A 410,497-nucleotide genomic window follows, 5' to 3' on the forward strand; every position below is an offset into this window, starting at 1 on the left:
CAACCTGGCTGCTGAATTCTGCACCAGCTGAACTTTCTGGACTCTGTTTTCAGAGGCAGCCACACATATAGTGTGTTGCAGTAATCTATCCATTGCCAGATACTGCCTCTGCTCTTGGTTACTGGATCTCAAGTATATCTGGGCCACTATTGACCTTTCTTGTTCAACCCATTCTTGCCTCTCAGTCAACCATATTGGCTAGATAACCAAGAAAAATGCTGGTATCCCCACTAAGGGTAACTCTCAGCTTCTTAGATTCAAGACCTGAACATAGCATATATAAAGTTTCAGGGCAGGAATGTGCCTGGTGTCAGGGAGTGTAATTTGCCTAATAACCTTTTTGGTTTGTATTTACCAAGCTCTTTGTTCAGCGTTTCACTGAGGACACACCTCCCCGAGAGCTGGCACCGTCAAGCGTTTTGCTGCACAAACCTCTTGCTCCTTTCTCATATGATTATTGGGAAATCAAACATATTGTCTAAGAATCTCAGGCTTTTAGCCAGATGTAATTTTCCACCTGTTTTGCTTTGTTCTCAAAAGGGTTGGAGCTGGCTCAGAAGTAGGAGATTAGATCGGGAGATCTTAGACACACATTGCTTGCTTCTTTATTTTTCTTTAACCCAACACAAAACTGGTGCTGTCAGTCCTGTCCAAAAGATGAATGGGGTGGCCTGCTCATTTATCATCATGACAAACTGAAATGGCCCTGGGCTAATGATAATCCTGCTTGATTTTGAAGGATTGTTCCTATATTCACAGGCTAATTAGGAGGAGTGATGCTTTCAGAAACACCCAGGGGACTCAGATAAGCAAGACTCCTCTTTCAAATGTCTTACTAGCTGTTGTATCCCAGTTGTAGCGACTGGCATGCCCACACAGTCTGTGAGGTCACCAAAATGCAAAAGCTTTTGACTGTGAGGGCACAACTCATAGTGCCTTATCCTAAACATTTATTTGATGGAGTAGCAGGACATGGGCTATTGTCCAGAGATTGTGGATGTACCTAACACACAGGCACGTAGCAAAGTAAATACTCTGAATGCAGGGCCTTCCCCTACATGCTTGCAGACATTAAATGTCACAATGTTTGAAAATCCGAATGTACAACATAGTTGTGCAACAGAAAATGTCCCTCTTGACCTGCATGAGCTTACCAAGTGTTCTGAAGAGGCAGGTTTGAATGTCTTGCTGTACATTCCTTAGCCTGGAAAATGATGAAATCGTTTGCCTGGCTGGCTTTCCCATCCACACAACTACCTAAGGGCTAAGAGGACACTGGCATATACTGGGGACATCTTCGGAGTCCCTTCTCCAGGTGTCCTCCCACACTCTGAAGATATGTGGGTGGTGAATGCAGAGAGGGTCTTCTCAACTGTGGTGCCCATCTTCCTTGGAACACTTCCTGTGGACAAACTTGTTTGGCTCATGCCCATGTCTTTTCACAGACAGGTGTAGACATTTCTATTTTATTTTCCCAGGCCTTTTAAATATTGCTTGAGTTGTTCTAAGTTTCCTGAGCTCTTATCCTGAAGCTGTTTTGATTTGACACTAAACACTGGACTGTATAACATCATTATTTGTAAGCCACCCTGAGAGTGGCAAAACTAAATGAAGTAGCTCACATGCACACACGTTCTTAAGAGGTAAAAATTCTAAAGGTGGAAGTTGCAGGTAAGCAATGACATGCTCCCACCTGTTTACACCGGGCAGTGTGGTACCCTGTATCTTCTGTAATGCAAATGATTGCATCCCTTTCCCAAGATGTACAAAAAGCCCTTGAATAGAATAAAATGCAGCGTCTTCCTATGAACGTGTTGCAGGAACGTACTTGCTGCTGGAGGAGGAGGCAAAGCATTCCAGCCATGGTCCGGATGCTGGAGCTTAGGAGAGAACAAGTTTAGACAAATTTGGGCTGCTGATGACGTACGTGGGAATTTACAGTATGACAAGTGAGAGGCACAGCTGACAGTAAGGGTGTGTGTGCCTGTCATATTTTCCACTTGAAAATGTAGAGAGGGGGCAGGCAATAATGACAGCCCCATAGTTAGTTTCTATCAGATAAGCTTCAGGTGTAGTATAAGTGACAAGGGGGTGGGTACTGCTCATTGGGGGAGAGGCTCCATCACTTCTCTCTCTCTCTCTCTCTCTCTCTCTCTCTCTCTCTCTCTCTCTCACACACACACACACACACACACATATACACATATAATTTCCAAAAATCATGTAACATATTTTCTTATCTTATATAATGTTTTGGACTTCCATCAACTACATCTGGAGATTTTTCAGTCTTTATCACTTAATCTGCATTTCCTTAATTTCACTATTACTTTTAATAATTTTCATCATAATTTTCTCCGCAATATTTCGCATAGTCCTCCTTACAAAACTTCTTGCAATCCTACTAGCGCAATCTGTTGATTACAATTGCTTTTCAAATAATTCACATATTTGCTCCAGTCCTCTGAGAATCTCTGATCCCGCAGGTTTCGAATCCTTCCTGTCATCTTTTCTAATTTTGCATAGTCCATTAATTTCGTCTGCCATTCTTTTGTCGGTAGTTCTTCGGATCTATCACTTTTCCTTAGGTGAAGCCCTGTTGATTTCTATGGAAGAACAAAACCTGTGATTAATCTTGATCTAGTGAAATCCATAAGAATTGACGGTGCTCAGCTTTGGCTGGATCGTGTGCCATGAACTTTGGGTGTTAGGCAGCCTGTGGAATGCAAGGTGGGGTTTTATTTGCCTTTTTTATGAGGTTTGCATGTTTGCTCTTTGCCTTCCGCTAAGTGTGCAGTAGGTTATGTATGTCTGAGGTGTGCCATAAGCCCATCGCCACCATTGCTAGCCCTCAACTGCACTTGTTAAATGTGTTATAGGTACATTGCATACCAACTGATACTGTGTACTAAAATGTGTCCTTAATTCTGAGGTTTTCCTGTTAGTTCAACCTACACTGTTTCTTTCAAACAGAATCTCAAAATTTGACTGGCACTTACTTGGATTCAAGTCAGTCTGGATCAAAGTTCGGCATTAAGTACCGTGTTTTTCCGTGTATAACACACACACCTGTGAAGATGACCCCTATTTTTGGGGACCCCAAATTAAGGAAATGGGGGAAGATTGCCCAGAGTTGTTGAGCTTTTTTTGGGGGGGGGGATTGCTGAGAATCGCTCACCCGCAAGACCGCCGCTGCCAATCGCACACCTCGCAGAAGAAACCAATGGTCTGCCCGCTTGCCGCCAGCAGCCGCCAATCACCTGCCCAATTGCTGCAGCAGCAGCCTATCGCCTGCGGATCTTGCCGCAGCCACCAATCACATGCCCAATCGCCGCTGACAATCTCCTGCTTGCTGCTGCCACCAATCGCATGTCCCCCCCTCTGCACTATCTGTGTATAAGATAACCCCCACTTTTTTGCATTTTTTTGTAATAAAAACCCATCATCTTATACGCAGAAAAATACGGTAAGTAATATACTGTTTCATGACAAACTTGGATCCAGACCTGGCCATGCTTAGAGTGGACCAGGGGTGGGGAATCTCAGGCCTGGGAGCCAAATGCAGTCTCTCTCCCCAGGCAGGTCCCCTCCAGCCTCTTCCCAAGTCACACCTCCTCTCCACAGGCCGCATTCCTCATTAACTGCATCTTCATTAGTACTTTTGCCCCACTGGAATGTAATAATGCCTTTTGCTTGCCCAGATGCAAGAAGGAGAGATATGGGTAGCTTGGGTGCATGTGTGTGTGTATGTGTGTGTGTGTGTGTGCGTGTGTAGAAATCATAGACACTTGTGTTGCTGGAATGTAGCCTACTGTAAAAATGTGAGAGTCACACCCATTGCTCCACCTGCCACTGGCTTGCAGCATCTTGAAGGTTGCTCACAAGGAAGTGTGGTCCTCAGTCTGAAAACGTTTCTCCAATCCTGGAGGTAAAGGTAAAGGGGCCCCTGACCATTAGGTCCAGTCGTGACCAACTCTGGGGTTGTGGCGCTCATCTCGCTTTATTGGCCAAGGGAGCCGGCATACAGCTTCCGGGTCATGTGGCCAGCATGACTAAGCTGCTTCTGGCAAACCAGAGCAGTGCATGGAAACGCCGTTTACCCTCCCGCCAGAGTGGTACCTATTTATCGACTTGCACTCTGACGTGCTTTTGAACTGCTAGGTTGACAGGAGCAGGGACCGAGCAACGGGAGTCCTATAACCCACAGCGCCACCTGCATCCCAATCCTGGAGGAGACCCATGGAAATTAACAGGGTTTAGATCAACGGAAGTTCACTCTAAGCATGAGTATGTTTAGAGCCAGTCTCCTTGACTTTAAAATTCTATATGTTTTAGTATTTGGGGAGTGGGTTGTACTGTGCACAAAAAGTACATTTCCGAGCACAATTGAAAGTGTTGGTGCTGACCTTTAAAGCCCTAAACGGCCTCAGCCCAGTATACCTGAAGGAGCATCTCCATCCCATCATTCAGCCCGGACACAGAGGTCCAGCACTGAGGGCCTTCTGGCGGTTCCCTCACTGTGAGAATTGTGGTTACAGGGAACCAGGCAGAGGGCCTTCTCAGTGGTGGTGCCCGCCCTGTGGAACGCCCTCCCATCAGATGTCAAGGAAATAAACAACTATCTGACTTTTAGAAGGCATCTGAAGGCAGTACTGTTTAGGAAAGTTATAATGACTGATGTTTTAATGTATTTTAAATATTTTGTTGCAAACCACCTGGAATGGTTGGGGTATAAATTATATCTATCTATCTATCTATCTATCTATCTATCTATCTATCTATCTATCTATCTATCATCTATCTGTCATCTATCTGTCATCTAGATGCAAAAATGGATAGTCTGGTCTTGTATGGAAACATAACTTTTGAAATTAATATTACAAAAATGTATTCAGTGTCATCAGTTTGTGAGCCCATGAACGTTACTTCCTGAGCCATTTAATTTGCCTCATGCCATACTATGAACCCCTCAGATCACTCAATCTACAAGACGTGTCATATCTGTTTCCCTGTGCCAAGTACCGGTATGTCAAGACCTGGAGGGTTTGTGCATAATAACATGAACAAACAAACTCTTCAGATTGCAGGCTTTTCCTCATTAGAGAATGGGAACTCAGAGCCAAGCAACCGCTAGTAGTGACCAAGAGAGATAGCTTGGCTAGTTCTGTTTTGAACTAGATATCCTGTAAGTAAGAGTCCAAAGCATGGACTGAGGAGCCTCCCTGGTATCAAACAGGATGAGCTGCAAGGCAAACTGATGGGACCTGGGCCTTTCAAGTGTGCATGTGATAAAAGTCCCAGGTGCCGGCTGCCGGCTGTAATGTCAGCGGTCCAGCTACTTAGCAGGCTGCAAAACAAACTGAGTTTTGTAACCAAGGAGCCAGCAATAAAAGTTGGAAGGACAATAAAACTGAGCTTGTATACTTTTCAGGAGCCAGGAGTGGGTGGCGCGTTCCTTGCCTCATAGCAGCCCCCATGTAACTTGATGCTGGGTATGCAATGCATACAGAGTAAGATTGAAACCAGTTCTTCTCCTGGCCAGTAATGGTCCTCTGGATTGGAACATCCCTGGGATTCAATTTCTGTGTTGTAAAGGAAGGTTGATCATCCCTCTCAACAATAGGTGATGAAATTGCCTGCTTTTTTGGTACAGGGACTGGATTCATCTGGGTCAGCACAATCGCTCAGAAGGATCCTGATCTTATTTGGAGACTTGCATATTCATAATGGCTATTAACTGTGCTCAGCAGTCATCCCCTTCCCCCCAGGAACCCTGGGAACTGTAGTTCTGGGATGGGTGCTAGGGCAGGGGCATTCCAGGGGGTGGAATACAACATAGCACTAAGGAGATAGTTTCATCAGTGCAAGCACCTGGATAGCTCAGTTGGTTAGAGCGTGGTCCTGATAATGCCAAGGTTGCAGGTTTGATCCCCGTATGGGACAGCTGCATATTCCTGCATTGCAGGGGGTTGGACTAGATGGTCCTCAGGGTCCCTTTCAACTCTACAGTTCTATGATCTGTAAACATTGAATCCTTCCCTTCCTCTCCCCCATTTATGCTGGCCTGGTTAGAGCAATCTTCCCTCTTGCCACTGCCACCCCACTGTTCTGTGGGTTCTACTGACCCTCCAGAGTGGAGTGGGGGGAGCTGCCGCGCAGCAGGAGAGGGAAAAGCCTTGTGCTGGCTTTGGCTAGTGGTACAGGTTAGTTGAATCCAGCCTCAGAGTTCATTCCAACCTCCATCTGCCCTAGCCAACATGGGAGTTGTAGTCCGGCAACATTTGGAGCATCACAGATTCACTAGCCCAGGCTAGGAATATCATAAGAGTTCTCTGCATCCTCACCAAAACTCAATTCCTGGGTTTTTTTGGGGGAAAGATGGCATGATTAAAATGGTTTTTAAAAGTGTATGCATCTCTAATGTTCCTAGGACGCATTAGCGCCAGATGCATTGCCCAGAATAAGTTTATAGCTCTTTCTCAGGGCAGAGACTGGAAAGAGCTTCAGCCTCTCGTATCAAACAAGACAAAACCTGCTGTTTTGGAGTAGTGTTTACTCAGAAACAATTCTTATTTTGCTCCTTGGTGGCGCAACTCGCATAGCAAGGACAGTCAATGAAAATAGTTTGTCCCTCCTTTTCCTTGAAAGGAACTGGGTGGTGCAATCACACCATAAGATTGTGAAACAGGTAGCACCAAGGATATGGACTGCCTTGAGTATGGTGGTTTGTCAGCCTTGCCAACCTGGTACTCTCCAGGTGGTTCAGACTATAACTCCCATCAGACCCAGGAAAGCACCAGGTTGGCAAAGGATGTCTTATACACGTGCTTTGCATTTCCAGTCCATTCAATTAAGATTACAACAAAATAGTGGCATGGTTAAAACTTGGATAATTGGCTGCTTGTCCAAACTGATGGATTCTGGAGTGGTTTCTGTGATCTTCTGTTGCAGAAAAGACAAACATGAGTCCTTTGGCACTTAATATATTTATTCTAGCATATGATCAGTGAAAACCACAATAAACCCCTTAGGCTGCAATTCTAAGCATACTTCTTAGGGACTAAGTGCCATTGAACACACTTGGACTTATTTCCAAGTAAACATGCATAGGATTGCACTTTTGAGGATGCTAAAGGACTCTTTTTAATACTCTGCAGATTAATCATCATGAGTTGGATTTTTTTTAAGCAGGGCGGGGAAATAGTTAAATGAAGAAACATGGAGTGGTTTCTTTTGGGAGTTAACATGCCTCTCATTGCTAGATAGCAGCAATTCAGTCTTAAATGCTTTCTGCCCCACCAGCTTGTGAATCTGGTGTAAAGAGCATTGCCAATTACAGTTGAGCCAAGTCTGGAAAACAAGTCTCACTGAAATACTCCAGTCTAGAGCTCTGTGACCAGCAACCTGGAAAGAGAGGTCAGTGGGTCATCTGCACTTGTGCTTGGCTGCCAGGGAGGCAGGACTTTACATCCGCACCGAATCCAGTGACTTGGATTGCGCCAGCTGCCGGCAGAATGCAAAGCGGCTACAGAATAAACACATTATGCAAGTTGAGGTCAGTGTGGGATGAAACTGCTGTGTGACATGGGGCTGAGTAACCGAAAGCCTTCATCCTGCCTCCACACTACAGCTTAACCAAGCCCATCCTCCTCCTCTTCCATCTCCCCACTTGCTACCCCTGCCTGGGCTTCCCATACTTCTGTGTCAACAGAAGGCTGCTTTTGACTACAGCAGGCACCGCAGCTTGCTGTTTCAGCATATGCAGGAGCAGCTTTCTCCCACAAAGTCAACAATGGAATTATAAAATGGGGCTGGGCACCAGACTATAGGCTTGTGAGATCTGCTTTAGGTTTCTTGCAAGAAGCCCGGATGTCCACTAATCACAGCTGGTGCCAAAACAGTGTATGCAGGGAGGGGGAAGTCAATGACCTATTGTACCCCATGAGGCATAGACTGAATGTACAAATACAAAATCTACATTTGAGTTACTATAGATCAGGGAATCAAAACCACAATTCTCAAAGTGGACAGCACAGCTACTCAAAGGCAACAAATCGATGCTGATACTTTATAGGTGAGGAGCAGTGAGCCACAGCAGAGAACCTTTTCGAAAACAAGATTCAGTATGGACAAAAGAAAGGCCTTCTTCACATCGTTCGGAATGCAGCAATAGTGCGTGAGATGCAGCAGTGGTCAACAGCTTGGATGGCTGTAAAAGAGGATTGAAGAAGTTCATGAAGGATAAGTCTAGCACTTTTTCAGATCCAAAACCAGGACATGCATCACGTGACCCATACTGTGATCCCACCCTGAAAAAGTGCTTTTCAGGGTTTGTGTGAGAGTTTGCAGCCACTGTGATCTCACATGAAAAAATGGAATGTCCCTTTTCTGGGGCACTTGGTGGGTATGCCAACAACAACAACAACAACTTATTATTTATACCCCGCCCATCTGGCTGCATTTCCCCAGCCACTCTGGGCGGCTCCCAATCAAGTGTTAAAAACAATACAGCATTAAATATTAAAAACTTCCCTAAACAATGGTTACCCTAGCCTTGATAACAATGTTTTCCCACCACTGTTGGAGGCAGTATGAATCTGTATACCAGTTGCTGAGAGCAGAATTAGGGAGAGTGCTTGCAGCCTTCCTATAGGCATCTAGGTGCTAGACTAGGTGAGGTTTTGACCTAATTCAGCAGAGCTTAAAATGCCAGTTCTACTTGCTAATTCTACTTACTTAAACTGCCAGAACCCCTTGCTTGATCTATCGCAAAATATCCAGAAATCTACCAGTAGAAGATTCCTAACTGCTATTCTAAAACATAGTATCCTCTATGTGGGAGAGTTAGCACCTTAGTTGGAACTGGTAGAGAGGGAGAAACTATGACTAGGAATGCCTTTAAGGTAAAGGTAATGGTACCCCTGACCGTTAGGTTACGACTCTGGGGTTGCGCGCTCATCTCGCTCTATAGGCCAAGGGAGCTGGCATTTGTCTGCAGATAGCTTCCGGGTCATTTGGCCAGCATGACTAAGCCCCTTTGGTGAACCAGAGCAGCACACGGAAACACCGTTTACCTTCCTGCCGGAGTGGTACCTATTTATCTACTTGCACTTGATGTGCTTTCGAACTGCTAGGTGGGCAGGAGCAGGGACTGAGCAATGGGCGCTCATCCGATCGGCAAGCACCCTAGACTCTGTGGTTTAGACCACAGCCCCACCCTTGTCCCTGGTATCTTTCAATCTGGGAACTGGGGATATAAATGCTGTCTGTAGAGCTGGCCCAAGAGAGAAGAGAGCTCCAACTAAAAGGCTTTTCAAAGGGTGGCTGCTGTCTCTGAATAAAGAAGCAAGCAGGAAAAAACCAAAGCAAAACCCAATCGCCACTTTGGTTAGGCAAAAGCCCCACTTGGAGGGGGATTTGTAGATCAGAAGCAGCATGCAGTTGGGGTTCTTAAAACTCCTTAAACTTTCCAGTGCTCACCACTCCTTTTATTTGTTTTAGGTATTTACATGCTGCCCTATAACCAAGTTCTTGTGGTGAATAAAGAGCAAATTAAAAATGCTTGCAGTAGGAAAGATCAACAGTGAAATGTAGAAAGACAGCAGCAAATATCACCCAGATTACAGTGCTCTTCCATTGTGACTCTGTGCATGGGATTCCTGATTTATGTTTGCTGTTGCGCACATGCATTCGGGACGAGGGAAGGAGGGAGGAGGGGAGCAACCTGGGAGAGGAGTTCCATTGGAGAAGTAGTTGGTGGGAGAAAGACTAAGTGAGCACAGTTTCTCCCTCCTAGTCTCTCTGCTCCAAACAATCTTCTCCTGTAGTGGCTTTTCTCTCTATTCTCATTTTGATATATGTGTTGACATGTAAAGCTTAGTTCTGTTCAGAGGAGCAGGGCAAACAAGCCCCTTCTCGGTCTCGTGGTGAGACCATTTCTCCTTGTCTTTCTGGAGCAGATTGGTAGGTGTCAAATCATTCTCATAGCCTGGTTGTTCTCATATTACACTGAACACGGGTACAAGCTGTTTCTACACGTGTCTAACTGTTTCTATAAAAGAGTGTACGCTTGTTGATTTGTGCACTTCAACTATTGTGCACATAGACCGTGCACTCATTGAATGTTCCAGGTAGATGCATGTAGGAAGGGATGTGGCTCAGTGGTAGATAATCTGCTTTGCATGCAGAAGGTCGCAGGTTCGATCCCTGGCCTCTCCAGGTGGGGCTGGGAAGATCCTCAGTCTGAAAGCCTGGCGAGACACTGCAGAGCAGTGTGGGCAATCCTGAGCTAGATGGACAAAGGGTCTGACTCAGTATACGGCAGCTTTCTGTGTCAACTCAACAGCTATTTGTGAACACAGGTATACAGACTGCACGCGTCTTGATTGTGATGTGTGAAATACACACACCCAGTCTTGAGTTCAGAAATTGCAGAGAAATGAAGATCCAGGAAGCCCAGATTAGAGCAGTAGGGCCCACTTCAAATAACAGTATGTGCTAAGTGTTCCCAGCCTCTCTAGAACCAGAGATTATGCTCATATAAGGGCAAGAGGTCTGCAGCAGTTGTGCTATTCACCAGCACAGCAGATTCTGACTCTCCTTGCTATAACAAGCAAGATTTTACTTTCACTTTACAGCAGTAGGGGAAAAAGGTGGGGTTAACCGAGCCTTTGAGTACAGAGACAAGAGCTGCAGCTGCTTCTTACTGTCTTGCCAGCCCAGCTGCAGGCATTATCTCTGGATAGATCATTTTCACCTGCTAATCCTTTTTTAAAATAATAATAATAATAATTTTTATTTGATTTTACAAATCTAGAATTACAACAACAACAACAACAACAACAATTTAATATTTATGCCCCGCCCATCTTGCTGGGTTTCCCTAGCCACTCTGGGAGGCTCACAACAAAATATTAAACAGAATAAAACTTCAAACATTAAAAACTTCCCTAAACAGGGCTGCCTTCAGATGCCTTCTAAAAGTCAGATAGTTGTTTATTTCCTTGACATCTGATGGAAGGGCGTTCCACAGGGCGGGCACCACCACGAAGAAGGCCCTCTGCCTGGTTCCCTGTAACCTCACTTCTCACAGTGAGGGAACCGCCAGAAGGCCCTCGGCGCTGGACCTCAGTGTCTGGGCAGAATGATGGGCATGGAGACGCTCTATCAGGTGTACTGGGCTGAGGCCGTTTAGGGCTTTACAAAATACATATCCATATTTCTCCAAAACTCTGGACTTCCCACCTCCCCTCCATGGGTCCTTTTCAACTGCATATTATTTCATTTTCACCTGCTAATCCTAACAGCATCCAATGAGGTACCTGGATCTATGTTGTAAACCGTCCCGTGATCATCGGATGAAGGGTAGCACATGAATTGAGTAAATAATAAAAAGAAACCTAAGGCCAAAGTAGATTCCATGCAGGACATCTGAGATAGGATCTCCCATTTTTATCAGCGTAAAAGAGCTGGCCCTACTATTAGGAAGAGTGCAGAGGCTGCCTCAGGCAGCAGATGCTGTGGAGCAGGGAGTGGCCATGGGATAGTGAAAGAGAGAGATAGGAGTGTGCCACTTGCATCTCCCAAGCTAGCTAGCCTGTTGCCCACAGGTGTAGTCAACAACACTATCCCAGTGCAACTATTGAAGTAAGAGTCAGCTTCTGAACACGGGAAGTGGGCAGGACACCAGCACAGGCAAATAGGAAGCTGCCATACACTGTACCAACTCAGACCATCCAGCTCAGGACTGCCAGCACTGACTGCTGGTGGCTCTTCAAGGTTTGAGGCCAGAGCTTCTCCTAGCTTTTCCCATTCTCTTGGGCCAGTGCAGCAGAGAATGAAGAGGGCTTTTACCCCTCCCCATTCTGCTGCTTTCCCCGTCTAACACTCCCCTTTCAAACTGTAATTAGCTGAGGAATGGGGTGTACAAATATGATACAGGTTCCTGTGTATTTTCCTTCTTGGATAAATAGCAACTTCAGGGCCAGGGCAAGGGGATGAGATTGGGAAAAGACCATGAGGGAGTGTTAAATTCCCCCTCCCTCTAGCACTGCTTTTCTGATCAAAACTGAAGCTACTTTAAAGTCGTGGTGTCTGATGCCCCTTGGGACTGGTAGGGCAGAAGACAGGGAACCCAATGGTCTAAGTCATGGGTAGGCAAACTAAGGCCTGGGGGCCGGATTCAGCACAATCGCCTTCTAAATCCAGCCCGCGAATGATCCGGGAATCAGCGTGATTTTACATGAGTAGAATGTACCTTTTTATTTAAAATGCATCTCTGGGTTATTTGTGGGCATTATTTTATTCCAAAATATAGTCCGGCCCCCAACAAGGTCTGAGGGACAGTGGACTGGCCCCCTGCTGAAAAAGTTTCCTGACCCCTGGTAAGTGGAGGGAAATCCAATGACAGGCAGAGGCAACTAATTCTAGTTTCGCCCCCATCTTCCTCCCTGCTCAGTTCTAGGGGGGCAGCACTGAGACTAAGGAGGATGACGCTGATTGGCAGCGCTGCCCCCCCAGATGTGAGCCGGGAGGCATGCAGGTGGGGGCTGCTGGAGGGGACCGAGGGAGCGGGGACAGTCCCCCATTCAACCCTAATGGACCAGCCTCCCTTGCTTTCATGGTAAATTTTAAAAGCAAGACCAGGAGAGTCAGCAGCGGATTTCCTGTGTCATGTCTGCTTTGCTCGCCAGAATTCCTGAGCTCTGAGTTATCGCCAGACCCACAGGTTTTCCTCTCTTGCCAAGCAAGCCTCCCCCGCCTTCTCAAGCTCTGGAGGTGGAGTGGTGCCTAGTGGTTTGAGGAGGCAAACCAGTGACACGCCAGCGATTCTGTTACGTGACCTCAGGCAGCTCACGAAACTCTGCATGCCTGAGCGGTTGAGTCACCACCACCAGCCCAGCGTATCTGGTGGTGGCTTAGAAATGGAGCAGATCTGGTATTGTTGCTCTACGAACAGGAACAATGAGGTTGCCTTATGTAAGAGAGGCAGGCTCGGGACAATGGGACAGCGGCAAGACAGAAAGGCAGGTTGCGCTCAAGCCGTTTTAGCACGCAGCCAAGGGGGTTTCAGATTGGCCAGGCCATGATATTTGCACTTGATCACTAGTCCATGTGCACAAATATGCACTGGAAAACCCTGCAGGGCAGAGACAGGCACACACTCCTTCTGTACTGCCTCCTTTCTTGTCCTCAGCACAAAACATTGCTCTCCTTATGTTTATGCATCTACGCCTATGATTGCTACTCATTTGTTGTCCACATACATGGTGTACTTGTCCTCTCCACTCCCACATACATACCTCTCAAGTGTCTGTAACTGTCTGAGATGTCCCTGATTTGAACCTGTTTCTTTAAAAAAAAAAACAAAACCCAAACCTGTTCCTCTGTCCCCAGTTGCCTGTACAAAATGTCTGTTATTTTCAGCATGTGATCCTTCCTCTGCATTTCTCCACAGCCAGGCACATATCTGCACTGCACACTTGTGCTAGCTTGAAAGAAGAATTCATTTCCCCCAGGAAATGCTGACAAAGCCCCACACCATGCTTTTAAAGCACAACGATGCCGCTTTAAACAGCCACGAGAGCGCCCAGAGAATTCTGGGAGCTGAAGTTTGTTTCAGGGTGCTGAGCAAGGATGGCCCACCCATGAGGCAAAGTGAGAAACCGCCTCAGGCAGCAGGAAGAAGAAGAAGAAGAAGAGGAGGAGGAGTTTGGATTTGATATCCCGCTTTATCACTACCCAAAGGAGTCCCAAAGCGGCTAACATTCTCCTTTCCCTTCCTCCCCCACAACAAACACTCTGTGAGGTGAGTGAGGCTGGGAGACTTCAGAGAAGTGTGACTGGCCCAAGGTCACCCAGCAGCTGCATGTGGAGCAGCAGAGATGCGAACCTGGTTCACCAGATTACAAGGCTACTGCTCCTAACCACTACCCCACACTGGCTCCACAGGACTCCACAGGATCCACAGGTGCAGCAGATTTTGCTTCCAAGGAATACACTGCCTGCTGCTGCTGCTGCCGCGGTGGTAACATCAACAGCTGCGCCATGCTCCTTGGAGGCTGGATTTGCCATCTCCCCAGCTGCAGAAACAACAGCACCCCACATGCTGCCTCTACAGAAGCCTTTTGGTGAAAAGGAGGTGCTGCTAGTTTCCTCCCATCTGTTTCTGATGGTAGATCCTTTTCCCCTCCTTGATCATGACGTAGTTCTTCACTCTCTCCTTCTTTACGGCTGGCGAGGGAGGGATGGCACCACTTTGCTGTGGTGCCAAAATGCCTTGGGTTTTGAGAGATGTAAGGAGACCCCGTGTTCTCCTGTAGCAGCCAGTGAGGCAGCAGAGGTGGGTTGCTGCTGCTGTCCCAGCTTCCAAAAAGAAGGTTTCATGGCCTCTTACTCAAGGTTGATAGGGAGGTGTGAGGTGCAGGGAGCTCCCCCTCCCTTTTGTAAGTGCCAGTGACATGCTGAGTTTGTAAGCCAAGAGTGCAGTGGTGCTCCACATCCGCTGCCCCACTGGACACTACACTGGTACCTCAGGTTAAGAACTTAATTCATTCAGGAGGTCCGTTCTTAACCTGAAACTGTTCTTAACCTGAGGTACCACTTTAGCTAATGGGGCCTCCCGCTGCCGCCGTGCAATTTCTGTTCTCATCCTGAAGCAAAGTTCTTAACCTGAGGTACTATTTCTGGGTTAGCGGAGTCTGTAACCTGAAGCGTCTGTAACCCGAGGTACCACTGTACTGCTACTCCCTTCACAGAGCTACAATTTCCCAAACTCCTCATGAAGAGAGATTGACTGTTAAACCACTTTGAGATTTGCAGCTCTGTGAGTGGGAAAGCAGTCTCTTAGCAATTCTCAGCATACTTAACAAACTATAGCTCCCAGAATTCTTGGGGCGAAGCCATTATTGTTTAAAATGGTACCATACTGCTTTAAATATATAATGCTTATGTGGCCCTGGACAGGGAGCCAGGGATTTTAAACTAAGAATTCTTCCCACGTCTTATGAAACTACAATTCCCAGCATGGTTGGGGGTTTTTTGTGAAGGGGGGGGGGGGAAGGCTATGATAATCAAACTGACTGAGAAGCAAAATAAGATTGCAATACAGCCATTCCCCAAGTCTATTCAGAACAGCCGCTGAGGTGCTCACCAAGTCAAACGCCCTCGGGATACCTCAGCTTATCTCAAGCATATCATTTCTAGCGAATGTGCAGTTGTTAGGAAACACCCCTTGTTTCAACATTTCCCCTCTTCCACAGAAGAGACAACCATCATTGCACAAATCTCCTGGGAATGGAAAGTTCCCTGAACACTCACATTTCAGAGGGAGCCTTTCACTGTTCTCTCCTTACACCAAGATTTAAAAGCTCTCCACAGTTATATATTCCCCATCACTTTTCTATGGAAAGTTTTGATGTCTCATTTCTAGGGGCGACTGAAGCTGTTTTGCTGCCAGAGGTGAAGGCGAAAATGGTGTGTCTCCACCCCTTCCACATACTGAATCTGCCTGGACTGGTAGTTGGACCTGATTTCAACATCAGTGATGGGGACAACATCTTCCACCACACCTGAGGGCAGCAGGCTATTTTAGGGTGTGCAGGGCAGGCCAAACAGAACACCCTGCTCTGTCTGAGGAAGGCCTGGGAAGCTCAGGAGGAATGGCACAGGAAGACAACTGCCAATGCTTTCTATACCTCCCAGCATCCACCACTTCACTCTGCCTAATGGTAGGGCTGGCCCTGTTAAAATGTATCTGCATGTCCTCCATGTTAAGTCCAGCTGCTAAGAGAAAGTGGAATTGGTGAGGTGAGTGGGAAGCATGCTGGAGGTTGAAGCTACTGATAGCAAGAAAAACCGAGGGTATACCTGTGTGTCAGTCACAGGATACATTAAAAAAAAAAACCTTCCCTATACAGGATTGCCTTCAGATGGCTCAGGGGTTGGATAACTCCCTCCAACATTTCTCCAGGGAAAAGAGGGACGTCCTAAGAAAAAGCGGGACATTCTGGGATCAAATCATAAACCGGGACAGCTTCTCTAAATTAGGGATGTCCCTAGAAAATAGAGGCTCTTGAAGGGTCTGAGAAGGTTCCCCAAGGGGAAATGTGCCCTATGGGCCGAAAAAGATACCCCACCCCACCCCGGTCCTAAGCAATGGGTAGTAATATCACAATTGGCATATCAAGGACTATGAATCTGCACCACTCTCTCTCACTGGAGAAGCATGTGAGATGGGCACAGACAGCCATGATGGCTCTGTGTAAATGGTCTTAACAGAGTATAAGAACTAGCTACATAATAAGTATACTCTAATGGATAGATAAACTGAATGTTGCAGCATTCAATTGCTTTTCAATTGATCTGGCAAATTTTGAAGGAAGTATATAACCTTCCAACACACCATCTTTGGAAGAGCAATAGAGCTTTTGGTTGGTATTTTTCAGTCCTATAACTTTCTCCATAGATAAATACTATGTTCTGGCTTCCCTGTGGATGAAACAGACCCATCTTGCAGCCCAACAAAGATCTGCTTATATATAAAAAGGTAAAGGTACCCCAGCCCGTACGGGCCAGTCGTGTCTGACTCTAGGGTTGCGCGCCCATCTTGCTTAAGAGGCCGTGGGCCGGCGCCGTCCGAAGACACTTCCGGGTCACGTGGCTAGCGTGACAAAGCTGCAGCTGGCAAGCCAGCACACGGAAACGCCGTTTACCTTCCCGCTATAAAGCGGTCCCTATTTATCTACTTGCACTTAAGGGTGCTTTCGAACTGCTAGGTGGGCAGGAGCTGGGACCGAACGACGGGAGCTCACCCTGCCGCGGGGATTCGAACTGCCGGCCATGCGATCAGCAAGTCCTAGGCACTGAGGTTTTACCCACAGCGCCACCCTAATTCATGGCAGTGCTATCAGAGTGTGCAATTGTCCCCGGATGACCGTCTACTGGGGACAGTGCCACACTGAAGTCACTGTATGGCAGTCTTTTGCCAACCTGGTGCCCTCCAGATCTTTTGGACTACAACTCCCATCAGTCCCAGCCAGCATAGCCATGCTAATGGGAGTTGTAGTTCAAAACAACTGGTTGGCAAAAGGCTGCGTTCTGCCTGCTGTGGGGGAAGGCTTGAGCAATGGTTTTATCCTAAAAGCAGGGTTGTGGTTTATGCAGGAAAGGAAGCATCTCCCCAGAGCTTAAAATGTCAGCGTGCAACATGAGATGACTGCAAATATTTGGCTTGTGTTTCGGCCCTAATAGATGAAAGCATCCTATGATATCTGAGGTCTATGTGTAACCTGAGCAAGCTGAAAACTCACAGGGTGTGGTGTGTTTGTTTTTTGGGGCCATAATATGTAAATCCAGCAAGAGATGGCTATCTATCGGTGTCTTTTGCATTTGCTGCACTCCATGGTTAATGGAGCCTTAGGGGCAGCTGTGTTTCCTTACAATAAGATGCATGGATGTGCAACATGGCTTCTTCCACAGCAAACTATCATAGTGATGCAGCTGTTTGCTGACTATTGAGAGCAATCAGCCAGCTATTTAGTTCCTGGAGCAACACATCTCCTCTAATTTGCCTAACAATAAAGAGATACTTGCCAGGGCTATTCAAGTAACCTCCTGCCCAACCAGTCTGACCACTTTAACAGGCTTGTATCCAGACCCAAAACTTACAGCCACAGAATCACTGATTTGGGAGGGAAATTGGAGATCATCTAATCCAAGCCTCCGAGCTTGCAAGGAAAGGTATGCCTTACAGTACCCATCTTCTCAGGGCCTTCTCCCCATCCTTCAGTTGGAGGACCACAGTGTAGATGTTACTTCTCTGCAGAAATAATTGCTGAAGAGAGAGACATGGAAACGAAAGGCCTGTTTTAGAAATCTGCCCCAAATCCATTAGGGTAGGGTCCACCAAACTTGGGTAGGACTGCAATTCCCATTGTCCTTGATCAGTGGTCCTGCTAGATAAGGATGCTGGGAGTAGTTGTCCAAAAACAGCTAGGGACGCAAATTTGGGGAACCCTGCATTAGGGCAAATGGGGCACTGCCCCACTAACCCCAGTCTGCCCTCATCCAGACCTCATCTGCCTGCCTTCTTACTTCCAAGCAGCCCAGGAGGCAGCCCTGGCTGTCACTTTTCTTCTCCTTGGCATTGGTGTTGTAGAATTCAGCAGGTGGTTGGCGCTATTTGCCATTGGCGCTGGCTCCAACCATCACTGGCTCCAGCTGTACCTACTCTTGGCCTCCCTGACTTCTGCCCCACCAGTCCAAATGGCCACCAGCCACTGCCGGCACTGTACTGTACAGTTCATGGATTTCATCCAGACCAGCTACAGCCTGAAGACATGGATCTAAAATTACCTAGCTGCCAGCTACAGCCAAGCTGGCTTCCTGGGAAATTTCACTGGCAAATTAAGGGAAGGACTCCTCTACCGCCTAAGGCTGCTGCTTCTCTTCCTGTTCCTCCTCACTGGACTGGCAGCCAAGCCCAACTTTATTTGGTTTGCAAAATCTTCTTAGCACAAAGGGCTGCTTCCCATGTTAAAAGTCACTCGCGTCGCAATAATAATAATAAAGCACCTGCATCTTACATGAGTGTAACCATTTTGTTCATCCCTTGAGGCCTTTGTGGAAGCCAAAAAAGAGCAAAACTCACCATCCTGCTTCCTTTTTTGCACTATACTTGTGCTAACTCGACATCACTCTCCACCAACCTGGTGCCCTCCAGGTGTTTTGCACTGACTGGGGCTGATGGGAGTTGTAGCCCAAAATACCTGGAGGGCACCAGCTTGGAGAAGGCTGCTCTGCATCCTGTATCTTGCGCTTGTAGCAGAACATCCTAATGGCTGAAGGTGTAGCCTTGCTGAAAGGAATGGCTGTGTATACATTTGCTACTGCGTTATTTTGTTTTAAAAATCTGTACTCCGTAGCACTGGAAAGGGAGAATATAAAATGCACTAATAAAAATGTATATATTTATCTATTTGTTTACGGAAGGAGCAAGATTCTCGAATCATGGGATGGGGGCTGTCATTTCTCTTTACAGAAGGAGAGTTCGGGCTCATCCAGATTGCCTTTTGATGTTTTTTCAGTGTTTTCCCCAGGAAAACATGCATTTTACCGCTGAATCAAAACAAACAACAGTCAGGTTTTCCCAGGGAAGCACTGGAACCAACCAACAGACCAAGACCACTCAGACACGGAGCTTTATAGCGCAGAACAGTATCTGGAAAGTGTGGCACATAAAGAAGTCTGAATGAGCCCTCAGCCTCAGTTGCGTTCTGATCTTTCTGTTAAGGCTGCATAAACATTTCCTTGCTTGGGTGGTACAGTGAGAAAGTATTTAACTTTTAACTTTTTTAAAAAAAGGAATCTACTGTATTTATTTATTTACTGGAATGTGACATTACGTTCCTTCTCTTTAAGAGCAATCATGCAGGGCTGGTATGAAGAGAGCTTCTCTGACTGAAACACTAGGGATAAGGCGCTTGTAGCAGGAGCCATTTTGCCCCAATTCCAAAACCAAGGTTCTCACCTGAAACAGCCCATCTCAAAGGCATCCTTGACTGAGTGTGACAAGGCTCTAGGCGATGCTGAGGTCATGCATGGCTGTGGCGCTCCCTACAGCAAAGACTGGAAGCTTTTGTCATCTGAGGCCCTGGAATTTTTGCCTGCTGGTCCTAAGTAATTCAAACACATTATCATGTCCTCCATCCTGTGTTGGGAGCATGAACTATCTGGGGCCGCCTCATATAGGCTTTCTTCCTATAGTCCAGCCCTGCCAACCGAGCGTAGGCAGCGCCTGTCTCGTGCCTGACAGGAAGGGCATTGTTTACAGTTGGGTGGGCATCGACTTGGGGCCTGTCTCCCTCACATACATATGTTGCTGGGAGAACTCTAGCCACAAAGAGACCCCTTGTTCAGCCCAGGAAATTATCATCCCAGCGACCAGAGAAAGGATGTGGACCAGTAACCAGGGTGATAGAGTTTCAAGGCCTGAGATCAAAGACCCTTCAGAGGCACACTACTAATCTGCTTTTCTGGAGCCTTTAATAAGAGAAAACGCCCTGTAATCATTTCCCTTCTCTTAGGCCTCAGGGACCCCTCCAGGGCAAGGGAGCTGCAGGCTCCTTTGGGAATAACTATGCAAGTTGGAAAAGCGATTGGCCTTGAAATGGCACAGCTGCATGGACTGTGGTTATTCAGCAATATAGCCAAAATACATATGTATAAATAATAATAAGGTGTTGTAGTCATTAGAATGTAACCACTGCCTTTGATCTGATAAAAAAACAAAACCAACCCAAAGAGAATTCTAATGGTTCAGGGATTTGAATATCTAAAACAGGCATGGAAGATGACTGTTTGGAAAGTGAATTGCGATGAAAGTTAATAATCTTACAGAATCAGGTTCATCAGAGCGCGTTAGAACTTGCACAGCATGGGACTGTCTATTTCTAGTGCATTTCTTAACTGCTTTTTCTACTGGGGTCTACTTCAGCATTATTTTACACAGCTGCTGATTCTTGCTTTCTCCTGAGTCACATTATGGATTCACCAATCTGCCATTATTGCCCCACTTCTGCCTCTTTATTCTGGGATTGTCCAGATTCCTTTTTTTTATTATTTTTACCATGCCTGTAGGACGAGCCGGTAGTGGTAGGCAGCCAGGAAAACAGTCCATCACAGCATGCGCGGTGAGAGGACCGGTGGAGTTGGACGATCTCCGGCGAGGAGGCCCAGGAGCGGCTTGTGGTCAGTGATGAGGTCAAATGTCCTGCCATAGAGGTATTCACTCCAGCCACAAGTGCCAGTGCCTCCTTGTCAAGCTGGCTGTAATTCCGTTCCGTTGGAGATAGTGTCCTAGAAAAGTAGGCGAGCGGTGCTTCTCTTCCATCTGGAAAACGGTGACTAAGGACAGCGCCGATGCCAAAAGGTGAGGCGTCGCAGGCAAGGACCAGCGGCCTGGATTCACTGTACTGTACCAGCACACTGTCTGATGAAAGGAGAGCCTTGACTGCGTTGAAGGCCGCCGTCTCCCGATGACCCCAGGCCCAAGGCGTCTTTGTGCTAAGGAGTCGGTGAAGAGGCTCAGCCACTGTGGCTTTGTGTGGCAGGAACATGTTATAAAAGTTCAGCAGCCCCAGGAACGCCTGCAACTCCGTCTTGTTCTTTGGGATGGGGGCCTGCTGGATAGCGCGGATCTTGGATGTGGTCGGGTGAAGGCCGGAGGCGTCAATAAGATAGCGCAGGAACTCTACCTGTGGAACGGCGATCTGGCACTTCTCCCTCTTTACCTTGAGCCCGGCCTCTTGGAACCTGATCAGCACGGCACGGAGGCACTCGAACAGCTGCTGGTGTGAGTCTGCGGACACCAAGACATCATCAAAATATGGTACCATGCCCGGAAGCCCTTGCAGGAGACGCTCCATAAGGCTTTGGAAGATGCCAGGAGCCACACTCACCCCGAACTGCAACCGGCGGCAACGGAATGCCCCTCGGTGGGTGACGATCGTCTGGGCTTCAGCAGTGGCATCATCGACGGGCAGTTGTTGATAGGCTTGGGCAAGGTCCAGCTTAGCGAAGACCTTCCCCTCACCCAGGGAATGCAGCAGGTGTTGAACAACAGGAACCGGGTAAGCATGCTGCTGAAGTGCCTTGTTGATCGTGCACTTGTAGTCGGCGCAGATTCTCACTGACCCGTCTGGCTTGACAGGCGTGACGATGGGGGTTTCCCACTTGGCGTGGTCAACCGGCTCCAAAACTCCTTGGGCGATCAGCTTGTCCAGTTGTTCATCCACCTTAGCCTTGAGAGCAAAGGGAACCCGACGTGGCTTTAGCTTGATGGGGGCAACTTGTGAATCAAGGCTAAAGGAGATGGGCGTACCTGTATATTGCCCCAAAGTGCCATCAAAAACCTCGGCAAAGTCTTCGACCAGACCCTCAGTCTCTGCGTTAGAGATGCAGTTGATGCCGGTGACTTCCAGGCCGAGGGCATCAAACCAGTCTAGCCCTAGGAGGCTTGGCCGCTGACCTTCGACCACCACCAGTCGGAGCAGGCCCGAAAAATCCTTGAAGGCAATCCGGAACCGGCCAACGCCTACCACGGGAATGTCGTTTCCCTGGTAGTCTCTCAGGTGTACGCGGTGAGAGTCGAGTTGCCTTTTGGACACTCTGGGTACCAGTCTTTTGATGGTGCTCCAAGACACAATGGACACGGCAGACCCGGTGTCAAACTCCATGTCACATGGAGCTCCTTCAATGAGCACCATGACGTTCAGCTTGCGTCGCGTAGGCGAGTCGGTTTGGCCAATCGTGGTTCCAGACGGGCAGCGGCAGTTGGTGAGAGCGAAACAGCTTTCCTTGGCAGACTGGAGTGAAGACTTGGACTTGTGAGTCGGTGAAGGGGGGGTGTCAGACGGAGCCGATCGGCAGACCTTAGCAATGTGGCCCCTTCTGGAACACTTCCTACAGATGGCGTCTCTGAATCGACACTTGGCACGGGAATGGTTGCCTCCGCAGCCGGCACATTCCGGTTGGCCCTTGGACTTCTGTTGGAACTTCCTGCGCTCCCGCTTTGTCTGGTGCACGTCATCGTCTTCACTGGAGGATGCCTCACCACTGCTGGCCTCTTCATGATGCACTGGAACTGGCTTCATAACAAAACACGGGCTGCTGGACTTGCGGATCTTCTGAGGCCACAGCCTCCTCAATGGCTTTCTGCAGCGTGAGGTCTGGCTTGGCGAGGAGACGCCGTTGCAGATGGATGTCCCGGACCCCGCAGACGATTCGATCCATCAGGGCATCGTCTAAGTCTCGGAACTCACAGTGCATGGCAGCCTGTCTGAGGGCAGTGGTGTAGTTGCTGATTGACTCCCCCTCTGCCTGGTTCCGGTGGTAAAACGCATGGCGGGCAGCAATCTTGGACGGCTTTGGTGTGTAGTGGTTGCGGAGCTTCTCTTGGATCGTGTCCCATGGTGTTGCCTGGACTGCTTCAGGCACAACCAATGCTCAGGCCGTCTCAAACACCTCAGGCCCACAGAGGCTGAGGAATAGGCCCCGCTTCTGATCCTTTGATACTGCTGTCAGCTCGTTGGCTTGGAGGTAGCAGTCAAACCGAGCTAGGTAGGAGTCCCATGATTCAGAGGCTGGCGCAAACGGCGGTAGAGGCACAAGTGAAGCCATGATTCCGATGCCGGAGAGAAGGGCGATGGATGGAACACAGCGCTCTCGCCAGAACGGTCAGCTCTGAATTGGTTCTGTCCAGTGATTTCGCTTTGTGATTCAGCTCAGTTCAGAGGATGGCCGCATCTGGCTGTGCTCTGATGTCCACCGATCCCATCCTCGTCGCCAGTGTAGAATAGTGGGTAGACATGGCAGACGACACAGCGATGTCTCCAAAACAGCTCTTTATTTTGTAAGCTGGAACAGCAAACTGAACAGCAAACAGCTCAGCCGGCCTGCTTTTATAGGCAGCCGGCTGTCAACATTGTAGCAACAACAACCCAGAGTTTCCCGCCTAAAATAACTGACATGGACCTGAGTGAAAACTATCTACAGACCTGAGTGAAAACTATCTACAGTATCCCTCTGCTGTTCCAGGGGGAACTTCACTACATAACAATGCCTTTTCTTTTTAAAAAACTTTTTGCACGATTGATTTCCCTCTGAGCCAATCATGCACTACTATTACTATTATCAGTGGAAGTGGCTTAACAAAAACAACAACCTTTAAATGTTTCAAAAGGAGCCATTACTAAAGGAAAGTGACATATAAAATGCATGTTTTGTTATAAGGATTTTAAGGTCACATATATATAATAAATGTTCATTAATGTACCAATGTCTGGAGCAGCAAAGGTAGACCTTCCGGAAACCATTTTGACTCCCTGAAACCATTTTGACTCCCAAACTGACCAAATGTTTTCTTTGCCAGGAGGGAGGGGGTGGGGGAACTTTCCCATTGTCTCAGGAAGTGGGTAATTGTAATCACCATTTGAAAAGAATGGGCAGACTACCAGGAAAGTCAATCAGATAAGGCATTATCAGAAAACCTGCCAGACAGGAAAAACAACAACACTCAAATTTCTGTTGTAGACCGCCTTTTCTGTGATGTAGGTATGATGTTTGTGGGGTGTTGTCTTGGGTTACACCCCTTCTGTGATGTATGTATGATGTATGGAGGGATGGTCTTGAGCTCCAGGGCAGGGAATTTAAAATGTCTATATAAGGGCAGGCACACCGTTGTTCTAGGTCCTCCTCCTTTCCTGCGTGTGAGGGGAGAACCCTGTTGCAACAGATCAATAAAGATCAGGCTTATTAGCTGCTCTGCTTCTCAATATTCTCTGGTGGGCCTCTGTTATTTTCTCCTACCAATAGGGAACCCATGTAAAGACTCTATATGGGCTCTTGGATACCCCATAAGGGAAGAAGGGCAGATTTTGCTTACAACAGTTTCAAACAGCACAATTAACAAGAGAGCAAAATATCATCATAAATATTGAACATATCTGCTGCTGTTGCTGCCAGTCCTGCCAATGGTGGTTCATGGTGGCTGTGGATGCTCAGGCTCAATCAGTGAACATGGGTAGTAACTCTTACTGTAGATTACCTCAGACTTTCCCAAGGCTGTGACCATACCATAGATTTTGAACATGCCACCTCCACCCCCAGAATCCTCAGAGATGTAGCTCTGTGAGGAGGTAAATTACTGTTCCCAGGTTTCTTTATGTGGCTGGGTGGTTTTTAAAAAGTATGCCGTGTACACAGCCTTAATCTTTGCTACAGGAGCTTCACTCTGGCTGGAGAATCTACTCTTTAGCATATTTGGCATAATGATTAACACAGCCCTGCCTCTCCTTCGGGATGACTACTCCTTATCATGAGTGATATTACATTTATAGATATATTTTTCCTTTCTGGGTATTCCTTGTCAGGGAGTCAATCTTTTACCATGACGGGCAATGTGCAATGATGTAATCTGTTGATTCAATATACTGGCATCACTTGACAGGTTTCTGTTGTTTTTGTAATGGATTTGCCATGGACCTTAACATCTGACCTCGGAACACAACTAAAATTCCTTTGAGGCATGAACGTTTTCCTTTATTGCTCACTTTTAGATATGGATGGGTGCTTCAACCAGCAGCTGTTAACTAGACATATTCATGCAGATTTAGACTGTGTACACACTCATTTTTTACCCTGCATCCAATGTACTCCCATGGTGGATTTGGGAAACAGTGTACGCATGATGTTAGACTCAACCCATATATATCCCGACCTTTTAAAAAAAGAAATACTCCATTTTTATGTACAGTATGGTATTTTCCCCAAAGCCAGCTTTGATCTGCATTGAGAAAAAGAGCAACTTAGCTGTATTTTAATTCAGTAATGTGTACAAAGCCTTATTCTACCTGCACACATATGTAGAAGAGCTTCACCAGACAAGTAATATGGATTTAACCCCTAAGAAGAGTGAGGCTATATATAAACTATACCATTAAAACACATTCAAAGCACATCATTTCCCTCAAAGAATCCTGGGCACTTTAATTTGTTAAGGGTTGCTGGGAACTGTAACTCAGTGAGGGGTAAATTATAGTAACTGGAATTATTTGAGGGGAAGAATGTGCTTCGAATCTGCCTTTAAAGGTATAGTGTAGGAAGCCTGAGACAATCAGTGTGCATTTCTGGGTTGCTGTACAAAACGGTGCTTTTTAGACCATCTAAGGAACATGGTGACTACTTTCTGTTTTGGCAAATGATCAGACTTGTTTTGATAGGGACACACACAGTAGTTCTTCTAGCATCCTTGTATCTAACTCACCTCCAAAAAGCGAATCAGCCATTTCCCTACCATTTAACAGCACTGGTTATTCATCCATTTATATTTGGCCTCCATGCCCCATCCGACTCCCTGAGGAAGCCACAATGTTTGCAGAAAGGGAGGTATTACAACTGCTGACGTCAATAAACCGAAAGTTCTTGCCCTGCCACATGCTTGTTAGAGAATTCCAGTGCCAGCAGCTGGCAGGGAACAGAAGAGGTGTGGGTTGCTGGTCACAGACAGCAGTAGGCATGTAAATACCTGCAGTTATGGCAGGCTAGCTGCTTGCTGCTTGTAGTTCCACCAACGACCTTAACGTAAGAGCCTTTGACATTCTTTGCACCTGAAGAAGAAAGCAATAGCAATATACACCCACACCCTTTGTTTTTTAAATGACACCCCGCTGTAGAGACCAGAAGCAGAAAAAGGGCACCCAGTTTTGTATCTGCCACTCAAAGTGAACTATGGGAACATGGGAAGCTGCCCATTACTGCGTCAGGCCATTGTCCACTTAGCTCAGTATTGTCCTCATGAACTAGAAGTGGCTCTCCAGGGTTTTGGGCTGGGGGCTTCTGGACCAGAAGACCCTCACAGTCCCTTCCAACTCTACAATTCTATGCTGGGAATTGTAACTGGGACTTCTTCCCCAGTACTTCACGTTGCTTCGTGCCAAGTCTGGTTCTGTCTTGCTAAATGTCCAGGATGCTTTGTACAAAATGGCTGCAATGAATGTAGCTTAGTGGAATGAAGGGCAGCTATGTTTGTGGGTAACCCTGGCAAATTTGGAATATCAGAACTTTGGAAACTCTAGCCCTGACTTACAGCTCCCATCGTCCCTGGCCATTGGCCATGCTTGCTGAGGCTGATGGGAGTTGTAGTTCAGCAACATCTGGAGGGCCAACACCTGACTTAGAGGTTTTACTATAATCAAGCGGCATGTAAATTTTGTTAAATAAATAAAATAACTCGTGAATAACTTTGTGTAGTATCTGTGTGGTTTTAATAAATAAGTGTAAATATAATTTTGTGTGTTTGCACATGTGAATATGTTGTTGATCCACAAATATAATATAATAACTGGGTCTGCTGGGTCAGGTCAAAGTCCCATGATCGAGGCCGGCACCCTCTTTTCTCAGTGAGCAACCAGATGCCCCTGAGAAGTCCATGGGGAGGACATGACCCCCCCAACACTCTCCCCAATTGTGTTTCCCAACAACTGGCTCCAAAGCTGGTCACTGAACTTTGGTTTGCAGTGCTTTGACTGAGTATATGCTGTCAAAGGATTGCATTGCTTAGCTTTAGAAAACACAACAACAACAAATTTCTAACCTGCCACTCTGGGCAGCTTTCAACAGAACATTAAAAACAGAATAAAACTTCAAACGTTTAAAACTTCCCTAAACAGGGCTGCCTTCAATAATCTCAACTGGTATGCAGATGGAACTTTTCATTGGGGTGTTTCAACAGACTATGTGGGGTCTTGTGCAGTGGCATGGAGAAAGATGTTCCAAAAGGCTTACAGAAGGGGCTCTGACTCCTGTAAAGCTCTCTCTGATTTTACAGCTTTCTCAAATGTGCATAGAGTGTCCACAGATGTGGAAGAAGCCTCACTTCAGATACTTGTTTTCCATTGAGTTGGAAGGTCCAAAAAGGATGGAGTCGTTGTGCTTCTCCTGCTGCCCTTCCTCATGTGTTTGCTTTCTCTTAACTGTAAGATCTGAGAAGGGCTATGTCATCTCCTTTGCCTTTTTCCTTCCCAGAGACCCATGACCCCTCCTCTAGTCCTTCATCTGCCATGTTGCTCCCTCAGCCACATCAGCTTAGCCTTTAGTGTCCAGGTGTCCTACATTCACACAAGTATTCAAAAATACTTGCATATAATGGACCTCATACATGTTGTCCTGAGCTCCCCAGACATAGGGCAGGATACTTGTGGGGCAATTAACTAATGGCAGATTCCAGCCTGCCCTGCTGCTCCTTTGAGCTCACACATTTAAATTATTTATGGGGAAAGCTCTGCCTTCCAATATTCTCCTTTCTGGTCCACTATTTAAGACACAGGGGTCTTCTCACCTATTTAGTTTGGCAACCCTAATCTCTCCCCCAGTATTGGGGTTGTTTGTTAATCCTCATTCCATCTCCTCATACTCTTCTAGATGTGCCTTGCAAGTTTTCCCCAGCTCTGGATGCTTTGACTGCTTTGCCCTAGGCTGAATAGATGTGGACCAACCTGTTCCTTCTTTTCTACTAATGACTAACTGACTGGGATGGTTACCTGGGCAACCTGAGGTCATCGGTGCAATGGGGCGGTGCAGAACAACAGGGACACCGAGTCACTGGGGAACAGAGATGGAGACAAGGAAAACTGCCACCCACAAAAGCAATTGCCTGCCTCCATATCAACCAAGCCACCATTTTAAGCCCAGCCTCTGCCTGGAGGTGGAACTCACAGTACTCTGAGACTGGGGTTCACTGAGTTCCTTTAGTTTAATGGACTCTTCATGCTTCTGAACTCCAGTTATCATTGGGAGGAGGGTTAAGATGTGAGGAGGGAACAGGGGTCATCTTTAAGGATGCTGGCTTCAGAGTTTGAGGAGGGGGACTTGGATGAGATGCTCTGTAGACCCTAGAACGAGACCCTCCCTAAGTGAGCCACCTCTTTGGCACTGTCACTACAGCCTGTTTCCATGCACTCTTCCTCCAGGTACAATCTGTACCGCTGCTGCTCCTTCTTCTTGCTTCTGCTGCTGCTTGCACACTCAGAGATGGCTGGTGAACCAGGCAGCAACAACAAGGAGGAGGAGGCGAAGGAGAGGTAGAGGGCTGGAATGTGGGCCAGCTTCTTTTCCCGGACACTGGCCTAGAAGGGAATGCGGCCCTCAGGCTCAAAATTGTTCCTTATTCCTGCGCTAGGCCCTACAAGTGCCACTTAAGATGGAGCATTCTGCATCTGTCACAACAACTCAGGGAACTCTGCACTTGCTCAATCCTTCATGGACCTTTGACATAGATCTGGAAGGGACATTAAGGGGACTTCTTTCTAAGCATAATAAGGCAGGATTTGCTATCCCCAGATCATTTGTTGTTGTTGTTTAGTCATTTAGTCATGTCCGATTCTTCGTGACCCCATGGACCAGAGCACCCCAGGCACTCCTGTCTTACACGGCCTCCCCCAGTTTGGTCAAACTCATGCTGGTAGCTTCGAGAACACTGTTCAACCATCTCGTCCTCTGTCATCCATTTCTCCTTGTGCCCTCCATCTTTCCCAACATCAGGGTCTTTTCCAGGGAGTCTTCTCTTCTTATGAGGTGGCCAAAGTATTGGAGCCTCAGCTTCACGACCTATCCTTCCAGTGAGCACTCAGGGCTGATTTCCTTAAGAATGGATAGGTTTGATCTTCTTGCAGTCCATGGGACTCTCAAGAGTCTCCTCCAGCACCATAATTCAAAAGCATCAATTCTTCGGCAGTCAGCCTTCTTTATGGTCCAGCTCTCACTTCCATACTTCACTACTGGGAAAACCATAGCTTTAACTATACGGATCTTTATTTTATATAAACATAAATATTGAAACGAAAGGCCGATTACTTCTTTTGAGCTCCACTCCAAAGGTGGATTGATGCTTCATTAAGCTTAAGCCTTAGAAGGAGACATGATTTGTTGGGACTATGGCAGACTCAACCTTTTTGAGTCCATGGCTTCCATTGACCAACTACATTCTTTCTGCGGCACCCCTGTGGGGCTCAGGAGCCCAGTTATGTCACCCCTTGCCTGCAGAGATGGCAGCCCCTCACCCCTTTTCAAACACCCTCCCTTATGTTCCCTCAGCCTTCTCTCCTCTCTCCCCTCTCCTTGGGAGTAGTCCTCTGGGCAGCCACCTCTGAACTGCGCCTCCCCTGCCCTAGAGAGGGGTGCCTCCTCACACTGCCCCCAGGGGCCTGGGACTTGTCTGTCCATTCCCAACAGCAAGAGCTGACAGACTGGCTGGCTGGGCTCCCTCGCCCGCTTGCTTGCTTACTCCAAGGCTGCCTCAGCTCCTGGCAACCAGCACCCCCTGGCCAGCTCCAGAGGCACCGTTCGCCTGTGGAGCTTGTAGCCAGGGCTGCTGCAACAAACAGCTGCATAAGTCTTTGGGAGGCAGAGCCACAAGAAAGTATCAGAAGAGGGAGGGAAGGAAAAAGGGACAGAGGCCAGTATTGCCCGCAACACGCTTCACCATCAGTCAAGGCACCCTAGGGTGCCACAGCACACTGCTTGAAAACCACTGGACTATGGACTTGTGCATGCTGGAGTTTACTGTGTGTTTGCAGTCACTTGTGTTCCCATTTTATTTTCACAGCTCACATGACATCATCCTGAAACAACGCCAGTCTCGATGCTTTCCTCCTGTATGTTCAGGTTTAACCCAATACAAAGATAATCTGAAAAACTGGGGAAAATGAAGCTCCACATTACTTGACTTGGAGGTCGCACTTTACTGTATTTCACTTTCTGCTGCTCCCTTTTTCATGCCTGCTACTTCTTCAAAAGTTTCTTTTATTTTTTTAGCTGTGTTGGGCGTGCTCTTGAATGGAGAACTATTTTTTTCTTTTGATCCCTCAGATTTGCACAAAACCAGAAAACGGCACACGCAAAGCACATAAAAAATTCTAAACCCAGTATTTGGGGCAGCAATCTGAAAAGTATGTGCTTGCTTTCATTTGTTTTCCAGCTTCCTAAGTGAGGGTATGTCAGGAGCTGCTTAGGGTGTGTGTCTAAAATTTTGATTTCTCAAGTTTGTGCAAAAACAGAAAACTGCACAAGCAAATTTACAATTGACTGACTCTGTGCTTTCTCACAATTTTGAGGCATGAATTTACACCCATGCCCTAGTGGTAATTAATTGACATAAAGAAAGTTGTCTTATACCAAGTCGGACGACAATAGCTCAGTATTGTTGACGCTGGCAGTAGCCCTCCAGGATTTGAGACAGGAGTCTCTCTTAGCCCTACCTGAAGATATATAGGATCAAACATGTGACCTTCTGCATGCAAAGCAGATGCTCTTCCACTAAGCTACAAGACTCTTCCTTCTTACTGCCATGTTCAGGTACTCATCGGGGAGCACTGTTGCCATATTTTGGCTCACTGCTGTCCATACTTTCAAACTCATTGAGAAAGAGAGGGGGTTGCATGGGTTCTACTTTCTCCCTCCCCTTTCCCTCTCCAATTTAATGGTTAAACGTGCCAATTTTACAATGCAAAAGGTGTGCATTATCTACGAACCAGGAGTTGCCTGGCTCTCCCCAGAATTCATTGCTGGTCTCAACACCACTGTACACAAGCCAGTCATGGCAATTGCTTAAAGTTCCTTCTCTGCCAAGCTTCTGCTCCTCAAACATGCAAATACTTTGGTTGGGCTTGTGATCTGAAGCTCTGCATTGTTCTGTCTCACGTAAGGGCAGAGAGGCAGCTCTGCAAACTCCTCATGGCCCTGTTTCTGTTTCTGTTAAGCAGGTTCAAGGAGATATTATTCAATATGCTACCCAGGCATTCGATTGTTTACATACTCAGTTGTGTGAGGAGTTGGCAGCGTGCAATCGGTCAGCTAGATTACAAAGGGACCTTCTTCTGAGTTTGTAGACTGTATGTAATTGTGGGAGGTTACAGGAAGATGGATGGGAACCAAATTAATCAGACAGGTTTTCAGCTAGCTCATTTTACTGGAAGGGGGATTATGTATTGAATTGCCCAGCGGGAACTGAGCTCATGCCAAATTACCAGGTAGGCTCACCCTGTTCACAGCACCCACCCAATGCACCACACTAGCAAAACAGCAGGGAATCAAGCAATTTCTGGCTGCGGCAGGCCATTTGGCTGGTTATCAAGCCCAGAAGGCTTTGGCACTTGTCCTCTAGAGGAGAGGGCACAAGCTGGGGAGCGGAGGGCACAGAGAGAGGCAGAGCCCATTCTCACATTGTGGCTCTATCACCAAAAGAATATTTTTTTTCCCCCCCAACTCAACCCAATTCATCTAATGGGGGCTCTACGTGACTTTCTTTTCCTGAAATGCTTTTGGAAACTAGAGAAACAGAGCAGGAAGGAAATTAGTTGGGTTACTTTCCCTCCCTGCATGCTACTGTTTTCTGTAGCTCTTCTCAGATTTGGTAGTATCTGATTCCTTGGGAACAAGCAAGATTCACTAAAGAAGAAACACAAAAGCAATAGCAGGTGCCTTTTCTGGGGGGCTGAAGTCTTTAGCAAACTTGATGCACAAGCCCTGAGGTTGGAAATGAGATGCTGAACAGCCTGTGTTAAAGGGGACAGAGAACTTCAGGGGAATAATGCATATATTGGGAAGTTTCTAAGTAGCTGGTTTGGTGTAGACCACTGGTCAGTCAGAGTGCTGGACTGGAACCTTGGACAGCAGGGTTTGAATCCTCACTCAGCCCCAAATCTCACAGTCTCTCAGCCTAAGCTACCTCATAGGGGAAATAGGGAGAATGATGAGCTCTTTGAGATATAAATGCAATGCAATCAATCAATAGTAGACACCCACACCCAAAGACAAACAAGTCTGATGTTGGGGGTCATCTCCAGATCTGACTGGCAAAAGGTCTCCAACTCAGTAGTAGAGCATCTGCTTTGCATGCAGAAGATCCCATGTTCGATCTCTGGCATCTGCAGGTAGATCTGGGAATGTCCCCAATCTATAACCCAGGAGGACCACTGGAGATGGACCAGTGGTCTAGCTCAATAGAAACAACTTCCTATATTCCTTGCGATATTTCTTCATAGACCAATCCCAGGCTTGTGAACTCAAGAAAATGCACAGAATGTGGTACTGGGTACAGACTTGTGCCTCTCTAGTTGTTTCACTAATTTTAGAAATGAACATTTCTAGCTGAAGTTGTGTACGCCAGGAGTATTACTTAATTAACTTCTAACTTATCATATGGCACATTTCTGTTAGAAAGTGGCTTACTTAACAAAGTGGCATTACTTTTTGGAGGCCAAAGATCAGTGGTCTTTGGAAATTGGCTAGTTAGTGCAGGCATCTGCTACACACCCACCCACCCACACTTCAAGCTTCAATGTACAGGGTGAGTCTTTTAAAAGAGGCCCCATGGAATATGTGTACTCGGTATCCATGGGGCCTCTTTTAAAGGACTTACCCTGTATATGCTGCACTGGACTGATGCTGGTATTCAGAGATGGGTTTAGGGGAGTGCAACCAGTTCACCTGTACTAGGCTCCGAGCAGAGAGGGTGCTGCAGGGGACACCACAACTATGATGAATAATAGAAGGTGAGAGGTGGGAGTAGGGGTGCCTCTGAAATTTTAAAGCCCTAAGTCTCCACTGATAGTATTTAGTCTTTCCTTTTCATCTCACATTGAGACATAAGAAAACTGAGGTCCCGATATAACCTAATTAACAGATACTGTCCTTGTCTTTCTCCCCACACCTTCCAGGTGCCCTACCTATTAATGACCCAAGTCCTTGAAGCTCTGGTTAACTTTTTCTTTTTGCCAGCACCAAGGTTGTGCCTCCACTCTACCTGTCCGACAGGTGTATCTGGATACTTGCCAGCTCCGCCTTCAAGTCATTTACAGGAAAGAAGGATGTAAACAGAGGGGAGGAAAGGTCAGGCCTTGTGCCAGGAAACAGGGTTGTGGAAAAGGGTTGAGCTGCTACGGAGCTTTACGGTCTTCATGCCCTGTGAGAAAGAGAAGCTCTACTGTCCAAACCTTAATTCTTCATCGAACAGAAAGGAAATAGGTGCTGGTCAATGACTTCTCCCTATCTGGTTTCTTGTTCCTTCCAAGACACTTATTGTATACAATAGTTGTTGAGGTTAAAGATGACTGTGACTACCAGACCTACAAGCTGACCATAAGCAAATGATGAAAGCAGAAGGCTTAGTAAACCTGTACAATTTTAAACCAGATTCCCTGAAACAGTTATGGTCGCAAATGCTTTGAAAGGTGAACTTCGCAGGAGTTGCCCTGTTGTTTTGTTGTGGCAAGGTAGATAGGACATATCTCTTCACCTTGAAGGTTAACGAAAGTTTAGGCTGCAATCCCGTGCACATTTATTCAGGAGCAAGCACCACTGAGCAGAGTGGGACTTCTTCCTGAGTGAAAATCCATAGGATTATGCTCTTACTGCAGCATAGCAGAAGCCCTTCAACAGGTGCCTGGTGACATGGACAAGTTATGAATGGCTACTTCTAATGTTTTCTTAAAATATTTCAGTAGTTGCTCAGAAGAAGTTTCCCCTTCCAGTTGAAGAGAATGGGACTTTCCATTCCTCTGAGGCATTAGGAACATCCAGGACTAGAAACAGGATTTTCAGGTGAATGACTCACAGAAGACTTTCTGGGTCGGTTTTGTTCATGCTCAGAGTCTGCTATATTTAGAATCAGCAAGGATTTTCCCTCTCATCAGGTTACTACTACTATTATTCAGTGCATTTTTATACCTCTTTATATTTTAAAGAAGAAAAAAATCTCAAAACAGTTTACAACCTACATTAAAACATCAGATAAAACAATTCAGGATAAACATTACTGAAGAAAGTCAACTATGCATTCAATTTAACATAATTAACAGGAAACTAAAGTATTATCTTAAAGATTTCAAAATAAAACGTTACAAAAGAAGTTAACTACAGAATGCACATTTAACATGGCTGAGTTAACCAGCTTGGCTTCTGATTCTTTCTGGTGGGTCTTTCCCTATTGCACATATCTTGGCACAACTGCATCAGTCATACATAGCTAATTTGTGCATCATGCACCTTAGTGTGGCCTACTGCCTCTCTGGAAGTCTGCATTCCATAGGTTTATGTGTCACCTTGCCTTTGGGTTTGACTAAATGCCCTTTTAGTCCTTTCCATGCTGTGATTTGATTCTAAGTTTGCAATTTCTAAGTTTGCAATTTATGCAGCCTCTTGCAGACGCCACCTTTCTCCAGCAGCTCAAGAACTTTTGAGGGCGATTGGCACACTGGGGTGCCAGATTTTCAGTTTCTCTCCAGCCAGATATCAAATGTGCCCATGCTCATGCGTGTATCTCTGCTAGTCCAGATCAGCACAGGGTGGGGCAGGACCATAATTACTGCGCACAGCGTGCTATAGTTGCTCTTATAAAATATTTCCAGGGAAGGGCCATAGCTTGGCAGTAGAGCACATGATTTACAAGTAGAAGGTCGTAGTCACCAGCATCTCCAGAACCATTTGAGAGCTGCTGCCAGTCAGATAGATGGCTCAAGGGTCTGACCTAGTATAAATCTGCTTCTGGTGTTGCAATCTCTCTTACTTTGATTCCATGTTCACAGCTGCTATGACAAGGGAAACTAGTAAAAAGGGTAAAGGTAAAGTGACCCCTGACCATTACGTCCAGTCACGGACAATTCTGGGGTTGCAGCGCTCATCTCGCTTTACTGGCCGAGGGAGCTGGCGTTTGTCCGCAGACAGCTTCTGGGTCATGTGGCCAGCATGACTAAGCCACTTCTGGCAAAACCAGAGCAGCGCATGGAAATGCTGTTTACCTTCCCGCCGGAGCGGTACCTATTTATCTACTTGCACTCCATGCTTTCGAACTGCTAGGTTGGCAGGAGCAGGGAGCGAGCAACGGGAGCTCACCCCATAGCAGGGATTTGAACCGCCAACCCTCTGATCGGCAAGCCCTAGGATCTGTGGTTTAACCCACAGCACCACCCACCTCCCAGACTGCATGTAGAGAAACACAAACAGGAGTTAGAACAGGGACGGGGAAACATGTTACCCTCTGGCGGGAAGGTAAATGGCATTTCCATGCGCTGCTCTGGTTCACCAGAAGCGGCTTAGTCATGCTGGCCACATGACCCGGAAGCTGTACTTTGGCTCCCTCAGCCAGTAAAGCGAGATGAGCGCCGCAACCCCAGAGTCATCCGTGACTGGGCCTCACGGTCAGGGGTCCCTTTACCTTTATTTACATGCAGTCTAAGAAATTTGCAGGATGTAGTAGTGATAATAAATGGAAAAGAGGGATGCACCTGGCAATCAAGCTAAATGCCTACCTGTGGAGAAAGGTAGGAGGACCTGATTAGTGTGTGGCACCTGCCAAATGTTATTTTTCTTGCAGATCATGCAGAGTCAGCCACAATACAAAGCCAAGACAATACAATGGCTGTTGAAGACACCACAGGCTTAGTTATTCTTCTGCTGGAAAAGACTTGGGCAAATATATAACCACCCACTCATCAGCAGTCCTCCCCTGCCACCAATCTCCTTCCTCCAAATAATCTGGTCATATAAACTGAAGTAGCCTAACTCCACCTCCGACACTTAAGGAGCCCAGTGACTCATTCTGAAAGATTGTTGTGGAGGGTCAGAGCTGAATGAGAACTTAACACCAAGGACAGAGCTTTGCTTTCACTTTCCCATCCTGAAAACAAAGTCAAAAGCTTCTGCAAACATAGAAAAGCCCAGGAAATGGATGAAAAAAGTATCTATGAGGTTAGGTTCTTAAAAAGACCAAACAACTTTGCCATTCTCTGGGTGTGTGTGGGTGTGTGTATGCATGTGTGTAACCAAACTGTTCACAGCTTTGCCACCTTTTCCTGGAAATGCATTATCTGCTTTTTGGTACAGCTAGAAGTTCAGCAGGTGAAATACTAGCCAGTGGTGCATCTTTGTGCCAAGTAAAGCATCCCCTGATGAATTTCTACTCTTCCTGCAACTAGAAAAAAACACACACCAGAAAGAAACACACAGACCAGATCAGTGATCAGATCTGCTCGAGTTACAAACCAATCCTATGTAGATTTGCAGAGAATTAAGTCCCACTTTGTTTAATCGAACTCTTTTAAAAAATATATTTTTTATTAAAGATTTCTTAGTTTACAAAAATACGTGTATTGTCTCTTTTTCAAGTTGTGATTTCTACAGATCAGTTTCATTTGTTGTGAGACGTTAGTGTTGCATGCAGTATTAGGCTGGGAAGAAAAGAGGGTGAAAGAGGGGGAGGGGTGGAGTGAGAATGCTTCTATTTTTCTACTTAGTGGAGTTTTGTGTCAGCGTCACTTGTATGGGTTGTCTTACTATTCGCTTGTTGTATTTCCTTGGTGCTGACAGAGGTTGGGGTGGCCTAGGGTGTGATTGGTTGGCTGTAGTGAGATTTGTTTATGTGTGTGAGTGTGTGAGAGGGTGGGTTTGGGGGTCAGGTTAGCCATATTGATTTTTATGATCTTGGTGGATTCTTGTTGTTGTCTTGTTGGGCTATGTATGTGATAAAGTGGAAGCATACCGGGGTGAAGGCATCTTCTTCTATTTTCTTTTCTTTTACCTACTAATGTTGTTTGTTGCCTTTGTGTGGTGAAGGAAGAGACTGAGAGGTTAGTGTGGGGTATGTGTGAGTGTCTATTTTTGTTTGTGTGGTGGATCTTTTTGTGCTGTGGGTAGATTCCTTGGGGCTGGGGGCTGAGAGAGAGTGTTGTTGGGGTGATTGGGGAATGGAGAGGGTGAATTGTTGTCATCTGGATTGAGATTGGGGTGGGGTGGGATTGGGGTGGGTCTCTATAGAGGGGCAGAGTAGGGGGAGAGTGCTCCTGCTGTCAATATTAATGGCATGGGGGGAAGAGGTGAAAGGGAGGGGTGTCACCAGTTGGTTGATTTGAGGTTATTTCTGGATGTTTCATTCAGCTGTGGTTGTTGTTGCAGATTTGTCAGTCTATATGGTATGTGTTTAATAGAACTCTTTAAAGTAAATGAGCATACACTCCAGGCTTTTGTCTAACAGGGTATGGCCATAGTTCAGCAACTACAGTGGTCCCTCAGGTTACAGATGCATCAGGTTACAGATACTTCAGGTTACAGACTCTGTTAACCCAGAAATAGTACCTTGGGTTAAGAACTTTGCTTCAGGATGAGAACAGAAATTGTGTGGCAGCGGCGTGGCAGCAGTGGGAGGCCCCATTAGCTAAAGTGATACCTCAGGTTAAGAACAGTTTCAGGTTAAGAACGGACCTCCGGAACAAATTAAGTTCTTAACCTGAGTTACCACTGTAGTTTGCATCTGCATGAAGGGTTGGGGGAAAACTTCCTATGCTCCATCAAAAAGAATGCAGAAGACTTCAAGCAGCTGAGTTACATACATCAGGCATATTTCTAAAATTGAGAGAGGAAAAGGTCATTGTCAAATGGCACAGGATCTGTACTTGTGGTTGAGTAGCACATGGGTTGCTGCTTTTTACCTGGGCAGAGCTGGGGCAGGGCAGTAGTGAGGCTGGGTCTACACAGGGCTGCTCCCAGCCAATCCGGTGCCCCGGTTAGTACATTTGCATGGCCCAGCCTGGCCTTACTCCATAGCTCTGGCCCACTGCATGCACTGCTATTGCATTTCATATATAATTCATTTAACAGAATGAACAAAGCTTACTCTGGGTCTTATCAATGCTCTTACCTATTCCCCCCCACATTCAGCCTCAAGTAATAGTGGCATCCTGGTTGTCAAATAAATGTAAACAAAGCGTAAGGACAGTCAATTGATAGCATAAGGTTTATTCAAAACATTGCTAATGCCATTAGTAATTCTTTTTAATATTAATTGCTATAATCTCCAATGCCTTCTTAGCAGCTATCTTGGCTCTCCTGGGTGATCTCCCGACCATTATGATGTCAGTAGCTTTGCTGACTAGCTTGCAGAGGCAGGTCTGGGGAAACCACATTGCTCTGAGAGGTTCTCCGGATCCCTGGTTGCCTCACAACAAGAAAGACCTTACTTAGAGTGGATTAAGGAGGAAGGTAGTGCTGGGATGGGACTCACTAGCAACGATGGTTCTTTGGAACCACAGACACTCAAGTAGTTTTAAGAAGAGGAGAAGATCCTGCTGGATATCTCGCCTGGCATCCTGTTCTCATAGGGGGCAACCAGAACCAGGATGCAACCAAAATTTGTGTCCTACTTCTTCTGGAATGTCAGTAAATTTTAATTCAGAAGACTGGTGTCCTGCCTCATCTGTAAAAGTCACTGTGAAGGGGAGCATTCTATTACTGGCAACATGGGCGTGGCCAAGGAGGAGCAGGGGGAGCAGCTGCCCCCCCATCAAGTAAAGAAATAAACATACAGTACTTAAGTAACTGACCAATCACGATGCAGATAGCTCAGTTCTCCCCCACAATACAAATCCTGCCCCCCAACATAAATCCTGGCCACGCCCATGGCTAGCAATGCAAATATTGGGCAAACAGTCAAAACCTACATATAGGAGACTCAACTATCCAGAGTCCAGAGCTGGAATAACAGTTTGGGAGCAGATCATGAAACTGTCTCACAGGAACAACTCTGGAACTTCTATCCATCTGTGATTCTCTCTCTCTCTCTCTCTCTCTCTCTCTCACACACACACACACACACACACACACACACACACAAACAACTTGATCACACCAGCTCTCAGCAGTGACACCAACTCAATGCCCCCAAATCAGCCACTTTGTCTCTCAAGCATCGCCACTCGGACAACGCTCTATTTCCATCAGCCTTCAAGTTTGCCCCATAAAAGCTCTGTATTTATGTTACAATTATGTGTTTCTATAAAAGCTTTGGCTAGCTGTTATCATTTATGTTGCAAATATGTACTAAATATGGATTTCTCTCTGCGTGAGCTAACTAACGTTAAAAAAGAGGGGAAAGGTCACTCTGTATTCCCTCCCTAGTCCACACTTGAACCTGGGCCCTTCCAACAATCAGTTCAAAAGATGTAATTTAAATCCAGTTGGGAGGATTTCTCATCACAGTAGGAAGAAATAGACACACACCCCATAAGCAAGTTTTAGATCGCGGGAGGGAACCTGCAGCTTATGGGTCAAATTTGTTCTAGTAAGAGCCACAATTTGGTTCATGAAGCCATTTACTGTCTTCACTGGCCCCACACAGGGGTTGGATCTGCTGTGTAACTCAATTTCCAATGGAGCTTCACCATGCAGCCAATCCTTGCAGAAAGCAGCTTTGGCAGCCCTATACTCAGAACTTCACTGAGCATAGTACTAGCAACATCCTTTACCCTACGGTTGTCAGCCATCTACTGAATCCTTGGAAAGTGCTCCACAAAGGACTTTGGCAGGTGGGCAGGGCAACCCACCTGTGAGTCAGCTGACAACATGATTTCACCCGGTGATTGGCAGGTGGGTTGACTGTTGACTCCCAGCCATTTTAACCAATCACATCCACCATTGCCTTCTAAAAACTGTAAGAGAGTGATCACCAATATGGGTTCAGGACCCCTCTGCTCACCCTCCAATGTGAGTAATTTGAGCTCTGATCTGGAGCAGCAGCCACTAAAACTATCTGTCGCTGTCCCTGGGGAAATGGTTTTAGTTGGAAATACGTGAACTCTTCATTATGTAACCTCAGCAGCCAAAGAGGTGCTCTGCTGTGTGTTTACAAATCTTACTCATCTGTGTGTGTGTGTGTGTGTGTGTGTGTGAGAGAGAGAGAGAGAGAGAGAGAGAGAGAGAGAGAGAGAGAGATGAAGCAATACAAAATCCTTTCTCGAACACACCCTTCCCAGGGTCAGGTGTGGCACACCGTGCAGCAGACTTGTCTGCCTGGGGGTTCGGAAGAGGCTGAGCTGTACTTTAGAGAGTCTTGTAAAATTCCATTTAGCTCCCCAGGAATCACGGATGACAAAGCAGAATCGAAAGGGATTTGGGGGGTGGGAGGGAGAGTTAGCAGTTCCCTGGCAACATAAACCTGAGCCAAACCTTCTCTGGACAGCTCCCAGTTCCCACCTCTGCCCATATGTGTAGCCAGGATTTTTTTTAGGGGAGCAGGCTTTTGTGGGGGAGGGCAGAACTTCAGTTAGTTAAATATATTTATTGATTTTTATTGATTTTTTTTGGGGGGGGGAGGCAGCTGCCCCTCTGTCCCCCCTTGGCTGGCCCATGGCTCTGCAAATATTAGAAAGCCAGTGGACAGAAATTGCTTGTGCTTAAGGAATGAGCAGCGATTCTTTATTATTCTTTATGTATATCCAGGATACATTTGCCAGGCTACTCATTTCTTGCAAATGACTACGGCATATTTTTCTCAAGGTAGCACCTTCTGTTGTGTGAATACTGCATTATTTTATACCCATGGAAAATGGAGATCTTTTTCTGGAAACCAAGTTCATTGTTAACCTCTGGTAGTCTTATTTCTCGGAAACGTTTGTTTTCAATGTGCAGAGAAGTTTAATGGGCAACACTCAAGCATTCAGTGCCCCGCCTACATGGGCGGGTGCTACAAAGTCTCATTGCTTAACTCCACAGATATTTCTTTAAGAGAAAGAAAAGATTAGGGTCACACATCATTGCAGTTTATTAGCACTTCCTGTCCCAAATTTGGCTGGTTTCCCACTCTTAATTCCTAGTGCAAAATATATACAGTTTTCATTACCACTGGATAGAGAGATGCCTCTGTACCCATGGAGAATCGTGGTCAATGGCATCTTTAATTTTTTACCAAATCCTCAGGCTGTGTAGGCTTCTGCCTAGCTCTATGGCCAATTGATTGTTTCAGCATTTTGTGAATATGCATACAGTGGTACCTTGGGTTACAAACACTTCAGGTTACAGACTACGCTAACCCGGAAGTAGTACCTTGGGTTAAGAACTTTACTTCAGGATGAGAAATTCTGGACCTGAACAGCCTCAAACTCATGGTAAAGCCCAGCATGGACAAACCCCTATGTTGGGGCTTCCAACATGCAATGAGCTTTCCTTAAAGTATCACAGGTACCTTGATAGGAGGATGCAACAGCAGCTAAGGAAACCTGTCTACTTAACTGACAGTGGCCATGGTGCAGAAGACTGGAGGTGGCATTGGTATAAGGCTATAGGCTGAAACACTGTCTGAACTCTAATTGGTGCCTGCAGGGAGGAGCTGCCCCACACAGTCCACACTGAGCAATCATGCACTGGAATGGAGCCATCCTTCTTCATCTCCTAGCCCATGCAGGTAATTGTATGGGTGTCTCAGGACAAAGTGTCCTGACTGCTCCAACATGTAGAAAGAAGGGTGTGTGGTTCCCAATGAGGCCTCTGCTTTCAGAGCACTGAGCCTTCTCTGGGCTCCCCATTTGCTTCCCTGCAGCCTCTCTTGCATTGCAAACCTTCCCCCACCTGTTATCCTCCAGATGCACCATTGACCATATTGGGTGTGGCTGATGGGAGTTGGAGTCCAAAATATCTGGAAAGCACCAGAATGGGGATGCCTGCCCTTGTGTGTTTTACCCAGATGTGGGTGCTTCTGGTATGAGAGTTTGACCGATGAGAGAGAGAGAGAGAGAGAGAGAGAGAGAGAGAGAGAGAGGGAGAGGTCCATTGCAGGATGAAAGGAAGGTTCTGCTTCCTATGGGCAGGGGCCATAGGTCAGTGGTAGAGCAGCTGCTTTGCATATAGAAGCCATCAAGTCCAGGCTCTGGCATCTCTAGTGAAAAGGATTCCATAAGGTGATGGGAAAGACATCTCTCTGCCTGGAAACCATAGAGAGCTACTGCTAGAACACACAATATTAAACTAAGTGGGCAAATACATACCTTCCAACACTTTGAAGCCCAAATCCAGGACACCATCTTCCTGTTTTTAATCGCAAGAGCATAGTGGCCATTTGGGTTACCATGATCTTGCCTGATTTTGGACCATGGTCCCCCCTAGTGCTTTTTCAGGCATGGTGCCCCAAAATGCACATTTTGGGGTGCCACGCAACATCATAGCCCTGAAAAAAGTGGGTTTTTTGGGGGGGAGGAATCATGCTGTAAAATCACACAAGATTACAGCAACCAAAATGGCCGCTGTAGAAAATGGAATGTCCTGGCTATTTTCTGGGACACTTGGGTATCCAAATAGCCCCATTCTGGTGTGAACTGAGAAAGCTTCCTATGTTCCTCACCAGCACGTGTGTCCTGTTATTGAAAGCAGGTTCCATGTAAACACCCTGAACTGCCACCGCTGCATTGCATTTGGCCCTCAGGGTTCCAAAGCATGGCGCCAGGGCTTCCTGTGGAATGAGAGGGCGTCTCTAACTCATGTATCATTAATTGCTGATTGAGCCGAGCTGAGCCAGAGAGTATCACCCAACTTTGGGAGGGCAGCTGCCAGTGGTTTCCCTCAAACTGAGACACAGGCCGCAATCCCAAAGACATGCATTCATGAACAAGTCTCATTGCATCCATCCAGTAGGATCTTGCACATGTGTCTACAGATTTTGGAACGGGGTCTTGGCGCCATCCCAAAAGACATGCCTTAGCAAAAGATCGGTTGGGGAAATTCCATTGTCGTAGGTCAGAGCGGAGAGCTCTCTCTTGGGCTTTCCAAGGAGAAGTACAGTTGGTAGAAATGAGAGAGATTTTTCTTTTGGATGGTGTCAGGGAAAGTGTCCCTAACTTGGGGGACTGTTGAGAGACAGAGAAGGCTGCATGTACAGGCTTGCCCCACAGCAACCAATGGCATCAGGCGTAAGGGAGTCAGCGGGCGACACAAGCTGGCAGGATTTGCAGTGTCTTTATATTTTAGCCTAGCTTGTTTTGTCCTTCAGCTTGCCCTTTGCTCTGGGATCCAGATGACAATCTCCATGGTGTCTCCCCTGCATGGAGGCTGTGGCTGCGAATTTGTTTAATGATCAAACAATGTGTGGCTATACTAGAGGAGTTCCCAGCAGTGGTAGCTCCTGGTGAATAGAGACGTGCCAACTGCCACTCGCTCTAGTTGATTATGTTACCCATATAATTAGCAAGGGTGTTGCTAGTGAGTGGGGGCAGAACCTGGCATGGCTTAACAAACAAGGCTGTCAACAAGAACACAAGGTGATGAAAAAGAGAAAAGGCCTCGGAGATGGCTTTTAGAGTGCACAGACTCGCAATCACTTAATGGGCACGCAGGGTGGTTAAGGAGTCATTAAAAAGGTGGATTGTTTGCTTTCTTTCAATGTCTCTGTGTGGGTGAAGTATGGGGGCAAGGATGAAGAGCAGCATGGATTAAACTGAAATAAAGGTGGCACTCCTGTATGTGGCATGCTAGTGAAACAGAAAGAGGGCAAAATTGGACCCAAGGAGCCCCCAAAACAGAAAATTAGAGCTTCAGTGTAAGAAAAGGCACACCCAAGGAGAGTGCGCAATATTTTGACTGGACCAAGAGGCAGAGCTCTACACAATCTCTGCAGACCACCCCAAATACCAAGGAGCCCCATGTTGCCCTTCTCTTTCTTCAAATCTGTTTAGTAATTTAGATGTCTGTAAGCATCGCCTTCTGCCAAGCATCGCCTTCTAGCAGTTAGAAAGCACGTCAAAATGCAAGTAGATAAATAGGTACTGCTCTGGCAGAAAGGTAAATAGTGTTTCCATGCGCTGCTCTGGTTCGCTTAGTTATGCTGGCCACATGACCCGGAAGCTGTACACCGGCTCCCTTGGCCAATAAAGCAAGATGAACGTCGCAACCCCAGAGTTGGCCACAACTGGACCTAATGGTCAGGGGTCCCTTTACCTTTAAGTGTCGCCTGGTGCCAAGAGGAGGAAGTTGATACGGTTAAGGTTCACTTGCTGGGAAGAGATGGCTCTTCAGATTCTCCCACCTATTTTCTTCCATTGTATATATTCCATCCCACCCCCTGCTCTGCTATTGCTGTATACCATTCCTGGAGTAGGCAGAAACTACATACAGTGGTACCTCGGGTTAAGTACTTAATTTGTTCCAGAGGTCCGTACTTAACCTGAAACTGTTCTTAACCTGAAGCACCACTTTAGCTAATGGGGCCTCCTGCTGCTGTCGTGCCGCCAGAGCACGATTTCTGTTCTCATCCTGAAGCAAAGTTCTTAACCTGAAGCACTATTTCTGGGTTAGCGGAGTCTGTAACCTGAAGCGTATGTAACCTGAAGCGCATATAACCCGAGGTACCACTGTAATACCATCATGTTTGCAGCATCTAGAATTTATAGGGCTGTGATAATAATACCTAGCAATAGCTTAGCTCTTTCAAATCTCCAAACACTTCACCTTCATTATCAAATTGTAACCCTTGACAGCAATCCCACAAGGCAAGTCATCATATCACCAATTGGAAGACTGGAACTGAATGAGAGTGGTTTGCTTAAAGGTCACCTTCCTGATCTCAGTCTCTTAGCCACAATGCAGCGGGGGAAAGGTAGATTGGGACCTCGTACATTACAGTGACTTGAAAAGTTGTGAGGTTGCCCCCCCCCCCCCCGTTTCATGTTGCATTTTCATGTCACTGTACATACCTGAGAGGGAATGGAGATGTCTTTACCCAATGCAGTGTATCGGATCTGTTCCCTGTGCCTGCCACTCCCCATCTCCAATTCAGTGAAGATGTCATCTGTGCATGGGCAGCTTAACATCAGCTTAATTGGGTTGATTTTTTGAAATCAGATGGAATCTGGTTTGAGGGGAAACACATCAAACAACCATATTTCTCAAGAGGTGACAGGATACACATGGATTGTGGTTAATGTCATGTGTACTTGGCTTGAATGCCAGCCATGGGAGTGCTCTGGAGCTGAAGTAAACAGCCTGGGATCTACTTGTAAATCTCTGAGTGATTTGCAGTAGATTAGCAAGGATTTTGACTCCCCGGTTTTTGCTTTAACAACAGGAACAAAAGGGATGTTTTCCTTCTAAAGGCGCCTCCAGACAGTCAGCATTTTGCAGGAGGGCTTTGAAGCAGGTACTGTGAAGTTCAGGTCTGCACAATTAAAGTGCTTTGTTTCCCTAGCGCAAGAAATCTACTTGGGGAAAAAAGCAGAGAAATGAATTGACTAATGTGGAATGAACCAATAAAGGGGAAGACATATAAACATCTCACAAGCAAATGAGAACGAACCCAGGAGGAATTACAACCTCCGCACAATCAAATTGAATACTTAATAAAGACTGGGTACTGTCTAACCTCTGCACAGGTTTTGTGCCAGCAAATTATTATTAATTATTAGTTTTGTATACCGTCCTATAGTCCTATACCCGCAGGATGATTGCTCAATTAACAGGTCATCTCAAGAAGGTAATCTGAAATAGGCTGCTGAGGTGAAGTGTTTGGTGGGAGAGGTAGGATGAAAACATGGCAAATAAAATGCCCAATTGGTGGATTACACTCAGCTTGGCAGGTCTAGGCTAAGCTCTGCCTGCATCTGCGAGTAGAGATGATCCTCCCATAGGGCAGGATTGAGGCGTCCTCATCCTTAGAAGGAAAATTAACGATAAACCTCAAAATTTGGGGTCCTCTCCAAACCTGTGCCAAAGTTTCGCAGAGGTTTTTTCTCCCCAGCAAACCCCTCATGTTTTGCAGCACCCCACAAACTGAGCAATTGAAACATCACAGTGGGGAAACTTTGGCACAGATTTGGAAACCCACAAATTTTGGGTTTCGTAGTTAATGGGGCCAACCTTAGATTGTCTTCAGGATGGGGCTGCTTTGCTCTCAATCATTGGGACAGGGAGAGTTCTGGCAGCTTCAGCTTTTCCTTCTCATCAGTATCGAAACATGACAGGAATAGCTACACCTGTGGATCTCCTGGCGGCCTCAAAGTCCTTTAAGAACAGGGTTCCCTGGCAGGTGATCTAAAAGTCATCTGGTCTGTCCCCTGCACCAAGGCAGCTAGCACTATCTGCAGACACGCCTAATATGTTAACACACTGCATCTTCCAAATGATAGCATGTCCCACAAGCAGAGAGCAAATGATACAGCGCCAGAGGTGTCTGTTAGGCAAGAAACCTTAGGACTAAATCCAGCTGGCTTGAACAAGTAATAATAATCTCTTTTGCTTCAGCAGCCAGGGAGTCCAGGGAGTAACTGCCCCATCTCCCTTCAGGGAACATCCCAAACATGGGAATCAGATCCAATGTATGCGAAAACAAAAACTGTTCTCTGAAAGGGATTTTTTGGGGGGGTGAATCAGTGATGGTATACATAAGCATTCTCCAATCTTTGAATACCTGGGGCATGATCCCCTCGCTGCCCCATCCTATTAAAACTGGTAGCACACTTTCCCCTTACACTCAGGTGCTCCATATACATTTTCTAGGTCAGATCCCAGGACAATGGGCTTTGTTCTCCTTGCAGCTGCAGGATGGCTCCTCTCTTATTGCCTCCCACACCCAGCATCAATCCAGGCTCATTGTTGTTGTTTAGACGTTTAGTCCTGTCCGACTCTTCGTGACCCCATGGACCAGAGCATGCCAGGCACTCCTGTCTTAATCCAGGCTCATAGGACCACGCATTTCAAGGCAACTGTGGCACTTCCCCTGAGATTCCCTTATGCCAGTCAACTGTTGTGTGGGCTGCAGAGGGAACCCCCCTTTTGTCCACACCACCTCCTTTTATAGGATGTCACTATTCCAGGCACCAACAGAGACAAGAGGGGTCAATGTTGCCTGGGGCCTTCCCAGATCAGTGATCATACTTTGGAACCCCCTGCCTGTTGACATTAGGCAGGCCCCTTCACACTACTCTTTTCAGCACCTGCTAAAAGCATTCTTATTTATTCTTCCTGGAAGGAAGAAAACCAAAAGAGGCTTGGACAGCAGGGTCAGCCTCTTTTCTTTGGCCTTAGGCCCACCCCCAGCTGGCCGTACATTGTCCTCCCTGGCCGAGGGTGGGTCAAAGGCCGGCCCAAGCAGGTGGTAGGCACCTGCCCAGGTGAGCCCCACTTGGTGCCGCAAAACCCGCCCACCTGTGGGGAAGGGAGGGCGGAAATTAGGGAATTAGGGACGCGGGTGGCGCTGTGGGTAAAACCTCAGCGCCTAGGACTTGCCGATCGCATGGTCGGCGGTTCAAATCCCCGCAGCGGGGTGCGCTCCTGTCGTTCGCTCCCAGCGCCTGCCAACCTAGCAGTTCGAAAGCACCCCCGGGTGCAAGGGACCGCTTACCAGCGGGAAGGTAAACGGCGTTTCGTGTGCTGCTCTGGCTCGTCAGATGCAGCTTGTCACGCTGGCCACGTTACCTGGAAGTGTCTGTGGACAGCGCTGGCTCCCGGCCTATAGAGTGAGATGAGCGCACAACCCTAGAGTCTGTCAAGACTGGCCCGTACGGGCAGGGGTACCTTTACCTTTTACCTATCCACAAATGTTGACATGTGTTTTCCATCTGTTTTTAGCTTGTCCTTGGTTTTATTTTGTGAATGTTTAAAATAGTTATTTTAAACTGCTTTTATACCATTCTTTTAGTAAACCACCATTCAGCTTCGTTTAACAAGCAAGTGATATATGTTTTGCAAAATAAATTACGGTAAATAAAAGTGGGAGATGCACTCAGCATGCTGCCTGGTGTTCTCCAAGGCACCTGTCAGCATCTCATAAGAACAGAATATGAGCCTGCAGGAGCAGGCCCAATGGTCCACCTAAGTCCAATATCCTGTTCTCACAATGGCTACCCAGATTCCTGTGGGAAACCCACAAGCAGGATTTGAGCACAAGAGCACTCTCTCCCCTTCTGTAGGTTCCAGCAACTGGCATTCAGAAACATTGCTGCCTCCAATTGCAGAGGCAGAGGGAAGCCATTGTGGCTTGCAGCACATGCCCTACACATAGTTGGGGACTCATTGCTATAGATAGGCCACTGTAAGCCAGAACTGGAATGGTGGATTTATTAGCTCCAGGCTCTGTGAGAGGAAAGAGGCAGGATGCAAACTGGAGGAAAATGAGGCCCTAGAATTACCAGTTGATCTTGCACCTCAGCAGCACCTCTGTGGCAGAGAAGGACACACCCTCCCTGAGCAACCTCTCCCCTCCCAGCCCCCAGAGGAAATCTTTCCAGGAACAGCTGCTTCTAAGAGCGTGAACTGTCTAGGATTTGCTCATAGGAAGATGGCCCTGGGACAACCCTGCTTAATAAGGCAAATCAGGCTGAAGGCAACCTCTTTCCTTGGACGTGTTTTAAGGATCCCTGAATACTCTTGCTCACCTGCCCCCAGCCTTGACTCCACAGGCCTTTCCAATCCCACCCCCCCACTCCAAAATTGCACAAATGTCCACTCTCACTCTCATCCCCCTGCTTCCCTTGTTGCTCTGCAGACCAGGGTGCTGCCGCTGCTACAGTGTGGATCACGGCTGGAACAGAGGCAGGAGTTGCTCTGCTGCAACCCGAGTTGGTTAAACATTCTCCCAGCCCTGTTGGGTAACAAGATCCACCAAGCGGGAGCCTCGGCAAACATGATGAGCTTGCCAGAGTGCAGGATGCGTGACAAGCTTCTCTTGCCCGCCTGCCAATCCTACCGCGTTACCTATTGACTGAAAATAAATACCTCACCCACCCCAACTGTGCCCTTCTCTCCCCCCTCAACCTGTTCTCGCCTGAGCTTCATTACTTCATGCTACAACTATGCTTCCTTCTCCCTCGCTTCCAACCTATCCCAGCTCAAGTGGCATAGAGGGCAAGGATGCTGCCTGTTCCAAAGAAACCAGTGCCTGAAGCTTTAGGCTGTTTATTTAAAGGTATAAGCACACCCTGTTGTGAGGTCTTTGGAACAGGTACCAAGATGTTCAAACAACAGTTGATTCAGATTTTCACTATTTAATAGCAGAGGAATAATAAATCAGCAACTGAGTGCCTTGCTTTCTGCAGGCAGGCTGAACTCAAGCTAGGGTGGTGTAAGTGGTTAGGGGGTTGGACTAGGACCTGGGAGACCAGGCTTCAAATCCCCAATCAGCTATGAAGTCCCTATGGGCCAGTGTGGTGTAGTGGTTAAGAGCAGTAGTCACGTAATCTGGGGAACCGGGTTCGCGTCTCCGCTCCTCCACATGCAGCTGCTGGGTGACCTTGGGCCAGTCACACTTCTTTGAAGTCTCTCAGCCCCACTCACCTCACAGAGTGTTTATTGTGGGGGAGGAAGAGAAAAGAGAATGTTAGCCGCTTTGAGACTCCTTAAAGGGAATGAAAGGTGGGATATCAAATCCAAACTCCTCTTCTTCTTCTTCTTTAGTCACTGCCTCTCAGCCTAGCCTACCTCACATGGTTGTTGTGGAGTTTGAATGAGCATTTGCTTCCTGGCTGCCTCATTTTGCCTAATGGTAGGGCTGGCACTGCTAAACAATGTTCACACTTGACTTTTGGCAGGTTTTCAAGGGGGAGGAATGCCCTAACTGTGGAACATCGATCATTAGGCTGCCCTGTTGTTCCTTTGTTCCCCGGACTAGATCACCATAGATAGTGATGTGCTAGTCAGTCAGCTATAGAATTTAATATGAGACATATGGGAGGAGGCAGCCTTTGACGTATGTTGGCTCCAAATCCATAGGCAGCCCTAGTCACAGCTCATCTGAGATGACCGTAATGCCTATATAAGTAACCCAGACATTATTGAGCAGGGAGGAGGAACCTGTGGCCCTCCAGATGTTGTTGGGATCCAGCTCCCACAAGCCCCAGCTAGCAGAGCCAGGGATGATGGGAGTTGTAGTGCAACAACATATAAAAGATCACATGCTTCTCCATTACCCAGAACTCCTCCCCTTTCTCTGTTTAACCCTGAAGATACTAGTTAGGGAAGATATTAGACAGAGATATGGGGAGCACCAAATAAATAATACAATGCTGGGCACCTGAGGGAGAAGTAAAATGAGAACTCGAAAGCCTGGGAGCATTCAAGAAAGAAAGAAAGAAAGAAAGAAAGAAAGAAAGAAAGAAAGAAAGAAAGAAAGTGTATTTGTTGCTTAATGCTTCTGAATCAACCCTATTTGCCTATATGGGATTGAATCTCACATGAAAATAGTCTAGAAATATTCTGAGTACATTTGTCTTTGTCACAACTATGACGTGTGCAACATAACTGTGATGTTAATATGGGCTGCGTTTTGACTGGGTGTGATATACCATCAACGTTTGTTCTTCCAAGTTTTGTGCCATGTAGTAGATTTGTTGCTTCCCTCCTTCAGAGCATCACCTCACCACTGCTGTGTCTGGTTACTTTTTTGTAAACGAGATAGTGAAGACAAGATGTGTAGCCAAGCTGCTGTTCAAAATGTCAAGAGCAGCAGTGGCTGGCGGTGCCGACAAAGCGGTGCTGCTCACCTGGCTTCCCGGTGGCAGGTGTTGCTGCTGTTTACCAACAGGGAGAGGGACAAGGTGGCAGAGACATCAACCTGGAGCAGGCAGTGGCAGAGTCAGTTGGCGGCTCCCACTGCTGTGCCTGAACCATGCCAGGCTCCCCCTGTCTTGCCCCTACCCACCTTGGCAACTGACAACGACACAGACTATAGATTAACCAGGACTTTTATTTTTCCTGCATTTGCCCGCTGGCTAAAGGAGAGTGTTTCTGAGCATGTTCAGAGTTAGCAACAGAGCTTCCAGATCCAAAGAGTTGATTTCCAGGCAAGCTTAAACCCCAAACCTCCCATTTGCCATATAAGCTTTGGCCTTGAACTTTGCTGGCGAGGAGTGTCATTTAAGATGTGATTTCAAACAAAAATATTGGGGGAGGGCGGATGCTTACTTCTGGTGAAAAGATGTAGATGTTGGGAAATATCAAACATTATTATAATTTAGTACCGTACACAAGAACTGGATCAGGCCAAAAGCTATGGTGCCCAGCCTCCTGCCTCTGGGAAGCCTGAAAACAGTTTTCTGCTAAGAAAATAAAAGGATCGAATTTTTAAACCTTAGTTGGTACCTCTGTGACATGTATAAGGGATTGATTTACCTGGTGAAAATGTCTGTTTAGTCCAGTGGGCAGAGAACTGGACCGAGTGTAGAAATAGCCCAGTTAAGATCATTGCTGAGCCTTGAAGCTCTCTGGATGATCTTGGGCCAGTCTCTCTCTCTTTCTTTCGGCTCAACCTATCTCTCGGAGTCGTAAAAGGATAACAAAGGGTGTGTCTGTGGACTGTGGACCTTGTAATCCACCTTGAGCTTCTTGGAGAAGGATGGGAAACAAAATCTCCATCATTGACTGGAAAACCTGGTTACGTGTTTTCAGGTGATTGGCAACTATCCCCTGGCAAAATGATACAGTCAAATTTTAATGTACTGTGTTGGTATTTCCCAAACCCATTCTCTGAAATCAGATTAAAGTCAGCAACAGGCCGCCTGTGCCAAATCTGTCCCTTTGAAGAGTGATGCCTGATTCCTTCAGTTGATTAATCCAGAAATGAAAGAAAAGTTTGGAAGGAAAGGCAGTTGAAGCGATGGAACTAGGGCCGCATCCATACCATACATTTAAAGTGCTATGATATCAATTTAAACAATCCCCCGAAGAATTATGGGATATGTGGTTTGTTATGGATGCTGAGAGTTGTGAGAAGACTGCTATTTCCGTCCCAGAGGTACAGTTCCCAGACTGGTTTAACAATCATTCCCTCTTCACAGGAAACTCAAGTAATTGTAGCTTTGTGAGGGGAATAGGGGTCTCCCTAACAACTCCCTGTACCCTTAACACACTACAGCTCCCATAATTATTTGGGGGAAGCCATGACCATTTATAGTTGTATCACATATTCCCACATATTCCCCAATCACCCACTTGGTGAGGGGAGAACAGGGGTTTCAGCCCACCCATTTCTCAAAGCTATTGTGCAGTAAGTACAGCTAGTTGCTGACCAGAGTCTTAAATTCTCCTTCAGCCACAGTTAAACAGGGTATGAAAAGTAGCTGCTATAGCAATAACTCAGAAAGTTTCAATTGGCACTAGGCAAATAACTCAGAAAGTTTCATTTGTCATTGGATTTAAAAGTTCATATTGGGTGTTAATGTTTGTTTTGCTGATGTAATTTTATTAAAAAATTGCTAGGTGCTAGCATATTGACACTCTCACACCAAGACACCCTCTCTCCCTGCTTCAAACGCGTGCTCTAGTTTAAACACTGTTTTGGGAAGTTTGGGAGTTTTTGCACTGCCCCTATTTGGAGTGGGGGGTGGGAGAAGGGTTCCCCCCCCAACCTTTACATTACAAAGAAAGACTTAAGTGTTTTGAATTCATGGCTGGCATTGACAAGGCTACTTACTCATGGGGGGGAGGGTAAACCGGGTAGTATCTATTCAAGCCTCATTGATTCATCTCTTTACCTCCTCCCTCGATTATGAACAAAATTTGCCCTACAGTTGTTTGTCTGGAGAAACCCATGAAACTGGAATTATGACTCTTCATATCTTAAGTCCCTAAAACACAAATAGTGGTAATTGTGTGCGCCTGAGTCATAAAATAAATTGGGTGGTTGTGTGTTTCTGAGTCATGAGGGATGTTTTCTGAATGCTTAGCAGTGGAAATGGTATTGTGCAGTTTCTGAGGTGATATTTGCATATCAGGACGGGAGTTTTGTAAATAACATCTGTGTAGAGAACTTTTAAGACTGATGAGGTGAATAGAAAACTGCTGTTTGTTTAGACATGGGAAGCTCAGTCCCTCTAACCTCTCTCAGAGAATTTGGGTGTTCAAAGGGTACAAATGTGTTTGTAGCAGTGGAAGACTGGATGCCTAGAGCATGGGTAGGTAAACTAAGGCCCGGGGGCTGGATCCAGCCTAATTGCCTTTTAAATCTGGCCCATGGACGGTCCAGGAATCAGCGTGTTTTTACATGAGTAGAATGTGTGATTTCATTTAAAATGCATCTCAGGGTTATTTGTGGGGCATAGGAATTCTTTCATCCCCCCCAAAAAAATATAGTCCAGCCCCCCACAAGGTCTGAGGGACAGTGGACCTTCTGAAAAAGTTTGTTGACCCCTGGCCTAGAGAATGGCACAAACTTCCAAGGAGAGAAGAGATGATAAAGCAGACAGAACCTTCCTTTATCCAAAAGCCAAAATATGGTAGGTTGAACGGCTTTTGAGAGAGGAATATTATTGCAACAGGGATTTTCAGCATGCAATGTATGTGCAATATAATTGACCTATGTCTCCCTCCGTTCAGTGATTTACCTTACATAAAAGGATCTTTGAGTGCTCACTGCTGTGCTGTGTTTTCTAGAGACCAGAGAGCAACTCTGGATTGTGGTAGCAAAGGAGGGAGATCTGTTGCCTTCATGTCTTACTGCTGGAATTCATGGTCCTTCAGTCTGATTAACAGGAGTTTTCATGTATTATTTCCTTACTGAACAAAGTAGGATAGGAATGGATTAAGGTTAACATTCTCTTGCACCTCTTGAAAATGGATGGGAAAACTGTGACCTGCCAGATGTTGTGAGACTTCAACTTCCATTAGCCCCAGCCAGCATGGCCAAAGGTCAGGAATGATGGGGATTTTAGTCCAGAAACATCTAGAGGGCTCCAGCTTTCCCCATCTCTGATCAGAGAGCTAGGAACGTCTTTCAATGAGGGACATGTTTCTTTGATGTGAACATGAGAGACACATGCTGGATAGAAGAAAAGGGTATGCTTCTCTATCCAAGTCTGATGAACATCTATTCTCTTCCCTTAAGAACACTGTCAATATGCAGCACACAGAGATTAAAAACCAACAAACAATGATTTATTGGTTAATTATTATTAAAAAGCAGGAGGCCTGTACATCACGCAGGGCTCTCCTGGAGTCACTGAGCGAGTACAACACCCTACAAACACTTTGATTTCAAAATAAAAGATTTCCTTTTTCGTTCAGCCCAGCTGAATATTAGCAACAACAATCATCGGTTCTGAAAATGCCCAGTGCTTCCTGATACAATCACACAACTTTAGTTATGAAAAAAAATAGATATCTATGTACATTATATAAACACACTTACATATATCACATAAATTAAGAGTGAAAAGATGCAATTCATAGGGAAGGCTGCTGTGCTTTCTGGGAAGAACACTCCCCCCCAAAAAAATAATAATGTTTTGACTGGGGAAGAGCCAATGAAGAGGCTCCTGAACTCCACCTTCCAAAGCAATGCAAAATCCACAATTATCGGAGTCCTACATTCAAAGACTGACCAGCTAAGTTCTGCCTGTTAAACAGGAACATTAGCTACCAACTAGTCTGCATCTGGGTGGGAAGCTTCACTTCCAATTACTACTCCAAACTGGGTATCAGCATTCCCATATTCTGAAGGCACAGTGGCAAATCTTCCTTCCCTATGCACAGTTGGCCATGGCATTATCTGTGAATCAGCAGACCATTGAATGTCCTGTGAATGGCCCCCTGGGACAAAGCAAATTGCCGAGAACACCCAGTTCCTTCTGCCTTGATGAGCTCTGTGCGGTGCAGCAGACAGCCAAAGGCGTTGTAATCCTATCCAGAGCCAAGATGTCAGCCAGAGTCCAATTGCAACAAAGTAATAATGGTTCACAATAACCTACTTGAGCCAAAATATCAGCTGTAATTACCTGAGCTCCCAGCTAGGAGCCAGAACACACACTTTGCCCCATAGAAGGGCTGGAGTCTAACACACACTGCTGGAGATAGCAGTTTAAGGGGCTCAGAGCCCACGTCAGTGCATACTGTGCTCCTCTGAGCAAGGATGGGCCATGTCCAAGTCCGTGTGTGGCTCTTGCAGCTCTTAGCTCCTGTCTTGAACCTCTTCCTCCTTCCACCCACTGGAGTTCTTCCCAAATTTGTACACCAGTCGCCGGCCATCCACTCGTTCGAGGATCTCCCGCTTGTAGTAATACCTGAAGGAAGAAAAGAAGGACAGTGTTAGGGCTACATTTTTTAAAAAAAGTAAAAATAAAAAAGCAGTCCTAGGAGAAACAAAGAGGACTAGGGACGTATTATGGTACAGTAGTTGCTACAAGAAGGGTGGAATAACATAGTACACAATCAAATATGAGATTGCCTTGAACACAAAGCTCCAAGCTGACTCCCATCACAGCCCAGTGACATAGGAGGTAGTGACATTCATAGCTGACCAACAAAGCTTTGGAGCAGAGTGAGGAGTTAGGCGCAAGGTTTTTGTCATCCAAATCAAAACACTCTTTTTGTGCTCTCTTGTGCTCCCTGCCCCATAGTGCCTGGGGCTCCCGCCCAAAACTTCTTCATGATCCCACTTCTCTCTTCTTTAAATCCATCCTCAGAGCCCACTTTTGGAATTAAACTTGTTTCCTGCTACCTTCCTGCTACCTTCCTGCAGCCAGTGATGGGATTGATGAGAGTTGTAGTCCAAAACATCTGGAGGTCATCAGGCTGGCCAAGGCAGGCCTCCAGCAACTGCATTTGCTCAAGTTTCCACCCCTTGCTACCCGTGTCCATTTGCTCCCCTTGATCTCTCTATCTCTGACTTTCCTCAGTGCCAGAATTGCTTCTAGAGACGATAGTGCTACCTTCTTTGCTGTCCTTTCAGTGTCAGCCAGAGATCATAGTACCTCTTTAGACCTCCTTAGACATTGTTTCAGCCCTGCTATCTGATTTAATTTGATTTTAATTGTTTTTGTATTTCCATGAAAAGCTGCCCTGGGATGATGAGGAGGAGGAGGATTGAAGGGTGGTTTTAAAATATCCACAAATCAAGGATAGGCCCATCTCCCATCAGCCCTTGTCCATTGGCCATACTGTCTGGGGCTGTTGAGAGCTGGGAACCATATCAGAAAAGCTTCAGGTTCTCCACTCCAGACTGAAATGCACAAGTACATACCTCATGGCTCTGCTCAGCTTCTCATAGGTCATGCTGCTGTTCTTTTTCTTTTGCCCCCAGAGCTGAGCCACCGCCTCGGAGCGCAGGAACTTGAAGATGCCTTCTCGTCGGTCTTCCCACTTCAACAACCCCTCATTCATCTCTGGGTGAATTAGGATGTCCCGGATGAATTCCCATAGGTGGATCCCTCTTGGAGCTGGTCATGAAAAAAGAGAGCAGGGAGATCATGTTATTCAAACTATCTGGAGGAACACAACAGTCCCTAGCCTTTGAGGCCAACTGAATGCCAAACCAGGGCATAAATCAGTTTCTGTGGCAATGTTATGCCACCAGAAACTTGGCTGTCCCTTTGAGAAGGCTGCACACCTCCTAAGGAGGCAGAATATTTGGCCAATAGCAGAGCTGGAGTCGCTCAGCCCTGCATCTGAGGAACTGTTATGAAGGGGGACATTTCAGTATGCATGAAGTTGATAAGCTGTATGACCCCTGTCCCTACTCAGGAGGAATAAAGGTTTGCAAGGAGCCTCTCTGACTGTTCTAAGGGATTAGGTGCAAGAATCCTTGCCATGGAGCTGTCTTGTCAAGTGGTTACACAGCACAGCAATACATTTGTATGTTCCTTCAGTGCCCCTAATCTGTGTGGTGATGCAGAAGGTGTTGGGGGCAAAACACTTGGCTTGCATGCAATAGCAAAATATCCCTGAACTGCCCCTGCCCAAGTGTGAGAGATTCACTTTCACTTACAGTGTTTGCTTTTCTTGGTCTCCAGGCAGTCTCTGCTGTCCTTGCTGACCTTCCTGGGCCGTCCCCTTTTCCGCTTCTTGAGATCTTCTTTCTTATATTCTGCATAGTCACCTGTAGAAAAGGGGAAGAGGAGGACATGCTTAGCCTTATCCCCCAGAGGGCCTGAAGTGAGATTAAACAGGAATAAAGGAAACTGCATTATACTGAGTCAGTATGTTGGTCCATCTGGCTCCGTATCTACACTGGTACCAGCTCTCCAGATATTCAGACAGGACATTTTTCCAAGCTCCACCTAGATAGCCAGGGACGGAACCTGGAACCTTCTTCTTTCAAAGCAGATGTTCTACCACTAAGCTTCTTCTAGATTGAAAGACCACAATCCTTAAACTGGGATCTCTCAGCACCCACCTTAAAAGGGGGTGTAGCACTTGAGAGCCAGAATTTCTAACAATGGATAAAATCAGCTCTCTCTCTGGATGATACAAACCTGCAGTTCAAAACTGGGCTCTAACCATTTCTGCCTACAGAAGTGTTTATATCCCAGTTCTGTTGTAGGGATTGATTTCAGTCTACCCGGCTTTAGCATTAAAAAGCCACTTTGGGGGCCTTTTTAGCTGAACGGCAATGTATAAATGCTTCAGATAAATACATTTTTTTGCAGTTAAGCTGTGTCAGATCTACTCTGATTAATCTCCAAATTTGTCCCTTCTTTTGCAGAGTCAGGATTTTATATTTTTAAAAACCCAATACTATCCTTGCCAAGCCCAGTATGCTACACACTCTCATTTCCCCTTTCAACATGAACTGTGCCCTACATCTCTCCACTGTTGTTTATGGTGAGTCAGTAATCTTTGTCTTCCATCTAACTAGTTTGCCTTTGACAACGCAAGTTGCTGTGTTGGTGAAGTTGCTAAGGCAAATGTGTGCACAAACACAAACTTGTATTTTCCTAAAATCCAGACCTCCCTTCTATATCTTACCATCAGAAAAGTGGCAGTGCTTCATGTCTATGGGGTCAAGATCTAGGTCACTTCCACCGGAGTCCTGAGACTGAGGGCTCTGAGACATCGTCCCTGAGAAAGGAGAAGAATGGAAGGTCAGCTTCTTCTAAGAGCCCTGAAGCCACCAATGTTCTAACTGTAATTGTGGGATTCAGCAAGTACCCTCAATGGGCACCCATTGGAATCTGAGAAAATATTAGGCCACTTTCATGCCATTCTATTTAAAGTACTGTAATACCACTTTAAGCAGCCCTGGCTTCCCACAAAGAATTATGGGAGCTGTAGTTTGTTACAGGTGCCAAGATAGAATTGGGGGAGGGAGGATCCATACCTGCTAGAGAAGCTGAGCTGTCTGGTGACATGGCCCCAGAGATGTAGCCAAGGTCGGACTGGGAGAAGATGTTTGCTAACTTCATCTCTTCCAGGTAATCCTGATTGTAGGAATTTCCCAGTTCTAGGAAGAAATAAAGGGAGAAGTTGAGGGTTGAATGTGTACACACACACAAGGAGAGAGACCATAGGCAATTAACCACAAAGCAGAGCAAGCCAAGACATTTTTTTCCTCACCTAATGGGCTGGAGTCCAGAAGGGCCTCTTGAGAGACGTCTTCGCTCCTTAGCACAGACATGATCCAGCCAAGTTCATCCGGGACAGATGCTACAAGTGAGGGAGAAAAGTACATTCTTTGTGAATAACAAGACCAAGCGCTACTCTGTGCTGCCCTGCTTTCTTCCTTGATTCAGGAACAAGCTAAAAGATACGTTCTCAGCCCTTGGTATTGGGGGCAAAACGGTGGCACTGATTTACAGAGGACTGGGACCAGAAATATGGGAGTGTCCCTCCTGGTCAAGAGGGACCATCGGGCCATGGGATGCTGCCTAGATAGAGCTGCCACTCTTTTTCACAGGTCCTGCTAGTTTGAGAAACAGCTGGACACACAGTAACTTAGCAAGCAGAGATTTTCCTGGCGTGAGGATAAAGCCATTGCAAAAGCTTGCCATTTGTAAATGTGTGGCTGGTGTGAAAAGGCGCAAGAGCAGAGCCAGTAACACGAGATTGCAACCCTTTTGCTGTGCATCGTGACTTTGCACCAGCGCCTGTTTTTCTGAAAGCCTCTCCGCTTCAGCCAAGCACTGTGAGCTGATACGGTTCTAGCCTTGGGGACCAAATGCAATTCCCTCGAGTCCTTCTGCATCAAAGGAAGGGCACCCTGCACTTACTGATTTCGTGCAGGCGGTCGTAGAGCTCATCGCCAAGGGGCCCGAAGATGAGTCCCAGCTGGTCCCGCGTGTATTGGCAAAGCGTGTAGCCATCCATATTGCAGCAGGAAAAGTCAATGGCACTGGCATCGTACTTGTTTTTCTCGACGTGGTAGCTGATCCACTCCAGCACTTGAGCCCTGCTCCAGCAGTGTGGCATCTCGCCATACCATGTCGGCTTGCCTGCAGAGAGGTGGGGAGGGAGGGAGAGAAGGGGCTCAGTGGGGCAGGCGCCACATGGGATTCTGCTCGGCCAAGTCAGCCTCTGGAACACTCTTGCTGGCTGAGCAGCACAGGGTGTGGCTAGTTCACTTACGCACAGCATTTATCTCGCTTAGTCACTGTGGTTGGGTTAACATGCACACCTGTCACCTGTTCCCTTATCTCTGGGCAGGCCCCTCCCCACTGGGGTGAGGTCATTTAGGACACCAGTTCTCCGCTCCCAGCTCAAGCAGCCACAACTTCATTAGAATACCATACTGTATGGAGCCAAGAACAGCAATGCATGCAGAGCTATTCTATGCCCCAGCGGCCATTCCCTTGCAAAATGACCGCCCTTTGTAGCTTTTCACAGTCCCCTGAGTTTCACATAGTGCACCTTGTATAAAACTACTCAGCTCTACTTCTCTACAAGGATTTAACTTAGCCTCTCATCTTCTGCAGGGTCTAATCTTTAAATAAGGCGAGTGGCAGTATTATATGGCACAATTCAATTGCTCAAAGCACTTCATGTAAATCAGAGGTAGGGACCCTGATACGCTCCAAATGTTGTTGGGACTCTTATCAGCTCTTATCTGCAGCTCTTATCAGTTTCAGCCAGCATGCCCAATGGCCAGGGATGATGGGAGTCCAGCAACAGCAGGAGGGCCACAGAGCCCCCACTGCCATGTGTATCCACCCAGCATTGGTGAAGGGCAGGGGTAGGCAACATGATGCCCTCCAAGTGTTGTTGGACTACAATTCCCATCAGCCCCAGCCAGCATGGCCAATGGCCAGGGTTGATGGGAGTTGGGGTTTTGTCCAACTATGTTTTACTGGGAGTAAACCCACTGAAATGAATGGACCTACTTGTTAATTTCAACAAGTCTACTTTAAGTTTAACTAATACTGGAGACATATTGTGGGGGGCACCCCCATCACCCCATAGAATATCAGGGGTTCAACCTATATAAGTGGGGGTGAGATCACACTGGAAGGAGTCTCCAACCTCTACTGTGGGAAGCAGAGCCTTCAGAGATAACAGAACTGTAGAACCGGAAAGGTCTCCAATGGTCATCTAGTCCAACCCCTTGCAATGCAGGGATCTCAACTACAGCACACATGACAGCTGGCCATCCAGCATCTGCTTAAAAACCTCCAAGGAAGGAGAGTCCACCACCTCTTGTGGGAGATTGCTCCACTGTCAAAGAAGCTCTTACTGTCAGAAAGTTACTCCTGAAGTTTAGTCTCCATTGTTCCCTATATATATTTTGTACCCGCATCTTGAAGCAATAAGCTGTGGACACCTACCTGTTGTCTCTGTGGCCATCTGGGTTGTAGACAAAGTGAGAGAAAGGTTATCATCATCTCCAAGGTGGGTCAGTAGGTCTGGGTCGGGTGGTGCTTCTTCTGGCTGGTACATGGCGCTGAAGTAGTTTGAGATGAGATTGCTGATTTCACAGGATCCTGCCATGGGATTTTCTGCCAGAAGATTGGAGTTGTTAGACTTGGGAATGGATCCAGCCGGCTCCACCAGCCCCATTCCCCCATGAGCTTGCTTTGATCAAACACAGCCTTTCTTCCCACCCCTCCAATACACCTAGTTCTCCTTCATATTCTCAACCTGTCCTTCAAGCCCTTGTGATTGGGATCTGAGCCAGGATCCCAAAGTACAAAGCCACAGATTTCTAACCAAGGAATTCCCACACTAGAATAGCATTTATTGTGTAGGTCCATGGATCGCAGCAGAAGAATTCCCACAACAAATCAAGGTACGTTTCTAGTTCATTTTATCATTCATTTTATTTATTTATTTATTTTTAAATATCATTTCCCCACTGCCCACTGTTAGTTTTTGGCTTGAAATAAAAAGGAACAGTCCCCAACAACTTGGCTTTGGCAGGGAAATTACATCTCCCCCAAACTTGGCCGATACAGCAAAGGACAAAGAGACAAGAAACAGAGTTTTCATGCTTATTACTTTCACAAAGGTCCCCTGCCCATCAACCTTTAATCAGCTCTGGGACTCACAAACACCTCCAAGAAGCCCATTTTTAAAATTTGCTTTTTGCCTTCTCTTTCCAGGCTCAGGCTGGAGCCGTAAAGTCAATGTTGACTCTCAATCTACTTCTAAAGCTCCCAGCTCCTGCGAAGCCCCTTGGCCCTCCACCAGCCCCCACCTGATGCTCCAGACTATTGGAGAGAAAGCTCTGTTGGCTCTGTGAAAACAGCCTGTTCTGAATCACGAGAGCCTCACCTTAGATGCTCATCCATTTATCACTCATCCCTGCCAATCCCTAATGTCTCTCCCTCCCCTCCTCATCTTGGCCATAGATTGTAAGTCCTCTGAGCAGGATAGGGATCCCATCAGTTCTGCGAGCTGCACAGCAAAGTTGGAGGTATGCAACTAGTAAATTACAGTAGAAAACCGGTGAGAGCAAGTCAGCCCAGACTCAGCATGTTTTTCCTTTTCTTTTGCCAGAGAACTACAAACTGCCCAATGGACCGGCACTGGAAGCAAACGTTTTTCTCTTCTCCAAGGCTTCAAAAAGCATAATAATTCCTTGGCTGGTCCTGACCAAGAAATCCATCTGGTCCACATTCTGTTTCCAGTGATGGTCGGTCAGGTGCGTTTGGAAGCTCATAAGCAGAGAGTGAAGGTGACGGGCATCCTATTTTTTAGTCTCCATCAGTAACTTGGTGGTAGGGGCTGCTTCTTTTATTGGCAGCAGTTTGATCAGCTAAGAAAGTGCATGACAGCAGCATCCTTAAGGAGAACTGAGCTCAACACAGATCAGGCGCAGGAACTCCACATCCATCCTCTCGCCCTTTCACGCCCCCCCCAATTTTACCTACCAGGCAGGTAACTCTGACAGCAGTTAATCAATCCACACAGTAGTAAGCTCCTAAGGCAGAGTCCTGGACGCTTCAGCTCCCGCTCACCTGTGCCCAGGTATTTGTGACTCCACTCCCTGTATGGCTCAGCCCCTCCCTATAGCTGTCCCTTTTATAGGGCGTTCTTCAGTAACCTGATCTCCACCTCTAGGGGAATTCCTAGAACAGGTACTCAGCTCCCGCCCCAGGAAATTTGCATAATATGTGCCACCTGGGACTCTGCCAGCCTACCTTGACGGGAAATCTGGGCTGACAGTTTAATTATTACCAGAGAGCTGGCAGAGCTTGTGCCAGTTTCACCCAGGACACTGTTTTTCTCCCTTTTCATATCACTAGTGTTTGTTTGCTCATCAAAGCAGATAAACCAGCCTGCTTCTCCCTCCCTGGCCAAGAATAGGCCCATATAAATGAGTCTGATGGGGGCAGTTACCACCTGCTCTTCCATTGGGTGAAGGTGAAGCAAGTGTCATCCGTGGGTCAGAAACGGAAAACGTTTTCATATGGCTGGCGGACTCCACACTCCTCTCTGTGACCCCCTTCAGGGCTGAGGCCAGGATTTGGCTACGGCTTTTGATGCAACATCATCAAAGCAACAATTCATGCATTTGCTTCAGTAGACTTTAGTCCACGAAAGCTTCCATCACAACAAATCTCTCCTGAAGGTGCCATGGGATTTCTTTGTTGGCTGCCCACAAGAAACCAACTGCAACCCTTTCAAAGTTAGGTCACTAGGAAGGCTGTCATCCTATTTCCACCTACCTGGCGACAGACCCCTTTGAACTCAGCGGAGCTTACCTGTGAGCAAACTTGGGTAGGTTTGCACTGCAAGGCAACTGAAGTTAGCTTATATTCACCCCATTCCATTGTTCTGGGTGGCACACGACCCCCAATCCTGTCCATGTTTATGCAGAAGCAAGTGCCACTGAAGTCAAAATGACTTACTCGGAGATAAACATATGTAGAATTCAATATTAAGGCTGCTCACTAAAGACATAGTATGGGCTTTCTCCTCTGAAACTAATACATCAAGAAAGAAAGAAAGAAAGAAAGAAAGAAAGAAAGAAAGAAAGAAAGAAAGAAAGAAAGAGAAAACGGGTAGAGCTCCATGGAGGAAGACTTTGAGATATGTAGAAATTCTCTGATTTAGAGGCAAAATACAGAGAGGTATCTTTGCATCCAGTGCTCTCCTACTGATTTGAGAACCGGCACACAAACAACATTAGCCACAACCTGTCATTTCTTATAAAATATATATTTCTTTATTACATTTATATACCCCCTTCTTCTTCCAAGGACCTCGAGGTGGTGTACATGGTTCTCCTCCCCCCCCCATTTCATTTCATCCTCACAACAACCCTGTGAGGTAGGTTAGGCTAAGAGATGATGACTGGCCCAAGGTCACCTAGCGTGCTTCATGGCTGAGTGGGGATTTGAACCCTGCTCTCCCAGGTCCCTGTCCAATGCTCTGACCATTATGCCACTTTTCCTTAAACCAGCTTTGATCCGAGCAGAGAAAAAGAGTGACTGCGTTTTAAACTTTTGCTTGGTCACAAACAAAAGAGTCTTGCGGCACCTTAAAGACAGGCAGATTTATTGTGGCATAGGCTTTTGTGATCTAGAGCCCAAGATGCCCCCTGGATACAGGGTACCGGGGCGCTCGTGGGCTTCCCAGAGGCTTCCCACTGTTGGGAACAGGACGCTGGTTTGCATGGACCTTTGTTCTGATTGAGCAAGGCTGTTATTATGATGTCAGCGCAGAAATACCAGCGTTGGGAGAGCACTGCGCTGTCCTCTGCTCTGCCACTGCCCCCTTCTGTTACTGGAGGCAAGACCTGAGGGAGTTTACACAAACTGCAGTAGGGGCGTACTGCCTTACATGCCGATGTCTTCAGCAGAAGCGGGAAAGTGGAAGAGAGCTGTATGGAAAGCAAATGAACACACATGCTAGTCAATGTGGGTTTTTCATTTTGCAATAACGCTGCTCACCCAGCCCCCCCCAAAAAAAAACTTCAGCACCGCTCGCAAAAAACCATTCATTGTCTCACTGAGTTCAGTGGGCCTCCTCCATCCTGTACACAGCCCTGCCTTGCAGGTGTGTATCGAGGAGGGATTACTGCGCAGAGATGAGCTGGGCAGATCTCTCTTTCTCCCCTTTTCTAATTGCAGGATGGTTGCTGGTGCTTCCAGGTGGGTGAGCTGCTTATTCACAGCAGCGAACAGCTTCGTGGAAACTTTAAGCGGGCCACCAACCTGCCTAGCTGGCTCAGCCACAGGCAACGGGCGCGTCATGCCTCATTGACGTCAACCTCTAGTACAAAGGCATTTCTGAGAAGGTTGCCTGGCACAGGGTTTGCCCCAGTACTCTCATGCCACTTCGGGACAGTGGGGGAGTTGGGCAATTTGGGACTCTGGACTGGTCCTGTAGTGGCCCTTTAGATGGCAATTGGTATTACTTCACCAACTTTGAAAGGGGGTGAGCCAGCCCTGCTGCATTTGTGAGGGGCTCCAGGTCATTCTGCTGGGCTCTGGACATCTGCCCCCAAAGTCCTGGTCAGATGACATCATTGCTTAGGAGGCACCAGTTCAAGATGGCTCACTCTCCCACCTGACTCCAGCATTTCCCCTGACAAAATAGCACTTCGTACAGGACCTGCTCTGTGCTTTTATGACTAAGACACAGTTCTCTGAAACTGGCAATATTTCTTCTGTCTGTGCCAAGACAGCATTATTACACCTAGGACCTTAGAGTGAAGGGTGGGTAAATAAACGACAACAACAAGGGCAAAGAATTAATACATAAGTGACATGCACACACCCATTTCCCCCTAGTGGAGCTCCTGAACCTCTTTGGCAGCTGCATGGAAGGCAGAAATTCAGCAGGTCCAGCTTGTCAAGGGATGCTGATGGCAGAATGGAGAAAGCTTCACCTACTGATTTTCTGTGGATCATGTGGTTGCTATTATGTCACAGGAGGCACTGAGGGTGGGTCCCTTTCAGCAGCCCAGCCTCAAGTCTTTGTAATATCTTTTCTCTGTAATTTCTTGTTTGTTCCTTTAATTTGCAAATGCCCCGAAGACCAAACATTGACCTTGGTGTGGTGAGAGAAAGGAGGACAAAGAAGCTGAAAGGAGGCACTTAGGCTCCATTCCTAAACACATTAACTGTGCCTTCCTATACATGGAGTTCAATAGAGCTTACTCCCAACTGAGTCTACAATCCTACACACAAATGCCTGCCTGAGAGCCCATCCCACTGAAGTCAGTGGGACTTACTTTTGACTAGAGGATGGCACTATTACTGTATTTCCAAATTCCACTTGTTTTCATTGTAGCCAATCACTAAGTAAATATGCTTAGGATCATAGTCCTATTCAGGCTTATCTCAGAGGTTTTCTCATGGCTTAGTCAGGCTTATCCCAATGGTTTTACCATGGGGAAATTATTCCTGAACAATTGCAGCTAATCAGGCAGGCTCAGAAAAGAAGGGTGTGTGTGGCTGTCATCCTAAGGTGCTGGGACACCACTTTAAGCAATCACGGCTTCCCCTAAATCAGGGGTGGCCAACTCCCAAGCGACTGCGATCTACTCACAGGGAGGAGGAAAGCCTCATTTTTAAGGGGTTCAGGTCACAGTTGTGAAGGGTGACACTGTGACTTGTTGGGAGATTCCCATTTCCCTCCCAGAGCTACAATTCCCAAAGTGGTTTAACAGTCAATTCCTTTTCACAGGGAGCTCTGGGAATTGTAGTTCTAAGAACGCTCAGCACCACAGTTTACAGAATTCTCTGCGGGAAGCCATGACTATTTATAGTGGTATCATAGTACCTTAAATGTATGGTGCAAATGGGGCCTGGGTCTACGACACCCAGGACCAAGGTTTCCTTGAAAGAATTAACCCATGATTTTCAAATGGCAGGACTAGTTTGGTTTTAGATTCACAGGATTTTTGAAATAAGACAGAAAATAATGAATAATCAATATTAATCATTTAAATAAATTCTAAAGGACTTAATCTTTTAAGTTACAGATAGGTAGCCGTGTTGGTCTGCCATAGTCAAAACAAAATAAAAAAATTCCTTCCAGTAGCACCTTAAAGACCAACTAAGTTAGTTCTTGGTATGAGCTTTCGTGTGCATGCACACTGTGTATCTGAAGAAGTGTGCATGCACACGAAAGCTCATACCAAGAACTAACTTAGTTGGTCTTTAAGGTGCTACTGGAAGGAATTTTTTTTATTTTGTTTTAATCTTTTAAGTTTTGCACAATAGGAATTACATTGATAATGTAAACTTATTTATGAAGTATCTACTTGTACAACAGACTATTTTTTACAGGACATAGTTTTGACAGTCCCTGAGACAGTGCTTTCCATACCTCAGTGGCTGAGCACATCATCCACAAATTCCAGCTGGAAAACTCTAGGAAAGGGTTGGGAAAGGTGTCTTATCTAAACCCTGAAGAACTGCAACCAGTGATTCTCCAGTGATGGATCAGATCTATCATCTGATGAGCAGGGAGGGAGCAATAGCCCTCTTCCTGAGATGATCTACAAGGGGCAGCTGGGGCAGCAGCTGCATGTGCCTCTGCGCATGTATATCCTAAGTGTGGTGTGTGCACATGTGCAATTGTAGGTGGGTGTGAGGTGGCCACCTCCCACCACTGGCATGCAGCCCCCAGATGATTGGCTAAAGGTGGGTGTGGTCCTCAGGCAAAAAAATAAATAAAACTTAAGCATTCCTAATGTGGACCGTTAGTTAAGAAAAAGAAGCAGTAGGCCCTCAATTGTATAGTCAAGATGTAGTTACAAGTAGGTAGCTGTGTTGGTCTGCCGTAGTCGAAACAAAATAATAAAATTCCTTCCAGTAGCACCTTAGAGACCAACTAGGTTTGTTGTTGGTATGAACTTTTGTGTGCATGCACACGAAAGCTCATACCAATAACAAACTTAGTTGGTCTCTAAGGTGCTACTGGAAGGAATGTTTCTATTTTATATTCAAGATGGTGAGTATAGGCACTGACTGTAAGGGGCCCAGGTCCCTTCAGGCCCCACATAAAATATTAGCAGCGGCAGAATGGTGGGGGTGAAGTGGGGGCCGGTTCTGTCGCCTAAATGGCTCCACCTTGCCTCATGCACCAGCTACCCCTGCAGAGAGGCCAACAGTAGGTGGAGTGAGGGCAGAGCGAACTCATGTTGAGTCCTACAAAGGCAACACCAAGTCTATGGAAGAATAAACCAGGAGCGGACCCTGGGATGAGCCACAGCTCAATGGTAGGGCATTTGCTTTGTATGCACAAGGTCCCAGGTTTTCTCCCCAGCATCTCTAAGCAGGGCTGAGATTACTGAAACCCTGGAAAGCCACTGCCAGCCAGTGTAGACACTACTGGGCTTGATGGACCAATAGTCGGACTCAGCCTAAAGCAGCTTCCTTTATGCCTAGATCAGGCAGGCAGGCAGGGGCCGGCTGAGGGCAGACTAAGGTTGGTGGGGCAGGGCCCCCTTTGCCCCAGCGGACCAGCCTCCGCTAGGGCAACTGCTCAGAAATCAGGGAGGCACAGGAATCGGGACAGCTCCCTAGCAAGCTGTAGAACTGCTCCACCATCAGACTTGCAGGCAAGTCTCAGGAGGAGGCATCTTCTAGACAGGCACCCAAGACAAAGAAGTTGCCTTTGACCTTGTTTGTCTGGCTTCCTCCCTATGTGACATTTTCTCTGCCCATGTGCTGGGCAGCAGTGCAAAGAGAGCCCAACATTGATGCACCCAGGAAGCTTTGCATGGGCAGGGAACAGTCTAGGCTGCCTGGAAAGGACACTGAAAGAAAGTATAGAACTGCTGAAAAACACACCAGCCACTTCTGGTTTCTTCCAGGTGTGAAGGGCTTAATGGAACCATAAACATCCAGGGGGTTGACCAGACTCTGAGGTTCCTCAATTACTTACCCAAAGATGAAAAACCCTTGAGAACCCAGTTTGCTGAGGAAACAGGTGCTCCATTCAAAGCAAACTTAGACATCACTGTCCTCTAGTGGCCAGTATAGATTGCAAGAGACCATGTTCTCTTTATGCTCAAACTTGTAAAAAAAAGAGAGAGTGAGTGAAAATAAATTGCAAATGACAAGTGTCCTGTACTTGGTGATGGTGATCAGATTGCCACTGTAACAACTACTGATATTTTTATTGAGAATAAGAGTAGTGAGGAACAGGGAAGAAATACCAGCAGCATCCACAAATTTATCCCCTGGAAACTCTAGCTATGCCTATTGCTTATTGCATGACATCCACTGTAAATAATTATTTCATTATTGTATTACATCCACGGCTCTGCTTTCTTTGGTCCACCACTGGCAAGTGGCCCCCCAAAAGGTATCCTACGAGGGGATGTAGACAGAAAAAAGTTCCCCACTCCTGCATCTCTAAAGTAAAGGTAAAGGGACCCCTGACCATTAGGTCCAGTCATGGCCGAATCTGGGGTTGCGGCGCTCATCTCGCTTTATTGGCTGAGGGAGCCGGCGTTTGTCTGCAGACAGCTTCCGGGTCATGTGGCCAGCATAACTAAGCTGTTTCTGGCGAAGCAGAGCAGCGCACAGAAACGCTGTTTACCTTCCCACCGGAGCGGTACCTATTTATCTACTTGCACTTTGATGTGCTTTCGAACTGCTAGGTTGGCAGGAGCAGGGAATGAGCAATGAGAGCTCACCCCATCGCAGGGATTCGAACCTTCTGATCAGCAAGTCCTAGGCTCTGTGGTTTAACCCACAGTGCCACCCATGTCCCAGATTGCATGTAGAGAAACACAAACAAGAGTTAGAACAGGGACGGGGAAACATGTTACCCTCTGAGCAAGCAACACGTTACCCTCTGAGCGAGCTATCCAGGGGCACGAAGGATGCTCCTTTCACCTGGGTGACCAGATGGCACTAACATGTAGAAAAAGGGGAGATCTGTAACACGCAGAAGCTGGAAGGGCCTCTGTAACTTGCATTTTTTACCCAATAAAGCATGTGTCTACAGGGTTCCCCTCTACTCTCTCACTGCAACTAATTGTAGCTGGGGGGGGTGCATCAGGGGGGGTGCATGCCCCCCCGAAGTAGTTATCCCCCATCATATTTATGCCCCTGGGCTTACCTGAAGGGAAGGCACTTTTCACATGCAAATCATAACATAGTCATAATCTGGGAATTAAAATAAGGTTCCAATCCTATGCATGCTTACTTGAAGGTTAACTCCATCCAAATCAATCAGAGAAAATGTTTTAAGATGGGAGTGTTAAAATGAAACAAATCATTAGTTCTCTTTCAGAAGTCTAACATGTGGGACAATGCTGGCAACACATCCTGAAATTCACTTTGCCCCTTCTATGCACCCCAGGAGACTCACAGCCCATCTATTGCCACTCAGTGGCTATGTGGCCTATTCTATGGGGGGGTTGTTGCAGTTGCCTAGCAACCATATTCTACTTTTGCAGGGATTGCCGACGAGGTGCCCTTTGGTAGTTGTTGGACCCCATCTCCCATCAGCCCCAGCCAGAATGAACAGTGGTAAGGGGATGATGGGAGTTGTAGTCCAATGATAACTGGAGGGCATGATTGCTTCCAAGTCATTTGGTATTTTTTGTTGTATGGTGGGGTCTATGGAGCAACCCTCGTGGCACAAATTATCCAGCAGTCATCATAGACCCCTTCATGCTCCACTGTGGCCTTGGGCTCTTATTTGTGGCACCAACGTACTGTTGACAAGCCTGACAACAAGGCTGCTCTGCAGGGTGGCTCCAACGGATCCTATGGCTCAGTGACTCCCAAAGCATTTTGTTCAATTACATCAAAGCATTTTGTTCAATTACATCAGTCAGATTGCAGTCAAAACAAACTGTCTCTGCAGGTAGAACCTGAACAGCCAGCTCAGAATGCACCTGATATGCCAGTGCAGATTTGGGTCATTTGTGCAAATATTCATTTGAGGAAAAAGGGAGTACACAGAGCAAAACCAGAGCAAGAGACTGGTCATTGCTTCCATATGCAGCGATTCCGTACAGCAAAGTTTGGTTTTGGCCCCAGTCACTCATAAGCTTTAGCTGTTTGTGTATATAGACATTTACCTCATAATCTAAATATTCATAATCTTCTAACCACTTAAGCATCCAAACAGACTGACACAATCTTTCAGACTTGCAACTGCTTACATTCATTTGGCCTGAGCTCCACAGGCTCTTAGTTCTGCGGCCACACGGCCAAAAATCAGCCCCACGTTAGCCTCCCCTGAGACATTTCTATGCCACATATGTTTAGTAGCCAAAGAAACAATTGGTTGGTGGGCCCATATGCTCATTTTCTTGCCATGCATTTGCCACAGATGATACATGGCTCTAAATCAGAATTGCCCTCATGCTGATCTGATCTGTACCCTCCAAGAGCAGCCATCATAACTTGCAGAAGTTTTACCTTGACTTAGACTCAAACTGTGGCTGGGGAAAATTGATATAAAATTCACAGATTGCATACTATTAAGAGAGGATTACATGAAAATGATGTATAGAATATCACACCAATGAAAATGGCAAAAATGTTTAGGAAAGAAAATAAAAGATGTTGGAGATGTAAGGAAAAGGAAGGAACATTTTATCATATGTGGTGGGAATGCAAATGCATTAAAAAATATTAGGAAATGATATACAATGAATTGAAAAAAAATGTTTAAAATGAATTTTGTTAAACACACTGAAGCCTTTTTGTTAGGTATCTCAAATCAACAGCTACCAAAAGAAAAATGGACATTATTTATGTATGCTACAACAGTGGCAAGAATCTTGATTGCACAATACTGGAACACGGAAGAAATACCATCAAAGGAACAACGGCAAGAAAAGCTGATGAACTATGCAGAATTGGCTAAGCTAACAGAGAAGGACAAAAAGGACTTCAAAAGAGTCTGGGAACCATTTACAGTTTATTTGCTGAAACAACAGAATGGACTGGATTCACTGGCAGGATTTGAATAAACTTTCACAATTTCATTTGAGTAAAATATTTCAGAGAAATCATTTTTATTTTTAGAATTTTATTTTTTTGTAGGAAAAGCAGGATATGATAAACAAAACTAAATAACTCAGCCCAGGGGGAGTTGAGGGAAGTCCAGAGGAGGGGAGGGAGAATAAATGTAAATAACATGATGAATGAGATTTGTACCATTATTTGTTATAATATTAAAAAAATATTCAAAAATAAAAGAAACTGTGTCTGGGGACATGCTTGTGTGGTCTTGGTATCTGCATTATGCTGGATTGATTTCTGATGTTGACTTGCCAATGACATGGAACTGCTAGTTTTAATAATATGGGAATCTCTGGCATCTCCACTTTCTCAGGTCAAAAAAGGCTGTAAAATATTGAAAGCAATTGCTGGAATGCAATAAACACACCATTAAAAAATATGGATCGGGGGCCAGGCCTGCACACAGAAGGGGCAAGGTGCATTCTGGGACAGAGGGTGAGGTTTATCATTTGTGATTTCTGGAACTGCAGATTACTAGGGGAAGCAAACAGTGCCAAACCCCTTTCCCCAAAACATCTGCAGTGGTATTAGGCCTTTGCCATTTCAGTTTCTACATATACCAACTGATCGCTCATCAGGAATAAGCGACACACAGAGCAAGGAAACCATGGTCTTGAGCTACATTAGACTTCAGGTTTGCAAAAACTTTTGCTTTGTGTTAAAAACAGAACCCTGAGATCCAGAAGCAGGTACGAAAGAGCAACTCGGAAGGGAGGCAAACCCAATATTCAGTGACTGAGCACATCTGAACACATTCTTGGCCTAACAATTTGCCTTTTGAGTACCAACTTTCACACAGAAAGCCACTGTTGGCTTTCTCCCAAGTTCTCTCTGCTACAAATCACCCACAGAAGCACCAGGAGATTCAGATCTACCTTCTACCCTCTCCCAACTAGAGAAAAAGTCTCTGCCTCTCTTAAGCAATGTATCGCCACCTGCTGCACCGAATGGAAATAGCCAGGAAATTAGCCACCAAGTGCTAAACCAGATGTTTTGGGACTACAATTCCCAACATCCCTGACCACTAGTCCTGTTAGCTAGGGATGATGGGAGTTGTGGTCCCAAAACATCTGGAGGGCCGAGTCTGGGGATGCCTATGCTAAACCAACCCACTTATGAGCCATACCACTTATTGCTCAGTCCCATTTTAGCCACTGCTAGTCTAGACAGAAGTAGTCCAGTAACGGACTATATATCTAACAGCAGCTTAAAGCAGCCTTTCTCAACCTGTTGTTGAACTACAACTCCCATCACCCCTAGCTAGCAAGGCCAAAGCTCAGGGATGATGGGAGTTGTAGTCCAACAACACCTGGGGGCCCACAGGTTGAGAACCGCTGCCTTAAAGGGACAGAACACAAGCTTTGTCTAGTCAAACATTGCACCAGCCAACAAGTAAACCTCCAGGTCTCTTGCATTTTAATGTCAGAGTAATAATTGACAGGCCATAGGAAGCTGCCATATACTGAATCACACCTTTGGTCCATCTAGCTCAGCATGGTCTACACAGCATTTCTCTAGGATTTCAGACAAGGGGTCTCTCCTAGCCGAACCTGGAAATGTCGGGGATTAAACCCAAGACCTTCTGCATGCAAAGCAGAGGCTCTCCACTGAGCTATGACCTTTCCCCATAACTGTGCATAGCAGTCGTGTAAGAAACCCTTTAGAAACGCTGAACCGTTGCTCACATTTACGTTCAAAGGTTATAGGCCAGACTTAGTTTCCCTTTCCTTACCCAATCGTTTGCCTGCTTCTTCACTACCGCCGTCTCTCTCTGGATCCATTTTGGCTGCCGACAGCTTCTTCTAGCAGCCCAGTCCTCCCATAGCAAAAGCAGAAGCCCCAAGAAACTAAGCTGCGTAGACACAAGAAGCAGCTCACAGGGAAAGAGCTGAAGCAGCCTTGCTCCGTTGCACAAGGAGGTAACCTTCCTGTCTGGTGCTAGCTGGCTGCGATAGCAACCGAGAGCTGCAGACAGAAGAGGAAAACCACAAGAGGCAAGTGGCCCACCCAACATGTGGTCACCGGCTAATGGTTAGGAACAGGGGCGGAGGCAGCAGCAGGGGAGAGATACAGTGCTGTGCTGCAAAGCTCAACAATAACCTGCATAACGGGAAGGCACAATTGCTTCCTGCAAGAGAGAAATAGGGAGGAATGAAAGGGCATATGGGAGGAAGGGCAGCCAGATTGTGTGCAAGGCAATTTTAGGCCTTGAGTGAGGGAAGGGAGAGGGGAGAAATGCTGGAGAGGAGGGGGAATCGGGGAAGGGGCAGGTGGAAGTAGCTGGGGCTAAAGGAGTTATTAACTGTGCTGCAGAGGAGCAAGAGGGTGCATTGAGAGGAAAGAAGGGGAATATTTGAGGGGGTAAATGGTTGAGGGAGGTATAAAGAGCTGTGGAAGAGGAGGGGCACTTTTAGGCCACTGCTGTGGAGATTTCATTCAGACTGACTGTGGCGCTGCCTTATAATAATTCTGTGCCCCCCCCCCTATATCAACTGATAACAGAAGAACGGAATAATGGATAATTGAGAACGGAAACCTCATTCCTCAACTGGTTTCTAGCCATCTTCTCAAAAGAGCCAAACCACACTTTTGAACTCCAGCAGCAAACCATTGCTATGGTGAGGGCCCCATGATCCGACGTCACCAGGGTAGAAACAGAGTAAGCACACGAGCACAACATACGGTTGTATTAGCATTTCATTTGAAGAAGAACAAGAGTTTGGGTTTGATATCCCGCTTTATCACTACCCGAAGGAGTCTCAAAGCAGCTAACATTCTCCTTTCCCTTCCTCCCCCACAACAAACACTCTGTGAGGTGAGTGAGGCTGAGAGACTTCAGAGAAGTGTGACTGGCCCAAGGTCACCCAGCAGCTGCATGTGGAGGAGCGGGGAAGCGAACCCGGTTCACCAGATTACGAGTGTGGTGCCTGGCGCCTCAGAAGCAGCAGCAACAGTCTGGCCTCCCCCTTTCTGAACTGAGGCAACATAATTTTACATGGAAGAGGAGCACAGCACATTACATTAACAGAGGTAGGGTAGGACTATGGCAGCCCACAGCCCAATCACAACATGCGTGCAGTGTTGCTTCTTTCTGAGCTGCAAGTTCTAGGGACAGGACAGGAATCCACTTCTGTTGCCGCCTGAGCTGCCTGCAGGGATGCTTTTGCATCTTGCTTGTTTTTGAGAAGTATAATTATCAACAAGGAGCGTGACAGAGAATGTGGTCTGTGGTCGGAGCCTCAGATGACAAGGTATCATCATGACGTAAAAAACACACACATCGGATTGCAAGGGTGGGAGTATGGTGGCTCTGTGGTTGGCCACTTGCTCATGCCTTGCCTGTGCCCTTTTCTGTTTAAAAATTACACACACACTTTTGTGGGAATAGGAAAGGGTAGAGAAGGTGTGGCTGCCCATCCCTCGCCTTCTCTTCGTGTTGCTGCCTTCCTTGGAAACTTGCAGGGCTCATGTACCTTAAGAAAAAACATTTTTATGCAGGGTTGCTGGATGTGAATTAGGGAATCGGGGCTGGATTTTTAAAAGAGGGAATCAATGTTTACACTGAAATTCCTTCCTTCTTCTTCTCCCAGCTTTCTTACATTCTCAAATATCTAACCCACCCCCCTCCAAGTTTTTGTTTTTTTTAAAGGCGGCATATAATGCGTTGATTTCATCTTTTTAGTTACATGATAAAATAATTGTGTTTCATAAATTACCAATCTTATATGGTAGGTGTAGAGAACATTTGGCCCTCCAGCTATAATGCTGAACTACAATTCCCATCTGCCCCAGCTGGCATGGCCAATGGACAGGGATGGTGGGAACTGTGGTCCAGCAACATCTGGAGGGTCAAAAGTTCCCCCTACACCTGCTATATAAGTAATGGTTGCAAGGATAATTTGTTCCAAGTACTGGAAGGGAACAGAGATACTCAAAACAGGAACATGAGAAAGTAGGTTGCATGAATAATAACAGTAGATAAACTCATACCCTTTTTAAAGAACTAAAGATAACAGATAAAAATGTAACCAATATAATGAAAACAAGCAACTATTATTTACAGAAACAAAAACAAAAAGTATTTTAATTACATTTTATATATCATATTTTGGAAACTTTGAGATAGAAATTTTTTGTATATAATTTTATGTTTACATTTACAAACCTTTTTTTAAAAAAAGTGGGGGAGAAGTTTAAATCAGCAGGATATCCATGAGGAAACTACGCCTTCTGGGAAGCCTCAGAAATTACCAGCATTTGAACAAAGTCCTTTAGGACTCCAAAGATGGGAGGACTCCCACCCCACCCCCCAGCATGGCATACAGACATCTGCTGAAGTTTGAGCAATGGACTACTTTGGAATTGTGATTTCCTTCTCAGTTTCCTTAACTCTTCGCGCTCAGTATCTTTTTGACGTAGTTCTGGACGTTAACATGCAGCTGTGGAGCCGTGGCAGAAAATGTCTCCACAGCCAGCGCCTGTGCAGCCTCCGAGCCGCTCACCATGCCACGATAGATGGGCAGGGTGTACTTCTGCTTTCCCTGAAATCAAGCACAGAACGACAATGCATTAGAACGACTCACCACCAAAGCAGTTCTTACTCAATAGCCATTCAGTTTCACTTAGGTTTCACACTGCAACATTCTGTAATGCCCGAGTTCCTTCTGGTTTTGATGCAAAGATGAAACAGAAACAAATCATGTGTGCTGAAAGATATATGCTGAATTTTGAGTGCTTTCCCAAATAGATAAGGGATGCAGGTGGCGCTGTGGGTTAAACCACAGAGCCTAGGGCTTGCTGATCGGGAGGTTAGCGGTTCGAATCCCCGCGACGGGGTGAGCTCCCGTTGCTCGGTCCCTGTTCCTGCCAACCTAGCAGTTCGAAAGCACAAAGTGCAAGTAGATAAATAGGTACCGCTCCAGCGGGAAGGTAAATGGCGTTTCCGAGCGCTGCTCTGGTTCACCAGAAGCAACTTAGTTATGCTGGCCACATGACCTGGAAGCTGTACGCCGGCTCCCTCAGCCAATAAAGCAAGATGAGCGCCGCAACCCCAGAGTCGATCATGACTGGACCTAACAGTCAGGGGTCCCTTTACCTTTACCAAATAGATAACCCAGGTTACTTGTAGTCTATAATGGATATAATCTATCTGCTCAGTGGCCTGCAGTACCCCACAACTTCCTATGAAGGTTAGGATTTTTCTCTCTCTCCAAAACTTGCGAAAGAAATCCTCATCAGCAACACGTTCCTTTTTTACATGCAACAGGCAAGATCATGCTTATCTACTTTCCAGTACACAGAAGCATTCAGAACGGCTGTTGTTTGGGAGAGGCCTTTGTGGCTAAACCAGGGATGCTGCTGCTGCTTAGAAACGCTTTGACAGTTTAGTAGTATATTAATGATGACAATATATGTGGCCTTCCAAACGCTGGTGGACTACAGATCCTGTCATTCCTGACCACTGGGCCACAATAGTTGAGCTGATGGGAGTCGGAGTCCAACAGCATGTGGGCAGCCTAAGTTTCTCCACCCCGTGCTAAAAGTATCACTCCCTGTTTTGTGGCAGGAGGCAGCTTTCACCACTGGTTTCTGACAAGGAGGAACTGTTAGTTCTGGGATGGGCAGGACCAAGGAGATGGCGGGGAAAGGGCTGGCTGACACCAGCTTCCAGCCAAGACAAGGGATCAATCTACTATTCAGTGGGTAAAATACTATCTTGGCTGTGAGTCCTAGAAGACCTGCTTCCCGTCTTGCAGGCCTTTTCCCACCTGGTCTGAGAGGGCAGGGCACGGACTGACTCCAGCTACAAAAGCTGAAGCTGCTGAACAGACTGACTCCAGCTACAAAAGCTGAAGCTGCTGAACAGACTCTTGGGCTGCAGTATAGTTTGGAGGCAGAGGGTTTGCTGCTGTTATCAATATTAATGTTTGTATCTTTATTTTAGACCTTATTATGATTTAGGTGGAAATTGTTTAATTTGGTTGCATAATTTTGATGTTTTATTCATTGTTTATGACTACTTTTGTTATGTCTATAATTTTGTATTTTTTCATGTTGCAAGCTGCCTTGAGCATGGTTTGAACTTTGGAAAGGGGGCATAGAAATACAATTATGTATGTTTATAAAAGCTACAGGATCCACATGCCTCCGAACCAACATCACACAGACAGATCAACCACAAACCTGGCTGTGAAGGAAGTCTTTCACTTTGCCAAACTCCGCCTCATGGTTGTTCTTGAGGAGAATCTGGCACCAACGGAGGCGCAGCTCTGCATTCCGTGCTTTGGAGATCTTGCTATACATGGCACTCATCTTCTCAATGTTCCCTTCGCATGAAATGAGAGTTGAGGGTCATTCACTCCCAGAACAGAAGGGAAAATAGCATAGCAAAAGTAGGCAAAAGCACTATATTCCAATTACTCTTTTTCTGAATGGTCACTGTGCTCATCTTGTTCACCAGCCTTTGCCAGTGCCATCCAGCTGTTTTACACTTCAATTCCCATCAGCCTCAGACAACAATATCTGGAGGGTACAAAGTATGCAAAGGCAATTGTATACATGAGCTTTGCGTTAAAATGTTTCAGAGTTGAAATTTCCTCCACTTACTTTTTAAGGTACCCCTCTGGAAGCTACTGTATTGTATTTTTTCTAGCCACAGGCAGAGGGATGGCATGATCACATGCTTTTATGCCCACAGGAAATGTCTTGAACCAAAGGTGAACACTTCTGGAAGCTCTGCAAGCACCATCTTTGTAGTCAAGATAACCCCACAATTAATAGGTAGTTTTGTAACTGTGAATCCATATATAATTGGTTTGCTTTGATGCTATCCTGAGGTGCTGGGCTCTGAGCCCGAAAGGGGAACTAACTGAAGATATGGGTATTTGCCACCTATGCCCTCATGTGGTCAAGGGAAGCAATGGGGAGCCCTAGCCAAAGTGACATATGCTGCTTTGTGTATTAAAAAAGGCATGTTTGCTTGGGGGTGGACAAGCCACCTCATTGCTGTGGTGTCCATCCATGCATAAATACCGTATTTTTCTGTGTATAAGACTATAATCCCCCCAAAAATTTTAATGTTTAAAATTGGGGGTCGATAATATCATGTTTGAGGACTGGGAAAGGTTGTGGACCAACGGGCTGAACTTCACTGCATGTAATGCTTTGAAGGAAAATGTGATGAAAATGATATATAGATGGTACATGACCCCAGTTAAACTTGCTAAAATATACCATTTGTCTGATAACAAATGTTGGAAATGTAAAGAAAATGATGGAACATTCTTTCACCTCTGGTGGACCTGCCCTACAGTGAAGGCCTTCTGGGAAATGATATATAATGAGCTGAAAAAGGTATTTAGGTATACCTTTACTAAGAAACCAGAGGCCTTCCTTTTGGGTATTGTCGGCCAGAAGGTGTTAAAGAAGGACCGAACATTTTTTATGTATGCAACAACGGCAGCAAGGATACTCATCGCTAAGCATTGGAAAACTCAAGATCTACCCACACTGGAAGAGTGGCAGATGCAACTGATAGACTACATGGAATTAGCTGAGATGACCGGCAGAATCCGAGACCTGGGAGAAGAGAAGGTTGAAGAAGATTGGAAGAAATTTAAGATTTATTTTAAAAAGTATTGTAATTTGGTTGAATGTTAAGATGGAGGCTAGATCATAAATAATTGACCACCACTAAATTAGATGCAATTAGGATGCTAAGTGAGATTGAGGAAAAATCATAAACCTTTGGGAGAAATATTAGATTATTTTATAAATGAATGGGACATAAGTATGTAAACAAGATGGTAAATTGCGGGCAAGAATTGACAATGATGCAAGTGGGAGCGGGAGACGTGAGGAAGTCAAAAGAAGTGAAGAAAATATGCTATGATATGTGTTATATTGTTCATTATATTTGCATTTATGTTTAAAAATCTTAATAAAAATATTTAAAAATAAAAATAAAAATTGGGGGTCGTCTTATACATGGAATGTTTAAAATATTTATTTCTTAATTGGGTTCAAAAAATAGGGGTTGTCTTATACATGGGGGCATCTTATAGACAGAAAAATACAGTACTCTCTACCCTCACTCCCAAACGCTCCAAGTTATTCCATCCCATGCTCTAATTTCTAGTTCTTGGGAGTCACCTGGCTTGCATCTCAATGTCAACAGTATTTATTCACAGTGCAACGATTCCCTCTGCCACGCTCAAAGAGTAATCTTACCATCTGGCAGCGGGGATTTCGCCAAGATCTTATCCAGGAAATAGACCACCTGGAAGGTTTTCCAAGTCGAGATATCTACTGCTCTAATTGCCTGCATGTCGCAGTCAGGAGATGCCCAGAGCTCTGCCAGGTTCTCAGCTGGCTTCATCAGCTCCTCCCCAGGTGAAAGGTCAGGAAGGTATGGGGGCCAACCAGGTGTGTTCAGCCACCGATCAAACTCAAAGCCTGCCATGGAAACAAGGGAAATGAGAAGAGGGAAGCTTGTTGGACTCGACTCAATACTGGAAGTTCTTAAGCTACTAACAACCTGTTTATTCATCCTGGTTTGCTTGCACAAAGCTTACATGGTGGTTAGACTAGGTCTACTCTTTACTGAGCATTTGTTCTGATTTGTTTACGGAGTGGTTATACAGCATCCACTTCATTGAGCCAGGGCACACGTTACTTTCACTGCATCTAGAGTCTCCATGCTCCTGCCAGCAGGTTACCTAAATGTCTGGCAGAACAACCCTCTGGATTGCAAAACATTATTCACTTTTGGACAAAGGAAAGATGACCAGAGGAACCATGGTTCAGTGGGAGCATGCATGGTTTATAGCAGTGATGGCTAATGTATGGCCCTCCAGGTGTTGCTGTACTTTCATTCCCATCATCACTGACAATTGGCCCTGCTGGCAGGGGCTAATGGGAGTTTGAGTCCAATAAAATCTGCAGGTCTGCAGATCCCTCACCCCAGTCTTATAGGCATAATGTATTAAGTTGATCCTTAGCATCAGCTCTTTGCCAGAAAACTTAGAGAGTTATTGACAATCAGCTTCATATGACTGCTATCCCCCAGGTAGCAGAATTCCAGCTAGAAGCCCAGCTCAGATGTTTTGCAACTGTTCTCTTATTACCATCCTCAATGCATTTGGCTAGTAACCAGATGCAATATCTTTTAAAGGTAGCAGGAGCTCTGCCAGACTTTGGCCCTTCAAAACTAACAGACAAGATGTGTACTTTGGAAATGCAACCTAAGGAATAAAGGCAATGAATCATGGGTGGAGAGAGTCAACATGGTGAGCTGAATCTAGAAAAAGGCAGCATGAAAGCATGGGGAACACTGGGAGGAATGTTCACTCCTAATCACCTTGACTGTAAGGAAGAACTGCTGCCCAAAGCTTTGTGCCAACTCAGAATGATGCTTCTCTAAGCAGTTATACTTGGCTAATATTCTGGAGATGTTTTTTGCAACTGGAGAGTATGCAAAGGATGGACGTATTTGCCATCTTAAAAAGTGTCTTTGGAGAACTGGGAAAGAGACACTTGCCACCTCCAAGATTTACGTAAAAGTTACGTGCTTGGTCCTGAAATTATGGACAAATATCTAAAAAGTAGGAAGTGTTGCTGACCTGGAATGGTATCTACCCCTTTCTTCTTCAGCTCTGGGAAATAATTCAAGTAGAACTCTAGTGCTTCATCTGCTGTGATGCTCTGAAACTTGAATTGGTTGACATACGCCTGCCAGAGAGAGAGAGAGAGAGATTGCCCTAAATTAAACTGTGGTCTGAATGGTGCACCTGTAACATTTCACCTTTACTTAATCAACCACTCATGAGTAACTCTTTCAGCAAAGAACATCAGCTCATGTTCAGCCTCCAATTACCTGCTCCAACTAGACTGGGTCGTAGCACCCCAGGTTTTAGAGGCTGAGATACCTGTCTGCTTAAAAAAGGAACAAATATCCCCCTTCAATACCTGAACGTTTTTTCAGGTTTTATGCCAACATCATATATTCCTGATTCAGCAAGATTTCATTTCTCCATACTCCCTCTGTTTGCTCACACTGCTTGTGGGTATCTTTGCAGAATCTCTTAAGTGCAACATGCATGGCTGATGACTTTGCTCCTCACTTAAGGAACACTACAGCTTAAGATAAATCTCTCAGAAACAGCTTCTCTGTGACAAGTTACTCAGCTTCCCAGACTTCATGTTTCAGTTCCAAGCAACATGGGATGCTACAGCTTACTTTCTGATGTTATCATCAGTGCTTGCCCAGGAACATCCCTTGCAAACATACAGGGAATCCTTTTTGGCCCAGTGGACTTGATCATTATTTGGGCCCACCCCATTGGCCAGCTTTGAGAAGTGTGTGGGGCAGCCCACCTAACATCGTCATGATGTCAGATGATTGAAAGATGGGTTCTTCTGCTCACTGTCAAAGTCCCTTGTGCAGTGAAAAGGGCTGGAAAAACTGCTTCCCTTCCCATATGGGGGCCAGGCACCCACAAAATGCAGGGGCAGCCATGCAAGCACCACACACAGTGGAAAGAGCACGACGTTCAGGCAGGGGGTGGAGGAAGAGACAGCATGGAGCTTGGGCGGGAAGGGTCCAGTCGCTGCTGCACTGCTGGAGCTTGCGCCCCACCCCATGGTATGATGTCATGATGCTACCGTGTGTGTCATGATGTCAAGGTGTGTGCATGATGATGTCAGGGCGTGGGCGAGTCGTGCTGGGCACCCACAGTGTAGGGCCCAATTTGGCGCCATTGCCCATGGGGAAAGTAGCTGCACACCCAATCCAGCCATGTTTCTACCTGCCCCACATCTGATGTCATATAGGACAGGTGGGCATGATTTGGAGAAAACATCCTCATGGTCCTAATGCAGCCCGTGGACCAGAGGTTCTCATTCCTATCCTAGAGGAAGCCAATTTCCCAAGACTCCCATGAAGCACAGACAAGTCCCAGGCTAACATACAGTACCTGGAGGAAAGCATCAAACTTCTTCTGGTCCCCGACAAGGTGGGCAAGGTAGGAGACAAAACAGTAGCCCTTTTCATAAGGGGTTTCATTATAGGTGTCCTCAGGATCAACACCTGGGCAGAAGAAACAACTAGCATAAGATTTACAACACCCAGTTGCCAGTATTACAAAAGGAAAAGCCTTATTAGAAACGATTAAGCCACAACCCAAATTTCTGTATGTAACTGATTATTCAGATTTCTTTTCTTGAACACAAGGAAACAATTATGTGACTTGAATCCATAGGCACTGGACCAATACAGACCTGGCTCTATTTTCACTCTGAGCTTGTTGAGGGGATGGTCTTCTCCGGTGTTGTCCATATGTTGGCGAAGCAAAGCTCTCCCTGTGGCAGCTTCTAAGCAAGTATAAGCAGCACCTGAGTTTAGGAGACAAGCAAAGGAAGAAGCTGAGCTAGTGTTTTTAAGCTCCTGCCCATCAAACCAAACTGCCTGCTTGATAGTCTGGGATCAGTCATGAATATGTGGTAAAGATCATGTGGAGCACAGCATCACTGTTACTGGAGAAAAAAGAACACAGCTGAGACCTGCAGGCTGATCCCACTAGAAACACAACAGAAGCAACCCTTTCTGTTAACCATTAGCAAGTGTGTGATGTCTTTCTTCCAAATGGAATTCTGAAAAGGAAATTCAAATTATTCAGGGTGACACATGGAACACTCCTGTCAGGAAGCTACACCCCTCAGGAATGCAGATGAGAGCACCTGATAGCATTCCTAGCATCAAGCCCTCTCTCCACATGGAAAGTGAATGGCAGGTGGAAAGTTTCTTTAGCCTAGCCTACACAAAACAATGCCTTAGTTGAAGTTGTACAATACTGTGAAGACTGCAGGGTGTATAGTACAATAGGCACCAAGACAAAAGAACTTTAAAATATTTTAATAGTATATTCATATGAAGTTAGTGCTACAGATAACTTTAGTTTTCAGCTTTATCCCACCAGCATACTTTATATGTGTTCTCAGTGTGACAAAGCAGCCTGCTGCCTATGCGAATTCCGACCACGATAAACCTGTTTGGTCTTTTTGGCATTCTGAACTAACATAACTAATCTTCTTTAATACAGATGAGGATGATCAACTCATCCTCACAGTCAATCTCATGCTAAGAATTCTCACTACCCAGGGAGACAGCTAGATTCAAAATCACACTGAGTAGAATCACCCATACTGAATTCATCCTTCCTCTACTAAACATTCAAGAGGAAATGACTCCTGGAATGGAGTAGCTCATAAAAGAGCTTGGCTGGCACACTGAACAGGAGCATTCCACACTTTTTTTTTGGTTACATTTCCCACCTGTATACCACCAACACCCTTATCCTTATTATGAGAATGTGTTTGTGTTACGTTTGGGGTTGTTTTTTCCAAAAAGAAGCTCTTGATCTGGTTCATGAATTTACATATTGATGTTTCTATTTAACTGCTCTGGATGCTAATTGTAGAAGAGCAGAATATATCAAGGCACTAAACAGCATGGGCGTTGCCCAACAGGTAACTCACCATAAATTTCTTTAGTGATCCTCCTCTGTGCATACATAGTGAAGCCTTCATTCAGCCAAAACTCTCCCCAATGGGCATTGGTGACCAGATTGCCAAACCAGCTATGCGAGATCTCGTGGATGATCACATCTGCTAGGGAGCGATCGCCGGCCAACAGGCATGGAGTCACAAAGGTGATACAGGGGTTCTCCATCCCCCCGAAAGGGAACGAGGGAGGCATAAACAGAACATCGTATCTGCCAAAAGCAAAGCTTGTGATCAAGGAGACAACATCTGTCATGAGGCTCTGCGCCTCCCCAGGCAGTATTCCAATGGTTTTTCTTTAGGGAAGGGATGGGGGAATCCAGTAGCCCTTGTTTGTGAACTCTCAACACCCAAAAGCACTGGCCAACATAGCCATTGGTAAGGGATGCTGGAATGTGTAGCCCAACAACACCCAGAGGGTCCCTGATATAAGGAATAATAATATCCTGCTGTTACTGCCCACTCCACTTTTGTGTGTGAGTGTGGCAGTGGTTCGCCCCCAGGTTTCAGGTACCAGAATACAAATTTGCCAAAAAGGCTCAGCAATACTCAGGGTTCTGGGCACTTGAAGCATAGTGCAGTTTGACTGGCAGATGCCATCAACCAGAATTCACTTTTGCTCAAGAGTGGGAAATTTCTGCTTGCTCATCTTCAGCAAAAGTTCATAGAAGATAGGAAAGCACCTTAGAGCAGGGCCAGAGCATATATCCATCAAGACTGCACTGTGCAAGTGGACTGTGGGTCATGCAACAATAATGTGCTAGTCCCTCAAGCGCTACAGGTCTGTTGCTGCAGCAGACTAACATGACTTCCCCTCTAGAAACTGACCCAGCATTATTACTTGAGACTTGCAGAAGCTTCCTGGCAAAGGTGTTTCACATCACTTGTTATTGCATCCTTTTATCTGGAGATGCCAGGGATTAAACTTGGGACCTTCTGCATGCAATGCATGTGTTCCACCACCAACTTAGTCTCAGCCCAAAGACTGAAGTATGACTCAAGGGATTTAAGAACATGAATGATCTGTCTTAGCCAAGTCACACCATTGATCCACCAAGGTAAGCACTGCCTACTTTAGTGACTTATGAGTGGTTCCCAGGGTTTAGATGAAGCGTCCTTCCCAGCTGTGCTTGGAAATGCCAGACTGGACTTCTGTATGCAAGGCAGGTGCTCTTACCATTGAGCTATAGCTTTTCCTGGTTCAGGTAAGCTGACTTAAGGAAAGGATAAAATGTATGACATCTCTATGCCCAATCTGGGATCAATGGGTGCATGTTTGCAAAGACTTCAAGGGAAGCCTTCCCTGAAGCAGCGAGACATACCTTTCCCATACATATGGTCCAAAAAGCTTCTCTCCCGTGCTAAGAAACTCTTCAATCACACCATCGTACTCTTTCTTAGCAGCCTCAATCAGGCAGGGCTCGGCCCATACATGGCTCCTAGCATGGGATGAAAACAAATGGGTGGAAATGTAAGAAATTGGAAATTGGAAGAAAACACCCTAAGTCACATAAACAGCAACACATTCATTAACGTCAGTTTGTTAAGGAGTCACTCCTATGGTTGTTTGTGGGAGATAAGTAGGCATTCTGTACTGCATATGAAGAAGCCTTCTAGTAGTGAAAGGGCTTTCTTCCACATCAAAATATAAAAGTTACAATATTGGAAGTTGGAGTCCAGCAATGCCTGGAAGGCCATGGGTTTCGCTAGATGCTGCTTATCAGCCTCTCTACACAAAGATAGGCAAGGACTCCAGAAATTCCAGCTTGCAGCAAGAGCCTGTTGTCTTACATTGGAGGAATATAATAAGTTTGTTTAATTGTTCTGTCATATAACTTCTAATTACTGCCTTAATTCTTTTGGTAGCCTTGCTGTTAGTCATTTTGAAGATTTCTTTTAAAGCTAACAATATGGCTGATCAAACAGTAAGGCAGACATAAACAATGCAGTGGCTCATCTGTATCCCTGCAGCCAGCCACGCTCTTACCTGGGTCCAACTTCAGCAGAAACTATGTCCCCAACAACCAGGGCAACCAGATAGGATGGGATGCGCAGAGACATCTTGAAGTAGAAAGTGTTGTCCTTCTGCTTCTCCCGGGTAACTGCACTCATCACTGCTGTAAAACCCTCAGGGACCTAACAGACAAACAAAGGCAGGCTTGTTGCGCAATGAAAAGGAGCACTTGCTGATTGGGGATAGGTCTTGTTTTATTTATTTCAAGTATATCACACTTTTCCTCAAATGTGCTTGAGGCGGCATGCATGGTCCTCCTCCCCCACTCTGTGTTTCACCTTCACAACAGTCCTGGGTTAGGTTTGGTGAGGAAGGTTAGACTGAGAGACAGCTGGGATAGCTCAGTCGGTAGAACATGAGACTCTCAATCTCAGGGTCATGGGTTTGAGTCCCACACTGGGCAAGAGATTCCTGCATTGCAGAGTGCTGGACTTAGATGACCTTCATGGTCCCTTCCAATTCCATGAACCAACTGGCTCAAATTCACCCAGTGCGATACAGAATACATCACCACAGATGGAGAAGCTGCTGGGAGACAGGCCTGACCAGAGGATGGCAGGACTGGGCCTTTGTTAGGGCCCAAAGTCTAGCAGAGGGTCTACCTCCCTAGGAGTGGGGGTGGGTGGAGGAGAAGGCAGCAGAGGAATGGGTAACGGCTCTTGTGAGGCTTGGGCTGTGGAAGCAGTGGCAGGGATTCTGCTGCTTGAGGCCGCTGCCTCACCCAGCCAAACAATAGTGCCGGCCCTGGCTTACCTTTATAAGAGCAGAGTATGTACTTTTAACGGCAGGGGTGTCAAAGCAAGGGAAAAAGCTCCTATTCAGAACAGCTTGGCCTTGCGTGTACATATAGGGCTTCTGCTTCCCTGCTGTCTGCTCAGGAGTAAGCCAACACACCTAGCAAGAGACAAAAGACAGTTCTTCTGTGAGCAGTGGGATACTTTACCTGGATGTGTGCAGAGTACGTGATCTTGACAGCTGGGGTGTGAAAGCCAGGGAAAAGGGACCTGTTGAGCACAGGAAAGCCAGAGGTGTAAAGAAACGGCTTCTCCTTCTGGGCAGTTTGATAAGAATCCAGAAAGGAGATCTATAAGAGGAGGTACAGGATCAAGCTGTCATTTCAGTTCTGCCTTCAGTTGCTATTAGCCAACAAGCACTAGAATCTGCACACGACCCAAATACTCTAACACAAAGTTCCCTGGGATTTCCCAGCATGGGATGTTCCAGATCTTCAGGTTTTCAAGAGAGCACCTATGAACTATTTCTAAGATGTGCACAGTCAGCACTCACCAATGTGCAGCCCTTGGACTTCTTCAAGGTGTACATTAATGTAATCAGGAGTGGGCAGAGGTCCAAAGGAATAAAGGCATTTTCTTCTTCTTACAAACAGCCTTAATGCAGTTATTAGGTTTTACAAAGCAGTGAGGAAAACCGATTACATGGTTTGAGAAATGCTAAATCCAAAAATTATCCAAGGAAATGTATCAGTGCAATTATAGGTGTGTGGGATGGAGGAATCAGATCATGGCTGTAGGTGGAAGTCCTAACTCTTTCCTCCATGTAGCTTTCCTGCTCTAAATGCCTCCCAGGCTCCTATTTTTCTCTGTGGAGCAAGCATACAAGGACCATAATGGGTATAAAATGAACAGGAGGTAGAGAGGTTGATTCAGATTGAGGAGATGGATCAGCAAAGAGGGTTAAACCCCCTTCACCTGCACTAAACCTCAGGCCTGATTCCTACCCCCGCCATCCTGATGGCTCCAACATCCGAGATTCGTATTATTGGTCTCCCACATCACGTTTAGTTCAACCCAGTATCTCTGCGAACTGAGAGAACATGCTCACTGACAGCTTTGCAGTTCACAAAATCCATCCAGAGTAAAACGACATCCCTCTTCTGGTTTTGTGCTCGAAATATAGATTGGAATATTCACTTCACTGGAGATACATTTGAAAGCAGGGGAGAGGGGGCTTCACTGTTACTACAAGTAGAAAAGGCTGTTTAAAACGCATTAAGATGTAAGAACAGGCCTACCAATTCACTCACCATGGGGAGGGTTTAGCATTCTCATCATGAGTGTGACACCCTACAATTCTCTTGTTCAGTACTACTGACTGCATGGAACTGTAATGATTACACTGAGAGTCCTCCCTTCCATTAATGTGAGCTGATATCCCCGTGCAAGTGGAGACTTCCGCTAAATATTACTGTCTGGGGGATGCCAAACACCAGGCTAAATTCAGCAGGCTTGGAGATGGCTGGGATTGAACCTGGACCCTTCGGCTTGCAAGGCTGAGCTACATCCCATAAGGAAAGATGTCCATAGGCAGTAAGTAACACCCCACACAGAAGGACAAGAGCAAGAAAGGCAAGTTCACTTCCTTTCCCTTGCCAAAGCTCCTGAATAATGAGGGAAAGGGACAATTATGAAAATCAGGATGGGTGGTGCAATAGCAGAGCAATGGCATCACTGCAGCCCAGGCACACCTAGGCATGCCTTTAGCTTTGGAACACAGCCCATGAAGATCTAAGGAAGGAAAAACTTAGGATACTGAGGGCAGCACGCCTGAGCATGTGCAGAGTGTATATTTCCCAAGTCTTGAGCTACTGCTGCCAGCAAACCTCTCTCCCCATTAAGAGGAAGGGCTTTCGGGTCCAAAGGCGCAACTTGAACCTTGCACGCTTCCCGCCCTCGGCTGGGGGAAGGGACCGGGGCAGATCCGCGCGCCCTCTGGCTCCGCCCGCCTCCCCGACTCACCCCGGGCCCCGCACCGGCTCGGTAGGCGATCTCCAGCACCACCATGTCCCCGCACGTCAGAGGCTCCGGCAGGGTGACGTGCAGCGCCGAGCCGTAGCTGGCGAACGGGCGGCTCTGGAAGGCGAGCGGCCTCAGCGCGCCTGGCTGCGGGCCCTGCCCTTCGCCGCAGCGGCTCCCCGGCGGCGCCAGCCCGGCGCCTTCCACCTCGACGCTGGGGTGCGAGTCCAGCACCACTTCGCTGGCGCGGTCCCGCAGGCATGTCAGCTCCAGGCGGACGCAGCCTTGCAAGTGCCCCGAGCCGGCCGGCCCGAAGTGCGCGCTCAGCGCCAGGTGCAGGTGCCGGAGCTGGAAGGAGTCCGCGCTGCAAGCCGACGCCGCGTCCCGGGCCGCCGCCATCGCCGAGAAAGAGGCCAGCCCAAGCGGCGGAAAGGCGGACGAGGCTCAGCCCACGGGGCGGAGCGAGCAGAGCGCTTTCAAAGCGCCCGGCGGGCCGCGCTCGCGTCGGATCTGTTGCCCGCAGAGCGGATTTCTCGGCTCCTTTGGGGGCGCTGTCCTTCAGTGGGTCATGTTCTGCTGTGTTTTAGAATGGCTGGGGCAGCCAAGTCAGATGGGCGGGATACAAAGAATAAATTATTATTGTTGTTGTTGTTGTTATTATTATTATTATTATTATTATTATTATGGTTTTTTATTTCCTTTTCATTGATCTGTATATCCTACTGACTCTTCGCAGCTAAATTCAAAATCAATAAACATTTCAAAAAAGTAGTGACAGTGACAGCTGCTTCTTTGAAGAAAGCCCAGCTATTGCAGTACTACTAATAATTATAGAGTAGTGGGCAGAAGCGTAGCCCCTCTTTCCAAGTAGTAAAAGCAAAGATGTAATTACATGTACGCTCAAGCTTCTATCTTCTTATGTGGAAAAAGAAGCAGACAGGAGGACGCAAAGCCAAGCCAATACTGTAGGTGTTTGGCCTGGTGAAAGAAGGTGTGTCTGAGGAGGTGTGGCCTGCAGAGATAGAGGCGGAGTCTGGAAGGACATATTTGGGTTCAGACCTGATGTTTCTTATCGCTGACCTACGTATGGACAGCGAAACACACACAGTGCTTTTTTCCTAAAAAATATGTTTAGGGGTACTCTCATTCTGACTCAAGAAAACCACCATTTTATAGTTCAAATCGGGGGAAATAAATACAGTAAATGGAAAATTAAATACAGTAAATGGACAAAAGTACAAAGATTCACAAAATGTTTAGGGGTATGCGTAGCTCTGTGTCCCCCAGAAAAAAGCACTGTGTGTGTGTGTGTGTACAGCACCTAGTGATTCTAGGTGCTTTATCAATACAATGCATGATTTCATGTTTTTACCTATATGAAAAAATAATTACGTTTCATAAATTACTAACCTTACATAGCAGGCACGGGGAACCTTTGGCCCTCCAGATATTGCTGAACTACAACTCCCATCAGCCCCAGCAAGCATAGCCAATGACCAGGGATAATGGGAGATGTAGTCAAGTAACAGCTGACTGCTCTAAGGTTCCCCACATCTGCTATATGGTAACTGTTCCAAGGATCATTTATGTGAAGTATTGGAAAGCAACAGAGATACAACAGAGCCAGGAAGGTGTTCTGGTTAGAGTGTTAGAGCAGGATCTGGAAGATCAGGGTTCTAAATCCCCACTTAGTCTTGAAGCTCACTGGGTGACCTTGAACTAGTTGCTGTCTCTCAGATTAATTTACCCAGCCTTGGAGATTAAATGTTACTCATTTATTTTAATTATTTTTTTATTGGTCACATTTTGTATACCTGGAGATAAAATTAGATAGACAAGATTTCTTTCTTTCATTTACAACTCATAAAAACCTGAAAAGGTTCAATCCAGCAGACTACCTGTGAGGGGGCTGCACTTCAGGGAAGCCCCCCAAATTTTCAGCATTTGAACAAAGTCCTTTAGGACTCTGAAGATGGCGGGGCCTTGCCCCTAACCCATGAAGCCTGGAAATAGAGTTGATAAACAATGGACAGCTTTAGAATTATGATTTTCCTCTTAGTTTCCTTAATCCCCAAGACCTTCTTGACATAGTTCTGGACATTAACATGGAGCTGTGGAGCCGTGGCAGAAAATGTCTCCACAGCCAGCGCCTGGTAAGTCTCTGAGGCTCTCACCCTGGGCAGGGTGCACTTCTGCTTTCCTTGGTATCATGCACAGAATGACTCATCAGCAAAGTAGTGTTCAGCAGCTTGCAGCGCCCAGCAACTTCCTATGAAGCAGGCAAGGATTTTTTCCTCCAAAACCTACAGTAAGAAATCCTCATCCGTCACACATTCCTCTTTAACATGCAGCAGGTGAGATGATGCTTATCCAATTTCCAGTACACAGAAGCATTCAGAATGATTTATTTGGGAGGTACTTTCATTGCTAAAAGAGGGATATTGCAACTACCGCTCTATAAGACGCACCAGACCACAAGTTTGGGGAGGAGGAAAACAAGAAAAAAATATTCTGAATCTCAGAAGCCAGAACAGCAAAGGGGATCGCTGCGCAGTGAAAGCAGCGATCCCTCTTGCTGTTCTGGCTTCTGGGATAGCTGCACAGCCTGCATTCGCTCCATAAGACGCACAAACATTTCCCCTTACTTTTTAGGAGGGAGAAAGTGAGTCTTATAGAGCAAAAAATACGGTACTTAGAAGCACCTAAGAGATGCTTCTCAGCATCTTAAAAAGCAGAGACATCACCTTGCCAACAAAGGTCCGTATAGTAAAAGCTATGGTTTTCCCAGTAGTGATGTATGGAAGTGGAAGCTGGACCATAAAGAAGGCTGATCTCCGAAGAATTGATGCTTTTGAATTATGGTGCTGGAGGAGACTCTTGAGAGTCCCATGGACTGCAAGAAGATCAAACGTATCCATTCTTAAGGAAATCAGCCCTGAGTGCTCACTGGAAGGACAGGTCGTGAAGCTGAGGCTCCAATACTTTGGCCCCCTCATGAGAAGAGAAGACTCCCTGGAAAAGACCCTGAAGCTGGTGTTGAAGTTATTTAATGTTACATAAAATGGTGCATAATTGTAATTGTGTTGTATTTTAAGTTACTGTGAAACATGTATGATGAAGGCTTGTATTTTTCCATTGCAAAGATGGGGTGGGCTAGGTTTCATGACTGAGTCATGGGTTTTTGGATAGAATTTCAGAGTGTTTACTTAGGTTAATGAAGTAGCCCTCTTCACTCAGAGTCATGAGTTGTTTTGCAAGCAGACACAGATCTCCTCTGGGCATTGCCTAACTTGCAAGCGAGCCAGAAACAGAGGAGGACAGAGTTCATTTTGATTTTAAGGTGAAAAGCGCTGGTTTTGGGCAAAGATATGTTCTAGAGCATTATACTGGGATCAGTATATGTAAGAAGAGAAATGTATAACTGAGAAAATTGTATTGGGGTTTTTTGGTAACATTTAAATCAGGTTCCTGCAAGCTTTAAAACTCGATTCTTTTTTATATATTTATGATTTTATTGAGATTATTATCATAAATTAAAGTAAAGAAAGAAGAAAAAAGAAATAATAGAAGGGGGGAGAGAAAATGCATTAAAAACATTTTAAAAGACAGAGGAATAACAAAATAACCATAAAATAAAATTAAACAAAACTATATGGTATATATGTAGATGGATAAACTTATTGTTTCCCACAAATATATGTCAATCCATGTGTCTCTATGGTTTTGACAAATACATACCAAATATCATTAAATTTGTCCATGCCTAATCTTCGTCTGAAGGTGATCATGGGTTGCAAGTTCCATCAAAATGCTTACATCTCATACCTCACCTACGTCAGCCCTGAACTCCTGTAAAGAAAGTTACTCTCACACACATACACACACACAAATGTTCTGTTCTGGTTGCCAAGCAACTCGCAGAGCTTCAACTATTATCTTTTGTTTCCAACAAGTAACTACGGCTTCAAGGCTGAATATATCTATTGAAAGCTAAAATGTTCCAACTACATTACTTGACTTTTAAAAGGCTAGAGTAGAATAAAGAGGTTTGATTTTTTTTTTTTAAAAGAGCATCATAAATGAATATATCATAAGCATAAATGGCAAAGTTAAGCCCACTGTACCTGGAGACAGACAGTCAGGCAGTGTATCCATAGCAGTGACCAGAGGATTAATGACAGCTGGGACGAGTGCAGAGGGAATAAATGCCATGGTCCATCTGCAGCAGCACAACTGGACACCTTCATCTGCCCCCGCTGCAACAAAACATGTCTCTCCCGCATCGGTCTCTACAGCCACAGCAGACGCTGCAAAGTTCCAGTGGTTCAACTTCATCCCTGAAGACAAACACTTCCATTGTCTCCCAAGACAGATGGATGCCAACAATAAATGTTTCCAACAAACATTAACTTGCCAGGTTGCCAAATACACAAGTTGGCCGTAGATCAGGGTTGCCAACTTACTAAAACCATAACAATAAAAGATGTATTTTAATAGTTGCAATAGCCTTATCCACCATGAATTTATCTAATCCCCTTAAAAAAAAAACCTAATGATTGCGGGGGGGGGATGGGGGGACGGGACGGACAACATGATTGCATCTTTTGTAGCAAATTCCATACCTGAACTATCTGCTGTGTGACAAAATGTTTTCTTTTGTCTGTCCTGAATATCCCACCATTCAACTTTGGTGATTGATTCCAATACCTAGTACAGTGGTACCTCGGATTAAGAACTTAATTCATTCCAGAGGTCCTTTCTTAACCTGAAACTGTTCTTAACCTGAAGCACCACTTTAGCTAATGGGGCCTCCTGCTGCCGCTGTGCCGCTGGAGCATGATTCCTGTTCTCATCCTGAAGCAAAGTTCTTAACCTGAGGTACTATTTCTGGGTTAGTGGAGTCTGTAACCTGAAGAGTATGTAACCCGAGGTACCACTGTGTTATTTGTATGAGAGAGGTAAATGCTTTTCTGTCTACCTTCTCCACACTGCATAATTTTATACATCTCCCTTATCTTCCCTCACTTACTTGCATTTTTTCTAAACCAGATAGCCTCAAACATTATAATATTTCCTTGCGTAGTAGAAGCATATAATGCTTCCAGCCCTTTGATCCTTTTGGTGGTCTTTTTCTGCACCTTTTCCAGCTTTTTCTGCACCTTTTCCAACCAGAAGTGAATGCACAGTCTTCCAAGTGTGATCTTTTCATAGAGTTGCATTACGATCTTGGCAGGATTTTTTTGCTTTGATCCCTAGCAGGTCCTTTTCCTAGATTTAACTGAGCTCTCCACCACAAACCCCGAGATCTCTTTCCCAGCCAGTCACCGCCAGCTGAGATCCCATCACTCTTTAGGTGAAGTTAGGATTAGTTTGCCGCAAGTTCTAATCTTTGAAAGGAGGGCTGAAATCCTAACTTTCTACTCCCAAGTAACCCCCACTGAATTCAAAGGGGTTTACTAAAAGGGAAGCCAAGTGAGTATAAATAATAATAATAATAATAATAATAATTTATACCCCGCCCATCTGGCTGGGTTTCCCCAGCCACTCTGGGCAGCTTCCAACCAAATCTTAAAAACAACATAGTGTCAGACATTAAAAACTTCCCTAAAGAGGGCTGCCTTTACTTCTAAAAGTAAAATAGTTGTTTATTGCCTTGACATCTGCTGGGAGGGCGTTCCACAGGGCAGGCGCCACTACCGAGAAGACCCTTTGCCTGGTTCCCTGTAACCTGGCTTCTCACAGTGAGGGAACTGCCAGAAGGCCCTCGGCGCTGGATCTCAGTGTCCGGCCAGAACAATAAGGGTGGAGACACTCCTTCAGGATTTCAGCCTGTGCCACCCTTAAAAGTTTCTGCAGCCAATTTGCATCCTCTCCCCCAACAACCAAGTTGTGACTACTGCATTTAGCATAGGCTGCCAGCAGGTGTCACTGTAACCACACCTTGAGTTGTTCTAGGGAAGGGATCATTCCGCCTCTCTCTTATTTGCCGGAGTCAGCAGAGACCACATTATGGTGATAAATGAGGTGCATCTGGTTTAGATATCAAGGCTTATCCCCCCCCATCTCATTTGTGGCCTTTGCTGTTCTCTTGCTTTTATTATTAAACTATTGGTTTATATTTTCTCTATCAAAGGTAGAAGAATATGAAGCTGAAGGTCTAACAAAGAAAGGTCTAACCTGTGGGTCCCCAGATGTTGTTGGACTACAACTCCCATCATCCCTGACCACTGGTCATGCTGGCTGGGAATGATGGGAGTTGTAGTCCAACAACATCTGGGGACCCACAGGTTGAGAACCGCTGACCTAGACGGAGGTGATTTAACTGTATTCACGCTCTGTGTGTAACAACAGGGATCAAGGCCATGGGGCCTATCTAGTCGAGCATCCTGTTCCCACAGTGGCCAATCAGATGCCTGCGGGAAACTCACAAGCAGGACCTGAACATTTTCCATTTCACTTTTGAGGGGAAGCGGCCGTGTTGTGCAATTGTGCCAAATAAACTTAAATTGCGCAGCCTGAATGTGGAATGGGACTGAATCCCACTTGGAAACGGAGACAGCCTGCAAGTGCCCAAAGAGTCAGGAAAGGCAAGATTTGAGCATCAGGAGTCAGAGGCTCCTGTTTACTCTGTGTCCAGTGCTCTCCCACTGGTAGTTTGAGAAGTCATGTACATGCAACATGAGCCACAATCCACATTTATCCTACTATGAAAGACGATGTGTTGCTGTGTCCTCTCTCCCAAACAGTGGGAAACTTAGATACACATCAAACCGTGCTGATGTGCACAGCTACATGCAACTGTGGTTTGAAATGCAGCCCATAAAAAACAACCTCACTTATTTTAAGCTGATCGCGTGCACACAGTCAGGGAACAGGAAACCAATAGTTCAATCTGATAATATCATTGAAGCTCAATTGCAGAGGAAACAAACTTTGCCTGTGGTCTGAGATTAGCCAGTTCTCATGCCATTGTAGTCAAAGTTTAATCAGGGCCTGGGCCAAGCCCCTCTGCCTACTTTTAAAGCCAGAGCTCAGTTCTAAATATGTGAAGCAGTGCCCCTGAGCATGTGCAGACTGCACCTCCTTTCCCACTGAGTGAGTGCATCTTCATCTTAAATTCAGGGGAAGGACTACTGGGTCAAAGGGTATGGCATTCAGGAAGACAGAGAATCATAGAATTGTTGGGTTGGGAAGGGACCCTGAGGGTCATCTAGTCCAGCGTTTCCCAACCTTGGGTCTCCAGCTGTTTTTGGACTACAACTCCCATCATCCCTAGCTAGCAAGACCAGTGGTCAGGGATGATGGGAACTGTAGTCCAAAAACAGCTGGAGACCCAAGGTTGGGAAACACTGATCTAGTCCAACCCCCTGCAATGCATAAATCTTTTGCCCAAGTTGGACCTTGAACTCACAACCCTGAGATTAAGAACCTCATATTTACCCTGTATTTTTATCATGTATATCACCCTGATAGCTTGTGAGGAAGGGCGGTATATAAATTGAATAAACAAATACCGGTAATAAAATAAATAATGCTCTGCCGACTGAGCTACCCCAGACATTTGTGTCTCCTTAAAATAAATGAATAAATCATTTACGGTCATGTGGTACCTGGAATGCTTAACCTGAAGTGGGTGAGCCTGCAGTGCGGCCCAGCAACTGCTTCCCTGCTCAGGAAATGTCAGGTCTGACATTCAGAAACAGACAGTGTTGACTGGTGTCCTTTGGGATTGGTAGAGTGGAATGCAGGGAGACCAACAGTAGGGGGAGCCAGAGATAAAGACAGATGGAGACAACTATTTCCAGCTTTGTCCTCATCCTCTGACCTTCTGACAAGGGCAGCACTTAGACTAGGGAAGAGGATGCTGACCGCTGGGGCCGCCCCATAGGCTAGTTGTGAGTATGAAGGCAGGCAGGTGGGGGCTGGCTGAAGGCAGACTGAGACTGGCGAGGCAGCATCCCAGTCATCCTAAACTAAAGCATTCACCATGGATTATGTCCTCCTGAGCGTGATAAACTGGACATATTTTAGCCAGACATTATGGCTTTAGTGGATGGAAGATGTGACTCTCTAACCCAGGGGTCGGCAAGGCTTACTGGGCATGGGCCAGATCACTCCTGCGGAGATCCTCCTCCAGACTGGCACAGAGCAATGCCAGAAATCATGTCTGCGGTGCCGGAAATCACTTCTGCGCATGCCCAGAAGCCCAAAATTGTGCCTGCACAGAAGCGATTTCCGGAGCTGCAGAAGAGAGTCCCTGCACCGCGCTGCGACGGTTTAGGGACTCACCAAGTGGGCGGCTCAGTTCGGGGGCGGCTTGGGGGCCGGTTAAACGGCCTCCGTGGACTGCTTCCAGCCCACAGGCCTTAGGTTGCCGACCCCTGCTCTAACCACCAGCACCTGTGTAGCCAGTCCTGTTTGGTTCAGTTGCAGGATCCACAGCTAAGACATGGGACTCTCAGCATTGGAACAGCACTAAGGGCTCCATGTCCGGCAGATCAGGGAGCATGTGGGCTGCATGCTATGACACAATGGGACCCTTGTGCTCCTCATGTGGTGGGTGAAAGGTCAATGCTGAATTCTGATGCAGAGATGGGAACAGAGTTTCTCTGAGAGCAGTGAGAGTCTTGCATCTGTCACCAAATAGGGGGTGGGCTCCTTAAAGAGAAGCAAGCAGGAATCTCAACTGAGTCATCCATGAGGGATGGCTACCCAACCTCTGCTGAAAAACCTTCAAGGAAGGAGATCTCACCACCTCCCAAGGAAGTCCATTCCCCTCTCAAACAGCTCTTGCTGTCAGAACGTTTAGTGGGAATCTCCTTTCTCATAAGTTGAAGTTCCTTTCTCTCAACTTTGCGCTGGACTAGCAGTGATGTTGGTCAATAAACTGAGATGGCACAGTTGACTCAAGGGGTCACCAAGCACTGCTGACCAAATGCCTACTCCCCAATCTCCTACTATTTACTCCTTGCAAGCTCTGGTACAGTATATATACTGCTGCAAAGGCGGCAGGCTACGAAATATACCACTGACTGTATGGAGCTTTCTTTTCTGAACTTATCTGGCCTCTGTTTTGGCAGTACCTGTGCTAAACGACTTTTAAACAAGTCAGACTTCAGTCTGAGTGAGTGGACCCTCTTTTGGAACTGTCAGTTTGCTTGGCCAGGGCTTGAATGCCATTGGCTAAATTGTTTGGTATGTGAAGACAACTTGGGGATTATAGAATATGGGTTGGGAAGATGCAGAGAAATGATCACGGTTGGCTTAGCAGCTGTCCACTACAATCCAGCAAGGATGCACTGTGCCTGAGAAGACTAAATCTAGAATCCTATGTGTGCCTACTTGTGAGTAAAGTACACAGTAGGAATTAATTCTGATTAGATATCTGGAGGATACGCGTCTGGAAACAAGCCACCATCAGCTGAGAAGCTGCTAGCATCATACATCCCTCAGTTAATTAATAGATAAATTCTTTTTTAATACCAGGTTGCAGCATGCAGGTTTTTCCAGCAGTGTACCAGGGGAGTTCTGCTGGCATGCCATTCTGTTGGTATAACTTCCATCTCCTCCAGCGAAGCAGCAGAAGACCACTTTCTCGGCCACTGTAATTCTAGTACAGTATAGGATTGCACCCTAAATCCCCAAATCATAAAGGGAATTTGGGACAAGTTGTTACTGAACTAGCTTCCTCCCAGGAGAAATGTATAAAGATGGGCATCAGACTGTGGCTTCTGAATCAGATCCCAGGCATGGCCAACGCCAAGGGAGCAATCATGGCTAAAATGAAATGAATGGAGGTTCTCAAACACCATCTGCAGGCCTGCCTGCTTGTTTAACCATGTTTTTAAGCCTTTTATTTGAACTGTTGTGATTTTAAGGTTTTTATTGTTTTTAATGTGCTTTTAGTGCAAGTCATCTTAAGTTACCTTGCAGAAAAAGGGGCCAACAAATACAATAATAAGCTGTTTTGCCAATTAACTCTGCTGGCTTTTAAAGGATCTTTAGTCAATATATGAGAGGAAAGATATTTTTATTTGAACAGGATAGGAAAACCTCCTCCAACAGCAACAACCAAAAGCCCTCAAACAGTAAACTTTCTTACAATGAGAAACAACCCGAAAGGAACTGTTCCCCCCACCAGACCTTCACCCTCATACAACACAAGCTCCAACCCTGAGAAGCTTCAACAGAATTTGGTCTATCACCCTCTTCCCCCTGACCACATTGCCCTCTACTATTTATACCTGCCTCAACCAGGTGGGGCTGGATATCTCCACAGCCGCCACCTGTGGCTCCTAATCAGGGCAATGAAGCCCCAGCTGGGCCACCCTTGAAGGCAGCAGTGCTCCTGCAAGGACTCACAGGAAGGGTTGGCTGCATAATGCCAAACCTACACCTCCTCGGTTTGCCTTCCACATTTTCTACTACATAGGCATAGTAATAATAATTCTCATTATGCCAAAGACTGCTGCCACAAAACACCTTGCCTTCAGCACTCCTCTCACAATGCACTTTGATTCCACTATTCTTCTCATTCTTCTGTGACTCAGCAAGGTAAGGCACCAACTCCCTTGCAGTCTGTCTCTTTGCTTATTGAATTAGGGTCATTCTTCGTTCAAAAGTACATGGATGTACGAACTAGCCGCCTAACGTGCACCCAGTGCTTTTTTTCTAAAAAAAATGTTTAAGGGTACTGTCGTTTTCCTAATCATATTGAAACACTGCCCCTCAATTAGGCCAAACTTAGATTCAAACTTAAAACTAATTTCCAGCGGCATAGCGTGGGTTGTCAGCACCCGGGGCAAGGCAAGTAATTTGCACCCCCTAACCCGGGGCAAGTAATTTGCACCCCTAACCCCTAACTTGCCGCCGCTGCCAGCTTCTTCTTGCTGCTGCCTGGGCTGGGGTATTTACGGTAAGGTAGCCACGGCGGTGGCGGCGGGTCCGTGTCAGGTGATCTGAGGCGAGTTGCCGCTGGCGCTGCCCAAACGACGCCGCTTGCCCAGAGGAGGAGGGCAGAGAGGCGAGGAAAATGCAACATGGCCCAGCAGCTGCAGCAGCAGCAGCGGCGGTGGGGCTGTGAGGAGGGGCTGCCTGGCGCGCCCTCCGCGGTGAGCGCTGAGAGCCGCTGCCTGCCGGACGCCTTCAGTCCGGACGCACGCACAGCTCGTCGGTTCCGCGAGACATGGGGCTCTGATACAGCCTGCGCCCGAGGTTCTTCAGCGACTCCGGAGGCGGCGAGCGCCCCCCCAGATGTTGCGCCCGGTGCGGCCGGCCCCCCTGCACCCCCCACGCTACGCCACTGCTAATTTCCAAATATTCAGATAACCTGCCAGATTCTTTATTTTGTTCTTCTTATCTCTAAAACTAGCCCTGCTAGTGACCTTGTTGAAATTCTGACAGCATAGTGACAACAAGGAGTCTGGTGGATGATCATCTGGTCCAGAACTCTTGCTGTTGCATGCAAAGTGCCAGTAGCTTCATCCTGATCAAGGAAAGTGTGGATCGTGGCTATTAATGGTGAAAAGATTTGGGCTGGAGGACCTTAACTGTGGAGCTAACCCTGAGAGACAGACAGTGGTACACACAGTATCTTGGACACATACTGATGAGAGTATGTTCCATATAGTGTTGCCCCAGTTGTCAGGAATTCAGAGGCAAGGAATACAATGGAGTATGGTAGCTAGAATGAGGTGGGAACAATGGCATTTCCCCCAAAACATTCAAAGCTGTGTTGTACAGGATCGAGCTTATTGGCCCATTTAGGCAGCTGTTTTCCAGGGTCTTAGGCAGAAAGTCCTCTACAGCAGGCTTCCTCAACCTCAGCCCTCCAGTTGTTTTTGGCTACAACTCCCATGATCCCTAGCTAGCAGGACCAGTGGTCAGGGATGCTGGGAACTGTAGTCTCAAAACATCTGGAGGGCTGAGGTTGGGGAAGCCTGTCCTACAGACTCTTGTAGTGAGGGCTGGGGGGATGATATATCCTTCAACAGAAGCACAACCTCAAATGATATCTGGAATTCACCTAAAGAGTAAACACCATGTCCTTGTTTTGCAAGCAACTAATTATCTGAATGTAGGAAGTCTGGAGAGCAGCATCCAGGCCCATTCAAATGGGTGGGCATTGCACAAGAGCAGGATTGTGGTCTTGTGCAGGCTCTGTTCATTTGAGAGATGTTTTCACAGGAGAAATCCTTGCCAGACTGTATTCCTTGATAAGCGGAAGGGAGTGGTGTCACTTGGAATTTTTCTTCTTCTACATCTTGGGCTGGTACTGCTCCCTTCTCTGCTGTTTTCCTAAGGACTTTCCCAGACAACCAGTTGCTTGCAAAATAAGAGCATCGTCTGTGCTCTTTTATGGTAAGGTATCCAAATGCCTTTCTTCAACTTTGCTTGAGATTATGGAATAGACCCATTTCTCCAGCACTCGGGACTGTCAATATTTTGTTGCTGGGGAAATGCTGTTTTTTTCTCCAGATATAGTGCATTCATTGTGATTGCAATTATTGTGTGCAATGTGGCCGTGTAACTGTCCCCGGGACCTTTGGGAGGGTGTCTATGCTGTGAATGATTATGGAGGGCACAATTGCACACAACCCCACCCTGAAATGAAACACTGTGGCCCTTTCTTTTACTTGAATAAAAACAGAGGCATGATCTGACTAGAGCTGAAGTCTGGTTATTTTTGCAGATGACTTAAGAATACGGTGAAAGGTGGTGGGTTCCATGGGCATAGCCAGATTTATGAAGAACACCCACCTGTCATCACCCTCTGTCTGGCTTAGCCGGTTTGCTAGTTGCGTTGCTAGAATGCCCCACAACCTCATCCAAGTGATCCCAGCGAGCAATTCAATTTCAAATATTCTGATTATTTATACTTTTTATTTATTTACTTGATTTAGGTGGGGCAGCTGCCCCCTGCCCCCCTGGCTACGCCCATGATGGGCTCCTACACAAGGCTCACCCAACTTGGTGCCCCTGAGATGCCTTGGACTACTGGCACGGTATGTGGTCAGGGATGATAGGAGCTGTAGCCCAAGATGGCACCAGGCTGAAGTTGTTGTTGTTGCTGTTGTTGTTGTTGTTGTCTATTGCATTTATATCCCACCTTTTTCCTCAAAGGAGCTCAAGGTGGCATACATGATTCTTCCTCTCCTCATTTAATCCCAGCAAGAACCCTGTTATGTACTGAAGTTCTCACCCTGGGCCAGCAGGGGGAATCTGTAGATAGTTTTCACTCAGGTCCACATATGCAAATAAGGAATTGAAAGTGACGTTCAGTGATTGGATAGTTACAGAAAGTTGTTACTGTTGTGTTTTGTAGTGGAGCTCTATATAAGCAGGCTGGCTGAACCCTTCAGTTCTGTTCTGGGTTGTGAATAAACAAGAGCTGTTTGAAGAATCGCTGTGTCATCTGATATGTTCACCCACAACTTAACAAACTCTGTGAAGAAGGTGAGGAGCAGTGACTCTGTGAAGAAGAGGAGCAGTGACTGACCCAAGGTCACCCAGGGTTGGCCTCACTGGCTCTGGGGAAGGCTGGGACACTGACAAGGAGCTTTTCCTGACCTTGTCTTGAGAATTTGTTGGTGCATTCATTGGCTGACTGATATATTAATATTTCCTAACCCACCTTTTGGCAAAACCAGGTCTTCCGTCTGCTTTTGTGCAGTAAGCCTAGCTGGGAAATGGGGAACGACGCGTCTCTTCTTCGCGGCTTCCCTTCCTCTGGCAAGGCCACTGTGGAGAGCCCGCCCCCCTTGTCACTTTCAGGCAGCGAGTTCCTGCTAAGGCGCTTCTGCAGACTTCGGATGTGCGGAAGCCCCGAGAAGAAAGCCTGTCAATCTCACGCCCTAGCTTTTGACAACAGAAGGAAACTTAGCAATGCTTCCTTTAGGACAGGAAAGGAAAAACGGGGCGCATTTAAGTCCAGTCCCCGCTCTGTTTTTATTTATTTATTAAACGGAGCTTTACGATCGTTTCCTTGGAGCAAACTAGGTACCCCCGTTTCTGGAGGTTTAGTGAGGGACTTGGCGAGGGTCGGGCAAAGGAAATGATGTGGTTCTTGCGGGGGGGGGAGGTGTTTGTGTCACCATTCGCAAGATCCTATGGATAAGCTCTCCTTCCTTCCTTCCTGATCTAAGGGAGCGAGAGTATGTGCGCGTGTCAGTCACATTTTTTTTAACGAGATCTTCTGGATAAACTGAGAATCTAAGCTCGCCACGGCGCACCACGCCCGTCCCTCTCCAAACCATTGTTGTCATTTAGTGAAGGAAGCCAACAGCTGGAGGAGAGATTTCCTGCCTCCCCTCTGCCCCCCCCCCCCAACGTATCAGAGAGAAAAAGAAGAAAAACGCAGGCGAGGGGCTGGTTCAAAGACCTTGGCAGGGGGATCCCCCGACCCACCCACCCACGTAGGCCTACGAGGGGCAGGCAGCTGTCACCAGAAGGACCCCCCCCCTCCCCAAGACTAAAGGGTTTTCTCAGGCTCATTTTCTCGATGAGGAAGCCTGGCGTTGGACTAAGCAGCTCGCTAGAGCCTTTGAGTTTCTGGAGAAAGCATCAGGGGACGGGAAAAAGGAAAGAGAAAAGGCAGCGCGTGTGTGCGCGCTGGTGTGTCACGTCACGGCCGCCTGGCACCCTCCCTCCCTCCCTCTCTCCCTCCCTCCCTCTTTCTCAGACACCGCATAAAGAGCTGGCTGGCGTGTGCCGGAGGGGCACCGAGGGCCCACGTGACCGCCCCTCCCAGTCGGCATCCCCGGGGATCGGCACTTTGTTCAGGATGCTGCCGCTCGCCGCCCCCATTGTGGACTGAAGATCTTGGGCATCGCCGACGCGGAGGGGGCTGGGCGAGAAAGGCCGGCTGGCTGCTGGAGGGGGGGCACCCTTCGCCGTCCCGACGGGGCGCTCGCTGGACTAAAAGGGGGACAGGGTAGCGGGGGGGGGGAGGCGCCGGAGGGGGGTGCTGGGCGAGGACTGTCGGCGGATCTTCTTCTCCCCGAGGCAAAGGAGGGAGCCAAGGCGATGGGCGAAGCGCAGACCGCCTAGTAGGGTAAGTGGCTGACTTGGACGCGTGCGCCCAGCCCCGCGTGGATGCTTGTTTGGGCTGGATGGGTGTCTGCGTGTGTGGTCCTCCAGGGGGCACATGCCGGGTTGGGGGTGGCCCCGCGAGGGAACCCCTCCGCTGCTGTGTCCCTCGAAGGCCAGCAGGATGCTCTCCAGCCGAGGCATCCAGCCCAGCCCACGGCAGCTCCGCGGAGAGCCTGGCAAGGAGGGGCTGTGCCGGATCCTGGTACATTCTGTTCGGCGGCGCTTGCCAAGCGGACGGAGGTCCAGGCGGGCTGCTTGGCGGGGCTGCTGCGTCCCAGCTGCGCCTCCGAGGGCAGCGTGTCTGCTCCGCAAGACGGTGACTCAGCCTAAGGTCAGCGATGGGTGGGAATTGGGCTGGGAGGGCGGCCCCCCTGCTCTGTCCCGTCCAGGCTGGCAGAACTTGAGAGCACGAGGACGAGCCCGAATAACTTCTGGAAGATTAGGAGACTCGCAAACTCAGGCTGAGCGGTGGCTGGTGCCCGTCGGGGCTGGAGGGAGGGAGACTAACTAACAGCAGAGCTGGAGCCAATGACGGGTCGAGCCAACTAATCCTCGCTTTGTCCTACCCCCTGCTGAGTCCGACAAGGGGACGGAGACCGAGGAGGAGGAGGAGGAGGAGGAAGCAGCTGACAGGCTGGCAACCCCCGGACAGCCTGCAGGTTAGAAGACGAGCAAACGAGGGGTAACTAATGGAGCAGTACACCAGCGGCCCAGATCAACCGACATCCACTGCTGAGGATGCAATCCTAAAATATAGGCAGCTGCTGTCATAGCATCATAGAACTGTGGAGCTGGAAGGACCCCAAGGGTCCTTTAACCCAACGCTCTGCACTGCAGGAATCACAGCGAACCCCGCTGAGGTGGGCACAAGCCCCACGGAATTCAGGAGGACTTCTTCCTGAGTAGGCTTCGTTAGGCTGGCCGCCTTATTATGATCAGACAAGCTGCCTGTAGGGGCTGCCCCCCCCCAGTGCTTTCCATCACCTGCGAATCCTCCTTGCCTCCGCCCCTTCTCTCCTGTGTGTATTTGACACTTTCCCCACTCCTGACTACCCAGTTGTGTCACTCAACAATTTTATTTTGGGCTTGGGCTGCCACACAGGAAAAGCACGTGGATGTGCAGGAGGGGAGGCTGAGCAGAGAGAAGCTCCCTGGTTCAGCATGGGAGACATACTTCTGCTTCTGTCTTTGACGATTCCCCACCCACCTCTCATGCCAAGGCGGGGACTGGGATTTACTAACTTGATTTACTAAATCAAGACAGGATAGGATTTTACCAGTTATAGCTGCTTTTCTGGCAAAGGTAACTTGGGACATCACATCAGAGCAAGTGGCGCCAAGATGCTCAAGGTGGAGTACATAATTTTTCCCTTCCCAATTTTATCTTCACAACACCCCTATGAGGTTGGTTAGGCTGGAAGATGGCGACTGGCCACAGGTCACCCCAATCAGCTTCCTAGCTGAGCTGTGGATTTGAACCCTAGTCTCCTGGTCCAAGTTGGCATCTAGTCACTCCACTCTACTGTCTTTACACTGCACCACATTGGCTCTGCTGCAGCTCTATACATAAAGTTTTTAGATCCAACAACAGGAAAGTCCAATATGTCTGCAGTGAATGCATGTGTCGGAAAGATGAACTCGTAGCCAGGGATCTGAGACTGACTGTACAGATTGTCACATATTGTGAGCTGTGGAAAGTTCCTCTTCCCACCGCACATAGTTAAACTGCTGGCTCTTGTAAGAGGCAGTGATGTGCACCCACTTGGTGAAAGGGGATTAGAGAAACACGTGGAGGATATGTGACCACTAGCCACAATGTTCTCCGTCTGCTGTTGGAGGCAGGCTCTCACGTTATTATGGCATTTAGTCTCCTGCAATGTGAACAGCAGGATCATGTAGTTCTGCCCCACAAGGAGGTTTCGGACTTCGCCCCACCTCACTTTGTGCAGAAATCCCTGCTCTTTTCACAATGCATGCGCAACAAAGATCTGTCGCTGTTTATTTGTAACATCCCAAACCCCTCCAGACAATGAGTCTCGTGTGCCAGTGTGGCATCCCCAGTCCCAAACACAGAGTGAGCTCAGCTTACAGCCTCCCTTTTTCATCATCAGTTCTACAGGCCAAGAGGATATGAGCTTAAAGCTGGCTTGGCTGATTCTCTCTCTCTGTGTGTGCGTGTATTGTCAGAGGCTCCTGAGCATGACACAGGGGAGAAGTCATTTCTGGTAATAGTCTACCAGGAAATAGGCCAAATGGTCATTGGGCTGGGCTGTGGGCGCTAAAGGGGAGGAAGGAGAGTCTGTGTAATCATCAAACGGTATTCCAATTCCTGAGGAAGCTGATAAATCATAAGGAACAAGCGTGGCTAACAATGAACGCGGCTCATTCTTCCTTTGGAAATCAGGCTCCCTGTGTTTTGTTTCGGTTTTGTTATGGTATGTGTGTGTGCGTGCTTTACCGCTAGTTTGCTCTGAGCTGGGTTAAGCGGTTTTAGAAAAAAAATGTGGGTTTTGTTGCTGTTGTTACATACATAACAGATACACACCATGCCTCTGATAACAGGCTGCTGTACAGACACACTAAGCAAGAGGCAGTCTGGTCTTCAGAAAATTCAAGGATCCGCATTTAGGAAGCACAGACAAAGAGAAGTAAAACAGCAGGGAGGAGGGGAGCAATGTGTGTCCAAGGACCACCCAGCAGAGGACCAGGCTCTTTTTTTGCCTCTTACAGCCAAGCTGGCACAAACCCCACCTGGACTAGGAAGACCCGAAGCTTAATCTTCCAAACCTTGATCATTCTTAACAGTGAGACATTTGAATTCATTGTTATTAAAATGATCTCTCTTGTTTCTGCAAGCCTGCTGTATTAATTATTTGGATTGCTGGTGACATTGTTGCTGTAATTCGTCCGGAGCCTGCCGGGATAGGGTTGGCAATATATAAATGATGACACGGCTCTCCTTTTATGAAAAAAGGGCCGCGAGGTTTATTTGCTCACATTTGCCTAGCCGGGTGAAGCCTTGAAAAGCACAGCAGATGCAACACAATAACCCTTGTTTGTTGAGTGGCAGGCTGGAGGTGGCAACAGCTTGGCACAGATCCCTAAAGGGAGTGCCCCCTTCCTGCTGCCATGGCTCTTTGGCGAATATCACTCCTGCCGTGCTTGGCTTTTAGCTTGTTTCTGAGCAGATCGGCCTTCCACAGTTTCATCCTGGTGGTCACCTGGGCTTCTTTTGGAACATTCGCTTGGGGAGAAAGGAGAATCTTGGGAGGTTAATTTATGGGAAGTTCAGATGCATATAGAACAGGCTGGTTCTATGTCGGTTGCAGCAGGAAGCTGAATTCAGGCTCAGCGTTTTCATTTCACAGCTGGGCAAACAGAGGCTTGGAATCCTCCCTTTGCCTTCTCGAAGCTGGCCTTTCCATCATATCGCTGCCAGTAGGAAACCTTGGCAACGCTGCTCTTTGGGTGCACCTGTTCTATTGATGGGAATGTTGAGAACGGCCATCTCAGGTTAGAACCTGAATGAGGAAGACCAAGCTGCTGATGGCACTGCAGGAGTGATGCTCACAGACATCAAGGGGGGGGTTAAGTCACATGGTCAAATAGGCATGTGAAATGTTGAGTGAGTAGGCTGGAGTTGGAGCTGGTCATTGTGTTAGGGCAGCTTTGCTGTATCCCCAGCTCACAGCTTCGCTTGCACTGCACGGGGGGTCAGGGCTGCTATGCCTCTCCTGTAAGAGAACCAGTGTAGTGGTTAGGAGCGGTAGTCTTGTAATCTGGTGAACCGGATTTGATTCCCCGCTCCTCCACATGCAGATGCTGGGTGACCTTGGGCCAGTCACACTTCTTTGAAGTCTCTCAGCCCCACTCACCTCACAGAGTGTTTGTTGTGGGGGAGGAAGGGAAAGGAGAATGTTAGCTGCTTTGAGACTCCTTAAGGGGAGAGAAAGGCAGGATATCAAATCCAAACTCCTCCTCTTCTTCTTCTTCTTTGAGGTGGGGCAGAGTCAGCTGAGCCTCTGGGGGCAATGCAGTGCTCTTCCATTTAACTCACATCCGGGCTTTTTGGCTTGGTCGTGAATTTGTGCAATAGTAAACAGGAAAAGGTCTAAATGGTGGAAACAAACATTCAAGACAGGATCTCTAGATGTTTTGAACCTGAGCGATAGAGCGCCTAATACTCAAGCAGAAGGTCGCAGGTTAAATCACCGGCATCTTCAGGTTGGGCCAGGAATGTCCCCTGTCCCTGGAAAACCAGTGTCAGTCAGAGATGACAATAATGGTCAGGCTCAGTATAAGGCAAGTAGAAACTCACCCAACTCTGCTGAGATTAAGGCATAGATGATGAAGAATGTTGCAGGAAGCTTTTCCCACTCTGGTGGGGGAGATGTAGCCAGAGCGGGGAAATTGGCTGATTCAGCTCACAGGAAAGATCAGCATTTGCTGCCCCAAGAGTTGCTTTCTCCGCTATTGATTATCCTGCACTGGAGGCCTCAGAAGGTAAGCAAGCTCATTAGGCCTACCTAAGCAACACAGAAAGAGGCTGTCTGTTTTAAGTTGGCAAAAACCAGAGGCAGATTCCTGGAAGAGGACCCTGAGAAAGCTAAATGATGTTCCATATTGGACCAGCTCATCAGCCAAGATTTTCTAGCTCTTATTTTAGCCTGGGGCATTGATTCCCAAATGGGGAGTCTGGCCCCATCAGGCAATCATGGGAGACTGTCAGCAATGAGTGCCTGAAATGATGGAGGATAATAGGCTAAATGAGGAGGGAAGTGATGTATTGGCAAGAAGGAAATGTTGAACAGGTGGAGTCCTCAGTACAGCTAAACATTTTAGTAGCAATGGGAAATTTGTTCTATGGAATCCGTAGGGTTGGAGAATCTCTGCTATAGTGCCACACACTCTGTTTAGAAGACCTTCAAGCTGGTGTTGTCTTGCTTTCTACTGTCCACTTCCAAGACCAGACCCAGGGGGAGGGAATGGCAGTCCGGTCGTATGTCATCATGTTAGCAGCTACAGTATAGGCAGAAGTTGGTTCTGCTGTCTGAAGCTAACAAAGACATAAAACAGGTATAAACAGAGAACTCCTGGATGCCAACATCCAGGTTTGAGGCAAGTACTCTCTGGTGAGAGAACACCAGCAGATATTTAAAATCACAAAACGTGCAGCAAAGTAAAGTGTGGAAATATAGGCTGTTAGACCTTTACAATATGCTCTTGTAAGTTCCTTCCAAAGTTTCCCTCTTCCCCAGGCATTGAAAAAGACAACATGTTTGGTAAATTAAAAACAGTTTACTTACAAACTCTTCAAAGGTCAGATTCATACAGCATTCAGAAAATGCAGGCAGTAAAACTTGGCTTAGTTACCGTGGCAAAGGTTCCTAAAATAGTATAGAAACTCAAGAGAGGCTTGTTAGAGCCATGTGGTCTGAGCTAGACTTGATTACCTTCCTCCCAAGGTGATGTAGAGTGACTTTATGGCATTAACCCCTTCCTGCATCAAATGAACTTAAGCCTGTTGGGCCTATGAATCTGGTTATCCCCACAGATCTCAGGGGTGTGTGAGTGTTTCCAAAAACACATACAGTATAAATAAAAAAATAAAAGTAATGAAATTTCAATACATATGGAAAGTCAAATAAAATTATTTTGGGGGGTCAGGTTTTAAAGGGGATTATTAGGTTAGCTAAAAAAGGTAGTGTTGGTTTAAAAAGGTTGAGCAACACTGCTGTAGATAATGAGCTAGATGGACTTTTGGTCTAACTCAATATAAGGCAGATTCCTGTATAAAGAGCAGGGGAAAAGACTGAACCCAAGCCTACTCCAGTTGAGATTGTTCCTCTTGGAAGGTGTCCCATAGGAGAAACCAGGTGCCTGGGTGGGATCTTTGTTTACAGCTGACATCAAAGCCTGGTGCGTGGCAGGAATCTCTGCCATGGAACCGATTCAGGATATCCTGGGGTTGGCCTGTAACAAAAACAGCACCAGCCAACCCAGAGTGTTGCTTTAATAGCTACCGGGGCCCTTGCCCTCTTGTGTGAGCAGCAGGCCTCGGCTGCAGGAGATAGGCTTATAAATAGACTGCAGAGATCCCGTATTTTTCCTGTTGAACAACAGCCACCCCTACTGTGGCCAGCAAGGCAGGAAAAAGGTGTTTCCTCATGGCAAGGTCTGCCGTGGGACCTGATGGGTGCCAGATGGGGCAAGATAAGAGCAGCGGGGAGATGAGGTTTCAACCACGAACTCCCCAGCATCTGCTCTGGGCTTCAGCACTTTGTCACCGAGTCCTGTGGGACAGCCAGAGCCTCAGCAAGTGCCTGAGACCAGATATCTCCTGTCTGCCCTTGGGCCAAACAAGACTTCCCATCCCAGATGGCCCCAGCATCTGCCTGCTGTATCCATACGCTGTTGCTTATTGGCCTACAGGCTGCCGGGAAGAGCACTGCAGCTGACCCCCCGGCAAGCAACTTGGTAAGACACACAGCTGCTCGCCCTGCCTCCTCTTTGCTTTGTCATCTGCTTGCAACTGCTGCTGGCATTTTTTATTCATAGGCGCGGAGGCAGCTTCCTTATATACAGAGACAAGATGGTTTGGTCCATCTAGGATTGTTTAGAGATGAATGAGCAATGGCTCTTAGGGAAAAGAACGTTCCCAGCCCTATCTGGAGATTGGAACTGAGACCCTTTGCATGCAAGGCAAACAGGGGGTCACATGTACAGTGGTACCTCAGGTTACAGACGCTTCAGGTTACGGACTCCACTAACCCAGAAATATTACCTCGGGTTAAGAACTTTGCTTCAGGATGAGAACAGAAATTGTGCTCTGGCAGCGCGGCAGCCTCAGGAGGCCCCATTAGCTAAAGTGGTGCTTCAGGTTAAGAACAGTTTCAGGCTAAGTACGGACCTCCGGAACGAATTAGGTACTTAACCCGAGGTACCACTGTATTTCTTCGCTCACCCTTGAGCCAGTGTTCTGAGAATATTAATGAGCGCTGAATAAAGGCAGCTTTTAAAAGTTATCCTCCTTGTTCCTCTGTGGGGAAGTGTCCTTCCATGAGAGATGTGTGTGTGTGTGTGTGTATATATATATATATATATTTGCTTTCGTAGATTTTCACGGGTACAGGAATGCAGGTTTTGGTGTCCTCGGGTGTCTTCCCGTGTAAAAGTTGGGGTGTCTAGGCGACGTTTCGACGAGGTCTCACTCGTCATCTTCAGGCTGGTGCTTTCGGCTTCTTGTTACTGGAACAGAGCGGGATCTCAATGTTTGAGTTCCTATAAATACTGTAGAGGGGGTGTGGTGTCTAGCCTCCAATGTTCTGGGCAGAGAGGAAGTTCCCAGGCTAGTGTGCCTTTTCTTCTTTTGTTCCTTAATTACTTGAGAGATACCTTGAGTGATTTCTTGAGTGATATCCTGAGTACCACTTAGGTGGGTCATTAGGTGTGGATTAGTTGCTAAAGTCTTTGTGTCTTGACCTCTTGAACTTTGTGAAGAGTTTTCCTGAGAAGATGGCTGTATTGCACTTAGTTGTGCTTTGGCTTGGCTTCGTGTATAGGGGCGAGCTGTGGTTTTGTGGCTTGTGTCAGCCAGATCTGTGTAGGGATTGCAGGGGGGTGCAGCATCCGGAGGTGCCACCATGGATTGGCTACTGGATGGTGTCAGTAATTCATCTGTGGAGAGGGTCTGGGTTTGGGTCTGGTGTGGTTGATTGGTGTTGGCGTTCTGTGTGCCTCTGGATCTGGTGTCAGTTTTTGTGGAGAGGGCTAATTTCCAGATGTCTGGCAAGCGGGATGTGTCGTCACGCTTGTTCATGTTGTGAGGGTGTTTCTCTATCTCGATGGCTTCCATGATTATTCTCTTGTGGTGATGTTCCGTGTTAAAGAGCAATTTGGAATCTGCAAAATTAATTTCGTGTCCTGTTTCTTTCATGTGTTGGAAAAGAGAGGAAGTTTTTTCTTCTTTTTTGACGGCATTCTTGTGTTCTGCGATACGTGCATTTATTCGTCTGTTTGTTTGTCCAATGTACGTGGCTGGGCAGACTTTGCAGGGTATTTCATAGATCCCTTGGTTTTCCAACTGGATTTTATCCTTGGGGTTTCTGAGGATATTGGCTATTTTTTGGTTGGTGCAAAAGGCTGTTTTGATATTGTGTTTATGGAGGATTTTGCTAATTTTATCTGTAGTGCCCTTGATATAAGGAAGGAGGGCCATGCCATTGTTTTCTTCTGTGTCTTGGTTTTTGGGGGGTGTTTCCTTTTGGATTAGCTTCGTAATCCTGTTTTGCTGGTATCCATTGGCAATTAACACATTTGAGAGATTCTGTAACTCAGTTGTCAAGTGGTCTTTGTCAGCCAGGCGTTTGGTTCTGGAGATGAGAGTCTTGGCTACGGAGTTTATTTGTGCAGGGTGGTGGTGTGATTGTGCATGTAAGTAGCGGTTGGTGTGTGTTTTTTTCTGGTAGATAGTGTGTCCTAGGGAGCCATCAGGTTTTTTGTAGATTAGGACGTCAAGGAAGGGAAGTTGGTTGTCTAAAACCCCAGCCACCGAAAGGATCCTGAAACGAACTGAACTATCCCTAATCAGAAACGAACTACACAAGAAAAGATACCTACTAGACCAAACCAACAAAGATCTACTCACTCTTCACCTCAAACTCTGTAACAAAATCCACCCTGCACTCTGGGACAAATGCAAACAACTAGCCGTCTGGAGAGCTGAAACGGAGACCTCACATAAGACAGACACACACACCAACAAACTCCACAAACTAGAGAAACGCCAGAAGCCCGGCCACCCTCCACAGCAACCCATGAAACAAACAGTACATAACATATCAGACAGGATCCTCACCACAACTGAAACCAAAGTACTCTCCAAAGGTTTCAACTTTGCAGTCGCCCCGAGACGCATCCCCACGGAAAACATCATATGCGGAGTCGAAGCTAGCCTAACCAAATTCAACCCAGATGAAGCCAATAAAATCAGACTTGAAGTCACCAACATCCTCTGCTCCAGCAAACCACCCAGAAGCAATTTACACAAAGAAGAACAGAAAGCACTCACCAACCTGAGGAAAGACAACAACATAATCATTCTCCCAGCAGACAAAGGTAATGCCACAGTGGTGATGAACACATCGGACTACCAAGCAAAACTATCAAAGCTACTCCAAGATCCTGCCTACAAACCTATAAAAACAGATCCCACCACCTATCTGGAAAAAACCACCAAATCCAAAATAAAAGCCTCTCCTATCAGTGAAGAAATCCAGCTAAGAATCATCCCCAGAGAAAAATCATCCAGATGCCCCAAACTCTACGGCCTCCCCAAGATACACAAAGAAGGAACACCACTCAGACCAATAGTCAGCTCCATAGGCTCACCTCTACAAAATCTCGCTAAATTTCTCGCCAAGCAACTTCAGCCCTATGCAGAATCCATCTCTTCACACGTACCAAACTCCTTCCAGTTCATAGAAACAATAAAGAAGCAAAACCTACATCCTAATGACCTACTTGTGAGCTTCGATGTTGTATCTCTCTTCACACAAGTGCCCATTAATGAAGCCTTGACAGCTATTCAAAACAAATACAATCCCCCCGAATACATCTTGGACCTGACCAACCACTGCCTAACCAACACGTACTTCATCCACAATGGACAAAGATACAAACAGATAGAAGGAGCACCTATGGGATCACCCCTCTCACCGGTCATCGCAAACCTGTACATGGAACACTTTGAAACCAATGCTTTAGACAAGTCAGAACACAAACCCAAACTTTGGCTCAGATATGTTGACGACACCTTTGTAATTTGGCCACACGGGAAGGAAAAACTGGATAGCTTCCTCACACATCTCAACAACTTACACCCCAAAATACAATTCACTATGGAAATAGAAGCCAACAACCAACTTCCCTTCCTTGACGTCCTAATCTACAAAAAACCTGATGGCTCCCTAGGACACACTATCTACCAGAAAAAAACACACACCAACCGCTACTTACATGCACAATCACACCACCACCCTGCACAAATAAACTCCGTAGCCAAGACTCTCATCTCCAGAACCAAACGCCTGGCTGACAAAGACCACTTGACAACTGAGTTACAGAATCTCTCAAATGTGTTAATTGCCAATGGATACCAGCAAAACAGGATTACGAAGCTAATCCAAAAGGAAACACCCCCCAAAAACCAAGACACAGAAGAAAACAATGGCATGGCCCTCCTTCCTTATATCAAGGGCACTACAGATAAAATTAGCAAAATCCTCCATAAACACAATATCAAAACAGCCTTTTGCACCAACCAAAAAATAGCCAATATCCTCAGAAACCCCAAGGATAAAATCCAGTTGGAAAACCAAGGGATCTATGAAATACCCTGCAAAGTCTGCCCAGCCACGTACATTGGACAAACAAACAGACGAATAAATGCACGTATCGCAGAACACAAGAATGCCGTCAAAAAAGAAGAAAAAACTTCCTCTCTTTTCCAACACATGAAAGAAACAGGACACGAAATTAATTTTGCAGATTCCAAATTGCTCTTTAACACGGAACATCACCACAAGAGAATAATCATGGAAGCCATCGAGATAGAGAAACACCCTCACAACATGAACAAGCGTGACGACACATCCCGCTTGCCAGACATCTGGAAATTAGCCCTCTCCACAAAAACTGACACCAGATCCAGAGGCACACAGAACGCCAACACCAATCAACCACACCAGACCCAAACCCAGACCCTCTCCACAGATGAATTACTGACACCATCCAGTAGCCAATCCATGGTGGCACCTCCGGATGCTGCACCCCCCTGCAATCCCTACACAGATCTGGCTGACACAAGCCACAAAACCACAGCTCGCCCCTATACACGAAGCCAAGCCAAAGCACAACTAAGTGCAATACAGCCATCTTCTCAGGAAAACTCTTCACAAAGTTCAAGAGGTCAAGACACAAAGACTTTAGCAACTAATCCACACCTAATGACCCACCTAAGTGGTACTCAGGATATCACTCAAGAAATCACTCAAGGTATCTCTCAAGTAATTAAGGAACAAAAGAAGAAAAGGCACACTAGCCTGGGAACTTCCTCTCTGCCCAGAACATTGGAGGCTAGACACCACACCCCCTCTACAGTATTTATAGGAACTCAAACATTGAGATCCCGCTCTGTTCCAGTAACAAGAAGCCGAAAGCACCAGCCTGAAGATGACGAGTGAGACCTCGTCGAAACGTCGCCTAGACACCCCAACTTTTACACGGGAAGACACCCGAGGACACCAAAACCTGCATATATATATATATATATATATATACCCAATTTAATAAATCATTCCCAATTTTTGCTCAATGCAGATTTAGTTGTTGTTTCTTCATGGTGTTGATGTTGTGCTTTGCGGGGGGGGGGGGGAGCCCTGTCACTTTATTTTAGCGACTGCTTAAGGTAGGAAAGAAGCGCACCAGGAGGGGTTGGATGTGGGTCATTGCTGGGGGCTCCCCTGCATGGTTATCTCTGCTTGGTCAGCCTGCTTTTAATTATGACAATGCCTTGAAAGAGGCACATGTGTTGAAGGAATTACTGTCAGAGTCCTGTGGTATTAGGAGGCAGCACTTTTGTTGTTGTTGTTGCAGCAGGGGATTTTGTGGATCCAAGCCTCACCTTGTCAGATGCAATAAATATTGTATTGGCCCGAATATAAGCCGCACCTTTAAAATTCATGGGGGGGGGAGAGAGAATACCTGAACATAAGCCGCTCCCTTAAAATTCTGCAGGCATTCGCACCCGTTCCATTTTACCGTACGTCTGTTTCAGCAGCAATATCATAAAAGCCTATTTTTGTAAGGTCACAAATTTAAGTCACACTTTAACCCCAGAGTCGTTCGCGACTGGACTTAACTATCAGGGGTCCTTTACCTTTACCTTTAAACTTTTCACGGTCGGAATTTGTGAAAAAAGTGAGACTTATAATCGGGCCAATACGGTAACTGGAGAAATCTCTCCCTCCCACCTCCCCCCAACACTTCTTCACCTTCTCCACCTTATTATACACATACACACACACACACACACACACACACACACACACACACACCCAGTAGCTGTGATGAATGAAATTAAGTGGCTGATCCTGTAACACTCATGAAAAAGGAAACATGACAAATTAGGATTCAAATAAGTTTTCAGCACTGGAAATTAAAGGACACCTTTGTTTAAGTTTCTGTTATCTTATTTAGCTTTGCTGTGTGTATTGGCAATGGTGAATTTTGGGCTTAAAAACAAACAACTCCTCCAACTCTACAGATCACACCTGATATAATCAGTCCTGTGCAGAAGTGTAGGTTGCAATTCTGACAACAACATCTGCTTGAAAAGGAGCAATTCCTACTGAGTCCAGTGGGACTTACTCCCAGGTAAGTGGAGTTAGGAATGTAAACTAAGGCATCATGCCACCCACAGCCATTTTCCTAAATGGATTTTACTTAAATGTAGAGAAAAGTCTGTACTCTACGCAGACTTGCTGTCTGTTCCTTATTACAAGGAATGGTTCCATGTAAGGGAATCTTAATTTGTTGGACACACTACACAATGCATAAAGCTAATTTAAAACATTTCAATGCCAGTATATTCTAAAACAGTGTTTGGCATACATTGTTATGTGCATCAGCCTTCTCTAAGCTGGTGCCCTCTAGGACCACAGCTACCATCAGCTCCAGCCAGAATGGTCAGTGGGCATGAATGACGGGGTCTTCAGGCAAGCAACACTTGTGGATCATCTGGTTGTTGGGTTGAGATGGGAATCTGAAGCTATTGCCTGAGGAATCCTGGCTAAGACTGATGGTCAAAGGCAGAATTTCTTTTTCTTCTTTATTTGGCCAAATCATTTTTATTGATTTTCCAAATTTTAATTAATCTACCACAATTAAAACAAATTTAATACATCCCCCCTCCAAATGTGCTTCTCACACACTATTCTCAATGTGCCCATAATCTCCTCTTGTTGCTGCATTGTTTTCCAACATTCTATTCCCTATAATTAACCGTCTCTCTCTCTCTCTCTCTCTCTCTCTATATATATATATATATATATGCATCAGCTATCCACCCGCTGAGGCAAATGCAGAATTTCCATGTTTCAAACCCAAGCAACTCCTGCTCTTTGGAGATCCACTGCAATATTTCCTTTTGACATTGCTTTTCTTGCCGGAGAGTCGCAAGAGCTGGCTGAATGGCAGGAGAAAGCCTATCTCATTTCACTGATGGGGCATTATCTCACAGGATGATTACTATGACATGGCGGCTTCTTTAATGTATTTACATTAATTAAACCAGGCTAATTTGAAAGTGAGAATGTAGGCTACAGCATTGTACAGTACTGTACTGTATACCCAAACCCTTTGTCTATAGCCTCCCTGCAATTCCTCAGCAGGAGCCAGCAGGAGGAGCAAGTAACTCACTTTAGATCCAAGCCCAGCCCTTCTCTTTCCTCCCTAAGTTTACAATTCAGCTGAGCATCTCTTCCAGCCAGTCGTCTCCCTCAGCAGTTAGTGAATTAAATGCAGCTGGTTGAGAGATTTGGGAGGTGGCTCCGAGATCGGCAGAATCTCCCGGGACTCGGCAAGTGAGCTGGATCAATGGCTGATACACTGGAGCTAGCATAATCATGAATATTCTTTGAAAAGCGATGGAAATACTCTGGGTGAGCCAGACAAGGTAGGGAGCAGCTGGGTAACTTAGCAACAGAGACCCTGCACTGACCATTTTCACAAAGTATGCTGTCTGAGCCCAAATTTCCGAGAGGATGAGGAAGTCCTATGATGTGGGCCCTTTCTCTAGGGCCGGCCAGTCATCAACATAAAGCTGGATCACCCACTGGTCACCAGTTTAGCCCAGTGGAGGGAATAGTATCTCACTGGTTCATGAACATGCTGAGCACACAGGCGACCTGGTTTTATTTACATTCTTTTTGCATTTATATCCTACCTTTTCCTCCAGGGATCTCAGGATAGTGTCCATGGCTTCCTCCCTCCACATTTAATCCCCACAACAACCCTGTGAGGTAGGTTAGGCAGAGAGGCAATGATTAGCGCCCAAGGTCACCTAGTGAGCTTCATGGCCAAGTGGGGATTTGAACCCTGATCTCCCAGGTCCTAGTCCGACACTCTAACCATTACGCCACCCTGGTTCAATTGGTAGCATCTCTAGATAGGGCTTGGAAAGATTCCTGTCTGAGTTGCTTCTGGGCAGGACTGAGCAAAATGGCCCATTGACTGCTCTCAGCATAAGGCAACTTCTTACGTATCTAAGACTAGATTCAGACAGACGTGTTTTTGCCCAAAGCGTTGACTGGCAGCTAGCAAGTGGCTGGTGGAAATACCTGGTGCTAGGTTGTCGAATGAGTACTTTGAGAAATAGACTCCATAGATATTGCTCACAGAGTACAGTGGTACCTCGGATTACATACGCTTCAGGTTACATACGCTTCAGGTTATAGACTCCACTAACCCAGAAATAGTGCTTCAGGTTAAGAACTTTGCTTCAGGTTGAGAACAGAAATCGTGCTCCGGCAGTGCAGCAGCAGCGGGAGGCCCCATTAGCTAAAGTGGTGCTTTAGGTTAAGAACAGTTTCAGGTTAAGAACGGACCCCCGGAACGAATTAAGTACTTAACCCGAGGTACCACTGTACACTAGTTTTTCATAGCTCATCCTGTCAGAAAGCAGATGTTGGTTCACCCTACAATTCTACATATTTTTTTCCTGTGAGTGAATCCCATTACGTTCACTGGGACGAACGTCCAAATAAGGATCCCACTGTATGTTTCTAACATTGAATGGTTGGGCTGCATTGCTAACCATGGAAAGAAAGTCCTATGCAGAATTAGGCATTAAGTATCTCCACGGATTTCAACTGGTTTGAGCACCTCCAACCCCAGTCCTGCATAGTTAGAAGGCTACAACCCTATTCTCAATTACTGGGACGTATGTCTGAGTAAACATGTATGTTGCACACAGCCAGGCTGTAAATCTAATTTCAAGGAGATTTAAGCAAATCCCCTGAATTGTTCCCAGTGAGCTTTCCAGAAAACACCTGTGTAACTCTTTGGGGAAGTATATTTCAAATCCTCCTAGGGACAACTGTAAGAAATACTCGCAATTGATTTTGCAGTTCAATGCATGTCCAGGGTTCAAGTTCAGTTCATGTAGAAGGATTTTTCGTGTAAACTGATAGGATAGGCTAAGTTATATCTGTGTTAAATGAATGATGATTTCATGGCTACGATTTCATTGCACTGCACAATGTAAAAACAGCTCTCCTTCTTAGGAGCAGTCTTGCAAGATGTGTTTAAGCAAACGTAGTTTGAGAGCGGCATTTTAAAAAGGAAGAGTAGGCAGACAGGCAGGCAACCAGGAAATTGAAACATTCTTTTCTTCATCCAGAGGCAGGAGAGTTGCATACTGAGCATGATCCAGGCTGGCTTGTCTGGAGGTAGATGATGCTTAAAAGCAAATTCCCCTAAAGTAACGATGAGCTTTTTCCCAACACAATGCATAAAATGGGAGACAGGTTTCAGGGACTGTGGTGGGGGTAACGACAACAACAACAATGGTAATAATAACACATTTATTTATATGTCACCCATCTGACTAGGTTGCCCCAGCCACTCTGGGCAGCTTCCAACAGTTTAAATAACTGTCCTCTCTTCACTTTTGCTAAATCCTTGGTAGTACCATCATCACAGTATACAAGACATTGCAGAATGCCTGTTAGACCCCCTTGCAGTGAAATCAAATGGCTCAGGTACAACATAGTTTCTGTAAAACCAGGGATGGGGAACCTGTGGTTCTCCAGATATTGCAGGACTACAACTCCCATCACCCCTGAACATTAGTCATATTAGTTGGGGCTGATGGGAGTTGTAGTCCCCCCCAAAAAAAATTCTGACAGGCATTAGATTTGAGGGAGGCTGTCCTAAGCGATGTGATTGGTTGCTTCAGAAAATGTCTTCCCTCCTTGGAGGAATGCATGCAGCTGCAGTGCAGAAATGTTTGAAATGGCTTTGCCTGGACCGGCTGAATTGCATGGGATGAACTGTCAAGTAGAGTTGATAGCTGCAGTCTAGAGATGGATGCTCTTTGCATTCCTCAGTGAAACCAGAGAGTCAGCACCTGCTGCTCCACTTCACGTTTGACTCCGTCCTTTCAATCTACACCCTGCCCACTGTTGCCCCACAACTGAAGAAAGCCCTAGGGAAGGATCTGAGACTGGGACCATGCCTGCAGCTGAATGAGGGGGCAAAATAGATGGAATTCCTTGAGTCGACAAGTGTAGCGTTGGTGGCAGGTGCCCAGGGGGACCAGCAGGGTGGAAAGCCCAACAGTGTTGTTGTTGTTTAGTCGTGTCCGACTCTTCATGACCCCATGGACCAGAGCACGCCAGGAACTCCTGTCTTCCACTGCCTCCTGCAGTTTTGCAGTTTGGTCAAACTCATGCTGGTAGCTTCAAGAACACTGTCCAACCATCTCGTCCTCTGTCGTCCCCTTCTCCTTGTGCCCTCCATCTTTCCCAACATCAGGGTCTTTTCCAGGGAGTCTTCTCTTCTCATGAGGTGGCCAAAGTATTGGAGCCTCAGCCCAACAGTAGGTGGAGGCAGAGCCAAGGACAGGCAGAGTCAACTCAGGCTAGTTTTGCCCCCATCCTCCTCCATGCCAAGCTATACAAGGATAACACAGAGACCAAAGAGGAGGAAGCTGACAGCCAAGGCTGGATATAAGCAAGAAAACAGGCAAGGGAAGATGGTGAGGCAGTGCCGCATTTGCCCTAATAGATGGAAGTGGAAGAATATCCTTTCCAAATGTTAAATTTCTATGCAAAGAGAAAGCTAGCATGTTGTAAGCCAGCCCCTTTGCCTGTCATGGTTTTTCTGTTCTCAGGGAATTATTAACATAGGGAAGAGCATTTTAAAGGTGATCTTCTACCTGCTGTGAAGCTGCCTGTTTCGGCCATCTCGTTCTGCTGCACACGTGGTTTCAGCCTAAGAGAGAAGGAGTGAGGGCTGAAGGAAGGAGAGCTGGGCATGGCCTAAAGCAGGGACGGGGGACCTATGACCCTCCAGATGTGGATGGACTCCAACCTTTCTGAGTCCCAGCCAGTAGGGATGATGCAAGTGGGAATTTGGAGGGCTGCAGTTTCCTAGAGCTAGAAGGGCGAGGAAAGCTGGAGCCTATATATTTGGTTGGAAAGAGCTGGCTGCATCTTGGACTACAGGTCTCCATTAGTGACTGATATTGTGCATTGCTTCAAAAATAAATCTTGCTGCCTTTAATGAAGCCGGTTCCCTAATAAGTGCATTTGGAAATGCAGCCTTAACATGGTACGACAAGAACAGGAATGCCCTTCAAACAGCAAGGCAACACACCCATCTTTTCAGGCAGCACTAGCATGACCAGATGAAAAAGGAAATGGGGATCTTGCGCTTTCCATTTTTGCAAGACAAACTGTACCTGTTGAACTTCCCTCTTCTACACAACTCTGAAAGGGGCACAAGTCATTTCCTCTTTTTCAGCTAGTCACCCTGCAGCTCTCTTAAAGTTCTAGGTGCTCTTTCTTTCTTTCTTTCTTTCTTTCTTTCTTTCATATTTCAATTTAAAAAAACAACATATCTCATTAATGTGAACAATAAACTCAGAAACATGTAAATAATATATAGCTCTGGGTGCTTTGACATGAAATGAGACAGCTCTATAGCTCATTTTCAATGAAAGCCAGCATTTGTGTTTGAAGTCTGGGGAGTGAGAGGGGAGCTGGTTGTTTTCTGAAGATGTCAGACAGCGACTGGATGTGTCAAGTAATGGTTCTCCTTGCTTCCCCTATTCAAGTCATAGGAACCTGCAGTGAACTGTTTTGTCAAGGGCTGATACGCAGGTATTATTTGCAGGAGGAAATTACAGCAAGGAAATAATAAATACTAGATGGTGCATTGAAAATAACGCAAGTGCAATATATTTGCACATACCTGCTCAAGGAGGTAGTGAAATTTACGTGGAGAATAAATGCCCACCAGAATTGAGTATGCTGAGGGACTGTAGCCATGGAACTATGACTAGGGAGTTGGACAGGCTCGTCAACTAACTCCTAGGTCCTGACCACTGGAAAACCTCCCAAAATTGGGGTGATCAGATGAGACCGAGGAAAGGGCTCCCAAACTTTTGCTGTTGTCCAGAAGAGAGAATTTCAGCATGATGGGGCTACTCTCAAATAAGTATAGATGCTTTAAAAAATTACAACAGACCCAAACAGCTGCTGTTCTGAAAAGCAGTGGTGGAGGAACCCTCTTGGGCACCCAGGGCGGGACAGTACAGTCGCCGTGCGAGTGGCAGCCCATACAGATGCCGTGCAAGAGGCAATCTGTATGGATGATGCACACGGGCGGTGCCCATACTGACTGTGCATGCGCCCTCGGCCGCTCTACAGCTGGGGGGAGGCAGTGGGCCATCTTGTCACCGCCCCAAGTGGTAACCGGGGTGACCCCCCCTTTTATGCCCCTGCTGAAAAGCAAGTGAAATTAATTCCTTTCTGACTTTAGTGTGCATGTGAAATGCGGAGGCAGAAGCAGGAAGGAAGGAACTCTGATGAGATGGAAGAATGGGGCAGTGGGGTTGCATAAAATGGGGTTGGGGGGCCACAGGTGGACTCACCTATGTCCCATAAGTATACAGAAAATACTTGTTTGTAGATATCAGGCCAGCAAAATGTGGGGCTTTACATATTTTTTATTTTATTTTAAAGGAAGGCAGCGCTGTCCCCAGCAGATGGCAGCACCATTTTAGAATAAATCTCTTTCAGGACAAATCTCTCTCTGACTGCAGTAACGAAGCATCTGTGTGAGGGAGCCTTCTGTTTTCAAAAGCCAGGACTTGTGAGCTTTCAATTCTTCTGGTGGTCATTTATGCACTCGGCAAAAGCTTTCCGAAAAGTCAGGCATGCAAACACCCTTTAACTGCATTGCCAACATAATTAGCTGAGCTTGAATCCGGGCGAGACAGACGCACTGTGAGCAAGCGGTTCCTGTGTCTGAGAAATTGGTCAGGTGAGTTGTGTCCCCAAGAAGGACTTGCACTCCCCTGAAGAGGCAGGCAGGCAGTCTGAGGGGACTTCTGGACCCTCTGCTCTGTCCCTGGTGTGGAAGCGCCTTTTGCCAGCTATGCCTGGTATGAGAGCTACAATTGTTCCTGGACTGGGAGAGACTGACCACAGTAGTTCAGGCACTGGTGACTTCCAGACTGGATTCTTGCAAAGCACTCTTTGTGGTGCTTTCCTTGCAGTTGATCCAGAATCTGTAGTTAGTGCAGATGTCTGCAGCATGGTTGCTGACAGAAATGAGACCTGTCAGCATATAACACCTCTGCTCAGAGAACTGCACAGCTTGCCAATTGGTTTAATAGGCCAAGGTTTTGCTGTTGGTATATAAATCCCTTAACAGCTTGGGACCAGTTTGCTTGCGGGATCCCCTTACCCCAAAAGTGCCCACTCAGCCACTTTAATCTGCAGAAGGGCACATGCAACACGATACTTTCTCTAAGCTTGTAACAAACCATTCTTTCAGTCGGGCAGCAATTATACTTTGGAACTCCCTGTCTAATGAAATAAGGCAGGTGCCTTTGCTGAATTCTTTCAGCATCTGCTTAAATTTTTTTAGCTTAGGCAAGCCTATTGGAACATGTAGATATTGACATGTTTTACTCTCTTTTTAGTTTGCTGCTCATTTTAATTATTTTTTAATACTTCTAATTACTTGTTTTTAAATGGTTTTTTGAATGGATTTGGATATTTCTTATAAACCTCTTAGAGTTTTGGTTCCAATCCAGGGGTATATACTTTTGTTAAACAAATTACTAATTAAATTGGATAATATTCCTGGCCTCTCCAGACTTCCTTTCAGTTGTGCACTCATGATTATTTGTGCTCCCATTGCCATTTGGGTGGTCCTACATGATTCTATATTTAAATGCTTTTTGCACCTGCAAGTTTTCAGATGGTCATACTGCTTTATTTCCAATCAGTGAAAATCATGTGACTGCTGAAATCCTGTAATGTTTCAGACCACAAATGTTCTAGGCTTTTTGTGTGTGTCCTGCTTTTATTCTGCTACAGCCCCTCTGGACAGCAATAGTTGTGATAGCATTGGGGGAAGCATCACACTACAAATGTGTTATTTTTGTGTCAAACAAACATTGCCGACTAAAGCACCAGTCTGGAGGGGCCCCTAGTTGCATGTCAATTTCCAAATATATCTATTTAAGGTTCAGGGAAGCTCGGCATTTCCTGACACTTAGGATGCAACCGATTTGGAGGCAGAGTGGTTCTGAAACAGTCTGGAGTTGCTTTTTCAGTTTCATTTCTTTTTTCTTTATGAAAAATATATTTAAGCTGCTTGGTTATTCTGTTTTTTTAAACAAACAACCAAACCCTGCTTATAAAACTGCATGCAATATAGCAAACAAAATATTGACAGAAGGGCTTGTAAATGTCACCAAGCATGCACACACCGGGTCAGTTATGCTTGATCTACTTCTTATCCTTTAATAATTCACATGTCCTCATAAAACGTCCACTGTGTTTTTCTGAGAACATGGCCTGCTATGCTTTCAGATTTCCTCAGGAAAAGAGAGTTAGAGCCATCTTACATTGCAGTTTCGCTCTGCGCATATATGAACACAGTCAAACCAATCCTGAATTAATTCTCTCAGGCTTAGTTTGTAACTTACTCCTGCCAAGTAGTAGGGAAGATTTTTATACATCTGGGTGTTCATTTTGAGGGCTGGGCTATGGGGCTTTGACCCACAGGTCCAGCCTTGGCTGCACCACTGCACCTGATCCCCTTTCCCTGGAGATGCCAGGAACTGAGCTCAGGACTTTCTGCATACAAGCATGCAAATAATTTGCTCTTGTCACTGAACTGTGGTCCCTTGCCCATTATGCAATTTTTCCAAGGCATCCCAGAAAACGTGTTAATCTCAGAGGGAGATGGTCACCGTGACTTGCCGGACAGGTGATAGTAGGCAGTGTGCCTTCCTTGTGGTGATAACCCTTCTAAAGCAAAGCCAGTAGGAGGTTCCTTTCTCTTGCTGATCCCTAACCCTCTTCACCATATGTATCCCAAAGCATGGACCAACTTTGCCTTTGAATGCCTTGAGCAGCCTTTATAAATTAATCTACTCAATTCAGCAGGACTAATTCTACCAAAACCCAAATCAAAGTGCTAGAGTAAGCCTCTTCTTCAATGCTGCTAGCAAATTCCTCTGTCATCTGGTAGGTCATTTCAACTTTCAAATGTCAACATCAATCGAAAAGTGAGAGTTTCCTTCCTGTCTGAATGTTGCTGATGTTGACTCCCTCCTATTGCCTCTTGCTTAGTCTCTGTCTGCAAGGTCAAAATACCTTGATGTATCAGCTGTATCTTGGGTTGCCTAGGAGCACAGTGACCCTTATTGTAGCATTGATACCTATGACTGTCTCTACCCAGCAAATTTGTACAGCTCCTCATTAAATCACCTTTAGATTTCCTGCTCCATAAAGTAAAGCAGATTAAGCACATTCAGCACTTTGCAACAGGTTGGGGGGGGGGTGGCACCTGAATTGATTGTCTGGATTTTCTCTGAAATGTCTCTCCTGGCTCTGCTTTATAATGCATAGATTCCAGAACTGAAAAATGACATTTGAGTAGTGATCTTACTGGCGGTTCAGAAAGAAGTAGCTAGTCCTGATCCCACACGATTCTTCAGCATCTTGTTCAAAATTATGTACCCCACTTGCTAACTATGAACAGGATCTGTATACCAGGCAAATCATGTAATCACTAGCAACCTTGTACCTGGCATTGCTCAGGAATTCTAAGAATAAAAATATGTTTAAAAATCAATTCAATTTTAAAAGGTTTGGTCCGCCATCTTATTTCAAAATGGTGTCCAGTTGTATCCAAACATAGATGAAAACCTGCTCCTTGATGTCAGGAATCATAGTACAGGATTTGGTTAAAATCGGTGCAGTTTTGAAAAGTTAATGGTTGTATCCAGCAAACTTCTACTCAGAGTACACCCATTGAAATAAATGAGCCTAAAATAGGCACTTTGATTAATTTCAGTGTTGAACACCATCATTGCTGATCATTGGTCATGTTAGCTGGTTTTGTTAGAGTTTAGTAACATTGGGAGGGTTGTTGCCTTAGTGTCTGTTCTTATTACCAGCGCTGCATTCCACAATGACAGATAACTTACACTGGTGGCAGAGTTCAGCGTCTTGAGAATCAATCCCCCCACCAACCACCCAAAAACCAAACCCAAAGCAAAGTTCCAGTTGTTTGAAGATGCTCATCAAAGCTGTGTGCTGTTGCCTGGTAAAGTCTCAAAATATAGACTTTACCATATGGGTGAAGGCAGGGCATCACTGCAGCCACGGACAGGAAGTCCCTACAGAGGGTGGCGAATACAGCACATGACATCATGGGCTGTCCTCGGAGTTTGCTAGATGACATCGCAAGAGACCGCTGCCTCGGGAGAGCAAAGAAAATTCTTAGGGATGACTCACATCCTGGCCAGCACTTCTTTAATCTCCTACCTTCAGGCAGGAGATACAGAAGTATAGTCAGCCGCACCAACAGGTTAAAGAACAGTCTTAATCCGTGGGCTGTTGGGCTGCTGAATGGAAAAAAATAGTGGTGTAATTGACTTCCGACAAGCACACAGAGTGCAAACAAGACTGAGTGTATGGGGGGGGGGCTCGTTTAATTTCACTGCACACAGGTGGTGTAGTGACAATAAAGGTTTATTATTATTATGTGTCTCTATGAAAAGCAGCATTGTGAAAATGTATTTGATTTGCCTAGCATATCAGTTTCTCCTTATGGCTCTCTCTCCCTCTGGCTGTGTTAAGTGCAGGGCATGCACGTCAGGTAGATGAGAGCCTGCAGAATATGGGACAACGTTATTCTAACCCCTATCACTGTGGTTTGGGGAATTTTTTTTATCAAACCCAGAGGTTTTCGACTCGCCTTTCAGCATCCATGTTGACCTCCTTTTGACTTCCTTCTCTAGCCGCTGAGGACAAAGGCACCCTGTGCCTGACTCTTCCATAATTGGTCTTCTTCAGGCCTTGGTGAGGCCTTTATCAAGACTGCCAAGATGTGTCATCTTGGATTAAAAGGGAGGCTGGTGCAAGGCTGAGGTCTCTCTCTCGTCTCAGGAAGAAGCAATAATTTAGAACATTTCTTCCTCTCCCCCTACACTGTCCCCAGGGTCTCGGCTTCCTCAAGACACACTTTGAGAAGCCTCCATTCCTTGCTTGGTAAAACCTATGACACTCTGAATCTCTGACCTTTTCTTATCAAAGTATTCAGCAGCCCACTGGAAAGTCTGATTTCCATTTGCTGTTGCTTTTCTTCTGGCCTTGGTCTTCATCGTCCAAATGCTCCCTTTCTGCATGTCCCCCCCCCCCCCCGGTGCCTTACAATCTGTCCACAGCTCATTGAAGCCTTTATCCTTCAGGCATGCATGCATGCACAGCACCAACCCAAGCTGAAGGCTACAAAGTTAATTTGAGCAGGGAACGCTGCATTTCAGCCAGAAGGAGCAACGAGGGGCTGGCATTAATGGCTTTAAAATGATGGATCACCACTTTGGAAATGTAGGAAGGGAGAGGAAAGAGGAGGAGGAGTTGCGCTCTACTGGCACGGATGCTGCAGAGCAGGGGGCGGGAGAGACCAATTTGTATATACTCTTCTTTCTACCCTTTGGTAAAATGAGGGTCTTCAAAGCAGATCCACACCTTGCGGGGCCTCAGGGATTTCTGAGAGGAACACAGGAAGCCGAATATGCCAGGCCAGAGGTCTAGGATCATCTTCTCTGGCTGACAATATATCTCCAGGGCCTCAGGCAGAGGGACTTCAGCACCACCGGCTAACCAGGCCTTTTGCTTTAGTTTGCAACTAAAAAGTGCCCTTAAAAGTGCTTTTTTCAAGGCTGCAATCTTGTGTGGGTCATGTGACTCACATGGGCGTGCATCCCTGGAAGATTGCATCTTGGTTTCCCCCCATGTTGCATTGGAGGGTATGCAAAATAAATCAATTGATCAGTCAGGATCACTGTTGCTAGTTGCTGTTCCTACCCAGCAGTCAGGCAGCATTGCACAATGTTTCCAGTTAACAAGGAACAGAAAGACTTTGCAGAAACGTCAGTGGCTGGTGGGGCCAAGATCTTACGGCTTTGCCTAGAGTGCTGCTGCTCTTCTTCTTCCTGCAATGACAGTGCAAGAGCCCATTTGCACAGCAGCAACAGACAAGTCTTAAGTGTATTCCATGGGATGAAACTGGCTCCAGTCCAAGAATTCTGATTTACGTGGTTTAAGAATTGTAGTCGCTGTTGTGCCTCCTTTCCACTCTTAGTGCCTGCATTATTAAAAGAACATGGAAACATTGAAAACTGTTCAGGGGAAAGATGCAAGTATTACCAGAAGACTGGAAACAAGCCTGACATTAGAAGTGCCATGATAGACCTTCGGAAGTTGCTTGTGACTGGCTTCCTGTGTGTGCCTGAACATGTGGGATCTAAAGAAAAGTACATTTATCTTCGTCAACCTGGTGGATCCTAGATGTTGTGGATCACAATTCCCATCAGCCTCAGCCAACATAATACTGTTGCCTGGGGCTGGTGAGAGAGGCAGTGCCCAGTGTCTGGAGGGCACCCGGTTTTCCAGGGTTGCCTTCTGAGCAAAGCTTTTTGCTGGGCAGGCTCTTAGGCAAGTCCATGCTCTGTCCCTTCCCTGCTTTATTGCTGGTTCCATTGTGGACTTGCTGCTTGGCAACTGTGGTTTGATATCATTACCTCCATGGATACCAATAGCTCTAGCTGGAATAACCCTCTGAGCAGGATTTGCATGGATTCAGATAGGCAAGAGCTGTATGAACAGGGCTGCTTTAAATGCTTACCACACCCCAACTATGGTGGAGGCAGAGTTGCCAGGTGAAAAAGAAGACAGGGCGTTTGCACTTTCATTAGTGTAGCTTAATATGACACAGCTATTACAGGTGCCAAAGCCCTCTCCTGTTTTTTTATCTGGTTATTGTAGCATGCAGGCTGGTGCACAAATCATGCCTCTCCACTCTGGCTTGGAGTAGCTAGGAGCATGCCCTCCTGGTCTGCTCCTTCACTGCTCTGGGCAGCTAGGCTAGGCGTGCAGACTCCTCTAGGTGATGTACCTAAGTTGTGAGAAGCCATTCTTAGAGCAGTGGTAGCCAATGTGATGCCATCCAGACATTTTGAAATACAGCTCCCATAGCTTCAGCTGGCGTGGTCAATGATCAGGGATGATGGGAGTTGTAGTCCAGTTCGCCACATTGGCTCTCCCTACAGTAGAGCTTAGAACTGTGATATTGGCCAACCTTCCCTCTTCTCTGTTGCAAACTTTCCTTCACTTTGGAGAAGGGCTAATCTGATAGGATACCCTACCAAAAGAAAAGGAGGGGAGTATTATTGATCCATCTGGGTCAATTTGAACTTTGAAATGTGAGACTGCAGATGGATGCTTTCCTTGTCATGTCTTAATGCTGGCCTTGTTACACACCCTTAACTTCTAAAAATAATTCCTGAAGTGGCTCCGAAGGACTTAATGTATTTAGTGCTCAATTTCTAAAATAAAAGGACACTTAGATCTGCTCACCAGCTAGCTCCACTTCTTCGACCTGAAGGCCATTCCTCATAGTGTGTAGGCTGCTTGCCATTAGTGGTGAGATAAAAGGTGTCTGCATAGTATATATCCATCATTTCACAGCAATAGATTCAGATTTCTGGGTCCCTAGATATTTGCTTTGTGTTTATGAATATGGGATTCTTAAAAACATCCTTTCAGCAATCTTCCATTATATTTCCATTACATGTTATCTATCAAATAGGGCCTATAATAGCCTGCTAGTTTCTCTTTTACATAATGGTAGTTTGCTGCACTTACGTGTTAACCACACTGTTCTAATCTGATTCAGCAACTTCTGGTGTCTGTTTCCGTTCCTCTTCAGAGATGATCTGTTGCCTGCACTTTGTGTCCCTATCAGTTGTTTGTCCACGTTTGAGTTTGACCACAGCAGTTATTTTTGCTACTTTAAAAGTAGACCAGACTTTCAGCAAGACTTCGCACTCAAGGCCTTATATATCAGAAACCTGAAAGTAGCTAGGTTGACAATAGATGTAAGATTTTAAGAGAGTCAGAGATGATTTAATGGTGCCTTTTGTTGCCCTTAAAATGCACAAACATTGCCCTCACTCCTAAGTCTTCAGACTCTAAAAACTGCTTCTGTGGCTTTTCACGTTGCACTCAGACTGAGCAAAAGAAAAGCCAATTCCTCATTCACTGCTGATGGGATGGGTGATTGCTTTATTTACTTGCATATGAAATAGTCCTATGCATGCTTACCCAGAACCAAGTCCCACTGTGGTCACTGGCGCTTACTTGAAGGAAAGTGTGCATAGGATTGCAGCCTTCCTTGCTTATTATTAGTTGCTTTTCTAAAACAGATTACTCCAGGATGACTTACAAAAATGAGCCTCAAAGTAACCGCAACAATACACACAGTAAAAACAAAAGCAAACAAGTGACTTTAAAGGGCTAATAAAATAGCAATAATAATCAGTATTAAAATATTGCAGAATCTATCACCAGAGAGACAATTAGTCTAGGGCAGGGGTCAGCAAACATTTTCAGCAGGGGGCCACTGTCCCTCAGACCTTGTGGGGGGCCAGACTATATTTGGGGGGGGGGGGAATGAACGAATTCCTATGCCCCACAAATAACCCAGAGATGCATTTTAAATAAAAGGATATATTCTACTCATGTAAAAACACGCTGATTCCCAGACTGTGCGTGGGCTGGATTTAGAAGGAGATTGGGCCGGATTCAGCCCCTAGGCCCTAGTTTGCCTACCCATGGTCTAGGGATCTGCAGTGCCTCAAATATTTCTGTGCTCTTTCTGCTTCAAACTGTGCTTTGGGTTTCAAGCTGCTCTGTATAAAATGAAGATCTTTGTTCCTCATTCATTATAATGGGAAATCTAAAAAAGGACTAAAAGCTTCCCCCTTTGTGGCCAAAGTGGATGAAATTTAGGGGCACTGGATCCTTTCCAGGGCAGATTGAGCCTGCCAACCTGCAGACAAAATTGCCTTGTAATTTGGGGTACAAACAAAACTGGTGCATACCCCCCTTCTGCATAAATTTGCTCTCTGTGACTTCCTCCAGGTAGGAGCTGAGCTGCAGAATTTGCACCAGCTGTAATTTCCAGGCTGTCTTCAAGAACAGAGCCACATAGAGCACATTACAATAATCCAGACTGCAGAGCGCCCATGATGTCTCCAACACCTCCCCATAAACCCTGGTACAGGGGTTGTTGTCTTTTTGGAAGGGAGGATAAAATGAGGGGTGACCTACAAGCCTAAATAAATACTCATTTTATTAATAGAGCACATTACAATAATCCAGACTGCAGAGCGCCCATGATGTCTCCAACACCTCCCCATAAACCCTGGTACAGGGGTTGTTGTCTTTTTGGAAGGGAGGATAAAATGAGGGGTGACCTACAAGCCTAAATAAATACTCATTTTATTAATTGTTTAACAACCATTGGACTATGTAAAATGTTACTATACAATAACCTCATAAGAGCCAGAATAACGCATTAAAGGCCTAGAAAACAGAGGCTGCTACCCATCAACTACCACCCCTATATGTGTGTGTGTATGTGTGTGTGTGTGTTTTATTCTGTCTTGTTTCTTGGGGCTTATTCAAAGTCAGAGGTACATGCCGCCATGTTCTCTGTGTACACCATTCTGTATTTCCTTGCTACTCCAACAAGCCTTGTTTCTATAGTCATAGTGGGGTCACAGCTATGGGGGATGTTTGATGAGCTCTTGCAGTCTCAAATTTATCAGTGCACCACTATTATTCCTGCACCGAGAATGCTGAAATATTCTGCCTCTGCTGTATGTTCTGAGCCTATTCAAAATACTGGTTTTAACCATTAGAGCCCTGAATGGCATAGAACCAGTGCAGTTCAAGAAACACCTTCTCCCATTTATTCCCATCTAGACTTTTCTCCAGGATGTCCTACCTAGTGCAGGAAGAAGGGGATGTTTTATGTTGGAACAATGCTCTCCCCAGAGCCTATGCTATTGCGAAGGAATTTCTGTTCTCCTTGGCTTTTTAATTGCCTTTTAAGTGTCATTTCATTGTGTTGGATCTTGTATAAACGTTGTCCCTGTGGGCTATCTATATCTATATCATCTATCTATCTATCTATCTATCTATCTATCTATCTATCATCTATCTATCTCTATCTATCTATCTATCTATCTATCTATCTATCTATCTATCTATCTATCTATCTATCTCTATCTATCATCTATCTATCTATCTATCTATCATCTATATATCTATCTCTATTATCTATCTATCTATCATCTATCTATCTATCATCTATCTATCATCTATCTATCTATATCTATCATCTATCTATAATTGTTAAAGGTTTTATGGTTCTATTGCTTTCAACATGCTGCGAACCATGTAGAGAATGCAGCCTGGTAGGCAATATTATAAAAAGTATGACCATGGTAAATAGGGCAATTTTGAGAACTCTGTGCATCCTGCTGGTCGTAACCCACCTGTATTGCAATTGGCAAACACTAATCAAGCACTTTTATTCAGTTCCAAAGATACATCTGGATATAACCAGACATGTGTGGCTTTGTAGACACAATGTTGCAGCTGTGTTTATTAAGTCAGCCACTGGGAAAAGCTTCGTTGTTGTGATAAATGAATACTGCACATTTGGGGGAGTATTAGCATAAATCTACCTAGAGACAACTTTGGAGCGAAGGAGCCAGCGCTGAAATGTGCAAACCTTAACCTTGGGATTGCAACAAAACCACAGCGTTGTTACCTATTAAGACGGCTCCTGAGGTTAAAGGAGAAGGTTTCTTGAGCTGGCTGGGTTGTGAAAGTGAGAGAGGTCATTTTTCAATCTCTTGCAAAATACAAATTCAAACCATGCATACAGATTTGGATTCACGATACAGAAATAGTTTTGCAGGATGCACAGCACTGGCCTTCAACTGGGTCATTCAGAGATTTAAAATGGGTCATCCCTGTGACATTTCCATAATTTTGTATTCCTTTAAGTGAAGGTAACAGCCTGGGAGAGAGCAAGGAGAAGGAGGAAAGAAGGAAAAGGGGGAAACAGAGAGTGAGACAGACATATATGGTATGACTGTTAGACATCCTATGTTTCAAGAAGTCTACCTTATAATCCTCCCCGCCCTCTTTGTTATGAGAATTGAATTTACGTAGCACACTGGCTTATCTGTGCTATGATCACCTGAATAGTTTTGGATGCCCCCACAGGCTGTCTGGGTTAATGAGGTTGCATTCTGTTTGAGCATAGGGGGAACGAAATGACTATTCAGAGAAAGCTTTGCATTCACCAGACTTTCAGAGTTTGAACAAGCAGATAAAAAGCATTTGTGGTCCAGTTCATAATACCCACTCAGCTTTGCAAAAACAGATGTTGAGCATTCAGTTGTATGTTGCTGATTCATCTGCAAAGGCTTCTCCTTTGTTATTCATTATCCATTCACTTCTTTGTTCATTCTGTGAGTGGCTCTCTTTGATTTTAGATAAGTCATTGATTGGTTAGCCGGTAACCCTTGATGAATGCCGAGTAACAAATCACTAGCTGAACTGGCAAATGCTGGGCTGAAAAGCAGCAAAGTGCCAAAGTGCCTGATTCAGCAGAGGCGGCACGTGGATCACAGATTTGAGCCTGGGGTTCAAATGCAAGAGATGGCAAATTCATCACAAGTATTTGTTTCAGCTCTAATCTCAACTAAGGCGGCAACCTCAGAGCCTTTCCTCTCTGTGTTGATTCACATGACATGCTGCCCGGGTGGCCCCTTAAAACCAGGATCAAATGATGGCCATTTCGTGTGAGTAACTGTGTCATGTGTGGCAAATTCAGCAATGTGACCATAAATCAGAAAAAGAAGGCGTGATACGATAGGTTGTTTTTTAAATAAATCACTGGAATCACAGGAAGCTGCTCACACAAACCTCCTGCCATACAATACAACCTCCATACATTCAAGATCTATCTCATGGGAAGTATAATAATAATAATAATAATAATAATAATAATAATAATTTTCTTTATATGCTGTCCACTTGACTGGGTTGCCCCAGCCAGTCTGGGCTGCTTCCAACTAAGTATTAAAACACAGTATTTGCATGTGCATATCAGGCCTCAGGTAGAATAATTGGGGCCGGGGAGGGGAATACAAATTTGTAGTTCTATGAATGCAGTTCATGACTGACTGGAAAGTGGTTGTGGTTGTTTATGTAGCACCATCACTCTGTATGGTGCTGTACAGCAGGGTGGAGGGCACCATAATATAAATATGCAAGATGGGCCAGTGGAAAAATTGTATTGGGCATCTAATTCTTTTTAAATATTTTTATCATGCTTTCCCCAAATAGCCCCAAATACTTCACATACCTTATCACAGTACTCCTTATAAACCTATCCTCTAGACCAGGAATCTTCAACCTTTTCAGACCCAGGACCCACTTTTAATCCAAACATGCATTTGGGACCCATTTCTTAATCCTTTACCATATTTCTTCATGGTGGTCATGCAGAATTGCAAGCCTTTAAATCAGCAAAAGCCATTCTGAAATTTGCTGCCTCTAAAGGTGGAAATCTGGTCAACCCAGCTCTATCTGTGTATAAAGCAAAAACAATGGCAGCCTTTGGCTATGTGCAATAAAACTGACTGAGGCATGGTGGTAGTGCTCCTGTCATGACCCACCTTGGATCAGGCCATGACTCACGAGTGGGTCCCTACCCATCAGTTGCAGAGCAATGTTCCAAACCAAGGATGAGGATCCTAGAGCCTTCCAGATGTTGTTGTAGCTGAGAGATAGTAGCTTGTCTAAAACTACCCCATGAATTTATAGCTGGCTTCAGTTTTGAAATCAGGACCTTCAATCTCGTGCTGCAAAGCCCTGAACTAAACAGACTTGGTTCTTGCTGCTTCTGCCCCAGTATCATTCAACTAGACCAGTTTGCACCAACCACAAGATTGGGTTCAGACTCTGATTTGGTGCTTCAGAAAATAGCCTGCCCCAGTCCAAGGTGCTCCATAGCCTGCCTAATTTAGCTTATGGTCCATTCAAGTCTTTGTTCTCAATTCATTATTGGGAAATCAAAATCAGCTATCATTTTTCTCCCTTTGAAAGAAGTGGATACAATTTTCAGGCATAGTAGCTGCTCCAGAGAGAATAAAGCGTGCCAAATTACAGACAAATAACCCCAGGTGACTTTGTGCTAGGCAACTTCAAATTCTTGTTTAGAAAAGTAAATATCTACACGTTCTTTATTTTGATGCAGAATTGGATGAAATTTACAGGCAAAATCAGCCCTTCTGTGGGCGTGCAAACTACCAAATTTCAGAAGGACAGATTAAGTGATTTTCTCATAAGAGCAGCTGCTACAGTTAGGGGGTGTGTATAAAAGGAATCACTTAATCACCCCAAGCATTTTGTGAGCAATTGGTCTGAAATTGTAGGCACGAGAGAGGTGCCTCTGGGTAAGAAATCTGCCAAATTGCAGACAAATAGGTCCAGGAGCTTTTGTGCTAAGCACCTTATGCTAAGTTGATTGTGGGGAGAACTAAAATGGATTTGCTTTCTGGGTAAAATAATTCACTCTGATTACAAGCCTGACCTGTCAGTCACAACAGAGCTTTCCCTCCACCCTCTCCCCACACCGTCACCCCACCCTGGCATTATTCCATTTATAGCAAGATTAGGAGCCTTTAGTAGACACTTGTCTGCAGCATTTCTTAAAAGGTCTGGATTGCCATGCAGCCACAAAGAGCCCCACTGACCACCACATACAGATTCCACTTCATCTCTGACAAACCCAGAATTCTTCTGAGGCACCCCAGTTTAGCTCAGGACTCAGGATTAGACCAAATCCAATGCACACCCCTATATTTAACCTCACACATGTCACTGGATGTAACTGCAGTGTATGTAGGTGCAGGATGAAAATGTTAACAGCTTTAGGGCATATTTCTGTGACAGCCTTTCCCCTCCTGAGGGGCTGGTTCCTACATATAGATAAGTGGTGGGTTGTACATTTGCAAATTGTAGCCTTTCTCTCCAAAATAGATGTGCATATGGGGCCCAGTCCTTAGGTATATTTCAATGAGAAGAGTGGTAATTTGTACATGTAATTACCCTGCATGACTGTCATGTTCAGCATGGATTTGGCATTCAAGTATGTTTTCTGGATGGCTCTTAACATCGTTGATGTAATTTTAAAGGGGTTAATTGTAGACTGGGGACAGCTCTACACATTACCATGGAGGAAAGAAAACTGTCCCAGCAGCAAAAGGAGAAGAGTTCTTGGTGCAGATACAACATGCACATTTGGTCACAGGGAAGACACATGATTTCCTTCTTCTTGCATCCTGCCCCTCTGTCAACTTTGGGGCCTAGATAATCTTTAGTCTCCAGCTCACATTTCCCATACTGCCTTTGAGTCTCTAGAACTCTTTGGCATTATTTCATTAAACCTCATTTTCTGGGTTAGATCATGATGAGAGATAATGACTTTCCCAAGGCCACCTAGTAAGTCTCATGTTGCTTTGTTCCTGACTGTCACTCATTTAAACCTAACAATTAATCCACTTTACTGTACTGGCTAGTCATTTCATTATTTCTCAGTCTCCATGAGCAGTCTGCTGTTTATTTATTGAAAGCATCATTTGTTCTTTCAGGGCAAGTCCTCACAAGACAACCTGCAACTTTTTTTTTTTAATCAATTTAAACAGCAGGCACAAAATAACAACAGAGGCACAACACAAGGCATTGACACCCCCCCCCAAAAAAAAAATTGTGTTTGTACTAACAGTCTATCTCATGCATCCCCAAACTCAGCCCTCCAGCTGTTTTGGGACTACAACTCCCATCATCCCTAGCTAATAGGACCAGTGGTCAGAGATTATGGGAATTGTAGTCCCAAAACAGCTGGAAGGTAGAGTTTGGGGATGCCTGGTCTATTTGATCTTCCTTGGTCATGGACCAGAGATCAGGGTCTCTCAAGCTGATGTGGAAGCCCAGGCAGATTCACATTGTAGTTCTTCCAATACCCTGGTCCCAAAACTGTTTAGGGTTTTTAAAATCTAGACCAGCACTGAAGCTATGAGCTCCAAAATGAACTGGTAACCAATGTAGGATTGGTGTAATGTGTGGAGCCATCTAGCCCCTACTAGCATCCTACTAGTCTCATTTTGTAATGGTTGAAGCTTCTGAACTGTCTTTAAAGGCTGCCTCACACAGAAAGCACGGATATACTTGTCTAGTCTGGTTATACATGGAGGCTGGCTTTCTGAAAGGGTGTGGGCCTCATCTACAACTTTGTATTCTTCTTGGCAAGGATAGTCCTTGTAGATTGTGGCATGTGGCAAGCATGTCAATGGGTCTGTGTTCGGGAATGCATGAATGGCATTTCCTGCTCATTGTGCTTACTCCTACACCAATGGTTTTGCCTGTTTATCTTGATGCAATGCCCACAGCTACAGTGACCAATTCTTTCCAAATATGCCAGTAAAACCGTTGCAGCAGCCGGTGTGCAGCTATGTATGCTTATTTTTCAGAATAACAGATGGGAGGTTTAAAACTTTTAATATATATTTCTGTTAATATGTATGTCACTCCCTGTAAAAATGACATTTAGAGAACTGCAAATCCAGCTGTATGGGCTTTGGAGGAGTTATTTGTTTTGTTTAACCAGAACCTCTTACAGTATTGTTGTTCCTGAAGAAGGCACACAGCATTGCCGGCTTAGTCACTTCATAATTTTCTGCTGAAGCCGGCACTTTGCGTTTTGATCACCAGAGAAGGTTCTGGCAGATGCAGATTCCTGTGCAGGTGCATGGCCATCGAAAGAGCATAATATATGATACAATGAAATGTAGCCACGTAGCCTAGTTTATGGCTTTCCCACTGCACGTATGTATACCTGCACACAAGAACAGACACCATGAGCTAATGCCTTTAACAGCTCTCCAAACCATATTAATCTCTTCATGCTGCATGTTTGCCAGAGACTCTGCTGAGCCTTTCCCATTTCCAAGGTCTAAAACGGTGAAGCAGGGAGGTCTCTTTCCATTATCTCATTGTGGAGCCTACAGAGCCTAATCCAAGCACATTAAGAAGGCACCTGCTATATGTTCAAACAGAGGAAACATACACTGCTTATGTTCCCTTTACAGGCTTTGAGAAAACTCTTTTGGGCTGGATGCTGTGGTTAAGCCTTATGGCAGCTGTGGAGACATAAGCAAATGACTCAGTGGCTGTTCAGCCTGAGAGTTAACAAATGGTTATCTGCTGTCCTCCTTCCTGTTACTTTGTCCGGATTGGCTTCTCTTCTGTGTGTGGGGCCTCAGCTAGGGTTGCCATGTTTCAAAAAGTAAAAACCAGGGCGCCCCAAAAGTTGTTGAGCTTTTTTTTAACCTCAAAAATATGTGATTCTTAGGTTTACTTGCCCAAAGCTCCAGGACAAACTGCCACCTTCTGAAAATTACCCCCAGATGTCACTACTTGCTCCTTTGAAATCCCGATAATGTCTGGAAAATCCCAGATTTATGGCAGCCCTACCTCAGCACTCTTGTCATGCTGGCACAACTGAGAACAAAACTAGCTAGCAGCCCCTGGACCTGCCCTAGGAAATGAGAATCTTCAGTTCCTATTTATTGTAAACAAGAAGATGATTCAATCTGTTTCCACTTCTTACCAATGAAAGGGACCAGTTTTCCTGTGACAGCATAATGTCTGAGTATGACTTGCCAGAGGTGGGCTGCTGAGTTGGAATCAGAACCAAGGATCTAAAAAGCAGTGGCTCCTGACTCCTTGCAACCAAGAAGACAAAAACTGTAAGAAAGAATGGGAAAGTTTTATCATTTATTTAGGAGACCACTGTAAGCAGATGAAAACATTGGCAGGATTTTAATAACACTTGTAATGTAGCGACCACTATGGATAATATGGACAGATACAAAATTTTGATTATGAAATAATATGCAGTTGAAAACGTTGACAATAAGACCCATGGAGGGGATGTGGGGAAGTCCAGAGATTCAGAGAAATCTCTACATGCGGATATTCAATTGGTATTGTTATAACTCTACGCTTGTAAAAACAAATAAAAATTAGTTTCAAAAAGAGAGAGAGAGAAAGCAGTGGCTCCGCAAACAAGGCTTCAAATGCTTCATTTTTGTGCACTGTTCATTCAGTACATTTGACATGGGCAGCCTGCAGCAACGCCATAGAGAGAAAATCCTAGCTCTACTGATGCAAGCCTTAGAACATAGCCTCAAGGGCAGGGCAACAGGAAAAGTCTGTTGCAGGTACTGGCTTAAGACTTTTCTGCACAACTGTGGAGTGTGTTGCCTCTCCCTCCCCACAATGGAATTTCTCAGCTATTTGCCATGAACTGCTCTGAGGTCCTCCTTTAAGGGTGTGTTTTTGATAAAGGGGCATGGCATTTTCTAGCACTGCGTCTGCTACACATTTTACATGACAAAATACTATTCTTCCTTCTGCTCAGCCAACGCTACCTTTAAACACAGACACATGTGCACTAGTTTGATGAGCAACAAAGCAATCTGCTCCTCCCGCACTTCTCTGTCATTCCAAGAACCTTTAGAGTTTATTATTATAATGTCTTTCCTGACCGTACACTGTCCCTGCTGTGCAAAGCCAGCTCACCAAATCCTGCTTTCAAAATAAAAAATTGTGAACAGCAGGAAGGCAATCCACCCCATCTGCTATATATAGGGGCAAAGCATTTGTTTGTTAATTAGCTGTATTTCTCTGTTATCTTCCATCCAGTGCACTCAAAACAGTGGTTTACAATCTAACAGATACAATTCAAAAAGGGGAGAAGAGGCAAATATACAGAATAAGACACCAACTCTGACATAATGCTACATAAAACCCACTTAAAGATGAATTGGCATGGTCAGTATGGGAGACGATTCTGAGAGAGGAGGAGTCAAAAGGCAGTTGGTCCTACCCAGCCTGATGGCAGTGGGTGGGGGTCGCTGTTTCACTTCTCTGGCTGATGTAGCCTGGAGGAATGGCTGCAGGTGGGCAGTTGCCATTACTATAGCAGCACATCATTCTACTGACATTGGATCAGGGCTTAGGGAAGTATTCTCAAGTACTGAGAATGTGACCCTTACATTGCCACAGCTGTATATTCAGCATATCTTCCGCATCACACTCATCTGGATGCAGTTGTCTAAGGCACTAGAAGCCCAAAGGGTATTCTTGTGGCTTTTGTGATCCCAAATGCCACTGGAGGTGCTTATAAAAACTGGTTGGAAAATACACTGCAAGGTTTGTTGGCAGTGAGCGTCGGCACTGGAGAGCTGTCCAACACCAGAGCCTCCTGAAAGGCAGGGAACAACCCTAGGGAAAGAGGTGCTGCTCTTACTGTAGGGATGGACTTTGGTGACAACTGTATTCCTTTGACTTGACATCCTACTTAACAGCCAGCTGATAGCACTTAGAAAGCCTCCTTTGCCATTCCTGGCATATGGAGATAGGTCTATGTGTCCCAGCTTAGGCTTGCTGCAGATAGGATTCTTCATTCTTAGTTCCATCACTCTATCTATTCTTCTGTCTTTAGCAAACTCTGTTTTAACATGCTACCATGGCATATGGAGATAGGTCTATGTGTCCCAGCTTAGGCTTGCTGCAGATAGGATTCTTCATTCTTAGTTCCATCACTCTATCTATTCTTCTGTCTTTAGCAAACTCTGTTTTAACATGCTACCATGCTTCTTCTGTGGCCTCATCCCTACCCCTACACAGACTGCTTTCTCCATTCCTCCCTTAAAGCAATAGCAACACGCGTGACTTCAGCCTTGTTTTCATCCTTTAATTTCCTCGCACATGACCTTGGTCATCCATTGGCATGTTTATAATGGCAAGTCTGCTGCAAATTGGGAAGTAGAGGCTGCAAACAAGGAACTGTAAATGTGTGTCCTTGTAAGAGAGGCCAGATATTTAAAAATAAATCAGTTGGAAAGCCAGAAGTATGATATAACTGGCTGCTGTTGCCATTGCTAGAGTTGTTGCTAACACACTTTAACCTACAGAAAGGTAGAATCCCCTCCTTCCTTTCATGTGTGGTTACATGTGTAGTGGATATGTTACTCAGGTGAAACTAGACTATGTTATACATGTCTTTGAATCTTATGCTTGGGATTCCCAACCTCTTTATAAAACTGACAGCAGCCACAGAGGGCCTGCAATCAGGATCAGGAATACAGCAGCACAGGGAAAGGGGAGGATTTAATTTCCCCCCCAATAGTGCATATCTATTGAAATCCACTCCTGTGACACAGACACACTTCACTGCAAAAGCTGTGTTGATTTATATGAAGAGCCAGAGAAAGAGAAGTTGGTGGGTAAATGCATTTTTTGGCATATCACACCAAAGGCACTGTGGGTTCACAGAGGGAGAGTAGTTGGTGTCCTGTCATCATGCTAGGAGCCTGTAGTACAGGAGATTAGTACAGGCGATTACTTACTCCTGCTGGGCATTGCTGGCATAATCTGAATGCAACTTGCCACTACTTGCAACCCGACCAAGAATCACTCCATTGGCTTCTGCTTCTGTACAGTTTGGGCCAATGGGAACCCTAGAGTGGATTTCGGGGAAGTTTTCCACCAGGGATATTTGCCATAAAGGGCCTCCCATAGTCTCACCAAGTTTGTTCCTTTTGTTTGGCTTCCTGGAGGCTTCCTCAGGGCTCAAAATTCAAGAGCTTCTTTAAAAATAAGTGCCCAGACCTTAAGGAGGCAAACAAAATTTCCATTATATTCTGTTCTTCCTCTGTAAAGAGATCAGAGTTCTGTTGGCATCTGTTTGTCTCAAAATAAAGGAGTGTGCCTTCAGGGATGAAGCCAAAATTCTGTGTTTGCAAGCTAGGGCTGTGTGCATGGAGGTCCTGGGTGGCCCAGATGACAAGATCCCCTCTCAACCTCACTGATGTGGTTCAAAGGAAAGCGGAGCCAGATAACTTTTTGTTTACTTTTCTGCATTAAAATGTGCATTGTGTTCTTGACCTCATTTGTATTGTTTTATTTTGAAATCTCTAAGACAATATTTTAGTTTCCTGTTAATTATGTTGCTTTGAATGTATACTTCATATTTGACTTTCTGCTGTGATGTTTTATTCTGGATTGTTTTAATTGATGTTTTAATGTAGGTTGCAAACCGCTTTGAGATTTCCCCCCTTAAAAATATAAAGCGGTATTGAAATGGAAATAATAATAATAAATAATTTTGCACTAGTAGCAGCTTCCAGACGGTCTTCCAGGGCAGTCCTACAATAGAGTGAATGGGCCACGCATACACATTTTAATAACTTGCCTATTTTAAAATAGAAGCCTTTCCCCAAACTCTCACCGCCCAACATTTTTAGCTGCAACAAAAACTGGAACTGCAACAAAAACTGGAAGGACAAGCGAAAAGCAATGGAATATTTATTGCCCCAACGCATAAGAAAAGAAGCATTAGCCCATTTAAGTGCTGAATCTCAGTTCCTCCGAATTTTCCCTACGAAGCACCGGTAGGGGTCCGAATCCGAAATTCGTTGGATCTATTAATGTCTCTTCTGCTTTACCTTGCCAGCTGAAGCACTCCGGAGAAATGGAAAGCTTGTTCACTACTCTGTGCCATTTTGTGGTCCTTTGGGTAGCTCCTAATAAAGGCATTGGCTAACAATGGATCTGGGAGTTTTTTTGCCTTAAGAAATCCCCCAGATAAAAAGCACCGTGCTTTGCTTCCGCGTAACGCAGGGGGAAACCACAGCGCGGCTGTGAAACCACCAGCAGCAGCTCAATAGGTGCAGCCTCCGGGCGCTGTCGCGGGTTTCTTCCCTTCCTCACACACAGAGTCAGCCAGGCTGCCTGGAGTGACGCCGAACGCACGTAGGGATGCTGCGGCGCAGGCACCGAGCGCACAGAGGTGAGGCTGGCTGGCGCGCCCATTCCTACAACCTCAATCCAGGTTTTCCACGCAACCTCTGCTTTCCTTCTAATTTCTTCCCTTTCCCAGCGCCGCCAGCTTCCTTCGGGAGGAATCCGGCATCGGGAAAGGAGAGAAGGGGCAGGGGGTGGAATCTAGGCGCCAGAGCCACGTGGCGCTGAAGGGACGGGGAGGGGGTTGCTCACCGCCCACCCCACCCCCGTCGGTGTTTCAAAGTTCAACTGAACGGTGGGTCAGGAGAGACAGGAGGCGAGTCCTTTCCTGCTCTTCTGAATCTGGAAAGCCGGATCTTCTGATCTGGGTAGGCAGCTACAGCAGCCCCTTTTCGGCTCCCGGTGGGGAGGCTATTACGACTTGGTGTTGTTTGTGTGTTTTGTGTTCTTTGTTTTTTGCACGGTGGTGGCAAGAGGCGCAGCCAGGTTTGTTGTTGTTGTTGTTGTTTTTACCAGAAAGGGAAAATCAGGATTACAGGGCAAAAAATTGATAGCGCTGATGTTGTGTGGACACTGTGAAATAAGTCCATGCAGAAGGAGCACTCATCCCATAACAAACACCCATCAGGAAGACCATTTATTAACATAATGGGCTCGTTCTCTTCTTAACTCTTGAGCTGAGGCTCCACCTGGTGTTTCGGTACTTTGTTCTGCATTCGCTTCTGTCAGTCCCTGTAGTCCCAAGGCATGCACAGCTTATACTGAACACATCTGCTGGATCACCATAACTAAGAGGTGAGGGACCTGTGTTCCTTCTGGACGTTGCTGCTCCCATCCTCCCTGAGCATTGATTCGGCTGCCTGGGGCTGATGGAACCCAAGAATATCTGGAGGATCACAGGTTTTACCACCCCTGCCTTAACTGAAACCTACATATTTCTCTCCCGCAAAACATTGGTTTTCTTAGATTCAGTCCACATCCACCCCTCACAGTCATGGCATCTTGCTTCTGTCCCTTCCATTCAGCCATCAATTTCCTCTGTTTAATCTCCGATTTACCTAGGGCCTCCACTGGTAACTGAGATGGAGAATCTGAAGGTGTAATCTCAATAAATAGATACAAGGCCAGGCTTTAGTCAAGAGGGTTAAGTGCGTAATGGGATCACTGATGAGTAGCTAAGACCAATAGGAGGGAGAGCTGAGCTATCATGGGGAGATCCCGTGTTTGTTTGCTGAGTTGTGATAATAATAGCTCTGCCAGGCCTTTCCTGGTCCCATCTTCCTTCTATCTCCTTTTAATAGTGCAGCCAAGAGAGAAAGGCTGTGTGAGCTTGTGTGGTTATACCCTCTGGTAGCTTCTGTACAGATGGATTTGGATAGTGTTGAGCTGAATCACAGAGCGGGGATTAGGAGGGATCTGATGTTAAGAAGGATGAAAACAGTACTTACATTGATACTATTGAGAGGTGATGGCACTAGGGCTAATGCCTCTCCTCGGGGCACCCAGGTGACATGCATGCAGTTACTCCATTGTGCTGAACAGGGTTTCACTTGATTTATACAGGGGTACCCGCTGAAAGATGATTCCACCTTTTCCATCTGAGCTCTTGCCTAGTTGCGCCATTATATCTTTGTGCTCCTGTCCCAATTTTTTTTTTAAATCACCGAGGCAAAGCATAATTAGTATTCTGATTAAATTATACAAAGCAAATAAATGTGCATGTGTTTACTAACTACTTCACATAATTGTTTAATTCCTAGTTTGAACAAACCTCTAGCTTTTAATTATTATATTGTGTTTTATTGTAAGGGCAGTGATGGTGGAGGCAACAAATGAGATCAAGCCAAGCTCCCATATAAATGTGATGAAGCCAAGCTCCTATATATAGAGTCATGAGCTGTACAGTCCCTCACTTGCACTGCTTAACCCCTGCCACCCACCACATTCTCACGTCCCCAAGCATTTTGCCTTTACTGTGGCCACCAGGCCTGAGAACCTAAAAAATGCAAGAGGAGCTAGCTGGATCAGGCCAATGACCCACTTTATCCTGCACCCTGTTCTCACATTGGCTGGCTAGATGCATGTGGGAGGCCTGTTGTTTGGATATAAGCACAACTGCACGCTGCCCACCTGCAGGGGACCCCTGCCCCTGAATTGAAGGAACTTCAAGAAAGTCAGTGTGTTCTCAACCACACTTCCAACTGCAGATCTCTCTCAATTAAGGAATAGCCACTTGCCAAGTGGTGTTGACATGGGAAATTTGCCCTGAAGTCTATACTTGGTCTGCCGTTTCCACAAAACAATTGCTGAGAGGTGTTCGCCCATTGGAGGGTCTGCATATTTGATCTCACCATGCCAAAATGCACCTCTGGGGTGCTGCCACACCATTCTCCTAGAACATTAAGCCTTTGAGGGACTCCTGTTCTTCTAATACTCCTTATGTCTAGTTTACCCCAGAATTTGGAATTGCCTGCCCTGGGTTAACAAGGATGGGGCTGGTATTGGGGTGCTTTTTCTACTTTTCCTATGTAAACCTTATTAGACTCCATGCAGAATATGTTGTCGTCCCTTTCCCATTCCTCATTCTTGAGGACAGATTCCTTTAAACGTAAAAAGAGCCCTGTTGGATCAGGCCCAATGCCCCTCTAGTCCAGCATCCTGTTCTCCTCACAATTGCCAACAAGATGCTTATGGAAGTCTGCAAGCAGGACCTGGGTGCAACATCACTTTCCCACTTGCAATTCTCAGCAAGCATTCAGAGGCATTCTGCCTCCAGCAGCAGAGGCAGAGCATCACCATTGTGGCTAGTGACCACTGATAGACACATCCTCCTTGGATTTATCTAAGCATCTTTTAAAGCCACCCTCTCTTCCAATCTGGTTATTTCTCTTTTGCTCAGAGAGCATTGCCTAATATCAGCTTCTGGCCCATTGGAAGCCTTCAGAGCTGCGTTGCCAAGCAACAGGTTTGCTTCCTGCCCCATTGTGTGAAGATCATCATACGCGCATTCGATCCTTTCAGGCATTTGGTCCTTTCAGCGATGAATCCAGAGCTTCTTTAAAAATAAAGCAGCTGGATTTTTTGCTTAGAATCGAGGAGTGCTTTTCTAGCAGGTCACCTCTGAGTCTTTCACCTTTTTAATATAAAGCTCTGGCTGCTTCAACAGCCTCTGCGGAAGATTCTCAAAGCTTCTGATGACACACTATGACAAAGCTAGCTTCAATTTTAAGCATCAGCATTACTGGGAGAACAGCACCTTCTTTGTTTTAGGCCAGTATGCACTCCCACTGAGCTCTGTCTTTCTCTGCACACTGATCACACAATTGCCCATTCCCTCCTATGCAGAAGATCTTTAAAAACAAACTGGATCATTGTCACCAGCATCCTAGTCCTTCAATTCAGAGGGCGGGGTTCTTAGCTGTGGGAGGGAGCTGTTGCCAGGATGATCCCAGTAGACCCAGCCTGCAGTGTTTTCAGTTAGGCTCAGTAAGGGGGGGGGGGGAGTTGTTACCTGACACCCCCACAGCAAGGCAGGCTGTAAAACACTAGAAAACATGTAGCCTGGAAGTTAGGTACATAGGAATGTGACTCAGAACCTTGGTCCACCTAGCACAGTGTCATTTACAATGACAGTTGTCTTTTCCAGCCCTACCTGGAGATGCCAGGCATTGAACCTATGACCTTCTGTATGCAAGGCAGATGCTCTACCACTGAGCTACAACCTTCCTCTATAGTTGAGAGGGGATGAAGCAGCAGAACCCCTGAATATAATGAAAGAGTTCCCACTGGCTGCCAGTTTGTTTCTGGGCTCAGTTTTGTTGTTAAAACCCTAAACAACTTGGAACCAGGGCAGGGACTGGGACCTTGCGTCCCTCCAAGTGCTGTTGGACTATAACTCCTCTGATCTGAAGAGTCCCATGTTCCCCATTCCTGGACTAGGATACTTGAAGGGTGGTCTTTTCAATCACTTTTTTTCTAAAGGGTGGCTTTTCTCTGCAGGAATGTGCCTGACAGAAATCTTAACTGAAGGCCCATTTCTAGGTACCTCTGCCTCCTGAGACCTTCTCAGCGGTGATGGTGAAATAATGGAGTTCTCTCTCTAAACGCATACACCATGTTGACCTCAGTGTGATCTTTCAGATGCCGTGTGAAGTCTGTCCTGTTCATTCTGACTTGTAGTCATCTTGAGCTGATGGATGGAGTAAATTGCACAATTATGATGGGTCTACGAACGACTTTTGTAAGTGAGGCATGACTCAGAAGCCAGCTGGTGGATAACATTCCTTTCCCTCTCACTTCCAATTTGCAAATATATTGGTTTCAGCTCATCCCTTTCCATGGATTGTCATTGTTGCACGAGGAAATGAGCAAGGAGACCAGACCATTTTCTGTTTGTAGGATTTGCCGCCTGTGCTCCTTCCCTGCCTCCCTTAGGCATCTCATGAACATGGAATTTGTGAGAGTCATGATCTTGTGAAATCCAGAGCCAGGGTTAATGTACATATGACCAGCAGCTTGATTGTACAGCAGTAATTGAGGCGGGGGGGATTTAGGCTTATAAATCCTGAACTCAGTTTGGTCCCTGGGGTGCTGCCTTGAAGAGTGATGAGTCTGTGGGTTGTTAACTTGGCTATTAAAGTTGCTGCCCAGGCTCTGGTTCAATTGGAAGACTGTTTTCCTCCCAAAGTACCTTTCTCTGTTGATCATGCCCAGGTTTGTAGAAAAAGTTTTATGTCAGTTGTATAACAGCAACTCCCTCTTGGTTATTCACTCTTCCTGGTGTGAGCAGGCTAGAGAGGGAGGTGGCTGCTTTGCACACATGGCTCACGTTCAGTGACTCTAGCCCAAGCCAGATCCTCATCTGGTTACACCAGGGAAATTGCATCAGTACTCATGGCGTTACTCCAGCCTGTTAGTTGCTTTATCCAAGAGTTGGATCAGAGCGGGACTTGATCCTCTGCCAAGGTTTGGGCTCTTGGCCTGAATGTGAAGCTAATATTAATGTGCTGGGGGCTGAAAGGCAGAGGAGAGTTTTGACACATCATTTCTCCTCTGCATGCGTGTGGCTTTCATAAATGCTATTTGTTTGCTCCTAACCTCAGAAAGGTTTTTTCCCCCCTAAAAACCAGGCAGAAATCCTGGAAAAGCTTGAAGACTTGCTTGGGATTAGGGTCACTCCGAAGACTGTTTCTCGATGCCTGAGTGCCTCTTCGGCCTTCTTCTTAAAAGGTGATGGTGGAAGGAGTTAACAGGAGAGACCCAGCCATTCCTACTCTTTTGCACCAAAAAGATGTAGGCCAAACAGATTTTTAAATGCAAGTCTCTGTGAGCCAGCACTATGAGAGTGTTGGGTTTGGTGGCATGAGAAACAAGTTTAAAGCTCACTCAGTCATGAAACTTCCTGGGTGGCCTTGGCCAAAGCGCTCCCACCCTAACATGCCTCACAGGGGAGAAGACTGCAATATACTGTAACCCAAGTGGAGGCAATGTGTAGATCTAGATCTACAGGTATAATAAGAACCCTGCTGGATCAGACAAATACCTGGGTTGTTTGTGATAGATTAGCAAGGACTTCTGACTCCCAATTGTTTTACAAAGCAGCAACTACATGATCCCCCTCTCCCTACCCTAAGTTATATTGCAGAAATGAAGGAAGCTTGGATTTGGGCACCGAAGGACTGTGAGCTCCATTCAGTTCTGGAAATGAAAACCACTGGCTGGCTTCAGAATTCCTTAACATTAAGTCTATGTCTTTTGTACAATTTCCAATCAATGGATATCTTGAGGTTCCAGGGGGGAAAGATACAGCAAGCCAAGTCCACCTAGCTCTGCACTACAAACCCCCCCACTCAGATTATTTTTTTAAAGGGCTTGTTCTTCCAATCCTGGAATAAGTCCTTCCTATTTTTGAGCTATACTTTCACACATCTTGTCACCACTGGTTTGCCTTCATGCGTCCTCTCCGTGAGATAACATGATCTTAAATGAGAAGAACATGATCTAAAATTAGAACAGAGAAGTTTCCTTATCACTGTTTGCATACAGCTAATTCAGGTTCATCCAACACTTTAACATTTTGATAGCAAGATAAGTACAACACAAATGGGCAACTTCAATCAGGAGGGTTACAGGATTATTATTTTTTTAATTGACTGACTTTGTCAGTTGAAACAAATGCTTTGTGTGGCCAGCCTTTAATGTAGTGGATGTACACATTGTGTTAGTGCATATGGAATGCTGTAAGCACATTTCATGGCTGAGCTTCTGCTTAGACGCTCCATCAGTATCTGATCCTTTCCCCAGATCCTTTCAGTTCTGGATTAGCTTCTTAATCCCTTTTTTCCCTCCTTGACCTGGGTTCTATGAATGTTTTAGAGTTTTCACCTAGCCTTCAAGAAACCATCCGCTAGACCCTGGCCATTTTAAAATTTTAATTTTAATTATTTTATTTTATTTTTTGCTTTGTCACATTCCTTCCATGGACTTTCCTTCCGGGCCTGCCATGCTCCATCTTGGACTTTTATCCCTTTCCTTGCACTCCTAAGTCCTGGATGCTCTGTTGCATTCGCTGGTCTGTGACAGGATACAAAAGCTCCGAACTCCATTCACAGAATTAGCGGTTGCTGTGGTAATGGCAGCTGAATCTCATTCTAAGGTTTGCAGTCCCCTTGGGAAAGGGATTAGAAGCAGCACAAGCTCCTTGGCATCTGTCCATCTGGCAAGGCCTGAAGCCGGACCAGCTCCTAATAATTGGCAGAGTAGCTAAGTGGGCCAGAGAAGCACAACACATTTGTCAGCTGCAGAGAGAAAGAGAGAGGGGGGGGGAGAGAGGAAGGTTATTGCTGACTTAGCAGCCTTTTCTGAGCACAGCCACAGAAGATAGCACAGAAACCACTTCCTTCTGATGTTTGTTTAATTGTATTTAGATTGGCAAATTGCTGTATTCTGGGGATTCAGGGTAGATAATATCGCAGGCATAGATGACTGAGGGTATTTGGTGATAGTGCTGTTGAACTTGGAAGACACCTTATTTCCTTCTACAGTGTCACAAAATTATTTCATGGGGTCAGTCCTTCGCTCTGCACCGAGCCACTGCTCAGTAAAGGCAACAGACATTTCCCTCCGTTGATATTTAGGCTATGCACACACCATACATTTAGAGCATGCCCTCCCCACCCTGAATCATGGGAACTGTAGCTTACCCTTCACAGAGTTACAGTTTCTGGCACCCTTAACAAGCAACAGTTCCTAGGATTATTTGGGAGGAAATGTGCTTTAAAAGTATGATGTGCTTGCAGTCTAAGGCACCTTTTCCACTGGCCTAGGAGGCCACCTGTTCCCGCTGGCCTAATGTTGCAAAGTGTCTGCAGGGACTCTGTGTTCTTTGGATTTTGCACTTTGCCAATCTGGTGACACAGGTAACACACCAGACAGCAAGCTAGGGGATGGAGGATGAGTGCCTGTCTTCAGGCCAGCAGGGTTGTGCTTCAAGAATCTAGAGTTCAGATTTGTCCACACCTTTGTTTGCCCCACTGCTTTCCTCCAGGGAAACCTATGGTTTACTGCTGAATCAAACCAAATGACAATTGGGTTTTCCATGGATTCAGTGACAAAGATTGTGTTTTCCAGGGGAGAACTGAGGGGGGGAAACACAGCTACTCGGGCCTGTGCCTAAAAAGCACAGGACAAGTGGACGTAGCTCTTAGTCACAAAGGGGTGGAGTCGGAGAGAGCCAGAGCTTTAAAAAGCTTCCAGCCTTTGTTGGAGTGAGTCGCTTACAAAACTATCAGTGGTCCTGTACTCCAACCTTTTATGCAGGATCCAGCATTGGATAGGAATAGAACAAAAAATCTGCCTATTACTTTGAACCCCCCAAACTGCTTGCTGTGCCCTGGACCAGTGGTGTGCTATCAGTGGACTAGGGGGACTAGGCTAGGCTAGTCCCCTAAATGTTCCTAGTACATTAGAGTGTTAAAGTATTAAAGTCTGGTGCCTCCTTCCAAAAGCCTGGGAAGCTTCTGCCCAGCTTAGGGTGGGGAGTGTGATGCTCAGCACATGATGTCAGGATGCCATGTGCATGACCCTCCCCCCATTGCCCTCACTAGATCATTCATTAGACAAATGGAATACAAATCCTATCTCTAGGGCAATGTTAGCTTTTGAAAATAGAACTCTTTTCTTGGAAAGTGCTTCCACATCAAGATAGTGCTTCTTTCTAGTCTGAGGTGAAGCTGTCGAATATCTCCTCATTATAAATAACCTTCAATCAGTACAGTTAACCTGCATTACAAATAACTGTTAACTAAGATAAGCTGCTGTCACAGCAGGTTCTCATTGCTTGTTGAGGCCCGCTACAAAACAAATCTCCTTTTTCTGTTTTGTTAATATGATTCATTATAAAAGATGCCCCCTCTGGCTTGTATCCAGTATCATTCACGTAAGGACCGACTCGTCATTACATTATTATTAGGCAGAAGTTTAAAATGCCCCCAAGGTGTTTAGCAAATTTCCAGTTTCAGCAAAACAATAAACTTAATTTAAATGGTTGATTTGGGCATGCATGTTTGCTATTAAACCCCCTCAAGCTCTGCCTCTTCATAGGCTAGCTCTACTTCATTCATCGCGAACTGTTTTCTGACAATGTGGGCCATGCAATTAGTGGATTGACATTTTTCCAGCAGGTGAGCCAAGCCCAGGCTTGCTGTGCAAGAGTCCCCATTAGTGCTGTGTCACACCTTTTCTAAGAGAGTGAAAGCTAGTTCATGGAGCCTACCAGGACGCAGGCTTGACCTAGATAATTGGCTCCATCCTTTGCTCTCACTCGGTCCCCTTCCAATTAGCTTTTTAAAAAGGAAGTGATTTCAGTGTGCTAATGAAAATAAATTGATCGCAGCTGTCCCACAAACCACAGGGTGGAGGAGATGACAGGGTGACAGGGCGATGCCAGCTCCAGCTGAGGATGCTGGAGGAGAGATGGCATGAGAAACTGACCTCTCAAGGTATGATCAAGCTTCATTGAGGTCGGAGGGTTATCACGTTGGCTGAGTCTGGTCAGAATGGAGCTACCTGGCTAACTTTCTGGAGAGCAAGAACAGCAGGCCAGGAGAACCAGTGAAGGTGGAAGCAGCTTGGCTGGATCTCTGAGTGAACTTGAAGTGACTTCCAAAACTCAAATAAGGCACATTAAGATTGTTCTTTCCCTCCCCTTCTGAGCCTAGCCAGGGAGCTAAAGAGGGATGAAATAATAGGGTTGTGCAACAAGGAGATGGTTTCACAATTTTACTCTGCCTTTAGTCCTGAATCCAGCAGGGTATGAAAGTAAGGGAAATATTTCTTACTTATATACACCAGACTGAGGGTGGCAGGTGCTGGTGAGAGAGCCCTCTGGTCCTATTTTCATCCTGAATAAAATCCTACTACTGAATAACCCCATTATTCAGGGACGTCTTTATGGGATTAGTTTCCTTTAGATGGGGAGATGTTTATAGCGGTTTCCTCATAACATATGCATTGATACATATACAGTGGTACCTCGGGTTAAGTACTTAATTTGTTCCGGAGGTCCGTTCTTAACCTGAAACTGTTCTTAACCTGAAGCACCACTTTAGCTAATGGGGCCTCCCACTGCTGCCGTGTCACCGGAGCACGATTTCTGTTCTCATCTTGAAGCAAAGTTCTTAACCCGAGGTAATATTTCTGGGTTAGCGGAGTCTGTAACCTGAAGCGTATGTAACCTGAAGTGTATGTAACCTGAAGCGTATGTAACCTGAAGTGTATGTAACCTGAAGCGTATGTAACCCGAGGTACCCCTGTATAAGGTGGAGAGATATTGAAGGGATGCAGAAGCAAGCACCCTGGGAAAACTCATGAAGTTAGTTCTATTCCTCGCTGCCCTTCTTCCTTCAATGCTAAGCAGCTCTTTAAGAGCTCTCCTTGCACATACTCTGCTCTAGTCACCCAGGGTGAAGCATTTTTAGATGCCTCTTGGGGATGCAATGTGACTCATATCCCAGGTGCTTGGAGCAGCCAACTGCCCTCCGGTGCTCATTGTCCCCAATCAATGGCCAGGCCACATTAAAGCCTGCTGTGAATCATAGAAAAGCGTAGCTCAGAACAATGTAAAGTTAGCAAGGCAGCTTGCAGAAAGCAATCTTTCTTATTATTACTCTGTTGAATGCAGCACACAGTCCAGCTTCATAGTATATCAGATCATGTAAAAATAGCCATTTATTTTGCTTGTTTCAATATGCTAAGATAGCAGAAACGGCTTCTTTTCCTGCATATGCTTCAGTGCCCCAGAGAATGGGCATGGATGAAAATAGTTCCTTCTCCCAGCCCGGCTCTGTTGATCCAGATGGGATGCTGAACTGTCCAAATGATAGGATTTCAAGAGAGTGGCTGTCTTGGAATGATAAACAGCAATATTTCAAAGGACATCTTTCTTGCTCGAGGAAGAGTTCTGTGTGGCTCAGAAGCTTGCTATAGCCATCCAATACCACTGAGCTATTAAAGAGCTGTAACTGGAGCCAGCTGGGATCCCTGCTGGATTACCCAATAGGCAGGCTAAGCATATGCTTAGGGCACCAGACAAAACAGGGGCACCAGACAAAGGAAAAAAGGTGTTTGGAAAGAATTTGACATTAGGCATCATGGGAGGAAACCAGGTGCTTCTTAGACTTCCTTACATGCCATTACACACTCTGCCCCCATTTTTTTCTGTTCTTAAAAAAATTCTTATCCACCCTAAACCAGGAGGCATTCTACTAATAGAGATCAACATAATGGGAAGAAATCAGATTCCACTCATGTGTTGTAATACATCTATCCTTTTTTGTTGTTTAAAATGATGTTATGGTTTAATAATGTTTTTATTTTGAATTGCATATGGAGGGCAGCAAAACCTTTTCAGTGCTTAGGACCTCTTAAAGTATGAAGAGCTGCTGTAGGAAGATTCTGGCCCCCAAAGGTCACCAAGGCACTTACTGAACCTGGAAAGAAGAGGGGCTTTCTCTCCTTGCCGTCCAAGAACAGGTGACCCCAGAGCACCCTCTTCTGCAAATGGGACTGAACCTATAAAAAAACCCTTGCTATTAACATAGATGATCAGCCCATTGAACATTTAAAGCTTAAGAAACTAGGGTTTCCAGCATCTTTCCACTAGGCAATTTCTTTGCCTTTTAAAGCCCTATTACAGGACGATCCACATTCTTGGTTTTTGCAGCTATTAAAAACAAAGGAGCTTTTCTCAGCAAAGACCTGCCAATCTTAGAAGAAGAGGCTCCTAATTCCTGGGTGGGTGCCTGCTTTAAATGCTAGGGGCGCTGAATGATCAAAAGGTAGAGAGTTGGCACTTGATTATAGATAACAAATAGCCCAGAGGCTCACCACTGGTTGTCTTTATGGCATTTAATTCTATGCCATCACTTTCTGACGTATCAATTTCAGCAGACCAGTTTTTATAATGGAGCCCAGAATGCCCTTCATATGATAATATCGAGTAGAAAAGCTGGCCAGTTGTATCTGTTAAAGCCTGCAAAGTCCATCCTGCTCTGATTCTCTAAAGTCTTCTTTCAAAATTGTTATTTGAAGCTGCATGTGTAAATGTGGTGTAAGGGGGTGGGGGCTTAACATAATTTAGTAAAGGCAGCATCATGCGTATTCTCTATTGAAAAAACAGTCAGCAAAACCCTGGAAGTTGGCCCAGAGAACTCACTTCCTCCCTAGGAACAGAGTGTGTTACCTATCCCAGAGGCCAATTGCACTCATTTTAATACAGAGGCATGTGCACCTGTGTCTTTGAAAAACAGTGCTGAAAGTGGCCCTGAAGGACAGCAGATGGTGCCTGCAGATTGCAAAATAGGACATGCTCCATGTATACCGTGAGCCCAGGTTTCTCCAAGTTCATTGGGATTCACTAGCTCATGGACCAGATCCAATGCATTATCCTGTGCTGCTTGGATTCATGTTATTAGATTTCATGCTAGTGGGACCAAAATGCGGGAGCCTCAGGGAAAGCTTTCACAGATACTGTTTCAGTTTTGCTCAGTGAGTTTCACATGTTTATTTCCTGGCTCACAGTCACGGGTTCTTTATAAATTTGCAGACAGAACTTGGCTATTGTGTTTCATTGGGTAGACATTCAGATTAATAGCTGCCGCTATTTGAAAAACACAAGTTAATTTTCAGTTGAAATTTATTTAAACTTGACAGTTTAAAATTTCAGATTTATGCAGTGCCAATAGTGCATAAGTTTTGTTTTCCTTATAGACAGTTAGTCACTTTGTTACTTAATTATCCCATAGTGATATTAGCATATGTTGGACCACCAAATGATGATGTAGGAAACATGTATCATGTTTGGACTGGTCAAGAATGACTTCTGGGCAATTGAAAGGAGAGAAAGAGAGATGGAAATGCTCATTGCCCTCTTAGTTTTGGCAAGTACAGGGGCTGGGGAACTGACATGCCTAGACTTCTAGCTGTGCAGCCTATTGTAAGGTACTTGTTCATCATCAAGGTATTGCTTTATGATGTTATAGCCTTTTTTCATGTGGAGTTGTTCAACTCCCCCGATCATTATGGTTGCCCCTTTGTGTCGCTTTTCCAGCTCTACAATGTCCTTTTTGAGATGTTTTCCAAGTACAGTAGCACCATAGATTTGTACAAAGGAATTAAGATACAGTGGTACCTCAGGTTAAGAACTTAATTCATTCTGGAGACCCGTTCTTAACCTGAAACTGTTCCTAACCTGAGGTACCACTTTAGCTAATGGGGCCTCCCACTGTCGCTGTGCTGCCACCGCACAATTTCTGTTCTCATCCTGAAGCAAAGTTCTTAACCCAAGGTACTATTTCTGGGTTAGCGGAGTCTGTAAACTGAAGTGTCTGTAACCCGATGTACCACTGTACTGACCATTTTATTTTCAAATCCATATGGGAATCTTCTTTTTCACATCTACCACACACTGGGAAAATATTTTAATTGAGTTATCCTGCATGACAGCAAGATCTATTTTTTGGTCAGCCACTGCCAACAGAACACGCAAAGTTAGGATTTTTTTGCCCCAATATGAATCACCCTACACTTACAGTACTTACACTGAACCACATCTGCCCTTTGAATTCCCTTTCACTCAGTAAAAACAAAACAAAAAACCTTTGTGGAACTTTTTGCAATCCCTCCTTGTTTCTACTACCCTTTGCACAAATTTGGTGCTATTGGCCAAGGAGCAAATAATACACAGAGCTGCATTGGTAAGATTGAGAAGCAGCGATAGGGAAGATGGACTGGTTAGTGGAAAGCAGCAGCAATGATGCTTATACAGTATTCAGTTTTTCAGCTTTAAGAATCACCACATTTTTCCTGGCAAACATACAGGAGCAAAGGAAGTAGCCTTATAGTGAGTCAGACCAACAATCCTTCTTGCTCAGCATGATTGTCTACTGACTGGCAATAACTCTTCAAGGTTATGGACAGTTCACACTTTATGTGTTTGCTGCAGGGAGTGCTGATTTAACACCGGTGTACACCCAGCACTCATTTTTGCTGTGTAAAGAGTGGAGACGCCCTGAGAAATGTTTGCCATCCTGAGACATGCATTTCATCACTTAGTATTTCAAATCATGCAAGGAACAAACAGGCATTCAAAACCTGGAAATCTACAGAGCTTAGAAGATCTGGCTATCCTCTTCATATTAGTAGGTGCTTTGCCTGAAAATCCGTTAGGTGGCTTGATAAACCTCAGCCGCAGTTGGGCTGTAGCCTTGAAGTTACCCCACAGGAGCTGTCCTTTCAGCACCACAGATGAAGGTGATTGTGGAGTCAGGGCTATTGAAAAGGAAAAGCTCGCTGTTTGAGTTTAGCTTCCCCATCGCAGAGCCTGTATTACATGTTTGCACGCACTTGCATGCTATCCATCTGTTTCTTTCACCAGCTGGGAAGAAGAGAGAAGGGCTGCTGTTACTGTTGTTTGTGAACCCTTAGAAAATGCTGAGATACTTATTGCTGGCAACACATGCATCCACAGGCTCTCACTTTTCAGAATCCTTTCCCTTCTATCATTTAGCAGCTGGATGTCACTTTTGAAATATTCAAAACACCTACATTTTAGAGGCCTGTGTGTTCCTCAATTTCAGCCTCATTTCATGCTTTTTTCCTGCAGTCAAAACAAAGCAGCTCTTAACCATTTGTGTCCCAAAGACACATCGTACTGCCTGGATAGCTTCTGAATATGACAATTTTTTGAAAAGCTTTTCTATGTAAAAATGGCTGGTGTGAACCTAATTGCTTTAAGATATTGGTGGAAATGTACCTTCTGTTTCTGCATCACCCCTGCTATGTGTTCTTTTTTTTTAATGACCACTTTATATATGTGATTACCTTCAGTATTTGTAAACTGCAGTACAGAACACTCAGCAATACAAGAAGCTGGAGGCAACACATTTAAAATAAGCCAGCAAACTAAATTAGCCATCACCTCCTTTCACAATGCATTATATAAATAGTTGTGCTATAAAAAGTACTTAAGTATGCCCCACGCCAGTTCCTTTTCAGTAGATCGATGGGGGAAAGTGCTTAACAAGCTTAAGCTTGCTGTTTCTTTGGAGAGAATGTTGTCCAGTGTCATGTGCTATTAGCATCCAGGTGGCTCTGGGGATTCATTTTCCACTTGCTGTTGTGAGAGTTGCCTGTTTAAATGTTGGGGGACAGGATGGAATGGCAAGGACAATGGCTCTTCTTGCAAACAAAAAGCAACACAAGAGCTGCTGGTGTGCTGCAGTTTTGTGGGGAAACAGAGAAGTGAAGAACATAGCATAGAACAGTGTTTCCCAACCTTGTGCCTCCAGATGTTTTTGGCCTACAACTCCCATCATCCCTGACCACTGGTCTTGCTAGCTAGGGATGATGGGAGTTGTAGGCCAAAAACATCTGGAGGCACAAGGTTGGGAAACACTGGCATAGAACATAGAACTCAGCTTCCTGAGTATCTCGGCTTTCTTTGTTTCTGTTTTCTTTCATACAGGTTACTAGTCCTTATGGTTACAAAAGTATACACGACCAAAGCCTGCTAAAAACTGCCTTGCATTGGAAGATGTTTGCTTAAACCTGCCTTTACTGGGAAACAGCTTAGGAGTAGCTGAAACTTTGTGGCACTTTTAAAGTTGATTACCAGGGTTCGTCGTTGTAAGGAAAAAATGGGGTCTGGGGGCGCCCTCTATGCTGCCCCGAAATCCTCAGGGAAGGGTGGAATATATGTGTGGCAGATAAATAGCAATATATGCTAGCTGCTGGAAATCCCAAACTGTGCCCCCTCCCAATTGTTAATCAAGTTTTTGTTGTTGCTGTTTTAAAAGCATATGATATACTAGCAGCCTTTTATCTGGCATTTCTTGGTAATTCTAAAAAGCCAAGATGTAGTTGTGAAATCAGTGGTTAACATCAGTGAAGTTTGAAAGGCTTTCTGCCATTTTGATTCAAAATGTTGTTCAATTGTATCTAAACATAGACGAAACATGCTCCTTCATCTCAGGAACCACCATACAACATTGAAAAGAGCTGTCAAAATATACAGCAAACAGATTCCTTGGCTTCTTTTTAAAAAATCCTGTGAAATAAAGTTGTGTGCCTCTATCAGCTGCAAAAAAGGGAAACCCACCTGCTGGATTTCTACTTGTTGGGAAGGACATTCAACATGATCTGTAATTCAAACCCTGCTCTTGAGTCACTGAACATTTTCGATTTCTGCAATGCCTTGCGAAAGAGAATTGCAAGGTGGGGTCCAGTTTTCTAAAATCTCTTTATTTGTTCTGAAATGAGGCAGAAATGCTGTGGATGAAATTGGACCAGTTTCCTGAGTGGTCCCTGCGAAGAGGCAGCAAGCATGTAGTTGTTAATGAGATCCTTTGAGGCCCTTCATCCTAGGCTGTGTTTCTTTCTGCCTCATCGACTCTCCATCATTTCCCAAATCTCAGCTAAAATCTCTCTCTCTCTCTTGTTTTCGTTCCCGGCCCTTGCATTCCTAATCTCTCTCCTACTGCTATGATTTATTATTTTGTCCTTTTGCTGGAGAATCCACACTCTGTAAGGTGGCAGAAACTTTGTTTGATATAGAAAACAGGGAAATGTAAATATGCATATTAGCTTGTTGACTCTTGTGTTCATATCAGTCTCATACTATGCTTAATATAAATCTCCCACTATGCAGGGATAGGCAACCTGTGCCTCCCTCACCTGCAGCCATTGTTGGACTCTGGCTCCCATCAGCATCAGCCAGCATGGTCATTTGTCAAGGATGATGGAGGTTCAAGTCCAGTAATGTCTGGAGGACCACAGGTTGGTCACCACTGTCCATGGGCAGCTGCCCCCCCCCCAAATCAAGTAAATAATAAAAAAGGCTTGCCCCTTCCAACATAAATCCTGGCTATGCTCCTGCCACTCTCAAAGATTCATAAGATCTTTATTGCTGAACGCTCATAGAGGAACTCCTATTATAGGCTCCTCTCTGTGATCACACACCCTGGAATTGTCCTGCTTATTTTTTTAAAGGTGCTGAAAAGTAAATAAGGGGTTCATTCCCAATTCTTAGAAACTCAAGCTGCAGAAACTGCCATTTATGGAGCAGAAGGTTACTGGGGTAACAGGTCAGACTGACCAAATGAAAATGGATTCAGCAGCAAATCTAGGTTAATTCAAGCATCTAAATTCTGTGTACACAAGTTTACAAATGTGTGGAAGAAGGATAGCCTGGTGTGGTGTGTTAGCCCTTTCTAAGATAGTAGCTGCTGGGAAAATTACAGCCATAACTGTGTGGTCCACACTAGCATACATGTGCCCTGTCTCATGCCAGCAGAATGTTGCAAAAGACACTTTCCCTTCACTTGCCCTCTCCCTCCTTCCAACATCTTCCCTGGCTCACTCTGGGAATGTTGGCTGAAGCTGTGGTCCCTGCTGCTTGCCAGTGTGGGAACACTCCTGTTTGTTTAGATTTAGCCACTCTTTTAGAGACAGTCACACACAGAGAGACAAAATGCTTCCCAACGTATGAAAGGCAGCCGGTGCCTTCAAATAAAAAGCCATGTTCATCTAAGAAGAGTCCCGCTGGATCGTATGAGAGGCCCATCTGGGCCAGCATTCTATTCTCACAGTGACCAACCAGATGTCCACAATAAGGACATAAGAGCAATAATCATCTCCTGCTCATGTTCTCTAAAGAGTGAGAGCCAGCCAGTGAGTTTTGTCTTAATAAGGAGTGAGCACATGAGAAAGGCAAGTTAGTCAGCACGTCATTGTGGAAATGCATTGTCTGCACAAAGTCTGGCCTCCCTTCAAGTCAGCACTGGCCCATCCATGAGGCAGACTGATGCAGCTGCCTCAGGTGGCAAAATCCAAGGGGGCACCTCTGTGGGTGCATCCCCCGGGTGAGCAGTGGCTGCAGTGGCTTCCAGGTTCTGGCAAGAGCTCATGAGAGCTCTACAAAATCTTACAAGAACCTTGTGAGATTGTGCAGAGGCCTTGCGCAATCTTGTGCTGCTTTTGTGAGATCTTGCCAGAACCTGGAAGCCACAGCTGTGCAACCCTGGCAAGCGAGACTTCGGTGGAAACAGCAATGGTGTGTTTGTGATGTACACATTTCACCTACGGCAACAAAATAGGATGGGCTGCCCCTGCTTCCAATCACTTCATCTTGGCTGGTTATTATGGTGTGAGAGGTCTCTTCACCCTTGCATGATATTGAAATGAAAAAAATATAGGAAGGATCATGGACTCCTGCCAAGATGATCAAGGTTCATGTTAATGTTCAAGGTGAAATTAGGAGTTCTGCTAATGCTGTTTCTGTGGCAATGTTGACATAGATGGAACAGGCTTCTTCCTTTGTATGTTAAATGAAAAGAGAGACGGTTGCTCCAGAACTGCCAGCTGCTGATCAGATGCAAAGTGATGGAAGAGCTTGTATGCTCTACTTTTTTGCAGTGACGAGGATTGTTAGTGAATGGGTGTTCATTGAGGAATGTTTTGAAGGTGGCTTTGAGCTTCATGGGAACCAGGCTCAGAGGAACATTCTTCCTTCAATAAAAATGTAATTTGGCTCCTGCTACCCAAGAGCAGTTGCCTGCTCCTTGTCTGTTGCCATACATGGAACACTCACTATTTTACTTTCATGCTGGTTGTATTGGATGTCTCTTGGGAATTTCTCATGTTTCCCTCCTCTTGGACCAAGGCCAGTCATCCTGGAACGCTCTAGTATCCCTTTCTCAGTGGTAGAATTCTCCTGGTATAGGCTCTTGATTCCTTACAAAGAGGCGAGTTCCCAGCCCATGATGCCAGAGACCAGGTAACTCCTTGCATGGAAGCAATGCCAAAAATGGATGACCAAGAGGTCAGTGATGGCCCACCCACAGCACCTAGATGAAACCACCAGAGATATGTATTCTTAGGACTCACCCTATTCTTGTGGCTATCATTTCTTTTAAGCTGTTTTTAATATTGTATTTTAAAATTTCTGAGACCTGCCCTGACATTACGGTGAAGGGCAGCTAATAAATCAAAATCACCACCACCCTCAGGAAGAGAAGCTTTCCTGGCAAGCAGAAATAAGACCAATAAGACTGGTGGTTGAGCTAGGTGGGAATTCCTCTTCGGCCAGGCCTATGGCTGATTAACATTCTGTGTCCTTTTCAATGCGTTTTGGGGGATAATAATAATAATAATAATAATAATAATAATAATAATAATAATTTATTTATACTCTACCCATCTGGCTGGGCTTCCCCAGCCACTCTGGGCAGCTTCCAACAAAATATTAAAATACAGTAATGCATCAAAACATTAAATGCTTCGCTAAACAGGGCTGCCTTCAGATGTCTTCTAAATGTCTGGTAGTTGTTGTTTTGTTTTGTTTTCTTCTTGTTCTTGTTTTAATTATGTATTTTGAGTCTTTATGCTGTGAAATACCCCGAGATCTTTGGATGAAGGCAGTGCTTTTTTTCTAAAAAAATACCGGTAAATGTTTAGGGGTACTCTCATTTTTACTCAAGAAAATCACCATTTTATAGTTCAAATCAGGGGAAATAAATACAGTAAATGGGCAAAAGTACAAAGATTCACAAAATGTTTAGGGGTATGTATACCATTGCGTCCCCCCAGAAAAAAGCACTGGATGAAGTTATCAAGGCTGGATGAAGTAGGTGGGACTCTGAGGCCAGGGACATGGCTGAGACAGACACCAATTACTATGCCATAGGAAGAGGAGGAGGACTGGGGCATGCATGCACACCTACAGAGCCGTGTCTCTTGATGAGCACTGGTTACAAACAACGGCTTAACCCCTAGATAAGATCTTAGGGGTTTGATGATTAAGCAGTATATAGAATTGCAGAATCATAGAACTGTAGAGTTGGATGGGAACACAAGGATAATCTAGTCCAAACCCATGAAATTCAGGAATCTTTTGCCCAGAGTTGGACTTGAACCCATGACCCTGAGATTAAAAGTCTAATGCTCTACTGACTGAGCTATTATAAATTGTGCTTAATAATAACAATAAATCATTATAGGAAAACTGATAGAAATTGAGAGAAAAGGACAAATAGTCCATGGTGGTAAAGCCTTGGAAAAGTCAGAGTGGAAAGATGCTTCTAGACTGGTGGTGTTCTTTCCTTAGGGACCACAACAGATGTTTCTACAGCTATAGTAATGGAGGAACATATAGATGTTTACTTTTGTCAATAAAAGCTGCTGGGGTGTGTTAGCACACTCTGCCATATTGCATCACAGCCCTCTATTGCTATCCCAAGACCTAACCCAAGAAGGATTTCATTTCCTTTGTTAGCAAAGGGGAAATTGTAGGCCCTGATCCCTATCGTGATTACACTTGGCACCACTAATTCAGGAGTTTACGGTAGTCTATATAGGATTATCTTCTGTGCCATGGAACCATTGGGAGTGCATCTGAGCAGCAGCTTCCCAGTTCAGCACTTTTGCATTGAAGTAGAAGAAACTAGCAAGTCATGTATTGGAAAAATGCAGGCACATTTTTGTCTGATCATAGTGCCCGCATGGTCTGTGCTAATCCTATGCCTACCAAAGTCTGTAGGATGAATGGAGAAGGACAGGAAGGATATAGTGCAGAATGGAGATATCAGTGCTAACAGGAGATCTGGGCTGCAAAGGGTGGGTGTGACCTGGATGCACATCTGACCTTCAAAATGATCCTCTGGATGTGTCCTTTTGCCTTGGTGGCTCAGCATTAGTAGTGCTCAGGGCTAAAGGGTGATTGTTTCTTCTGTGGGGTACTCCTTGTGGTCTCTCCTGGCATCCGGAATATCTCCTCTCTCTCCCTCTGGGCATCAGCTTGTCCTCTTCACCTAATTAAAATAACTTGAAGGGAGCACTGTGTCTCCTGGCTTCCAGCATAATCAAGTTTGTGCTGTTATTGCTCTTATCTGTAATGATTTGGATCTTGTGTGACAAATAAAGCTTTTCTTTCCATCATTTGGCTACCAGTCAGATGATCGAGAGCAGGAGGGCTTCTGTTAATTTAGCTGAATGCTGGTGCACTGCAACCCCATGACCTTTGCAGAGAATGCAGCCTGGGTCTCTGAGACTGCTGTGCTTTTTAAAGATTAAATACACTGCCAGTCTGATTCTGCTCTGAGATTACAGTGATTCTATCAACCTGGAGGTCTTTTGTTTGTCTGCATTTTTGCATTCATTGTGCTGTATCCTCTGATGCACTCTGAAAGCCTGACCTATATTTCCCTTCTCGCGTAGTCGGGAGACATTCCAAACTAGGCCCGGCACCATATAGCCCAACAGTGTTTGGCATCTGAGTTGGCAGCTTAGTTGTAGCTGGCAGGCTGTGTGTGTGGGAGTCTCTGTTACATCACCAGAAATCCCTTTCTCCTCTCCCTTGCTCTTCCCTCCCCCTTTCATATTTTGCTGTCAGAATCTTCACAGCTCCCCTGGGAAGGAGCTACAGTTCTGAACTTCCTGGACACAATGCCTTGGCAACATTGATCACTGGATGTGCCCCCCCCCCCTAATTCTGTGCACTGCATGGACAGTGACTGGAGTCGAGCTCACCTAGGCAGGAATGCTTTGGTTCCCAGGTGAGAGAGAACTGGTGGATAGAAGTCCAGTATAATTAAGCAGTCACTATTAGGGACTGAGGTCAAGAGATCTCATCTGGCTGGAGCTACCTTCAGGTGGAGCCTTAAATACAGCAAACAGAAGAAATTGCTTTGTTGGCCAGGCAAGGCTAGAAGACTATTCAAGTTTTGCCAGTGGAACATTTTGAAGTGAAAGCTGGATGGCATAGATGAAGCATGGCAAAAACATTGTCAAAAGCATTTTAGAAGGGCAATAAGAGCCAGTATGAATTTTCTTTGAAACAGAGAAAGGCTTGGATGGATTTAATACATTGTTCAAAACAAAAGCAAAGCAAAGCAAAGCATGCTGTCGTGGTGGTTTCCATGGCTCACCCAGCACTTGCCAGCAGGAGCAGCTGCAAAATTCTGATCTCATTGGAGGCTCTTGTCTATAAAGGAGAAAACTGTGTGTATCCATCAGGGAAACACGTGTCTTCCTCTAAAGAAGGGATGAGGAAGCTGTGGTCCTTCTGATGTTGTTGGACTACAACTCCCATCACCCCCAGGCTGGGACTGGTGGGAGCTGGAGTCCAGCAGCATCTGTAGAGCCATAAAGCTCCTCATTTTTGCTCAGACTAGCAGCTTCCAGAGTTTAGCTCTGAAATGTAAAATCCTTCCCTGGTACTTGCATGGGAAAGTGTGGGTTTTGTCCGTCAATATCTAAATGTGAACCAGAAAGAATATAAGACATGTTGCTTCAAGACCTCTGATGGATTTCCTTCGACAATGGTGGTTAAAATGAGTCAGACCCATCCTTGTGGATTACTGGGCCAGGCATGAATTCTGGGCTTAATAATAATAATAATAATAATAATAATAATAATAATAATAATTTATTGTTATTATTTATACCTCACCCATCTGGCTGGGTTTCCCCAGCCACTCTGGGTGGCTTCCAATAAAATATTAAAAGTACATTAAAACATCAGTCATTAAAAACTTCCCTAAATTGATTAGACATAAAGTACATAGATATGTGTTATGTGTCATCTGCAGAGAAGAAACTGATGCAGAGATAAGTGGCTCCATAGAATCCTCCGCCTGCCTCTGTATCAACCATCTCCAACTTGATGCCCTCTAGTTGGTTTGTGTTTGGGTTGTAGTCCAAAACACCCGGAGGGCACCAGGTTGTAGAAGCCTGATCTAAACGATATTGCTCTTCTATAATGATTCTTGCAGAGTGGCAGCACGTGATGAAATGATCCAGGGAGAAATAAGGCGTCCTTGAAGTGTCATATTATTTTTGTTAAAAAAAGAAAAGAACAAGAGCAAACTTCCTCTAAGGAACTAACCCTCTTTCCTGCCCTTCCAGATGGAGCAAGCTTGGAGCCAAGTCAGCAGCTGGAAGAATAGGCTGACGGAGGGTTTGGAGATGGAGGGGAAATAAGCAGGGAAGGAAATTTATGTTTGAAAATTTTAAATAAAGCAGAAGAGCTTGGTTGTTAGGGAGCGACTGATGGTCTGAGAAGTGTGACAAGGGCAGCCCACGCTTGCATCAGAAAGGCTTAGTGCTGTAAATTAGCTTAGCATTGGAGAGGCTGCCTCCCTTTGCTCTGGAGTAACGGCTTGGCAGCCAGTACAGGATACAGAGCGAGAGAGCGAGAGAGAGAGAGAGAGATGTTTAGGTCAGCAAACATCTGGTAAGAAATGGGATTTGATTTTGCATTCCTGCACGTAAGGAGCTGCAGCATGTGAGCAGTGGCTGTGTGTAGCCCCAGCTTTGGGTGAGTCTCTGTCTTCCCCCACCCTCCTCCTGTACCTTCTTCTTCCATGCTCTCCCTTCCCAGGGTAATCCACGCTGGGGCTGCAATGCAGGAAGTTTGATGAGAAGGAGCCGAAGAGCAGCAGGCTGCTGCTGCAATGCAGGAAGTCCTGCAATATGGAGAGCCCTTCTGTTGACAGCAGCATAAGCAGCCCCCTGCAGTTGGGTTAGGCTCAAAGCAACATAGAGACCTCTGCTTCCCTCCAGAGGCAAGGGGTGGAGAGGCGGGGCTTTTGAAATGGACCTTTTGTGGGGGGGGGGGAACCTCTTGTGAGAAGAAAGCGGCTGGAAACAGCACAGCTGAGAATGACAGAATACTGATTATGGGCAAGAGGTGGATATCCTGTTGCAACAGATTGCAGCAGTTTGTGTTTTTAGGATGCATTCAAATAGCACTTTATCCCTTTCTCTGACATTTCCTTACCTGATAATTTCTTTCATTTCCATGTCAATTGCTTCCGGGTGGGGGGTGGGGGAATCCGGTTGCAACCCCATTGACTTTGAAATTCGTGGGAGTCTTGCGTTGTAATTTTCCCACGGTTTTCATGGATTACACCATGGGACGAAATTGGGGCTGTGTCCTGGCATATTCTTCCCCTCCATTTTCATGGGTGAATCATGACGGAAGGGAAGAAAGCAGGAGCATAAAGGGTAGCGACTTATCCAGTGTCATGCACTGTTGTGTCACACCCTGCCCACCGGTGTAAATGATGGCATTTCTGGGAAAACGGCACAGTTCCACATTGTAACAGATAATGCAGGGTAAAAGGGACATTAGAAACAGAGACAGCATGCTAGCGTCATAACCTGGAAAATAAATAATCCCCACACCTGCATGCATCCATAAATTTATATCCCACTTTCCTTTTGTCATGGAAACAAAGGTGGTGTGCTTGTGGTTCCCAGGCATCCACTCGTCCATGCGCTAGCCAGACCTAGATCTGCTTAGCCTCAGCAAAGGGATCTCCCCATGTACCTTTGGACAGAGCATCCCCTGGAACCAGATGGTGCACATCTCTCTGGAAAGTGACAGCTTTCTATGACGTGTTATCCACCACTTTGTGTTTGATAATGGGATTATTAAATGACTCTCACTCCAGCTCAAAATCTTCTGTAGAATTTATCAATGTTGGTGAAAGAGGTTATTGGTTAACTTTAGGTTGTGAGCTCCTTGGTGCGCCTTATTTGCCTCTTACACTTAATGATGTAAAGTTACTACCATTTTACAGATTGGAAACAGAGACCCACAAAAACCACAAAATATGTATCACAATTTGTCTTAGAATTTTGGACAAAGAGCACTTTCCTTAAAACATTGTTTGAGGGGTGTTCCTCACCGGCCCAACAATGAACTGTTTGTGTTTGGTGTATTTTGTATCCTGTAAAATCCAGAATCTTCTTTGTTGCATTAGCCACCTATAAAGACACTTCACTTTCACATCCCGTCCTCATCTCTGTTCCCAGAATATGTTGCAAACAATTGTGTTGGTGCTGCTCTGATTGACATTATATTTCCTTCCTTTAGCCTGTAAGATTCCTTCCTGTAGCTGGAATCTTACATCCAGGGAAGGGCTGGGGCTGGTTGTCTGTCTTTTTCAGTGTCAAATATTTCATTCCCAGTACTCAGTTATTTTAGGGGCTTTCCCCTCTAATCCTTCCCTAATGGAATTAGCCCTCACTCAGTTTTGTTTTGTTTTTTTAAACATTTTTTAATTGCTTTTTTAAAAGTACAGAAATACAGAAAAAAGAATAAAGAGTGGTTATAAAAAAGAGAAATATAAATAACAAATTTCCATATTCTTTTTCCATCTAACCTATAGGACTTCCCCACATCCTCCGAACCCTGCGTTCTCTGTCTTATAAAGCATCAGCAATTTGTTAACTTATTTCAAAACTTATTGTAACTTCCATTTTATCATGTTCCCTATTTTCAATTTTACTGTCGCTCAATTCTTATATGTTTTATATTAAACACAATAAAGTTATTTCATTATTTTACCTCTGAATTCTTGTGTCTTAATTTTCATTCCAATAACTTACATTTGCTGAAGCTAGAATTTCCTGAAAGGTGCATTTTTTTTAACATTCATACAACTTATAGTGTTTTTTCAAATAGTCCTTAAACTTTTCCCAATCCTCCTCAGTTGTTTCTTCTCCCGCGTCTCGGATTCTGCCAGTCATTTCAGCCAGTTCCATATAGTCCATCAACTGCGATTGCCATTCCTCCAGCGTGGGTAAATCTTGTATCTTCCAGTATTTTGCAATCAGGATCCTTGCTGCTGTGGTAGCATACATAAAAAAGGTTCTGTCCTTCTTAAGCACTCTCTGGTCCACCATGCCCAGAAGGAAGGCCTCTGGTTTTTTAGGTAAGGTAAATCTCAATACCTTTTTTAGTTCGTTATGGATCATTTCCCAGAAGGCCTTCACTTTCGGGCAGGTCCACCAGAGATGAAAGAATGTCCCTTCCGCCTCTCCACATTTCCAACATTTGTTGTCAGACAGATGATATATCTTGGCTAACTTGACTGGGGTCATGTACCACCGGTATACTATTTTCATAATATTTTCCTTCAAGGCAGTACATGCCGTGAATTTCAAACCGGTGTTCCATAACCTTTCCCAGTCTGCAAACATAATGTTATGCCCCACATCCTGAGCCCATTTTATCATAGCGGATTTGACTGTCTCATCCTGTGTATTCCACTTAAGCAGCAAGTTATACATTCTCGAAAGTAGTTTACTTTTTGGCTCTAACAATTCAGTCTCTAGTTTCGATTTTTCCACCTGGAATCCAACTTTTTTATCTATTTTAAATACCTCTTGAATTTGCGCATAGTGCAACCAATCTCGTACCTTAGTTTTCAATTTCTCCAAACTTAGCAGCCTCCAATTGTCTCCAGTTTTTTCAATTATTTCCCAATATTTAGGCCAGTGGGCCTCCATGTTGGGTCTCTTACGTGCCTTGGCCTCCACCGGTGAGAGCCACCTCGGAGTTTTACTCTCCAATAAGTCTTTGTATTTTATCCAGACCCTCCAAATTGCTCTTCTGACAATATGGTTTTTAAACAATTTGTGCACTTTGGCCTTGTCATACCACAAATATGCATGCCACCCAAACGCATTGTCAAACCCTTCCAGATCCAGGACATCAGTGTTCTCCAATAAAATCCAATCTTTCAACCAGCAGAAGGCTGCAGATTCATAATATAGCCTCAAGTCTGGCAGGGCAAATCCCCCTCTTTCTTTCGCATCAGTTAATATTTTAAACTTTATTCGGGGCTTTTTGCCCTGCCAAACAAACTTAGAAATATCCTTCTGCCACTTTCCAAAACATTCCACCTTGTCCACGATCTGTAGGGCCTGAAACAAAAATAACATTTTCGGCAATACATTCATCTTTACAGCAGCTATTCGGCCTAACAAGGAAAGTTTCAGTCTTGACCATATATCCAAGTCTCTTTTGATTTCTGACCAACATTTCTCATAATTATCTTTAAACAAATTCAAATTTTTGGAGGTCAAGTACACCCCTAGGTATTTTACTTTTTTAACCACATTCAGCTCCGTTTCTTTGGAGAACTCATCTGTTTCTGTAGCTGTCAAATTTTTTGCTAAAACCTTGGTTTTTTGCTTATTTAACTTAAACCCCGCCACCCGACCAAAATCAGAAATTAATTCTAACACTCTTTTAGTGCTGGAGACTGGTTCCTGAAGTGTTAATACCAAGTCATCTGCAAATGCTTTCAATTTATATTGTTTCACTCCGACCTCAATTCCCTGGACCAACCGGTCCTTTCTAATCATATTTAGCAACACCTCCAGGACTGAAATAAACAATAGGGGGGATAGAGGGCACCCCTGGCGTGTCCCTTTTTCAATTTTAAACTCCTCTGTCACCACATTGTTTACTATCAATTTAGCTTTTTGTTCTGTGTAGATTGCTTCTATACCATTTTCGAACCCCCGCCCCACTCCCATCCCTTCCAAATTTTTCTTCATAAACATCCAAGAAATATTATCAAAGGCCTTCTCTGCATCAACAAAAATCAAAACCGCTCTGGTATTCAGATTTGTTTGTAGAAGTTCCAAAATGTCAATAATGTTTCTTGTGTTGTCAAACAAATGCCTACCCGGGAGAAAGCCAGCCTGGTCTTTGTGAATCACTTCATTTAGTACTTTTTTAAGTCTATTTGCCAAAATATCTGCAAAAAATTTATAATCCACATTTAGGAGTGAGATGGGGCGGTAGTTCTTAAGTTGGGTCTTTTCAGTCTCTGATTTAGGTACCAATGTGATGAAAGCTTCTTTCCACGTTTCCGGTGCCCTCCCTCCCTCCATTATCTGGTTGCAAACCTCCATCAAAGGTTGTATCAAATAGTCCTTTAAAACTTTATAATATTTGGAGGTTAAGCCGTCCGGGCCTGGGGACTTGCCAAGTTGAAGATTTTGAATGGCACTTTCAATTTCTTGCTGTGTAATATTACCGTTCAGGTTTGTTCTCATTTCCAGGGGTATTTTTTGTAATCCATTAGTTTTTAGAAATTGATCCACCTCTGAGGCTTTTTGCGGCCCTTGTGTATAAAGTTCTTTGAAGTACCTCTGGAAGCACTTTCTGATTTCCTCGGGTTTCTGAACCATTCTCCCTTCGATCTCTAGATTTGTAACCGTATTAAGCTTTTGTCTCTTTTTCAACTGCCAAGCTAGCAGTTTCCCACACTTATTCGCCGATTCGAAGGATCTTTGTTTCATTTGTTTAATTTTCCATTCCACCTCTTGGTTTATCAGTTTTGAATATTGCGCCTGGAAGAATTTCACTTCTCTTAACACGTCCTTCGACTTAGGCCTAGATCTTAATTTTTTCTCACCTTCTCTTATTCTCTCCAATATCTTCTCCTTCTTTTCATTCCAGAGCCTTTTCTTAATCGTGTTTTGTTGTATTAGAAACCCTCTCATGACTGCCTTACTTGCGTCCCAGATTGTTCTTTTTTCCACAGTAGTATTCAAATTTATCTCAAAATAGTCCTTTAGAGTTTTTTGGGCCTTCTTAACAATCTCCTGATCTCTTAGAATAGTGTCATTCATTTTCCATCTAAAGGATCCGGTTGTATTTAGTCTCAATTCCACTTTCAAAGCATTATGGTCGGAGCAGGTTTTTGGGCAGATTTCCACTTTTCTAGTCTTAGGTGCCAGTCCTCTAGTTGTCCAGATTTGGTCGATTCGTGTCCATGTCAGATGAGCTTCAGAAAAGAAAGTCCCTTCTTTCCCTAGAGGGTTCTTAACCCTCCAAATGTCAACTAAGTCCATATTGTCTGTCATTTCAAAAAAAGTTTTGGGTAGTCTGCCATCTTTCGATATGTTGGCACTTTGTGACTTATCCATATTTACAGACACGACCCCATTCATATCACCCAGCATAATGATGTTACTATAGTCCAAATAATCCAGCATAGTCTCATGCAGCTTCCTGAAGAATTCCGACTTTCCCTCATTTGGAGCATATATTCCTAATATCAAAATTTTTTCTCCTTGCGTCTGTATTTCAATCGCCAAAATTCGGCCATATTCATCTTTGAATAAAAATTTCGGTGACAGGCTCTCCTTTGCGTAAATCACCACTCCTCTCTTCTTAACTTTGTCTGAAGAAATAAATTCTTGGCCTAGTCTTTTGTTAATTAACACTTTTCTATGGAGCCTTGTCACATGTGTTTCCTGTAGGCAGATAACGTCCAGTTGTTCCTTTTTCAAAATGTGAAAGACTTTCCTTCTTTTTTCCGGGGAGTTTCCCCCATTTATGTTCCAACTAAGAAGCTGTAGAGACATCCTGAATCAATTGACGGGTTCTACAATGGGGTATCTAAGCTTCCTCCCGATCCCGGGGGAGGTAATGCTGGTCCTGGTCCTGGTGGTATAACTCTTGGAGATGGTCCCGGTGGTGGTGGAGGCCAAGAAGTTGCAGCTCCTTTTTGCAGGTCCTCCTCGTGGTCGTGTAGGAACTTCTGCTGGTCTTCAGGTGATTTAATCTTTATTTTCCTTCCTTTGTAAGTAAATGAAAGTCCTTGTGGAAACTCCCACCTGTAAGGAATTCCGTTGTGTCTCAACAATTTGGTCAAATCTATATAGGTAGTCCTAAGTTCCAAGAGATATTTGGGTATATCTCTGTAAATTTCGGCCCTTTTACCTTCTACCTCCAAAGATTTCTTAAAATGTAGGCCTAGTATCTTATCCCTTTCTTCTCTTGATCTCAGAGCAACCAAACAGTCTCTGGGCTTGTCTTTCTTTACTGATTTTCCCAGTCTAAAGGCTGTCACAATTTTAAAGTCCTTTTCTTCCTCAATTCCCCAGAATTTGGAGAACAAAAGTGTCAAAAATCCCTCTAGATTATTTTGTTCCAATTCCGGGATAGCCCTTATCCTGAGATTACTATCTTTACTTTTCAATTCAACCAATGCCAGGTAGGCTTGTTGTTCCCCTACCTGCCTTCTCAAAGGTCTTACCTCTCCTTTAATTTCATCCACCTTTAAGTTCGCCTGTTCTGCTTTTTGGTTGGCTTCCACAGCTAATTTAAAGTTTTCTGCCGTAGCTCCTTGCAGTTTTTCGATTGCCTGAGTGTGCTGCGAAACCTGTTCAGTTAATTTGCCAATAGAGGATGTAGCTTGGTCAATCTTTGATGTTTGATTGTCCACTTTTTGGTTTAAGACTGCCAATTGTTCCAAAATTTGTTTTAAAACTGTTTCAGATCCTCCAGTTGCCATGTCTTCTGCAGCAGGCTGCACTAGTTCCACCTCCTGTGCTGTCAGCACAGTTGGGACAGATGATCTGCGGTGATGAGTTAAAGTTGTTTGCAAAAGTTGCCCAGATTTTTTCTCTTTTTCTTTATCTTTAGCTTTAGCTGCTCTTGTTCTCCCTGTGCCGCTCATTCCACACCTGCCTCTGTTCAAGGTCAAATGGTCTTTTGTCCCATGGGAAAAACAAGTCCCAAATATAAATAAAAAGAACCACAAAAAGTTTCAATAAAGCTCAGTTCCCATGCAACTATATTTCCACAGTCCTATAGGGGGAGTATTTCAAAGCTTCAAAAAAGAAAGGAACTATTTTCCGCCATTGAAGTTCCTCAATTCCCCATATTGAGTTTTGTAATTCCCAAACACAAAAGGAAGGTTTCCAGAACTTCTAATCTCTTAAAATCCAGCCATAAAGTATCGATACAGGTCCATGCAACAATGTTTAATGTTAGTATCTCAGTCTATGCAACAATTTCGATCTCTGCAACAATGTCGTCAGTTTGACAGCAGTTTGACAGTTCTTTTTCTATGCACTGGCAGCCCGGTGACGGGGTTATCTCTTTCAGCCCCGTTTAGCCCAGAAATTGGAGGATAGTTCTAAAGAATAAAAGTCTATACAACCCACAGTTCTTTCCTTTTTATCTTCAAAATACAGAGTCTCTCAATGCACCCTTTCTTCCACTTTTACAATCCCTTTTTTTAAATACTTCAGCTCGTTTCCGAGCCCTTGCTTTGATCTAATTAGCAGAGTCGGGAGGCGGACTTCCTGTTACTCGCCTCCCGCTTTCGGCCGAATTTCTTCAGTTTAGTTGGAAAATTTAGGACCCTTACTCACGGGTATGTTGTTCCAATTCCGATAATTTCAAGAAGAAAGGTCAGCGCTCATCAGCAGCAGCAGCGCGGCTTTGCTTCCACGAAAAGAGCGATGAACTCACAGCGCCGCTCCCCCTTTCACGTTCCGGAGCCTCTTACGAGGCTCCTTCCCCGCTTCTGGGGGGGCTCCAGGCGCCCGCCGAGTCCCACGGCCGCAGGCTCACTCTGCCTGCGGTTTTTCTTGATGGGTCTCCGCTTTGCCGCAGCGGACGACCCTTTTTCGCGGAGCCCCTCTTCACAGCGCAAAGAGGACCGCCATTGCTGTTTCGCGCCGCCTCCGGAAGTCCCTAGCCCTCACTCAGTTTTGATAGCAGCATCGATATTCAATCAAGATCATGCAACTTTAAAAAAATTCTCCGAGGAGGAGGAATACATGATTGGTTTACTTAGGTTTTAATGTATATGTTTATATTGCTACATTGCTTATGTTGTTTAGATGTTGTGTTTTAATTTTTGTTATGTAAAAGGCTATTTTATTTTTAAAATAAAGAGCAATATAGACACAAAATAAATCATAATGATATTTGCAGTTATTCTTTATAAGGATGTGAGGCTCCTTCTGAGTAGCAGCAAATCAGAACCAGCTAGAGGACATGTCAAGTTATGTGCAAGTTGTTGCTGTTTTTTGCAGCAGCACCGCCCCGCCTCCATGTTGGTAGCTCTGTTGTGGTAGATAGCAGGCATTGCAGCACTTTCTCTGCTGTATATTGTTGTTAGGAGTAGGGGCGACTGGGAGAATTACAAGCAGAAGTGGGTGGTGGTGGAGGAGAAAGGAAGTAGCAAAAGTGATAGTGGTGCTTCTCTGATAAGTGGTAGGTTTTTTACCACTGTAATATCCCACATCCCCTGGAGTGCTGTAGCCTCACTCCAGACATTATGGTTAATCTGCCACTTGGTACTCACTGGCATACTGGGTAAAGCGTACAAAGCAGAAGTATCAACAGTAGTGGCCACTTGGCAGCTGCCTGAGGATGCAGGTCCAGGATATGCAGAGTTGCAATCCCTCCCAGCCATGCAGTTAGCAAGTCAAAAGGGCCTCTGCAGTTGGCCCTGCCAGCATGGTTCCTGTTCACAGAAACAGCATATGATCCCACCATTGAGGAACAGTCAGTGTGACCCGAGCTTAGAATTACTTGGCTTCATGCTCTGCATCACTCTGAAGATGCTAGACTGACAAGGATGTTACCTGGTGGTTCAGCTGTATTGCACTTAATGCAAATTTACTGGGACCCAGGAGTCACCTAGTGGTAAAGAAAGGCTGGTGGTCTGACAACATATAAGTGAGACGATGATATGCAGAGATTCACTCCGAGATGGGCCAATGCTGCAGCTCAGTTTAAGGCCCTTTCCCTGCATATCTTGTTCACAGTTTTGAATTTGGGGGCATTGAAGCCATTTTTCAAAACCATGTCACTTGATCTGTAAACGAGGATAAACAAAATGTGCCTATCAAGCCAAGCTTATCAATGGATGCATGTTTTCAGCCCTGTCTGCAAAAGCATTGCAGTGTCTCCATAACAGTATTAAAGCTGCAGAGGCTGAGTTCTCTGTATTATAGGGGCTCAAACACTGGCCTGGGATAAAAGAGCACATTGCTTGCACAACCCCCACCCCTCCACACCAGGCTAAGCTCCACAGTGTCTATCAGAGCGTCTGCCGGGTGCTCCCGGCAGCAGGATTTCCAGTGGAGTGAAATAGTATTTTGAGCCAGCTGTGGTTGGCAGGGTTCCCGGCTTCAGCCAGAGGCTTGTAATGCAAAAGAGTTCCTAGAGCCAGGACGGGTCTCTGCGTCACATCTGTCCTGAGTTTCAGCCAGATCTGCTGGTAGTACTGCAACCAGCAATCTGAACCAGGAAGGTTAAGAAATAGTTCATTTCATTACTTCGTTACTTGAAATTACTGCTGATTTCTCCTGGTGATTTACAACATCAGAGGAATAAATGGAAGATAACATCTTGGCAACATTGAGTATCTATGTAGAGGAGGGCACTGAAAAACACACATTATGTTATCCATTGATGCAGGTTTTCTGGCAGTGATGCTCTCAAAGGAGAACTTTAGGACAGATGTCCAAGGTCCCCATTCAACAGAAAGAGCAGGAGGGCTCCCAATTGCAACAAAGCCGGATTAGCACATTTTGAAGTGAAATAATACACCTCGCCAACTAAAGGGGAGTTGGGAATCAATAAAGCCCCTTTAATGCAGTTTAAATTCAACCAAATTCAAATCTTTACTTGGAAATCTTCCTTACTGAAATATGTGTTGATGTTTTAAGACACGACGCAGCTCGACAGCACACGTTTCCCTTACATTGTTTAAGCATAAAGAAGAAAATGAAAGCACCAAAGAGTGCCAACATGCTAATTTTAGTACATCAAAACAATGGTTCCAAGTTGAATTAATGCTCAGTGAAAAGGGAGCTGGGGAGAGGCTTTCACTTGGCAAATCTGATGCTTAGTCCTGTAAAGCAAGACTCAGGGTGGTGTACTGGGATAGAGAGAGCCTTGGCTGTGGAAGCTGTAGCCTCTGCTTAACTTCCTCTGCTTCTCTCTCCCTCAGATTGATCCTCCTTCAACCAGGCCTTGCTGATGATGAATGGAACAGCCAATGTGAACGCAGCCGGACGAAGTCATTATGCCTCCTCTATACCTGTTCCCAGAGCTGCATCCCACAGCAAGATACACACCCTGGCAGCATCGCCCAAACTGCCCCCAAGGCAGAACAGTGTGGGAGCTGTTCCCTCGCAGAGGGCATCATCACCCAGGACAGGGAAGGGGCTGGTTAGCTCGAGCAGTGGAGCTCCAAAAGGATCCAAGCAAAAGCTGGTCCCAAAGACTCCCGGAGCTGCAAGCCCTGGGCAGGAGAAATCAGAGGCGTCTGAGAGCCATGGTGGGTCAGATGGGATAGACTCCAGCCTCAGCCTGAGCATGGTGTCTGGCTGCAGCAGTCCCCGGGGAATGCAGAGGTCCAGCTCCAGAACTACTGGGGCAACTAAGAAAGCTGCTGTTCAAGCAACCGAGAGAAGCAAGGACACCACAAAACATGGGGAAGACAGTAGCAGCCGCGGTGCCAAGAAGGGTCTTGGGAAGCCCAGCACAATTCCTGAACCTGCAAAAACCTCTCACCTCCCAGGAAAGAGCCCTTCCTATCTCAGCTTGTATAGTGAGACTTTGTTGTCCAGGTCTTCAGAGGGATCCACCACAAAGAGGCCTCAGAGTTGTCCTGTAAAAGGTCAGTGGGCCTCAGAAGCCAACGGGAAAGGAAGTGGAACGTCTAAGCCAGAGGAAAAACCTCAGGTGATCTCACTGGACACAAGCAACCTCAATAAGGGCCCTGTGCTGCACACTGGGCCTATCAGTTTTTCCTCTGTGTCTCAACACAACCATCCCATCATGGCCACGGTAGCCCCGTTCCATTATCGGTAAGTATCAGTCTGTAAAATTATAGGCAAATGTTCCTGGAGTTACATGTCTACAGCACCAGCTTAAAGGATGGTGGAGGTCCTGGCTTGCTTCCTTTCCACCACAGTGCTAATGAAGGTGTCATAGGAGAAAGCAATCTCCTTACACATCCTGATTGTTAAGATACAGGTTAGCATTTCATCAGATATGCCGGATGTACAAGCCAAATGTGACCAAAAAAGTTTAGTAACAAGAGACCCAGCTCCCTTTTGGAGCCTAGAGCTAAGTAGATAGATATAGGGCCAAATGTGTAAGACCAAAGAGATTTGAATGTAGTAAAATGTTTGCATGATTGCTTCCCTGTGCACCCAAGTCACCCAACATTTATCTTATTACTGCTCAACCATCTCGTGTTGACTTTGATGAGGCACAGTAAAAGTTTATTGAGTTTTTTTAGCTCAAGGTACACAGTGCAACAGTTGTATGACTGCTTCACCACATGCCAAGCTTAGTACAGCTTCATTCAGCTAAAATCTTAAGTATGCCAGTTGAATCATGTGGATTGAACCACCTGGCGTCCACCAGATGTTTTGGACTACAGGTCCCATCACTCTCAGATAGCATGGCCAATGGTCAAAGGTGATAGGAGTTGCGGTCCATAACGTCAGGAGATCACCAGCTTGGAGAAAGCTACCTTAGGTCAAGGAGGTTGGTGCCTCCTGGAGAAGCCACTCAACAGTCCTGTACTGATGGTGCTCTGGGTGTACTAATATGGAAGGACAGGACTCAGGAGAATAATTGCAGACTGGCAGGAAGATCAAGGTGAGGATCATAATGTACATAGACAATTTGTGGGATAACTCAGGTAGGGATTGAGGGATGAGAACGCTATTGTTCCCTCGGACAATCACATGCAGTTGTGGTTGCTGTTGTACAGATCAGGACTGCCATCACAGCAACACTTCATGAGAAGTGTAGAACTAAATTGTCTCATGTTCCTTTGTGTTGTGGTCTGACATGAAATAGAGCTGCTCTGCTTAGTTCACCTTAAGCATGAATTTGATCATTGACAAATTATTTAACACTAGTTCCCCACCATCATGTTGTTCACTGTGGGTGAATTACATGTTCACTTCCAGCTATGCTTCACTCCTGAGATGGACAGCCCAGTCTGAATGTCCCAGCTGTCCAAAGTCAAGCTTTTTGGACAATTACTGCACCCAGGTTTACCAAATAGTCTTGCACCCAGACATTGGTGAAGGCTGGCCTCACCCAGCTGCCTAAATGGGATGTGTAGGAGCTGTTATGGCAGCTCTTTCTTTGTGATTGAGGGACTGAACAATGGATTGAACTATAAGGAACCATCCATGCAATTTGCTCATGTAGCTGAACATGCAAGTGAGTATGGATAGTGACTGACTTGATGCGCTTCCTCTGCCTACTAGGCGACAGGGTGAGAAAGAGAGGAGCAGCTCATCTAAAGAGGAGTCTGCAGGTGAAGAGCAGCAGCCCAACCTTACTGAAGGGCCTGAACATGGATTGAGAAGCATGGGTAAGCGGAAAAACTGGAGAGATCCCTTCCTTATGAGGAAGGAAAGGCAGCCAGTGGATCAGAGTGCATGACATACGGTTGGCTGCAGAGGGAGGTGGGTCTGCTTTTATGTATCAGGTTGTAGGTGTTGGCAGCCACCTATGTAGACCTTGTTGAACAACCACATATCATATCAGTTGATCTGCAGGGTGGGGAATAAACACAATGGAAATCCCATGCTTTCTAGACTTAAATCCAAGGTTTTGGATTTGGGGGGGGGGGGGAACCACCAAAAGTTTTGGTCTCTTTCTCTTTGCTTATCTTGAGAAGAGTATTCATCATGTCCTCTGAATGAGCAAACCATTCTTCTTTAAGGGAAGAATTCAACACAGTGTTAAGGAGATGGTTCCATCAGCACAAGCATTTCTTCCCCCTTCCAAGGCTTCCACACAAGACTGCAGTCTCCCCACAGCTGCTTTTTAAAATTTTGACTTGTGAATGTCAACTGCATGACACCTGTAGTTTCACCTTAAGATGGATGACTCAGGGCAGATGATAAGGATTATGGAGGAGACAGCACTGGTATTATGTAAATATACGGTCCAGTTTAAAATGTCTATCGAGTGAGTTTGAGATGCCTATAAACCTAAAGAATCCCCCACCCAACATTGGGATGGTGATGTCTGTGGGGGAAAGTTACTATGATCACAATGTAAAACCACAAGCATCTCAAATGCAATGGGTAGACCAATTCATTCATATACTTAGTATGAATGAGGGTAACCCTATGTCTGCATTCAGACTGGTATATGGTTTGAATCAGGCTTTGAATATATTCTTGTCTGAGGATAATACTGCTATAGTTCACTTCAAACCATGGGAAATACATATCTCCTCTGTGTTGACCAGGATAATGTGATGGAGATGATTATTGGTTTCTTACATATACAATCTGTTTTATGTAATGTTATTAAAGAAAGGATTGCTTAATTTTATCCTAATTTGGTAGGCAGTTAGAGGTCATTCTTATGTATATGGACAATATGGTTCTTCTCTCACATCCTCCTAGATGTTCTCATCGGTTGCTGTCCCATCTTGGGACATCCCATTTAATGCAGAGAGTGGGCATCTGTTACCCTCCAGATGTTGCTGGACTCCAACTCCCAACAGTCCCAGCTAGTATGGCCAATGGCCAGGGATGGCGGTCCAGCCATAAAACTTCCTGATTTAGAGAGTGATCTAACAATCAGCTGCAACAAAAACCCTGTGCTGGTAATTAATAGAACCTTTTCCTCAAAGCACAAATGGGGACAATGAATGGACACTACTGTGAGGTTGTGGGGTTTAATTATGACTACAACCCTAAACAGATGTGGTGGGCAAGTTCCGCTGAACACAACAGGATTTACTTCTAAATAAACATATATAGCTTTGTACTGTAGGGAGTACTTTCATTGTCCTGTTAAGTGAAGGCTTACATATTAAAGATACAATATAATATAATATTACATGGGGCAATGTAAGGTGTTTTCAAGTTTGCTATAACATTTGGAGGGAAAAGGAAGCACCCGGCCTATAGGATATCCAGCATCAAAGTTATGACACAGCTTAATATGGAGCTGAAATATTGCGAAATATTTAACAGCAGCACCTGTGAAAGTCAGATGCAGCGATGATGATGCAGTGGTGGTGAAAGTCACATATATCAATCTCAGTTAAAGCGAAGACCACTCTAGCAGCATTAAAATATTAGTGTAAGGTTTGTGGTTCATCATTATCATGATTGCCATTTCAGAAGCGAAATATATTGGTGAAAGTCATTGCCTGTGATTGAATAATATTAAGTGCTTCCAGGAATAGCCTCAAGTTCTAGTCTTGCATTGTTAAGCGGAGAAGCAATGTATTAAGGAGCTGAGGATGTGGATCAGTGAAAGGATTTAATTTTAAGAAAAGCATTCCCCTAAATTCATTCTCTCCTTAGAATTGGGCTCAATTATTACTAAGCGGCTCTTTCAAACTCACAGTTCAGTATTTTTGTCGATAAAATATTCCAGGACACCATACTGTTGTCAGTCACACCAGTGTAAGGTTGGATCTTCCTCCTCAGTTTCATTTTATTCATGGCAGCCAGGGCTGGCCCATACCATTTTGCCAACCAAGTACTGGCAAAAGCAACTATATACCTTACCTAGAAGTGAGGTTTGTTGAACTTAGTGGTTCTTAACTCTGAGTAGACAGACATAGGATTGTGCTGTAAATATCCTGGAGTTATAGTGACATGTTAGATTGGTTGATGAAGGATTATTTATATCAATTTTGATCCTTATAGCTGAATGAAACAGCAGTTACAGTGAAGGCTCCATCAAAAATTCCTTTTTATGTTGACAAAGAATGCTTTGTATCTCAAGACTGATAGCAAGATACAGAGCAAAAGAGGATGAAGAACCAAAGTTACAGAGAACATGAATTTGCAGTGTAGCAGGATAATCAATGTCCATTTTCCTAGTTTACTCCCCAAATGTTTTGCAAAATTTTGGTGTGCAGTGAACTCCAGTCTCTTCCATCTACCTGTTCAGTTATTTTAGATCTTGATAGACAACTGAGTTGACATCCCTTCTGCAAGGGAAATTCTAGGTGGTTTCTATGCAATAAATGTGCATTTTGTTGTGCTACGCCCAGACACCTTTGCTCAAGAAAAACTTTTACTGTTGCAAGTTATTGTTTTGGTATTCCACATATTCCATACCCCGCAAGTATTCTGGAAAAAAGGGACACATTGTTTCCTGGCACAAGAGTATGGCGGCCATTTTGAGGGCTGAGATCTTGCACGATTTTGCACTGAGATCTCGCCCCCAAAAGTGTTCCCCCCTGAAAAAACACAGAGCTGTGATCTTGAACAGTGCCCCAAAATGCATGATTTTGGGCACTGTGATCTCACATGGGTCACATGACTTATGTGAAAGCACAGACAGGAAGTTGCGTGTCCTGGTTTTTGAGACTCAGTGTGTTGGAGGGTATGATACATGTTCTTGGATGCAACACTCATCTTGCTCCCCACCCCTTTAAAGTAGCAAACACTGCACATGCTGTGCTTGCCCTCTATAGCGACTGCAAGATCCTTTAAAATTTTTGTTTTCTTTTTTAAGGGGCTAGAGTTTCATGGGATAGGTCTGAGCCATGGCATTTCACATTTTCAAATGTTAACCAACAGCCTAAATCTTTGGTGTGGATATCTTTCATGGTGGTGGTGGGGAACCGGCACGGATGTCAGTGGCCAGGCAAAATTGAGTGACTGCTTTTCCTAGGATTTGGGAGGCTGATTGCTGGGATCTGCCTCCTTCTGCTTTTGCATGAAAACTTCTTGTGAGCCCAGTTCAGCAGCTCCAGAGGGGGGTCATTATAGCAAGTAGTGTTACTGGGCTGCAATGGAATTAGTCCCACTAGGGCACAGGATGCAAATCCCCCTTGGGGCCTCTCAGGAAAAGAATGGGCAGCACGTGTGCTGTTAACAGGATTATGGGTCCATTCAGGAACTTTGCGGGAAAGGACTCCCTGGAGGGAAGAAATGTAAAGAGAGAAGTTGATTCAGCCAGATATGATCAGTGCTTGAATTATGAGGGGTTCTAACAAAACCCCAACCTCTCATTTCTCCCCGTGTTTCCAAATATCAGAGAGGCTGTCTCCCTCCCTACAGAGCCTCTTGGGTGCTAAAATTGGCAGTGGGGGCCCTTTTGGCGGCTCTGTCACCCTCAAAATCTCAGGGTGGTGGCAGGGGTGGTCCAGGAGAGGGCATTCTCTGGAGCAGCCCCCAAGTTATGAAACTGCTTACTTCTTTGTGTGCCTCCTTTACAAGAGGTCTGGAGAGTGGCAACACGAGAACAGACCTTTTCTGCAGTGGTTCCCCATTTGTGGAATGCTCTCCCCCAGGGAGGTTTGGCTGGTGCCTTCATTATATACCTTTAGACTTGGAAAGGGATCCTTAGCTATAAGTCATAGTTGAGGATTCCATTCCCTTGGGAGATAATCAGTCAGGGGCTGCATGTTGGCAATAAGCAGGGTGGTGAATGGGGGCCTCTCCTTCTCTCTCTTTATGCAACCCCCACTTCTTCTTTCTCTCTCTTTCTGACCCCTCTACTCCTTCTTCCTCCTTACTCAGCAGGCTGCTGGGAAAGAGGCAGATCGTCCTTGCCAGATGCGTTTCTCCTCTCCTCGTTTCATCACTTCACTCATTTTGGCTCTTCCCTACCCCATCCAGCCTCCCACATCTGTACAAAATTAGGCTGAAGGCCACAGGAGATGCCCATCCTTGCTATAGATGTCAGCACACAAAACTGCCCCCATCTTGGGTTATCAGGATCTGACCCTCTGCCTTCAGAGGGTGTGGTGTCCTACAAACTGAAGGCACAGAGTGGAAGTGTAGTGCTCACCTGCTTTGCTAGCAGAGCCTTTTCTCTTCCTGTGTCTAGCACCGCAGCAAATAAGGATACCTTGTTCTCCAGTACAAGGATGGAGGCAGATGGATTGCCAGGCACTTATCCCGTGCTGCTAGTAACCTGACTGCTTTGACAGATGGGAGCTCTGGAGTCAGTTCCTGAGATGGCGGGTCATGTCACGACCAATGCACTGGAGGGGCAGGAGCGCCAAATCATTATTGGAGGAGTCGGCTGGGTGGGCGGGAGGGGAGAAAGGGCCGCAACATGCCTAATGGCATGAAATGCACTAGAGGTGAAAGAGAGGGCAGATGGTGCTTTCCACAAGTGATGCCTTATATGCATTCAGCTCAAAGGCACACTGCACAATATTCCAGGTCTCCTGTGATCTCAGTGACAAGCTAGAAAGGAATGGCTGTGTGAGAGGAAGGCTGAGGGGCAGCCACACAGCTCATCATTTGCCATTAGCAATTGCAGAAGTAGGTAGTGCGGGTGGCGTCTTGTGATCCGTCGCCTATTGTTCTCTCTCCTGCTTTTCCACACAGGCCCTCCAGGCAGGAAGAACTGGGTAAGCAATCAGTTTTAAACTGTTGTTGGTTTTTATGGATAGCGTGGTTTTTATTATAGCATTGGGCTTTCTTTTTTATTTCAAGCCCCCTTGCATATTTTATTGAAGGAAACATAAATAAATAACACAAATAATAAATAAGTAAGATCTGGAGGCAGATTGGCTGAACGTGGAAACACAGGAAAATGCATTACGTTAAGCTAGGCCTCCTGGCTCACATACTGCAGGGGGCGCCAGCCTTTCTAGATCTATGGGCACACCTGAAAGCTTGAGAAACCGTTGTGCCTACATGACCAACACCGGAATGGCAGCCAGCTGTTTTACTGGCTGAAACAGAGTTGCTTCTCTCAAACCTAATTGCACTGGGGGACCAGAGCCTGCAGGCACTAGAAGAGCCTTTGCAAGTATATGTGTGCCTGTGGGTGCATGGCTGGCAGCCTCTGCAGTATTGTCCACACTGATGGGCAGTGCTGAGGGCAAGGTAAGCAATTGTCACCATCCACCTTAGGCTGGGGCAGAGGGAGGTCTCCTAGGGAACCCCCCAGGCACCACATGCCAGCAGTAGAGATGGCCAGAGGCAACAGTGGGCAGAGCAATGGATGTGGCTCTGACCTTTGTATGGTAAGCAACATTCCAGCCATGCACAAGCCGGAGGATTCGACTCTACCACCCCATTTCTTCTCCATGCAGAGAAATGAGAGGCATGATCACAGTTCGAAGACACATTGCAGCCAGAGACTTTCCAAAAACGCGCAATGATGGACGTGGCCTGGGAAGAGACCCAAGGGCTGATAGAGAGGCCTGGAGGGCTGCTTGCCTTGTGTTCCATAATCTACCCATTCCTTAGGCCTCTTGAGCATTGTTTCCCATGGACTGAGAGTGCACCTTAGAATACAAAGAAATTCCGGAAAGCTTATCAGTTAGTACTGATGTTCTCTTTGCTGAAGCCCTGCTAAGCTTCTATGAAGTAGCTTGCAAATTGCCACTCTGTGTAAAATTCGGGCCATGTACACATCGGTGGCTTAAAATGTAGCAAGGTTGTTTCCTCCTGCTGTGTTTCAAGTCACATTTTTACTGGTTGCTGTACACGCCAAAGAGGGGTCAAGGGTGCCTTCACCAGATGTGCATTACCTGATTTGTTTCTCTGTACCTGCCACCTCCCCCCCAACTCATAGTCCTAGAAAGTGTCATCTGTGCATGTGCAACGGCTGTCTCAAATGCACGCACCTCAGCTTAACCGTGCCTTATGTTTTCAAATCAGATGGAAGCTGGTTTGAGGAAAGTGCATCAAGCAAAACTGTTTTTCAAGAAACTACAGAAAACGTATGGATTGTGGCTGACATCATGAATACTCAGCTTCAGAGCACCAGCTGCAGTGTCCGAGTAAACGGCAATGTGTACACAGCCATAGGCTTCATTAATGTTAAGGTGATGCTGCTAGGCATGGACTCTGCATTTTTTTTGGGGGGGGGGAATGTTTCCTCCTGAAGGGCGGTTTAGGCACTGACTTTACTCTAAGGGAACGAGAGACCATGGTGGAGAGGGAGAAACCCACATGATTCCCAGCTGCAATGTAATCTCACCCAGGAGCTCACCAGAGCTGTGTGGGGCTTGTCTCTGCTTTCCCACTCTCATTAAGACATCCGATCCCTGTGAGTCCAGGGCCAGCCGGGACCAGCTGTCCTGGACCCTGACCTGCCTGGGAGAATAGAAAGCAGGGGGTCACTGCCACATTTCTACTGCGGCTCTTCCGCAAGTTCCTGCTGTTTAATTTACTGTGGCTGGAAACTGTAGTGCTTGGCTAGGAAATAGCCTGTGTGCTTGGCCCTGTGGGTGAAACATTATCTGGCGTGACCAGGCTAGAAGGATGGGTGAGTGCAGATCTGGCATGGGAACTGGTTCCCACTCATCGGAGCTGCAGCTGCATGGTGGGGGATGGGAGAGAGGGGGTGCAGGATCTGCACTCCCCTGCACATCTATGGTTGGGTAAGGCTGAATTGAATTGGTGAGGATTGTCACAGTTGCCTCCTGGTCCAGTGGACAAATAGCCCTATGGCTCTCCAGAAGCAGCAATACAGTCTAGTTTCCAAGTGGATAGAGCTTTCTCTCCTGTGTGCATCATATGACATGAAATTCCCTCCCAGCCTTTGCGACAGGGATGTGACCCAAACTGACATTATTGCAACTGTGTTCAACAAAGGCACTTGAAGCAGCGAGTTTTCAGACATGCTGCCAGCTCTTCTCCAAAGAGTTTCGCTTTCATCACAAGACCACACCATGGCGAGGAACAAAGGAAATACCAGATAAATAGGATTGCCACCTCTCCCAAGGCCAAAAACAAAACAATAGCCTTTTCGCATTTCCCCAAATAAAATAACTTACATATCCATGTTTAGAATTCCATGGCAGTCTAAATGACACAAGGATTCTATGGTACCTTAAAACAATCAGTTTTAAAATGTCATAAGCTTTTGTGGGCAAGGCTAGAGGTAGCTCTGGCATTTCTGTGCTGAGTCCAAATATATGGAAGTTAAAAACATGGCAGGAGAAATCAGGTGAGGGGAATTTGAAGAACAGCCTGCGGGAGGAAAGGTCACCCCACCCCACCTAATTTGCTGTTTAAAATCAGAATGAGGGCGCTGTTACCCACATTATAATGTGGGGAGAGAAAACAAAACAAGAACCCACATGTCCAAGGTAATTCTGTGTACTGATCTGAATAGTCTCATATAATTAATTATATGTTGCAGGGCAAAGGGGTCATGGTATACTCCCATACTGCGTGGCAAATGCTTCCCCTCTATGGGGATGGATTCATCTTTTGCACAGAAATAAAAAGAAACCACACCTAGAAACTAGTGTTGCTCTGTGCTTCTCTGAGTTGACTTATCCATGTAGAATTGGCCTTTCTGGTTTTAAAGCCCTGTTATACATTATGTGGTGGCACATACAGAATGGTAATTCCATGTGGAATGGCAACTGTTTTCCCGCAGCTGATTGTCAGCTTCCTTCCAACTCCTTTTGGCCAGAACAAACACCGTTATTCCTGTAAACAGAATTTTCTTGGCATATAATTCCCACCTTTATGAGGATGTTTCTCATGAATCATTGCCCAAGCCGAGGAGAAGAGAATGGACAGTATATGGGACAAATTGATTCTGCTGCTCTCTTGAGAGAAGGCCAAGCCCTTTGCCCAGTTTGCATCCTATCAGGAGGCTGGAGCTGAAATGAACCCTCCGTTACACATGGCAAGAGGAATACAGCAGCATTGTTCCATATCTCTAATTGTTTAATTGCTCCATTATCCTTGCTCAGCGACTGTGCATTGTGTGCAACCCTTCTTTCCACAGTCTTTTTTTTTTTTTACTCTAGTTTTCCTAATTCTGACATGCAGGGAGAATCTATTCCAAAGGACACTTAGAAATGAGGCAAGAGGATGCATTAAAAATAAAATCAAAATGCAGCAGTTGAGCTCCATGGTAGATGCACTCTGACATCTAGTAATGTTATATCCACAGGGGAGTTATTTGGCAAAGATAATTAGGAAATAAAGCCTCTGCACTTAATAGAAGCTGCTGTGTGCTGTATGCTGTCTGCCGAAGTGTTTTACCCGCAGCCCCCATCAGGCCAATGGTTGAATCCGTGGTTTACAAAGTCATTTTTCAACGAACCATTCACAGACATTTCTTGCAGATCAGTTGTATTTTGTAGGCTGTATGCAGCTTACTGCAGCCACTGATACACTGGGAGGTTTTGCGGAGAGAGGAGGGAAGAGGGAAAATTAAGTTACATTATTCCTTATAGGAATGATGTGGAGGGAGGGGATAAATTTCCCAGAGCAAATTGATTTTGTAAATTCATCAGACCTCTCAGTTCGTCTTCTTTTTTTAAATTGAATGATACTGGGGTGGCTGTTGCCAAGGTAGCAAAGGAGCTGGCTCTGAAGAAGAGAATGGTGGGATGCTCTAGGGATGTGCAAAGAATATAAAAAAGAATATAAAAACAGTGAGAGAGAAAGGGGAGAGGTTAGTTTATGGATCATTTTCAGCTTTCCAAGATTTCCTATAAATTGCTCCCTTCTGTTCCCCTGCTTGTTAGGATTTGAGATATACTGCTGATTGCTGAATTTCTGCAGGTAAGCAAGTGAACATAAGTAAAACCCAAACCACCTAAGGCTGGTATGATTTCGGGGAGTACGTCTATACCATGGACGCCACAGTGTATATTGGGGTAGAAGTGGAATGAGAAGCCTTTATTGAAGCAAACTAGAGTGTTGCACTCTGTTAAAATTCCTACTGGTAACTAGGGAGAAAATGGCTAGTTTAGACTTGTGAATCATTGCAACATACCGTGCACAAAGTGATGCACTGTACAAACTTTGGGATTCTCTTATTGATTTGCAGCACTTATAAGGGAAGTGAGAAATGGCATTATGGTTTCTCTGTACGGATTTCTCTGTGGTTTCATAAGCTAGAGATAGGTAATGGTCCCGAAGACAGTTTGAAAAGGGGGCTGAATAATATTTGGAGAGTGCACAAGCATCCTTCTTTTACCTCCTGGCAAAACCTAGGCATCTCTAGGTTTGGGTGTCTTTCAAAAAATCCTGCAAAACATGTTTAACCACAGTGGAACAAAAGCACTGTGCACGCAATAGAAGCCTCTCTCAAACCACTTTGCTCTCTTTTAAAAACTATTGTCTTTCTCCTGCCTTATCTGGCAGAAGGCTAGATTCTGGATGCTACTTGAGATGTGGATTTTTTTTTCCCTCGAGGAAGTGAAATTTATAATGTCGTTAAAGATGATTAGATCTCCTTGGTTCAAGTAGCCAAGCTGTAGGTTTTTATATCCTGTTCCTGAATAAAAAATGGGAGCTCTGGACATTCCAAACCTTTCAGGGCTTCTAAAGTGTCACAAATCTTTTTAAAAGATGGATCCAGCATACTGGAATGCCCAGTCATATAGCTGGGACAGTGTGGACCACTCTTATCAAATTTGAAGGTAAAAGGAATGTATTTGTAGTAAGTAGGGATGGAGGAGAAATTTGATTCAGTATGTATTTAAAGCCATGGATTGCACTTTCAGAGAATAAATAAATAGACAAGTATGCAGTATATTGGGGGATTGCAAAAATGTGTACACTAGTAAAAAAACAAAACAGCATATAAAAAAGAGGTTATAAGAAGAAATTCACACTAAAATGCTGATTAATTTTCATTAAGCTTTTTTTTAATGGCAAATTGTTAAAAAACGTGGAGAACTGAATTTAAGTTTGGAAAAATGAGAAACAGAGAACCAAAACTGACAGATCCTTAGCAGCAAGATGCTTGTCGACATATGGGCAAGCCTTCTAAGACTCTGACCAAATGCAGACTCAAGCCATTGGCATTAGCTACATTTCACCCCTGCCACCTCCCACCTAGTTTCCTTGCTTCATTTACCATCTGACCTGATGAAGACTTTCAGAGAACTTGAAAGCCTGCACAATATTTTGTGACAGTTTGGTTGGCATAATACAGATTCTGGCATTTCCCCCCTAATGGGCCAGCATTGATGCCTTAATCCCCCCTCAATGTGAAATAGTAACTGGAACACTCTGATTAACCATGTGGGTTTGTCATAACACTACCCCTTAGTCCTGGAGTCCTTTATCCATAAAAAGGATGTGCCCCTGGCTACTTTTGTTACTCTTCCTTAGTCTGGCATGTCTTCTGGATTTCAATTATGCTATGCTGTGATGGAGAGCTGGTTAGCTGTCTAGGCTTTGAATAACAAAGCTGGCTTGAAATGCTTCAGTAATTGCTTTGGCCTATTCCACATTTTTGGGGGGACAAGGGTGGTGCTGTGGTCTAAACCACTGAGCCTAGGGCTTGCTGATTGGAAGGTCGGCAGTTCGAATCCCCATGACGGCAGTTCGAAAGCGCACATCAAAGTGCAAGTAGATAAATAGGTACCACTCCGGTGGAAAGGTAAGTGCCAGCTCCCTCGACCAGTAAAGCAAGATGAGCTCCGCAACCCCAGAGTCATTTGCGACTGGACTTCTAACTGTCATTTGCGTGTATCTGAAGAAGTGTGCATGCACACGAAAGCTCATACCAAGAACTAACTTAGTTGGTCTTTAAGGTGCTACTGGAAGGAATTTTTTTGTTTGGACTTTTAACTGTCAGCGGTCCTTTACCTTTACCTTTATTCCACATTTAAGATAAGACAATGTAATGTACTATTATATCTTCTTATATACCCATTTTAAAAATATTTATTACATTTTTAAAGCCACCCTTCAACCCTAATGGTCCCAGAGCAGTTTTAAAGTTCTTAAATAGACTTTTTCAGTGTTTGAATGAATGGCAACAAGTTTGCTCCAGCAGACTAACACTGCTGCCCCTCTGGAAGTTGTGTGTTTTGCTTTGAGGATTTGGAAACAGTGGCCTAAAAACATACAAGACAACAATTTTGTATATGCTTATTTGGGAGCAAGTCCCATTGAACTCACTGTGACCTAACTCCCAAGTAGATATGGTTAAAGGCTGGCCAGGAAGTCTCTGCTAATTTGATTACTATATTACTTAGACATTATTTGTTATGAAGACAGATAGGAAGACACACACAAAAAATCTTACACCAGTTTTAAGTGTGCCTGTGTTTGTATTATCCAGACATCCTTTCTTAGGAGTTAGGTGAGTGAGATCTGTGCTGAGTGAGGTACTTTGCCAATATTGGCTGGTTCACTTGTTGTTGTTTTTTTGTATTAAGAGTCACTCTGGATTGGATCTGTTCACATTACTGTGTTAGTACACAGTGAAGCTGTTTCCCCCTGATGTGTTTCACAGTTCTTTCCCCACTAGCTGTTCACATCAGCAGAGCTTCGTTAGTGTCAGATTCATTTATGTTGTACACACCAGAGGACAGTGACCAGGGATGTGTTCCCAGTTAGGCTAGAGATGAATTAGGAACAGTTTAAGGACTCCAGCTGGTGTGAAGCTGGCTTGAGAAATAACCAGTAGCATTTTATAATGAAGTATAGGATGCACATGCATTTTGGATAATGTCATGGGAACATGGATTAAAAACACAGCACTGGGAATGCAGTGAGTGCACACTAAATGAGAGTGTAAACACAGCATGAGTATGCCTGATTATCAGAAGCATATTGGCTCAATTGGGTCATTCCCTGTCCATAATTCACCAATTATGAGAAAAACTTAGGTGATCTTAAGGGGTTCTCTAAAACCCAAACATCAGAAGAGGACCCCTCTAAATGATGGTGGGGGGGTTGTTTGTTTGTTTGTTTGAGCCCCTGAATCAATACTTTGATTTCTTCAAGGGATGAAACTTCTTAAGGCACAAAGAGGATCAAGTATACAAGTGCTTTTCAGCATTAAGCAACTCATCCCCTTATCTGGTCGGGTGCTGGTTCATCACACCACAGTCACATTCCTGCATTTGAGAACTGTGTGTGCAGCCATGTCTTCCCGGCCAGTGAAATTCTAAGTTAGACACAACTTACTCATTCTGTTGCAAGATCTTGGCACCCTCCCCCACTTTGCATAGCCTTGCTCTTCAGCAACCATGCAGACAGGCACATGAGGGATCACAAGAAAGGAGGTCAGGGCAAGGTGACATCAACCAGTGCCTTCTCAAACTTGCAAGTGAATCCACCAATTGTGTTCCCCCAAGGAACTGATGCAAGAGAGCCATTTTGCTGCAAGTTGCAGTGAGCACTGCTCCTGCCTCCTCCTCCTCCTCCTCCTCCTATTACCTTTCACAAAGTAATCACAGTATTGTTAAACATTGCAGTGCTTCTGCAATACTGCTTGTTAACATATTTTTAACCAGCCAGAAGTGGTTTTATAACATAATGGGAAGTGAGTTTAAAAGTGGAAGCTTCACAGCCACACCAGCAAGGAGGAAGGGTGCAGGAGGTGAGCCCTAGGCTTTCCCCCCACAGTGTTAAACTATGGTAGTGTTATGTGCAAAATGGGTATCTATCTCTTGAACAGAAATTAGAATCATGGAATCAGAATTGTAGATTAATTTTAGACCTCTTCTTCTTCATTTACTACATTTGAATCTTGATTGTTTGCAATGGAAATTGATTTTGCTTCCAGTCAATTTAAAGTGCCACATGTATTTATTGCTTAATTTAGATTTCTTAACTGGTGCTATTGGCAATTAAAATGCATGCCAAACATGTGCAAAACCTGAGGTGCTCAATCAGATCAACAACTATTTACTGATCTTTGTTGTAAGAACATCTGGTTAATTAAAACTGAAAAACAACAGTAAATATTAAAATATTTAATTAGCTTTAAATTAAATATAATTAAATACCTACTTTCACTAGTGGTAGATAACTTAAGAGATTCTTTGGACTGACACCGAGGCAGAAACTCAGTCTCAAGACTGTTAAAACTTTCCCCCTTTTGGATCTCTACATTTTGGTCACTGGAGTGTTTGGTGTTTCATCAATTGCTAATTGAAGCTTTAAGCAATAGGCAGCCTGATTAGTTCCTTCCCGTTTTCCAAATCCTTGTTCCCCTGATCCCCAGTGGAGTGATCTAAAAGCCACAGAAAAGTTGAGTCTTGAGTTCTCGGCCTGAAGCAATTTTTGTCTCTCTCCCACCCTGCCCCAACATGATAATGTCCTCTAATGCGATATATCCTGTCTGTTGCCATGGGATCCTGTGAGGTCACCAGATAGAGCTAATTGCCCCCTCCCACAGGAAGGATAATTAGCCAAAAAAGAGAGACTATAATCAGAGCCCACTTCCTTTTACTTTATTTTGTTGGAATTCTGTGGATGATGGAACAGCATTCAGGCAGGCTCCAGTCCCTAGGGCATGACTGGGGATGGGGTGGAGAAGAGCAGTTCAGGCTATTATCTTCTGGGTGGGTGGTGTGCCTGTTTTATCACTGCTTGGCTTTAAACCAGGCATTGTTACAGCCAGACTTCAATTCTGATTGTGTTGCACAGGTGAACAACATGTTTTCTTGGAAGCATCCCACTGTGTTCAATGGATCTTACTCTGAATCGACTCCCAAACAAACATGCTAGGATCGCAGCCTAGTGTTCCCTGAAACAGGGAGCTGACATTTTGTTACATTTCTTGTGCCTGAAACCCAGTCACTCCACAGTCTATGAAAGGGCTCCAAGGCTAAGAAAAACCCTTTCTAGAAACCAGATGCATTATCTTTGATCCTCTCGTTGGAGGTGGTCATTTTTACAACTGAAGAGCACATACCGTAATTTGAAAGCAGAAATTGCTGGATCAAAATGACAAAACTTCAAGGTCTGCTATTTAGACCAGAGATAGGGAGCTTGTGGCCAGATCTTGTTGGGTTTTAAGGAAGGGCCATAGCTCAGTGGTAGAACATCTGCACTGCATGCAGAAGGTCTCGGGCTCAATCCATGACATCTTCAGGAAGGGTTGGGAGAGACACCATGCAAGAAACCCTGGAGAACTGCTGCCAGTCAATGCAGTCAACATTGAACTAGGTGGACCAATGGGCTGGATCAGTATAATGCAGCTTCCTCTGTTCCACAACTCACATAATCCCTGACCATGGGCCATGCAGGCTGGGGCTCATGGGAACTGGAGTCCAATAACATCTGGAGGTCCTTAGGTCCTTTTTAAAAAAAGTTTTAAATGTTCTAGGAACAGGAAACTTTCCCCATATAATCTTGCCTGCTAAGGGACCCCTGTGCATTGTGGAGGTTGTGCAGCATGTTCAATGTTAGGATGAAGAGCCCGTTCATGCAGTCCTGGCCGAGCTCATCACTCTCAGTGAACTCAGGGTGACTAGAAGGCAACCTGTCCCTGTACACTGAAGAGGGGTACACTGAAGCAGTGAGCAGGCTTTCAGGACATTGCCCATCACTGCTGATCAAAGAACCTTGGATAAGGTTTCATGAAATTAGGACTCTCTGAGTTCAGTTCCCAGTTCCTCTAGTACCATATGGTAAGCTTAAGCCAAATAAATCAAGTTTTTAAGAGAGAGGATGCTTTTTACCAAGATAGAGTCATTGATTCACATTGTGTAGACACCAGAAGTGCAAAATTCCAGTTGCCCAGTTGCCAATGGCTTGTTTAAAACCAAAAGTAGAAATGGTCATTCTGGTTACTGAGTTACCTTTGCTCCTGTTACCTGTCTGCTAGTTGATCAAGGCATGTCCCCTTCCTCCTCCGCTACTACTCAGGCACTGCTACACATCAGCAGCATTCTCTCATCAGTCAGGATGCCTGGGATGTTATGTTTTGAAATATTTTTAATTTCCCCTGTTATGAGAAAGAACATCACAGGAGCTACTTACGTGACTAGGAACATTGCAAAATCTTTTGTTTTTACTTTCAGATCAGGGAATACCGGTGTAAGGTCTTCTTTCAGAAATGGCAATAAGCTACATATTTTTATTTTATCCCCTAACCGGAGCATTCTGCCTTCTACCTGCTCCTGGGCACAAATGTAAAATGTGGTCTGCATGCAGAGATGGCAAAGTTACATCTTGTTTCAGAAGGTCAGTGAAGCAAGGGACTCAGACACAAGTCTGCTATCAAAACCAGCAAACTAGCATCACATTCCCCTCTACACTCCTCATACTCAGGGGTCATTGAGCTATGTGTTTCACTGCCTCCTGATTCATTTCACAGGATGCTGCTGGTGGAGGCAAGGAAATATTGTAATGACATCCCAAAACAATGTAAGGCATATGACATGTTATGAAGGCAACAGGAGAAACCTAACACAGTGCTGCCATTAGAGTTTCCATAATGTGCAGTGTTGTGTGTGTGGTGGGGAGGAGAAGGGACAATGAAAGCTTATATGCCATTATAAATGTGTTTAACACAGCCACCCTTCTGGAAGTTCTTCGAATGTGTAGTTCTGCCCTGAACATCACTCTCTTCCTGCTAACTGATGAATTATGGCTCTCCTCTCTCTTTGCTTTCTCAGATCTCAATGCCTGCCAAGAAAACTGCAGCTTTTGCAAAAAGAGATATATGGCAGTAATTATTAAGCATGGAAATTAATTTATGAAATGTTTGCTTTGCGTCATGTATTATATGAGTGTATAATATGGATTTGCTGGCATTTAATACTCCTGGCGTTTGCTGGCATTTAATGCTATTGTAGAACTCGGGAGTAAGGGTAACTGGAGCCAAAGCTCTCTGCTATGGGCTTCTGAAAAGAGAAAAGATCCACAGACTGGTTGTTGAGCCTTCTATGGAATCTGCTGCTCTAAGAGGTTGAGATCAGTTTTCCGTAGAGTGGAAATGTGTCCTATAATACAAAGGACAGTCCTCTGCTTGAAGGACTCAACTAATGGAATGGTTGTCTTGTTATTAACTTCAGTTAATAACTATTTAACCATAAGAAAGGAGAGAAAGGGCTCTGAAATTGCCCACGGACAGGATAGCATACAGGTTACCTGCTCAGTTTTCCCAACCATGATGAGATGTATTGAGTAGTATCCAATGAAACAGTTCCACTAGGGCAAGAGGTTTTACCTGCCTCTCCCCCCCCCCCCCCGCATCTGCTCTGGGTGTTTCCCCAACCCTTCAGAGCAAAATTACAGGGTGCACAGGGGGCGTGCAGGGAGAGGGTGAGGAAGTTCCATTGCACAGTCTTTGTGCTAGCTGAACTGTTTGATTGCACTGCATTTTTATTTAAATTACAGTAGTTATTTCTAAATTTACACCTACACATATAAATTAGCACATGCAAATTATATGCGAATCTGCATTGTCCTTTTGGGGATGATGTGCAAGTGTGGCCACTCTGCTTTTGGGAATTTAGAAATGAACAGTCCTGTTAGCATCTCAAGCTTTATTCTTCTGAACGCAGGTAGTATTTGGCCTTGGGACTTTATTCTGCACCGGAGTGGCTAGTTTTGTTTCCAAAAGGAAACTGAGTAACTTCCAATCTGCAGGATAGATGTGGCATTTCACACTTCACTTGCTGAGTGGGAAACCACCTGATCTGCTCTCTGCATTTCTTGCCTCTGAAGGGCTCTCAAAATGAAGTGCCAAGCTGCTGAAACAGCCGTTTCACCCCACATTCTCCACCCAGGCAAGCAATCATTTCATCTGAGGGAGGTGACGATTTCTCAGCTTTTCAAATGCAAGCGGAAGGCAGCACAACAAACCATTGATCCAGTACCTCTGCTCAGTGGACACCACTCAATGGACCAGAATGTGGTCTAAACCCCCCTTTAAATCCATATCAACAAAAAGAAAAGAACTCACACTGAAACTCACCTACAGGTGGTACCTAACACCAAGGAAACTAGCGCTAATACACCCAGGAACCTCACCAAAATGCTGGAGAGGGTGCACCTCCTCAGGCACATACCTCCACATGTGGTGGGAGTGTCCCAAAATTCAACTATTCTGGACAACAGCCATACAAGAAATATGTAAAATAACTAAGCAAGTAATAGACATCACCCCAGAATTGGCCCTACTAAACATCTTCCAAGACAACAATGCCCATTTACACCACAAAGAACTTATAACCCACCTGCTCTCAGCAACCAGAAACATCATAACCAGACACTGGAGAGACCTGTCAGGAGTAAGCATGGACCAATGGTACCAAATAGTATGGGAAACAGCCCTACTAGAAAAATTAACTAATAAACTGAAACTGACACGGGGACAAACAGAAGAAGACGCCTTCACCCCGGTATGGCTCCCCTTTATCACATACACAGCCCAACAGGACAATGACAATAATCCACCAACAGCATACAAATCAATATGGCTAACCTGATCCAAAACACCCACCCACCTCACTCACACACGAAAACAAAGATCACCACAGCCAATCACAAGCAAACAATCACACCCTAAGCCAACCCCAACCTCTCTCACCACCAAAGGAACACAAGTGAACAACACAAGCAACGCTGACACCAAACTCTACATACATTAAACATAATAGAAACACCGCCACCCGACCCCACCCCCATCCATCCTCCCTCTCCCCACCCCCCTTTCTTTTTTCTTTCTGTTTTCTTCTCCCCCTAATGCCTCAACAAAGGAAACGGATTTGTAAAAACGTTACATGGAAGAAGAAGAAGAAAAAAAATACGAGGCACTACACTTCTGTAAAACAAGAAAATCCTTAATAAAAATATTTTAAAAAATATATATATAAAGCGGGGGGAAAAAAACAGGTGCAATGTGTAGATTTCAAAGTTGCACTCTTGCAATCGTACAGGTGTTTCAGTTTGCCAGGTGGAATAATCCCCCTTCTCTTCCCCCTGCACCCTGTTCTGAGAGTTACTCCTTAACCGTACCAGGACAATTTGGGGAACACAATGGGGGGACAAGAGGGTAGAAAGCCCCATTTTGCAATTTTTGTCCTTCCAGTGATGAAACTGGTTAGGTGAATCGCACCCAAAGTTTGCAGCTAATACAAGGGTCTCATGGGGGCACTCTGGGCATGAGCATTTCCCTAGGAGGACAAATGAGGGGATGTTGGACACTGTATATGATCTGCAGGTCAAGGCCGTCATGGTGCAGTGGTGAAAATTCATACAACCATTGCTTTACCAGTTGTGGTGCTCTGAGACCAGCAAGACTAGAGATAGAGCAGTCTAGGGATGTGCCAGGGGAAAGCTTGGATGTGCTGAACCCAGGGCCCCCTCACTTCCCTAGCATGGCCCCAGGAATGGCAAAAAAGCATGGCATTAATGGCAGGTGGAAGGGTAAATTTGAAAGATTGTGGGGGGTCACTGGAAAATCTTTCCCCAATTTCAGTCCTGGCTGGCTTGAGCTGCAGGGATTAGGGAGTGGTGGTTTCTCCTCCACAGAATCGACCACCACCACCTTAAAGATTGCTCAGTGAATAAAGTAAATCTCAATAGGACTCATTTTCAGGAAAGCGGGCATAAGCTTGCAGCCTTAACATGATAGCTTTAGACAAAGGCGACAGAGGCACACAGAAGCAGCAGCTGAGTCCAGCTGTCTAAGAAGGGAGCTGCAGGGATGATGTGGAATCATTACTATGGAGATGAGCTTCTGTCTGTACCCTTAGACAAAAGCCACAGGCATTTGGCTTTAATTCAGCCAGGCCTCCCAATCCTGCTCCAGTTTCTGGGAGGAATGGATGCCTCAGTGTTGGAACTGGGATTTGTACCAGAGTGCGGGGATAGAATCTTCCTTATCCATTGTCGCATCTCCCTCAGTATCAGCGCATAAGACTGGGCCATTAGTCTGTGGTCCTAAGCACAAAGAAACTAATTTGAGAAAAACAGCCGTATTTTCTGCAGAAAAAGGACACAGATTAGTCTACTTTCAAACCAACTAGTTGTGATCTGAGAGATCTGCTTGGTTTGTTTGTTGTCTTAAGCTTATATCAGCTACCCCATGGGCAGGGTGCTTAACTATTTCTTACTGTACCAGTTCCTCCCCCCCCCCCCCGCCTATGCAAGCTTCTGAGGGATGCAATTTAAATCAAGAAAATTGAGTGGAGGACAAAGGTTAGCTCCTCTGCTATTACTGCGGCCCTGATCCACTCCCACCTGATTGCTGCTTTTAGTGTAGGGTAACATGCAGGAGTTGCTGTTCACAGATATCCTGCACTACTTCTGGAACTTTTGTAGGTGGGGCTCTGTTTCTATCTTGCATTAGTCAGTAGAATAAGTAGGTGGTGGGAACTTGTGACAATGGTTTATAAGGCAAGCGTGGGGAAAATTTTGAGGTACATCTTTACCTCTCCACCCCCATGGACCACATTGATGTCAGCTGATTAAATGTTTCCATTATTTAGTGGTGTGGAAACTGTGCTGAGGACAACAGTTTAGGGAGCCACAAATGATCACACAGAACATGGCAGATGGAAGGGAAGGTTTAGTACCTGGGTTGGGGTGGGATGGGCACAAAAGGACCTACAGGACTGATGCTGGCATCAGCTCCTTATTTCTGAGACATTTTATATTTGTTGGGTGTCCATCCAGGCCTGTACATAGTTACAGATGCTTGTTTTATTATTATTACTTTCAGAATACACTACCTTTTTCCTACAACAAAATGTTGTTTATTTCCTGTCGTCATTATAGTACTATGATTCAAAATGAAAAATTATACCTGCTGGAGCATTTTCTTCAATCAGAGTTGGCAAAAAATAAGGGTTTTGTGGGGTTTCTTTTTCGCTTTAACATATCAGGAATGTAGAAGCACTTGTAAAGCATGGGACAGAGAAGCAAAGAGAAATGTTAATCATGTGCTTCACAACTAAGTTATATACATGGTCATCTGATCTTACGTGTGGGAAAGGAGTTTCATGCTGCAGCTCTACAGAACAGTATCTTCAGATTCTTTAGGTTCCTGCTCACCCTATGATAAGCCATCTCTCCTCCTCATATTGCACATGTCCTGAAGGCAAAGTTCTCTTTCTGAATAGCTATAGCTCAAGTCAAACCCCAGCACCAGCCCACATAGTCTGAATAACATGGATGAGACATTAACATCTCCAAGTCACTGTCTATTCCCTGCTGAGATAACAGGGCCTGCCCTATTTTATCTTAATTGGTTGGGAATTTGAGGACTGGTTTCGGCTGACCAGCAATGCTGTAGTGACTCAGGACTGAGTGGCTACTTCCTCTCAGAGCAGTTTGCTTTATGGATGTCTGTAGCACCTACCACGAGTAGACTGGCTGAGTCTTACCTGGCTTTAAGCCACAAGATACACACTATTTCTTCACTTTAGGATCCCTGAAAGTATTTATTTAACAGATTTCTATATCATTTAATAAAAAAAACAAAACCCAACACCTCTAAGTGGCTTAAAATAAAAATTGAAAATATTCATTAAAACATACTGGTGATTTTCTCAGAATAGATTGCTCTCTGCACTGGAACTTCTTTTTCCACCAGGCTGGGCTAGTTATGGTTGGACACGCAGAACTATTCTTAGGGACTGGCCCACAAATGTATGGTCTTAATCCTGCTACTCAGGGATCTTTGTGTTCTCAGCTCAGTAGTACTATAATTTACAATGAAGCTGAAATCCTTTGAATTTTGATTTGTAAAGACATTCCACTGCAATCGTCAGGTTCAACTGACAAGTTGAATCTGACAAAGTAGATGTTAGTCCACAAGCATTTATGCCATAATACATTTATGGGTGCTACCATGTTCTTTGTTGTCTTAAGTATCTTTGGAGCAGAATGTTAGTACAAGCAGTGAAGAAAGCAAAGAGCTCTGTGGTCTGAGGGCTCATAATACTAAATAATGCTGAAGCACCTAGCATCAGTTGCTAGTAATACTATAGCACTACTAATAGTGCTATAGCAGTCAAAGTACTTCACACACATTATCTCAGTAATCCTTAACAACAAAAGCGAGGTCAACAGCATTATTATCCCATTGGAAAGAAAATACCTTGCCTAGAACCAATGACATAGGCAATATTTGAACTGGGGTTTTCATGGCTCATGGTTAATTCTCTTTGGCACTAGGCTACACTAGTTCTCACTGTAAGTTGGAGGAGGCTGGGGAATGTCCACGAGACCTAAAAAAACCCCTCTTGATTATTGCTGGATATTTGGAGCACGTTCACTGACTACAAGTTCATTTCTGAGCATAGCTCAAAGTGTCCATTATCTTTAACAGCCTAGACAGTTTGGGAGCAGGGTGCCCAAATAATGCTTTCTTCCCAGTCTCTAGTATGGCTGATGAGAATGCGAGAGAGAGCCTTTTCTGTTGTTGCACCAGGGCATATAACTCTCTGCTATGACCTAGCTGGTCTTTTGTTGCTAGCTAAAGTTTTTGTTTTGTTTTGGCAGGTTCCTGCTCCTTCTTTATTGTATTTTAAATATGTGCTGGTTGGTTTGCACTTTTTCGGACCTGTTTTATGAATTGTTTTAAAATTAAGGTTAGGTGCCTGGAGCATCCTTCAGGCCAGTCTCATTAAGTCCAGCATTCAGGGATTATGGAAGTTGTAGTTAAACAGCCTCTGAAGTACCACAAGTTCCCCACCCCCTCCTAGGCAGTGGAAGAGCGGGATACAAACTGTATAATAAATAAGCTAGTTTCGGCACAAGAGATCCCTGCAAACTGCAAGGTCAGTGTAGCTAGCACACTTCCATGTTTTCATGTGTTTGCAGTGTTGCACCCTCTTTTTTCTTGTGTGTGTTATAGTTTGTGTTTCATATTGGAGCATGGAACTGAAAGTGGCAGGCTTATTATGTGCTGCCTTGGCTAGTGCCACACATAGATGTGGTAGCAGGAATTATTAATATCAGCCTCTTGTGGAAATGGGTTTGGTTTGGATCACTCGACAGAGACAGCAGTCTGATACCACTACCTGTTCTATATGTGAAAGCTGATAATCTTTCTGCACAGGCAAGGGCTGTTCTTCTGTCAGTGCTAAGCAGTGGGAGCTCAGATTCCTGAATTCTTTTTCTGGGCTTGCCACTGACCCTTTCTCAGTAGCTGTTGAACCTTTTCCATGGTGACATGGGACAAGGAAGGCTGTTTCATGCTCTGCTGAATTCATACATGGAAGCTCCTTCAGAATAAGAAATGGCAAGGTTCTCTTTTGTGGTGTCATCGTGTCAAGTGATGAATATGTGTGTATATTGCTATGTATATGCATGCTGGGAAACTAATTGGCTGTGGTATATCCAACACATTCATACCATGTCTTGGGTCTTGTCCAGTATATGGTGCATTTTGTAATAGGAAGTGATTCCTGTGTAATTGCAAGGGAAGGAAAGAACTGATTTGCATGCAATAGAGCCTGATGGACACCCCAGAGAAAACCTAAGTCAAGGCTCAACAGGGCTTTCCTACTTTCAATGCCAAGGTTTGTTCTTGCATGACCAAGCAGTGCACTTAAGCATGTGTAGATTGCTTTGTCTTCAGCACTAGTCACTCCCAGGTGGCGAGTTTTCGGGAGAACGGGTTCCAGAACAGAAGGGGCTGCAGTCTTGAAAATGGGAACCTTTTAAGTACCCTTCTATGCCAAATACGTTTTGATGGACAAGCTGTTGCCCCCATTCCCCATACAACTGAACTGGCAACTAATTTTGTTCCTCAATTCTGGCAACAAAGGCAGCTTCCATCACAGGACCCGAGAACTAAGGTGGGCTAGATTAGGAGTCTCAAGGGGAGCAGGAGGGGGCTGGCCCAACTCTTTCTTTCTCAGCATCCTGAGCCTGAGGCAACTGCGTCACTCCGCCTAATGGCAGAGCTAGCCCTAGCTCTGCTTCTGGGGCTCTCGGGAGGAGGACAGGACAGGAGATTTCCATGCATGGATCTCTGGCGGGCCAAAAATGGCCCCAGGGTCAGGGGTGCGAACTTGAATAAAATATTGGGAAGATAAGCCCCACCCCACATAATCACATGACGCGGACCACGCTCACAATTTGAATGGCAATGCCTATCGACTTTTGGGGGGCGGTCCCCCCAATATTTTATGGGGCGGGGCAAAGGGATCTCAGCCCCAAGGAGTTGGCTCCTGTGCCCAGGGGGGTCTGTCAGATGACTCTCCCCCCTGTGGGGACTGGCTGCTGGAGCGCCTTGCCACGACGTCTCCCCCTCCCTGCCTATGCCTGCCTTCCGTTGTCATAAGCGCCCTGCTCTCCCTCGGCGCCTCTCAAGCGCGGAGGCAGGCAAGGCTCCGCGAGTGCGCGCGCACGCGTACTTATTCGCCGATGTCCACACGCGCACACACACCCTCACGCACAATTACACACGCCTCCTCCCGAGCCAGAAATAGCCTCGCGCGCGTCTCGCGCCCCCACTCCACTCCCTTTCTCTGCCGAGCCGGCAGCATCTCGCAGGCGGGCAGGGAGGGCCCGTTTTTTGTTCGCCTTGCCTCTCGCTTCGCTTCCCCCCTCAGTTTCCCCAGCGGCGCTGGAGGAGATAGGAGGGGCCGGGCGCTCTGCGCTTCTGTGAGCGCGCGCGCGCCGGGGCGGGGAAGGTGGCACCGGCTGCTTTGATAGCGTGTGTCTCTCTTTTTCCCCTGTTTTATCCCACCTCCTCCTCCTCCTCCCTTCTCCCCCCACCCCTTTTCTCTCTCTCTCCCCTCCCTCCCTCCCCTCCTCCGACCTTTCCGTTTTCCTCCTCTCCTCCTTCTTTCATTCTTTCTTCTCCCTCCGTTGCTTCAGAGGCTGGGCTTTTAAATGGTTTCCTCGCGGCGGGCGGGAAGAAGATGCTTGGCAGCGGCGGCAACAGCAACGACGTCAGGAGGCTGCAGCGCGACGCGGAGCTGAGCGGCGACGAAGGGCCCGAGGAGGCGCTGAGGGGCTACAAGAAGCAGGCGGCGTCGGCGTCGTCGGGCGACGGCAGCAACAAGGCCATGATGCAGAAGCGCGCCAGCGCCAAGGGCCCCGGCGGCGTGGCGGCGCCCAAGGCGCCGGCCGAGCTGAAGGTCTTCAAGGCCGGCAGCGTGGAGGGCCGAGGGCCGCTGGCCTCGAACCTGCGCAAGCAGAAGTCGCTCACCAACCTGTCCTTCCTGACGGACAGCGAGAAGAAGATGCAGCTGTACGAGCCCAAGTGGAGCGACGACATGGCCAAGGCGGCCAAGGGCTTCGGCGGCCGGAGCCTCAAAGGCGGCAAGGAGGCGCCGCCGCTCATGTCCAAGAACCTCTCGCGCTCCGAGCACTCGCTCTTCCAGGCCAAGCTGGCGCCCCCGGCCGCCGGCAACAAGCCTCCGCCGCCGCTGGCGCCGCTGCCCTCCAACCTGGGCAAGCCAAGCCGCATCCCGCGAGGGCCCTACGCCGAGGTCAAGCCCCTCAGCAAGGCGCCCGAGGCCGGCAGCGGCAGCGACGACCTCAAGTCGGACGACGAGATCCTCTCCAGCAAAGGCAAGGCGGCGCAGCAACAGAAGCAGCAGCAGCAGCAGCAAGCGGCCACCCAGCCGGCCGGGAAAGGGGCGCCGGCGGAGGAGAAGGCTTTCCTGAAGGTGGATCCCGAGCTGGTGGTCACCGTGCTGGGCGATCTGGAGCAGCTGCTCTTCAGCCAGATGCTCGGTGAGTCCGTCTCTGCCGTCCCTCCCTCCCTCCCTTCCCATGGATGGATGGATGGATGGAAAGCTGCCTTGCACCGTGAAGGTTATTGGGGAGACTTGAGTGGGAGGAGGAGTGAGCGTCCCCTCCCCAGAGGACAGGTGTCAGCCGGCGCTCTTGGTTTTGGGGTGCCTGCATGGATTGGAGGGTGACCCTCCGCAGGCTTTCCTGCTCTTTTGCAGAGGGATGCGGTGTAGCGTTTGACTGCCTTGGCTTGTAGGGTGCAAGGGGATTTTTAAGTGTGAGGAGTAATCAAGTTCAGCTCCAAAGTAGACCACTTCAGTCTGCTTATTTTATAACTGTAAGCACTCCGGGAGGCTTTCCTATCGCCTTCTTAATTCATTCATTTATTTTTGGTTTATCCCTTGAGTATAGCAAATAGGCTGTCTTTCACATCATCCCTGCCCTCCACCCAGAAAAACCCGCCAGGCTCCCTCCAAAAGAGGCATCTCAAACCTAATTGAGCCAGCATACTAATAAATATTAGTTAAAATCCCCCAGTTTTCTGTGCAAAGGTGAAACAGGTAGCAGAAGTGGGCAGGAGGGAAGATAAATTTGATTCTGGTTCTTTTTTTTTCTTTTGCTCAAGACATCCAGATTAAGGGAAAGCAAGGGAAAGGGAAACATCATCATCATCATCATTATTATTGCATTTTAGCTGATGAAGCAGAGTAGATTTAGTTAGCAAGGGAGAGCTGTAAGAATAGAACAAACCCAGACTTGGGGGTTCAGCAGCAATAAGTGGAAATGGGGATTGCATGAGGATGCCGTAATTGGTGTTAAAATGGATGGCACCCCCTTTACTATATTAGGGAGGAACAGTCGAAAAGGTCTATTGCTGCATATGCAGCTATGCCATGCGAGCATCCTTATGGCAAACCTGTGAAGGAGGTATGTGTGCGTGAGAGAGAGAAGCAGAAATTGTGACTGCAACATGGGCTGTCATCCATGGAGCTGAGGCAGCAAGGACTGTGAGATGCTGCAAGACAGCTGGATTGCAGGCTGTGTCTGCATTTCCCATAAGGGGGTGTGCACACAGGGCACAGAATGAGCCATCATTGCCTTCTGGTTGCTGTTGGTGAAAGAGGGGAGTGGTCGCTAACACAGCTCCCGTGCCAGCTGCAGCTGAAATGAAAACCTGCAACATGACAGTGGGGTACATGGCAGTGAGGAAGGAAGGATGTGTTGGTGCCTCCAGAACAGACAGAGAGGAGTAGATCCTGTTTGGTTACTAGGGAGATCTGCATAGGAGCAGCAGTTGCTAGCGCTTCAGTGCTGCTCTTGCTCTACTCCACCTGGAATCTCTCTATTTGAGACACCCGCCCAGGAATGGCTGCTTTGCAGGTGTCATAGGCTTAAGCGTAAGGGAATACATAGCAGCACCTCCTAAGCACCAACAATTTGGTTTCCATGCAACGGCTCAGCTCGTAATGATCAATCACTACGGAATACAAAACTCCCTGTTCCTCTCCTGCATTGTAAATGCTTCTGTAACTGAACAGCAGGAAGATAATTCAAACTGAAGCTTCTGCGTTTAGGAATGGAAAGTCGGGAATGATGGGCACTAGGTTAGCGCTTTTAGAAACTTAGGATTGTTTGAATTGCCTTCAAATGCTGCCTATATCTTGCAAAACTACCACACCCTTTGCATTGACTGCAACTGATGCTACTGGCTGAACTAAGCACAGGGCATAGATTCAGGTGCCAACAGCACTATCTATGTGGGATGGCAGACCAGAGCTGTAATTTGAGGTTGTAGGAGCACAGGCAGGGGAGTGGTTATGGAGGGGGAGACTAGTAATTAGATGCTGTGGAATGGGAGATAGGGAACTCAGTGCTGGAATAAGGAGCTATGGGGTTGTGGCTGAAGGATTTTATGACAGGTAGAACATGGGTCTAGAGTGTGGGCAGGACTCAACTGGAGTCCCAACAGCACTGTAGGGCCTGCTGCTGATTGAGGGTGGTAAATGAAATATGTGTAATTAGGGCACTGTTACACATGATAGTGAAAAAAGGGCAGTACCTTAGCAAAAGAGCACATGCTTCGTATGTGAAAGGTCTCGGGTTCAACCCTTTGCATCTCCGAATAGAGCTGGGGGGAAAACTCCACCTGAAAGCCCCAGAGAATTGCTGCCACTGAATATTGACAATACTGAGCTAGATGGATGACTGCCCTTTCTGTAAGAAGGCAGCTTCCTGTTTTTCCTAAATGGAGATAATATCTCTGTAGGAAAACAGTTTATGCTCGGGTGTGTACCCCATCACATTTGAAGATGGTGTGACAATATTCATGGCAAAATAATATTTGTGCCATTTTGAAAAATGACAATGTGCTATCTTTGTGTAGGGAAAACTATGATTTACCAGATAATGCTGGAGTGAGGGTGGAAACGGAATGCAGAGCCAGCATAGAATGTAAAGATTTGTATCAGAGTTACTGGGCATTGGCAGAACTGGGGAGAGTACCATGCAAGGCTAGTGTAGCAAATATAACTGGGCATTAGAATGGGTAGCATTGGCAAATTCATGGAAGGGAATGACGGGGAGGGCTGCCATTTGGGAAAATCCATAGAGTGAAACTTCTGTGTAGTGTATCCCCCATCCTGCTCTTGGCTGTAGCAAAGACCAGGTTTTGTGGTTTGCAAATGAATATATGTTTTTTAAAAATCACAACAAAATGTGATACAGGAATTAGAGGCTTGGTTTTGCTTGTCCAGTGGGGGATGGAAGAAGCAGGTTGCTCAGCAGCTGGTTTGTGTTTCTAGTGGAAACACTTGGGCTTCCATTTCCCCAAAGCTCCCTCCAGAAAAGAGATCACACTGCAGTCTTGGCTGATAATTGACCTGCTGTCTTTATTCCTCTCCCCTCTATTCCAAGGAAGATGTAGCTTGTAAAAGCTGAACAGTGTGTAAGAACTAGTCTGGACTAGGAAAAAAGACAATTGAATAATGAAACCTGTTTTCTGCCCCTTGCTTGCACCTCCTCCTATTGCCTCACTATTGTATCATATAGAAACATGTGCACTTAGTTCCAATTTTGTAAAATGAAGAATTTGGAGCTTACCTTGATCTTCAGATTCTTCATTCTGTTTACCCCCCCCCAAAAAAACCCACACCCACCCACCACCATCACTACCACCAACAACAACACCTGGAACATCCTGAGCACATGTTGAATTACCTTCCATTCTTGAGCTGGATGAAGAGAGGGGAAGGTTACAGGAAAGTCCTAAGAATATATAAAGAGCTATACTCTATCAGATGAGATGTATGTTTAACCCAATGCCTGCCCCTGCCAGATTTGAATGCTTCAGTTAATTTATAATTGCATGGGGTTACAACAGAGTAGTGAATTCCTATTGCTTGTAATCTTGGAAGCATAATGCTAGGGACACCCTGAATTTGAACTTCCTATATCTGTCTTCCATCAAATTACCTAGTTCTTGGATTAAGTTAGACTGCTGGCAGAGAGTCCAATGTGAACCGTGAGAAAAATATTTACTCTTGTTTCTGCTGTGTCTTGTTGAAAGAGCAGAAAACCTCTTATTTACCTCTGTCTGTCGTCTTGTGATTTTGCTTATATTATTTATCCCTTATTTGGGATCCCATTTTTTAGGTTGAAGCTTTATTTTTTAAAATATTTTTATTGCTTTACTTTGCATAAAAGGAGTCCTATTCCTGGTAACCTTTGTTGCTCCTGTTTGTCTTTTCTAGCTTTCTCTATGTAATATAGCCAGGACAGCTTAAAAAGTGCAGTACCGTATTTTTAAAAAAATCTTTTTTTAAAAAAATCATCACATTCTGTTTGTCATTTTGGTGACTGTAGCACATCAGTGCTGCCATTTTCAGAAAGCTCTCTGTAGCAGTTTAAGGATCGCTTAAATGAATAGCAATAGCTAATTTGATCCTGTGTGCAACCTTGTTGGGTGTTACTTTTCCTTAATGTATGTGTAACTCAGCATCTACCATTACTGAAATTTATTTGCCGTTTTGTTGTGCATCCCTGTAGTGCTAGGGGAACCTGCTGAAACTCTTCACAGTGTGCTTATGATTAAACTATTTTTAATTATTTGTCATTATATGCAGATCTGTTCACACCTTTTTCCAGGTTGTTAATGAATACTTAGCAAGAGCAAGTTCCCATGCAGATCCTTGGAGACACCTCATTGTACACCTCTTTTCACTGAGATAACAGCCCATAAATTCATTCTCATTCCTTTATTTATCCAGTTGAATGATCCAGAAAAAGACATTCCACTTTATCCTGTGACTGTTAAGGTTTTTGGGAAACTTTTGTGAGGGGACCCCATCAAAGGTTTTTTTGGAAATCAAAGAAGGGTTAACCTTATCTACATTTTTTTTGCAAGATGGCCTCAATTTCTATTTGGTTAATGAGGTCTGATTCAGTGTAACACATCTCATGCCAGCAGCTAGAGATTCCCTTTGTAAGAAAAATAACAACCTGGTTTTTCACGGATGGATGGGGTGGAAGAAGATAAGAGATAATTACAGAGCAGGATTGGGGAATTATAGTTCCCATCATGCCTGACCATTAGTCTTGCCATGGGCATAAATAAATAAAAATACTTAACTAATTGACTAATTGCATTACAGTTAACTCGGTTCTGTCCCCTCAATATAAAGCCCCCTCCCCTAGAATAAATCCTGGTCACACCCATGAGCCTTGCTTGCTGGTGCTGATGGGAAGTGGAGTCAGACAACATCTGGAGGACCACAGGTTCCCGGCTTTTTCTCTGTTTCTCTGTTACAATCAGTGTTCCGATGTAGATTGGTATTGCTCACAGGTTATTTTGCACCTTCACTCCTTTTCATATTTCCCAGTGCTTCATTTCCTTGCCCATCCATGTTTCGGTATTATTCTTCCTGCATTTTAGCACTTCTTCCTCCTAGTATTCTGAGCAGCTCGCAAGCTGTGCTCAGTACTGATTGTGCACTTGGGTTCTAGGTATGCGTCCTACCACATACGGTAGTTTCTCTTTGGGAATAGCTGGTAGCTTGGTACATGAAAAGTTAGGCAATCCCCTCCTTTTCTCATAAAATAAAGGAAGAAATAGCATCTCTCTTGGTGCAGATCACTGCATACATGATATGTGCTATGTCAGCATAAAAAAGGGAGTGAAATTCCCTCATAGTAGCGTGGAGGAAATCATAATGAGGGACACCCTGGGATGTTTGCCTGGACTAACACAAAAGATATCCAGGAAGTTACCATAAATGCCTCTTCAATGAGGTTTTAATGTCGGTTCAAAGAAATCTACACATAGGACTCTAATCAGAGAAAACTCAGAATGAAGTGCAGATTGCATCATCTGTTTGTGGTATATCCGGGTACATATTGGGTTAAAAATAGCTGTTGCAGGTGTATCCTGGGCATCAATTAGCCAGTGACTCATTTTGTATATAACCATGGTCAAGCTGTTGCTATCAATTGACCACATTTCCCTTTGAAAGTGAAGAAGCACATCATAGAGATTATACGCTGAAATATCAGCATTAATAGAACTATGGATTTTGACTTGTGGGTCTCATTCTTTCCCTAGTCTTTCAGCATGTTAATGGCACCACAAGAGCGCATGCCATTCGAGCAATCCCAGTGAGTTTTTGAATATGTTGGCAACATAAAGTTTGGAAATTGAAGAAATCTCTATACTTCATAGGAAGCTTGGTCACCAGGGATGCTGTTAAGAATGCTTTCCACCTTGCAGCAAAATCATTAACACACTATCAGTCATGATGGACACTATGCTCTGCCACCATGTATGCTTCTGAATACCAGTTTCTGGAAACTAGCAGGGAACCAACCAACCAATCATTTTACATGTATGCTGTGTTTCCAAAGTTAAAACCATGCTCAAGGTGGCTTGCAACAATTAAAAAATTACAAACAACCAAATGTAGTCATAAACAATAAATATCACAATGTACAAAACCAAGTCAAACAATTTCCACGTAAATCATAATAAGATCTAAAATAAAGATTAAAAAATAATATAAGTAACAGCAACAACCCTCCCAAAACAATACCCCAGCCCAAGAGTCTATTCAGCAGTCTTGACTTTTGCAGCTGGAGCCAGTCAGGGCCCTGCTCTCCCAGTCCCTGTGAAAAAAGGCTTGCAAGGCAGGGAGCAGGTCTTCCAGGACTCACAGCCAGCTAGGGGTCTGCATGTGGCTGGGATCCTTGCAAAGTGTACTACAGTCTGATTCTGCAAGGCACTTCTTATTTTTCTAAGCAGGTGTTTGTGCCCAGGATTACTTAACAGTTAAAACATTTACTAACCATTGTTAAGAGATCTTGGGTATGTACTTTCTCTTTGTTAATTTAAGACCCACTGGTGAATTATAGGGATTCCAGTAATTCAAAAAGTCAAAAGCAAATGAAAAACTGGTCAATGTCAATAAAGAACCCACAATTTCAGTCATGCTGTGTTCCTAAGTATTTTTTGCTATCTGCTTCAGTGTGTGTGTTGTATGGAGAGAGTATCCCTGTGAAAGTTCACAGACATGGAGGAGATTGTGGCCAACGGTTACCTGCTGGGTGGAGATACTGGCAGGGAGAGGAGTTGCTTTGTCTTTGGTTTGGACAGTAAAACTGTGAAAGCCATTTCTTTGGAAGGAAGGTTAGGATATTAAATACATACACCCACACTTTTAGGACAGTTGTGCCCTCTGTAATGAAATCAGAGGCAAGAATGTTCATCTGAGGCTAGCAGTGCATAAATTACATCCATCCCATCTCCTTAAGATCTCCCATTCATTGCTCATTTCAATTCTATTGGGTATCAAATTCCATTCTATATTGACCTTGTTGGATATGGCCTGTTGGGGCTTTGTTTGCAAGTTCTTCATCCGTTCTCTAGTAACCTGAGATTTCCACACCATTTAACTCACTGACTTCCCAACTCTCAGAAGATTTTCTCCCAGTCTGTTTACTTTTCTTTGTCTTTAATTTCTCTTTAAACTATTAGATTTCTCCTTATGTCATTCTTTGCTGTGACATGGGACTGATCCAACTATTAGCATTTTCCGCCCCAACTGGATCCTAAGCTTGCTTTCTCAGAAGTTAAATGGGTTCATCGTTTTGCTGCTGCATTGTGTTTGGGACTCTACAGACCATTAGAGGTAGCACATGCCGTGCCCAGAGAGCTCATTATTTTGCACCTTGATCTTGATAGTAGTTGAAATAAAGCTCTTGCTTTTTGATTTCAGTGGAATTTGCATCAGTGTAATGGGTTCTGTATTGGGCTGTAAAGCTTGGACCTTGTTGGCTGATGGAGCTGTCAAAAGATGGTACATCCATAGCAGGAATCTAAGACACCTTGTTGTTATAAACATCTGAAAATGAGACACTGATAGGTCAATTGACCAAAACTTGGAACATGTATTATGTTGTGTTCAGATGCTGAGGAACACGTGCCAATTACTTTAAGAGAAAAGAAATTCTAAGAGGAGCAGATGTTCAAAACTATCAGAGCAGGGAGCTGTAAATATTAACATGGCTGTGGTTTGGTTAGAGGGGGCTTGGCCACTCCTCCTCTACATATTTTAACCATCCTGAGATTAGGAGAAGGAGGACTGCAAGTATCTATGCTTGCATAATTATTGCTATCACTCAATAATAGTCAAGACTTTGTAAAGAACATGTGCCAGCTTTGCTGTAGGAATCTGTCTTCATGTTTTGGTAGGGATCTCTAGAGGTTCTTGCAGCAGAAACATCTGTTTTTGTAGTGACTATTTTCAACATACAAATTATATATTGCATGTCTGCTAAAGGCTGAGTTGTAAAAGCTTGTGGTATATGGGTTTGGTAGTTACATAGACAACAGATTGGTGAAGGAAGGTCAGAGCTGTAAAGGAACTGTGCATAAAAGGAAAACCTCTGTGTTCCTGTACCCTCAAGTAGGGCCACAAGTACACATATTTATGTGAATGCAAAATAGGTAACAATTATGCTTTCAATCCAGCATCTTTTGTACAAGAACCAATGTAGTTTAATGGTTTACATGGCGGACCAGGCCTGGGAAGTCCTGGGTTCAAATCACCCCTCAGCCATGAATATATCACTTGAATGGCCTTTGGCATGCTACACTTTTTCAGTCTAACTGACCTCCCAGGGTGGTTGTGAGACAATTTTCAGTTTTTTGTGCAGACTTTGAAATCAAACACAATTCTTTAGTTATTTATTTCTTTAAAAACAAAACAAAAACCAGACTGAACTGATTGCATTGCAGTCTGTATTCTTACATATCTAATCTAGCTAACTGTCTGTTCCAAGGGCAAAACAGGCTTACTTTGGCTCACACATGCATGCACACGCATGCATTTCAGGGACTTGAGCACATCTTGTTGAGCACTTTACCTGTCACAACAACCTCTGTCAAGATAATTCCATCAACAGTTATTCACCAGGAAAACTAAATGGAACCTCCAGGAGGAATTCAGTGTTGCGCGATGCTGATCATTCCATCAGTGGAAGCATTACAGCTTGCCAGATGGGAACGATCCCTCTCTCCTCTCTCACATGCTGCTCTGGGGCTTCTCTTCACCCCCCAGCCATTTTTTTTCTTTTTTTAGGGGGGGGGAAGCCCCATTGCATAAGCAGAAATCTTTGCACTAGCTTCCATTGATGGGACTCATCATGTGAGTCCTGCTCATCTTGTTCAGGTGTAGCATACATCCAACAACAGGTGTTTGGACAAACTGGAGGGCTGTTGCTTTGAAGGCCTGCGTCTGAGCTTCTCAGAAGCTTTGGTTGGCCACTGTTGGAAACAGAATAGAGGACTTGATAGATTCCTGCATTGTAGGGGGTTGGACTATATGACCCTCAGGCCCCTTTCCATCTCTCTGATTCTCTGATTCTATTACTCTTACTGTGTTCTTATATGGAAAACATGGCAGCACGGGTGCTATTCTCCTGACCTCTGGTTTGTCATGCTGATGCTGCTTGGTGTGAAGAAGAGGGTGACTCTAAAGTTTGAGTGCAAGCAGTAGATGATGTACAACTGTGGCAGTGTTTTCTGCTTGGAGTATTCCACCAGTCCTCTGTGGATATACAGCAATTCAGGGTACCTATACCACTGTCTGTTCAGATTTTTGTCAAGATTGGATATGGATTGCAGCCAGCCAACTGAGAGTTGAGGGACTGAGAGTCCATTAGCAAGACTGACCATTGCTAATTAATTGATTTATGAATGAATGAATGATCACTCTGGGAAACTTTTAATCTTAAGAGATGGCACTCCCCCCCTCCCGCCATCACAGGAATTGATTAGAGTGGTCACCCCCCCCCCCGGCAGTACTTGAGTTTGGGGTTCAGAAGCATATGTGCATCTCTACAGTAGATTAGAGATCTGTGTACGTAATTAGAATCCAAAGTATGGCATTATTAATACTGATATGCTATAGTCTTCAGCCACAGAATGTGAAGTATAAAATGTTAGCTTCCCTTTATGTTTCAGAATTTTGTTTTCTTTGTAAGCAGTATTGCTTCTATTGTATCTCACTCCCTTTGCCCCTCTTAACTTTGTCAATGATTTCCTCATTTCCTCTGCTTTCAACTGTGCTTTGAAGGCTTTACTCTTGATAGTGTTAACTCCACAGAACCATTGACACCAGAGTATTTCTAATAAAACCCAGAAAGCTTTGGGGAATCAAGTCATTCCTGATATGGAGAAAACTAAGGCAGGCGTGGTCCACATAAAATAAGTGCTCGTGTAAAGAAGGTGGGGCCATCATTTTGGCATATAAGTTAGCAAAAGCTAGGACATGCTAGCTATAAATAACTTGTTAATTGCTTCCTGTTTTGCAAAGCATCTGGTATGGACAATGATCAGAGGAAGATGCTGATTTATTTTACCCTGGCTTGGGGTTTATAGTTCTTGGTGCACTGGGACCTTGTTCAGTTTTGTTTGTGCTTTGGCCTCCTTTACTTTTTTATAATCAGTTGAGTATAGTGATATGAAAGGCCCTATAATTATATAAAAACACAGTGGCTTGAACAGAGATGTTCTTTGAGTCATTTTTAGACCTATGATTCTATGGCTAACCACTTATTTTGTCACTAGATTGCAGGAAACCACTTCTAAGAATGTTCCTTTGAGCAAAGTCATGATCTCTTGTACATGTTTAATTTCTTGTCAAAGGCATTTTGGACACCTTTGATAATACCTTCAAACCATGTAAAATGTTGATATGGGATAAAAACCCCACTTTGAGCAAAATGTGAATGATCTTAACTGAAATGGGATTCAGAATGGCACACATGGTTTCCCACTCATTTGTATCCGTACAGTCCTGTGGGCTGTGGGCTGATGTGAGTGATAATGATTTGCTTAGGGTCACCCAGTGAACTTCTTGATTGGGTGGGGCCAAGAATCTCAGTCTCTTATCTGTTTTAGTCTGTCACTCTATCCAGTGTACCACTCTGGCCCTCACCCCACCCTCCCTCCAACTCCACCATGTCTTGGATAAGTGTTCCCTTGAATTATTTTCTTCCCAATCAGCTTCATGCTCAGTGATTTGAGGAATATTCATCTCCGAACTCATTAGAAGCACCCATGGAAGCACCCAGGTGGAGATGGAGGCTGCATTACCTTGAGGGATTTGTTCCAGGTCACTGCAGAACTGGTGATTATCTCTTCTTTTTAAGGTGTGCTACATAACCTTTTTAATGATGCCAACCATTTGTGACAATGCATCCTTGTGTTGATCACAGGAGTAATTCTGTCTCTAAAGAAATGTGACATCTTCCCATGCTCAGTTTCATTTCCCCGATATCAGCTCTACTGTACTGTTTCCAGCTTCTAATTCTCCTTTATTTTCACATGAAAATTTCAAATTATTGCACTTCTTCCTCCTTAAGGGAAAGTTGCATGTCCTTTATGCTTTTATTTTAACTTAAAAGCAGAAATGGGGTGGTGGTGAAGTGGCTCGGTATAAGACAAGTGTGATGTAATTTAACTAGTTGTCTGTGACAACACAAAGACAACTGAAGATGGGATTGGTCATGGTTCATGTTCTTTGACTTCAGCCCTGCTAGCATCATTGTCTTCCCAACCACATAGCTAATGGAGTTCTCTTTGGAGATTCCCTGTGGTGCATGGTGACATTCACATGGCAACTTTTGCTTCTTATCCTGTCGCATGGCTCTCACAGCCCGTGTTCAGACTCTTCTGTTCCTAGAAGGAAGTGTCTCTTCTGTTGATCTTAGCACTGTCAGGAGATGGGATCTTTTGCTGGAGTAGTGCAGCTCATAAAACAGCTCTTTTCCTTGTGGCAAGGGGAGCTCTGAAAAGTTCAGTGTTGTCCACCAGAGAGTGAGTAGAGATGCATAATCATTCAGCATCCATATACTTTAAGGGCTTCCGGTGCGTCTTTTATACAAACAGCTAAAGAAAGAGTATTGTCTTGTACTTGCAAGACATGCATGGATACAGGTGTTACCTTTACTTAGGTTTAATTTTGAAGGAGCCCCTGGTGTCCCCCCAGCTGATTCAGACCACAGCAGCTAAGGATTAAGGAATTTACTACTCACCAGTAGGTACTTTCTTTTCCTGCACACACATGGACTTGCCTTATTAAAATGTATGGGCTCTGTACAAAATTCAGCTCCTGGACTGTCTAGGCCTTAGTTAATAGAGTTTAGTGGGCTTAAATTCAATATGGCAGGAGTCATGTTTGCAAGAGGAGAAGCAAAATGCTTGGCAGTGGGGAGATTAAGCACACATCCTTTGCCCTCCACTTCTCACCTGCAAAGGTCAGGCCACATCTTTGGATTAAGTGCCCCACACCTGGTCTAGAGTTTTTTGGTCACTTCACAAGCAGTTGATTAGCAGCAGACCAATCCCCCTCTTCCTCGTCCCCAGCTGAGTGGATCAAGGTGAAGGATCCCACGATTTATACTAAAGAGCACACATGAGCTCCTCAGACTGGCAGCAGTGACAGCCATTGTGGCATTTCTGTTCATGTCATGTCATGTTATGTTTAGCTTCTATTCCAATATCAGCTTTCCTCAAGCATAGGCAAGAATAGTAGTTAAATACTAGTATTTAACTACTTGATGATGTGGATGAACCAACAGCACCTCTCTTTCTTTGCTTCAGAAGCTCAAGTCCCTGATGTTACCCAGAGGCCAATTAAGGAAGGCAAGGGTTGTTCATTGGGCAGTCATGAGTGAACAGAAGTGCATTATGGTTTTCTTGGGCACTGGGGAAGCCAGTAAGACTGTTGTTCCCTAAAGGGATGAGAAGCTTTTAGTCTTGTAGCAGCATCAGTGTCTTGACTTTAGCAAACTATGGTCATTTCTCCTTATTTTCATATATATAGTAAAGAAAACTTTATGTGACTGGAGAATGGTGCATACATGTTCAAATTGTTGCTTTTCCTACTGAAACATGTAGAAGTGTCACCCCTGTTCTTTTATAGCTGCTGTTTCTTTGTGTTTCACTCAGAGAGGTAGGGACTTAAAGGAATGTGAATGATTGGATAGAGTATGGTGTTGATAACACCAAGGTTGTAAGTTCGATCCCTGAAAGGAGCAGTTGCATATTCCTGCAATTCAGAGGGTTAGACTAGATTATCCTCAGGATCCCTTCCAATTCCATGATTCTATCTTTTGCCTGGTATTTGTACAAAAATACAGTAGAGTCATGTGAGAACAGCCCTTGAGAGGATCAAGAAAGACAAAAATAGTGAATTTCAGATCTTAATATTGCCTAAGTACTAATTGGTTTCAAAATGTGATGGTAAAACGTGGCAGAAGTGTTAGCAACTGATATGACTTTCACAAAGGGGGAGAATATCCAGCCCTCCCATGAAACAACACAAGAGAGTTGGATAGTATGCTAACTTTAGATCAGGCTATCTTGGGATATACTTTGGTTTTCACCCTTTCAAACTTTTCCAAGACAAATCAGGACAGTTGCCAACTTCATCTTGGGATTCAAGAGATGGAAGTTCTGCATCCTAAATCTGTGTTTTGCAGCTTTGTAATGCTTCCCACATGATGGCTTTAGAAAAGAGATACCTTCATCTTCGATCAGTGCTGCTGGGAAAAGCCAAGAAGCATTGAATCTTGTGCCAGAATGTGTACATTTTCAAGGAAGAAAAATAACCACAATCTGGTGCGATGTTTGTGAAACAGTAATGGCTAGTTTCCATGCAAAGTCACTCATCCTAACCTATGCCATTTGCAAAGAGACAAGTAGTTGCATTAATTATGAATAAACATGGATATGCCTGCACTTGTAATGCAGCTATATCGAGGGCAGTTCACAACTGCTTTGTTAAAATTTTATAATCTGCTTTTTCACTAACACTCTCAAGACCTTTTACACAGTCCTGCTAGAACAACTTGGATTATAAAATAAAATAAAACTATAAAACAAGCCACCATACATATCAGAATTTGATGTAAGGAGCTAAGGGGTTTTCTAGTGCTGATATTGTTCTGATATAACAAAGGGGGCAGAGGGATCATGCCCTCTTTCAAAAATAGTGTGCTTTTAAATTGCCAAATATGTAGCAGTCAAAGGCACTTTTATGCCCCTTTCTTGGTATAGCATATTTGGCAGCTGCAGATTATCATAATGAATGCTACAGATATCCTATTTTGTTCATAGATGGCCTATTGGCCACCTAAGAATAATCATGCCATTGATTCTTCCTTTCTCTTTTTCCTTCTCTCTCCTGGTTGCTGTGGCAGCCAGTAACCCAGTCCTGGCTGTCATGTTTCTTTATGATGATGTGTTCATGTCCACATATCCAGTTTCCTAAGTAAACGTGGCAGTCAGAACTGGAATGCTGGAAGCCAGCTTAAGCAGTAGGAGCATCAAACAGTTGACAGTCCCTCGGATGGCAGGTTGGGGAAAGGTTTGACTGATGCCGATGTGTATAAGGTTAGAGAATAGGACACCTTCTGGCCAGCCATGTTCTTAGTCTGTCTGTAGAAAGTGGTTGAAAGACAGTGTTGGAAACAACACAGCAGACAGCAATATGGCAAATATCTAGTGTGACTCTATTCAAGTTCTAGGCTTGTCATTGCAAATTACATAGGAGGCTGAATCTTGAAACATCCCCAAAGCTGGGCTTGTGAAGAATAGCCAACAGCATTTTGCCAGCTCTTAACAGTGCAGTTCTAAGCCTGTTTTCTCAGAATTCAGAGAGGCTTATTCTCTAGTCCAGTGTTTCTCAACCCGGGGCCATATAGCCGCCTGGGGGGGCAGGATAGTCTAAGGGGGCCACAGGTGAAAATTGTGTAAATGGGGGGCCACAGCATGAGGCTAGGGGGCCACAGAGGGAGGTGAGAAATGAAAAAAATATATCTTTTTTAAATAAAAGAATAAATCCTGATTGGCTGGCTATCCACTTGGCTAATTATAAGTGGGTAAGGGGGCCTAGCATTTCTTTTTGCCACGAGTGTTTTCTTGGAGCAGTTCTGGTTTGTTTCCGGTGGGAGAGGGTGATCGCTGAGCTCCTGTTTTGACAATTAGATCCCGCAATCCAGAACCCCCTGGTCAGGTAAGTGCAGTGGTGGTGAGGCAATGGATAGGGCTGGGTGAGCCAGAGCTGCTTGTTGCTGCCGCCAGTGCTGGGCCCGGTGGCAGCCTGGGCCTGACTCTGCAAGGCACAGGGTGCAATCCGCTCCAGCTCCTAGTGGATCAGGGCCTTTGGATGTTGCCAAGGGGCACAGGGCCTGTTGGCAGCGTCGTCCTGGCTCTGCAAGGCGTGAGGTGAAATCCACCCTGACTGAGCGGGGTCGTCTGATGCTGTTTACTTGCATCTAGTAAATAAGTGTCTACTCAGAAGCTTCACTGAGTTTAGTGGGCCTTACTCTCAGGTAAGCGTGTGTGGGGCTATTGTATTTTATCTAGGCAGCCAGCGCTCCTCTGGATAACAATATCTTTTTGCACCTGGTCAGTGAGGTCCACTTGCTTTTTAAAGTTCTCCCATTTATACAGAACTCCCTGTGCACCTTTTGGACTGTATCTGTAGGTTTCCCTCTCTGTGTCAAATAACTTGGGTCAAATAAGTGTTGTTTACTTTTTATAATACATGGGAGATGGATCTCCCTTGGGAGGTTCCAGACTCTCCTTCCTTGGAGGTTTCTAAGCAGCTGTTGGATGGCCATCTGTCATGGATGCTTTAGCTGAGTTTTCTGCATTGTAGGGAGTTGCACTAGAAAGATGACCCTTGGGGTCCCTTCCAGCTCCATGATTCTATGTTTTTCTGCTTTAACAATATTTCATTATGTTCCTATCATTTTATGTAATTGCATTTTGTATAGATTATAAAAAATATAAATAAAATATGTTCTATTTACAAACAAAACATTTGAATAGCTACCTTTCTACCAGTAGGATGGGGGGTGGGCAGGCATGGGCCTAGCTAGGATTTTTGTTAGGGGGCAGGCTTTTGTTGGGGGGGCAGAACCTCTGATTTGTATTGATTTGTATTGATTTTTTACTTATTTTATTGATTTTACTTATTTGGGGGGCAGCTACCCCCTGCCCCCCTTGGATACGCCCATGGGGGGGGGCACAGGAAGGAAACAAGGTTTGAAGGGGGCCATGGTCGGAAGCACTGCTCTAAGTGCGTTTTAAGATTGCAACCTAAATGCCCTAGCACCTGAGCCATATCCTTAAAAGGGATTAGATCAGTTTCACAATCACTGGTTCATAAGAAAATTTAATTTGCCCTATGTACCATCTTTTAAGAGCTAATCCCCTTGCCCCCAGTTCTAGAGCCTATATTGGATAATTTATAGAAGCTGAGAAAGGCTACCAAGAATTTCCATTGGTTTCTTTGACTTGGGACTTTGAAAACAACAAAACATTAGAATATCTCAGTAAAGCCAGAGCTAGTGGTGCAGTAGTTATCATACAATTTCAGAAAAACAGGTATAGAGAATCTTGTACAAGACCCAAAAAAGAGTGTAAAAGAAGCTTTATTAAAGATTGACGAATTTGGAGCCGTGGCAGGACTTAAGATAAATAAAAATAAAACCAAAACGTTGGTTAAAAATTTAACAAAGGAAGAAATAATAGATCTAGAGAGAAGGACGGAAATTGCAGTAGCTAAGAAAGTGAAGTATCTTGGGATATGGGTCACAGCTAAGAACATAAATTTATATAAGGATAACTATGATGTCACCTGGAGGAGTACAAAGAAAGACATGGAATTTTGGGGGAGGATGAAACTCTCCTTTTTGGGGAGGATAGCTGTTGTCAAAATGAATATTCTGCCTAGAATGCTATTTCTATTCCAGACCATCCCCATACTTAAAGACCTAAAACAATGCAAAGAGTGGCAGAGAGTCTTGGCAAAGTATATCTGGCAGGGGAAAAGGCCACGGATAAAAATGAAAATTTTGATAGATAAAAAAGAAAGAGGGGGCTTTTCTCTCCCGGATCTAAGTCTATACTATGAAGCGGCCTGCATACTTTGGTTAAAAGATTGGATAAAACTGGAGAATAGAGATCTACTGGATTTAGAAGGCTTTAATAATTGGTACGGATGGCATTCGTACCTTTGGTATGGGAAAGTGAAGGCCCACAAGAGCTTTCTAAATCATATTTTTAGAGGACCTTTATACCAATCATGGGAAAGGAATAAAAATCTCCTTGAAAGAAAGACCCCATGGTGGATCTCACCAATTGAGGCTTTAACGGTGAAGAAAACAAACATGGAGGGGAAAAACGCCACCTATGAAGAAATGTTAAGAAAAACAGACCAAGGGCCAAGACTTAGACCTTATGAAGAGATAAAAAATCTATTCACTGGGTGGTTGCAATACCACCAGGTGAATGATTTGCTAAAAGAGGACAAGAAGAAGTTGGGTTTTGATGACAAAAAAATCAAAATTCAATGTAGAAGTAATAGAAGGTAAAAACAAAACCCTATCTAGAATCTATGACATACTTTTAGAGTGGTATACAAAGGACGAGGAGGTGAAGGAGGCAATGATTAAATGGGCAATTGACTTTGGTTATAACATCGATTTTGAAAGGTGGCTGGAAGTGTGGAATTGTAACATAAAGTTTACAGCATGTATGTCTCTGAGAGAAAATGTTTGGAAGATGCTATATAGGTGGTACCACACCCCTGTGAAGTTGGCCAAAATGTATAGACTAAAAGATAAGAAATGCTGGAAATGTGGGGAGGTGGAGGGTGACCTATATCATCTATGGTGGACATGCAAAAAGGTGAAAGGCTTTTGGGAATCGGTTTACAATGAGCTTAAAAGAATATTTAAATACACTTTTCCCAAAAGACCCGAAGCCTTTTTGCTGGGAATGACGGGTAAAGATATTAAGAAAGAAGATAGAACGATATTCCTCTATGCCACCACAGCAGCGAGAATTTTATTGGCACAATATTGGAAAGTGGAAACTATCCCCAATATAAATGATTGGCAAATTAAAATGATAAAATATGCTGAGCTTGATAAATTAACAGGTAAATTAAGAGACCACGATGAACAGAAATCTCTGAAAAATTGGAGTAAATACTGGAACTATATTGGAATAAATGCTTAATGTGATTGGCGGGGTCAGAACAAATACTACCAGCGTGTGAATTTAGGCCTATAGATTAAAAATCAAATACGTAATTGGAAGCAGATATTTGATACTTACCAAAAGGATGGAAGGAAGTCCAGGAGGCGGTTTCTGTGGGTGTTTTTTTTTTTTTTAATCTTTTACTGTTTTGTGAAATAGCCAGATTAATCTATCTTTGTATAGTTAGAGAGAGGAAAAAGTTGGCTTGTATATCTTGACTCTCTTTTTTGTTACAATTTTTTCTTTTGTATTTGGTTGTATGTTTGTTATGTGTATAACCTTAATAAAAATGTATTTGGAAAAAAAAAAGAGAATCTTGTACAAAGCTCCAGGTAGAGCTTCCCTCTTCTGTAGTGAGAAAAACTTACACATTAGTGCTTTTTTCCTGGTTATTTGCAAACTCATGTGGAATGCCCTTGTTAGAGAGGGATTATTATCTAAGTAGATAAAGTATAATTAGGAAACAATGGCCATGGGAGGCACAAAAGAACACCCGTCACGATTGTTGAACTCAGATAAATTATACTATTCAGTGCAAGGAATTAATTAAGGTGCAACCCCATTTTATTATATGCAATGTCAGTAATTTCTGACCTGTCCCATAAAGCCCCAAGTAACAACGCCCAGTGCATTGATTTCATGTCATGTCGCCTGGGCAGTATAAGGCTCTGATGGGGAGGTCAGCTTTACAATATAGGTGGGAATGAGGAGAAGGGCATTCTAGAAACTGAGGTCAAATCATATTAGAGCCAATGCAGATCTACAAAACTTCTATTGATGTTATTAGGACTGCTGTAAACTTAGAATGAATTTACATGAGATCAGAATGGAGTAGGCACTGGTGAGCCTCCACTGGTAATTTCTGTCTTGCATTAAACTTAACTTTTTAATGTTATGTGTGTGTGCTTTCTCCTAAATGTGGGCACTTCACATGCTATATGATTACTGAATGTATGTGAATTTCTCCATCCCTTGATGGTGTTGGTTGTTACAACTCACGGCATGAGCTGGGAACATCATAACAGAGTTTTCCCACCCATGATCCTTTTGAGCAAATTTTCCTCCCAATTCCCATGACAACTGTAATTTTCCTAGCTATTCTATCATATAGTTTAAAGCCCTGTGAATTTAACCATATAAGTATTGGCAAACTGAGTGTGCTCTAACTTCATCTCTCAGAAAAGGCTTGCCTATATTAACTAATGGCCCTAGGATAATAAACTTATTTATGTGATCAGTGATTATATATAGCTGCAAACTAAATAGATCACGAAAGCATTTCAATCCCAACCTCAATTTGCCTGCAAAGGGTACAGGCAAATTGACCCCACCACTGCAAGGCAAATGAGGGTCTCCTGTGTCCTTCTACGAAGAAGCCTGAAGGAAAAACATTTTTTTTCCTGAGAGGCAACATGTTCCTCACAGAGCTATTTGGTATCTCACTTAGGCTGTGCCTGGGAGGTACTCTTCCAGCAGGAGAAAGAATGCAAAAGGGCTTGTCTGTGTCTTCTCCAAGACCCTCGCTGATTCATTCTCTTAGCAAATGAAAAACAGTGGGTGAAGCAGCAGGGATTCCAACCAAGCCCAGAGGTCCTGAGATGCTCAAATGATGGTGTTGCAGCTCATCCAGGTTTCCACGCTTACATGGCACATGAAATTCCCTGAGGCCTGCAAGGCCTATCCATGGGGAGTAATTGCTTCTCTGCAGGAGTGAAGGGATGTGCTGCCTTCTATTATGAACTGTTTGGCACAATTACACAGTTTAACATTTGAGTGCTTTGGGAATCGTGACTTTCCCTACCCGCAGCTTAAGTGCCCTGGGGCTGTACAGTCACTGGTCTGTCACAATGCATCAATACAACAGCCCATTGAAAGCGCTGCTAGTGTATGGTGGGCCCTGCATTTGGGGTAGGGGCTCATGTGGTTGACAGTCTTTGGCAGAATGAAGACAGTGCGCTTGGAAAAGTTTGATTCTGAAACAATTTGTGTGGCCCAGTTAAGAATGCTTGTGTGGCGCTCCATTCCCGAAAAATTCTACAGCTATGAAGGGCAGCAAGGATTGCTGCTCTCAGTTCAAAGCACACAACTGAGAACAGAATTCACAACCTTGATGCCAGTCTCAAATGAATTCAAATGAACAATTAAGTCCATCCAGAGTAGGAGATCCAATGTACATGCACGATTCAAGCAAGCAATTTTCTTTCTTTCGAAAGAAGTATTCTATATCTAATTATGCAAGGCATTGGGTGTAGTGGTTTGCTGCTCAATTTTCTAAATTTTTCTAGCAGGCTTTCTGATGCAATTCCAGCTGAAAATGACAAAATATTCACAATGGGTTTTCTATTTATTGGCTGGCTCAGCTCCATGATCAGGAACTGGTCTTAAAAGCTGGTTTATGTTCTCAGATCTGCCCTGTTTGACCTTGGGCTGAGTCACTTCCCTTCCTTGTATCTGTATCTCCTCTTCTATAACATGCGAGAGATGATATACTTAGCTCTTTAGATTCCAGGATGGAAAAAGTAAGTCCACTCTTAGGTTAATTGATCAGTACACTGTCTTTTATAATGCCTCCATTGTGATGAAAGCATACTGTGATAAGAAGCATTGCTGTCCAGCCCCATATAACACAGATACAAGCTAGCCATTCTCACTTCATAGTCTACTGCATCAAGTCTAGAAAATATTGAAATACTTTATTGTCACTTGTACAACTTGTATACAGTGAGATTACACGAGCACCCCCCACTCAGCTCTCTTAGTCTTAATTCCCCTCATTTACTGATGCATACCCACCAAAACCGCAAGTCAGTTGCCCTGTTGTTATCTTTTCATTCAGCAACCTAACAGCCCACGGATAGAAGCTGTTCTTTACCCTGTTGGTGCGACTAATCATGCTTCTATATCTTCTGCCTGAGGGCAGGAGATCAAGAAAGTGCCGGCCAGGGTGTGAATCATCCCTGAGAATTTTCCTCACTCTCCTGAGGCAACGTTCTTCCGCTATTTCATCCAGTGGATTCACAGGACAGCCCATAATATCTAGTGCTGTATTCACCACCCTTTGTAGGCACTTCCTATCAGATGACGTCAAACCAGCATACCACACTGTGATGCAGTATGAAAGGACACTTTCTATTGTTGACCAATAGAAGGAGATCATCAGATGTTGGTTGACATCGTTATTCCGCAATACTCTGAGGAGATGGAGTCTCTGTTGGGCTTTCTTAACCACCTGGGTTGTATTTATTTTCCAAGTAAGGTCTTCACTGAGATAAATTCCTAGGAATTTAAAGGAAGAGACTCTCTCCACGCAGCCCTCCCTGATGTATAGCAGGGCTAGTTCTCCTCTCTTCCTCCGAAAGTCCAACACCATTTCCTTTGTCTGATGATAAGAATGTAAAAATCCAGCTGGATCACACCAAGAACATCTAGTCCTGTTTCCCAAAGTGGTCAACCTGATGCCCTCCAGGAAGCCTAAAAAGGCGGCAAGGAAAGACCTTTACTATTGCTCCCAAGGAACTGCCTTTTGTTAGCACACTGACTCTGTTTAATTTAGCTGTACAGTGTTGCCCAATAGCTGTTTTCTCTCTTTAATTGCTTTATTTCAGTAAATTTCCTCATTTGTGCCCACTTGACTGCTTTGATCTGTGGAACTGGCTCTTTTACAGGTGCCACATACTGCACTGGTAAGAAGCCAGCCTACACATCCTATTTATTGACACCAGGCAGGTGCCCGTCGTGCCCTCTGTTCAGCACCTGCTTAAAACAGGTTTGTGTAGGCAAGCCTATCCAGACATTCAGAGATTGTCTTTTTAGCCTATTGTTGATTGAAACTATCTTGTGAATGTTTTAATAGCTGTTTTTAACAGTCTTTTATTGATAATATTAATGTATTGTTATAATCAAGTGGTATATAAATTTTGTTAAATAAAAACAAAAAACCCAAATAATAGACACCCAATAAATCCATCTTCCCAATATTACCAAATTAAAAGAAATGTATATATGTATACAGGTGTAAGGTCATTTGTTAGGCATTCCTGAGACTGATTATCCTATATGAATTTGTCTAATTGCCTTTTAAAGTAATCTAACCTAATGACCACCGCCACATCTTTTGACAGCAAATTTTGAAAAAATGTCGCATGAATTAGGTTTTTGTTTTTTCAGTCCTTAATACGACTTTTCATCAGGTAAACACAGATTCTGCTGAGTAATAAAGTAATCTCTGCATGTGCAAAAGGAAATGTGACTATATCTGTCATTTTAATCAGCCTGCCGAAATGTGACTGAGCCATTAGCTCCACTGTCGCTGCAGGTTTGCTCCATCAAATGCCTTTTTATTATTATTTTGGAAACATTTCCAGAAATGAATTGCGAGAATAATTGTGTGGTCTAGAAAGCATCATTGATAGTAAAAGACTTTGAAAGAACAAATCTTTTATCAATTTATGCAAGCAATATAAATGTTTATTTGATTATGGTGTGTAGGTCCCAGCCTTTGGAGTCTGATCCTGCAATAATAGGGAGTGAGTAAAATGCAGATTATTTACTGAGGCCCAATTCACATGTGACATTTTCCACATAGGGATAATAACTTTGTAGGATACCTCATATATATTCATGTACACTTTCCTGAGTGAAAATTGCACAAATATCTATTGGGTTTTCTGCAGACTGACATTTGTTCCATTTCAGCAGTAAGCAGTGGGTTTTCCCAGGAAAAGCAGCAGGATAAAAGAAAAACCTCTAGGACTCATTCCGAGAATTCAGGGGGCAAATCATGGGACAAATGGAAGTGTGGTGATAAAGAACTAAGGTAGGGTCACGCGGGGACAGAAAAATAGAGTTTCCTTCAAGTTTGGTTCTGAAGTTTTGTAGTTCTTTGGGACTACAGAGGCATTGATGTTGTACACATTAGGCTTCATCCAGGATATGAATTCTATTGATGAGATAGCTATTGATTTGTCAGTCCTGGAATTGGGTGCTGCAGTATTCCTACAACTGGGCCCATTCTTCCTGCAAATAAATCAACATTCTAACATGTATCACTGCAAATGGATCAAGGGGCTGTGTGATGAGGAAACCCAGTATGAAGGCATTGCATTACACCTCTTGCATTTGCAGATTGGATTTGTTTAGTTCCATATCCCTCATTCTCTGCTGCAGCTGATCCTGGTTTTGCTGCAGGGAAAGGGAAGACCAAAACTGTTGGGGGGGGGGGAATGAGGAGGAAATGTTGAAGGCAACAACTGACTCCTATTGATTGTGTTACTGCAGTGCTTGATTGAAGCTCAGTCCTAAGGAGAAAGACAAATGCAGAATGTGTGCAAGTTTGTGTCTGTGTGCGTGCATGCACACAAACAAACACAAATACACAGCCCACTCGTATGTGAAAATACAATTTGCCAGGTAGACCAACCTCTATAGAAGAATGAATGAGAGACATTTGGGGGTCTATAGTTTCTGTAGCACGATATACACACCCTCACACCAAATGTAGTATTTTGGGCATTATCATTTAGTGTGGCCAAAAAGAAATAAAAGCAACTCTGATATTTTATATATCATTTTGATTCAAACTAGAGAAATCAGAATTATCTTTTTGCTGGAGAGAAATTGATTAAATTAGCTGGCTGACTTTAACAGAACTTCCCATTCTTCCTAAGGCAAATGCTGCAGAGGGTGTCTACTAGAACGCCACCCGAAATTTCTCTTACACCCTGAAGCATAAGGCTCAATTTATTCTCTTTCTAAATCTACATAAAAAAGAAAAGGATAACCCTTGATGTAACTATGTCAATAAGCTGTATGAAATGTATAAAGAGCTTGGTTGATAAGGTGCAATTGTTTCTCAGAGGTCAGTACTTTTCCAACATCGCCACCTGCTTCTAGAGCCTTCATCATAAATAATTCCTATTAGCCTGGCATTCTTAAAACGTCAAGTGCCTGCAGATTTGACTACATGTGTCAAAACACATTCCCTCAGTCCTTAGCACTCCTGGATTTGGCAGAGTCGTCAATGCAGTAACAAGGCTGTCATCACTTAATCACACTGCCCAAGCATTAGCATGGTTAACACAGCTTAAATAAAAGGAATTTCCCAGATGTGAAATGTGAAATATCTTCTATCTTGATTGCTCTTTGTCCCCAGAGGAAATAAGTGCTATATAACCTACAGAGGTAAAGGCATATTATACCCTACAGTTTCCTGCAATGAAATCTGCAACCACAGACCTATCTTTTAGGTTCTAAAGGTATCTTGCTTGCTGCGACAGTATTTCTCATACAGTGTTTTTCATAACTCAGGAAGATCATTCTCTGTTAAGATTCAAGGCATGTTTCATTTCTTCACCTAAGAAGGGTTTGCATTTAGAGTGTTGAAAAATAAGAAGATCCCATCCTCAAAGAAGTCCATCCTTTATATTTCTTTTTTAAAAAAATAATTTTTATTAACCGACCAATCAATCAAATCAAATCACATCACATCACATAAATTCCGAATTACAAAGCCGAATTTTAAATTTTTGTTGAGGGGACCCATATTTCAAGATTCGAAGGGGGATTCCGATCATCTTCTTGCTACTGCGTTCATATCCAAATCAGTCCAAATAAAGTTCATAATTCTATCCAATCTTATCTTGCTGTTTCCACATCTCATCTTGTTCGTATATTTTTTCTTTTTTCTTTAAGATCTCTTCTGATAATCTCCTTAAGCAGAAAAACACCAATTATATCCTGTGTGGATTTTTCCGTTCGTCCAATCCTCATATCGAGATGGTTTCCATATATCATCACTTTCATAAATAACATCACTCTTTCCATCATTAATCTCAGGATCTGTCGTTCTTAAGTCCCACCCATAATATAAAAACAGCTCTTTTCCTCCTCCCAGACTCAAGTCCTCTGACAGAGCTTGCCAATATGGCGACGGTATTTTTAACTGCGTCATTCCAGAGCTCTTAAACCTCTTCTTAAAACATGCTTTGGTTAGAAAATTTATCTCCACACAGACGTAAATCCACAGCTTAAGTCATTAAAACGGCATTTCTGACTTGTGAGGGGGGGGGGATTCTTGTTTAATCACATAGAGGAAAGAAAGGAAAGATTTTTTCCCCTCCCCCATCCAGTCCCTTTGCCATACCGAGTCTTGGCATATCTTCTCATGATTGATTCTTGTTCCTCCGACTCGTCTTGTTTATCAGAGAACTCTTCAGTTAGCAGTCTTCCTTGAAATATGTGCATTCGCTTCTTCCTAATTGTTCCTTTTGAAGTTCTTGCAGCTAGTGGTGCGGATCAGAGACAGCGTCCAGGAGACCAAGATCCACAGGAGGGCATTCTGCCTAGTGCCCCCATCCCCACAAATTCGGGGGTGGTATAGGGCACAGCAGGCAACGGCAGCCCCCCCGACAATCTTGGGGGAGTAGGGAGGCTATTTACTCCCATCACAGCCTCCTAATTACCCCCTGTGGGTCGGAGAGATGTTATTGTCAGCCATCATCCGATGTGCCCCTAGTGGCCCCTGTCCATCCTTTATATTTCGACGTGAATCACTAATCTAGGAGTGATTCCTCAGTGGGAAGGAAAGAAACACAAGGAAGTGAGCTGCTCTGAGGGCAGGTAATTCGGCTCAAGGTAGAGATGTGGCAGAATTATCCACACTCAAAGCTACTTGGAAAAGAAAGAATGACAACCAGAGCAGGTACAACCTTTGGCATCCTCTGGTATAGGGGGAATCATCAGAACATTAGTTGTTATATTTATTATGGTGCACTTGCAGTTCACTCACTGTACTGTGGGGCCCTGGTCCACAATGTGGGAATTACTATGCTGAGGTGACAATTCAGCACTCAGGCAATCTGCATAGAGCTGTCTATTCTTTATAGATACCCTTACTCCTGCCCTGTGCAAGCCATTTAAACCCTGATCCACAGCTCTCCATTTAAAATAGGGAAACCCAGGACCATTATTCCATATGACTGGCATGAATTCTAGTGTTGACAAAGAGAGAGAGAGAGAGAATGAACAACAACTCCCATCAGCCCCAGCATGGCCAATGGGCCAGGATGATGGGCATTGTGCTTTAGCAACATCTGGGAGCCAAAGTTTCACCGCACCTGTTACAGGAGGTAGACAATAATGTTTTCATTTCATTTCAGAGGATCCCAAAAATACTATGCTGCTTTGTGGGATTTTATCATATATACAACAAATACAGATACAAAAGGCTCCATCTCCATGCTAGAATGTGAAATTTGGCTTCCTTGATGGTTTCAAGTATTCTAGCTACCTGATTTAAGCATTTCCCAGATAAACTGTGCTGCTTTTTTATTTGTACTTCTGTTATTTCTGTTGTGTTGTTTTGTCTGACTTACCTCAATAAAAATCAAAGGAAAAAAAATTCACGATCAGGGCTTTTGAGAGCAAATTTTCCATTATGGTGCAGAAACATTGGGTGGTATGGATTTCTTTGTTAATAAACCTGAAGAATAAACAGTAGCAGGAAAGGGGCTACATGCTCAGAGTGTTCGACTTAGCAGGCGTACAGTTGGTGGGCTAAATGTAATGAGCTAGTGAGATCCCTGGCTAGTTCCTAATTGCAATTCTTAAAAAAGAACACCTGTTTCAATCTTGCGGTCTCTTTTTATAATTAACACTTTTTCTTTTGGATGTGTCTTTGGTTTAGAGGAGACCTCTGGCTCTATTTGCAAGCTAAGCAGGGCTGAACAAGAGACATCCAAGAAATCTTCTTAATGATGGGGTAATGACTTGAATATAATGTCTGTTCCTCCCCTTCAAATTAGCCCCCCTGTGGTGCATGTGAGAACTGTCTCCCTCTGCATTGCTGTCTTTCTTACTGTCCCATAAAACCCAGGACTCCCTGCACTTTCCAAAACTGCTTCATGACTTCTAGCAAAAGTGAATCTATTAAGCCTATTTTTTTCTGGCTAAAGTCCAACCTAAATAATTCAATTTTTCCTGAGTCTGTTTTACCCACAATTTAATATCCTGTCCTAAATTGCTTGGTGATGTCGCTGTTGGTTATTTAACAGCTGTTGCATTCTGCCTCAGAGGTGGTTGCATTTCAGGGATTCCCTTCCCATCATGTTTTAAAATTGCTTTGGGATGAAAGGCTTTCTACAAATGATATGTGTGTGTGTATTATTGGGAAAGGAAGGGCTATAGAATTGCTGCTGGCTATGGGGAAATCTTGCTTGTTAGTTATTGTGCTGGGCGGATAGTGTGCATCTCTCTCACTTTTCCTTTCTTTCTTTTTTTTGCCATAGAGTCCAGCTCAGGCTGTGGAGAATTGTATTTGCAACGCATTTCTCTAAACAAGGATCTTAGTCTCCGGGAGCAAGGGACAAAAGGTCCCTTGTTCGTTTAGTCCCATAGGATGTATAATTCCAACAGTCAGAAAGCAAATGTGAATCACTCTTCTCCCTGAATAAAACTTTTCCTGCTTCTCTTTATTCTGCCTCAGAGTTCAGAGCTTGGCTCTGGTAGTGATACAGACCTGGCTTTGAGCTGCAGAAACCTTTCTTGTAAAATCAAAGGCATGTGTGCCAAAACAGCACGATGGTTAAGCCTGTTATTTGTGCTCTGCAGATCCTTGAGAGGAGGGGAGGATCCTGAAGAATTCGATTCTGATCAGGTCTGCTTTGGAGCACTTAAACAGCCTGCCTTGTTTCTGTGTCCCACAAATCACTCAATGTCTGTGGCCTGCCCTTGCCCTGCACATGAGTCTGCTATAGTGATGACACAGATGTACCGTAGAAAACTCTCTAAAAATCACACATTTTAATCCAGAGCTTAGATTTTCGAACCATTAGCACAGCCTCTGTGCTCCCATCAATATCTCCCTCTTATTGATGTTTACTGGCCTATTGCAGCTGGCTGTTAAGAATTCAGCTTGCTGTTGAGATCAAAGGAAGCTCAGGCAGGAAGTTAGCAGGAACTCAGCTCTTGCCAAAAGAAGGTAGTATAGAGATAGAGTAACTGTCAAATGAGGCCCTTACTTGGGTGCCTCTCCCACGAGAGGTTGAGAGGATGGCAACATGGGAACGGGCCTTTTCTGTGGTGGCTCCCCATTTGTGGAATGCTCTCCCCAGGTCCTTTCATTGCATATCTTTAGGCACCAAGCAAAAATATTTCTTTTCAGCCAGGCATTTGCCTGATTAACATTCTGTGGCCTTTGTGGGAAGGGGCTATTGGCTTGTTTTTGCTTTAGCTTTATTATGCATTTGTGCTTTCATTTTGTATTTTTATGTAGTGAACTGTGTTGTGATCTTTGGATGAAGGGCGGTTATTATTATTATTATTATTATTAATAATAATAATAATAATAATAATAATAATAATAATAATAATATAATTAAAAACAATGGCTCTTTGTTATAGTCAAGCTGTCCTTGGATTGACTCAGATATTCTATCCCAGCTGTTTAGTCTTAAATGGGTACACTTTCTAGCTTAGGTTTCAATTTCAGGGCTTGTTATGCCTGTGTATCTTTTGAGACAAGCATTACTAAGATCTTGTCCTACAGTTCCCGATCTGAATCTGCCAAACTTTGGTGCCTTGTATAAAAACTTCAAAGTCCGTCCTGCTTGCTGATCTGAGCAACTTTCTTCCAGTTGGCTACAGACTAACTTTCCTGGGTTTGACACTTGAGTTGCCATAACAGTATTATTTATAAAGTGCCATATTTGGCAAGCAGTGAAGACACTCCTATTTCACCAGGCACTTGGTTTGTTTTATTTATTCTCCTTCTGTTGTAGTTTATTTTATTTTGTTGCAGCTTCTGTTTCCTTTAGCTCTCTGTCATGAATTCTTTTTATTATCATCATCACTTTATTGTGTATTTTTTTAAAAAAATGTTATAAGCTGACTTGAGAGCCTTGGTGTTGAAAGGCAGGTTAGCTATATGCTTTAAATAAATAAAAGATTTTTTTCTGGTATCCTTCTTAGGTGGGTTGAAACACCTAGGCAGGTACCACAACTATCCCACGTACAATACTGCAGCAGCTTGACTGCCCTTCCTCTTATGATTAGCTTATTGGATATGGTGCAGATTGAAAGCATTAGAGCATCTAGGAAAGAACCAAGACTGGAAAGGCATTATGATAGTACTTGATAGTGGTGATGATGCTGTTGCAGAGTGAATCAACTCAAGCACATGGTAACGCTTTATTTAAGGACAGCTGTAGCTGATTTTTACTCCCATTGGGGAGTAAACCTCATAACGTAAATACTGTATTCCTTTCCAAATAATTGTGATTAGGATTGCATCATTAACTCAGGGTCTATATCTGGGAGGCCAAGGGCTTCCTAGGTTTCAATAGTTGAGCAGCTTGCCTTTCTCCCATCCAGAGGTCATTCTAAACCAGGCATGGGAAAACTCCACCCTGTGACACCATAGTTCCAAAATAACACACACCTGCCAGTTATCTGACCAATGGGCAGGTGACATCAGGTGATGGGTTGGGTGGCTGGGTTCATTTCTGTGTTGGAACTGGCATATGCAGACAAACTAGCAGGATTTAACTCCCCGCTTATCAGCAGATGAGTGTGGGGCTATATCTTGCATCATTTGGCTGTGTGTCCCACTTGCCCTGTTTGACTTATCTCCTGTTGGGAAGGTATAAACCTGGTCTACTGGTCTGCTTCTTCACCCCTTACCTAAACTGTAACTCTGGGTTTATGGAGAAAGCCAGTCTACATGCTATACATTGAAGGTAGGCAATGTAGTGCTGTCCAGATTTTGTTGGATCCTCATCTACCATCAACTTCAACTAGTATTACTAAAGGTCAGGGATTATGGGAGTTATAATCCAACAGCATCTCGAGGGCATCACCCCTGCTGCAGATAACAGAAACCACATATTTTGGTAGTGTCCAACAATGCCCGGTGGAAACCCAGCTGTGTGACATAGCAGCCTATATAATTGTTGATTTGTACTTGCTTTGGTGCCATACTCTTGCCATTACTTCAGTGGTGTGGAAAAATGTTTTCTTGCCATGCCATGCCATTAAATAGAAGGTCCCTGAACTTACCTGGGAGGGGCAACAAGATCCTTGCAGCTCTCAGGTGGACTGCCATGCCTCTCCACTCCCCCAGAGGACTGGGTCTGAGGTTGTATTGGAAGTAGCAGTCTCAGGGATCTTACATGAGTGTAGCAGCACAAGAAGAACTGGCACTGTAGCAATTCTTGCAGAAAGGTTATCAAGAATGAGCCTTCACATTGGGTAATGGTGTCTCTGGCGCAACAGGAAAACAACACAGTTTACAAGTAAACAGGCTGTGGATGTTAAGACAGAACTGTCAGGGGATATCTAGGGCTGGACTTTGAGAACATGCAGGCAGTTTAGTATGACCACTCTTCCTACCACAGATCTGGTGTGATGCTATTTCATGAAACATACATGGGTTTGCCTTCACATTTAAAAGTGTGATGGCTGTGTTCTGCTTCTGTTGTCAGAGGCAGCAATGCTTCCGAATATCTGTTGCTTGAAACCACAGGAGGGTAGAGTGCTGTTTTACATCGGTCCTGCATGTAGGCTTCCCATGTCCACTGTGAGAACAGGAAGTTAATTAGATCAATGTTTCCCAGTTTACAGCTGTTGTTGGACTACAACCCCCATCATCCCTAGCTATCATGACCAGTGGTCAGGGATGATGGTAACTGTAGTCCAAAACCAGCTGGAGAGCCAAGTTTGAGAAACACTGGGCTAGATGGACCACTGGCCTGATCCAGCAGACCCTTCTTATGTGTGGCACACCAGCATCATGGCAATACTGGTGCTAATACATGAATATGATTCTTAGAGCTCTCCTGTGTTCTTGCTCCCCTGGTTTGAAAACATTAGCTCTCCACATCACTTGTCCGTGTCTGGGTTTGCCCTTGGGGACAAAACACAGAAGGCAACGTACGTGCCAACCGCTGAGTAATTTGTAGAGAAAATTGTTTTTGGTGTAGCATTCCCCCTTGGACCTGCATTGCTCTGGCTTGGTGAATCTGACACAAAGCTGTCATTGTCTGTACAGTTATGTTTCGTTCCCACATGCCATGCAATCAGGGTTGCAGTAAAAAAGAGACTCCACTCTGCCTGGGAATAAAACTCTGCTAAAGATCAGCTATAAACCCCGCCTGTGTGGCAAGAAATAGCCAGTGAAAAGGAATTCATTAACCTCAGGCAGTTAAAGGAGCCTGAAGTACAGTACAGTACACCAAGCAGAAGGCAACAGAAAGCTAGAGTCAGCATTGTTAACAGAGCTGGCTCAGTAGAGAGACAAAAAACCCCAACAAGCCTTGATTGGTGCAAATGAAAGCATTCATTTTGGTTCATAATGATTCCTTGTGTCACGTTATTCATTATTACTTGTGTGTATTTGGGCAGCTGCCTGAAGGAAACATTTGCAGATTCCAACAACTCGGGAAGTTCTGGCACCAGCAATTAGTTCCTTGCAGGGAAATTCAGACTGGAAAGCTTCTAGTGAGCTGCGTGTGTGTATTTCTTGTTGGATTCGTTTTATCATTTATTTGATCTGCTGGAGAACAGTAATTGTGGGGTGTGTCTGCGTCTAATGGTTGGTCCCCAGACTATTCAGTGAATCCTAATAGATATCAATTGCAGTTTGAATTAAAACCTCGCAATTTGGGTATAACCCTAATAGCAAAACATCTGAACCAGCTTATATGGGGGATGTGCATGTCATATAAGTACATCATTACTGGAAGGAGATGAACTAAAGGCTGTATAGATCTGATGGTCCTCAAACACTCTGTCCATTGATGTCTCTCCCAAATTTATATGAATATGCTAAGCTAAGCAAAGCAGCAGTCAAGATGACTGAGGGGAGAAAGGAGGGGAGGAAATCAGCCCAAAGACAATTGAATTCAGAAGGTCCCAGGTTCAATAGCTGGTGTGTCTAGGGAGGGCTGGGAGAGACTTCTCTCTGAAACCCTGCGGAGCTGCTGCCAGTCAATGTAGACAGTACCGAACTACATGGACCAATTGTCCAAGCTGGTATAAGCCAGCTTCCCATGTTCCATATTAATATTATTGCATACACTTGCACTAGTTTGTGTCAGCTTATTTATCTCCATGCTGCAGCATGGCGATAAATCCTGCCAACTCAGAAGACTTAGTAAATTGCCTTAGGAATCTGATCAAGGGTGTGGTTTAAATCCCTTAAATGAATATTTATTTTATCTTCAGCATATGTTGACTTTCCCCCAGAAGTCAGCACAGAAGAAGCTTTGCAAATATCTCTACTATCTCTTGGCTTAATCTACTTTACAGTATCGTTGGAATAAATTTGTACTCTAACATGTAAAGCATCCTACAGGTGTTGCTGAACTACAGCTCCTGTCATCCTGACTCTTTGCCATTCTCCCTAGGTTAGCAATTCCTGCCGAGGAAGAAAGGGTATACATGTAATAAATGAATAAAATATCTCTTCCTGACTGGTTACATTGGCAGGGCCTTTAATAGCTCTCTAGGTGTCTTGGTAATGCAGGGTGTGCAGTGCTAGACTCCCATCTTCCCAGGACCTCTGGTTCAGACCCCAGTATATCATGGTTACTCTATTGAAAAGCACTGGATAATTCACTCACCAAGGCCTTCTGAACGATATCCATAAAAGCCAATACAACAACTACTGCCGCTACTGCCAATACTACACATTTATATAGGTATCCTTTTAGTGTTCACAGGGCTTCTCTCTCCCTCTCCCTCTCCTCCCCACTCTCACATACAATCTCAATCCTTACACTCCTGTGCCAGACTTCCATCTTCAGAATTTTTGGCTTTAAGAAGTTATTATTTTAAAGGTTCAGTTTTATGTTTGTATATAGAACTTAAGAGAGCATTTGACACTGTTGCCTGCTAGTAGTACCACACCCACCCAAGAGCAAGGGCAAATCAGCTGGATAAATAAATGTTCGCCTTTTGGAGCCTGTGATTATATAAGCTGGGCGGAAGAGGGGCTAATCCTAGCTACCTAAGTTGGTCTTATTTGTTTAAGCTCCGGAGTATTCAGAAGTGCCACAAGGCAGTTGTTTTTGCTATAACAGGATAAGGAGGCTACTCCTTTAAAATTTATAGAAAGTATTTGACTAAAGCTATGGAAATGAAGGCCCTGGAGAGCCTTGCTGGCTCATTGTGAATTACTCACCCACTCACAGCTTGGCAGATGCTAATCAGAGAGTTCCCTTTGGCTACTTCCCCTTTCTCAGTGGGAACACTTCATTTCTATGCTTTTTTACTCAGTTGTGCTTTGGTTTAGGCTCACAGAGCATTTGTAAGAACAGGGCCATCAGGAGACCTTGTCTAGTTCAACCCTGTATGCTTTGTGGGTGGGGGGAGCTATCTTTCCTCTTCCAACTTAGAGACATCAAGTTCAAAATGTACTACTGTGTATGTTTTGCATTGATTTTAATTCCCGATTGCCTGCTGTGGAGACACTCTTGAATCAGGCCGAATGTCTTAAATTGCTCTACTTGAGGCTGATTTTGATGATAAACAAGGCAAAACTGATTTAAGATATGCTTGGATTGGGTCTTGTCCATTTGATGGGCTTGATACACTGAAAGATGAATGGGTTTGCAGCAGGTTTGCAATTAGTTGGCTATTCATATTGCACTTCACACCAGTCAGTACTGCTACATGCCACCCCAGTCTCTGAGTGGTGCAAGATTCCAGGGGTTCCAGGCATGCTTACCCAGAGTCCGTGTTTCCTTTTGAAAAATGAGGCACGGTGGAGACTGTGGTGTCTTTATGGTATATGGTTTATATATAATCTGAGCCTACGATGGAGGGTTTCACAGCATTACACTCAAATAGGGTCTTGCCTCCTCCATAAATGCAGCATGGGATTCAAGCAGACATCAGCCATTCCTCTGCCGCCTGCTTTCTGCTTATCACAGAACATAACTCCTACTCCCAGTTTCTAACCCACATTGCTTTATCTGCAAAGTGAAAGGGGCATCAGCCCTTTGCCATCCTTTGATGCTTTGTTGTCCTAATGGGTCATCACACCCAGGCTAACATGTCATGCAGGAGGTTTGATCTGGCTTAATTAGTTTTTGACATGTTGTGGGAAGCACTGACTTGGGCTAATTAGCTGTTGGCATATGTTGATTACGGGATTTAGAAGCATCTAGTACACAGCTTAAATATGCACGGGGCTGGCCCAATGCACATGATCTAATACACAGGGTTTAGCTATGTTTTAAAACCTCCTTGTTGTTGTTTAGTCGTGTCCGACTCTTCGTGACCCCATGGACCAGAGCACAGCAGGCACTCCTGTCTTCCACTGCCTCCCGCAGTTTGGTCAGGCTCATGTTAGTAGCTTCGAGAGCACTGTCCAACCATCTCGTCCTCTGTCCCCTTCTCCTTGTGCCCTCCTTCTTTCCCAACATCAGCGTCTTTTCCAGGGAGTCTTCTCTTCTCATGAGGTGGCCAAAGTATTGGAGCTTCAACTTCACGATCTGTCCTTCCAGTGAGCACTCAGGGCTGATTTCCTTAAGAATGGATACGTTTGATCTTCTTGCAGTCCATGGGACTCTCAAGAGTCTCCTCCAGCACCATAATTCAAAAGCATCAATTCTTCGGCGATCAGCCTTCTTGATGGTCCAGCTCTCACTTCCATACATCACTACTGGGAAAACCATGGCTTTAACTATACGGACCTTTGTTGGCAAGGTGATGTCTCTGCTTTTTAAGATGCTTAAAACCTCCTAGCCATAATTAAATCATAACCCACTGGACCCAGAAATTTAAGGGGTATCTAGTACTCAGATCTCATAGCAATACATTTGCCCACCCACTTCTAGTGGTTAAGTAGCTGAACTTTGGATCTAAGTTCTAGTCTTTCCTGTGGAAGTACAGTACTATACAGTACTATATGGCATATATGTGTACATATATGTGGCATATATCTCAAAACAGTAGTCAGCATGGTTCATGGTTTTGTTTCCCCTCCTGTAATGCGAGACTTCCCCTGCCTTGCCGTCACACTGCAAGTGACAGATATTTTTGTTTCCAATTCCAATGCTGATTTAACTTTCAGTGCTGTAGATGTGGGATGGGAATTCAAACCACTTCCTCTGCAGAGGGAAATAAACCACATTTGAAATCTCACTGACAGGGAGCCCTACTTGCAAAGGACAATCAGGAACTTGCTTTAAGCTCCCGATTGTTTATTTGTAGCCACTTCTGATGTGACATATGATATCAGGTGTGGAACATGTCTGGGTGGTTTGTGGAGAACAGCCTTGCGGGCCCAATTGGGATGTGCTGGGCCTCATTATGTCCTTGGGCTGCAGGTTCCCCACCATTAATTAGTTTATCTTGTGCAATTTGAATATGTATTTTTTCTTTTACCTTAAAAGTGAAACTGTGGAGAAACATTTTACGATGCTCCCAGAGGCCAAAGAAAAAAGCTTTGGGAACCTGTTCCAACCTTGAATCAACAGTTTGATTTCCTAGCCCCTTATATTAGTTGCCTGTCTTTTAGAGTCCTTTAAAATATATACACATTGTGTGTATAAACCATTTGCACATGTTGGGATAGCAGTATGCCCTTTTCTTGTCTTAAAAAGTGTCTTGGGCAATCCTGAAACTCAGTATAGGCGGCAACCATTTTAGGTCTGTCCTATTGATGCATGATTGCTGATGCACAGATCCTTTTGGACCTGGAAGAGGGTGGAACAGAAGCAGAACTGGGGGTGCAATGAGGAGGAATGTGGGTGGGGCATGCTTATGCACGTTGTGGCAAAGCATGCAGGAGCCGAGCATGGAACATCCATGCAAAATAGTCGCCAACTGCACCCTATTTTGCCAATTCAGAGTAAACACGTGAACAATTTGATCTCCATATGGGCTCATTTAAAGGAAGTACATAGAAAGAGGGTACTTGTTGATAATGTGGCTTGCCCTTTAGAGTAGGGAGTAAGATGACTGTTGTCATCTGCTGTACATCTGAATGGTGCTGAAATAGTTACTTCAGGGACAGATCGTGCTGAAGATAACTGCAGTCCTTTCTTTTGGTCCTGTTGAATAAGCCTGATAACTGTGTAGAGCCCTATTTCTTATCACACTCCACAGAAACTTTCACAGGAACTCTATATGACAGCAAAGGGAGCTGTCTGGCTTTATCTCCCAATACATTGCTCAACCAGAAATCAGGTGAAATTGCTATGGCAACTGGCAGATGACAGTGAGTCTTGTTACCTTGGAAACAAGGCAAAACTCCAAGAAAAGACCAATCTGTAATTTTGAATTTCCATATGCCTGTTCAAACTAATTTTTTTTACAAGAGAGAGGAAAGGAAATGATACTTGCCTGCTGTTCTAGGATGCAGCCCCATCTGTGTGAACAAAGCATCTTAGAAACTTCTGAGAGATTTGGCTAATGGAACACAGTATTGTGCCACTGCTCCCCTCCTTCTATTTTTAACCTTTATTTTCCAACTGTAGGTGTTTTTAAAAATAATATTTAGGTAGAGAGATGTGTGAGTGTGTGTTCCCAAAGCACTAACTGATATATGCATATATTTGAAAATAGTAGAAGATCATTTATTTTTTAATTGGTCCCTCTGATAAATTCTTCCCTGGAGTCATTCCTTTTTTGGGTTCTGCCTAGCTTACCATGTTACCTAGATATTATCTGTTACTTTTGCAATTGTCTCCAAAGAGTGTGTGTGTGTAGCGATCATATACCGAGTCTGTATTACTTCCCTCCACTTTAGATGGTTGAGTGATCTCTGGATCTATGGCTTGCTGGGAGAATGGGACAAATGTCCCATTTGTCTAACAAATGGTGTTGGGGTGGTTGTATAGGAGCTGGACATGTCTAAAGAGTTTCCCATTGCAGAGAAGACGGAATGGCAATATTGTCTGGTAGATGGAGAACCCATTTGGGATTCTGCATGTGCGTGTGAAAGCCTAATTAACTAGATTTATAGACTTTCTTTCCTGAGAAACTTTGAATCCCTTTTAAAAGCTTGGCTTCCTTAAGCCTGATTATGTTCAAGTTTTGGGTCTCTTAGCTCCCTTCAATTTATTAAGAGAGATTCACATGACTTAGCAGCAGAAGCTGGCCGCAAAATGCTGATTGGGCTGAAATGAAAGTTCTTTTCTCTACCGGTAGGCACTGAAGCCACTGTTCTGTGCCCTCTGCCTTCCAGTCCCTCTAAATCATGAGTTAAAGCATCTGTGTGAGCACAATGTTCTGAATAGGTATGAGCAGAGTTTTTGAAGTGGGAAACCCCTTGCTGGCTCCTATGGCTGAGCGGAGTTTTGTCTTTCAGAGTGGGAGTGATGATTTCATTCTTGCAGCTGCCATTTTTATGGCTCTTAAGGAGACCTTTTTAAGCAACTGAAGGCTCCACCATCCCAGCCAATATCAGTCCAGAGCCAAGCCTTGGATGAACAAAACACATGCAACTTAAGGGACCACAAAGTTCACCTTTTGTCTCTCTCAGTTTAGATTTGGGATTGAGATGAAATTCATGATGCCTGTAAATGGCCACTCAACTGGCCATCTGTGAAAAGCAAGAACTGACTCCAGGTGACTCGGAAGCGCTCTCTCTCTCTCTGTGTACGTGTGTATAAATTGGGAGTTTTCTCTCTTTCAAGACAGTATATGTGAACAAATAGGCTGTTTAAAAATAGTTAACATTTGTAGACTTGTTCCCTAAATTGTTTTAAATGCCTGCAGTCTTCAAACTGGAAAAGATTTGCTACCTCTTCATTAGAACAATCTCTAATTAGGGAAGGTTAGGCAATGTTAGGCATATGCAGTACCTATAGTATGCCCCACAGCCTGCAGTCTTGTGCTGGTGCTGCTGCTGCTGCTGCTGCTGCTGTTGTTGTTGTTGTTGTTGTTGTTGTTGTTGTTGTTGTTGTTGTTATACCATGATGCGACTCATCCCGCGTTAGTTATTCCAGGTGAAAAGTTGAAGGGGGCAAAGAGTAACTCAGAATAAGTATAAATAATTATTTCTTGTTAAGTGTATTACTGTCCAAACAATTTAGGATGGCACAGAATTTAACAGATTACTATATTATATACTATATTATATTTTATAAACAGATTACGGTACCAAATTTACAATGTGCTAAAACTAACCAACCAACAAAATTCCGTCAAATTTGTTAGTGCTTCTGGGTGCCCTTTTCAACTGTACCAAGTGGGTGTAAATGTCTCGTTTTGATAGCATGTCTCACTTGCTTCCAGGTTAAAATGTCTAGAGAAGGGAAACACATGCAGGATTAGGCACCAGGTGATATGGGCATTCCTCCCAGCTGTTATGTTGATGAGCATCTCATAACTGATAAAATCCTGTCTGCTACCAAAGTATTAAGGGATGAACTGGCATTTGCAAAAGATTTACTACCAGCTGTAATATGTAGAATTGAGAAAGAACCTTTAATAAGTATTTATTTTATTTTTTTGGTATGAGTGACCCAGAATATTTTTTTTAATGCTCAGTGATTGTCAGGGAAACAAAAATAGCTCTTGGTTGATAATTTAGTTCCTTAAATAGCTGTTGAGATTTGGGAGTGAAGGAGAATTAATTTAACAGGGAAGGCGATTTTAACAAGTTGCTTATGCCTCTGGGACCAGCTGTGCATGAAAATGGCTCAGAGATAGATTCCGTGTTAGCGATTCCAAAACCATCTAATTCTATTTGTGAAGGCTTTCTAAATGGTAATCATGCTGTGTGTGAAAGATGGTAGTCCTCAGGGGTCAGGGGGATTTTTCCTCCTGCCCCTGAAAGCATGGTAAGAGGACACAAGGAATTAATACTTTCATCATTGCCTAGGGTTGCCACTGCAGAACCACCAGAAATGCTAAGATGAAATGGCCCAGTGGCCTGATGCCCTTTGGCAGATGTAAATTTAGCAACCTTACTATGCAGATCCACATTAATGGGACCCTTAGTCTCTGATGTAAGCGTCTTAATCTTTGTATTATGTATTACAGCATTTTGTGTCCTTCTCATGGGGCATGTGTTGGCTAGTGAGTTACACTTGGCTGCAGACACCAGGTGGATCCACTAGTCAATGTGCACCTTTTGGACAGAGATTGTTCTCACCCCAGCTCAAAGCAATGAGCTTCACTTATTGCAGTGGATTTGTAAAGACTTAGTAGCTGTATTATCAGCCCTCATTAATGCTCTCTGGGAAGCCTATTGTGCCCACTTGTTGCCATGCCCAGTTATGTTGTGACAACTTAAATGTCCCTGCCAGCTCCAAGTGGTCTCTGCCATACCTTTAGGTGGCCTTAGCCACTCTCTCTCAGACTCAGTCTCCCCTCCGTCTCATCTGCAACATAGGAGATACTGTCTTGTGAAACAGGGTTGTAAAATTTACAGCTAGATAATGCATTGTGAAGTGCTTTGAACATTTGAAACTGCAATACAGTGGTACCTCGGGTTACATACGCGTCAGGTTACAGACTCCGCTAACCCAGAAATAGTGCTTCAGGTTAAGAACTTTGCTTCAGGTTGAGGACAGAAATTGTGCTCCGGCGGCACGGCAGCAGTGGGAGGCCCCATTAGCTAAAGTGGTGCTTCAGGTTAAGAACAGTTTCAGGTTAAGTACAGACCTCCGGAACGAATTAAGTACTTAACCCGAGGTACCACTGTGTAAATATTAAGTCTCATCATCATCACCTGAAAACAGTGTAGGTTATTATTGGTAAGTCACCTTACACTGTCAGCCGGTCAGTAAATGTTGGTACAGGGGATGGATTTTAGAGCTGTTTGTCTATTTGACCTTTCCTCTTTCTCTTTTTACTTTCTCTTTTGCAAAAAAATAAAAAAAATCAAAAAAAATCACATGGTATGTATTTCTCTGAAAGCCCAGCAGCTCCTTAGAGTTATGTTATTGTGTGGAGCTGGTCAGCTTCCAGTTAATAACAAAGTGAATATTTTACCCTTTGGAGTTGCAGAAGAGAATTGTGCAAAGAAATATAAAGCGAGTGACTGCAAAAGGCAAACAAAGGCTGACATTTATTACTTTAGACCACATCTCATGATTTTGTGGGCTTTGGTCATAATATATGAATGCCTGAGGTTGACAGTTAGACTGTTGTGAATGGCTGTGAACAGTGTTAGAAACAGAGATATGAAATCTAGGAGTTAAATGGCACCTTAAACCTAGGTTATGGGTGCAACAATGGAATGTCTCGGCACTTTTTTTAAACAAGAATACAAAGCTGAAAATGAATGAACTGCTGTTAAAATATTAGAAGAGAGATTCAGAGGTTTTTATTTTTATCTTTGCTGCAGCAGCTTCTGACATATAGGAACTACCTGTATCAACAGGGCTTTGGGCTTCTCTGCTCTTCTCCCTTCTAATCACTAGGTTAATTGGTAGCTAAAAAATTAACACTCTTCCTCTGCCAGGAGCTATGCTTTCTCCTTCCTAGGACTGCAAGGGTTAGGATTATGATTCCTTCCTTCCTCGCCTTCTCTGCCTATGGGGGACTATTGTGGTAGCGGGCCCTTAAACAGGCAGCGCCAGCAGCTTCCCATCTGAGCAGCCCAGTAATGTGTAGCCAAGCTTTGGATGGAGCTGCAATATCACAGTAAGTCAGTTGTTCAGTTTATGGGGACACACAAATCAGTGCAAGGATTTATAGATCCAGGGATATTCTTTTGAGGCAGAGGAATCTTTATTGCTGTGGAATACTGCCTTTTATTGCAGGGTTTCAGCCCCTATCTTATCGTTTGAGAGGAATCTTGCAGTCACTTAAAATATTTCCCTGGCTGAGAAGATTCATTGCTGCTGCTACTATATAATGGGAGCCCAACATAATGACTCAGAATTATAGCAAAGCATTTTATAGCAAATTCCTGTTCACTGTTAAAGTCTTTATAGTGTCAGAGGGAGCCGTTTCCAGCTTTGATTTGTATCTGAACTAGGGGCCTGTTTGAATGCATTGTACTGAATAAAACAACAGGCAGTTGCACACACATGAACAAACAAGCTCCCCGACACAGAAACTATTCTTGTGCCTGCTTTTTTGGTAATATGGTCACACTTGCACACAAATATAAAATGTTTGAGTACAGAACATTCGCAGATTATTAGAGTTGCATTAGAAACAGTTTCATATCAGCATGTACACACGATTGTAAGCATATGTGGGTAAACCTTTAGGTAGCCAATGACAGTAATTTACAAATTCAAAATGAAAGCAAGTGCCACAAACAAATAAAAGGCAAAAGCAAAAAGCAGCAACAATTAAAAAAACCAAAATCAATCAAGAAGTGCATAAAAACAAGCACAGCAGCCAACTGAAAGCAAAAAACACCAGCGAAAAACCAAAGCACCTCAACAGGTAGGAGTTCTTCCTAAATAGGAAGGTCTTCACCTAGTGATGAAAAGCCAGCAGGTGGACGGGCTGGACAGGCCTCCTTAGGAAGGTACAGCCACAGAGAAGACCATGAAGCCAATGAATAAAAGCTCCCCAAACAGCATGAATATATCTGAATAGTGGTATAAGACTGTTGTAAAAGTGTGTCAGAGGCTGGAGCCTCACCAGGGGCACCAGGAGAAAGGAGAGACTGTGCTGCTGTTGACCACTTCCTTGCCTCACCCCTTACCTATCTTCCATACATACTTTGCAGAAGCTTTTAATGGGGCTCAATGAGTATCATGTATCTCACTCTGGCCCTTCAGTGCCTTGCTTTTCTGCTACAGTTCCCACCTTTGAATGGAGCTGGGTGATCACACACAGGCTGAATCCCTACATAACACCCCTCAGGTCATCTGCTCTGCTGGTAGCTAGACTGCTCTCCATCCACTTGCTTTTGTTTCTATCTCCAGTCAGATAGTTTCCATCTCCTTTCAAGCATCAGTCATCTTTCCCTGCAATTCTCCCCCTCTCTGGTGCTTTCGTGACCTCTGTTTAGTAAAGGCACCGCCAACATCTCCATAGCAACGCAGGGTGCTCAGAAGGAGATACGGGGATCGGCTGGCCATTGTAGGGCTTTGAGTGATGTTGCTGCTTCTCACAAAGGAGAGGCATGATAACCACAGATAGCCTGCACATAAATACAGTATCCCCACTGGATTTTGTAAGGATGGCGGAGTCTTGTCCATAGAGCTGTATGTGGTCACCCACATACTGAATGTATAGCTGTAGAAAGTGAAAAATTAAAGATATTATCACATTTGCATCTCACCTTTCCTCCAATGAGCTCAAGATACTGTACCTGGTTCTCCCTGTGCCCATTTTATCCTCACAGCACAACCCTGTGTGATAGGTTAGGCTGAGAGATGGTGATTGGCCCAAGGTCACCCAGTGAGCTTCGTGTCTGAGTGGGGGCTTGAACTCTGGTCTCCCAAGTACTACTTTGACAGTCTAACCACTACCCACACTTTCAAGTATATAAGATGTTCAGAACTCACTCACAAACCCTTGGGTGGTATCATGTTTTTATACATGTTTTCATTTTTATACAGCTACAAAATTCAGGACCACGAATATTAATACTGATCTACTGGCCAATGTCTTTCAGAATTAAGAGCTTCTCCTTACCTGGGGTTTATACTTGGGGCATCTCCCTTTAGAGCAGAAATGGAGAACTTGTGGCACTGCAGATATTGCTGGACTGCATCTCCCATCATCCCAGGCTATTGACCATGCTGGTTGGGGCTGATGGGTGTTGGAGTCAAACAACATGTGGAGAGCAACTTGTTTCCCCATCTTCTCTACGGGAACAAGACCCTCTGTCTGGAGCTCTTTCAAACCTCCAGAATTAGACAGAAGCATGGCTAACATAGGCTTTCCTTTATGCAATTTCATGGAAGACCTGGCCTTGAATTTCATAGCGTTATTATAATGAATAAAGTTATGGGGGGAGAGAGAGAGGGTGTTCGGCAAAAGGCCTGGTTTCTGGTAAGCCAATTCCATGGTGATCATAGAGACAAATGTGAGTAGACTATATTTACAAATAAATTTGCATGTGATGCTACAAAGAAGGGAGCTCGGCAGAGTTAGGCTATCAGATGATCTTCTCTGAATAACACTTTCTTGGAGGCAGTAGTTTACAACCCAAGGATCATGTGCACAGACCTAGTCTGTGGCGGATGGGGTCATCTGGGCTGCTGAGTATGAATGTTGCCTAAATGAGGGCAGACATAGGGGAGTAAAAAGCCTCAGGCAGCTGTCGTAATTGTTGTTTCATGGGCTCTCTGAGTCTCCAAACTAATGGACGTTTAAGATGTCAAAAATAAGAACAAGTGTAGAACTGAACTAGGGTGCTGCTCATACCCTAGATGGATTTGTAACTTATGGGAAAGAGAATGAAAAACACTGTAAATAGAACATTCACAAATGCAAGTACAGCCGTACCTCGGAAGTCAGACGGAATCCATTTTGGAAGCCTGTCGACTTCCAAAATGTTTGGAAACCAGGGCACGGCTTCTGATTGGCTGCAGGAGTTTCCAAAAGCTTTGGAACCTGCATCAGACTTTTGGGTTCCAAAGAACGTTCGCAACACTCACTTCCGTGTTTGTGACATTCGGGAGCCAAAATGTTTGACTTGCAAGGCGTTTGGAATCCAAGGTAAGACTGTATTCTCTGTGTAAATCCTGCAGTATAAATGTTTCCCTGTCCCCCGACTCCCATATTCAATACATTTGGCTACTTATAAACATGAAGGATTTCAAATATGAATCAATCTCTGAGTGGCACGCTAATGTGAGATGGGTTTAATTAATTCTATTTCCATCCCTGAGTGCCAGCAAATATTTATGGAGAGTAAAAAATGTTTGGGAGTGTGCTGGCTTGTGCCTTCATGCTCAAGCCCTTCTCAAATGTTATCGGGACTTAAAGGTGCCTGGGGGAGGGGAGGGGCATTGTGTACCTGATGGGGCTCTGTATGCACATTAAACTGAACTTACACTTAGACAGTGCCTCTCTCTGTGAATTCTTTCAAAAACTCATATAACATCTGAAAATGACTTCAGATTTAAGCAACACACAAGTCCAGGCAGGAACAGCTGAAGGGAGACAATCAGACCCAGCAGCACAGGGGCTGGCTAGGGATATATAGTGATTCTGATATTTTGCTTAAGATGCTAAAATGACCAAACCCTGCTCTTTTGCCTTTGGGGAAAATGTATTCTAAAATGATCCTGGCCATTTCTTGTGCGTTTTAAGTATTTCTGAATGCCAGCTGGGGATTGCTGCTTGCACTACAGATGGCCTTAGCTTTGGCTATTAAGGGTAATATCCCCAACTGATAGCTCCAGCTGTCTTTCATTACATGGTATACTATGCAAGGCAAGGTCTTTGAGAAATAACTGATGTGCCATATTTGGTATATATGTTCTTCATGAGTCTTTCTGTAAGGTGGGTATAGTGCTTCAGGGATACAGAGGAATATGACCAAAATATGGGTTATTTAGGTCTGCTTCTTTTAACCCATGATTCTCTGCCATGACTGCCATGGGTTTCAGCTCATGCAGACATGAGAAAGTCACTTGTGTTTATGCCGGTTGGAATGCCAAAAATCAATTCAGATTAATTTCAGCATGTGGTGTCACATGCATACAACCAATTTGGCTCATAGCAGCACAGCTGTAAAGTAGCGTGGGCTGACTAGTAGCAATGGCTGTGGTGAGTCAAAAAGTTGTGTTCTGAGGATAATGCCAAAGCCAGTCAGCCAGTGCTATCTGGAATACACTTCATTAAGGAGCCAAGTTTCTTTTGTCAACCTAGCAACACTTGTCGGACATCCTAGTGAATATGCTGAAGCTTGTTGCAAACTGTCGTTGCAAATGGAGTTCAGACTTTTACAATAGGAAAGGCAGGGGCCTCTCTGGAAGCAGACTGTGGAAGCAGAGATCAAGTTGGGATTGCTGCCATGCCTTGAATGAACATGGATCTGCAAATGGTCTACAACACTGAGGCCTGTTAGCAAAATTCACGCTCAGTTATGGGTTTGGGGAATGGTTTGAGTCTTGTTATTTTATTTGAGTTCCAAACACTGACAGTGCCAACGGTATCAGACAGGGTAATTGGCGTGGTGGAAAGAAACAACACAACTGCCTGTTCTAAGATCCGCAAAGATTCTGTGGCTGGTACTCTCGTTCACTTTCAGAAGATCAGCAGAGGCCGTAAGGAGAAAACTAACAGCCACAGTTGTTCACGATTTTGGCAGTGTGCTGCTGTATGCCAGTTTCATTGCAGCTGTGAAATCTAGTTCACATCTGCGCACAGTACAGTGCTCCTTCATTTGCCACCAAGTTCATTAAGCTAGTGCCAACTGCACAAGTGAACCAGTTGCCTTTAGGAATCTCACATTCATACTTGTGCTAGTTTGTACCTGTTTGGAAGATGAACATTGCCATGAATGCAGTGCTTTCTTTGTTTTTGTGTACGCATCTGACATTATCTCTGCCTAAAAGCAATCAGTTGTACTAAACTGCTGGGCTGCTACATTTGATGGCTGAAGTGTGGTAGTGGGGATAAGTGATTGGGGATTGCTGATGCAAGGAAATTTTAAAAATATCTATGGCTCCTTTTCATAGCTTGGTGCAACATTTCCTGCCCAAATCATCAGCTGTCTTCCTCTGTTGCTTTTGCTCTTTTACCCTAGCTTGTTGTGCAATCCCCAGGCTTTCTTTTCCTGTGCTACATCCTCTCTTCCCTATTAACCCCAATGTCAGCAGAAGTCAGTGCTGATTTGGGGACTTTGTGCTTTGTGTCTTAAAGAGAAAAGCCCATGATTTGGCAATCGGGAGTTAATGGCAGGGACAGATGCATTCTACAGATATAAGGGATAGTCGTAAACACTTAGCTTTTTCATCCAGATTTGTTCATCAGGAATATATAGCTTGCCATAGCTCTGACTTCAGATCACTAATGGATACCAGTTATGAACTCATATTACTTTTCAAAGTCAGGTCACACATGGTATGATGACTGGGCTACCTTCCCCCTTACCATTGTTTCAGTGTGTTTGGGGTTGCAATCCTTTGTCTTTTAGTTCTCAATAATTAATGGTAAAGGAAGGGGCTGGAGGAAGATACTATTTGCTGAAACATCCTGCAGACAATCAGTGCTGGACTGAAGTTCCTCACTTTTAGAATTGCCACTTTACGAGAGCTATTCTCTCTTCTCACTCTAAGAGTTAAAATGCTATTTGATCTCAGCACAATTTTTTTATTTGTGTAGCAACAAGATATAGAGGGTTTTCTAAACAGTTTCTCACTGTACGCTGATAATTGGCTGCATGCTCTTGGCTCTGGGCATCTTGGGAGATGTGAAACCTGCTCATGCCAGTGATGCCCCTGTGTTCCTGTAACAACCCTCCCTTTCCATCTTGCTGAAAGGAACTTTGTAGTGAAGCAAGGTGTTGGCAGGAAACACTTAAGCATGTCCTTAATGGAAACTTTAAATTAATGGTGGGGCCTTCTGCGGAAGTGAAATATTGGCAGTGTGGTCTCATAGGGGTGAAACACCATTAAGGATATACTGCTATTTGTGGCTTGTCCTCAGGTCAAGAGTGCTGCACAAAACTGCTCTCCTTTTCAGTGGATCAGGTTTTTGCTGGAAGTCGGTCTAAAGAAATGGCGGCTCTAAGTGCTATACATCATTCTGGGGTCAACAGTGCACATCACAGTCCAGTCATGTCCTTAGACACATGCTACTATTCAGTGCTCATCTTTATTGTCCAGTATTTCTCATGAGGACATGTGCAGTGGAACAGCAGCATCATTGGGTCCACAAAGACCATGATGATCGGGGAGAAAGCTAGAACAAAGCAGCTAATATTGCCAAGAGCTCCTACTGGGGGTAGGGAGTGGGGAGAGAAGAAGCTGGACCAAACCTGCCTTTCTTCCTCGCGTGGTGTGCGTAGGGCAGCATGGTTGTTTGATTCAGTGTGGGCATGGCACCATGATTCTTTGAGAGCCACTGGTTTGTTTCCAACTGAATATCGCCCCCAAAGTTCAGTTAGGTTTAGCAACTTCATAGGAAACTCTGTGAAGGTGGAAGTAAGGTATCCACATTTCCTTTAGTTTGAAGATGATTCAAAACTTGGAACAGGCCAAGGGCTACTATAGTCTTCTTAGCTTAGTGTCATTTCAGAATTCAGGTGGGGCATCCTAGCATTCTTGAATGGTCCATTTCACCAATGTCTTTCTGCATATGGAGAATTGCTTAGGGGAAGACTTTCTAGCTGAGCCCTTTAACATGTCACACTTCAACTGCACAGATAGGTAGGTTTTGATGGGGAAAGCTTTGTGATAACCCATTTATGTATTTTGAGGCTTAAACTTGGACCCACAGTGCTAAAAAAAGGCCCCTTTCAGGTCTTCTAAGGAGATCAGCTCCTGTCTACTGCTTACTTTAGCATCACCAACACTACTTGGCAGGGCAAGATAAGTGTAAGTCCCTCCTAATAGGAAGAAAAATGTATTTATCTTTTGTTAATTAGTCATGTAGTTCCCTCCAGCTTTACCTATAGTTATATAGTACGGGATCCATCTGTAATGAGTTTCAGAGGCTATGCCGAGGCTGTGGGTTGCTGCAGAGGAGACAGACATGATTGCAACTCTGAATGTTCTTCTCAATCTTTCTGTGCTTTGCTAGACTAATTGGAAGCGCTGGTTCTGAGAACTCTGACTGAACCCATCTTCACCATCCAAGGCATTTTGCTGCCATCTTGTGGCTGTATGTTGCAGGTGCTGCGCTGCTTCTACAGGGAGGCAACACAGAAATGTTAAGTGTTGCAGAAGGAGACTTGATTTGGCAGCTTGTGGTATAATGTGCAAGCCCAGCTCTGAGCTCCTCTCCCCTTAATTGCTTTACCATCCTGTTACTAACTAGTCCTACAAAACTGCTTCTAGGGGCCTCTTCATCCCCTTCACTCTAAATGCTTTTACTTTGAGTTGGGGACAGCACAGATAAATGCACTGTAAATGCATACTTTACAATGCTGCCCACGTCTTCAAAATAGTAGCTGTGATTTCTAAAATACCTCTCTTTTCTATCCAATAGCCACCTACTATTCCACTTGCTTGCATTTTTACCAGGGCATTTCATTCCTGATCTGTGCATCAATCTCTTTAGCTCCAGTGACCTATTGATGAACACCTGTGGCTACTAGTTATAATGGCTGTGTATAACCTCCAGTATCAGAGTAGGTGAAGGCAAAGGTAAACAACCCTAAACAGTTAAGTCCAGTCAAAGGCGACTATGGAGTTGTGACGCTCATCACGCTTTCAGGCTGAGGTAGCTGGCATTTGTCCACAGACAGCTTTCTGGGCTGTGTGGCTAGTGTGACTAAATTGTTTCTGGCGCAATGGAGGACCTTGACGGAAACCAGAGCACATGGAAACACTGTTTACTTTCCTGCTGCAGCAGTACCTATTTATCTACTAGCACTGGTGTGCTTTTGAACTGCAAGGTTGGCAGAAGCTGGGACAGAGTAGCGGGAGCTTATGCAATCACATGGATTTGAACTGCTGACCTTATGATCAGCAAGCCCAAGAGGCTCAGTGGCTTAGATCACAGTGCCACACATTCCCTTACCTTTGAAGAGGAGCAACAGAGAGAGGGCCATTGCACTCATATCTTACTTCTCTCAGACTATTGCATTTGTGCCATAGTGGGCTTCTCATAGGCGGGTGGTTGCCCACCATGAAACCAGATGGACCTTCGATCTGATCCAGCAAGGCTCTTCGTATGTAGTTATCCTGAAAACTATGTGACTATTTATAAATGGGACTGTGTGTATTGTTTTAGGGAGAAAAGAAGAAGAAAAGCAGAGGTGCAATGAATTGTAATACAAATGCAGTGTCCTTAAACCAGAAATATGAATGTATCTATTTTCGGAGAGGTGCAGAGCATGGGCAGTATGTCTGCACTTAGTTATTAATCATTGCCATGTATTGTGGCATCTTAACTGATGGCTACTTATTCAATAGTAAGTTAATATGTGCCACACTAGATGGTAATGGCCTGTTTCTTCCCCTGGTATACGTGGAATGTTGTCTACTAACAGGAGCTAATAACATGTGTGGTGTGCAATGCATTGAATTTTTCCATCAGTTGTGCACTGGCTGCTATCCCAAAAGCTCTTATGAGAAAGTTCCACTGAAACTGTATGACTGGGCCAATAGCTTCAAACTGAGCTGATGGAAATACAGCTAAATAGAAATGAATCTTGGAACTTGGTGGCACTCAGTCCTGAACACAGGCCACTTTAGTGAAGATTGCCTTAGTGAGAACATCCACGATTACAGTTTGTATTTGTTTATTTATACTTACATGCGGTCATCTCATAAAATATCAGGGCAATTTACAACAATGTGTAAGTAACAAAACATGAAAAGCTATTAAAAACAATGCAAATACAGAATTTCACCACACAAGGCCATCACCTCACATAGATGCTGAGAGTAGCTTTGGAAGGACTTGAACTTTGTGTCTTTCATATGGTCCATTTGCAAGAAAAGTACTTAGTCTTCCTCTTTATTTAATCCTGACTTCCCCCTGCCATATCCTCAAAGAACCAGTCAATTCTAGGCTGGTTTCGGTGGGATGGGGCCACAGAGTCTGTTTATGATCCTGATTGTCTTTGAAATCTTTTTCTCATGTGGAATATTTTGACTTTGGACTTTTTGCAAAAATAATTTAAATTCTTAAACTAATTGGCTTGGCACATATATACGTGCTTAACAAATCTCTGTCTGTCTTCTTTCTGAAATGGCGAGCATCAGTTATACCAGACACTACCTATGTTGCACTTAAATAAAGGGAGAAGGACCTGTGGTGCATGCAGCTTTATCGCCCAAATTTCCCTCTGCTTGCTTCTGGAAAACATTTTGGAAAATGTTTCATTTCTTCAGGTAATACCGTATAACTTGTCATTTTCCAGGTTGTGCCAGTGTCCAGTAACTCTTCTAAGCCTTTAGAATGCTGGTCTTATTCCTAGACTGAATGCTCCTTGGTTTATCTTCCTGAGCATCGTATATCATTCACAAAACTCCCTGCCCTTGGAAATGCCCATACAGGCATTTACAAACTGTGATTGCAGCCCCCTTACACCATGGATAACAAGAGCCTGCATACATGAAGCATTTCTGTATAAGGCAGCCTTTGCAGACCTTTGAGTCATCTAAGTAGGTCCTTTCTGAATCCAGACTAATTTTACTAGTCATATAAACACAGACACACATAGATACACACAAACACTGATAAATACACCCACTCACTCTCCTAATAAGCCAGCATAGAACAAGCAAACAGAGACTCCGTTTCATTCTGATTTCCTCAAACAGTGAGCTGTTTTGTATCAACTACCCACAGGAATCTTTGCAGGGAGTCCACTGTTTTGGGTGCTGCTTATCCTCTGTACATTTTTTGCTGGCCCGTACACAGATAGGCACTGTCCACAACAAACCGCACCATGCAGTCTCAACAGCTTCTGGTCTCTGGCTGACTGCAGCTACAATCCTGAACATCCAGTGCTTCCCCACTGAGAACTAAAAGTCCCTTGACACCTGCAAACACAGGCTGAATAGAAGAAGTATGGGGAGAGGAGGCACTTGCTTGAGAGAGGTCTGCAGGGAGCCCATGGCATCCCTTGTGCTTCAGAACAAAATCCAAGCCAAAATCCAAGACTCTTATGGTCAATTGTGGAGTGAGGCAGGGAGATCTGCTTAAAGCTGTAGTTCCCTCAACATGGAATAGTGTTTCCTAGAGAGGTTGCTAAGCATAGCATTTGATTCTTCCAGGCTTCCACTTTGATATCTGAATGGGTCAACTCATTGTTTGTTTGTTTGTTTTTGCACTGCTTTTCACTACAACTTTTCAGTGATGACCTTCATGAAAGATCAAACTTTTCTCAATTGGAGAGGCTTGCCGGAATCTGAGAATCTCCTCTTTAGGTGCTGATTCTGTCCTGGCTTCTGCCAAACACGGGCAGATGGAGACTCTTACTTGGAAGTAAGAAGGAGATTATTTATTCAGGCAAGTAATGGTGCAGGCTCAGCAGCAGACACAGTTATTGGGAGCAGGACAGAAGTGATGGAAGATGTCCTAACAAGATTCCCTGCCCCTCCTGCCAAGCTTTTGAATGCAAGGTGTGATGTGTTCACTTGCAAGAGTCTCTTGCCTTGTGGAAATATTGAGATTGCAAGTGTGCGCTCTACTGGGTGAGTCTGCTCCCATCTGTGAATGTGGCACCTGATTCTAGGTTACACGACAAGTGCCCTTCTGTTTAGTCGCATCTCATCAGTTCTGCATCTCCCTGGTTGATCACTATAATTCTTGACCATTGTAGATCAACATAATACATACCAGTCTGTTCGGGAATGGGGCTCTGACCCTCTAGAGAGGGACTCAAATGAGCTGGGGTGGGTTGGGGGAGACATATTGGCTTCACAAGTGGCCTTCAGCTTCTTTTGGCTACAACCCATTTTTTAATCATGCAGATGTGCTCCCTTGTTTCTTTAAGATGCAAATAAAGTAGAATGTAGTGAGAGAATAGTGTGGTATTTCGTGAGAGTAGACTGGCCACAGCCATATCATGCATTTAAAACATGTGGCTTTCCTAGAGGAATCCTGGGAGCTGTAGTTTGTTAAGGTTGCTAGGAATTGTAGCTCTCTGAGGGGGGTACACTCCAGTTCCCAGGATTATTTGGGGGAGGCAATAGGCTTTAAATGATCTTTAAATGCATGGTATGGATACAAAATTCAGTTACACCAGTCTACAGAGTACTGATCTTTCTGAAATGAATACCTGTGCTGCCCTTTTCAAGTTATATGCATGCTTCCCAAGAGCCACGTCTTCTAAATGGAAGAGGGGGAGTGGATTGTGATTTGCTGAGTGTAAGTGCAGTCATGCTAAGTTACTAAAAAAGGGACATGCAAGACAAGTATTTGAAACTTGCAAGTATTAAGTGGGGCTTTTTTTCTCTGAAGCTGTTATGCTTTTACAGAATTACAGTGAACTCTGGCTCAATCTTTCTCTGATGGCATTAACTTTTCTCAGAAGATGAAAGAGAAGCCCATTTGGAATGGCTCGTCTCAGTAATACTCTTGGAGACTGATCCTTTTAGAATGAAATAAGGAGAGGATGGATTGGCAGAGAGGATGAAAATCTAAGCTATTGGTACTTTATGGGTAGCTACCTTGCTACAAAGAGATTGTGTCCCACCGGCAGTTCTGCTGCTAGACAGCTAGCATTGGAACACTGCAGGGGGTGTAGCCTTTTTGAGAATCCATTTGAGCAGCTGTTGAAAACAAGGGTGAGGAAAGTCTTTGAGATGTCCTGCCTTGGCCACATGTAGATTGCACCAACCCACTAATGTCCAGTCCTGTGCTGTGTATGGCACTGATGAAATAATGTGTCAGTTTTGATTACTTCAACAGTGTACCTTTCATTTGGGCTTCCTCTGCTTTTTAATAGCAGACCTGGTTCAAACATCATAATTATTCACGTGATGGATCTTACCAACAGATATTCTCAGAGCTTTGCAAAAAGGCCAATTTCTGTGGAAGAATCAGCGTTGGCAAGTGAAATAGGCCAGGGGCATTTACTGGTAGTTCTTCGTAACAGGATGCATTGATTTAAATAAAGGTGGTTTAAATTACCAAGAAAAAAAGGCCAATTTAAAGCATTGATTTAAATCAAGTTTCCAATTTGGAGCAATCTGCTTCCTGATTAAGCATGCTATTTTGTTGCTATAACAATTAAAACAGATTTTTGAAATCCTCCTGGGATGAACCCTGGCCATGGAGATCCCATACACTACAAAAATTATATTTGCTTAGGGGAAAGAGATGAATTTCTGCCAGCCTCAGTTTGTTCACATGTGAAGGTACTATGGTGTTGCATCTGTATTGTGAATTCTGCAACATTCAAAAGTACTTTTCCAGCATCAGTCTCATCTTGAGAACACTGCTTGTTTAGTAAACCATTCAAATACATTAGCAATGTTATCTTCACAGGCATCATTAACGTCGGATAGTGTATCTTAGGCTAGATTATAAGTGATCTGCAATAGTGTGAATTAGCCGTGTCTTAATGTTACTTCGCTCATCAGAAAGCAACAATATACAATTTCACTTCTACTTTTTATTTAAAAATAGTTTTTTAAAAATTCAGGTTTTCACATGTCAATAATGTGAGCATGTCTTCCTTTCCCTCTCCCTCTGTATATGTATACTGTATGCTGTATATAGTATAATATGTATGCATAGCTACCTATCCATATACCTTGTTGTTCCTTGAGAAAACACAGAGCGGAGATCCCACCCAAGCACTGATCAAGTCTACTATCCATTGGCAACCTCTTTGTTTTAGCTTTCATTGTAAGAATGTATTGGAGGTAGAATGTTTGCTTAGTGGAATGTTTCTGTATGCAGCTGGGGTTTATTATTTTTAAGAATGCAGATCCAGATTGGAAATGGGCCTACTCTAGTCCTTTTGGGCGTACAGTACCCTACGAGCTCTGTGTGTGGTTTGAACTCTCACCTCGAGTTCCTACCCTGCTGCTACTGTATGTATAATAACTGTCTTGAGCCACCCTCTTGGCTGCTTCAGGCTGTAACATCTGGAATGGGGTCTGAATCGCATGGTTTGATCCAATTGCTTCCTTGCTTGTGGTGTGGGGCGTGACCTCCATGGATGGGAAGCGGGTGCACAAGAAGCCGGTCAGAAAAGGTTCCTAGCAGCATTTGTTGCCAGAGAATCCTTTAATTGGCTTGCCCCCTACATTTCACTATGCAACTAGCATATCTCACAGTGTGGGTGGGAATGTGCTGTGTGTGTGGGACTGGGATGGGATTTCTAGTTGTGAAGCAGGACAAAATAAAGTTTCATACTCTTTCTCCAGACACGGTGTATGTTTAGATTTATGGACTGGAACTGTTGTTTTCCATATCTATTAATTCTTGAGTCACTCCATTGAAAGAGTTTGATGTTGTAATTTATCCCAGAGAAGTATGATGGTGGTGGCAGTGATGGGGCAAAGGACTCTGTAATCCCATATGAACAGTAATAGAGATTTTGAGAGTTATTTTCTTTTGAACTTCAGCTGTGTACATCAGGGAATGTGTATACGTGTGTGTGTGTGTGTGTGTGTGTGTGTGTGTATGTATGTAAGTATGTATTGTAGAAAGAACTGAGTTTCTGCCCAGCTGATTATGTCATCAGGAAGCTGCAGCTGTGTTTGAGAATGTGTTCTAATAATTAAGCTTTTGGAAGTATTACCAAACCCAGGAACTGCTTTTTTGGCCTATGTGAGCAAAAGCAGGTGAAGGCTGTATTACAAGGGTAACAGGGGAGGTCCTTGAGCTCAGGGTCTCCATTTGCTTATTGCGAATCCAGGGGCTGGAATGCTTTGGAATGCTGTGCTATATAGAGCACATCAACCACCTTCCTTGCCTGCTGCCACCACCTAGCTAACCCTTTCCTATCCCATTTGAAACCTCTCAGTATAGTGTAGTGGTTGAGAGCGGTGGACTTGTAATCTGGTGAACTGGGTTCGCTTCCCCGCTCCTCCACATGCAGCTGCTGGGTGCCCTTGGGCTAGTCACACTTCCTTAAAGTCTCTCAGCCTCACTCACCTCACATAGTGTTTGTTGTGTGGGAGGAAGGGAAAGGAGATTGTTAGCTGCTTTGAGACTCCATAAGGGGAGTGAAAAGTGGGATATCAAGTCCAAACCCCTCTTCCTCCTCCTCCTCCCCTTCTTCTTCTTCTTCTTCTTCTTCTTCTTCTTCTTCTTCTTCTTCTTCTTCTTCTTCTCCTCTCTTACCAAGCCATGCTTTTCAGACTTTTCTTACTTGCTTATTTAGATTGTACTGCTTATATCAGCCTTTCTTGACCTTGGGTTCCTGGATGTGGCTGGACTACAACTCCCATCATCCCTGATCATTGGAACTTCTAGGTAGGACTGATTGGAGTTGTAGTCCAACAACAACTGGGTTGAGGAATGCCAGCTTGTGCAAAGTAAAAGATAACAGAAACTGTTCCTTCTTCATAGGCTGGAGGGTTGCTCTTGTATCCTGGCCCATTCACATTCCATAGCTGGGGAGCTCTACTCTTCTTTGCTTCCCTCGACAAGTGTGTGCAGCCTTCAGACTGAGCAGCCAACTCCAAATTCCTGCATGAGAGGTTAGACTGGAATTCCTGAAAGCAGCAACAGCAGCAGCTCATATCCCAGGGAATGAGCATACCTGATGCTGAGTGTATCAGCTGCTGTCATTCATTCCAGCTTCAGTCAACTGGCTGCTTTCCCAGAGTTTCCGTTATGGCTCCTGTTTTGTTATTAAAAAGAAAAGAAAAGTCTCTCACCCATCCACACCACCTCTTTTCCTCCAGAGTTACCACCACAGATACCCTGGCTAGGTTGAAAACTGCTTTAAAGTGTCTTACGGCATATGATTCCACTTCTGCCAGCTTGGTTACGGGCAGGATACAAGCTGAGATTTGGGCTTCACACCTGATTGCCAGGTGGGTTGTGCCAGAAGAAAGTAGGACAGAGCAAAGGGTTAGGGAAGCAGCAGTGCAGCAGTCTGGCTGTGCTGCACCCATGGCTCAGGCCTTATAAAACATGAGAAGAAAGTGCCTACTATAATTTTCCAGAAATAATACTCAAAGCCACTCAGCAGACAGCTTTCTGTGGTTCACGCTACCCTACGACCCACCACAGCTACTGCCTAGCACTAGGCAGAAGTCCAGTGCTTTGGAGAATTAGCTTTGGATAAGCAGCACTGCCAGGGCCACAGCAGGCAAGCATTCGGGCTGAATCCAGCTTCCTGTCTTCCTGAGTTCACATGGCACTGGAAACTTCAGTTATGCACATCCCACACCAGCACAGTTGTATTCCAGAATGGGACCTAATTCAGGGTGGATTCATATAATATTTCCTTTGCTTGCTTCCTAATTGCTCTGAATTTCTGCAGCTATCTTTGCACTCTATGAACTTGTGGTTCCTGCTCTTTTCTTAATGGTTCAACATGCTGTCCAGGACGTATGACTTCCTGTTGATTCTTCCCCCTTCTCTCTCACTAAAATTGCTATATACCGGTAGTCTGTAAGTACCATGCTGGATAATCTACAGCAGTCTTTACCAACCTCTGGTGTCTACAGGATGTTTTGGACCACAACTCCCACCCTTCCCAGCCAACATGACTAATGAGCTGGAATCATGGAAGTTGTAGTCCACAACATCTAGAGGCCATCAGGTTGAGAAAGGCTGGTATACAGAGAAGTAGCTTTCAGACTTTCTACTTTTGGGGAGCCCTTTCCATATTGATTTATTGGTTGAATAATTCCTGTAACACCTCTGTCTGTTAGGACCCAACTAGGCATGACAGTGATGGATCTGAGTGTTTCATCCTCGAGTATTCTGTAATAGTACCAAAAGCAAGAAGTGAGGGTTCTGGTTGAAAGTGCAAAGGATGAGGTGTGCAGAACCCTCATGGAAGAGGTTTGCAGAACCCTCCTTTTCTCTGTAGCTTATATCAGTGTTTCCCAACCGGTGTTCCGCGGCACACTAGTGTGCCGCGAGACGCTGCCTGGTGTGCCGTGGGAGGGAGGCGGGCGAGTCGGGCGGCGAGAGGCCGGGCGGCGGCGAGCACACGCGGGGCGGCGAGCTCCCTCCCCCCCACATCCCATCGCCGCTCGCTTCGGCAGGCTGCCCCGTGCTCCGCGCTTGTGTCGGCTGCCCCGTGCTCCCCCCGAGAGCGCAAGGCTTGCGGGCGGCAGCTGGCAGCGCGGAGCACGGGGCGCCCTTCGGAGGACGCCACGTGTTCCGCGCTGGTGTCGGCCAGCCTTGCGCACCCGGGGGATCTCCCCCCAGGAGCGCAAGGCTTGCGGGTGGCAGCCGGCAGCACGGAGCAGGGGCGCCCTTCGGAGGCCGCCCCGTGCTCCTCGCTGGTGTTGGCCAGCCTTGCGCACCCGGGGGATCTCCCCCCAGGAGCGCAAGGCTTGCGGGCGGCAGCTGGCAGCACGGAGCACGGGGCGCCCTTCGGAGGACGCCCCGTGCTCCGCGCTTGTGTCGGCAAGCCTTGCGCACCGGGGGACCTCCCCCCGAGAGCGCAAGGCTTGCGGGCGGCAGCTGGCAGCGCGGAGCACGGGGCGCCCTTCAGAGGACGCCCCGTGTTCCGCGCTGGTGTCGGCCAGCCTTGCGCACCCGGGGGATCTCCCCCCAGGAGCGCAAGGCTTGCGGGCGGCAGCTGGCAGCACGGAGCACGGGGCGCCCTTCGGAGGACGCCCCGTGCTCCGCGCTTGTGTCGGCAAGCCTTGCGCACCCGGGGGATCTCCCCCCGGGAGCGCAAAGCTTGCGGGCGGCAGCTGGCAGCGCGGAGCACGGGGCGCCCTTCGGAGGACACCCCGTGCTCCGCGCTGGTGTTGGCCAGCCTTGCGCACCTGGGGGGCGCGTGGGGCGCCCTGAAACAGAGGGTTCCCCATGCTGCGGACTGTAGCCTGCCGCCCGACGCGCGGGGCGCCCTGAAGCAGAGCGCCCCTCGCGCCAGGCAGACATGGGCCAGCCCCACAAGCTCGGGGGACAGCGGGGAGGCGCAGCACCGCCATCCCACTGTTCCCCGACCTGGTTTTTTTGGGGGGGGGAAATAAAGGAAAAATACGGTACTTACTATTTCATAATAAAGTAATTATAAAATACTTTCTTTGTGTTTATTTGATGCCTATTAACGAGAGTTACTTTATATATAGTCAATATAGGCACAGAGTTAATTTTTTAAACATTTTCTAATGGTGGTGTGCCTCGAGATTTTTTTCATGAAACAAGTGTGCCTTTGCCCAAAAAAGGTTGGGAAACACTGGCTTATATGATCACAGTCTCTCCCTCAGCTGGGCTCCAGGATTGGAAATGAGCCCAGCTGGTAGAAAACTCAAGTCCTTGGAGAGAGAGGCCGAAGGGAGGCAATAGTAGCAGGTGAACTTGTCACTCTTGCGCCCTCTTTGCATCTTACATCAGGCTCCCACCAGCTGCTTTCTATGTGATTGTGGCTGATCTGACTGTACATTCCCTGAAGTGCTGCCGTTGAATCTAGTTTGGCCCTTACAGAAGATCATGGGGCATGTTCTAAAGCAGGTGTAGGGACACTAGGTCCTTAAGAGTGTTGTTGGACTACAAATCTCATCATCTCTGACTATTGGCCTGAGAATGTTGGGCGCTGGCATCTTAAGAACATTTGGAGGGCTTCTACCTCCCCACCCCCATTCTGTAATGCAGTCAGTTCAACCAGGATGCTGGCCAGGCCTCTTGGTCCTCATCCTCTAGGACTGAGAGTGAACCCTGGAAAACTTCAAACCCTTTTGTGTTACTGCATGTTGCAGGGCAAAAATAGGTAGGGAAACTGCCTTTCAGGTCTATTATTAATGATCTTCTCATTGAGGGACCCCGGATAATATCCTTTGACAACCACTGCTATAGAGAATAATAGGCTCCAGTGACTGCGGCTGAATGTGGGTCCACTGTTTGATGCTTGTTCTCTGAAGCAGAATATTCTAAGTTCAAAATAAGGTCTGTTTATGATGGCTCAGCAGGAGGCCAGTATTATTGACGTATGAGTTTAGTCCTTTGAGAGCAGAACTCTTTGTCAGACAGGCTCTCCTAATGGCAGATGTGTCAGATGTCCCAGGTGTGTTATGCTGTTGAGAAAATACGATGTTTCTCTCCCCATGGAACTGTAGATAACCTCAACACTATGAAGCTTTGAGCTTTAAAAATCTATTTATATCAGGCTGTTTCCCCCCCCCTTAATTTAGCTCTTATGATATGATTTTTATTTTGAGAGTTGTTTTAGTTGTTTTACAGAGAGTTGTTTTACAGGAGTGATGTTGCTGCACTATTTATTTAATTGACCTGCATATGTTTTATGGGCTTTTTTTCCATTGTTGTTTTATAATTTGTCTAACTGTTGGTTTTGTAGTATATTGTGTTTAGTGATATGTATATCACCTTGTGTGGGCTGTGCTTAAAAAAAGCAATTATAAATGAGAAAATGATTATAATTATTATAATAACAATAATGCAATACTCTTTAGCATTCATAAATGCTTGGTCTTTCCTGTGTTATGTCACAGGAAAATTGTTTCTGTATATTACCCTTCAAACTCTGCTGGAGGGTGCTTTGTATGTGAGAGAGACAGATTAGGTGGCACTAAGCATTGCAGCCTGCACCTTGGCAAGCAAAGATGGCTGGTTTGACTTGGGAGGACAACAGGATTTTCTGGGCCTGGTACACTGAATGTGGGTTGGATCTCCTGCAATCTGTTGACAAGAACTGCTGCTTATACATTAACTTAACCTGGTCTACCTCACAGGGCTGTTGCAGATATAAGACAAGGGAGGGGAGGAAAACATACACAGCCTTGAGCTCCTGGGTGGAAAAGCAATATACAAATATATGCCACATAGCGCATAGAATGGAATACAGTGGTACCTTGGTTCTCAAACATAATCTGTTCCATTCCAAAACCAAAGCGTTCCAAACCCAAGGCACGCTTTCCCATAGAAAGTAATGCAAAATGGATTAATCCGTTCCAGACTTTTAAAAACAAACCCTAAAACAGCAATTTAACATAAATTTTACTATCTAATGAGATCATTGATCCATAAAATGAAAGCAATAAGCAATGTACTACAGCCACACAATCAGTCAATCAGTAGCTGAACTGAGTTCCACACAGTCACAAAAACAAAAAAAAGCCAGAAAAACAAAAGCACAAAATAGATAGCAAAACAGACAGACCTCAGTGTAATACTCAAAACAGAAGCGTAACACTCAAAACGGAAGTGTGATACTGAAAACAGAAGTGTGGCACTCAAATCGGAAGCGTAGCACTCAAAACGGAGCACGTTCGGCTTCCAAAAAAAGTTCGCAAACCATAACACTTACTTTGTAGTATTTGGGTTACAAGTTGTTTAAATACAAGGTGTTTGAGAACCAAGGTACCGCTGTACACTGTGGAATGCGCTCTTTCAGAAGGCGGTGGTAGCCACCAGCTTGGCTGGCTTTAAAAGAAGATTAGACAAATGCATTGAGGACAAGGTTATTAGTGACTGCTAGTTCCATACAGTAAGTGTTATGCTAGCCACAGGCTGTGACTACTGTGTAACAGCTTTTATGAAGCTTCTGCTAATATTTAGTTGAAATATGCTTCTTTGGCATTTCCACCCATTAGTTCTAGTCCTGCTCTCTGGAACCTTCCAGAGAAGTTCCTCACAGTTTAAAACCCTTAGAGAAACATAGTGTAGAAGGGGATTTAAGGCAGCTGCAGGGAAATAAAAAACATGGAGAAATGGACAAAAGATGAGCAGCTTGGCCTAGTTTTGGAACAAGCTATTGATGTACTTGGGGGGGGGCTGGTTCCCAGCTGCCAGTCTGCGTTTTATAGACAGCTTTAACATTAGACACAGCTGGGTTTACTACAATTATTTTCTGCAATTTTGTGGTCCTTTGTTAAATTTAATTTCCTACGCAGGGCACAAACATATGCACATGCCGTCAACTCAGAGGGAAAGAGAAAAATGTACAAATAGGGTGGGCAAATAGAGCACACATACCAAGGTTAATAGGAGTGTAGAGGTTGAGGTGGTAACAAGCAAACTGAGGGATGAAAGCTTTACAAGGTATGGTGGGGACTGCATGGAGCCCATGCTTGCAGCAAGTCCATGTTGGTTTCTGCTTCCTTCACTGAGCAGCGAAGTGCTTGTCACAAGACAATGTTTACATTCCACAGTCAAGTGCTGTTGGGTTTTCTCACGGGAAAGGAGACTGGATGTGACGTACACTGGTTTCCTGTTTTTCACTGTTCTTTGCAGTTCAGTATGATTCTCTCCGTGCTTTAGAGGAGAGAGGATGCCTTTCTCTGCTCCGGCAGAGGGAAGATGTTTTTCTGTAAATTACCAGCTTTGAAGTGTAAATAAAGTAATATAGAGCATGTTGGCACGTACTTTTCATCATTCCGCTGTGCACTGGACACTGCTTATCTCCAACATTTGGTTCCGGGCCCAGAAAAACGCAGTGTTTTGAGAGTGGACTCCAGAAGTCGGGCTCCTGGCAAAGGAACAAAGGAGCAAAGAATTGGAGTGCCGGCAAAGGATCGGAATGCAGAGGGCCGGATCGGACGATATCTCTGCGCGTCAAGATGATTTGATGAGGTATGTGCTACAGCTCCGGGCAGCCTGCCAGCTTCTAATTAATGGCTTTATGGCTGGACTTTGAACTTTTATAGCCGGTTTTGCCGTGGCACAGGCAAAAGGCTAGAAGGATAAATTTTTCCTATGCTGGGGGAAATCGAAAGTAAAGCAGCTGCAGCAGTGTCGCAGCATGAATTTAAGGCAGCAGAGAGAACTTTCACTTTTGAACTTGCCTTTGGAATGCGGTTTGAAGCAGCTGCAGATAAGCAAAGCAGTTAAGCAGAAAGGCACAGGCTCACAGGCAGAGGCTGGAAATTGAAAGTACTTTTGAACTTGCTTTTGGAATGAAGCAGCTGCAGCTGTACACAGACGCAGCTTGTATAAAGCAGCTTGATTTAAAGCAGCAGAGATGACGCAGAAGGCTCATGCCAGAGTCATGATGGCTAGCTGCAGAAGGCTGGCTGATGCAAGTGGGGAATCTGATGCCAATCAGCCACATGCTCAACTCAGAGTAGCCTGTGATACTGCCATGATTCAGAATGAAGCAGACCGCCAGGGTGATAGCTGCATGGGCAAGGGGGAGTCTTCACAGACGTCATCCCATAGTGCAGTGGAACCACCAGATGGCGCCAAAGCTTTGAAGGCAGTGAAATGCTACACGTGTGGACGTCTAGGCCATATGAAGAGGGAATGCAGATATCCCAGGGCCAAGACAGAGCAGCGCAGCGAAAGCTCATCGCGTGGAAAAGGCCGAGGCAAAGGCAAAGGTCCGGTGTCCAGGACAACGCAGCACAAGGCAATGGTCTCACGCTTCACTCCAAAGGTTGCAGAGGTCCAGAAGACGTCTAGATCTTTCTTCGTTGTTGATTCGGCTGCAACGCATCACATGTACAACGATAAGCGACTGTTCGTGTCTTTTACACCGCAGGAAGGTGCGATTCACCAGGCGGATGACCACACAATTCCCAGTAAAGGCTACGGAACTGTTGTTCTTCACAGTTTGGACTTATCGATACAGGATGTGCTTTATGTGCCAGATGCCAAGCATAATCTGCTCAGCGTTGGACAGCTGAATGAGCGGAAAATTGACGTTTCCTTTAAGAACAAAAGGTGCATCATCACAAAGAAAAATGATTATGTATTGCATGCTGAATATGTTGATCGTTTGTATGTTTTGTATTTTGATGATGTTGTGCAGGATGACACTTGTTGCATTGCAGGTTCTAACAAAAGTTTGCATGCAGAATGTATTCACGATTTTCATCGAAAATTTGGTCATTTGCATTTTGAGGCAGTATCTAAAATGCCTGCCTTGGTTGAAGGTATGACTATTAAACCCTGCAGGTACCACATGAAGTGCAAGGCATGCGCAGCAAACAAGGTAAAAATGGCTGCGAAAGGTAAGGTGTCTAGTAGGCAAGCTACAGAACCATACCAGGTTGTTCATGCTGATTTGGTTGGACCACTAGCGCTCTCTTTGGGTGGAAACAGGTACTTCATGGTTCTCATTGATGCATTTTCCAGGTATATTTATGTGTACAATCTCAAGCAGAAATCAGAGGCTTTTCCAAGGTTCAAGGAATTCTGTGCTTGGTTGGAAAATGTGCATGGTAAGAAGATAAAAATTCTTTTCACTGATCGCGGGGGAGAATTCACTTCTCAGCAGTTTGAAGCTTTTCTGACTGAGAAAGGAATTCAACACGATTTGTCTAGTCCTCGCTCGCCATGGCAGAATGGACTTGCGGAACGAGCAAATCAGACATTGCTTCAAGGGTTAAAAACCTTGCTGCATGATGCCAATCTTCCAGAGAGTTATTGGGCCGAAGCTCTCTCGTGTTTTGTTTACAGTTATAATCGCAGGTTATCTTCAGCGATTGGTTGTACCCCCTATGAGAAGATGTTTGGCAAGAAGCCATACATCAAACACATGAAAATTTTTGGTTCTGACATGTGGGTTCACTCACCACAAAGCTCCAAGTTAGACAAGCGTGGATTGCATGGTATCTTTCTAGGTTATCAGAAAGGGTCTTACAGAATAATGATGACTGACTCTAAGACAATTAAGCTCACAAGAAGTGTTGAGTACAATGCCAAGTGGGGGGAGAATGTGGGAATTTTCCAATGTTATCCTGATGACAGTGATGAAACTGAGGATAGTCAAAAGCAACCGCAACAACCCACACCCACTGATGAAGGTTCTGATTCTGAGTCTGAAACTGAATCGGGTGATTCAGAGGATTTCAAGAGTGCGAAAGCCTCTATGCGACCCTCTGAAAGCTCTGATCAAGAATTAGAGGAACCATTGTTCACAATAGGTCACTTTTCTCCTAAGAAGGAAGAGGAGAGTGTTGAAGACTTAAGGCTAATTCGTAGGTCACAGAGAGCGACAAAAGGCAGACCTCCAAAGAGATTTGCTGATGAGTTTGCTAAGATAGCAGTAACAGCTGTTAAAAGCTCCAAGAAGGTATTTGAACCTTCAAGTTTCCAAGAAATCCAGGATTTGGATTCAAAGGAAGCTGAGCCATGGTTAAATGCCATGAAGGCTGAGCTTGATTCCTTGGAAAGGAACAAAACATGGGACCTTGTTCCAGTAGTTCCAGGAATGAAACTGCTTGGAAGCAAATGGGTCTTCAAAGCGAAGACAGATCAAAATGGCAAGATAGTCAGACACAAAGCCAGATTGGTAGCCAGAGGTTTTGCACAGGTACCAGGTGAAGACTATCACGAGACCTACTCACCCACCGTGAGGTATGAGAGCATTAGGCTTATGCTCAAGCTAGCTGCAGAAGAGAATCTACACATTAGTCACCATGATGTGAATACAGCTTTTCTGTACGGATCTCTAGATGAATCACTTTATATGCTTCCACCTGATGGCGTACAGGTAAAACAGGGATTTGTTTGTGCTCTGAAGAAGTCCCTTTATGGTCTCAAACAAAGTGCACGGTGTTGGCACACAAAACTCACTGAAGTATTGTTTTCTCTAGGTTTTAAGCAAGGGAAAGCTGATCCATGTGTATTTGTCAAAGAGGAGGGGCAAAAGAAACTGTATTGTTTGTTTTATGTTGATGATCTTTTATTCTTTTGGAAGGATGTCACAATGTACAATAATGCCCTAGCTCAATTGAAAGAGCACTTTGACATGAAAGATCTTGGTGAGGTAAACAACTACCTATCTCTGGAAATAGAGAGAGATCAAGATGGTAACATTCTAGTACACCAGTCACGTAAAATTGCTGATGTGTTAAGCAAACTAAACCTGATGGATGCTAACCCTGTAGACACTCCGATGACAACAGGTTATCAGGTAGATGACACTGGAGAAGCATTTTCTGACACTACACTGTACAGAAGTGTGCTAGGCAAGCTAAACTTCATTGCCAGATGTTCAAGACCAGACATTGCTGTTAGCTGTAATTTGCTAAGCAGACAAGTCAACAATCCTACTGTTAAGGATTGGAAAGCTCTGAAACGCATAGCGCGGTATTTGAAAGGCACTATGCATTACAGACTGAGATTTAACAATCAGAAGTCTGGTGGTCTTGAGATATTTGCAGATGCAAGTTTTGGAAGTGACACTACAGACAGGAAAAGTACGTCTGGAGTTTGCTATAAGTACAATCAGGGTCTATTTGATTGGTCATGCAAGAAGCAAACAACAGTTAGCTTAAGTACTTGTGAAGCTGAACTGAATGCACTGTCTTATTCACTTAAGGATTGTGAATGGTTGTTACAATTGTGCAAAGACATGAAAATTCCTGTCAAATGTCCAATCCAGGTTTACCAGGACAACAAAGCATGTTTGGCTTTGCTGAATTCTGAAGGTTGTAAGCAAAGCACAAAGCACTTGCAATTGAAGTTGCAACATGCTAGGGAACGTATTCAAAAGGGACTCGTAACGGTGTCCTATATGCCAGGTAATGAAATTCCTGCTGATGTATTGTCCAAGATTGTATCAAGGGATCAACACTGTACCTATGTGCAGAAGTTGGGTTTGTACTGATATTGTACGAACACGCTGCCCAGTGATGTTCACAGAAAGGGGGAGGATGTTGGTTTCTGCTTCCTTCACTGAGCAGCGAAGTGCTTGTCACAAGACAATGTTTACATTCCACAGTCAAGTGCTGTTGGGTTTTCTCACGGGAAAGGAGACTGGATGTGACGTACACTGGTTTCCTGTTTTTCACTGTTCTTTGCAGTTCAGTATGATTCTCTCCGTGCTTTAGAGGAGAGAGGATGCCTTTCTCTGCTCCGGCAGAGGGAAGATGTTTTTCTGTAAATTACCAGCTTTGAAGTGTAAATAAAGTAATATAGAGCATGTTGGCACGTACTTTTCATCATTCCGCTGTGCACTGGACACTGCTTATCTCCAACAGTCCATTGTGATGGTCATATTTTATTTTCTGTTATTCACTATGGAACTTCCATCCTTTTCTTCCAACAGATCCTGAATCCCAGAGAAAGAGGACAGTACAGAATGTGCTTGACTTGCGGCAGAACCTGGAGGAGACCATGTCCAGCTTGAGGGGCTCCCAAGTAACTCACAGGTGAGACCTCTGCTCCTAGATTCCCTTTACTCTTGACCACCAGATTGATAGTTCCTACTTGGATGCATCACAACAATTCATCTCGCCACATTCCATATCAACCAACGCCTGCTAGGAAATCTGCATTTAGAGTCAGAAGACAGAGCATTGCTCATCTCATAACAAGCAAGAGATGTTTCATAACGTTGGACTAGGTAGTTTTTGGGTTTGTTTTTTAAGGTTGCTGTGGTTCACTGTCACATTTTGCCCACAGACTACCCTTGTTTGTGGACATTTGGCCAAAATGAGATGCTGTTGTGCAGTCATTTTAAATACCGTATTTTTCGCCCTGTAGGACACACTTTCCCCCCTCCAAAAATGAAGGGGAAATGTGTCTGCGTCCTATGGGGCAAATGCAGGCTTTCACTGAAGCCTGGAGAGCGAGAGGGGTCAGTGCGCACTGACCCCTCTCGCTCTCCAGGCTTCAGGAAGCTATCCACAAGCCTTGGGAGCCCGCGGGAGTTCCCGCCGGGCTCCCAAGGCTTGCGGACAGCAGCCTGCAGCCCGAAACCCAGGGAGCGCAGCGGGGCGCACCCCGGGCTTTGGGCAGCTCTCTGCAAGCCATGGGAGCCTGCGAGAGTTCCCGCCGGGTTCCCTAGGCTTGCGGATAGCAGCCTGTTCTGGGGTCGAGGGAAGCTTGGGCTTCCTCCGCCCCAGCCCCGCACCTGGGGGGAATTTTTTTTTCTTTTATCCCCCCCAAAAAACACTAGATGCGCCCTATGGGCCGGTGCGCCCTATAGGGCGAAAAATACGGTAGCTTGGTTCTGCTGTCTAACCTTGGACATCTTTGTTGTATGCTGTGATGTGACCATGCCTAGAGGGAGGTTAGGATGCAACAGGACTGCAGCAGCCAAAGCTTACCGCCCCAAGGGTGCCCCTTCCATACAGGTACTCATTTTGGAGCTTGGAGGGGAAAGGGCTGTGTTTCTATTGATTTGGCCTCCACATTTATTTGCTGAAGCTTGGTTCCTTCCACACTAATTCCAATGGGAGACTTGGCAACCCAGTTACAGTGTTTTCCCCTCAAGTGGGGGTAGATAGTGGTCAACAGATTGAGGGTGAATACCAACAAGACTGAAGTACTGTTTCTGGGGGATGGGGGTGGGCAGGTGTGAGGGATTCCCTGGTCCTGAATGGAGTAACTGTTCCCCTATCTGTTTATTGAACTTAGAGTGGGTATTCAGGGAAGAATGAATTTGCATTGTGGGATTCAACATCATGTGTGTGCTCCTTGCTTCAAAGGTTGCTTTTAAACACCTGTTTAGCATTGGTTAGATTAGTCCTGCTTACACTTCCTGAGAGATTTGAATGGGGTGGTGCACATATCCAGAGAGAGGTGTAGCATCTTATTTCACAAAGTATGCCTGTCCCTTTAAGTGCAGCAATTGCATTAATGCCACGTGGTGGAATTGTCCCAGCAAAGCCTCAGTCCTGGACTTCCCTTTCCTCAGACCAGGGCACTGGCAGTGGCCTCTGTGTAATAAAACTTTCCCTTGGCTTTCTGCTGTCCAAGTGAGCTAATGCAGTGACAGCAGCTTTTCAGACCTCCAGTGAGCAAACCACAGCAATGTTTTTGTGTGTATCTATATCATTGTAATTTGGCAGGAGAGAGAGAGAGAAGTTGGCTGGCAAGGTGAGCTCATTCCTCAAGCTGAGCGCATGGAATTTGTGATCAGGCTGTCACTCAGCACCAGGGAAACAGGGACACTCCCCTTCTGCTTTTGGTCTCTGAGGTTCTAACTTTTGCTGGGATTCCTAAAACTACATCCCTGAGTTTTGCCTAGGGAAGCTAACAAGGAGAATGGAGAGGATTTCTCATAAGAATAGTTAGTACAGAAAGCTGTGTGAAGACTTCTGGCAGTACAACCTCTGTTTCAGACGATGACACTTCAGCTCCTTTCCTACAGAATCACCACGTGGCTGTAACTTCCTGGTTTCCAATAGCCTGTGCTTGAACTTACTGAAAGCCACTTGGAAACACTTGCTGCTTTATGCTTAAATCCAAATATTAATGCTGCTTATCAGCTGTTTATAAATATTGTACTACACCAGCTGAATGCAAGGGAAGGTTGCTGTTCTTGAAACACCCCCCCCTGCATTGCTGCTCATCTTTCTCTCCCCGTCTTTTATCACCCTCCCCACAAAGATTTTGGTTGATGTTGCACACTGCAGAACAAGAGTCTCCTGCTGCCTGCCTCACTCAGTTCAGACTGGGAGATGCCAGATGAACCCCACCCAGATGAGTCACTGCAGCACGGGGATCCAGCAAGGGAGGAATGCTGGTTTGCTTCCAGTCGATTTGCTTTGCTAAATGTGGAGATGTTGGATCAGGGGAGATTGCTTCATGGAAGGAATCCAAGGCATTAGTTATTCATAGAGGAAGGCTGGACTTGGGAGAGCTGGGCTAGCCAAGACGCAGAGCAAGGTAAAAAAGCATAAGCTCCCTGGGAAACCGGGGGGGGGGGGGGGATGGGAGCTCAGAATGCACAGAGAACATAGGAACACAACCCACGTCATGGTAGGTGTCTGTGTGTACATATGACCACATGTTTCTGCAAAAGAAGGTTAAGGGGGTGCATTTGAGCCCATGCCCACTAGGCACCTGCTCTTTCATTCATTATCTTCTCCCTGCACTTTATCCAAGGTGCTCAGAGCATACAGCAACTCTGAGATTTAGATTAGACTGATCACAATGAGCGTTATGGTTGAAGGAGGATTTGAACCTTGGTTTTGTGGTCTTAAATTCTAGCCACTATACCCAATGACCAGAAGACTAGTTCTGAACATCCCCAGGTTCAATGTATACCTTTTATGCCTTCCCCAGCTGATTTCACTACTTTGAGCTCTTGTCTCAGACCTGGGACATTTGATGCTCCAGATATTATTGGGCTCCCTCAGTCATAGTCTGATGTTGCTGGACTCCAACTCTTACTAGTCCTGGCCAGCTTGGCCTATGGTCATAGGTTACGGGAACTGTAACCTATCTCAGCCTTAAGATATAATAATGTACTGGGCTCTGCCCATCTGTCTCTGCTTAAGTGGAATCTTTTCCGCCTAACTCTCCAGCCAATTTGTCAATGTGAGATCACAATCAGTCCTGCCTGTTGATTCCTTGTTGTTTTTCATTTTAATTAGTAGATGTTGTCGAGCCTGAAACCAACATGCTGCACCCACAAGTAAGCACCACTGTGTCTCTCTTAGACCATATCAGGAGCAACTGGTGGGCCATCACTTGGTGACTTAACCTCAGTGATCTTGTGACATGAGCAAGCACAGACTGTCAGGAGGAGTGGTACTATACCACTTTAGCCTATGCTGACATTGTTACGTGAATATAATGAACACATGCAGGAGAGGCAGGTTCCATTCATTGACGCATGGTCATTAGGATGCCTGAACAGAACTCCATGCATATTGCTCTATTAATGGGGTCTCTTTTCAGGAGTTCTAATGAATTCCTGTAGGTTGGGTAGAACCTGCTGTTTGAGGCCACCTTCTCTCCCCCCCCCTTTTCCTCTATGTTTGCTATAGTGACTGAAAAGGGCCCATGCATCTTCTCTTAGTTTGACTGTTTTGTGGCTTGCTGTTTAATGCAGCCACTATAATGTTGTTATTTTTTCTATCATAATGAACTGTTAGGACTTGAGTATTATTGTATTGGTTGCTGGAATGGTTTGTTTTGTTACTTAGTTTTGGTTCTTTGCTCATTTTTGAAATGAACTTGATGGATTATGGAATAATGTACACACAAACACACACACACCTGGTGTGAATCAACGTTGAATGTGGTACCCGCAGAATTTTTTTTTAATTATTAAATTTGTATCCTGCCCTTCCCTACAATTTTGTCTTTGTTCTCACTGAGGGGTAAACCTGTAGAAAGCGGTATGTTTTTTTAAAAAGAACTGAGGACTACTTCAGCTAAATCTCAGGATAAATTCAGGTTTAATCACCTCTTGTTCAGTATTTCTCCTGGCAGAGCTCTCTGCCTAAAAACTGGTTGTTAGTGTAAGCCAGTCCTAAACTAAGAATACAATATAGCATTATTTGTTGGTTGGAATCATTGGGGAAGCAAATTAAACAAAGCATAACAAGACAAACTGTGTGTGTGTGTGTGTGTGTGTGTGTGTGTGTGTAGTGCATAAAATAGCATATTGCACTGAGCCATGATCTGCCACACCCTGCTTTCATCAAAAGATTAAACCATAAAATAGAAGAATATAGCCTGCGATCAGAACTAAATCATAGGGTGCCAAAAGAGACTTATAGAGCAAGGATTATATTTGGCAAGATAACACACAGATGATTCAATCTTGACCTGTCCTCCACCTCTCTAGTATTGACATGCTTGCAGGGCTAGATCCCGTCCACTGAAAGACTGGGTTAGAGCAACGCATTCAGCAAAACTAGATGGTAGAGTTCTTCCTGGATTGTACCAGTTCATACTGCAGATTGCGGCAGGGGTCATGTTTTAGATATTTCCTTTTGTAAATAACTTGCTACATGTTGAAAACTAGCATTTCCTGCCAACATTTCTATCTGAGAACCCAGAGAGCCTCTGCCAGTTGCATACCCTCCAGACATTGCTGACCGGTTCTGTTGGGAGTTGGAGTCTAACAACATCTGGCGGGCACCTTGTTGGCTAACCCTGAAACAGACAATTCTGGGATGGACTAGTAGTATAAGGAAACTTTCTTTGTTCCTAATTTGACTCATAGTGTAAATAGGTTCAGTTACAGATAGGTAGCCATGTTGGTCTGCCATAGTCAAAACAAAAAAAAAATTCCTTCCAGTAGCACCTTAAAGACCAACTAAGTCAGTTCTTGGTATGAGCTTTCGTGTGCATGCAGAAGGTATCTGAAGAAGTGTGCATGCACACGAAAGCTCCTACCAAGAACTGACTTAGTTGGTCTTTAAGGTGCTACTGGAAGGAATTTTTTTTTGTTTTGTAAATAGGTTGATATTTTGTTTTCTTAGTGTATTAATAGCTTTTTTTTGTTATTATCATTTTAAGTCATAGTAAGAACTGCCAGCCATTTGGTGAACACAATTTTATTTTGCAAGTAGCAAATGATGGTGGATCTGGTAGCTTCCTTGATTAGGCTTCTTAAACAATGGCACCTTGTTGCGGATCAAATCTCTGTTAGTAGAATTAACTTCCTCTTTCAGAGCCTTGTTCTTCAAAGCAGCTGCTATTTGAGGATCTGCAATCAGCACTAGTGCAACAGGAGCCAAATTTAACCCACTTCTTATTAATGCTGTGGGTCCCATACACTCCTCTTTATGCCGCACTGCTAAAATTAGCCACTCCAGGTTGCAGTGGTGGGATTCTGTTACTGAGAGTTGGAGCTTGCTGCCTGATCATCAGGTTTGGAGTTCTTGAAAAGCAACGTTTCATGTTAATGTAAATCTTCAGGCTGGGAGGAGTGTTGCATACTGTGTGCTGTGTGCACCTCTGCCAGCAGGGGGCACTCGGTGATGAGGGAAGTTCTTCAGATCTACCAGACACAGTAATGTATTACTTTTATTCAGACCAAATAAAATGTGGCAAAGTAGCTAGCAAGCTTTTGAATTCTCTGGAACCCTTCTACGGACTGAATGTTAAGCAAAAGAGAAGCAAAGGAATCGAGGCGAGAGGAAGCCAAAAGGCTTGCAGTTTGCAACAGTCTCAAGATGAGTGCAGAAAGCATTTTGCAGGCTTAATTAGATTGGAGTGTGCAATATTATTTAATAAATTATCATAGGTACAAAACACGTTTTTGGCTGCACCAAGGACTATTTGGGTTAAGAAACTGTAATGGCTGGCTGCCCCCCCCCCCCTTTAAGGTAGCAGCTACTCAGATCGGCTTCTGGGACTAAGCAAATCACAAGTGTCCCTTTGGAGGCAGAGAATACAAGTCTGAAGAAATGTATCACATTTTATTTTAACAAAGCTGGAGATTAATTTTAGGCGATTCACTAGATAAAAAGGCAGTAGAGGTCAAATTGGATTGGATTGCCTGGTGGCTAGAGGGGGTGTGTGCTCCAAAAGTGGAGCCCACCTTTGCGTGGTAGGAAGTCAGCTTCATCCAGTTTTAGAATCTCTTTCCTGGGCACCTACGCTTGGTATTCTGCAAAACACTCTACCATTTCCCCATGTTCCACATCAAAGTGTAGGGGCATTTCCCTCTTGGGATGGCCTGGAAGGTGTTCTGAGCATAATATTGGCAGGTTTCCCCACCAAATTAAGAAGGCAATAATTTTTTTTTCTTTAAAACACCCACACCCCACATTTAATTTCAGTTTAATACAACGTTTGTGCATCAGTGTAATTATTGAAACCATGTCTGCAGGGCTTTGTAGGCTGAGCTCCATCTCTCCCGGAGCTGTGAATCCATTCCAGAGATGGTTTTAATCATCGCTTTGTATTTGATGTCCAGTAACTGCTTTTATTGAATCTAAATGAAAGGCATGCCTGGAGCTGGGGCATCAGCAAGGGCCATTAACTCTCATGCTTGCCTTTATTTGTAATGGAAACACAACACCCTTCACTGCTGTGTTGAAAAAAACCCTTCACGTTCCTTACACACTGGTTTCCAGGTCTGCCTTTCAGATCACAGTGGGTAGGGTGGGGTGAGGGAGGGAGGGAAACTTGAATTCTGAACTTGCCTGGGTACTTCTTTCGGGGAAGGACCTTAACTCAGTGGCAGACTATCTGCTTTGCATGCAGAAGGAACTAAGTTCATTCCCTGGCATCTCCAGATGGGGATACCGCCTGTGTAAAAACCTGGAGAGCAGCTGCCAGTTAGTGTAGTACAGAATAATACCAAGGTGGATGGACCAATGGTCTGATATAAATCACCTACCTGTGTTTCCAAGTTCTGTAATGCAAAGCGTAGAAGTGCTGTTATCCAGCTGGATCAGGTGAACATGTGCCCTCCCAACTGTATTTTAACCTTTGCTTGATAGTCACACACAAGTGCGCATTGAAAGACAATAGTGTGACACTCAGTTCACACACAATGGATTTGAATCAAAAAGTTATTGGCTTAGTAGGGAAACTTGAGTGGAGAACTGGCACCATTCAGGTGATACTATCCAGGAGCTCACACGGCCAAATTTCACACCGCACTTCCATTGCAATCCTACAGTGGTGAGAGAAGCTTTGCTTATCTGGAATTCTTCCTTCCTATGCAGCTAACTAAAAGTACTTGAGCGCAGTCCTGGGCTGTAGCTGGCAACCTGTTAGAGAAAGAGGGCAAGTAAGACCAATAATACTGGGACGCAGGTGGCGCTGTGGGTTAAAGCCTCAGCGCCTAGGACTTGCCGATCGAAAGGTCGGCGGTTCGAATCCCTGCGGCGGGGTGCGCTCCCGTTGCTCGGTCCCAGCGCCTGCCAACCTAGCAGTTCGAAAGCACCTCCGGGTGCAAGTAGATAAATAGGGACCGCTTACCAGCGGGAAGGTAAACGGCGTTTCCGTGTGCGGCTCTGGCTCGCCAGAGCAGCGATGTCACGCTGGCCACGTGACCCGGAAGTGTCTCCGGACAGCGCTGGCCCCTGGCCTCTTGAGTGAGATGGGCGCACAACCCCAGAGTCTGTCAAGACTGGCCCGTACGGGCAGGGGTACCTTTACCTTTACCTAAGACCAATAATGCGGAGCGAGGGACTCACCTGCTGCTGAGGGCCTGAAGGGCCTTGCCTGCCTCCTTCCATCTGGGCAGAGGGGGCTCCGTTTTTGTTTTTTAAATTGCTTTTATTTTTTATCTTTGTCATTTTAAATTGCAATTGATATTAATGCTGTATTCTTAGTTTTAGATTTTATGATTTATGTGGAAATTGTTTTCCATTTGGTTGTGTACTTTTTGATGTGTTTTATTTATTGCTTATGACTTTTGTTACATTGGTAATTATGTAAATCTTGTTATGTTGTAAGCCGCCTTGAGCACTGTTTTAACTATAGAAAGGTGGCATACAAATAAAATGATGATGATGATGATGATGATGGTTGCCTGTACAGTGGTACCTCAGGTTAAGTACTTACCGTATTTTTTGCACCATAACACTCACTTTTTCCCTCCTAGAAAGTAAGGGGAAATGTCTGTGCGTGTTTTGGAGGGAATGCCTACGGGTGGCATGCCTACGGATTTTCCTCCTCTAAAAACTACGTGTGTGTTATGGTCGGGTGCGTGTTATAGAGCGAAAAATACGGTAATTCATTCCGGAGGTCCGTTCTTAACCTGAAACTGTTCTTAACCTGAAGCACCACTTTAGCTAATGGGGCCTCTTGCTGCTGCCACGCCGCCGGAGCACAATTTCTGTTCTCATCTTGAAGCAAAGTTCTTAACCCGAAGTACTATTTCTGGACAAAAAAATTCCTTCCAGTAGCACCTTAAAGACCAACTAAGTCAGTTCTTGGTATGAGCTTTCGTGTGCATGCACACTACTATTTCTGGGTTAGCGTAGTCTGTAACCTGAAGCATATGTTACCTGAAGCGTATGTAACCTGAAGTACCACTGTACTTTCTCAGCACCCACATTCAGCCTAGTGCAGTGCTCAGTCTGTGCTCCTGCCTGACTATACAGTCTTAACCAAGACTTAAAATTTTGAGTGCATCTTTGTTACAGGTGTTCTGATTTTCAGGAGTGCTCTGACAGAATCTGCCCACCTTCTTCCACTTCTCGCCCTCAGACATTTCTCTCTGCTCTATTCCTGCAGCTCGCTGGAGATGACGTGTTATGACAGCGACGAAGCCAACCCCCGCAGCGTCTCCAGCCTGTCCAATCGCTCCTCTCCCCTCTCCTGGCGCTATGGTCAGTCCAGCCCCCGCCTGCAGGCTGGAGATGCCCCTTCAGTGGGTGGGGGATGCCGCTCGGAAGGCACTCCCAGCTGGTACATGCACGGGGAGAGAGCTCATTATTCCCACACCATGCCCATGCGCAGCCCCAGCAAGCTCAGCCACATTTCCCGCCTGGAGCTTGTGGAGTCGCTTGATGCTGATGACGTCGATCTCAAATCTGGGTACATGAGTGACAGTGACTTAATGGGCAAGACCATGACTGAGGATGATGATATCACCACAGGGTGAGTACCGCTGGGGTGCATCAAACATTCAATTCAAGAGTTGATTGCTTAACATCAGACGTAGACTGTAGGAGGTTCCACGACCAGCCTCAACTGAAGCATCTGTATCAAGCTAAGAATTTGCTTGTTTGCCCAGCTGATCTTACCTTAAGTATTCCTCTGCCTTAGCAAAACCGCTTCTGTGATTCCCCCCTCCCCTAGCTTCCTGAATATTCATAAGGGTTGCCATTATGATAAATAGTCATAACTTCACAAACCACTTGTGGCAGATAGCAAGTTTAAAAACTGACAAGACAGCGTATCCAACTAAGTCGCTGGAGAGAACAACGTATTATTTGTTGGCTGGAGGCATGACATACAGCGCTTCTGCAAAGCAAATACCCACTCCTTGCTTGTGACAAAACCTGCTTCTACAAAACAAATATTTGTTGCTGCCTTGAGGCGAGCTAATTCTGTTTTACAGAGGGATGAAATGGGATGGGTATCTGGCTTAAACTAGTTACAGATAGGTAGCCGTGTTGGTCTGCCATAGTCAAAACAAAAAAAATTCCTTCCAGTAGCACCTTAAAGACCAACTAAGTCAGTTCTTGGTATGAGCTTTCATGTGCATGCACACTTCTTCAGATCTGAAGAAGTGTGCATGCACATGAAAGCTCATACCAAGAACTGACTTAGTTGGTCTTTAAGGTGCTACTGGAAGGAATTTTTTTTGTTTTGGCTTAAACTAGATACTTACATTTAATATAAGCAGGCTCTGGCCAGAATTTTCAATCTTTGCTTGCTGTGAAGGGATTCTGTAGTGGGGGGAAGAGAGAGACAGAGAGCAGGTTGGTTGGCTGGTAGGGCTAATGGCAGAGGATGTGCTCAAGGATGAATAGATAGCTGGTTAATGGGGAGGAATGAATAGCTGGAAGTTCTGTTTGTAGTGGCATCCAAGGTAGATTACAGAAATGATCTCTTCTGTCCTGGATTTGTTACCTCTCGTTTCAACGCAGCTGTTTCACATGCAAGTCAGTAACAGATGTCTGGTATACACAATAGCTCTGGATATACCTCTTTAAAACATATTTTCCAGACAGGGAATCAGATAAGGAAAGAACATAGAATTTGACTAATAACTACCTCTTGATGGGAAAGGTCTTGCTCAATATGATGATCTTGCTTGTTGTGTTTGTGCCAATTCATCCAGCTGCGCGGAGTCCATTGAACTGATAGAATGTATCCAGTCACCACCACCCTATTCCGACCCTAAACACTTTATTTGAAATGAGATTGACTTCTGTACAGTGTTTTAAGACTTGATTTCCCACTAGCTAGCTCTGTTGCTGTACACAGAGCTGCCCTTGATAAGCAGAGCAGAATGGATTGCTCGGCTTTCTTGGGAATATTTCTTCACATTGTTTCAAAGTGTAGAACTGATCAAGCAGCAGCAACTTCTTCTTTTTAACTGAAAGTCATGTATTTTCTACTGACGTGAAACCGGCTAGTGCAGCATGAACATGTAGGGTTGCTAAATCATAAGTTGGTAGTCTTGCCTTTACCTTCCAAATTCTGGGACGGAAGAAGAGCAAACGCTGCAACTCGAGTCCACTGTTTTATCAGTTCTCTCCCCTTGCACCGCTGACCTACCTATTCCTCCTTCCTTAGAGTATTATGGAGGAGAATGTATAATGGAGCAGGGTGAAAGAATGAGAAGGGAGGTGATGCGGTTGCATCCTCTCATGCTGTCTCATAACTTTTGAAGGTAGGATCTCCAGGTTGTGATCTGGCAGCTGCATCCACATGGAGCTTGCTGTAAGGAAGTACTGTATACGCACACGCCGATTGTAACTTTTGCATGCAACTTGCCACATGTTAATAGGACACAAGCTACATCTGAAAAGCAGCAGCAGCAGCAACAACAACAACAACCCAGAACCTTATAGAAATCCTTTGCCAACAATGCAAAGCTAAGCTCTTTAATAATGTTTTTCTACACCATGGCTTATCAGTATGCTGTTCTCATTATTTTTTTTATATAGAGGACCTCAAAGATCTGAGCCTGTCATTTATCTATCTCTCGTATTTCTTGGTGAGTTGGGCCTGGCATCCCACCAAGGACACTTTAATTTACATATCTTTTTAAGAAAGCACGCCCCCCCAAAGTGCAAGTAGATTAATAGGTACCGCTCCAGTGGGAAGGTAAATGCTGTTTCCATTTGCTGCTCAGGTGTCGGTGTCCCTTTACCTTTTTAACCTGGGTAAAACTGGCCCACACTAGGGTCTGAGATAAGCAAACACAAAAGGGGGATGTGTGCATTTTCACCCAGTATAATGACAGAAACTGAGTGAGGTTCCAGGCTGGAGTGGCTTGTTGGATAGCTCAGAAACAATAATACCATGGCTACCTGACCAATCCAGAATGGATCTGGAAAATTAACTTCTTTTAGAAAGGCTATAGTTACATGCTTAAGTGGTTATTTCTAAAACATGCCCTAGGTCACCAGAGACCTCCTGGGTATTTGAGATGTTGATTGCAGCTTAGGAGCACTGATAAGTGAAGTTATGCTAAGTCTGGATGTGTACAGTACCACAAAGGGGTCATTGCATCCCTTGTTTTCTGTGAATTTGTAAATGTGACATTGGTTGCCCCATTGTTGTATTCTTGTTAGTTTGAATAGTATACCCTGAATTGTTAGGTTGTTTGGAACTGAAGGGCGTTTTGCCTTGTTTTCTTTTGGCTTTTCACCCCCTGCTGCTTGAGAGAGATGGAAATTCACAGAGTGAGATATTATGTCATGCGTTTTCCATTTATCATTGGAAGGGTTTTAAAAGTCCCAGAGCTCCATTGAGGGGAAGGGGTGTAGACCTGGGCCTAAAAATACTCGCTTGTCATGGAAAGCTACGCTACAGAGTCCTTGTTAATTCCACAGCTCTGGTCTGCAGATGTGTAATCGTGACAAGCCCCAAGTCCATCTGTGAGGCCTCTTAACATTGCTATTACTGGAGTATTAAAATAATGGAGCTTACTGCTAACAGGATGGATCTGAGCGGTGCAAGATACTGTGGGGCTGGGGTAGCATAATCCACATGAGTAAATAAAAAGACTGTTTCTTATCAGGTAAAAAGTAACCTCAGTTTAGGATTGCCAACTTTTTTTTTTGTGTCCTAATTTTGGTCCCCCAACAACAACCAGATATACGCAAGTTTAAGCAAGTGAAGTTTCCGCCATCCATGCGTGTTAGGTGTTGAAGACATATCCTTTACACCTTGGCCTGATTCTCACATCACTTTAACCCTTAGTTCAATTAAACTTTGGTTTAAATGCAGCACATGCATGTGAGCACTTAGTTCCTTCTCTGCTCCTGTTGTTGCCTATTGCATGGTGGGAAATAAGCCATGGTCTGGTATAGCGTGCATCTCGACTGGGGCTCATGATTTGTTTTCCTTCAAACAAACCATGAACAATAAGTAACCAAGGCTTTTTGCTTGTGGTTTGTTGGGGGGGGGGGGACGGGGACCATGAGCCTGAGTTTCATGTAATACTGAGCTCTAGAGTCCAGACCATGGCTTAGCTTCCAGGAAGGCATCTGAGATTTCAGCAACCTGCACCAGAACTCTTTGCACTCAGATTTAAACCTTAGTTTCATTTAATTTTGACTTCAAGTGAAGTACTGTTGGCAGGGCTGGTTAAAATGCTGGACCCATTTCTTTTCCAAAGGATTCCTGATAGAAAATGAGGGCACTAGTAACCCTGATTAATCAGGCCCTATAATATAAGAATTTGAGCTTACATTAGGCTTGGTGGTTTGCTCACACAGGTATACTATTTGACTTCTCAGCACTTGATGACAGGTGGATGAATATGTGAACAGGCTGTGTTGAAAAAGCATTGTGTCCAAGGGAAATACTGTGTGATAGATTTGTGGTGATACATGCAAGTCACTGCTTGACACTGAAATGATCCAGTGATAAACATAGATGGGTGGGCCAGTGTTAGAGCTGTGCAATTGTTAGAACTGGTGCCACTGCCAGGCTACGTTATGCGCAGGTGGAGGCATTTGGATTTTAGGCTTCTGTGAATGTGTGTCGTCCCCCCACCCCGAAATCAACCTTACACAAACTGTTCTGGCATGTTTTCCCTCTGCTTCTCCCTATATTCTGTCCCGTAACAATCTATCCCCCTCTCTCTTTCCTTTCTCCTCCTTGTCTTTCACCTCCCAAGCTTGGCCAAGTGCCAGAATCCTAGCATATTGGAGGTTTCCTGTTTCAGTGCAAGAGAAAATAAATAACTCCTGGTGTTTGATTTTGTCCTAATATAAAGGAGGGTGTTTGGCTTGTTGCACGACAGCTTGAAGCAAGCGAAACCCCAGCTGTTTGAGGCTCTGGTGACAAAACCGCAAATCTTAGCAGGTGACGTGGGAGCTGGCCTAGCGGGCAGTGTCAGTCTTTGCTGTGTGTGGGCGTCTCTCTCCTTTTCTCTTCCCCCTCTCCCAAGTGGCGGGATAAAGAAGCCCTGCTATTATAATGCACAGCCCATGCTCCGTGTGGGTGGGAGTGCCGCAGGGAGGCATCCACTGGGAGTTTTATATGACACAGCCTGCCAAATCAACACTTCAAAACTATAAGGCCTACCTTTTTTTAAAAAAATAAATTCATTGTATTTCTTTATCAATATGTATAATACTTCTATGGGGGTGTGATCTTACAAACCAAGGGCACTGCTGGTATGGTTTGTGGCTTTGCTGTGTTCTGAATTAAGGGGCACTCCCTTCAAATAAAGGACATTGGTAACCCCAATTGTGGGCCTTTCCTTCTCAGAGAGATTCTGGGGAATAGCACTGGCATAATGGCTCTGCTTCTGTCTTGCCTGTGGGTCTGTCACAGCCTGATTGCTTAATCGCTTGCAAGGGAGCTGTCTCATTGCCCTGTGGGAAAGTGCAGGCGAGAAAGCTCTCCACTGTCACCCCCCCTCCCTCACCTGCTCATTTTCTGATAATGAACATGAGCTGTGATTGTGGGGTGGGAAGCAGTCCTACAGGCCCGTTTCCAAGTCACAGGAGAGCCCAGAAGGAGCTGTTCGGCAGTGGAACAGACTCCCATGAGAGGTGGTGGACTCTCCTTCCTCGGATGTTTTAAAGCAGAGATTGGATAGTCATTTGTCATGTATGACCTAGATTCCTGTATTTCAGGGGGTTGGACTAGATGACCCTGGGGGTCCCTTTCAATTCTACAATTCTATGAGACTATGAATTCTAAGGTTTCCAGGTCCTGATCACCCAAAGGTTCCTGTACTTGGGAGTCTTACTCTTGGTCCTCAGCAGCCATAAGCATCGGACAAGCCTATAAAATCATTGTTTGTTGTTGCTTTTTAAAACATTAGTGCTGATGACCATATCCAAATGGTGGTTTCCTCTACTCTTGGCTTTATGTTCCCGGTTTACTAGTGGAGTGGGGAAGTATCCTTGAAAAAGCTGGCTTGTTCCTCCCCTCCACCTCTAAACACCCAAGTTTCATCAGCACCAAGGAGCTAGCTGTGCAGACTGGCTAGAATCCACAAATGTACACACACAAAACTGGATGCACAGTCAGAATATTGCTTGTTCTTTTTACCCTGGCTATACATACTGCTATAAAAACAACTCACTTTAAAACTGAAGAGTGTTTTGTATCCCATTTTAATTTCCCAACAATCTTGGGTGGGATTCACCTAACTAGCCATGTCAGAGGGAGCCCTGCAGAAGCCCTGCAACAAGTCTTTCTTCTCCCACTGCACCCTTTACCCCAGAAATTTGTGTGTGTGTGTGTGTGTGTGTGTGTGTGTGTAAGAGAGAGAGTGTGTGTGAGAGAGAGAGATAGAGAACCCCTCAGAATAGTGCATGGAGAACAGTTCCATCTGACGAGCTGTAAGTCTTGTGCAGACAAATAATTGAAACAGCATGATGTTGAATTCCACCCCTTGTCTGTAGAGTTGGTTGATTGTAACTGGCCCCAAATTGCCAAGTGAACTTCATTCATGTCTGAGCAGAGATTTGAATCCAAGCCTTCCTGCATGTATAATCCTTCCCTTAAACACACAGGCTACTTCTTTGGATTCTGTGTATGTGTAACATGACAGGTACTGCTTTTGGGAATATTTTACCCATTTCTTCCCATGAATAGTTTACCATCAAGTATACAGTGTGAATGTTGGATGGCTTCTCACAGGGATCTCATTGTAGGATATAAAGTTAGCATTATTTAGCTGATAACTCTCTTTAGCAGCTGATCTGGCTTTGAATTAGTCTGATGACATCCCCACATAGCTGTGTGATATCTCTCTAATTAACACCTTCTTAACCAGGAGGGTATTTGTATGTCCATATATGGGGCAAAGAGCAGTTTTTTCTGGGCAAGTTTCTTGCATGGACAAGTGTTTTTTTCTTTTCTGCGAACCGCCCTGAGACCTCCGGGTATAGGGTGGTATATTATTATTATTAATAATAATAATAGACAACTTTTTACATAATTTTGAACATCATGACTTTGCATATGAAACTATGTTGGAAAAAGTGTGTGGGAGTCCATACTGTTTTTGGTAAACCTTTAGGAAATACGAATATCCCATCCTGGATCTCAACACTGAAATGTATTGCTTTAAAGCAATGTTTCCTTTCTGAAGTGACGTATTTCTCAGATTTTTTTTTTTTTTAAGAAAGGAAAAAAGATTATGGAAACATAGTGTTTTTATACCATAAAATATAAATAAGCAATTTAAGAATAATACCTATCTACCTTAATAGCCAAGGGTGGTGCTGTTGTCTAAACCACAGAGCCTAGGGCTTGCCGATCAGAAGGTCGGCAGTTCGAATCCCCACGATGGGGTGAGCTCCTGTTGCTTGGTCCCAGCTTCTGCCCACCTAGCAGTTCGAAAGCATGTCAAAGTGCAAGAAGATAAATAGGTACCGCTCCGGCAGGAAGGTAAACGCTGTTTCCGTGCGCTGCTCTGGTTCGCCAGAAGCGACTTAGTCATGCTGGCCACATGACCCGGAAACTGTCTGCGGACAAACGCCAGCTCCCTCGGGCAGTAAAGCGAGATGAGCGCCACAACCCCAGAGTTGTCCGCAACTGGACCTAACGGTTAGGGGTCCCTTTACCTTTACCTTAATAGCTTAACATTTCAAAGCTGTGCAGGTATATTGGACAATTCTCATAAATTTTTTAGGCTGACAGAATGATTTCATATTCCCACGTTTTCATCATTAATCACTGCAATCACTCCTGTAGCAGCAGGCAAATCCGGGACAATAATCCACTCAGAGGGAAAGTCCCCAACCTCTCCCAGCCGCTTTCAGGGTGTGTGTATTGTTTTGTTTTTTAAAACAATCAAGCAGTACAGAAATTTAATGAAATAAATAAATAAATAAATCCTTAGCAGAGCCTCTGCTGCAGATGCTCATAAAGACGCAAATATTCAAACTTGCTCCCCTGTCATCCCCCCCTCCTCCAGTTGAGCCAAGCAGAATACATCCCTTTCTGTTAAGAAACTGCAATCTTTACTAAGCAGTGTTCACTATCTGCCCTTAGCAACTAATGGCAGAAAAAAACACAATACTACTGGAACTGAAGCCAGAAAAGGGAGCTGTTGGGAATACTAGTGAACTACTGTTCCATGTGCTGGTTGCACTGTTTTCCTGGGAAGCCAGTAAGGTCTGCTGAGTAAGAAGATAAAGATGCTTTTGGCCACTTCCTGGATAGAACTCTTGTGGATAGTAGGAAGGAGGTGGTTAAACAAAGGAAGGGGCTGTGTAAAGCTTTTCCTCCTTATTTCTTATGTGTGGCAATTGCTCCTCACCTCCACCCCATCCCTCTTTTTGGTGCTTTTATTTATTGTGCAACTGTAATGGATTAAAAGGAAAGAACGATCCAAACCAGATATTGCAAACAGAATGAAAGGAGAAAGAATGCAGGGAACTACAAGCTGCTGAGTGTTCCTTTAATTCAAACCAACATAAAGAAATGATCTGATGCCAAGCAAGCACAAGTGTCTCATTAACGAACCTGTAAAAATGAACTTTGCTTAGCTATTAAAATGTGTTTCCGTGTAAATATAAACTTTGGCCTGGCGTGCAAATGGCTTTTGTTCTGACCCCGCTCCCCTGCAAAGGGTTACAACCCACTGGTTGAATTAAAGGAATGGATAGGCCAGACTAGCTCTATAATGTTTCCTTCTTGCATCGGTCCCCATTCTGTCCCATTTTCACATAAATGTGCATTTTTTTAAAAAAAACAACAACAACCCATTAAACCATAATTCCTGCTCCATGCCTCGCCAGGAAATTGCTGCCCTTCCATAACCGTGCCCCTGATAGTGATGACATGCTGTTTTCATGCTCTGTTTTCAATCTGTACTAAGCAGCTAATGACAGTTTTTAAAAAGAAAAATGTAAAAGGCAGCCTACATCTAGACCAACGTGCAGATCTTAGTTGGGATGGGGGAAAGTGAATTCCAAGAAAGTGCTTATCTGATCCATAATGAAGGGGGCATAGCCTTTGCCATGCATGGAGAAGGTCCCAGGTTCAATCCTCAGCCCCTCTAGGTATGACTGGGGGACACCCGTGATTGAAGCCCTGAGGAGCCACTGGTAGTCAGTACTTGATGGACCCATGGTCTGACTTGGCACAAGGTAGCCTCCTATGTTTCCATGACCCACCACAGGTGAGTTTGTCTCAAAACACCCCCCCCCCAAATTCTTCCTGCATCCCTAGTTAGAACCAATGCTTTAGGGCAGCATATTGGCAGCGTACAGTTGTTTAATAAGGCTTATTTATTTTGCTCAATATGAGTTCTAATATTTCTCCCCAAATAATTCAGATGGCTGACAACAGTTGCAAACTGTTGTTTCTTAAGTTTCCCATTTTGGTCCCATCTTTTCTCCATGGAATTCAAGGAGGGTATGTACATGGTCCTGACCCCAACCCTATCTGAGGGTTGGTGACTGACCAAAGGTCTGAGCCAAGATTTCAACCTTGCTCTCCCTGGTCCTTTTGATGCCCCAAGTTGAATATTGACTGTACACTTCATACTTATACTGTTGTACTCATTTTGGGGGAATGATAGTTTTTGTCGTCTCCTGTTCCCTGATTCTGGAGGGTATGATCTAACTTTGAGACTGTAGCCTCAACTCCATATTTCCAACACCATATTTTGAGAACCAGTGGACATTGCCTAATTGCTGCAGTGGTTGTAGATGCTGGTCCAGAAGAATCCAGTAAAGACTTTAGAACTGATAGAAAGGTTTTGGTTTAATTTGTATGACTTTCTGTGCCATATGGACCAGGGGTCCCAGTGTGCGTACACACACACACACACACACTCATTCCGATAGCATTAATTGAACAACCTCATATGAGATAGGCACTGAGCTGCTTGGACAGACTGCAATTCCTTGGCAGGTGCCAGAATGAGAGGGTAGCTACAGGAGGCAATTCCGTGAGTGGCAGATTTAATGGGCCTGCCCTACAGTTAATAGCTGAGCCTGACACTTTTTTTTCCAGGACAATTTACAGGCAGCAATTTCCTGTGAGTTCATAATTGAATGAGCTGCAAGGCAGAAGGGCCATTGGGGACTTTAAAAGACATTTGCACTTGCTGTAGAGCGAGCAGGTGAGTTATTTGCTAACTGCAACCTTTTTCTTGTTGCAGATCTTGAAGTAGAAAAAGCTCCTGGCAGGCATGGGTTACCTGACACAGTACTGTCCTGACATTTGGGGCACTTGCCACAGAAGCAGAAATTCCATTGTTTCTTTTCACAGGGATAAGCCCCTTGAAATATATTTTGATCTGTACACTCTTCCCCATAGCTTAGAAACTGGGACCATATCTCAAAGATTCTTACCACTGTATCTTTGGAGGAGGGCAGTCTTTTGTCCAGTTGAGACTTGACAAATACTTTCAACACCATCCCTCTTAGATTTGTGTTTTTGATACTAAAAGTGTAGGATGAGATTGTGCCAGCCTTGTGCAGGATCATGTCAGCTATTCTGGGGAAAGCTGACTGGCGAATTGCCCAGCCTGATTGCTCTATTTGCATGAGTTGCAAAAGAAGAAGAAGCTGTGATTGCTTTGCAGATGCTCAGAGAAGGAGGGATGAGCAAAGGCACGTTTCCATGGTAGCAAAGCATAGTTGTTTCTCAGCAGATATGCTAAGGATGCTCCAGGAATCTGCAGTTGGCATTATGTGGCGAGTGGTTTATCATGTGCTCTGCGCTTGCTCTGTTTTTAGAACTCTTGGTTTCATTGTGATCAGTTTGCCTTGCCAGAGGAAATGAGCTTTGGAGAATGCAGTCAGATTTCACATCCAGCTTGCATGCGTTCAGATTTGTTCCAAGTCTTCCCTTTCCATTGCTTTTCTTCCTTTCGCCCTCTCTGCTCTAAAATGGCATTAGTATGGCTTCAGGGAATAATAAGGGTTTGAACATAAATGAGTAAGGGCAGTGTGCATAAAGTGCAACCTTTGTGTAATCCAGGAGTCAGAGACTTTATGCTAAAGAGATTCCTTTTCCTCTTTGGTGGCTGCACGGGTTCTTCTGGCATGTTTGCAACATGTTACTCTGGGAGTGCCGAAAATGTGTCAAGCATCAGGGTGATTTCAAAGAATTTTCCCAGGGGAAAAGGCCCTCCCTCTTGAAAAGAGTCCAGCTGCCCTGCTATTTTGTGAAAAGCTACAGTAATGTGGGCTTGCTGAGTCACACTGTGCTTAAGGTTTAATTCTAGGATTCTGCACAGTAGCAGAACATACTGTACACATGCTTTAAATGCAGTCTATATTTATATGCACTGAGAACATTGTGTATAATATAAAACACAAGCCTTTATCTCTCTTAGTTCATGCAGGTTGATGTTTTATTATTAAAAAGCAAAGGAAGTCATGTTGGTCCAGAAGGGGAAAAAATCACAGAATTCTTATTATTAATAATATTATTGTTTATTCAATCTATTATCAACCCTTCACCATAAGGACAATTCACAACAATTTAAAATACAGTATGAAAATATAGCATGGGGTACATAGGAAGCTGCCTTATACCAAGTCAGACCATTGGTCCATCTAGCTCAGCATTGTTGATGCTGATTGGCTGCAGCTCTCCAAGGTTTCAGACTGGGCACATACCCACCCTGCCTGGAGATGTGAGATATTGAACCTGCGACTCTCTGCATGCAAATCATGTGCTGTACCACTGAGCTACAACCATACCTGACTTTGATTTAAGCCAGTTAAAATGAACTTACTTGTAAACAGTGTCATTTAACTTAATAGGATGTACTTCTAGGAAAGCACAGTTATGATTGCAAATATGTCTTGGACCGGGGTGGGAGTATGCAGACATTCGCAACCTGGCACAAAATACTGAACAAGCTTTTGGGTTCTCTAGAACTCATCAGATTTGATACATTAGTATACAGTGGTGCCTCGCAAGACGAATTAATCCGTTCCGTGAGGCTCTTCGTATAGCGGTTTTTTCGTCTTGCGAAGCAAGCCCATTGACAGTTTAGTGGATTAGCACTATTAGCGGTTTAGCGGCTTTTAGCGGATCAGCTGATAAGCGGCTTAGGGCTTAGGAAAAGGGGGGGGGGAAGGGGAAAAAACCCGCAGGAACTCGCAAGACATTTTCGTCTTGCGAAGCAAGCCCATAGGGAAATTCGTTTTGCGAAGCGCCTCCAAAACGGAAAACCCTTTCGTCTAGCGGGTTTTCCATCTTGCGAGGCGTTCGTCTTGCGGGGCACCACTGTATTAGTAGCTTGCTTCTCTCTATCTGTTTGTTATTTCTGGTAACCAGTTGTCAAGTGCTCCAGTGTATTCTATCTTTGTGAAAGAAGCCTTTATTTAAGCACGAAACAGCCAAAGAGGAGTCCCAGAGTGTCTTATATACAGTCAAGAGTGGCAGTCTCTTTCTGCAGGTTTACAATCTAAAAAAACAAAACAAACCACAACACACAAGGGAAAAGGGACAAGGAGGGAAGAGGAAAATAAAAACCAAAATCCAGGCAAATTTCTAAACAGCTGTTCCTATATTGACCAGCTGGCACAGTTCAGGGGCAAGAGGGTGCTTAATGGAGCTGGGCCTGCAGCAAAGCTGATTAAAGGAGCCCTGTTTTCTATCTCTCCCACTGAGACAGTCTGATGGAATAGCTGCACCCACATGAGGGCAAGTGTTTTTGTATCAGAACACAAAAGACTTTGTCCCATATTTCTCGATTGCATGGCATTTGCATCCCACTTGTGCCAGGTAATCATTAAGCTATTTGAGGGCACAATCCTAACCCAAGATCTTCCGGGATGAGTGAGTTGGGATGTTGCGGATCTCTGGCTCAGCTGGACTACACTAGTGTAAGAGCCCAATGATAGTTCAGCCCAAGATACGCTGACAGTATGTATATAGCTTTAATTCTAATCAGTGTTTGATTGTATCTTAATGATTAGTTTTTTTGTGTTTTTAGCAGTTCCTGTTTTATCTGTAAGCCGCCTTGAGTCCTGTCAGGAAAAAAAATGCAGGAAATAAATACTGTACAGAGAGAAAGCATCTCCAAAAAGTTATGGCTTTGTATGAAGCCGTGCTAAATAACAAAAAAGAAATCTCTTCAGCCTCATATATGCAAGCAGAAACTGTGGCAGTAGAGCTGCACTACTGATGTTAGAGTGGATTTATGACATTGCATTTTTGTTATGCCTGTTACACAACAAAAATGCAGGATCGTAGATCTACTCCTAACATGTATGCCTTATGTGGGGGGGCAGGCACCATGTCCTCAGTTTGTTCTCACTAGGGAAAATCTTGGGGCTGCCTTGGTCTCTTCCTTTGGGGTCCGCATCTGCAGTTTATGGCTGTTGATTGCATGTTGGTGAGATCCTCCTAAAGTGTCTCCCCTGCTAGAAGAAAACAATAAAAATTGACTTCCTAAGCAGACCCATGACTTCAACAGGCTGCTGCCTTTTCATTAGTTCTTCCTGGTGGTTTTCATGTTGCTGTTTTTAAGCTGCTGACCCAGCAACAAACTAAAGACCTTCTGGTTTTTATTGTTCTGCTGGTTGTGGGGATGTTAATCCAGGGGGGTGATGATGTACAGCGGTGGATTATGTCTTTAGATTTAAGATGTGAAATGCTAATAATGTGTTTCAAGGGGAGAGGGAACGTACTGCTTCAGTTTCAGTGACTCATGATGCTGAATGCTCTTCCCTGAATCTAGGGGGAACAGATCCAGCTCTGCTCTGCAGCTGTTGTTGCTGGAGTTCCTGTTGAACACAGTGGGTTTCTTCTTCTCAAAAAATGAAAAACAAATTGAAAAGGAACTCCAGCAACATTGATTGCCAAGCAGAATCATAATAAGGGAGGAGCGAATAAACCCCATCGCCCAAGCTGCCAGACTTTTTCAGCCATCATCTCTCCCTGAGCCCAAATTGCCATGGGCATCTGCGCCAAATGCCTTGCATTATCAGAACAATGCTGCAGATGTTGTGTCCACGCAGTTACTCCGTACAACCTGGTTGGCAACTTGCTGGTTGGCAAAGTAGCCCTGGGCAAATTCTAAAATTCCTGCTTTCAGATACAGATGATGTAGCATGATACAGTGGTACATCAGGTTAAGAACTTAATTTGTTCTGGAGGTCCGTTCTTAACCTGAAACTGTTCTTAACCTGAAGCACCACTTTAGCTAATGGGGCCTCCTGCTGCCGCCGCGCCGCTGCTGCGCTATTTCTGTTCTCATCCTGAAGCAAAGTTCTTAACTCAAGGTACTATTTCTGAGTTAGCGGAGTCTGTAACCTGAAGCGTATGTAACTTGAAGCGTCTGTAACCCGAGGTACTACTGTAGTTGGTCTCTCTTTGGTTCACTGCTATCATATCACTGGGTTCAGCTCAATGCTTCCATTTGCAGAAGGGAAGAGAGGAACTTCATGGGATATATGGTGCCAGTGAGGGTAATGCTTGAGAGTAGAGAGGCTGTGCATAGGAGATGTAGGGCAAGGTTGTAGAGGACAGACTGACCACTGTGGCAGGTCAGTGCTGGCTCCAATTTGGGTGGGGCCTTGGCCAAGACACTCTCAGTGGGCTTTCACCTCTCTTTTTCTCTGTGGGCTCCAATCCCTCAGCAGGCCTAGGTCCTCTTTGCTACTATTGTAACCATGTGCTGCTCTTCATCACTGTTCCATGACAAGTACAAAGCCTGTAAAGACAACCTGGGGCTATGCACACATTTCTGCAAATGTTCTGCAAGTCTTTGAGGCAGGAAAACCAGATCTGCAGCAGGGGGCATAGTGTTTGTGCAGGGGAGTGGCAGGCCTCAAAGTAATTTCCAGTTTTATATAAAGCCAACTTTTTAAAAAATGCCTCCAGTGCTATTTATCTTATCTCTGGTGGCATCTTGTTGTGCATGTGAAGTCCAGAGTCCTGTTTTAACATTAAAAGGCACGGGGAGGAACAGAGAGAAGGGAGAAGTCATTTTTCCTTGAGATGCACCTTGTGGTTTATAGATGTGAAAATCAGAGCAAGGAATGGCCACCAGCTTGTGCTTCAGTCTGCAATCTGAAGACAACTGCCTCAGGGACCCATGAGTGCAGCAAAAGCCCAAAGGCCTGCTCTGTTTGTAAAATGCCTGTATTTGTCCATCACATCCATGTGGTTCAACATTATTAGCTGGTACATGAGCAATCCTGGTGCCGAATGCAGGTATTGGTTTCTTTTGCCTCCTTCAGAGCACTCCTTTTGCATCCATGTGGGAGATATCCTATTAACAGAAAACTCTTTCTTTCTGCTTGCAGATTTCCCTCACTACATTTTGTGTGTGTGTGTGTGTGTTTTCTCTGCTTAAACTCAGAATAATCACATTAGATGCATAGCTCCTCTTGCGGTTAGAAGTTTGAGGTTTGCCAACTCGTACCCAGATATTTGGGGGGGGGGGCTTAATTCTTTTCTGAATAAACTAAGAAACAAACCATTTGTGTGGTCTTTGATAGGCTTGCTCCAATTCAGCAGCAATTTCCAGGCAACTCAGCATCAGTTCTGCCCGTGTCATTTTATTCATTAACATTCTCCAGATCATATGAACAGCTACTCAAGCTGCCTCCCTCTGTGGATGTTGTGAGTGAAATTTCTGAAAGGGCTGTGGGAAAAGCAGTCGTAATAGCAGCAGCAGCAGCAGCGCTGGCTGAGGGAAGGAATACTTTAAAAACACATTTAAAAACACTTTTTTCTGATGCTTCAGCACTGACACTATGATGACAGGGTTATTGGTGTGTGTACTATTTTGGAGATTGTGCCAATTCTACATAAATTATTGTAAGCAGCATCTTGTGTGACCGGTGCTCTAAGTTTTCTTTTCTGTAGTCCTTTCTGGAAAAGGGGTGGGGAGTGAAGTTATTGCTCTTAAAATACTGGGTGATTAAGGCTGTGAGCCTATACACACTGACCTGGGAGTAAGCCTTATTAACAACAATGGGACTTACTTTTGACTGTGTCCATGTAATGGCTTGCACTGTGAATTGTTTTGAGAGACAAAATGAGATTGCACTTGTATTTGTTGTTGTTTTATGCTCTGAGGGACTTAACCAAGGAGATCAATCATCTGAATTCCATTCCCTGGCTTCTCAAGTTCACTGTCATAGGATTTCAAGAACATCCCTTCCTCTAAGATGAATCCCGAAGGGATCGTGGTGATGAATTTACAAGATCTTCTGGGCAGCCTAAGGAGATGGATTAAATGCAGGGCCAATTAAGTCTGTAGTCTTTTTATAACCAGGAAACACACACACACACACACACACACAGCATAAGAATCAATAGTCTGGCTTCTCTCAGCAAAGCCTAGGGTAATCTGCACTTCAAAGGGAGCCAGAGACCCGGAATTACCCAGTCATGGCAAGATCTTAGTAAAATTTGCAGCGTGAAGCTAGAGTGTAATGCACTCTTATCAGGAGAACTATAGGAAGGCAATGGCAAAGAACTGTCACGGCATCCAGCCTTTCTCTCCAACTCATAAAAGGTTCGGCATATGCACGCAGAAATAAACTTCTGCATTCCTGTATGAAATCCTCCTCACCCCTATAAAAATGCCCCCGGTGCATTTTTCGTCTCATAAAAATTCTAGAGTGCCTTAAATGTAGAGATTGCCACAGAGCCCTTGCCTCAAGTAAGAAGTAGAAGCTTTTTAACTGTTCTTCTAAAAAGAAAGTTTTAATTGTGTTCCATTCTTGATGTGTTTGCTGCCCTGGGCTCCTTCGGGAGGAAGCGTGGGATATACATTTATTAAATAAATAACTCAACTGGCAGAGAGATCCTTGACTTTGGGAAGTCAGTGGTTAGGACTTCCTATTACTAAAAAAAAAAAAAAAGCAGATGGAAGGGGGTGTGGTGAGTATCTTGACTGCAATACATCGGGAGACAGGTGCTTGGAGGTTGTGATGGGCTGGATGTGGGACAATTCATTGGAGCTGAATTCTGAAAAGACAGAGGTGTTATATGTCTCCAACTTCTTGTGTGCAGAAGTTGGGGAGATGGTCTGATCTGGGTGGGATCCACCCTCTGGAAAGAGCAGAGCCACAACTTAGGATACGCCTGGATCCAACATTGTGATTGGAGGAAGGGCTCAGGTGGCCTTGGCTGCTATGAGTGTCTGTTTCTACCTCTTATCCACCTGTGGGTCTTTTTGGACAGATATGATTTGGCTATCGTACTCCGCTCTGGTTAACTTTCAGACTGGATTGTTGCAACATGCTTTCATTGAGCTGCATTTGAAGACCTCATGGTGAAGGATGTGTTAAAATACTACTACTACTACTACTACTACTACTACTACTACGATTAAATTATTCTTTTGAGTTGCCCTCTCCTCCTGAAAGAGTCATCAATGAGAATTCTAACAGGTTCTTGTCTTACATGTCTCTACGTGCGTAAAATGATTAGGTGTGCTATTTATGACTACACAAGTCTCTGACATTTCCTGGTAACAAAGGGTTGGATAAGTTGAGAGAGTTTGCTAATAGGGTTTAATTGTTCCTGGGTTCCTTCCTAGATATGCAACTTAAAGCAGAGTTAAGTGGGTATGGGTGAGGAATGCATAAAGAAAAATAAAATTCATTATTACAATTATATATAGCATATATGTATGTAAACCAAATGTCTTTTGAGACAAATATCTAAGTCAGTTGTGTAAAGCGTGGCTGGGTTATTTATTCATTTATTTATTCTAGGCATTCTTAGCTTTAAATGTTTTTGTTTGTTTTTTTTAAAAAGCAACACAGAGCTGTTTATAGTTAGGGTTTTTAATAAAAAATGGTGAAAACCTTCATATCAAATTGCATTTAGCTCATGTTAAAATATACTGTATGGCATTTGGCCTAATACAGAATTATTATTGGCATGTTTGCATATAGGATAATTTGTTGTAATAAAGAATTGTTATTTTTATTTACACATTCTCCCTTAAGTTTGTTTTTGCTTGCAAAGTGTTACTGTTAAGGTTTGCCCCTTGGTTGTGTGAATTTCTTTGTAGATAACACAGATCTTGTTGTATTTCCACATACTAAATGTTCCTTACAATTTCATGCACCAGATCTTTTAATTAAATGCATTTTTGACATTATGATTATTCTGCTGGGGAGATTCTCAGATATCTTTAAGAAAAGCAAACCAGCAAACGAAGCTTGTCCAGGGAAAGATTGCAAAAGCTATTAATCCCCCCCCCCCCGCTTTCTATTGTGCCAAGCATCCCCCCAAAACGATCCCAAATCTGTTCCTTTGAGAAGTGTGGGACTCCTCCCACATTAAAAAAAGCACCACTTTTGAGTTAATTAAAATTTCTCACATCTAAGACATCACCGTGTGTTGCAGGCAGAGTACAAAGGAGTAAAGAGATGGCCAGGCAGAGGTAGAAGGGCAAAACCAGCTCTGCTTATAAGTGATACCCAAGTCCCAGCACTGATATAATATTTTTGTCCATGCAATTTATTATACAATGTAAACTGAAGCTGTTCAGTCTTCTCTCAGACTTGGACTGCTTTTTGAACAGAAACTGAGTAACCACACCCATTCCCGAAGTGCTTTGTACAGCTCAGTTGTGTATTAAATCCATATTAACTAGCTGTTAATGCATGCAGTGCAAGCAGTCCTGTGAATTATGGTGATGGGTTTGTCTTCCCAAAATATCTCATTGAACTGCTCCAAATTTGGAATTCTCTTTCTCTCCTGGATGAAAAGCAGCTTCTCCCACCCCCACGCTGATCTCTCCCTTGCAGTGCCTGGGTCATGTTTGCTTAAACAGTGAGTCATTCCAGCATGCCTTGACCCTGTCTCTGCACTGTGCAGTGTTTACACAGACTCCTCTGACTTCCCCATCTTGGGTTTGTCTTTGGCAATGTCAAGCCAAGAAGTCAGGACTTTTCCAACACTCTGCAGCCTTGTCCCTCCAAGTGGTTTGCCCCCTTGCCTTTGTATCGTCTGGTGAGCAGATAAACAGTTATGCAAACTGAGAGAGGACACTGGTTGGATTATGGTTCATGTCCGTAAGCCAGATCCTGGTCTAGCCATACACAGTGAAAAGAAGAGGCCAGGGTGGGGCAGTTCCCTTCAAGCTGAACATAAATATGTATGGTCTGGTATGATACCATGTTCTGAAACAGAGCCAGAATTAATATCTGCTGCAAATAGAGTTTGGCAGATTCACACAGAATGCAAATGTAAATGTCATCATGAAAACAAATCATTGATTTGATATGCAAGTTTGAAAAACAACCTCATTTCCTGCTTTAGTTAGGATGCAAAGCTCTGGGAGCTGAAAGTTCTCTTGGAAAATCTTGGGGTAGCACAAGATTAGGAATGAATTTGAACTCTGAAAAAGAAAGGCATATTTCCAAGTGTTAGGAAAGTATAGAGCTTTGAGACATGCAGCTAGTCATTCTGGTTTTTTGGTTACCCCCTCACAGTTGGTTTATCTTACCCTCTGGGTGTTTTTAGATGGAGGCTTAATAGTATAAATGGGTTGTTCAGATACCTCAAATGAGTTGCTGGCAACAGGTTTCTTGTTTAAATTTACTGGATGATCTTTGGAAAGGTAAATCTGGATTAAATGGGGCAGGATATGGGCTGGCATTTTGATGCCCAACTATATTATGTAACTGCAGCAAACAATATTTTCTTGCATAAAGAGCACCCATCCCACAATATTGTCTGGAAGCACATTCTGTTTCCTTCAGGTTTATGCTGTAACTGAAGTACCACACTGACTTAGCTGGATATGTCTGAAAATTGATCACCTGAAGCTTACAGCTCAAATGCACCACCAGTGAATATCTGCAAAAAGAAAGAGGCACTATGTTTTCTTTGCTTGTGTCATTGGCTCACAAGAGTGCCGATTTGTTGCTTCTGGGCTTTCCACAGAAAGACAAGCAAAACCAAAACTCACATCAAGATAGGGGCTTCTTACCAAAGGGCAATTCTCAAAAATATCTTGCTGATCAAAGCCTGCAGAGCAGATTTATTGGAGGATGGGTCCCCGTCCCCCCGCCATGTGTAACCTGGAGGTTGTATCTGTGTAAAACCTAAATTTTGGGAAGATGGTAACAAATCTGGAATGCTCTCCCAAGGGAGGCCTTCCTGGATCCAATCTTGTTATCATTTTGGCACCAGGAAATTGCTTTTTTTTTTGTGCTTTCCCAGACATTTGGATAGCACCAGTGATAACATGTTTTATTGTTAAATATGCATTTAACTTTTTTTGTAATTTTATTATTGTATATTTACTTGCTGTAAATCTCTATGTGGGAAGTGATGGACAAATTTAAAAAATCTAATTACTAGGTCAAATAATCATTCAGCCTGTGATGAAAGGAGCTGTGTGGCTGCTCTGCCTCCTGCATGATGCTTTGAGGTGTGTGTCTGATGAATGCAAAATATTATCATTGTTTCAGTGCCTGGAAAGGCCATGAGAGCTTGGCGCTAATGCTGGTGCAGCTGAGTTTTGACTGCACATAAGGATCTGTTTTTATCGAAAGGAAATGTAGTGCACCCTCCCCTTTCTCTCCTCTCTTGCATTTGTAAGAGCTGTTATGTGCTTGTTTTGTCCTTTTGATACTGAGATGAACAGGACAGGGCCAGCCAATTCTTTATTTACTTAGGGTGCTGCTGGAGGGAGAGGGCAAATGATTTATTATCCAGGTGTTCTTACTCCCCATCAAGCATCTCTTTAGTTGTGTTCTTCTTTTTTATCTTTTTCTCCTTTGCTTTCTTCTTCAATGATGGATACAGCTATGTATCAGCTACCTGTAGTTCAGTCTCCAGCAGAGCTGCAGCTTGCAAGAAGGGGAGTGCAAGAGGGCAGACCTGTGTGGGCTGCTATCATTACTACCAGCAGCTTTGAAGGTATCAATGGAGGGGGTGGACTTGCTGCTACAGATGAAGTGATTCCATATGAGAAGGCTGCCCCTGCAAAGACAGGGCACCACTGATCCATGAAGGCTGTGAATCTCCTTCCTGATGGAAGCATGGGGACAGGAGATAGTGTGCTCAGTGGCAGGCAGTAGTACACACTGCTGCAGCAATAAACAGTTCCAGTTTTTATTGACGTATATTTTATTAGAGTTACCTTGGGACTTATAAAATTTAGCTAGGGCATGCCACATTTTTAACACAGCCTTTCTCCTAGATCTCCATGAGTGGCAATGCCACACTCAGCTTTCACATAAAGTAGTACAAGAGGCAGCAGGAGTTTCTTTTCTTACTCAGAAGGCAGGGCCAGCCAACTTCAATGATACTGTCAGAGAGTAGTTCTCTCCCATTTCTAGGAGTTCTCTGCCTTCTAAGCCGAAGGGGCAGGACTGTAGGATTTCAGTTTAAGTTTCGGAGACTTTGTCTAACCTACTTCTTTTTTTCTTTTTTCTTTTGTAAACACGCAGAGAAATTTCTGCTTTTGTTTGATCCCTGTTGCTTTGCTTTCTGTTCCAGTATTCTTAGTTGGAAGGAGAAAGCTTTTCCAGGGCTCATCTATACATGAAACAGCCAGTCTATAGAACCATCCTTACATGCATGCCCTTGCCCACCTAGGAAAATGATTGAGCATTCTTACCATACAGGCCTGACAGAATGAAATAGAAGTTTCCCTCCAGTGTTGATGAGAGAATCCTTTTGCCTGAAACAGAACCACTGCTTTGCAGATCAATATAAAAAAGAAGAAGCCTCTAGTACTTTGCTACTGGCTGGATAAAGGAGTTCTTGAGGGAGCTGCAAGATTATTTATTTGTTTGTTTCATAAAAATTACACACTGCTTGATTATTATTGTTATTGCTGTTGTTTAAAAAAGGAGCCCTCAAAGCAGTTTTCCTAAAGATTCTTACAACAGTAAAATCAAAATTTACAATACTTTAAAACATTTAAAAGTTAAGATTATGTTGTTGCTTTCAGGAGTGGGGAGCAGTGCTGATGCTATACCACTGGTCGTCATGCCTGCCTGCTCCCCCCCCCCACAACTTACATATTTGATAATAAATAGATATTACAAAAGCACCACAATGCTCCAGTGTGCTCACTTTAGCTGGAAACTGACTCTGCCTGCCTTGAAAGTTCTTACTGCTTGGGGAAGTCAGAGCTCAGAAGTCCCAATTGTGAAATTCTAAGTTTTATATTGTTTAGATTAATACAGTGTAATCTACATGGAGTTGCCCTTGGAAATTGTTGTGACGTGGGGTTTGTGATTTCAGCTCTCTTGACATAATATGCTGGAGACAGTCCTCTAGTAACACTTCTTTATTAAAGCAAACAAGACTGAGACTTGAGGAGGGGAGAGCTACATTTATAGGGACAGGGAACAAGCTAGAAAGGATACATTTTGCAGGGAACAATCTCAGGCAATCACAGTCCTGCCTTTTGGAGGAAACCAATAAGACAGAGGATCCAAATACAGCAGCTTAAATGAACCAATAGTAGCTGTACCCTCTGGAACCAAAAGGCAGTTACTTTACCCTAATGCAATACAGACAATAATAATACAGATATAAAATCCTTTGACTCAATACACAACAGAAATGATTAGGAAACTTTGACTAGTACAGAGTGCACCAGTCATTGTTGGTTGTAGAGAACATATAACACCAATTCTCCATGTATTCTTATTGGCTGCCAATTTGTTTCTCGGCCAGATTCAAATTGCTGGTATTCTCTAATTAAATGTAACAGAAATAAACAAGGCTGGGTAGTGCCTTAGATTGCATTCATGTGTTTAACAGCAGAGTGGGGTTTGTTGGTTACTCTGAAAATCTCTATGCTCAACTGGATGTATGACTATGACTCACTGAAACACAGACTTCCATTTAAGCAAGGAACATCACAGCAGCAAGGAGCAAAGATGGCAAACTTCAGGCAGGTGCCAAATCTGGAAAACACTCAGTTTCCATTTAGCTCCTTGCAGGTGCACAACATCTATATCCCACCAGTCTTTTCTGTTTTTCCCAGTGGACTTCTGTTTTCCTTCACATCATTTGGAGGCAAAAGCAGCTGCTTGGCTTTCCCTGCCATTTCCCAGCATCACACATTGTTAACCAAAAACCTTGCTGGAGTCTATAGCATCACCTTCTCCCATGTTTGTTGGCTGGACATTCTCTCCCCAGCATCAGTCATGAGACTCCAAAACTATTTCAGGACAGAGAATAGCTCAAGAGAGCTGATGAACAACCAATAAGATACTGTAGGAAGTATCCATGAGGTCATTATCACTTCAAATGTATGCCTTGGGCCAATCCTGCTCTCAGCTCTAGAGACCCTTGCTTATTTCTGCATGTTTGGCTGCTTTCTAAACATTTGCTGAAGTTTAATAAACAGCCAGTTAATATTATCCCCTCTCTAGTAAAACTTGGTCTCTCAACTTCATCACATGCAGGTAATGACTTCGTGGGAATAAAAGGAACAACTGCTGTGTTAGATCAGGTAGCCTAGAACCGAAGATGTTAGCTCTTTCTATACCAAAACACTAGAACCTCATACTGGCATTGACAGTCTGGCTGTTGTATAGTTTCAAGGCAGGGCTGGCAAACTTTTTTTTAATATACCTTTGGGCTACCATCCAGACGCTGCATGCTAGCTGTGGTGAAAGGCCATAGCTCAGTGGCAGAGCATCAGCATTGCACGCAGAAGCTGCCAAGTTCAATCTCCAGCGTCTCCAGGTAAGGCTGGGAGAGTCTGAAACCCTGGAGAGCCACTGCTAGTCAGTGCAGAGTAGATAGTACTGAGCTAAATGGACCAATGGTCTGATTCATTATAAGGCAGTCTCCTTGGGGTGCTGCAAAAAGTGGATATGTCTATGCACATGTTCCATGCAGAAAAACACAGACACATAGAAGAGTCAGTTCCTTTGTTGATCTGTACAGATTAAGGGGGGTATTGACTCCTCCCTGATCATCAAATGTTTGATCTTACTGTGGAGGGGCCTGAACCCCAAGGCTATGTCTTTAACCCAGGTCTTTAAGCCAGGGGTTAATCACCTTTATTGTAAAGCTTCGATATGAGAAAATACATATGGTATTTTGTGGGGGGTCTTATGACTAGTTGCATGGTGAATTGCCTTTGAACTTTCTGAAGAGTTATAGTTGAAGCTGAATAAAACTAACCTTAACTTGCAGAATTCACAGTAGGGGACATTGACCTGTTAACCTGGAAAACAGGTAAACAAGAAGACTTCCCTATTGCTCACTCCTTTTGCTGGAGCAGAGCATCCCTGATGGATAACACTAGGAATGCAAGTAGCCCACCATTCAATTTTCAACATTGGCCAAGCAGATGCTCTTGGAAAGTCCTTGGGAATCAGCTCATGGGGACAACAGCTTTTCCTTGTTGTTTGTTCCCTAGTTCTAGGGAACATAGCTATTTTCCTGACTTTTAGGTTTATTCTCCATGAGTTTGTCAAATCCTCTTTCCGAGCCATCTATATGAGGCTGCATATGCACCATACATTTAAAGCATATGACACTCCCCCCCCCCAAAAAAAAGAACCCTGGGAACTGTAGTTTGTTAATGAATTGGAATTGTAGCTCTTTGGGGGGGGGGGTAAACCACAGTTCCCAGAATTATTTGGAGGAAGCCATGTGCTTTAAATGTATTACACAGCCTCAGTGGCATCACGTTGTGGCAGTGGATCCCACACACCAATTATTCATTATCTTGGCAGAAGTAGTGTCCTGAATGTACTGTCAACCAGTTAATTAAAAACTGTGATCTTTCTTTATCACAAGAGAGAGAGAGAAATGTATTTAGTCAGTATTACATGGGCCTGAGGTCTTTGCTAGCAGCTTCTGACTTCCTCCCTCCCTGATAATTCACTGCAGTGAGATCAAGGCACTCACCCACCAACTTTCCCTGAGAGAAATATAGTATTCTTTCAGTGAACTTGGCCCTGGGAGAAGAGCTATGGCCAACTATACTGGCTCTCAGCCAGCTGGCATTCCCTCCACAACCTGGAAAAAGCTGTATAGGTCAGACGGACGGAATGTAGGATGTTGGGAGCAACACTCCCCAGTCATGTTTCTGGCATTGCTTTCCCCAGAATGGGGTGCCTTAATTGGGTGATGTGACAGCAAGCTCCTCTCTGGTTACCCTGCAATTGTGGCTGCTGCACTTTTGCAGAAGGAGGTGAAATATAATGTGTGCTTTTTATTAGTGTGTGTTCCTCCACTTTGCAAAGCTGAGGCTTAATGAAAGCAATCATCAGGAGCCACAATTAGGCTCCATAGCTGCAGCTTATCCTACAGGAAGAGGTGGGTGTTTGTGTATACACTTGTGAACTGGTGTAATATTTAATGCACAGCTGTTGGCAGTTGTTTAGCAGTATGTAGCTCTGCGGTTGGATATGTGTTTGCATGTGGGTGTCTTAGGAGATGTAATGCATGTGTACAGCTAGAAGGCAAATACGTGACTGGGTGAGAGAAGTGTTAGTTACCAGTCTACATATGTAGTGTATGCTGTAAATAAAGCTCTGTGTCAGTATGAAAAAGAAAGTGCAGTGCACACACAGGAATCTGGCTGTGTAATGTAATGGAAAGGGGAATGCGTATTGTGCATGCAGTTCTCAGATAGCATGTATTTGAAATGGAGATGTTTCGTGCAGAAGTTTTGTGGTGAACTGTGTGAGACATTTCTCTCCTTTTCTTTGTTAGACTCCAGTACAGTTTCACTTCTGGGCATCCAGGTTTTGGGGTTTTGCTGCTGGCACTAACAAAACGATTCGGCTGCCAAGTCTGCTATGTGCATCAACCCCTACTTCCTTGTCACATGAGCCAACTTTGCTGGGGAGAAATCAAGACTGAATGGCAATCTGGGTGTTTCAGGTTGGCTGTGGTTGCTGCTCATTGTGTTTGGAAAGGAAGGGGAACCTTCCTGTGTTCCATTTACTTTTTTTCAATAAGTCTGGATCAGCCAGAAACCATGTTAAGTGGTTTACATGAAAGCGTAGATGGAAGACAGTTAAGGTTGTTGGGTTTTTGTCTGGAAAGTGTGTCTCCCTTTAGAGAGAAAAATACAGACATTGTGTCTTCTCTCCTGTTCCTCTACTGATTCCCCACCCACTCTTCTTCTTGCCTGGATGACCTGTAGGACTCTCATTTTGCCCCATAGCAGGGAAGAGAGTGTTCAAGGGGATCAGTGAAGGTCCAGCAGTCCAGTCCTCTTTCAGGGCCTTAGGACATTTAAAGGTGCAGTGTTATCTCTACTGTCACCGCATGCCCTTGCCTTACATGTGTTAGAGTTAATGGGCATAGAAGGAACGTCTTTTTTCAGATATTTAGCTCAGAGTCATGGTGCGGCATGGGTGAATTACACTTTTACAAAGGAGAAACTAGCAATCAAAGCTTAGATTTAAAGAATATACAGATGGATTAATATGCAGGTTGTTACAGAAATGAAAAAAAAGATTATAGTGGCAGTATTCAGACTGGACTGGCAACTCTTTGGTTAAACCTTGGAGGCAGTAGAGAAGAGGGAAGGGAAAGACAGTAGACTCTAGACAGGCAAGTGTCAGAAAGGGATGTTGGGATGCAAATGCAGGTTGCTGCAAAGCAGCACAGGTACCAGGTTGGTGCTGAAAAAAGCAGGAGAGAAGGGCAAGTATGAGGTGGGGGAGTGGAGAGCTCTCTTCAAAAATGGATTGCAGTAAATCAGATTTTTGCTCCTCTTAAAACCCTTATTATGTACAGTGGTACCTCTGGTTAAGAACTTAATTCATTCTGGAGGTCTGTTCTTCACCTGAAGCTGTTCTTAACCTGAGGTACCACTTTAGCTAAAGGGGCCTCCCGCTGCCGCCACCACACGATTTCTGTTCTCATCCTGAAGCAAAGTTCTTAACCCGAGGTTAAGCGGAGTCTGTAACCTGAAGCGTCTGTAACCCGAAGTACCACTGTATAATATAAAAACAGCAATAAAGAGAGACCAAAAGTTAGAGCTTAGGCAGAGAGGAAGGCATTTGCATATTCTGTAGATCACATATTAGTGTGCATTATTTTTGTGGATCAATATGTGCAGAGGTCACCAGGCACACACTGTGACTTTCTTGCCTTATACTCACAAAATTTCTGCTTTGCATATGTTCCTGGGAAACTTGAAGATTTCAAGTTAAAATGACAGCCAAGCAGAGCTCCTTAGTAACAACAGAAAACAATAATACAACAGGGTACCCCAAGTGTTTGCCCATTTGTCTTTGAGGCATTCCTGCCTCCTCTATCTCTGGAGACATATGGGCTGTTTCTTAGATGCCTGCATTCTAAATGTGGTGGTAGTGCTAGGATTCCGGCTCCATCTAGTCCCTAAAACTACTGCTGCTGGCTGGACACATGGCTGAGGTACAGGAATGGCATAGGCTCAAGTAGACCCCCTATTCTGTGAATCTCAAAACTGGCTTTATAAAGAATCTTATTTGAGTGAAAACAGCAAATATGTGTGTGCATGGTGTCATGTTTCAGCACCATGCAGTAGATGGAAATGATTTGGAGAGACTGATTTGGGCCTGTTCATTGGCTCTGACACCCCAAACCTTAGCCGTTCAGGAAAGCCTCCCCCAAAGCCAGAGGGCTTTGAAGTTCAAATGGAAAATACCAACCTAGAGACTCTGCTGGGAGCCATCCATCTAACACAGATCAGTCCAGAGTCAGGAACTGGCCCCAGCCATACGCCCACACTTTAGGACTGGAAAGTCCTGCAACAGACAAGGAGTAAAAACATGAAAAGGAGAGTCCTGGGTTTCTTTTTGGAAGGGTTATACATCAATGTGCAGGGCTTGCAGCATGATCACTCTTCGATCATTCTGTCTTTGTCTCTGTCTCTCTTCTTATATAAGTCATTTTCCTCTTTGGTCAAAATAAAATTTTAAAATAAATAAATTATCCAGTAGCACCATAGAGACCAACTAAGTTTGTTCTGGGTATAAGCTTTTGTTTGCTCCTAGACAATTTTTTATTTTTATTTATTTATTTCGACTGTGTCAGACCAACACGGCTACCTACCTGAATCTTTCCTCTTTGGTTTCTCAGTCCCCCCCTTAACTAAGACTTCAACTTGCTGATGTTGATGAATAGTTACCAGTTATGGCATCTATCATCTTTGTATGCAGTGTTCCACCCCCCACCCCGCAAAGTATTACTCTATGGACAGCGGATGCAAGCGGACCTCTGCGGCTCAGTCCAGATGGTTTCAGAGCCAGGGCACATGGTTGTGATTTGATGCTGATGTCATTTGTACAATTGGGTAACTGTTTGAAAGAACCATTATGGGATTGTTCACGCCTCCCCTTTCTTGCTTGAGCATCATGCCAGGAAACTGGACCCCACTATTACCAGACTCCTTGGTAAATTAATGGAATGGTATGTGTGTGTAGAGAACTTTGCTGAGTGTCCTGGATGTTGCATGTTTCTGACCGCAGATGAGCTCCAGCTGCTCAGCACAGAAAGATGCATAGTGCTAGCCCCCAGATGCAGCAGTTAGGAAAGTTTGGGTGATGGTACCACCTGGAATAGGGAATGTTTATGGGAAAGCAGCGCATGCAGTTTGGGAGCAGGATTTTGGAGCCCTTTCTGCTGTGACTCCCTGAGTTGCAGACTTTTGCCACAAGTTGTGAGAGAAGGGGAGGCAGATATAATTCCTGCAAAAAACCACCCTCATCAGAGAACCGCCTTCTCTGGCCTTCATAGTAGTGGATGACCTTGCTGTTCCAATCCTGTGGCATATGAATCTAGGTTCCCCTGTTTGCACAAGATATTGATGATCTCAGCAACTTTATATGCCAAGCAATTTCCTATAGGCAACTATTAGCCTTTCCCCTGAATGGATGAGCTAAACCTCATCTGCAATGGAAAATGCATACAACTAATTTATTTTCCAAACATCTACAGTGCAGCGTTGATTGAGGTGGGTGAAATAAATCAGGTTTTGGTCTCAGACTGGGATTCAGATACCCACTAAGTCATGGAGACCAGCAAGAAATCTTGGGCCGATCATTGTAGCTGAGCCTAATGTGCTTCACAGGGTAGTTGTGGAAATGAAAAGGGAGGCACACATTCCTGAGCTCCTTGAAGTAAGCAACTAACTAACTAACTAACTAACTAACTAACTAACTAACTAACCATAAATCAAATGGGAGCTTTCCACTGATGCCAAGAGTTCTTCCAGACTGAGGGTTTTCAGCACTGCCCACCCCATTGTTCTCCCACTATTAAGCAACATAACTTCCCACTGTAAGCAACATAACTTCATTCACTTTTTAGAGGCGAGCTCCACATGTCTGTAGAGTAGAGTAGCTGAGTAACCACAAAGGCTTCGGAATCTGCCTGTTCTGATTAGTGTTGTTATTGCAGGCCTTAAGACCTGTACCAGAACATATATGTGAACATAAAAAGCTGTTTTATACTGTGCCAGACTACCCAGTATTGACTGCTCTGACTGGCAACAGCTCTTCAGGGTCTCAGGAAAAGATTTCCCTACATTGCTATTATCTGAAGATGCCGGGAATGGAACCTGTGCCTTTCTGCCTGCATTGCATGTGTTGTACTCCTGAGCTATGGCCCTTATGGCCCAGTGTTTTGGGCACCCCAAGGCTAGAGCAAAAATAACTGATTCAGGGCCAAGAATATGGCAGTGTGTTCTGCGTCAGCTGCTTGAGGTTATATGGCAAAGATGGCGTCTTTAATCAATTAAATACTTAGAAACCACCTAATCATTATTGCTGGCTAGGCTGAGTTCCAATAGGGAATTGCCTTCCCAAGTCTGGAAACAAGGCTGTCTCTTGAAGCCAAGAGCATATCCCAGAATGGTTTATCTCCTCAAAAAGGAAAAGAAATACAGAGTTTTGGCAGAGCAGTTCCTCAGAATTGGAGTTCAGAGCTTGAAAGAAATAAAATGGTGGTTCTGCAAAGATGGAGCCAGCATCTCTTTCCTTCTGTATGGCAGACAGGCTAGGAATACCGTCCCACTCTGCAAATGGAAATATTGGCTTATGGAGTTAATTATTTTCTATCCAATTAAACAGAAGTGAGGAAAGGAGTCCAGATCAATTACAGATGCTAGAGAGCAAAACACTGTTCACTCCAGCTTTGTTTCTGTCAACTAGGAAGGATATTATATAGACTATCCTTTGTGCCCCTGCTTATCTGTAATTTTGGGGATGCAGGCTGGTGTAAAATAATACCTTTGATCATGCAGAGAGTGATTCCTTCATTATAGCCCATTCAAATTTGGGCTTCAAAAGCAGAGTTGGGCAACAGGATCTGGTGAAAGGGCCAGACATACAGAACTGGATCACCTAACATTTTGACAGGTGGGCAGGCAGACACATCACCTGGAGCTGTGTGGCGTGATGAAAGTGGCGGTGGGGGTAAAGAAGAGTAGTTGCTCAACAACTTTTAGGAACAGGTCATTGAGATATTGCAAACTTAACAGATTTTCAGAAAGGGCAAAACTGAATTAAATGGGAGAAAACATGCGCCAACATTCTGATGTCAGCTTGCATGTATGCACAGCATTATCCTACAATAAATTCCCACCTGGAAGCACCCTACAACTGCCACCAGTCCTGGCCAACACAGTTGCACCGGCTGAGGAAGATGGAAGTTATATTCCAAAACATCTGGAGGGTGCCTCGTTGGCAAAGGCTGGAGTAGAGGATAACCAAATACTAGGTGGCTTCCCTCTGTCCAGCTGCTTTTACGAGCATAGGGTCATTTCTCTTTTCTTCCGTGTGGGTCTTTCTTCTCTGCTGATTCTGTATGTGGAATTTAAATAATCCATTATTAGTATTATTATTTATGATACTGATTTTACTATGTTCTGATTTTATTTATTTAATACAAATCAATTCAAAGCAGAAACGGGTTATTACAAAATTTCTGGATTAGATCACAAAGCTTGCATATGCTGACATGGCAGTGTCTAACAGTATTCCAGAATCCAAGATTCTGCTGTGGTCTTGAGCAGCATATGAAAGGATATACACATCTTAATATATTAGAAACTAACACAGGATGTGTGGGAACATTCTGTGCTGGCGCTGCTGCATACAAAGATTCATAACTTGCAAACGAAGGCATACGTTCTGTCTCTCTCACGTACGCTCATCCTTTTTATGCATACCAGGATTGAAATTGAGACCATTGTTTGGATCACTGTGCTGTGCTATTGGCAGGCCATGATAGACAGCTTTAGTGTTATGCCAGCTATTATACACCCTGACAACAATGCTGGTTACATGTTTTGCGGCTACACTCTCCAAGTGGACTCATCTCACTGCTTTCACCACTGCCCAGTCCCTTGCTGTCTCTCTTTGGATATGTTCCAAACAGCTGCCTAGAAGGAGAAGGCAAGGTGAGGGTTCTCACTGCTAGCAGGGACAGGGGAATGGGCAGCAACAACACTGAGGTTAAGCAACAGGGCCATGGGCTTTCTATCCTGGCCTTGCCAACAAACCCGCGGGGCACAAAAGAGCAAGGCAGGCCAGTAGTTACAGCACTATGGATAGCTCAGAGTGGTGGACAGAAGGCTTCTTTTCTCCAGGGCCAGATCACCTCTTCCAGTATCTTCACTTTCCTAGAGGAATGTTGTGCCATGTCTGACTCTTCGTGACCCCATGGACCAGAGCACGCCAGGCACTCTTGTCTTCCATTGCCTCCCGCAGTTTGGTCAAACTCATGTTAGTAGCTTCGAGAACACTGTCCAACCATCTCGTCCTCTGTCGTCCCCTTCTCCTTGTGCCCTCAATCCTTCCCAACATCAGGGAGTCTTCTCTTCTCATGAGGTGGCACAAAGTATTGGAGCCTCAGCTTCAGGATCTGTCCTTCCAGTGAGCAGTCAGGGCTGATTTCCTTCAGAATGGATACGTTTGATCTTCTTGCAGTCCATGGGACTCTCAAGAGTCTCCTCCAGCACCATAATTCAAAAGCATCAATTCTTTGGCGATCAGCCTTCTTTATGGTCCAGCTCTCACTTTCATACATCACTACTGGGAAAACCATAGCTTTAACTATGCGGACCTTTGTTGGCAAGGCGCTGTCTCTGCTTTTTAAGATGCTGTCTAGGTTTGTCATTGCTTTTCTCCCAAGAAGCAGGCGTCTTTTAATTTCGTGGCTGCTGTCACCATCTGCAGTGATCATGGACTCCAAGAAAGTAAAATCTCTCACTACCTCCATTTCTTCCCCTTCTATTTGCCAGGAGGTGATGGGACTAGTGGCCATGATCTTCGGGGTTTTTTATGTTGAGCTTCAGACCACATTTTGCGCTCTCCTCTTTCGCCCTCATTAAGAGGTTCTTTAATTACTCCTCACTTTCTACCATCAAAGTTGTGTCATCTGCATATCTGAGGTTGTTGATACTTCTTCCGGCAATCTTAATTCCGGCTTGGGATTCATCCCGTCCAGGCTTTCGCATGATTAATTCTGCATATAAGTTAAATAAGCAGGGAGACAATATACAGCCTTGTCGTACTCCTTTCTCCTAGAGGACTAGAAGACAGTAAAGAGGGTACCTCCACTTGGGAGCTAAGCTCTTTTCCACCTCTCAGACAATTCCCTCCAGGCTCATTGCCTGTACAGGTGGCCTGAGATGGGCAGATGTAAGGCCCTTCTTGTTTGTGTGTACAGGGTTTTTCCAGGGAGTGCAGGCTCGAAGGAAGATCCCACTTTAGGGGACCCTGGCTTAAGAGCCCCAGATCCATTGGACTCAATTATGATGCTAGGACCCAAGTCCATTTCCAGCACCTCTTTCGCTTCTCTTTGTTCACTCATCTGATGGATCTTGCCAACTCCTTGTCAGGAGTCAGAGTTCATACTGCTTCTCAGTGGAGCAGGGGGGGTTTCTCCATTTGAAGTGGGCCTCCCTGCTTGGGGTATGGGCCTTGGCAGACATCCAACAGTGGGTACTTCTCATGCCAGTCCTGCCTGATAGCAGCAGAGCCCTCAAACACATGGGAAAGGCACCTTTTTACAAGTATGGGGAACTGGGTTTGTTCATTCCTGCCTGTTTGTTGTGCCATAACTTGCCCCCAAATGGGCAGGAATGAACAAATTCAATTCCCAACACTTGGAAAGGTTGGTTGCCCATGAATTTGGGAGCTTTGCTGGTGTCAAAAAATAAAAAAAATCTGGCGTGGTACTAAAGTTACTCCACAAATGACTTGCCCGTAGCACACAGCACAGTGTTTTTAGTAGTGTGCTCAATTCCAAACATGGTATGAATGAGAAGGATGTGTGTACGTGAGAGAGATGCACACCTTCAGCTGTGTGTTATGAACAATGCACTTTCAAGAGGGAAAGAGGATTCACCTTGATCCCCACTTCTCTGATTCAGTTTCAGTGTTTTGAGTGCTAAATGCATGATTCATTGCCCTACTTCGTAATGTTTTGTAGCAGCTGTACTGTTGACCTGTAAGTTTCAGAATTTGTTATATTCTGGTGGACTTATAGAAAGATCTAGGAGACTTAACAGCTTTCCTAATGTGATTCTAGGGAGGGCTGCTCCCGAAGGTTGTTTTTTGCTTGTTTTGCATTGTGCAGCCTGAATGCAAAATAATTTGCAACAGAGCTCAGAGGGAAGGAGGAAGCAGGAGAATCTGCGGGAGGGGTGGGGGGTGGGGTTAATTGTAACCGGCTTTGCATCAAATCAAACCTGGCAACCACCTCTAACCTGCACACACCTATAAACAGCCTGAGTCAGCTACTTCTATGTTGTTGTAATTTTATAAATGTGATTGGGTATTTCCTCAGCCAACTGCAGGAGAAAAATAAATACATTGGTTCTAGCAGCATGATCCCATATGCTTCCTTCCCCCTCCCCCTAACTCTAACCACAGGCAGACGCATACTGAGAAGACTCTGCCCCTCCCCTTGTCTCCCTTTCCAACTCTATTCTCCCCAGTCCACTGCAGTTTTTTGAATGAAAACAAAATGCCATTAACCCTTTTGTTTGCCTGACTCCTAGTGCTTTCAGTTTTAAGGAAAGGCTTTGTACATCTTGTTTGTTTGTTTACTCCGATTATGTGGAGAGAATGCTACTATGTGTGATTATAAATATGTGATCAAAGGTTTAGAGGACACATGCCTCTGGGATGAGGGAAATGCACTGATTAAAAACAGATGTGCTTCAGGTAAGGTGGCCAATTTCCTCCACACCTGTCTGTATTTAACATCAACTTGATGCGCAGCCTGTAGCAGGTAAAAATGCTAGTACCCCCAAAATCTTCACCTCTTCTTTTCTGCACAGCAAGGCTGCAATCATATACAAACTTAACGAAAAGGAAATCCCGCTGAACTGTTACTTCTGTGTAGCACTGCATATAATTATGCTGCAAGACCATTTCACCAAGACAGGACCAGGTCAAAAGGTGTTTTTAGGCCACTTGGCAACCTCTTTCTTCAGATTCTGGAACTCAAGGAACACTTGCAAAATCTGTCTGTGCAGACTTGCTCTTCATTTGCATATTAGAAAAGTTAATCCTAGGTCTTATGAGCAACACACAGCTCTACTGGACTTAAAACATCCTTTCCACAGTTTCCTATGCATTAAAAGACCATGCTTTTCAGCCTGGACCTCTCAAGATCTGTCAGATGTTGAGGGTTTGTCAGCTCATTCGAAAATGGTAATAATGGCTTTTCACTTTCACATTCCAACATTTTGCAAAGAAATGGAGAACAGAAGACCAATGAGAGTAAAACAGGGTAGTGGTTTTAGGTACCCATCATTTCTGGACCATGGCTTACAACAAATGAATACTTTCCCCCTCTTCCTGTCTAATGATCTCTCCCTTAATTGACTTCATAGTCTTCATTCATCTTTTCCCATGGAAACAACCCACCTTGTTGGGTGGGATCAGTTTTTCTTAACCATGAATGGGCAGACTCTCATACAGTCGCTTACTGTAGAGGTTGTTGGAATGAAGAAATCCTGTTAGTGCCCTCACCAAGCATAGACTTAACTGGGTGTGTTTAGCCTGGAAAAGAGAAGACCGAGGGGAGATATTATAGCCATCTTTAAATATCTAAACAGCTTTCACATGCAAGATGGAGCAGGCTGGTTTTCTCTTGCTCTGGAGGTTAAGACCTGAACCAATGGATTCATGTTACAAGAAAGGAGATTCTGACTAAACATCAAGAAGAACTTCCTGACAGAAAGAGCTGTTTGACAGTGGAACAGACTCTTTCAGAAGGTGGTGTATTCTCCTTCCATTGAGGTTTTTAAGCAGAGGTTGGATGTCCATCTGTCATGGATGCTTTAGCTGAGATCCCTGCACTGCAGGGAATTGGATTAGGTGACCCTCAGGGGTTCCATGCCACATTATGTGGGTCTAGAGCAGGGGCTGATTTGCCATCCCACAAAACTAAGAAAGACTTTGACTAACCCCTGCCCTATCATTCATAGAACATAGATTTCCAAAAGGGAGCAGGAAACCAGGACAAAAGCTCTGGGATTTGGGTAGGGGAGAAAAGTTGGGGGTAGGGTGGAAATAAAAATGAAAAATAAGGAAAGATGCAACAGTAGCTGAAATGAGATAGAAGAGAAGAAGGATAAGTGATAACTGTGCATTTATGTGTCCCTCCATTTCTGACATGGAGGGCTGTTTAAGGAAAGTGTCCTTTCACCAATTTCTTAGGGCAGGTGAAAAGCACAAGATTACCTTGTAAGTCAACCATACACTCCTTTTATGCTTCACCTACCTGGACAGTAGTGCAAGCTGTCACTGGAAAACTGTGTGCCCTTCCTTAATGTGGGTCACTACTTTAAGGAACTCTAAAATAGCCAAAGGGAGAGGATATTCAGATATGATTTATGAAAGGAGAGGAATAACTTTTCATCGGAGCTGCATTCCAGAGGCCACATAGTGGTGATGTGTTGTGAACCCCAAAGGGAACAGGTGCTTGCTCCAAGCATGCCACATTCTTCTAGCAGCTGTCACCCCACTTGCCTGGCAGCATTAGAGCTGTATAAATCTGCCCTGCCTTCCTTCTGCCATAAAAGCAGATGCTAACTTTTCCATGCCAATTTATGATGGGGAGAACAGTGGCTCTACAAGGCTCCTTTCTCCTTCCGCTTAGATTGGCCCTATAATTCTGTCTTTGGTTCTAAAGGTTTTGATGCTGGTATGGCCACATGGAGAAATTTCCATGCCATTGGTTGTCATGCATGGTACCTGCTGGTGGTGATGTGGATACAGAAACTCCCTGAAAGAATCTACAGCATGATCTAGGAGTTTGTATGGTGTGCTGTAGCCCTGACACGGAAGCTATTCTGGCCTACTTCTATACAACTGGTGCACACCAGTGCACACTTACATGTGGGGAGGGGTTTAATCTGCTGTAGTGATTGTGGGTATGGATCTGGAACATAGGGGTGGTACTTGTTCTGGATTAATGGATCTCGAAGGCAAAGGAGAAATGGGGCAATCAAAAGGTGAGATTTCATGGAGAATCTATTGTTGCTTGACAGTACCCTTCATGGATAGCTAAGTTTTTAAGGCATCAATAGAAAGGAAGTTGCTGAAATGGGAGGAAAGGAAGAGCATGGAAGTACGTTGACTCATGTCTGCATTAAAAGGAAATATTACAGGTCCTGCCTTCAATACTTAACTTTCAGGGTTTTTTGGTTATATTGTAATTTCTTCCCCCTCCCCTTACTTTTCCAGTCCCCTTGAACAGAATAACAGAAAGGGGTTGTGAGCCTGTGGCATTTGGTACTGGCTTTAGTTCACACTTGAGGGGACCTGCTAGAGTGTCTCATTGCATTTTCCCTAGTACAATTTGTTTCATATGTACATTCTCTATTACGCTAACACGGAATTTGGAATATGTGGTTCTATATAACAGTTAGGCTTAGGCTGCAGTCTCATCCACATTTACTTTGGGAGTAAGTCCCTTGGAAATCAAGATGGCTTCCTTTTATTTATTATTTATTTCTAAATCACTTAAGATTAAAATAATATGTATCTTGAGTAGACATGCACAGGATTGTGATGCTTCTGAAACCTTGAAGTCAGCAGGGAGACAAGTCAGTGGCCTGAGATTCTCACGCGAGAAACAGAGCGACATGTTTAACTGAGTCATCCTCTTTATCCTTGCAAAATGAGGGGTGCTGGGGAGTAGCAGCTTCAGAAGTCTGGATGAGGTCAGTCCTCGGTCCGATATGATTTAAGAGACTCTTCCTATAACTCTCCCAAAATGCTGGCCAGAGAACTGAAGAAAGGAGAGAAAGCATGAGCCTCAAACTAGCTGATTTACTAGGCAAGCCGCGTGCTCAAGAAAGGGGGTGGGGAAGATGAGCTTCTTCAAGCTAGCTGATTTACAAGGCAGGCAGTGGGCTCAGGGGAGAAGCAGCATGGAGCAGCGCACAGGAGGAGTAAATAATGGATGGCCCTTTTAATCACACCATGCATGGGGATTCCTTTGGAGTGAGCAGTGGCCTGCTTTCTGCAATGCCTTACCCGTGGGTCCATATGGCTGGATTCCATTGCTGCTTAATTGTGTTGCTTAGGATCATGGACTCTTGTTGCTCCCTAGCAATTCTGTGCAGCAATTCTTGCATATGATAAAGTTGACTGTAGTCCATGATAGCTTATGCCATAAAAACATTTGTTAGTCTTTATGGTGCCGTGAGGTTTCTTTTGTTTTCATTTCTTTGAAAGAGGCTGGTTGAATTCCAAATTTACCAAATCACCTGATATCTAATTAGCCTCTGCATAGCCAGTCCCAGCAGACAGATCAGACACACATGCATGCCTGCACATTTAAAAATGCACATCCTTCCTCTCACACATCTGTGTACAGTTGCATTCATACTACATCTACTCAATCGCACATGGAGTTAATTAAAACTAGGGAATCAGACCCATTGCTTGCTGTTTTATAGTTTCTCTGGGCACAGGAATAAACAAGGTGTAGTTTGAGGGCCCACTGACAAGGGAGTAGAGAAGAAGGCCTTGCCAAGGCAAAGGAAAGCTTGAGGAAGGAATTACTTATTTCTGAGTCCATAGGGACCTGTTCTTTCAGCCTTGCTCACATGTTTAACCCTCTGTCGACTGAGTTCAAAAAGCTCTGTAAATATAGATTACTGGTAAAAGACAAGGAACAAAACCCAACTTTCAGATTGAATCTGCAAGCCTTTCTGCTCCTTCCTTAAATAGCAGAGATACGGAGATTGTTCTGCTGGGAAATAATGTTGTAATTTATTTACTTGCTGGAGGTTAATGTATATGATAGTGTGGAGCAACTGCTATGTTTTTAAATGTGTCTGTTAATATCTTGTAACATAAACGGTTTAGCTTGACTGGCTGACACAGTTAAGCACATGGATTATGACTTGTGCAGCCGTCTGCATGAAAGTGAGGCGGGCTCGTTGTCAGCTATGGTGGTGAAAGCCTCCTGCATATGTGTGGAGTTTCATTATCTCAACCAGAAAGAGGGAAGACAGGAGGCTCTGCAACACTTGTTTATCAGCCATGGCACTACAGCCCTGGACTGTGCTGTGCCCATCTGTCATGAAAAGAAAAGATAGGGGCAGATTTGAAATAAATGCAAAATATACATATATTTCAGATTTAACACTGTAATCCATGAATTCTAACACAAAATGGAAACAAACAGTAAAATGTTTTAAAGCATTTTGTTTTGAAGTATATATGAGTGAAGGAGTGTAATCAAACCATGGTGACTGTCAGTAGCCTGGTTTGCATGCACAAACAAAGAAATGGGCTCACAGAGGGCTCATAGCTTCTTTGCTCCTCCATGGTCCATTTTGCTGCCGTGCTGCACTGAGTTGAGCCGAGATTTGGTCTGGAGTGTCATCTGAAGTGGGCCTCCTGGTTAAACTCCTTCCTCGCTGGCCAAAAGCTATAACCAAGAACAGACCTTGGTTACAGCTTGTGGTTAGTGAGAAGAGAGCTTAACCACGAGCCCTCGATTGGATGGCACTCTAAGCTGAGTTTGGCGCAGCAGCAAAAGGAGCAAAGAAGTTGCAGACTCCCATCCGGGAGCTGGCACATTCACATGGTCCTGCTAAGTCAGGTTTGGCTTATGCCAACGAGGCCGGTTTGTACAGCTTTAAATGTGCTAATGCCAGCATTCAAGAAAGGTTAAGAATCACTGTTCTAAATTGATGCCATGAGCAGCAGTCTATGGAAAAGTCCATAAATTTTGCTGGATGAAATAGCATGAGGAATTCGACCATGATAGCTTATTCACAAGAATCTTAATTGTAATGTGTTTTTGTTTTTAAAACCACCCTGTTTAGTACACCGGAAAGCAAGCCTGATTCTGCTCATGTTAACATTGATAGGAAGCATTTGTGTGATTTGAATTGCAATGGGCTTTGTCCATCAATTACCTCGGTGGTTGTTATTATGCATTGGCTATCAGGGAGTATTAAGAGATGTAATTGGGGAATCAGTCTCATTCAGTGGAGCTGCCCTTACTGGTGGTGTCTCTTTACATCTCACATCCATTTTGCACATCTCTGGACCAGAGTGAAAAATCCACCAGTCTCATTTCAAGTCTGCACCCTGTCCTTGAGAAAAGGTGACGTTTAAAGGACCATCACAAATATCCTTACTAAACAGTTAGGACACTAGCTGAAAGGAAAGAGGGTCTTGTAGAGGGTAGAGGAAAACATGAATCAGGTCTGCTGACCTCAGATACCTTAAAGCCAGTGACGATAGCAGCTTTGATATCTCTGTTGCCTTTTGTGTGTGAATCTTCCTTTCTAGGTCTATTTTGAACATGTTTCAGCTCGAAACTGTCTCCCTGCCGTCTTATTTGTACCTGAGTCAGGATGACCTGGTTAAGGCAGCCCAAATGGTGTAATACAGGCAGCACTTAATTTTACCACGCTCTTCTGACTCAGCAGGGTGCCCTGAATTTAGACCTTTGGCGTCCCACTTGAACAGTCATTAAGGGCATCTCAAGGAGAGATGTCCAGGCTGCCATTGACAGACACCCTTTACTTGACCTTGGGAGGTGGCGCTACCTATACCTGTACATTGGGTTTTGCAGATATATGCCTGACAGGCGTTCAGTGCCATGGGTATAAGCTATTGTAGCAGGAGGACCAGTTAAATAAATTTGATTCTTCTGATAGGTGGGTTATCCTTCTTTCCTGGTCCCTATCACATGTATTTCTGGCAGAAGTGGTCAAGAAGAAGAGTATTTCTTATAATATGGGGGTCTGCAGAGAGGGGCTGGGGGGGGGGGCAACCATAACCGCCAGATTAGATTTCATTTTTTAAAGAAGTTTCCAGCATTTGTAGAACCTTAGCTATGAGACAAAATGTGCAGGCAGTATTCTAAACAAAAAAAATTCCTTCCAGTAGCACCTTAAAGACCAACTAAGTCAGTTCTTGGTATGAGCTTTCGTGTGCATGCACACTTCTTCAGATTCTTCGTATCACGAAAGCTCATACCAAGAACTGACTTAGTTGGTCTTTAAGGTGCTACTGGAAGGATTTTTTTTTGTTTTGACTATGGCAGACCAACACGGCTACCTATCTGTAACAGGCAGTATTCTAATTTGTTTTGTGAGAAACCAGCCTGCTCCCACCTTTCCATGACTTAGCCAATGAGTGAAGTCATAGCAATGACTGACATTTATTTGGGAGAGATCTATCCAATTAGACATAAAAGGCTAGAGTGAAAGACCCATTGTTAGACTCTTGCTGTCCCCTAAACATACACGCAATTCAGGTAGCTAGGATTTTAGTACAGCTGTGATTGGGGAATAGCATGTCAACTCAAAAACAAATTGTAGCGACAAATATAGGATCTTAATTCTAACTCAGGACTTTTCATTTCATTGCAGTGTCACAGCAGGCCCTATGGTCAGAAGGCTGGGTAGTGACTCCCACAAATGGTGGACTTTCCCTTGATCTTCTCACACAACTCACAGATTTTAGGTGCCCCTGGAACAAATGCTGTACCCAACGGTGTAGCTAGGGGGTGGGGCGAGCCGGCAGTGCTGCATGGAGCCTCTCTGCCACTTCCCCCTCAGCTGTAGGGCGGCTGAGTGAGAGGTGGAGGGCAGACGCAAGCCCCATGCTGCCATTTCAAGCCACCATGCCCCTGCAGTGTGGCACCCAGTGCCAGCCATGTTTCATTACATTTGTTGTCTAAACTAAACTAAACTAAAAAGTTTCATGAGCCCATTTTCTATTTATTATTTTTAAAAGTATTATTTTTGTCATTTTGTCACACCCCCCTCAGTGATGACACCCGGGGTGACCCACACCCCCTTCCTCCACCACTGGCTGCACCTGGATTGCTTATGGCAGGCATGTGCAACAGGTAGATCACTGGACGTCTGTGGTAGACCACTGGAATATCAGTGGTTCCCCCCGAAGAAGCTGAACAGGGTTTTCCTCCCTAAAAAAGCCCAATAACCCCTAAAACGCCCCCCTCAAAAAAGCTCAACAACTTTGACCTGAACCCCCCAAAATGGGGTAGATCACTGCCAGTTTTTAATTCTGTGAGTAGATCTCAGTCTCTTGGGAGTTGGCCACCCCTGGCTTATGGCTATCACAAATTCATGACTAGGGTGAGACTTAAACTGGAGCCTTCCCAGCTTAATCTTACTCCACCAACCCTTGGGTATGACATTGGATATGTATGGGAATCACAAGTTGTGATTACTGCCATAGTCACAGCCTATTGTGTCTGACCATCAGGAATTAACACTAATATACAAATGCCACCGGTGTCACTATCAGAAATGGTTGCCTAGAGGAACCCCCTCCAGGGGATGTTGGGAATTTTTCTCACCAAGCTTAATCAGGCTGTGGCAAAGGCGAAGGTGGGGTGGGTGACCCATGCTGCTATCAGAGTCCTCAGAATGGGTCATAAATAGCTGTCCTCTGGAATCAAAGCTGAATTGCTGCTTAACTTGGACGACAATGTGAAACAATTGCCTGTATTTGAAAGCAAGAGGATCCTTTTGCCGAATTCAAAGCATATGGGCCCGTCGACCTGTTTCTGGTCTTGCTAGCATCCTTTTCCAATGTCTTCCCCACCCTCGCAGCAAGGTGCATGATCGATTGTATAGCTGCGATAACTGTACAGTTACAGAGATACACCTTCAAGCAGCCAGGGAGCAGAGAGTCTGGTGAAGAACAAAGACAATTTGCTTGCCTGTTGCCAGGATGAAGGTTGTTGTGGGAGCACAGAATATGCAAGGCAAAGGGTACGTGGCATGGGGGGAAAGGTTGATGCACTTCAGGTTCTGCAGCGCCCACTCCCCAGGGCTGGTTGGTTAAGGCGAGCCCCTTCCTTTCCCCAGGGTGGCATGCATCTTTGCGCTGCAGTCTCTGCTGCAAGGAGGAATCTGCTACCAGGCAGCCCTTTGTCTGCCGTACCTGCAGTGGGTGTTAAAGAGGCAGCTTCCAGAAGCCGAGGGGACAAGAGTCAGCGCGGAGGGGAAATAGTGCGCTGCAGCTTTAAGCCTAGCTTGACAGGAGCCGTCGGAGGGGGAAAGCGAGCGCAAGGGGAGGGCGAAGGAGGGACAGAGGGAAGGGTCTAATTTCTTCTCCTCCCTCCTCACTTCATGTGGCCGCTTTCTGGGAGGCTGAGCGACTAGCGGGGAGCTTCTGCTGGAAAGCTGGCTATGAGTTTATAGGGACGATCTGAGAAAATGCTGCATGCCCCGTTGCAGAGGTCGGGGAGGACGCTCCGGACGGTACATTTTGCCAGGCCCAGCAGGTAAGGCAGAGGGGCGCATTGGGGGCTCGGGGTTCAGAGGTGCTTCGTCAAGGAAACGATCCGGGGCTGCAAGGCAGAGCTGGCCCGTCTCGTTGCTTGCCGGCTCGCTCCGCGCAAAAGGGTCAGAAGTGCCTGGGGCAGCGCCCGCCGCGTGGTCTCTTGACAGTTCTCTGCGCCGCGGAATCCGCCCCTGCGCTCCACACGCATCTGGAGGGATGCGGACTCCGGGGGGTCACGTCTAAGCAGAAACAATGACAGAAGTGGGGGCAGGTGGGAGGAGCAGCCCTTCGGCAATGTCCGTGGGGCGCCAGGTGTGGGGAGACCCCCACGGGCTCGCGCGAACTCAAGACAAACCCTGCTGCGGCTTCGGAAGCCTGGGCTAAAGCGGGGCGTGGGTGGTGGGATTTAAACTGCAAATGCCATTCGCCCCTCTCTCGCGCTACAAAGGGAATGGGTTTTACTTAACGGAAAGCCTCCTTGGCGGTGGAGAAAGGCGCTCATTTTAGCGTCGTCTAAACATTGCAGCAGAGGAAAGGAAAAGGAATTGTTCCGAACGACTGTGGGTTTTTTTTTAATATAAAAAAATGTTTTTAATCACCGCACGCTGCGCGCGGATATCGATAAAGCTCTGGGGAGACCGGGGAGGGAGAGAGAGGCGGTCGTCTTGTATGGCATTTCATTGGCACGATGCGATGTAACGATGCCTTGCGTGCTGTTCAAGCTGCGATCCTTGGCCAGTTCTCTTCCCCCATTGTAATCTGCGGCCTTCCATCCTCTCGCCGGGGAACTACTAGCGAACCGTTTGGTAGCCCCTCTGCCCTCGTGGGGCACCTGGCTTGCGTCCCGCCTTCCCCCCTCCGTGCGTCTTTAGATTTGAAATGCACCCGGCGTTAGGGACGGTGAGTGTCTCCCTCGCTTGCTCTCTTACACACACACACACACACACCCCCCCCGAATCCCACCATCCCCTCCTGCGAAATGCGATCTTTCGGAGAGGGTTGGAAGGAAGGGGCGGAAGCCACGAGGGAAAGAATAGGTGGGACTTAGACGGTTTGAATTTGTCGGGAGCAGTTTCTGGCGTGCGATGAAGCACATGCTGGCGTGGAGACCGGCTTTGCAAGGAGCAAAAGCCAAGACCCAAGCGCAACGCAGCATTGTTTGCTTTGCAAAAGGCAGGCATTGATGGGCAGCCGTAGGGCTCAAATTTGGGGGAGTAAGCTGCCCAGGAAAGATGGAAAGCTCTGCAGCTAGGTCGGAAGGCCACGACTTCTAGGCGTTTGTTCGCGGTGCGGGGGGGGGGGCGTGTTCCTCCCCACCCCCCAAGCCGCAATTTCTAATGTGCTTAGGGGGCGGGGCAAGACTTTGCTGGAAACGTTTTTCCCTCTTCTGTTTTTTTAATGGGGAGTGAACTGCTCAGAGTATCTGACGTCCTTTGATCCTTTGCCACTTTTGATCTTGCAAACCTAAAATCAAACACACACACACAACACATCCCGCATATAAGTCTTGAATGTCCCATTGCCATCGTTTGCAATGGGCACTCCAAGGGTGCATTGTAATATTGTATGGGCACTGCGCTGTTTCTAGAGAAGAACGACCTACAGTGGCAGGGGCATCCTGTATTTGCTTTCATTTTTTATAATTTATTTTGCACACCCCTCTCCCCCTAACTTTGCAAATATGCTAGTCTGCAGGATTGGTCCTCATGGGATGGGTCTAGCTGGACTGGGCACTGAGCAATAGTTCCTGGTCATCTTATATTTCCTGATAAAAGCACCCAAGACGCAAATTATGTTGATGTTAAGCATAAAATGTCTCCCTTTTGGACAATGGCTGTGCAGGTTGTGAATTTCTGCCTTGAAATAGCTGTGAAAACCTTACAGCCAGATGTCCACAGTTGTGCTGAATGTATGTGAAGCTGCATTCCCATCTGAGAACTAATGAAACTATATTCTGTACTCTGATTGTATCCATCCTCGGACTGCTGAATAGCTAAAATCGTGTTCTTTCCATGAGGAAATGGGAGTCTGCAGGAGGAAGTCGAAACTCGATACAAAGGGAAAATCTTTGACCCAGGTTTCCTCTAAGAAAGAGAACCCATGCTCTCAGGCAGACGGGGCTTCTCGTGCATTTTTGACCTGGTGCATTTTAGCAAGCTAGTCTAACTTCCTCAAGGGTTTAGAAGAGAACTGGCACAATTGGGTTTTTGAAGTTTGGAGGCTGCTTCTTAAAATGCCTTTTTTAAAACCTTGGAATTTTTTTTTTTAAAAGCCACACAGCAACTCTGCACCCAAGGTCCTTAGCTGAGCAGTAATTTGAACCCGAATTTATGACAATCCAGCTCTGGCCAGGCACTGTATTTAGATTTGAAATGCACCTCCCTCGCTTGCTCTCTCTCTTACACACACACATACCGAATCCCACCATCCCCTCCTGCGAAATGCGATCTTTTGGAGAGGGTTGGAAGGAAGGGGCGGAGGCCACAAGGGAAAGAATAGGTGGGACTTAGACTTATGCCTGAGATTCTGGAAAACTGCTGTCAATCTGAGTAGACAGCAATGGGCTAGAATGGTCTAATGGCCAGATCCAATATGGCAGCTTCATGTATTCATAATGCTAATTCCTCCCCTGATATCTGTAGATCTATTCAATACTATTCTTTTTTTTAAAATATATTTTTATTAAGATTTTTAAACATAAATGCATATATAATGATCAATGTAGATCAATGTAGATCAAGAAACATAGTTTCTTAACTTCTTTGGACTCCCTCATGTCTCCCGCTCCCACTTGCATCATTGTCAATTCTTGCCCGCAATTTATCATCTTGTTTACATTATTGTGTCTCATTCATTTAGAATATAATCTAATAATTCTCCCAAAGGTTTATGATTTTTCCTCAATCACATTTAACGTCCTAATTGCATCTAATTTAGTGGTGACCAATTATTTATGATCTAGCCTCCATCTTAACATTCAACCAAATTACAATGCTTTTTTAAATAAATCTTAAATTTCTTTTTTTTTATAATATTTTTTATTAGTTTTATAAAATACAGAAAAAAGAATAAAGAACGTATTATAAAAGTAAAAAAGAAAGGTTACAAATTTTTCTTACTCCTTTTTCCAAATCTGTTGGACTTCCCCACGTCCTCCCAACCCTGCATTCTCTGTGATGCATAACGTCTGCAATTTGTTAACTTATTTCAATACTTATTATATCTTCCTTTTTATCATGTTACCCAATTTCAAATGTATTATAACCCAAATCATGTACATTTTCATTTTAACACAATAAAGTTGTTTCATTATTCTATCTCTGACTCCTTGTACCTTAATTTCCATTTCTTTAATTTAACATTACTGAAGCTAGAATTTCCTAAAAGGTGTGTTTTTTAACATTCATACAGCTTATAATGTTTTTCCAAATAGTCTTTAAATTTTCTCCAATCCTCCTCGAATGTTTCTTCTCCCAAGTCTCGGATTCTGCCAGTCATTTCGGCCAGTTCCATATAGTCCATCAACTGCGTGTGCCATTCCTCCAGTGTGGGTAAATCTTGTGTCTTCCAATATTTTGCAATCAGAATCCTTGCTGCTGTAGTAGCATACATAAAAAAAGTTCTGTCCTTCTTGACCACTCTCCGGTCCACCATGCCCAGAAGGAAGGCCTCTGGTTTCTTAGGTAAGGTAAATCTCAGTACCTTTTTTAGTTCATTATGAATCATTTCCCAGAAGGCCTTCACTTTCGGGCAGGTCCACCAGAGGTGAAAGGATGTCCCTTCCGCCTCTTTACATTTCCAGCATTTATTATCAGACAGGTGATATATCTTAGCAAGCTTGACTGGGGTCATGTACCACCGGTATATCATTTTCATAATGTTTTCCTTCAAGGCACTACATGCCGTAAATTTCATTCCGGTGTTCCATAACCTTTCCCAGTCTTCAAACATAATGTTATGCCCCAAATCCTGCGCCCACTTTATCATGGTGGATTTGACTATCTCATCCTGAGTATTCCATTTAAGCAGCAGGTTATACATTCTCGAAAGTAGTTTACTTTTTGGTTCTAACAATTCTGTCTCTAGTTTCGATTTTTCCACCTGGAATCCAACCTTCTTATCTACTTTAAAGACCTCTTGAATTTGTGCATAATGCAACCAATCTCGCACCTTGTTTTTTAGTTTTTCCAAGCTCTGCAACCTCCAATTGTCTCCAATCTTTTCAATGATTTCCCCATATTTAGGCCAATTGGCTTCCATATTAGGTCTCTTACGTGCCTTGGCCTCCACCGGTGAGAGCCACCTCGGAGTCTTACTCTCCAATAAGTCTTTATATTTTGACCAGACCATTAAAATTGCTCTCCTGACAATGTGGTTTTTAAACAATTTGTGCACTTTAACCTTGTCATACCACAAATATGCATGCCACCCAAAAGCATTGTCAAACCCTTCCAGATCTAGGACATCAGTGTTTTCCAGTAAAATCCAATCTTTCAACCAGCAGAAGGCTGCAGCTTCGTAATATAACCTCAAGTCTGGCAGGGCAAATCCCCCTCTTTCTTTCGCATCAGTTAGTATCTTAAACTTTATTCGGGGCTTTTTGCCCTGCCAAACAAACTTAGAAATATCCCTCTGCCACTTTCCAAAGCATTCCACCTTGTCCACGACCTGTAGGGTCTGAAACAAAAATAGCATTTTTGGCAATACATTCATCTTTATAGCTGCTATTCGGCCCAACAAGGAAAGTTTCAATCTTGACCATGTTTCCAAATCTCTTTTGATTTCTAACCAACATTTCTCGTAGTTGTCCTTAAACAGATTCAAATTTTTCTTCCAATCTTCTTCAACCTTCTCTTCTCCCAGGTCTCGGATTCTGCCGGTCATCTTGGCTAGTTCCATATAGTCTATCAGTTGCATCTGCCACTCTTCCAGTGTGGGTAGATCTTGAGTTTTCCAGTGCTTAGCGATGAGTATCCTTGCTGCCGTTGTTGCATACATAAAAATGTTCGGTCCTTCTTTAACACCTTCTGGCCGACAATACCCAAAAGGAAGGCCTCTGGTTTCTTAGTGAAGGTATACTTAAATACCTTTTTCAGCTCATTATATATCATTTCCCAGAAGGCCTTCACTCTAGGGCAGGTCCACCAGAGGTGAAAGAATGTTCCCTCTTTTTCTTTACATTTCCAACATTTGTTATCAGACAAATGGTATATTTTGGCAAGTTTAACTGGGGTCATGTACCATCTATATATCATTTTCATTACATTTTCCTTCAAAGCATTACATGCAGTGAAGTTCAGCCCGTTGGTCCACAACCTTTCCCAGTCCTCAAACATGATGTTATGCCCAATGTCCTGTGCCCACTTTATCATAGCCGATTTAACCATTTCATCTTGTGTATTCCATTTTAACAGCAAGTTATACATTCTTGAAAGTACCTTAGTCTTAGGTTCTAACAGTTCTGTTTCCAATTTCGATTTCTCCACCTGGAACCCTAACTTTTTATCATTTTTAAAAACTTCATTAATCTGAGCGTAATGTAACCAGTCTCGCACTTTATCCTTCATTTTCTCCAAACTCTGCAATTTCCAATTGTCTCCATCTTTTTCAAATATTTCCCAATATTTTGGCCATTTGGCCTCCATATTGGGTCTTTTTCGGGCCTTAGCTTCCAGCGGTGAAAGCCACCTTGGAGTTTTATTTTCCAATAAGTCTTTATATTTTGTCCAGAACATGTCCAAACACTGCTTTTCTGACAATATGGTTCTTAAAGGCCTTATTGATCTTAACCTTGTCATACCACAGGTATGCATGCCAACCAAAAGCATTGTTAAAACCTTCCAAATCCAGAACGTCAGTGTCCTCAAGAAGTAGCCAGTCTTTTAGCCAGCAGAAAGCTGCGGCCTCATAGTATAACTTTAGGTCTGGCAGGGCAAAGCCCCCTCTTTCTTTCGCATCAGTTAATATCTTAAACTTAATTCTGGGCTTTTTGCCCTGCCAGACAAACTTAGAGATGTCTCTCTGCCACTTCCGGAAGCACTCCGTCTATTCAATACTATTCAACCAATACTACCCACAATCACATACCCATCCATATCCCTCAGTACAAAATCCTAGCTGGTCACTTTGCACAACAAAGATAGCTGACCAGATTTAAAACTCATACAGCCTCAGAATAAAAATAAAATAATCTATCCAACCTCCCATGTGGAGTACTACAGTAACTCCGTCTTTGTGCCACACTCAGTTTTGTGATAATATGACTTTCACTCTGGACACCATTAAGCAAAATATCATTTCATCAGCAACTGCTCAGGTTCTCACCCACCTGTTAGACCAATAACTTCATACATTCTAGAACAACCAAACAGCAAATACAGTAGGAAAGGGGGGAATAAATAAAAGTTCAAAACTTAAATGACTACTACGTGGTTGTTACTCTTTAGCCCATGGCCAATAGTTGGGGAGGATGGCAATTGTAGTCCATCAACATCTGGAGGGCCCCAGGTTAGCCACCTCTGTCTTGGACAGGCTTGCAGTCCACTTGAAGACTCAACTCTGCAGTTTTGGAATACTCCTGGATCCAGACCCGAAGCTGGATCCCCAGGTTTCAGCAGTGACCAGGAGCACTTTTGCAGAAAGGGCACCTTTTCTGAGGCTGGTGCAGAAAGGACACTTTTTCCTGAAGATATCAGATCTAGCTGTGGTGACACATGCCTTAGTTATATCTTGTTTGGACTACTGAAACACACTTTGTGTGAGATTACATGCAAAGAGTGTTCAGATACCAGCTGATTCAGAATGCTACAGCCAGTTAAAACAGCTTTACTGGCATATTTCCAAGCACAGTTGTTTACACAACCTGGGACCGGGTTATCTGACAGACTGTGTTTTCCCCATACAAGCCTGACTGTGCTTTGAGATCTTCAGAAGAGGCCACTCTTCTTTGTCCCCCCAACATCTGAAGCATGTTTGGTGGGAACTTGAGAGGGGCCCTGCTTGGTAGCTGTATCCAAGCTCAGTAACTCTTTACCAAGGGTAAAGAGCTCCTTCTGTGATAACCATCTACTGAGATGCAAACATGCAAATATTTGGCTTCATAAGCTGTCACTGTAAAATGTTAGCAGCTTGGTTAACTGGTTGTTTTTATTGTTTGCATTGATGTCTTACTTACTTGTTTTTACCTTGAGCACCATTTTGTGAAAAGACAACATACAAATTTAGCAAAGAATAATAAACCTATACATATAGTGCCTTTCTCCAAACACTTACCAGTCTTATCCAGGAGTTCCACATTTTGATTACAATAGATTAACCCAGAGGTTTTCAACCTTTTTGAGCCCATAGCTCCCTTAACCAACTACATCCTTTCTGCGGCACCCCGTGGGGCTCAGGAGCCCAGTTATGTCACCCCTTGCCTGCAGAGCTGGTAGCCTCTCACCCTTTTCCAAACACCCTCCCTTGTGGAGTGTTCCTTCAGCCGCCTCTCCTCTCCTCTCTCCTTGGGAGTCCCCCCCCAAAAAAGAGAGGTGCCTCCCAGAGGCACCATTTGCCTGCAGAGCGTATAGCCAGGGCTGCTGCAGTAAACAGCTGTGCAAGCCTTCGGGAGGCAAAAATGTGAGAGGGCATCAGAGGAGGGAGGGAAGGAAAGAGAGGCAGAGGCCAGTGTTGCCTGTGGCACCCTTAACCATCATTCAAGGCACATTGGTTGAAAACCACTGGATTAACCTACTGGGCGTGTTACATTCTGCCTTGTTTCTCAGAGAAAGGTATGGCTATTTGGAGCAGGCTGGGTGGGGCAAGGTAGACTCTCCCTGGTATAAGTTAACACATAAGTACATTTGGCAACTAAGAAGGAAGCTAAGAGGAGACTGACATTCATCCAACATAGTCTGAGGATCTTGGCTCGGCAGTGGACCACCTTATAGTAAGCTTTGAAAACAAACAATGAGAATCTGACGCCTAGAATGATTCATCAGCTGGTACTTGGAAAGGGTGGCTGAGTTTCAGAGCTCAGCACTATTCTTAGCTGAGATACTCACACACACAGTAATAAGCAAATATCACAGTTGCCAGGAAGTTTTATCCAGCATCATCAATTTTGAGCTAATAAGAACATAAACGTTTTCTTATTGGATCAAACTTAAGGTCCATTGCATCAGCTGTAGTAAACCAAATGCCACTAAGAAGCTCACAACCAGGGCATAGTGGAGATAGCTATCCTCTGTTGTTTATTCCCTGTAATTGTTAGTCACAGATATGCTGCTTCTGAATATGGAGGTTTTAATTTTAGATGGGTCCTGAAACATCTGTTGTCTTTCTTTGTGGTTTATTAAAATTCTATACCACTCTTCACCTGAAGATCACAGGGTGCTTTACAATATAAAAACACAAAAATACATCCCATAATAACAAACATAAACAATAGCCCTCCAATTGGCATGTTGTGCTTTAGCTACATAGGGCCCAGCCCAGAGAGTCACTGATAGGAGTTCCAGCGCCACCTCCTCCCTGAAAAGTATTATTAGATGCATGATATCCAGAAATTCAACAGCTGTGCTTTTTATCCAACAAGGAGCTGCAGTGATGGGTAGGATGATGGTTATTTGCTGAATTGGTTTTATTGCTTGCATAACAAAACACAGGTGTTCTTTCAGGAAAAGAGTTGGCAAGCCTAGCAAATGATGGCATCCCTAGCTGCATGATCTGTGAGCTGGGTGTGTATGGCTATTCTAAGCAACTGCAAAAGTCTTTTATGCCTAATACTTAATTGGACCAAAGGGGGGGGGCAGCAACCACTGCACTCATTGTGGTGCTTTGGATAATCCAGTGGGCTGATATGAGTGCTGTGTGTGCATGGCATTCAATGTAATGCAACATATTAATTTGCTAGCACAAGAGTTTAATTTCTCACTTCCTTTCTTTCATTTCCAGAAAAATAATAAAACACCCTGAGACCCCTGGCTCTTTTCAAGCATCTTGGGGGAGGAGCCTCTCTAGAAGGCTTCTGTTCCAAGTTGCTCACTAAAACTTCTATATGGTGATTAATCCTGTGGCCTTTCCCTGTGGCTGTCCCAAAACAGGGCCCCCACATTACCCAGTTTCCGAAGACCATTCTATATCTGCCTGACCTCCTCCTTAATGTCATTACTCAGCCTACCCCCATGGCTCCTGGAGAAAAGGGGGGCGGGAACACAGTTGGAAAGATGTTAAGTAATTTCCTCTCCAATGTGTGGGGAATTGCAGCAACAATACATGCTGTTGGCTTGGTGCTCCACTGCCCTCTGGAGTGACTTGGTTTGAACAGACTCTTTTTTGACACTGGATTTGTTGTGAAGGGAAGCAATTTGTAACAACACATCTAAAGATTCCTCACCACCCTGTATTCGCTGATCAGTGATACACACTCAGAAAACAATTAGCGGGTTGAGAGAATTGGCAAAACTTGGGAAAGAGTCTGTGGTGCTAAGCATAATCAATGTGAATTGGCACTGAAATCAGAAATGGCACTGAAATGTGATGATGAAGGATCACAGTGGGGAGGATAAGGCAGCAGGAGCACATGGCTCACATTATTTCTGGGGCATCAAAGGAGTTGGGAGGTAAGAGGATCAGGCAGAGCAGAGAAAACTGGAAGACTGCAAGTAATGGCCGATGGGCATCAGAAGTGCTATGCAGGGGCAATCCCTATGCTGTGGGTATTGCCCAGGAATATATACTTGCCCTTTAGCCGGAATCATTCCTTCCCTTCTTGAACCATTTGTTGATTTTTTTACACTCAAGTTCACTTCAGGCTTCATTGGCTTGATCCTTCTAAGCTTGGCGTGCCCACTGATTAGTAGGAGTGTCCATTGTACTGTCAAGGGCCTCTTGTTCTCTACAAAAGCCCTCAATAGGCCTATTCCAGCCACTTCAGTTAAAAGCTCTTCTAGACACAAGCCGCCTGGAGTCCCCCTATCTACTCATGGGGAAAACACTAGTTTCCTGAGAAAGGCAACCCCTTTTAATTCACTGGCTTCCCCAAGTATGGGGAAGAGCAAGCTGGATGCAGAGGAAGAAATGGAAGGAAAGAACTGACAGAGACCATGGAGGTACTTATTGTATATCCCAAGTAATTTACCAACAAGTACAGTGGTACCTCGGTTTGCAAACTTAATCCGTTCCAGAAGTCTGTTCTTAAACCGAGGTGCGCTTTCCCTAATGAGGCCTCCCACCGCCGGTGCCCTTCCACTGTTCAGATTCCGTTCTTAGATCAAGGTAAAGTTTGCAAACCAGGACACTACTTCCAGTTTTGCAGAATTTGTAAACCAAATAGTTCGTAAACAGGGCTGTTCTTAAACCGAGGTACCACTGTAATTTGATATCGAGCAAGAGGACCTCATCAGAGAGAATTCTTTGCCAGCTTTGTGTCAAGATTATTACTTGTTCTGTCCTTGCCCTAGGAAGAGCTTTCACAACACTCAGGTGGTCCACCTTTTAAGAGAAGGAGATATTAGTGGTGTCTTCTCCAGATTGCGGTCTTTTTGTTGCTCCATAAAGAGAATACCAGACTAGCATCTCAAAAATTTTGTACCATTTTCTTCCTTGAGTCCCACATGCAAGAAGGCAAACAATGGAGGATCAGAGGCTAAGGCTTGTTCTTGGCAACACTAGGCAAATCTGAATGTTGCTCTTCTAATGCACAGCCATTTTAAGGATTTGGTTTTAAGAAATGTTCATTCACAGGACTGAATACGATAGGATGTTTTTCCTCGGGATTAATTAGCCTGTACTTAAATTTTAATCCCCCATGCAGACATTTTAATAAGGATTAGAAGTGTTTTACAGAGCCAAGATAAATTTGCAAAATATGTGTTTGGAGCATAATTAATGCTTAATCGGTCCATCCACAAACTTATTTCAAGAGCCTTAAACTTTTGGGAGTCAATATATGATTGTAAAATGTGCATGCGGTTAAAATATTTTTTAAAAATCCCTAGGCAGAAGTATCAATGTCTATGGAGACCAGATGCCAGGGATTAAATCAAGCCATGATACCATAGGTTTAAAAACCTTTGAACCTAAACCCTCTCTAAAGTCCAGTCTTGGTTCAAAATTAACTTCCCCTTTGTCAGTTCTCCCCACGGCTGCTCCCCTTTCCCCATACTTATTCTTGTAAACAAGAGGCTTTGTCTGTAAAGTCTGGATGCTCACATGGAATTGCAAAAAGTAGTTGCAACTACGGTAATTTCTAGCAGAGGTGGGTGAGCTAGGAGTGAAATTTCCCATGCTCCCTGTTCGCACTGTGAGTGTGATGAGGCCATTGCTCCCAACCCTCCCAATCAGTGAGACCTCCTCCTTCACAAACAAAAGTTTTGGGAAAGGGAAAGGACAAGTGAGTATGGCCAGTAAGGAGGCGCATAACAGTATGCGCAATTAACAAACTGGAAGATGATACTTGAGGAAGCTTCTAGATTTCTCTGATAAGTGTTGAAATACCAAGGCAAAGCAAACTCCCCACCCCCATCACTAATTTCAACCAGTTCTTGCCATATTATTAACAGGTCTAGAGCCACCCAATTCTCCAGTGCTGTTATTCTGTCCTATTCAAATGACAACATGGTAGGGTAGCCGCAAGCAAGGTACCACAGTCTTGCATTTTAGGAGAGTAGACATGAATTTGTCCTTTCCTCCAGAACAATCTTAAAAAAGGAAAAACCATTAAAAAAAATTAAAACCAGATTTTTAAAATTTAGACCAAGCTTTGTTTATTTACATCTTTTTAAAAAAGTGATTATATTAAGTATCTCTTTAAATAACCTGGTTTAAAGTTGATAAAACATTAAAACCTGCACTCCTGATTTGTTAAATCAGATAAAATGACACCCTATGAAAACATCTTGGTCTAATTCACATGTAACGGTAAACCATAGAGATAGTTCCTGCATTGCTGTCCCCCGAGTAGGAACAGCAAATCTGAGTAGGAGCAACAAGTCCAAAGCAGGAATTAGGGTTGTTTTGCAGGCTTCAGATATGAAGCTGTGTTTGATAAACCAAGGGAAAAAAACCTTGGCAAACATACCGGTAACTATTGAGTTTCAAAGCTTGTTTCCTTTGTAAAAGAACAAGCCAGCAAGCGACAAAAAAAAAAAAAAAGTGACTTGAGGTAAAGTATTATAAATATGACATAACAGGCCATGCACTATGCTTATTCAACATATGACTATTTAGACGTTCTCAAATATTTATTTTGCATGCCATGGAGAATCAATGTTGTTAGTGACACTTGCTTCTGGAATGTTCTGGGCACTTAGACTTCAAGTAAGTAATCTTGCTTAGTGGCCTTATGTAGAAAAAAAATCAAACAAATCTCTAATTCATAATTGCTTGCTTAAAAAGATACAGTATAAATTCGGTAATGTACAAATGCATGTGAGCTGCATGGTTAGAGGTTTTGTGTCACACTCCTGGTTAGTATAAAGGCACTATTTAGTTGAAAACAAGTAAGCTGTATTTATTATAGTAACTAACTAACATGCATGCTTGTTTAGGACACATAGGAATTAGAAAGCTGGAAAAATCATTTAAGCAATTTACTGTAGTCACCACTTTTTAAATCAGTGATTTAAATTTACCCCGCATCCCTTTTGTTAGGAAGTCAGATACACTTCTGTTTGTGTGCCAGAAGGACATTGAGCATTTTAGATTATGCTTGTGACTCTCATTTTTGCTACCATTAGAATGTGGGATTGTGCACATGTTGTGGTATTTACTGAAAGCTTCTGTTCAACTAATTATTGTCACATGAGGTCAAAACAAGCAGTGTAGTATTTTTCTTGGTGGTTTTACTGAATTTAGGCAGCCATGTTTATATTGTGTTCAGTCTCTAAAAAAGCAGCCATATAAACACATTGATTCTCTCAGCCTGTGACAATTCTGTATTCCTCCCTTTACCTGTGTGAGATGTCTGTCTGTCTGTCTAGCTAAAACAATTGCTAACCGAGGTTAACTCGAATCTGATTAAATGGACTCTAGTCCAGGGGCCAGCAAACTTACCACGCCTCGGGCCAGTGTCTCCAGTGCCGATAGCACGGAGGGTGGGGGAGCGTGTGCCCATACGCATGCGCGCACACTATTTCCAGCGCACTTCCGGGTCAGAGGAGCACCAGAAATAGCTTGTGCTCATGTGCACGGGCCTCCTCCGACCCAGATGTGCACCGGAAATAATGCTTGCGCATGCGCACAAGCTATTTCTGGTGCTCCTCCGACCTGGAAGTGGGCAGCCACGCAGTGCAGCGCCGGTAAGAGCAGGTGGCGGCAGTGGGCAGTGGGGGGTGTTGCGGGCCGGATAAACGAGTCCCTCGGGCCTTACCTGGCCCGCGGGCCTTAGTTTGGGGACCCCTCCTCTAGTCCATGAAATTATGCTAGTCTGCACGGTGCTGCAGCTTGCCCTAAGTTACCATAGTTTCTAACATGCTTTGGGCAGGAATGCACATCATGATGGAGACTGGGTTACTGTGCCAGGTCCTCTCATTTTCCCAACACTACGATGGAACCCATGCCCCTGGTGTGACACCATTGTATTATTCGTTTCCCTGACCCTGCTTTACATCATTGGCTGTCGCTGGTGGGAAAGAGGGAAATTCATAACACTGATAGCTTCATGATATGGAGTAAACATTAAGGGTGGCAGAGAGGACGAGCATGACAGTTCCCCGTTCAGTCCCCAGGGGTGGATCTACTATGAAACTAATGAATTTTGCTTTAAAAAGTTCATTGTTCCTGTATATAACATTTCCCTAATTTTCACGCCTCCCCCCAATAACTCGAAAACTATAAGGCATAGGGATTTTTTATTCACACCAGTGACTTTGAAATACAATCATACCTTGGGTTACAGATGCTTCAGGTTGCCTTTTTTCGGGTTACGGACCCGCTGAAACCCGGAAGTACCGGAACGAGTTACTTCCAAGTTTCGGCAGTTGCACAAGCGCCAAATCACAACCCGCGTGTGCACAGACAATCCGCTGCGGGTTGCGAATGTGCATCCCGCATGGATCACGTTTGCAACCCGAACATCCACTGTAGGAGATAATTTAGTACAACAAGTTTAATCAAAATATAAGATGTAGTGGTATTAAAAACAAAACAAAACAAAACTGTGATGATCTGTTGTGGAACAACCCCACTGAAGAAGATAACAGCGGTTACCCAGACCTTGTTGCTGGTTGCAAAGAGGCTGCTATATCAGGGGCCCAAAAATGTAGGTGTGCCGCTGAGTATCCTCATGTTGCCCTTATTGGAGACCTTGTGTGTCCAGCACCCTAAGTCCTTAGATATGGCTGAGCTCCTGGCTGCTGCTTTCTTGATGCATGCTCTTCCATACATGTATGAGCTCAAAGGAGTGCACACATTGGTATCTGAGGACCAAATCAAACATGATGATGTCAGTTCCATGTGTTTGATAACATAAAACTGCTTCAGCTGCATAGAAATTGGGGTGCTGGTCTGATTTTAACAGCAAATGGAGCATGCGGGTGAGGGGCACTGAACTTTACCTACACCTGCAATTTATTCCCCACAGCCCCAAATATTTTTCACTCAGTCAGGGTCACTTCCCTAGTTGGAGCTGAGGAGGAGCGCTTGCAGAGAAAAAGAAGGAATTAATTGTTTTTATTGGTTTTTATTAAATTTATTAAATGCCTTCTCTTACTGCAGGCAACTCAAGGTGTTAATGAGGGTAAAGTTACACCTTCTTCACCTGCGCACCTGCCTTTGCTGTTAAAATCAAACACCTTGCACCTCCCCCCATGATTGAAGCAGCTCTGCATTTGAACACAACTGTTAATGAAATATTTAGTTAGGTAATCAGTCAGTAAAGGGCCAAAGTGCTAAATGAAATGTATCTGTGGGACATCTACAGTTGGATTACAATTTAGTATTGGGACTACATTGCTGATTCAGTATTGACCAGTTAGCTTCTCCAAAGAAGGCATATCTAATTTATTTGTTCTCTGTGTGTACATCTACTTTCACAAAAGCAAATGTATAAAAAAATGTAAAGAAATCTGTGTTCCAAAATCCACAGCTGGCCAATACCTTTATTGGAACCAATAAAATGCCACAAAATAGTTAACAAGCTTTTGAGTTCTCCAGAACTCTTAATCAGACAGGATACTAAGCAAAAAGAGGGTGGAAGGAGGGGCAAAATCATCTAGCTTGATGTTAAAGCCACAAAGTCTGCATTTGGTCACAGTCTTAAAATGAGAGTGTTGGAAGAGACAGCAAACTTAGACCACAATCATGTACACACTTATCAGGGGGTAAGTCACACTGAACTCAGTAGGGCTTGCTTCTGAACAGTCATGTATAGACTTGCACTGACAGTTGTATTAGGTCATACAGGACTCATCTACTGCTCTGTGCTGCATAAATAGACCAGGCCCAAGAACCAGACAGACACTTTTGTTTAATAAAGTCTATAAGCAAGGGAACTAAAGGGTAATGTGTTAATCAGTAAAATTATCTCTAAAAGGGCCTGCAGTAACATCCCTTTCTGGTAGTTCAATCTTTTGTCTTATATATCATAGAATTATAGAATTGTAGAGTTGGAAGGGACCCTGAGGATCATCTAGTCCAACCCCCTGCAATGCAGGAATATGCAGCTGTCCCAATATGGGGATCGAACTTGCAACCTTGGCATTTTCAGCACCATGCTCTAACCAACTGAGCTACCCTGGTTTTGTTTTCCGGAGTGCTCAGTGTTATTGGTGGCTTTCTCTCTCAAACTTTTGCTTGCCTTTGCTAATGTCCAATGGGTAGAAGTTGGGAGGAACCACAACTCAGTGGAAGAGATCACATCCTTTGAATGCAAAGGGTTCTGGGTTCAGTCCCTGCCACCTCCATTTAAAAGGATCAGGTAGCAGGTGATGGAAAAGACCTCTGCCATGATCCTGGAGACTAGACAGTATTAGTCTAGATGGAAATACTGTGACGTTGTAAGGCAGTTTCCTATTTTCCTTTCTGTGTGATAATGTAACTATGTAATGGTAGAAGAATTCTCCTCTTCAGCTGACAATTACTAAAGGTGTGGGAACCCTGTCCTCTATTACATTTGGTTACCGTAATGACAGGCTACTCTGGTTAACTGCTAGAATAGAGGCTGAGTAAGCTGGTTGCTAATGCTGAAGCAGACATTCCTAGAAAGAAACTTAATAAGCAGCATTTTCTTAAGACAGGGACTCTCCGACACAGAATTTTACATCTCTTCCTGTAGTGAGGACATGAGAAAACCTGGAAAGGAATATGTTGTCATTTTCTTTTCAATGAATGGAGACTAGAACTCCTCTTGAGTAAAAGGATAAAGGGGTAAAAGGTTTGTGACTTTAAAAGGCCCTGTTTATTCTGAGCAAGGAGCTGGGGGAGATGCTTGGGGAGTCCATTTGCAGCTCTCGGAATCACCTCCTCTCTGCTGTGCATGTAGCTGGATTTGTCCCCAACTTTGGTTGTGCTTCCACAGTCTACCTGGGTGGGGGCAGTGAGTGGGTGGCTGTAACATTTAGCAAAACGTGGCTGGGCGACAAAAGGCTGAGTCAACACTTCCCCCACAGTTGGTCCTCATTAAGGAGCTGCCTGTTAAGCCAGGCAGCGCTGTGGGTTCAGCCCTTTTGTTTTGAAATGAAAAAGGCAAATACACTGAAGGGAAATAATCTGGAGCCTAGAAACAAGAGCTTGTAAATGAGCTTTTTGTCCCCGTTCTTCCTATATGCCCACCCACCCCTTGATAATTTATGCTCTTTAAGGAAACGTTAGTCTTATCCTTTTCTTCATATACAGGCTGCCCGTGTGGTTTTGGCTTCAGTTTGTGCCAGACAGCAAAGGGGTCGCAGCTGGGAATGCTGCCTTCCCGTTGCTCAGGGTCATATTCACCATAAGGGAGTGTGCTGGTGGCTGCATGCAATAGTGTGAGGGAGCCGGTTCACTGTTGTGGGGAATTCCCCTGAGTTCATGAGACCTCCCCACTCCCTCCAGTCTGCAGAAGCAACAGATGGCCCCTTTATCTCTGTTGCAGAGCTACCTTCCCATGCTAACCTGCTGCTGTAAGTCTAGTGGCTAAGGGGTTGAGCTGTCAGCCCAGGAAGCCCCTTTTTTATCTCACCTAAGCCACAAGCTCATCTGGTAGCCTTAGGCAAGCTCACTATTCAGTCTTGGCCTACCCATTCACAACGGCTGCCATAGAAGGCTAATACTGGCCCACTTTATGTGTCTGCTGTACTTTTACTGAGTTAATGTAAGGAATGTTTTTTGAACCCTTGGCATCTACCTTTATAGCATTGATCATAATACCCCACCTCACCAAATAGAGGATTTCAGTTTCGGAGATTGATGGTTGCTGCCATTACTCCACAAGGCTCAAGAAGGGAAGGGTGCTGCTGGATTCTGCCCCACAAAAATGCTTTTGCTTGGAACAAGCTGAGGAAAAACTAGGTTGCATTTGTGGGGTGGGTGGGACTTGGGTAGGTGGACAGGGAAAGCATTCCAGGATTATGGAAAGATTGGGGACCAGCAAAAGGCAAGACATTTATGAAACATCTGCATGGGTTGGTGGCTTCTTCCTGAACACAATTCAGAGTTTATATGGCTTGGTGCCCAGATACCTGAAGTACTACAGACCAATATACTGACATCAGTGTTCGAAACTCCCATTGTTCTAGGCGCATTTTGTGACAGGGAATTTCATCAGCGCAAGCCATTTCTGAGCTCAAGGTGCAGTACTGCACCTGAGATTTCAGATTAAAACTGCAGAGTGGAAGGAAAGGACCTTTTTCTGCCTCCCCACTTCCAGCTGAAGACTGGAGAAGAGACCCTCTAAAGAATATTAAGAAGGTGGGCAGGGGAAGGTGCTCCCATAACCTAGGGTTTAAGGTGCCGTTTAGCTCCTGGCTTTCATGCCTCCATTTCTAACACTGACATCACCTTTGAATAGGTGTTTGGGTGGCACTGACTTATGAGGTGATGTGCATTTCATCTGCAGAAGGGGCCTTCTATGTTGTGGCACCCCAACTTTGGGGCTTCTTTCCCCAGGAAGACTTGCCTGATGCATACTTCACCTCGTGCTGAATTTTAATTTCTCCAGGCATTAAATATATATATAATTTGAGTAGATTTAGTTTGTTGTTGCCTTGCTTTTATTGACTCTGCTTGTCTGATACATTTCATTTGTTTTGGTAAGTTTTGTTTGTTGCTTTTAACTAGTTGTTATTAATTGTTAGCTGGCCTTGGAGTACTAGAAATGCTGAACGGTAAGCTATAGGGTTTTTGCTTTTGCAAATTAAATCAAAACCAGATTTGATCTGTTTTAAGCAGATAAGTTTGTATGATAATGTGTCCCGCCATGAGAAGAGCATAACAGAATCAGCATAGGGAGAGATTCAGGGCCGCATATAAGGTCTTGCCTTTTCTAATTCTTGAGCCATCTGGATTCACTCAAAGCAAGAAAAAAATTATCCTTCTGGTCATATTAAATAAAATGTGATGCCTCTGACTATCCCTTTCCCACCCACTTGGCCTGATGGCTAAGAACATGGGAGTTATGCAAAAGTCCAATAGATGGTCATATTGATAAAATGTATCCAACCACCCAGAAATCAATGCCTTGCGAGTTTGTGTGCATGTGCCTCTTCCCAACCACAGCAGTTTTCTATTTAGTAATGTCCGTTTTGTCCTTTTCTGTTAATTAAATCAAAGTCTAAACTTTTTTTCGATTTTTAAAGCGAAAACTATCGTATCTAATCCAATATGTTTATGCCGAACATTGATAAAACATTCCAGCAGTTGGGAAAGCTTGGTGAACGACCCTAACAGTTTGCTCTGTCTGCACCAACCTCTTTCTGCTGTAAGGAGCCTGATCTCTCTGGGCTCCTGCCAAATTAATTCTCTTTTTTTCCCTGAGAACTGCAGCCTCCCCTTTCTTGCTCTCACCCACAAACGCTTCTTTCCATAGGGTTCCCCTTCCCCTTGCCGCCATGGGATTTGCTGGCTAGATTAGCTTGGCTTACTCAGAATGGCTTCAAACCACAGACATGTAATGAGGCAGACGGCTGACTCCCCCTCACTCGAGTGATTGTGAGGTCAAGGGAAGGATGCAAGCAGGGAAATGGAGAGAGTGGGTGGGAGGGAGGGAAAGAGGGGGAGGAGTTTATGCTCTACCGTGAGCTGCCAAAATAATTTTGTGCTCGTGGCCCCTCTGTCTTCAGGATCTTTTTTTGGGAGGACTTCTCTCCTGCGCTCTGCCAAACCTCTTGTTGCTCCTTGTTTCAGTGTCTCATAAGCAGCCCTCCCGAATTTGATGTGGTGCTTAAAACAAAATTCCCTCAATGTTGCAGTGTTCAGGAGCATCAAAGAGATGATTTAGATGGCGTTTTAAGCGCAAACCACAGCTATTCGTGGCCTAGGGCCAGACGTAACTACTGCAAGCCCTAATGAATTTCAGCCCCTTAAAGAGATGAGATGTCACCCCACTCTGAATGCTTTCAGCTGCTGTGGATGATGTATGGCTTTCCTTTCCTTTAGCTAGTGGCCAGTGGAAGCATTGAATCTGAGCTGAAAGTTTCTATTAGGGGTGGGGGTACCACTGGCCCTGCATGTTGACAGGGGGTCTGATTTGGTCCACCAGGTTGCTTCCCCCCCCAAGCCACACCTAACAGCTGATGCTACCGTAACATCAGCTGAGCGGTGGGAGGACTAGGTTTAATCCTGTATTGGCCACGCCATCCTGTTCCTGGTAGAGAACAGGATCTCAAAGTCTAGGCAGCAGGATATAATCTCCATTCATCAGCTGATGAGAGGAGATTCAAGATTGAAGGGAGATTGGGGGCTTAAAAGGGAAGAGGAAGGAGACATGCAAAGGGGGGCACTTTTAAAGGGTTTTGTGAGCCGCCTCCTCCCACTTGCCTGATCAGATAAGAGTGGACGAGATTTTGACAGGTGGACAGTTCTGCCCAGTTTGGCCTGTGAGGCAGATCCTGATAAGGGCATGGCCTGTGGAGTAAACAGGTTCCCCACCCCTGATTTACATCATAGCAAAATTACCTCATTCTGTAAGAGGAACCCAGCAGGAAAACGCTTCCAATATGGTGCATATGGTTATGCACATGGCTCCTTAGAGCAATTATAAGACTCAGAAGTTTATATGTATCCTCTGTAGCAGGAGCTGGTTGAAGATTGGAACCCATCCTAACATTAAAAAGAAAAGCATTTCTGAATAGAACTGTTCCTGCAATCGCAATTGTTTCTTTCAGTAGTGCATGAGTTTTTGATCTAGCTTAGGCTGAATGCCCAAAGACTGCTAGTGGTGTTCTTTTGCATCCAACAATAAATACACATCCTTTCCCCCATCATGAACAGTCCTTTATTTTCGTGTCATTAACAACCTATAATTGTCTGCAGTGTGCTCTGGCATGCTTTCCTTCTTTGCTCTTGGATGCTGACTAAATCATCCTTTCTGATCATCATTTTTCTTCTCTCAGACATTCTCTAGCCAGTTACTACCATCTGCTTGCTACTGAGGTAGTCAGCAGCAGAGTGAATAATGTTCCAATGTGGTCATCCAGGTGTCATAGAGAAAATGATCTTTACACCTAGAAATTAGTGGCTTCGTTTTGCTATTCGAAACAATGACCTTGCTCAGTTCAACTCTTTCTCCCTCAGGAGGAAATATGGTAACTCTCTGGCTTGTATCGAAAGCCAGCTGACCACAAATGCTCCTCGCAAGGCAAGTATAATAATTATAGTGAAATGCCAAATTAGACAGCAAAAAGTATTCTTGTTATGAAAGCAAAAGACCAGATGAGCTGTTGGAAATTCTAGCCTTTTGGAAAAGCTGGTAAGGGCTGCAATTTTTTTCCATTCAAGTCAGGGATGGCATGGGGAGTACTGCATCCTGGCACAAAAAGAGTTTCCTAGAGAAGCTTGTCCACCTTTGTTTGCTCATGTCTATTCTTTTCTCAGTGTTTATATTGTGTGGGCTTATCAGTGTGAGAAAATGATGACAGAAGATTCACTTTGCACTGTTGAGATGGCCTGTTAACCTTTGACCTCTTTGTAAATAGAAAACAAACCATCATACTTCTCAGTTCCTAGACCTGGAAATTGATGCCGCTTCCTATTGAATCAGAACCTGAACCTAGAATCAGAGACATAATGAGGGGCAACAGAACTTTCACTTAGCATGCTGTCTTAGTGATACTCTGTGTCAAAGCAATCAACTAGCCTGTAACATGTTTGTATTAAAGCAGTGTTTGTGCTTTAAGTGCTTTTATGATGCCCTCCACCCCATACCCCTACATCAAGAACCAGTCTGGTGGCTGTAAATAGCATTCTAAACCACCAGAAAGTGCAATGGTGCTCGAATGCCCAATTCAAACTACTTTATTCATACTGTTTTGTTTTATGATGTATTTTGTGTTTTCATTTTGTATTTTTGTGTTGTGAAAAGCCCTGTGTTCTTTGGATGAAAGACAGTATAATTAATTGGATGGATGGAAGGAAGGATGGGAGTTGCACCACAAAGAGAGTGCTGAAGTCCTGTTGCTTCCTTCTTACCTGCTTCTCATTTTTAAGGTTTTCAGCTTGAGGGTGTCTTGCAGAGCAGAGACAAGTAGTAGAATGAATGGTGGTTGAGAACATGGCATGTCATAAAAAGTACCCCTAGAGACTTGCAAAGGGCACAGGAGAACCTTACTGGCCTTAATAGGTATGGACACCATGTTAAAATTGTTTGCAGTAGGAGCTTAAAAGTGCAGGATATTGACTTACGTGCTAGTGCACTAATGAGTTCCACTAGTGCAAGTGTGGCTTATAAAAGTGAGTTGTGATATTCCAGAGACCTGACTAATCCCCACCTCTATACAGTTCACTGGGAATGCAACACCTGGCAGGTTTGGGCCCAGGGTTTGTGAAGTCTCTTCCTGTTTTAAGTGGTGGCTAGCTGGGCTTTTGAACAAGAGGACACTGCACTCCTTGTTCTATCCCTTTTCCTCACTTTTTCATCTTTTGCTTCCCCCACCCTCATCCCTCATCCTGTCTTTCTTTGCTCCAAACAAGCTGAGTTTGCAAACAAGGACCCTCAGAAGCCGGAAGACTTGTTAGTCTTGGTGTTTTTCCCAGTGGGAAGAGGGCCACCCCCTCCATATGTTCTTGCAGTTGTTGGTGCAGATACAAACAGTGCAGTGTTCAACGGACCGTCCAAGCTGGCTGCCTGACAGTCCCGCTTTTCATTTGCCCAGGGCGAGAGGGGAGATGCATTAGAAGACAGATCATCAAAGAAGAAGACTTCTCTCCCTCTAGGATTCATGCTGCATTACATGCTGCATTGCAGCCAAAGTGAAGGCAGTATGACCTTAATGTATTCTTGGACACTTGTTATTATTGTTATTTTAAAGGGACAAATTATTGTTCAGCTTGATCTAAGTTAGAACTAACTTGGGTTTCTGATGCACCAAAAGTGTAATTTTTCAGTTACACACCCCTAGCATTCATGCTAATAGAGCATCAATACTTTCCCATTCCAAGGCTAAGTTGAAATTTAGACTTTATGGCTAGCAGATGCTTTTGCTACTGCTCTGTTCTGGATGAACAGCTTAGGCTAGCAATTTTCTCCCTGCCACTGTGCATTCATACTACATGTAAGTACATCTGAGACTCAGTTTGCCATCTGTATGTCTGGTTTTCCTCCTTGCAAGCCCTGTAATCTAGCTGGGCTGTCCCTTTGCTTGGACAAACGTGTGTCATTAAGAAACTGACCTCAGAGCAAAGCTGCCTATTTTATATAATAATCTTAAGCAAGTGCCAGGTAGTGCCCATGCAGCCATGGAAATATTGTGAGTGAGGAAGCTTTAGCTTGGCCCTCCAAGTTTTGGGACTACAATTCCCATCATACCTCACCACTAGTCCTGTTAGCTAGGGATGATGGGAGCTGTAGTCCCAATACAGCTGGAGGGCCAAGTTTGGCAATCACTGCTCTAGCTGCTAGTAATGGAATGGATCTTTAAGACAAGATTAGTCACCACTAAACATGAAAGCGTTCAGCAGTGATGTGTGTCACTGCAAGCAGGAGGATAAAGACATTTCATTGGAGGAGATCCAAGGCCACTGAATAATTACTATTATCATTGTAATAATCTTCACTCAATTAAAGAGCATGTCCTAGGCAGAGAGATGCAATGGGAAAGAGAAGCTCTAGCACCCACTGTTTTCTTGCATAATTTCTTCCTGTGGGAGTCACAGATGGGGGGGGAGGCGGGATTTGACTACATTTAATCTGCCCCTTCGGCCAGACAGGCTTGGCTCCTAGATGCTGTTTCCATGGTGCTGTCAGGTCTGCTTCAGTGTTAACATGGAACTGAGGCTTCCATTTCACATACTAAATGTGGATCCTATGGTACTGCTTCACATTTTTTTTGTATTTTTCTCTACAGAATTCTGGTCTATCGCTTCTAGTTATGGCACAATGTCTATCTATTTTCTCTCTCTATTGTTTCAGGTATGCCCATAGTTGCACTCTGTCTAGTCTAAGGGTTTATCCAAGTTTTTGTTTGCGCCACTTTTCTAAGCACGGGATTGGGCTTTAAAGCTCCATGTCCAAGCAGTTTTCTTTTTTTGTCCTAATGCTTTCTCCAGGAAAGCTCACATCTTATGGCTGAATTGGAACAAACAAAAACCAGATATTCCGCAGATTGATGTTTGCTCTGATTCAGCTGAGAATGGATATGAAGGACTTCACACGTGAAATGGATTACTTATTTATAAGATGTAATGGAGGTGCTGTTTGTAAGGTGAAAAAAAGCGGCCGGCTGGAAGAATGGTTTAACAGCAAGTGAAGGATGTCAGCTGGACTCTAAGAAATGATGCAGCAATGTGAGGAAATGATGCTGATGATATGTTTGGAACAGGAGCAGGAAATTGTATGGAATTAATTTAATTTGTTTTGATTTGTAATAATTTGGAAAATTAATAAAAATAATTCGGAAAGGAAGAAAAATATAACCCACTCTTCGGCACGGACATGCAGTGTAAAACGAAGCCTGGATGAGCCTTTACTCTTCACATTCTGTATTAAAAGAAATATTGCTTTACTGTTTCCCCTCTTCCCCGGTAGAGTTGCTGCTCCTTTTACAGTGCCATGCAGAGAAAAGCTACACATGCCATGGAGATATAGAAAACTAGTGCCTATAATTAGCTGAAAGCACATCTAGTTTAGCATGTCTTCCCATAGTGATGCCACTAACCAGTGCCACTGGGAAGCTTCCAAACAGGACATGATACCTGTCCACTGTTGTTCAAACACAATATCTCGTGGCCGAAAGGTATGCTGCCATTGAACATGAGTAACTATGGCTAATAGCCAAGTAGATTATGTTCCATGAATTTTTCTCACACTGATGCTACCCTGCATCCTGGATTTGCCACTCTGGGCTCCTTTGGGAGGAAGGGCAGGATATATGTAAATGCAACTAGTACATAATAATAAATAATAAATAAACCTGCCTCACCAAGTCTACCTCACCACTTTGTGCCAGCAGGACAACTAAGTCAACAGCAAATGGAAGACGTGATATTTCAGCCAGCAAAGCTCCTTTCTGTCATTTGTTGCAGATGTGAACTTACTAGTTATATTTCATAAACCTGTATCATGTTGCATAGTCTTCTTCCACCTCCCAAATAAAAAGCATTTCTTCATAAGCAAGATTTTCCATTACCCTGATAGCCTTTTCTGTTTGATAATCTTTTGAGATAGGGTGGCCAGAACTGCACACAATATTCTAAAAACAGATGCACCATAGATATAAAAAGGGAATTTTCGAATTTTCCTGACCATGAACTCTCGGTGGGGGTGAACAAAATCTGATATCTGTCTAACTAATAGAGAACATATCCTATGGAATCTCTGTTCCTTCTTCCTTACACATCATTTCCATCTCTGTTTTAACATCTGGACACCAAATTCATAACTCTTCTGTGCCACCCTATGAGCTTTCTGTAGACTTTCCATTTGCTTTACGGAACTTCGGTGAGCAGCCATTGGCTCCTCTGCATGCCATTCACTGGCTCCTCTGTGCATTGTAACTCTGTGCAGACATTAAAAAGGTAAAGGGCCCCTGACAGTTAAGTCCAGTCACAAACAACTCTGGGGTTGCGCACTCATCTCGCTTTTCTGGCCGAGGGAGCTGGCGTTTGTCCACAGACAACTTCCAGGTCATGTGGCTAGCACTAAGCTGCTTCTGGCGAACCAGAGCAGCACACGGAAACACCGTTTACCTTCCCGCCGGAGCGGTACCTATTTATCTACTTGCACTTTGACATGCTTTCAAACTGCTAGGTTGGCAGGAGCTGGGACGGAACAACGGGAGCTCACCCCCGTTGTGGGGATTTGAACCGCTGACCTTTTGATCAGCAAGCCCAAGGCTCAGTGGTTTAGACCACAGCACCACCTGTGTCCATGCAGACATTACTGAAATGTAAAAACCATTATCGCAACAGAAAACCTAACAATATGAATGAGAGTGTATGAATTCCTTCATCCCATTGCATCACTCAGATATCTCTGGAAACAAGCAACTGATGAGTTGTTTGTTGACTAAAGCATCACAGAGGAGTGCATACATTGTGGCCTGTGACAGCTGGAATTGACACTGGTGGAGGGGGGGGGGTATATTTCTTCCCCTCTCCTGGTCTCGCCTTTTTCATTCACAAAGTGGACATTTGCCCCCTTTGTTGTTCCTCCATACCAGACCTTGTCTAGACTTGTTAAATTGGCCTAAGGGGCTACTACTGACCCACTCAAGCAATGACCTGAAAGGGGCCTTTGCTTATCCTGATGGAAGGAGCTACATTCCAGTTTGTTCTGGGAAGCCCTCTGGGTCCCTCAATTGCTGGGAAGATGGACCTTAGGGAGAAATGGCAGATGCCACTCCAGCCTAAAGCACCAGAGTAATGCAGTGACCCAGTAGCATTCTTCACTTGAGATGGCTTGATTGACAGCTGAAAAGATGAGCTTTTCCACATGGCCTGCTGGGGCATTGCTAGCAAGATTTGCTTCCATTGCTGAGACTGGAGGATGCCATTAGCTGTCTCTGGTCTCCCTTCCTGGTTATCCCAAAGAAAACCACAAGCGTAAACACACATGTATTTACGCAGCAGCACCCTTTTCTGGAAGCTCCTTTCCTTATTGTTTCAGTGGTGGGGCTTAACCCACATAAGTGTGAACTAATGATAAAGAAGGAAGTAGCCTGAGGAGCTCTTGCTCAGATTTAAACTTGCTAACAGAAAGTATTTATTTTTGTTTTTGTAGATACCCAAGCTGCATTTTTTTGTAAAGTAAATATAAATGTATCTGGCTGCGACAGTACAGCCTTGCAAACTATAAGGGTTATGGTAGTTGGTGGATGGGGAGGCTGCAAATCAATAAATACTTGCCATCCTCTATTAACCCTCCCTCTATATACAGCTTAATTTACCAATCTCATGCTATGACCTACAAATCTGGAATTTTTTTAGAGGGGTGTGTGTGTGAGAGAGAGTTAAGCCTTGCCTTTGCTAGGGCCTATTAGGACTTTTCATGCAGCCAAACTGAAACTTGGGAAGAAGCAGAATAGCCCCTAGGAGTCTTACAACTGTCAGACTGTGTCATTGTGCTGATCGATGGGGTGGGGGAGCAGAGGGAGTTATGTTTTGTTTGTTTTGTTTTGGAGAGGATTTTGCCTCAGGAGTTTGCATCCAGTGACGGCAGAACTTTGGTAGCGTTTCAGAGAGTCAAGATGTCTCCATGTTCTTGTTTAGTTGCTCACAGTTTGGCCTTGACTTGAGTACTGAGTCTTTGTTAATATGCTGACTTTGTTTGGCTGCAGAGTCTTAAAGAGCCCTGGAGAGCAAGTAAAATGTGATCCGCTGCTGTATCCACCCTCTTCAGTCCTGCTCCACAACCCAGAGCTGCAGTATGTGTGCCAACAAGACTCATTTTGTTCCATAGGGGGTGGGCAACCTAGCATTTGTGGAGGGGTGAAGTAATTGTTGATCAGCATGGATGTTTTATTTCCTACAGGCAAAGATGAAGAGCTGAGTCTCCTCTCTCTTTAGAGATAGTGGTTCTACCTCCTCTTCCTCAGACAGGGTGGGGAACTTTTAGCCCTCCAATTTTTTCTTAACAACTCCCATCATCACTGACCACTGGCTCTACTGACTGGGGCTGACGGGAGTTGTTGGCATCTGTCTGTCTCGGGAGACAGTTAACATCTGGAGAGGCCTGAGGTTCTCCACCCTGGTCATGGGCTGTGAATAATAACTTGGGGGGGGGGGTGTTGTTTCACATCTTCTACACACCATTGTGGTTTCCTAGTGAGCAGGGGGGCGGGGAGGAATGGGTGTTAGTTAAGAGAATAGGAGTCGAAAAGAGCAGTGGAACAAGAAAAAAACGGCTGGAGAGCAACAGGCAGAGGGGGGCCGGGTAGAGACATAGCAGAACAACAGGAAGTTTTGGAGAGAAACAAAACCTTTATTACTAAGACACTGGGTGGGCTTCACCTAAGGAGCTCTGTCAATGGAAGCCCTGCTCAGTCGGGTTCCCTCCCTCCTCTGGAAATTGGAGAGTCAGGAGAACCCCAGAACATTGCATGGGGTAAGAAGCGGAGGGAACATTTAATCTGACAAGTTGAAATGCTTGGTCTGTTAGAACATTCCACCCTCTGTTTCTGTGCAGTCTGGAAGTGTCACGTTAAGGAGCTGGGTGGGAGGCAGATGGCTTTCTCTTAGCTTGCCCCTTTGCCCACCCACGTTTCTGGAAGGCATTGTGGTGCTGTTGCAAAATCTCTGCAAATGGCTCCCCAGTTGCTCCTGTGTTCATTCTGCTTTCATTCTTGGAAACAAACGTGAGAGGGACTGGGATCCGCAAGAGCGGGCAGCTGTTGCCGACGAAGGAGGGTTTGCTCTCGTTCAGACTGAACTTGCCTGGGACGCTTCATGGAAACCTTGGGTGGCAAATGTTGGCGAAGGGAGACCAAGGAAATGTGGCTCACTTAGCTACATCATCCACCCACTTTCTGACAGGTTATGTTCATGATTTTAAGCTTTGAAGCACAGCAGCAAATCTTCACAAAGGCTTGTTACAGGTAGCAGGCATGCCTTTCCCCGTTATTTAGATTCAGTAATGAGAAATAACTGCTGAATAGAAATAACTGAATAGAAATAACTGCTGAATAGATGGGTAGATAGTTTTAAAATGTACAACACAAGACTACAACCAACCAACTTATCCAGCCCCTCACTTTCTGAGCATCAGCTTGAGGCTTGGCTATTTTGGCTGCTGCTCCTTTCCTTCTGTCTGTTCCAGACCAGGTGTTTCTCAAACATTTTAGACTCTCCCCCTTCCCCACAGTTCTATAAATATTCTCCTCTCCCCCAACCCCAACCCAGCACAAACCATCTGTTTAATGGTTGAGTACTTAAAGATGGTATGTCGCTGGGTGAGTACAACCTGCAGCTGCTACCAAGGATCTGTGGATGGAGTTAAGCATATGAGAGATGCTTTTTGGATGAGTGGCCTCCCAAGCTCCTTCTTTGCACCCTCTTTCTCTTGTTGTCCTTGGAGCTGCTTTCTTGCCCAGCGCTGGATTTCATAAAAGAGTTCAGTGCCCCTGTCCAGTTCTGGTCTTTGGAATCTGCCTTATGTCCCTTGGCCTCTTCCAATGAATGACTATTGTTTGATTGTTCTGAGTAAATCGAGTCATGAAATAGGTGAATGTGAGCAGCCCGCATCGGGGGCTTGATGTATGAGGCTGAAGCGAGCAAGGGAATGATGCAGGCTGCGGCTGGTGCCATTACATGAAGGTTGGAAATTCTGCCCTCTTGCCTGGAGAATGAAGGTTGCTCTATTTGGGCAAGCTCAGCAGAGCTAAGATGGAGGGGCAAGGGTGAGGAGATAACAGTGCTCCCTCGGTTCTGGCTCACACTCTCTTGCCTTAACATCCAGATGTTCCACAAACACTCTTGGGTTCTCAGATCTTACTCTTTTTTTTCCCTCTGCCATCCTTCATCCAACGATCACAGGGTGGGTTACAAAATAATAACAGAAAAATACATAACATAGAATTACAGCATAGGGACCATGAGGACCATCTAGTCCAACCTCCAGCAATGCAGGAATATTTTGCCCAACGTGGGGCTCAAACCTATGACCCTGAGATTAAGAGTCTCATGCTCTACCAACTGAACCATCTCAGAGCGAATAACAAACAAAACAACAAGCCCACCTTCTCTCTAGAAGTTCTCCATACCAGCAGGTGCTAAGGACTGATAGTAACTGTGCCATTCAAAACCAAGCCAATCCCTTCTGCTTTCTTAAATGATCTCCCTGTGGTGCACTTTACAGCCTGGCTGTTGGCTGACATTGGCAGCAGCTCACAATAAATGTCACAGTGTAGACATTCGGTAATGCCTGGATTAGCATCTGCCAGTCTCCTGCTTCAACACCTATCTTGGGGAAAGACTTTGCTCTCTCTTTTTCCTAGTTCCTTGGCTGGTGCTAGACGTGTAAAGTAATCAGGTGCAATATACGCAGGGCTGCTAACTTGCTCTGAGATGTTGTTCTGCTCTCAATAGCACCCTCTGCAGTACAAAGGAAGGCATTTTGGACATTTTTAACTAGACCCTTTTCCGCTGGCTGCTGAATTAGCTGCAGCTAACACAGATCCTGTGTTAATGAGAGCTCATTTGGGCATTTATAAGAGGACTGACAACAGACTAGGGGTCACTTAGTAGATCACCTGGACTATTCACATTTTGGGGTTTCTGCATCTGATGCAAAATCTCATATGTGGCATGTATTCTCAAAAATACTTTCATTATAAACAGTGTTCTAGTCCTCATGATTGTCATGTGTTAGAATGCATCCAAGCAAGATGTACAAAAATGTTCCATGTTGGTGAAGGCACTGAACTTTTGTGCCCTATGTGGCTGCTTCTCCCTGCCAATGGTTCCAGTTATAGCACATTCTAGTTCTGTTACTGTCTGTCACTTAACCCCACCTTTCAATTTCTACCAGATTAAAGGTAAAGGTAAAGGTACCCCTGCCCATACAGGCCAGTCGTGTCCGACTCTAGGGTTGTGTGCCCATCTCACTTAAGAGGCCGGGGGCCAGTGCTGTCCGAAGACACTTCCGGGTCATGTGGCCAGCGTGACAAGCTGCATCTGGCGAGCCATCGCAGCACACGGAAATACCGTTTACCTTCCCGCTAGTAAGCGGCCCCTATTTATCTACTTGCACCCGGGGGTGCTTTCGAACTGCTAGGTTGGCAGGCGCTGGGACTGAACGACTGGAGCGCACCCCGCCACGGGGATTCGAACCGCCGACCATGCGATCGGCAAGCCCTAGGCGCTGAGGTTTTACCCACAGCGCCACCCGTGTCCCTTTCTACCAGATTACTCCTTGCTAAAAATAAAAATAAAGTCCATCTTCTAGAAAGCTTCAGCTACTGGGTTCAAAGTGAAGCAACTATATGTGCAAAACATTTAGTAGCCTGCAACGAATTTGTACAAGTCCCACTCACTTATATATACTGGGTGGCTTATACGGTTTGTCTGGCAAGCGACTCATCCAACTACGTACTAGCAGCAAGGCTGGAATAAAGCAGGAAAACTGGATTATTTTATGAAATTTGGGCAAAGTGACAATTGTTCATGTAGAACTGATTAGTAGGGCTGCAAAGTCTTCTGTAGTGACCAGATGGTTTGATTGCCATCCTAAATAAGGTCCCTTGCTTGGCAACCATTGTTGCTTATGGTACCTTTCTACAAAGGATCCCCCTAAGAAAATTCTTAGACACTGGAACTGCCTATCTACCATTATTTGAAATGGTCTACACTATTTATTCTTGAGTGCAAAGTGCCAGATGACATGAAAGAAGTATTTTATTTTACTTTTTTTAATTAAAAAAAAATACCGTGTTCTTCCTCCTTCCCCCATGCACCTGCTCCTCACAGACCCTCCACATAGGAAAGAAGCTTCTTCCTGTTCATGGTGTTCCTGGACCCCTGTCCCATGTGAGAGGGTTGGCAACCATTCCTCATTCTTACTTTGACCCCGAGTCTCCTTCTGGGATGCCCCAAGGTCCGACTGTTTATGACCAACACTCTTTTCCAGCTCTATCTTGTTCCAAGATGCAGCTGAGCTGAAAACCTCAGTTTCTGCATCTGAGCACTTTGCAAAATACACACTGATTTTTGGATTGGTTTTTCCAATGTAAGTTAATGCATATGAATATAGTATTTTGAAGTGGCAATCCACTTATGACAAGAGTAAACTAGCCTGAGCTTTTGTTTACAAGCAAGCATAGTCCTAGCAGCTAAGAATGAGTTTGTACTACACACGCGTGTGAGCTCTCTCTCTCTCTCTCTCTCTCTCTCTCATACACACACACACACACACACACACACACACAGTAGCTGGGGAGGTGGGGTGGGAGGGATGTGGAAATTAAAAGATCCTTGCTTCACTTATAAGTATGCACTGAAAATATGGCAAAAACCCATCCTTTAACCACACTTTGACCAACTTGGTTGTAAGAAAGGATTATTAGGCTGCTAGGGAGCAATAAATCTGTGACAAATTGTGTATCAAAGTGTGCAATCTTGGGTAGTCATCAATACTGTCTTGCTGTATTTTTTATTAAAGTGTAGTAGATAAATATTTAAACAAACAAACAAACAAACAAAGCACCTTCTTTGAGCTGGCAGTATTGCCTAAGATTTGACTGCTACTGTGTGGATATTTACTTGGATTTTAAACTTTTTATGGATTATTATTAACCATTGTTGCCTCCTGTGTGTTTCAGCTGGGATGAGAGTAGCTCCATCAGCAGCGGCCTCAGCGATGCCTCTGACAATCTCAGCTCAGAAGAGTTCAATGCCAGCTCCTCGCTCAATTCCCTGCCTTCCACCCCCACGGCTTCTCGCAGGAACTCCGCCATAGCGGTAGGTAGGACAGGCACCCAGAGAATCCGCCATGTTTTCATGCTGCTGTTGCTGCTGCAGTTTTGGTACCGGAGAAAGAAATTGCATGAAGCCCTGCGCTGTCTTTCTCCTTAAAAGTGTTCTCAGGGGAAAGATGAATACTTCTGCCATTGAATTTCTCCTTATATTGTGGGGGGGGGGGAGAGCCACAGCCCCCAAAGCACTGAATGCCTACCCCCTTTTTTGCCTGCAGATGCAGGAGCGACCAGTGCCTTTGGAACTGAAGGACTGTTTTTTCTCTCCCATTTGTTAAGCTAGTGTAGTTGGAGGTCTATAACTCTATGATAGAGCATATTCTATGCATGCAGAAGGTCCCTGGTTCAGTTCCTGGCAACTCCACTAAAAATAAAATACCCAGGTAGTAGAAGATGCAAAGGACTTTCCCCTGAGACCCTGTAGAACTTCCACCAAACAGAACAGACCGTTCCGGGCCAGATGGAGAAATAGCCAGGCCTGGTTTGAGGCAGCTTCCTATGTGCACACAGGAGGTTGGGGGAGTATTTTGGGTGGCAAGGTTAAGGTACCAGCTAACAGAATCCTCTTTGCTGCTTGCCTTACAGCTGCGCACGGACTCTGAGAAGCGCTCACTGGCAGAGAGTGGGCTGAACTGGTACGGAGAGCCAGAAGAGAAGGCTCAGAAGAAGATGGACTATGACAGCGGGAGTCTGAAAATGGAGCACAGCTCTTCCAAGTGGCGACGGGAGCGCTCAGAAAGCTGTGACGAGGCTCCTGCCAAAGGCGGAGATCTGAAAAAGCCAGTCAGTTTGGGCCCACCAGGCTCCTTGAAGAAGGGAAAGACTCCCCCTGTGGCAGTGACCTCTCCCATCACCCACACAGCCCAGACCCTCAAAGTGGCAGGTGAGGTTGGAACAGGAAGTGGAGCCCTAGTGTTAGCTAGGCAGGTTTGTGGCTGCCACCTCCACTTCCCTACCTGTTTGCTTCCCATTCTTCTTGAGAGTCCAGTCAAAGGTGCATGACTAACTGTTGGCCACAGAGAAAGAAGGGAGCCTGGAATGTGCTCATTACATCCTAGGGCTGTGTAATGGTTGTAAGGGGTTACTTGTGTGTAAGTTGCCTGCTAGTTGTGTCCGATTGCCTGGTTCACCATGCCTTGGCTGACAGCCCACACTCCGTGGCCGGTCAGTCGCTTGCAGAATCTGTCAGTGGGTGTTTCTTGAACCTTTTCCAGCATAAGAGCTGTTTGACCCCAAGTCTCCTCCTATTTTCCCTGCGCGGAACTCGTCTGTTCAAGTAAGGGGAAGGCAGCGGTGTGCCAGCGCTCTCTCCACTAGTCTCTGATGCAGGGTCTTGGAGACCAGTCTCCAATTCCTCCATCTCCCTCCCTTCTCTACTGGTGTTGCGCTGAATTCCTTCCCCCCCGCTGGTCCCCTCTCCGGCATCGCTCTGGAGCCCTGCCTCCGCATCTCACTCTGATGTCAGTTCCCTGACAGGCTGCACCTCATCTCAGTAAAGATCATGTTCCCTGAAACAAAATCAGTACACTTTAGCTAGGGAGATGGTTGTACTGACACGTGCCCTGACATTTTGCTCATTTTGGTGCAGGGACTGGCTGTCCAGACTAAGTAGCTTTTTGATAACTTTCTTTTGGTCACCTAAGAAGCTGCGTGCACAAATGCCTTTTCTTCAAACTGAGTTATTTCTCCTGCAGGTAAACCTGAAGCAAAAGCAACAGACAAGAACAAGCTTTCTGTGAAGAACGCCAGCCTGCAGCGCTCATCGTCTGACGCTGGCCGAGATCGGATTTCAGATGCCAAGAAGCCCCCTTCTGGGCTGACCCGGACCACGACTTCCGGCTCTTTTGGCTACAAGAAGCCACCTCCTGCAACTGGCACTGCCACGGTGATGCAAGCTGGTGGCTCGGCCACCCTTGGTAAGATCCAGAAGACCTCTAGCATCCCAGTCAAGCCAGTCAATGGAAGGAAAACGAGCTTGGATGTTTCTAATGCTGGGGAGCCTGGCTTCATGGCCCCAGGGGCCCGCACTAACATCCAGTACCGGAGCCTGCCACGCCCAGCCAAATCTAGTTCCATGAGCGTGACTGGTGGGCGCAGTGGGCCACGGCCAGTGAGCAGCAGCATTGACCCCAGCCTGCTCAGCACAAAAGGGAGCATCAGCGTCTCGCGGCTGAAAGAGCCCTCTAAGATCGGCACAGGCCGGAGCACGCCAGTGCCAGTGAATCAGACGGACAGGGAGAAGGAGAAAGCCAAAGCCAAAGCTGTGGCCCTGGACTCTGACTGCGTCTCACTCAAGAGTATCGGCTCCCCTGAAAGCACCCCAAAGGCTCAAGGTGGGCACCAGACTTCTGCTAAAGTGGCTGAGTTGCCACCAACTCCACTCAGGTAAGAAGAATTGTGGTTGTTGATTATAATATCGTGATTATGATTTAACAGATAGAAGATAGGGTGCAGCAGAGGGGGAGAAACAACAACATATGTTGAAAATGTTGAAACTTAATAAAATATAATTTGGAGGGGGATGACGAATTGTGGGTGTTTCCCAGCAGGCCTATAGCTGGGTTGAGAAATATGTTAAGCAAATAAATAAATGGTACGATAAGAGCTGTGCAAAGCTCCAGTCATCTTCTAACACCATGTTGCTTTCCTTCAGGTCAGCTGCCAAAAGCTACGTGAAAGCTCCTTCTCTGGCCAACCTGGACAAGGTGAACTCCAACAGTCTGGACCTCCCTCCCTCCAGCGAACACCAGATGCACGGTGGCAAACTGCACGAGCCCCATCCAGCTGCAGCAAATGTGGTCCCCCACCTCACGTCGTGCTTCACGCCAAGCCCTGCTCCAGTCCTTAACATAAACTCTGCCAGCTTCTCCCAGGGCCTGGAGCTCATGGGAGGCTTCAGCATCCCCAAGGAATCCCGCATGTACCCCAAGCTCTCAGGGTTGCACAGGAGCATGGAGTCCTTGCAGATGCCTATGAGCCTGCACAGCCCCTTCTCTGCAGGCAATACAACTGCTCCCACCACTGCTCCCACCCCTCCCGTTGCGGCTGCTGAGGAGGAACCCAGTGAGATGTCCTGGACGGGGAGCCCCAGGATCACACACCTGGACAGGTAGAAGAAAGTGGGGTCGCTTTTGTTTGATGGCATGATCCCCAGGCAAAAGGGGACGGGGCTTTTTTGGAAACTTGGTTCTCTGTGGAGCAATTCCTGTTCCCTGCAGTTAAAGTATTGCAGAGCAACAAGGAAGGCAGTTGGGGAAGTGGGAGTAGAGCGGTGGAATTGCAGTGCAGTTGAAAAGCTTTAATGTTGCAGCATAATGTTGCAGTTCGCTGTTCTTGCCCCTGGAGTTCTAGCTTCATGTTCATGGAGTTCTAACTCCATGCTTCTAAACTAAGCCAGATAATGCTCTGCCTTCATAAACCAGTTTATCACCCATCAGATGCTACAGCTGGACTCCAGCAAATGATTAACAAATACTGTTGTGCTTGCTTCCCCTCCTGCAGCTCTAACCGTGATCGGAATACATTGCCCAAGAAGGGACTAAGGTAATTGTCCTTCTACCCCACCCCTCACTTTCCTGTTGCTATCAACTGATGGTCAAATAAATTAGTGGGCATGGCATACAGTATGATGTTGCAGTAGACAAAACCTGCTTTTCACTGTGGTCATGCTAACACAAGATGACCAGTTGAAGAAATCTCGGTGTTCCTCGCAAACCAACACTACCATGTTATTTTGAGCATGCTGTTTATCATCCTCTTAAATAGGGTGCTTAATATTCTACATGCTACAGAGTAAGATCCCAAAGAAAATCAATTAACCATGGTGGTTCATAAAAGCAGCCCACCCTGTTTCTGTTCAAAGCAAACCAGTCTAGGGATCTGGTTACATCTCTCACTTCTTGGTCCTGTTGCAAGATTGTATATAGGAAGGCTAGGCACAGCTTTCCCAACTACTGTATGTGGAGCACAAACTATGCTGGGAGCCATTTGCTGTGAACAATATTGAAGTTATTATTTATTTTTGTTTATAATGGCCATTGTGGTGTTCCTTTTTTTTTTTAAAGCACTTCGGTATTGCGGTATAATGAATGTTCTGTATGCGCAAGCATTTCAACTTGCCAGATGGAATGACCCCCTCTCTCCTCCCCCTGTGCACTTTTCTGCCCCCCCCCCCCCCGAAAATGAAACAATTTCAGAAGTGTAGAGGAAGCCTTGTTGAAGAAGCAGAAGTCCTTGCACAGGGCTTCTTCTGGCAGGGCTCATTGGGTGAATCCTGTTTAAAGTCCTCAGTTAATAAATGATGTTCACCAGAATGAAATACTCTGCAGAACTCTATAGTATGGTAGCATTTGCTGTTAACTGGCCATGTTCTAGAGGGCATAATAAATTGGACAGTATATAAATGGCTTCCATTGACTTTTTGTAGCTGTGTTCAGATAGTTACGGGGTGAATGCATGCACTGTAGTCCAAGCCTGAACAGGTTTACTCTGAAGTAAGGCCCAAGATTTAATGAGACTTAATCCTAAACTAAATGTTCGAAGAGCTGTGGCCTTGGTTTATCTATTTTCTCTCATGTCCTTTGGAAAGAGTGCCTTGGATGGCAATCTGCTTTTGAAAGATCTGATTACCTTATTAGCACTGAATAATCCACACTTTCTTAGCATCACCATTGCTATATAATTAGGTGCTCCTGAGTGAAATTTAGAATTTCGCTTACTATGACTCCAGGAACTGGCTACATGAGTGATGTTAAGCCTAAGCCACCACAGTTGTTTTACGGCTACAAAATTCCTCCAGTCTTCCTTGTTCTACTTCTCTCTCCCTTAATTTTGGCAGGTATCAAATCCAGTCCCAGGAAGAGGCCAAGGAGAGGCGGCACTCCCACACGATTGGAGGATTGCAGGAATCAGATGATCAGTCTGAGCTGCCTTCCCCTCCTGCTCTCTCTATGCCATTGGTTGGAAAGGCACCACTCACTAATATTGGTTAGTTTCTCTTGCCTTCTGTTTTCCTGCAGGGGGGAACTTTTGGAGACAGGTGTTCTAAACCAGTTGAAGCTGATGCTGATCTATAAAGGTAAAGGTAAAGGTACCCCTGCCCGTACGGGCCAGTCTTGACAGACTCTGGGGTTGTGCGCCCATCTCACTTAAGAGGCCAGGGGCCAGCGCTGTCCGGAGACACTTCCGGGTCACGTGGCCAGCGTGACAAAGCTGCATCTGGCGAGCCAGAGCTGCACACGGAAACGCCGTTTACCTTCCCGCTGGTAAGCGGTCCCTATTTATCTACTTGCACCCGGAGGTGCTTTCGAACTGCTAGGTTGGCAGGCGCTGGGACCGAGCAGCGGGAGCGCACCCCGCCGCAGGGATTCGAACCGCCAACCTTTCAATCAGCAAGTCCTAGGGGCTGAGGCTTTAACCCACAGCGCCACCTGCGTCCCGATGCTGATCTATACTTTCCCTTAATTTTCTTTCTTCTGAGATGGCACTGCCAGCTCACCTAAAACCGACTCCAAGGTCAGGGTCATGTCATCAGAGGATCTTAAGGGGTGGCCTGGTGCAAGTGTTTACATTTTACACAGGTGCAGATTGGTTTGTGCAAGGAATGGTGTACATTCAAAGATTCTACCCTTCTCTCTCTCTCTCTCTCTCTCTCTCTCTCTCTCTCTCTCTCTCTCTTTCTCTCTCTCCTGGCTGCCACCTGTGAGTCTAGTGAGCCCTCTGTTCCTACACCCCCATTCCTGCTTCAAGCAGCTCCATCTGACTAGCTTGTCCTCCCCTCCCTCCTTCTCCTGCAGTGACCCCCACGGCAGCCAACACCCCGAGGATCACCCGCTCCAACAGCATCCCCACCCACGACTCCACCTTCGAGCTGTACAATGCGTCCCCCATGGGCAGCACCCTCTCCCTGGCAGACCGGCCCAAGGGCATGATCCGTTCGGGCTCCTTTCGCGACCCTGTGGATGATGGTGAGAGTCCTGCACCCAGCCAGGAGGACAAGAGTCTCCTCCACAGTAATAATGGTGAGAGGGATACGGTCGCGACAAATTCTGTCCGTCAGGTCTTCTCAAGTGCGCACAGGTGTACTTGGCAGGTGGGCTGGCGCAGCTGTGGGAGCTGCTTCTTGCTTGCAGGGGAGCAAGATGACATGGCAGAGCTGGGGACAGGAGGTGTGAGTGGGTGAGATTGGTACCTTTCAAGCATTGCTTTCTCCCTCCTGCGCTTCCAGCACCACCATAAACAGGATGTGGGAGGCAGGCACTCTGCCCATCACCCAGTGCTAGCTTGCCATGGGGCAGAGACAGCCACACCCCTTTTTAGGATGTGTGTCCACATCGCATCTGTATAAGACTTTAAAATTACTCAAAGCCAATGAAGCACTATGCTAAATAATTATTATTATTATTATTATTATTATTAGCTCTGTCTTGCAGGCCCTGCGGAAAGATGGCAATATAGAAGTGCTAGTTCAGGTAGTGGTAGAACTGATTTCTGTTGGGTTGCTGCAGGGAGCTCCCCCAGCAAGGGTCTCCACCTTGCTGATTGTGTGCATGGTATTACTTCAAGTTAAGGGTTTTTATTGTTCCTGATGTGCTGCATTAAAACGTAGGTCTTCGTGCTAAAAACAAACATTGAACGCCTGTGCTAGCAAAAGGTTTTCACATTTCTCTAGGCATGTTGAGCCATGGCTGGGATGGATGATCCACCCACGCAGGCAAGGAATCTTGCCTGTTTCTTCCAGGACCGAACGCTCTCCCGATCCTTCAGATTTCTTGTGTTAACTGTTAAGAGAGCCTCACGTTGATTCTTGGTGTTGTGGTCCCGCTTCTTTGTGCACACCTGACCTCTAGGTTCTCCCCCTGCCCCATGTACACTGATGCCCCACAGTCAGGAGACGACCCCATGACACGTGTCTTCTCTCTTGTCTATTGCAGTTCACGGATCTGTGCTGTCCCTGGCGTCGAGTGCTTCCTCCACTTACTCCTCAGTAAGCTGTGCTCCCTTCATCAGCGGGCCTGGCCTGCCCTTTGCTTTCTCTGTGCTGCAATTCCGGCAGGCCATCCTTCCCTCTCTTCCCCCAACCCTGGATGTTCCCCTGCTGCAGTCTTTTCGAGTGATGGGGTGCTGTGCCGCTCTTTCAGGACTTTGCGTGCAACCATGTGGGGAGGGGGGGGGGGAGGTGTGGCACAAATAAGCTGTTGTCGTGTTGCCACAAGGAGTGTGGTGCATGTGGAAAGATTGCAGCGGAGGTGCTGGCTTCTCTGCATGGCTCCTCGCCTTTGCCTGTGAGTGCGCCTCTGCTACTTATGCCCTAACCGCCTGCCTCTCTCTGTCTCTCCTCTGCCCCACCATGTGCTGCCAGGCTGAGGAGAGGATGCAGTCTGAGGTACAGTAAGATTCTCTCTCTCTCTGTCCTCCCTACGGCTGCTTTGCTCTTGACCCGTTGGTGGAGAGCAAAAGGGTCTATCTTGCTCCCTGACTCCTCCCTTTCTTTCTCTTTCTCCCTGATTGTAGCAAATCCGCAAACTGCGCCGTGAGTTGGAGTCATCCCAGGAGAAAGTGGCCACGTTGACATCCCAGCTTTCAGCCAACGTGAGTTGCCCTGTGTTGTTAATCTGCCGCAAATGCTCCTCTCTCATAAACAAAATTTTGAACGATGCAATTAAAGTAGCATTCAAAATTACCAAAGAAAAATGGAAAGCTAAAATAGGGAGGGGGGATGTGGGTCAAGGTGTTTCGACCAAATAAATAGTGAATACAAATATATGGTGTGATCACATTTTACACAGGGGTTCTGCATATAGGGTGTTTTGTTGGTTTTTTGTTTGTTTGTTATTTATATTACTTTTTGTATCTTTATTTTTAAGTCTTATTATGATTTATGTGGAAATGGTTTCAGTTTGGTTGTGTGCTTTCTGATGTGTTTTATTTATTGTTTGTGGCTTTTGTTACATTTGTAATTATGTAAACCTTGTCAAGTTGTAAGCCACCTCGAGGATGTTTTTTTTTAAGTACGGAAAAGTGGAATACAGATAAGATGATGATCTAGCTCAGTGGGTTGGAGCATGGTGCTGATAATGCCAAGGTTCCAAGTTCGAGCCCCGCTGCGTATTCTTGCATTGCAGGGGGTTGGACTAGATGATCCTCAGGGTCCCTTCCAACTATGCAATTCTAGGATTCTATATACACGGAAACATGTATACTCAAACCCTTGGAACTAGCCCTGCATGAGAATTCCCAGCCTTCCAGAGACAAAGTGCTGAACCCCTCTACCCAAGCAAGTCAGGGAACTTAAACCCAGCTTTCTGTATTCAACATGGAATAGGAGCACCCTCTAGTGGATATTCAGTGTTTTGCTCGCTCAGTGTCTCTAAAACGTCTTGAGCTTAGGTCTTAGAATAAAGGAGAACGATAGATTGTATCTTTAATCTATCACAGCGGCAACTGCCTATTCCACTACATAATGAATAAATATTATTTCATGCAGTCGTGTGAGTGCAGCCCCTTCCTGTGTACCAGAAGTCACAGGATCAGAGCCCAGGGGACTAATTAAAAAGCTGCCATTAGAAAGGGGAAGAGAATTAGAAACACCATTAGAAAGCACCATTAGAACAAAGTTACAGCTTTCCCCAGATCAGAATGGGGCAGCCCAGTATGACTTAACAAACCCAACTTGAATCATTGAGGATCCTCTTGCTAAGGAACATCCAACTACTCACGTGTTTTGGTTGGTGTGTGGCTATAGGATCCACCAGCCTCAAGACACTGTCCTCACCTGCCGAATTTGACGATAAGTGAGATTAAGGAAAATATAAATCTTTTGGAGAACTGCTAGATTCTACTTAAATGAGCGGATATAAGATTGTAAACAAGATGGTAATTTGCTTAGAAAAACCTTTTTTAACGATGCAAGTGAGAGCGGGAGACGTGAGGGAGTCCAAAGAAGTGATGAAATTATGCTATGATATAAATAATGTTGTTTATTATTAATGCATTTGAATTTGAAAATCTTAATAAATATCTTTAAAAAAAAAAGACACTGTCCTCACCTGAAACTTTGCCCCCTTCACTTCAAGTTTTACACACCTCCCCGACGGGGACCCACTCCACCTTGTTGAGAACAACTGTGTACAGAGTTGTAGTTTTCGAGACATCAGCCTTCTGCCATATACGTCTGCTCTAGAACCGCAATCCCTGATGGGAATAATGGGTTTAACTAGGAGCTCCCAGTATCTTGTGCTGCCTGATAAGCAATTAAGAATCTACAGAGCTGCATTAATACGAGGCCAGATTATGTGTCTGTTCTGACCGGCAGTTGCTCTCCAGGTAGTGAAATATCATTCCTGTCATGCGCTGTGTGGTCTTTTTGTGGTCTTTTTTGTGCAACTGAATCCGTGCAAATGACCCGCTTCATGCAGATCATGTGCTCTGCCACTGACCTGTGGGTCCCTCTGATTCCTGTTTTCTTCATATGACTCTGTTCCTTGTACTGGCATGTGGGCCTATCACCCCTTTTCAATTTCCTTTCCAGGCGAACTTAGTAGCAGCCTTTGAGCAGAGCCTCGTGAACATGACTTCCCGTCTCCGACATCTTGCAGAGACTGCAGAAGAGAAGGTGAGTTTGAGGCAGTTGGCAGGGTCCATGGCTGACCAAGGTGCTGAGGCCTGCCCTACGAAACGGCTTGCTGTTGTTTCCTTTCTCCCACCTCCCCCTAGCATAGGTTTGCAGCAGAGCAGTTAGTAAAATAATAAACCGCAAGGCATTCATCAGTTATGCATCACCTTCTAGGACACTGAGCTGGTGGACTTGAGGGAGACAATTGATTTCTTGAAGAAAAAGAACTCGGAAGCCCAGGCTGTTATCCAAGGGGCCCTGAATGGAACAGACATTACACCCAAAGGTGAGCGCAGCCTTCAACACACACTCTCCTGGTGGATCTTTGGCTATGCAGCTGCCGAATGGTGGATTAGAGACATGGTGGACAGGATTGATTCCTTTTCCTGCTAGGAGCAAGGGAGGGAGTGGTTAGACATGGTGGTGTGGTGCTTGGATAAAATGCACTTTGACTGGAGCCAGTTGGAACACACACTTACTGGTCTTTTAATATTTGAAGGGAGGTAAAGCAAGCAGCAGCCAGACGTAGGACTGTACTGTGTAGGTTCTATGCCCAACTTCCTCTTTCCCCTTCCCAGACATGGAGCCCTTGGTAATCAGAGTGGGGGAGAGAGGGGGAAGCCTCATGCTTTCAGTCTCCATAATGTCACAGTTACAGATAGGTAGCCGTGTTGGTCTGCCATAGTCAAAACAAAAAAATTCCTTCCAGTAGCACCTTAAAGACCAACTAAGTCAGTTCTTGGTATGAGCTTTTGTGTGCATGCACACTGAGTGTATCTGAAGAAGTGTGCATGCACACGAAAGCTCATACCAAGAACTGACTTAGTTGGTCTTTAAGGTGCTACTGGAAGGAATTTCATAATGTCACAGTGACTGCACTTGTGTGTGGCTTCCTCCTCCTTTGTTCTGAAATTGGAGCTCCTGGTTCTATAGATGGGAGCAGCCATCGTTACCGTTGTGCTAATGGGAAAAACAGTACAGTGGTAAAGGCAGCTAAGAGTTACACTTCTCTCGCTGCCTTCTGGCATTGCACTGATGGGATGAAATTCCAGAGGAGTGGAAGGATGGGGGAATGGAGTCATGGTGGTCCTGAACACTAGAAACTCCTGGGTATTTATTGACAAGACTGGATGAGCATGCCCAAGATAAGACACCAAGCCATCATCAAATTTGAATACATGCAGCTCCTCATCTTTCCTTATGGTCCCCAGATCTTGCCTGTCCCCAGATGCTGCCCCTATGTGCTCCTTTCCCTACTATTCCCACTTCCTTGGGCCTTGCCTGACCTTAGATAAAACTGTTAGATTTGATTTGAGTTCTAGCCTGGGAACAAAGTACAGAGAAGACTCTTTTTTTGCTAGCTGTGTTTGGAACTGATGCTAAAAACAGAGAGGTGGTAGCTGATTACCTGGGTGCCTGCAAGAGCTTCCAGTCTGTCCACAGGTTTTGAATGCATCTCTCCCTCCTTCCCTTCCCTGTGACTCTCCAGAGCTGCGAATCAAGAGGCAGAACTCGTCAGACAGTATATCCAGCCTGAACAGCATCACCAGCCATTCTAGCATTGGCAGTGGCAAGGATGCAGATGCCAAGAAGAAGAAAAAGAAGAGCTGGGTAGGTCAAGGAGGAGGGGAAGTAACGGTGGGATCTACGTGGGGGTGAAACCCTGTTGTGTGTCTTGTCACAGTAGCTAGTATAATGGCAACTGGGGTTTCAGAGCTACTTGGCTCATGGAAGTACTATTGACTACTTACAGCAGATTTCTCTGCGAAAGAAACTAGTTTGCATCTTTATTGCTCTTGAGGCCCAGTGGGAATATCCTTTAGCTCCCAAGCTAGATCCACTGGTAAGTGATAGGCGTCACTCATGAGGCCCATTAGACTTAATCATGGTATGGATGTGGTAGCCTAAAAGGGAGGCAGGGATGCTAACCTAGCAGTGATGGGATCACTAAAAAGAAAGAAAGCTGAGTTGTTTTTTGTTTATTTTTTATTTTTTTATTATTATTATTACAACACCATATGGTTTTAAAATGCTTCTAGCACGCTTCAAGTTAAATGTCCTCTTTCCCAGACATGCAAACACCCCTCCAGTCTGAATAGCCTTAAAGCATTGGGTGTTTTTGTGCTCTCATTCCAGCTGCCTATTTTGAGTCAGGAATGAGACCAAAGGAAGCTTCCAAGTTTTTAAGGCTCCGCTTAAAAATATTGGGCAGTGGGATGGGGAGTGATTTGACCTGAACCTTTTTAGGAACATTTTAAGGTGCATATTAAATAAAGGTTTCGACTTTTAAAATCAATATTGCCTCACAGCTGGTTTTGCATGGCAAGTTTATGACTTGTGCAGCTGATGTTACTCTTCCTTTTCATTTACACTAACCTTGCTGCCCTGCCTTTCCCCACTGCTCCCTAAAGCGGAGAGAGGCCACTCGCGCCCAACTCTCAGCTCAGTAGGTGTGCCGTCCTCTTAGGAAGGCTGGTGTAGAAGATTGTCCCGGTTTCTCTGTACTGCCTTGAGCCCCCACCCCATCTCCGCAGCTTGTTACAGGCAGGGAACCTGAGCTGAACGCATGATTAAGTCTTGCTGTGTTCTTTCTCCCCCCTTTCTTCCTTCAATGCTGACCCCCAACCCCTTTTTTTCCAGGTGTATGAGGTAAGCTTGGAACTCCCTTCCCCACCCCCACCCCTACCCCTCCCTTTCACCAGTCCTTTCCCTGTGTCTTACTCCTGACTGGTCACTCCATTGTGTTGGGGACAGCACAGCACTCGTGGAACTAACCATCCCATTTGCTCTCGCACTTGCGCTGCCAAGCCACACAGGAGGGGCCACTGCACTGGTGCTGCGGCAGGGGTGGGGTGGGGAGTTTCACGCCCCTTTTTGACATGGCTCTGAATCTATCCCTAATGCTACCCAGTCTTAACAGCTCTCCTAAAGGTCTAGAAAGTCACCAGGAAAAGAGGTTTCAAGAGTGGATTTTTGAAGTACTCAAGGGGAACAGTTTAATAATAATCACTGGTCAACAACAAATTTGTTGTCTGCATTTTTTCAGTTGACTTAGGACGAATCTGATGCGCTGAATCCAAAAATCACATTGGTTTTGCTCAATCAGGTCAAGTTTTTGAGCTATGGCCACATGTCATTTTTTTACATTTTTGTTCACGTGTACGCTTGTGTGGAGCATTTTAGAAGAAGTTGGTGGGGGTAAAATGCCATGTTGAATAATTGTTTTGATTGGAAATGATTGTTTTAATGACAAGAAGTATTCAGGTCCGATAGTTCTGGGTGTTTATGTCGAAAAGGGATCAGTTTGAAGTCATAAAACCTCGAAATCTTCCATAAATTGGTGCGGCTGGGATCAACAGAAAGAACCGGAGCAGCCTCAAGTATCCTGATCTTCAATCAGCACGTTGTCCTGTAGCTCATTGTGGTGAAATTCCAGTGCCTATCTTTGGAGAACTTCCTGACATTAGTGACGAAGATCCCTCCAGTGTTGAAGGACATGAAGAAGAAGTGGTTCTTGAAGCTCCACATCCATTTTCCCAAAAGGAGTTGAATGATCTAGTTCGTGACCTCAGCTTGTCAAAGGACTCTGCCGAACTGTTGGCATCCAGATTGAAGGAAAAAAACCTCCTCTCTGACAGTGCTCGCATCAGCTTCTTCCACAACAGGCATCAAGAGTACCTCCGTTTTTTCTCAGAAGAGAAGGACTTGTTGTACTGTGCAGACATTGCGCAGCTTCTGCTCAAGCTTGGAGTGCCACAGTATGAACCCAAAGATTGGAGACTGTTCATTGACAGCAGCAAGTGATCACTGAAATGTGTTCTGCTACACAACGGCAACCAGTTTGCCTCTATACCCCTGGCTCACTCGAGTACACTGAAGGAGAACTATGAAGCGGTGAAGTATGTGCTGGAGAAAATTGGTTATGATCAGCATAAGTGGTTTATTTGTGTTGACCTGAAGATGGTGAACTTTTTGTTGAGACAGCAGTCTGGCTTCACCAAGTATCCATGTTTTCTGTGCATGTGGGATAGTAGGGACCGTGCTCAGCATTACACGAAGAAGGACTGGCCTGTGCGGGAGGAATTTGTGCCTTGCAAAGAAAGGAACGTCATCAATGACCCTCTGGTGGACAGAGACAGAATACTCTTCCCACCGCTGCACATCAAGCTCGGCTTAATCAAGCAGTTCAGCAAGGCTCTGGACAAGGATGGTGACTGCTTCACTTACTTGTGCCAGGCTTTTCCAGGATTGACCATGGAGAAGTTGAAAGCTGGCATCTTTGACGGTCCTCAGATCCGTCAGCTCATCAGAGATCCAGAGTTCGGAAACTCAATGAATGAAGTGGAACTGGAAGCGTGGAAGGCATTTGTTCTGGTAATGAAGAACTTTCTTGGCAACAATAAGGCCAGAAACTACGCAGAACTTGTCAACAACATGCTGACTGCTTTCAGAAACCTGGGCTGCAACATGAGCGTCAAGATGCACTACCTATTTTCACATATGGACCAGTTTCCTGAGAACCTGGGTTCAATGAGTGACGAGCAGGGGGAGAGATTCCATCAGGACACGAAAGAGATGGAGACCAGGTATCAGGGTCACTGGGACGCAGTCATGATGGCTGACTACTGTTAGACTCTGAAGAGAGACCTCCCTGCCGCTGAGCATTCCAGGAGTTCCAAGAAACGGAAGTTCAAGCCCTGAAGTTTGAAAAATGGTGAAGCAACATGCAATTTACGTGTACTTACCTTTATTACCCACCATTCAGTTTACAGTAAACCTGACCTGATGGAGAGAAACGGATGCCATTTCCTGATTCAGCAGTGCAAAAATACCCTAAATCAGTTGTAGAAATCTAGACAACATTCAAAAAGTAAAAAATTGTAGCCCAGTGATAGTATCCTACCACTGCAGCAGTTTGGTTCTGTCCTGTCCCTCAACACTTAAGGGTTTTTTAAAACTCCTGCCCCTCAAATATATATTTGGTTACTGCAGGCTGTATGTACCATCATCCTCCACACCCAGTTGTTGCAAGAGGAGGAAATATATCGTAAGACTATTGATGAATGTGTTTAATATAGTCATTTTCCATGCTGGGAAATTGTCTATTTTTTTCTTTGCAAATTGAACGGTTTCTCTTCTGTCAAGAGAACCCTCCAAATTCAAGAACTGTTTGCAGACATTTTTTGTGCCATAATGTAATCCATTCCACCCTGAAAACTTGTTGAAGAGTGAGGTATAAATCCCTTACAATTAAATAAATTAATGGATTAATGAATCCACTCTCAGCAGTTTGGCTGTGGCTTCCAAATCCAGTCTAAACTTTGTTTGCATTTCTTTGTCTGTCTAGAGCAGACAAAGTTTTGTTGGGCCATAAATTCCCAGCATCCCTGATCACTGGCTGTGCATACTGAGAGTCCCAGCAACTTCTGGGGTCAGGGATACAGGTTCCCCATCCATGTTCTAGAATTGCACTCCTTAACAGCACACTCCTTTGCATGCACATCTGTTCAAAAATAAGCCTCACTGAACTCAGTGGGTCCTACTCCCAGGTAAGTGTGTACAGGACTGCGGCCTAAGTGGCCAGATGATGAGGTTCAATAGAGCATGGCGCCCACCCACCCACCAATTTCTGCCACACCAACTCATAGCTGCCGCAGGTCAGAGCAAGTCAGAGAGCTGGAAGATAGAAGGTGATTTCTCACATGTACAACATGACAAGTGCTCTTTGAAGCCTCCTGAAAGGGTAGCAGAGGTTCAAGCTCTGAGACAGCTCCAGCCCCCTGGCCTCTTGTGTGCCCTCAGACTGGCTTGCGAGGTGGGTGGGTGGGTGGGAGGGAGATAGAAAAACCCAGTTCCAATAGTGCCTCCACCCATTACAGTGGCTATTCTCCCTGCTACTGTCTCAATACATGTGTGGATTGATGCCTGTTTTGTGTGCATGTTGCATGCTCCGCCTGAGGATTGTTGGGATCACAAGTTGACTATTCCCCTCAAGAGAAAAGCACACGGCTGTGTTGGTCTTGACTTGTTTCTCTGGCTTCTTCCTTTTCTGTAATCTTGATTGAACCATTACATGTTAGAAGAAGGAGGGCTGCTTCTCTGTAATCTCTCTTCAGCTGGATCTTGAGATGCAAGATAAACGACACAGATCTTAGCATCCCAGCCTAATTCCATTCCATTAATAATTGGGAAAGAGTTGCATATTTTGTGGAGAAGGAGAGCAGCCTGCCATTCTTACTTGTAGGTTTGGCAGGCCCTGAGGATTGGAGTGCCCAAGGAGAGGTGATGCTCTCTCATTGTATGAATCTGCTGTAAGCAAGTCCGATTGGGCACATACAGGTTCCAAGTGCACAAATGCCACCAAGTCAGGAGAGCTCCTAGTTACAGCACCAATGACCAGAGGCAATATTGCTTGTTGTCTTCCCTGCTCCTATGAGTTCATAGAATCATTGAACTGTAGAGTTGGAAGGGACCCCAAGGGTCATCTGAGCACAGGGAGTTAGATACCAAAACATCTAGAAGTTGGAGGAAAAGTCCTACCATGGTAGTGGGTACAATCCTTTGTGAGATATGAAGTTATTCCACTCACCCCAGTGGTAAGTCAGATGCCTCTATTAGTTACAGCAGCTGATACTTGGAATGTGGGACAAAAGGAACGTGACATTCTTTTAATAATGTCACATTCCCATGGATAGCAATTTATTTATTTATTGAATTATACCCCACTTTTCTTCTATGATGGAACCCAAGGCACACATAGGGCTTCCATCCAGGCAGTGGCCAGACCTCCATAGCTTCAGCAAAGTTGCTGATGATGAAAGGGTTTGGGGTGGTCCACCTTCTCTCACTATCTACCCCTGCCCATAGGTTAAGCTATAGTGCTCTGAAAAAGCAAATTGAGTAAGCAAGGATGGATGCTTGGGAAGTATAAATGGGCTTTTGCTCTTTCCAGGTAGGGCTGCAGTTATTGGTGTGAGCAGCTAACTTTAGGCTCTCTTAACCTAGTCCTCACCCTCCCCTAAAAATGCAGATTTGCTTTGAGAGGTGGTAGTGATAGATTGTAAGTAGGTGTGTTGCCCACAGCAGTCACCCCTTCCCCAGTCCAAAACCTTCTCTGCATAGTGGCATGCAGTACCACTATTTGTGTGCATGGATCAAGCTGCCAACTATATTAGGCCACCACCACTCCTGCCTATTTAGAAAGATGCAAGAAGCCTGGAACACTCTGAATGACAGGATATGTCCTTTTGCATGACAGTGGCAGCACTTCAGTGCATGGACTCAGCTAGTCGGTGGCATGTTGCACTGGCTATTAATTGTTCTGCATGTTTGGACAAGTCCATATCTTAGGCTGCTAAACTGCCCTTGTTTCCTTCCATATTAGGTAGCATAGGATATTAATATTTTACATTCCCACTCAAGATATGGAAAGAGAATCTGGCCTGTGTCTTCCTTCACAATCTTTGACAGATCACTTATCCTTTAGGAACCACAGGCCATGCCTGTGTTTTGTATGTTCCTTGGTTCCTCCTTATATGTGTGATTTAAAAGTTCTGCTTCCCCCAAGGGCTCAGATTTTTGGTTACCAACCATGAGAGCTGCTGGGTTTTTTTCCTGATAGGAATAACAATATGGAATCCTTTTGGCTTCCTTGCCAGCAGTCTTTCATAAGTGACATAAGTGATTTTGCTCCCTGGAGTCTCAGAGCCCAAGCTATGGAAGTGGCATGCTTGGAAACAGCAAGAATTGCTGCCGATTCCTTGTTTCTGAGCACTCTGGAATCTACTACTTGGTTTCTTGGGGAGTATAATTAAGATGCACTTAACACAAATTTGATACTTTGTGTCACTTCAACTACCTTTATGTGCTTGCATTCAAGTTCTTGAAAGCCTGCTCAATAAAGGTAGATTTTAAAAATATATTCCATTGTGACAGTGCATGATTATAGAGGGAGTGGGAATTCTAAGTTGCCTTAAAAGTTGTGGGTATGGATCAATGATTAATTAAAACCAGGGGGATGGCTCTGTGTATATACTTTCTTTAAATAGGTTTTGCGCTTGGAGAGTATTAATGTAAAAATTAGTGTCCTCTGGGGTGATGGGGTAGTATTAGAGCTTGGGTAAGAAGCAGACCAAAGGGGAAGCCAAGTTTCTGAGTGTCCTGAAAACTACAAACTGTTCACAGTGTGCAATGAAACAGAGGTTAGATGGCACATGCTGCCTCTGCCACCTCCTTGCCCCATGGTGCAGCATCCTCTGTTTTCCAGCAGTCAGCCTCAGAGGGCTTTTTCAAGCTTTTCTCGCTTCTCCATTTCCCCCTTCAGTTGAGGAGCTCTTTCAACAAGGCTTTCAGCATCAAGAAGGGCCCAAAATCTGCCTCCTCCTATTCTGACATAGAGGAGATCGCCACCCCAGATTCTTCCGCACCATCATCCCCCAAACTACAACATGGATCCACGGAGACAGCCTCGCCCTCCATCAAATCTTCCAACTCCTCTTCTGTGGGCATTGATAACACTGAGTAAGTCCACTCTTCAGGGAACGAAGTTAGGGGTGGCTGCAAGGGCAAGTTGCACCTGGAAAAAACTTAAGTCTGCTGTGCCTTGTATCTGATTATATTGTACAGTATGCTGAAGGTGGCGTCAGGTTCCTGAAACTGTGATATGAACAATAAGAACCTTGTGGGGAGGGCACTAATCAGGTGGCTGAGTGACCATTTGCAGAGCACCTTTTCCAGTAATATGTATGCACTGGAAAGATATTGCGCTCTGGCAGGAGAGGACAGCAGTGAGCAAAGATTCAGAAGCAGCACTCCTCAGCTAGCCCAGGCTGGCCCATCCGGTTGCTACCATAGTCCTTGCTGGTGCTTGCAGACTTTTCCTTGCACCATGTCTAAATTTCTGCTCATCCTTTGCACAGGTTGTTCCAGGCCAATGAAGAAGAGGAGCCTGAGAAAAAGGAGGTCTCAGAGCTGCGCTCAGAGCTGTGGGAGAAGGAAATGAAACTGACCGACATACGTTTGGAGGCCCTAAACTCTGCCCATCAGCTCGACCAACTGCGCGAAACTATGCACAACATGCAGGTAGGCATGATGTGCCCTGAAAAGCTAGCACCTCTCTGAGGCTGCAGATCTTTGCCTATTGCTCGGTCTCCATGCTCTTGACAGCAATTTTCTAAGCATTTTCTGTTGGTCAATTTGTTTCTTTTGCAAAGAGACAAAACAGGCTGCGTGAATGCCCTTCAATTGGCCTGGTGCCTGCTGGCAAGACACCATCATGAGACAGGTTACAGAAAAGATGGGGAGCCTGTGATGTTCCAGATGTTGGACTCTCCACTCCCATTAGTTCCAGCCAGTGTGGTTGATGGTTGATGGTCAGGGGATGACGAAAGTTACAGACCAGCAGCATATGGAGGGCCACAGGTTTCCCATCACTGGGTTGCATTTGCCTTATCCATTGGAGTGTCCTTATTTCCTGACATTGGTCCAGTAGCAGTGTTCTAAGCAAATTCATTGTTGCAAAGAAACGCCACAGAAGTACATTATCTGAAGCAGAGTTGAGAGAGATGGCAGCAACAGTTTCTGAATCTGAAACAGCTGCTTTGTTTGGGCAGCATTTTGAGAGACAGGCCACGAGCCTTTTAAATCCGGCACCTGCTCTCCTGGTAGGAAAGGGACCCTTGGATGGAATTTGGCTGTGAAAATCTCTTTTTCCAATGTACAACCCTTGGGGAATGCTCCGTCTGTTAGGATTTTCCACTGTAGTCTCCTTTTTAGGCTGTAGGAAGCCTTAATGTTATCAGCACTCTCATTCCTGCCACTGCTGTCTTTTCATTCCCTGTAGCTGGAAGTGGATCTATTGAAAGCTGAGAACGACCGGCTGAAGGTGGTCCCTGGGCCCTCGTCTGTGCCAAGCTCAATCCCAAGTCACGTCTTGAGTTCATCTGCCGTCTCTTCCCCAAGGCGCTCTCTAGGGCTCCAGCTCACCCACCCTTTCTGTCCCAGTTTGACTGATACAGGTATGAAACAAAGACAGAGTCACATAGAGAAAGGCCGAAGAGCTTTTGATACTAGTTCATTTGCTGTTGCAAAATCTCTGCTTCTGTTTTTTCAAGATATTTTCTTTGTGGAACAGGGATGGGAAAGATAGGTGTGAAGGAAGATTTGAGATCACCTTTGAATGGGTTGTGGGGACAGTGGCCTAGTTGTGCCTTGCATCAGGAATTTGGAGAATGAGAACCCTTTACAACATGCAGAAACAACAACAAAAATGGGACTCATTGGCAGGACTTAAATAAACATTTACAACTTTATTTACAGAGAACAAGACATATATTTAGCGATAACAGAACATTATGTAGCAGAATGCAGCAGAATGCAACATTTGATGTAACAACCAGAAATGGAAGTTGGGGGAAGTTAACAGGGAAGGGGAAAAGTAGAAAATGGATGCTGAATGAGACATTGAATAATTGTTATGAGAAAAGAAAATCAATAAAACATTTTTTAAAAAAAAACAAACAATAATGGCACCCACAAAAAAAAAAGGAATTTGGTTACAGTGACATTTGGTCACATACTACAAATACTATGTTGATGCCATTGCTTTATTGCTTACTGATGGTTGTATCTTAGTGGGAGAACCTACCTGGGGTTGAGACTAGGTCCAGGGCAAGAGAAGAGGTGCTGCACTGAAGACTAACAGGAGGTAGTTCTTGTGCTGGAGAGAGAGAAAAGTTGTATCAACCAGACTTGGAGGGGGGTGTCCTGGACTGTATAGGGGAACCACTATGGCAGAGTCCAAAAGACACTAAACTCTAGGATTATAGAGGAAGGAAATATTTCACTTTGACACATGGGGATTCCTGGCAATACCATCAATGGTTTCTACTTCTGCACAGTGTATATACTTATTTTCCCTTTCTCTAGAGCTTTCGCCAATGGATGGCATCAGTGCTGGCACCCAGAGGGATGAGGTGACACTACGAATTGTAGTGCGCATGCCACCTCAGCACATCATCAAAGGGGTAAGCATCAATGGAAAAGTGGGGAGTGGCATTACCCAGCTGCAATGTATGGTGTGAGGACAATGCTGAGTTGATCCGGTTGCCATTGTAAACTGGTAGCGGCAGATTCCAAATCTCAGCCGCTTTTATATCTTGCTTTTGGCTTCCAGGACCTGAAGCAGCAGGAATTCTATCTGGGCAGTAGCAAAGTGAGTGGGAAACTGGATTGGAAAATGCTGGATGAAGCCGTCTGTCAGGTCTTCAAGGTGAGATGCTAACAGCAACTTTGTAGTTGTGATAACATCTTCAGAAACTTCATTCCACATTTCTGGGATGCTGAACCAACTTCTACACCTCTCACCCTGTCCTGCATAGCATACATGGTTTTCTTTCCCCTCATTTTATGCTTGCAGCAACTCTGCAAGGTACCTAAGGGTAAGGTTATGTAGCTGGCCCAAAGTCATCCAGGAGCAGCTCCCTTCTCACAGCCTCTTCTAATGACTTACAGCAACCCGATAAGAAATCTTTGGTTTGCCCAGACATCTGGAGGTTTGTGAGTGAGGAAGTGCCTGTTTCTGTTTTAATTTACTACTAGTGGTTGTGGTTCTTCTTTTATTTTTTATTTTTGCACTGATTGCTATTTTATTTGGTTAAAAACAACAACACATTGTAAGCTACCCCAAGAACTGTGGTTAGTAGTGGATACTTCAAAATAAAAGGTTCTAACCAGTCTAGCATCAGGCTTACTCCTGACCTGAACCAAGCTACTCCTTCTCTTCACTCAGGACTACGTCACCAAGATGGACCCTGCTCTCACACTGGGGCTCAGCATTGAGTCTGTCTATGGTTATAGCATCAGCCACATCAAGCGAGTCTTGGACACAGAGCCACCAGAAATGCCGGCTTGCCGACGGGGTGTGACCAGCATCGCTGTGACATTGAAAGGTACCCCCACAGCTGTCTTGACACGCAATTATTACCAGTGATATGCCAGGCCACCTCTGCTTGATCCTTTGCTTCTATCTGGTTCAGTTCCAAGCAGGGTCAAAGGGCGGGGTAGAAAGCAACATGGACCTCTAAATTAGAGAGCCTCTGGAAAGCACTACTGAAGTCAGAAGAGGCAGTGGCGAGCTGCTAAATGCAGCACTGGAACCCTGGTCTTCTATAACTTACTGAACTACAGCTCCCATCATCCCTGGCCAGTGGCCATGTTTGCTGGGGCTGATGGGAGTTGTAGTTCAGCAAACATCCAGCGGGCCAAAGGTTCCCCACATCTGCTGTAGGTGAAAACCTATGTTTGGCTTTACTGAAAGGAATATACAGTGGTACCTTGGGTTAAGTACTTAATTTGTTCTGGAGGTCCGTTCTTAACCTGAAACTGTTCTTAACCTGAAGCATCACTATAGCTAATGGGGCCTCCTGCTGCTGCCGTGCCGCTGGAGCACGATTTCTATTCTCATCCTGAAGCAAAGTTCTTAACCCGAGGTACTATTTCTGGGTTAGCGGAGTCTGTAACCTGAAGCGTATGTAAGCCAAAGCGTATGTAACCCGAGGTACCACTGTATACTGCAGTGTGGCTGCTAAAAATATTGAATGTGATCTTAGGCTGCATTAATAGTATCCAGATCACAAGACGTAATAGTTCTGCATCTTAAGTACATACTGTCCAGTTCTGGGCACCACATTGACAAATAGGGGAGCATTTCTGGAAGAGAGCAGAGAGCATGGTGAGGGATCTGGAAACTTCAGTCTTTTGAGGAATTGTTGAAAGGGCTAGGTATATGTAGGGTATGTACATGAAAAGATATTAAGGGGATACATGATTGTGGTTTACAAGTATCTGAGGTGAAGTAAAGGAGGAAATGCAGCAATTCTTTTTCTCCCTTGCTCCATAGAGCAGGCAGCAGATTTCAGCTAAACATTAGGAGAAACTTCCTAATGGTAATTCCCCCTCTACACACACTCTCTGAACAGACTGTCTTGGGAGATAGGTGGGCTCTCCCTTTACTGGAGGCTTTTAAGCTGAAGCTGGGATGCTGTCAGTTAGGTCTGCTGTAGTTGTATCCTGCATACAGCAAGGGGTTGAACCGCATGACCTCCTAGGTCCCTTTTAACTGGGATGGTTATAAATATTATTCCTGTAGTTCTGATACAGAGTTGAAATAGGAGTGCCGTATCCCATTTCAGGGGGCGCGGGTGGCGCTCTGGGTTAAACCACAGAGCCTAGGTCTTGCCGATCAGAATGTTGGCGGTTCAAATCCCCGAGACAGGGTGAGCTCCCATTGCTCGGTCCCTGCTCCTGCCAACCTAGCAGTTCAAAAGCACATCAAAGTGCAAGTAGATAAATAGGTACCACTCCAGCGGGAAGGTAAATGGCATTTCCGTGCACTGCTCTGGTTCGCCAGAAGCAGCTTAGTCATGCTGGCCACATGACCTGGAAGCTGTATGCTGGCTCCCTCGGCCAATAAAGCGAGATGAGCGTCGCAACCCCAGAGTCGGTCATGACTGGACCTATGGTCAGGGGTCCCTTTACCTTTATCCCATTTCAGACTCTTTATCTAAACCATAATTTATATTATTAGGCTCAAACAGCAGTGAACTTTGCACGTTCTCCATCTTTACATCTCTGTATCGAAAAGGAGGAGGAGATATAATTTTCTCCTTAAAACACACCCCAGTTCCGTTCTGCTGTCAACTGTGGTTTGTTCTAACAAAACCTAGTTAAAACAAACCTCCTGGCTTTCAAACTTTGGTCGGAACAAATCTCCCAGACCAGAGAAATAGATATCAGACTGCTATACATGAAGTAGTGATATATTTACTCAAGAAGAAACAGTGTCCTCACATTATGAAAAGGTTGGGGAGGATGCTTTTGGAGGAAAGAGCCTACCATGGCAGAAAAGGGAACCACAAATGTTATTAAAGTCCTGAGTGTGAGAGGGGAGGCCTCTCAACAGCTGCATTCTTCTACACAGGTTTGAAAGAGAAGTGTGTGGACAGCTTGGTGTTTGAGACCCTTATCCCCAAGCCCATGATGCAGCACTACATAAGCCTTCTGCTCAAGCACCGCCGCCTTATCCTTTCTGGGCCAAGTGGAACTGGCAAAACCTACCTAACGAATCGTCTGGCTGAGTATTTGGTGGAGCGCTCAGGCCGTGAAGTCACTGATGGCATTGTCAACACTTTCAATATGCACCAGCAATCATGCAAGGTGTGAAACTCCTTGCCTGGGACTGTCTACTTGAGAATTTCTGCACTTCCGCGCTCTCTGATCCCTAGCACAGCCCTGCTTGATTACCTTCATTCTTAAGTCACAGACTCCTTGTAATTTCAGGTGGAAGAACCTTAGGCATACTAGTTGCAATCCTTGATCCGCCAACACAACTCTGTACGTACATATCTACCCAGAACCCTGTGAGTTCAGTAGAACCTACTCCCTAGTAAGTAGGTATTATGATAGCAGGTATAAGAGGAATTAAACATAGTGCTAAGCACTTTGTCAGCATGAGCATTTCTGCTTGCCTGAGGGAATTATCTACCCTCTTCTCCACCCACACACTGTTCCGTGGGTTCTCACAATCCCCCTCCCCAAAGCCTTTTTTTGGGGTGGGGGAAAGCCCCTTTGTGCTAGCAGAAGTCCTTGCATGGTCTTCCACGGACAAGGCTTATCCCTCCCATATTCTTCATCACCTGCCTTTTGCCAATGTGGCCCTCCAATCCAAACTAGCCCTCCTCAATTCTAAGCCCAGTTCTCAGCCTGGGGAAATCACTATTCCTTATATCCTTGCATTTCTTCTTATACTAATATGTAGTGTGTGTGTGTGTGTATTCCACATGCTGATACAGTGACTTCCATTTTGCATCTTTCTTTACCAGGACCTACAGCTTTACCTCTCCAATCTGGCCAATCAGATTGATCGGGAAACAGGGATAGATGTGCCATTGGTCATCCTTCTTGATGACCTCAGTGAGCCTGGCTCTATCAGCGAGCTCGTCAACGGAGCACTCACCTGCAAGTACCACAAATGGTGAGAGACTGATTTACAGTACTGTCGCATTTGACTCCTACCTCTTAATAGCAATCTTACACTCGAGGATTATTCTGAAACTGGGTGACTAACCTTTTCTAGGTCAAGGGCTGCTTTATCTCATGGTCAGCCACCCAGGGACTGCACGTTGAAGTGGGTATAGCAAAAGTAGGTGAAGTTGCTTTCCAAAGGACAATCCCGTTAGCTTTTAATACACAATTTTCAATAGTTTATTATAAAATTCAGAAGAAAATTAATTTTATTTTTTATTTTTGGTGTTTGTTTTTTTTAAATGATAGTTTGGAGGGTGGGGGGTCGTGGGATGGCCCCAAAAACTCTTTGGCATCACGGTGGTGCAATCAGTTAAAATTTTGTTTACATTTTGGAGGGGGGAGGTGAATGTTGAAAATGAAAACAGGATTGGAAGGAGAGGGACAAATCTTATTTGCATTGCAGGAACTATGGGAGCAGCCATTTTTTATTTTTAAAAAAAGAAATATAAAACATTTTTGTTAAAGAGTGGCAAGTGTGGGGAGACCACTAACATCCTTCTTGGGAGTCCCAGATATTGTGTTCTAACATAAGAGCACTGCTGAATCAGGTCAAAGGCATTTATGCTCTACAGCTCACAAGGTCTGGCAGATGGTGTGGTGCTGTGGTACCCTGCAGTGTATATGGCTCTGCCTATCCTGCCGCTCTCAGTGGGGCAATTGTTGATGATGTTATGACTTTACTAGTGTCTCAGGCCTGCATCATAACTGTCTCTTGATTTCCCTACCAAGGAAGAGAACTTCTCCGCCCCTTGTTCTATGTCATGGAGTGGCCACACCATGGCACAATTAATATTACTGTTATTTAATGGGCTTACATACCACTTTTTGTCACAAGTGATCTCAAAGCAATTTACATTAAAAAATAGGCCATATCATAAGTCAAGTCACAGGACACAATTCAGATAACATGTAGAAATGTCAGCAGCATCGATATTAATAATTAAACCACACCAGCACATGACAGCAGGTTGTGCATGAATGATGCAACAACATCGCTTGAACAAATTGTTTGGATCTCCATGGGATTGGAGACCTACCCACATGTAGTTGAGTCATTTAGATTTTATTTGTTTAGCTTTCAAATATTTTATTTGTTTAGCTTTCAAGAGCCTTCAAGCTCTTGATTTGGTCCTGGAAGGCAGCGAATTCACAGTGAATAAGACAAAATTCATTTGAGTGATATGGATTTTTGCCGCAGCATCCCTGCAGGTTACTGAGCCTGCCTTTCCAGCATTCTTGTGTTGCCTGCTCTCCAGCTCAGCTAGGAGCAAAACCATTCCAAGACCAAGGTGGCCATGTCCGCATTGTACTGTACATGGGTGGAAAGTGGCCTTGCCAGAAAAGGTTGAGCAGTACCAGAATTTCTGGGCCAGGGAAAAAGCTTCAGATGATATTAAGGACACAGCCAAGTTTTATTACACATTCAGATTTTTAAATTCCACCTTTGTAGGAAAAGTGCATACTGTAGGAAGCTTGCAGAATTCTAGGTTGGATGAGCTGATTCAGCAGAGCTCTTCTTATGTTCTTAATATCCTAAATATAGGACTGTTGTCATATCAGCTTTTGGCACATGCCTGAATCTCAGCACAGCCCTTGTTCTTATTAGCAAAACTTCCCTCCATTTAACTTTTTTCCTCTCCAGATAGCTCTGTTCCACTGTCTCTTACAGAGTGGAGGAGGGAATTGATATGAGCAAGAGACATTCCATTAGTCATAGTCAAAACCACTTCTAGATGTGAGGCAGGCACTGTGTTGAGAGCTGGGGAGCGACAGAGTAAACAGCTTCCAGACATTCCCCCTGTTAGGATACATCATCTCTGATAGAGCTGCTGTTCTCTCTCCCACCAGCCCCTATATCATCGGGACAACCAACCAGCCTGTGAAGATGACTCCAAATCATGGCCTTCATCTCAGCTTCAGGTAAGGGCAGAAATGATGCTCCCAATGGAGGAGGCAGGATTGTGCTGGGCTTTGAAATAGCACCTCCTCTGTTCCCACCTGACAGTTCCAGAAGCTGTTGTTCTGCTATGGGAAGGACTATATATAATCCCTATCATTACTAACCTGTCATCTTAATGCTACAGGATGCTGACATTCTCTAATAACGTGGAGCCAGCCAATGGCTTCCTGGTGCGCTATCTACGCCGGAAGCTGCTTGAGTCCGACAGCGATGTCAATGCCAACCGGGAGGAGTTGCTGCGTGTGCTGGACTGGGTGCCCAAGCTCTGGTACCATTTGCACACCTTCCTGGAGAAGCACAGCACCTCTGACTTCCTCATTGGTAAGTGGTGGATTGAGCTATGCTGGCTGGAGATACTGTCAGGAACAAGGATTACCATTCAGGAAACAGGGGAGGGATGTTGAATGTTGTTGTTGTTTCCAGTGGTTAACTAATGGAGGGATTCCAGAACTCAAGGCTGCATAAAAGCTACAACCTGTCTTTTGGCATGCTTGCCATTTATTGCTAGTAAATTAGGTGTTTGCTTCTCTCCCACCATTGAGTAACCAGTCTGCATATACTCAGAGGCACCCTCAATTGTTAGTCCAAGTTTGCCATTGCAGAATAATTGCTTGATTTCCTTATGTCAGCATAGGACCACTGGCTGGACTGTGGTTCCCCCGTTTGATAAAGGTAGGAGTCAAAATTTAGGAAGTAGGCAGCTTCCTCTTCAGTTTAATGGTTTTAATTTTCTGGCTCCAATTAAGCCCTGCTTTCTGCTACATGTTTAACAGCCAAATACCAGAAGTTCTCTTCAGTATTTCAGATGCAGATCAGATCCAAGGTACGGATTGGTCAATAGTTTAGTCATTCCTTTTGGGTTGTTGGTTCCTCTGTCTGCTTCAGAGCCTTGTTTGATTAACCCCTGGAAAGTGACAGCAATTAGGGAATGTACTGATGTATTGAACTGGTATTCTTCTTTCCCTACAAGCAGTTCAGTGTTGCAGAGATGAGGTTGTCTTCACAAACATCTGATTAAGTTTGCTAGACTAAGATATAGTGACTTGAACTGGACCAGTAAACCTATTGGTGCAAGTCTAGCAATCTATTCAATACACTTCACTGACTTACTGTATCTGGCATAACAGTAATCCTCTGAGGCAAAGAACATTGCATGGCATTGGTGTTCTTTTGTGGGCTACTAGCTAATGCTCCCCATTTTCCTTTTCCTTACCAGGTCCTTGTTTCTTCCTGTCATGCCCCATTGGTATTGAGGATTTCCGGACCTGGTTCATTGATCTGTGGAACAATTCTATCATCCCCTACCTTCAGGAGGGAGCAAAGGATGGGATCAAGGTACATTTACCCACATCCACATCCTCACTAGTAATGGTGACTGTGCACTGCACCCATTTGCATGGGTGGATTACTTAGTTAGAAGCTGCACTGCTTGAAATTGTCCATCATCAAGTATCTTGCAGCTGTTTCTTCAAATGTCATCCAGCTCCTGCTCACCCACCCAAAAGATGGGGGGGGGAGTGCATGTATATGTGACTTGTTTCTCAGTATTCTTTTGTGCCTATCCCCACTGCAGGTGCATGGGCAGAAAGCTGCCTGGGAAGATCCTGTGGAATGGGTGCGAGACACGTTGCCATGGCCATCGGCCCAACAAGACCAGTCAAAGCTCTATCACCTTCCCCCACCCAGTGTGGGGCCCCACAGCACTGTCTCACCCCCAGAGGAGCGGAGTGGCAAGGATACTACACCCAACTCTCTGGAATCAGACCCCTTGGTATGTCTTCAGGCTGCAAAGGGGAACTGCTGCCAAACAAGAGGCTTTTGAAGGCTGGATCTCTTTGGCACAAGGGAATTAAGTTGGGACCACAATCCATCTGTTGGATGAGTGGCCAAACTCTTTCTGTGACATGGCATACCTTGCCAACCATTGCTTTGTCACAACAGTTGTAGCAGGCACCTTAGTTACTGGAGCACAGTTCCTTGACACCAGAGGTTGCTGGATCCTACAGTAGGACGCGTTTCCCGAGGGTTAGGGGCTTAGCCAAACAAGTACCATATGACAGCTTTCCAATGACTATAAAACAACACTCCTGTGCCAGTTTGCCTTTAGGGGGAAGTAGAAAAGCAGTGAATCTCCCCTTCTCACTTGGAAATCTCCCCTTCTTAGCTTTTGAACACTGTTCTGTAGAACTGTATGTTCCTACTAATCAGGACCTTGCCCCCGCCTTGCAAAAGGATTTCCCCTGCTTTTCATGTTTGTAGGACCCCCTCAAATAATTCGGTGCATTGTGTTTTTTGCAGTACAGTTTTTGAGGCATAAAGAAGCCAGGTTTTCTGCCCAGCTAAGGAATATGCATTCTCCCCGCCCTCCCTCAACCAAGCATAGCAATCTCTAGGCCTTCCCTTGATAAGATCCATTGGGAGCCAGGATAGATTTATCATATGTATGAGTTGCATACATTGAAACTAGTCCTTGGTGTTCTTTCTCCAATCTCAGAAGTCTGGCTGAGCAGTGTTGAGTTAACCCCTCCAATGGCTTATATCATTTCTCATATACACAGAGGGGTGGGTGTATTGGAAGCTTCAAACGTACTGGGAACACCAGAGCCCATTCTAGGTTTCGTCAGCTGCAAGTCTTCCCATCTCACTGCGCATCCAGCATGTCCAATGTGTCTCACTGTGTGTCCAGCAAAATCCACTGGGACAATTGTATTATAACGGAATAAAAACTCTTCTCTGCAGTGCATTGGCGACCTCTGTAGGTTACCAATGCAGCATCAGTGACCTCTTTAGCAAGCATAAACACCCTCCACAAGATAGAAGAGCCTTAAAATGACTGTGCTGGGCAGCACTGCAAGGAAGCGGCCACAGGATGGCATGATAAGTGTAAACCAGAGAAAGAAGCTGCCTCTACATACTGAATGAAATAGCTACATGGGATAGTTTTTAGCTTTGCTGGTGCACGTACACAATGCAGCAATGACAGCCTATATTCCTTTGTAAGCCAGGAGGAAAACCGCTGTGTAGTATATGAGTAGTCTTGAAATCTACCACTTGGGAACCACATTCCTAGCAGATTTGTACTGAGGGATATTGGTGCAGTTATGTGTAGGAAATGTAGGATGGGCTATGTTGGGAATCTAAGGTGAAATACCCATGCAGTGAAAGTTGCTGCACACAGAAGCAGCTTAAGATACAAATAATTTACTGTTGCAGAAGATAAGGCTCAGTAAAACAGTTCTGGACATAGATATATACAGGTTGTAGGCTTTTGCAGATACAGATATATACAGATTCATACATGTATAAAGTGTCTCCATTGCTCCAAATAAACTTCAGCAGTTCAGAACAGGACAAGTGACTCCAACAGACTGATGATTCAAAGACAGTCTTAACAGCAGACTAACAAACACTACTAAGTTGACATGCATTAATCACAGATATAGTTGGGTCATTGAGCTGTTAACATAGCAACTGGCTTGGCTGACCTTATACTTGCGATTAGTTAATCGATGGGTTGACTTACACTCATGAAGAAAACTACCCCCTTCCCATGCCTAGTTACTCCAACAGACTGATAATAGGGGAGAGGCTTAGTTTGGGTTTGGACTGTGTTAGCTAGTGTGTGCTCTCGTCTCAGTCTGGTCTGGCCTTCCTAAGGCCAAGTTCTGTCTTGGAAGGCATAAGCAGTTTTATGGGCTTCTTTCTCCAGGGAAGCTTGCCAGGCACCTATGTTAATGTGTTTTTTGGTGCCAGGCAAATATCCTTTTATGTCCTCAAGCATTTAACCTCTGATGAGCCTCCAGTATCTGCCTTTATTGCTGTTATTTTATGCTATTCTTTTCTTATTGATTTGTTTTAATGGTTTTGTTGTTCTTAGCTTGTTAACTATCCTGGCAATGCTTATTGAAGGACAGCATGCAAATTTGCAACGTAAATAAAATGCGAGTATGCAACTGATTTGTAGAGGTTGCAGCTATGACTCATCCCACCCACCCCTAATTGGCTTTAATTCATTAGATGTGCTCCTTCTTTTAAGCATAGTCCCCACCCTCTGGGGATAACCATCAAAGCCCTCTCACATTATGAAGTTGAATTATTCTCTTCCCTGAACATGGTTATCTACTCACAATCTACTCAGAAGTAAGGCCCATTAGATTCCATGGGCAGTATCCAACTAATGTGTTCCATCAACGCAATGAAAGATTTGCCTGTGTGCCTCCTAAATGTGTTTTAGGAGTTTCCTCAATCCTCTGGAGCAGATTTGGGGAGCATCCAGGATGGAACGGTGGGTTCCATTTGAAATGATGGAACTCATCAGTTGGATACTGGCCCATCAGACTGACTCCTAGGTTGAGTGAGTATAGGGCAAGAGCGTGAAACTGTAAACAACACTTTTTTCTCTGTAAGCAGTGCAGCTTTAAATAACCATAGCAAGTTGTGTCTGACCTCCTGTATATAGCAGGACATCTGTTTTTTTTAAAAATATTTTTTTATTCAATTTTTTAAACACATACAAAAAAGACAAGCACAACACATAATAAAGACAAACTAAAACAAAAACAAACATGTATAATTTCACAATCTTATTTTCGTATACCTTCTTTCATCCGACTTCCCCATACCTCCCTTTCACTGCATCCTTATTTTACAATTTTTTAGCAACCCGTCAATCCATTTATCCATTTAATTCCCTTTCATTAAGTTTTCCTTAATTTATTAGTTACAGCTGTAATTCTCTACTTCTTACCCCTTGACATCTAACCCTCCTCAATTTTACAACAATTTTTGAGATACATTTTAAATTTCTTCCAGTCTTCTTCCACTGTTTTTTTCCCCTGGTCTATAGCAGGACATCTGAACCATTGTCTTCTGCCTTGGGCAGAACATCTCATCTTAACTGGAACACAGATGATAAGGCTTTATCTGGGTTTACTACCTTGGAATCCTGATCCCCAATTATCCTTTCCATATTCCTCTGGAGTGCTCAACCAGGGTATGGGGTAGCTTGTTCTCAGGCATTGCAGACTGCACTGCTTTTGCAGAGCTATGTTTATAAAAGGGGGAAAGGTCATTACTCAGCAGTAGAGCAGAAGGTCCCAAGCTCAATCCCTGGTGTCTTCAGGTAGGGCTGGGAAGGACCCCTCTCTGTAGATAGTACTGAGCTAAATGGATCTGAATTCATAATTATCATCATCATCATCATTATTACCACCACCATATTTTATTATGGTGCCATTACCTGCCATTCACCCTAAGGTCCCAGGGAAAATTACAACATTAAAGCACAATATTAAAAACAGTTTAAAACAATGGGCAATCATAAAAATACAGTGGGACCTAAAAATATACACAACAGCTTTCTATGTTCCTTTTAAAAAGCCTTGGGGATACTTTAGCTTCTTGCTTTTTTCTCCCATGCAGATGGCGATGTTGCTGAAGCTCCAGGAAGCAGCCAACTATATTGAGTCTCCCGACCGAGAAACCCTGGACCCCAATGTGCAGTCGACACTCTAAAGGTGACTGGATCAGGATGGGACGGAGACTGGAGTGAGCTGGTCTCGGCTGCCTTCGCTCCTCGTTCTTCTTTGTTTTCTTTTGTATCTGGAACCTGTGGTTTGGAACAGAACACCACAGATGGACGATGGAGGAGGCTGTTTGACCCTCCGCTGCAAGATACTGCTCCTCCACCCCCCAATGAGTTTGGTGGTAGGAGAATGATGATTTTTATTCTTAGGCTTTTTGCCTCTATCATAAACTCCTGGGCTTTGCAGTATGGCTGGGTGGGTGGCGGTGGTGGGACATTACTAAATCCCTCGGATCCAGGGTTCCCAGCATCGGAGTTCCTGTATAGGGTAAAGACTCGAGACCTTGTGGAACTGGCCACTGCATTGTTTGCAGGGCAATGCCAGCAGGCAGGGCAACAGACAAGTTTGTGGTTCCCTAACATGAGGATCTTTTTATAAAAAAAAAGTAAAGAAAAGCAAAAACCCAGAAAGGAACCTGGAAGTATCTGAGTAGAAGAGTCGCCGCTGCAGCAATCCAGCTGTTGCTGTTGCCGTAACTGTTTCCCCTCCGGATGCTTCCCTACCACAACAAACATAGGCAAAGGCCTAGGACTGTTAACTCTGTCTTTGTACCCTCCTTATTTAATCTGCATGATCGTCCTTTTACATTCAGACTTCCAATAAACTCTGCATTGTTTTTTCCCCTTTTATTTTATTTTGGTTAAGCTGGGCCATTCCGTTTGGTTTTTTTGGTTCTAGGAATTCTGTTTCGGTTTTTAATCACCTGGTACTAATTTCACAGGGAGGAGCCATTTGGTTTCTTAGAGGGTTTTTTTTTGTTTTTGTTCATTTCACCTTTTCTCTGTTCTACCACTCTGTAAATTCCATCACGGTGGTCCCTCCAAACTGAAATTGGTGCTGACTGGATGACCTCCAGTAACCAAAATCGCCTTGTGGGTCCTTGCAGCTTGCATCAGATGCACACAGGGTTGAATCAGCAGCACAACCTTCTCAAAGATGCACAACCTGCTGGATGGCTTCCCTTCCTGTCCCCTTCTTTTATCATTCCATTCCTGAAAGCACAAGAGGCCTAGCAGACTGGGACCAAAGAAAGAGCAGTGGGGCAGAGGATGCTCTGCTGTGGTCCTCACTTGCGCAGCAAAACCATCAAATGCCTCCAGAGATAAAGATGTCTCCCAACTTTGCCCAAATACTGACCTGCTTGTGACTCCCCTTTCCTCTGCTCACCTTGCAGAGAGAAAGGGTGGGTGGGTAGATAACCTTCAACAGAGTGAAATTGTAGCACTGTTAAATGTTCAGTGTTGGGGTGTCACTTGCTTGATTTCCAAACAAGGAGCCATCCATGAAGTGACCCAAATCAAGCAAAGATCTACTTCCACCCTGGTGCTGTCAGCTGCCTTAACAGGTACAAAGTAGTGCTCTGATTTAGGTTAGATCTACTTTCCTATACAGGTGGAGATAGTTGGATTAGACATATACAACTGCCACGCCCTTTTGCCTTTTGGTTCTAGAATGTGACTTCCCTTAGGTGAGTTTACATGCATTTTCTATTGGGGGAGGGGAGTCACAAAGCCGTCTCTGAGAGCAAAGTTCAAGACATGTTTCATGAGCTCCTCAACCTCCTTGGCCCTGATCAACAACTAGTTTTCCTGAAGGGCCAGTTTAAAAGCAAAGTTAGCAGTGCAAAGCCAACATAAGCAGCAGTTAGCATGTTACCAATTCAGACACCAATCTTAAAAGCCTGTGGCCTGGATAAAATAAGGGGGAAAGTCTGAATCTAGTTTCCATGGCATTTTTTTTAGAGAAGGTTTATATTACATCACTTAGCCAGAAGCCAAATAATTGTTAGTTTCTCCATAACACAGGTCCTGGCTTTTTCAACTCAAGTATTGTAGGAGTTCATTTCATAGCAGCAGAATATATACAGCACAATGCAGGGAGCAGGATTTCAGCTCTCCTGATATAAACTAATAGGCTTTACTCTATGCAGTATTCACTTCCTATCTAGTGTTTAGTTTTACTAATAATGCTGAGCTAACCATTAGCTCCTCACTCTTGTTATGATGCAAAAGCCACTAGGGTTTATTTTATGCTAAATGATTAATAACAGGATTCATGGATAGATACACTGTGCCAAATACCTCAAGGATCGCATCTGAAATCACTCAAGGTCCTACTTAGTCCCATGTGATTCTTAGCATTTATTTAATAGCATTTTTATCCTGCTCCTTAGCTTAAAGGGGGCTTCCAGGGCAGCTTACAAAAATCAGTACTTAGACAGTCCCTGCCCCCAGGCTTGCAACTGGAAGAGATGTAACACACAAGGAACAGGGGGTGGGGTGGAAGAGGAAAGTAAGCAAACTCAAGCACCAGTTCTTAAAGTTACAGTTCTTTTATAGCTACCAGCTAGAATGGGAAAGAGTTCCAGCAGCCTGACTGAGTGATGGCTAAAGGATGGCCGGAGGCAGCTGGTCTCCCAGGAGAGGTGATGGGATAGTCTTGTTTTGCTTCTCACCCTCTGCTCTGCAGCCTAATGGAGCTGCTGTCACTTGGAGACGTTTGAGTGAGACTTCCCATATTTTCAGTATTTCCAATGCAATCTTGAGGTCTAGAAATCGTGCTTTCTAAAAGTGAGAATGAAGATTCTTAGGACTCTAGATTATGTGCCACGTCCTGCACTTGCTGAGTCATTGTATAGAATGTATATAATTTTAGTCCCCTTGCCCAATTTTTGCCAGAATGAGCCTCCTGAAGTCAAAGCTTATTTGTGTAACTATTATGGAATCCTGCAACAAAATGTTGCAGTATGGAGTGCTCATTCCCTCTCACTCAGTTTTCAATTCTTCTTTCCCACTACAGTCAGCATTTGGTGCCCACTGAGCATCCTCATTCCTCAGTGGACATTTTTCCTCTCTTAAAATATTTTTTGTACTTCAAACATTGGGGTTCCCTCCATCGTATGGGTGGATCCCTCCATCTCTTGCTTGAATGGTGCCATTTTGGCTACATAAGAATCCACACTAGGAGAATGGGTTTATCATCCGCATCTAGGATGTCATTAATGTATAGTCAGCCTGCAGTGAAGGTACAAGTGGCACAAGCAGCAGGTATGCTCTGACATGCTTGGCAAACAAGACAAAATGGCTTGGGGCCTAGCTGTGGCTGAATCAGGCTTGCAGGTTGTCCTGCCTCACCAGTACTGCCTGCTCCTTGGCTCAGCAGCTGAGAGCCAAAAGCAAACATAAGGAACTAGTGACTGCAGGAAGACTGGAGAGAGACAGACAGAGACAGAGAATGGACTAGAATGGTGCTTCCTCTCTCAAACTTTGCATTTGAGTTTGTTGCACAATTGCCAAAAAGATTGGCCAGCACCGTAGTAATTAATTACAAGTAGTGAAGAAATTAAGTGCAGAATTCAATATAGATTTTGCAGCACTTTTCTTTGAGCCAAAAGAACTAAATGACAAATTGCTTGGCATAAGGTAGGACTGTGTAATATACAAAAGCGACATTCCTGGCTTTCTGTTTCTTCATTGCAGACACTGTTCTTCTCACCCAACCCAAGTTTACACACACGCGTATACACACACACACACATACACACACACACACCTTCTTCTAGCAGCTGCCTCATATTGTGTTGTTTCAGCTGGGTTTTCATGGCGAACAAAACAACAGGGAGTAAGTGGTGGTGTTCTCAAATGTTGTATGACTGCACACAAATTTAACAGGGGTTTTTCTGGGGTTAGTGTTAATTGTCTCTGCCATTATTGCAAACAGACTTTGATCTAGTCTCCTGACCTTTTTGAGGTCTCTCTGTCTTTTCTTTCAAGCAGAATGTATTTTACTGGTGTGGCCAAGGGAGTCTTCTAGAGCTTGCCCAGTTGCTGCTAAAATCTCTCCCCTCCCCAATCTGAATAGGGGATGGAAAAAGTAGCAAGGAGAAGTGGTTCAGTATAGACAAGCATTTATTCTCCAGTTGTATCTTCCTCAGTGACCTTATGCACAAGCAGGGGAAGGTGGGGGAGCCTTATCAGCAGTACAGAGCACTGTATGATCTTATCACAAAGATGGGTGGGTTTTCATCCAAGGCAACAGGGTGCTCTGTTGGGAAAAGGCTCTTGTGCTTTTGAACTGAAGTTGTGCTGCTGTCACACTGTGCTGATCTGAGCAAAAATGCAGCTTGAATGATGAGACTGGAGTTGCCCATGGTGCTGAAACTGCCTTAATTGTCACAATTTCAAGGAAGGGGAGCCCCTAGCCATGAACTGGCGGATCTTGCCACAGACCAAGCCTGTTGTGGCCTTCTAAACCCAGACCACATTTAATATTTCCTGCCTTCAGCACAAGAAGCCCAGGGAGAGAAGGTGGAGGTCACACTTAACCATTTCTTTGCTGAGCTTGTTTCTGGTCCCATCAGTCACAGTGCTTGCTGTTTGGAATGCCTTTAGGTGATCAGCTCAGTAAATAGTATGGCAGGCATCTTTCATCCCAAGACACGTAGATGACATGAAGAAAATCACCCTTCTGTCCCTGCCTACTTACATACCACTACAGATGGTTAGTCCTCAACCAAGGGAGACTTTTGTTTGTTGGGTATAAGACTGGGCTAAGTGTTCCACTCACTTCAGAGTCAAATGGGTCCAGCTAGCCAAATGACTTCAGAAGATCACAGTCATGTTTACGTATTAGCAGGGTCCAGGGCCAAGGCAGTCACCTCTGTTAGAATCTAAATTTCTCTTTGTGAGATAGGAAAGAAGCCAGGAAAAGGACTATTTCGTTTCCAAATCAGGCCAGAACCGACCAAATTTACAACAGAATTTACCAAACAGAAAGGTTATTGGCTTTGCCATCAAAGGAGGAGTCTCCAGGATCTTGGGTTTTAGACCAGAATTCTCTTCTAACCCCCAAAACCGATTTGGAAGAAAATGGCTTCTTTTCCTCTCCCTCCCTCCCATGAGGGATGAGAGGCAATGGGAGAGAAGCAGTAAGAGTGATAGCTTGGCTACTCTCAATCCAACAGCTTCTGCCTAACATGAGGAGGTAGCTGAGCAGTAAGTGGCATTCAGTCCTAGCTTCCTGCTCCCATTGCCTTTGCTGGGGCAAGCACCCTCCTCCACCCTCTGGCAAAGGATTTGCCCACCCCAGCTCATCTTAAAGGGAATAGCATCTCCCCCTTGCTCACACCTCACAGTGGTGAGCACCCAGTTTACTGCATCTGCAGAGCTGCAGCCTAAGTATTGAAGGAGCCCCACTTCATTTCCTCTCTGCAGTTGGGAAGTGGATATGGAAAGGCTCCACCTGACACTTGGATGTTCATCCCTACCTTTAGCATCTTGCAGGTCCCTTCCTTACAGGCTCCCTGTTTCACACCTCCCATTTCTCTCTTGATGTGGTTTGGACATTCTCCCGTCCTATTGCACAGGGTTATAAATAGACATTCCACTACAACAGAGGTCATGGATTTAAATCTACCTGGCCATCTTCAGCACTTGGCAAAAAGACATTGGGAATTCCCAATCCAGGAAACTCAAGGATTTCAGATGCATCCAGGTTTGGGTCCTCACCACATTTGCTCTGGGCATTCAGCTGAAAAAAAAATTACCATGTGCCCAAGGCTCTGGGTCCCATTGTGATCCCTAGCAGGCATTCCAAAAGAACCTTCCTACCCAACCTTTTTGCAGATGGCACCAAGCACAACCCAGCCATTCAGCCTTTATCAATATCAGGAGTGTGCTATCACATTATGTAAAGCTTGAGAAAGATACCATTGTCATCCGCATGGCAGCTGTAAGTTATGGGAATTGTATCCAGGGATCATGGCTTGGTACAACTCCCACCCTCGCCCCCCGCCTTCCTTTTAATGGCCAGCTTGCAGGGCAACTCGACCATTCAAATATGTATGTATAAATTTTCTCAAGGATAGATCCATGTTAACCGTACTGCAAGAGATTCCAGCCAATTGGCCTGTGCAGATCTAAGGTGCTTGTTTCTCTTTGTATAACTATATACATATGTACATACATATCCTGTTTAATGTAATTGAAACCTTGGAGCTGTCCGTTTGCTCTGGAACCCAGCAGGTGGTGTGATGGGCTTGGACGATGGGAGAAGGTGAATGCTGGCTGGTTTAAGGCAAGCAATTGTACTGAAAATTTCAATTGCATGGGAATAGTCCTGTATAAACAAGCTGTCACCGTCAATTGCATAGGTGCTATGTATGTCCTCAGATTATATAAATTAGTTTTAATTCAGGTTTAAATTTTATGTAGAAAAGGCACAGAGCAGCCTAGAGAAAGAACAATAGCCTCAGCTTGATTAGTTTAGCCATATAGCAGACAATGCAACATTCTTTAGCCTCTTTCTCAAACTTCTTTTCAGTGTTTAAAAAGTCCTTGGTGTGTCACTTCCCAAGCCGCCTTTATTTGACTCATCCATACCAGGTCTTTGCAAACCTCTCCTTGCTGAAGTTCCCATTACAAATGTCCTTCTTGCCTAGGACTTGTGTTCTGCCAACAATGACAGAGGAGACTTGATCTCAATCTCTCTCTGGAGTCCCTTTAGCAAGTTGCTAATACTGAACTCTGCATTATGTATAATCCCAGTTTTTTCCAGGCACTTTAGTCGGAGCTATTTCCTTTGCATTATTAATGTCTATAGTCATACTAGAAAACTTAACTTGAAAGACGTTCACCTAATGAACAGAAAAGGGGAGCAGGGAAAGGAGCCCCCAGAAGGATAAATGGGGGATTTCTTGTATTGCAGTACTATTCATATGCAATACTAAATTCACAGAAATTCTGTAAGAGCTACAGCTGAAATAATTCTCAATTCATGAACCTCTTTCATTTTAGTACTTAATTCCAGAGTTTACCTTTCCCCCTAAATAGTGGTAAATTTATTGCTTACCAGTTGTGGTAAGGATCAGGACCTTGGCCTGTGGGTGTCTGCCTAGATGCTGCCACTTTCTCTAGAAAACATGAAGGACCATCATAACCTGGCATGCATTGCAGTTGTAGCTGTTAACAAGAGTTTCCAAGCAGAACCCAGCTGCACTTGTCAAGGACCACAGTAACTACAAAGAGTGGTTTCCAATTCTTCCATACACTGAAGTGTCTATTCCTTCATGTCCCATCTTTTATACTCCTGCCCTCATTGAGTTTACACATCACTCTGGTCTAACCAAAGTTACAAAGAGACCTGTCAATGTAAATTCATAAATCATTTAAGACCGAGCCACTAGCAATCTGGCCCCCAAATCTCAGCAATTCAGAGGTACCTTTGCTGCCTGATCTTGTGCATGCTTACTCAGATGCAAGTCCCACTGAGTTAAATGTGGCTTACGCTGAAGTAAGTGTGCCATAAAGAGCTAACAGGATTTGCATTAAGCCAGCCAGAGGCAGGATGACGTGCACAGCCTGGTCGGTTTCTCTGCCCTCTGTCCAGTCAGGATCAGCCTTCATGTTTTGGTGCTCTCTCCCTCCCTCCTCCCTTCCCACGCTGTTCCTCTTCCTCCTTGCTGGGTTTTCTTGAAACTGCAATTTTCTCGCTGAGCACCCAACCCCTCAAACACCCTGTTGTATTGGGGCTATTTTGCACAGTGATGTACAAGATGCCAGGCCTTGTGTCGGCTTTGGCACAAAAGTTCCTCATTTGCCTTTTTTCTTTGGTTGTTTTGCTCTTGTAGGATAAGAATATACTGTAAATAACCTGTAACTGAATGGCCTGAATGAATCTGGGGGACCAGCCATGGGGGCTGGGCCCTGTGTCTGTGAAGCGTCATGCTGGAGGTTTTTCTTTTTCTTTTTTGTACTACGTGTGAGTAACTGTGCTGTGCTGACTCATTTCTGATTGTATGATGTACACCTCCCAGCAGTTGCTATGGGCCGGTGGGACAGGGTGGGAACAAAATGCCTTCTAATAATAGGAGTTGGCCTCCCTCATCTCTCTTGCTGCTCGCTCTGCATTTGCTCAATACTTTTCACAAAGTTGCAGAGTCCAATCTAGTAAGGCTGTCACAATAAGATTAGACAGCTCAGTGTTTTCTTCTTAGCCACTCTCTCTCTTTGTACTGGTGCTATCGTAACAGTGTTTGCAGAGCAGAAGAGCACTGCCAATCGGTTATAGTTGAGCAGGGTGAAGTGGCAGGTCTTGATCCCTATAAGCAGGCTAGGATATTGAGTGGGAGGTCCTGCTGGAATCAGGTTAATTCACAATGAACTGGGGATGGACACTAAATAATTATCCCATCCCCATTTAGTTCTTGCTTTCTGCTTTTGTATGTTTTGGCTTATGCTCTGTGAAACCTTCAGAGACTGGGTGGTTTAGTTTATCACATTGAATTCTTAATAACACTAAGTACATTGCAGGATGTTGTTAGGTAGAGGATAGGAACCCCACAACTTTGCACATTTTAAGTATATGACGATTTGAAATAATCCTGTTGAGTTTGAACTTTTGTTTAATATGAAAAAAAAATAACTTTGTACATGCTTCAGATGGCTAAAACATGACCAGTCATTGCTCCTAGTAGGGCAAGACAGCCATCTTAAATTCACATCTTATCTGTCTCCTACCCTGCCTATGAGCCACATCATTAATTAAACCTACACTTTTTATGTATTGAGTTCAACCCATTATTATATTTTTTCTTCCCAGAGGTATCAGATGTATTACAGTGCAACTTGATGCATATTTGCTCAGAAGTAACTGCTGCTGCATTTGGGCATGGGAGGAGAGCTTGATTCCCAGAAAGTATGTTTAGGATTCAGGCTAATCTTATGAGCATTTCCACCACGAGGCTGTATCCTGGACAAATCTTCCAAATTAGGCAAATTGTGACCTGGTCACGATTCCTAAGACCAGTTTGTCATTCCAAAACGAAGTCAAAAACATAAATTTTTTGAACCAGATCATTCCTATCCAAAAAGAGGTTTCAAGCCAGTTGTGTTGGGAGCATTTTTGTAGCCAGAAATTTTTGTTTCTCTTCATGCTGAAATGTCTTTTTGATGGTTCTAGGCAAAATGCACATGACTCTGCAACACGTATTCCATTCACACAGCTCACAAAGTAACTCCAAACTTTGAGCGTCTCATGACTTCCACCATGAGGAACTCTGCTCTGTAATGTGGAAGGCAGAAGAGTGGGCTTTCACTGGAGTAAATAGGACCTTATTTCCATCATTGCTATTACAAATACAGACAGGCCCATTGGTTGCAAGTCCCAGAGAGCAGAATTTTAAAATTTATTAAAGTGCCTGCTTTTTTGAAAAGAGGCAGTTTTAGAATATTAACAGGCTGCCCAAAGAATATTGTTCATTTTTAAGGCGCCACAAGCCTCCCCCCCCCAAAAAAGACAGACAAGGCTACCCTTCTGGAAATAGTTACAAAAACATTGTAAACAATATTGTCAACCAAAATCCTGCCAGAAAAGGTGTGTCTTACACTCTGTCAGAAACCTTTTCTTTCAGGAATGAAATTCAAAGAATAAGAGCAGGGGAAACTGCTGTGAAGGCCTGGCTTGTGACTCATCGTCCAAATCTCATGCAGAGGTGGCACAGACAGTAATGTCTGCTGCATAGAAATCAGCACCCGCCCGGCTTAAACAGAGCGAGAGACTGCATTCACATTTAACTTTTAAAACCAGCACCTTGAATTGGGTCTGGAAGCAAATTGGCAAGCAGTGCAGCCTCCCAACACCCATTAGAAGATCTGCCACAGGAATCCGCACCAATTGAAGCTTCTGTGTCATCTTCAAGGGCAACCCAACATAGAGCGGCATTGCTGTAATAAACCAAGTTGCAGAAGCATGGATCAGCACGGCAAGGTGTGACATGTCCAGAAAATGAAAATGTTTCTTCTGAGCCAAAGATGGGGGGGGGGGGGGATAACTCTGACCTGCTTCTCAAGAAGCAGTTCTGGCTTCAGGAGTACCCTCCAGGCTTTTACCTGCTCAGATAGGGTTATAGAGATCCTACAGCCATTTTCCCTTCCCTGTCCACCTTGCCTCTGGCTTGTCAATTGTAACCTGTTATCCACTATTCCCTTTACTGCACCTTCCAAACTCAAAGGTGTTTGAGCAACAACAAGCCCATAAAGGAGGGTGCCTTATAAGACTCCTCTCTGCAAGTTTATTATGTGATCTTTGTGATCATTGGCTTATGGCTAAGGCTGCAACTGGTGCACATACATCACTTTCAGTTAGTGGAATTTACTTCTGAGTAAATGTCATTGCAGTGCAAGTATGTTTGTAGTAGAAAACACAATATGGCACAAACAGAACTCAAACATTTAAGTGGATATCCAAATTGGAGAGGAGAATGGGACCAGGGAGGAGGTAGTGGCGGTGGTTATAGGGAGAAAGAATCAGCATCAGCCTATCAACTTATCCCTGGTAAGTGTATTAACATGGTGGCATAGGCCTTAGATTCGTTCCTTAGTTGAGTGAGCTGGCCAACCAACATACAAAAAACATGTGCCCTCTAAACACTACTTGCCCCACAAAATGAAAACAAGCTGAGGAATGATTTTATTCTGATTAGAAATTATAACTGAGAATGCTTCCAGCGGGGGACTTGGCATTGTGACCAAGTCATACATACATTCCAAATGGGTTGCTCACAACAGGTTATTATAACTTACTAGATTTCCACTGGGAAGGGTAAATCTGGATTAAAGGGTGTGTGTGAAATAAGGACAGAAATATAGAGGCTAGTGAGTCATGGGTGCTGCAGAAAATACCCATGCATGAGGAGCACCCATCCCACAATAATCGCCCATCTGGAAGAACCCTGAAGCTAGCACTGTAAATGACTGAAGGCAAGAACAATTCCTTGGTAAACCTGAAAAGATTAAAAGGAAGCGTGCAGGAGCTGGAGCCCGTGGCTGTTGCCAAAAACCAGGGGTTGTCTCTAATGGATTTCAGCTGGTCATAAACATACAAAGTTGCCTTGGTCCATCTGCTCTAGTGCAGTTTACTCTGACTGTCAGCAGATTTCCAGAACAAAAAAATTCCTTCCAGTAGCACCTTAAAGACCAACTTAAAGACGCATGCACACGAAAGCTCATACCAAGAACTGACTTAGTTGGTCTTTAAGATGCTACTGGAAGGATTTTTTTTGTTTTGACTATGGCAGACCAACACGGCTACCTATCTGTAACTGGAACTATGGAAAGCAGATTTCCAAGTTTTGCATGGAGATCTTTCTCTGTGCCTAGAATGGAAGCTGACGTCTTGCTACCTGAGCTGTGGCACTTGTTCTCAGCTACAGGACCTTGTGGTTTCAAATGCAGAGAAACCCAGCTTCCCTCATTCCACCCCACCCCCCATTGCAGTCTAGCATCCAGATAGAAGCAAGTTTTTTACTGGGCAAAAGACTCAGCAGCGCTGAGAGTAAATTTCACAAAGAACAATGGGATGGATACCAAAAACCAAGGGTTGGAGTGGATGTCCTGCATGCTGCTCAGCAGCAAATGAAGAGGGAGAGGGAAGAGGCCAGACTTTAATGCTATTCCAGCTTCAACCTCATATTGCAAAAAACGAAATAAAAATGGGGAAATTGGGAATTTCATCCATCTGATCATGAAACTCCAAAGGGCAAAGCTGGGTGGTCCCTAGTGGCTCCTTCCCAGGGGCGTTGGTGCTAAGTAGCTGGGGGTTTCAGTCCCATGGAAAGCTAGAAGGAGGTTGCTGGAACACTGATAATTGCACTAATTCATCAATCCATCGGCAAACGTAGCATCCCTTCCCCGTCGTCCCTGCCAAAGACGTGTCACCCTTCTGCTTTTGCCAAGTCTCGAAGGTCTTGGCTCGGGGTGAAGCTGGGATAGCACCAAAGTCTAGGGTCTCCTTGGCTCATAAGCTACTGCTGACTGGTGGCCCAAACCTTACAATTTTAGCTTTTTTCTAATTAAAAATGCATTTTTTAAAAAAATTAAAAAGTGAAAGAATTCCTGTTTTAGAAGAGCTGTGTACTTGACGGATTCTGTGTTTCTTAAATGCATGGTGTTCCTTCCAGGGGGTTTTATAGCACTTTTTAAATTTCTCGGAAGATTTTTTGGTCCCAGTTTCTATGCTACCTTCTTTCTCTTTCTCTCGCCTTTTGTTTTGGTCTCTTTCTTTTGCGGAAACAGTTCTTTGTAAACCTGCAATCTGTTTTATACCTGATGTAGACAAAATTGAAATCAGAAATTCCAGATGTTGTACATAGCTGCGGAAACAATCACAGGGAACAACTGCCATCTGGACTGTTTCCAACATAGACCATTTGTACTTGTGGTTTAAAAAAAAAGAAAAGAAGCCAGGAAAAGGCTTTAAAAGCAAAATAAAAATTAAAAATAAATAAATTAAAAATCATCAACAAAGTAAAGTAACAGCCCTCTTCACCAACTCATCTGTCTCTACTAAGCTGCTCATTCCATGCAGCATGTTCCTTCTGGGTCTGTCAGTCTGTCATAACACCATTTGAAGTTTAAATAAAGTGATCTCCTGTGTTGCCTGAATGTTGATCCTCTCTGTTTGGAAGAATGCTGACAAGAACCAGAGTCCTCTCCCTTTGATCAACACGATGGAATCATGTAGCACAAGGGATCTCGGGGTGCTGCCCACCTGGGCTTGTACCATTTCAAAATGGGGAGTGGGGGGGCGGTATATGCATAATGGCTCCCTACCATCAGAAGCTACATGCACTTAGGTAAGTAGCACAGCCAGGAGAAGATAAGACTAGAAACTGAGACACTAGTTTTACATGGAGATTTATGGAGAGCATCCAGCACCATAGTTTCCCACCTTGTGTTTGGAAGTGGTACAATTCAAGGACAACCTGGTTCTTTTTAACCTGCAGCTAATTTCTGGTTCCCTTGCTAGTTGCGGTTGCCTAGGGGCTGATTGTGTGTGGCTATGTGTCTGTCTTCATCCCATTACCTTCTTCTGTCCTGTAATCCAAATGCTGTCCTGTAATCAGTGCTTTAGCGAAGCAAAAATGGCACTGGGGAAAATGCAGTTCTCAGACTTGTTTCAGAACAGCCATGGCGACATCTTCTGCTGGAGGACCAGTATAATTGGCAGGCCCTCATTGCCTCAGGCAAGTGAATTGAGTGATAATGAGGCTGTCAATTTTTTCTACTATGTTTTAACAGATTAGCATGGAGCTGGGGTGCAGAATCACTAGCCCTTCAGATGTTGCTGGAGTGCAGTTCCCCTTATCTGTGACCATTGACCATGCTAGTTGGGGCTGATGAGAGGTAGAATCCAACAGCAGTTGGATTCAGGGGTGGGTTCCTCCACCCATAGCATAGGGAAAGAATTAGAAAAATTTGAGGAGGCTGGATACATCTTTGTCTTTTGTTTGATGTAGTTCCTACTTCACACCAACACTTCTTTTGCAAATTTGCATTTCAAATTAAACCTAAAGCTTTCATTTCAGCTGGCTGGAGGTTTTGTTGTTGTTTTGTTAAAGCTCAATAGGTTGGCTTACAAACTCCCAGGTAACTATGATTGTAATCACGCAACATGACTAACAAAAACAGATCTTCCCAATCATACTCAAACATGCTAACCACTACACCACACCTTTTTATTATATATAATATAAAGTGGCAAGTGGGGTGCAACAGGGTTATGTCTTGGACCCGTTGTTCAACATATTTATAAATGACTTGGATGATGGAATGAAGGGATGCTCAACATATCTGCAGATGACACCAAACATGGAGGGGTAGATAAGGCCACAGAATTGGTAATCAATATGGCCTTAACAGGTTGGAGAGCTGGGCCAAAACTAACAGAGTGAATGTAAGGTTCTACACTTAGGCAGGAAGAACCACTTGCACCAATGGGGGACACTTGGCTTGCCAGTAGTACATGGGAAAAGGATCTAGGGGTCTTAGTGGACCACAGGCTTAACATGAGTCAACAGTGTGATGCAGCAGCAAAGAAAGGTCAATGATCTTCCTGGCTGCATCAACAGAAGTATAGTGTCCTGATCAAGGGATGTCATAATCCTACTCTATTCTGCCTTGGTCAGACTACACCCAATTCTGGGCACCACAGTTTAAGAAGGATATTGACAAGCTGGACCATGTGCAGAGGAGAGTGACCAAGATGAGCAAGAGTCTGGAAACCGAGCCATATGAAGAATGTTTGAGGGAATTGGGTATGTTAAACCTGGATAAGAGAAGGCTTAGAGGAGATATGACAGCCATCTTCAAAAATCTAAAGGGCTATTACATGGAAGATGGAGCAAATTTGTTTTCTCTTGCTCCAGAGGGTAGGACTCAGACCAATGGATTCAAGTTCCACACAAAAAAGATACTGACTGACTTTCTGATAGTAAGAGCCATTTGACAAAAGTGGAATGGACTCACTTGGAAGGTGGTGGACCATTTCTAAGCTTACTCTGTTTCCTGTGAAACCAACCACTGCCCAGACCAGCACCAGACTATCAGATGAATGTTGGTTAAAAGACTCATCACTGTAGCCTGCCTCTTCACATTGACTAGGATGTGGGTGATTGATTAGTCTCCATTATCAGACCATTTAGTGCATTTTGGTGTGTATTGTTCTGAGTGATTGGGTCTATTCACTGAAGAAAGTGTGTCAGCTCCGCACCAGCTCTTTATTTCCTGCTCATTGGTCACTTTGCTCATCAATGACAGCATTGATTCCAAGGGAAGCCTTTTGCCAATGGGGAGAGTCTAACCCAATAGCAGAATTTGGCTGGAGCTCAGGATGTGATGGTTGCTAGAGGAATATTTTATCAAACAATTGCTTGCTGGCTCCCAAAAAAACCAGTGGGGAGTAAGGGATTCTCAAGGTCACTACACTTAAATGGATGTCGGTACAGATGCAGAGGTAGAACAAGATTGCAGTTCCACCAATTGTTGACATCATTGATGACTGAGCTGATTTTAAGGTACCACAGACAAAAGTTGAAATGTATCGTCCCCATTATCTTGGGGTGGGGCCCGTTTTGATGAGACCACTGCAATCTTATTGGGAAGCTCTGCTGAATACAATGCACTACACAGGTGGACATCTCTGAGGGCGATGGCATCTACCTTGTGGAATGATTTCCCCACAGAAGTAACAATGTTGGATGGCTTCCACTGGAAGTTAAAAATACACTGGTTTACCCAGTTATTTTCCTGATCTCCCCCAGTATTGCCTTCATATTCCCCAGCTGAATCAGTTTTGAAAATTGGATTATTATTATTATTATTATTATTATTATTAGGCATTAGGTTTTATATGCCAGCTGCTTTGATAATCACCAGAGAAAAGTTAAATGTGGTATATATACATATTGGACAACCTAGGGAAAGTTTTGTGGTTCTTCTTCTGCTATGTACACCTGATATGTCTCACCCACCACACGAATATAATTGTCATAACTCCTATGAAACTGGGTCAGTTGCAATTTAGGGCTATGCATTCATTTCACAACAAATGAGACACCAAACCAGATGGAACCATTCAGTGCAATTTCATTAATTACAGAAGGAGCAGCAGGAATAATCGGTGGGTATGAATAGGGTCTTGTTACTCCACTGGTACCTGTTCACCATCCTTTCAATGGTGGGGGGTGGGGGCTGCTTCTTTTGTTTAGGGCCAGTGAAGCCGCTTCCAGCACCTCCTTCAGGCAGCTGCACCAATGACAACAAAATGTAAAAGAAGCAAAAAAAGACACAATGCCTGTAAGAAATATGAATAACTAAAGTAAGGAGATGATTAACAAGAGCAAGAGGGAATTGAAAGTGGGGAAAGATCAACATCTCTATCATAAACAAACACATGTTTGTTTGGAAGGTAGTTTCATTGTGTGAAATCACCTTGCTCCCATGAGCTGTGTTAAGGATTGCAGCCTCAGACACAGCAGAATACAGCCATTCTGATTTTATTCCAGCAAGATATATGTGATAAAATCATAGAATCAAAGAGCTGAAAGGGACCACCAGGGTCATCTAGTCTAACCCCCTGAAAATGCAGGAATCTTTCACCCAACCTGGGTCTCGAACCCAAGACCTTCTCTACCAGCTGAGCTATCTCAGGTGATGTTTGAAGAGAGCCATAGCCATGTTAGGCTTATTAGAGTTCTCCAAAGGAATGGTACTGCTACAAGTCTTTCCACATTCTGAATTCCAGATAAGCTACTTGGGAGTATTTTAAGAACTAGTGAGGAGTATCAGGGCCCTTTGGGACTTTTCTTTTCTCTTCTGGCCCCATTAACTGAAAATACATGTTGGCATTCTAAGCACATTGACAATAGGGCAAAAACAATTAGGGCTCTTTGTTCACTTTGGGCAAAGCATGAATCCAAACCAAAGAGGCTCATTTCAGAGATGTTTGGGACACTTTGGAATCTGTAGCAACTGAGGCCCCAAACCATCTCAACCAAAGTGGGGAAGATGCCAAAGAACTGCTACGAAGCACTGAAAAGGTATGTACATTCTGAAGCCTATTGGATGCATTTTTGAAACCTCCCCCAACCTCAGAATGCAGTTCTCTAGGCGAATAACCTGTACAAAAATATCTTAAGGTTGTGTGCATAAAATTGAAATATTAGTGAAAGTAATATTTTAAATGCCTTATATTAGGGGAAACTGCTTTGCAAAAGTATATGCATTAGAAGAAGTTGCATAAAAGTAAGACTTATTGGGAGAAATGCTAACAATACTAAAATACTGCTAACTTTTCATGAGGACCTTTTCTTTCAAAAAGAATTGCAAACTTATGTGGCCATGTGGAGGCTGGAGTAATGAGAAACTGAAATGGACTGTTTTGCAGATCCTGAGGCTCAGGAGTTCTAAGCACCTTAGAACTGACTCTCCTTTCTTCTTACTCACCTGCATTTCATGCCAGAGCATTTTCATTTCTGCAAATAAATAAATAGAAATTGCAACACACACACACAATATGATTTAGCCTGTTCATGGTTTTCTTAATGCAGAATCTGGGTTTGTTGACATTGGGTGGAATTCAACTTTGTGCTCTTCCAACCAATGTATCGGTGGAAGCATCCCAGCTTCCCAGATGGAGCAATACCCCCTCCTCCAAACACTGTTCTGGGGTTTTCTTCTGACACCAACACCCCGAGCCAATTTTTGAGGCTGCAGGGCATGTGGAGAATTTCTCATTGCACAAGCAGAATTATTTGTGCTGGGCTTCCACTGACGGAACTGCTCACAGCACACCAGTTCACACTTTATGCGGCGGACTCGCCTAACCCACAAATATGTGCCAATGAGCTACAGTCAGCTACACTCCCGGTGGTGTATTCCTGGCACCTAGACACTTTGGCATGTAAATTCTAGGAGGTTCAGGGCAGCAAGCATAGGTGTTAACGCATGTGCTTTATGAAGTTTGAATCCACCCCTCTAACGTGCCTAGCCATGGCTCTTGGTGGTGCTATTAACAGATTTCATGGCTGTTGGCTGTTGCATTGCTGTGAGCATATGTATTCAATAATTTAAAGTCCAGTTGTATTTCCCAGTGAATGGCCTGTAAGCTGAAATAGTGGGCTGCATACAAGTGAATTAGGAATTTACACCTTACAGCCAGCAGATGGCACCATAGCTATTTGGAACTGACCCAGCTTCTTGCACCTTGCTTGGATAAACTCGGTACTGCAAAAACCTCTAATAATAAATCTATCTGGAAGAGAGACAGAGCAGTGTTCAAATTACATGACCTAACCCTGCTAAGTTCTGGATTGTCCTTCTCTCACAGCAGACTGCCCTCCCTTCTTATAAGCTTTAGAATTGTTCCTGGATCCCTACTGCCTGCAGGAAAGAAACAATCACTGCTATGAATTAGAGGATCTGAATCATATGCTCCAGCCTCTAACAGCAGTGAGTTCGGGTCTAAATGGCCTAAGGAAAGCCATCAGAGACCCAGCATTGTGCCTTGTCTCAGTTAGCAGCAAGGGGTACAATATAAATGTCCCAGTGTATCAAAACCTGTTCTGCACATTGATAGGTCTTGCCATACCATGGAGTCTTTGGAGACCTCCGTATCACAGCTAAGCTATGTGCAACAGTTCCTTGTTAGCTGCTGCTCCTTTTATTTTTTAAGTCTTGTTAGCTAGATCGTACAATGTCCCACGGAGGAACCCAGTGTGTGCTCCAAGCTGATCAAAACAAATGACAGCAAAATAGCTGCCTTGGCTAAAGAAAGTGAAAAGGTTTGGACCACGCTGAAACAAATGCCCCTATGTTGCAGGTGGTTTTGATGTTCTTATATCAAAGGCGATCCCTGCAAAGCTATCAAACACAGGCAAACTGTGACAACACTCTTCTATGACTGTAGTAGCTAGGTTATATTTTCTTCCATAGTTTTATAAAAATAAACCAAGATGACAAGGGCATATGGCATCAATCCAAGTCTATTTCTAGGGTCTCCAATGTGGCATATTTGGGCACCAGGGTGACTCTGGCATCCTCTTTAGCACCCACCAAGTGCCTTCGCCCCTCTGCATTTTTATATTTTTATTTTAATTGAGTGCTTTTCTTCTGTATGGTAGGGGACTATTGTGATGGTTGCTTTTTTATCCGTGTTTTATTTGTTGGAGAGGATAGGTGTTTTGCCTCCTCGGGAAGGGTTCAGAGCATCATCAGTTTTTCTTCTGTGAAATGGGTAGTCTCTAGTGCCTCCTAAAGTTTTTTAGATCTCCAAATGTGGCCTCTGCAACCAAAAGGGTTGCGGACCTCTATTCTAGTTACATGCTATAATTAGTGGCCATGGCCCTGATAAGGAATACTTATCCATCCATCTCTGCAGCCCATTCAGTGGGGTCTGGGCAAAGTACACAACTCAGGATAACCCTTCATGAAAGCATACATTCCACAATAGATTTGTTAGGTGCCACAAGCCTCTTTGCTATTTTCATTGGTTGTTAGATTACCACGCAGCCTTTTTCTCTGTGGCTTGGGGGTGGGGGTGGTGCATTTGATTGTGATTAGAAGTTGTGACAGCTCCAGGTGACCTTCCTCAGTGGCCTGCCCCATCTGTCAGTGTTTTTGCTGCCCCCATGACAGAGTCGAGTGCTGCCTCTGCACCTTCCCTTGATTGAAGCCCTGGAGGCTGGATGAATGATGGCCTTCTCTTTCCACATTTCTTCTTCTGGCCTCAGGACTGACACCATGAGATTGAGCAGCAGGCTGGTCCCTCCCTTTGCCTACATTATCCTTGACAATCACTGTGAAATGAAGGCTGAGGTTGATGGCTGCATCTCCCAGGGGGTGGAAACCAATATGGCGCACTGAGCAATGGAGAGGCAGATGCTTTGAGCTACTGGACGGTTAACTATGGAAAGCAGGGTGGTCAGATGCAAAAGGAGATTGCAGCACCTTTAACAGTTGTAATAGAAGGGGGTGGTGCAGGATTTCAGCAAGCATTATTATTATTATTATTATTATTATTATTATTATTATTATTATTAATTCCCCACCCATATGGCTGGGTTGTCCCAGCCACTCTGGGCAGCTTCCAACACACATAAAAACATAATAAAATGTCAAACATTAATAATAACAATCTGATCCAATACAAACTGATTCTGTCTCAGAATCAGTCCTCCTACCACCCTCTTCCATCAGATAGGCTTATGGGACAGATCTCTTATATGGCAGCTAAGACCAAGTAGTTTACCAGATCCAGAATAAATAAATGCTCCCACTGTTCCCTGTTGGGTATCTGAGGTGAGATACCCATTTAGCAGAAGTTGCTCCCAATTCCAGGCACCACACAGAGGCAGCTTAAGGTAGGTGTTTTTGTTTTGGAAAACTTTAGCTTTTTAATCATAGGCATTTTTGTTGTTGCTTCCTCAGCTATTGCCTCCAGCCTTGGCTTCTGTTTCATGTTGGTCTTCTGCTGGAAGCAAAGCACATGTGATAACAGTCAGCCAGAAAAGGTAGTCCAGTTCTGATGCATGACTTTGTGACGCATGGGGTGCAAAACCCACATGATGTCATGCGCACCACATTCTCGAGAGGGAGGCAGATAGTGCGTTTGCACAGAAATTCAAAGGCACTTCAAAATCTTACAATGGATTAACTTTTGTCTGAGTTCATCTTATGAATTATGACAGTTTCAGTTGACCCAGGCTCCCTTGTATCCACTAGAGGGAACAGGGTTACAAAGGGCTTCAGGGAGGGTGGCTGTGCGCTTGAGTTAATTGAAATCAACAGTGAAGTCTCAGACTCATTAATATTAGCAGTGCTGACTCTGTTTGTTAAACCCTGTTGGACTGATCTTTCCCATTAGCTTATAAAAATAAGAAATAGGTTATTGCAAATCTTGGGTTGGCTGCTCCTTTCACTGTCTGGGTGGGGTTGGGAGGAAAGCTAAGAAGCTTGCAGCAGTCCACTACAGAAATCAAACAAAGTAAATTGCATCCAACTCACTAGGCCATTTTTAAAAAGACGTATAAATATTCTATCAAATTCTAATGGATAATACAATTTAATGATGTAGGTAGCATTACTTGCTATAACCAGTCTTCCCACCCATATAGTTAACTATCTTACCTACAGGAATAACAAAGGGGTTAAAAACCATAGCTGTCAATGTTTCCCTTTTTTAAAGGGAAATTCCCTTATTCCAAATAGGATTCCTCACAAGGAAAGGGAAAAGTTGACAGCTATGTTAAAAACTACTCTTTGCATATCTATTTGGAGGCAGAGGCTCTATCTCAGAGTGAAGCACATGTTGGGCATGTGCACAGGGTCCCAGATTCAATGCCTCCTGTCTCCAATTGAAACGTCTTTGGCGGCAGAGCTGGGAAAGTTGTTTGCATGTGACATTGGAAAACTGCCGCAAGCCCCTAGCCTAGATAGACCATTGATTTGGTTTCATTTAAGTGGTGTTGTGTATAGCTCTCAGTTTTGAGCAGATGTTAAGAAACTGGTGGGAGGATAAGCAAAATTTTCCAAGGCTAGGAAGTGCCCAGCAAATGCCTTTGCCCCACCACATAAATAACAGGAGTTGAGAAAATTGTGTTTAATGTGCATAATTTATACAGATTACAAAACTTGGTATTGACTTTGTGCTGGCTGGTGCAAAATGATTTTTTAAAAAAACACATCACACAGCTCCGAGTATTGCAGCAACTCCTTCACTAATACAGTATGAGAGATTCAAACAAATTAGGATTTCAGTGTTTAATCAGTAAGTTGGTTAGCTGATCAGTTTAAAAAATTACTAGCAGGACATTCTTATATACACTTTCCAGGGAGTAAGTCCCATTGAGCTTAGAGTACACATGTATTGTACTGTAAAATAGTACCCCCAGTTCATCAGGCAGTGCATGTACGTGTGTGTGTGTGTGTGTGTGTGTGTGTGTGTGTTTGCTGAGAGATATGAGCCATAGATGGCAAGCACAATTTAAGAGAAGCCATCTCCCTTCTCTCACTCACAGGAAGGTTTTCTCATCTAAGATCCTGCCTGCTCTGACAAGTGTGTGTGTCACTTAAAACCAAAGGAAGTATGCTTCATACTCCAGAAAGACTGTTTTACAAAGCATAGGTTTACTGAGACTTATATATGATTAATGGATACAAACATCTTTATTGGGGCTGCAGCCCTAGTACAAGGCCAGGTGATTCAGAGCCCCCTCTGTGCATGGCAAGGCTTCCTGTCCTCTCCTCTGAAGTGGAATACTTTCAGGCACGGATTCTGCCTGATGCCTGCAGCAATGCACATCAAGACAAGCAGGGAAGTCTTTGTGTGAATGGTGCATAGCCTTACATAAGTCTCGAGACTTGGGATAGCTCTCCAGTGAAAAACCAATGAAGTTATATATTGTAGAATCTATTTGGGCCTTCTTCCCAGTCTGGACAACGGTCAGGCAGAATGGTAATCAGCTCCGTAATTTGTTGCCTGTCAACCTCTAGAAGACCACCACACTTTAGAAAGGCTCTGAAGACTTGTTTGTTTCAGGCAGAGCTATGTATGGTGTGTATGTGTGCATAGCTTTATTGCTCTCAGAAATGGATGAACTGGAGATTTTATATTCTGGGGTGGGTAGGTGTATCATTACTGCAGGCTCATTTAGCTTGCAGTGCTGCTGGAAGTAACCTTGTCTCTTGTATTTATATTTTCTATTTCTGTTGTGTTTTGGAAATTTTTATCATGTAAACTACCTTGAGGAAGCTTTGCTTGGAAAGGTGGCCTAGAAATGTTTTTAAAATTGTATTTTCAGTTTTGGTCACTGTCCTCTTCAACTGGAATTAATTATGCACAGCACAAGGATTTTCAATCAATCAATCAATCAATCAATCAATCAATCAAGAGTCTCTGCAGAGGAAATGACCCACTGTCTGAAATCAGTAAGGCCCTGATCCACTGAAAACCTAAACTTGAGCTTGAGCTTCTGTGACTGTAACTGACTGGTGCAATTATTTACAGACAAGTGAGTTTAAAATATTTTTTATCTGTTCCCAAGCAGCACAACTCCAGCTTCTTTTTCCTGAAGGAGGTTCACCCCAGGAAACAGTATACCTTTTGCTTTATAACTCAACTTGCACCAAGGCCTCAGGGTAGGTGAAAGCAGTTTTATCTGGGAGGCTTAAAGGAGAAGCTTCCCAGTTCTTAGGGGGTTCATTTTTATTAGGTATTATGCCAACAATGCTAAAATGGCTCAATACCAACCATGACTGACCACTTGGCCCCCTCACCTCTCTGAGAACTGCCAGCTATAAAATTTCAATTCCTGCAAATGAAACCATTATTTATATGAATCTACTCCATTATACCTAATTTGGCTCAATCGTTTTTGGCAACTGACTGGGAAGGAGCTATAAGAAGTCTGCAGAGTGGGTTCGCTTTGTGTTTTGTGAATTGCCTGTGGTCACCTAAGTCAAGCAATTCCCATGTGCTAGATTAAGGTATGCTCATAAGTGATGAGAGTCTTTTGTTGCCAGGTGATTGGCAGCGGCTGTTCTGGCAGTCTGGCACAAGTGATTGATGACAGCAACTCCCGTTCTGAGAGCTCATTGGTGGGTCCCAAACTAGGACAAAAAATCATTTGTGGCTCTCTCTCCTTGATGAAATACACGGGAAATGCTAGCCTAAATTATTTCCTTTTTCATTATACCACTTTCAAGTACCAAAAGTCCCCTTCATAAGGCTGGCACTATTACCAGTGAGGACCTTCCTTTAAGGCTCCTGGCTCTCATCTCAGTGGAGGAGTGAAGAGAGAAGCCTTCCTTTTCCCTGCTTCTGCCTTTGGAGTGTGAATCAGCCCCCCCCCCCCGCCGCCGCCCATCCCTTTAATTCACCAAGGAAAAGCAAGATATGTAGCTGCTTGCTATGTTTTTAAGTGCACATCTAGTTTGGCTCCAGGGCATTAGATGCAGGGAATACTGCTGTTAATCCAGGCAAAAGTTCTAACCTGACTCAGCGGTGATTATAGTCTTTCCAGGCCAGGCAGATCCAAAAGGGGTGTGTTTATTTATTATGGAGTCAAGGAACCTTTTGCTGCCTACTTTATCCTACAGCTTCATTGCCCCCCCCACCCCCCACATCGGGGCAGCAGCAGCAGAGAGGATGAGGGGTTTTGCTTTTAGCCTCAGCAGATTCTGCAGAACCTGTTCTTACCATGATGCTCTTGCCCTAAGCCCTTAGCCCTAATCATAGCTGTCAACTTGGAAATTCCCTTATTCTGAATAGGATTCCTCGCAAGAAAAGGGAAAAGTAGACAGCTATGGCCCTAATTTCAAACCAAAGGGTAATTATTGTTTGTTTTACTTCCTTGGCTCACATTTTGCCCTTGTTAGCCTTGCTTCTCCCATTCTTCACCTCTCTTGTCATCGCAATTAAAATTCGAGGCTCCAGTCCTATAACCATTTAGCTGAGAATAAGCCTGTTTGAATTCAGTATGGCTTATTGCCTCTGACTCTTAATAGTATTGCTCTGCAAGCCTCCTTGAGTAGATGCTACTCTGTATATTGCCTTGAATTCATCTTCATGGGAGGAAAGAGTCTGTCTTCAATTGTAGATTTTCTCTCTTGCCACCAAAAGGCTGCTTTGGATTCTTCTTTCCAGTGCAACACAGTAGGAGCTGGAAGTTGGGTTGGTGGAGGAGGGTTGAAGATTGAGGAAACCTCGGAAGCATCCTAGCAGAAAGGCATGGTGGTGATAATAATAGGGAAAAGCCAGCCAAGGTAGACATTTGTCCAACAAAGGGATGGAGAATGAGTGTCTTTCCAAATGTTTCTGGACTACAGCTGCCATCATTCTTGACTACTGGTCATGTTGACTTGAGCTCATTGGAGTTGGAATCCAGCCACATCTGGAGAGCCACATGTTTTCCCTACACCTGTTTCACCTCCTGCTTTTTGAAGGGGAGTGATACTTTGCAACTTTATCAGATAGGATTATCCAAGCTACATTAGTGGATGCTAGCCCTGATGGCTATGCTCTTCCTCCATCATCAGAAGCAGTATGCTTCTGGAAGCCACAGGTGGGAAGAATGCTCTTGTGGATGCATCCTGCTTGCAGGTTTCCCACAGGCATCTGGGTAGCACTGTGAGAACAGGATGCTAGATGGGCCATTGGCCTGATCCAGTTGGCTCTTCCTATGTTGTTATCCACATATGCCTTATCCATTAAATGCAAACAGACAATATTTGGTGGAATCCTTCAAACTTCGATGACGGAGTTTTTGTTTTCATAGTGGTGAGTTAACAACAAGATCTGAAGTGGACTCTTTGTTATCTTGGCAAAGGTTCCAGTGACTTAAGCCAAAAGTGCAGTTTCTGTATTGGGAATACTAACAGATCATTATTCTTACTCAGCTAATCAGTGACAAGCACTGTTACACTCATTCTGACAGTCAATTGCACTGCATATACTTGCTGGAAAATGTAATATCAGTGAGGTCTCACATCTGATATTCAACACAAATTGCTGTACAGATTTTCACAGTAGCATACATGAAGGCACCCCCCCCCCTTATTCTTATTTCTAATAAGCCCTTGGAAATGTAGAAATGAGAAACCTATCTTTGTGGAATGGATTTTTTTGGGAATTATTAAAAAGATCTATGTGCGTTATTAAGGGATATTAATTAGAATTTCAAACTTCAGCTGTATTTTCTCTTCCTACTATTATTGTTAGTCCCCATGAGATCTATTTAAGTGTTTGGCAAGCCACCTGAGATGAATTTATACCCCCCAACTTCACACCTATTCAAATCTTGAGTGTCCCCGTTCTATTCCCTAGAATGTGTCCCCAAACTCGAAGCAAACTTATATCAAGGCTATTTGTCTTTTGCTTCATTTTCTCAATTCTTTGTATTGTGTGTGTGGTCCCCGACTCAGGGTTAAGGAGTAGCTGACATGCATACAAAGGTGATGGTTAGTTGATGAAGGCTCTGTGTGAAAGGAAGTGAAGGGAAGATCTCCCAGGATGGGAGGCTGGGAGAAGAAAGGAAAGCTCCTAGATGAGAGCTGGGAGGGCTTACCTTTCTCTGTGTGGGCCAAGCTAAAGTTTACCTGTGAAGGAGGACTTATATTCTCCCCCCCTTCTCTTTCTCTCTTGGCTCTTCATTCTTAGATTAGTTCATTCTTTTATTGTAACGTATTATGGAAAGCCAAAGGAAAATATTTTTTAAAAAGAGAAAAAGGAAGAAAAGAGGAAAGATGAAGAGAGAAAGGGGGCAGGGGAAGTGGAAAGGGGAGAAAAAACAACAGGTGACATACTCATGTTCTACTCCTGTTGTTTAGAAAACAATTTGCTCTAGTACCATAGCTCTGCCACTATTTAACTACTAGAATTCTACAGAGGATGAGATAATTCCCAGAAGGCAGAAAATTCCCAGGAAACAAAGGCCAGTTTTTGAACACTTAGAAACCAGAAATCCATCTCCTCAAAACCCACTAGGGCTTTTGCTGCCCCCGTTTCATCCATTCTGGTGTCTGGTGCTTTGTTTGAAGATCCTGGCCGTTAAAAATAAAAGCACGAAGGACATTCCAGTGAGATGCAGAGGAGGAATAGGTGGCTTCTGATGAGACAATTCAGCCACATGCTGAAGAACAAGGGAAAGGCTAGAGGCTGCAGTTACAGGTAATCAAGGACAATTAAATAGAGAGTGATGGAAACCAGAACAGCAGCAGACCACGTAGCAAATGTGTCACTGCAGAAAAACAACAACTATGAATTAAGGTTGTTGAGTTAGGCCCTAACCCAGCAAGCTGGAATCTCGATCTGTGTGGTTTCCCTTTAGGAGGAGTGCTTTTCAGGCTGAGCAGATCA

General features: G+C 44.6%; 3 protein-coding genes across 23 annotated transcripts; 1 reads left to right on the plus strand and 2 right to left on the minus strand.

Annotated features, from left to right (window-relative positions):
* Positions 1–54,203: 54,203 nt before the first annotated feature.
* Positions 54,204–73,902, minus strand: ELF3 (E74 like ETS transcription factor 3). 2 transcript variants are annotated; one of them, XM_083746625.1, is made up of 9 exons: positions 73,180–73,902; positions 60,822–60,992; positions 59,274–59,495; positions 58,621–58,710; positions 58,385–58,507; positions 58,033–58,125; positions 57,053–57,163; positions 56,309–56,504; positions 54,204–55,349 (listed from the first exon to the last, which is right to left on the minus strand). In XM_083746625.1, exons 1-9 carry the CDS (start codon positions 73,226–73,228, stop codon positions 55,238–55,240), a joined length of 1,167 nt encoding a protein of 388 aa, XP_083602751.1. In that variant the 5' UTR covers positions 73,229–73,902; the 3' UTR covers positions 54,204–55,237. The 2 variants fall into 2 exon arrangements, with proteins under 2 accessions (XP_083602751.1, XP_083602752.1); XM_083746626.1 differs by lacking the exon at positions 73,180–73,902 and adding an exon at positions 62,367–62,511.
* A 1,601-nt stretch (positions 73,903–75,503) lies between these two features.
* On the minus strand, positions 75,504–89,279 carry RNPEP (arginyl aminopeptidase). Of its 2 annotated transcripts, none has more exons than XM_083746543.1 (11): positions 88,776–89,279; positions 86,773–86,913; positions 85,993–86,141; positions 85,328–85,444; positions 83,982–84,217; positions 82,725–82,838; positions 82,421–82,533; positions 81,068–81,176; positions 79,677–79,901; positions 77,631–77,773; positions 75,504–75,988 (listed from the first exon to the last, which is right to left on the minus strand). In XM_083746543.1, the coding sequence occupies exons 1-11, from the start codon at positions 89,169–89,171 to the stop codon at positions 75,833–75,835; spliced, it is 1,899 nt and encodes a 632-aa protein (XP_083602669.1). In that variant the 5' UTR covers positions 89,172–89,279; the 3' UTR covers positions 75,504–75,832. The 2 variants fall into 2 exon arrangements, with proteins under 2 accessions (XP_083602669.1, XP_083602670.1); XM_083746544.1 differs by lacking the exon at positions 86,773–86,913 and adding an exon at positions 86,963–87,103 and having other exon boundaries at positions 88,776–89,186.
* A 14,059-nt stretch (positions 89,280–103,338) lies between these two features.
* Positions 103,339–384,925, plus strand: NAV1 (neuron navigator 1). 19 transcript variants are annotated; one of them, XM_083746419.1, is made up of 32 exons: positions 103,481–103,824; positions 176,101–176,962; positions 178,388–178,494; positions 202,586–203,449; positions 268,660–268,762; positions 277,497–277,862; positions 351,913–352,051; positions 352,651–352,948; positions 353,760–354,450; positions 354,719–355,174; positions 355,567–355,608; positions 356,903–357,051; positions 357,861–358,085; positions 358,998–359,050; positions 359,426–359,449; positions 359,578–359,655; positions 361,595–361,678; positions 361,853–361,964; positions 363,168–363,289; positions 370,002–370,198; positions 370,597–370,759; positions 371,520–371,694; positions 372,605–372,702; positions 372,852–372,947; positions 373,467–373,626; positions 375,657–375,892; positions 376,558–376,709; positions 378,611–378,682; positions 378,847–379,043; positions 379,939–380,057; positions 380,296–380,493; positions 384,144–384,925. In XM_083746419.1, the coding sequence occupies exons 2-32, from the start codon at positions 176,130–176,132 to the stop codon at positions 384,234–384,236; spliced, it is 6,702 nt and encodes a 2,233-aa protein (XP_083602545.1). In that variant the 5' UTR covers positions 103,481–103,824; positions 176,101–176,129; the 3' UTR covers positions 384,237–384,925. The 19 variants fall into 19 exon arrangements, with proteins under 19 accessions (XP_083602546.1, XP_083602561.1, XP_083602549.1 ...); XM_083746433.1 differs by having other exon boundaries at positions 357,861–358,031; XM_083746430.1 differs by lacking the exon at positions 103,481–103,824 and adding an exon at positions 142,914–143,024.
* The last annotated feature ends 25,572 nt before the right edge of the window (positions 384,926–410,497 follow it).

Source organism: Podarcis gaigeae, assembly GCF_964106915.1.
Source record: "Podarcis gaigeae genome assembly, chromosome: 6".
Taxonomy (NCBI): Eukaryota; Metazoa; Chordata; class Lepidosauria; order Squamata; family Lacertidae; genus Podarcis; species Podarcis gaigeae.

Bases quoted from the DNA above. Each gene is read 5' to 3' on its own strand.
- ELF3 (XM_083746625.1), bottom strand. From the start codon at position 73,228: ATGGATCCAGAGAGAGACGGCGGTAGTGAAGAAGCAGGCAAACGATTG. The intron at 58,508-58,620 runs GTGAGGAAAAAA...ATTTCTTCCTAG, and splicing joins TCTGGACTCCAGCCCATTAG to AACTGGGAAATTCCTACAAT. The intron at 56,505-57,052 runs GTAAGTGAAAGT...TTTCATGACCAG, and splicing joins GACCAAGAAAAGCAAACACT to CTCCAAGAGGGATCCACCTA.
- RNPEP (XM_083746543.1), bottom strand. From the start codon at position 89,171: ATGGCGGCGGCCCGGGACGCGGCGTCGGCTTGCAGCGCGGACTCCTTC. The intron at 85,445-85,992 runs GTAAGAGCGTGG...ATCCCATGCTAG, and splicing joins TCTGCTGAAGTTGGACCCAG to GAGCCATGTATGGGCCGAGC. The intron at 75,989-77,630 runs GTTTGTGGTTGA...GCTTGATTTCAG, and splicing joins AAGACTTCCTTCACAGCCAG to GGAAAGCAGAAGTACACCCT.
- NAV1 (XM_083746419.1), top strand. From the start codon at position 176,130: ATGATGAATGGAACAGCCAATGTGAACGCAGCCGGACGAAGTCATTAT. The intron at 357,052-357,860 runs GTTAGTTTCTCT...CTTCTCCTGCAG, and splicing joins GGCACCACTCACTAATATTG to TGACCCCCACGGCAGCCAAC. The intron at 370,199-370,596 runs GTAAGTCCACTC...TCCTTTGCACAG, and splicing joins GTGGGCATTGATAACACTGA to GTTGTTCCAGGCCAATGAAG.